Source organism: Marmota monax, unplaced genomic scaffold (assembly GCF_021218885.2).
Source record: "Marmota monax isolate L192 unplaced genomic scaffold, Marmota_monax_Labrador192_F-V1.1 WCK01_AAM20220418_F8-fsc00017, whole genome shotgun sequence".
In the NCBI taxonomy this organism is placed as follows: Eukaryota; Metazoa; Chordata; class Mammalia; order Rodentia; family Sciuridae; genus Marmota; species Marmota monax.
The window spans coordinates 24,699,065-25,273,781 of NW_026695241.1; the positions used below are offsets into that span (position 1 = coordinate 24,699,065).

At 38.6% G+C, this 574,717-nt stretch overlaps 14 protein-coding genes, 1 long non-coding RNA gene, 2 other non-coding genes, 3 pseudogenes and 12 gene segments (V, D, J or C); 18 read left to right on the forward strand and 14 right to left on the reverse strand.

The window, feature by feature from the left end:
• Nucleotides 1-11,257: 11,257 nt before the first annotated feature.
• LOC124090405 (small ribosomal subunit protein eS24-like) lies at nucleotides 11,258-11,767 on the forward strand. Its single transcript, XM_046441105.2, has one exon. It carries the CDS (start codon nucleotides 11,292-11,294, stop codon nucleotides 11,691-11,693), a length of 402 nt encoding a protein of 133 aa, XP_046297061.1. The 5' UTR covers nucleotides 11,258-11,291; the 3' UTR covers nucleotides 11,694-11,767.
• Nucleotides 11,768-23,960: 12,193 nt separating this feature from the next.
• On the forward strand, nucleotides 23,961-86,806 carry Rpgrip1 (RPGR interacting protein 1). Its single transcript, XM_046441061.2, has 25 exons — nucleotides 23,961-24,033; nucleotides 28,348-28,480; nucleotides 31,954-32,077; nucleotides 32,141-32,297; nucleotides 34,292-34,396; nucleotides 34,809-35,016; nucleotides 37,556-37,661; nucleotides 41,930-41,953; nucleotides 43,154-43,300; nucleotides 43,775-43,848; nucleotides 48,373-48,518; nucleotides 49,476-49,636; nucleotides 50,570-50,713; nucleotides 51,184-51,334; nucleotides 53,539-53,991; nucleotides 54,182-54,333; nucleotides 54,750-55,092; nucleotides 56,252-56,436; nucleotides 56,967-57,170; nucleotides 57,548-57,680; nucleotides 70,773-70,873; nucleotides 78,612-78,804; nucleotides 80,041-80,125; nucleotides 83,651-83,781; nucleotides 86,625-86,806. The coding sequence occupies exons 1-25, from the start codon at nucleotides 23,961-23,963 to the stop codon at nucleotides 86,735-86,737; spliced, it is 3,846 nt and encodes a 1,281-aa protein (XP_046297017.1). The 3' UTR covers nucleotides 86,738-86,806.
• A 186-nt stretch (nucleotides 86,807-86,992) lies between these two features.
• Supt16h (SPT16 homolog, facilitates chromatin remodeling subunit) lies at nucleotides 86,993-120,986 on the reverse strand. Its single transcript, XM_046441066.2, has 26 exons — nucleotides 120,812-120,986; nucleotides 108,573-108,665; nucleotides 108,153-108,323; nucleotides 107,182-107,334; nucleotides 106,271-106,417; nucleotides 105,822-105,973; nucleotides 104,971-105,143; nucleotides 103,058-103,148; nucleotides 101,915-101,988; nucleotides 101,671-101,783; nucleotides 100,291-100,356; nucleotides 100,074-100,169; nucleotides 99,872-99,987; nucleotides 99,623-99,776; nucleotides 98,776-98,903; nucleotides 97,944-98,079; nucleotides 97,709-97,835; nucleotides 97,331-97,449; nucleotides 96,018-96,143; nucleotides 95,603-95,715; nucleotides 95,212-95,287; nucleotides 94,665-94,834; nucleotides 90,293-90,422; nucleotides 89,534-89,663; nucleotides 89,115-89,192; nucleotides 86,993-88,336 (listed from the first exon to the last, which is right to left on the reverse strand). Exons 1-26 carry the CDS (start codon nucleotides 120,875-120,877, stop codon nucleotides 88,191-88,193), a joined length of 3,144 nt encoding a protein of 1,047 aa, XP_046297022.1. The 5' UTR covers nucleotides 120,878-120,986; the 3' UTR covers nucleotides 86,993-88,190.
• A 1,098-nt stretch (nucleotides 120,987-122,084) lies between these two features.
• Nucleotides 122,085-184,276, reverse strand: Chd8 (chromodomain helicase DNA binding protein 8). 9 transcript variants are annotated; one of them, XM_046441069.2, is made up of 41 exons: nucleotides 184,165-184,252; nucleotides 181,634-181,742; nucleotides 166,983-167,021; nucleotides 163,153-164,212; nucleotides 161,703-162,074; nucleotides 160,296-160,681; nucleotides 158,378-158,492; nucleotides 149,802-149,984; nucleotides 149,652-149,720; nucleotides 149,081-149,136; nucleotides 148,443-148,560; nucleotides 147,403-147,486; nucleotides 144,458-144,595; nucleotides 142,955-143,076; nucleotides 142,312-142,555; nucleotides 141,225-141,401; nucleotides 140,156-140,299; nucleotides 139,714-139,969; nucleotides 138,118-138,328; nucleotides 137,586-137,781; nucleotides 136,937-137,104; nucleotides 136,547-136,726; nucleotides 136,289-136,399; nucleotides 135,748-135,944; nucleotides 135,336-135,535; nucleotides 135,075-135,255; nucleotides 134,900-134,989; nucleotides 134,515-134,618; nucleotides 132,668-132,797; nucleotides 131,302-131,377; nucleotides 130,493-130,547; nucleotides 130,084-130,291; nucleotides 129,519-129,727; nucleotides 128,714-129,433; nucleotides 128,341-128,492; nucleotides 127,748-128,050; nucleotides 126,753-126,866; nucleotides 126,380-126,559; nucleotides 125,680-125,796; nucleotides 124,691-124,744; nucleotides 122,085-123,055 (listed from the first exon to the last, which is right to left on the reverse strand). In XM_046441069.2, the coding sequence occupies exons 4-41, from the start codon at nucleotides 163,993-163,995 to the stop codon at nucleotides 122,492-122,494; spliced, it is 7,827 nt and encodes a 2,608-aa protein (XP_046297025.1). In that variant the 5' UTR covers nucleotides 163,996-164,212; nucleotides 166,983-167,021; nucleotides 181,634-181,742; nucleotides 184,165-184,252; the 3' UTR covers nucleotides 122,085-122,491. The 9 variants fall into 9 exon arrangements, with proteins under 9 accessions (XP_046297025.1, XP_058433835.1, XP_058433837.1 ...); XM_058577852.1 differs by lacking the exon at nucleotides 166,983-167,021; XM_058577854.1 differs by lacking the exon at nucleotides 166,983-167,021 and having other exon boundaries at nucleotides 164,165-164,212; nucleotides 184,165-184,251.
• Nucleotides 127,046-127,150, reverse strand: LOC124090491 (small nucleolar RNA U6-53/MBII-28). The gene has a single exon (XR_006851102.1). It is a non-coding gene; the product is annotated as a small nucleolar RNA U6-53/MBII-28 (small nucleolar RNA).
• On the reverse strand, nucleotides 131,992-132,100 carry LOC124090490 (small nucleolar RNA U6-53/MBII-28). The gene has a single exon (XR_006851101.1). It is a non-coding gene; the product is annotated as a small nucleolar RNA U6-53/MBII-28 (small nucleolar RNA).
• Nucleotides 184,277-187,159: 2,883 nt separating the features above from the next.
• Nucleotides 187,160-204,473, reverse strand: Rab2b (RAB2B, member RAS oncogene family). 4 transcript variants are annotated; one of them, XM_046441075.2, is made up of 8 exons: nucleotides 204,310-204,473; nucleotides 204,000-204,071; nucleotides 200,698-200,765; nucleotides 195,928-196,010; nucleotides 195,543-195,635; nucleotides 190,485-190,596; nucleotides 189,828-189,896; nucleotides 187,160-188,832 (listed from the first exon to the last, which is right to left on the reverse strand). In XM_046441075.2, the coding sequence occupies exons 1-8, from the start codon at nucleotides 204,353-204,355 to the stop codon at nucleotides 188,725-188,727; spliced, it is 651 nt and encodes a 216-aa protein (XP_046297031.1). In that variant the 5' UTR covers nucleotides 204,356-204,473; the 3' UTR covers nucleotides 187,160-188,724. The 4 variants fall into 4 exon arrangements, with proteins under 4 accessions (XP_046297031.1, XP_058433859.1, XP_046297032.1 ...); XM_058577876.1 differs by lacking the exon at nucleotides 195,928-196,010 and having other exon boundaries at nucleotides 200,698-200,799; nucleotides 204,310-204,458; XM_046441076.2 differs by lacking the exon at nucleotides 204,310-204,473 and having other exon boundaries at nucleotides 200,698-200,799; nucleotides 204,000-204,171.
• Nucleotides 204,474-204,619: 146 nt separating this feature from the next.
• On the forward strand, nucleotides 204,620-224,390 carry Tox4 (TOX high mobility group box family member 4). Its single transcript, XM_046441077.2, has 9 exons — nucleotides 204,620-204,756; nucleotides 204,965-205,033; nucleotides 212,316-212,558; nucleotides 213,637-213,897; nucleotides 214,238-214,468; nucleotides 218,813-218,893; nucleotides 219,223-219,966; nucleotides 221,555-221,718; nucleotides 222,792-224,390. Exons 1-9 carry the CDS (start codon nucleotides 204,751-204,753, stop codon nucleotides 222,850-222,852), a joined length of 1,860 nt encoding a protein of 619 aa, XP_046297033.1. The 5' UTR covers nucleotides 204,620-204,750; the 3' UTR covers nucleotides 222,853-224,390.
• Nucleotides 224,090-238,396, reverse strand: Mettl3 (methyltransferase 3, N6-adenosine-methyltransferase complex catalytic subunit). The gene is made up of 11 exons (XM_046441078.2): nucleotides 238,107-238,396; nucleotides 229,410-229,627; nucleotides 228,919-229,323; nucleotides 227,646-227,821; nucleotides 226,830-227,046; nucleotides 226,424-226,611; nucleotides 225,860-225,898; nucleotides 225,590-225,698; nucleotides 225,418-225,483; nucleotides 225,142-225,254; nucleotides 224,090-224,319 (listed from the first exon to the last, which is right to left on the reverse strand). Exons 1-11 carry the CDS (start codon nucleotides 238,204-238,206, stop codon nucleotides 224,208-224,210), a joined length of 1,743 nt encoding a protein of 580 aa, XP_046297034.1. The 5' UTR covers nucleotides 238,207-238,396; the 3' UTR covers nucleotides 224,090-224,207.
• Nucleotides 238,397-249,065: 10,669 nt separating this feature from the next.
• Sall2 (spalt like transcription factor 2) lies at nucleotides 249,066-264,610 on the reverse strand. 3 transcript variants are annotated; one of them, XM_058577781.1, is made up of 2 exons: nucleotides 264,303-264,610; nucleotides 249,066-252,522 (listed from the first exon to the last, which is right to left on the reverse strand). In XM_058577781.1, exons 1-2 carry the CDS (start codon nucleotides 264,373-264,375, stop codon nucleotides 249,572-249,574), a joined length of 3,024 nt encoding a protein of 1,007 aa, XP_058433764.1. In that variant the 5' UTR covers nucleotides 264,376-264,610; the 3' UTR covers nucleotides 249,066-249,571. The 3 variants fall into 3 exon arrangements, with proteins under 3 accessions (XP_058433764.1, XP_046297037.1, XP_046297036.1); XM_046441081.2 differs by lacking the exon at nucleotides 264,303-264,610 and adding an exon at nucleotides 252,901-253,121; XM_046441080.2 differs by lacking the exon at nucleotides 264,303-264,610 and adding an exon at nucleotides 252,874-253,121.
• Nucleotides 264,611-274,420: 9,810 nt separating this feature from the next.
• LOC124090479 (mitochondrial nicotinamide adenine dinucleotide transporter SLC25A51-like) lies at nucleotides 274,421-277,735 on the reverse strand (annotated as a pseudogene).
• Nucleotides 277,736-289,780: 12,045 nt separating this feature from the next.
• LOC124090407 (uncharacterized) lies at nucleotides 289,781-303,775 on the forward strand. The gene is made up of 3 exons (XR_006851090.1): nucleotides 289,781-289,836; nucleotides 301,729-301,856; nucleotides 303,156-303,775. It is a non-coding gene; the product is annotated as an uncharacterized LOC124090407 (long non-coding RNA).
• On the reverse strand, nucleotides 297,957-298,922 carry LOC124090406 (olfactory receptor 10G3). The gene has a single exon (XM_046441106.1). It carries the CDS (start codon nucleotides 298,920-298,922, stop codon nucleotides 297,981-297,983), a length of 942 nt encoding a protein of 313 aa, XP_046297062.1. The 3' UTR covers nucleotides 297,957-297,980.
• An 8,235-nt stretch (nucleotides 303,776-312,010) lies between the features above and the next one.
• Nucleotides 312,011-313,006, reverse strand: LOC124090373 (olfactory receptor 10G2-like). Its single transcript, XM_046441083.2, has one exon. It carries the CDS (start codon nucleotides 312,965-312,967, stop codon nucleotides 312,011-312,013), a length of 957 nt encoding a protein of 318 aa, XP_046297039.1. The 5' UTR covers nucleotides 312,968-313,006.
• Nucleotides 313,007-337,255: 24,249 nt separating this feature from the next.
• Nucleotides 337,256-339,146, reverse strand: LOC124090372 (olfactory receptor 10G2). Its single transcript, XM_046441082.2, has 2 exons — nucleotides 338,920-339,146; nucleotides 337,256-338,414 (listed from the first exon to the last, which is right to left on the reverse strand). Exon 2 carries the CDS (start codon nucleotides 338,371-338,373, stop codon nucleotides 337,375-337,377), a length of 999 nt encoding a protein of 332 aa, XP_046297038.1. The 5' UTR covers nucleotides 338,374-338,414; nucleotides 338,920-339,146; the 3' UTR covers nucleotides 337,256-337,374.
• A 5,138-nt stretch (nucleotides 339,147-344,284) lies between these two features.
• LOC124090450 (large ribosomal subunit protein mL45-like) lies at nucleotides 344,285-345,205 on the reverse strand (the record flags this gene model as incomplete). Its single annotated transcript, XM_046441133.2, has 1 exon — nucleotides 344,285-345,205. A coding segment is annotated over one exon (921 nt), but the record flags the coding sequence as incomplete, so codon positions are not given.
• A 25,346-nt stretch (nucleotides 345,206-370,551) lies between these two features.
• Nucleotides 370,552-371,478, forward strand: LOC124090117 (olfactory receptor 4E2). Its single transcript, XM_046440504.1, has one exon. It carries the CDS (start codon nucleotides 370,552-370,554, stop codon nucleotides 371,476-371,478), a length of 927 nt encoding a protein of 308 aa, XP_046296460.1.
• A 6,491-nt stretch (nucleotides 371,479-377,969) lies between these two features.
• Nucleotides 377,970-378,360, reverse strand: LOC124090379 (transcription initiation factor TFIID subunit 13-like; annotated as a pseudogene).
• A 5,500-nt stretch (nucleotides 378,361-383,860) lies between these two features.
• Nucleotides 383,861-384,805, reverse strand: LOC124090118 (olfactory receptor 4E1). Its single transcript, XM_046440505.1, has one exon. It carries the CDS (start codon nucleotides 384,803-384,805, stop codon nucleotides 383,861-383,863), a length of 945 nt encoding a protein of 314 aa, XP_046296461.1.
• Nucleotides 384,806-412,290: 27,485 nt separating this feature from the next.
• Nucleotides 412,291-412,677, forward strand: LOC124090472 (large ribosomal subunit protein eL31-like; annotated as a pseudogene).
• A 10,625-nt stretch (nucleotides 412,678-423,302) lies between these two features.
• On the forward strand, nucleotides 423,303-431,981 carry LOC124090451 (T cell receptor alpha variable 4-like). The segment is given in 3 exon segments: nucleotides 423,303-423,394; nucleotides 423,811-424,113; nucleotides 431,953-431,981. Coding segments are annotated over 3 exon segments (372 nt in total).
• Nucleotides 431,982-433,934: 1,953 nt separating this feature from the next.
• LOC124090481 (T cell receptor alpha variable 22-like) lies at nucleotides 433,935-434,535 on the forward strand. The segment is given in 2 exon segments: nucleotides 433,935-434,046; nucleotides 434,243-434,535. Coding segments are annotated over 2 exon segments (345 nt in total).
• Nucleotides 434,536-445,886: 11,351 nt separating this feature from the next.
• LOC124090452 (T cell receptor alpha variable 5-like) lies at nucleotides 445,887-446,559 on the forward strand. The segment is given in 2 exon segments: nucleotides 445,887-446,036; nucleotides 446,186-446,559. Coding segments are annotated over 2 exon segments (426 nt in total).
• Nucleotides 446,560-452,920: 6,361 nt separating this feature from the next.
• LOC124090119 (T cell receptor alpha variable 7-like) lies at nucleotides 452,921-453,932 on the forward strand. The segment is given in 2 exon segments: nucleotides 452,921-453,016; nucleotides 453,192-453,932. Coding segments are annotated over 2 exon segments (432 nt in total).
• Nucleotides 453,933-470,436: 16,504 nt separating this feature from the next.
• On the forward strand, nucleotides 470,437-471,834 carry LOC124090409 (T cell receptor alpha variable 13-1-like). The segment is given in 2 exon segments: nucleotides 470,437-470,547; nucleotides 470,708-471,834. Coding segments are annotated over 2 exon segments (396 nt in total).
• Nucleotides 471,835-475,855: 4,021 nt separating this feature from the next.
• On the forward strand, nucleotides 475,856-476,813 carry LOC124090454 (T cell receptor alpha variable 14/delta variable 4-like). The segment is given in 2 exon segments: nucleotides 475,856-476,008; nucleotides 476,168-476,813. Coding segments are annotated over 2 exon segments (408 nt in total).
• A 10,494-nt stretch (nucleotides 476,814-487,307) lies between these two features.
• Nucleotides 487,308-488,015, forward strand: LOC124090469 (T cell receptor alpha variable 9-1-like). The segment is given in 2 exon segments: nucleotides 487,308-487,421; nucleotides 487,540-488,015. Coding segments are annotated over 2 exon segments (381 nt in total).
• Nucleotides 488,016-498,958: 10,943 nt separating this feature from the next.
• LOC131424026 (T cell receptor alpha variable 22-like) lies at nucleotides 498,959-499,667 on the forward strand. The segment is given in 2 exon segments: nucleotides 498,959-499,081; nucleotides 499,279-499,667. Coding segments are annotated over 2 exon segments (441 nt in total).
• A 14,442-nt stretch (nucleotides 499,668-514,109) lies between these two features.
• LOC124090456 (T cell receptor alpha variable 22-like) lies at nucleotides 514,110-514,919 on the forward strand. The segment is given in 2 exon segments: nucleotides 514,110-514,204; nucleotides 514,399-514,919. Coding segments are annotated over 2 exon segments (573 nt in total).
• Nucleotides 514,920-529,617: 14,698 nt separating this feature from the next.
• Nucleotides 529,618-532,656, forward strand: LOC124090457 (T cell receptor alpha variable 14/delta variable 4-like). The segment is given in 3 exon segments: nucleotides 529,618-529,718; nucleotides 529,874-530,178; nucleotides 532,645-532,656. Coding segments are annotated over 3 exon segments (366 nt in total).
• Nucleotides 532,657-536,606: 3,950 nt separating this feature from the next.
• LOC124090478 (T cell receptor alpha variable 9-2-like) lies at nucleotides 536,607-545,797 on the forward strand (the record flags this gene model as incomplete). The annotated part of the segment is given in 3 exon segments: nucleotides 536,607-536,667; nucleotides 536,787-537,074; nucleotides 545,775-545,797. Coding segments are annotated over 3 exon segments (357 nt in total), but the record flags the coding sequence as incomplete, so codon positions are not given.
• A 22,676-nt stretch (nucleotides 545,798-568,473) lies between these two features.
• LOC124090458 (T cell receptor alpha variable 13-1-like) lies at nucleotides 568,474-569,086 on the forward strand. The segment is given in 2 exon segments: nucleotides 568,474-568,585; nucleotides 568,743-569,086. Coding segments are annotated over 2 exon segments (396 nt in total).
• Nucleotides 569,087-574,717: the final 5,631 nt, after the last annotated feature.

Sequence of the window (574,717 nt, forward strand, 5' to 3'; positions counted from 1 at the left end):
GGAAGCTTGCACACATTGGACTTGCTCCTGCTCTGCTCAGAAAAGGAAGCCTTTTGTGTGCTGCTCTTAGAGAAGATTTCATTTATTATTAAGTAGATACAGCAAGGTACAAAGCACTGTCTGGGTAGTGTAATTTCATTTGTATGCTTCTTTTTTTAACCCGCTGATTGAACTCAGGCGCCTAATCACTGAGCCATATCCCCATTCCCTTTTTATTTTTGTTATTTTGAGACAGGGTCTTTCTAAGTTGAGAGACATGTGTACATATATGAAGGCAGTTTTATGTACTCGTTTTGCATTAATTCTAAATTCCAGAGAAAGAAGGCTAGCTCTATTTTTTTCTTTTCTTTTTTTTTTCCCCTTTAACCAGGGATTGAATGAACCCAGAGCATTTAACCAGAGTCACATCCGCAGCACGTTGTTTTTGTTGTTGTTTTTGAGACAGGTTCTCCTTAAGCTGATTAGGGTCTTGCTAAATTGCCTTGAATTTGGGATCCTCCTCCCTCAGCCTCCTTAGTCGCTGGGATTACAGGCATGCAGCCCCACACCTGACTAGCTCTTAAGTCTGGGGGAGAGAAACTTTTTAACTTTTTCATTGGTATCCGTTTCCATACCATGTGGATTCCTCCCCCCCCCCTTATATTGCGTTAAACTAAAAAGTAAAAACAAGAGACATGGTAGGAGCCGGGTGCGGTGACCCTTGCCTATAATTCCAGCGACTCTGAAGGCTGAGACAGGAGGATTCGAGTTAACATGGGAGGAAAAAAATATACTAAAGGCTTAAGAGTGGTTTTCACCTGATGGGGCTATTATATGTGATTTTTGTTTGTTCTTTCTTTTTCTTTTTCTTTTGAGATGGAGTGTCCCGGGTTTCCCAGGCTATCTTTGAATTTGCAGTCCTTCTGTCTCAGCCTCTCCAATAGCTGGGATCACAGGCAGGAGCCACTATGCTGTCCAGCCACTATGCTGGACATACATTTTCTTAATCATTTACTTTGAATCATTGGAGAAACATCTAACAAGTGCTTAAAGCCTCATCTGAATTGCCACATTGCAGTTTATTTCAAAGAACTTCATAACACTGGCATGAGGCAGGAAGAGGGAAAAAATAGGTAGAGACATAAAAGAAGGACAAGAAAGGGCTAGGGTTGTGGCTTGGTAGCAGAGTGCTTGTCTCATACATGTGAGGGACTGGGTTTGGTCTTCAGCACCACATGAAAATAAATAAACAAAATAAAGATATTGCGTCCATCTATAACTAAAAAACATTTTTAAAAAAGGACCAAAAACCCTACATTCTAATTCAGAAGTTTGTACTTCTGGTGGCCTATCATTCCTAACACCAGTCTGACTACCAACCTGTAACTCCCAAATTCCTTAGAAATCTGTAAATCTACCTGTAAACTGTTAGTTAACCCCCAATAAATATATTAAGTAAAGAGAGGTACAAAATTTTGAGAAATTTAGGGGATTTGCAGTGTTATCTATTGGTCAGATGATAGAGATCACATTGGCCTAAAGATCCTGAGATTGACCCTACCACCATAATCATATTGACATCACCAGACTATTATTTCTACATATTCTCCCATACCTGCCCCTTAAAAGAACAACCAGGAAAACAGAAAATGCAACTGTCACTCTAGAGAAGGCTGGCATTTACCCATTAATGTGTGTATTTCTTGCTGTAGCCCCAAAGACACCCCTCCCTTGAGATTGTCTGTGTTTTCCCTTGAATATGAATCTACTTTCCTAAATAAACCTCTGACTATGACTCTTACTAGTGCATGCTGAAATTCTTTTCTGTTAAGTAACCCAAGGGTGCTACATACCCTGGGTCAAATTCCTCCGTCTCTCTGGGAACTCCTCCAGGGACATCTCTTCTGTAACAACACTGTGGTTAATTTTACACTCTTCTCTTCTCCTGGAGAGTAAGTTGTTTTTTTTTTCATAGTAGAGTTTAATTCTTTTTTTTTTTTTAAGAATTTTTTTAATATTTTTTTTTAGTTCTTGGCAGACACAACATCTTTATTTGTATGTGGTGCTGAGGATCCAACCCAGGCCGCACACATGCCAGGCGAGCGCGCTACCACGTGAGCCACATCCCCAGCCCAGAGTTTAATTCTTATTCCTTTCTATATTTCTCTTGCTTATTACCTGGCATAGGGCCTTAAATAGAAAGTAAAGTTGGGTTTGATGGCCTGAACCTGTAATCCTCATTCTTAGGAAGCTGAGATGGAGGATCACTTGAGTCAAGGAGTTCAAAATCACCCTGGGCAGCATACTGAAGCCCTGTATTTAAAAAAAAAAAAAATTGGCTCAGTGGTAGAGTTTTAGAGTTTTTGCCTAGCATATGAAGGGCCCTGGTTCTATCCCAAGAATCACACACACACACACACACACACACAAAAAAAAAGAGTGGGAGAGAAAGAGAAAAAAGAAAACATAGTGAGAAATCTGTTGGGTTTTTTTTTTTGTGTGTGTGTATGTGTGTGAAACTGGGGACAGAACCAGAACCTAGAGGTGCTTTACTGCTGAGTTACGTCCCTGGCCCAATTTTTTTGGTTTTGTTTGTTTGTTTGTGATATGGGCTTTCAAAGTTGCTGAAGCTGGGCTGGAATTTGCAATACCCCTGCCTCAGCCTCACAAATAGCTGGAATTACAAACATGCAACTCTATGCCTGGCTGAAATAGGTTTTTCTGTTTTGTTTTGTTTTATTTCTGGTGCTTGGTATCCAACCCAAGATCTCACACATACTGAATAAGTGCTCTACCACTGAGCTTCTATTCTCAAGCCCTGAAATATGTATTAAATTAATTAATCCCAGGGGCTGCGGTTGTGGCCCAGCGGTAGAGCACTCGCCTAGCACATGTGAGACCCTGGGTTCAATCCTCAGCACCACATATAAGTAAATAAAATAAAGGTGCTGTGCTCAACTACAACTAATAAATAAATATAAGAAAAAAATTAATTAATCCTTAACTATCAGGGGAAATTTCTATTTTTCTGAGACAAATGGACTGTCCTTTCTTTTTATTTTTGTTTTTCTTTCTTTTCTTTTTTCTTCCTTTTGTGTGTATATGACTACCACTGAGCCACACCATGAGCCCTTTTTATTTTGAAGCAGTATCTCCCTAAATTGCTGAGGTGGGTCTTGAATTTGCAATCCTCCTGCCCCAACCTCCTGAATCACTATGATTATAGGCCTGCACCACCACAATTGACTTGTCTTTTCTTATTTTATTTGTTTACTTTTATCTGGTGCTAAGGATGGATCCCAGTGCCTCACACATACTAGGCAAGTGCTTTGCCACTGAGCCACAACCCCAGCCCCAATTTGTCCTTTATTCATTGTGTACTTTTTATAGCACTTATTCAGGCCCAGGGCTAGAAGGCATGGGTGACATGTAATTCTATAATTCTTTACCTAAGAAAGCCAAAACAAAACACGATGTATGTTTGTTCCTCATTGTTCTCACAGAATAAACATGTTTATAACATGTTAATAAAAACTACCTGTTTTCTGGGGCTGGGGATATGGCTCAAGCAGTAGGGCGCTCGCCTGGCATACGCGTGTCACTGGGTTCGATCCTCAGCACCACATACAAATAAAGATGTTGTGTCCGCCGAAACTAAAAAATAAATATTAAAAAACTCTCTCTCTCTCTCTCTCTTAAAGAATAAAAATAAAAATAAACTACTTGTTTTCATTTACCAGAAAACAGTTTTAGAGTGAGGCATCATGGCACAAGCCTGTAATCCCAGTGACTTGAGATGCTGAGGTTGGAGGATCTCAAGCTAGCCTCAGCAACTTAGTGAGACCCTGCCTCAAAAGAAAAAATAAAAAGGGTTGGGGATATGGCTCAGTGGTTAAGCACCCCTTGTTTCAATCCCCCATACCAAAAAACAAAAAAGCAGGTTTTACTGCATGAACTTTGTCATGGCTTGCCTATTAACCAGCACTGTATTTGGTGCAAGATAAGTACTTAAGAGATAGCATTCATGTTTTCAAGAAGTTGCCTCTAGACAACTCCTTGTTGTCTAGGGCAGAAGTAAAGGATATGATACACAAAGGAAATGAAGTCAACCTGCCAAAGAGATTCCTGTAGGCCCATTTATGTGCCCAATGGTTAAGATATGGAATCAGCCTATGTGCCAGTCAGATGAATAAAGAAAATGTGATATATAAACTAAGCATGGTGGCATACACCTGTAATCCTAGCAACTTAGGAGACTGAAGCAAGGAGGATCACAAGTGCCAGGTCATCCTCAGCAACTTAGCCAGAACCTATATCAAATAAATAAATAAAATGGCTAGGGATGTAACTCAGTAGTAAAGCAACTCTGGGTTCATTCCCAAATACCAAAGAAGAAGGAGGAGGAGAAGAGCAAAGCAGTTACTGTTATGGAAGGGCTAGTTTGTTTGTTTGTTTGTTTGTTTGTTTTTTGGTACCAGGAATTGAACTCAGGGGCACTCGACCACTGAGCCACATCCCCAGCTGTATTTTGTATTTTATTTAGAAACAGGGTCTCACTGGGTTGATTAATGCCTGGCTTTTGCTAAGGATGGCTTTGAATTTGTAATCCTTCTGTCTCAGCCTCTGGAGCTACTGGGATTATAGGCACGCACCACTGTATCCGGTTTAGTTTACCTTTTATCTTATAAATATTAACTAAATAACATCCTTGATATCTATCATTCTGAATACTTCAGCCTATCTAATCATCCACCCCATTTTATTCAGATCAGAAGGGGCTGGGGTTGTAGCTCAAGGGTGGAGTGCTTGGCTAGCACGTGAGAGCACTGGGTTCTGTTCTCAGCACCTCGTATGAATAAATAAATAAAATAAAGGTCCACTGACAATTAAAAATTTTTTTTAAACCAAATAGGGCTCTCTAGTATAATTATCATTGCTTCCTTCCTCTGCACCTTCCATCCTCCAAGGATGTCATAAGCATCTTTCACTGGAAAGTGAGAAAGTGGTCATGGGTAAATCTAAACAAAGCACATTTAAAATTTTGCCGTTTTGTAATTTTATTCAGCACTATTTTTAATTTGGACACCTTTTTGACTGTTTGCAAGCTATCTGCTATGTGCAGGGATTACCCTCCACTTTCAAAATTCTTTAATTACTGCATCCTATTTCCCACATTAAGTGTGCCCCCATGCAGATTCTGCAAACTGCTGTCATGGCAATCATGTGAAAACATTTCCCTTTACTGTGCAACTCCCACTCTAAAGTCCTATAATAACTCTCTATTCCAGTCCTAAGCTTCCCCCTGACCCTAGGTACTGAAAATTGAACCAAGGGTTCAGGGGTACCACGAGCCATATCCCCAGTCCTTTTTATTTTTTATCTTGAGACAGAGCCTCACTAAGGTGCTGCAGCTAGCCTCAAACTTTTGATCCTCCTGCCTTCAGCTTCCCAAGTTGCTGGGATTACAGGCCTGTACCACCACGGTGGACCAGTCCTAGGTTTTCTGTTTTGGGTTTTTTTTTTTATATATTTTTAGTTATACATGGACACAATATTTTTATTTTGTTTATTTATTTTTATGTGGTGCTGAGGATTGAATCCAGTGCCTCACATGTGTGAGGCAAGTGCCCTGCCACTGAGCTACAACCCCAGCCCCAGTCTTAGGTTTTTATTGTCTCATTCACAGCTACTCTCTGACTAGTCCCCTCCTTACCTACCAATTTTATCCTTCCCCAAGACCCTACTGTCCACACTTCAACATACCTAACTCAAGTCCCAATTAATTCTTTTTTTTTTTTTTTTGGTACTGGGGATTGAACTCAGGGGCACTTGACCACTGAGCCATATTCCCAGCCCTTTTTTTTTTTAAAGAGAGAGAGAGACAGAGACAGAGAGAGAGGGAGAGAGAGAATTTTTTTAATATTTATTTTTTAGTTTTCAGTGGGCACAACATCTTTGTTTGTATGTGGTGCTGAGGATCGAACCCTGGCCGCACGCATGCCAGGTGACGGCGCTACTGCTTGAGCTGCATCCCCAGCCCCCCAGCCCTTTTTTTATATTTTATTTAGAGGCAGGGTCTCACTGAGTTTCTTAGTGCCTTACTTTTGCTGAGGCTGGCTTTGAACTCAAGATTCTCCTGCCTCAGCCTCCCAAGCCGCTGGGATTACAGGCGTGCGCCACTATGCCCAGCCATATTAATTCTTTTTGAATTAATATATATATATTAATTTTAATTAAATAGTTAAATATAATTAAATCATTACATATCTTTTTTGAAGATATATAATGATTTATTCAAATGCTTATTCAATCAGCCAACCAAAGCTTTTAAATATGTTTTAACTGAAAGTGTTTTTTATATTCAACACACTGATCTAAACATCAGATATATCACAAACTAAATATAACAGTCTGCTGAGAGCCACAGCCAAGTCGGGATGGTGCCAGAAGGAGTGGTTAAGAGGTGACCCAGGGAGCCATTAAGATGATGATAATTAAGTTATAATTGCTGTGACTGGATGATGCTGGATTGGGACAGGCTGTGTATTGAGTTGTACATGGACCCCTGCTGTCTGGCAATAGGGTGGCTCCATGAATAGGGCAATAGGGTGGTTCCTGCTGCCATTGAGTTCTCGAGGGTTCCAGTTGGGGCGGAGCCCGGGTGAGATCTGGGAGAGTTCCCGAGAAGGGCCGCGTGGGTGGCTTTCTCAGGAGTTCGGAAAATAAAGTTTGTTCCTGCTTGAGTGGCTGGTGATTTGTGCCCAGCTAGACTGCAGCAACAGTCCTAGTCCTCCAGCTTTGCATCCTTTCACAAACTCATTTCATAATCAGTTTCCCTTATAATAGACTGGCACTGTTTATTTTGTAATCCAATTACTTTTGAACCCCATTTTGTGCTTGGTGTTTGTGTGTGAAGCACATTTAATAGATTGATTATTTGATAGCTATCTGACAAAGCATTTCATTACACCCATTGCTCCTTTTAACCCCAAAGCTTTTGATAATGGGTAAACTCATAATGAGGAATTTAGAATGTAGCATCCAGCGAATAGATTACTGATGTTTTATCTTTGAGAATAAAACTTCTCCAATATTTAGGTAAAAATAAACCAGAATACATATTTCAAAAATTGGGGCTGGGGATGTGGCTCAAGCAGTAGTGCACTGACCTGGCATGCGTGGGGTGCTGGGTTCGATCCTCAGCACCACATAAAAATAAAATAAAGATGTTGTGTCCACCAAAAAACTAAAAAATAAATATTAAAAAGTTTTTTAAAAATTAGCAGTATTTATACACTGCTAATAAAATTATGTTACCTCCTCCTCCAGGCACTTGAACACTGAGCCATATTTCCACCATGTTAAGGCTTCCAATGTCCCCCTCCCTACTGAAGCCAGATTTTAAGTTAGGTAGTCAGTGTAGTTAGATAAATCGGGGTCTAATACCGAGTGGAATCTAAAATGGAGGCCATGCTGAAAATGATTCCAGGGAATGCAAAACAACTCATTAAATGTGAAACCCTTCAATAATCGTGATGCATTACTTTTAAGATTAAAAGTAGTCAGAAAAAGGAGTGGGGAATGTAAGGGTAAAAGAAATTGAAGTTAAAGCGTAAAAGTTAAAGGGTAAAAGACCGGGTGTTGTAAAAGTTTCTAAGCTGCAAGGTCTGAGTTAAAATGTAAAGGAGGTATTGTTAGGTTTCTATGTTACCTGCAAAACCTGAAATTTCTGTAGCTGTTAAGACAATGCTTAGAACCGCCCAGTAAACATTTCCCCTGATTGTCTGGTTGTTTAATAACTGAAGGGGTCTGTGTGGTTGCACGCAGGCCTTACAGGGCCTGAAACAATCAGTTTGAATGTAACCCCCTCCTTAGGAATGACCTATCACTCCAGCCTGACCTGTTCCCGCCAATGAATGAACTAATCATGTTTAGGAGTTGTTCAATTTTCCCGCGCCTCATGATGATTTGTTCTGATGTATACAAAGCCCTCCGCCCTCCCCAAAAAGTGTACTTAAGCAGTGCTCAGCCCCTGCTCGGGGCTCTGGGCTGCTTTCCCTTCTTGAGTGGGCACGGAGCCCCAGCATGCTGGTTCAATAAATCCCCCTTCTGCCAATTGCATGAGTGGTCACTTGGTGGTCTCTTTCTCCGACGTTTCGTGGGACCCTTACACTACCTGCTCCATTATTTTAATGCTTCTTAAATGGAGATAACCTATTTGGATTCTTTCTAATAGTACATGATTATTGTAAAACTTTGAAATATGGCTGAGCATGGTGGCGCATGCCTGTAATCCCAGCAGCTTTCGAGGCTGAGGCAGTAGGATCTCAAGTTCAAAGCCAGCCTCAGCAAAAGTAAGGCACTAAGCAACTCAATGAGACCCTGTCTCTAAATAAAATACAAAATAGGGCTGGGGATGTGGCTTAGTGGTTGAGTGCCCCGGAGTTCAATCCCTGATACCCCCCCAAAAGAAAACTTTGAAATATGGAAAACATTTAAGGTTACTATGTGTTCCTTCTTCCAAAAACATTCATTCTTAACTATTTGGTAAAGATCTTTACACAATTTTTGAAATATGTATTCTGGTTTATTTTTACCTAAATATTATCATAATACATCTCTAAGTGTGCAATCTGTTTTTCTTCAAATTACTAATGTACAGTAAATTTTGTCCACTTTCAGGTATAATGATCATAATGAATATACATTTAATTTATGAATGTATATTATTTATATGTATATATTGTTTATATGCATATTATTTGTTTATTTGTTAATTTTTGTAGTACTGGAGATTTAACCCAAGGGTCACTCTACCTTTGAGCTACATCCCTTTTAATTTCTTATGTTCAGGTGGGGTCTTACTAAATTGCTAAGGCTGGATTAGAATTTATAATCCTCCTGCCTCAGCCTCCCAAATCACTGGGATTACAGGTATGTATCACTGTGCCTAGTGTCATTTCTTAATGACAGAAATCCCTGAGCTTGAAAATTAAAAAACAAGCAAGCAGCTGGATATATTTTATATGATTACCCTTATAATAATAGTAGAAATAATAGATAATGTTTACTGCAGATGCTATATGTCAAGCATTTTTCTAAATGTTTTACATGAATTAACTCATTTGGTAATTTTATTACCCCATTATAAAGATAAGGAAACTAAAGCATAGAAAAGTTTACTTAAGATTCCACAGTTTTTTTTTTCCATATACTTTTACTTTATTTATTTATTTGTATGTGGTGCTACTGAGGATTGAACTCAGAGCCTATCACAATACGTGCTGCCCCAGCCCCCACAGTTTTGTTTTGTTTTGGTACTAGGGATTGAACTCAGGGGCACTTGACCACTGAGCCAGCCCCTTTTTTGTATTTTATTTAGAGAGAGGATCTCACTGAGTTGCTTAGTGCTTTCCTTTTGCTGAGGCTGGCTTTCAACTCGGGATCATCCTGCCTCAGCCTCCTGAGCAGCTGCAATTATAGGCTTGCACCACTGAGCGCAGCTCATAGTTGGTTTTTGATGGAGCCATATTTCTGACCCTAGAAGGTCTGATTCTCAAGTTTGTACATCTAATTACACTGTTATTGTGTATATGTGTTATATGTACTTATATAAGGTATGCCAAAGTGGAAAAATTCTACCAGTTATTCATTTAACAATGATTTATTAAGTATATCCTATATAATAAGCTTGTGCTAAGTACCATGCCAGGCCACAAGTACGTGAAAGTGAACAACAGACATGTCCTCATTCTTCAAAACAGTCAAATAGTAATTGAATAATGAGTAAGTATCTATAATAAATTGTAAGTCCTACTAAAAATAAGTATAGAGTGTTTTGAGACCTATGTAATGTAAATTTCTAGCCTCTTAGAAGGAATAGTATGAAAAATAACTGATTTTGTTCAAAAGACTTCTTATTTCTTATTTCCTTAATTTCTTTTTTTCCGTTCATACTGAAAGTTTTTCTTCAACTTCTCCTTTGTCTCCCTTGCTCTTCTTCTATTTTTCATCCCAGCAATGACCTAAATCTGGCTTCTTGTAGACTAAGCCCTCTTTAACACATTTGCCATCTGTTCTCCTTCTGGCTCTGAAGTACAAGATTTCATCCTCTGATGATTTTTCATTAAGCTACTCTTTCATAGCTTGCAAAGTGCTTTTTAGTTGATGAATCTTACATTTCATGATTAGACCTTATTTTATTATTATGCTAGAGGCTGACCTTTTGAGCAAACATCTAAATGTTATAAAAATATTTTGCAAACTCTTTGGCCCATATCTTTTCAAATATGAAATTATATTTTACAAAGCAATTATCTTTCATGTGACTAGCCATTATAAAATTTACATAAGGACTTTTTAAAAAGAGTTTGGAGAATTTGCTGAACATCTGAGAAAGATTTCCAATAAGATGATTTATTCTCTATTATTAATCAGTCCACAGCCCTCCCACATACTGCTTTCTTGTCATCTCAATTTATATTCAGATCTCAGGCCCCAGAGAATACTCCCCTGCTCACTTTCTCATTGTCCAAAGAACTCTGACTACCACCCCTTTGGGGGAGTGGCAAAGATATCATAATAGGTGTTAAAGAATACCGAGTATGGGGAATGTAAAGAAAATAATATCACAAACAAAGTTAAATGCATGGCAGTGCACATTGGAATTATATGGCATTCAAGCAATAGAGCAGAGGTCACTAAGGCCCCATCTTTTCAGAGTCTTCAAAAACAAAAGGAAGCTTTATTAAGCCAATGTGAGTAAATGTTTCCAATGATTAAATCAATATTGTTTTAGATTTAAATAATTTAAAGGGATTAAAATGAGAGATTAAAATGTACTAAAAATACTTATATAAGGTATGCCAAAGTGGAAAAATTCTACCAGTTATTCATTTAACAATGATTTATTAAGTATATCCTATATAATAAGCTTGTACTTAAAATACTTAAAATGCTATATGTCAAGCATTTTTCTAAATGTTTTACATGAATTAACTCATTTGGTAATTTTATTACCCCATTATAAAGATAAGGAAACTAAAGCATAGAAAAGTTTACTTAAGATTCCACAGTTTTTTTTTCCATATACTTTTACTTTATTTATTTATTTGTATGTGGTGCTACTGAGGATTGAACTTATTATGGTTGTAATAATAAAGTTACTTTTTAAAAAAACTGAACATCTGAAATGGATATAATGAATGAGGTTAAATATATAGCTCAATAACTCAATAAAGTTTTTTTTAATTGGAATAAAAAGGATATGACCTCCCTTTTCCTCCCTGGGTGTCTGAACGTCTACCGCCATCATGAATGACACAGTAACTATCCGGACCAGGAAGTTCATGACCAACCGACTGCTTCAGTGGAAACAAATGGTCATCGACGTTCTTCACCCTGGGAAAGCAACAGTACCTAAGACAGAAATTCGAGAAAAATTAGCCAAAATGTACAAGACCACACCAGATGTCATCTTTGTGTTTGGATTCAGAACCCATTTTGGAGGTGGCAAGACAACTGGCTTTGGCATGATTTATGATTCCTTGGATTATGCGAAGAAAAATGAACCCAAACATAGACTGGCAAGACATGGCCTGTATGAAAAGAAGAAGACCTCAAGAAAACAGCGAAAGGAAAGCAAGAACAGAATGAAGAAAGTCAGGGGGACTGCGAAGGCCAATGTTGGTGCTGGCAAAAAGCCAAAGGAGTAAAGATTCTGCAATGACTTTATCTGCGGTGATTATGCGACTTTTTCGTGAGGATTAATAAACTATAAAACCTTAAAAAAAAAAAAAAAGGATATGACTTTAAAATTTCAGTCCCTTAGTCAAACTAGCTTTTTCTAAAATTCTTTTTTTTTTTTCAAGATAGTAACATTTTTTTTAAAGATTGAGATAGAGAGAGAGATAGAGAGAGAATTTTTTTTAATATTTATTTTTTAGTTCTCGGCGGACACAACATCTTTGTTTGTATGTGGTGCTGAGGATCGAACCCGGGCCGCACGCATGCCAGGCGAGCGCGCTACCACTTGAGCCACATCCCCAGCCCCCAAACTAGCTTTTTCTTTTTCTTTTTTTCTTTACATTTTCTTCTTCTTCTTCTTTTTTTTTTTTTTTTTGGTCATACCACTGAGCCACATCCCCACCCCTTTTTATTTTTTATTTTCAGTAGGTTGCTAAAACAGCTTCCAACTTGTGATCCTACTGACTCAGCTTCCAGAGTTGCAGGGATTATAGGCATGCTCCATCCCACTCTTCAAATTAGCTATATGTTAAATGTCCAGGAACCACATGTGCCTAGTTATTACCACTTTGGATAACATGGTTTAGCACATAAAATTATCTTTTCTTTCTTTCTTTTATCCATGAGAGACACATCTCTGAGTTCAAGAAAAAGTTTATTGAGAGAGAATATCCGCCAGGCTGCTCTTCTGCAAGGCTCAGCAACATGCTGGAAAAAAAATTCTTAACTATATAGTCATGTACAATGGAGTAGTTAAAAAAATAACCCATCTGGTCCTGTGATTGTTACTTTATTGTGATTTCAGTAGTTAGGGACTCTTTGGGGGTGGGCCTAACCTGAAAGTCATGCCTGGGTGGACAGGTGCTGATTTTCAAAATGGAGTTACTTTGGCCTAAGGACCTAACTCAGTCTTTCTCCCTCCCTTCCTCCCTCCCTTTCTTCCTTTCTTTCATTTTCATGTGTGTGGTACTAGGGATTAGAGCCAGGGGCTTGCACATGCTAGACAGTGCTCTACCACTAAGCTACAACCCAGACCTTTCTAATTGTTTTTGAGATAGGGTCTCACTAAGTTGACCAGGCTGGTCACCAACTTGCCATCTCCCTGCCTCAGCAGCTATAGAAACTATTTTCTCTCCCCTTCTCTTTTATGCTATTAAAAAATACCTTCTTGGAGCTGGAGTTGTAGCTCAGCAGTAGAATGCTTGCCTCATACTTGTGAGGCACTGGGTTTGATTCCTAGCACTACATAAAAATAAATAAATAAAGGTACTGTTCCAATTACAACTAAAAAATAAATCTTTTTTTTTTTTTTTTAATATTTATTTTTTAGTTATTGGCGGACACAACATCTTTGTTTTGTATGTGGTGCTGAGGATCGAACCCGGGCCGCACGCATGCCAGGCAAGCGCGCTACCACTTGAGCCACATCCCCAGCCCCAAAAAAATAAATCTTAAAAAAAAAAGAAAAAAGAAAAGTAATTATGGATGTAGGGATTTATATCTGTGATTTTTTTTTTAAATGGGGATTGAACCCAGGGGTGCTTAACCACTGAGCCACATCCTCAGCCCTTTTTATTTTTTATTTTGAAACAAGTCTCCCTTAAGTTGCTCAGGGGCTTGGTAAATTGTTGAGGCTGGCCTTGAACTTTCCCTCCTGCCTCCGCTTCCCAAATCCTTGGGATTATGCACATGTGCCACCACGCCCATATTATTTTTGCTAATTTTGAATGTAATGTTGTTATAAAGGCAAAAATAAACAATCTAAATGCTCATCAGGGGGCTGGGGATGTGGCTCAAGCGTTAGCGGGCTAGCCTAGCATGCGTGCGGCCCAGGTTCAATCCTCAGCACCACATACAAGCAAAGATGTTGTGTCCGCTGAAAACTAAAAACAATAAATAAATATTAAAATTAAAAAAAAATAAAAAAATAAATGCTCATCAGTAGGGCATTGATTAATTAATTCTATATTATTTATAGAATAGAACATTAAGCAGCCATTTAAACTTAGTTGTAGAATAATATTTAATGTTTTAAAATATCAATTGTTTATTATATATTGGTTCTTGAAAAACAAGGGCTTTAAAAATAAATTATCTAAAGTAGTCAAACCCATAGAAATAGAAAGTAAAAGACTGGACATGTAGCAAAGGAGTATAGTGCTTGCCTAGCATGCTGGAGGTCCTGTGTTTGAGCCCATGCACCACAGACAAAAAAACCAAAACACAATAGAATGGTGGTTTCCAGAGGCTGGGGAAAGGGGAAAGAGTTGCTATTTAATGGGTAATAGTTTCAATTTTGCAGGATGAAAAGTACTGGAGGTGGTTGCATAACTAAGTGAATATATTTAACATTAATGAACTGTACACTTAAAAATGGTTAAAACAGGGCTGGGGATGTGGCTCAAGCGGTAGCGCACTCGCCTGGCATGCGTGCGGCCCAGGTTCGATCCTCAGCACCACATACAAATAAAGATGTTGTGTCCACTGAAAACTGAAAAACAAATATTAGGAAAAAAAATGGTTAAGACAGTAAAGTTCATGGACTGTGCATTCTACCACAATTTTAAAAAAATATATTTTTTTAGTTGTAGATGGACACACTATCTTTATTTACTCATTTATTTTTATGAGGTGCTGAGGATCAAACCCAGTTCCTCACCCATGCTAGGCAACTGCTCTACTGCTGAGCCATAACCCCAACCCCACTAAAAATATTTTTAATAAATTTTTAAAAATCATATTTTCACTTAAAAAAATTATGTGTGTTTAAGTAGTTATATCTGGATGCTAAGATTATAAAAGAATTTTACTTTTTATTTTTCCATTCATGTCTTACATAAACATATATTAATTTGTAATCAGAAAAATGTTATTAGAAAATAGTATCTCCAACTCCTATTTGATGACTAAAATTCCTTTGACATGGATCAAGGCTTTATTTTCCATATTTAGAATACATTGAGCCTAGTGAAATGTTGATATATAATGGTCTAAATTCATTTTTTGTACTTGAAAAGTTTCTGGCATCTGTGGATTAAGCTGTCGCATTGATCCCATCAACGCAGCAGGATTTGTTCTCTTCAGAGAGATCTCAGGGCTCTATAAAGTCTCCCATTGTGACCCTTCAAAGAGAGATTTAAAGATCCTTCTTCCAACATCAACAAATTTCTGTTAATCTCAGATCAAACAAATATGTTTCAGCTTTAGTTTTAGTGGAGAAATCAGTGTGTTAAGAAATGTTTAAGCTACAGTTTCTCCAAGTACAACATGCACAGAACAAAAGCAAGTCTTTATAGTCTGATCTATAAAGGGTTAACTTCAAAGCTACAAATCCGGATTACCCTCTCCCTTCACTAGCCAGAGAACAAGAGGATTGTGGCCTAGAACATTAGAGGACAAGAGAGCACCCACAGAAAAGAACTAGAGTGAGGTCTCTGGAGAAGCCTATAACTGTAAGTTTATATCTAACACATATTTTATAATCTCCCGTTTTTACTCTGAGATATTGTGTGTTTTGTTTTGTTTTATTTTTGGTTCTGGGGTTTGAACCCAAGGATGATTTACCAATAAGTTTCACACCTAATCCCTTCTATTGATTATTATTTTTTATTTTGAGTCAGGGTCTTGCTAAATTGCTAAGGCGGCCTCCAACTTGCTGTCCTTCTGCATCAGCCTCCTGAGTTGCTAGGATTACAGGCATATGCCAGTACACCAGGCAATTAATTTTTTCTTAATTGAAAGTAAAAATCCTATGTATTTTTAAATTTTATTTATTTATTTTTTTAGTCGTAGTTGGACACAATACTTTTATTCCATTCTTTTATTTTTATGTGATGCTGAGGATCGAACCCAGGGCCCTGCGCATGCTAGGTGAGTGCTGTACTGCTGAGCCATAGTCCCAGCCCCTTTATGTCTTATTGCATACAATATATTGTTTCAAAATGTAACGCATTCTGAATTACTCCATCCAGCTGATTAACCTATGCATTCCCTCACATATTTATATTTTTTGGGGGGTGGAGACAGTAGTAGTGATCATGACTTCATACATGGTAGGCAAGCACTGTATCACTGAACTACATCCTCAGCCCAACATTTATCTTTTATGTGTGTATGTGAAATCTATTCTCTGAGAAATATTTAAGAAAAGAATCCAGAGCTGAAGTTGTAGCTCAGTGGAGCTTGCCTAGCATGTATGAGGCACTGGGTTCGATTCTTAGCACTGCACATAAATAAGCCAAAAAAAAAAATCCAGTACTTTCTTATTAACTCTATTCACCGTGTTCTACAATAAATCCTTTTAATTTATTTCTCCTATTTAACAGAAATTTTATTACACAGTTGAGGAGATGTTAGTCAAAGGTTATAAAACTCTTCTATCTTGTATGCAAGGCCTTCCAAAATATGTTTCCTTTCACTTAAATTTCCACAACTCTGGGGTGGTGCTGGTGTTGTGGTTTAGCGGTAGAGCTCTCACCTAGCAGGTGTAAGGTGCTAGATTTGATCCTCAGCACTACATAAAAATAAATAAATGAAATAAAGATAGAGATATGTATATGTATATCTATATCTATATATATTTATTTATTTATCTAGCTAGCTAGCTATAAAATTTCCACACTGCCCAACTCTGACGCTATTCAAACTGTCTTCTCTGTATGGAATACTCTGTATCTCTACCTGCAAAAATCTCTCCCAGTTTCCTACAACCCTTCTTCCACAAAGTTTTACCTGATCCTTCAGGTAAACATGACTTTTGGGTTGGGGATGTAGTTCAATGGTATTTGCCTAGCATGCAGAGCCCCTGAATTCAATGCCTAGTACTACAAAAAAGTAAATAAAAACTGATTCTCATATTTTTTTTTTGCGGGGGTACCAGGAATTAAACTCAGGGGCACTTGACCACTGAGCCACATCCTCAGCCCTATTTTGCATTTTGTTTTCCACAGGATCTCACTGAGTTGCTTAGGGCCTTGCTAAATTGCTGAGGCTGGCTTTGAACTCCTGATCCTCCTGTCTCAGCCTCCGGATCCTCTGGGATTACAGGTGTGTACCACTACGCCTGACTCATCTTTCTTTTACTTTCCCACTTTGCTCTAACTTTTTATATTTTATCTCATAATTAAGAATATGGCCAGATGTATTGGTACACACTTGTAATCCCTGCAACTTGAGAAGCTGAGGTAGGAGGATCATAAGTTCCGGGCCAGCCTTGGCAACTTAGTAAAACCCTGCCTCAAAATAAAAAATAAAAAGGGCTGGGAATGTGCCTCAGTGGCAAGAGCAAGGGTTCTGTTTTTCTTCCCCCTGAAACTGCACATAACTGCATAACAGGCACACAGTAATATTTGCCAAATTAAGTTCAATCAGAATTCCAGAATTTCCAATCCCCCTTACCTGAGCACTCATACAACCAACATTACAGTTACAGAGCCTGTGTCCTTTCCTCCATAGCTTCTTATTATCTCTGTTTCAAGTTTCTTTCTGGATTCTTTCATCTCATCAGCTGATGAGTTCCCTTACTATAGTTTTCTTTAACGGTCTATTTACAATTTGTGCCTTTCTTCCTCCAGACCTCCAACTCAGAGAAGCCCTACTGAAGCCCATATCCTCAGGGACTATTTGGGGTCTGTTAGAATTAATTTATTATGTAGGAGGAAGACTTGAATTTCCAATCCAACCTTGAAATTTAGGCACATAGGCCCATTTAACTGAGGATTTTTTTTTTTTTTTAAGACTGGGAATTAAACTCAGAGCCTTGCACTTGCTGGGCAAGTGCTCTATTGCTGAGATATATTCCCAGCCCTTTCTATTTTAATTTCAAACAGGGTCTCACCAAGTTGCTCAGGCTGGCCTTGAACTTGCAATAGTTTGACCTTGGCCTTCCTGTAGCTGTGATTATAGGCGTTTGCCACTATGCTCCACTTAATTGCTAAATTTATTAAAGATAGAAATATTTTTGCAATATCATCTCCTATACTCTACTGAAATGCTATTAACATTTCTTTGAGCCACCCCCCCCCTTTTTTTTTTTTTGCCTGATTTTGGAATTTCTATTCTTCCTCTCTCATATTCAAATCCATGACACCATTATAGATCTCACCTCACTTTTTTTTTTTTTTAATGCCTGGGGTGGGATCTAGGACCTAACCTCACTGTTCTTAGGGAAAATTAATACAAAACTTTGTATAAACCATATTGGTGGTATTGGCATGTATTTTTGATTTAATACATCCTTCTATGAATTCAGTTTTATTTCTTTAGGTGGTCATTTTATAGATGTTAAGATGCTTATCATGTGTGATTGAAGGCTACTTAAAGACAGTATGTAATTTACAGCTTAAATTAGGCTTGAAGTATAAAATGGAATACTCTTCCCCTGGTAGTGAGAGGAGATAGCTATATTAACATTGCTTCAGGCTTTAAAACAAAGTTGGCAATTCAAATAAGTGAGAAATGATATTTTTCTATACTCAAATAAGAACTTTTTTCAAAGTGGATCATTATCAATGTGAAATGTATAGACATGTTCTGAATATGCATGTTTTACAATACTTGAATCAAATACCAGTTTTTAAATATTTAATTAAAATTAAAAATTCAGTTTCTCAAAAAAAACTTTGTATAATCATTAAAGATAGCTCTAAAAAGGAAAACAATTTGCACCAGAATCCAGTTCATAACACTAAATCCTATGAAATATTATTATATATCTGTATGTACTGAGCCCTGTTAGGTACTAGACATACAAAGATATCCTCAAAAGAGCTTTATATAGAGCCAGGTACTGTGGTGCACGCCTATAATCCCAGCAGCTGGGGAGGCTGAGACAGGAGGAGCACAGAGTTCAAAGCCAGCCTCAGCAAAAGCAAGGCACTAAGTAACTCAGCAACTCAGTGAGACCCTGTCTCTAAATAAAATACAAAACAGGGTTGGGGATGTGGCTCAGTGATCAAGTGCCCCTGAGTTCAATCCCTGGAACCAAAAAAAAAGAGCTAGTAATAAAGAAAAGTATAATATATATAAACACTGTAAAGAACTAATAATAACCAAAACAAAAATAGAATTATGTATATCATCATATATACATTATTAATATATATTGATAAATGCAATATTGTCCAGAGACTAGTTTACAGGAAATATCAAGAAGAGCTAATATTTGGGCTGGGATTGTGGCTCAGTGGCAGAGCCCTTGCCTCACAAGTATGAGGCACTGGGTTCGATCCTCAGCACCATATAAAAATAAATAAATTAATTAATTAATTAATTAAAGGTATTGTGTCCATCCACAGCTAAAAAAATTAAAAAATAAATAAAAGAGCTAAAAGTTAACTAATGCAGAGCTTATACTAAGTGAATTAAGCTGTTTTTATAGGTATGACCTCAATTAATCCTCCTCAGAGGCGTATAAGGTATGTTTTTCACTCCTATTTTACAAATAAGGAAACAAAGGATGCCGATTAAGAAACTTGACTATTAAAAAGAAAGAAACTTGTATATGGTCACGGTAAAGGATGCATGTGAACCTATTTATTTCTTTTTCCTAGGCTTGTGATCACAGTCACTATTTACATTTCACTCTCTCCAGATTTAATCAGAGGTAAGCATAGTATCAGAGTAAAGAGAAGTAAAGACAGTATAATTTTAATTGCTGGTGTCAACAAGGTGGTTTATACATCTATCACTACTAAAGAACTATTCTTAGCTGGGTGCATTGATAATCGCCTGTAATCCCAGAGACTGAGGTAGGAGAATCACAAGTTCAAGGCCCTAAGAAATTTAGTGAAACCTGTCTCAAAATAAAAAATGAAAAGGGCTGGGAATGTGGCTCAGTGGTAAACCACCACTGGGTTTAATCCCTTCTACCAAAAAAAAAAAAAAGAACTATTTTCACTGGGCATGGTGACTCATGCCTGAAATCCCAGCTATTCAAGAGGCTAAAACAGGAACATTGCAAGTTCAAGGCCAACCTGGGCAATTTAGCAAGATCCTATCTCAAAATAAAAAATAAAATAAAATGGACTGTGGAATGTACCTCAGTGTTAGGGCACTTGCCTAGCATATGAGATGCCCCTGTACTGCCCCCCCAAAAAAACTTTTTAAAAAAGTAAATCCTTCTATTTTTTTTTACTATTTTTTATTGATTTTTTTGATACCAAGGATTGAACTCAGGGGCACTTAACCACTGAGCCACATCCCCAGCCCTATTTTGTGTTTTAATAGATACAGGATCGCACCTTGCCTTTGCTCCTGCCTCAGCCTCCTCTTGCCTCAGCCTCCCAAGCCGCTGGGATTATAGGTGTGCACCACCACGCCCTGTAAAATAAATCTTTGCTTCTTCTTCTTCTTTTTTTTTTTTTTTAAAGAGAGAGAGACAATTTTCTTTTTAATATTTATTTTTTAGTTTTCGGCGAACACAACATCTTTGTATGTGGTGCTGAGAATGGAACCTGGACCGCACGCATGCCAGGCAAGCGCACTACCGCTTGAGCCACATCCCCAGCCCATAAATCTTTGCTTCTTAAGTGTACTGTCCTCTTCTTTTCCCTCTGAAAGAAAGATTAAATCTGGTCACTTACTTGAATTTTGGATGTTTCTTCATCACACCTTCACCAAGTCTTTCCTGGGTTTTCTTTTCTGGCATTCTGATAAACTCCATTTCATTTATAGAGTTTCTTTGACTTCAGTTTTCGTGGTACTTTCCAGTTGCTTCATAGTGCTTTAAGAGTTTGGTAGTGTATTTTGGAACAATCTTCTCTGTGCTCAGATATTTAAAAACCAGAGCAACTTTTCTTCTACTACAGCTCCATTTTTGCAAATGACTTCAAGTTCAGCGGACCATGTCTGTGATGTGGTCATATTTCTTTTACTTTCATATGACTTCTCCAATGGAGGAGAGAGGAAGATCAGTGACTTAGTCAACATGAAAATGCTACCTTAAATGTGAGAGATTAAAAAAAAATAGTGAGATATTGACTTTAAAATAAGTGCTCATTTGAGTTTCTTAATTGCTTCACTCTGTTCTAATCCTAGGACTATTGCCTAACATCTGAAAGTACAACTTTTGGGTGATCATTCAGCTTCCTTACAATTAGACATGATAGGGCTGGGGCTGTAGCTCAGTGGTGGAGTGCCTGCTTTGTATATGTGAGGCACTGGGTTCAATCTTCAGCATCACATAAAAGTAAATAAATAAAGATATTGTATCCATCTACAACTAAAAAATTAGACATGCTATGAAATCTGTATATATCCAAAATTATGTCATTGGAAAGATGCTCTCTCTCCAAGCCAGACATGGTGGCACATGCCTGTAATCCCAGCAGTTTAGGAGGCTGAGTAAGGTAGGAGGATCACAAGTTCAAAGCCAGCCTCAGCAATTTAGTGAGGCCCTAAGCAATTTAGCAATTGTCTCTAAATAAAATATTTAAAAAGAGCTGGAGAGGTGGCTCAGTGGTTAAAAGCCCCTGGGTTCAATACCCAGTACCCCCCACCAAAAAGAAAGAAAGAAAGAAAGAAAGAAAGATACTTTCTACTTATTGTGATTTTAAAAATGAAACATTACAGGGCTTGGGCTGTAGCTCAGTGGTAATGGTAGAGTGTTTGCCTAGCATGTGTGAGGCACTGGGTTTGATCCTCAGCATCACATAAAATTAAGGTATTGTATCAAAAAGAAAGAAAAAAGAAACATTATAGAACACAGTATGAATGAGCTTGACAAATTAAATTGTCAAGAAAGTAGATCAACATTATGTTAATATCCTCTCCTGGTGATGGAATTCCTCCATCATGCTTTTTAACTTCTTTATATTTCCCTGTTTGTTCAAAATAACCTAGTGGGACTGGGGATTTAGTTCAGTGGTAGAGCACTTGGCTAGGAAGTACAAGGTCCTGAGTTCAATTCCCAGCACTGCAAAAAAACAAAACACAAGGACTGGGGTTGTAGTTCAGTGGTAGAGTGCCTACCTAGCATGTGTGAGACACTGGATTGATCCTCAGCACTGCATTTAGATAAATAAAAATAAAAAGGTCCATCAACATCTAAAAAATATTAAAAAAAAAAAAAAAACACAAACAAAAAACAAAATAAGCTTGTGAACAAGCTTCTTTAGTTGACAAGTCCAACTTCAGAAAAAAAGGGGACTTTGTTAACACAGAACTATCCCATAGAACCTAAGAATAGAAATAGAGTCAGACCTTGGAAAAGATCAGAAACAAGAACAGAAAGTTTACAATGCACCAATGAAAGAAAGAAAGAAAATAGAATGCTTTCAGGACTTGCTAGTACTGGGGATTGAACCCAGGCCCTTGCACATACTAGGCAAGCACTGAGCTCTATCTTCAGCACTTTTTGTCTTATTTTGAAACAGGATCTCATTAAGTTGTCCAGGCTGGCCTCCAACTGCAATCCTCTTGCCTCAGCCTCCTGAGTAGCTGGAATTACAGGCTTTCCAGGACTTTTAGACTCATCTCAGCCCTTTGTTATCATCTTCTTTCTTGAATTGTTCATTCTTTCATCTTTTCAATGATTTGACACAGATATATTGGTTGTCTTCTTTGTTCTAGGAACTGTTCAGATGCTGGATATATACAGGTAAACAAAATAAACCAATTCTCTGCCTTCAAAGTCCTTATATTTTAGTGAGGGAAAAAGAAAATAAACAAGTATACATAAATTTAAATGGTTTCTGAGGATTGTGAATGTTACAAGAGAAATAAAACAGAGTGATATGACAAAGTATAACTGGGAAAGTGCTCACTTATATCTAAGTTGGAGAAAGGTCTCTTGACAGATGGAAAGATGCTAAGAAACTGAAGAATGAGAAGGAACTGCCACATAAAGAGCAAGGGAAACAGAATTCCAGCAGACTACAAAGGGCTTGGGAACAGGGCCCTTAAGGGTTCAGGGAGCAGAGAGGAAGCCAGTAGTGAGGAGTTTGTGAGCTAGACCAGGAAAGGCAGAAGGTGTGACTAAAGAAGCAAGAAGTGGGTCAAGTGGTGTAGGAACCCAGTAAAAAGTTTAGCTTTTATTCTAAATGTAATAAAAAGCCAGTGGGGACTTTTAAACAGAAGATGCTATAAGTTGCAGTATTTTATAAAAGTCATTCTAGATGTTTCCGGGAGACTTGATGGAGAAGGGTCAGATAAAAATGGGGAGAGCATTAAGGAAACTTTATAGTAGTTGACGAAAGACTCGGGTGGCTTGAATTACAGTGGTGGTTACAGAGAGATCTATAGCTTTTTTTGCGGGGGGTGGGGGGGTTCTATAGCTTTTTGTTCATTTGTTTTAAGGAAGAACCTAAAGGGAATACTAGTGGATGAGAGAAAGGGAGGAAGCAAGGTTTTAGGAATGCTAGGGTACTAGTACCATTTATGGAGATGGGGAAAGACTGGGAAAAGATCATATTGGAGGGAGAAATTGAAACTCCTCTTTAGGATTATGTGTTTGTGATATCTAATAACCATGTAAGTGGAAGTGTTTAAAAAATAAGAAGATGTACAAATTTGAAGGTCAATGCTGGATACTTAAATTTTGGAAGCAGCAGCATATTTTTATGTAGTATTTAAAGCCAAAACACTGGGTACTATCACCCAGGAAAAAGAGTGTTGACTAAGGTCTAAGGCAATTTATAGATGGATTTCCTGATTATTTAGGGCAGAGAGTAGAATATGACCATCCTAGCCCTCCCTAGTTGACTTAATGGTTCTAGCCATTCACAGAGGCTAATTTAACTTTCTCAGTCTAATTTCCAGTTTCTAGGAGAAAGAATCTGATTCCCCAGCTTGGGTCTGTTGTTTGTCCCTGATCATATCACAGTGGCTGTGGGAATTGGAATAAAATTAGAGTTTAAACTGGTTCCTGAAAGTCAGCCCCTGTAAATTGTGTGGAGAATAGGGTTAAAGGTCCATTTCCCAGAGAAAGTGTGGTCAGTGGTTTCCAGGCTGAGCATTCACCTGAAAATTGATGCAATATGTTCTATAATCAGAAAAAAAATTGACTTTAATTTTGAATTAAAAATGTCATTAATACTCAGTGCATGGTCTTATTCTTAGAGTTGTCCACATCAGGTAAATATGACTACGATGTATCATATACCATCATGAAAGTGCTGAGAAACTCCTGCTACAACTTGTACAGATTACAGAAGTCACCCTAAAGTTTTCTCTAATTGGCTGAACTTTCCCTCTATTTTGTGTCCTCTGGAATCTCTTACAACTCGAGAGCTGACATGATGTCACATGTGGTGAAACATGCATCAGGGTTTCTGCTGGTCAGAGACATGGACTCAATACCTCTGTCAAAAGGTAAATCTAATGCCTGGGGACAGATTTTTTGAGAATTAAAACAACTTTAAGTCTGCCATTGTGGAAAATTTTGCTAGTCTTCACCATGACTGCTTTGCTTTCAGTTTTCTCTTCAATCTTTCAATACCTGTTCTTAAAATAGTTTTTTTTTTTTTTTAATATTTATTTTTTAGTTTTCGGCGGACACAACATCTTTGTTTGTATGTGGTGCTGAGGATCGAACCCGGGCCTCACACATGCCAGGAGAGCGCGCTACCGCTTGAGCCACATCCCCAGCCCCTTAAAATAGTTTTTTATTTTAATGTTTTTTCTTCCTTCCTTCCCCCGCCCCTTTCTTTTCTTTTGCATGTATGTGGGGTGGGAGTACTAACAGGAATTGAACTCAGAGCCTCGTGTACATGCTAGGGAAGAAAATTCTTATAATAAAATTTCTATGTTACCAAAAGTCAAGAACAAATTAACATGTTTCACACATTTATGCATATGATTAGTCTATCAGTCCCACTAAGCAGTAGTAGATAAGATGAAAGGGTTCTTCCTGATCAGAGCTTCTTCTACACAGGCCTAAGATATTTTTGTAAATTTGTTACTTCTCTCCCACCATTCAATCCTAATCATAGCTATAGTTGATACTATTTTCACTTATATATGTTTTTATCAAGGATAGGGCACTGTGTATACTGCCCACAGCTGTATACATGGTACACCCACTTTGGAAAAAGGGTTGGCATTATCTAGTACTGTTGAACTGGGTATGAATTTGCAGGAATTCTTTCACCTGTGTACAAGCAAACATGTATCAGAATATTTATAGCAGTATTAGTCATAAGAGTAAAAAATAGGAACAACTTAAATGTCTAATAATCAGAAAATGAATCTATATTGATATGTATTTGTAAAATGAAATGATAGTAGGCCATCACGTGTGGTGGTGTATGCCTTTAACCCCAGCAATTCAGGAGGTTGAAGCAGGAGGATTACAAGTTTGCAGTCAGCCTCAGCAATTTAGCAAGACCCCATCTCAAAAAATAAAAAGTGTTGGGAGTATAGCTTGGTGGTAGAGCACTCCTGGGTTCAATCTCCAGTAGTACAAGAGAAAAAGAAGACGGAAAAGGAGGAGAAAAAGTAATAATAGCAAAAAGTGAATAAGAATGACTCAGCTACTGTTAACTTGGATGAATTTCAAAAACAATGTTGAGCAAAAGAAGCCATCACAGAAGAGTAAATAAAGAATGGTTTAGTATGTGTAAATATGAAAATCAGGGAAGACTGAACTATGTATTGTTTAGGAATATATATATATATATATATATATATTTATATTTATATATACACACATATGTATATATGATAAATTTATAAAAAGAATTATAGGATAAATTTAAGTATCTTTATAAAATTATAAAGCAATGTAAGAGTTATTACTACAGCTTTTGCAGCAAGGCAGGAATAGGAAGAATAAAGGATTTATAGGGAGTTCTTAGTATACATATTAGTAATGTTCTATTTTTATTTATTTATTTATTTATAAAAGTCAATAGACCTTTATTTTATTTATTTATATGTGGTGCTGAGAATCAAACTCCGTGCCTCACACATGCTAGGCAAGTGCTTTACCACAGAGCTACAACTCCAGCCCTAAAGTTCTATTTTTTTTTAAGTTTGGTGATATGTGTACTTGTGCCCAGCTATATAAACAGGTTTTTTTAAAAAAAATATTTTTTTAGTTGTAGATGAACACAATATTTTTATTTATTTATTTATTTATTTATTTATTATGTAGTTCTGAGGATCGAGCCCAGGGCCTCACACATGTGAGGCAAGCACTCTACCACTGAGCTAAGACTACAGCCCTATATAAACAGTTTTTAAGAAAAATTTACATATCAAGCCTAGTGTGGTGGCACACACCTGTAATCTCTTTGATTTAGGAGGCTGAGATGGATGGTTGAAAATCTGATGCCAGCCTCAGCAACTTAGCAAGACTCTGTCTCAAAATAAAAAGGATTAAGGATGTAGTGACTTGGGTTCAACCTCTAGTGCCACAGAAAAAAAGAAAAAGAAATCAACAAAATTCACTCCTTTAAAGTATATGATTCAATAATTTTTAGTATTTCACAGAGGTGTGCATTCACTACCAATATCTAATTTTAGAGTATTTATCACCCTAAAAAGAAACCCTTTACAGGGCTGAGGGAGGGAGGAGAGGAGGAAAAGGGGAAACACGGGGGAACAATATTGGCCAAATTATATTGTTGTATTGTGTATAAATATGAACATGTAATAGCACTTTCTACCATTATGTATAATTATAATGCACCACCAAAAAATATGAGAAAAAAAAAGAAAAAAATGAGAAAAGAGTTTTTTGGGTTTTTTTAAATATTTATTTATTTTTTAGTTTTCGGCAGACACAACATCTTTGTTTGTATGTGGTGCTGAGGATCGAACCCGGGCCGAACGCGTGCCAGGCGAGCGCGCTACCGTTTGAGCCACATCCCCAGCCCCAAGAAAAGAGAAAAGAGTTTTTTTGTTTTTGTTTTTGATACTGGGGATTGAACTCAGGGGCACTCGACCACTAAGCCACATCCCCAGCCCTATTTTATATTTTTTATTTGGAGACAGGGTCTCACTGAGTTGCTTAGCACCATTGTGAGTTGCTCACAGCCTCTTGTTGAGGCTGGCTTTGAACTCCTGTCTCAGCCTCCGGAGCCACTGGGATTACAGGCATGTGCCACAGTGCCCAGCTGGGAAAAGATTTTTAAAAAGAAAGAAGAAACAAGTCCAGAAGTCGAAACAGGCAGATGCCAAGATCTTTAATTTGCATGATAATTTTACTTTGAGAAAAACTTAGTGAGATCCAGCTTTACCTGCCATTTATTTCAGTCCTCTTTGGAAGAAGCTATGTCATTGAAAATTGATACAAAAATGGGATATGTCTAATGTTTCACATGAGAGGAAAGAAACTGATATTTAAACCTCTTATTTATCTATTTATTTATTTTGTTATTTTTCATTAATAGTAAAGTATAATTTAATGACATTTAATCCTCTTAACTCACACTTTTATGTCGAGCTGGGTATAGTGGTGCAGGCCTGTAATATCAGAGGCTTAGAAGGTTTAGGCAGCAAGTTCAAAGCCACTCTCAGCAATTTAGCAAGGCCCTAAGCAACTGAGTGTGACCTGTCTCAAAATAAAAAATAGTAAGGGCTGGGGATATGACTCAGCATCCCTGGGTTCAATCTCTGGTACAAAAAAAAAAAATCATTAATCAGTAATGATGTCAATGATTTAAATATGAGCTCCGTTTTTTTTTAAAATATATCTTTTTAAAGTTGTAGTCAGACACAATACCTTTATTTTATCTTGCTTATTTATTTATTTTTAGATATTTATTTTTTGTTGTAATCGAACACAATATCTCTATTTTATTTATGTGGTGCTGAGAATCAAACCCAGGGCCTCTCATGTGCAAGATGAGCACTCTACCGCTGAGCCACAACCCCAGCCCTGTTTATTTATTTTTATGTGGTGCTGAGGATCAAACTCAGTGCCTCGCACATGCTAGGTAAGAGCTCTACCCCTGAACCACAACCCCAGCCCATGAGCTCTGGGGTTTTAAGGTAATTCCCATTTACGGGGAGATCAGAACTGACACAGGCCAGTGAACTCATGTTGCCCAGGGAGATCTAACTTCTTCTGCCTAGAACAAATAGAGGCTGTATCCCAAAGATGCAATTTGGGAAGAGTTTATCCAAACCTTCAAAAGGAAATGAGATGACTCTTGGTAATCAGGAAAGGTTTTTATGCTTTTCCTTATGAGGGTTTTGAAAATAATCATGGGCACAACCTTGTATAAATTCAAATTATCTACTAAGGAGGAAAGATAGATTAAAAAGAAAGATTAAGGGCTGGGGGTGTGGCTCAAGCGGTAGCGCGATTGCCTGGCATGCGTGCCGCCTGGGTTCGATCCTAAGCACCACATACAAACAAAGATGTTGTGTCCGCTGATAACTAAAAAATAAACATTAAAAAATTCAAAAAAAAAAAAAGAAAAGAAAAGAAAAGAAAGATTGTAGAAAAAAATCCCTACTTGACATTTTTATTGACAGAATGTAATTTGCAGAGAGGAGGTCATCTTGGCTCATGCTGGAAGGGTAGGGGGAATCCTCCAGAGGTCCATTAGTGGTCATGGCACATACTTCCTAATTCAAGTTAGACTCATGCTCTTTGTATAAGATGTGATGTGAGATCTGATGGGTTAAAAAGATTACATTAAAAATGTTTCCAATTACCTTCTTCTGGGACTTTAGGTAAGAATATAAAAACTCAACTACCCTCTACCAAGATGAGCCGACAGGAACTAGAGGACAGTCTCTTTCGACTTCAGGAAGATCACATCTTGTTGAAGGAGCTTTTTTGGAAGCAAAAGGATGAGATCAAAAGGTACCTATAAGCTGGGATTGCGGCTTAGTGGTAGAGTGCTTGCCTGGCACATTCGAGGCACTGGGTTTGATTCTCAGCACCACATAAAAATAAATAAATAAAGTATATAATTTGATTTTTTTTAAAGTACCTACAGCCCTGGCATGATGGCATACACTTGTAATCCTAGCATCTCAGGAGGTTGAGGAAGGAGGATTGTAAATTTGAGGCCAGCCTCTGTAATTTAGCAAGACCCTGCCTCAAAAATAAAATAATAATAATAATAATAATAATAATAATAACAACAACAACAACAACAACAACAATAAAGGCTGGGAAAGGGGCTGGGGATGTGGCTCAAGCGGTAGCGCGCTCGCCTGGCGTGCGTGCGGCCCGGGTTCGATCCTCAGCACCACATACAAACAAAGATGTTGTGTCCACCGAAAACTAAAAAAAAAATAAATAGTAAAAATTCTCTCTCTGTCTCTCTCTCTCTCACCTCTCTCTTTAAAAAAATAAAATAAAATAAGATTATTTAAAAAAAAAAGAAAGGCTGGGAAAGTAGCTCAGTTCAATCTCCAGTCCCATAAAAAAATAAAAATAAAATAAATCGGGGCTGGGGATGTGGCTCAAGCAGTAGTGCGCTCGCCTGGCATGCAAGTGGCCCAGGTTCGATTCTCAGCACCACATACAAACAAAGATGTTGGGTCCGCCGAAAACTAAAAAAATAAATAAATATTAAAAAAAGAATAAAATAAATCATATTGATTCTTTACTGTGTACAAGCATGTGTAAGTGATTTATGAACATATATTGATGAATTTAATATTATAAATACTATTAACTCATAGCATGAAGGAAGTATTATTATGAGAAAAGAGGACACAAATAGTCAAATAACTTGCTTGAGATTACCCCTAATGAGTAGCAGAGTTGAAAGTTCTTACTCAAAAATATGCCATCTACAGTGACCTTATTGTAGGTTATTGTCTTTCAAAGGTGGATCTCTGGGGTGAAACCTGGAAAGTAATCTAAGATGGGGATGAAGAGAGATAAACAGATGGATAAACAGATGGAAGGATGGGAGTTCTGAAAGTCTACCTCTAAAGACTTTTTGGTTTTTGTTTTTTGTACTGGGGACTGAATCCAGGGGTGTTCTACTACTGAACCACATCCCTAGTACTTTTTATTTTTTTATTTTTTGGGGTACTGGGGATTGAACTCAGGGCACTTGACCACTGAGCCACATCCCTAGCCCGATTTTGTATTTTATTAGAGACAGGGTCTCACTGAGTTGCTTAGCATCTCGCTAAACTGCTGAGGCTGGCTTTGAACTCTTGATCCTCCTGCCTCTGCCTCCCGAGCCGCAGGGATTACAGGTGTGTGCCACAGTGCCCAGCCCCATAGTCCTTTTTATTTTATTTTTAAATTTGGAGATAGGGTCTTGCTAAACTACTGAGGGTGGCCTGGAACTTGGGATCCTCCTGCCTCAGGCTCCCAAGTTGAGTAACAGATTACAGGCCTATGCGACTGCATCCAGCTTCCAAGACAACCAGGAACACACCTGTAGTAGGTCAAGCTGGGTTTATTATTCATTACAGTTTCAGAAAGAGAAAATGTATATCATAGAGATCTAAAGGTATCACAATAAATATATTAGATTCTATTACAATATCTGTGCTTTGGTTGAGTGATTCAAAGAAATAGGATCCTCCTCTAAATGCTTCAGATTTTGAGTTATCTGAAGGCAGCCGAGATAGCAGACATGGTGGTACAAATTTGTAAATCCCAACGACATGGAAAGCTGAGGCACCAGGATTTGAGGCCATGCTGCGCAATTTAGCAAGACCCTGTGAGAAATAAAAATGGATGGGGCTGGGTGCAGTGGCAGATGTGTACCACTGCACCCAGCCAGTTATTATTTCTATGTTTATTTATGGATGAGGAAACTGAGCGTAGAAAGTTAAAGTTTCATGCCCACGACTACATTTCTAAATGTCAGAATAGGCAGGCAGTATTGCCTTGGTTGGTTCAGGCTGCCGTAACAAAATATCATAGACTAGGTAGCTTAAGCATCAGAAATTTATTTTCTTAATTCTACAAGCTAAATTAGGGTGACTGTATGGCAGCACTCTGGTGAAGGCTATCTTCCTTGCTTGCAGACTGCCTCATTTTTGCTGTGTCATCACATGGTGGGGCAGAAGGCAGGGGTTGCTGGGGACTGGGACAGGACCCTCCTTCTCTTGTAAGGTCACAGTTCTACCAGATTGATGCCCCCTCTTATGACCTCAATTAGCCTTAATAACCTTGTAACAACACCATCTTCACATACAATCATGTTGAAGTTTAGGGATTTGTGACAAGAATACAATTCAATCTATAGCACAGTGATTCCATAGAATATGATGATAATGGTAAAACTCATGATAGCAAATATCCATAATAGTAAGGTAAGTATCAGTATATACTAGAAACTATAAAAGAGTAATCTTTAATTTGGGACACACATATATAAAGGGAGGTATAGACAAATGGAGCTAAAAATAAATATTAAAATTATGGCCAGGTCTGGTGATGCATGCCTATAATCCCAGCTATTTGGGAGGATGAGGCAAAAGGATTGCAAGTTTTAGGCCAGCTTTGATAACTTAATGAGTAGAGCTCCTGTCTCAAAAATAAAAGGGGTTGGGGATGTAGCTCAGTGGTAGTGTTCCTGAGTTTAATCCCCACTTCCAAACCAAACAAAAAAACTACTTATATCTATCATTGTTTAAAAATTGGTATTTTTATTTGTTTTATGACTATAATTCAGTACAGAATCATATGTATGTGTATATATATATATTTGTGTATATATATACGAATACAAATTATATATGTGTAATTATATATGTATACATACAAATTAAATTATATTACATATATAGATATTAAATGCCTATATACATTTATAAATTATATATGTATAATGTATGTATGTATATAAACACACACACATATATATATATATGTACATATACATTTGGGGGGTACTGGAGACTGAACCCAGGGTGCTCAACCACTGAGTCACATCTCCAGCCCTTTTCATTTTTTGCTTTGAGACAGGGTCTCATCAAGTTGCCGTCTGGCCTCAAATTTATGATCCTGCTGCCTCAGCCTCCTGAGTCTCTCCAACACAGGCGTGCACCATCATGCCCGGCTATATTTAATTTTAAAATAAGTATACATAGAAATACGGTGAAGGAGTGGTCCAATATTTTTTACTAAGATGAATGTGTGATCAATACAATGGAACGGACAAAGATGGACACCATGATGTCCCCTGCCCTCAAGTTACAGGTGTAATCAGGGATAGAAAATTAATTTTTAAGTGTAAATAACCGACCACAGTAGATTAATTAATATCACAGATCAATTCATAATTATGTGTCACCAAATAAGCTGCAGAAACATCCATTATAAAGGAAGAAACCACGTGTTCTATTTTGCCATAGGCTGAGGACGACCTTACTCCGATTGACCGCCTCTGGTCGAGACCTGCGGCCGGATGCGGCAGCGGCGCAGTTCTCAAAGCCCACAAGGCGGCGGCGGAAAGCGGAGTGGCGGCAGCGCTTCCCCGTGCATCAGAGCCAAGCCATGAATCAGCGTCCGCCCGTGCACCAGCGCCAAACCCTGCGCCAGCGCGCCCCGGTGCACCAGCGCCCTCTGACGCAGAAGTTGCAAGCACAGGTTCAGCGTCTCAGTCTGTCTGCTCCGGGTGGTGGCCAGGCTCGGGTCCACGTGGGACGCAGAAGACTCCATACCGCTGGTGGGAGGGTGCCGGAGAAATCTCAAGAGGGTGAGGCTTAGGATCATATCTCCAATAAAACACTGGGAAGGAGTGATGTGCCAGCCACGTTACCCTCCGTGTTTTATCCCTCCCACTTCCCCATGTTGTTCCTTTGTTTGGATGTCTGGATCAAAATTCTCATTTTAGGGGTGGGCATGTGGTTCAGTGGTAGAGTGCTTGGGTAACAAGCAAGAAGCCCCGGTTTGCATTTGCATAACTTCTATCTTCTAGCTCTTTCTGGAATACTGCTGAAAGGAGAATCACACAACAGGAAATGAGAGCTTTGCTAGTGGGTCTGCAACAGACTAGAAAAGAGATGTAGGGAGCAGGGGCTGTGGCTCTGCAGTAGCGCACTTTCCTGGCAGGTGTGAGGCACTGGGTTCCATTCTCAGCACCACATATAAGCGGGGAAAAGCCTATAAACAACTAAAATTAAAAAAGAAAGAAAGAAAAGAGATGCAGATGCAACATTTTGGTCCTACTCAGGTGTGAGGGAAATAATCTTATCAGGGATCCTCCTGCATGTCAGGCTATGTGGCTGAAGAGCAAGGATTTCCAGAACAGTTTGCCTCTAAACCCCAGGTTTAGGGAAGTGGACTCCTTTGAAACCCTGCTCAAATAAATCTAAGTTCCTTCTTCCAAGAAAAATACACAATACACATAGATAAACTTTGCATATGATTTCCATTGCTTCCGAGATTACCAAAGCCCATCACTGACTGTCTAGAATTAGAAGTCAGGCTGCAAATGACCCATGCTGGTTGCAGTGACTCCTTTTCCTATATTCCAAGTGGCTGAGTCTGTGACCTTTCTCTGAACCCAGTGCTGAATCTCCAGAGAAGACACCCCATCTCCATGGGCCTAATTCAGGGATGAGAGCCTAGGGGAAGGAAATCTAAATACAGCATTAATTTAAATTCTCTTATTAGTAAGTACTCATTTGTTTTGATTAGTATAGTCCTATGCTACTCCAAATAACTAAACTTTTATAAAAACATCTGTAAGTAGAAAAATAGAATGAGTCTAAATTACAGTTCCTTGAAACAGTTCAGCTTTTTGGGCACCCATGGTGTATCAGGCACTAGAGATAAAAATGAGATGTGATTAGGCACGCAGTCCCTGCCCTGGATAAGCTTGTACCTTTCCTTCTTCCCATTTACACTCACGCACCTGAGTCTGAAGTCTCACTGACTTAAGAAACCTGTAGTTGAAGGTCAGTGTAAGAGTAAGAAGACCTTCTCCTTTGGGGCCTGTTGTCACATAAGGACTTCCCTCAGGTCTCAAGCCTCCCTGGGTCCAGCAGTTGGTGTTCCAGTTTGAGCATCTGGTGTTCTGGAGGGTATTGCTGTTGTAGGGACAAAGGAGGCAAGGCACCGAAGATAGCAGGAAACAGTTTTATTTGGCTGCAGCCAGGTTCAGAGGGTACAGCCTTTGCTGTAATCAATCAATCCCCTGAACCCCGAGTTCAGGGAGTTTCAGAGTTTTATATCTAGCATGTAAGGGGAGGGGCTCAGAAGTTCACAGTCTGCAGAAGTTCACATAAAAGCAGCTTTTTCTTTCACTGTTCTGGGCAAGTTAACTCTTCAAGGACAACACCTGAGAAGGGGAGAGCTTCATCTCCCCTTTCTTTCCTCCCTCTGCCAGCTGTTACCATGGGCCCATTTGTAACTTATCTTAAAAATGTAGACATCTCTGTGAAGCCCAGCTCAAGGCCAGAGGCCTTGTTTGCACATTTCTTCAAAGTTCTATACTGGATACGTTTGTGAAAAAGTAGTAAGGGGGTATCCAGCACCGGGAGTGCTGGTATCTTCCTGGCCAGTGGCCAAGCTAAACAGGGCATCAGGAAAATAAAAATTTATCCATATTGATCTTTTTCTCAGAGACTCTTTGGCTGACAGTCCCAAAATCAGCCATGGTGAGAATTCCTGGAGAAGCCCAGTTAAGACTTTTTTCTGAGGAGAGAGGGGGTGCCACTTCATTGCATCTTCTGCTTACACTTTCAGGGTCAAGAGACAGGCTGAGCTACACAGCCCCTCCCACATTTAAGGAGCAGGTGACAAATGAGAAAACCAGAGATGAAATAACCAATGAGCCCAGCAGCGAACTGTGAGTTCTTTTCAATTATTTCACACTGTTACCCCTGCAGCTTTAATTGGAAATGCATCATTTAGGGAACAAGTGAATGTTGGTGATTTCTAGCATAGAGAAGATGAACATCAACCCTAGGTTAAATTCCAATTTCAATGTTTAAAAATGGAAAACAAGCATCTCCCTGTCCTCTGAGGAAAGGAAAATAAAGGTCCTTTCCTCAACTGAAGATATTCCCTTTCCCCTTTATATTTTTACCCTTTATGTTATAATTCATTTATGTATCCATTTGGCATTTGAAGGCCATATTTTGTAAGATTATTCTCTACAAGTACCAAGATTACCAAATCTTTTAATGTCTTAGAAATATGACAGCCTAATTCTAAGTCCTATAACAATAATTTCTATTTCTCCCTTTCATGTTTAATGTTCCTAATTCTAACAGAATAATTTCTTTCAACAAAGTAATAATTATGGTTAAACTCACTGGTCTATCCCTGTTTACCAGTGCCCACATTATGGCCAACAATACTATGCAAGTGGAAGAACCACCCACACCTCCTGAGAAAATATGGTCCCAAGATGAAAATTTTGAACAGAGAAACTCATTGGAGTGTGCTCAGAAGGCTGCAGAGCTACGGTAAGAATTTGACTTTCCATGCCTCAAACCATAAGGAATTGGAAAAGCAAGAGATTCTCATTTATATCTTTCTTCCGTCTCAGAGACAAAAAAAGAATGGTTAGGATTAAATTCAACCTGAGAAGTAGACCTGGAGTCCCTCCCAGGTTAAGAAATGAATTAACTTTAAGGGGATGCTTATGAATAATAGATTTGCTGCTTTACTTCATTGAAAGAAAGCTATTTCATCACCAGATAGGAGTTCTCAGCTCTCACTGTGCATCAGTCCCTAGAGAACTTTTTTAAAAAATAGATTTTATTTTTTAGATGTCCTCCTGTTACTGAAGACATTTTTTGTTTTGTTTTTCTGTTTCACACCAAAATTGAGCAGAATATACAGAGTTCCCTCATATACATGTCCATACATATACAATACAGCCTCCCCAGTATCAACATCCCATGCCAGACTGGACATTTGTTACGGTGCACCTACATTAACATATCATTATGACTCAAAGGCTATAGTTTACATTAAGGCTCATTCTTGGTGTTGCACATTCTACAAGTTTGAACAAATGTATAAAGATATATATCCACCATTATAGTATCATACAGACTTTATTCGTTACCCTAAAAATCCTTTGTGCTCAACTTATTCATGTCTCTTTCCCCAAACCCCTGACAACTATTGATCCTTTTACTGTTTCTATAGTTTTATCTCTTTTTCCAGAATGTCATATAGTTGCAACCCTTTCACTTGGTAATATGCATTTAAGATTTCTCCAGGTCTTCTCATGGCTTAATAGCTCATTACTTTTTAATGCTGAATGACATTCTGTTATCTGGATGTACTAAAGTTTATTTATCCATTTAGATACTGAAAGCTATTTTGGTTGCTTCTAAGTTTGGGCATTATTAAAGCTCCTATGCTGCCAGGTGAGGTAGTGCAGACCTCTGATTTCAGCAACTCAGGAGGCTGACACAGAAGGATCACAAGGCCAGCCTGGGCAACTTTTGTAAGACCCTGTCTCAAAATAAAAGACAAAAAGTTCTGGGGATGTATCTCAGTGGTAGAGTGCTTGCCTAGCACTTTCACTCTGTGAAAGGCCCTGAGTTTGATCCTAGTATTGCAAAGAAGAAAGAAAGAAAGGAGTGGAAAGAGAAAGAAAGAGAATGAGAGAAAAGCAAAAAGATGCTACAACATTGTGTGCAGGTTTTTGTGTGAGCACGTGTTCAGTATGGAGATCTTTTAAAACCACAAACCATGGGCCCCACCTCAAAGATTCTTTTGTAATTACTCAGGGGTGGGGTTCTGGCAGTATTTAAAGATCTCTCCAGGTGGCTCTAATGAGCAGCACAGAGGAGAGCCCAAATCCTTCCCAATATCTTTCAAATGATAATGAAAACGAAATCGCCTAAGTTCAGAAATAATCACCCCTCATTTGTCTATATTCACGTCCTCTGGTTTCTCTAAGGAAACAAGTCTTAGACTTGGACTTTCTGGATTTATAAGAAATGGCAAACACCATCATTTAAAAAACATAGAGGCAGAGACAGGAGGATCATGAGTTCAAAGCCAGCCTTAGCAATTTATTTTTTTTCCAGAGAGAGAGAGAGAGAGAGATTTTCAATATTTATTTTTTAGTTTTCAGTGGATACATCATCTTTGTTTGTATGTGGTGCTGAGGATCGAACCCGGGCCGCATGCATGCCAGGCAAGCCCGCTACCGCTTGAGCCACATCCCCAGCCCCAGCCTTAACAATTTAGCAAGGCCAGGCCCAAAGCAATTTAGCCGGACCCTGTCTCAAAATAAAATATAAAAAGGGCTGGTGGTATAACTCAGTGGTAAAGCACCATTGGGTTCAATCCTGGTACCAATTCCACCCCCCCAAAAAAAAAAACCCACAAAAAACAACAAACAAACAAACAACAACAAAAACAGAGTTACAGCTGGGTGCAGTGGCACACACCTATAATCCTAGCAACTTGGAAAGCTGAGGCAGGAGGATTGAGAGTTTGAGGCCAGCCTCAGCAATTTAGCAAGGTCCTAAGCAACTTAGTGAGACCCTGCTTAAAATTAAAAAATAAATAAATAGCCAGGTGCGGTGGCACATGCCTGTAATCCCAGAGATTCGCAAGACTGAGGCAGGAGGATTGTGAGTTCAAAGCCAGGCTCAGCAACTGAGTAAGGGCTTGAGCAATTTAGCAAGACCCTGTCTCAAAATAAAACATGAAAAAGGGCTGGGGATGTGGCTCAGTAATAAAGCACCCCTGTGTTCAATCCATAGTTCAAAAAAAAATAAGCAAAGAAATAAAAACTAGTTACAATGTTTTGTTTTGTTTTTTTCAAAATACAAGAGTTTAAGGTTAGTAGAGTCTCAAATCTCAACTGGCATGAGAGAAAATAGAAAAAAAGAGATTATTTACCAGACTGAACTCCCTGTTCTGGTCTGTTGTGGGAGAGTATGGAAAGCAAGGCATGTGAGAACAAAGTCCTTGCTTTACTGTCAAGGAGCAAAGGTGCTTAACTCTGTTTGCAGAATTATCTTCTTTCTGCAGCAATTCCATTAAAGAGAATGTGGAACTGATTCGACTCAAGAAGCTCTTACATGAAAGGAACACCTCCCTGGCAGTGACAAAAGCACAATTAACTGAAGTTCAAGAGGTGAGTTGCTATCATCCACTGAGCTTTCAAGGGGGGAAAATAGCAATTACTTCAGAAATCAGTATTATTTTCTCCAATTTATATATCGGAGACCACAATTTAGGGAGACTAAGTTACTTGTTTAAGGTCACACAATTTAAAGGTTATATTCAAATGCTATCCTTTGTGACTCACAAACAGTCCATCCTTTTCCCGGTATTTCCCATTATTTCTGTTAGAAGGTTGGACCTTACCTGCTAAGGTGGAATTAAGCGGACTTTACATGTGTCAGGGTTAAGGTCCCAGCCAAAAACAACACCAAAATGTATTAAATTTGAGAGTCAAGAGCAGTCACAGGCATGGCGTGGTTGTGCACACCTGTAATCCCAATGACTCTGAAGGCTGAGGCAGGAGGATTACTAGTTCAAGGCCAGTCTCAGCAATTTAGTGAGTCCCTGTCTCAGTACTGGGGTAGGGGGAAAAAAAAAGCAGTCACAGGGAAGGAATAGAAGTCTGCTTTTCCTAAGCACTGTGTGCTGGATTTTGTGCTAGACAGCTCTGTCCCAGATACTTACAGTCATGATCTCATTTCATGTTGACAACAATGCCCCAGGTAAGTACATTTAGTGGACAAGGGAACTAACTGTACCCTCAAATACAATAAGCAACTTACTCAGGTTGTAAAATCAGTAAGAGGCAGAGCAGGATTTGAGTCAGGCTGGCACCAAAGCTCTTTTCTCATTACCACACATTAGAAACTGATACCTAAATGGCAAAAATAAGGCATCAAAGATCTAAGGAATACTTCAGCAACATTCTTCTATTGACCGAATACGTATTGAATACTAGGACCAAACAAAGCATTGGGATACAACGACTACAACAATGAGTAGTAGTACAGCTCCTGCCTTTAAGGATCTTTATAGAAGAGAAGAACAGCTTATAAACAAGCACAATTATCTATATTCAGGGTATGAGAGGGGATGTAAAGTAGATTAGTCAGACCCACCAGAGGATGGGGTGCATGATCAGAAAGGACTCATAAAGAAATAAATTTGTGAGCTAAATGCTGAAATACTGAAAAATCATTAGCTTGGTAACAAGTGTGCAAGAGAGGAAAGGGCTTTATGGAGTAAGAGTAGAAACCAAGGTACAAGGGTAGAAACATCAGGAACCAGGTCATGGAGTCCATAGTAGGAAGTTAGACTTTATCCTACAAACAATGGGGAGCTGGAGTAGGGTTTAAGCAACTCAGTAATACTGATCAGGATCAGCTTTTTGGCACTGAGGATCGAACCCTGTACCTCACACTTGCTAGGCAAGCACTCTACCACCAAGCCACAACCCCAGCCCCTGATTAACTTTTTTTCTCCCCCCAAAATCCTTTAGCCTTCTTAAAAAGGTCTGAAATATTTTGAAATGCGTTTTAGTAAAGAGCGCCTTTACAAAGCTGTTATAAGGCAGTACTAAGTATGAATTGTGGGCAGTAAGAATATAGATAACTGTTATTAACGTCTATATACCTTTCCAAAATCTTTGATGTCTCAGAAATTACAAGGAAAGATTATTCCAGCAGCATAATGAATGACAGATTGTCTGATACAAACCAGAGGCAAAGATATCAGGTAAAAGACCGCTGCAGGTGTCCCAAGGAAACAGAATAAGGGTCTCAACAGGAATGAGATAGAAAGAGAACTGTGGAGAAAGGAATTTTATTGCAAGAAGCCCAGGAAGTAGAAGAATGGGCTTCTTTACCGAAGAGGAATAAGGGAAAAGGAGAAATGAAAGGCAACTCTTGGATGCCTGGCCTCCCACAGGTAACCAGGTGCTTGTGTCCTCCTTGAAACTGGATCTGGCTAGTTATTACTGCTTAGGTAGGTCAATTCTGATAAGGGCTACAGGATTCTTTTTCTTTTTTGGTATTGGAGATTCAACCAAGAGACCCTCTATCACTAAGCCGCACATCCAACCTTTTTTTTTTTTTGTATCAGGTATTGAACTCAGGGGCACTTGATCACTGAGCCACATCCCCAGCGCTATTTTGTATTTTATTCAGAGACAGATTCTCACTGAATTGCTTAGTGCTTTGCTTTTACTGAGGGTGGCTTTGAACTTGTGATCCTCCTGCTTCGGCCTCCCTAGCCGCTGGGATTACAGGAGTGCGCCACTGTGCCCCACTCCTTTCTATTTTAAATTTTTTTAAATTTTGTTTTGAGATGGGACCTTACTAAGTTGCCTAGCCTGCTCTCCAGTTTAAGATCCTCCTTCTTCAGCCTCCCAAGAAGCTGGGATTACAGCGATGTGCTATCACCTCTGGTGGGCTACAGGATGTTTACAAGGTCTATGTTTTATAGAGTATTATGTATGTCCTTTTGTTTTTTTTCAGTCTAGTTAATTTTGGTAGCATTTAAAGGATGTAAAAATATGGGAAGAAGATAATCTAAAGCTGTATCAGTAAGTGGCTATTTTTATATTTTGGTATTTTTTAAAAAATCCATAATATTTTTTTAAATGCATTTTTTTTAAAGAGAGAGAGAAAGAAAGAGAGAGAATTTTAATATTTATTTTTTAGTTTTCGGCGGACACAACATCTTTGTTTTGTATGTGGTGCTGAGGATTGAACCCGGGCCGCACGCATGCCAGGCGAGCGCGCTACCGCTTGAGCCACATCCCCAGCCCCATAATATTTCTCCATTGCATTGAAGGAGAAAAAGAAAAAGAGAGACTGGGGTGTTTAGTGGTAGAGTACTTGCCTAGCAGGTGTGAGGCCCTGCTTTATGTCCCTAGTACCACAAAACAGCAAAATAGGAAAAAGCCATTCTAAATTAAATTTCCTTACCTTTTTTGATGGTGGGAAATACTAGTAGAAATGATCTGAAATGGTAATTAATCATCCACAGTTTTTGAAAGTGCAGGTTTTGGAATTTGTTTTCCCAAAACCTTTCCAGTTTTGCATTTGAATGCATGCTAAAATAAATTTGTATTCTCTTAATCCCTTGGAAGTGAAATGTAGTGTAAGCAGCACCAACTCCTGTCCAACAGGCTGGGTTAAAGTCCCACCTCTGCCTATAATAATACCTACCTCTCATATTTTTTACAAAGATTAAATGAGATGATATATGTGAAACAATTATAATGCAGATAATTGCAATATAACAACTATATATAACAATTATAATGCAGATAATGAAACATTAATGTATATATAACACATAGTAACTGCTCAACTAATCACATTGTTATTATTATTTTTTTAAAATATTTTTTATTTGCTAATGGATCTTTATTTTATTTATGTATATGGTGCTGAGAATCAAACCCAGTGCCCCACACATGCTAGGCAAGCACAACTCCAGCCCCACAACTGTTATTATGATGAGTGTTTCTTTTCCCTAATATTGAAAAGAGACTGAAGTCTTTCTGAAGCATACTGAGTAAAAACAGCTTCTAGCTTGGGCTGGGGCTGTAGCTCAGTGGCAGAGCGCTTGTCTAGCGTGTGTGAAGGACTGGGTTTGATCCCCAGTGCCATATAAAAATAAACAAATAAAATAAAGATATTCTGTCCATCTACAACTACAAAAAAAAATAGTTCCCAGTTTAAGATTAAACTTTTTCTTGGATAATACACCAAAGACAATGCAAATGTAAATAAATGACATTTTTTCCTTTTCTGTTTGCAGTACTAGGGATTGAATCCAGGACCCCTCACATGCTGAGCAAGTGTTCTACCACTGATTTACATCTCAGCCCTTTTTTAAAAATTTTATTTTCAGACAGAGTCTTGCTAGTGGTCCATGCTGGCCTTGAATTTGTGATTCTTCTGCCCTAACCTTCTGAATAGTTGGGATTACAGGCATGATTGCATGCCTGGCCCCTTCATTTATTTTTTTTTAAAGGAATGGTATAATTGATTATATTCACAGACTTCCTGGCAAGATAGGGCAGGGGGAGGGCTGGGGATGTGGCTCAAGTGGTAGCGTGCTAGCCTGGCGTGTGTGTGGCCGGGGTTTGATCCTCAGCACCACATACAAACTAAGATGTTGTGTCTGCCGAAAACTAAAAAATAAATATTAAAAAAAAAAATTCTCTCTCTCTCTTTGAAAAAAAAAAAAAAGATAGGGCAGGGGGAAAACAGCAACAATTAATAAGTAGGTACACAAATGGACTTCATTTATGGAGTTTTTTAGAATATCTTTTAAGATAAATATTAAACATTTGAATTATAGATAAAAATACCAAACTTATAAAATTAATAAATCAGTAAAATAATTCATTTTTCTTTCTTCTAGGCATATGAAACCTTGCTCCAAAAGGTACTTAATAAAGATTCTTTGAATCTGTTTCTTAGTAATTAGAGTAGTCAAACCAAGTAACATAACACTAGAATTTAGTCAACTATATGACTATTATGATCATATAGTTTCTATTAAGACAAATAATGCTAGTACTAGTATTTATGCACTGTTTTCATTAAAATTGAAATATGAGACCTGAGTTGAGAAATATTTTGAATGGTATCTATCTTTCAGCTTATTGTTACAGAGAATTATAGCATTTGCTCAAAAATTCCCAAGAGAGCTGGAGCACACCTGTAATCCCAGCAATTTGGGAGGCTCAGGCAGGAGGATTGCTAGTTCAAAAAAATAGCCTCAGTGGACTGGGGTTGTGGCTCAGTGGTAGAACTCTTGCTTCGCATGTGTGGGGCACTGGGTTCAATCCTCAGCACCACATAAATAAATAAAATAAAGGTATTGTGTCCATCTACAACTAAAAAAATAAAAATAAAAAATAAATAGCCTCAGCAAAATAGCAAGGCCCTGTCTCAAAATTATAAAAAATAAATAAAAGGGCTGGGGATGTATGTCAGTTGTTACATGCCCCTGGGTTCAGTCCCTGGTTGGTACCAAAATAAAAACAAAATTCCCAAAAGTATTTTTTAGCATGCATGAGGTACTAAGATATAACAAAGATGTTACAGATATTCTCTGATGTTATTAGATATACAGCCCTATTCACCACTGTAAGTGGGGTGCCAATAAAGCTCAGTGAATATCCCTACGAATTATGAAGGCAAATTATGACTAAGCATGACCAGTCCAAGCTGCACCTCACCAAGAGGAAGGAGTCCACCATAAAAATGCTCATAACTTCTAAAGCTAACATGTCATTTTCTCAGGTGCAAATGAAGAAATAGATCATTATAAAAACTAATCAGATATTTTAGAAAGTTAAAGCAGCTTTGGAAAATACCACCTAATTTAGAACCAGGAGTTAATTTGAACCTTGGGGAAATTCAGGCTCCATTGACAAATTATAGTTGCTCAGAATGGAAAATCCTCCCTAAAGGGGAAACTGTACTTTCAGAGAAAGGCTATGGTGTGAAATGAGGTTAACTTACAGTGTAAAGGTAATATGCAACTCATTGAGGTCATTCTTTGGGACATCCACCTTGGAATACCAGTGTTACTGGGAGTGATATGATCATTCCCAGAGCAACTTTCCTCTGGCCCCAGAATCAAGGAATCCTGAGTGCAGCCCATGATGCCCTACTCAGCCAAGTGAATGAGCTCAGAGAAGAACTGAAGGAGGAAAGCAAGAAGGCTGTGAGCTTGAAGAGCCAACTGGAAGATGTGTCTATCTTGCAGACAACTCTGAAGGAGGTAAATAATAATTATAAGAAATTGCCATCCAATGTGCTGCATTCCAATTTCAGAGATGTTGAAATGTGCATCTTTGCAACACTGTGGTGTTTTATTTTTATTTTTTTTAAATGAAAACAATGAGGTTCTAAGTGGTTAAATCTTTGATTTAAGATTATTGCATCATTAGAGGAAAACCTGGGACTTATGCGATCTGTTCTCCAAAGTCCTTGCTTTTTCAATATTTTGCTGCTTCCCCAACAGTAGGAATCCAGACATCAGGAAAACTTCAGAGAATTCTCATCAATTCCCATAAAAGTCTCTAGCCCACCATCAGTTCATTTTAATTTTTCTAGTCAATGGCTCCTCAATAGACAAGGGAGAGGAGCACAAAAAAGGTGTCATCCAAGCCTCATCCTGCAATGGGAAAGGGAAAACCTGTGCAGAGCAATGAAATTTAAAGTTTTATCACAAGGACTTTTACATCATTCTTAGTTTCAGGAGAGAGTCGAAGATTTGGAGAAAGAGCGAGAATTGCTGAATGACAATTATGACAGACTCTTAGAAAAGTGAGTACCAAGTTTGGGTCTCAGGGCATTTTTTGCTGTAAAAAAGAAAGTTGTATAAAATGCCTCTCGAATTTTAAACATAATATCTAACATTAATAAATATATTGAGAAACTGGTATTCAATATTGTTAGAATATAAATTGAATATAATCTGACATCTTTTTCTTTTTTTTGGTATTGGGGATTGAACCAACGGGGGGCTTAACAACTGAGTCACATCCCCAGTCCATTTTATTTTTTATTTTGAGACAGGGTCTTGCTAAGTTGCTTAGGGCCTTGCTAAATTGCTGAGATTGGCTTTGAACTTGTGATACTCTTACCTTGGCCTCCCCAGCTGCTGGGATTACAGACATGCACCTATTGCACCTGGTGACACAATCTTTTTGAAAGAGAATTATACACTATTTTTTTCTATTTTTACACTTTTTATTGATGCATTATAGTTGTACATAATGATGGGATTGTCGTTACATATTTGTACATGCATACAATATAACAATATAATTTAGTGAAATCACTTCCTAGTACTTTCCCTTTCCCTCCTGTTCCTCAACTCTACTGACCTTTGATTTTCATGAGATCCCTGAATCCCTCACCTTTCTTTTTCTTTTTCTTTTCTAGCTTCCATATAGGAGAGAAACATATGATCCTTGACCTTCTCAGTTTGGTTTCTTTTTTTTTTTTTTCTTTTGGTGCCAGGGTTTGAACCCAGCGGCATTTAGCCGCTGAACCACATCCTCAGCCCTTATTTAGAAACAAGGTCTTGCTGAGTTGCTTAGTGCCTCACTAAATTGCCGAGGTTGGCTTTGAACTCCTCCTGCCTCAGCCTCTCGAGCTACTGGGATTATAGGCATACACCATCGTGTCCTGACAGTTTGTCTTATTTTGTTTGACATAATGATCTCTAGTTCCATCTATTTTCCAGCAAATGACACAATTTCATTTTTCTTTAAGGCTGAATAAAATTCCTTTGTGTATATATACCACATTTTCTTTGTCCATTCATCTTTTGATGGACACCTATGCTGGTTCCATAGCTTAGCTCTATAAACAGGGGTGTGCATGTATCACTGTAATATGATGACATTAATTCTTTAGGATAAACACCAAAGAGCGCCATAGCTGGATCATATGGTGGTTTCGTTTTTTATCTTTTGAGGAACCTTCATACTGATTTCCTTAGTGCTTGTACTAATTTACAATCCCACCAACAGTGTAGTCTTCCTTTTTTTCCATATCCTTTCTATTATTTATTATTTGTTTTCTTGATGACTGCCATTCTGATATGAGATGAAATTTCAGTGTAGTTTTAATTTTCATTTCCACAATTGCCAATGATGTTGAACATTTTAAAATATATTTTTTGGCCATTTGTATTTCTTCTTTTCAGAAATAGTAAATTAATTTGCCCATTTATAAGTTGGGTTACTTGATATTTTGGTGTTAAGTTTTTGAGTTCTTCATTTATTTGAGATATTAATCTTCTGTCAGAAGAGTAGCTAGCAAAGATTTTCTTCCATTCTGTAGGTTCTCTGTTAACATTTCTAATTATTTCTTTTGATGTGCAGAAGCTTTTCAATTTGATGCCATCCCATTTATTAAATCTTGGCATTATTTTCTGAATTTTAACAATCCTATTGAGAAAGTTATTGCCTGTGCCTATATGCTGGAGTGTTGACCCTATGTTTTCTTCTAGGAGTTGCCTAGTTTATATTCCAATTCCTAGGTCTTTGATCCATTTTGAATTGATTTTTGTGCAAGATGAGAGATAAGGGTCCAGTTTCATTCTTCTACATAGAAATAACCCATTTTCTCAGCACTGTAAGAAGGCTTTCTTTTCTCCACTGTGTGTTTTTGACATCTTTGACAAGGATCAGAGGACCGTATCTCTGTGTCATCTATTCCATGGTCTGCATGCCAGTACCATGCAGTTTTTGTTACTACAGCTCTGAAGTATAATTTGAAGTCTGGTGTTATGATGCTGACACTACATATTAAAATGTTAAATAGGGCTGGGTTGTAGCTCAGTAGTAGAGCATTTGCCTAGTATGTGTGAGGCACTGAGTTCAATCCTCAGTACCATGTAAAAATAAGTACATAAAATAAAGGTATTGTGTCCATCTATAACTAAAACATTTTTTTAAATGTATACCTTTTGTACCTGCAATTTCATTTTTTGGAATCAAAACTAATACAATCCTATTATGTATATTCAAAAATATCTATATAATAAGAATGTTATTACTGCATAGTTAGTAGTGGTAAAGAAGTCCTGAAAATCATCCAAATTTCCTTTGATAGGGAAAATAAATCATGTTGCATCCCTACAATGAAGTGCTATGAAGTTGTTCAAAATGAACAATTAGCCAAGAGTGGTAGTGCATGCTTGTAATCCTAGCAATTTGGGAGATGGAGGCAGGAAGCTCAAAAGTTTGAGGTCAGCCTCAGTAACTTAGCAATACCCTATGCAACTTGATGAGGCTCTGCCTTAAAATAAAATATAAAAAAAGGTCTGGGAATGTAGCTCAGGTAGAGTGCTCCTGGGTTCAATCTCCAGTAAAAATAAATAAACAAATAAAATTAAAATGAAGTAGATAAGTCTGGTGTGGTGGTGCACACCTGTAATTCTGGTGATTCAGGAGTCTGAGGTAGGAAGATCACAAGTTCAAGGCTAGCCTCATCAACTTAGTCTGAATATTGAAAAAAAAAAGGGGGGGGTACTGAGGATGTAGCTCTGGGATAAAGTGCCTATAATCAATCCCCAGTACCATGAAAAAAGAAGAGGAAAAAGAAGAAAAAAGAAAGACGTAGATATATTGTTCAAAGAAAAAATAAGATATGAAGGGATATGTTACCTCTAACCTAGTTTATATGTGTGTGTGTATCTACAGTTTTTTTGGGGGGGTGGGTACGGGGATTGAACCCAGGGGCACTCAACCACTGAACCACATCCCCAGCCCTATTTTATATTTTATTTAGAGACAGGGTCTCATTGAGTTGCTTAGTGCCTTACTTTTGCTGAGGCTGGCTTTAAACTCGTGATTCTCCTGCCTCAGCCTCCCGAGCTGCTGAAATTACAAGTATGGGCCACCGTGCCTGGCCTATTATTTTAATTTTTCACAGTGAATATATATTCATGTATTAATTTTGTCATTAACCTGCCTGGAAGATTATAAAAATCCAAAGTACCGGACTAGGGCTGGGGATGTGGCTCATGCGGTAGCGCGCTTGCCTGGCATGCATGCGGCCCGGGTTTGATCCTCAGCACCACATGCCAACAAAGATGTTGTGTCCGCTGAAAACTGAAAAATAAATATTAAAAATTAAAAAAAAAAAGTACCAGACTGGGATTGTGGCTCAGCGGTAGAGCGTTCGCTTAGCACGGGCGAGACCTGGGTTCGAGCCTCAGCACCTCATAAAAATAAAGGCATTGTGTTGTATCCATCTACACCTAAAAAACAAACATTAAAAAAAATCAAAAGTGGGCTGGGGATGTGGCTCAAGTGGTAGCGCACTTGCCTAGCATGCATGAGGCACTGGGTTCGATTCCCAGCACCACATAAAAATGAAATAAAGATATTATGTCCACCTAAAACTAAAAAAATAAATGTTAAAGAAAAAAAAAGTACTTAAAAAAAATCAAAAGTACCTTCTGACATAGTTAAAGACAGCAAGAGGAAGATTAGTGAAACAGCATGGGGTCTTACAGGAGTGTCCTGGGAACAACTGATGTTCAACTCAGCAAAATGAAACAGTGTGGGGGTTATTCACTCTGAAGACCCTCTGTGGCAGATACTACTACTATTGGCTTCTTTCCCTCATCAGTCAGAATATTATTTTCTTGGGTCACCATATGGGTCAGGAAGTGCTAAGGAATCTTAATAATATCTTGAGCAAGTTATTTTCAGATGACATTTATTAAACCGATCAATAGGAAAAAGAAGTAGGAATAATTTATGTCAATGTCATTTCCTTTGTGTAAATGCTAAAGAACTGGCCATGTGTGTTTTATACTCAAAACAGTTCTGCCTGACAGCTAGACACTATAGAATGGAGGGTTCAGTTGTTGAAAAGTTTGGTTCCTGCCCTTCAGTATAGTAACTTGCATCTAGCTCAAAGGCAAGTATTCCATTAACTAGCCATTGGCAAGGGTCTAGAGGAATGAGGTGAGAAGAGGAAGATTTTGTTTCTTCTTTCTAATCCAGCTGTCCTGAGCATATCTTGATACACAGTGCCCTGCCTAAAGAAAGTCACTGTGCTAGGCAATGCACATGTGTATGACTTGGAGTGGTTGCTCAGTGAGACACTTGAGACCTAAACAGAAGTGATGCCGAGCAACTCCTCAGTGGCACCCAAAAGTTCCAAAGCAGTTGGTGAATGACAGTTACAAATAAAGTAGGGGCAGAAAAAACATGTAGAGAAATGAATGATGAACTAGACCCAGGAGATGTCAAAACTGTGTAGTGAAGACATCATACCACGCACCTTTGAATATCCATCTGACAACTCCCTTCCCATTTTCAGCATGCTGGACAGCAGTAATCAGCCGCACTGGAGCAATGAGCTCATAGGAGAACAGCTGAGGCAGCAAGTATCTCAATTGCAGGATCAACTGGATGCTGAGCTGGAGGAGAAGAAAAAGGTCTTAGATCAGCTGTCCAGTGAGAAAGGTAAATCAGGTCTGGGAGAGCTCTAAGTGTGGCACCCCCTATATTTGGTTTAGTAGAAGGGAACTTGGGCTTTCATTTCTTCTTGATCCTATTCTTTTGTGGATCATAGATGACTAGAATAAAAACACTGGATATCAGGTCAGATTTACTATCAGGAAGACATGACACCTACCTACCTCCTGTGTATACTTTTTCCTATGTAGTGTCTTTCTATTTGGGAGGATGCTGAATTTTAATTTGTTATTTTAAACATTCACTTTATTGATTTAAAGGTATTAAAATGAATTTCTCTGTCTTTTGTCATTCTCATCAATCATTTAAGTGTGAGTAGGAGAATTCTTTTTTTTAAGCCCTAATATTTGAGATTACTAATTTTTATTACTACTATCATTTCACCTGCTATCTTAACTCTTGGATCACAGGCAATAATTATTTGGAATATTTTAAAACACTGTCAAAAAGATCTTTATCTTGCTGCTTCTTCCTGTTCTGTACCTTACTGTGTACTCTTAACAATTTTGTATGTCATCGGATTCTAGTGTATTCATAGGAGAGTGAAGGAAAAGAAATACAAATCAAGAATAAAAGAGGCAGAGGGACGGGTGTAGTGGCACACGCCTATAATTTCAATAGCTGAGGACGATGAGGCAGGAGGATCGAAAATCAAAGCCGGCCTCAGCAGTTTAGTGGCCCTAAGCAACTTGGCAAGACCCTGTCTCAAAAAAAAAAAAAAGGATTAGGGATGTATCTCAGGAGTAAAGCACCCCTGTGTTTAGCCCCCAGTACTCTCCCCCCATGACCAGAAGACAATCCTGTTTACTGAGTCAACAAAGTAAAATTCCTTTGTAGAAATAAGAGAATTATTTCTCTTAGGGCAAATTTATAAAATGAAATGAACGTTAGTGGGATCTGACTGACTATGATTACCAGTAACTTTCTGGATTATTTTTTCTCCAGCTCAAAACAGGGTTCTGAAGCTTGAAGTTACCAACATCCTTCAGAATCATAAACAGGAAGTAGAGATCCTCCAAATGACAGCCACAACACCTGAGTCTCCTGATGATCAATCTGAACCCTACACTCACCCAGATCTGTTCCTAGAGACAGCTCTGGTAGAGGTAAGAACCTCTTTAAACGAATAAGTCCACTCTCCAGAGGGATCTCTGCAAATATCCCTAGGAAAGATGCAGGTGTTAAAATGCTCACTGAATATTTTGTCCTGACTGAGGACCATATTTGGAGGGATATATGAGAAGGCCAAGAGTAGAGAGGGCCTATTGAAATCCACCTGCTTTTTTCCATGCATCACAGCTCATAAAATGTAGAATCTTTTTCAGATGAGGACTTGAATTGATCTGCTGAGAAGCAAATTGCCATTAGAGGCTGTATAACTTCTGGTGCTGCTGCTTCTGCAGACCATGAGGACTTGACAGGAGGTGTGCCGCAGTCTGGCTGGGCACAAATGCCACAGTCTGGCTGGGCACACAATCACGAGCCACCACACAGCTTGTAGATTCAAACAGCAACTCTTTATTCCCGAACTCACACCAGCCGTCTACAATCACGTTCTGGGGAAATCCACGTTCTCTTCCCAAATCCATGTTCTCTGCCCAAGTCCACCTCCACTGGGCTTCTTCTCCCAAAATATACTGTCTGAATCCCGTGAGAACTCAAGGGGAACTCAGGCAGCAGGATACGCCCTATTCCCAGCAGGAATAATCTTAAACCTTAAACCTGGAACCTAAACTGGGAACGCCCTAAACACGATTATCTTAAAACCGGGAACACCCTAATCTGCCTTGGTCCTTGAGCAAGGTCACGTACATTCAATGTCACTGCAACATGGGGTACGCTGGCAAGGAAATTGTCATACCTACTTGGCTAATGGCTCCCAGCAGAGGTGCCTTTGTGAAGTAGCACAAGTCTTTTTTTTCCACTGGAGTAAATTTTGTTGCTGGCGTCTTACTACTAGCAGCAACTGCTTTATGGAGAAGAGTTGTTACTCTACTTGTCATATTTATACTCCTTTTCACGAATGTCTTTCTCTGTAGCACGGGGAACCAGAAATACAAGAAGAAAAACAACTGTCCCAGATGCTAAGTGAATTGCAAGTATTGCATGCAGAGACCACACTAGAACTAGAAAAGACCAGAGACATGCTCCTTCTGCAGCGAAAAATCAACATGTGTTATCAGGTGCAAGGAAAAAATGGTGTGGGAAGGGATAGATAATTGGGCACATGGGAATTATAATACCACTCCCAAGACTGGTAAGGAAGCAAGACCCAAGTTTCCAGAGCTGACACCAGGTGATACACTGTCCCATGCAAACCCAGAATGTGCTGTCCTTAGAAGAACTTAAGGACTCACACTTGCCCATGGCACCTTGGCATTAGAAGCCAGTAGATGGGGCTGGCTAATAAAACTGGCAAGTGTGAAGCTTCTGGTTTAATTATTTCCAGTCCTAGAGAAATACTAACCTATGACACCCTTAGCACAAGTAGTCCTAGAGGGGTCTGTGAGGAAGCTAGGCCTTTTTATAGTGGTTCACTCCTCCCTGTTATGGGGATAGCAGTCTTCTTTACCCAGCAAGTGCCACCTTTCTATCTGGGCTTTTGTGTTCTAGGCCACCGAGATGGGAAAGTTCAGACATTATTTTGTTTTAGGAGGAACTGGAAGCAATGATGACAAAAACTGACAGCGAAAGTAAAGATCACAAAGAAAAGCTGGAGAGGCTGAGTCAGCTCCTAGATGTCAAGAACAACCGTATCAGGCAGCTGGAAGGTATTTTGAGAAGCCATGGCCTTCCAATATCTGGCAAGTCCTAGTACTTTGTTCTCATCTTGGGCCGCCTCACCCAGCTAATGCCTGTATTTCCTTTGTGTACAATCTGTGCAAGGCTGCCTCTTGTGTCCTTAACTTAGCCCTCCTGTTCTTTATCCTGTCATCTTTGTGTCTTTAACATGTTGTTAACATCTTCTTTCCTCCACTAATGTCAGTGTGTTTCTCTGATTTCTCTGGAGAGTTTCAACCAGGCTCAATAATTGTTTCCAGGGGGTTGATTATATTTCAAGAATGAGAGCATCACTATTGGCCCTCAGGATGGTAAATCAATCTATCCTTCTCTCTCTCTCTCTCTCTCTCTCTCTCTCTCTCTCTCCATTCTCTATTCAATCAAATCCTGCAAAGCTATTTTTGTTTGTCAGGTAATACACCTTTATTACTCATCTCCTATCACTTCATTCAAGGATGTCAACAGTCACAGGGCAGCTGTCACTTAATGCATTTCATATTGTGCTACATCCTATTTTTAGTATCATCACTGCTGGACAGTGTTTGCTCTTGGCCTTATATGTCAAGAAACTAGGCTTTATTGTCATACTCAGTGATGAGAGGCTTGACTCACTAAATTCACCAGAGATCGATATTTAAATAAAAAAATAATCCACAATGGTGGTTGTTCCATTACTGCCATTAGAATATTTGGAAACACTGATCAGGGCATCCCTCTTTCTGGCAAGAGAATCAGTAATAAGCATATTACTTAGTAAGCATGGAAATAGAATAAAGGGAGATGAGTCATTCTGGGGCATGACTTATCTATGCGAGGGTGAGTCCAATAAAATGTCACTGTCATATTATAACTAAGAAAATACCCCCTTGGATTAAAATTCTCAAGTGTTTCAGATTCAGGGTTTTTCTCTTACAACCAAGCAGGATAAATACCCTGCTTATGAAGATTCATTTGCTTAAACTTACAGTTGTCTGATTACTGCTAAGTTAAAGAGCTTTTCATAGTTTACCAGTTATTTCTTTTGAGAATTGCCAGTTCCTGGTCTTTGACCATTTCTTAGTAGAATCTTATTGCTTAGACTATTAGCCTTGTGTCATGTAGTGCAAAGTTTTAAATATATTGTATCTAATTATATTAACCTTATAAATTAAGAACGCATTAACCAATTAGCTCATATCTGTACATGCAATATCCGTATTTCATGTTTTAACATGAAGACATTCTAATGTATCCAGAACATTTTATTCTATTGATTTAACTCTTAAAATAGGATATTCACCATCAACAGGCTGTGATGACTCAAATACTCTCAATTTGAAGTAGACAATATATCAAAGTTTCTGATTGGTTGGGCATGAGAAGTAATATCCAGATTGGGTGCTGACTACATATCTTTGCATCCCACTACCAACATTTCAACCCACTTCCAGTAAGTCTCCTCTTCCACTTTTTACTCCATTATCCTTTGAATTGAAATGATTTTTTTCCCCTCTGTAATTAAACCAGCCTCTTTTTTGGGGAGAAAGGGTTTCTGGGGATTTAACCAAGAGGGGCTTTTACCAACGAGACCGCACCCCAAGCACTTTTTTTTTTTTTTGCTACAAGGCCTCACTAAGTTGCTTAAGGCCTCACTAAATTGCTGAAGCTGGCCTTGAATTCCAATCCTCCTGCCTTAGCCTTCTGAGCCACTGGGATTATAAGTGTGCATCACTGCAGCTGGTGATTAAAACCAGTTTCAGAACAGAATAAAAATTCTTTCAACTGATCTGGCTGAAAAAGGGAAGCATTTCTTGGCTGGGCCCAATGTGGTGTAATAGACATCATGTCTGTAACTTGCTAATCTCTCTTGACCAACACACAGAAATTTTGGAAATTTCGCATTTTGTGTTACTAGTGCGTCTCTTTTATAATTACTGATTAATTCATTTGACTTTGTTGTAAACCAAAACAATATCCTCTGTATGATGAAATGTGCTTCCTGAGTTGCATTTATTTTCCAGCCACTCATTCAGTATTTTCTCTCTGAAGAAGTATTGACTATTTGGTCATCAGAATTCAAAGCTCTTGGTTGTCATTCTTTTGCTCTTTCTTTTGAATCATGAGGTTTCTTGAAATCATCTCAACATGGACTTCCACCATGTTTTTATTCTCCTTCTCTGTATCCTTCTGTAGGCTAAGGAAGAGCTCCCTACCATTTAATGGATAGGCAGTTTTCTTTCTCCTCTAGAACAACTCAAAGATGTTGCTTATGGCACTCGACAGTTGTCTTTGTGTCTGGAATCACGGTCAGCCCATGGAACGGCGGATGAAGTGGACATTTCTTTGCTGCATTGGAGTGAAAATATTTTTGAACTGCATATCCACCAGGCCTTCTTGACACCTGCTGCTCTGACCCAGGCTGGAGACATCCAACCTACCACTTTCTGCACCTATTCCTTCTATGATTTTGAAACCCACAGTACCCCATTATCTGTGGGGCCACAGCCCCTTTATGACTTTACATCCCAGTATGTGGTGGACATAGGTTCCCTTTTCTTGCACTACCTTCAAGTGGCTTCAGCCCGGGTTGATCTACATCAGGCTGTGGGCAGTGAGCACCATACTCTTGCGACTGGACAGATTTGCTTTGACAAAGTGCTGGAGACTGTGGAGAAAGTCCATGGCTCAGCTGTACTTACTGGTAAGTGCTGTCAGCTTCCTACAGCTCCTAGGACCAATGCAGAATCTCCCAAAGCCCATAGTTTCTTTTCCAGTGGTTTCCTGTTTTCATTCTCTGCCTTTATTCCCAATCCTTTAATCCCAATCCTTTAATCCCAATCCTTGCCACACCATCTGTATTCTCCATACTTTTCATACTTTCCGCTACCCAGGAGCTGCTGGAGAAGACTGCGGGGTGCTAGAGTACTGGATGAGGCTACGCTTGCCTCTAAGATCCAACCTATGGGCATGCAATAAACAAAAGAAAGCCCAGGCCTACCTGTCAGCCAATGTGCTTGATGCCTGGAAGGCTCAGGAGGATGAGGTGAGAAAAAAGATGTGCCCAAGCATCTCCAAGGAGCCTCAGCCAAACAGCTCATGAGAACAGTTCAGTCTTCACTCTCAAAGAATATTTGTTGAATGTGAATGAAAGAAAAAAGCAACCACACCAAAACTAGTTCAGATCCTTCCCTTGGTCAAACTTGAGTTTGGAGTGAAATCATGCCCTAGGAGCTAGTGACCACAAGACAGCTTCTCTATCACTAAGATAGGGGCTGAGGACTGGCATCTCCCCTGGATAACTGCCAGAGCCAGTGGGCATGCAGGTGAAGGGCATTAGGTTTGTGACCCAGTCAGGATAGCAACTCTCTAGATTGTAGCTCTTCCTCACCATGGGTTGGGCTTTACCTATGACACTCTCAGGCTGCCCTCTTCCTCAATCCAAGACCAACATCTTTCCAGTCCAGATCAGAAGCCTGGAAACATCAGAATGAGCTGCGGATCGAAATCACCAGGTGCCGTGGTCTCCGGAGTCGAAGGCTGGGAACTCAACCCAGTCCCTATGCCATGTACCGCTTCTTCACCTTTTCTGACCATGACACTGCCATCATTCCAGCCAGTAATGATCCCTACTTTGGAGACCAGGCTCGATTCCCAGTGCTTGTGACCTCTGACCTGGATGAGTATCTGAGGCGGGAGGCCCTGTCCATATATGTTTTCGATGATGAAGACTCAGAGCCTGGCTCCTACCTTGGCAGAGTCCAAGTACCCTTGCTGTCTCTTGCACAGAACAAATCTATTAAAGGTGGGAGTTCCAGGTTGTTACATCTTTACACCCTCCCTCCCCAGTGTTGCCTCCTTGTTCTGATTCTATTATTCTTTGATCACTTGCTTGGAACAGTCTTTCAAACAAGCTGCTGAAGACTTTAGAATATTGTCAAGAGCAACAGGGCAGAAGACTTAGAGCCTCACTGCTTGTGTGGAAACATGGGCTTCCATTCCTGTTCAGCAAAAAATCAGGATTCACAAGGGGCTTGACCCCCAACCTGAAATCCATACCTGTGTCTCTGGAAAACTTTTTCAAAGTCTGCAGTGCTTCCTACTACTTGTCTTTACCTGAGGCCTATTTCTTAGTGCATGACTAGATCTGATCATAATTTAATACACCCCTGTGATTGTCTTAACTTGTTTTAAATGTTACATATAAATCAGACTTCCATGCCAGACCATGACAAAGACAAATTTTTGGGATATGAAGCTGAGCTTCATACTATCTTACTTTATTTTCTTCCCCAGGATTGTAGGGTGCACCTAGGAGGGGTCAGCTGTCTGACAACAGTCCTAAGAGAATGAAGTAGAGGTATCTGTGCTCTCATTAGGAATAGTGGATAGGTACAGCCAATACTAATCATCTTTTTCTGGAAGTGTGTGAGGCCTCTTTCCTTCTAATACCACAACCACTTAAAAAAAAAAAAAAGCTGACACTTTTGCCCCCAGCTCACCCAAAAGAAGGAGAGGTCATATGACCCCTCTGTTAATCAGTGTTACAAACCAGAAGTTGAACATTTAGGAAAGAGCCATTTTGCTAAAGTGTTCTTGGGGCCACCTGAATGTAGGTGATTGCTTTCTTGGAATAGTTCAGTAAGAATTTAATGATAGTTATGATAATGTAATTTTTTTTTACGGACTAGATGACTGATGACAAGCAAGCTGTTATTTCTCTTTATACATCTTTTGACTCTGTTCCTGAAATCTGAGATACCCATCTTCCCCTTTGATCATCTAACTGCCCTGCTGTTTTGTTACTTCTGAGTGCATCATTGTCATGATTATTTGATGGATGTTAATTAATTTCTAACAAAATGTGATGAAATGTAAGAAATGGGGGGATAGATAAGATGCTGATAAATGCTCATTGCCTACTTCATGTGTTTAGGTATTATTAAAGTTTCTGTGTTTCTCAGGTGATTTTAACCTCACTGACCCTACAGAGAAACCAAATGGTTCTGTTCAAGTACAACTGGATTGGAAGGCTTGCTATATACCACCTGAGAACTTCCTGAAACCAGAAGCTCAGACTGAGGAAAATGACACCAAGGAAAGTCTAGAGATATTATTTTCAGAGGAAAAGGCTTATTTTCCTCCCCAGGTAGCTCTCCCAACTCCTGAGGTAGCAGATTTCTGCCATTTCTATGGAGTGGAGTTGAAGGGAGCACTATTAAAATTGGCATAAAAATTTTTCTTTTGTGAATGTCACCACTAATGCAAATTTAATCTGGACACTATTTTTATTTTTTTTTTGGTAACAGGGATTGAACCCAGGGGGGTTAACCACTGAACAACATCCCCAGACCTTTGTCATACTTTATTAACAGACAGGGTCACACTGAGTTATTTAGGGTCTCACTAAGTTACTGAGGCTGGCTTTGAACTTGTGATACTTCTGCGTCAGCCTCCTGAGCTGCTGGGATTACAGGAGTGTGTGTGTGTCACTGTGCCCAGCTCTGGAGGCTATTGATGGAGCAAAACCCTGTATTTATTGTGGAGAAGGAGAGACAGTGTCTTTCAGTTCCATGGCAAGAGAAAAATGAAATCTAATGCTAATTCATAAGTCCCTTTCTTGAGTATCAAGATTGTTAAACTATCATCTTTAAATTTGTCTCTGATTCTTCTATTCAGGACCAGATAGCATTTTCTGAGATTCCCATTGAAGCTGACCAGTATCAAGCAAAGAGAAAACTTCCTCAGATGGGAGAAAAAAAAGAAAAGGAACACCAGGTTGCAAGCTACTCAAGAAGAAAACATGGAAAAAAAATAGTTGTCCAAGGAAAGAATAGAATGGAGTATCTTAGTCGTAACGTCTTAAATGGAAATACACTACAAGTAAGACCTTGAAATCTCTGAAGAACTAAAATATGGGTTGTAGTATCCCCACATCTTATCCTCAGAGATAGAAGCAGATGAAGATATATAAGTAATAATCATAGCTATTTGTGGCTAGCTTTTCTTTTCACAAAGACAAGTAGTTTAATGAATCCTTGGACTGTTTGCTTCATGTCAAAAGCAATTTAATTCACTATATTATGTACTTTACAATTTATACTTAGAAGTTTAATAACATATACATGTGTATATATGTGTGATAGAGCTAGTATGAAAGAAAGAAAGAAAGAAAGAAAGAAAGAAAGAAAGAAAGAAAGAAAGAGAAAGAAAGAAAACAAAGATATGACTACTTACATAATATTATTCTTATTCGGAAGCAGGTGAACTATACCGAGTGGAAATTCTCAGGGCTTAACATAGATGATGGTCTTAAAACTCAGACCAATGAAAAGGAAATGACATTATCACAGTCAGCACTGAAAGAAGAGGAACCCCCACATCCTATAAATGGTATTGTCTTTCTAAAATCTAAATTTTCTGTTTAATCATTTAATGATTTTATAAAGCTAATTACTGACTGGTTTTAATTAATTTTATTTAATTAAATCTTTTTAATTAATTTAATTAATCTTTTAATGAGAAGTTAGTATGTAAGTCTCTAAGCCTGACTTGGGTTACAAGTATGAGGGTTAGGCCAACCAAGGCTGGAATTCTTAGTGAAAGGACTGTATATGTAGCTAGTTGGCTAGCTAGCTTAGTGACCTACTATTTGTAAAATGTTTATTTGTTTCAGGGTCTTGGGAATTATTGTTACAAAGAATTAGGAGGAATGTAACCGGTTCATTTGTGAAGTTAATTCAAAAATTTTAAAAAATTATGGTAAGGCTTTGAATTAAAAAATAGATGATTTCAGATCATCCTAATGGCAAACTAGGTAATTTGGATTAATTCTCCCATGAGTGACAGTTAGAAAGCTAAAGTAAGTATATTTTAAAAATATCTTCTTAATGTTTCTTAGAAGCATTAAAGTGCCAATAAGAAAGGGAAGAATTACCTAACCTAGACTAGGGAAATGCCTGGAGCTCAGAGAGGTGAGTTGGAACAGCTTCAGCCCTGGGACATTGCCAGTCTGGAGGAGGCTGAGAAGAGGTTGAACCATGCTTTGGGTGGACTTGTGGGGTGGGGAAGTAGGCATGTAGTCCAAATTTAGCGTCTTCCCAGGGTAAGCAATTGTCTGCCCAGGATAGAATTTCCCACTTTCTTGTCTGGGACCATGAGGACAGCTCTATTGTGAGCCTCTTATACCCTAAGATGCAAAATTGCTTTTTGGAGTAAGGGTTGATTTGATGTCTACCAGGATTCTTGACATTGGAGTTATCTGACATAAACTGCACAACTGTGTTTACCACCTTCATGACGATAAGAGCTGAGCTTTAAGTTTTCAGGAGAAAATGGGGCTATGAAAATTGGCATCTTAAGTTTTTTACTTACTTTTTTTACTTGTTTATTTTTATGTGGTACTGAGGATTGAACTCAGTGCCTCATGCATGCTAGGCAAGCACTCTACCACTGAGCTACAGCCCCAGCCCGGCATCCTAAGTTTTAAAGTAATTTTGTTTTAAAATAATTTCGAATTTACAGAAAAGCTACATGAATAGCATGTGCTCTCTCTCTCCCTCCCCCCTCTCTCTCTCATACACACACACACACAGCATATATTTTCAGTTCTTCTTTTTACTTCTCCCCATCCCATTCTCCTCCTCTTTCTTCTTTTCCTCCTCCTCCTCCAACCCCAGTCCCTCATGCATGCTTGTCAAATACTCTACCTGAGCCACAACCCCAGACCAAAAAAAAACACACATACCCTTCACCCAAATTTGTCAGTTTTTAATATTTTTGCCACTATTTACTTTATCATATTTTTCTGAAGCCCTTAATTTGCAAATATTATACCTCCTTACTACTATAATTGTTTTCCTAAAAAGGGGGAATTATATTATCGTAGTATAATTATCAGATTTGCAAAACTTACCACAAGGACATGTCCAGTCCATGTTGAGAATTTTCTAGTTGTTTGTTCCAATGAAGTTCCTTAGATCAGGCCGTTTTTCGTTTGTTTGTTTGTTTGTTTATTGTTTTTCAGTCCAGCGTTGTGCATTGAAATTTAGTCACCTTCTTTAGTCTACTTTAACCTGCAACATTTCTTCCTCTTTTGACTCTCATAATATTGTTATCTTTGGAAGATGTAAGAGAGTTTTTCTGTAGAGTGTTCCTTAATTTAGATTTTCTGATGCTTTTTCTCATATTTAGATTTAGATTATGATTTTTTTTTTTACAGGAATAACACAGAAGTGATATTGTGTACCTCTCACTAAATCATAGTTAGGCGGTACATGATGCCAGTTTGTACTGTTATAGTGATGTTAGCATTGATCACTTGGTTAAGAAAGCATCTAAAGCTCCGGAGGCTGAGACAGGAGGATCACAAGTTCAAAGCCAACCTCAGCAACTTAGTGAGACTCTGTCTCAAAATAAAATATAAAAATTAAAAAAGACTGGGTGACTCAGTGATTGAGTGCCCCTGGGTTCAATCTTTGGTACCAAAAAAAAAAAAAAGTACCTGTCAAATTACCTTTTTTCCTTTGTAATCATTGCATAATCTATGAGAAGTTATTTAGAGATTGTACAAATATCTTGCTCATTGTGTCATTTTGCTTAATAATTTGTGCACCCATTTGTTTTTTTCTAAATCATTACAAAATATTTTTAAAATATGTAACAGATTTAGAAGTGAACTAATATAAATTATAGAAGTAATAAATACAGAAACTTAAAGAAAGAGATAGGTTGAAAGAGATAGGTTGAAACTGACATGAGAATTAATTAAAATACCCAGAGTAAAGCAAGCAGAGACAAGAAGGAAAATGCAGGGCTGAGGTTATAGGTCAACTTGTAGAGAGCTTGCCTAACATGTGTAAGGCACTGGGTTTGATTCTCAATACTGCATATTCATATATATATACCTACATACATACATACAAAATAAAGGTCCATCAACAATTTTTAAAATACGAAAAAAATTTAAAAAAGGAAAATGCAAAAAGAAAGGAAGAAGAAATGAGACATATGGATAAAATGAAGAGGTCAAAGCTACACTTTATTAAATAAGAGAGAAAAAGGAAGAAGGACAGAGACAGTAAAGTAAATAATGACTTAGAGTTTTCCAGAACTAATAAAATATATTGAGTCAGTGAAATGAACTCAGACACATTAAGAAAAAGTAAATTCAAATCTAGGTATGATTGGAGTAAAAATTCAGAAAATAAAAACAAAGAGAAAATATTAAAAGCAACCCTTTATGAGAAATAGACAACCATTGGTATATCAGTGAGAAGAGTAGCTGACTTGAGCTGGGGATGTGGCTCAAGCGGTGGCGGACTTGCCTGGCATGCGCACGGCGATGGGCTCGATCCTCAGCACCACATATAAATAAAGATGTTGTGTCCGCTGAAAACTAAAAAATAAATATATTAAAAAAAAAAAAAAAGAGTAGCTGACTTGTTAAGGGTTACCAGCCTAGCCAGAAAAGAAGATACTTTCTTTTTTTGATGGAGGACAGGAGGCCATACTGGAGCACTTTACCAGTAAACTACATCTCCAGGCACCCCCCGCCCCCTTTTTAGTTGTAGATGGAGATAATTCCTTTATTTCATTTTTTAATTTTATGTGGTGCTGAGGATCAAACATAGTGCCTCATGCAGGCTAGGCAGGTGCTCTACCACTGAGCTACAACCCCATCCCCATCTCCAGCCCTTTTGCATTATTTTCTTTTCAGACAAGGTCTTGCTAAATTGTTGAGGCTGCCCTCAAACTTTTGATCCTCTAGACTCAGCCTCCCAAGTTGCTGGGATTACAGTGTGCCACTGTGCCCAGCACAAGATATTTTCAATGTGCTGAAAGAAAATAATGAACTGCTAAGAAAGAGTCTTCCACCCAATAAAAATATTCTCCCAGAAAGGAAGCAGAATAGATATTTTCAGACAAATGAAAACAGTTTGCCTCCAAGCCACATATTAAAAAATCATTCTTTAGGCTGAAGGAAAATTATCCTAGAAAGAAACACAAGTGCAGTAAGGAAGAAAAGCAAAGAACATGCTTATGTAAATGACTATATAAAGCAAAAATACTAGTTTGTGGGTTTAAATGTATTTGGAATTTAAATAGATAATGTGGTGGATGGAACAGTAGCCCCCAGAAAAAAAAAAAAGTCCATGTCCTGAATCCTAGAACCTGTAAATATTGCCTTATTTGGGAATAAGTTATTTGCAGATGTAATTAAGCTAAATAAAGATCTTAAAATGAAGATCTAAGTGGACCTTAAATCCAATGACACACACAGGAGAGGAGGAGGCAATGGGATGGTGGCGGCAGAGATTTATGTAGCCACAAGCCAAAGAACACATGGAGCAACCATAAGCTGGAAAAGGCAAGGAAAAAAATTTAAAAAGAGCTGGATATGGTAGTGGACACCAGCAGCTCAGGAGGCTGAGAAAGGAGGATCTTGACTTCAAAGCCAGCCTAAGCAATTTAGTAAGGCTCTGTCTCAAAATAAAACATAAAAAGGCTTGGGAATGTGGCTCAGTGGTTAAGTGCCCTGGTACCAAATAAATAAATAAATAAATAAATAATAAAATTAAAAGAGAGAAGAAAAAGGAAGAGGCAGACTGTTTCTGAAAGCCTTTGGTGGAAACATAGTTTGCCAAACGTTGATTTTGGACTTGGGATCTCCAGAATTCTAGGACAATATTTTTTTTTGTTATTTAAATCTTCCAAGTTTCTACTAATTTGTTATGACACTCATAAGAAATGAATGCAGACAATTACAGATATTTGGGAATTAATTAACACACTTATGAGTCAAAAAAGAGATATTACCAAAGGTTAGAAGTTATATTAAATGGAATAAAAAAATGAAAGTGCAGCATTATACAGCTCATGAAGTGAAACTAACGCAGTGCTTATAAGGAAATTTTTATAGCCTTTAATGGTTAAATTAGTAAAAAATAAAAGTATCAAGTCAATAATCTCAGCTTCACTTCAAGAAGCTAGAAAAAAAAATCAAACCTAAAGAAGTAAATAAAAAATATCAGAGTAGAAATCAATGGAATAGCAAACAGAAAAAGAATAGAGCAAATCAGTGAACCTAAAAATTGTTTTAAAAGATCAACAAACTTTCCAGGCACCATGGCGTACGCCTATAATCCCATTAGCTCAGGAGGCTGATGCAGGATGATCTCAAGTTCAAAGCTAGCCTCAGCAAACAAGGAAGCCCTAAGCAATTCAGTGAGATCCTGTCTCTAAATAAAATATAAAAAGGGGCTGGGAATGTGGCTCAGTGGTTGAGTGACCCAAAGTTCAATCCCCAATACCCCCAAAAAAAGATCAACAAACTTGAAAATAAGCCTGTATCTAGAATGACTGAATTAGTTAACCCTTATATTTGTGGTCAATTGATTTCCCACAAAGATTCCAAGCAATGCAGTGGGGAAATACCAATCTTTCCAAAAAATGGTATGGGAACAATTAGGGAAGCAAAAAATAACTTAGACCCTTATATCACACTATGTGCAAAAATTGATTAAAGTGGATCATAGATCTAAATATCAGAACCAAAACTATAAAATTTCTAAAAGGAAACAGAAAAAAATCTTAACCTTAGATCAGACAATATTTCTTGGATATGACAAAATAATAATTGATCAATAATAATTGATAAATTGAACTTCTGCAAAATAATAAACATATGCTGGGCTGGGGATGTGGCTCAAGTGGTAGCGCGCTCGCCTGGCATGCGTGCGGCCCGGGTTCGAACCTCAGCACCACATACAAATGAAGATGTTGTGTCTGCCGAAAACTAAAAAATAAATATTAAAAAATTCTCTCTCTCTCTCTCTCACTCACTCTTTAAAAAAAAAACAAACAAAAAATATGCTATTCAAAGGAATCCATTAAGAAATTTAAAAGACAAGATATGGACTAGTAAAAAATATTTGCAATTCACATTTCTGGCAAAGGACTTGTATCCATAATCTATAAAGGACTCCTACAAGTAAATAATAAAACACCCCAATTTGAATAGAAATTTCACCAAAGACAGTATACAAATGGTTAATGAGCATATGAAAAAGAAAGTCAACATCATTGGTCCTCAGGAAAATGCAGAATCACATAAAGAGGTACAGTTCACAGCAACTACATTATTATATTTCAGAGGCAAGAGAATTACAAATTCAAGACCAGACGGGTAATGTAGTGATACCTTGCCTCAAAATAAAATAAAAAAGGGCTGAGGGCTTAATTAATTGGCAGAGTGCTTGTGAGTTTGATCCCCAGTACTGGAAAAAAAAAAAAAAAGGAAACTATAAAGTAGCCTACCTTAAAGCTAAGATTTTCTGCTCATCAAGAGATCATACAGGGGGCTGGGGATGTGGCTCAAGCGGTAGCGCGCTCGCCTGGCATGCGTGCGGCCCGGGTTCGATCCTCAGCACCACATACAAATGAAGATGTTGTGTCCGCTGAAAACCAAAAAATATATTAAAATTCTCTCTCTCTCTCTCTCTCTCCCTCCCTCCCTCCCTCACTCTCTCAAAAAAAGAAAAGAGATCATACAGACTTGCTACAAGGTGGAAAAGATATTTGCAACATGCATAACCACCAAAGGGCTCAAATTCAGAAAATATACAGAACTCTTGCAAATCAAAAGAAAAAAAGCGGGGGGGGGGGGGCGGCGGGGGGGGGCATGGTGGCACACAACTGTAATCCCAGCGGCTTGGGAGGCTGAGGCAGGAGGATCGAGAGTTCAAAGCCAGCATCAGCAAAAGTGAGGTGCTAAGCAACTCAGCAAGACCCTGTCTTTAAATAAAATATAAAAAGGGGCTGGGAATGTGGTTCAGTGGTTGAGTGCCCCTGACTTCAATCCTGGTACTCCCCTCCAAAAAAAAAAAAAAAAAAAAAGGAAAAGGAAAAGCCAGTATAAAAGTGGGCAAAAGATTTGAAACCCACTCTACAAAAAGGAAGGTCAGCCATGTGCAGTGCTACATCACGATATATTTGTTCTTTAGAACGATACAGTATAAGCAACACAAATGTTCATTAGTAGTAGAGTGATTAGTAAACTATGATACATGCATGTAATGAAATACTGTATAGGAAAAAAAGACCTGTAGCTTCTGTCAACAATATGAATGACTCTTGAAAATATAATTATGAGTGAAAGAACCCAAACATAACATACATTACATATAAGGTATGCTTCTATTTTTATAGATTTCAAAAATGGGCAAATCTAAACTATAGTGTTTAGAGATGAATACTCAGTAGTACAAATAGAAATCAAAGCAAGGTAATTTTAATAAACTTAGCTTGTCTTTATTTAAAATTTTGATGTTTGTTCATTGTGAATTTTTTTTGTTTTAATTAGTTACACATGACAGTACAATGATCTTGATATACCATACATTTGAATCAGATGGGGTATAATTTCTCATTTTTCTGAGTGTACAGGTTGCAGAATCACATTGGTCATGCAGTCATGTATATACATACAACAATAATAAAGTCTATTTTATTCTGCTGTCCTTCCTTTCCCCCTTTCCTCTCCCCTCCTCTTCCATCACTTCTCTCTACCCAATCTAATGTGACACACTCTTTTTTTTCTTTTTCCTCACTTCATCATGCATGTATTCTGTATAACAATGAGGGTCTCCTATCTTCCATGCAATTCCCCTTCTCCTTCCCTTTCCCTCCCACCTCTCTTCCCTATCTAGAGGTAATCTTCTTCTCATGCTCTTCCTCCCTACCCCATTTTGAGTCACACCCCCCCCCCCGCCTTATATCAGAGAAGACATTCGGCATTTGTTTTTTAGGGATTGGCTCATTGTGAATTTTAACACATACTTTAATTTTCAAAAATCTGGCATTAAAATAGTATTTGTCTTCACAGGCCATTGCTTACAGCTGTGTGGCTAGCCCACAGCTCTTTGTGCCTAGTCCTGATCTGCCCCATACAGAACAGGTCTCTGTAGGAAAAGATCCTTCATAGGATCTAGCCCTCAGCCCTCAGGATTGCCTGGGAGAGAAGTGCCTGACTTCTTAATAGGAGCTGTTTGGTTCAAGGCTGTATATTGTTTGCATTGGCTGCTGTTAATATTGATCTCCCCCTTAAAGGCGAGGTACTTGAAACCTTCAGGGACACAATAAGTCTCCAGGGTAAATACTGTTCTACCTTAGTAGATCCACACTGCAAGATGGGAAGACACATGAACAACATGAAAAAATAAGGGAACAAAGTCCCTCAAACAAACCAAGATGCTCCAATAATAGAATCCATTGACAACACAGTAGAAAAAATGTCAGAGAAGGAGTTCAGAATGTACATAACTAAACTGATCCATGACATAAAGGATGATTGTAAGGTGAAATCAGAGATAAATTTCAGGAAGTGAAAGATCACCTCAATAAAGGGATAGAGATTATAAAAATAAATCAAGCAGAAATCCTCAAAATGAAGGAATCAATAAACCAAATTAAAAATTCAGTGGAAAGTATCACCAACAGACTAGACCACTTGGAAGACAGAACCTCAGGCAATGAAGACAAAATATATAATATTTTTTTAATGTTTTTTTGGTTGTCTATGGACTTTATTTTGTTTGTTTATATGCAGTGCTGAGAATTTAATCCAGTGTCTCACTCATGATAGGCAAGCATTCTACCACTGAGTCACAATCCCAGCCCATCTTGAAAATAAAATTGACCACATAGAACTTCTAAGAATTATAGGATAACATGAAAAGACCAAATTTAAGATTTATTGGGGGGGCTGGGGATGTGGCTCAAGCGGTAGTGCGCTCTCCTGGCATGCGTGCGGCCCGGGTTCGATCCTCAGCACCACATACAAAACAAAGATGTTGTGTCCGCCGAAAACTAAAAAATAAATATTAAAAATTCTCTCTCTCTCTCTCCCCCCCTCACTCTATCTTAAAAAAAAAAAAAAAGATTTATTGGGTTAGAGGAAGGCACAGAGATACAAACCAAAGGAATCCACAATCTTTTCAATGAAATAATATCAGAAAATTTCCCAGACCTGAAGAATGAAATGAAAAATTAAATAGAAGAGGCTTATAGGATCCCAAATGCAAAAAATTACAACATACCCACACCAAGGTACACTATAATGAAAAGACAGAATAAGGATAGAATTTTAAAAGCCATAAGATAAAAGTATTAGATTTTTATATAGGGGGAAACCAATTCAGATATCAGCTAATTTCTCAACCTAGACCCTTAATGCTAGGAGGTCCTGGAATAACATATACCAAGCTCTGAAAGAAAATGGCTGCCAACCAAGAATTTTATATCCAGTAAAATTAAGCTTCAGATTAGAAAATGAAATAAAAACCTTCCATGATAAACAAAAATTAAAAGAATTCACAACTAGAAAGCCTGCACTTCCAAACATTCTCAGGAAAATATTTCATGAGGAGGAAATGGAAAAAAAAAAAAAAGTAAATACCAGCAAAGGGAGGAACTACAGTTAAGGAAAAGACAATCAAAGTAGAAATTAAGTCAAATTAAAAACCAGAAATAAGCCAAAATGAATGGGAATACAAATCATATCTCAATAACAACCTTGAATGTTAATGGCCTAAATTCAACAATCAAAAAACATAGACCTCTGGGCACAGTGGCACATTCCTGAAATCCCAGCAGCTAAGTAGACTAAAGCAGGAGGATTGCAAGTTCAAAGCCAACCTCAGCAATTTAGCCAGGACCTAAGCAATTCAGTGAGACCCTGTCTCAAAATAAAAAATAAGGAAAGGCTAGGGATGTGGCTTGATGGTCGAGCACCCCTGGGTTCAATCCCAATACCCTCCCCGCCCCCCCAAAAAAAGACATACACTGACAGATTGTATTTTATTTTTTTTTTTAAAGATTTATTTTTTCGTTTTCGGTGGACACAACATCTTTATTTTATTTTCATGTGGTGCTGAAGATCGAACCCAGCGCCCTGCGCATGCCAGGCGAGCGTGCTACCGCTTGAGCCACATCGCCAGCCCGACAGATTGTATTTTAAAAAAAGCCCCCCAAACAAGCCAAGATGCTCCAATAATAGATGCTTTCTCCAAGAGACTCACCTCATAGGTGAAGACATCCATAGACTAAAGGTGAAAGGATGGAAAAAAAACACAGGGATCCGAAAAAGGAAAAAAAAAAAAAAAGAATCAAATAGACCACAACACAATAATACTAGATGACTTTAACACACCTCTTTCACTACTGGATAGATCTTCCAAACAAAAACTAAACAAACTATAGAACTAAATAATACAATCATTAATTTGGACTTAACGCATGCACATATATAGAGTATTTCATCCATCAATGAGTGAGTAAACTTTCTTCTCAGCAGCATATGGATCCTTCTCTAAAATACACTGTATCTTATGCCACAAAGTAACTCTTAGCAAGTACAAAAAAATTAGAGATACTACCCTGCATTCTATCAGATCATAATGGAATGAAATTAGAAATCAACAATAAAATAAAAAATAGAAGCTACTCCAACACCTAGAGACTAAATAAAATACTATTGAATGATGAATGGATACCAGAAGAAACCAGGGATGAAATAAAAAAATACTTTGAGGTAAATGAGAACACTGATACAACATATCAAAATTTCTGGGACACTATTAAGGCAGTGATAAGAGGAAAGTTCATTGCATTGAGCTCATTCATTAAAAGAATAGAAAGTCAATGAATAAATGACCTAACATTATATCTCAAAGTCCTAGAAAAAGAAGAACAAATCAACACTAAAAGTAGTAGAATATAGGACATAATTAAAATCAAAGCTGAAATCAATGAGATTGAAACAATTCAAAAAATTGATAAAACAAAAAGTTGGTTCTTTGGAAAAATAAATAATATTGATAAACCCTTAGCCATACTAACAAAGAGAAAGAGAAAAATGTAAATTACTAAAATTCATTATGAAAAAGAAAATATCATCACAGACACAACTGAAATACAGAAGATAATTAGAAACTATTTTGAAGATTTATACTCCAATAAAATAGAAAAATCTTGAAGACATTGACAAATTTCTAGAGGCATATGATCTAACCAAACTGAATCAGGAGGACATACAAAATTTAAACAGATTAATTTCAAGCAATGAAATAGAAGACACCATAAAAGCCTACCAACCAAGAAAAGCCCAGGACCAGAGGGATTCTGAACCAAAAATACAAAACCTTCAAAGAAGAATTAACACCAATACTCCTCAAATTATTCCATGAAATACAAAAGGAGGGAACTCTTCCACACTCATTCTGTGAGGCTAATAACATGCTAGTACTAAAACCAAAGACACATCAAGGAAAGAAAACTTCAGACCAATATGATGAACATAGATGGAAAAATTCTCAATAAAATTCTGGCAAATCACATGCAAAACCATATTTAAAAAATAGTGCACCATGGTTAGGTGGGGTTCATCCCAGGGATGCAAGGTTTGTTCAACATCTGGAAATCAATAAATGTAATTCATCACATCAACACAAGAATTATATGATCATCTCAATAGATGGAGAAAAAGCATTTGACCAAATACAGCACACCTTCATGTTCAAAACACTAGAAAAACTAGGAATAGTAGGAATATACCTCAACATTGTAAAAGTTATCTATGCTAAGCCCAAGGCCAGTATCATTTTAAATGGAGAAAAATTGAAAGCACTCCTTTTAGAAATTGACAAGGAGGGCTAGAATTGTGGCTCAATGGTAAACACTTGCCTTCCATTCCTGAGGCCCCAGGTTAGATCCTCAGTACCACATAAATAAATAAAATAGAGGTACTGAGTCCATCTAAAAATTAAAAAAACAAAAAACAAAAAAACTGACAAGGATGCCCTCTATCACTACGTCTATTCAACATAGTTCTGGAAACTAGCCAGAGCAATTAGACAGATGAAAGAAATTAAAGCGATACAAATAAGAAAAGAGCTCAGGTATTTGATCAAGTCTGACCTACACCACTGTTCTTTTTTCTTTATTGAAAATGAGATATAGGACAGGAGGTAATTAAAAATCATGTACTATTTATAGTCAACTATTTATTGTCATAATTAGAATACCATTTAAATAATTTAAAATAATTGTTATTATTTTAATGTCATTCTTCAGAAAATAAGAGCTTCAGTTAGTTGACAAAAGAAACTAAAATCTGGAACCGGGGTTGTGGCTCAGTGGTAAAGTGCTTGCCTAGTATGTGTGAGGCACTGGGTTCGATCCTCAGCACCACATAAAAATAAATAAATAAAATAAAGGTATTGTGTTCAACTACAAAAAATAAATAAATAAATATTTAGAAAAAAAAAAGAAGCTAAAATCTGCCTGGTTTCAGATGTCCAGATAGACATGTCAGAGGCAAGATGCTGTAGTTATTGAAAACGAGTTTATTAATCTTTTAGAGAAAGATCTACATGGTTGTTAGGTGAAGATCACTAGGAAAAGGTCTTAGATGTTGGCAAAGCTTTGTGCCCCTCAGCAAACTTTGCTTTTGCTTCCCATCTCAGACCTTTTCCCTGTGAGATCTCTATAAAACAGACAACTCTAGGACTTAGAAGGAGGCACAGACTTTCTGTCTTTTAGTTACCTGTTGTCATGTAACAATCCTCCCTAAAATTTAGTGGCTTAAAACAACAGTAACCATTTATTTTGCTCCCTAATCTGTAGTTTAGGCAGGTCACGGGGGTAAGGGTCATTCTCCTTCACATAACTTCAGATAGCTCAGCTAGGGAACACATGGGTTCAGCTTGCATGATGGCGCACTCTAATGACTTCATGTGATCCTGATTTTCATTTGGGAGCTCTGCAGTGGCTAGGGGCCAGGGGTCCCAGCTCCTCTCCACATGGGCCCTCCTGAGCAATTTGCTTGAGTTTCCACACTTGCTGGCTGGCTTCCAACTGAGAGACCCCTGAGAGATCAAGGGGCCACATTTTAGAGGTTACACAGCATTACTCCTACCATACTCTTTTGGTTGAGACAGTCACACCCTCAGTTGAAATGGAGGGACATAGACCTCATTACACAATAGAAGTGTGGAGATCACACTGTGAGAAGGGAATGCATATTGTTTGGAGACCATCTTTGAAAAATACAGTTGTCATACTTGATTTGCACTGCTTTTCCTCAACTTGGTAATTTTCTTCAGGCCCTACAGGAAGCCCTCAACCTCCCCGCCTGCTTTTCTTCCTGCCTGCCTTCTTTCCTTCCTGCATTCCTTTTTGCCTTCTTTACTCTTTCCTCCCTCCATTGCTCTCTGTTTCTGTTCTTCCATCTTTCCTTTTTTTATTTTTTTTCTTTCAGATGTGAGCCTTGAAAAATTGGATTTGATTCTTAGCTAGTGAAGTAAAAGTCTAGACACTTAGATTTAGTGGTCAAACAAGGAATCAGAGATGTGGCTGTTGGCTCTTTTCTTGGGCTGGACAGAGTACTTTGAAACAGTTATGTAACGTCAGCCTCTTCTCTAGCAGATCAAGAATTCTGTGAACAAGCTTCTGAAGCCAGTGAAGCACAAACTACAGACAGTGATGACATCATAGTGACACCCATATCTCAGAAATGTCCTAAGACAGTAAGTGCACTGGAGTAATCATTGTGTATGACACAGGACTGTAAATAATGACAGTGTGCTTAGTAGCCACATGTTTGAAGTTCAAATCCAATTTAAATGAACTTGATGGGAAATGTAAGTTATTTAGTTAAGTGTACATTACACAATAATAGAAGTTTGTTTGGTTTGGTGTAAATGAGGACTTGCTTCAACAGTTCTGTCTCCTGTTTGGATCCTTGCCTACTTCTTGTTCTCATACCCTTCACTCTACATTGTGATTCATGGATGCCCTTGTCTTTAAGTCCATGTAAGGTGAGCAGCTTTACTCTGGGATGTGTAAAGGAAAGGATTCTTTAGAGGAGGGTTCAGACAGATCATTCAATTTTTGCCATTTTGACTCCATTTATAAATATTAACCATTTCAGCCTCGAATCTCTTTTGAAACTATGGATGCTCCTCAATCTATGAAGGGAGTATGTCCCCAACCCATTATAAACTTAAAATATAATAAGTCAAAAGTGCATTTAATGCCCCTGGCCTACCAAATATCATGGCTTAGTAACACAGTTTCACTGTAGAGTACAGATTTTGTACCCTTGTAATTGCATACCTGACTAGGAGCAGCAGCTCACTGCCCCTGCTCAATGTCAGGAGAGTGTGTCATACTGCTATCACTAGTCTGGGAAAAGATCAACGTTCAAAATTCAAAGTATAGTTTCTACTACATATTATTTTCACACCATCTAAAACCAAAAAACTGTTAAGCTGTAAATTGGGAACCAGTTACATACACGTATTGAGGACATTCATGTATGTTAATAAATATTCACAAATATATTTTAAAAAAATCATTGTATTTGAATCTTATAGGATTACAAATGATGTAGAAAACAATTATCTTCTTCGAGCCATTCTCTCTGGCACATTTGTAGGTAGTCAGTAAATATTTGTTGAATGAAAAATGAAGGTCTAATTGAGGATTATGAACCTTGTTAGAAACATTAAGAATATAGGAAGAGCCAGATATGGTGACCCATGCTTGTAATCCCAGCTGCTCAGGAGGCTAAGGCAGGAGAATTGCAAGTTCAAAGCCAACCTCAGCAACTTAACGAGGCCCTAAGCAACTTAGTGAGACCCTGTCTCAAAATAAAAAATAATAAGGGCTGGGGATGTGGCTCAGTAGTTGAGCACTCCTGGGTTCAATCCCTGATACCAAAAAAAAAATGTAGGATGACCTAAAATAGGATCAAGTGGATAAATTATGTTGATATAAAATTTAAGGTTTGTAAGAATTCCAAAAAAGGGAATTGTTGCTTTCATAGACTTGTTTGGAAGTCAGAATTTGTGTTGAGGAATTGCAGGAAAATGAAGGATACTAGAATGGAGAGAAAGAACTCAGAGTCACTAGACTTAAACATATAATATGACAAATTGGTTAAGTTTCTCTTCTGAACTTTTGTTTTGGTACTGGGGTTTGAACCCAGGGGCACTTAGCTACCAAGCTACAAACCTTTGTGCACTCAAAAGTATTACTTGAGAAATTAAATATGAAAACTGAACCATATTGATAGGCTGTTTAAGACTGTCCCCAGAAAGCTCTATTAATCAGCACAAGGACCCATAAGGTCCTTTGTACTTACCTCCCTTTATGGATCCTCAGGAGGTGGGCATGTTTGTGCATACCTGTAATCCCAGCAAAAAGAAGTATACAATTGGACTGGGCATGTACCTCAGTGGTAGAGTGCTTGCCACTTGCCTAGGGTGTGTGAGGCCCTGGGTTCAATGCCCAGCACACCACACATACATACATACACAATATATAATTAGTAATATTACCACTGTAATATATACTAACTCATTTGAACTTGCTGGCAGAACAGAAATAGTTACACAAGGTTAGGGACAGAAAGATAATGCCTTTTAGCTTACTATTTCTGGTGTGCTAGCTAATTTTGCCAGGGTGCAGAGATGTTAAAATTAACTAGTCAGCATATACAAGGGGTTAGGACATCCTGGAAGACAGAAATTAAGAGACAAAGAGAATAAATTTGATGTTCTGAATATATGCTACTGCTAAAGAGACAAAAATCTGAGGTCTTAAAGCAAATGGGAATAATGGTTCTAACACTGAGCCACAACCCCAGCCCCTGCTTATGATTTTTTTTTTTTTTCGTTTTGGTTTTGACTCATTTTACTTTGTCTTTTTCCTCTGGGACTAAAAAGGAGGACTTCTACTCCTTTTTTTTAATATTTATTTTTTAGGTGTAGATGGACACAACACAACGCCTTTTTATTTTTTATGTGGTGCTGAGGATTGAACCTGGGTCCCACCTGTGCTAGGGGAGCGCTCTACAGCTGAGCCACAACCCCAGCCCCTGTCCCGTCTACTCTTGAAACAGTTGCTGTCATTATGACCCAGCACTACCAAACTGACATTTAATATAAATACATGTATTTTATAAATAAAGTTTCAATATTAAAAGTAATGTGACTCTCTTGTTAAAATTAAAATATAGAGATATATAAAGGACAAAGTTTTCTTACTCAATTTACTTAGTGAGACAGGATCTCACTAAGTTGCCCAGCCTGGCCTTGAACTTTTGATCCTCTGCCTTAGCCTCCTGAGTATCTGGGATGAAGGCACATGCCATTGTACCTGATTCTAAAGAAATTATTTAATAGGACTTAGTAATTGTACACAGGTATTGAGTAGGGCCCCTAGCCCCTCCCACTACTGTTCCTTAGGGATTGTTCTTATTATTTTTTAAAAATATTTTTAGTTAGCTGGGGTTGTCGCTCAGCAGTAGAGTATTTACCTCACGTGTGTGAGGCCCTGGGTTTGATCCTCAGCACCACATTAAAATAAATAAATAAAAATAAAGATATCATGTCCATCTGCAACTAAAAAGATATACATGGACACAATAAGTTTATTTTGTTTGTTTATTATTACTATTTTTTAATGTGGTGCTGGGGATTGAACCCAGTGCTTCACACACATAGGAGGCAAGTGTTCTACCATTGAGCCACAACCTCAGCCCAGGGATTATCCTTATTAACAGTCTGGTTTATACCCCTTCAGTGAACACACATACACACTCACTTGTATAATGTGTATGTATGTATGTATGTATATATATGTGTGTGTATATATATATATATATATATATATATATATATATATATTTATTTATTTATTTATGTAATGATACTATACATTGCCTCCTTTTAATCACCTTCAATCTGTCTTAGGCATCTTTCAGTTTCAATATATAGAAATATACAGAGTTCCTTTTAATGGATACATACTATTCTATAGAATAAATTTGTTCAACTATTTGCTATTAGGTCATGTTCAGTCTCTTGATGTTAAAAATTAGCTGGTAATGAACAAACACCCTTGTGTTCAGTAAAAAGTATTTTTGTGTACTTTGTTTAAATATTTTTGTATGGTAGATTCCTAGAGGTGGAATTACTTTTTTTTTTTTTTGGTTGTTGTCATTTGCCTCTTTTGGTACTGGGGATTGAACCCAGTGGAGCTTTACCACTAAGCTACACCCCCAGCCCTTTTTGTTTTTTATTTTGGAGACAGGGTTTTACTAAGTTGCTTAGGGTCACTCTAGATTGCTGAGACTGGCCTTGAACTTTCAATCCTCCTATTATCAGCCTCTTGAGTTGCTAGGATTACAGGTGTACCCTACCATGCCCAGGAATTACTGTGGTTTTTATTTATTTTTTTGGTACCCAGGATTTAACCCAGGAGCACTTAACAACTGAGCCACATCTCCAGCCCTATTTTTATGTTGAGACAGGGTCTTGCTAAATTGCTTAGGGCCTTGCTGCATTGCTGAGGATGGCCTTGAACTTGCAATCCTTTTGCCTTAGCTCCTGAGTTGCTGGGATTATTGGTAATATGCCACTACACCCAATAAGGCATTACTAGTTTTTAATGGGAATATGTACTTGAAGTTATTGTCCCCCTCCCAAATTATGTCAGTTTAGTCTCACCATATAATGGCCTTTCTCTCACAGTGTCACTAACAATTCCCCCAGTATTCTTAGTTTGTTTTTGGTACTGGGCATTGAACCCAGAGATATTTTACCACTGAGCCACATTCCCAGCCCTCCCACCCTTTAAAAAATTGTTTTATACCTTTATTTATTTATTTGTATTTTTATGTGGTGTTGAGGATTGAACCCAGTGCCTCACATGTACTGGACAAACACTTTACCACTTAGCCACAACTCCAGCACCCACAGCCCTTTATTCTACTTTATTTTTGAGACAGGGTTTCATCAGGTTGCTTAGGGCCTTGCTTAGTAGCTAAAGCTAGCTTTAAACTTGCAATCCTCCTACCTCAGCTTCCCAGACCTCTGGGATTACAAGTGTGTACCACCAGGCATGGCAGTATTCTCAGTTTTAATGGAATAATAGTGTTTATCAGGGAAGATATCAAAAGTAATTTGTAATCTAAAAAATGACCTCTGTATCACTGTCTAAAAGTATCCCGATGTATGTTAGCTTTGGAATAGCTTTCAGTGCTTTTAAAGAAACAGGAAAACTTTGTTCTTGATTTTCCAAAATTTGCTTGATCAAGAGCTATTAATTTTTAAGACACCTATTCCTCAAATACACCTTAAGAAATTCAGCTTAACATTTATAGAGTTTATAGAGTTCATAACTTAAACATGATTTTATGTATGAGGAAATTATAATAAACCTGCCCCATAAAAAGTGACATAAAGAAACTTACCAGTTTTGACTCTGGGTGTAGGTGAAGAAAGAAAAATATTGCCTTTGATGAGTTGATGTAGCTCTATAGTGCAGCGTTTGCCCATCATGCATGAGGCCCTTGGTTATATACCCAGTACTGAGGAAGAAAGAAAGAGCCAGGTGCAGTTGGACATGCCTGTAATGCTAGTGGCTTGGGAGACTGAGGCAGGAGGATCATGCGTTCAGCAACTTAGTGAGGCCCTCAGCGACTTAGGAAGACTGTCTCTAAATAAAATATTAAAAAGGGCTGGGGATGTGGCTCAGTGATTAAGCACCCCTGGGTTCAATCATCCCTGGACAAAAAAAAAAAAAAAAGAAAAAGAAAGAAAGAAAGAAAAAGAAAACTTCTCCTTTGAGAATTTTATAACCAGGAGGAAGCCATCAAGTGGGTTTTTCTGCCAAATTACATTACCAGTGTCTGAAAACCTCAAGCTAGGGAATAAAGTGTCCCACATAAGATGTGCCTCAGGTACCTGGCAGAAACAAAAGAAAATACTGTGTTGAGGAAATTGCTTCAGACAGACCTTCAAGACTTTCCTTAGGGGCTGGATGTGGCTCAAGCGGTAGCGCGCTCGCCTGGCATGCGTGCGGCCCGGGTTTGATCCTCAGCACCACATACAAACAAAGATGTTGTATCTGCCCAAAACTAAAAAATGTGAATAAAATATTTAAAAAAAAAAAAGACTTTCCATAGATAAAGTTCCAAGGAATAGGACCTTACATTAAAAAAAAAATGTAGCACAAGGTGAGACATGTAATAAGCACTGAATTTTTGAAAAAGGGGATAAAGTTTTGTTATAAAATACTTGCTCATGCTTTCAGTATCATATCCTCACACTAAGTGAGTACTTGATAAATGGTAAGTTACTTAAAAAAAAAATTGAATCCTGAGAGAGCTCTCTGGGATGACAGAAATTTTCTATATCTTAGGTGTTGATCACACAATTGTATACATTTGTCAAAGCTGTACATTTAAGTTCTTTTCATTTTACTGTATGTAAATTATATCTAAATATTTAAAAGTTAAATGCATATTCTCAGGAGATACCTTAAACAGTCTGACATAACAGTGACCTTTGTATTTTTCTTATGTCACTCACTATAAGAAATGTATTTCTACCTTGTGCCCAGTAAACTCATAAATGAAAGTTTTTTTTTTTAAAGAGAGAGTGAGAGAGAGAATTTTTTTTAATATTTATTTTTTAGTTTTTGGCGGACACAACATCTTTGTTTGTATGTGGTGCTGAGGATCGAACCTGGGCGGTACTCATGCCAGGCGAGCGCGCTACCGCTTGAGCCACATCCCCAGCCCCATAAATGAAAGTTTTAAGAAACAAGCCTTACCCCTTATATTTGCCATGCATTATTCTATCCCATCCTATCTTATCTCATCCCATCCTATCCTATATTTTATTATTTCATTTTAAAAATTACTAGTGAAACTTATTAAGCTAATTCATCAAAGTGCCAAAACCCATGTTTTGGAAAACATTGTGTGTAGAGTTAGAGTTTGCTTCATGGGGGTTGTGGGAGGGTTTATATGGGGGTTACTGAGAGGAAAACACCAAATATATTTATTTTTTAAAAGTATCATGGATGACTCTGACACACAATGGTTGGGAAGTATTGCTTGCTGAATTTCTTAGAAGACACAAGTGCTCCATTTGTTTTCTACGGGAAGAAAAGATAAGTTGGGGGGGCTGGGGATGTGGCTCAAGCGGTAGCGCGCTCGCCTGGCATGCGTGCGGCCCGGGTTCGATCCTCAGCACCACATACAAAGATGTTGTGTCTGCCGATAACTAAAAAATAAATATTAAAATTCTTTCTCTCCCTCTCTCACTCTCTCTTTAAAAAAAAATTATAAAGATAAGTTGGAGTAGTATGGGCATTGTCTTGATGACCTAAAGGAAAGAAGCAGCCAGGAGGATGCTCACAGATAAAAGGGAACCATGGTTTACAGGACACCACTCTGTATTTACAGGACACCACTCTGTATTGACATGGTCTTGCTGCTACACTGTGCAAGGAGGAACTCATGTTGACCTTGGTCTACTTCTGGAAACTGGAGATTTGCCAGCTGTCCTTTTGACTTCCCTCATGCTAGTGTGAACAGAGGGACAATCGAAAGAGAGGACAGCAATCCTGAAGTGGAGTTGAAAGTATTGGAGTCACTGTGGGAGTCTGGTGGCCTCCTCCATGGCATGCACTTAGGTGGACAAAAGAATCATTGGTGGGCCAGAGTTATGGCTCAGTGATAGAGTGCTTGCCTAACATGTGTGAGGCACTGAGTTTGATCCCTGGTACTACATGAAAATAAACAAATAAAATATAAAATAGGGGATGGGGATGTGGCTCAAGTGGTAGCGCGCTCGCCTGGCATGTGCCCGGCGATCCTCAGCACCACATACAAAGAAAGATGTTGTGTCTGCCGAAAACTAAAAAATAAATATTAAAAAATTTTCTCTCTCTCTCTCTCTCTCTCTCTCTCTTTAAAAAATAAAATAAAATAAAGGTATTGTGTCCATCTACAACTAAAAAAAAATCACTGGAAATCGGGAAGCTCTTGTTGTAGCTGAAGGAGCTACTAAATCTCTAAGATCGATGGACAGGTCTTATAAGTCCTATTCTCAGGAGAATACTGGATTGGTTTTCGTTGAAATTGGAAAAAAACTCTCTCTTCATAAATCATCTTGATTCTTTCTGTATGTGGAGATGGCCAAGAAAGGATGATCTGGAAAAATTTGACTGGAAGATAGAATAGCTGGATTCTCCTTACCAATTTCCCATAGACTAGTTGTGACAATTCAGACAAGTTGTCTCTTGGTGACAGTTTTAACCTATGAATTGATTCTCAGGGAGTAATATATTAGATTATGTCTGTGATTTCTGGATAATAATGTGTTAATTTGATGGAGTCTAAACACTTGGAGCCTCACTAACCTATAGGAAATAAATAATATTTTCCTTATAATATTTCCTTATTAGGATTCAGAGAAGATGTGCATTGAAATAGTCTCCCTGACCTTCTATCCAGAGGCTGAAGTGATGTCTGATGAGAATATAAAGCAGGTGTATGTGGAGTATAGATTCTACGATCTACCCTTGTCTGAGACAGAGACTCCAGTATCCCTGAGGAAACCGAGGAAAGGAGAAGAAATCCACTTCCACTTTAGCAAGGGTGAGGTATCCTGTGTGGTGAGGGGTAGAGGAGGCTGACAAACATTTAGATTGATGGTCAGAAGTGCTCTGGATTTCTGATGGAGGTGAATCCAGCCATTTTATCTTTTATGATGATGATGGCGATAATGATGGTGATGATTTGCAGTACTGGGGATTGAACCTAGGGGTTCAATCACTAAGCTACATCCCAACCTTTTTTATTTTTTATTTTGAGATCTTGTCTGAGGTCTCCTGAGACTGGCCTCAAATTTGGGATTCTCCTGCCTTAGCCTCCTGAGTAGCTGAGATTAGAGACAAGTGCAACTGTGTCTGAATACTCTTTTCCTTTTAAAAAATTAATTTATTTTCTTAGTATATCCTGCCCTAGTATGTACAAGATAGAAGTTGACTTCTCATTTAGGTAACAAAATTTCTGAGACGGGCTGGCAAACCTGAGGTGTGCGCAACTATCAGAGATCTGGACTGTTGTCTTCCTATCATCCCACAGCCTACCTAACCTTCTTTCTTTGTGGTTAACCCAAGGTTCCTAATGACTGCTGGGGAAAGGAAGAATGCCTCCCAGCTGAGCCCTTTAAGCAGCCTTCACAAAAGTCTCATACAACACAACAGTCTGAATTAAATCCTGTGACCATATTAAACTAAAATATAGACAGGAAAGTGTGCTAAGGTTGCAACATTCCTATACAAAAATGAGGAGGAAGATAGGTGTCCTGAGTTGACCCTACCAGAAATTTGAATCTCCAGGTGCCCCTAAAGAATCAGTCTCCTAGAATTCTCTAGCTTAGGGAGTAGTGGGAGCACATTTATTTTGGCATATGATAGAACAGCTTTCAATGATGATTATAAGGCTTCTTTTTCTTAAATGACCAGATGGTAAATAGTTTAGGCTTTGTAGGCCAGACAGTCTCTATTGACTGCCATTGTGTTTCAAAAACAAACACAGGCTGGAGGTGTAGCTCAGTGAAGAGCATGTGATTAATATGCTGGTGTCCATCCCCACAAAACAAACAGAATCAAAACCAACCTCCCAAAATAAGAACAAAAAATAGCCACAGACACATAAATAGGCATGGCTGTTTTAAAAACAAAACTTTATTTACAAAAAAAAAAAAAAAGGGGAGCCAGCTCATAGATCTAGTTTGTCAATTTTTTACATAGACTACTTATGAAAGACTTCATGCCCAAATAGCAACAGTATGTGATTTTTTGCTTTTTTTTCTTACCTTTAATACAGTGATAGACCTGGACCCACTGGAGCAACAAGGCCGAAGGCAATTTCTGTTTGCCATGTTGAATGCTCAAAATCCTGAGCAAGGACAGTAAGCATCTGATTTCTACTTTAAAAGGAAGGAGATATTCAAACAGGAATTTAATAGTCTGAGTTTAGTTTTGTGCTGATGCTGAATATTTAATTTATTCTTTTGTGTATGTGGATTACTGGGTATTTAACCACTGAGCTATATACCTCTAGCCCATTTTTATCTTTATTTTGAGACAGGGTCTCAATAAATTGCCCAAGCTGGCCTTGAATTTGTGATCCGCATGCTTTAGTTTCCCAAATTGCTGGGAAACTGTGCTGCCAAGTTAATTTACTGTTCTTTTTCCTGGTACCAGGGATTGAACCCAGGGGTGCTTAACTACTGAACTGCATTCCCACCCCTTTTTTATTTTGAGACAGAGTCTTGCCAAGTTGTTTAGGGCCTTGCTAAATTGCTGAGGCTGGCTTTGAACTTGTGATCCTCCTGCCTCAGTCTCCCAAGTCACTGGGATTACAGGAGTGTTACCACTAAGTTAATGTACTATTAATGAATTTCTCATCTATTTGAGCCCGATGTTTGTGACTACTTGATCAGTTATTTAATCCTATAGGTTTAGTTCATTTCTCACCCATGCCAGCCCTTGACGGTCCTTTTTGTGGCAGTAATCTACTTGTATATTGACATGGAATGGACAGCATGCTTTGATATTCTAAGATAATTAAGTTCTCACACATGAATAAGTGTTCCTAGCTTGCTAAAAATTGTGCCTTGGTAATACTAATTTTACATTTAGACTTTTAAAATTGTCTTTTTATGGGAATATTTCAATTTTGTTATAACTAAGTAAATTCTATATCTCCTTTAAAATTTTAGGAAAGCCAATAGGCTTTATTTTTCCTTTAATCTGAGACTTTATAGAGTTTCCAAGTTATATGTATTGGTTACTTACACTAAAAAGAAAAATTATTGTTTGGCTGAATTTCAAATTTCATATGTTTTGGTTTAATTTTGGAAATCTGGCAATCCTATTTTCTCCTGTGTGTGATTAAGAAATGATACAGGGCTAGTGTTTTATTTTTTAAAAAATATATATATTGGGCTGGGGATGTGGCTCAAGCAGTAACACGCTCACCTGGCATGCACGGGGCTCTGGGTTTGATCCTCAGCACCACATAAAAATAAAGATGTTGTGTCCACTGAAAACTAAAAAATAAATAGTAGTTGGACACAATATCTTTATTTTGTTTACTTTTTTTTTTTTTTTTACTGTAAAATGGTTAAAATAATGAGGCTCGAATCCAGGGCCTCGCATGTGCTAGGCCAGCACTTTACCGCTGAGCCACAACCCCAACCTCAGGGCTAGTGTTTTAATTTGTTACTTTTCTAAAGTTCCAATAATTTTACTTTGTCTCCTAGAAAGGACTGAAAAAAGGAGCCAGTTTAAAAAAAGTGTTGCTGATTTCACAGTATTATTGTGGGCTTAGATAAAAATTTATTGATAACTTTTGGAAATGGAGACTGATAATTTGCCTTCTGTGCTAATGTTAAATTTAATTTTCACTTTTACTTTTTAAAAAAATATTTAAAAAATATTTTAAATAAGTTGTAGTTGGACACAATACCTTTATTTTATTTATTTATTTTAATGTGGTGCTGAGGATTGAACCCAGCGCCTCGCACATGCTAGGCGAGTGTTCTACAGCTGAGCCACAACCCCAGCTCCTTTACTTACTTTTTAAATTTTCAGAATTCTTATAACTCTCTCTTCCTTTAGTATATTACAGTGCTGATCGTTTTCTACTCAATTTTAGATTTTGGTTGATTTTGCCTTTGATTTTTTTTGTTGTTGTTAGTATTGTATAGCTGACAGTAGAATGGCTTTGTATTCTGACAGGCCTGGTTTTGAATCCTAATTCTCTCACTTACTAGCTTCATCTTTGCAATATTACCTAACTAACTCCAATGCTCTTGTGAGAATAAAATTGAAGTGACATAGTTTACAAAAGCACCTGGCATGGTGGCTGGCCCATAGCAATGCCAGTTATACTATCCCTTTCCTGGAAAGCTGGGGTAGGGAAGTTAGCATTATCCCTTTGCATTGTTGAAGATCTTAGTAGTGATATAGAATTTGTGATAATCACAAGTGAATATTGTTTACGCTGCTGAAAATGTATCCTTTTTAGGAAGGCCTTCTTTTCAAGTGAATCTTGTTTAGCTGTGCTTTAAGAAATTGAATTTTTAGTCCAGTTCTTGCTCCCTTAGCATTATCAGCATCAAGATTTGCTTTTTTAAAAAAATATTTTTAGTTGTAGTTGGACACAATACCTTTATTTTATTTTTATATTGTGCTGAGGATTGAACCCAGCGCCCTACATGTGCTAGGTGAGCACTCTACCACTGAGCCACAACCCCAGCTCCAAGATTTGCTTTTTAAAAATTAATAGAACCAGGCGCAGTGGCACATGCCTGTAATCCCAGTGGCTTAGTAGGCTGAGACAGGAGGATTGCAAGTTCAAAGCCAGCCTCAGTAAAGATGTGGTGCCAAGCAACTCAGTGAGATCCTGCCTCTAAATAGAATACAAAATAGGGTTGGGGATGTGGCCAAGTGCCCCTGAGTTCAATCCCTGATACCCTCCCCACCAAAATTAATAGGAATACGAAATGTCCAGAATAGGCAAATCTAGAGAGATGGAAAGTAATCAGCAGTTGCCAGGAACTGGGAGAAAGAATAGGTAGTGACTGCTTAATCAAGATGGTTTGTTTTTTGAGGTAATGACCATTCTGGAATTAGTGCTGATGATCACATATTATGCTTATACTAAAACACACTGAATACTGTAAAATGGTTAAAATAGTGAATTTTATCTAAGGAAATTAATGGGATTATTATGGATTGTACAAGTTTCTAGAATTCAATACCATTTACTAGGCTAAATCAGGATAATACTAGTTGTCAATGACTACTCATTGCTTTTGGGGCATTGTACTATGTGCTTTACAGCATCATCTGTGAGTACTCCAAGGAATGTACTTTTTATACTTGTTTTCCAATTTTGCATTCCTTGTGTTGCCTTTGCTCATGTTTGGGATCCAAATTTTATTTATAAAACTTCTCCTAATATCCGTAATATTTCTCACAATAAATCCTTCAACATTGTAAATTGTGTTACCAGGAATTTTTTAAAAAATTTTTTTAGTTGTTAATAGACCTTTATTTATTTATACGTGGTGCTGAGAATCGAACTCAATGCCTCATACATGCCAGGCAAGTGTGCTACCGCTGAGCAGCAGCCCCAGCCCTTACCAGGAATTTTATCTTGATAGTTTTGAGATCTGATCAACTTATTTTTAAAAATCTTTGTGTCTTCTTCTAAGTGCCTGTAGTAATGGGTCTTTAAATAAGTAGTTTTACTTAATTAAAATTACATTGATTCCTCACTTTGTTGTCATCTAGTCTAATATAGGCAAAAGAAAGGTGATTCAGGGGAGAATATACTGTATTTTTTATGATTATTTTTCTTTATTTTCTTTTTAAAGTATAAGGGGATCAGCAGTACTGAAATAAATGGATTTTTCCCCCGTTAGTTTAAAGTTTACAGTGGTGGGTGATCCTATGGATGAAGAAAAGAAAGAATGTGAAGAAGTAGGATATGCATACCTTGGACTATGGCAGATCCTTGAATCAGGAAGAGATATTCTAGAACAAGAATTAGATAGTAAGTAATAAAAATTTTTGTGCTTCTCAGTTCCTAATTTTTTAAGAAAAACATCCTAATATTGAATAATTTTTGTTTTGCCTTCAATGTATCATTATCACTTTGAAGATGGTGAGAGACGAACTGAATTGAGATCTCTTCCCCATAGCTGTCTGTATTTCATTTCTGGATCCAGCATAAAAAGTAATCAGTTGTTTATTTTAGCTCTCTTATTACCTCATTACAATTAGAATCTATTTTGACTCTACAATTTTTGATAGGGATTATTATTTATTTATTGGTGTTTTAACCACTGAGCTGCATCCCCCTTTTTATTTTTTATTTTTTTTTTAGTTTTCGGCTGACACACGCATGCCAGGCGAGCGCGCTACTGCTTGAGCCACATCCCCAGCCCCCTGCATCCCCCTTTTTAAGTTTATTTTTTAGTTGATAAACTTGTATTTATTTATATGTGGTGCTGAGAATCGAACTCCGTGCCTCACATATGCCAGGCAAGTGTGCTACTGCTGAGCCATAGCCCCAGTCCCCCTTTTTAAATTTTTTATTTCGAGACCGGGCCTTGCTAAGTTGCTTTGGGCATTGCTAAGTTGCTGAGGTTGGCTTTGAACTTGCGATCCTCCTGCATCAGCCTCTTGAGTTATTAGCCTTACAGACATGGGCTTCTATACCTAGTTATGGAATACTTTTTATTTAAAGAGAAATTAATTTGGGGCTGCGGTTGTGGCTCAGCAGTAGAGCGCTTGCCTAGCATGTGCGGGGGCACTGGGTTCGATCCTCAACACCACATAAAAATAAATAAAGGTATTATGTCCAACTACAACAAAAATAAATATTTAAAAAAAATTAATTTCAATAAAATTCAGACATCAGAATTTCCAGAACTCTCTTAATTAGATAAGGTTTGTAAAGTTAGCTAATACCTTTCTCTGTTAATTTGTTCATGTACAGTCCCATATTCCATATGGATACCAACTCTCTTCTTCCCTCATATCCACTGGTCACCAAGTGATAATCACTCTTTTTTGTCTTGACCACATTCTATTATTTGATGTACTGTGTTTACTGAATTGATATAGTTGTTCTGATTATATAGGAATACTCTTCAGATCAAATATTACAGTTCATACTTTAGCAGGTTGACACAACTTCATTGTGTTCCTTTAGTGTCTTTCCAACTATGATTATTTAACCTCTGTACGCCTTTTCTCAACTTCAAAACAGGGATAATAGCAGTAGAATGTATTTCACAGGGTTATTGTGAAGATTAAAGGGACACTTTGGTAAATAATGGAAGACTAAGGGCCACGTAGACAGTGCCTGGCACATGGCAAGTGCCATCTGTTAGCCACTTCCAACTCCACTAATCTGTTTCATCCTTGAACATAACCAAGACTTCAGTGCCAAGAAAAACTCTTATTAGCCTTTTCTAGTGATCTCAAAATTCCCATGCTTATGAATGAGTGCTTCTCAAATTGTTTTTAATCATCCAATAAAACCAACTTAAGAGTATTCCTTTCTCTTCCCCCACCAGGTTTTAAACATGTTGATCTTTAAAAATGACAATCTGCTTTCTGGCCCTATATCTATCTACCTTATCACTGCAAAATTCAACTCCTTTGAACTATTCACTGAATGATCAGGCCAAAGCAGTCTTATCTCTGTACCTACTATATTTTTGCATTATTTCCATTCCAAGCATTTTGTGAATATTTTCACTTTTCCTAATTGCCAAATCCAATTGGTTTTTACTCATCTTTCCTGACTTCACTAAACCAGTAATGCTTCTTCCTTTTTAAACATTTTTTTTCTTTTCATACTAAAGATCAAACCTTGGGGCACTTTTATCACTAAGCTACATCCCTAGCCCTTACAGGTATGAATCAACACACCTGGCTTTCCTTTTTTTCCCCCCCAGGATGTTAACTATCACTTTCTAGCTGGCTGGCCCTTTTTTGCTTTGTAGATTGTTCTTCCCTGGACTGTTCCTTTGAATATTTATTCTGGTTCAGTTCTTGGTTTTTCTACATAATACTGTCTGGGAACAGGTGGTTGAATCCACTCACAGGGTTTTAACTATTGCTTTGTAGATCAGATTGTTTATACTACATAGAGACACAATAGATGCCATTACTTCCCCTGAACTCTAATTCTCTAATTTTAAACTTTCTAACTTGTATTCCATTATTCAGATTACAATGGCCATTTTCAGTCATGACCTTTTCTCCTTACTCCCAACACTGAGTTAACAAAATTTTACTTGTTTTGAATCGTTCCCCACCCCATAAGCAACTATTATACTTAAGATCCTCCCTTACACTGCAAAAGCCTCATAACTACTCTCCTAGGCTTAGTTGTGCCTTTTTGAAGTTTTTGAATAATGGGGTCACCTTCCTAGAACCCATAAGGGACACTGCCACTTCTGATGCCTTTGGTCAAAATCAAGTTCTTTAGAACAGAGTCCTTTGTGATCTGCCCTACTTATCTGTATAGGTTCATTCCTGCCCTTCCCTGGTTGTTTTTCAAACACATGTTCTCATGTCTTGGCATACTTGGAGCATGTCTTACATTTTAGACTTAGCTCATGAACTGTCTCCAGAAACCCTTCTATTTCTCCATTCTGGCACATGCCCCTTGTCTCCAAAGCACTTTGGGCTTTTACTTATTACAACAATTATATACTATACTGCAACAACTGTTTTCTATCCACTAGACAGAATCTCCTCATGAATTGGGGTAGTTACTTCATTCACTTAGTATCCTCAGTACCTGAGATAACAAATATCTGTTTTGAGTTTTTTAAATTGAAGATGCTACTGCCTAATACTTTTGCTTTTTCTCAACAGTTTTTAGCCCTGAAGACCAGGCAATTCCAATAGGAAGACTGAAAGTTTCTCTTCAAGCAGCTGCTGCCCTCCACGGTATTTACAAGGAGATGACTGAAGATTTGTTTTCATGAAGGAACAATGCTTTTCCATTCTAAAATCCAAGGGAACAATAGTAAAAATCTCTTATAAAGTAACTTGCTATGCCATAAATTTGGTTTACTGTGGTATCTATTATTTCTCAGTCTAATGATAAAAGTTTAGTGATGAAGGTTTATTTTTGTGATACTAGTGGGGTAAAGGCATTTTCCTTCCAATGCGTCAGCACTTAACCAGGTGATAAGCAGGTTGCTTTCAGGGACTGCAAAGGAATGGTCACAAAAGATGAATTTATAAAAACAAAACAACAAAAAACCCCACAGTTTATTTATCTTTTAGTTCTTCCAAAATTGAAAATATCAAGTCCTACTGCTAAGGAGAAAAAAAAACAAAAACAAAAAAAACAAAACACAAAACATAAAATCTGAGACCCTTCCCCCCCTCTTCTCTTAGTCACAGAACACAGAAGGAAGTGCAGTGGGACAGGTGGGTGCAGAGAACCAGGAGGGGAGGATGGCAAGATAAACTCCCTCAATACTTAAAAAGCTGTTCAACAGAAACTGTGATAAATACAGGACAATGCAGGACAAGTAAAAATAAGGAGCAGCAGTGATGAGAGGCTGTGTTGTAGACAATGGCCTCCCTTCCTCTTCTCTTTTCTTGTCAGGGTATTCTAGGCCCAAGGCATGAATTGCCCTTCCAGATCTAAATGTAGACTCCTTTGAGCCTCCCTCTAGGTTTCATTTGAAGCAGTATGTGAGGTACCACCATTCTTCCTTAGATACATCAGAAAAGAGACTGTGGTAACTTTGCCTTCTATCATTGTACCATGTGTGAATTTTAAGAAGAAAAACCAAGCCAGGGAGTGTCACTGCTTCTTATGTCTTCCAAGGCAGCAGAGATACCTCAGAACCTGCATGAGGCCAGAAACCAGGAAAACTGATGAAGCCACCAGCCCAAACTGCCTCACTAGCTCAAGCTGCATCACATCGTTAGCAAATTCCAAGAATCTTTTCTTGAGTATTGCAAAGATGGAACTTAGACGTGAGGAAGGTCATGGCAGTGGGGTAGGATGGAGGGTTGAATCTGCTGGTCAAGAACCATGGTACAGGTAGTTAAGGAGCTCCTTGTACCACTGTCTTAGAAATATAGCTTTAGAGACACCAAAGATAAGGTGTCAGAAGCCACCGATGTCCTGGTAGAAGGTGATAGGAAGAGAGGAATGAATGGTATTTATTAACAGCTGAAGCCTCCGCCCTTCTTCAAGAATACCTCCTCCCTTGCCATCTGAACTGGGGCCATTGGCACGGGTCCTGGTGGGCCTGAAATTCCCCGAGTAGATTGGTCCACACAAATGGCCCCCTAAACCCATACACACAAATGGCAAAACTTCAAAGAAAATAAAAGGAAAAATACAGTTTCTATGTCATGTAAAATTTTCAGGAGTTGGCTGGAGGAAGAATAGAGCTCAGAGCCAAAGTTCAGATGTTACTTCCTCTTTTTCTTGGGAGGTGCAGAGCTGTGTCTGGAACCGCGGTTAGAGCCACGGCCTGAGCTGTGTACAGATGCCTTCCTCTTTCGACTCATACTTCGACTCTGTTCTTCCTCCTCCTCATAACGACTTTCTCGGTCCGCTAAACATAAGAAAGTATTATTGGTTAGCTTTAGTTACCTACTGGATAGCATGAAATAGTATAGAGAATGTCCTTTAGTCAGACCTGAATTTTAATCTTTAATCTATCACTTATTAGTATGTGACCTGGGGCCACATGCTTAACCTTTCTGAATCTTTTTTTTTTTTTTTATTCCAATACCAATTTATTTATTTTTTTTTTTATTTTTTTTTATTGGTTGTTCAAAACATTATAAAGCTCTTGACATATCATATTTCATACATTAGATTCAAGTTGGTTATGAACTCCCAATTTTACCCCAAATACAGATTGCAGAACTGAATCTTTATTTATTTGTAAGAAGAAGAATTATTTAAGGATTAAGTACTGTGTCCTGCTCAAAATACCTATCATGTCTGGGATACAGCAGATAATGTTTCCTCTTCATCTTTAACTTGTATTTGGGGTTTGGTTTCAGAGTAACTAGATTAGCACTACAAAGATATTCCTCTTAACCCGGAGCCATACATGACTATGTGGTATCATGGCTATGAGCACCCTGGAAGCTTTGGCAGATGAAAAAGTCATCTGGTTAAGGTGGTGTCTTATCCACTTGGAGAAGTTAGATACATTCTGGACTTATTTCTCCTTTATTCAATGAAACTGTAGCTATGGCTCCAAGTTTTATTATGTTCTTTTGTTCTTCTCATGAGGCTACAGAAACATGTCAAAAATTTGTACATAAATAAATGAATGAATAAATAAAAACACCAAACAAAAACAATTTTTTTTTTTTAACCTTTTCGGGCTTCTTCTTCCAGTTCATCCCAATCCTTCCCACTCTCTTCTTCACTGCCCAATGATTCCTTGGAATAGTCTGAAATAACAATGATCACAAATTAGTCATATAGAAACAGAAACATCATAGAATGACAGAATTAAAAAAAAAAAAAAGCAGTTTCTAGCCTGGCATGATGGCACACACCTGCAATACCAGCGACTTAGAAGGCTGAGACAGGAGGACTGCAAGTTTAAAACTCAGCCTTAGCAACTCAGCAAGACTGTGTTTGTTTTAAAATAATAAAAGAGCTGGGGATGTGGTTTAGTAGTTGGATACCCCTGTGTTCAATTCCAGGTACCAAACAAAACAACAAAAACAAAGTTTCTAGAAATCATATTAGGAAGCCATGACAAATTTCTTTTTTATAAAAGACTAACCTGATTCTTCTGCTTCTGATGAGTAGTCTTCATCACTATCCTCCTCTTCCTCTTCATAGTCATCCTCTGATGGATTAAAAGTCTCATCTTCAATTTCAGACTCTGAATCCCCTTCTTCGGCATCACTCCCCTGGCCAGTTAGAAAGACCATAATACTATTAATTTCCATTCCCATATTCACCTTATAATGAAGAAATTCTACCCAATTAGTACATCAACATTTTACATGAAAAAAACAAAACAAAACAAAACAAAAAAAAAACCTGAGTGACTAAGAGATCAAGTCACTTGTCTAAAATTAATGGCAAAGTACTGTTATCAGACTCTTAACTAGCGCATCAGTGTATCTTCCTTCTTTATTTTGTGCTAGGGATTGAAACAGGGCCTCAGGCACATTGACTCATTTCTAAAAGATTGATTTCATTCCTCCTTACCTAGGGAAATTAATGAGAAATTAACAGAAACTTTGTAATATTGCATTATGAAAATGTGCAAGGACCACTTTTCATTAAGTGATTCTTATAAAACTCGTGTGGAATGTTTTTCATAATTTCAAAGAAATCATGTGAGCGGTCACCAATAGCCAATCTATCACTTACTTGTAAAACTATCCAGGAAAAATAATAATACCAAGTTGCGTTCAAAGCTTCTCCCAGTTGGTCTGATCCTTTATGTGCTCCCTGTATGCCATTCTCCTAACTGCCAAAATGATAGCAGGCAACACTGTCTGCCAGAAAAAAAAACCCCACACTCACGCACCTCACCCTCAGGCTCCAGGAAAGACCAGCCACCTTGTTCAAAGAAGCCCTCAGGGTCATCAACGATGGTCTTCATAATTTTAGTCCAGTTGAGGGACTGTACTCCTTCTGTGTACTTTAGGTCACAGGAACTGAGAGAAATGACATTACTAAATCAGAATCAATCTTCTGTATTTTCTGAGAATTTCCAATGTGATCTCCTCCCCCCACGTGATCTTGACCATTAGTTTCCTTGAAGAACAGATAATCTTTTCCAACTAAAACAAACTGTTCTCAACCAAGTCTGAGCTCAGTGTTCTCTTCCATTTTCTTCCTTAAATACAGGGTTTTCCCCTTAGTCTTTCCTTCCTGTTCACTTAAGTTTGTCTTTTCCCTCATTGGTCCTATTCTTTTTTTTTTTTTTGGTACCGGGGACTGAACCCATGCTTAACCACTGAACCACAATCCCAGCCCTTTTTAAAACTTCTTATTTTGAGACAAGGTTTCACCAAGTTGCTGAGATTGGCTTTGAACTTGAGATCCTCCTGTCTTAGCCACCTGAGCTACCGAAATTATAGGCACGTGCCAGCTGGTCCCACTCTTAATTGCAAATGGTCTTAACTTATAATCACTTTTGTGATTATTTTTCAACTCTGATCATTCACACTACCAAGTTAAGAGATAGTGACAGTTTTTTACTGGCCCTAGCTCTTCCCTTCTCAACTTTTCACTACTTCCTATGTTTTGTTTATTTGATGAAAGGCCTATTTGAAGATAGGGGCACACCTTAAAACAAAACCGGAAGAATATCATACAGTAGTAGTTGAGGTTAATCATCTTTAGACTAAAGGTTGTTCCAAACCCATCTGAGAATAAGCCTCTAGAATCAAAGAGAATCCAAGAAAACTGTCTGTATCCTAAAATAAAATCTAAAATAATATGAGAAAATACGGCATCCAACAATGTGGAAACACAAATCTGGCAACTGATCACAAATATCAGCACTCAAAGGGGCAGCAGGGAAATCAATCAACAGAAACATTCAGAATATAGAGATGATGAATTAAAGTAGCAGACAAGGACATTAAACAGGCTATTATAGGGCTGGGGATGTTGCTCAGTGGTAAAGTGCTAGTTTAGTAGCCTTGGGTTCAATCCCCAGTACTACCAAAAAAGAAACAAAAAAACCCACCCACTATTATAAATATTCTCTTTATGTTCAAGATAGAACAGCGAAACTTGAACATAAAGGAAGAGATAATATAATAGCTCAATGTGAAGAAAACTATAGAACCTACATTCATAACTAAGAAGCTCAAGAAACATCAAGCAAAATAAACAAAACTTCACCAAAGCACCAAATAACCAAACTGTGAAAGCCACCTGAATCAGCCTGAGGAAAAAATGACAATATACAGGGGAAAAAAGAGTAGCAACAGATGTCTCCTAAGAATCTCTGGAAGCCAGAAGACACACCAAGCAATATTTTTTAAGTTACTCTATGACTGACTGTCAACTTAGAATTCTGTATCCAGTGGGAAAAATATTGAGAATCTATCACTAGAAAACATACCTCTCAAAAGTAAAAAAATTCATTAGGAAGAGGAAAGTACAAAATGGGACCAAGAGCACTAGGAATGGTAAATACACATAATTTATATTTATATGTAAAATACATATATATAAAATTTCCCCATTTGTAAATTAAAATATAATTGTTTTGAAGCTAAAATAATGTGGTAAATTGCAGACTGCATAATATGTTAGAAGTAAAATGAATGACAAAAAGAAGAGACGAAAGCATAAGAACCTTATAACAGTAAGACGTGTTAGGTTGTACAATACTTCTGAAAGCATACTACGATTAAATTAAAGAAGTACATGCAGGGCTGCGTTGTGGCTCAGTGGTAAAGTGCTTGCCTAGCATGTGTGAGTCACTGGGTTTGATTCCCAGCACCACATTAAAAAAACAAAAATGTATAAGCAAACCTTACAGTAATCATTACAAAAATAAAAGGGTATAGCTAGCAAGCCAAATGTGAAGATAAAACAGAATCATAAAAAAAAATAATAAAAAATGTCATGAAAAGTGGAAAAGAGAATAGATGGGAAATATAAGAAAATAAATGGTAAGACTGGTAGATCAAACCCAACCATACCGATAAAAAACCCCCCAACATTCCAAACCAAACCAAGACCCAAATACATGCTATCTCCATGTAACCTACTTTAAATATAATATAGAACAAAGTGGGAGTTTGGGGCATAGCTCAGCAATAAGTGTTTGCCTAGTGTGCATGAAGCCCTGGATTCAATGCCCAGCATAATAAACAAATAAATGAGGAACGTCTATAAAGTGAAAAAAAAAAAAAAAACCTAGAAAAAAAATGCCACATAAATACCATACTAAGTAGATTTCAAAACAAGAAATAGTTTGAATGTTCCTTATCTGAAATGCACAGGACCAGTAGTGTTTCAGATTTTTTCAGATACTGGAATATCCATATACATGAGGTATACTGGGAATAGGACACAGTCTAAACAAAAAATTCATTTGGTTCTCATATAACATATAGCCTGACAATAATTCTACATGATATTTTTAGTGTACCTGCATTCTGACTGTGACAGCTGGTTTTACAGACATAGTGGAATGATTCAGCAATTTCTTAAATATACGTTTAACCCTATGACCAAAATCCTATTCAACCGCATTTACTCAAAGGAAATTAGATTATATGTACTTAAATCTGTAATATTTATAGGGGCTATTCATAATAGCCCCTAAATAGAAACAACACAAGGTCTGTTAACTAGGAAATGGGTTAAATAAGAGATATCCATACAGTGAAATGCTACTCCATAATAAAGGGAAAGACAACTAATGCACACAACTTGGATGAATTTTGAATGCTAAGTGAAGAATGAAACATACAAAAGATTACCTACTGTGTAATTACATTTATGTGAAATTCTATAACAGGCAAAAAAATGTAATGTGATAGAAATCAGTGATGGGGATGCGGGAAAGGACTGACTTCAGAGGCAAGGTATGATAGAAACACTCTATCCTAACTGTGATGGTGGATATATTTACCAACATTCATATCATAAACTGGTGAATTTCTCAATAAAGATTGCTAAAAGTTCATATGCTGGGCTGGGGTTGTGGCTCAGTGGTAGAGTGCTTGCCTAGCATGTGTGAGGCATTGAGTTCAATCCCTGGCACCACATACAATAAACAAACAAATAAACTAAAGGTATCATGTCCATCTATAACTACAAAAATATTTTTTAAAAAAAGTTCATATGCATTTATATACAATACTTGTACTCCTCTCCCAACTACTAGCATGTTTCTTAGGAAAAATCCTTACAGGGCTGGGGATTTAGCTCAGTTGATAGAGTGATTGCCTCACATGCACAAGGTCCTGGGTTCAATCCCCAGCACCAGACACACACAAAGAAAGAAAAAAAGAAACCAAAATAAATATTAAAAAAAAAAAAAAGAAACCATGTATTTTTATTTCCCTCAGTTTGTTTCTAAGCTATGGATCCATTTCTTTCTTTTTTTTTTTTTTAAAGAGGAAAAACTTGTTTTTGCTCATGGTTTCAGAGATTCAGTCCATGCTCTAAGGTGAGGCAGATCATAATGCTGGAAGGCAGCAGCATAGAAAACCTACCCAGTTCATGACAATCAGGAAGAAGAGAGGTGAACCCATTTCTTAAAAAGGAGATTTGTATTTATAGACATTTCCACTTCCTAGATAATGGGGAAGTGGGGAACAGCAGAGTAAACTATTTAACAGCTACCCAAACATCACACTTAGGGAGTGACCACTCCTTAAATTATTGGGGTTCTGGTACTTCCACAAGAAATTATTTTGAGTATGAGTGTCCCTCTCATGTATGTATGTTACAAATTAAAAAAAAAAAAAAAAAAAAAAAAAACTAGTAAGAAGTATGGAATCTCTTTGGATGAACAATTATTATACATGCACACAGATATTTTTACACATGTACCAACTAGATAGAAAAAAAATCTTGGATTTTTAGTTTCTTCATGTAAACATTCACAAACTACTACTGGGAATTCAGGAAAAAAATGAATGGATTCTTTGGGATCTGTCATATTTAATAAACCTCAAATCCTTGTAACTTAATCTAAAGGTAGTCTTACCTTAAGTACAACAGTGGATTTTAAAGTTTTTTTCCTCTAAAAAGGCATAATCTTGACATTTTTTGTAGGCTGGCCCCAAACTCATGGGCTGAAGTAATCTTAGTGTCTCAGCCTCCAGAGTAGCTGGGTCTATAGGTGAACACCACTACACGTTTATGTAAAACATACAATACTTAAATTCTTAAAATAGGAGATGACTGGCACATTTACTTACTTCAACCATTCCTTGATGGGGTCAAGAGAGGCTACAGGAATGGCATTGATCATTGTCACTTTCTTACTGTAGTCCTTGTAGACGATTACCATATCAAAGTTCTTCAGGTGAAACTGGACCCTCTCAAAATGGATCAGTTCTACTTCATCCAATGTCACCACAAAAGGCGGCTATTAGATAAGAACTAGATCATTATATAAATACTTCCCCCAAAGTACTAGTACTTTCAGGATCTAAATTATCACACAGGAAAACTAAGCTTTTTTTTTTGTGTGTTTTTGAAAGGGTAAACTAGTATGAGATACTAAGAAGCCCTAGTAAAACCATTTGCAAGATAAAAACCTCAAGAAGAATAAATTCAAGGAAATTATGTAAAGAAACTATTTTTAAAAAGTACTTAGGGCTAGGGTTGTGGCTCAGTGATAGAGAACTTGCCTAGCATGTGTGAGACATTGGGTTCAATTCTCAGCACCACATATAAATAAATAAAAATAAAGGTCCACTGCCAATAAATAAATAAAAATAAAGGGAGGCAAGACATACTTACCCACTCGGTAGCATTTACTAGCGCACTACTAGTGGGCTGAAGGAGGCAGGTACTCCTATAGGGAGCTCCATTAAATCTGAAAAGAAAGGAAACTCATAAAGTGGGTTTAGCATATGTTAAACTACTGCTGCTACAACAAACTTCCCTCCCCCCATGCCAAACAAGGCTCCTACATACTCACTGAAGACTCATCTCCAGGAGACCTCTTAGCCTTAGCCATTCATGCAAATCCTTAAAAATTTTAAGGGGGAGTGGATGTCTCAAAGATTATCAGTCATGGGAAAAAACTGGATGTGTTGTTTACATTTAATTATTATTAAAAAAAGTAATCCATTTTCCTAAAAGACAACCTGGTAAAACTGCAGATCAAGAAAAAGATAAAATGTGTTACCCCAAGTCCCTAAAAGGCACTTCAAATTCCAGTTCCTCTTTTGTTAGAGCCTCTACTTTCTCAATGAAATTTTTAAAGGCTGTTTTCAGTTTGTGCCTCATTTCTCGCTCCATCTGTAGAAAAAAAAAAATATTAACTACAGCCATCATGTTACTTGTTAATAATACCTCTCCTCAAAAGTTTGAAGTGATTTTGTAGCCTTTAATTCTCATAATTACAATGCTAAAATATACCTTATTAAAAATCATCATTAACTACCAGGGTGAATCTATAGCTAATTCCCAAACACAACTACCATCGAAGCAGATAATTTGAATTATTCTTCACAGTTGTTTATAAAATACAATAATTCCTGTGCTCAGATCTGGACCACATCCTTTGCTACTCTACAAATTCAACACCAAATTTCACAGACCTGTTCGGCGTAGAGGTCATCTCGGTCATGCATATGCTGATGTTTCCCTAAGTCTGTGGTGATCTCTCCCACTTCCGTGTAGAACTGCACATCTGTGTGCCGCTTCTTCCCAAACATGATGGCATTCTGGTGGCATAAAACAGAAAGAACAAGAAAGAAATCAGAAGACTTAGGCCACCTAACACACAGAAGGAATATGTGAGAAATAAAACATGATAATGCTGGGGCTGGAGTTGTGGCTCAGTGGTAGAGCACTTGCCTGGCATGTGTGAGGCCCTGGGTTCAATCCTCAGCACCACATATAAATAAATAAATAAAACAAAAGATCCATTTACAACAAAAAAAGAAAACCATGATAATGAAACATAAAAATATGTAGGATGGACATTTTAGTAATCAAGACATGGGCTTCCATATAGCATGCATGTAAAATTAATTAAACCAGCTGGGTGTAGTGGTGCATGCCTATAATCCCAGCTATCTACGAGGCTAAGGCAAGAGGATCACAAGTTTGAGGTTGGCCTCAGCAACTTAGTGAGAACCTGTCTCAAAATAAAAGCATTGGGGATACTGCTCAGTGATAGACTGTCCCTGACTTCAATCCCCAGTACCACTTGTTTATCCCTGTCACAAATAATGGTATTTGGGAATGTAAAAGTTAAAAAGTGCTTCTATTTATTACAACAGACTTTGGAAAAATGTTGGTAACAAGTTTTGTATAAGCAAAAACTTTTACTTCAGAAACAGGAATCTGAAGAACACTTCAAAAGCTTATGTTGGGTGCTTTAACCACTGAGCAACATTCCCAACACCCTTGTAAAAATTTCCTTTTTGTTGGGGCTGTGGCTGTGGCTCAGTGGTAGAACATTTGCCTAGCATGTGAGGCACTGGTTTTGATCCTCAGCACCACATAAATAAAAATAAAATAAATAAAGGTATTATGTCCATCTATAACTAAAACAATAAATATTTAAAACAAAATTCCTTTTTGAGACAGGACTAAGTTGCTGAGGCTGGCATTGAATTTGCAATCCCTCTCCCTCAGCCTCCCAAGTTGCTTGGATTATAGGCATGTACCACTGCAGCTGGCTAGACATTATGTTTTGGTAGTTACTATATATCTCACAAAAGGAACAAAAATACTTAGTGCCTTCTAGATGCTAGGCGCTGTGGACTTTATAAACATATTTTCCAAGCCTCTTCATGATTTTGTTACAAGATTTTTTATCACTATTTTATAGGAAAGAAGTGAGAAAAATTAAATATTTTGCTTAAGAGCTCATAATCATAGCTAGTTAAGTTAAAGGGCATACCTTGAGGTGAAAGTGTAAGACAATAATCATTTCTCCATCACAGGGTTGGAACAAAGCATGTTTAATATTGTTATATAGAATATCCACTTTGTCTCCTCGAACAGATGTGAATCGGAAACCTGGGGAAAAGAATGAAGAAGCTAAGTGTCAATCAGGATAATTAGATTAGATCATAAAAAGACATTTTGTGTCTTCTGGTTATAAGAGGGTAAAAGGAAGCACAAAGAACTGTAGAGTTTTCCCTTCTTACTGGCCACATAGTAATGTAAGTAGATCCTCCCAACATTTCCTTGTCATACCGTATTATCTGATCTGTTATTCCTACAAATGTGCCCCCGAAGACAGAGCCCGGAAACACAAAAGATTATTTGTATGTACCATTGACATGGGCCTCCAGTGAGCCTTGCATCCTCTTTTGGGCAATGTTTGGGCGAATATATAGATCTTTCAGTTTGGGGTTACTCCGGTTTAGATTGATCACAAGCGAGTCTTGTTTGACAATGCCCTAAAAAGAAAAAACCTTAATGTGAATCCTGTGTACCCTTACATGCTCTTTAAAACACATACGTCCTTTTGAACAAAGGTGCTTAATTAGTCTTGTGTTCAGGCTCACCTCCTTTTCTTTCTCTTCTGCTTCTCGAGTCTTGTATCGTTTCTGTACTTCTTTTATAATTCGGAACGCATTTTGAAGGTTCAAGGCTGGTACTGTCTGTTCTCCAGGTGCCTTCATATTTGAAGCTCGGTATGTACTGTAAAAAATGGGAAACAATTATAGAAGTTTATCTGTCTGGCCAGGTAACCTGTATCCATTACTACCAGTATATTTTATATCTGGATTAATACATATGTACATGTTAATATGTGTGTATTTATTTTGAAACAGGGTCTTGCTAAAAATTGCTCAGGCTGGCCTTGAATTTGTGATCCTCCTTCCTTAGCCTTTCAAGTAGCTGAAATTATAGGTGTGTGCCACCACACCTGGCTTAATGCTTTTAAGAGAAAAACATACCACTATGTAGTGAGAATGCTTGGAAAAGTTTTAAACAAACCTCCAACCAACCAAAAAAACCCTATTGTTCCTTTCTTCTCTTAAATGGAAAATATTATAAATATTCTAAATCCATCAGAGTGGGGAAGATCACACTTATTTTCAAATCTGGCACATCACCCCCCAAATCTGGCACATCACCATGAAGAAAGAGAATCCAAAGTGACACACATTTAAGGATTCTACTATAAAATATATATATAAAATATAAAATATTCTCATGAAACTTCTAAATTAGAGTCTAAAATAGTACAATCAGCAAAGTAATCCTAAAATGCCACCAAGGTAGTCAACATTCACTATACAGGGGAGGATGCTGCACAGAGAATGAGATGTTTCTGAGATTACCACTCTAGCCAGCAGGGATTTGGGAATGGTTGTTTTCCTGGGGACTCACATTTCCTTGACAAACGTGGCTTCAGGGTTAGGAAAGATGTTGCCTTCATTCCTACCCAGAGCGCTGCCTGGGCAATAAAAGTTGATGCGCAAGTAAGTGTAATCTCCTTCCACAGACATACTTATATTCTGTTCAAAGAAAAAGAATGCATTAAAACAACAACCACTACCAAGTTTCTTAAGACAGATTAATGTCTGTCTTAATTTAATATATTATTTAATATTTATTATTATTTAATATTTATTATTATTAGTATTATTAATCACTATTATTAGGTGTTACTAGCTGAGTGCGTTTAAGAGTTTAACTTAAAAAATATAAATCTAAAAAAACCTCTTTTTAAAAAATGATTGAATGTTTGTTTCCCGAAAGATTTACTGAATTTTCAAAGTATTCTGTATCATGCATATAACTAAAGCCTAAACGATGCTCAAAACCAACCAACCAAATAAACAAATAAATAAAAATAAATCAAGGAAAGATAGACAAATTATATTTCCAGATTAGTTTTTTTGTTGTTGTAGTTGGACCCATACCTTTATTTTATTTATTTATTTTTATGTGGTGCCGAGGATCGAATCCAGTGCCTTGCACATGCTAGGCTAGTGCTCTACCACTGAGCCACAACCCCAGCCCCTCCAGATTAGTTTAGCTTTCTACAAAGTGAAAATTAAAAGGGAATGAAAATGATTGCAGGAGATTAGGATGAGATGGGAAAGTCAGTAAACCAGAGGTACAGAGTCTAAAGGAGCAGAGTACAAGATATGATACAGATTATTTATGGTGGGCACAACTGTTATTTTAAGAAATAAGTCTGAATGCAACTTGATGCAATAAGGATCAGTACCTTGATTGTGGCAATGTGAAAAGGTGTTGCAATGCCAAACACTGGCATTATTACAGTCTCATACTTCTTATCAATATAAATCTTCATTTCCCGAATATGAGCTTCCTTAGGCATCAGAGATGGGTTCTTATAGGAAACATTAGATTTGCGAGCTCTGGAGTGGGATTAAAACAATCAAAAAAACCCTGAGAATTTTCTGCAGTCACACATAACTCTAAGACAATCTCACTGCTAAGTGCAAACTCTTACTTCTGAATCTGCTGCTCTCCCTTCTGTTCAGTCAATCGTCTCTTGGCTTCTTCATTGAGTTGAGCTGCTAATTCTTTTTGATGTGCCCTTCGCTTCTCTTCTGCAGTCATTTCATTCTAGTGAAGGGAGAACCCAAGTTATCAGAAGTGTGAATCAACTGATATGGTATGAGATAAGTGTTAATCTAAAACAGTAAACTTACCCGTGTTCTTTCTGTAAGCAATGCTGCCCGAGAACCTCTTCCCAAAAGGTCCTCTGCCTCATCCTTCTCCTCCTCTTCTTCTTCCTCATCTTCATTCTACAGGAAAAAGTTGCAATAATTAAAAAACACAAGTTTGTTTGTTTTTTTCTTTAGCCAAACATGTTTAACTTCCTCACTGTACTGGAAGTCCTACAATGCTCATTTATCTTCTTCCTACCTTTAGAAAAATCCCCACATTCTTTACTTTCTTCTTCACAGAAGTTAGAACAGTGGCTGGGCCATCCTAGAATAAAAAGGAGAATTTAGACTACCAATATAAAGCACATTCACTTTCTAACCTAGTACACAGCTGGGCAATAATTTTGAAACTTCTGGATTCTAAAACACTTGACAATGAGTAAATATAACTTTTATCCTCCTAGTCTCTTATCAGAAACTATAATTATAGAACCGGGCATGGTGACACATGCCTGTAATCCCAGTGGCTTGGGTCGATGAGGCAGGAGGAGTGCAAGTTGAAAGCCAGCTGAAGCAAGACCCTAAGCAACTCAGTGATACCCTGTCATGAAATAAACAATAAAAAAGGACTGGGGAAATGGCTGAGTGGTTTGCTTCTAATAAGAACACTGAAATATTCGCTATCATTAAAAATCAATTCTAAGTAAAAGAAGCCAGTCACAAAAGACCACATACCGTATTGACTGAATTTATAGGAAATGTCCAAAATAACCAAAATCTTTAGAGACAGAAAGTAATTAAGTTGTGGCATAGGTCTGGAGGACCTGAATGGTAGATGCAGGAATGAGGACTGGCTGCAAGTGGATTCAGGTTTCCTTAGGTGATAAAAGATTCTAAAATTAAATAGTGGTGATGGTTGCACAGCTGCAAACACACTAAACAGACAAACCCATGAAATTACACAATAAAAACAAAAAGCAGAAAGCAAAAAACCAAAAGTAACAACAACAACAACAAAAACTCTACATTTTGCTGTAATCCCAGCAATCTGAGAGGCCAGGACGGGAAGATCCTGTTTGAAGCTAGCCCAGGGACTTAGCAAGATCCTAGCTCAAAATTAAATAATTAATAAAGGAAGGAAGGAAAGAAGAAAAGGCCGGGGATATAGATCACTCATAAAGTGTCCCAGTGTTCAATTCCCAGTACCGAAAAGAAAAGAAAGTAAATACATTGTATGGTATGTAAACTGTAGCTTGATGAATTTGCCATTAAAAAAAAAAGAAAGGGGCTGAGGTTGTGGCTCAGCAGTGGAGCTAGCACATGTGAGGCCCTGGTTTGGATCCTCAGCACCACGTAAAAATAAATAAATACAATAAAAAGGTATTATGTCTAACTACAACTAAAAAATAAATATTAAAAAAAATCCCATTAGAATTAATTTCGGATATTATCATTTTTAAGTGGCTTGATTTAAATCATTCCCTGTTCTGGGCTAAACTCCTATTCCCAGCTGTACTGTCAGGCTATTCAGGGACCTCTCCACTTAACTAGCATTTAACAAACAAGAAAATGCCCACAAAGTCCAAAATATGCTTCAAAAGTGAGTTCATAAACCAGAAGCTAAAGAGGCAATACACACCTCATCCACAAGTACTGTGTCACCAATGAATAGGGCATAGGTTTTCTCTTCTGGTTTTTTCCCCTCCTTGTTAGTCAGGTCTGAGAATCCCAAATTGATGCTGAAAACCATCCCTAAAACAGCAAAACAGATTAGTCTGTGGCTGTGAAAGGATGAATAAGAATTAGATTTATACAGAAAGGGTCATAAAGCTAACAGGATTACTCAAAAAAGCACTTTTCTATTGCAAGCACGTAAAACTCACCTTTTTTAAGTTTGTACTGATTTTTACTATTAATTACTAGAGAGCCTTCACGGAATTCAATTCCCATACCAAATCTGAAAAGAAGAGAAATATATCAGCAATATGCTAAAAGACTTGTTACATGGATCAATTATAATAATGCTCATTTCAATTTTCAAAATAATGCAGGTAAATTTGAAGTGATTTATCTCTGCTGACCAGTCAGTTAAGGTAAAGCATTCCAAGAGTCTTTAGATTTTAAATATACTATATAATTCCATGTTGAAAAATCATTTTTAAATTAAGTACCTCATGTAGTACTTATTTATTTTTTTACATGGTGCTGAGAATTGAACCCAGTGCCTCCCTCACACATGCTAGGAAAGTGCTCTACCACTGAGCCACAATCCCAGCCCCAAGCCTTTTAACTTTAGCTTATTTACCCAGTTTTAAGCTTTAATTTACCATGAAATAGAAGTTTTCCTATAGACAGTTTAGCAGAGACTCTCATGAGATACATTACTTAGATAGTAAATTAAGAGAAATAATTAAAAAAATGTTTTAGTTGTAGATGGACACAATACCTCTATTTATTTTTATGTGGTGCTGAGGATCGAACCCAGTGCCTCACATGTGCTTGGCAACCCCCACCCCACGAATGATGGTAATTTTTACTGCAACATTGATAATCACAGATTCATAAGACTTGGTATCACCAGAGAAGTCCACAAAGACACTATACACCTGAGACTAGACTAGTTTTCATCTAAAGATTGCCTAGCACTGTTTCCACAAATGTCCTTTATTAGGTTTTTCTAAGTGTTCAACAGTCAAATACATTTGAGAAACACTAAATTAAGTAAAAATTCAAAGTAAATAAATAAAACATTAGAGCATTCCAGAATATTCAATTTGTAAATGTGAGCTAATTTAATCCTGGAACACCTACTGGAACACTACATTGGTCTTAAAAAAAATAATCTATTCCGTACAACTGGGAAAACTTAAAATTTTTCTTACTTCTCTGATAACACCATTTGCTTGGCATACCGTTAAGTATTGTCTATAAATACTGGTGAAATCAATCAACTCATTTAAGACTAGAGAATTACTACTGCCAGTCATGAAAACTGACTCAGAGTGACAAAACATATTATGGCATACCCTAGATTTTTGGTGATTTTGCTCAGCAGCTCTGGCTTCTGCTTTTTAACCACATCCATGACAGCATTATACACATCACATATCTTCACACCTAATAACAAGAAAAAAGGAAGACATTAAATTATCTTTCAGAGGGAAAAAACCCCAAACATCATTAGGTCAAATTTTTTTCCACCTATTAAGTCCCCTAAAGAAATTTTTCTTAAAGTGTGAACTAAGGAATGCAGAGTGGCAGGGATGACTATGACTAGAAATTTGCTTTTTTGGGAGCACACACCTTGAAGTGAACCCAGTGTGCTCAACCCGAGTCACATCCCCAGTTGTTATACTTTATTTTGAAGCAGTGTATTACTAAGTTGCACAGGACCTCACTAAGTACTGAGACTGGCCTCAAACTTGCAATTCTCTTGACTTAGCCTTCCAAGACACGGGGATTACAGGTAAAAGCCACTGCTCCAGGCAGAAATTTCCATTCTTACAAAGAGTACACCCAGTCATTCCTTATTAGACTGTTTGAGAATCATTTATCCAAGGAACATAAGCTGTCCCAGTGACATATTTTGAGTTACCAAAAGTATTACATTAAAAAGTTACTATACATTTTGATGAACAGACCATGGAAACAGGTCCATTTCATTCATTGCTAAATGTGCAAATTAGTGTTAGAAGAACTCCAGCATTAATTTTTTAGGTTTATTTTATAAATGAACACATCAAGCCAGAGTATACTGAAGATGGTGGCCTCAAGAAATCTTTATTCTCATTAAACTATTTATGATTGATTTAATAGGATTAAGATCAACTTAGAGATTCTGGAAGAATGGTAGGCTTACAAAACAGTTTAAAAGTGGGTAAGCATGAGGCTTCATTTAGCCAAATGGGAGTGCAAAATCCAAGGCAATAAAGTAGTCAAGTAATTTTGCTTTCTTCTTTGGTGTTAAGTAGCTTGCTTAGCAGTATCGCTACTTATTCTACTCCTTGTATCCTTGGTATTCACTCAATGTAGGATAAACACCATACATTCTATCAGCAGAGATAACTAGTACTCAGACCCTTTCATTTATTTTATTTTATTTTTTTAGGTACTGGGGATTGAACTCAGGGGCACCCGACTGACGATATCCAAAGCCCTATTTTGTATTTTATTTAGAGATAGGGTCTCACTGAGTTGCTTAGGGCCTTGCTTTTGTTGAGGCTGGCTTTGAACTTGTGATCCTCTTGTCTCAGCCTCCCAGGTTACTGGGATTACAGGTGTGTGCCATGGTGCCCAGCTCTCAGACCCTTTTATTTTTATTTTAAAAAATATTTGTTTTAGTTGTAGATGGACACAATAGCTGTATTTATTTTTTATGTGGTGCTGAGGATCGAACCCAGTGCCTCACACAAGCAAGGCAAGCGCTATACCACTGAGCCATAACCCCAGCCCTCAGACTCTTTTAAATTAAAGAGTAACAGGCCAAAGTGTTTTATGAAGATTTGGATAGAGGCCTAACAAATGAGATTTCTGTCAGCATCAGTGTAAGCCACAATAACCACTCACATTCGAAAGAGAAGTAATCCAAGAGTTAAATGGTAGGGTGATTTAAGGTCAGGGTCAGTAAAATCTTACTCTTATTTTTAGAATGAGAGCCTTAGGGGTACAAAACAAAAACAAACAAACAAACAAAAAACGGTCTTTTTTTGGTGACACTGGTGAATGAACCCAGGAGCTTGTGCATGGGAGGCAAGCACTCTACCACTGAGCTTTATAAAATTTTAAGAAGGTTTTGCTAGGTGGCCCAGGCTTACCTTGAATTTGCAATTCTCTTACCTCGGTACCCAACAGCTGGGATTATAGGCACACACCACTGCACAGGGCTACCAGTGACATTTTTGTTATGTAATTTTAAATCATCTTTCCTAAGGCAATTTACCATGTCTTAATTCCTTCAGCAGTTCCTCTTGAAGTTGGAGCAGAAAGTTGTAATTTTCTTGAACTTCCTGAGAAGGATCTACCATCAAAGTGCGAACAAGGTTGGAGCAGTAAGACTTGAAGCGAATACCCATGGCACAAGTGATGGCTCCAAAATGCATATGATTTTTATCACTAGAGACCAAAGAAAAAAGCATTTAATTACCCAAAGTAGCAGAGTCCTTAGTATCACTGTCACAAAACTTCTAACAATAATTACTTTCCTTTCTATAAGAAAGTCAATGTTGTAGCTGAATACAGACTTAAAACTTTTTTGTTGGTTTTTAGTAATCATACCTGTTAAAGGCAATGGAGTAAAAATTAGCAATGAAACTTTTATTATAAAAATTCAAGGAGAAGGTGAGTACTGTATTCTAAAGATGCAAAGGATATACTGAATTGTATCCATTATAGTTTAGCAACAATATGGTTGTGAGGAGTCACTTATCCACAAGTCCTTTATGAATTGTGGGTTACAGTTAAACTCTTCAGACTCACTGGAGGAACACCCCATTTTTTTAGGCATGCACCACCCCCTAATGTAGAGAAACACTTTCTTTAAAGTGTTCGTAAAATTAAGAGAGGAATTACTTTAAGGTATATCTGACACCATTAAAAAGAATTTCAGCATATTCTGCATTTTAACTAATTTGGAAAAGTGCTTAAGTATTAGGTGAAATAAACTAAACATATAGAAGACAGACTAGTGATTATTCCATCTCCTACTTTTCTCTATTTTTCAAATGAGTTAAAGTGAAAATAGGCTAAAATTCAAAATGGCTCTGATTGTTGTTAGAAAGTTCTCACACTTACCTCACCACACTGAATTTGAGATTATAGTTGCCACCACTCTGAATGATAGGTGGGTAACACATTTCCACAGTGGAAGGGTCTGCCCCAGCTAGGTATTTTTTCTCTTCAATAGCCTTTTCCACAGATTCAGCCAGTTTGCTATGTCGAACTTTCTGTAGGAGTACCCAGAAATAAAGAAACTAAAGGGTGGCAAATAGCAATGTGAAGTGCTAGGATGTTACCATTTGAAAACATCACATACCCTGATATAATTTATGGTTTACACATCAGACAATATATTGGTATACATACAAAGCAAGTTTGGAGAACAGTATGTAGAATTTACAGCTGCTCTGAGGATATGTACATAAAATAATGGATAACCTCATTAAACCATAATGCAGGTTTAGTTATCTTGAAAGACAGATGGCAGAATTATTACCAACTTAGTGGTAAGGTCGTTTATTTACCTCATCTGCATCAACTATTTCCATGACTCTTTCCTTGAAGAATTTGTTGAAGACTTCAGAAGTGATGCTGGCTGCTTTCTTCATTAGGTTGAGCTCCCCATCCTCCTTTACAGCAATGGTATATGCCACAACTGCGCTGATATCAATCTATAGTCAAAGTGATAGTAAACATGCAAATATAGAATTGCTAAAAAAATGCATCTCTCCTATTTTGAATATTATCAGTTATTCTACTTGATTACTTAGCAATCTTTTTTTTGGTGTGAGGGATTGAACTCAGGGTGCTTAAGCACTGAGCTACATCCCTAGCTCTTTTTTGAGACAGGGTCTCATCAAGTTCTTAGGGCCTCACTATTTAGCAATCCTAAATCCGAGGCTGGCCTCAAACTTGCAATCCTTCTGCCTCAGCTCTCGGACTCTCTGAGATTATAGGCGTATACCACCATGCTTGGCTACTTAGCAATCTCCATCAATAGTTTGCAGAATCTTCAAATAGTCTCTCTTCTTGAATGGATTAAACATTTAAAATAGCTCTTTGCCAGGTCACTGTTGTGTTATAAGAGGCATTAAGCTAATGTACCTCTTAAAATGTAAATTCGCCTCTCTATAGGTTTTTATCAAGGCTGAAGACGGAAGATAAGCAGGAATGGTGGGGGAAAAAAGAACACAAATCTATTTCTTGGTCAGAAGATTTTTCTGTTTCCAACACAGAAGTGGGTGGACAGCCTCTTGAACACCCCATTTTCTGCTGAAAAGTATAACTAATATATTGTTAAAAGGGGATGAAAAACATAAATGCAAATGAATATATAGTTTTCCCCAAACAAATGTCCTCCACTATCTTGTATGGAAGTCCAATATACTTCTGTCTTCTCAACTTTCAATTTGCTGTTTCCCAGTATTAGTCTTACTTTGTCAAAGCCCTCTTTGTTGAGGCAGTCGTTCCAGCTCTTCATGAACTCTCCAGGGAATTTGTCTTTGCTGAACACACCAATTTTCTTGCCATTTTTGCTTTCTTTAATGGCTTCAATCATTTTGTCAAAGTTGCTCTTATTACTTTCATTCTATCAGTGCCACAGGGAAGAAAAAGGGCTTGTTAGTTTCAAAATTAGACATTTGTGTTATAACTAGTAATAAGCAGAGAGAAATATTCTAAACCATGGAAGGAATAAATTTTCCCCTAATCTCCACCTACTTCTTTTTTCCTTTTTAATATATGTATTTTTTATTTGTCAATGGACCTTTATTTTATTTATGTATATGTGGTGCTGAGAATTAAACCCAGTCTATCATACAAGCTAGACAAGCAATCTACCTCTGAGCTATAACCCCAGCCCCTCCACCTACTTCTTAAGGGCAGATTATAACACATTGAAGGTTAACACAAAATTCCTTTGGATATTTTTATATACTTAAGTAAAAGTACCAAGTAAGTTAACAAAACTATTATTTTTCTTCAGAAAGTCAAGAAACTCACACATATAAACAAAAATCTGAGGGAAAATTCCTGTTAGGTGAGCAGTGTGAAAAAAACATCACATTCGATAAAAACTGGAAACGAGGTTTATTTAAGTTACCTTAAGGATATTTAAGGTTATCTGGTTTCTGAAGGTCAAATGGAAACAGTGTACTGGAGAACAATAAAGTTAATGTTCACCAGAATTCCACAGCCCATTTATTTTACTGAAGAACTTTTGGGTAATTGGACTCTTTTCTTCCTAACCAATAATGAAGATATAATAAAACTTAACATTATTACCATAGCCAGGTACAACTTTCCCCTTGAATCATTTTTAGAGTCATACATACCATCTCGGAACAAAAAACCCCTCACTTCCAAAAACTTTTAAACATTTACGACACATTGTTTATTAGTTCTGACCTTTTCTCTTATTAGCAGTGTTATGGCAGGGGCTCCATTTGCATTCTCATTTCCCTTAGTGTTGGCAATCTGTTTCAAGAATTCCACTTTTTTCTTGCTGGCCATAAAGATGATTTTGTCATCACAGAAGACCATGATTGTATCAGTGAGTTCATAACCAAAGAGCCATGTCTATTGGAAAAGACAACAATAGTATTTACAGATATATGCTTGAAACATTCATAATAAAAATAATCAAATCATTGATATTTTTTAGTTTTACTCTTTTCTGTTGCTGGGGATTGAACAGAGGGCCTCTTGAATGCTAAGCACACGTTCTGTCACTCAGCTACGTACCCAGAACTAGGAATTTAAAACACTGAACAGTGCAGTAGACGATTCAGTGACATTACGGGCTGAAAACTGCTACAAACCTCTCACCTGTAATGCAGTTGATTTGGCATAAACAATTTCTTCATCAACACCCACTGATACAACAATAGCATCAACATTGGCACACTCATCTTCTCCTTTCTAAAAAAAATAAAAAAGTAATTTTGTTACTTTCTTTTCAAACCTTAACAAAACAAAAATACAGATTGAACATCTACTAGAGATATGTTTAATTTTCCTAATATAAGTTCCAAATTTCAGATACATGCCTGATTGGCAACCTCATAGCTCTTACTTACATTCTACTTGTTAAACAGCTTGAGATAGAATTCACATACAATAAAATTTGCACATTTGAAGTGTATAATGTTTAATATATTCAGTTACATAATCATCACTATGATCTAAACTTAGAACATTTTCACCTTTCCCAGGAGTAACCCTCTGCCATTAGCAATCATTCTTCATCTTTTTCTGCCTCCTCTCCAGACTTAGGCAACCACTAACCTACTTTTGTCTGCATGGATTTGTCTATTCTGTACATTTTTTTCATGTAAATGGAATTGAATAATATGTGCCTTTGTGTCTGGCTTCTTTCACGTAATGTTTTCTAGGTTCATCTGTGTTGCAATATATTATCAATAGTTCACTCCCTTTTAGAATCTAATTTCATCATGTGGACATATACTTGATTTATCCAAACACCAGTCACTGGAAATTTGGGCTGTTTCCAATTTTGGGTTATTCTGAACAATATGCCATGAACTTCTGTATACCTTTATCTCCCCCAACACTGGGGACTGAACCCCAGGGCACTCTACAACTTCAGCTAAATTGCTGAGGCAAGCTTTGAACTTTCAGTCTTCCCACTTTGTGTATAAGCTTTTGTGTAAATATACTTATCTTGGGTCTATACTCAGGAGAGGAATTGCTGGGTCCTTTGTCTAAATTTTTTGAAGAATTACCAATTGTTTTCCAGTGACTGATCCATTTTATTTCCTAATAAGAATGTATGAACTTCCAATTTTTCCACAAGCCAACACCTGCTATTATCTTTTTCATTATAGTCATCAAATGGGTACAAATTAGTACCATTTCAAGTGATGGTTGATAATTCGTATATCTCTTTGGAGAAATGCCCTCTCAGATCCTTTGTCCAATTTGTAACTGATTTATTACTGAGTTGCAAGAGTTTTTATATTCTAAATAAAAATCCTTTATCAGACGTTATTTCCAAATATTATTTATTTGGTAGACTGTTTACTCATTTTCTTGAAGGAATAATGTGAAGCACAAGAGTTTCTAATTTTGAAAAAGTTCAATTTTTCTCTTTTCTTGTGTCTTTAGTGGCTTATCTAATCCAAAAGTCATAAAGGATTTACTTATACTTACAGACCAGTTTTAGTTCTTATAGTTAGATGTGATTCATTCTGAATCTCTTTTTCTTTTTTTTTTAATTGGTTGTTCAAAACATTACAAAGCTCTTGACATATTTCATACATTTGATTCAAGTGGGTTATGAACTCCCATTTTTACCCCGTATACAGATTGCAGAATCACATTGGTTACACATCCACGTTTTTACATATTGCCATACTAGTGACTGTTGTATTCTGCTATCTTTCCTATCCTCTACTATACCCCCTTCCCTCCCCTCCCATCTTCTCTCTCTACCCAGTCTACTGTAATTCTTTTCTCTCCCTTGATTTTTTTTCCCTTTCCCCTCACATCCTCTTATATGTAATTTTGTATAACAATGAGGGTCTCCTTCCATTTCCATGCAATTTCCCTTCTCTCTTCCTTTCCCTCCCACCTCTCGTCCCTGTTTAATGTTAATCTTTTTCTCCTTTTTGTTTTTTTAACATAGTTATGGGGAATCAAACATAGGTCCTCACATGTGCTAGACACGTACCATGACACTGAACTATAATCCCAGCCCCTGAATTTATTTTTGTGTATGGTATGAGAACAATCAAACTTATTTTTTTCCATGTAAGTATTTAGTTATTCCAATGAGTTGTTAAAAAATATCTTTTTCTTCATTGAATTGTTACAACACTTCTGTCAAAAATCAAATGACCAGAGGCTGGGGATATAGCTCAGTTGGTAGAGTGCTGCCTTGCATGCACAAGGTCCTGGGTTCAATCCCAAGCACCACAAAAACAAAAGACCATAAACATAAAGGTTTATTTCCAGACTTTCAATTCTATTTAATTAAGCTACATGTCTATCTATAACAGTGCCACACTGTTTTGATTACCACAGCTTTGTTGTAGGTTTTGACATTGAGACATGTTAAGTCCTCCTATCATTTGCTACTCTTGAAAAGCTCTATAATACCAAAAGGCTGGTAATTCTGGCTTCCCCAATGAAGCAAAAACCAAAACCACCTATGTAAGAGTCTTCCATATTTTAAGGCTTCTAGTTACCAATAAAAATAAACAGGGGGTTCACTGTTGTTCTCTGTAAGTTAAATTATATGATGCAAAGAAATTAACTATATGTAGTCCTCTGTTGGTTTCCACTCAGAAATGTTCTTTTCCTGGAAAAGACTTTTACCATTAGTACTTATGACCAGAATTTGGTACTGTTTTTTTCTTACTGGGGTAAGATAGTATCTCACTGTAGTTCTGATTTTTCCTGATGGCAGGGAGAATTACAAGAAATGCTGAAAACAAAATCTAACTGATATATACATACTATTATATACAATAGCAGGTAAAATTATTCTTTTCCTGCCATCTGTATCTTTTTCAGTTAACAAATGAAAAGAGTACTTTTATTAGAATTCTAAAGATAAAACTGGGTTTCTTTGGAAGGTTTCTGATTTGTAATTATAAGGAGAGTTAAGGTCACTTGATTATCTTTTCAGGTAGAATGTTAATATTGATGACTTGTTAAACTTACTGGAAATTTATTTCAACAACTATAAGCAATAAGTAGCAAACTGCTGATTTGTCTTTTGTATTTAGGTAAATAGTATGTCTGGGTTAAGGGCTTACTCTGAAGCCATCTCCTGGGTTTTAATTTTTGACTTTAGTACTTACTGTGACCTAAAGTTTCTGCATTCCAGTTTCTTTGATCTTCATGTCTGTAAGCATTACTTTGAAGAATATCTGAGTAAATCTGTGTAAAGTGCTTAGAATGGTGTCTATCTCAACCCAACTAGGCAGGCACTCTACCAACTGAGCTATATCCCTAGCCCACTCAAAAAGTGTACAATTCAAAAGGAGATGATTTTAAGTGGTACCCAAATGTGGCTTCAAATATTCAATCAGCTGGGTTTGGTGGCCTATAATCCCAGTGGTTGGGGAGGCTGAGGCAGGAGGATCGCGAGTTCAAAGGCAGCCTCAGTGATACTGAGGCGCTAAGCAACTCAGTGAGACCCTGTTGCTAAATAAAGTACAAAATAGAGCTGAGGATGTGGCTCAGTCCTCAAGTGCTCCTGAGTTCAATCCCCAGTACCAAAAAACAAATAAACAAAAATCAATCACAGCAAAAGTAACATCCTTTTAATCTAAAGAATGTACCTGCTTGGTTCTAGTCCTTAACATCTGCTATAATTTAATAACACAGTTGTGTTATATTGCTTTTATTTTTTAACAGCTACTTTTTGATAATTGACACAATTTTCCATTTGTAATGATATAAAGTATCATTTCTTTCTGTGTTTTTTTTTTTAAGATTTTTTAGTTGTTGATGGATCTTTATTTTATTTATTTACATGTGGTGCTGAGAATCAAATCCAGTGCCTCATGAATGCTAGGCAAGCACTCTACCACTGAGCTACAACCCCAGCTCTAAAGTATCATTTCTTAAATGTATTTAGGTTTAAAGAATTCAATAGTTTTTTTTTTTGTGTGTGTGTGTGTGTGAAGACGAAAAGAATGCAGAGTGGTAAGCTAAGTAGAGCTGGAGTTGTTATATCCTAAGTGACCAACAAACACTCTTAGTCGGGTGTGGTGACACATGCCTGTAATTCCAGCAGCTTGGGAGGCTGAGGCAGAAGGATCCTGAGTTCAAAGAGCAACAACTAAACAACTCATCAAGATACTGTCTCTAGGGCTGGGGATGTGGCTCAAGTGGTAGCGCGCTCGCCTGGCATGCGTGCGGCCCGGGTTCGATCCTTAGCACCACATACAAACAAAGATGTTGTGTATGCCGATAACTAAAAATAAATATTAAAAAATCCTCTCTCTCTCTTTAAAAAAATTAAACAAACATACTGTGTTAGAGTCTGTAAACAAGTCAAAATAACACCTGGCATTTTGCCAGGGGAATGTTGGAGTTCGTAAACAAGTCTGGATGGTGCCTGGCAAAATGCCAGAGGGAGTGGTTTGAGAAGTAACAAAAGCAAGCCATTAAGTGTGGAGATTCCTGATTGGTTGACTGATGTATCTAGTTTATGCTAATTAGATAAGCTCTGTGGAATGTATAAATACTGCTCCTGTCCTGCAATAAACGGCTCCTACTCCTGCTGTATCAACGTTCACAAGTTGTTCGTCACCCCCCGGTTATTTTGCTGCAGCCGGACTGCGGCAATACTGTCTCTAAATAAAATATATATTTAAAAAAGGGGCTGGGAATGTGGCTCAATGACTAAGTGCCCCTGGGTTCAATTACTGGTGCCAAAAAAAACCCCAAAAAACAAAAAAAACACACAAAACAAAACAGGTCACTAAGCTTCATTTTGATTTTCTAGCTGTTGAATAAATAAAAGAGAAAGAAACAAACCTAAAGGAAAAAGGTTTACTTGGAAGAGATTCTTCATTAATATTATAAGGTAGTAGCACATTTCTCTCTCTTTTTTTCTTTTCTTTTTTTGGTACCAGTGTTTAAATGCAGAGGTGCTTAACAACTAAGCCACAACCCGAGCCCTTTTTATTTGAGACAAGGTCTCACTAAGTTGCTTAGGGTTTTGCTAAATTACCAAGGCTGGTTTTTGAACTTGTGATCCTCCAGCATCAGTCTCTCAAATGGCTGGGTTTATAGGCATGAACCACCATCATACCAGGCCCTTCACTGACCTACCCCCCCCCCCCCAATCAGTAATTTTAGATCTCTTGGGTTAAATCTGTGGTTTATCTTTATATTTTATTTTCATTATTAAGTCTTCTCATCAGGAATTGTTCCTTCACTTTTTTTCCCCTCATCTCTCATCAAATTTTTTATTTCAGCTATTATTTTTAATTTCTAAGAGTTTTTATCCCCAGTTCTCTTATCATGAATATACTATAGCTTTCAGTATTTTGTAAGCACTGAGGAAATGGAGGGAAGGAAATGAACAAGAATTACAAGATTCCAGCATTGAAGGATGTGAGTTGAGATTAAACAAGTTTCTCGCAGTTCTTAAGTTAAAAACACAGAACAAGGGGCTGGAGTTGTGGCTCAGCGGCAAAGTGTTCACATGGCACCTGTGAGGCCCTGGGTTCAATCCTCAGCATCACATAAAAATAAATAAAATAAAGGTATTGTGTCCAACTACAACTAAAAAACAAATATTAAAAAAAAAAACTACAAACAAACCCCCCCCATAAAACAACAACAAAAAATACATACCAAGGCACACCATGGGAAATTTCAAAACCAAGGGATAAGTGGCTGGCACGTAGCTCAGTTGTAGTATACTTCCCTAGAATGCATCAGGCCCTGAGTTCGAGCCATAGTATCGAAAAAAAAAAAAAAATAAATAAAGAAATCCCCACAAAGAAAGAAAACAACAACAAGAACAACCTGGAGATGATTTTAAAGTTTCAAAGAACAGACCACACACACAGAGCATACATATTACAGACACCCCCACTTCTCGAAGTATGGAATAGAATCATATCAGCCAACTCAAAATACTAAAAGCTTGAAGACTGATACACCGTGGCTTCAAAATTCTGATATTATTATTTGGTACAGGGGATTAAACCCAGGGGCGCTTAACCACTGAGTCATATCCCCAGAACTTTTTTATTTTAAGACAGGGTCTCCGTAAGTTGCTCAGAGTTTCACTAAGTTGCTGAGACTGGCTTTGAACTTGCAATCCTTCTCCTTCAACCTCCTGAGCCACTGGGATTGCAGATATGTGCCACCACACTCACCAAAATTCTAAGATTATTTTAAACTCAGAATGATATACTTAGTGAATTATATATTATTAAGCAAAAATGAGGACAGATGTTATAGTTTTGATCTTGAATGTCCCCCAAAAGCCCATGTGTTACAGGCTTGGACTCCAGCCTGTGGCATTATTGCAAGGTGGTAGAAACATTAGGAGGTGTGTAGTGAAAGGCAGTCATGTCACTGGGAGCATGAACTTGAAGAGAATTAGAACCCAGCCCCTTCCCCACTCTTTTTGCTTCTTGGCTAACACAAGATGAGCAGCCTCTTTTGCCACGCACTCCTGCCATGACATACTGCCTTATTACAGGCCCAAACACAAGGGGGTCAACTGTCCACTGACTGGAACCTGTGAACCAAAATAAATAAATAAATAAATAAATAAACTTTTTCTATGAGTTGTTTATCTACTTCAAGTATTTTAGTGCTGTGATTAAAAACTAACACAGCATAACAACACTTATTATTTCTGAAGACAAAAAAAGGGCTCAGGAAATTTGTATTCTATGCATCCTATATTTTTGTATTCTGAGGATTAAATCCAGGGTCTTGTACATGCTAGGCAAGCACTCTAGCACTGAGCCACATCCCCAGTCCTTAAGCATCCTTTCTTAAAAAGCTCTTAGAGAAAAGGCTTTAAAAAAAACAAAGATAAAACCCAAACTGGGGTTCTAAAATACAGGAGATCCAACATTGGAAAGGCCAAGGTTCAAAAGGCCTCGAGAGCAACCTATATCAGAAAGAGCAGGACAATGAAAGGACTTAAAAAATTAAGGATGGGATATTTGTTTAAAACAACAACAACAACAACAAAAAAAACGGAGGCAATCCAGGAAAAATTAACACGTGGAAAAGCGGTTTACCTACCAAATGCAAGGCCCTGAGTTTCATCCTCAACATAGGAAAGAAAAAAAGCAAAGCAAACAAAATCAAACCCCCTGCAGAGAAAAGGAAAGGTATTCATTACTCCTTTACTTCACCCAACAGTGAAAATATTTATATGTGAATAACAATGCAAATACTGACAAGTGATTTTACTAAAATTGAGGAAGAAAAATTAAGGATGGAGCTGGGGTTGTGGCTCAGTGGTAGAGCACTCGCCTAGCACGGTTGAGGCACTGGGTTTGATCCTCAGCACCACATAAAAATGAATAAAGATATTGTGCCCATCTACAACTAAAAAATATTTTAAAAAATTAAGGATGTACATATGATAAAGCAAGTATAATAAAATGTTAATTGTATCATTTAGGTGGTGAGTATATGGGTTCACTATAAAATTCAGTTTTCCTGTTAGAAACTTTTTCATAACAATATGTTACAAAAAGTTTTAAAAGTATCAGAATGTAGAGGACTTGGATAAGTGTGTAGTATAAAAAAATTAAATTCGAATTTACCCAAGAGTTAATATCCATGATTCACAAATCAAGAAATAGCACTACACAGATTTTAGAAACATGAAAGAAACAGAAAAACTCAAAAAAGTGGTTGCCTCTTACTTGTTTTAAACCTTTCTCAGAACTATTTTAAAAAGACACTGTGCATGTACTAAGTGAAAAACATTTTTCAGGTGAGAATTGAAGAAAATATCATAATAGTTGGTAAGGATTCTAAAATTGTAAAGATGGGATCTGAATATTAAAAGTTGAGGAAATACTGCAGAAGAAGAACAAATACCTTCCTTTGAACCAAGTGGACACTGCCCTACAAACACCACCCTAGCTACCTATCCAAATAATTTATCATCCAAACTGAGAAAATTGTGAGAAAAGGGTGTACCGATAATAAATAGAGATAATAGATAAACAGCTCTAGGAAAGGCAGGACATATTGTCTCTATAAGTAGAGCCTAGACAGAAATCTCTTTTTAAACCAACAGATACATGAAAACTTAAATCAGTCATTACCATTTTCTGAGTGACTACTATATGTCACAAAAATAATATAAAATGTAGATAACTAGACATTTAAAAGTTGAGTAAGTGGAACAACAACAAAATTAACCTATCTGGGAATTTACTTCCATCTAACTCTTTTTCATTCAAAGACCACATCATTATCTAAATATTTCTCTATCTTGCTCCAAAGATACAAGAACCATAACAGCTGAGATGAAGCTGGGTGCAGCAGCGCACACCTATAGCCAGCTGTTCAAGAGGCTGAGTCAGGAGGATTGCTTGATCCAGGGGCCTCGAGGACAGCTTGGGCCTGGGCAACATAATTAGACCCCCATGTTGAAAAACAAAATAAATGTGAGATGAATGAAACCAATCCACTGCTTTGCTGAAAGTAGTATGAGAATTGTTTATATTTCAAAAAACCTTTCTGAGCCACAGAACACAGCTGCCTAGTCTTACAGAACAGTCCAGAACAAGAAACCAAGTCACCATTTAAGTCAAAGAGCCAGAAAGCTGCAGTCAAGAGAAGTCTTGAGCTGGGTGCTGAGGAGCACGCCTGTAATCCCAGTGGCTTGAGAGGTTGAGGAAGGAGGATTGCTAGTTCAGGATCAGCCTTAGATTTTGGCAAGGCCATAAGCAACTTAGTGAGACCCTGTCTTAAAATGGATATGGCTCAGTGGTTAAGCACTCCTAGGTTCAATCTTCAGTACCAAAAAAAAAAAAAAGTTCGTTTTTTATTAGTTTTCTTCATTGGTGCAAATATCCTTTCTGGGGTTGTAGCCATTCACCACTCCAATTCTGACAGTTGGCAAAGAACTGCATAAATGAATGCATCAGTATTTCTTTTGCAAACAGCTTTGTGGAATCCTTCAAGATAAAAGGCAGATGAGTGTAGTCAAGGTTTATCTACAGCAGGATGTCCTAGCCAGTAGGTCTCAAATAATTAATAGGTATACCTGAACATTAACACTCACCCTCAAAGCAGCTAGAACCCCAGAATGATTAACCTCTTTTGTTTCCCCCTGCCCTGAGCAGTATAAACCATATTACACTAAAATGTCATAATCATGAACATGCTGAACATCCCTGATTAAGTACCCAGTAAGAGGAGGACAGAGGAGAGAAATCCACAGGCCATTTCCATGCTCCACCACAACCACCTAGGATTTTTTTAAGGTTGGTACTGGGGATTGAACCAAGGGGCACTCTACAAGTAGGCTATACCCCAGCCCATTTTATTTTATTTATTTTTTTGGTACTAGAGATTGAGCTCAGGGGCACTGGAACCACTGGGCCATCTCCCCAGCCCTTTTAAAAAATATTTAGAGACAGGGTCTCACTGAGTTGCTTAGGGCCTGGCTAAATTGCTGAGGTTGGCCTGAACTCTCAATCCTCCTGCCTCAGTCTCCTGAACCAATGGGATCATAGGCGTGTGCCACTTGTCCAGTCTCAGCCCCTTTCATTTTGTAACAGGGTCTCATGAAGTTGCTCAGTAGCCTCAAAATTGAGATTCTCCTGCTTTAGCTTCCCAATAGGTGGGATTACAAGCATATACTATTATGCCTGTCTCCACTGGGATTTTTTTTAAAGCAGAACCATACAGGTGCTGCAAACCCTTTTTATTCCTAGCAGTTCTAACTTAATAACTAAGATTTAAGAATGGACAACACTCAAATGTCCAAGAAGAGTCATAAACTATTAACAAATTCTAGTCACAATGGAGGTCTCCTGTGTGATTTTCTTTTGGTGGTGGTGGTGGGGGGAGTTGGGGATCTAACCAAGGGCCTCTGAAACTAGGTAAGCACTCCCTACCACTGAACTATACTCCTAGTCTTATGTTTGATTTTTGACTAAATGACATGACAGTCTCTAAAATAGCACTACATTCAACCTGCCATGTATGAACTTCTCATCTGAAGATTAAACCTACTATGGATTAAAAATATTTTGGGGGTGGGGGAGAAGATGACAGATGATATCTCTTTAGGACATGAAAAGTATTTTTTCCTTAGCATTATTCCTTAAACAGTACAATAACCATTTGTAGAGCACTTAATTGTAGGTATCGTAATTTAGAGATGATTTAAAGTATAAGATGTGCATAGATTATATTAAAATACTTCACCATTTTATATATGCTACTTAAGCACCTGAGGATTGGGTATACTTAAGGAGGGCAGGGTCCAGGAACCAACCCCCCAAGACACCAAAACCTAGGGATGACTATATTAGAAACACAAGGGTTAATGTTTTATAAATTTTATAAATTTCTCCTCAGATTAAAAAAAAAAAAAAAAAAAAAAAAAAAAAAACCATGGTATCACACTTTATCTAAAAAAAAAAAAACCATGGTATCACACTTTTTCTTTTAGGATGTAAGTTATGAAAACTGTAATTAAGAAACAATAAAGCCTTTTGTTTACATTAACTTTAAAATGAAATAACTTGATGAAATCTGAATCACTGGGGCTAGAAACGACATCAAAGGTGTTTAATTTAAGGGTTTATGGATGGAAGAGAGGTCTTCTTATTATTACCAACATATAAGGATTAGAATATACTTGAAAAAAGTTTTCGATCATGGCTGGGGTTGTGGCTCAGCAGCAGAGTGCTAGCCTAGCATGTGAGGCCCTGGGTTTAATCCTCAGTACTACATAAAAATAAATATAAAATAAAGGTACTGTGTCCAACTATGCCTAAAAAATAAATTAAAAAAAAAAGTTTTCACTCACACACATTATGTTCAAATATAAATATGTGATAGTAAGGCTGTAAAGTCACTTGATAGAAATTAAACAATAAAAATTTCAAAACAGCTGTGAAGGCACAGGCCTGTAATCCCAGCAACTTGGGAGGCTGAGGCAGGACAATCACAAGTTTGAGGCCAGCCTTAGAAACTTAGGAAGACCCTTTGTCTCAAAAATAAAAAGGGCTGTGGGTGTAGCTCAGTGGTAAAGCCCACCTGGGTTCAATCCCCAGTACCAGGGGAAAAAAATTCAAAACAAAATTTATGTTCAGCATTCATCTAGCATGGAGTTCTTATTTTTTACTTTTAATAAAATGTAACCGAGGGAGCTGGGATTGTGGCTCAGTAGTAGAGTGCTCACCTACCATGCATGAGCACTGGGTTCAATCCTCAGCACCTCATAAAGGTAAAATATTGTGTCCACCAAAAACTAAAAAAATTTTAAAAAGTATTTAAAAATGCAACTGAGAATCCATTTTATCTTCAATTATCTAACTCAGACTCAAAAACAAGCATAAGCAAGTATCTTTTTTATGAATGGCAGGAAAATAACCAATTTTTATAGCTTTCCTTCAGCAGAGGATCAATCTTAAGGATAATTTTCAATGCTGAAATCACGGTTGGTCATTTTTGTCAGAACATTTTCAGGTTTCTAAAGTCATTATAGTTATGTCTTCCCTTGGTAGCACTGTTTGAGGCCAGACAGGTTATACAGCTCAGGCTGCATCACAGCATGCAATCAAACTATTCAGTTAATAAATTACTATCGTTAAAAATAAGTTTTAACTATGTACGTTTTTAAAGCAGCAAAACTGCCCAATTTTTAATGAAAGACTAAGATCTGCCACCGTTTTTCTGAACACGTGCCCCAGATACCTACCAGCTTGGGAAGCTAATTAGGTTTTCAGCATCACAATGTTTTTGTTTTGGTTTTACATTACTAATGCCTAAGGCTTTTCAGTGTTAGGTCTGTTGTTACTCACAGCAGGGCCTAAGACACGAAGCAGTTGCGTGTGAGCATTATTTCTTTTAACTCCAGCAAAAGGCCCGCAAACGATAAAAGCGAAGGGCTCGACCCACATTCCCCTTGCCCCTCCATCCCTTCTTTACAAAGATGGTTTAATTCTGGCGGGACCTGGCGTGGAACACCGTGGTTCTTGAGGGACAGAGAGTGCGTGGGTGTGTGTGAACACCGCAGGAGGATCAGTAATGCGTGATTAGAGTGGGAGGGAAAGATGTTGCTTCTTCTAGGGCGGGAAGAGACGGCGAGAGGTGGCTGTTATGCATGACCTGGGCCGGCACGCGGGGAAGATGGTGATCGCAGGGTAGGGCAATTGCGGGGGGGTTCCCTATTACCAGGTGGCACTGGTTGCGTCCTGCGGTGAGTGATTCGAGAGCAATGAAAAGGGCGCGACACTAAACCCGGGAATTCTAGACGAAAAGAGAGGAAAAAAAAAAAAAGGGCGCCGAGTAACAGGGTTATTATGGGATGGCTGAGCGGGGCGCCGTGGGAGAAATTACAGGATCTTCCTTACCCGCCAATTGCTGTACAGTCTCTTAACTCGCCGATAATAAGCGTCTTTGTCTAGAGTCACAGCCATCGCCCAGGACACCGCTTCTCCTCGGGTTCCGAGAATCACGCGAGGTCCCAGCTCCGCCACCCGCTTTCGGCCCCGGAATCCCGCACTCTCTCAGTGACCCGGAAGTATCAACCTCAAAAATGCCCTTTCCGCTTCCGGGTCCCTATAGCGATTAAGTTTTTTTTTTTTTTAAATTCTGTCTCCGTGGAGGGTGGGCAGAGACAATGATAAAAAGGGGGAAATCAACAAAATGTGCAGCGAAGAAAAAAGTCGATTTTCGCGGGGTTTCTGGTCAACTTCGCCACCGCCACAAGCGAGTCGATTTATCACGTGACGCTCTGCCCCCGCCCTTACTCTCCGCCCCGCCGTAGTTTCCAGGAGCTCCGAATTTTTGCCAAGGCTGTAGCTGCTGGAGAAGAGAAGATGGGAGGCAGGCTCTGCCCCACAGGAGCTGCCGCGCGCTGGTGTAAGGGCCCCACCCATCGGGAAAGAAGGGGAAGCGGAAAGAGCGGAATCTGGCGTGGGATAGGAGAGGGAAGACTGTAGTGGCACCTGCTGAGCCCCTCCTAGAAGTGATGGGAAAGCAAAATTCTGTACTCCTCCAGGGCTGAATCCTTGATGCTAGCTAGGTCCAGTGCTACAAGCCGAAGGAGAACTCAGTCCAAGGAAATGGAGCCCACCCTCGCGATAAACTAGTACCTACGCTAAGAGGTGGGACTTGGTCCTAAGAAGGAAAATAAAATGCCTAGGGTTCAGTCTGAGCCATTGAGACTGTAAGAGGAGGGTTCAATTGGCTTGCGGGCGCAAAAAAACCTTTAGTTCCTATTCCAAACCCCTTCCCTGGGCTGAGGTTGTGACAGCACCTTTTCTTTCATCCAGTCCCTTGCTGCACTTCATAAAAACTGATAACCATCCTATGGCTTTCCTAAAAGCCCCATGATTTCAGTTAATTAGAAACAAAATAAACGTGGTTAATGAAATTCATCCTTGTCTCTTCTAAGAACTTTTTGGAAGTTTGGAATATTCTGTCTATTTACCTCGGATCATTCCCTTAGCTAAATAGACAGCCTACATTTATATACACCCTTTAGATGAGTACCAATAACATCTGCTCTATCCAAGGTGACAGTACAACAGCATTGAATTTTAGGTGTTGAAAATTAGCCACCATGCATACAATTAATACTTACATTGGGTTTGAGCAAATATAGAACAAGGAAGAGTGAAAAAGGATTAACTTAAATTTATTAATGCCAAGGGGATGGAAGGTAACAGTTCCTGACCCTCCAGCTGTATCCACAGTTCGGCCAGGAACAGGCTCTGCCAGAGGCTAGGGCCAGCGCTACATAGTCTGTGGTTAATGGAGGTGTCTTAGGAAGGGGTGAGCGCACCAGCTGCTCTAAGTCTCCTTTCCTTCCCCAGAAATGAGGAAGTGGTCATGTATTATTTAAGGAGTTCCCCTGCCCACCCAATCCTCTCAAAATTGGGAGCAATCAGGTACAAGTTTTCTTTTTCCTTTTCACCTCCTGGAGTCCTGGGTTTCCCCACATCTCCCCTGCCCCTCCCACTGAGTCCAAGGGCCAGAGTAAATTAAAGTACAGCAGCCACCCAAGCAATGGGGACCATGCTGGGACTTCAATCATCAGCATCTTCGCTGGAGTCTGAGTTGGCTGGCATCATAGGATCATCAATGAGTGAAAAGTCCCTTTCTGAGCTATCATAGCCCTGAGATAAATCATCATCATCTTCATCCTCCTCATCGTCGTCATCCTCAGGTTGCAGTGGTGGCAACCTCAAGGCAGTACCAGAGGTGGTAGTCGCTGGTGAAGTGGGGTAGCCAGTGGCTCTCAAGCCTGGATGATGATGGTGGTGATGGTGGGGGTGGGGGTGGTGGTGGTGGTGATGAAGTATGGTGCTGGAGTCTACATGAGGGGATGATGTTGCACCACCCATTACAAACGGCATAAAAGGCAAAGATGTAGAAGTGGCACTGCTGTGACCCAGAGATGACACAGACTGTAGGCCACTACTGCTGTGTTGGAAGGTATTATGCAGAGATAGGGACCCAGTGCCTCCACCCTGCATCAGGGCCATCATCTTAGAAAGGTCTGGTCGTGTCCTACGGGCCCGCTTCTTGCTGCTCTCTGATGCAATAGGCCCTGGCAAAACCCGGTTGAACACTGTTTCAGTGTGGTGACCCTGGGAGGAAGGAACAGAAGATAGTAAGAAGAAAAGAAAGAAAGAAGGGGGTAGGGAATAGGAAAGGCAAAACAGGTCCAGTCAGACTAGGCTTGACTGGTGGCAATGAGGAAAAGGAAATGGCAGACTTAGCTGGTTCATGCAGTCTGATGCTGAAGACAGAGAATTTGATTGTGTGAACCAGGAATTTTTGCTTTCCCCCCATGACTATATTGTACCTACATTCCATCTAATCATTTCAAAATGCTTACCTTTGCTAAGAGATCTGGGTAAGACAGTGAATGATTCGGTACATGCATTGAAAAAATTCATTTAAATGTTTACTGAAAGCAGGGTGTTCATATGATCTTATGTGAAGTGTAGCGTAACTGATATTTATAACATTATCATCTATTTCCACATAAGAGCAGGGTCAGATTAAGACTGCTGGATGCTGGCAACACAAAAAGATTATGGGTAGCACCTTACCAAATTAATTTAATTTTCCACATTATAAAAAACAAACAAAAAAGGCTGGGGTTATAGCTCAGTGGCAGAGCACTTGCCTAGCCTGTGTGAAGCACTGGGTTCAATCCTTAGCACCACATTAAATAAAAAGACAAATGTAATAATGGCATGCTCTCCATCTACAACTACAAAAAAATTTAAAAAAAACCCATAACCTTTACATATCTGAATTTTAAATGGTTTCTTCTAGATGTTCTGACTATAAATTTTTATTATATTCATTTGAGTCTGGAAGTTATTGCTTTTAGCACCTCTGTTTTGCAGCTGGCCTAACCACAATACTTGGTGAACAGGCTTAAACTCTTGCAAGTTGATAAATATTTCTCTAGGCTTTATTTCCAATCTAAGCCTAACATTTGACATGGGAACATACATTTCTGACTCAAAAAAAAAAAAAATTTAAAAATGTAATTTGATAATGTCTAAAATCCTGCAGATTCCAGTCAGAGTGTAGTGTTAGATTCACTGTTAATTCTACATTAAAAATTTTTTTGTCAGGTGTAGTGGCACACACCTATAATCCCAGCTGCTCAGGAGGCTTAGGCAGGAAGATTTCAAGCTCAAAGCCAGCCTCAGCAACTTAGTGAGGCCCTAAGCAACTCAATGAGACCCTGTCTTAAACACAAAAAAGGGCTGGGGATGTGGCTCTAGTTAAATGCCCCTGGGTTCAATCCCCCATACCAAAGGAAAAAAAAAAAAGTTACTGAGAGGCTGAGGCAACAGGCTCACTTGCACTCAGGAGTTTGGAGCCAGTTTGGGCAACATAGCCCAGGTTGGACTCAATCTATCTTCTCTCTCTCTCCTTTTTTTTTTTTTTTTTTGGCAGTACTGGGGTTTGAACTCAGGGTACTCTACCACTTGGCTCTATTTACTCCCAGCCCTTTTTTGGGTATTTAACTCGGGGGTACTCGACCATTGAGTCACATCCCCAGCCCTAAATTTCATATTTTATTTATAGACAGAGTCTCACTGAGTTGCTCAGCGCCTTGCTTTTGCTGAGGCTGGCTTTGAACTCGCGATCCTCCTGCCTCAGCCTCCCGAACCCCTGGGATTGCAAGCATACCCACCGTGCCCAGTTCCCAGCCCTTTTTGAGATAGGGTTTTGATAAATTGCACATGTTGGCTTACCTCAGCCTCCTGAGTTGCTGGAATGCACATCATGCCCGATGTGAAACTCTGTCTCTGAAAAAAAAAAAAAAGAGTTAAGTGATATGGTCATGATTTTCATGAGAGACTAGGGAAAAAAGTATAAGAGGCAAGAACAAGTTATACTGGGGGAAAGGTGTGTGTTTTATAAAGACTTATATAAAGGGATGAGTACATTTGGAAATATGGAATAACCTACTAACCAAAATTGATTTTCTATTACTGACATTATTGTTAGTAATTCTCAACTTCATATATTGGGAAACTCCATGACTGTTTTCCTAAGTAGGTCCCACAAATCACATCTAAAATATATAGAATTATAAAAAAAATTTAAAGGATTCGTTTGGGATGTAGCACAGTGGTAGAGCACTTTCCTAGCATGTGTGAGGCGTTGGGTTCAATCCCTAGCACTGCAAAAAAAAAAAAGAAGAAAAGAAAAAAACGGGAACAGGGCGTTGGGATTGTGGCTCAGCAGTAGAGCGCTCGCCTACCACGAGCAAACTGCTGGGTTTGAACCTCAGCACCACATAAATAAATAAAATAAAGGTATTGTGTCCAACAACAACTAAAAAATATTAAAAAAAAGAAAAAGAAAAACCAGCACCCCCCTACTTTTGAGGGTGTAGATATTGAAAAGGTCTAAGGATTTTCCAAAAATATCTTTAGTTTTGAGGAGAGCAGGATAAACCCTGAAGGTTCTACATATCTTACTAATTCTTGTATTTATGTTTAAAATACTAAAATTGAATGTTTAGAACTTTATGCTCAATTAGAGCTGAAGATACACAGTACTGCAAGAATACCAATAAATATATTCCACATTTTTTACAGGTGAATCAAAGGTAATTTTACTCAGAAAGATCTATTGAAGATTTAAAAAATTATATATTATATAATATTTGTTATAATATTTGTTAAAAGCCTTTGACAACTAGTTTGAGTCCAAAGTGGTAGTGCTTCAGTCTTACCTTTTTTCCATTCCTAGAGTTAGCCGTCTGTACTGATTCCATACTCAAACAGTTCAATTCTGCCTTGTTATTTTTTTTACATCTCTGCCATTTCTGTTTTCTGCGCTCCTCCATATACTGTAATAGGAAAGTATCAGTTACCCTAGAGGAACAGAAATCATCTCGGGAGTAATTATAAGGTACTTTAATGTCTTTGGCAATAAATTTTTTTTTTTTTGCATATAAGGACTAGTCCTAGTGGAAAACTGCCATCAAACGGATCTCTTCCCCCAAATTAGGTGGTTTATGTAATAGTTTAATAGTAAATAACTGGCTAGCATTTAAGAAGTGCTTTTAACACTATTTTGATACCCATAATCATTTTATGAGGAAGGAAGACTGGGTATTATTATTTTTGGTAGTGGGGACTGAACCCAGAGATACTCTGCCAAAGAGATATATTCCTAGTCCTTCATATTTTGAGACAGCGTTTCTCTTAAATTGTAGAGGCTGGCCTTGAACTTGTGATCCTCCTGCCTCAGCCTCTCAAGTCACTGGGATTATAGGCCTGCACCACCAGGCCCAGCTAAGACTATGTATCATTACCCCCATCTTGCAGATGCAGAAAAAAATGATAGGACACATCATGCTTTCTCTCTAACATAAAGTTGAAACACCAACAGAATGATTTAAAATCTGGCTAAATGGAACTGTCACTCACCGCTAGAAATCGGGGATCAACAGCAAATTCTGGATGACCCTGTAACCACATCTCCAGTTCAGCCCGGCGAGGGGCATCCTCACCCACCAGCAAAGTACCATCCACCTTATTGATGACAGGGATCCGGGTCTCCAGGTCCACATCAAGGTGATTAGGCTCTTCCATGCACTCCACCTCCAGCTGCAAACCCAGAATCCACCCCCATGAGCACATACGCTTTTTTGGGGCAGGGAGGGAAGGGTAACAGAGCCAATGGTAGTCATAACTCTAATCATCATTTAATCCCTCAATCCCAACTGCTTTCACCAAGTACTTGACATAAGAAGAAGAGCTTGTTTAATCATGAGGTTAAAGGTTTTTTTCTACCACTTACCTCTACTAGCTTCTTTCTGTTTCCCTTCTTCTTATGAAACAATGGATGTCCATCTCCCATTACTCCATTAGCCATCAATTTGTGCTTCTGGAATGTTAACTTCAATCCTTCCTCCTAGGAAGACAAACCCACCCACCCAAAACATCATATGGCACATGTTTTTAAAGGTAAAGATTAAGCTTTGGGAGACCTGGGCTAAACCTCATCCTTTGGTTCAGTGATGGCGAGAAGGATGGCCATCTGACTAAAGGGTAGAAATCACATATGTAATAAAACATTTTCCTTAGATTTAATTTCTTGATCTAGATTTCTGAGAAGTAGTGTTCATTTTAACACCCAACAGTTTTAAAGCCCCCTATCTGGTATGTCAGAATTAGCACAGCAGTTCATCACAGGGGCAAAAATCCTACTATCCTATCACATACCAATTTATAAAGCTTTTCTTCTTTAAGTAACTCAATGATTGGCTAGTAAGGTTCAAAAGGAAAGAGAATCAGGAAAATAAAAATTTGCATATATAAAACAGAATACCACTGGCTTAATTTCAGCTGGAATGATTTTTTCTTATTTTAACAAGAGGCTCACAATACTCAGGTAATCAAAAAGCTTCCCCCAAACTGGATTTTATTTTTTTTTTAATTGATCTTAGATCTAGAATTTAGCCTCCTAAAAGCCTAGTGCAGAATAGATTTCCTTAAAAACTATTTCTGGGATAGTGATGTGGTTCGGTGGCAGAGCACTTGCCTAGCATGAAAAAAGCCCTGGCTTCTAGCCCCCAGAATTGCCAAAACAAAACATTCTTTTAATCTAGTCATCAGAAGATCCCTTCCCTAACTTCAATGACTCCTTGAATGTATCTTTGAGAGCTCTAATATTTTTTTCCTTCTTTCATTTTTAAAGTTAGATAACCAAATATGTTTAGTATGCTACTAGTGAAACTGGCTAATAAGAATGACAGCCTCCTTCAATTCCCACTGCCTACATGCTGAGCTTACATCTTTGATCTGAACTGTAAACTCTTTTTCATCCATGCCTCGACGAAGTTTGGTGAACTGAGCTGCTGCTGTGGTGACTGCAGATGCTTCTTCCTCTGCCATGGAAGCTGCACTGCTACTTCGTGGTGTGGGGACAGGAGAGTCACCATATTCTCCTGGAGTCAATGAGGGACTGTCTAGTAAGTGGTTGCCTGGCCCCAAAATTCCTCCTGTTATCATTTCTTGGGTCCTGCGGTTAGAAGGCCATTTCCCTGAGAGTATAGCCTGGCAGACGAGGTCAATTCTGTTTATCAAGACACGATCCTGAGTGGGAAGAAAAGAAATAAACACCATTTTAAGGGTCTGAGCACTATGTAATCCTCTGACATACAACAATGCCATCATTACTAGGATGGGTAAAAATCATAAGGCAGAAAGAAGGGTGGTTGTAATATCAGATCCCTAAAGCAACCAGAAGGAGTTTCACGAAAAAACACGCATTAGTAGTAGTAAAAATAACAACAGAACAACTCAAAACCCAGAACCATCAGTTCCTTGTATACAATGTTACATTTTACTTCTGACTCTAGCATATCCAAGGATTAAGCTGTTACCTTGGGCCACTCAGAAGCTCTTTGCCTTTCCTGTAGTAGCAGAAGCTCAGGTGTCATTTGTTCTCCATCTTCATTTGGAAATCCATCTTGGGACATAGTGAGGGACAGGAGACTCTCTTCATCATAGAGTTTGGGGTGGGACCGGTCAGCAGCTAGAGATCACACAGAACATGTGAGCAAATATGGCAGAATAATGTTAAATTGGAATGGTATTGTGTGGGCTTTGAATAAAGGCCCAAAGAATAACAGATCTCTTTTGACATTTTATCAACTCAAAATGTGAATCTCTCTCAAGAGGATGCATTTAGAAAAGAAAGAAAAGAGCAGAGGGGGAAAAAGGGAAGAGTTCCAACAGCCTGTCACATGCACTCACTTAGCTTCTCTTCCTTCTCGTCCTCACTCTCATCAGTGCTGGAGCTGGAGCTGGATGAGGATGAGGAAGAAGAGGATGATGGTGAAAGCTTGCTCAAGTCCAATTCAGAGTCTGAATCATCCTCATCCTCCAGTTTGACTGGTGGGACACTCCGGGACACCAGAGGGGAAGTGTCAGAGGGGGTTACTCGCATCTCATAGTCTTGTGGGATTGGTCGGCTCCTGGCCACCACCTCATGCTCTAGTTTTAAAGTCAGACTCTCCAGACTGGGGACCTGGGCAGCTGTCTCCTCTGGTGACTTTTCAACAGGAGCATCTGGGCGCAGAGGCAATGGTGAGGCAGTGCGCGAGGTATACTGTTGGTGTAGCAGTGGAGTAGAGCAGCGTGATAGGGATGCAGCTGGTGCTCCTGCCTGATGGTTCTGCATATAATTCATACGGGCAGCCAGAAAAGAGAAGTCTGGGTCCTGCATGATGTTGCAGTCTGTTTGGCTCACCCCATGGCGGGCTGCCCCTCGTAGAAGCTCTCCATCATGACGAATAGGTTCCCACCATTTGGGCAATTCAGGACCTGGAGGCTGACACAATGCCAGTCTATCTTCCAAAAGCGGGTGGCATAGAACTTGTTCCCTTAAGCGCCGAAGCAACTCGATTCGGTACAGAGTCCGCGAGGCCCTCTCCTCTGTGATGGGCTCAATGAACAGATTTGGGTCTGGGGGTTCTGTAAAATAGGAGTAGAAAGAGAAGTGAACCAGAGCTGTTCTACAGCCATTCACTACCACTCACCCTAGACTCTCCAATCTTACCATCTCCAGCTGCTGGGGGAAGGCGGCATACTTGACGGCACATGGCCACAAAACCATGGAAATACTTGGTAAGGCTTTCATCTGTTTTTTTGTCCAGTCGAGCAAAAGTGCGGAAGCGATCCCAGTGGAACTGCATAGCATCAGGGTCATATTCCACACCAAAAGTAGAAACTACTCGATAGAAATCAGTTTGTTCACGCCTTGTCCAGCTACAAAGGGAAGAGGAGTAAGGCAACAGTGATTGGGGGAACTAGGGAAAACTGGTTGTTACTTTGAATGGTTTATAATACCTGAAAATACACAGGCAAACAAACAAACCAAAAAGAAGATTCAGTGAGAGGTACTATATAACATGTAGAAAATACCAAACAAAGAAAGGGGGAAAATAACGCAGGCAATTAACTCAAAGAGAATGTCTACACAAGAGACCCTTCTGGGGTTATTATATTCCACATAAGTGAGATTCTCAAGAGCCAGAGAGGTAACAATTCAAGGCAAAGGTGATCCATCCTTTTGTATTTTTTTTTAATTTATAGCTCAGCTCAAATTTTCAGCTATGGTTTACCGTTGTTGTTTCTCTCGCCGTGCAATTTCTTTTAGCTTAAAAGCTGCTTCACAACGCCTCCGTCGCCGGTCCCCACGCTCTGCAGCCTCAATTTTCATTTGTTCTCTTTTGTAGCTGCGCTGATATGCTGTTACTAGGCGCCGAAGCCTAGCTGTTAGGGCAGACCCTGGAGGCCAAAACAGATGTCCTGGTTGTTGAGTCACCTGGGCTGTGGTAAAAAACAAAACAAAACAACAACAAAAACACAGAATAATGAGTAGGAAGAACAGAAAAGATATTAGAGATAATACTTATATGTCAGCCCACTCAAAGGCAATGCTCTTAGAAATCCCAGACAGGATAAAATCCAGTCAATAATTCCTCATCTCCAACCCCACCCAAAACTGTACCACGTGACCTAGAAGTTTACCTTCATCTCCATCGATCACTGAGATCTCTTCATCCATCATCATCAAGGGATCACCCTAGAAAAGGAGATGCAAACCACAGGATGGAGTGGACAAAAAAAGGGGGAAAATTAGAATTCTGAAATCATTTTCTTATGGATGTCCTTCTGTGGCATCAAGGAATCAAAATATTTTTCATTTTCTTTTTTTCGTGTTGCTTGGAATTAAACCTAGGACCTCATGTATGCTAGGCAAATGCTCTACAACAACACTAAATCCTCTCAAATTCTCTGGTACCAGGGATTAAACTCAAGGGTGTTTAACCATTGAGCCACATCTCAGTCCTTTAAATAAATTTTTTATTTTGAGACAGGGTCTTGTTAAATCGCTGAGGCTGGCTGTGAATTTGTGACCTCCTGCCTCAGCCTCCTAAGTCTCTGGGATTGCAGGGGTATGACACCATACACGATTCCCTCAAGAAAAATTGCTAATGAAAGGAGCCCTCACAAAAATTTAGAAGCAACCAACTAAAAAAAGAACAGGAAAGTAAAACTTGAAAGATCAGTTCTTATCAATGGTACAAAGATAATGAGATTTAGGAATTTACATGTAAGTAATATCCTTTAACATACAGTTTGAGGCCACTTCCTCCACAAAGCTATCCCAGATCTTCCCACATTGGCATTTTATAATGCTTCTCTATTCATTCTTTATAGTGTCAAATGGTATCTAATTTCTATTATAAATTAATCAAAAAACTTAAAGATTTAAAGAACGGGAGAGGACAACTATTTACAGTAGAGAAAAGCTAGATTAAATGAAAATTACTTACCTCATCATCTTGGTCCTTTGGGGGGCCCTGGAGTGGTTTATATTCCGGATCTTCACAATCCTTATCAAAGTCAACCCTAATATTATTAAGAGGCAAAAGAAAATGTTAAAGCAATAAGAAGAACCTAGGATAAAGATCTGGCCAAACATGTAATTTGCTACCGAACAGTTTTTAATATAATGCTTGAAGAATGACAGATCATTTCTGAGAAAATGGCAAAGTGCCATTCATAACTTCTTGAATCTGAAATACTTTTTTCTTTCTTTGGTTAAATATAGGTTAACACTATGTTATCCAGATTGGTCTCAAACCTGTGGGTTCACATGATCATTCTGTATCAGCCTCTGAAATAGCAGAGACTACAAGCATGCAACACCATGCTTAGCTTAAAATGAAATACTTTGATCAGAATACTCTCTTTTGATAGCCCCTTTTCATTCTACTCCCTCTCTTCCATAATGTTCATTTATTATTTCACTTGAATGGTCCATGCTTTTGTTTGTTTTCACTACTTTGTTTTATTGAGCAGAAGGGTGACATAATAAGTGATTTGCAATGAATAAATGACCCAATTTCTTTTGAGAGTCCTATACAATGCAAGCTGAAATTATATATATATTCATCTAAGAGAATTTTCTCAGTCATGCAGGAATGGATAGGTATTCATTAATTAAGCTAACAATTTCACATGTCCTTCAGGTCTCCATGGAGAAGTTTTGTTAAACTCACTGGCACCCAAACGAGGGCAATGATGCCCTACCTGGTGTCTCAGTATCAGCATGGCAACTCGTCACTGGGACATGAAGTCAAGCAGAATAAATACTTTTATGTGTTAGGCACTATTGGGAGATGACATAGTTAGCAGCTTCTGTAACTGTGTAGAAAAGTATTAAAAATTAAACAAATTGAACAGAATATTAAATAAGCCATTTGGGAGTAATAGTGCTTTCCCCACTTAGTTGTATTTTAATTTTTTAAAATAATTTTTATTTTTTATTTTTCTTTGTAGTTGTAGATGGACAGAAGCTATTTATTTATTTATTTATTTGTTTGTTTATTTATTTATTTTTATGTGGTGCTAAGGATTGAACCCAATGCCTCACATGGTAGGCAAGTGGTTTGCCACTAAGCTAAAGCTAACGCTACAGCCCCATGTATAGAATATACCAGTTAATGTATAGAATATACCAGTTTGTAGAGTCCTATCTCCTGACCCTTACTCTTTATTAAGGATTTACCACAAATAAGTATCATTAAGAATTTCAATGTGTTCAAAGTTAGAACTATGTTACCTTTTAGCACAAGCAACTAATTACCTTTGTAGAGTACATGCAAAGGTTTAAAAGAATTAAATAATAAAACTTACCCTTCTACTATGTCAGAGAAATTATCCAACACTCGATGTTCTGCTGCAATGGCTTTGTCATCTGGTCGACCAGCCTTTTCCAGAAAGCATAAGGCTGGGTCTGCCCTCATAGTATTATATTTTTCATAGCCTAAAAGAAAAAAGGTCTTAAAATGAAGAAAATAAGAGATTTGTTTTGCCATTATGCTAACTCTGACTACTGAAAAAATTAGAATACATGAACTACTTTGCTCATAATGCAGAATATAATTAACATTAACTTGGACAGCTTTTGGGTCTTAATTTTTTTTTATAGTAATTTAGAGTCATGAAGGGTTTTAACCTAATGACTATGAAGAATTTAATTAAGAAATAAATTTACATTATGGTGGTAGGTGTACACAGCAATTTATCAGTAATCTTTTTGGCATTATTCTTATTGAAAAGATGAAGAAACTTAAGTCAGGGCTGGGGATGTAGCTCAGTTGGTAGAGTGCTTGACCGCATGTACAAAGCCCTGGGTTCAATCCCCAGCACCACAAAAAAAAAAAAAAAAAAGAAAAGAAACTGAAGTCAAATAATTAAGGCCACACATTCTCATATGAAGAATTAGAAACTTGTACCTGCAAGTAAATAAGTACTCAGTGAATATTTGATGAATACTAAATCAATGAATGAACACATTTCAGGACTTTTGGACTCTGTCTCACAAGAAAATCTAAGACTACAAATGTTCAGTTTTTCTTGTTCCATTAAATTTCTCAATAACACGTAGATCAAATGCTATTACTATTATTTCATCAAAGTAAACAGGAATTTTATGCATTTGTTTTTATTTTTTGGCATTGCTGGGGGTACAACCCAGGACTTCATCCATGTTAGGCAAGAGCTTGAAAAGTACTTTTCTCATTTAAGCAAGCAAGCAGAAAGTTTATTTAAAGAGAAAGTGAGAAAAAGATCCAGAACTCCCTGCACAGCATGTTTGGGAGGGGCAAGAGTACCCTTAAAAAGTACTTATTTTAGGGGCTGGGGATTTGGCTCAAGTGGTAGCGCGCTCGCCTTGCATATGTGAGGCACTGGGTTCAATCCTCAGCACCACATTAAAAAAAAATAATAATAATAGTAAGTGAAATAAAGGCATGCTGTCTATCTACAACTAAAAAATAAATATTAAAAAGTACTTAAAAAAAAAAAAAGAAAAAGAAAAATATTCCAATACATGAAAGTGCTGGCAGTTAGCACTGTTTTTTTTTTTTTTTGGTGCTGGCAGTTGAACTCATGGCATTGTGCAGCACTCACTGCTTTTAATTCCTAGGATTTGTTAATAGGCAAAACTACAAATTAAAGTCTTTTTCATATTGTTTAAACCTAAAATGCCATGAATATTGAGCATTTAGACAAATGGGACTTTAGACAAATATAACATTTTTGGCAAGCCACAGAAAACCATCAAAATAATTGTTTATCATTAATAGGAGTGGGCATGTCTTACCTCCTGATTTGTGGAACCTTAACTTATAGATCCTACAATATTCAGTGGGGTAACATACTGGGTAAAAGTGATTAAAGAACACATGGGAGACTCCCTACTTTGAGATTTAACTATTTACCTATTGTTCCTTCAACATCTATTCAGCGGAATTAACTGTTCTGCTTTGGATTTTTATGAATAAGTTTCTTTCTCAAATACAAATTTAATTTACCGAAGATCACTTGTATACCTGAAGCTCTGGGTTTGACCCCAGTTCCAAAAAAAAAAAAAGAGTTCAAGGTCAATGAGATAATATGATTATGTATGAGCATTTTGATAAATGTCCCATCTGTGAACAAAAACCTTCAAAAGGAAAGAGGCTAAAAGAGATACTTACCATGCTTAAAGACTCCAATAAGTAGGGATTTGTCAGCTTCGCTGTCCCACCATGTTGTTGGAACCTCCAATTGATCCAGTACTGGGAACCATATGTCAATCTCACTAAAGGTATATAAGAGGGCACAGTCAGGAAAGCAATCAATGACGGAAATTAAAGTGATAATCCTTGGAAAGATTATTACAGTTATATTCCTTTATCTATCAATTTAAATGTTCATGTATCTGACCTATTTCCTTGCACTAGTGTCAAAGTATTAGATTAGAAATCTAATATGAAAATTGTCAGATATTACAAAGTTAGTACAAAAAGAATAAGTAGACCATTATTCCTAGAATAAAGCAGGGCATAAAAACCAAACAAAGAAATCACAGAAATACTTTACCTGGCAATGGCACCCCCTAACACCTTCTCTGCCTGGTCTCCAATAACCTCCTGTCTTAGGTAGTATAACATTCGTACTCGCAAAAGTACCCTAGAAGGGTGGGAAGAAAAAGGTGGCTTACTAACAGGGTACAAAGTTTGAGGAGGGACATATCTTGACTAAATTCCATCCTTACTTGTTACACTGATGTTTCAAGTGCTTCTTATAACTCTCATCTTGGAACAGAGTATCAGGGTTATACTTCCGGATCCAATCTGCCTTATGTATATCAAAAGTACTTTGTGACTTTACTTTTTTCCCCTTGCGTCCACGGGGCACAGGGATAGATAGACCTGGGAAAGGGGAGACATTGAAGACTTGGATTGAGAAAAACCCTTAGACTTGCAAAGGACTACATAACTTTTAAAAAGATAAAAACTAAAGGGTTGATAATTACCTGAATGATTCTGCAATTCTTTTGTCTTGCCATTTTCAGCAGGGCTAATCAAGTCCCAAATGAAGCCTTTGATATTTTCATCCCCACGGTAGTGTAGCAGACAGTACACAAGGATGGCACGACATATTGTCTCCACATCTCGTTCAGTCATACGTCGTTTGAAGCGTCCATGAGACAAAATATCTCGCCACCGTCCCCAACTAAAAAACAGAAAAGGAAACATAATAATATTTTGGGGGGGAACTCTAATTCAATGATATTCCTCTGACTTCCAGAATCACATCTCCCAAAATATGGAAGACAAAATCTTGAAAAGCACTGTTATAAAAAAAATTTTCATATGATCTTCTATGTGGCCATATATCAATCAGAATGTGAATGTTCTACTTTTAGTGACAAGATGGGTTCTTACCCATATACCAACAGGTGCTTTTCTACCCGAAAGCAGTCAGTGCGCCCATAGGCATGATGGCGGTCATGTCTACGGGAGCGTGGTCGTTCATCATCCTCACTTTCCAAATCAGAGAATTCTACTAGGTCATCATCTTTCAGAGTGCTGAAGTGGCGGGTCTGTTTCCGTACTCTAGGTGTGTCAATCACCAAGTTATTCTATGCAGAAAATAGAAGGAGAAATAACTATCCATGATATGTTCATTATCAAAGAATTAAGATGATTATGGATTGAATAGTTTTGGATATGAGAATGCTCAGATTTTTTTGGTGTTCTTTTTGTACACATTAAATCATCTGCGGTGACTCAGGAAACAGAATTAAGTGGTAGATATCTAAATAATTTTCTAAGTTCTCCAAGGTAGAAAGTTTTTATGATAGCCCTCGTATATAACAATATACCATTCATAAACTGATTAGCATTGAAGAAACAGAGCAACTACAAAGACTGAAAGTTGTGAGTCTTCTGCAACACTTCCTCCCTAAAGGAAGAATAAGCTCACCTTGCTATTGAGCACATCCATGTCTAAGTCAGCCTTTTTGGCCCATTTTTGCCAAAAGTTGGGATCATCCAGAGAAATATCTGTTCTATTTTCAGAAGCAACAAAGCTTGCCTAGTGAGGAACAAAAGCAGAGTAAAGTTAAATACAATGTGTTTTTAAGCAATGGGAAATCAGCAACTGCACTTAAAAACCATTTAAATCCTGGGGATTCCTTTCTCTATCTCTGCTTTTCTATTATCTGACAAAGACAAAACATGCCTTGGCAAAGGTAGAACCTTTTCCTTCAGATTCAATGGTAATGGTTGTCGTTCGCCTTAACAAGATCTGGTCTATATCCTCTTCACAAAATTTGGAGCCCTCATCATCTTCCTCCATTATAGCTGCATAAGCTCCTTTTCTTAAGAGATCTTCAATCTCCTTCTTGGAGAATTGCTGGATCTGCAAACACCAAGAGAAAGATGAAAAGCCTACTAAGAGAATATTATCTAACCATGTCATAATATTATATTGTAATAAATAATAATTAATACAACTATTTATAATAAAACTTGTGAAAAAATGAAAATCAAGGCAGTCAATTCCTGTACAAAACCAGCTTTTATCTCCATCACTGATTCACTACATACTTAGCTGTAGACTATGACTTACTCCTGTAATGTTGCCATCCCGACCGCTCATAGACTGAAGTACAGCTTTATCCAATCCCAACTTGAGGCTAGCCTTATCAAACATCTCCCTTTCATAGGAATTACGAGTGATGAGACGGTACACCTTCACCGCTTTGCTTTGCCCAATTCGATGACACCGTGCCTGGGCCTGTTTTTTTTTTTTAAAAAAATGGAAGGAAAGCAAAAAAGGTAACATAAAATTGAGGGGAAGTGTAAAAGACACATAATATCAATTCATAATTCATTTAAATTTATAAAGCACCATGAGAATAACCCAAAACCAAGATTCATCTTCAAGATGAAATTATTGCTCCATCTAATAAGCCAGGTCAGCAAAAACATCTGCTTCTGTAAATAAAGTTTTATTCAAAAAGAGTCCTACCCATTTACTTTAACAGTGTCCATGGCTGCTTTGATACAGAGGCAGAGGTCAGTCGTTGAAACTGAGACCATATAATCCACAAAGCCTACATTTAATATAGTTTCCTTTAAAAGAAGTTTGCTTACCCCTGACCTAACTGCTACCTCTAAGTAAAAAAAAACCCATACTTTCTGAAGGGTCTAAGAGATACTGATCATGTTGAAAACTTTCTTAGGCAGTTAGTTCATAAGAAAATAACTTCTTTTACCTGTAGGTCATTTTGGGGATTCCAATCTGAATCAAAAATTATGCAGGTATCTGCAGCTGTAAGATTAATACCAAGTCCACCAGCTCGAGTGCACAGCAAGAAGACAAAGCGGTCTGAGTCAGGCTTGCTAAAGCGGTCAATAGCAGCCTGTCGGAGGTTGCCTCTAACTCTTCCATCAATACGTTCATATAAGTACCTTGTGAGGGCCACAGAGGAAAAAAAATTAAGTGGCTAAGCAGAAGAACCAAATAAGAATCAACAGCAGCCTATCCATATATCTAGTTGACCTATAATCATATAAATTGAGAGCGAGAGCCCTAAATATTTCTCTTATTATAACTGGTTAACTCTAAACCTAGGCTCTCTTATTCTTTGAAGCTTTAAGTCTTTTTTTCGAGGAGCAGTGCTGGGGATGAGACCCAGAACTTCGGGCATGTTGGATCAGTATTCTACTACTGAGTTATAACTCCAGCCTTCTTTGCAGTTTTATGAAGACACAGTAACCACAAAGATGGGATGACTATTTTCTCACCTCCTCTGGATTAGATAATCCTCTAGGATATCTAGGCAGCGTACCATCTGGGAGAAGATCAGAACTTTATGGCCACCAGCTTTAAGCTTTGGAAGTAACTTATCAATAAGAACTAATTTGCCAGCTGAACGAACCATGGCCTGCAGGTGGAAGTCATGAGGTATAATATGGCAAGCTTCCCGAAATTCCGTTAGGATTTTTTCTTCTGCACCTGCCAAAAGGAAAAGAAAAAAAGAAAAAAATCAAATCTGATATAGAGACTCAGGAAAACACATTAAAGCTTATTTAATTTGATGGTTTATTTAGTTGTGATAAGAATGCAAAGTAAGGGTTAGAGTTATGGCTCACTGGTAGAGTGCTTGCCTAGCATGTGTGAGACACTAGATTCAATTCTCAGTACTGCTTATAAATAAATAAATAAAGTTCCATTGATAAAAAAAATTAAAAAAAAAAAAAGGCAAAGTTAAAAAAACCTAACTGGCCAGGCATAAAGGCAAATGCCTGTCAGCCCAGCAGCTCAGGAGGCTGATGCAGGAGGACTGTAAGTTCAAAGCCAGCCTCAGCAACTTAGTGAGACCCTAAGCAACTCACCAAGACCCTGTCTCTAAATAAAACATAAAAATATGGCTGGGCATGTGGCTCAGTGATTAAGCACCCCTGGATTCAATCCCTGGTATCAAACAATAAAATTATATTTAAGTAAAAAAAAAAATCTGACTTGAGATCAACATTTGTTACACACTGAAGTTCCACACTAATTCATCTTCCATTCTCTTACATAAAACATTCCAGGGACTGGGGTTGTGGCTCAGCAGTAGAGCACTCGCCTAGCATGCATGAGGCACTGGGTTCGATCCTCAGAGCCACATAAAAATAAATAAATAAAACTGTGTCCAGCTAGAAGGAAAAAAAAAAAAATTCCAAATAAGGCAGGTCTTATTTGAGTGTACTGGGTAATTTTATATATATATATATATATATATATATATATATATATATATATATATATATATATATATATAAACAAGGAGTAAGAAGGAACACCACCATTACCAAAAGACACCCAAAAGACCCCTAACAAAATGGGTATTGGTAAGGACATTTATTCAGAGTAGAGAACAATCTGTTCTTATTTATGAACTTCTAAACAGCAAATACTGTTTAATTTTGCAGATTACCCAAGCCCAAAAGTATGGAAAGAACCAGAGAAATATGATCCAGATAACAATCAGTTTTTGAAAGGTCAGTCCTTGCTGGGTGCAGTCACCCTTGCCTATAATCCCAGAGATTCAGGAGGCTGAGGCAGAGCACTGCAAGTCTGAGGCCAACCTTAGCAACTTAGAGAACTTCAGAAACTTTGTGAGACCCTGTCTCAAAATAAAAAAGACTGGGGACATAGCTCATGGCAAAGCACCCCTGGACTCAATCCCCACTACCAAAACACAAAACCAAGCAAAAAAACCATACACACAAATAAATAATCAAAGAACCTTTCCCTACTACTCACAGTACCAACCCCTAAATTGGCTTGAATCAGTCAATGCAACCATTATCCCCGAGGAATATCACTGAGAGAGGAAACAACAATTCTCTCACCATTGATGAGATATGGATGATTGCAGCACTTGCGCAACTCCATCATTGTATTGAGTAGATTAGGCATGTTGGTATGACCTGCTCCTTTGGAAAGAAAGGAGAAATTCTTTTCCAGAATAGCCCGATAGTATTTCTTCTGAATGTTAGTCAGCTCTACTTCAATAATAGTTTCCTGTTTAGGAGCCAAGTTTTTTTCAACATCCTCTTTGAGTCTTCTCAGCATCATTGGCTTAAGAATGGCCTGTAGCTTTTGAACCTATGGTTTCATTATAGAAAGGAAAATAAATGAATGACATGAGTACATTCTCATATGGAAACATGGAAAAATAAGTTTTCCACTATCTAAGGAAAGCCAATTTTGAACAATGCCACAAACGATGTGGGCAAGAATTCAGAAAGACACTTTTTAGGTCCTGGGTTCCTCATCTGACAGACTTCCTACCTGTTCCTCTGTCTTGAGATCCCCAAAGTCCTTGAGGAATTCTGATTCCGAGGGAAATTGTGAAGGTTCCAAGAAATGAAGCAAGCTGAATAGTTCCTCCACAGTATTTTGCAATGGGGTTCCTGTGAGTAGCACTTTGTGTTCCTAGAATTGGAGAAAACAGTGATAAAATAAAAATTAAAAATGGAAAAAAAAAAAAGCCACACAGGACTTATAGTGTTTTCCACCTATAATGGCATTAGACCAGATTACTATGTGAATTTTTCTTTCACTTCTTCCCTCTTTTGATAACACAAAAGCATTTAAGAAATTACATGGCATTATTTAACATAATAAAACAACAACATAAAGGTTATAACAATAAGCAAATAAAGAAATAGTAACCCAGACTATGTTTTCCAATTTCATATGCCTCAACATTCCACTCCCCCATATATTATAAATTGCTCTCCTGTAGGGAATGTACCTATGTTGGATTAAGTACAGCCATCAATCCTAATTACCTCTTGAATCTAGGCTTGCCTTGTAACTTGCTCTAACAAAGAAATCACAGCAGAAGTGATACTTTCTGAGTTTGACAGCTTATCTCAAAAGCCTTGCAGCTTCTGCTTTTGTCCTTTTGGAACACCATCCTGAGATCACCCATTTGGCCTACTAGATTATGTAAGGCCATGTGAAGACAACCCAGATGCTTCATTCAACAACCAGCATTAACTGCCTGTTGCAGTAATGACTCCTAATAAGACCATCAAAAACAGCTTAGCTAAGCTCAGCCTAAGTAGCTAAGCTAGAGAATAATGAAAAATATAGGTAATTTTAAGCTAGTAAGTTTCACAGTGTTTTGTTATGCAGGAATAGGTAATCAGTAGAGTTTCCCACCACTCCTCCTGGTTGTAAACCACCATTTCTAATTCTAAAATGTACAACTTTTATACAAATCCCATAGGCCATACCCAGCATTCAATTCAAGATTTTGATTCTTTTTATTCTCTGCCAATTTAGGATTACTGTCATTCCACAGATACAGTTAGTTCCAGTTTCTGCCCACAAGTTGGAATGGGGAACTCACCAGGTCCATGTGCTTGAGGCTATCAAGTAGCTTGCAATTACGGTTCTTTAGCCGATGGGCCTCATCAATGATGACACAACGCCATTCAATTTCACGAAGCTCAGGACAGTCTGACAAAATCATCTCAAAAGTAGTGATCAAGGCATCAAACTTGTAGGCACCTGGGATGAGGCGCCCCTAAACATGAAGGTAATGAAGTCAGAAAAGGTCTAAAACATACCTAAGGAGTTCATCTGAATTACTTTCCATACTCAGGTTTAACAAACTACAAAAATGAAATTTTTAAATATTAGGCAATATTGAACATATAGGACAATAATAAAAGTGGCAACAGCTAATACAGTACCTGTTAATAATGGTTACTATTCTAAAATTTGATAGAATCATCAAATTATTCTAACAAAATTAAGAGTTACAAAATGTGATTTGAGAAAATTTGGCTTGGGAGTAATAAAAACCACAAAAGATAAACAATAAATTTGATATTGAGAAGATGGATGGCTCAATTTTTTTTTCAAATTTACATAGAAAAAGGACTGATTTTGATGAAAATTTTAGTAGACTAAAAAAAGAGAAAAGAAATGTTTAAGTTCATCATGATAGAGATCAAGGAATTTAAGTGCCTAAATGTATTTTACTTCGAAAACTACTTCAAAAAAAAAAAATTTTTTTTTGTACTGGGGATTGAACCCAGAGGTAACTTGCACCACCAAGTTACATCCTTTGCCCTTTTAATTTTTTATTTTGAGATAAGGTTTTGCAAAGTTGCTTTTTAGGACCACAGTAAATTACTGAGGCTGGCCTTAAACTCATGATCCTCCTAACTTAGCCTCCCAAGCTACTGGGATTACAGGCATGTGCTATCACCCTGGCTAAAATCCTATGTAAAATTTACATATTCATAAAATAAACTTTCACTCAATCAAAATGTCTACAGGGTAGAAATAGCAAAAATCAAAACAATGTCTTGCGTACTGCTGCACAATAATGCCTTAAATCACACAGAGCCTTAATTAAAGCCTTAAATTCATACACAACCCCCCGCAAAACACTAACTACCTTGGCATTCCCAATACACACAACTCACCCGTGAATCTTTGCAGTACATTTCATATTGCTGAATCATCTGCCGGCTTGCCAGGCTACCATGGTATACAATAGTGTTCATCTCAGTCCATGTATTGAATTCTCGCTCCCAGTTAGTAATTGTTGATAATGGAGCAATGACCAAGAAGGGGCCATGAATGCCAACATTGTATACCTCTTGCAAGAAGGCTATGGACTGAATAGTTTTGCCTAATCCCATTTCATCAGCCAGGATGCAGTTTTGCCTGATTTACCAGGGAAAAAAGCAGAAATTCAAAATACTGTGTGTGTACATGTAATTTTTTTTCTTTTTCTTTTTTGGCATTGGGGATTGAACCCAGAGCAGCTCTATCACTGAACTATATCCCCAGGTACAGGTACAGAAACAAGACCTTACTAAGTTGCTGAGGCTAGCCTCAAAACTTGCAATTCTCCTGCCTCAGCTTCTTAAGTCACTGGGATTTACAGTCATGCACCACAATGCCCAGCTAAAAAATATATCACCTTAAAAAAAGAACATATCTAGGAAGCAACTGTTTTCTTTTCTTTTCTTTTTTTGAGGGGTGGGGGACTGTTTCAATGGAATATGAAAAAAAAAATGCCTAGATTAAACTTATATTTTATGAATCCACTCTTGTCTTTACCTGTTATACCAATTAAAGAGCAGCCAATTGACCCCTTCCAACTGATATTCCCGTAACTGATTTCTGTTTTTATATTCATGTGACAGCTCCAATTTCTTCCAGGCATTTGCCTGTGGACGATTCTAAAACAGAAAATTTGAATAAATGTAATGGAGACACTAACAAAATTAGGCAAAACATAATACATAATTCTAGTACTTTAAGTCAACTAAAAAAATGCACTGGGCACTATTTTGGGAGGAGAGGGATACTGGGGATTGAACCTGGAATGCTTAACCACTGCGTTACATCATCCCCAGCTCTTTTTTATATTTTATTTAGAGATAAGTTCTCACTGAGTTGCTAAGTATTTCACTAAATTGCTAAGACAGGCTTGGAACTTGCAATCCTCCTGACTCAGCCTCATGTAATCCCAAACTACTGAGATTACATGTGTGCACCACAACACCCGGCCCACTGGTCACTTCATTATTTTGGAAATTGGGAAATAAAGGAAAAGAATAAAGTATTTGTCTTTTTTTTATATAATCTCTCTCTCAAGGTAACTAATAGTAGATGAAACAAACTTCTTTATACAATGATCCTAAATGGCTGATGACATCACAAAATGCAACCAGATGGAAGTAAACGCAACTGTCTATGAAGAAGATTCAATAGCCTCCCTTCTCTATCTGACCAAGCAGCTAGAACAGTGATATCTAACAGAAATGTCTACAATGTTAAAAAACATGGCTAGTGGCTGCCACATTGGACAACACAGCTCTAAATCTAACAATTCATGTTAGATATCAGGGACAGTTTGATTCAAAGCATGGGGTAGAGATCTATTAGGGACAGAAAACATGTTGAAAGATAAAAAGGCAAATAAAATCAGCAATCTTCAAACTATGAAAAGCCCTACAGAATAAATCACCTGGTTTCTTTAAGAAAAACTCATGAAGGAAGAAGTTATAGGAGGAACTATAATAGATTTGAGACATATTAAATGACAGCAAAATACGGGTCTTTACTTTCTTTTCTCCCTCAAGGGCTGGGAAATGGTAGGGTCTCATGCTTACTTGGTTGCTCTACCACTGAACTACATTCCCAGTCCAACATACAAATCTTATTTAGAATTCAATTTAAAAGCTTTAACAAAAATGGAAAGATATATAATCTGAAATTAAGGAATGATTAAATTGGGGGTGTAATAGTGGCATTATTTATCTTTTGGAAATAAACACTAAAATAATTAAAAATGAATTGAAGGAATTTGCAATTTGATTTAAAGTAACAAGGGAAATGGGAGAATGAATGTGTAAGGAAATGCATGACCCAAGGCTTGCCATGTACTATCAATTGTTAGTTGAGTGAAGGTAGGTACTATTTCTTCAACCTCTGTATGTTTAAAAATTTACATAAAAAGCTCAAAAAACAAAAATTTCCATAGGAAAACATTAAATCTTTATTGTATACAATGGACCTTTATAGATATAGTTACCTTCTAATTGCAAATGTACTTACCACCCTTTTGAGTTCTGGGTGCCTTGACTGGATCCGCTTAAATTCTCGAATCTTGCCTTCATCAACATCTTCTTTTAGCTCCCATGTACTATCCTCATAGGGCAAAGAGCACCATTTCACCAGGTAGTAAATTACAGGCTAGGAGAGAAGCCAAAGCCTTAATAAACTTGATTTTGTATTTTCTGCTGTGGTTAAAGTATAAGAAATTGCCTATAAAATTATATCACAGTGTTGACACCTAAAAGGTGCTGAAAAATATCAGGCTAAACACAACAACCCTAAGGTTACTTGCTGATGTTACTAGTCATGCCTTTGATCATTCTTTCAGGTAACTTATCAAAATCTATTTTAGAAGTAAAATTTCTAGGAGCATTTTCTAGAATACTACACACTAAAATATTATGCTTATCAGCCAAACAAAAGAGGGTAAAAAGGAATACTATTTCCCTATATTGTGTTGAAACTAAAAAGATACGGTTCAAGTTCATACTATTTTCCTGGCACCAAATTTGATAAAGTAGAACCTACACTACTTTTAGTATGAAGAACAAGATAAACCTGTAGGAGGCATACAACAGCTAATAGCACTCGGCTTTGAAACCCTAAATCTCTGGGTACCAATGCACTTCAAGAGCACTTTAGGGTGGTAAAGAGATTTTAGGAAGCTAGGCATTAACTATAAGAGGCATCATTGAAGGAAGGTAACAGGAGAGAAGAGAAAGAGAAAATGCTGAAGCTCCAACTATGGCAATATTCCATTGGCATTCCACTGCTAGGAGCAAAATAGCTCCTATTTTCACTATTTAAAATGATCACTACTATTAAAAGTTCTTCCACTTTTTGGCCTATATAAGCAAGAAGGATCAGATTAGGCCTAGCATAATCAACAGGAATCTCTAATTATCAATTCAAAGAATACTCCTTAAAAGAACCAGCAATAACCAGGCATGGTAGCACATGCCTGTAATCCCAGCAACTCTAAGTAGAAGCCAGCCTGGGCAATTTAGCCAGACCCTCAGCAACTCAGTGAGATTCTGTATCAAAATGAAAAATAAAAAGGACTCGGGGGGCAGGAGGGCGGCTGGGGATATAGCTCAGTTGGTAGAGTGCTTTCCTTGCATGTACAAGGCCCTGGGCTCAATCTCCAGCACCACACACACACACAAATAAATTAATTAAAGTAAAAAAAAAATGACTAGGGGTGTAACTAAGGAGTAGAGTGCTCCAGGAATCAATCCCGATTGGCAGGGTGGGGAGAGGATGGCCAGCAATAGTGTGAAAATAACTCCACAAAGTCACAGATCAAAGAATCTCCTAGAATTAATCCTAGAATTAATCCAACTGCTCTTTCACCTTTTTCTTTACTGTAATGACTTGGGTCACTCTTTATGTAAAGCCATTTGCACAGGTCACATATTTATAGCATTATAACTTACGTTCCTAAGTACCACAATACTTATTTATTTCCACAATTAGGTAATGTAAAATGGATGACAAATTAAACTCACTTTGGAAAAGGGGAAAATGGATACACAGAATGTTATTTTCCAACATTGGGAGCATAAATTATATTATCAGGGTATCAAAACATTTTCATCTGTCATGCCAGTTGCAACATATTTCAAAGGGGCCAGACCAAAGGCTTTTGGAAGGGTAAGTATGCTGGTAGAGAGCGTAAGACTTTCAAAGCTGAGAAGGCTGAGATCCTGAAAATAATGAGAAGAATTTAAGAGTAGCTAACCTGCTGACTAGCCCATTCTCCAATCACCTCCCAGAAATGAACACACAATAACTCCCACCCCAAACCCAAAGATGAATATATGTTACCTGAAGCATACTTATTAGGATTTTAAAGACACTAAAATGTAACAGGCCCTGAACTTCTAAGATGATGGCTTGATTGACCCTGAAATCTTAGGACACAGGGTAAACTTTCCTACTTAATGGAGGGAAGAATTTGACTCAGAGGTTGTTTTAGAATAATGTATGGGAACAAGTTATTAATAATTCACGAGTCAGCTCTGCTCACCTCCCAACACAATATTATAACAAGGTTCTTTTTTTCCTTCTAATGGTCCCTGTCACAAGTGGTAAAAATTTTGCTCATAAAATATGGCCCTGCAAAGCTACACTATGGTTTAAAGTGAAAAGCAAGTGAGGAAACCCAACAAAATGGTGATCTGGAGAGTAAATACAGGATTTTTTTTAGTAAATTTAAAAGAAAGAACATTGAATTCATTGGTGGTTTAGATCCATATAACTCTATTTGGAAAACTAAATATGTGGTTTGTGAATCTGAATCAGCAAGTTTTTAAGCATATGTAAGATATGTTCCTTAATCTATGACAGTATTAAGGCAGTGATTTCCCAATCAAGGTGTGCATGAACCCTTTGAGAAGCAACTTAAAAATAAATATATTGGAGTCCCAACCTTGACTCGACTTAATCTGAACTTGTGGGAGTGGGATTCTAAAATCTGTTTTAAAATACAGGCACAAATGCAGCATATCCATTTAAACAACTAATACAAACACTTCACTAATAGTGAGTTCAAGAAAAAAATTAATTCTCAAGACATAATTAGGAGAAAGCTAGGAGCCTCTGCAAGTATTTTTATATTCCTAAATTTAAATTTGCAAAATATCCATTGGGACTCTACTGAGTGTCCCAAGTCTTCCATATAAAATCTGAGGGAAAATGAGATCAAAATGAATGAATCTTCAGCACTTGTATCTTCCAGATATTTGACTTTGTGAGATTCTTTCCTTTTAGACAAGACTACTCCTTTACCTTCCCATTATACTTTAAAGGATCCCACAGAAAAATTCAGAAATATCTTTTCAGTCTAAGGGATTTTTCATCCATATCTGAAAGATAAAGGACTGACAATCATACCAGTAGACATCTACAAGAGGGCTTTCATGTTTCTCCATGCCCCAACTTACCTCGCCATTATCCTTGTCAATACTGTGAGATTCATCCAATATCCTATCCACTTCTACATAGTCTGGATTGAAGGGCTCTTCATCCTAGATGAGTTATGAAATGAAACTATAAGACTCAAGAAATCACTCTCCAATAAATCCACTTCCCTACAACATTAGTAGAAAATCCTACTTCAAAAATTTTTAATTCCATTGCAGTTCTCTTTTTTTCACAATAATAAATCCTACAAAGTATATCCTTACCTGGATCTGTATCTATCTTCTCACCTGTTACTAGAAAAAGTATTTCTTTTGCCCAACAGAGGCTACTCTCTCCATATATGCACTGGACTTCATTCCTTCTTAGGAACCTTTCTCTATCAAATCCTCCCATAAACATAAAAATGTGCTCTACTATTTCACATCTTCAACTCTTTTTCTGCTCTGCTTCATTTTATACTCAAATATTCCCAAGTTTTAAATACAGCCAATCTCCACTCCTTTATTTCCTTTGCTTGTCTATCCATTCCATTCTTCCTTCCATTTGCATCACACAATTAAAAGTCAAAACCATGAATACTCCAAATTGTCAAATATAATGGGCATACTTCTTTACTTTTCTTATTCCAGAGCTTAAATAGTAATAATCCTGTCTCTGGGAAATTAAAAGTTTATCGATCACACTTTCTTTGATACCAGAATAGAAATCAGAAATTTGAAAAATAAACTTTCTCTAAATGATATAGATGCTTATATCTAAAGAGATCATCAATAGCTACAGATTGATATTAAAGGGAAAGTAGACCAGAGATTACTTTATCATCCCTTTTGAAAATACTTCCTATGTATCAAGTAAATCAATCTCACAATACTGAAACCAATGACCATTTTAAACCTAAGAACACAAAGCATGGGGTAATTAAGTAAGGAAAATAAATTAAAACTTTATATTGATATATACAAACCAAGTCTAAACTATTTGATGGATTAGCCAAGATTGACAACCTTAGTAATTTGTGCTTCTATAAAAGAAATGATAGGTAATACCTATTCCTAATTACCTCATGGAAGAAGTGTCTCATTTGAGCCATTTTGGTTTTGAAGCGCTTTAGTTTTTGATGGATCCTCTTATCCTTTTCTAGTTGGGAGATAGTAGCCCATTCACAGTGTAGATAGGAGCTATAGAAAATGGAAATATCGAGTCATGGCTCAAGAAAGGGAAAAATGGCAGTCTAGTCTTTGAGGTTTTGGGATTAACCAACACTAGACTTGACAAATTTATGCTTAAACTGGTGGTAGCTTAAGTCAGTGCTTCTGAAACTTTAATTTGCAAACAAGCCATTGGGTCTAAGTTATGCTTGAACATCCACACTTCCCAAAAGCCTCCAAAATAATGCTAACTCTGTTAGACAGGGAACACACTTTGCAGAACAAGCGTTAGGATTTAGGCTAAGGTAGAGAGCATTACAAAGTATTTTACTCGAAACTACTCTTTCCTCACCTTCCTGCAAAGAAACCATAACAGTCATTTAAATTCCTGAATTTCTTTTCTCAATATTCATTTTCCCATTAAAAATGGCAATTTGGGTTAAGAGACTTTTACAAAGAGACATGTTCCCACCCCTGAAAATCTATACAAGAGACCTTTCCAGGACCCTGTGGAGTTTGAACTGACAAGATTTTTGTAAATATAACATACTAGTTCTTATACTTGACAAAGAATTCTTCTGCTTCTGTATATTGTCCAGAGGGAAGCTGAGAAGAAAAAAAGAAATTATGATTACTAATTCCTTGTTTGTCAAAGAAGTAACCTTTAACTTTACCCACACATGACAAAACTTTATCCTAATGCTTCCTAAATATATTAGTGACCTGGGGATTCAGGAACTATTCTAGTACTTCAAATAGAAGTTTGCTAGCTAGAAAAAATAAGTGTTTACCCATTATAAAAGAATTAGTGATAAAAATTAAGACAGTTCCTATCTTTTTTTTAAAAATTTTTTTTAATATTTATTTTTAATATTTGGCAGACACATCTTTGTCTGTATGTGGTGCTGAGGATTGAACCCGGGCCGCATGCATGCCAGGCGAGCGCGCTACCGCTTGAGCCACATCCCCAGCCCAAGACAGTTCCTATCTTATAGTTAATTTTTCCCCATCATATCTCTCATAACCAGACTCTAGCAATATATTCTGACATCCAAAAATGCTCATTAAATAAAACCTGCAAGTGAAGCAACATGGGCTGACATTAAAGATAACGGCCTTACCTCTTTCTTTACAACACGCATAGAAAGTACTTTGTCTACAATAGCTGCATCTTCTTCACTGGGATTCTCCTGTAGTAAAAGATGTAACCAGTCAATGAATGACTAAAAGAGGAGGACAAACCCTTCCAATAGCTTACATTTTCAGCTTACCACAAAGAACTGCATGGAAGGCAAAGTCTCCCCATCTGGTTCTTGCACAGGTTCAGGGAGGATGGGTTCAGGTTTTATTGGACCAGTTACATCCACCTCTTCTTCTTCTTCATCATCTGTGATCTTTATGTCAAGGTCTTCTGTATATTTTTTTCGCTTCACTTGACGGTTTGACCGTCTCTTCTGTAGAGGAAAAGAATAGTTAAAATAACTGCTTAGAACTACAAAAAGAGAACTTTCAAAAGCATTTGTCTTCACTTATTTCCTTAGCTTTTACTCCAAATCTCCCATGAAAAACCAAACCAAAAGAAAACAATTTGCTGAACTGCTTTATCAAAGGCCAGGAACCCAGAGAGAAATCTATACCCTATTTATAAGAAGCTTTAGAAAATTCAAACATGACTTTTATTTTGTACTGGGAATTGAACCCACGAGCACTTAACTACTGAGCCACATCCCCAGCCCTTTTTTGTTTTTCTAATTATTTCTTAAAGCTTTATCTATTTTTAAATGTTTAGATGTAGATGGATACAATACCTTTATTTTATTTATTTATATGAGGATTAACCCAATGACTCACACATGCTAGCAAGTGCTCTACCACTGAGCTACAACCCAGTGCCCCCTTTTTTGATACAGGGTCTCCCTAAATTGCTGAGGCTGGTCTTAAATCTGCAATTCTGCATGGGAATGTGAAGTTATACACTACATATGCATAATACGTCAAAATACATTTTACTGTCACATATAACTAAAAATAATGAGAAAATTAAATAGGCTGGGTGTGGTGGAGCACACCTCAGCCACTCAGGAGGCTGAGGCAAGAGGATCACTAGTTCAAGCCAGCCTCAGCAAAAGCACTAAGCAACATAATAAGACCCTGTCTCTAAATAAAATACAAAATAGGTCTGGGGATGCGGCTCAGTGGTTGAGTGCCCCTGAATTCAATCTCCGGTACCCCCCAAAATAAATAAATAAAATTTAAAAAGGAGTAAATCCTTCCTAAATTCATGAATTTGACCCCCCCACCAAAAAAAAATTGAGAATATTTTTAATTAGCTAAACAGACTCTAAAATACAAACACATGTAAACATCTAAGAATAATAAGGAATAAAGTATAATGAACCTTACCAGAAATACAAGACATTATAAAGCTATACTAAATAACAAAGTTTGATATATTCCCAAGAAGAGATCAAAAGGTCAAAGAAACAGTGCCTAACTATAGACTAAAACACTTATGTGGCTTTAGAACAATCACAAAAATGGTACTTCTAATCAGTGAAGATATAGATTACTCTGTAATTGGGATTGGAAATGAATAGCTAGCTAGCCATGTACAGAATGAAAGAAAATTCTAAAAGGATCAAAGAAAAGTGTAAAAATAGTACATGTAATTTATAAGAAGAAAATATGGGACAATTTTTTATAATCCTGGATTAAGAAGGGTCTTTGTAATATGGTGATCAATTTGACAATATGAAGAAATTTAACATTACCTGCATAACACAATCCATTATGAGCAAAATGAAGAGAAACAATAACCTGAGAAAAAGATACCATCTGATACATTTATTAAACATAAAAGTTCTCTCTTGAATAACAAAGAAAAAGGTTAATAATAACAGAATAGAAAGGGCAACCAGCATGAAAAGACAATTTCTAGAAAAAAATACAATTAATTTTTAAACATTAAAAAATGGTTACCCTGGGCTAGGGATGTGGCTCAAGCGGTAGCGCGCTTGCCTGGCATGCGCGCGACCCGGGTTCGATCCTCAGCACCACATACAAAGATGTTGTGTCCACCAGAAACTAAAAAATAAACACTAAAATTCTCAATCTCTCTCTCTCTCTTTCTCTCTTAAAAAAAAAAAAAAATGGTTACCCTTACTCAAAATACTAAACAGATTCTTCTTTTTTAACCTGATAGACTGGCAAAAATTGGAATGTTTTGATCAAAACATTTGCAACAGGGGCTGTAGATGTAGGCAGAGAGCTTGCCTTAGTATGTATGAGACCTTGGGTTCCACCCCTGCTCCCCAAAAAAGAAACAAAAAAACAAACCCACATTTGAAACAGGAACTCAAATACCATTGATGGGTATGCAAATAGTCATGATCTCAATGGAAGAAAATTTGACAATACTCTTTGACAAAGCAATTTCACTTCAAAGATACTATTCTACAGATAAATTGTGTGTGTGTACAAAATCTCTGTAGCACTGATTGTGGTAGAACACCAGGAAAAAACCTAAGTGACCATAAAAAAAGCTTTGGTTAAATTACAAATTATGTTACAGGATAAAAATGGGTTACTAGAGAAAGGATTACTCTAAAAAGAATGGAACTGCCAATACAAAATGGTGAAGATGTTTAACATCTGAAATTCATTACTGCCGCAAATGTAAAATAACACTTTGGAAAACTGACATATAGGAGACCCTAATTGGAAACAACCAAATGTTCATTAACAGGAGAATGGATATACAAATTATGGTAAATCCATAAAATTAAATATTATTAAAAAAACCACAAACAACTACTGATACAGTCTAAGTCAATATGGATCAATCCCCAAAAACATTAAAATGAAAGAAGTGAGTCCTAAGAATACAGACTGTATGATTTCATTTACGCAAAAAGTTAAAGAACATGTAAAGTTAATTTGTGGTGTCAGAAATCAGAATGGTACCAGAAAGAAAAAGAAAAAGGAAAGAAAGAAGAAAGAACCTCAAATATAAAGCAGAAAATCAAAACAGGTTGCCTAGGGAAGGAGGGGATAGACCAGCTGGAAGACAGTAAAAGGGAACATTCTGGAAATCTTTATCATGATTCGGGTGTTTACTTAGGTGTATACATTTGTCAAAACTCACTAAATTAGACAAGTAAAGACCTGTGTATATTTTACTATAGGTATGATATGGTTTGAGTGTCCCACAGAATTCACGTGTTAAAGGCTGGGACTGGAGCCCAGTGGTAGAGCGCTTGCCTAGCATGTGCAAGGCACTGGGTTCAATTTTCAACACTGCATATAAATAAATTAAATAAAGGTCCATCAACAACAAAAAAAATTGAAAAAAGAAAAAAAAATAATTCATGTGTTAAGATCTCATTCCCACTGTGAGGTATAAAGGAGAAAGAAACTTGCAAGATATGATAGTTCATACCTGAAATCCCCATTTCTCAAGAGGCTGAGGCAAGAGGATTGCCAAACTTAGAGCCAATCTGGGTAATTTAATGATATCATGTCTCAAAATTTAAAAAAAGAGTTGGGGCTGGGGACACGGCTCAGTGGTAGAGCACCTGCCTAGCATGTATAAGGCCCTTGGTTCTATCTCCAGCATTCCATTAAAAAAACTAATAAATAAGGTGATGCAGGAGCAGTTAAGGATGTGGATCAATGGAATATCATTTGCCTAGCAAGCGTTCATTCCCATCATCTAGGCCCTGAGCTCAATCCCCTGTGAAGCCAAAAAAAAAAAAAAGAAGAAGAAGTAAAGAAAGAGAGAAATGAACCTTAATCCAACCATGGTTTTATAGGTAGAGTCATTTAGGAGGGGATTAGAATTCAATAAAGTCATCAGGATAGAGCCGCCATAGTTGAATACTGGCAGTTTTATAAGAGAGGGAGAGAGACTACAGGTGCAGCTTGGTGACAGACTGCTTACCTAGCATGTGTGGTGTCCTGGGTTCAATTCACAGCACTGCCGGAAAAAAAAGGAAAAAAGAAAGAAAAAAAGAGACCAGAGGAGAGAGACACATATGAGCTGGCTGCCCCTTGCTATATGATGCCCTGTAATGCCTAGAAACTCTGCCAGCAAAAATGTCATCTCCTCCACTTTGGCCCTCCAGAACCATGAAAAAAAAAAACCCTCATTTTGCTAAAATTAGTATGTAGCATTGGACTATTAGCAATAGCAAATTGACTAATACAATGTACATTCTACCTCGTTTAAAAAAAAGTCTGGTAGGACAAATAATCTATTGATAATTACTTTTAGAGAAGAGTCGATTAGAATATTTTAATCTATATACTTCTACATTTTTTTTTTATATTTATCATGTATTTTTAAATTTTTTTTTAAACTTAAGGGACAATTCGAAGTTACTTGGATTTGCTTAAAAAAAATTCAGAAGGGAGCAGAACTAAGAATGGCCATCTATTGGTAGTATCAAAGTGGAAGAATGGAAACATGACTTTAAATAATCCCAACTTCTGTGTATATTTGAAATTTTTCATAATAAAAAGGAGGGTGGGGGTGGGGTTGTAGCTCACTGGTAGAGTACTTTAGCCTTGCAAGCATGAAGTACTGGGTTCAACCTTAGCACCACAGAAAAAATAAAATAAATAAATATATTGTGTCCATCTACAACTTAAAAAAAAAAAAAAAGGAGAGTGGAGGAAAGTGGGCTAGATCTATTTTTTTAGATAAAGAACAACTTCCAAATGTATCCTTGGGTTAAAAAAAAAAAAAAAGCAGTACAGAAGAGTATAAAATACTAGTATTTAGTGGAAGCAGAGTGCTCATGAAGTAAATATTTCCGAAAGGATACAAACACAAAAAAATGGTAACAGGGGCTACCTCTCTCTGGGGAGAAACTGGGAGACTGAAAGCTGATGTTTAGAAGAGAAGACTTTTGTGGTATCTCCATTTTTGTACTGTTGTAGATTTTTTTAATATACATTTTTAAAAAATATTTATTTTAGTTGTAGGTGTACACAATGACCTTTATGTTATTTTTATGTGGTGCCGAGGATGGAACCCAGAGCCTCACATGTGCTAGTTGAGTGCTTTACTGCTGAGCCACAGTCCCAGCCCAATATACATTATTTTTTAAACTAAAAAATAAATGACGGGGCTGGGTTGTGGCTCAGTGGTAGAGTACTCGCCCAGCACGTGTAAGGACCTGGGTTCGATCCTCAGCACCACATATAAATAAATAAAGATATTGTGTCCAACTAAAAAACATTTATAAATAAATAAATAAATAGATAAATAAATAAATGGTGAATGTTCAGAGTTGAGAATTTTTTCAGAGTCCTAAAGGATAAAAAAATCAAATTATAATAATTATGATCCACTTAACCTTAAACTTGTCAAAGATAAAAGATTCTTATCAAATTCTTGTATATGCTTCCAGGAAAAAATTGGTGCATGTACATATATGTACACACACATACTTTAAAAGCTATAAATATTATATACCTTGCTTTTTTCATTTAATATTCCACATTAGCATACCCAACTACTTCACTTTTTTTTTTTTAAAAGAGCATAGCATGGATTTTTATATTTCTGCACAAATGGACATTTTTGCTTTTGCAAATATTGCTACTCTCTCTCTATATATCACTGCATGCTATTGAGAATATCTCCAGAAGGTAATTTCCTAAGTCAGAAGCACTGAGTCAAAGTATATTAACATTTTAAATTCTGCTATGTATTGAAAAACAGACTTGCTAAAAATAAAGACTCAATTAACACTTCCATTGATTGTGTGTAAAGTGTCTTTTTCTTAACTTGGTTGTCGACACTGGCATTATCGCTGGTCACAAGCTGAACTGTTCTTTTCTTGCTTCCCAAATTTATATGCAGAAACCCTAAGCCCAGTATCTCAGAATGGGATGCATCTGAAGATAAAGCCTTTAAAGTAAGTTAAAATGAGGCCACTGAGGGGGGCCTCTAACTCAATGTAACTGGTGTTCTTTTTGTTTAAAATATGGGGTCTTGCTATGTTGCCCAGGCTGGCTCCAATCTCCTGGGTTCAAGTGTTCTCCTGCCTCAGCCTCTCAAGTAAATGGGACTAAAGTCATGTGCCATCATACCTGGCTTATTATTCCTGGAAACAGGGGCCAGGGGCAGTGGCACATACCTGTAGTTCCAGTGGCTTTACAGTCTGAGGCAGGAGATCACAAGTTCAAAGCCAGCCTCAGCAATTTAAAAGGCCCAAAGCAGCTTAATGAGATGTGTTTCAAAATAAAAATTAATAAGGGTTAGGGATGTGGCTCAGTGGTTAAGTGCCCCTGGGTTCAATTTCTAGTACCAAAAAAAAGAAAGAAAGAAGAAAGTAAGGGAAACAGACACCAGAGCTGTGTGCCAACTAAGGAAAGACCATGCAAAGACACAGCAAGAAGGTGGCCATCTGCAATTCAAAGAGGTCTTGAGGAGAAACCAAGCCTGAGGATGACCCTTGCTAATCTTCAAATTTTTGAGAATATAAACATCTGTAGTTTAAACAACCTAGTCTATGGTATTTTGCTATGGTGGCCTTCAGCAAACTAATATACCACTTTTTAAATTTAACAAATCTTTTTACTCTTTGTGGTATAAAAATTTGCCTTTAGTTTGGCACTGTTCTATGTACTTTTTACATTTAACTGTCATCATCACCTACACAGTAGAGTAATAATGTGTTTTACTAGTAAGAAAACCAAGGCACCAAGAGGTTAAGTTAACTTGCTGAAAATGTCAATGCTAGTTATTTACTAGCGCAGGATGAGTACCAAGAAATCTGGCTCCAAAGTGTATTCTTTTAACCATTATACTGTTCATGGAATTTTTTTGTTGTATCATACATAATTTTTATACATCAAGTGTACTAATCTTCTATTTTATTTATTTACTTACTTTTTGATACTAGGGATTGAGCCCAGGGATACTTTACACTGAGCTATACTGCTGGTCCTTTTTATTTGAGAGAAGGTCTTGCTAAATTGCTCAGGATAGTTCCAACTTGAGTTCATCCTTCCTCAGCCTCTTAAGTAACTGGGATTACAGTATGTACCATTGTATCTGGCTGTAACTTCTAAATTTTAATATCTTTCTTACAATGTTCTACTCCACTAGGTCATTATAAAAAAATTTATCCATATTTTATAGAAAGTTTGGCTTCAGTTTTTCAACTTAGACCTTTAATTAAACCAGAATTTCGTTTCGTCTAATAAGCAGAGGAAAAAAAAATCCAGTCCCCATCCCAACTGGGTAGTCAGTTGTCCTCATATAATTTATGGTATAATCTTTTTTTACACTGAATGAAAATGGCATTTTAGTCATCTATACTAAAAACTCCCATTGCTAGCTGGGTCTCTATCTAGAATTTATTGTATCCATTATTTGTTTTCCAATTTCAAAGTCTTAGTAATCACTCTTTCATAGTATACTATGATGTCTAAGGTTTTGTGCCTTATTTCCTTTTTAAAAATGTCTTGGCTATTCTCTTATATTTCGCCCAGAAAAATCCAAGTATCAGTTTGTCACTGTGTTGAATGTCTAAAGAAATGAAGGCTGGGAATAGAAATCAATAGCAGAGGCCTACCTTGCATGTGTGAAACCAGGGTTTAATCCCTAGCAAAACATAAGCAAGGGAGGCATTTATAAACATTAGTAGTACGAGAGACACTCAAGGCTCATTTAGTCCAAACCTTCATTTACTGATGAATTCAAACAACTTAGGTTAAGTAAACTGGCAAGGCTCACAAAACTACTCTGAAATACCATGGGGTTCCCTGAATCTTTTTTTTTTTTTTTGAGGGGTCGGTGGGTACTGGGAATTAACCCAGGGGTACTTTACCACTGAGTCACATCCCCAGCCCTTTTTATTTTTGACACAGGGTCTAAGTTGCTGAGGCTGGTCTCAAAACTTTTAATCCTCTTCCTCAGCCTCCTGAGTTGCTAGGAATACAGGCTTGTGCCACTGCACCCAGGTAGTCCCCTAAATCTTAATACCAGGTTCTTTCTACAGTCGGAAATTGGAGACAAGATGGTACCATAGGCAACAAATCAGATGAAGAACTACAGGACTAAAGTTTTTCTGGTCTGGCTTCTTCCAATGTCTCTCATTCAAAAGGCAGGAAAAAACCTTTGGGCCTCAGCACACCAAAGTTCAGTCAGAACCCAGAAGTATAGAAAAGGTAAGACAAAAGGGATAGCTGGACAGTTCTAAGAAAAAGCAAGTACTGACACAGCCATCGCCACATTCATGCAGCAAAATTTCCTAGGATTTGCTCAGTTTTTAAAACACTGCAATTTGGAAAACAGAAACAAAAACAAAAAAACACTGCAATTTGGGAAAATGAGTATTGCTCTTACAGTAATATGCTTTTTGCCTAAAACCTCAAAGCTTTAGAAGATAATGACCAGATCCCTTCACCTATTAGGTCTACTTCTCGGGCCCTAGTTTGTTAGCCAAAATTAAACATGATTTTTCTAAGGTTGAATATTCCTTATCCAAAATGCTTAGAACCAGAAGAAGTGTTTCAAATAGTTTTGCAAATAGTTTCAAACAGTTTTTTGGTGTTAGAATACTTACATATAAAAATGATATTTATATAGGGGATAGAACCCAAGATTTAACATGAAATTCATTTACATTTATATCTACCTCATACACTTAGCCTGAAAGTAATTTTATACAATATATTTTTATGAGGTAAGTCTGGGTTTTTGTTTTGTTTTGTTTTTTACTCGTGGCATCATGTTGGCACTCAAAAAGTTTTGAACTTGGGGTATTCTGGATTTCAGACTTTTGTATCAGGGATGCTTAACCTGTACTAAGTTCTTTAGGGATCTTTTTACCTGAATGCTGCTTTCTTCATCTTCCCGGGGTGACTGTGCAGGCATGACTTCCACATCTGAATTATCAGATGAGGTATTACGTTTTCTCTTCTTACCCACTACAGGAGTGATGGTGCTAAAAAGGAAAAAACAATCTCATTTTCAGTGTGGGCAAGAAAAATTTAGGGTAAGAAGACAAAATCAATCCAAAGCATTACATACTAAGGTTCCAGACAGAATAAGTGTTTGGATCATCAATCCATGGAACATACAGCTATTGGGTATGGTGTTTGAAAAAAGAAAATACTGCAATTTGTAAACTGACTGACCTTTATACTAGATTTGACAAATTCTTGCTACCAGTTTGTTCACAAATATATAATACAAGGTAGCATAAGACAACAGAGTAAATACTAGATTAAGAATTAGAAGGTCTTGCTGGGTGTGGTGACGCATGCCTGTATTCCCAGTGACTCGGGAGTCTAAGGCAGGATTATGCCAAGTTCAAAGTTAGCCCAGCAACTGAGCCAGGCCCTAAGCAACTTAGTGAGAACCTGTCTCAAAATAAAAAAATTAAAAAGGGGCTGAGGAAGTGGTTCAGTGCCCATGGGGTCAAATCCCTGATACTCCCCACCCCACCAACAGCAGCAGCAGCAGCAACAACAAAAAAGAAGGCTTTGTTTTAGTTATGTCATTAGCTGAACATTAGTTTTCCTTATTTTTTAATAAATACTGGGCATAATACCTGTTCTGACAACTGTTAGGGATCAAATTAGGTATGAAACTTGCTTTCAAAAAGCTGAAAAGTTCAGTCAGCACAGTGGTGTACACCTGTAATCCCAGAGACCCTGAAGGCTGAAGTAGGAAGAATGCAAGCTCGAGGTCTCTGCAACTTAGTGAGACCCTAAGCAACTTAGTGAGACTTTGTCTCAAAATGAAAAATAAAAAGGGCTGGGGATCTGTCTCAGTGGTTAAGTGCTCCTGAGTTCAATCCCCAGCACCAAAAAATAAATAAATTTTAAAAAATAATAGGGCTGGGGTTGTATCTCAGTGGTAGAGCACTTGCCTAGCATGTGTATGGCACTGGGTTTGATTCAACAACTAAAACATTTTTAAAAATAAATATAAAATAATAAAAAGTACACAAAAGCTGTAAAATCAGCTCAGTAATAAAGAGCTTGCCTAGCACACATAAGGCTATTGGTTCAAATCCCAGTACCAAAAACCTCCCCCCCAAAGCCGAAAAATCCTACATAGATAAAGCCTGAAGAATTCCAGGGAGCAGAAGTTAGTGAAAAAGGAGAGTCTATAAGACATGTAGAAGAGAAGCAGAACATTCAATTGTGATAAGAATTATTGTAGGGGCTGGGGTCATGGCTCAGAGGTAGAGTGCTTGCCTAGCATGTGCAAGGCACTGGGTTCGATTCTTAGCACCACATAAAAATAAATAAATAAAGGTATTAAAAAAAAAAAAGAATTATTGTAAGCTGTGGCTTTGTCAATACTACTCAAGCCTGACAGTATTTGTCGAAATCTTCTCTAATTCACAGATGAAATGCAAGAACAGGGAAGCTATTCTCCAGTAATTATTTTTTTTAGTGGGGTAGAAGGTAAGGGGTAGTGAGAAACATCTTTCAACTACAATGACAAAAAATAAAAAAATATGTAAATGCACATTATCATAGCTTTTAAAGATAACTCACAACAAAATGACCATATATTTTTCCTGTGCCTTTGTGTTTCCTTTTAAAATATGCTAATTTGCAAATTCTATTTTATATATAATGCTTAATATAAGCATTAAGACACAGATGAGAAAGGCCTTATTATATTCTGATCACTCTGAACTAGGTAGCTGCTAAATATAAGTTCCTCTTAATACTATTTAAAACTTAGTATGCTGCCTAAAAAGTGCCATCAAAACAGCAAGGTTACTCACTTTAGCTTACTCTTGCCCTTAGTTTTGGAGGTACCAGATGCTTTGCTCTTCTTTGGCTTTTCCTCCTTCAATCTCTCTCCACTGCTCTTCTTTCTGCGTTTCTTCTCACCTTCCTCTTCTGGTCGAACACTGGGCAACTCATCCTCATTCAGGACTCTAGGTATGTTCTGTTCACCTCGGGCACGGGCCCTAGCAATGGCCTCTGCTACAATCCGATTTGCTTTCTCTTGCTTCTTCTGGTGTTCCAGTCTGCGGTTTTCCTCCATTCCTGTCTTTCCCCCAGCATGAGGAGCAGAGCTTGCTGGTGATGATAGAGCTGCCACTTCACTGGCACTTAGAACTTTAACTACAGAGAGCCCAGAGGAGGCCCCTTGGGAAGAGCCAGCCTGTAGGAATAAAGACACTAAAATTTCAACATGTTTGTAGTTAAATGGTTCAAATAAAGCAGGCAGGATAGAAACTAGTCCTCTATTTCCATAAGAATGAAGCATAGACTATCTTTTAATGAACCTAGACACATCTAAAAAAATGTGTTTTTTGATGGTGAAGAGGTGAGAAAAGGCAATAATTCTACCAAATTAAACTTTAATATCCTTTTGCCGTACTCTCATATTCATTATTTTAGAAAACTTCAACCAACATAAACAATATTGGTCTTTGGCCTAAATGTAAAAATAAGTTCAAATTGTACTCTTGGTCCACCTTTATCACCCTCGAGTGTGAGAGAAGTGATAATCATTTGACTACTTCTGTATCTTTCAAGAAAAAAGCAATTTCAAAGTATTTTTTACTCCATCTTGTGTGTGTATCTGGGCATATAATGGGGACAGAGCCTAGGGGAGCTATATCCCCAACACTTTTTTGAGACAGGTCTCACTAAGTTGCCAAGGCTGACCATGAAGCTACAATTCTAAGTCTTCCAAGTGCTGGGATTACAGGTGTATGTTACCATGCCAGTTTATTTTACAATATTAGAAGATTGCAAATTAAATAGTTCAAAGACAAATATTCTATATAAATCATCTTTTATCTCAAACCCACAACTATTTATTTATTTATTTGTTTATTGGTATTGGGATTTAACTCAGGGGTACTTAACCACTGAGACATATTCCCAATCATTTTTATTTTGAGACAGGGTCTAGCTATATTGATAAGGCCTCACTAAGTTTAAGGTTGGAGTCCTCCTGCTTCAACCTCCTAAGTTGCTGGGATTACAGTATGCACTCAACTCTCCAATCTTTACACGATACAAATAAAATGTTTTCCCTGGGGTGAAAGAAATAAAAGTCTATATTTCAGGTCAGAGCCATAAACCTAGAATATCTTTGATCAACAATTGCTGAGGGCACTGGCAAAAGCCTAAAAGAATTGTTCTTTCTTTTTCTTGCTATGTAACTTTCTCACCTGTGGCTGCAGCACCATTTTGAGTGGTACTGAAAGTCTTTGTCCTGGGCTTTGTCCTGGTCCCATTATCTGAGCCTGCTGCACAGAGGAGAGAGTCAATGGCTGGGCTGAGGGTGGCTGCTGGGGCTGGGGCTGGGATGATGGAGGCTGTGGTACAATCTGGATTTTCTGCTGTGGCTGCTGCACCTGCAGCTGGATAGTGACTACTTTGGCAGGTTGCCCCTGGGCATTCTTGGCTTGAGTCAGGGCTGCCAGCTGATTGCCCTGTAACACTATCTTGCCTGGTAGACTCCCTAGCACAACATGCCGATGTCCTTGGGGACCTCCAGATTGTGGCTGCTGGAGGACCAGGGTGATGCGTTTCGATTCACCCTACAGTGAAGGAAAGAAATTGCAAGAGAGGTACAAAATTAAAGAATGGTAAAACCTGAAATGTTTTTACCAGTTTTCTTCATCCTAGATTCATAACTAAGGATCAGAAGACATTTGTTCATCCTCCTATCTGTCCTGATAGAATCTTTTCTATAACATTTCTGCTCAATGGGTATCAAGCCATTTTTTAAAAACTTCTGATGGGAAGCTATCTTCTAAGGCAGTCACTTCATTTTAGGAATCTGTTAAAATAAAAGTCCTTATATTGAACTGAAATCTGCCCCTTTAAGTTCTACTTATCTTAATATCGTCCACCCCATAATTCTTTTGGCTTTTTATTCAGAGGTTACAGAGCATCTGCTTGCTTTTCTTTTCTCTTTTTTTTTTTGGTACCAGGAATTGAGCCCAGAGGCGCTAAACCACTGAGTCACATTCCCAGCCCTTTTTATATTTTGAGACAGGATCTCGCTAAATAGCAGCTGAGGCTGGCTTTGAACTCATGATCCTCCTGCTTCAGCCTCCTGAGCCACTGGGATTGCAGGCGGGCACCACCATGCCTGGCTAGAGTATCTGCTTTCTTATAGTGGAAAGTAATTGGATAAAGTAGGAGGGGGACAATCTTAGTAATAAAAATAGAAGAAAGATATATATATAGTTTTTACAAGTTTTGCAAATAAATGATTTTTCAAAGATGTTTCTGTGTTCCCATAGCATTCTATATTTTTCATAAAACATATCATAAATGATTGTGAATTCTTGCTTAATGTCTTTCCCAGTAGAAAGGGCCTGCTGTCCTTAATGAGACTGCAAGCTAACCCTAACCCTTAAAGAGACTGCAAACTCTTTAAAGACAGGGATTGGCACCAGCTAGGCACACTATAAACATAATGTTAAAATGTATGATAACATTAACCACTTCTGCCTACAAAATAATAAGTATGTATGTCCCTGTCAGCACTGATAAAAAGCAAAGATGGACTTTAAACAGACTTTCCCAGAGATAGCTTTCATGTGTGTTCTCTGAGTTGCTGGGCCCTCTATGAAACCAAAATTCACCTCCCCCTTTCACTCAAGTCACCTGGGTAGGTGTAGAGGTCAGTGTAACTGCAGGCTTCAGTGGGGGCCCTGTGGCCCCAGGGTTTCCAGCAGGAGCTGAACCCTTAACTGGCTGGAGGACCAGCTGTTTTACTGGTCGGCTGGGCTGGACAATGCGCTGAACAGCAGCCTGGTTCCCAGGGACCTTGGCGGCCAACACTGTATTACCAGAGACAATGGAAACACCTGGTCGAAGGGGCGTGCCGGTTAGCACTTTGGTAAAAGTGACTTTTCCACCATTGGCTGTGCCAGCCACGAGTGGCTGAGCTGTGCTGGTGATACCTTGAGCCTGAATTTGTGCCACATGGGCACCAGTGACTGAGGAACTTGGTGGGGCCTTAAGGATAACAATCTTAGGGGCTGACTGAGGTGGTTGTCCTCCAGCACTACTGGAGGAGACAGCTGTGGCAGAGACACCCATGAAAGGATTCCCTTGGCTCAGGATCTCCTGGTTCTTGGAGACCTGCAAAAGTCCAGATGTTGACGTTGATGTCTGTAAGACAGGTTGGGCTGGCTGCTCCTGGCTGGTGGGCTGAGTGGTATAATCATGCAAGGTTAAGGATTCTGGAGCTGGAGCTGTGGATTCTTTGGGAAGTTCTGTGGGGGCTGTTTCCTCTGGTGCGGAGACCAGGTCACTTGCTGATGAACTCCCCACATCACCACCTCCACCATCCTGGTTCATTTGATCCAAGGAGTCCAAAGAGCTTGGCAGTCCAAGGGCTTCTTCAATGGGGTCTTGGGTGACCTGGTTAAAGCTGTCATCAGTCAGAGAGTCCAGGCCAAATAAATTTGGGTCATCAAACAGATCCATGATGGGGTCTGCCATCTTAGGAAAATAATGGAGGGTATTTCCTCACAGGCTAAGGAGGGAAGGGGAGGGGGGGTATTGGTTCTCCCCTCCCCTCCCCTATTAAGAAAAAAATGTACACAATGGAAGAGACTACTACTCTTCAAGTAAAGAGGCAAGAAACAAGTGCATGTCAGATTGTCCTGACCTTCATGGAGCAAGATGGCTAGGTCTTCTGAGGAAGATGATGGAACTCCTGTTGTGGGAATACAAATACAAATGAAAAATAAGCAAAGTTGGTGACCTCAAGAGAAAATGTCTCCTTGGGTACCATCCTTACTATTAAATAGCATTAAATAATGAGAAGAGGTAAACATGAGGAAATATGAGGATAGATATATAGCAGAAAGAATACCCACATTTCTGCTTCAAAATGAAAACTAGAAAAGAAATAAACCATCCCCTTTTGGGGCTTTTATACCTATACACTTTAAAGCTGCTGTCAAGAGTATTCAGCTGTTTCTGTCTACTTCCTTTTACAATTACTTTTCTTACGTAGAGATTAGGAAATTCAGTAATCATTCACCTTTTATTTTCAGCTCTTAAACTGGCAGAACTCAAAAATATACCATTAGCATTCCCATGAAGGTAGATAAAGAATTCTGATATAGTTTATTTTATAAATTTTCCTTGAATTTACTGGCCAAAATAGAGACCTTTTACCAAGCTTGTAGTACAATTTTACCCAGGAAGTTTTTTCAAATTTTGTCCTAGTTAACACGTCAATTAACATATACATAGCATTTTGTTCTAATGTCTCCTTAAGAAACCTTTCTCATAAAAGACCAAAAACTTCCTTTGCAAGGGATTCAACATTTTAATTCCAGTTTATATTTCCATTTTTCTCTTGCCATTTCTTGCACACATTCTACATTCCAATCATTGTAGTTCCCTTAATGTGATTCGGACCTGCATGACTTTGCCTATTATGCTATAGCATTTGTGTGGTACACATCGTTCTTCACCCCTTCGTCCTTACCTCAAACATCTCTCATAGCTGAAACATTATCTACCCTCAAAGCTCTTCTATTCCATAAAGTGAGCCCTGAAAATCTGTCTTTAATAACTGAACAATATGTAATGATTTGATCCTTTCACCTCCTTTAAACATCCATACCATTATTTACACATTTTTTAAAAAAAGTTTTATTTTGTTTTTCTGGGTTTATACCCTATTAAAAGCATTTATATTAACATTTTACTAAAATGATTTGAGTTTCTTATCTATATCCTCTAAAAGCCCAAATAATCTCTTCATGCAAATTAAAAAACCTGTCTGCTTCTCAAGGTGCTTGTCTGTCATATGCTGGAGCACTGCCATAATTACATTAAAAACTAATGATGATTAGGAATGTGTGCAATGTATTCCCTGTATAACCCTCCACCATAGCTTAGCTTATGAGAAGCTGAAATATTAATAATGAGACGAGGTAAATGTTATTTGAAATAAACCATTCAGTCCTCGAAAAAACTAAATGGCACTTCTTAGTTCTGATAATCGACAGTAAAGCTCATCTTCAAACTGTCCTACAAATGGCTGAAATTATGTTTATAAAATCTATATCTAGGGTTTTAAATTCATGAAAAAATAATGGAAAAAAGAAAACTACTAAAGACAAGGAGTTTTCCTTTTCTTTCTTTTTTTGGGGGGTGGGGTGGGAGACAGAGGATAGAATTAGGAATTGAATCCAGGAGCACTCTACCACTGAACTACATCCCCAGCCCTTTTATTTTAAGACAGGGTCTTGCTAAGTTGCCCTGGCTGGTCTTGAACTCGGATCCTCCTGTCTCAGTCTCCAGAGTTGCTGGGATTACAGGTGTGAGCCACCACATCTGGCAAAAGATAAGGAATTATATCACCATGTAATCAAAATACATGAAAAAGGAGTATCTGTTCTTTGTCTATGATGTCAATGTGACAATTCAGGAAAGCCTTACTTGATAAGACTATTTCTCCTAACTTTTGGAGGATAAATAAGAAATTTGTTAGAGAGAGAGTATAGACTTCACTGAAGAAGACTTTTCCATGTAACCCCCAAGCTGTACTTCTTCCTTTCCCCAGCCCATCTCAGTTGTCCTTACAAAGCAATATAATGTGACTCAATAGCCCAGAAGCTTTGACATAAAGAGAACAGACTCATCATTAGATGGCATATCAGCTATTGGGACATTAGTCAAAATTACAAAGCATAAAAGGTGTCTCCACTAATGTTCTTTTTTAACATTTTTTTTTTAGTTGTAAATAGACACAATACCTTTATTTTATTTGTTTTTATTTTTATGTGGTGCTGGGGATCGGACCCAGTGCCTCACACATGCTAGGCAAGTGCTCTACCCCAGAGCCACAACCCCGGCCCCTCCACTAATGTTAAACAAGATCTTCCTAGCTTCAATAACTGTATACTTTCACATTTCAAGATCAATATTACTACTCACTACTGGCTAAATTATTCCAGCAGCTCTTTCAGCCTCTCTTAATATTGGCCCTCAAATTACTCAAATGGTGATGAGAAAAGTCATGGATGTTTCTTAATGAAAATCTATTCAACAATTTTACAAATTTCCTTAAAACTACTACCACTGACTTTTTTTTCCCTTTTTTTACTAATTATGTCTTACTCTGCCACTTATCTTTTATCTCCTACTTAAAGTCACAGAAGTTATACTAAATGTCTACTGTTAAGTGTCATACAAAAACTACTGACCAAGTTTCCACTAACTATAAGTTTGTATTCATAATAGTTTAGAACCTGTCCTTTCTTCCACGGGGTATTTTGTCCCCTTCACAAGTCCTTGCTACTTATTCATCTATGTTCTTCCTTGCCCCCATAATGGCTCAATCTCAGAGATCTCACTTTTTAATCGCAGAAACAAGGTTAACAGTTTCTGAAATATTTCCTTACCCCCATGGGAGGGAGGAGCATAAACTTTTAAAGGTCAATGTATTATCATTTACCTCTCCTTACCCAATTTTTGGGCCAAACGTCTGCTTCTACTGGTTCAGTCTAGGCCAATAATTTAAAAGAAAAAAAAAAAATGTCAGTGATTTAATGTCATAATTCCAAGTATCACTACTTCACAGTCGCAACTCACTTCCACTGACCTAATTAATTCATAGGCATTTTTTATCCTAGTCTTCTATTTCTTTTCTAGTTCTCATTTTCAACTGTCCTTGATTTTTACAAGACTAAACCTTTGACCCCAAAAATCTTTTCTTCACTCCCTCTTTCTTTTCTTATGGGTCATCTTGACTGTATACATGTCTGGCCTATTTTACCATAGAGAATTCTAGTCATGAATTCTCTTTCCATGGTTCAAATCCTGGTAATAAAAATAAATAGATGTTAAGCGGCTTTTATGGTAAAACAACTGCCCAGATAATGAAGTCATACCACACTTTTATCATATTAAGAATGAAGTTACCAGGCACACTGGTATGTGCCTGTAATCTCAGTGACTTGGGAGGCTGAGGCTGGAGGATCCCAAGTTCAAGGCCACCTTCAGCAATTTAGCAAGGTATTAAGCAATGTAGCAAGACCCTGTCTCAAAACAGAACAGAAAAACAAAAACACACACACACACATTAAAAAAAGTGAGGAGCTAGGGAATGTAGCTTAGCACCCCTGGGTTCAACCCCTAGTACAAAAAAAAAAAAAAAGGTCAGTCTTGTCCTACCATTGCCCAAAACAGACAGAAATATGCATGTGCTCAAAAGGAGGTAAGAATTTAGTAGTTGTACTTAGGTTATTTTTCATAATTCTAAATTAATGTCCAGACTCATGACAGAGATCCTAGGGGATGAGAGTAGAGAAAAGGAACGAACAGGAAGTCAGTTAAGGTTGAAATTTAAGTCTACAAATCTATAATCTCCAAATAACCCAGTTACTGCATATATATCAATAATACCCTTCATCTCGATTCCTTCAAGAGGCACCACTCTTTCCCCTGGAAGTAAATATAAACTGATATTCTTCTGAAGCTATGTTACATATTTAATACAGTTCTTGTTTTACTGCTTTTGCTTTTTTTTTCTTTTTGCAATACTGGGGATTGAACTTAATGGTGGTCTGCCACTGAGCTACATCTCCAATTCTTTATGTTTTGAGACAGGATCTCACTTAGGTGCCTAGGATCCTCCTGCCTCAACATCCCAATTTGCCTGTGACTCTGGGATAATAGGTGTGCCCCACCATGCCCAGCTTCTTGTCCTTGGTTTATATTTTGCCTCATCCTGGCCCATTTCTATAACAACTTGCCTGTTCTATCACAAAGGATTTTATGTTAATTCTATTCTAAATTTTTCCATATCTTTCAACATAGCAATGATTCTCAACTATGGAATGGAGGACACATCCCTTTGGAAAAGCTTATAGGAAGTGGAGGTTGGAGTAGGGGGAGAGATATAAATGTAGTTTTAAAATGTGTTCAGTACTGTAGTTTTATATTTGTAGCTTTACATTTCATTGTTTAGGTTACTTTATTTGGTAAAATTGAACAAAATCTTGCTAACCTGTGAGAATCTGTAAAAACTAAGATGGGGGTTAAGAGAGGTTAAAACAGAGAAAGCAGCATGGCTGGCTTGAAAAGGTTATCAACATCTCTGAAATAGGTTTTTATGGTTTCTCAAAAGGGAGTTTATCATAGTTCACTGTTTGATGGATGAGAAACACTGCAACAGAGATTATTCCATTGTCTAATAGATAAAATTATATAAACTGAACCACAGACATTCATTCTCCATTACAGATTTCCTTGTACTGGCCATCCTCTTAAACAATAACAAACAAATGCCATATTGAGCAATACTGACCTTTTTCTGTAATATGCACTTTTAGAAAGTACCTCTCATGCCCACTTAATTTCTAGCTGCCCAAAGATTCAGAAAAGAATAAACTATTTTACTTCAAAGTGTAAATCTTGTTGTTGGAAACTGTATCCTTTTCAAGAGGATCAGCTGCAGATAGATATACACACAGGTTATTGAATCACAAGATGGGCAGAAGCAGCTTAATCTAAATGAGAAATCCCTTTAAAGTAAAATAATCAGAAGGGCTAAAATAAAAATACCCAATGTAATTTTAGAGTGGAAGCACTTACAAACTATACCATGGAGATACTTATGAGACCCCACAAAGTCTCAAATCTTATTCAGAAATGGCAAATAAACATCCAAAGTGAATGCAATCACAAGTTAGGGTCAAGAAAGGATCAGGATGGAAGGACACAGACCAAAAAAAAAAAAAAAAAAAAAAGAACTATTAACTTGAAGCCACTCAGACTGCCTCAAAAAGGCCAAGATTGTAGGCCATTTTCTCTATCTTCACCATCCTCACTACCAAATGTATGTCTACTGTTTTCCAATTACTAATGGAGAAAGCACTAACCCATCAATCGGGTTATGGACATTTGGGGCAAATATGGCTGGTAAAGTAAAACCTTCCTTATAAATAGGAAAAGCAAAATAGGCAACTATGAAAACTAAAATCATGTCTTTTCAGGAGGTAAAGGAGAAACTACAGAAATTATGCACTTATACAGGGAAAAAGAAGGAATCAGGTAAGGAAGTAAGAGGTTGATGGAGAGGAAAACGCAACTGGGGGTGGGGGTGGGGGTGACCCGGGTACATTACCTGCTCATACTGCCAGGGTTCGTGCCAATAAGGCCCGCAGCATAGGCGGGAGATTTCAGACAACTGGCGCCCCCAAAATGGAGATGAGGTACATGCACTTGAGGGAGAGAGCTAGCGGGGGGTGCCCTCCAGGGTGGGGTGGCCAAGAGGAAAAGATGCGGGGGGGTGGGGGTGTGGATGCCTTGGGTAGAAGCAACGTTAGGACGAAGTACAGGCTGAGGGGCCCAACAACCCCTGAGAGAGAAAATGAGCTGTGCCTCACCCAGTGGGAGAGAGAGGTGGCTTTACCTGCAGCGGCCGTGGGGGGCCGGTTCGCCCCTCTCGCTGTCTCTCCAGCACCAGTTCCCCCTCCTCCTGCGCAACCTAACTTGATGCTCCTGCCCGCCCCGTGTTCTCATTGGCTGAAGCCCACTGCCACTCACTTCAGGCGCAGAGACGCAAAACAGCGCAAAGGGTGGGACTAGAAAGAACTCCCCCTCCCCCTCCTCCGCAGGTTAGGTTGAGAGCGCACGGAGAGGCCTATCCGGTTTCTAGGGCCCAGGCGAAGCCTGCAGCTTGCTTTAAAAAAAAAAAAAAAAAAAAAAAAATGGGGGGGGGGCGGGGGGGCTGGCCCGTAGAACGATCTCGGTCTCTCGGTGCAAGAAATCGGTCCTGAGGATTAAATTCCCTACCACGTACCTACACCGTATTCTGCACACCTAAGAGTATAAAACTCCGGAGGGAGGGTTCCGCACTAGGCCAGCTCCGCCTCCCTCTGGAACCCTGGCCTTCCAGCAGTCCTGTCAACACCTTTACTGTAGTGACTATACCTTATCCCACTGCACAGTATAAGGTGCCAAATCCTCCCTGCACTGTAGGAGTTAGTACAGTGGCTGGTATATGGAGCTTTTTACTCTCAAAATATAAAGCACTCTTTCTACCACAACCCATAGAGCTGGCTTGCATTCTTGACACTTTAACCCTTCAGCAGCAGCACTGCTTTCTAGAAACTTAACTCGGATACCCTCTAACATCCTGGTCCTCTACCTCCCCAAAACACATATCCTCTACCCCCAAACCCAGTCTCCCACCCTTATTTTTCTCGAAATAGTCTGTTTGACATATTGGTAACTGTCCACTTTGCAATGTCACTTGATACAACAAATAATTTCCCCGCAAATCCCCAGAAAGATGATAAGGTTAAATCCCCCAAAGGAAATTGTTACTTAAAAAAAAAAAAAAAAAAAATTTGCTTCCCTCCTGACCACTAGTTCTTCTGAAAAGTCACTATCCTTAACATTGAAATCCTAATTTCTGTAATCTACGACAAATGCAAACTAGAAAGATCAAATTTGGCCTTAGATTTCTTATTTTTAAAGATTCTAGTTTTACCACTAGGTATGCTAGAAATACCCAATTAACACTCTGTGGGTAGCAGTACTATTTCCGATTCATCTGGCTCAAAACCTCAAAAGGTATCTCTTAAACTTCCTTCTGTACCTACCATCCAATCATTTGCCAAGACCCATTGACTCTCTTACAAAATACAACAGATTTTGGAACTGGCAAAGACTTTGGCTGTCATAACAAGTTAACCAGCTTGTTGTATAGATGAGAAAACTGAGCTGGGTGCAGTGGTACACACCTGTAATTCCCAAAACCCAGAAGATTGAAGCAAAAGGAAGGACTGCAAGTTTGAGACCAGTCTCAGCAACTTAGGCCCTAAGCAATTTAGCTTTACCCTGTCTCAAAATAAATACAAAGGGCAGGGGGTGCAGTTCAGTGGTAGAGCATCCCTGGGATCAATCCCCAGTACCACAAGAAAAAAAAGGGGTGCAATGAGAGACACACAGAGTGTTTAATGATTTGACTATGAACTTAAGTGGCAAAGTCAGGATTCATATATCCAACTCCTATTTCTACCACCAACTCCCTTTTTTATGCAGTTGCTGTGTAAGAAAAAGAAGTTTCATAACTGATCTCTCTCCCTACTAATCCATTCTGCTACCAAATTAATTTTTTAAAACATAATATGACCAAATCAATCTCATGCTAAATTCTCAAAGGTTTCCCTGTTACTTAAGACATAAATTTTAAAACCACATCTTGCCTTTCAGTCTTATTTCCACCAATACTATTTATATACATTTACATGCTAGTTGAAAAACTCAACTTATTATTGCTATATTTTTTTTCATCTGGGTCTACCTAATACTGCTGCCTTCAAATTATACACCATCCTTAATTCATTTCTTTACCAAAATCTTATTTTTATAATTTTCTAAGATCTACATCAAATGGCTCTTCATTCATTAGCTCTACATTTACCGAGGATATCAACATTGATGTACCAAGTAATTTGCTAGTATTGGGACCCAAAGATAAATATAAAACACATTCCCTTCAGCCCATTCAGAGAATATTTGTATATATGTGGGGAAAAAATGGTAGGGACTCTGATAACAGTGACAAATGTAAACAATTATAATAGGAGGTGATATAATACAAGGTGATAATGAAATCAGCAGGGTTATTATAGGAACACAGAGAAAAAGAACTTGACTAAGAAGGAAAAGATACCAAAGTAGTTTCTTAAAAGATGAAGAAGACTTAACTAGGTGGGAAGGTAAGGTAAGCCATAGAAAGGCATGATCAGGCAGCAGAGACTGTAAAAGGAAAGGCCGGAAGAGACTAGCAATGAGACACCCTGAAGAAACTAAGTATTTCCTTCAGTAGTTCAGTTTTGCCAAAATGTAAATCACAAAGATACTGGAGGGAGATGAGGATGAAGGGATAGGTAAGGGCTGAACAATGGAGGACACTGAATACTACATTAAGGCATTTTCTTACAGGTAGATTTAAGAAGCCTCAGAAAAATGGAATGACATGAACAGAAATATATTTTGGTTAGGTAACTTTGGCTGGGGTTGGGGGCTTAGAAGATACAGAATAAAGACTGCTGAGTGTCCATGAAAGAGTTGCACAATGGATACATGCTGATTTTTTTTCCCCTGCTCAATGACTAAAAGGGCCCTTCCTGTATTGCGGGAATAGGGAGGAATCTTCAGTGGGATCTTATCTACTATAGAGCCAAAGAGGAGGGGTTAGGTCCCTTCCTCCTCTTCCTGACAAAGAAATATGAACATGACCTAGGCTGGTTCAAGTGGACACCCTTGCTGGTGAACTCTGACTTTGTAGCAATAATGCAAAGACTCAAGAACAAGCTGGATGTGGTGGCAAAAGTCTGTAATCCCAGTGACTTGGAGGCTGAGGCAAAGAGTATCACAAGTTCAAGGCCAGCCTCAGTAACTTAGCAAGGTCCTAATAAGCAACTTATTAAGACCCTAATTTATTTTGAATTTAAATTTCACAATAAAAAATAAAAAGGTATCAGGAGATGATTCAATAGCTAAATGCCCCTGCATTCAATTCTGAGTAACCTCACTCACCCCTACCTCCTCCAACAACAACAACAAAAAAGGCCCAGATCAACCAGTCAGATAGTATTTGGCAATGAGAAACAACAGGGTTCTACAGTATCATCCTCTACAAGGACACATATAAGACACATTCCCTAGGGTCAATCTGTTCAGTGATGTGACCCTGATCCCTGATCTCTGTGGTCAGGTCTCGATTTCTGACCATTTTCTAAACCAGGTTCTGTAACATTCCCATTATTTTTTAAGCCATACAATCAACTTCCAATAAATTCTCTTTCTGCTTACGTCAGTTCAAAGATGATTTCTGGTGTTTGCAACCAATAATCCTAATAAGATGTGTAAGACTTGAATTAAAGCAATATAGTTCAAAAGAACATGATGGAGTTGTGCACGGCATGCCTGTAATCCCAGTGGCGCGGGAGGCTGAGACAGGAGGATCTCAAGTTCAAAGCTGGCCTCAGCAATGGCGAGGTGCTTAGCAACTCAGTGTGACCCTGTCTCTAAATAAAATACAAATAGGGCTGGGGGTGTGGCTCAGTGGTTAAGGACCTCTGGGTTTAATTCCCAGTAACAACAACAACAAAAAAAATTTATGAAAAATCTTCTAAGTTTTAAATATAGAAAATTTTTTAAAAAATATTTAAAAAGTAAATGTTTGCAGGTTAAACAAAATACTTAACTGCAGCCCCAACTATTTGTGATTTTTGTTGGAGAAAAGCTAAAGAACAGCCTTAGAGAAGGATCAGAATAAGGTATGCCTACTTAAGCAGGTAGAGAAGGAAGAGCTAGAGCAGCAGGAGAGCTCAGTGTCACAAAAGCAAAGAGAGCAGAAATTTGCAGGGGGAAGAGCGATATAGCAAACAAAGCAAAAATGTCCAATAACAAACTTTAAAATGTCCACTGGACTTAATAGTTGAAAGACTTTCTGATGTCTACATTCCATTGTCAAGGCAGAAATAAACTACAATACCTACAAGCTATGGTAGCATTTTGTTTAGTCCTTTTATATTTTACTTATATTTGTACATGGAGGTATAAGAGACCTGGGTAAATTAGTCTGAATCTTATTCATTTCTCCATATAAAGAAGACAGGAGTACCGAATTACAAAGCTATTTACGAGGATTAAAGAAACACCTAACACAGTACTTGACACATAACTATTCTGTCCTAGGAAGTATTGAACAAACGTGTCTGGATAGACAACTGGGAAAAAAAATCTGCTTTTGTCAATATCTGTACCTGCCTAGGAGATGCTATCAGCCTCAGAGGGCATCAGTATCTAGATTAATGGCTTCCAAAATATTTAATTTCAGCAAGCCAATACCTGTAAGCTTGAGCATGCACTACAGCTTCTGTTCCCTCTAAAGTAAACCTAATTTTGCTGTTATTGTTATGGAATAGGTGACTGAACCCAGGGCCTCATGCATGCTAAGCAAGCACTCCACCACTGAGCTACAAACTATATTCCCAGCCCTGCCACCCCCCACCATTTCCACTTTTTTTGTAGTACTGATGATTGAACCCAGAGGCACTATACCTCTAAGGTATATCCCTAGCCCTTTTTCTTATTTTTATTTTGAGACAGAATCTCCCTAAATAGCCCAGGCTGGACTGGAACTTGCAATCTTCTAGCCTCAGTTTACCAAGCAGATGAGATTACAGGTTTGAGCCATCACACCCTGCCTAATGAGACTAATTTAAGGCACACAGGAATAGCTACATTTTAGGTTCTCTAAAGTCCAAAGTTAATGTTCAGCTAACTGGCTTCATTCAGTATTCAACTTTGAATGATAACAGCTGTGCATGGTGAAGAACAGCTATAATCCCAGAAACTCTGGAAGCTGAGGCAGGAAGAGGATTGCAAATTAGAGGCCAGCCTCAGCAACCTGGTGAGACCCTGTCTCAAAACAAAAGTAAATAAATAAATAATTAGGATTCCAGTCTTACCTTTGTGGTAAAGTGCCCCTGGATTCAATCTCTAGTACCAACAACAACAACAAAAAAAGATACCCAGCCAGGCACGGTGGCGGTGGCGTTAGCCTGTGATCCCAGCGGCTCAAGAGGCTAAGCCAGCCTCAGAGACAGTGAGGCACTAAGCAACTCAGTGAGACCCTGTCTCTAAATAAAATACAAAATAGGGCTGGGGATATGGCTCAGTGGTGGGGTACCCCCGAGTTCAATCACTGGTACACCCCCTCAAAAGACAATCAACTTTGAATGATGAAAAGACCTACATTAAGACACTCAAGGACCAAAGGAAGAGTCATAAAGATTGCAGAAAAACCACTCCTGACCTCAAACACTTTTTTCCCTTGGTTTCAAGGGCACCATACTATTCATGCTGTTTTCTACCTCTTCGGACACTTCTCCTTTGCTACTTTTCTCTACCAATTCTTTAAATTATCCAATTTCATTTTGGTCCTTTTCCCTCCTTTTACTTTTACACTATAGTTTCTTTTCAAAGATGTCTAATTAAAATACACAGCCTCAATTATTATTCAGTCTTTTCAACAGTCATTGGAGGTAACCATTCTCCAGCACCTCCTATCCAGTTGTGGCTACAGAGACCTAAAACCTTCCTTACACCTAAATCCAACATTTAAAAATTCTATCTCTATCCCCTAAATATTCCAGAAATCCATTTACTGGCTTAATTTACCATCTTCACGTCCCTAGATTGGTATTGCCTTCTAACTGATTCTTTTCTTTTCCACTGTGGTTTTTTATTTTGCAGTGCTAGGAATATGAACCCAGTCTCACACATGCTGGCTCTATCACCGAACCACATCCTCAGCTCAATTTGCTTTTCTTTTTTCTTGGTGCTGAGGATTGAAGCCTGGGACACTTAATTACTGAGTAATCCCAGTCCTTTTTTACTTTGCGACAGAGTCTCACTAAGTTCCTTAGGATCTCCCTAAATTGCTGAGGCTGGCCTTCAACTTGCAATCCTCCTGCCTCAGCCTACTGAGTCGCTGGAATTACAGGTGTGCAGCACCATGCCTGGCCTATACTTTCTTAACAAGTCTGAAATAACTACCTTTATTTCTCAGATGAAGAACTGAATGAGGCACAGAGATAAGTAATTTGCCCAATATCCTATAGCTAGTGAAAAGTGGTGACAGATTCAAATTTAAACAGTGTAGCTTCCGGAAATCACATTCTTAACTACCAATACTATGTTCTAAGTTATAGACTATTATAAATTCCTCTTAATATTCAGTACTTCTCCTTTATAGTACATTGAATAACTGGCTGTATCATTAGTTGTTTGCTATCCTTCCCTCCCCCATTAAAATGCAAGTTTCTCAAGGGCAAGGACTGTGTGTGACCTGTTCAATTTAAGACAATCTGGCTGGGCATGGTAGCCCATGCCTATAATCCCAGTAGCTGGGAAGGCTGAGGCAGGAGGATTGCAAGTTCAAAGCAAGTTAGCAAGGTCCTGTCTCAAAGCACGTCTTCAATGTACTTTTGCTAAAAGAATATAATGAACTTCCAGCGAAAGTTATGTGGGAGTGAAACTACAGAAGGGTAATGCAAAGGTTTCTGAGCAAAGGCAATGGTCTCACTCACTCACTTGCAGTGATAAAAAAAAAAAAAAAAAAAAGGCAGTGATACACTTTCCCATCCATTTAGAAGAGACACAATAACATAAGGTATTCGTTATGTTTTAGTACCCATAGCAGACACAGCTTTTACATACAGCAAAAGGAGCTATACGCAATATATATAAAAGACGTTTTTAGTGAGCTGGGGATATAGATCAGTGGTAGAGTGCTTGCTTAGCATGAGTGAAATCATGGGTTTGATCCCCGGAACCACCCCCCCACAACTTTTCTACAGTGTAATAATCACTGTTGAAAATAATGAAATTTTAGTTATCCTTTTTAGGTTTAGGATCATAATGCCTTAGTAGTAACCAATTTACAGCTATGGCAGGAAGTAAATGAATGACACTATATACTTATGACTCAAAAATAGGGCATGGATCATTTTTTTAAGCCAACCTCATTGTAGATTTCTTCCCCCCAGTAAACCCTTGGTGTTTTAGCCTAAGTCTGAAGATAGAAAATAAGAACTTAATCTTTTAAGGATGACTGCTCTTTGTCAATTTAAGACAATCTGGCTGGGCATGGTAGTGCATGCCTATAATCCCAGTAGCTGGAAAGGCTGAGGCAGGAGGATCACAAGTTCAAAGCCAGTCTCAGCAAGTTAGCAAGGTCCTGTCTCAAAGTAAAAAAATAAAAAGGGGTTTATTTTTTGGCTCAGTGGTAAAGCACCCCTGGGTTCAATCCCCAGTACCAAAAAAAAAAGAAAAGAAAGAAAGAGAGATTCAAAAGTAAAAAGAAATTTTATGTGCTCAAGGTTCTACAACTGCTAAAGGTACAGCTTTAACAAGTTACTAAATGCCTACCTGTCTCATACTTCCCACAGAAGTTAGCACTGAACTTTTAAATGGGGGAAGACTGGATAACAAATAGGGCTTTGATCGGACAGACCAGAATCCTACTCCTAGTTAAGTTATCTACCTAAGTCATCTTCTGTAAATGAACTAACATCCCATTCATTTCAGAGTAGTCCTAAAGATTAAAAGATAATATATAATGCTTGGCATATAGTACAAACAAAGAAATATATTATTCCTCATCCAATATTTTAAAACAGTACCAATAAAGGCTTATCTCAAAGCAAAATTATTACTTGTAGACTTAGCAGAGCTGATGTGCTAAGCAGAATCAGGTGGGATATTGAAACATATGTGGAAGTTTCATAATTAGAATAGTTGGACTGCTTGGCATGATGAAAGGACCCTTGTACTACCTTAACCTCCTAACCATGGAACACAACCAGCACTGATGTCTAAGGCAACTTCCCAAGTAATTCAACTAATCATTTTCATGTTTGTAGGAATATGCTACTATTTCATAAATACTCCATTTACTTCACAAAATCTGCTTGTGAGGCTGGGTACAATGGCACATTGGCTGCAAGCCACTTGGGAGGCTGAGGCAGGAGAATTGCTAGTTCAAGGCCAGCCTCAGCAATTTGGCAAGGCCCTAAGCAATTTAATAAGATCCTATGTCAAAATTAAAAAAAAAAAAAAAAAAAAAGGTGGGGGGCTGGTGGTGCAGCTCAGTGGTAAAGTGCCCCTGGGTTCAATCCCTAGTAAAGGCAGGAGCAGTGTGGACCTGCTTGTAGTAACTTTGATTTCTCTGACAAGGCTATCCCTGGGTAGTTCTCAGGCCTACCTAGATCCAGCTACCTTAGCTTTTGACTCCCATGACTTTTCAGGAGAGCAATGAAAAGAAATGACCAAACCTCATTGGAAAAAAAAAAAAAAAGCCTTAATGGGAGACACAACCGAGAGCAAGCAAAGCACTACATTTTATAAGAGAATTCATATGCAAACAAGGGAAGAGATGACTGATGTGTCCCACCCCCCAGAAAGGGGTAAAATTTGAAAATAAATAAATAAATAACTTGAGTTCTGAGGAGGAGCAATGAAGAAGATTTTCATGCAATTTGATATCCCTGATTCAAAAATCCTGAAAAATTTTCCATTTATTTTACCTAGGTAAATGTATACTTGATAAAATCTTGTTCCACACAAAATAATTTGTTGATTTGGGTTCTAAATAGGCAACCAAAGTACAGAAATTTCTTCTACAACCAACCAAAAAGATCTTCTCATATCACTAATGGGACAATGTACTTCTGAATACTGATGTCCTAAGGAATAAGCCCCAAAGATGTCTATAGTACACCCTCAAAAGATGTAGTAGAAATAAGGAAAGCAGAAAATTCCAAAGGTTTCTGTAATGACCACAAAAAACAACTGGAGAAACCCTAAAGGCTTAACAACTCATTAATATCCTCCTCCCTGTCAAATAAAATTAAGAATTCAGTTAAGGGGCTCTGGACATAGCTCAGTGGTAGAGCATGTGCTAAGCATCTTGGAAGCCCTGGGCCCAATCTTGGCGGGGGGGGGGGGGGGGGGGGGGGGGTGTTGCACACACTCACACATACACTTTCACAAGCAAAAAGAAAGGAAAGAAGGAAAGAAAAAGAAGGGAGAAAATCAGCTACTGAATAACTTTTCTCAAAAAGTTACTGACATAGTCTTAGAAGTTACAGACTCTCAAAACAAAAAGGTGTTATTATGGAATTACTAATTACTAGAATACTGGGATTTACCAAAAAAAGGATTAGCACTATCACATTCAAGGTGCCAACATAAAGGGAGAAAAGAAGTACAGTTCTGAAAATTTTATCTAGCAATTGCAGTAGTATGCCATTTAATTATCTTTTTTTAATGAAATAAAATCTGAAAATAACATAAAATGAAGCAACATACAGTAAATTACTCTGGTGATTCGTAGAGGAAATAAAATCAGGGCTATTTCAGTCTTTCAACAACAAAGTCAACCTTTGATTAGCAATTATGCACAACAATAAATAATTGTTCTGGGAACTCTTTTCAAAATAATGAGAATAGTACACTGATAATCTGAATTTGAAGAAGCTGGAACTCTGTCTAGGCTCCATACACATTTTTACTGTTCAGAATATATTCCTGGCCATTCCTGCTGAAGACAAAGGTAAAGCAATTATCTATGCCAGGCAAATTTCTATCTATGCCTACTGGATTTTTTGATTATAACATAACAGTTACTGGACAGAAATTGTTTCATTTTAAAAGGTTTCCTTCGGGCTGGAGTTGTGGCTCTGAGGTAGAGTGCTTGCCTAGCACACATGAGACAGTAGGTTGATCCTCAGTACCACATAAAAATAAATAAATAAAATAAAGTTATGGTGTCCACTTACATCTAAAAAAAAAGTTTCCTGCTACAATCTGAAGGCAAGATATATTTTAAAGTTGACCATTTTGCTTCAGATGTGACATTAAACAACTCAAGAACCCTAGTGAAGGACAGAAAATAATGGACAATAAAAAGGCAAATAAACAAAAACAAATGTTACCTATACAACAGCTTAATGAGAATCTTCAGAGATTAACATACTTTGTAGCTTAAATTTTAAATGTCAGTAACTACGTAGCTTAAATTTTAAACATCACTTAGCCACTGGGATGGCGGAAGCAGGAGGATCGCAAGCTCCAGTACTATCACATTTAAGGTGCCAACATAAAGGGAGAAAAGAAGCACAGTTCTGAAAATTATTACCTAGCAATTGCAGTAGTATGCCATTTAATTATCTGGTAACCTGGCAAGAACTCAGCAACTTAGAAAGACTTTGTCTCAAAACATAAAAAAAGGACTAAAGATTAGCTCAATAATAAAGTGCCCCTGTGTTCAATCCGCAGTACAAAATCTGCACACATACATAAATAAAAATAAAAAGAACTAGCAATATAGCCCAGTGGTAAACTGTCCCTGTGTTCAATTCCCAGAGGGGAGGGGGAAAAATTTAAACTTCAATAACTACAAAAAAGATGGAGGGTTGGGGTTGTGGCTCAGCGGTAGAGCGCTCACCTAGCACATGAGAGGCTCTGGGTTCGATTCTCAGCACCACATAAAAATAAGTAAGATAAAAGTATTTAAAAAAAAAAAAAGGTGGGATTCACTTTGCCAAACAAATACAAAGAAAAATTTAAAGGCAATGGGAAATAGAATTAGAAAAACAAACAAAAGAGCTAAATTATGACTTCATTAACACACACATAAACAAACTAAGATGTTAAAGGGAAAAAGGTTACCCATATCCAGGACAAAGTTTTGAATGCACTAAATGGTTAAATAAACTTTTAAGTAATAGAAAACTGTTCATTCAACAACTTTGTTGCATATAAATACTACTTAGAGAGTAGGTACAGAAGGAACTACATCTTGAAAATTGGGGTCTCTATATCCTTACAAGTTCTCAGCTATAGAGGCAAAAGGGGACAATATCAGTGGACTGCAACAAAAACCAAAGTGAACAGAATCATAACAAAATAATGAAGATTATAAACTCTATGAAGCAAAAAAAATAAATAAATTGTTTATTTATTAAAGATGGCTGGGGATATAGTTTAGTCGGTAGAGTGCTTGCCTTGAAGACACAAGGCCATGGGTTCAATCCCCAACACCACACACACAAAAAAATTCATTAAAGAGTACTTCCTCAATTTTATTCACTCAATTTTAAATTGAGTGACAGGAAACATAATAATCTACCAATGAATTAAACGCTGTAAGTAAAACAATAAATACCACGGTGGTCACAATAGTGCAAGGACAGGTCACACAAAGACCTGCAGATAAGGGACTTGCTTAAATGCAAGTACAGAAGGACAGTAACTTTTAGGGTTGAGGGTGGAGGTCCCAGAGAAATGTCTGTCTTCTGTTTTTCTCCCAGATATTAGACTCAATGTAACCTCAGAAGATAGCTTAACTCTTCCAGAGCTGTGGACAAACAATATTACTAAAGCATTTTAACATTCATCTGAATGTTACAGTCCTTTCAAAAATGAGAACATTCAATTTCATTCTTTCAGTAAGCAAGTATAGTTTTGGCACTCACAAATTAATATTAAATGGTAGTATTGCATTAAAAAAAAAAAAAATCACCTGGGGCTGGGGATGTGGCTCAAGCGGTAGCGCGCTCGCCTGGCATGAGTGCGGCCCGGGTTCGATCCTCAGCACCACATACAAACAAAGATGTTGTGTCCGCCGAAAACTAAAAAATAAATATTAAAAAAAATTCTCTCTCTCTCTTTCTCTCTCTCTCTTTAAAAAAAAAAAATCACCTTTTCACAGAAGTATTCAATGGTATATTTTAAAAACTGCCTTCACCATCCTCTGTTACCTATCAGAAACACCATGCTTCATATAAAATATTAATTTTTTCCTGTTATAATCAAACTTCTGGAATAGTGGGTCCTACAATTACAAGATGTCTCTACCTCATCATTCAGGGATGATAAAGCAAAGGTGTTCCTAGGAAATGCCAGGTCTGTGTTTCCTGGTGATTCACAACCACCTGAATGAACACATTTTCCATCCATATCTAAATAAATTTTGTTGGGCTGGGGATGTAGCTCAGTGGTAGAGTACTTGCCTAGAATGCTCTAGGCCCTGGATTTGAACCCCAGCACCCTCACACCCCAAGAAAGAATCTGTTGCCAGGGGCAGTGGTGCACACCTATAATCCCAATGAACCCAGGAAGCTGAAAAAGGAGGATCATGAGTTCAAAGACAGCCTCAGCAATGTGCTAAGCAACTCAGTGAGACCCTATCTCAAAATACAAAATTGGGCTGGAGATGTGGCTTGGTGGTCAAGTGCCCGAGTTCAATCCCCAGTAGCGCCCCCCCCCCCCCCCAAAAAAAGAAAAGACTTTGTCAATTTAAGAACTGACAAAATCTGGGCTGGAGATTCAACTCAGTTGGTAGAGTGCTTGCTTCACATGCATAAGGCCCTGGGTTCAATCCCCAGCACCACCACCAAAAAAAAAAAAAAAAAAAAAAGAACTGGCAAATTCAACAGGCCAGATTCACAAGACAGATCAGATTAAGCAAAGGTAATGTATGACCTGTGCACCTATACACTGGTCCATCAAATTACTTATCCCAAACCAATCCACCAATCCTTGCTATTTCCATTTTAAGCCTCCGGAGCCTGCCTCATTTTGTGGGAATTGGGGGTGCTGGGATTGATCCCAGATATTCACACAAGCTAAACACATGTTCTACCATTAGCTACACTCCAGTTCCTCATACAGCCTGTCTTTTCAAGGAACGTGCTTACTCTGTTTTTGGCCAATGTCCTTTGCCTTGCCTTTCAGACCCACTGGCATGCTACTCCGGCAACAAAAAGTCTTCTTAAATATAAAATGTTGTTTTTCTTACATTTTTTTAAAGTATTGAAATAATTCCAAAATTGTTCCCACTCTGACACCACGAAATTGACTGCAACTTGTTCTGGAACCTACTGGGGTGACTATTCAAAAGAAATACGTAAGCAGAACAAATTACTTAAGACATTATCCAAATCAAAACTCACTTTCCAGTACCTAATATGCTCCACACCAGTTGGGACCTCAGCTGAGGATAATGCAGTCAGGGAATCCTTGACTGAGTTGACAAACTCAGAAAAACAGAGATACATGATCTGTGAATGCTGATGTGATGGTGGGATGCAACAAACACTGATAATGCAGTTCCCAAGCCTTGTGTCTGAGACTTTCCAGTGCCTATTCTTCAAAAGAGAACGCCATAGAGTTCTAATGTTTTTACTTCTAGCTCACTTTGTACGTTCATCAAAACGCGACCGGTCCACTACATACCTCTTCTGTTAAGACCTTAATTACTTCACGACTGCCCCTTAAAAAGAGGCGGCTGCATTTGCACATCTGCGATGGCAGGGAAATTCCCTGCGACACTACAGACAGGTAAATAAAGAGATTGCATTCGCTATGAGGTAGGGGGAGTGGTCCTCTGCCACTGATGAGTTTATATAATGCAACAGAAATCCAGTGAGCTCTGCAGACCTGTCAAAGGAGATACAAGGCTTGAGCTCTCCTTTCCCACCACCTCTACACACGCTCCAACACCCTGCTCTTCACTAGGAGAAGACACACGGAAATTACACCTAAGAGTGAATAACAATCTGCATACGCTCTCTATACTTTCCTATCCACTTTTATTATTAAATAAAAGAGAGAGAAAGGAAGGAAAGAAGGTAGGTAGGTAGAAGCTTTAACCTCCCACTTGAGCCCAAAGTATGAAGTAAGCAAACGGAGCCGGGGAGTTTTTCCTACTCTGAAGGGGGAAGAAGAACAAGGAGCTGCCTCTAATCTACACCACGCCCAGTAATGCAATGACAAGCTCTTAAAACTCCATGGTGGCCCAAGCAGCCCCCTTCGCAGCGTGGCCCTGCTCGGACCCCGCGGCCCAGCAGCCGCCCTCTCCCCCGGCCTCTCACAAAGGAGAATGGTTCAGTCCAGACCATCACCCAGCACCTGATCCCTTACAACTGGGGGACGGGGAGGGGGCGCGAGGGAGAGGAGGGAGGATAAGTTCCTGAAGCCATTCTGAGAGTCAGAGCTTTTGGAAAGACTCTTGGGCCAGCACTGAGGAGCAGGCGTGAGCGGGAAGCCTACCTGAACAAGTCCTGGTGCTTCCTTCCCAGTCAGCGTTTCAACTCACCGTCTTGGAGAACAAGGCGCCTTCCGGCGGAGCATGGCCAGCCCTCGCCTCAATCTAGCTTGCTAGTAGTCCATTCTCCCTGGGGTCCGCCCACCTTCGCTCCCACCCACCAATGGCGGGGCCGAAGCCCGGCCTCTTCCAGCGGGGTAGTGTGAACGCCATCCAGGAAGTCTCTTGAGGTGGGAGGTCCTAAAAGGCTGAGAACGGTACGTAGGCAACCACAGATATGCCTGATTGAAAATAAAATCTGGCGGCAGCTCGCCTCCGACGGCTCAGTTCGCAGGTGAACGGGCCTCTCGGCATCTTTTTGACCCTCTCCGTTGGGGGCGCTCTAAACTTACACATGTAGTTACCTGTTTCAGGGAAGCCATCTTGGATCGTGCCGGCGTCAGGCGGGCGGGGAGGGGAGGGAGAATTTTCGGCTTTCTGTCCGACTATGTCTGTCCAGCCCCAACATATTCTCCTACAGATAGGCTTTCCCTCAGTCATGAAGAGGAACTCTGCAATAATACTGAATGTGAATAAAAGCAACCACCACCACCCTCTAGCATAACTGCAGGATTGATGAGGTTTTACCAAATCAGAAAAACCAAAATCAATTCTTGAAATTAAAGTCGGTATTACCACTTCTTAGGGAAATCCTTTATAATCAATTCTTCAAAATATCAGCGCATCACCAACACAGATAGCTTCCAATTTTTATACTTCACTTGTTTTATTTATTTATTTATTTATTTATTGGTACTGGGGATTTAACCTTTTTCAAACAGGGTCTAGCTGGATTTTAGATACTCTGGCCTTGGCCTCCAGAGTTGCTGATATTACAAGAGTGCCCCCACGATGCCGGCTTAATTTATGTTTTTCATTATTCTGACTTTGAAAGCAGAGTACTCAGAAATACTAAAATTTGAGGTATAGTTCCATTAAAAAAAAAAAAAGTCTTATAATTGATCAACAGATCCAAACAAATACATTCAGTGCTAACTATGAACTTATGAGAATTATATGTAAGGAGGAAGGACCATTAGGAGGCAATCTTAGAAACAACGCCACTTTTAAATAACTGCATAAATGTTGAAAAAAGAAATAATTTTATTGAAGGTGAAATTGTACTCGATGAGAAAGATCTGATTTTCCCAATCTTACTCTCTATAGCTATTTGCATTTTACTACATAAATTTTGAAGGGATTCCTTCCAGATCATTAGAGGAATTTCTCAAGTAGTAACATAATTGCATATCCATACATGTTAAGAAGTCATCTTAGGGCAGGCACTGAAGCATAGGCCTCTCTCTAATCCTAGCAATTATGGAGGCTAAGGCAGGAAGACTCCCAAATTTCAAACCAACCTAGGTAACTTAGCAAGACCCTGGCTCAAAATAAATAATAAAAAGGGTTGGTGAAGGAGCTCAGTAGTAGAGTAAGTATCCTTGTATTCAATCCCCAGCACCAAAAAACAAAAACAAAACCCTTTCTTGTCTGCTGCTACCATTTTATCATATTTGAGGATGTGAGGTATTAGGATTTATCAAAACACTGTGTTGTTTATCTGTAAATGCATATACCTATATAATCTTAAATACCAATGGTTACCAAAATAAGAGCTTGTTATCCTTCCGGTTACTATCTGATATAGAAGAGGGCTGCCATCAAAGGATGGTATTATAGAAAGAGGAAAAAGGAGGTCCTGATTCAACAATTTCAGATATCTATACTGATTTTTTTTTTAAGATTTTTAAAAAGATGGACACAATCTTTATTTTTATTTGGTGTTGAGGATCGAACCCAGTGCCTCACATGTGCAAGGCAAGCGCTCTGACACTGAGCTATAATCCCAGCCCCTCTATACTGATCTTTTACTATAGATTGGTTTTCCAGCATCACTGGTAAACAATCAACACCCACATTATCTAATAAAATTCTGCACATGGAGGTGGAATATCCATTTTCTACAATTCTTCATGACCAACTGACTCACAACACGAGCACATCACAAATGTACTTTTGTTTACCATTTCTTTACACTTGGTGAAACACCCAAATACAGAAGCTTATAAGTTGAATAGCAGAACTGGATGTATAAGTTAGGATTTATAATTATGCTCTCAATTATCCAAATGGTATCAATGACTCTGAAAGCAGGAAGTCTTAGACAGAATGCTATCTTTGACCAAGGCTCTAATGCTTCCCAATTGCTAAAAGATACTTTGGTATGGTAAAGAAAAACTTCTGTAAAGAAACTACAATGTTAATTTAATTCTGTCCCTGGGGTAAGGGAACAGGCAGCTAACTCCAAATTCAACAGCCTCAATTGCTTTTTGGCAAGCACTCTATCACTGAGCTACATCCATAGCCCCCTCTCTATTCCTTTTTTTTTTTTTTTTAAGTACTTTTTTTTTAGTTGTAGATGGACAGAATATATTTATTTTTATGTGGTGCTGAGGATCAAACCCAGTACCTCACACATGCAAAGCAAGTACTCTCCTACTGAGCTACAATCCCAGCCCTCTGTTCCTTTTTGAATAAGTAAAAATTGAAAGAAGAAGAAAAAAAAAAAAAAAAAACCAAGCTGGGCATGGTAGTACATACCTATAATTCCAGCTACTTGAGAGGCTGAGGCAGGAGAATGGCAAATCTGAGGCCAGCCTGGGTGACTTAGTGAGATTATCTCAAAAATTTAAAAGGGTGGGGGCTATAGCTCAGTAGACAGCTCAGTGGAGACCCACTGGAGTCACTCCTTAGTACTGGGGAAAGAAAAAGCAATACCCAGAATTTTTTCCAACTTCCTGGTACAACACTGATTACTACTACTACTGGGAGCAAAAGGGGGTATAAAACAAATCTGAAGGAGGCGGCTTCTTCCATATATTTGATACCATACTCTAGGAGGAAGAGTTATCTACTTATGCTAGATATATAATCAGAAATGACACATGGAATATGAGCAACTTGAATACATGCATATATTTAATAATGAAACAATTCATTAACAACAAAAATTATAAAAATTCATGAGACCTCGGTGCTGTGGAAAAAAGTGAGATATCAAGGAAAATAAGCAACTGACCCAGAAGGTATGAGTGAAGTGAAGTGAAGCAAAGGCAAATATGGCTAGGATAGTATTATATGATCTGAAAAGGAGAAGGGCTGGAGAAGCAACCAGTTATCTGATTGCTTGGTAATGAGCAGCCTTAATGTATACTGCACAGAATAGAGGCTATGAGCCAAAGGAAGGCAGGAGAGGAAAAGAAGAATATATAACCCAGGGTAAACAGATGGAAGAGAGCAGGAATTACAGAGATGACTCTAAGGCCTTTTGTTTCCTCTAAAGTCTAAAATAAGTCAGAAGTTTTTAAGTGTGTCAGTCAAATTCTATAATCACATCATGAGTAGCACTAGGCACCTGTGAAGAAACGGTGAGGGAAGTGGTTTATAAAAATAAAGGGGTAATATGGATCCTGCTCTACAGAGCTTACAACCTATATGAGAAGACAAATTCTACACATAAAACTACTATAAAATGTATTTACAAAGTAACATACATACAAATAAATATACATATGAATAGCCAATATAGGAAAGCTAAGGGGTACTATGTCAATAATTGCTTAGAAGTCCCTAGGAGATCGCTGAAGGCTTCCTAAAGGAAAAACTGTTGGACTTTAAGTACAGTGTTAGTAGAGAGTAGGACATATGCAAAGGTACAGAAGTAGGAATAAATATACCATGTACAATAAGCAAATAAGCTTGATTAGAGTCCAAATATATCTAGTTAAGAAGTGAGTATGATGAAACAATAGAGATCAATTCAGTGAAGTACACTGCAATGTTACATCTGGTCCCTAAACAAAGTGAATACGAAATGAATGTTTTCTTTAGGTAAGGATAAGTGGCCACAGGTCCAGGACCAACTCCACTTCTCTCAAGTTTGGTAAGTAAGATACAGAAACCAGCAATGGGATAGTAGAGAAGCACTCAGCTTCCTTGAACAAGTAGAAGGAACTGCTTTCTGCAAGAACTTGTCCAAAGTGGACAAGTTGTGGCAAGTAGTCCCCCAAAAACAAAGAAGTTAAAAAACTCAATGAAAGTTCCTATGCAGCAGATCTACTATCCTAAGGCCAGCTAGATCCTGGTCATCTCAAGTGTTCAAGCAGAATATACTTGTCCCTTACTACTAATTCTTGATGGGGAGCATATTATATATGCTTATCAAATTGTTTATTTTTGAACTACCCTGACAATCAACTTTGATCCTAACATTTTAGAAATTAAAAAAGAAGTTGAAAAAAGCCCCAATCTATAGGGAAGGCTCACGTCCCTGAAGGAGGACAGGTCAGTAAGGGCTCAAATTCTTCCCTGTTCTTTTAAGTGGAAAAGCAAAATATCACACCTTGAAAAGAGGCTGCTCTCAGCCAAACCAAGTAAGACTTCTTTCTTTAAGCCTATTGATCTGAAGCTGTTCCAGGAAAGAAAGACAGGAGAAAAAAAAAAAAAAAAGAGTTCAGGTCAGATGTTCAGCAGCAGCCAGCGTCCGACCCTAGATCACGACAGTTCTGCTGAGAGGCGCTGGGTCCCAGTGATGTTGAAATTGACTGTTGGGGCCCAATCTTGATGCCATTTGCCTGTAAAAGAAAAAAAAAGGCACAAGTTCCCACCTTGGTGCTAAAGTGAATGGGAAAAAAGGAGCGGGGAGAAAGGGAGAAATCATTAATTATATCTAAAACCAGGTATGACCTTGGCAGGTAACAATTGCCATAGCCAAATTGTTAGGGTACATATAATCTCTGATGGTTAAGGATAAGATGACTAGCTGGGGTATAAAAATCTTAGCTGCCTGAAAGTGGTTTCTGTTCCATTTTTAAGGTGCACTGTTACACAGTTATATGTAGAATTAAGATATAATTAGCTAGGTAAGAGTAGAGGAGGCACAAGTATAGAAGTAGTATACGATTCTTTTTTTGTTTTGTCTCAGAATTTGCTTTACAGAAATGACCCTCCCAAGCTGGGCACCATAGCATATGTCTATAATCTGACAGAATTGGGAGGCTGAAGCAGGAGAACTTCAAGGTCTGCCTTAGTAACTTAGTTAAGACCCTCACCAACTTAAACCCTGTCTCAAACTTTAAAATAATAATAATTTTTTAAAAAGTCTAGGGAGAAAAAATAGAACAAACAAACAACAAAACAGAAATAAAAGGTCTGGGGCTGTACCTCACTGGGAAAGTGACCTTGGGTTAAATCCCCAGTATACCAGGCCTTTTTGAGCAATTAAGTATTAAACCCAACAAAAAAGAATTTAAAAACAAAATTTTAAATATTAAATCTCTCTTTAAGCTCTAAAAATGTTAAAAAACAGAGACTGAGACAAAAACTCCCATATGGTGTAAGTCTTTTAGATTACCACCCTAACAATTTCTTTAAGCATTCTAGGTCTCAGACTTGAGGAAAAACAGAAATTGATTACAGGTTTCCTTGTGCCTACATTAGGAAAAGAGCTTGAAATGGCAGTTACAATTCATGTATCAGACAGGGAATGTTTACATTGTAGGGATCTTCCACTCCTTTTCATAACAGAACAAAATTAACTATCAACACCTCACCCACCACCCTTTCTTACCTCATTGTGGACGTCAAATAAACCCTGCTGGATCTTCCTATATATTTCTTTGGCTGTGTTAATGAAGGCCTGAAGGAGACATAAATCATTTATCAGTCTTAAGGTAAGGTAGAGAAATGAGAGAAAGAGAATACAAATATTATTCTTATTTGGATTTCTAAGGTGAAGTAGGAATCACTAGAAAGGAGTAAAAATATGTAAGAGTCCCCAAATATCCCTGTTAAGAGCCAATGAGAGTAATTTCAAAAGGAAAAAGGGAATTTTATGTACTCTGGTACTACTCAAAGATGTTCCCAGGATTCTGAGCTTGGTACCCTCTTTAGACAAACATGATCTCTTTTCAATTAATTACTGAAGATATAGTCAACACCAGGCTAGGAAAGACTATAGTGGAACCAATAAACAACGCCCACCCCAACTATAGTGAGAGTGGTTTCTAACCCATACTTACCAATTAATGTTACTCAAAGCAAAAGTACAACCTTAGGAATCAGGATAAAATAAAATGGAACAGTACCCTTAAAATGAGACATTTAGTCATTATGACTTCAAGATGCCCTTTCTTTGCCCTTATCCTATAGAAATGTCTTCTATTGAATAAAAGGACAAAGATGGTAATGCAATCTCTGGAGAACTTTCACTTTTTCCAAAATGTACCTCTTCAACATTGCAGGCTGTTTTGGCTGAAGTTTCCATGAATATAAGTCCATGCTCCCGAGCAAAGGCCTCTCCTTCCTCTCTCTTCACATCCCTGCGGGACTCTAGGTCACTACAAGAGATTAATTGGGGGGGAAACTAAAAAAAGATCCAAGTGAAAGAGGAAACTAAATCTAAAAGAATCCCATAATGGTTTCAACTGCCAGCTAATCTGTAAAGTATGTAGATCCTACATTATATTCTCTTGTAAAGGATTACTAATTTCTGTAGCCTCTTAGAAAACATGCTTCAACTGGGAGCAGTGACACTTGCCTGTAACCAACCCCAGCTACTTGACAGGATAAGGTGAAAGGATCACAGATATGAGGCCAGTCTTGGCAACTTAATGAGACCCTATCTCAAAATACAAAATAAAAAGGACCAGGAAGAGCTCAGTGGTAAAGTGCCCCTGGATTCAATCCCCAGTACTGGGGGGTGGTGGAGGGAAGCAACATAAGAAGAAAAAAGAAAATACTCTTCAGATTCAAGACAGTCACTGCATAATACCTTACTCTAATACAAAGAAAAGGCTTATAAAGGCAAGCCTGATAAATCACTCAAAACTATACCATATGCTTCTTTTTCAAATGAGATCCAGAAGAACAAAGTAGAAATGATAAAAGGGAAACTCGTAATTGCTAAAAAAGTAGGAAAGTCATGATTTCTCATTCTATAGTGCTAAGTGTCTTCGTTTTTACTAGACTCAATCCTCAGGAGAGAGCAAGGAATAAGGAGAACATAGTTGCATTAACTCTCACTAGTCTCATTTCTAGTGTATATATAAGTGGCTTGGCCCCAGGAAATTAAAGTGATATGGTTAAAATTAGGTGATAAAAAAACAAAAAGAGAAAGGGCTTAGAAAGGAAATGAAGTGGTGTGGAAAGACTACAAAGAGGGGCTGGGGATGTGGCTCAAGCGGTAGCGTGCTCGCCTGGCATGCGTGCGGCCCGGGTTCGATCCTCAGCACCATATACAAACAAAGATGTTGTGTCCGCTGAGAACTAAAAAATAAATATTAAAATTCTCTCTCTCTCTCTCCCTCCCTCCCTCTCTTTAAAAAAAAATAAAAAAAAAGATTACAAAGAATAAAAGGCTGACAAAAAAATGTTATACTGTTTGATAATTATTTTTCAAGTTGGAAATTTTCATTTGGAAGGTTTCCAGTTTTCAACCACACACACACAAAAAAAAAAAAAAATCAAGTACTAAGTCCATTAAAGAACAACAAACCTACAGTTTATATTTATTATACATGTGCTGTGTGAATACCAAGGAGAAATTATCTGTTTAAATGCCAACACTCCCAAATTTGCACCTCTACCCAGATGCTCCTATAAGCTCCAGAATTGTTTGTCCACTTGTATTCTTCATTTCCACAATTATGTAAGAGGCACCTCAACTTAACACATCAAAATCAAACTTCCAAACTGTGACTACCCCAGGCTTCTACATCTCAGTAAATGGCCAGAACAAAACCCAAGGTGCTGAAATGACCCCTTTTCCTTCCTAACTCCAAATATCCAATTTATCCCAAAGTAAATTCTTCTAGAATGTACCTTAACATCCTCCTTTTCTCTCTCCAGGTCACTACCCTATTCTAAGTCACTGTTCTCTCTGACCTGGATGACTACAATTGGTATCCTATTGCAACTTTTGTTTCCCTCCAGAGTGATCTTAAAAATCTGATGAAGGGCTGGGGTTGTGGCTCAGCAATAGAGTGCTCTTCTAGTGCATGTGAGGCCCTGGGTTCAAGCCTCAGCACCACAAAAAAATAAATAAATAAAAACAAAGGTATTGTTTTCAACTAAAAGAAATAAATATTTTTTAAAAACTGACGAAGCATCCAGGTGCAGTGGTGTATGCCTGTAATTCCAACAACTTGGGAGGTTGAGGCAGGAGACTCACAAATGTGAGGAAGTAGGAGCAACCCAGCAAGACCTTCTCTCAAAATAAACAAATAAAAAGCTGGGGATGTAGCTCAGTGGTAAAGTGTCTCTGGGGACCATCCAAAGTACCACCAAAAAGGGAAAGAAAAAAAAAAAATGACCAAGCCAGCCATTAACTCTTTAATGCAGGACAACAAGTACAGCTCAACGATAAAGCCATGCATGATGCATGAGACCTTCAACAAGATCTCCACCACCACAAATCTCAAATGTTTTCACTGTATTTGGAATAAAATCCAACCTTGTTACTTATGCCTGTGAGGTGCTGTGAGATTTGGTTCTTTCCTAACTTTTCCAACTTCATCTTGCACCATTTTCTTTGATTAGATCCAATACTGGGTTTCTTTCAATACCACAAACTTGCCAAGTTTCTTCTTCCCAGTCAAGACTTTCATACAGAGGCTAACCCTATGTGATACCTATTTTTAACCTTTGCTCAGTAAAGTTTTGCCTATCCTTCTATTTCCAGCTAAATATCACTCTTAATCAAAAACAGGTATCCTACTACTGTCCTACTTTTCCCTTCACTGCATTTATAATCACTTGTACAAATCATTTCATATTTAAAATGATACAAATCATTTTGATGTCTCCACTAGACTATAAGGTTCATGAAAGCGGGGCATGACTTTTTTGCATTTGGCAACTCAGAAACTCAGTGTCTTAACATTACAGGTCTTCAAGAAATCAGAAGAACTAATAAATGAATATAATTATCTTGTGTCTGCAGTTATCAAATGCACACCATTACAAACTCAAAAAGGATACCATGAAATACTTTTTTTTTTTTTTTTAATATTTATTTATTTATTTTAGTTCTCGGCAGACACAACATCTTTGTATGTGGTGCTGAGGATCGAACCCGGGCCGCACACATGCCAGGCGAGCGTGCTACCACTTGAGCCACATCCCCAGCCCCGCCATGAAATACTTTATTTACATATTGTTATATATATGTATGTGTGTGCATATATATTCATTATATACATATACATATATGTATGTATACACACATATACATATATGTACACACACACACACACTTACTTTTTTTCTTTTTGGTGAGATTGGGGATTGAACTTAGGAACACTCTACCACTGAGCTACATCTGAAGCTCTCTTTATTTTTGAGACAGGTCTCGCTCAGTTGCTGAGGTTGGCCCCAATCTTGTAATCTTCGCCTTTTTATTTTTGAGGAAAATACATCAACATTCAATGTTAGAGCACCACATAAATTACAAAATTAAGGTAGTTCAGTGTCAACATCAGAGCACGTCAGATACCATTCAATATTTTTGTGAAACTGAGTTTTGGGCAGTTGCTGTGATAAAATGCAAGTAATGCCAAAAAAAAAAAAAAAAATCAACAGGAAATGAAAGTGGCAGTGTCCAATCTTGATTGCAAGGTTTGAGATGCTCTGCTGTGCCTGACAGAGATACAGGTCATTGGTAAGAAACTGTAAATATTTAAGAATGAAATACAAATTTTTATTTGGGGGCTGGGGTTGTGGCTCAGCGGTAGAGTGCTCGCCTAGCATGCATGAGGCACTGGGTGCGATCCTCAGAACCACATAAATGTAAAATAAAGATACTGTATCCACGTAAAACTAAGAAATAAAATAAATATTTTAAAAAATATTTTATTTTAACTTATATTTTTCATAAGTATATTTATATTGTTTAGAACTATCTACTTTTTGTTTGTTTTAGATTTAACTATTTAATAATAAAACTATTAAATATTTCTTTTGGCCTTTAGATGACAATTTTTTTTTTTTTTTTTAACTGAAAATAATAAGTGTTGGCAAAGATGTAGAGAAATTAGAAGCCCTGTGCATTGGGGCTGGGGATGTGGCTCAAGCAGTAGCACGCTCGCCTGGCATACGCGGGGCACTGGGTTTGATCCTCAGCACCACATAAAAATAAAATAAAGATGTCGTGTCCTCCACCAAAAACTAAAAAATAAATATTAAAAAATTCTCTCTCTTAAAAAAAAAAAAAAAAAAAAAAAGAAGAAGAAGAAGAAGAAGCCCTGTGCATTGCCAGTAAAATGTAAAATGTTACAGTCGCTATGAAAAACAGCATGGTGGTTCTTCAAAAAATTAAACAGAATTATCATATGATCCAGCAAGTCTACTTTTGGGTGCATATCCAAAAGAACTGAAAGGAAGGACTAGTACAGATCTCTGTACCCATGCTGACAGCATTATTCACAAAAGGTGGCAGCAATACAAGTGTCCACAGATAAATGGATGAACAAAATCTGGCATATGCATACAATTAAATACTATACATCCTTAAAAAGCAAAGAAATTCTGATATGTGCTACAATATGGATAAAGCTTGAAGATGAGATGCTAAGTAAAATAAGCCAATCACAAAAGCATAAATATTTCATGATTCCACTAACATGAGAAGCCTACATTAGTTAAAATTCATAAAGAAAGAAAGCAGGGGCTGGGGATATAGCTCAGTTGGTAGAGTGCTTGCCTCACATGCACAAGGCCCTGAATTCAATCCCCAACACCACCAATAAAAAGAAAAAAGAAAGAAAGAAAGCAAACAGAATAGTGGTTGCCACAGAGGAAAAGCAGGTGGGGAGATAAGCCCAAGTACTGAATGGTTACAGAATTTGAGAAGATGAAAACAGTTCTGGAGATGAATGGTGGTGATGGTTGCAGAATACCATAAATACACATAATGTCATAGAACTGTACACTTTAAAATGGTTAAATGAACATGCCTGTAATCCCAGCTACTCTGGAGGTGGAGGCAGGAGGAGCACAAGTTTGAAGCCAGCCTCAGCAACTTAGCAAGATCCTATCTCAAAATAAAAAGGGTTGATGTGTATGTAGCTCAATGGTAGAATGCCCCGTGTTCAATCCCTAGTACTGGAGGAAAAAAAAAAGTGATAAATTTTAAGTTCTGTATATTTTACCTCATTAATTCATTCATTTTTTACTGAGACCATAAAAAGAACCATAAACTGAGAAATTCTGCAGACTAAGAAATTTAATGCCCACAGAGTACCTAGATGACTCCTGATGGTTAATATTCGTAAAGATAAAATTTTACCTTTTATTCCCAATCAGCATGATAACCATGTTGGAGCTAGAGTGTTGGCGGGCATCCTCTAACCATGAGGTTAGGTGATTGAAGGTTTCACGCCTACAACAGAAAAAGTTCAGAAAGTGGGTCAGAAGCCCATTTCAAAAGGCCAAAGCAGGGTTAGGGATGTAGCTCAGTAGTAGAGTGAGTTCTCTGCATGTGAAGGCCCTGAGTTTGATCCCCAGCACTGAAAAATCAAATGAATGAATTCCAAGCCCAAAGCAACTTCAAATACATAGGAAAAGGGAGAAAGTTATATTGTATATAGAAAAATATTAAAGAGGTCATCTTTAGCAGAACATGTTGATAGAAAAGCATTGAATTTCCCTCCCACATACCAAAACTGGCTCACCTTGTAATGTCATACACCAGCAGTGCTCCAGCTGCTCCCCTGTAGTAGGAACGGGTGATAGAACGGAAGGATTCTTGCCCAGCCTTTCCCATCAACATGGCAACAACAAAAAAATCCCAATAAAACTAGGTTATTTCCAGAGAACTGACTTAATCACATACTAGCCCAAAACAAAGGACTTAACTAACAATGGATTTCTATTAGATTAAGAGAATTAGGAAAAGAACACACACCTGCCCAGGGAAAATCCTGGTAGAGTGTCAATATTCTGCAATAAGAATGCAATTGCTATTTTGGGTGGCTGGATTACTCATCCTATGAAATTGTCCAACAAATTGCTTGATGTTTAACATCCCTAACCCTAGTCACTAAATGCCAGTAGCACTCCAGAATCATCATGACATCAAAGTCCTTTGCATATATTTCTCAATATACCCCAGAAGGGAACAATTGGAAATGGGAATGGAAACTCAGGGTATGTTGTATTTTCAATCCCAGATATGATGACTTCATATTAATCTTTCTGTTTCTACCCATAAAGAGAAAAATTATCTTAGAATGCCAACACCCTGTGGAAGTTTCTTTCCAATGGATCAATGTAGAAAATTAGATGTAAAACAATTAAATTGAGCATATGCTAAATGACCTTTAGTGATCCATGGATAATAGCAGGACAACCTACCTAAATGTCCCTTGCTAAAAATCCCAACATGGAAAATAGAAATAAGGAACAGGAAAAGATACCCAAAAGCTAGGATAAAATTTTCCTTTAAAAAAATCCAGCTTGTTCACATTTCTAATTGGGCCAAAATATTAAGTTTTATTTATAACCAAGCAATTAGTTAATTCCCCCACATGCTGCAAATATTTGCTTTCTTTTCATGATAATTCTTTCTTTTTTTCTTAGGGGAAGCAAAAATGTGGGTGTGTCTTTTTTTTCTTTTTTGGTACTGGAGATTGAACCCAGGGAGCTTTACTCCTGAGCCGCATCCCTGTCTTTTTTATTTTCAGACAGGGTCTTGCTAAGTTGCTGAGTCTCACTAAGTTGCTGGGGCCGGCCTCAAAAAACTTTTTGAGATCTTCCTGCCTCAGCCTCCAGAGTCACAGAGATTATAGGTATGCACCATTGTGCCCAGTGAAGAAGTGTCTTTCAAACAATACTATGTATATCCTGTGCATTGAATCTATCCTATTAGGAAAGGTTTTATATTATTATTTTGGGGGGTTGGTTTGTTTTTCTTTGGTACAGTATTGGGGATTTTACCATGGGCATTCTACCTTTGAACTACATTCCCAGCTCTTTCTATTTTTCATTTTGTGACAAAGTCTCACTAAGTTGCAGAGACTGGCCTTCAATTTTTGATCCTCCTGCCTCAGCCTCCTGAGCAGCTGGGATTACAGGCAAACACCACCCTACCTAGCTAGTTTTCACATTTTTGAGATTATTTATCTTCATATCCTTACTCAAGGTTGGGAAGTCTGAAAGACAGGAAAACTATGATGAAGACAAAAATAAATAAATAAATAAATTGCCTTCTGATTGTATCAACAGTGACAATACTAACACTATAATAATATTTTAAATTATCTTTTGGCATACACTATGTGTCAGGAACCATAAGCTACAATTACATATATTATCTCACTTAATTCTTTTTAACAGTCCTGAAACAAATATTACTATTATAATTCCCCTTTTGAAAATGGGAAAAATAAAATTTAAGGAAGAAAACTCAACAACAGGCCCAAAATCATAAAGCAGTGCTGGAGCTATAATTTAAATTTAAGATCTTAGTGCTTTTTCTAGCACAAAAGTTCTTTTTTTTCTTAGCCATTATATCATATAATCTAAATCAGGGTTTGAATGAGGGAAAAGAAACCAAGTGCATTAACCCTAAGGCTACTTTGGTAAACATACAAGAATCTCTCCATAAAAGAATCACACAAATATTTAGTGAATTTTATAACTGCTAGAACATCTGAATCCAAAAACAAAAAATAAATTCAAAAGTTCTCCTTCGGTAATACAATACTTTTTAAGATGTAAACAATACTTTTGCCTCCAAGAGCTCACATAAAGTTTTATATTTATTCCCTAATAATTCCATGTCTTACATTATTTGGGTCCTGTTTTGCTTTAATCTCTTACTTTTTCTCCTCTTCTGCTATCATCGAAAGTCCTCTTCTACTTCCCCCAAGTCCTACTAGGAACTAAAAGGCAAAGTGAGGGAAGCCCTCATGATAGTTCAATCACATGGTGGCACTTCACTTCACAACTGAAAATACTTCCAGTAGGTCATCAAAAAACCTTTAAAATCTAATCACTCTACTTACTTACTTCTTCATCTCTGTCCAGTTCATGAACCAGTTTGTGAGCCAGTAAGCTAGAATGAGTAAGTGATTCCACTTAGGCTAGTCTACATCCGTTTCAGGTATCCTTGTCCATCCCCAATAAGAAATCTGAAGTAGCAACTAACTAAGACGGAGTTTTGTTAAAGAGAATGCATAGCTTTCTATTTCTTCCAGGTGGGAGCATTCTATTACACTTGTTTTTTTTTTTTTTTTTCAGGGGGCAGGGACAGTACTGAGGATTGAACACTGGGACACTCTCCCACTGAGCCACATCCCCAACCCTTAAGTCAAGATCTCACTAAGTTGACGAGGATGGCATCAAACTTGTGACCCTCCAGCCTTGGCCTCCCAAATTGCTGGGATTACAGACATGTGCCATCATTCCCAGTTCCCCTACTTCTAAAGCATATAGTTTGAAGTATCAAATTTTATAAAGTTGGATACACTCTATTTCTAAGAATCAAAATGCATTCCAAAGTAAATACAAATTAATTTGAGATTAATCAATCCTTTCCATTAGCTATAGTACAATGCCTCTTCCTTAGCCTGTGTATTTGAGAATGACACATACATATAGGCATACACACAGACACACATGTAAAAACAAAACAAAAACTAGTAAGCGTCTCTAAATTTTTATTAATACCAGAACAGTGACAACAAAAAACTCTGGATAACCTGGTATGTTTAAAATATGCAGCATAAGCAGGACATGGTGGCACACACACATAATCCCAGCAATTTGAGAGGCTGACACAGGAGGATCTCAAATTTGAGGCCAGCCTTGGCAACTTAGTAAGATCCTGCCTCAAAATGAAAATTTCTATTTTGAAAAATATACATCATGGAGCTGAAGGTGAAGCTCAATGGTAGAAAGAGCACTGGGATATAAGGTCCTGGGTTCAATTTGTAGCACCAAAAAATAAAACAAAATATCCATTTGATAATCTCTAAACTTTTTTTTTTTTTTTTTGATATAAGGATTGAATCCAGGGTTGCTTTTACCACTAAGCTACATACACAATCCTTTTTATTTCTTATTGAGATAGGGTCTCACTAGATTGCTGAAGCTGGCCTCATATTTGCGATTCTCTTGTCTGAGCCTCCAGAGTTGCTGGGATTACAGGCATACCCAGCTACATAAATGTTTTCATACAGGATAGCTTTAAAGTAAAGGGATGAGGGATGGATGGATCAAGAAAGTAGGAAGTCAAGGTGGGTAAGCGATGGGCAGGAGATCAGGGATGACAAGGAGGAAATGATCAGGCTTACCCAGAAAGTTGTAGATAAGACACTACATCATAAATATGAATCTTTTTAGTTTTTTCAAAGCAAATTGCTACAGTATTACGAAATCTGCTTTTTATGATTCAGCAAATGTTAATCTCGGAACAATTTTTAAAAGAGAACAGAAATGAACTAGGCCCATTTAAATGGCCAGTATTTCTTAAGAATCCTGTCTACACAGTAGTGGCTCTCAACTTTCTTACTTCGTGATTCAATAATATCTCATATGAGCATTTAAGGAAGAAAGAAGTCAGCAGCCAATACATGAATGACCATGACCATACCACTAACTCACACCTACTGGGTTTTTCTCCTGCCATCAAAACATCCATTTTTGGAAGTGGTAGAGGTTTAAGTTAAAGAGGTAGAATCTAACTTATATCAGTCTTGATGCCCACAGGCTTCATTCTTTGCCACATCCTCAGAAATCTATGCTGTACTCTCTGTGGGGTCCAAATCTCCCTTTTCGGAAAATACAAAATCAGGGTTGCATTGCTTAATTAGGGTAGTGACAAAGAGTCACTAGACCTCAACAATGAAAGGGAATAAATACATAGCAACTGTTTAAAAAACATAGAGTTAACCCTGACAGCAGATACAGAGCAAGATTTCTTAGGCTTTAAATGGTGGAAAAAGGATTGAAAACAAAAACTGGCCATTTAAATGAAACAAGGTCGGAAGTTATGGATGTCAGACAGGAGTTAATCACTATTAAAAAAGTAAAGTGATTCATGTTCCTGTAGTTAGGGCAACTCAACAAAGTGAGATGGAAAATCTAATCAGATCTGGGAATGGTGGTACACACCTATAATCAAAGTGACTCAGGAGGCTGAGGCCGGTCTGGACAACATAGAAAGAAAGACCCTGTCTCAAAATAAAGAATATAAAGGGTTAGCAATGTAGCTTAGTGGTAAAAGACCCCTGGTTAAATGCCTAGTGCTGGGCGTGGGGGTGGGAAGTATTTGTAACTATAAAAGGTGAAAAGTAAAGCGTTCCCATCACGTTGATTTCTCTCTTCCCCTATTTCATCACCACCAATAGACCCACCCTCTTTACCCTTTTCCCTTGCATCAACTTTTATTGTTATATTTGGATCTTGGTTGGGGATAAAATTATTTTGTCCTCTCTTACCGTATCCCAGATTTGCAGTTTGATTTGTTTTCCATCAATGTTGACCATGCGGGCCCCAAACTCCACACCTTCAGAAAAGACCAAGAGGAAAAAAATGTGATTCTGGGGAATAAAGGACATGTTGAGTGACAGGTTAGAGTTTTTCCTCAATATTTTATGACTTAAGCTTCGTATTCAATGCCACTAAGCCCCAAACTGCCGCTATTTGCTCCAGTTAATTTTATTAATTTGTTTCTTTTTTTTAGAATTAAAAAATTATATTCTAGGTGATATGACATGAGAATGTAACCAAAAAGTAGACAGGGGAATAAAGCTAAAAACTCAAATTAAAAAGGTGAATAAATTCTTTTTGGTACCAGGATTGAACCCAGTGCTATGCAACCACTGAGCTACACCCCCAGCCTCTTTTTGTTCTTTTAATTTTGAGACAGTGTCTCACTAAGTTGCTGAGGCTGGCTTTGAACTTGCAATTCTCCTGCCTTAGCCTCCTCAGCTGCTGGGATTACAGGTGGGCACCACTATGCTCAGCAAAAAGGTGAATAAATTCTTAGCAATGTTTTAACACTTAAATTTGATGAGGTAACATTTTGTAATTTCTTTAAATACTTGTAAAATTTTTAAAAAAATTTCCCGACTTTCAGAGTATTCTCTAGTCTCTGCATGAAACATTTCTTTCTGTAACTCTAGAACTTTTTGTTTAAAAAAAAAGAGCCCACGTAAAAAAATAGATACTCAAGAATGATACATTTCACATCACCAATAATTACCAGAGTTCACTGGAAAACTGCACCCCTACAGCATGGAAACTGGAAATCTGAGTAAGTTTCTGGTTTACTTGGCATTATTCTTCTCTTAAGGTACTGTCAGGCCAAAATTTAAAAGATGGTCACTTATATTAAAAACAATAAATTAAATATTGGTGTGGTAGTGCACATCTGTAATCACAGTGACTCAGGAGGCTGAGGCAAGAGGATCACAAATTTGAAACCAGCCTGGGCAACTTAGTGAGACCCTGTCTCAAAATAAAAAATTAAAAAGGACTGTGTAGCTCAGTGATGAAACACTCCTGGGTTAAATCCTCAATACCAAAAAACAAAAACAATGAATTACAAGTCAGATCATTTATCCTATTATCTATATCATACAGTACTTCACACATGAGAAATTCTAATTTTAAAGTAAGAATGATGACTGATCTAGCTTACCCTAAGGGCTAATATGCACCTATTAGTGATCCTATGCAGATAAGCACAATATACCTGAAATACCTCAACTTCAAGGTGCTGCACGTAGCAGAAAGGTATAAGAATTGCTTTTTACTACTCCAACTGCTTTATCAAGAATCACATGGGCCAGGTGTGGTGGTGCACACTTGGGAAGCTGAGGCCTGAAACAAGATAGTGAGACCCTGTCTCAAAATAAAAAACAAAGTTCCTCTGGGTTCACCACAGCACCAAAATTAATAAATAATCACACAGTAACCATTGAAAAAAACTCACTAATTCTTTCTGTACAACAGGAATGGAATTTCAACGGGCAAAAATTAATATGTAGAACTTTTGTCTCTTTCATGCAGTTTCTTCTAGTTGTACACTAAGACATTTTGCAAATGTATTTTCTATCCATCTGCCTTGTATGTTATGGTACACAGAACTGAACTCAGAAACACAGGTTCTACTGGACTCTGGGATAAAGTTCATTGACCACTTCATTCCTTTACTTTAAAACTTGTTAATAGGGTCATTTCTCCATTACCCTCAAGTATTTAAAAACTTGGTACTGACTTTTGTTTCTTAACTTGATTCTTTTTAATGATACCAGAGTTTGAACCAGGGGGACACTTAATCACCGAGCCACATCCCGTTTCATTTTGAGACAGGAGCTCATTCAAGTTGCTTAGAGCTCTGCTAAATTGCTGAGACTGACCTTGAGCTTGCAATTCTTCTGCCTTAGCCTCCATGAGGCAGGGATAATTGGCGGATGCCACCACACCTGACTCCAATTGTATTCCTGGCTACTCTCCATTTGAAACTTCCAAGTTCCAGCCATATTAAATTATTTGTTTTCCAAAAGTGGCCTGCCTGATCTTTGCCATCCTGGTCTTTGCAAATGTTATTCCCTCTTGCCGAATTCATTTCCCCCTCATCACTACAACCCCTTTGCCTAGCTAACTGCTGCTCAGTAGTGATTTTCAGCACTTCCTGATAGAAGTGGAAGCCTCTCCTTCCATTTGCAATACAAATTTGATAGTATCTGCCCCCAGCCCTACCTCCTTCACTTGAAGGCTACAAATAATTGACAGGAAAGTACAATGTTACCTAGTTAAGCACTGTGTTGTTAATCCCTACCACAGTGTCAGTATTCACTTAAATATTCATTAAACAAAATAGTTTCTGGTTGATGCTATCCTCTAAATCCTTTTTTAAACTCAACAATCATTTAGCTCTGAATAACTTCGTGAAGACCAATGGGAGCTTTAGGTTTCCATACTGGTAGGACTTGGAAGTAGAAACAGATTAAGAATAGGGATCTTGGGGCTGGTAGCACGCTCGCCTGGCCTGCGTGGGGCCGGGGTTCGATCCTCAGCACCACATACAAAGAAAGATGTTGTGTCCACCGAAAACTAAAAAATAAATATTAAAATTCTCTCTCTCTCTTTAAGAAAAAAAAAAGAATGGGGATCTTTAGATTTCATTTAAATTTTCATTTGCATGGCCAGAAGGCTAGTTTTACATATATTGTTTATTTGGGTTGGCTTTATGGATTAGAGCACCTCCAGGTTGCCTCAACACAAACGTGTGGGAGATGGTAATATTTTCCATGACCACCAGTATGTTTTCAGAACTCTATCAAAAATTTTTTAAAAGAGGAAAGCTATCACTTTCAGCTGTCTTTTCATTCTAAGGCTGGGATGGTTCTTCAATTTGCTTTTTCATCTCCAACATACAAAGGTCCATGTACTAGTGTTTTCTTTGAAAAATACATGAGGTTGGTATTTATTGCGTTTGAGTTTCTGATAAGGAAGTTATGTTTTCACAGGATTTCCTATAAACATACAAATTGTATTTGAAGGGAAAAATCCTACAACTAGTCCTTAAATCACATTCATCTTTAAATTTACCTTTCAATTATTTACTCCAAATTTATCAGCGTTTAATTAGTTACTCTTCATTTAACATAATTTCGGATTAGTTTAAAGTAGTGGGGGTAACTTTCTACTTCGAACATTTAAGGCTGCTAACCTATTTGAGCAGTTTGGCTTGTCTGATTTTATCTGTTCTGGAACAAGTAGATACACCTACCTATTGTGAGGTCGTGGACAGGCTGGAACCGCTTGTCTGTGAACTGCAGGAGGAGACATGACTTCCCCACACCTGAAAGAGGAGGACATAAATTCCAGCAAGCACGCGGCCAGAGAACTTTCCAGCTGCTAGACTCTGGGCGTCCAGGACTGAGGAAGGGGAGCCCGGAGCCCCGCCCCGGCCGCCCGCCCCGCCCCTCGCCCGCTGGTCTCGAAACGCCCAGCCCACTAAGTGAGCCCCGCCCCCGCAACCCGATTTGGGAGCTTCAGATCCCCGCCCCAGCCTTGAAGGCGGTCCACCCGTGGGTTACCTGTGTCCCCGATGATGATGTACTTGAAGAGATAAGCATAAGTCATGGTCCCGATTCCGCAGTATTCCGGGTACGCCCGATTTCTACAGCCACTTACCTCCGACTTCTCTAGCCACTCAATCTACCAATCTCCTTATTTTTCCCCTCCCCGGCCCCTCTAGCCCGGACCACGTCTCTATTGCTCTCCCCAGAAATCCTCACTCGATCCGGAGTATCCGACACCGCCTCTAGGGATTCCTCTAGACCTTCTATATGCTATTACCCCACCAAGCTCCAGGGGGCGATACCTAGCCATTCCGTACGATTGGCACCTGACTCGTTGCCGTCTCCTTCCAATCAGCCGAGTGCGACGCACGTCCTTGAGGAAGTGACGCACTTCGAGTCCAGTAGGGTTGGTGGGAGAGATGAGGGGATTGAGACGGTGGTAGCGGTTGTGTGAAGATGGAGGTAGGAATCCGGGCGCTAAGAAGGCTGGCGAGAGAAGCGTGGTCGACTGGGTTGAAGCAGAGGCGGGAAGCCGGGCGGAGAGGCGGCTGACGGGAGCGGAAAGCGGGGTTTGGAGAGTGTTGTCAGAATGTCGGGGTCAGAATCCGTCGCTTCAAGCTAACTTCCTGCATCCCCTAACTTATCCCCGCGGATCTCTTTTGGTTTCCAGTTTCCCGGAGGAAATGACAATTACCTGACGATCACAGGGCCCTCACACCCCTTCCTGTCAGGGGCCGAGGTGAGCAAGAGCTGCTGACACTTGCGGGGGGTAGGGGGCACACTGAGGCAGCGGAGCGGGGTAGGGTGGTGGGGAGGAGAGCGCGAAGGCCAGGGACTGGGGATTCGGAACCAGAGACTGCGATTGTGTTTTGAGGAAGTGGTAGAAGCAGTGGTAGCTGCTTCTAGAGCCTATGAGGATTCTAGGAGGGAAAGAAGACCTGCGGAAGCCCTGGGAAACTGCTGGCATCAGCAAACCAGGTTATTGAAAACAGAGAACATTTAAGGAGGAGGGTAATTCTGAGTTAGAAGACTGAGGGAAATTGGGAAGAAATAACTACAGCAATCTTGAGGGATGACGAGGAATTTTTTTTTTTTTTTCAGTAGCTAAAGAAATTGGGTTCAGAGAAGTAGTTTGCCTAACAGGGATTAACCTTGAACATGTGTTCATTCTTGAACTCTGTTGAAGGGATCATATTGTTCCTCTCAGTTTTCTACTCGTCAAAGTAGTTCTTTTACTTACATGATGTCAGCTTGTTTTGCTAATGACAACAGGAAAGGAAAATAGCTGCCAATGGACATGAAAGGAGTTGAACAGAGCATGTGTTTGTTTGCAAGTGACAACTTTGAGAAGATTACTTTATCTTCATGTCACAGTTTTCCAGCTGTCAAATGGCTGTAATAATGGTTTCTTATGATGTTGTGAAGTAGAAGTAAAGGCTATGGTAAGGCTCTAAAGTGTTTCTGGAAAAGGTTTGGTTGAAATATTGTCATACTGTAATATGTGTCACTTGTTTAAGCAAAGCAGGAGTGAAACGTGAATGAGACAAAATTTTCCCAGTCTGAGAATATGCAGAATCTTGAATCTTCTACCATCTTTTGAGGATTATAATATTTTTTCAAAAGCATTGTGAACCATTTGCATTGCTCCTTTGTTTCAAGAATTCTCAATTGATGTTAAATGGGCTTATCCTCTAATAAATTCTAACATTTTCAAAGGTGAGAATTAGATGACAATGGGTATATATTACACACACACACACACACACACACATATATATATATATGAAAGAAACAAGAAGTAGATTAGCCACTCCAAGAGTTAAATTTTATTTATGAAAATCAAGAAGACTATGCGCTGGGTGCCATGGTGCATGCCTGTAATCTCAGTGGCTCCGGAGACTGAGGCAGGAGGTTAACAAGTTCAAAGCCCGCCTCAGCAACTGTGAGGCACTAAGCAACTTCAGTAAGACCCTGTGTCTAAATAAAATACAAAACAGGGCTGGGGGTGTGGCTCAGTGGTTGAGTGCCCAAGTTCAATCCCTGATACCAAAAAAAAAGAAAAGAAAAGAAAAGAAACACTAGGTAAAATTAAACATAAAAATAATGATACCTGTTGTGGAGAGGATATTTTTTAGAGTGACAGAAATGTTCTGCATCTTTGATCTTTATAACAGGTATGTTTGGCTGTTTACATATGTAGAAATTCACTGAGGTAAACATTTACAATTTATGTATCTTACAATAGTTATATCTCAATGAAATAAGTAATAATTTTAAAAGAGCAGGTGTTAGTGAAGAAGGTTTAGCATTTGTTACAGCATGTTTAATATACGAAAGTTTTCTGATCTGAAGGAAATTTAGTCTTTGTTTAATTAGTTTGGCTCTTAAATAATGATTTGTGCTGTGAGCACTGGGGGAGATAAGTTCTAAAGAAGCTAGCCTTTGTGGTGCATGCCTGTAAACCTAGCAACCCTGGAGGATGAGGCAGGAGGATCTCAAATTTGAGGCTAGCCTGGACAATTTTAGTGAGTCCCTGCCAAAATAAAAAGTAAAAAGGGCTGGGGGTATAGTTCAGTGTTAGAGCACCCCAGGATTCAATTCCAGTAAGGGGGAGCAGGGGGAGTCATAAAGATACCCATCCTTGGGGCTGGGGTTGTAGCTTGGTAATAGAGCACTTGCCTGGGATACGTGAGGCCCTGGGTTCCATCCTCAGCACCACATAAAAATAAGTAAATAAAGATATTGTGTCCATCTACAACTAAAAAAATATTTAAAAAAAATACCCATCCTTAATTAGGAAAGGAATTTATAATGTTGTGGGGCATGGTGGTACATGCCTTAATTCCAGCTGCGTGGGAGGCTGAGGCAGGAATATTGCAAGTTCAAAGCCAGCCTCAACAATTTAGTAAGACTGTCTCAAAATTTAAAGGCGGGTGGAGCTGGGAGTGTGGTTTATTGGTTGAGTGCCCATGGTGTTCAATCTCTGGTACCAAAAAGGGAAAAAAGAAAACGTGGTGGTGTGGGGAGAAGGGTTATTTATAATGTTTTAAAAAGTTAATTATTTTAGGCTGAATTGGTGGAATTTTCACTATTGTATCAGGGTTTTCTTGTTGGGTTTTTTTTTTTTTTTTTTTTTTTTTTTTTTTGTGTGTGTGTGTGAGTGAGACAGGCAGGGAGAGAAAGAGGGGTTTTTTTTTGGGGGGGGGGAGTTTGCAGGGGACCCAACCCAGTGGCTCTTTACTCCTAAACTATATCCCCAGTTCTCTTTATTTTACTTTTTTTTTTTTAGTTTTAGGTGGACACATTATCTTTATTTTATTTTTATGTGGTGCTGAGAATTGAACCCAGTGCCTCACGCATGCTAGGCAAACACACTACCACTTGAGCAACATCCCCAGCCCGTATTTTACTTTTTTTTAAATTTTGAGACAGGGTATTGCTAAGTTGCTGGGGCTGGCCTCAAACTTTTAATCCTCTGCCTCAGTTCCCAAGTCTGGGATTACAGGCATGTACTTCCACACTGTGCTCTATCAAATTTTAAGAGAAATTTTTTTGTGGGGTGGGAGGTGCTAGGGATTGAACCAAGGGGTGCGTACATGCCCTATCCTTTTTTTTTTTTTAATTTTGAGATAGGATCTCGCCAAGTTGTTGAGGGTCTCCCTCAATTATTGAGGCTGACCTTGAACTTGAAATCCTTCTGCATCAGTCTCCTGAGTCACTGGGATTACTGTTGTGTGCCACCAGGCCTGGCAAAAGAACAATTATTTTAATAACTTGGTGTACTAGTGTAGTGTTGAATAAATAGCATTTAGATTAAAAGTTCTCTAAAGTGAATTAAAAAGAAAAAAAGCTATTTAGAGAAGTAATGTCAAGGCTGAGGTTATAGCTCAAGAGTCTTTGCCTTCCGCATGTGAGACACTGGGTTTGATTGTCAGCACCATATAAGAATAAATAAAGGTATTGTGTTCGCCTACAACTAAAAAAAATTTTTTTTATATTTTTTTAAGCTGTTGATGGACCTTTATTTCATTCATTTACTTATACATGGTGCTGAGAATTTAACCCAGTGCCTCATGCTAGGCAAATGTGTTCTATCACTGAGCCACAATCCCAGCCCTAAGGAGAAAAAAAAAAAAAAGTGTGTTTTTGTTTTTTTTTAAAGTAGTAATGCATACCTGGAGGTAAAACTCAATCGTAGAGCTTGTGCTTTGCATTTGGGAGGCTTCAATGTGGGAGAATTCAAAACCCCAGCCTTAAAATAAAAATAAAAAATTTTAAAAATATAATAAGGAGGAAATGATGGAGTCTGGGGTTGTGGCTCAGCAGCAGAGTGTTTGCCTAGCATGTGTGAGGCACTGGTTTGATTCTCAGTACCACATATATATAAATAAATATAATAAAGGAGGAAATGATGAATTGTGGGTTTTGGTATGGGGTAATGCGAAAAGGAAGGGAATTGGTATTTTTCAACTTTTTGTTCATTATCTAGGCATCGTTCCTTATAATCTGTAATTCTAAAACTGACCCCTTCCCAGAAAGATACAGTAATTTAACAGATGAAAGAAAAGCTGAGTGAGAAGGTAGCTGCATCATGTTCCTATTTTCTCCTTAAGTCCCCTTACAATTTATTTTCACTTTAATATTTGCTACAGTTCTAACTTGGTTTTATTATTACTAGTGAAAAGTTACAAAATAGATCCATTAAAATGGATATTCATTGTGGATTTTACCCCTAATTTTACAGATGTTACAGTAAAAGACTTGTAAACCCTGGGCTGGGGTTGTTGCTCAATGGTAGAGCACTTGTCTCATATGTGTGAAGCACTGGGTTCAATTCTCAGCACAATATATAAAAAATGAATAAAATAAAGGTCTATCAACAACTAAAAAAATGTAAAAAAAAATTTTGTAAACCCTTATGTTTTGTATAACATAAAGTTACTCTTCTGTGTTCTTGATAATTGCTATTATCTTACTATTTATAATTAATGGAAAAAAATAAAAGTAAACAACAACAAAAAGCCACAATAAAAGCCAGAGATACTAAATAAAAAGCTGTTTTTCATATGCCAAGGGGTGGTGCTTAGAAAGAATGCCTTGTTGATCTGAAACAATGCAGTCTTTCCATGTCTGGTGTAGTCCATGAAATCAGGCCTGATGGTTTATGAGTCGTAGTAGTCACTTATAGAACACTAGTTCCTTGTTTTGAATATGAATCTTGATTCTTTTGGAGTTTTTCATTAACAAACAGTATCATTTTTCCTATCTTGGCAGAGAAACTTTTTTATTTGTTGTGATAAGCAGAAAAGGATAGGCATCTTTTGCTTTACCAAAGAAATCTGTATCTTAACAAAATAAAAATGAATATTCAGTTATTAATCTAGTACAGTAAATGTTTCCCTTGATTCTTTTCCCTGTCCCTCTTAAGTTTTTTTGTTAGTTTGCCTGAGAATAGGATAAAAAAAAAAAATCTTGTTCCTTCCTGAAAAATGCTCACATGAATCTAAACTGAAATTTCAGGAAAAAAATCTTAAAGAACTTTCCTACAATAACAGAAATTATGAGTTGTATACTGAGAAAAACTGAGTTCCTTGGGAAAATTTTAGTTTTTTCCATCAAGAACTGCCTGCTTAGCCTGGGGCAGTGGTGTATGCCTGTAATCCCAGCTGAGGCAGGAGGATCACTAGTTCAGGGACAGCCTCAGGAACATAATAAGACCCTGTCTCAAAATAAAGAATAAAAAGGGCTGGGAATGTAGGTCAGTGGTAAAGCACCCCTCGGTTTAATCCCCAGTACCAAAAAACAACAAACATACTTGCTCCTAAACACTGTATACTAGTCATATTATATCCCACACAAATACAAATGTTTATCAAAGTAAAATAACGAGGAGGAAATGTAGAAACAAAGCCTGAAAACAATTTTTTTGTCTTCTTAAAAACTTTTATTCTTTTGCCAATATATCTTAGAGAGGTTGAATATTTCACAGGCATACTTTTTTTCTTACTAATTTCTACTAACTGGACGTATTCTTCCAGCTATGTCTTTATTAAAACACAAACTGATAATAGTGAGGCCCTTTCTGTGTCTAGAGGAACCTTATGGAGTTCCTTAAAAAAAATTTATTGATAGGGCTGAGGATATATAGCTCAATGAGAGAGCACTTGCAGGCAAGTTTCTATAATTCTAGATACCTATGTTAATTTATTGGGGCAGGTGGCAAATTAACTATTAGAATATTATCATTAAAAACTGGTTGCGGGGCTGGGGATGTGGCTCAAGCAGTAGCGTGCTTGCCTGGCATGCGCGGGGCGCTGGGTTCAATCCTCAGCCCACATAAAAATAAAATAAAGATGTTGTGTCTACCGAAAACTAAAAAATAAATATTTAAAAAAAAAAACTGGTTAGGGGCTGGGATTGTGGCTCAGTGGTAGAACGCTTGCCTAGCATGTGTGAGGCACTGGGTTTCTCAGCACTGCATATAAATAAATATGATAAAGGTCCACTGACAACTAAAGAATATATTTTTTTAAAAAAAGGTTGGTTTTGGGCTGGGGCTGTAGCTCAGTGTCAGAGCATTTGCCTAGCATGTGTGAGGCACTGGGTACGATCTCCACACCACATAAAAACATAAATAAAGGCATGCTGTCCATCTGCAACTATATAAAAAGTAATTTTTTAAAAATGGTTATTGTTAAGCAATTATATGTATCTGGCAATGTGATAAGCTTTATGCACTAAATCCCATTTTTTCCTCAGCCATATGAGGTGATTACCATTATAATCCCTGCTTTATAGATGAGGAAAACCTTTCAAGGTTATACAGTAAGTGGCAGAGCTGGTACTTGAACCCAGGTGTTTCTGACACTAGTCTTTTGCTGTTACTTATAATGCTCTACTGCTACATATCTTCCATTATAGTTTTTGGTGTCAAAAAAGAATCATGGCAGTTATATCTGAGATTAGATGTTGCTTTTAGCTCTGTGTGGGGTGGTCCTATTCAGAATAGAAAGAGTGAATTATTGGTCTAGTTGGTCCAAGAGGAAGGGATTGGGTCTTTAGCCAGTAGAAGTTCTTTTTTTTTTTTTTTTTCGTTCCATCTCTTTCAGAAAGTTTTGATCAGACCAAGACTAGTCAAGAACTGCTAAAAGAACTAGTTTGCCTTTTGGCTTTGGCAGGCTCTTTCTCTTTAGTGTTATCCATCCATATCTTGGCATTGTTGGGTTTTCCCCAAAATCCTGTATAAATAGGAATCTTATTTTTTTTTTTAACATTATAATTTCTAGCTGAAGGTGTAACTCTGGTAGAGGGCTTGCCTAGATGTGCAAGGCCCTAGGTTCAGTCCCCATGCTGAAAAGAAATTATAATTTCTAAAATGGAGGAGAGGTAGATTTTATGTGCAGCTATTTTAGAGGAGGATAAGTTTCCCATGACAGTATCAGGATTTGCATCAAAGGAACATAACAACAAAGATAATTGGTAAGTCAACAATAATTTCTGTGGTTTGACAGTTAAGTGTAATTTAATCTATTAAATATTTAGAGAAATTTTAAGTAACACAGTTAAACAGGTTATATATAAAGGCTGGTTCCTAATTAGGACTGAAAAAATTATTCATTAGAACAATAGACAATAATTTAGGGCAACCAAGATGGTTAAGGTTAATAAGAGATAAAAGAATTAGAAATTGTGGGCTGGGGGGCTAGGGATATAGCTCAGTTGGTAGAGTGCTTGCCTCTCATGCACAAGGCCCTGAGTTAAATCCCCAGCACCACCAAAAAAAAATTGAAAATTGTGATTGATATTGGCAGGCTTGTGACTTATGTGTGTCATATGATCAAAGCCATGAGAAAGAGGAATGGTATTTGTAAAATTAAACTAGAATAAAAATATTATCACAAGCTGAAAAGAGATACTGAAAATCTCTAGTACCTTGCCATTCTTTTTTTTTTTTTTTTTAACTTCGCAATTTGGAGTTTTTCCTCTTTCTACTAATTCTTTTTCCCTTTTTCCCCCTACAGACATTCCATACACCAAGCTTGGGTGATGAGGAATTTGAAATCCCACCTATCTCCTTGGATTCTGATCCCTCACTGGCTGTCTCAGATGTGGTTGGCCACTTTGATGACCTGGCAGACCCTTCCTCCTCACAGGATGGCAGTTTTTCAGCCCAGTATGGGGTCCAGACATTGGACATGCCTGTGGGCATGACCCATGGCTTGATGGAGCAGGGCGGGGGGCTCCTGAGTGGGGGCTTGACCATGGTAAGGGGCATCATTAGGCTCACTTAAATTCATGGGCATAGTGTTAGGGAAGACAAAAGTTACTCTTTATTTTCTACAATAGTTGGGTATTACTTGGTTTTTTCTTGTTGCTAAAGGTTCACCAACGAAGACTTAATATCACCTGAATAAAAGAGTGTTACTATCTGGGTCAGTTTTACTTGAAAAATGATTTTAGATTATAAAATGTCTGATGTCAGCCCTTAAAATGATATGTTATGATTTTTGGGCGGGTGGGGGGAACAAAAATAATGTTGTTTTTTTTCTCCTTTTTACTGTGGCCTTCACATCCTAGAATTAAAATGTATGGTAGTTGGCACATTGACAGATTTATTTAAAAATGATTTGAATTTAATGTAGTGTTAATTGTGGATTTTTATGTGCTGTAAGTTAAATTGTTGAGTTTCCAGCACATATCCAGTAGCCTGTCTACAGTTCTATATTTGTTGTCAAACAGCTCTTAATATTGGTCTTATCTATTTTAATTGCCTGTGCTTTGCAGCTTTAAATGCCATTATTTTTTCTGGACTTGGTTGGCACATGCCTGTAATCCCAGTGACTTGGGAGGCTGAGGCAGGAGATCACAGGTTCCAGGCTGGCCTCAGCAACTTAGTTGAGACCCAAGTTAACAAGAAAGACCCTGTCTCATAAATTTTTTAAATGGCTGAGGATGTAACTATTGGTATAACACCCCTGGGTTCAATCCCCAGTACCAAAAAACAAATTTTTAAAAAAGTTTTTCTTGTTCGTATGTGTTGTCTCTATCACAGTTTACTGAGTAAATATTTGCTTTTTAAGGTAATATGTTCAAGATTAAAACTTCTCTGATTATTTTTAGTTATTTTAGAATAGGTCTTTGAATGCAAAGAAGTGGATTTGCTAATCTCTGTACATTTTTTAAATGCTTAATATGTTTTTTAGGTAGATAGATTATTTGATGTTTTGTAGAGTTTAAATTATGATACAGTCTGGGTAAGCAAAGTATAAGCTGTCCTGCATTCAGGGGGGAAGTGGTGCTTTTTTATATTTAGTGTTTAATTAGTCCTTTTGCTTCTCTCAGGACTTGGACCATTCTATAGGAACTCAGTATAGTGCCAACCCACCTGTTACAATTGATGTACCAATGACAGACATGACCTCTGGCTTGATGGGGCATAGCCAGTTGACCACCATTGATCAGTCAGAACTGAGTTCTCAACTGGGTTTGAGCTTAGGGGGTGGCACCATCTTGCCACCTGCCCAGTCACCTGAGGATCGTCTTTCAACCACCCCTTCACCTACAAGTTCACTTCATGAGGATGGTGTTGAGGATTTCAGGAGGGTGAGGCATTCCCTGCCAAAATTAATTAACATGATGTTCTAGGACAAAACTCTTAGCATAAATTTTAGTTCCTAATCAGTACTCTTTGCTCCTACCCCACCATCTCCTGTTTCCTTCTGGGTTGTGGGGTCCCACCTCTCAACTTCCAGTCTCTCAATCCCTATTCTTATTGGTCTTCATATATTTTACTCATAACTTTTAAACCTATTGCTTTTACTTTTAGCATAAATTTCATGCATGTGGCTATTTCCCCCATATAAAAATCATTTTCTTATAGTTCTCAAAACAATAGTACTTGATCTCTTCCATCTTATAATTCTCTCTCTTTTCTCTCCTACAGCAACTTCCCAGTCAGAAGACAGTGGTAGTGGAAGCAGGGAAAAAGCAGAAGGCCCCAAAGAAGAGAAAAAAGAAAGATCCTAATGAACCTCAGAAACCAGTTTCAGCATATGCTTTATTCTTTCGTGATACACAGGCTGCCATCAAGGGACAGAATCCTAATGCCACCTTTGGAGAGGTTTCAAAAATTGTGGCTTCCATGTGGGACAGTCTTGGAGAGGAACAAAAACAGGTAAGGAAAAAAGAAATGTGGATAGTGAATGCTCCAGAAGTTTTTAAGATTAAAAAAAGGTTTTCTTCCAACTTTTTTTCTTCTTTTTTTATGGGAGAAAAAGTCTTACTAACTTGCTGAGCCTGACCTGTAACTTGTAATCCTTCTGCCTCAGCCTCTTGAGTCACTGGGATTATAGGCATGTCTTATATTTTCAACTTTCTTCCTTATCTGTCAGCTTTTTGTTAATGGCATTCATATATCATCCTATGAGAAGTTCCAGCTGTACACTGAATTCAGAAAACCCCATTATATCTAAATACATTATGTATGTATTTTGTGGTGCTGAGGGTGAAACCCAGAAATTTGCACATTAAGCCACATTCTACCACTGAGCTACGTCCCTAACACATAAAGCCTATTTTAAAATTATCAATAACAGGGCTGGGGTTGTGGCTCAGTGGTAGAGAGCTCGCCTAGCATATGTGAGGCACTGAGATCGATTCTCAGCACCACATATAAATAAATGAATAAAATAAAGGTCCATCAACAACTAAAAAATTAAAAATTAAAAAGAAATTCTCAGTAAAAAAGTAATATAAAAAATTGCATCAAAATATCTAAAAATATTCCATAAATATTTATGGTATAAATATTTGGCAGGCCATAACTTGAGCCTATTGCTTTGCCTTCATTACATGTAAATTTAGAATTATGTAACCAGCGATTTGGGCTTTATTTTTTATCTGCAGGGTTTGCCATTAATGCCCCTCTATGGAACACTCATTTGTACCTCAAAAATGCAAATTTTCTTCTCATTACTCTTAACCCCTTTTGATGTACTTAAAGGTTGATTTCCCTTTTCATTAAATGGTACTGTTTCTTAGTGGGTTCTGTTTTGTTTTTTTCCTTTTTACCAGGGATTGAACTCAGGGGCACTTGGCTACTGAGTCACATCCCCAGCCTTATTTTGTATTTTACTTAGAGACAGGGTCTCACTGAGTTTGCTTAGTGCCTTGCTTTTTGCTGAGGCTGACTTTGAACTTGCAATCCTCCTGCCTCTGCCTCATTGTCCCCAGCTGCTGGGATTACAGGAATTCGCCACCACAGCTGGAAGTGGGTTTTTAAAATTTTTAAAATTTGTTCTTTTTAGATATACATGACAGTATATCTAAAAGTATTTTGACATTATACATATCAGGAGTATAACTAATTCTAATTAGGATCCCATTCTTAATGGTTGAACATGATGTGTAGTTATACTGGTTGTGTATTCATATATAAACAGAGGAACATTATGTTCAATTCATTCTTCTTAGTGTTTTAGATTGGAAAATACCTTGCCTTGTGAACCTTTAAATTATTATTCTGAATTTCCCCCAGATTAAGCACTTTTATCTAACCTTTGGAGTCATGCTACTGCTGATGTGCACCAGATTTACAGATGTACCATCCTTCCCACACAGTTTTCTTTTGCACCTGGTAGTAGAATCTGCATATCATCTTTCCCACCTTGAAGTGTCTGAATGCCTACACCAATAAATTTTATAACACACACACAGAGAAGAAATATATTGCATCTAGGCTGGGGATGGTGGCACATATATGTAGTTTGAGGCAGGAGAATTGCAAGTTTGTACCCTAACCAACTTAGCAAGACCCTGTCTCAAAATAGAATTTTTTTTTTTGGTAGTGGGGATTGAGCTCAGGGGTTCTTTACCACTGAACTACATCCCAGCCCTTTTTATTTTTTGAGATAGAGACTCTCTAAATTGCTTAGGGCCTCACTGAGTTGTTGAGACTGGCCTCGAACTTGCAGTCCTCCTGTTTCAGCCTCCTGAGTCACTAGGATTACAGGTGTGTGCCACTGCACCTGGCTCAAAATAGAAAATTTTTAAATAGGTCTGGGATATAGCTCAGTGATAAAGCACCGCTGGTAAACTGTCTTTCCATACCTGTAAAATAGCCACCATTCCTCCCCTCACCCCACCCCTCTTTATTTTTTTGGTATTGGAGATTGAACCCAGGGACATTTATCCACTGAGTCAGATCCCCAGCCCTTTTAAATTTTTTTTAGGTAGTCACTAAGTTGCTGAGGCTTTTTTTTTGGTGGGGAGCAGAGGGGTACTGGGAATTGAACTCGGGGCACTTGGCCACTGAGCCACATCCCCAGTCCTATTTTGTATTTTATTTAGAGACAGGGTCTCACTTAGTTGCTTAGTGCCTGGCTGTCGCTGGGGCTGGCTTTGAACTCAGGATCCTCCTGCCTCAGCTTTCCGAGTCCCTGGAATTACAGGTGTGCAACAATCGCACTTGGCTTGAGGCTGTCTTTAACATGTGATCCTCCTGCCTCTGCTTCTCCTTCCTGAGTTGCTGGGTTTACAGGCATGCACCACCACACCCATTCCCCCTACCCGTCTTTACTGAGAGTGGAGACTCATAAAACTTTTAAATGGTACTATTGAGACACAAATCTAGATTGTTTTAACTCAAAATCATATGTGCTTTCCATTAATAATTTCTCTCATAATTCCTCGTGTATCTATTAACTCTGTGATATTTAGATATTTAATGTTTCTAAGCTTTTATTTTTTCCAATTTTTGATATTAGGCTATTTCTTAAAAAGTTGCATGTTGATCTTAACTGTAAAAGTTTGTATTTAGAATCTCATTAATCTCCCTAAAAAATAAAATGAATGGTGTACATCCTTAACTCAGGATTTTTTTTTTTTTGTAAGACCCTGTCTCTTCAAAAAGAAAATTGATACTATATAAGATACAACAATTGAAAGTGACTTCCCCTAGACTCATGTCTTATAGCAAAGCAAGTCTTATTAATACTTGAAACAAAAAGCTGAATTTATTGCAGATAATTTCTATCAGTTATCTGCTGCTGCTGAACGAATTACCACAAATTTAATGGCTTAAGACAGCAGCCATTTATTATTTCATATGGTTGTGGGGATTGATTAGTTTTTCTGTTGCTGTATTCACAGGCTTTTTATTTTGAGACGGTGTCTTGCTGAGTTGCCCAACTTGTCCTCCACCCTCAGTTTCCATGGGATTATAGGCATGTGCCATTGTACCTGGCTAATCACTGATTGTAATCAAATGGTAGCTGAGGGCTGGGGATGTAGCTTAGCCTACATGAGGCCCCAAGTTCAAACTGCAGTACCAGGCATGGAGCGGGAAAGCTAGTATGGATGCCCAGGACTATTTTGTCCATAACTGGCAGTTGGTACTACCTATTGGCTAAGATGTTGGTTCTTCTTCAAATAGGTTAGACTAGTTTATTTACAGTATGGCAGACCAAAGAATAACATTCCAAGAATGGGAAAATAGGTGCCTCACGAGTCTCCTAAATCTCAGTGTCACTTCAATTACATTGTGATGATCAAACAAGTCATAAGAGCTGGTCCAGATTTAAAAAATGAGAAATATGCTCTAGTTTTTTGTTTTTTAATACCCAGGATTGAACCCAGGGGCTCTCAACCACTGAGCCACGTCCCCAGTATTTTTTGTTTTGTCTCGCTAAGTTCCTTAGGGCCTCACTAAGTTGCTGAGGCTAGCTTTGAACTTGTGACCCTCCTGTGTCAGTCTCCAGAGTCACTGGCATTACAATCATGCACCACCATGCCTGGCTATGCCTTAGCTTTTTTTTTTTTTTTTAATGTTTATTTAGTTATAGGTGAACAACACAGTATCTTTTTTATTTTTATGTGGTGCTGAGGATTGAACCCAGTGCCTCACACATACAAGGCAAGAACTTTACCACTGAGCAAAGCCTTAGCCTCTTTGCCCTAGCTTTTGATAAGACAAAGGCAGTGCAGATTGGGAGGAATTCTGTGACTATCTTGCCAAGCAATTTACCACATTCTTAAAGGTTATGGACAGACTCAGTCTAAGCAGAATACTACTGATCTTAGTTTGGGGGCCAGAGTGAGTTTTTTTGTTGCTGTTACAGAAGTGAGAATGCATTGATTTTCACTTTAGAGGTTATTCTGGCAAGACTCTTGTTGATGCTTGACTTTCAGAGGCATGCTCAATGGAGTGAGTCTGTCTTGGGGGCTGTCTTTTGGGCTCTCAGAGTTGGGATCAGAGCGAGATGCATTGTCATTCACTATATTCACTGATGAATAATACAGAATTATCAGTCATTTTTAAGAGTGCGGGATTTTTTTTTTTTTGAGAGAGAGAGAATTTTAATATTTATTTTTTAGTTTTCGGTGGACACAACATCTTTGTTTGTATATGGTGCTGAGAATTGAACCCAGGCCACGCGCATGCCAGGCGAGTGCGCTACCACTTGAGCCACATCTCCAGCCCAAGAGTGTGGGAATTTTATAAACAGTTTCTCTCTTGCAGGTGTATAAGAGGAAAACTGAAGCTGCCAAAAAAGAGTATCTAAAGGCTCTGGCTGCATATAAAGACAACCAAGAGTGTCAGGTAAGAGGGTTAGAATAAATGAACATTTAAACCAATAAGTTTTGTTTATTCATTTGTTTCTAGCTGTTAGTGGTTATAAGTAAATACCAACACTAAGTAATATTAAAAGCTTTAAAAAATATTTAATAGCTTTTCCATTATTTCACATCTAGAAACCTTGACAGTCTTTGAGTTTATTTCTAGCACTTAAGTTAGCAAAGGGAGGACTCAGAGCTGCTCCTTTAAAAACTATATCTTTTCTTGAAAAGTAATTAGAATGGATGTCCTGCAGTGAAGAGCAAATCTCTCAATTACTTTCCCCTCCTTTTTCTGCTTTGGTCTTCTTTTAGGCCACTGTAGAAACAGTGGAATTGGATCCAGTGCCACCATCACAGACTCCTTCACCGCCACCTGTGGCCACTGTTGACCCAGCATCTCCAGCACCAGCCTCAACAGAGTCCCCGGCCCTGTCGCCTTGCATCGTTGTTAACTCCACTCTTTCATCCTATGTGGCAAACCAGGCATCTTCTGGGGCTGGGGGTCAGCCCAATATCACGAAGTTGATTATTACCAAACAGATGTTGCCCTCTTCTATTACCATGTCTCAAGGAGGGATGGTTACTGTTATCCCAGCCACAGTGGTGACCTCCCGGGGGCTTCAATTAGGTCAAACTAGTACAGCTACCATCCAGCCCAGCCAGCAAGCCCAGATTGTTACTCGGTCAGTGTTGCAGGCAGCAGCAGCAGCTGCTGCTTCTATGCAACTGCCTCCGCCTCGACTACAGCCCCCTCCATTACAACAGATGCCTCAGCCCCCAACTCAGCAGCAAGTCACCATTCTGCAGCAGCCTCCTCCACTTCAGGCCATGCAACAGCCTCCACCTCAGAAAGTTCGAATCAATTTACAACAACAGCCACCTCCTCTGCAAAGCAAGATTGTGCCTCCACCCACTCTGAAAATGCAGACTACCTTAGTCCCGCCAGCTGTGGAAAGCAGTCCTGAGCGACCTATGAACAGCAGTCCTGAAGCCCATACAGTAGAGGCAACCTCCCCTGAGACCATCTGTGAGATGATTACAGACGTAGTTCCTGAGGTAAGCCTGTTTTTAATTGTTTCCTTTAGACCAATGGAAATGTGTAAGAGCATTTTCAAAAGTAGGAGTTGCTGCTAGCATTTAATGCCTGGCAACCTGGAGTAGGAAACATTCTGCAGACTTGCAGACTGTCATGTGTAACTTACTATCATGTATAATAACAATCAACAAAATAAAATTAAAAAGAAAAAAGAAACATCCTTCAGACAGATGACAGTTCTCTGTAGCAGTGAGTTCTTCCACCCAAAATCTTGTTTTGGGCAAAAAAAAAAAACAATGTCTTTCTGTCCTAGATCACTCCGTAAGTTAAGCAGAGATAACACTGTGCTTTTATGAGAAAGAAATAATTATATAACCTATAGTTCTTATTTAGAGGTGTCTCCCCAAGGATCCTAAACTTTGTAGTTATAAGTACTTACACTTTTACTAGGTCCTTTTTTTAATATTTTTTAGGGGCTGGGGCTTGGCTCAGAGGTAGAGCGCTTGCCTTGTACTTGTGAGGCACTGGGTTCGATCCTCAGCACCACATAAAAATAAACAAATAAAATAAAGGCATGCTGTCCATGTCCATCTACAACTACAAAAAAAAATTTTTTTTTAAATATTATTTTTTAGTTGTAGTTGGACACAATCTCTTTTATTTTTATGTGGTGCTGAGGATCAAACCCAGGGCCTCACACATGCTAGGTGAGCGCTCTACTGCTGAGCCACTATCCCAGCCCCTCTACTAGGTCTTAATTACTTAGCTTGATGCGTTCATATGTAGTGGGTAGGCTGAAAATATAACTCAGTGAGAGTGCTTGCCTTGCAAGAGCAAGGCTTAGGTTCCATAAAGTCTCAAAGAGGGCTAGGGTAACATGTGAGGCCCTGGGTTTTTAGTTCCTAGCACCAGCACCAAAAAAAAAGATGGGGGAGGGATTGGGTGAAGGTCTGAGACTCTCCTCTGGTTCTACAATTAAATAATCATTTCAAAAAGTAATACTCTATCAACAGGAAACTCTGGATTTCCAAATTTCACTTTTTCTAATAGCAATATATTTTGTCTTAGTCCTCCCCAACTAGTTGAGATTGACTGAACCTGTACTCACATATTAATTTTGATACTTCCAGAGGAATATCATCTAAGTGTGAATAAATTCAGTGATGAGGCCAGGCTCACCCAAACAGGCGCACACCTGTAATCCCATTGGCTCAGGAGGCTGAAGCAGGAGGATCATGAGTTCAAAGCCAGCCTCAGCAAAAGCAAGCCTCTGAACAATTGAGACCCTGTCTCTAAACAAAATAGGGCTGGGGATATGGTCAAGTGCCTCTAAGTTCAATCCCCAGTACCCAAAAAGAAAAAAATCAGTGATGAATTACATTAACACTAGCATTAGCATATGCCCAGCCTTCCCCTATTGAGGAGAATCTTCATTTCATTCTTTACAAAGCTCTATAAATGGGGATACCACAAACTCACCTTTTTCTGGAACTTTATCCCTATAAAAAGAATATATTTTACTCATTGGATCCTAAGGATAAAATTTGACTAGCTAGCTGGCAGGCAAGTAAGAATGTGATTCATCTTGTTGCTCTCTTCTTGTCATAGGTCGAATCTCCTTCTCAGATGGATGTTGAATTGGTGAGTGGGTCTCCTGTGACACTCTCACCCCAGCCTCGCTGTGTAAGGTCTGGTTGTGAGAACCCTCCCGTTGTGAGTAAGGATTGGGACAATGAATACTGCAGCAATGAGTGTGTGGTGAAACACTGCAGGTGAGTTTACAGTTCCTGTGGTGGAAAACATGGTAATATTGAACATATTATCAGCATTATCTTTTACCTAATGGACAGCAGGCTGCTATATCTGATGAGAGGCTACTAGAAAAGTTCCCTTGCTTTAGAAAGTTTAAACTTAGGACTGATGATGTAACTTGTATTTAACTAGCAAGAGGCCCTAGGTTCAACTCTAGCACCTCAAAAAAGTTGCCATTTGCCACACAGCCAGAGGACATAATTAGCAATTTACACTTTATAATTATCACATTCACCTACATATGTTCATTAAAAAACAGATGATTTAGCTGGGTGCAGTGGCACACACCTAGAATCCCAGCAACTCGGGAGGCTGAGGCAGGAGGATCACAAGTTAGAGCCAGCCTCAACAACTTAGCAAGACTGTCTAAAAATAAAAAATAAGGGCTGGGGATATACCTCAGTTGGTAGAGTGCTTGCCTTGCATGCACAGGCCCTGGGTTCAATTGCCAGCATCACAAAAAAATAAAAATAAAAAGTAAGGGGGGGGGTGGGGTATCATGCTTGCCTAGTATGCATGCATGCTCCTCATAAATGTAAAATAAAGATATTGTGTCCACCTAAAACTAAAAAATAAATTAAAAAAAAAAAAAAAAAGTAATAAGGGCTGGGGATACGGCTCACTGGTTAAGCACCCCTGGATTCAATCCCTAGTACAGGGGGTAGGGAGGTTAAAAAATAAAGATGACACATTAAGCTGGTAAGTGATTGTGAATTAAGATTCATAATCCTTATTACATTCCCCCATTTAGGGAATTGGAAAGTAGCATAACAAGGTGCTCAGTGTGAGGGAGTAAACAGTTCTCTCTACCCAAATTTTTTGAGAATTACCTATATCCACAAAACAAGGCATTTGTATATCCTATCTCAAGTCCTTTACAGTAGATTAACATTGCCTCTAACTCTGATTTAAAAAGTATACTATCTCACTTTGATACTGCAATAAATTACCTGGGAACCTATTTGTTTAAGAATGTTAAAATGAACCTATATAGGTTGTAATTCTAAGTTTGTGTTATCTTTTTCTCTCTTAGGGATGTATTCTTGGCCTGGGTAGCCTCTAGAAATTCAAACACTGTGGTGTTTGTGAAATAGTCTTTCCTGTTCTACTCCAAGCCAGTGAAGATCTATATGCTGGGAACAACTCCAAGAGTCTGTTTTGAAACTCAAGCTTGGCTTTTGGTAGTGCCTGATCAAGCTTTGATGGTCCCTTCATGCTTTATCCCCTTTTCCTTCCTTTAGCAGAGACCAAGTTACAGAGCAGGGCCACAGAGTTTGCTGTATTCTGGAATTGCTCTTTACTTTTAACTATAAGCAAAATATCAGGAAAACAGCAAAGCAAAGGGCGAAAGGAGTATGGATAAGCAAATCATAGGGGTTGTAGGGGTGGTGGTATGGGTGCTTAGAGGAACTCTGATGTAATTGTCATAGAACTTGCCTAAAATATAATTAAAATGATGGGAGAATTATTCAGTCTTGATGCTAGGAGAAAACACCACTGTGTGCATTCATTTTAAAAAGGTTAAGAGGGATTAGGGGAAAAGCTCAGTGGTAGAGAGATTTAATCCTCAGCATTCCCCCAAAAAGCAGGGGATGAATAAGAGATAGCATTACTAATATATCATTACACTGCTTTGACAAAGGTTTTCAGCACAGTAGGCACATTGAGCTATAGAGAAAATGGCATCACCCAAGAGTTTTTCTTTACAAATAACTTTTCTGCAGTCAACAGCCTTCCTCATCTGACTTGTTATCAAAACTTGAATATAATAGGGAGACCCCACCCTTAAATTATCATAAGAGGCTTCACCAAAGCCTTTCTTAAAAAGTTCTATTATCGGATAAAATATCTTTTAAATGTTAGAACAGCAGTGTTTTCATTTGCATAATGCAGGACAATTCTCTGTATACTCTTGGCACTTCCTAAGATGAGCTTACTTGATTTTTCTTGGAAATAAACTATAGAATAATAGATGAGCAAAACTACACAATTGTAACAATAAGTAAAAGTTTAGAGCATAATAGCCCTAGTGGTGATGGTCTTAAGTAAACTCAAATTTATTTAACTTGAAAAATACTTTCCTAGAGAACCTCCTTATTCAACCATGGTTGGATAAGAATCACTAATTGCTAATCACTTTGATTCTGTACAGACCTTGTTTTTTAATGATCAACATGTCCGGGCTTTCCATGCAATCAGTTTAAAACCCTCACAATCACCTAATGAGATAGATAACATTTCCTATTTTACTTAGAAGAAATTATACTTGAGAGATGAGTTTGTACAAGAACACACACTGTTAAGTAATAAAGCCAGAATGTCACCTCAAAATCCTAATTATAATACAAACCTTTATTTAAATAAGGGGAAAAGCTATTGTACAAATATAATTCTTCAGTGTAGCCTACAAAGTCATGGCTCTGGGTGCTTAATCTTGAAGCAAGTGCTTCTATAAATTCTTAGGTTTAGAGATGATACCATCTGGATACCTTTGCTTGAACCGTGCAACTACGTCTGGGTCTAGTAGGTGGATCCCATCCAGTTGGTTTCCAAGGGTGATCCTGAAACATGTCAAACAGAAATCCTGGAATTAAAGGGCTTTATTATTAAAAGATGCAAGATGTTTTATTAAGACTGCCTTTTATCCCATCTAATATTCATGTCTGTTCATTTTAAAAGACCATAACACCAGAAGAGCATATGGTAGCATGACTAGTTAAGTATTGGCACAGATGCTGATGTTAAAACGGGGGATGTGCCGGGCATGGTGGTGCACGCTTGTCATCCCAGCGGCTTGGGAGGCTGAGACAGGAGGATCATGAGTTCAAAGCCAGCCTCAGCAGCTGTGAAGCACTAAGCAACTCAATGAGACCCTGTCTCTAAGTAAAATACAAAAAAAAAAAAAAAGGGCTGGGGACGTGGCTCAATTCCTGAGTTCAATCCCAGGTACCCCCCAAATAAAAAAACAAAACATAAAAGCTGGATGTGTATTATCAAAGGGTTACTAACTGATGCCTAGCCAAGCTTGCTTCACAAAGTTGCTGATGCAACTCCTTGGGTAAATAAAACACAAACAACATGTTTTTTAAAGGAATAGAAGATATTACTACTGTTGACAGAGTGAATAGATTCTTAGTAGCCACCAGGGGGCAGATTTAATACAGCACATAGAAACAGATTCAAGCACTGAGTGGAGAGAATAGTGCCTTGGGTCCTAGAAACTGTTGGGTTTCCAGTTAGTATTGGAGTACAAGCTTAAGCTACTTAAATCCTTTGAAGCCCATTACCAACTACCAGAATGGATGTGAAGCTCACGTTGATTTCTGTCCTTATTTATAAACAGTATGCACCTTGGGGGCTAGCTTGTTCTCCAGTCATCTTACCAGTTGGGTTGCACATTGTGTGGTCGTCCAAACAACTCAATCTTGCGAGTGCCAGGGGACAATCTCTCAATCATGCCATAAATTTCATCTGGTTTATGACTAGTGGAACGAACCTAAAAAATAAAGACACCAATAGCTACTTTTTAAGTTACCCAAGATTGTAGTTCTAGCCCTATCATGTTTATGATCCATATGAGAAAAACTTAGGATGAAAATACACCTGACATGAATGATAATGTAAATGTGAAAGATGTGGATGCCTCAGGAAGCACATACCTCCGCTACAATCACATCGCAATCCAGACCCTGGTTGAAGCCTTGAGGATTTCCTTTGACACCAACCTGCTCACCACAGAGAACAGGATTACCTTATGAAATTACATTTTTCAACTTTTTCTCTATAGAGAAATCAATTCCTCTTATTGAATAGGACCATACTGCTGCTCACCAAGCAGTGCTCCTTCCCATGGTTCAACCAGTGACCTGTACGGCCAGTCCGAATGATGCGCTGCAGTTGATTTGTCTTCACCCAGATAATTTCATCTACCCGTTCATAACTGTGAGGCATAAGACAAAGTTTTAACCAGACTTTTACAGTTTTGAGGACAGTATTATCTATAAAGGCAAGGAATCAGCTATATTCTGGGGAGCAGGGAACACATTACCTCACAACATAACAAGTATTAATTTCCCTTAAAGCAACACAATTGCTACTTACCCCCAGAGGTTAAGACATTCTCTGCCCAACTCCATGGCTCTGAAAAGAAATAACGATTAATTACTTGTATGCCCTGATTTTTCTCTCCCTTCAAAATATCTGTTATTAAGATCAGAAATTTTTTTTGCTGGGCATGGTGCTGCATGCCTATGATCCCACCAACTTGGGATGCTGAGGCAGAAGGACCACAACTTAGCAAGATCCGGTCTTGGAAAATAAATAAAAAGGCTGGAAATGTAACATAATGGTAAAGCATCCTTATTCTGGAAAAAAACCCAAAAAACCTTTTTTTCCTCCAGTAGATACTCAGTGAACCATTTACATGCAAGATACAGATACCATCTGAGCAACAAGGTGGATCCAAGAATGAAACAGTGAAAGTACTCATAAGACATTACCTTTCTTAAGGTGCAAATTCAGAGTTATATGATTCATAGTATCATTTGTGTTATAAATAAGTCTTAAAAAAGTCTAAATCAGTCATATATTTAATAGCAGGGCTAGGAAACCCAGTACTCACCATACTATATCTGCTCATAACTACATATCTTTGAGCTGTATTACCTGCCTGTGACCCAGAGGAAGAGAAAGCCATCATCCTGCAGTACTGGAATGTTGAGCCTGCGCATCTCATCATCTGTCAGGGTCCCATAGGGCAGCTCCATGTGAATATCCCAGGGTGGGTCAGCCATCACAACTGCAAACTTGCCCAAGATACTGACGTCCAGGTAACGGATATCACAACAGATCCACTGCGTGAGGTGGCATTTGGTCATCTTCCCTTCCTTCACTCTTAAATTCATGGTCCCATCCCTTTTCCATTTGATTTTCTACTCCCTTATATCTATCCCACTTCATTCCCAACCAGCAAGACAAGTTGCTAAATTATGCCCTCTTTCCTACATGTATGACTGTACTATTGAGACAGAAATCCATTAAGTCAAAATGAGTTTTCTAAGCATGCAAATACCTGAGGTGGAAAGAGTCGATCTGCACTGGAGTCACCTCCAACACTCTGTGTAAGAGCAAGCTCCTGGCTTGGTGTATGGTCCTTGCTGCCAGGACCCTCAGGATCCACGCAAGCATCAATTTCATAGTGAACATATTTACAGGTATCCATGTGGAAACATGTGTTAAGGAAAGAGCAATCACCTAAAGATTCATCAGTGTGTTTATTGATAATTCGCCTGGGGAAATAAAAAGGGGAAATAATCAAGATGGTACTCCAGAAGTAGAACCACAGTTAAAGTTCCAAGTTGTACCAAATCTTTCTTTTAAAAAAAAAAAAAAAACTTCCCTAATTTTCTCTAGTTTTAGAGATTCCTCCAAGACTTAAGAGTAGAGGCAGGTGACGTGGAAAACCATAATTCACACTAAAGAATAATTATAATTCCTCTCTAAACAAAAACTCAGCTTCTTTCTACTTTATGAAGGAAAACAGTCCAAAAAGGACTTGGCTTGTTATAGAGCAGAATAAAACACTGGTTTAAGACCCTAGGTTCCTATTTCTCCTGTGATCATCCACCTTTCAGAAACTAATTTTGTGGCTCAAAAGACAAAGAGATGCCTTGCTAAAAAGGGGCACTTAAAAATTTTTCCATCTATTTGGGAGTATATAGTCTATATCCACACCATGCCACTTCTGAAAGTAATACCTTAAGAGTCTGGAGGACTTAAGACAAACCAGAAATTATAGGACTACTGATAAACCCAAAGACAAGGAATATGTTGAAAAGGAATGACTCCTTGTGGGAAATCCATCCCTCCTCATTCCCTCCCAAGAGACCTGAAATGTAGCTTGCGACAAGGTCGATCAGCATCACTGGCTTTCATGCACTCTTCCTTGGTCCCATAGTCACAAAATTCTTGTACTTGGGCCCGACCTCGTGAACGAAACTTTTCAACAATGGACTGTTCCTTCGCTGTTGTAGTATTTAATAGCTCTAGGATCTCCTGACTGACCTATAACAGAAGCAGCCTTAGTCATAAGAGTCTAAGTCAAATCAACTCTTAAAAAATTCTATTTGATGTTGATGTCATAACATCATAAATGAGCTAATAACTTGGGAACATCATAAATGAGCTAATAACTTGGGAAAAGTTGAGCTCTGGGATAAGAGATCTTTCATGGGTTCAGTTCTTCCTCAAACCTGCATTTAGGATACAGTAAAACTACAAGGGGGGTGGGATGGGGTTGTGGCTCAGTGGTAGAGCACTTGCCTAGCATGTGTGAGGCACTGGGTTCGATTCTCAGCACCACATACAAATAAATGAATAAAATAAAGGTCCATCAATATCTTAAAAAAAAAAAATAAATAAACACAAAAAGCTTGATTCCTACTGCTAAGCATTAAGCTAAACTTGTTTTCCATAGGAAAACAAAAAAACACTTGTACTTATTGAGTACTGAGCCAAGGCATAATGCTAATACTATACTGTTTACTCCTAATCAATTCAACAGTACTAAAAAAGGAGGGTACTGTGGTTATCTTCATTTTACAGATAAGAGGACTAAGGCTTAAGAGAAGTTAACTTGTTCAAACTCATACAACTAGAAGTAGTAAACAGATGAGAACTCAAAATTGGTATACTGCTACTTTGCACTGTTTTAATCAATTTCTGTAATTGCTGGTCCAATGAATATCATCCAATATTCATATATTTGGATTCCTTGTCTCTTGATCTAATGATCCAAACAGATGCAATTACAGATTCTCTAAATCAGGGTTTCTTGACTTGGCATTAATGACATTTTGTGCCAAGCAGGTCTTTATTGCAGGGGGTTGTCCTACTATGCACTGTAGCATATTTAGCAACATCACTGGCCTCAACCTTCCAGAAGCCAGTAGCACACTCTCATGTTGTGATGACAAAAATATCTCCAAATATTGTCAATGTTTTTGGTGGGGGGTGAGGATGGGGTAAAACCATCCTTAGTTGAAAACCTCTACTCTCAATCCTCAATTCTGACTGAACCTTTCGGTAGGAGTAAATCCTGCTCATTCAAAGCTATATATAATTCAGAGCATATTGTAATAGTACTTTGATAAGATTCCTACCTTTTTGCTCTGTTGTTCCTTAGTAGACTGTTGGTTTAAAAGACTTTCTATCTCCAGATCAACATCTGAGGCAGCATGTTTTCTTGATTTCTTGGCTGACTCCTTGGCTGGTTCTGATGCTGAAGAGGTCAGGCCAGAGGCTAAAGAGCTGGCAAAGGCAGCTACTGTAGCCGAGTCCTGTTCTGCACGCCGCTTCTGCCCTGCAATAGTCCCTGCTACCTCCCCAGGGCCTTTCTTTTCTGCCACAGCAACCATCATGGCAGACAGCTTGGAATGGTCAGCATAGGTCACAAGAGTGGGATGTGCATCATCTTGTAGGAGACCTCGCTTCACCTCAATCAACTCTTGAGCTGCAAACTTCTGTAGGAGGCTTTCCACCCCATCTTGAGTGGCAGGGGCATCTGGCTAGAGAAGGAAGGGAGAAGAGGGCAATTACACACTGACCATGAACAGAAAATAAGTGGTATATTCCAGTTGTATTAAGTCATTACCGTGGAGATGGCAAGACGAATCGATACAGCATCAGTGGGCAATGTTAAGGTGAGATCAGAGAGGTGATGTAACAACTTCTTCTCCAACTCGGGGTCTGTAGCTAATTCAGGAACTGCTGAAGCTGTGCTTGGCTTAGGACCACCAGAGGTGGGTGCAGTAGGCACTGGACTATCACTACGGAAGGTTGGGGACAGTGCTGCCTCTGGATTACGTAGATCTAAGAGTGAAGAAAAGTAAAAATATAAAAGAATAACTACTGCAGTCTTATGAATTCTTCAGGAGTCAAATTTGCTACCATTCCCAGCATACGTATCTTTCATTTCATGCAGAAAATTCTCAGACCAGCTTTAGCACTAGATTACCCTTCATACTTGAGCATTCACTACTTTGTCAAAATAATCCTGGATTTTTCTGGAAATCCCCTACACTTTCTCTGTTGAATAAGAACTATTTTCCTAATTCTTTGCCCTTGCTATGCTTCGATGGAAGTAAATTAGAATTATTAGAAATTGAGTGCTGGGGGGCACTGAACTATATCCCTAGCCCTTTGTATTGTTTGTTTGTTTATTTTTTGTGGTGCTGGGGATTGAACTCAGGGCCTTGTGTATGCAAAGAAAGCACTCTACCAACTGAGCTATATCCCCAGCCCCTTCTGTATTTATTTATTTTGAGAAAGGGTCTCACCAGCTTTCCCAGGCTAACCTTAAACTTGCAATCTTTTGACAGCTTCCTGGGTTGTTGGGATTACAGGTATGCTCTACTGTACCCAGTTCCACAATCTAATTTTTTTTTCTTTTCTGAGATAAGATTTGCTATATTGCTTAAGGCCTCACAAAATTGCCCAGGCTAGCCTTGAACTTGTGATCCTCCTACCTAAGCCTGGGATTAGAGGCATGTGCCACCACAACCAGCTCCACAATCTAAATTTTAATAAAAGTCAAAAATACTTTCAACAATATAAACTGCTAACAGATTATCTTTTTCAGGCAGGACTTTTAATTTTTTATGGATTTAACTGAATTTGGTAAAATTTAACTCATAGGTTCCAAAAAATTGGAGTTGAATTACAACACTTTCCTAGAACAGTTACATTTTATAAAAAAATAAGGTTTAAAAAAGTTGTATTCTATTTGAAAAACAAGATGCCACAATTCAGTATCAGCTGCAACTGTCAAGTAATTGATAGAACTTTCTTCACCTTGCTTATGATTCCTTTATGTTCTGCTGAATCTTAGACTGGAACTTTTGCAAACAGAACTAAATTCCTTGTTTTGTTTTGTCAAAGAGGTGCTGTACACATGGAAGGGTCACAGAAGCACTTTGAAGGTCTGGATGAGAAAAGAGTTTCAGAGTAACTGACCTAAGCTAAAAATATATGTAAGAAATGTAAGTGACAATTGCTATTAGCACACTTAACAGAGTATAAACAAAATTCCTTCACTGGACAGAATTACACTGGTGATTATTAGTTTCTTGTAATTCAAAGATCCTACAAGTCTAATAAATTTAAATTTGAATTAAAATATTCCTATGGTAGAAGTACAGTAAAAAGTTAGTCTAGGACCAAATACTGACCTTGCCCCCCATCCCACTCCCACTCCTCTTGGGTTCCTTTTTTTTTTTTTTTTTGGTACTGGGCGTTGAACCCAGGGATGCTTAACCACTGAGCCACATCCTCAGCCCATTTTTTTATATTTTATTAAAGACAGAGTCTCACGGAGTTGCTAAGTGCCTCATTAAATTGCTAAGCCTGGCTTTGAACTCATGCTCCTCCTGCCTCAGCCCCAAACCTTTGGGATTACAGAGCTGCTGGGATTACAGCTGCTGGGATTACAGAGCTGCTGGGATTACAGGCATGTGCCACTTTGCAGCAAGGATCTTGAACTCATGAGCCTCCTGCCTTGATTTCCTGAGTCATTGGGATAACAGGTGTACACATCTGTGCTCAGGATTTAGCTTTCTTTCCTCAAGTTTTTTTGGTGCCAGAGTTTTGAACCCAGGGGTGCTCTACCACTGAGGTATCCCAGTCCTTTTTAAAATTTTTTATTTTGAGACAGGGTCTAACTAAGTTGCCCAGGTTGGCCTTGAACTTGCAATCCTCCTGCCTCAACCTCCCAAGTCACTGGGATTACAGATATGCACAACCACACCTGGCCTCTTGTGTACTATTAGTGAGAATATAAAATATGCTGTGGAAAATAGCATAGTGATTACTCAAAAAATTTAAAAATGTAATTACCATTTGATCCAGCAAATCCACTTTTTCTGGATACCTATCCCCCAAACTTAAAGTACGAACTTGAAGAAATATTCATACCCCCTGATTCAAAGCAGCACTGTTTACCATAGCCAAAAGATGGAAGTAACCCAAATATCCAGCTATAGTTAATGAACAAAATATGCTTCATAAAAGCTAGAAAAAAGGATTTTGAAAGTATTCATTATAAAGAAATGGTAGCCAGGAGGTGGACAGCACCAGCAATTTAGTGAGAACCTGTCTCAAAATAAAAACTAAGGGATTAGCAGGTCATGCTGGCTTCTGGCAGCCAGGGCAGCAGCCCAGGGCTAACTCTGCTACTCTTTCCACTCCCCCTGCTCTGAGTGACCCTGGTGGATTTGTGGGCTCTCTGACTCCACTTTCTTTCTTTTTTTTTTTTGGTATTAAAGACTGAACCCATGGACACTTTGCCACTGAGCCATATGCCCAGCCCTTTTTAATTATTATTATTATTTTTTTGGACTTGTTTTAGTTGTAAACAGGCCTTTATTTATTTATATGCAATGCTGAGAATTGAACCCAGTGCCTCACACATGCTAAGCAAGTGCTCTGCCACTGAGTCACAACCCCAGCCCCAGCCCTTTTTTAATTTTTGAGATAGGATCTCATTAAGATGCTGAGGCTGGCCTCAAACTTGAAATTTTCCTGCCTCAGCCTCTCAAATTGCTGGGATTGTGCCCACTTTCTTTCAAAATCACTGTCTGTTGGGCCCTTGAGAGCCAGAGGCTACGGGAGAGCAAAAACTGGCCTATAGCCTATGGCTGAGGAGTAGGGGAAAAGAAACAGGAGCCAGAAATCCCAAGGACAAATGCACCACTGCTAGTATGGAGATTGCCCTAAGGAAGCAAGCAAAGGCCCTGGGAATAAGACAAGGGCCATCAGATGGTTTTAATAGATCTGATCACTTGTTCCGAACTCAGATCACTGTGGTTATGACAGAACAGGAACCAATGGTGCCTGAGAGATTCAGTTGCAACTTGGTGATTTCTGGGAAGTCGGGGAGCAGCCTGTAGTACTCTCTGGAGAGCCAGACTTAGGCCCTTGAATCTTGCCAGTGGCTCACCCACTAGGTGGTGGAAGGCAGATAACAAGAGGACCAGTAGACAGGACCTAAAAGTCCCAAGCTTTAGGGAAATATGTGAGGTTGGAGCACCAGGACAATTCAGAGGGTTGGGGAAGGAGGTGACTTAAAACAAAAGGAAAAAAAAGGAAGACTAAAATAATAAAAAGGACTCGGGATAGGACTGGAGTTGTGGCTCAGTGGTAGAGCGCTCACCTGACATGCATGAGGCCCTGTGTTCAATCCTCAACACTACATAAAAATAAACAAACAAAATAAAGGTATTGTGTACAGCTAAAAAATAAATACTAAAAAAAAAAAAAAAAAAAGGACTCGGGATATAGTTCAGTGGTAAAGCGCACTGGGTTCAATCCCTACTAACCTCTCCCCACAAAAAGAAAAAAATGATAGCCAAGCATGATGGTGTGTGTCTTTAATCCAGCTGACTTGGAAGGCTGAGGCAGGAGAATTGCAAGTCTGAAGCCAATCTCAGCAACTTAGACTCTGTCTCAAAATAAAAGATTAAAAGGCATGGTGGTATTGTCCAAAGGTAGAATGCCCATGTTCAATTCCTAGTGCTGAAGAAGGAAAAATTATTTAGCCCACAGTTTTAGAGAAGGGAAGATAGGAAGGAAGGGAGTGAGGGTTGGAGGGAAAGAGGTTTACTGCTCACAATTTTGGAGACTGGAATATCAAATAGCAAAGCACAGGTTATTGGCTGGAACATTTGTGTATCTGCATCTTAACCAATTGGTTCCAAGTTTTCAATTATGAGATATGTCAATAACAGGCAATATCCCACCATGCCCAGCCTCATCTCTTTTCCTTATAAAGTAGTGTGTGTCCAATATTTATTTAGAGTTACAAAAACATACTAATACAAATGCCAAGCTAACAGTAGTGTTTCAATGAGTCTTTGCTCATAATATTTTACATTCATTAATGATATGGATGTATTTTAGTTCATTTTTTAAAATCCCTGTCTTTAAACATAGAGCTCAGTAATAACTACTTGAATATTAGATTTCAGTAATACTACAAAGCCACGATTATTAGGAAAATTTTTTAGTTCCTGTGAGAGAACTGAATAATCTAAATTTTATCAAGCTTTTGGTTACATATTATATGAACAAACTGTGATTAATAAACTAATAAAGTTGTGTTCCACAGTGTTTTCCTAAAAATCCTAAAAACCAAAGAAATATACACTTCGGAATAATCAAAACAAAGAGGACAGTGACACACTGATTAATTTATATTTCATCCCTATGTATTCCCATACAACCCCCCAAAATGGGTCAAAGTTCTGGGTCAGGAAATAATATCTGTTTAATTTCAACCTAAAAAATTCTTTTGGAATCTACAAGGTGAATATACAAGTCAAAATATTTACCTCTGAAAAAGAATATTTACATTCAAGGAAGAATACAATTTAAAATGATTAAACAGTTTAGCACTGGATGAAAGTTCCAAGGCTCTAAGTTTGGTTGAAACCAAAATGTGATTAATATAAAAGAAAAATAAAATACAATTTAAAATAACTAGGAGCAATTAGAATCATCCACCTAGGGCTGGGGATGTAGCTCTGTGGTAGAGCACCTATCTGGCATAATCAAGACCTGGGTTTGATCCCCAGCACTGCAAAAAATAAAAAAAGAAAAAAGAATCATTCTTCATCTAAAGAGTATGCATTTAGAAACAGAAACAGCATAAAAAGGTATGGTGAAGAACAATTAAAACCATAAAACAAACCACAAATAGAGGATGACTTGTCACAAAAAAAATGAAAGAGAACTACACAAAAAGTACATTAATACATTACACTGATTTAATAGTCTATAAAAATTAACATTGTAGGTCACTTTGTAGAAATGACTACTTGAATTGTCAGGTATCTTTTCCCAACTGCTATTGCTGAATGAAAAAAAAAAAATTATTTCATACTAAAGTTAGTAAATATCCATAGAAGAAATGTACTTACCCAAGGCTGTCACATTCTTCTATGCTGCAAAAGAGGCTCAGGGGACTAAAATAGTGATGGGTTCTCTAAGTGGAAAATATGGAGAGGTGACAAAACAAGACTATATTGCCTCTTACAGAAATGCCTAAATTGAAAAGTTAGTTAACTGACAGTGCCCAAATGCAGTATGGTAATTGTTGAGTTTTTAGTTATAACAAGAATGGAATATTAGCCCTTCTTTTATGCTAATAAAGCAACTCACTCATACAGCCTACATCTCAGTGCTGCATACCTGATGAACACTTGAAGGTCTTTGGCAGGCACAAAAACCCTCTACAGAACAGGTTTTTCTCTGACTTAATTATTAATACATCACCTACATACAATCTGTTTCTCTACAAAGTGGTTTTTTCAACACAAGTGAGCTTGCATGCAACTAGTAAATAAGGAAATGTTAGAATAACAGAAACCCTGGGCTGGGATTGTGGCTCAGAGATAGAGTGCTTGCCTAGCATGCATGAGGCACTGGGTTCAATCCTCAGCACCACATAAATATAAAATAAAGATTAAAAAAAAAATATATATATATATATATATATATATATCAGAAACCCTGTTTGCTCATACATGATTTTCTCATCATGTTAAAATTTTAAAGTGGTCAGGCAAATTTTCTCAAAGAAAATACTAGCAGGGTATGGTGGCACATGCCTATAATCCTAGCTACCTGGGAAGCTGAGGCAGGAGTATCGCAAGTTCAAGGCCTATTTCAAAATAGTTTTAAAACAGCGCTAAGGGCCAGGCTTGGTGGCACACACCTGTAATCCCATCAACCTGAGAGGCTAAAACAGGAGAATCAGAAGTTTGAGGCCAAACTTAGTGAGGCCCTAAGCAACTTAGCAAGACCCCGTCTCAAAAGATAAAAAGGGGGCTGGATTTGTGGCTCAGTGGTAGAGCGCTCACCTAACACATGCAAGGTGCTGGGTTTGATCCTCAGCACCAAATAAAAATAAATAAATAAAATAAAGGTATTATGTCCAACAGCAACTAAATATATATATATATAAAATAAAAAGGGTTGTGTGTGTGGCTCAGGGGTTAGGTACCCCTGGATTCAATTCCCAGTATCAAAATAAATAAATAAAATTAAAAAGAGCTGGAGCTAGGTGTGGTGGCACGTCTGTAATCCCAGTGGCTCGGGAGGTGAGACAGGAGGATCATAAGTCCAAAATCAGCCTCAGCAAAAGCAAGGTGCTAAGCAACTCAGTGAGACCCTGTCTCTAAATAAAATACAAAATAGGGCTGGGAATTCGGTTCAGTGTTTGAATACCCGAGTTCAATCTCCAGTACAAAAACAAAAACAAAAAAAGTAAAATTAAGCATTATTTTCTATATAAAATTAATATGGATAAAAGAAACTAGGGAGTCTAAGAAGTGGTGAACACTTGTAATTCCATCTACTTGGCAGGCTGAGGCAGGAGGACGGCCAGTTAGTGGGCAGCCTGGGCAACTTAGCAAGACACTGTCTCAAAATAGAAATAAAAAGGGTTGTAGCTCAGTGGTAGAGCACTTGCCTAGCATGTGTGAAGCACTGGGTTCGATTCTCCGCACCACATATAAACAAAAAAATAAAGGTCCATTCATAACCAAAAAATATTTTTTAAAAAGGGGGAGGGGGGTGAGGGGGAGCTGAGGATACAGTTTAGAGGTAAAATGGTCCTGGGTACAATCCCTAGTATCATAAATAAAAAAGGAAAAAGATTTTTAAAAATGGGAAACCAATGAATACAAAAACAAGAAAAAAAACAAAACACAGAGTAAACTGGATTTACCAGTCAGAGATATTCAAGTTTATATACCAACATGGGAATTCAGTAATTACTCTAAAGCTTGACTACTACTTATTCCCACATCCTATGTCTGCACTTCTTCCTTTACTATACTGCCCTCTTAACTTTTTATTAAAAAATAAGACAGTAAGACTAGGGATATAGCTCAGTTGGTAGAGTGTTTGCCTCGAATGTACAAGGAAGGCTCTGGGTTCAATCCCCAGCATCACCCAAAAAAAAGTAAGTAAATAAATAATAAAAATGTAAGTTCTACATAGCCCAAAACCAACTGAAGTGCCAACTTCACTATAATGGCTTCACTGTCTATACTAGATCTTATTCTTTCTTAACCATATAGCTTGGATCCATTCATTTGAATCTTACATATGATATTGTGTTTCTTACTTTTCCAGTACTAAGAGATAGAACCCAGAGGCACTGTACCACTGAGCTACATCCCCAGCCCTTTTTATTTTTTGAGTCAGGGTCTCCCTGTCCAGGCAGTCCTTGAATTTTCAATTTTTCTACCTCTGCCTTCCGATTTGCTGGGATTGCATGTTTGCTTCTGACTTTTTATTAGTATCTATCCTTGATTCTCAACTATATTTTAAACTCCTTGAGGGCAGCATCTTATTTTTATCTAACTAGACTCATGAAAACACTGTAATATTAATTAATTAAGCAATATTAATCATGGTGTGAAAATCCTGCCAGTACATCTTCTGATCTAGGTAGCAGAATATGAGTACCTGAACCTAATCAAAGCAAGATTTAAAGATGGAGTTGACAATACTGATAGAAAATGGAACAAACTGCCACAAGGTGGTATGAATTCACTGTCCTCACAGAACTCTGCAATTGATTTGCCTTAAGTAATTTAAGGTCTGCGCTGGGGATGGAAGAAAATTAGGGTTGAACTTGAAAATCTCCAGTTACTTCAAGTTCAAGTTACTTCAAGTCATGACTGTCATAAGTAGGAAAGGAGAAATTTTGAAAACCAAAAACTAAATGTTTTCAGATTCTTGCTCGCTATGTAAATGTCAGTTTCCCTACTCTTTTAGCAACACCTACCTAGTTAGAGAGTACCCTGTGCGGGTCACTTAACTGTGGGCACAGTGGATGAAAGTGAGCACAGTCCTACTCACTGTACCTATAGTCAAAAAGAAACGACCGCTTTCGTGCAGTCTCTCTATAACCGAAGGAAGAACAAAGCACCATAGTAGCAACAAAAAGGGGGGCTTGCTACTACGCGGGACAGAAGACTAAAGGACCTCGCAAAGGCGATATTCTCACATACTTAAGAGGAGTGGGAAGTTGGACGAGGGAAGAGATCCCGCGTCGGTTCGGTTTGTTAGCTAGAGGAAAAAGGCCCGGGGTGGAGAGGAAGTGCGAACTGCCTGCAGGAGAATGACGGTCTGTGTGGCTGAAAGGGAGAAAAGGATGCCAATGTATGAGGCATCAGAGAAACGGCCGCTGGGCAAGGACGCTGACTCCGGAGCTGTGTTTTTCTCCAGGGCCCTCTCCCTCCCTCCCTGGCCAAACCTGGCCCCCGACTGCCCCGCGCCTCACCCAAGTGCCCCGAGTCCTGTTTCCGCCTCCGCTGCAATCTCTCCCGAAGCGAGTCCAACTGCTTCTTGTGGGCCTGGATAGAACTCCACGTGTCCGACATCCTGGTCTCGCAGCCCGGACTCACTCGAATCAGGCGCGGAGGACTAGCACCTCCCAGCCCTTGCTGGAAGATACATTCAATTCTCACGCGGACACCCGAAGACTAACCGGAAACAAATCCCTGGAGATTCACAAGTCCAAAGGCCACTTCCGGTTTCGCGATCAGGTGGGGAAGTTGCAATTAAAGCCACTTTAGGTGTTGACAGAATAGCAGATGTATTCCTTGTGAGGGCTCTTTTGTGCTTCCGGGCGCCATGAAGCTGTGCCTCCCATGTTGGTGCCTGGCAGAGCGGCCATGTTGCTTAGAGACGCGCATGCGGCCATGTTGAACAGTAGGAAATTAGTTCTGAGGGCGGACGTAGGCTAAGATAACGCAGTTAGTACTGCGCCTATGTCTTTTTAAAACGACCGCTAGTTCCTTTACAGTTTGGTACTAACACCTTTTTCATTGGAGGTGTGGTAGGTTTATGTTTCCATACATTCATTTCCACCACCCCCACACACACATCAAAAACACACCAAAAAAAAAAAAAAACCACCCTATTTCAGTGGTCTTCAGTCAGGGGTGGCGGGTAAGAATGTATACATATGGTGGGAGGTCGTTGGGCCCGCTGATGGAGTAGACATAAAAAGTCTAGAAATACATACTTTTACTTTATATATATTTTTACTTTTCTTACCTCTATAATTACTGCATGTAAATTATTAAAATGGGGTTTCTTAGGTTCTGATTTGCATTGAGTCTTATGGGAGCTACTTGAATGAGTGTGTTCAGCTGTGAAAATTGAGTCAAACATTTTGGTATGTGCACTTCTTTGTACTAAACTTTGCAGAAGGTGTATGTGGTGTTTTTTGTTTGTTTGTTTGAATTGTCAATGGACCTTTTTTCTTTATTGATATGTGGTGCTCAGAATTGAACCCAGTGCCTCACATATGCTAGGCAAGCGCTCTGCCACCGAGCCACAACCCCAGACCCTGTCTGTGTGTTTTAATTGGTGTTTTGAATGGAAACATTGGGAATCATTGATCTAATGTCCACATAATATCAAACACTGTCAGAAAAAAAAAAAAAGTTTGACAGTCATAGTTTGTTTTCAAAGAGTTTCTAGTCTGGTTAAGGTTTAGGATCCAACTTATTAATGAAGAACCATCTTTAAAGCACCCACTCCTCCCCCGCCCCACCCCCCGCCAGCATAGGCTTTTAAAAGTAAATGTAACGCCTGTAATTCCAGCGCCTCAGGAGACTGAGACAGGAGGATCATGAGTTCAAAGCCAGCCAGCCTCAGCAAAAAGCAGGTGCTAAGCAACTCAGTAAGACCCTGTATTTAATAAAACACAAAATTGGGCTAGGGATGTGCCCCTTTGTTTAATCCCTGGTAATTCCTCCTCCCCCCAAAAAAGTAAATGTAAATTGCATGCAGTGACCCACACCTGTAATCCCAGCAACTCCGTTGGCTGAGGTAGGGGGATCTCAAGTTCAAGGCTGGCATCAGCAACTTAGCTTAGGCCTTAAACAACTTAGGGAAAACCTGTCTTGAATAAAAAATAAATAAAAGACTTTTGGGTAAAGCTCAGTGGTAGAGCACCCATGGGTACATTCACAGTATCAAATAAATTAATTAAAAAGATCTGGGGCCAGGCGCAATGGCGCATGCCTGTAATCCCAGCTGCTTGGGAGGCTGAGGCAGGAGGATCACTAGTTCAAAGCCAGCCTCAGCAAAAAGCAAGGCACTAAGCAACTCAGTGAGACCCTGTCTCTAAATAAAATACAAAAAAGAGCTGGGATGTGGCTCAGTGGTCAAGTGCCCCTGAGTTCAACCCCTGGTGCAAAAAAAAAGTAAAAATTAAAAATAAATAAAAAGAGCTAGGGATCAGTGCAGGAGACAGCCCCTGGGTTCAATCCCCCAATACCACACAAAAATAAATATTTACTTATTTTGGGGCCTGGGGATTGAACACAGTGGTACTTTACCAGCCCTTGTTATTGTTGAGACAGGATCTCACCAAGTTGCTTAGGGCCTAAGCTGAGGTTGATCCTTGAACTTATGATCCTCCTGCCACAACCTCCTAAGCACTGGTATTACATATGTGTACATATGTAATATGTATTACATACCACACCTGGCTTAATTAAAAAAAAATAATAAATAAATATATATATATATATATATATATATATATATATATATATATATATGAGGACTCCAAGCCCAGATGATTTAGGAAGGCACTGGAAAGACTCAGGCTTAAAGTGACAGCTAGGGCTTCAGTAGGTGAAGCTGCAGGAGGGAATACCAAGCCAAAGACATGATGAAAACAAAGGTCTAGATTAAGGTAAGTGTGATATAAATTCTGCCAATCCAGATTAGTTGGGACATTAATATTTGTGCTTTAGAATATTAGGAGAAAATTTATCTTTCAGATCTGATACCAAATTGCAGAAGGTACATCTTACCTGAGTAAATTTATTCAGAATAAAAATAAATTTATTCAGAAGACAACAGGGAACATTTAGTGTTTGAGAATGGGAATGTTTTAAGATTAAGCTGGTATTTCAGATGGATTGAGGTGGGAAAGGAGGAGAATTTGGAGACAGGAAGAATAGTTAATAGTCTATTTTAGCTGATGAAAGGACTTTAATTCAATGCTATTTGCAGATAGTAATGAAAGGAAGGGTGAATATGGGGGGGCTATTTAGAAGTAAGCTACATGTATCCTAGAATGTGAGGGTTTCATCGATTTATTCAGAAAGTATTTATGCAGTGACTAACCACTCACTCACTACATGCTAAGTACTGTGAAGACTTAGTAGCGATCAAAATGTTCATTTTCATCTCCTGACTTAAGAAATTTACACTATCTTTTGAGAAGTGTAACTTTGTATGAGCATTTAAGTAGAAGACACAGAAGTGAATATGGGCTCACGTGGACACCTCTGGACATTTAATCATCAGGATTACTCTTAATTGAACGCAACGTACTATGTTCCTTAATTGAAATACTATTAGACAGTTGGCTAGCAAGAAGTTATGGAAGATTACTCAAGCAGACACCTCTACCTAAGGGTTTTTGTTTCCTTTAATAACCTGGATCTAACAATTAACCTCAGGAAAAGTTCACAGGTAATGCTTCACTTTTGTTCTTTAGTTTGGGTTGTATCCTGAGTGACCCTTTGTTTAGGCATATGTATTGTTACAGAGGTGAGATCATCCCATTATTGCTGTATTACAGCACTGTTAGAATTACTTATTCACAAACTTGGTTCTTGATACTATCACTTTGCATGAGTGTGTGTGTGTGTGTGTGTGTGTGAATGTGTGCACACTAGTGATTGAACCCAGAACTCATGCATGCTAAGCAGGTGCATTACTACTGAACCACATCCCCAGCCCCAAAATTGTTGTTCTTTCAAGGTCATTAACACACAGAAATGAAATATATAAAAAGTATGTACTAATAAGATTAATCTTTTTTTAAATATTTATTTTATAGTTGGACACAATACCTTTATTTCACTGATTTATTTTTTACGTGGTGCTGAGGATTGAACCCAGGGTCCCGTGCGTGTAAGAGGAACGCTGTACCGCTGAGCCACAACCCCAAGATTAACTAATCTTGATGGGGAACAAGAGTACTGAATATAACCTTGTAGAAGATGAAGAGGGTTGCCTGTAATCCCAACTACTTGGAGCCTGAGGCAGGAGGATCATAAGTTCAAGACCAATCTTGAAAAATTTGTGAAACCCTGTTCCAAAACAATAAGAAAGGGCCCGGAATGTAGCTCAGTGGCAAACCTCTGGGTTCCATCCCATCCCAGCACTATAAAAAATGGTTTGGGGGTGATTTCATCTTAAAGACAGAATTTTAAGATTGACCCTTAAACATCATAAGCATTATTGTCTAGGAAATTAAAGGTTTTCTAGTGGAGGACTTGCTAGAATTTCAGATTTGTTAGGTCTGGTCTGTCACCCATCATACAAAGGACTACAAAAAGGTAATACAAGGCTGGATTTGTGGCTCAGTGGTAGAGTACTCACATAGCACATGTGAGGCACTGGATTCAATCTTCACCACATTCAAATAAATAAAGGTATTATGTCCATCTACAACTAAAAAAAATAATAAAAAGTAGCACAGGTAGGTACTCTTTTTAAAAAAATTGTAGTTGTAGATGGACAGCATGTCTTTATTTCATTTGTTTTATTTTTACATGGTGCTAAGGATCAAACCCAGTGCCTCACACATGGTAGACAAATGCTCTGCCCCTGAGCTACAGCCCCAGACCAAGAAGTTACTCTTTTTTTTTTTTTTTTAAAGAGAGAGAGAGAGAGAGAGAGAGAGAGAGAATTTTTTAAATATTTATTTATTTTTTTTAGTTTTCGGCAGACACAACATCTTGGTTTGTATGTGGTGCTGAGGATCGAACCTGGGCCACACACATGCCAGGTGAGCGCACTACCACTTGAGCCACATCCCCAGCCCAAGAAGATACTCTTTTTAAAAAAAATTTTTTTTTTTAGTTGTAGTTGGACACTATACCTTTATTTTATTTATTTTTATATGGTGCTAAGGATCGAACCCAGGGCCTCACATGTGCTAGGTGAGCACTCTACCACTGAGCCACAATCCCAGCCCCCAGGTATGTACTCTTGAAAGTCAACCAAATCAAGGGCAGCTGCTAAAAATCTTTGCTTTCACATCAACTTTGGAAAATTTTTGGAAGCACAGGAAGGTCACTTAGCATGTTCTGCTTAAAGGATTTTTTTCTAGACTCATCATAACAAGTTTGCTGCTCAAAAGAAAACCACTGTCTGCCCACACTTGGCCACTCTACATTTAGAATCCTAAGCAGTGTGGTGAAGGAGGGCAACAACATCTAGCAAAGAGTGTGAGCCTAATTGTGAGCAGATAAGCGCTGCATACATTTTACATTTTAACTATTTCTCCTGTGTGCTGTGGAAGATTGGTTCCAGAGTTGGCCACAGTAATGCCTCCTATTCCTCATTCCTTTATGCAGTATGACTTTGTCACTCTTCTTGTCAAGTTTATTTCCCCTACTATTGAATCTGAGCTGGCCTTCTGACTAGTCACAAGGTGGCATACATGATAATGCCCTAAGCCTGGACCCTCACAGGCTTTGCAGTTTGTTTTTGCCTTTTGGGGGTTAAGCCTTCATGGGAGTTCAGTTACCATCATAGACCCTAGGGGTTGAAAGACTACAAGGAAACTGAATGTAATCCCAGATGCCTGTGAGGAGGCAAGATTGCAAGACTGAGGTCAATAATGGGCGAATTTAGCAAGACCAAGTTTCAAAATAAAAAAGAGAACTGGGGATGTGGCTCCGTGGTTGAGTGCCCCTGAACAAAATCCATGGTACCAAAAGAAAAAGAAAAAAAAAATATAGCCCTCCACCCTAGGGGCTGGGAGTGAGGCCACAAATCCTCCAACCCAAATCAAAGCTGCCTGAATGAGCACAGTTCTCATCACATGGGGCATAGCCAGCCATCCTAGCAGGGCCTGCCCAAGGAGTCCACGGAATCATAAATAAATACATTATTTAAGTCACTGGGTTCTGGAATGGTTTGTTACATAGTAATGAATTACTGGAATCGTCACAGTATTGACCAAATGATGAATACCTTATTTGGTTCTCTGGCAGAATGTTTTTGTTTTCCTTAAATCTTGATCATACCCATTTTTTTAACTATATGCCTGAAGCAAAATGCCCTTTAGGATTAGTCAATTTGTTCATATCCCACCCTCCTACTGGGGATTGAACAGAGGTGCACTTACTTTGCTACTGGGTTATATCCCCAGACCTTTTTATTATTTGAGACAGAGTCTCGCTAAAGTATTGAACAAGTTGGCCTTGCCAAATTGTGATCCTCCTGCCTCAGCCTCCCGAGTAGCTGGTATTACAGGAATTCACCCCTGCACCCAGTTAATCTACAATTACTAAATAAGGTTAGAAACGAGAACTATAAAGGGAAGTCAAAGTGGGCTCTGAGAGTAAAACTAGTGAAATCTGGTTGGGGATCAGGAGATAATGTTTGTTGGTTGACTCAATTCCAAGGATGGTAATTGGAATGCCGGGTGCAGGAATTTATGAGAGACAAAAATGCACCAATTAGAATCTGGGAAACCAGTGCAGTGGTACATGCCTGTAATCCCAGGAACTCAGGAAGACTGAAAGTTCAAGGCCAGCCTCAGCAACTTATCAAGAAGGACACTGTCTCAAAATTTAAAAATAAAAAGGAGTGGGGATGAAGTCAGTGGTAAAGTGCCCTCAGGTTCAATCCCCAGTACCAAAAAGAAAAGAATCTGGGTCTTTTTCAGGAGTGAAACAAAATGAATTCTGAGCAGCAAATGTTGAGACAGGAATAACAAGTTTTATTGGAGAATAACCCCTAAAAAAGGAAAGGCAGGAGAAAGTGGAATTGGGCAATGAGATCTGTCAGACCTCGATGTCCAGTGGGGAGTTCCAGAACAGATTTCTCATAAAGAGGGATGTCCCATGGAAATGCTAAGCTCTTGTTTCTTGTACCTTGTTCATTAAAAACAAAAACAAAAACAACAACAAAAAAAAAAAAACAGGGATTGAACCCAGGGGTGCTTAACCACTGAGCCATATACCCAGTCCTTTTTTATATTAGAGACAGGGTCTCACTGAGTTGCATAGAGCCTCGCTAAATTGCTGGGGCTATATTTGAACTCATGATCCTCCTGTCTCAGCCTCCTGAGCAGCTGGGATTACAGGCTTGCATCACCATGCCTGGCCCCTTGCTCAATTTTTAACCAGGGTCTGGAATAGTGGTACAGCTATACTTCATCTGCTAAGGGTTGGGGGATGTAACTCAGTAGTAGAGTACCCCTGAGGTCAATCCTCAGTTCAAGGGGTGGATTGGGGTGGGGTTAGCAGTGAACAGATCAACTAATCCTAATGAGGATTTTGCTTTTGGTCATATAGTAAAACAATGAGATTGTAGCTAGCCAGTTTTCTTGAAGGGGCATCTTGAAAGAAACACATCTGTGTCTGACAAAGAATTATGGATCTTATATATGTTCTTTTCTTTTTTGGGGGATAGGGTGGGGTATGAGGGATTGAACTCAGGGGCACTCAAACACTGAGCCACATCCCCAGCCCTATATTGTATTTTATTTAGAGACAGGGTCTCACTGAATTACTTAGTGCCTCACTTTTGCTGAGGCTGGTTTTGAACTCACAATCCTCCTGCCTTGGCCTCCCAAGCCACTGCACCCAGCTTATGTAGGTTCTTAAATGGTAACTGCATTGGTGGGTTGTATGAATGAAGTCAGTTACTATATTTCAGAGTGGTTATTATGAAAGACAAATTTAAGAGAATTGTACATCCCCTGCCCCTTCTCCAACATTGGATTATGAGTTAATTATCTCCCTTGCTGGGATTTGACAGAACATTGTTCATAACTGTCATAGTGCTTATTACCACCACGTGAAAATATCTCCTTACATTCTCTCTCCTCCTACACAGATCCCTAAGGGCAGAAGTGTTTTATTTAACTTTGTACCTAACAAATGCTGGGCTGATGAAATAGGTAAATACTCAAAAATAAATGAGAAAAGTAACTATCTCTTGGGAAAGGGAAGGCACTGCAGAATTATACTATGTATGAATATATCACAATGAATTCCACTTTAATGCCTAACTATAATGCACAAGTTTAAAAAACAGAAGGAATACCAATAGAGAAAGGTGATAAGGGGGAGGGAGAAGCAGCAGCACAGGGGTAGTACTGGGGACTGAAATAGGGCAAATTGTGCATTTATAAATATGTCAAAATGAACCCAATTATGTAAAACATATAGCACTAATAAAAACAAATGAAGCTATCACTTGCTTTATATAAGTCCTGTTATTACATGTAAAGTAAATGTACAAACTATGTTTATTTATATACTCATTCCAACAAGTTAATTCAGCTTCCAAATAGGTGATGCAGTGAGAAGTAATTGACAGTGAGAAATGTTAAGTCTGAAGGTGGGGACAGAGCCCACTACCTTAGATCAAAACTAAAGGCTCTAAGAGGAATAAATTAAGAAGTGAAGAGGGGAGTGGGGGAAAGAAAGAAAAACTGTCAGGTAAGTTAATGAGAAAAGAAAAACCAGGACATGAGAGGGAAAAGAATGCATAGCAGACAGAGGGGAAAATAGAGTAGAGCTGTGAAAGGGAGCAGGGAGGAAGGCTTAGAGCTGCACTGCTCCAGGAAGTCTCCATCAATAGAATCCTCACTGACAGCTGTCACCATAATGGGAACTGGCACCTAAAGAGGGGGCTGAGTCTGGTTTAATTAAATAGCATTATCTATGTCCATTGGGGGTGGGGAAAAGAATGGAAGGATTCGTAACCTACCTCTTTCCATAGAAAGGAAAAACAGCTTTGCCAGGAATTAAAGAGAGTATTTTCTTCCCCAATCGACTTTCCAAGAGCCCCATGTGTCCCTATTCATGGTATATGTTCAAAGGGACCTGTTCTGCTCTGGTGGGGGTAACTAGAATCAATTATCAGTTCTTTACCTTGAACTGAAGAAAAGGTTTACTCACCTCTTTCCATCTTTCCACAAGTACCATGTAGCAGGATGGATCCTTGATGTAGCAGGAAGCAAGCACCATCCTTGATCACTGGAAATAGCGCCAAGGCTTCATTCTGCCCACGTGGGCTCTTAATCCAACTTTGCCACCAGTTGAACAAATGACATTGGGCAAATGGTTTTATTAGTTTAATCTCTTCGGCACCAAGATTCAGTGATATGATCATCTAACTAAGGAAAATTAATTCTGGACTATTAAGGAAATTTAAATTTCAGGTCTGGGGGAGGATAGTGTGTCCTGGGGTTTGAATCCAGGGTCCCAAACACGCTAAGCATGTCTCTACCCTGAGCTATACCTTCAGCCCAGGAAATTCAATTCTTTTTACTTTTACCCAGGAAAGTAAGATCTTAGAGACAAATCTGAACTTCACTAAAGAAAAAAAAAGAGAAAAAAAGAAAATTCATTTCACCCCCTCTGCTTTTTTTATTTTTTGGTACTACAGATTGAACCCAGAGCTTTAAGCAGCTGTAAACACCCTCGCCCCCCTCTGCCCGCTGCCTTTGTACATGCTGTGCAAGCACTGTTTAAGCTCTATCCCAACCTCTGAATTCCTAATGTTAAGAACTTTTTTTTTTAACATATTGTTTTAATTGTAGATGGACACAAAACCTTTCATTTATTTATGTGGTGCTGAGGATCGAACCCAGTGCCTCACATGTGCTAGGCAAGTACCTTATCATTGAGCTCCATCCCCAAGAATTCTTTTTTAATTGGTATGTTATTAGAGTTGGATTACTTTTTTCACCCCTTTCTGGTTACATCAGATCTCAAAGATCATAAAGTTTGAGTCATCTTGGTTCTACAGATTTACTGATTTAGACATGCTGGCCTGGAGTTTGGGAAAGCCTGACCAACAGCTTCCAACCTCCAAACAAAACAAAATAAAATTTAAAAGCCTGCTAAACTTAGGAAACCTAATCAACAACCAGAGACAGTGGGCAAATTTCTACCTTTAGAAGACATGAACTCTACAGGAAAATTATATTCACTGGAGGTTGTTTTAGGACAAGGCTGAGTAAATATTTCAACACCATATGTTCAGTTTTGGCAGGAGATGTAGGTGGGAAGGGAATCTCCATACTAGGAATGCCCATATCACACCCCTGCTGGCTAGTCATGAAATAAGGAGAAACACACAAATGTTTGATCAAAACACTTTTAATGATGGAGGGGAAGACACTAGTATCTCCCCTGTCTGCTTTCACTATGTTAGGAAGCATTGGAGCCCATTACCTCAGAGGAGAACCCTCATTCTCTCCTCAGAACTCCTGTTCCCAAAAATCCTATGTTAAGAGTAAACACTACATCTCATTACAAGACAGAAAGGCAGGAAGGAATCACCTGGAGCTTGTCTCCCAAAGTCTGGGGCTCTAAGAACCAGACAGTGGCAAAGACATAAGCCCTGGTCCATGATCACGCAAACTGGGGAGGAAATGGGTTTTGAGAGGGGAAGATGAGGAAATTACAAGGGGCCAGGTAATAAAGGAGGGAGTTATCTAAAACTAGAAGCACACTAGTGCTAGGAAATCCCCCATGATTCCCCTGGTGCACTGCTGCAAACTATGTCACTAGTAGCCCAAAAAGAACTTTCATGAGAATGCTCACATTCACAAGAATGCAAGGTTCCCTCCTTTATATATATCATATCCCTTTCTTAATCAGGTAAGTTCCCAGCAAGCCCTATACTTGAGCAACATTCCTCAACTCTCCATTACTTCACAACCACCCTCACCAATAATGCTTATTAAGATACAAACTAACTTCATATTTCCCAAAATACTCTATAAGAGATCTCTTGGCAAGAAATCTGCTTGTTTCTCAACTTCAAAAATCCTTGATGACTAAGAAGTTGGAGATGTGGTGGCATACTGACCTGACAACACCTTTGCTTTAATGTGACTCTCAAAGGCTTTACTAGGAAGAGTGTTTTATGCCCTTCATCTCTCCCTACCTCCTGGGGTAAAAAATCACTAATTACTGGAACATCTTCATTGACAGCACCTTCTGAAGCAGGAGGAGAGAGAAGGAACATGCAGTTTGTTGCTTCTTTCTTCTGATGGGCTTTTTAGACACTGCCTTAAATACACGAGGCTAAAATAGGAAAGGAGGCTGTCTTCTCCTTGGCTTCTCTGGATTCCATCGTTGGGGCCACCTTCTCCACTACAGTTCCTGGACCAAACAGCACTAATGGTACTAGGTCTAAAGTGGTAACAGAGATGGAGGTGGAACTCCAGGGCTTTGTGAGCAGGCCATGTGACTGGAAAGCTCTGCACTGGTTGCAGAAAGTATGGAACCCACCCCCGCCATCACCAGCTAGGCAGAAGGTCCTGGGACAAGAAATCCTGGAGAGAATCCTGGTCATCAGTGAGGAGTAGCACTCCAGAGACAGCTGCCAGCCCCTTTGGGCTGGGCTGCAATTCCAAAGAGTGCTTAGGTGCACCTGCCAGAGGAAAAGGGAGAGGGAAAAGGAGAAGCTCCCCTTGAGAATGTGAAGCCTTACATAACCTATTTTCCTCAGGTAAAAGAATGAAGAGGGAAGAAAAATTCTTTAGGGGACCATCCCCTGGTAAGCACAATAATTTCCAAGCTCAGGGACTAGAGAAAAGCCACTAGAGACACCGATGTAAGAACTTAGAGCAAAAAGATGAAATAAGGGCTCATAAATCTTGGAGGTCCTTCTACGGAGCTCACAGTTTCTGTTCCCTAGATCAAAGGGAAGCAGGTACAGAAAACAGGCTCATGGGATTGTGGGGTCATCCTTTCGAGGGAAGGGGGAGAGCCCTGGAGAAGTGATGGAAGGTGAACAGCCAGGGACCAAGGAAAGAGCAGCAATATTCTGAGGGCCATGGGGAGCAAAGGGTTGTACCTGGTGGTGAGCCAACAGCATATGCTTCTTGAGGGTAGCCCTCTCAAGGAAGCCCTGCCTGCAGAAAATGCAAGTGAAGAGCGGCCCCTCCTTGGGGTGTGTCTTCTGATGCTCCTCCAGAGCTGCCTGGATGGGAAAGGTCTGGCCACACACTTCACAGGTCTTTCTGCCACTGCTCTCTCCTGGCTCCTTTCTCCCAGCTTCCTGCAAGCTCAGCTCCTCCACCAAGGGGGTGCCAGTGCCTTCTCTTTCTGGATTGAGTGGTGTTTCAGGGCTTGAGCTCCTCTCTGGTTTACCCACCTCTTCCATGCCTCCTGAAACGTCACTGCTGCCCTGCTCCATTGGCTGGGGTTGATCCAGGCAATCAGGTGGAGGCGGAGGTGGAGGTAGAGAAGACTGTTGATTTGCTTTCTCATTACTGTCTATCTCCTTCCCAGCTGTGGCTGCTGCGGCCATTGACCCCACCTCCTCCTCTGCCCCAGATGCCTCTTCTGAGTCACCTCGCACTGATATTGCTTTCTCACCTCCACTTTCTGAGCCTCTTCCTGCTAAGGAATCTTCATCAGTCACATCTTCCTCTTCTTCCTCATCCTCATCCTCTTCCTCAGATAATTCCTCTTCCAGTGATGGCTGCTGTGACTGCTGCTGGGGGAAGCTTCCCACCGCAGAGACTGCAGATTGCTCAGAGCCATTCTCCTGGGCAGCTCCTCCACCCTCTGGGAGTGTAGTACTACCATTGGGGATCTGGCCCCCCAGATGCATCCGAACATGCTGCTGCAGAGTGACAGCATTAGTGAACTTCTTCTGGCAGATGGGGCAGGAGTTCTGGGCCCGGGCAGCTGGACTGGCCTTATGGCCGACGAAATGTGCACGCAGATTACCCCTGGTGGAGAAGGCTCTGCCACACACTTTGCATTTAAAGGGCCGCTCACCTCCATGTTGACCATAGTGCAGGCGTAGAGCTCGGGGACAGCTCAGCACCCGGAGGCAGATGACACACTGGTTAGGTCCAGAAGAGGCTGAGGATGAAGGTGCAGGGGCAGAGGTGGTGGGGGCCCCTGATGGAGTAGAGGCTACTGCTACAGCTCCTTGTCGGTCAATCTTTTCTACCAGCTGCTGCAGCTTGGATGTCTCAGAGGGTGAGGCCCCCAGGGGCTCTAGCACATAGGGGAAGGGGAAGCTGCCAGTGGATTTGAAGTGGTTGGTAAGCAGTGCCCAGCTTGGTAGCGAAGTTACCAGCTTACTTAGCTGCATGCGGGTTGCAGTGCCACTTTCTGCCACTCCACTGATGGCTGAGCCCTCACTCCCTGGGGGAGTGTTTTCATCAACTTTACTCTTGGGCTCCACTGCTTTCATGAGCACAAACTTATTGAAAGCAGGGAGCCCGGGAGCTGTGGCAGTCCCTGCCCCAGTGGAGAGCAGCGTGAGGCTCTCTGTGGCACTGAGTGCTGTGGTGGAGGCCACCAGAGGCTTGCGTTCCATACCTCCACTTGGCGTGGCTGCCTCCTCCTCAGCCTTCTCTGGTGGTACAGACATACCATAGGGTAGGCCGCTGCTGGTGATGACGTAGTCGAGGTGCTCTGGCACTGGATGTGGGTTCATCTGCACATGTGGGTACTTCTCGCGATGCCTATGGAAATGCACTTTGAGGTTCCCACGGGTGGTAAAGCGGTTGCCACAGACATTGCACTTATAGGGCCTCTCACCGGTGTGGGAGCGGAGGTGGATCTGCAGGGCACTGTCACTGCCAAATACTTTGGCACAGAAGCGGCATTTGTGCCTTCCACCTGGTTTCTCCAAGGGACCCATCACTTCCCCATAGCCCAGCTCACCACTTCCGTTCTTTGGCTTCAAGAGCCCTGGGGAGGCAGTGGCCTCAAGGCCTCGGGCTGCCCCAAGACATTGTGCTGCCAGTAGTCCTGTGGTGCCTGGGAATGCCAGATGAGGTGAGGCAATCAGCTGATCTGCGCTGCCTGGAAGGGCAGGGGAGGGGGCAGGGGCAGGCTTGTGGTTTCGCCCAACCCCTCCAGCAGAGAAGGGATGCTGTGCCCCCAGTGGGTGGTAAAGGTGAAAGAAAGCCTGCTTGGGAGTTTCTGCCCCTGAGGAGGAGGAGGAGGAAGAGGATGAAGGTGCCAGTGTCTTGCCAGTTTGAACAGGCTTGATGGGGCTGAAGAGGGGTAGTAGGGGTTTGGTGGAGGAGGCAGTTCCTGTCCCAGGTAGCTCTGAGGGACTGGCAGGGGCACCTACGGACTGGCCTAAGGAGCCAAGCAGCAGCACCTGCCGGCAGATTTGCTCAGTCATCTGCATCTGATGGATTTGCCGCTGCTGCAGCACACGCAGCTCTTCCAAGATCAGAGGAATGTTCAAGTGGCCGCTGCCTACACCTGGGGGTGGAGGGGGAGGTGGTGGAGGGGGGGGTGCAGGAGTGGATTCTGGAGGTAATGGGGTTGCTCCCAGCTTGGGACTGGCCAAGATTAGGCCCCCACCTCCCCCAGCCGCTGTACCTGTGGCAGCGACCAGGAAATGCCCCGAAGTCTCCTCTCCTCTCCGCTCTGGGCCCCAGGTGGGATCAGTCTGCCCAGAGGACCCGGATTCTGGAGGATTGCTGTTCTCTGTGTCCATGACTTGGGGACTGCTGTGACCTTCAGGCCGGGGTTCAGAGGAGGCATTAGAGTTGTTGGGGTTCTCTTGGCCCCCAATTATCACCATTACAGGAGGTTCAGTAGAACATGCGTTCTGATGGGAGAGGAATTCAGTTGGATCCGTGAATTGTGCGCAGCATTTGGCACAGACTTGGGGGTGGTCCTCCTCGCTAGCATCACCTGGGAAGAGGACAAGAAGAGAGCGTGGGTGGTGCGTTGGGTTGGCTAAACAGAGGCTCTAATTAACAACAGAGCCGCAAGTTGGGGGTGGGGAGATGAGCTCACTATTTAAGCCACGCATAAGGCTAGAGCTCAGTCTTGAACCTCGTGAAGAGATTCACCCGAGTAAGAGGGGGGGGGGTGGTCACGCACACTCCACTCCCTCCTCCGTCACCTCACCCCCCCCCCCAACACCCCTTTCTTGGCCCTGGGGAGGGGGAATGGGTGTGAGGACTGCAACCTATGGAGAGAATTATGCCTGTATCCCGCCCACCTGAAGTCCTTACCCCCGCGCGTCCCCTCCCTCCTCACCTCTGCCGGAGCCTGGCCCTACCGCACCTCCGAGCTCCGCAGGTTCCCCGCAGGGCCCCCCAAGACGAGAGCTCCTCCCGGCTTCGTGCGCCATGGTTGTCGGGGAAGCGGAGGGCCGGACGGGGTGGGAGACAATGGGTATCACGATTGAGGAAGCGACCGTGGCCGCCGGGGCTGCGGCAGGCTCTGCACCCAGCGGCCCAGACTGCGGAGATGGAGATCGGCGGCGGCGGCGGGGGCTGGGAGCAGCGGCGGAGGGGGAGGGGAGCGAGGAGGCGCGGAGGAGGGGAGGAGCTGGAGCGAGAAAGCTGGGAGAGGGGAGAGGGGAGATGGGGGAGGAGAGTTTGTGGGGAGGAGCTGCTGGGGAGGGAAGCGAGAGCCGGAGACGCGAGCCACAGTACTTAGGGGGTTGTGGGGGCAGGAGCCCTGAGCTTCAGAGGGTTTCCCGAGGCTTATTGTCAGGTGCTGTGAGGTACGGTGGGGGTCCACCTTTCCTTATCCTCTGCCAGCTCCCCCTCGTTCCCAGATGCCTTTGCCCAGGCCCGCCCCCCCCCACCTCCGCCTAAGCTCAAGGGGCACAGTGGGAAACGTAGCCCTGCTCAATAGAGCAAGGCGATAGGCTTCTCTTATTTTTCTTTGGATAAAGGATCCGCAGAGCCTGGAAAACGTGGCTTCCAGAGAAAGGGTAGTCTCATCTTCTTAGGGGTCTCAGGGCCAGAGGGGGAGGAGGAGCCCCAAACGTCCTCCTCATCAGCAACCCCCCCCCTCGTACTCCCAAGTTTTGCCCCTCACTTCCATTCTCACACTACCTCCCCCCCCCCAATCCCTCTCCACAAAAGAAGTTTCACTTGGTGAGAGGTTGCAAGGTAGAATTTCCAAGGAAGTCATTTTAGGTCTTCTGTCTGTGGAATACGAAGCCCCTTCACTCTCTTCCCCTCCTCCCCCAGAATAATAGCTGAATGCAAACTACTGTTCAGACCACCGGGCCAACACCTAATTTATAAAGTTCATGCTTATTTAAGAAGCCGGTCTTCTATTTAGTACCTTCATCTCTACTCTCTGTCCCCTATGTTCTCTTTCAACACTTGCACACTGTCCCTATAACCGACAGTGGGTTTGAGGAGATTGCCTGCAGAGGCCTACCGAGACCCACCCAGCTGGGGGGGAGGGGAACTTCTCCTGAAACAATGGAGAAAATGCAGTAGGAGCTACCAGGCAGCCTCTCCTAAATCCGTTTCCCCCCAACAACCTGGTTTGAATGCCTGGACCTGACTGACACCTGCTCTGGCCCATGGAGGTGCCTCACATTCAGCAAGAGGTTAGGTAGGGCTAAATAAGATGAGTCTTTTATTATTATTTTTTTTTATATTTATTTTTTAGTATTTGGCGGACACAACATCTTTGTTTGTATGTGGTGCTGAGGATCGAACCTGGGCCGCACGCATGCCAGGCGAGCGCGCTACCGCTTGAGCCACATCCCCAGCCCCTAAATAAGATGAGTCTTGGGCCAGGTAGTCTGCATTCCCTTTCTGCCTTGAAATGAGTCCTAAAGGTTTTCTAATTCCTAAAACACTATTTAACATTTGATTTTTGTTGTTGTTGTTATTTGTTTTGGGTACCAGGGATGGAACTCAGGGGCGCTTAATCACGGAGCCACATCCCCAGCCCTTTTTGGGATTTTATTTAGAGACAGGTTCTTGCTGATTTGCATAGGACCTCAATAAATTGCTGAGGCTGACTGAACTCAAGATCTTCCTGTCTCAGCCTCCAGAGCAGGAGCAGCTTAGATTAGAGGCGCATGCCACCACACCAGCCCACTATTTTACATTTGAGAAGTATTGACATAATTTCTGCTACTTCTAGTAATCCCAGATGGGGAGGGGTGCTCAGGCCAGTCTCAGCAATTTAGCAAGATCCAGTCTCTCAAAAAATAAATGCAGCTCAGTGGTAGAACACCCATGGGATCACTCCCCAGTAACACACACACAAAGTAATCACAGGTCCTTGGTTTTGTGGTTTGCTTGGGCATCAGTAAACTCACCTTGCCTGGGTGGTAAACTGAGGCCATGCTATGCCACTATTTCCCTTTTTTTGTTGTTGTTATTTGTTTTTGTTTTTATTAGAGTCGTATAAATAGTAGTTCATCCCAAAAAACTCACACATCCAAGGAAATCCATTTCAGTTCATGATCCTCCCTATTCTCTCCTGACCTGCCCCTCATTCTCCTTTCTCTACTTGACTTCTTTTCCTTCATCTATTTACCATTTCCCTTTTTGTAAAGTGGTAGTAGTATAACCAGCCTGTCTTTCTTTTCCTCTTTTTTTTTTTTTTTTTCTGGTGCTAGAAAATGAACCCAGGCCTTGCATCAAGCACTCAACCACTGAACTATATCCCAATATCCCCCCCTCCCTTTTTTTTTTTTTTTTTTTTTTTTTGGTGGTCTGGGTATTAAACTCAGTACCTTGAGCATGCTAGGAAGAACTTTAGGAATGGCTCAGCCACACCCCCAGCCCTTATATGGGCCTTATTAAGTTTGGAGAGTCCTAAATATTATGGATTAGAGAGCTAACATTGTCAATGCAAAATAATCAAATTAACCTAAAACACACATATACTAAAATGAGATGTTTTTTGTATTGTTTATTAATTTTTTTCTCTGTGCTAGGGATTGAATCCAGGACCTCATGAATGCTTGGCAAGCATTCTACCACTGAGCTACACCACCATCCCCAACCTTATTAATTTCTGAGTTAAGATATTGGTTAATATTGGCATATGTCAGGGATAAGGAGTCATTGGGAGGAGAGCTGATACAACCCAATTAAAATATTAATAACATCCACTGTATTTTCAACATAAATTTTGCCTGTCTTTACAAACTGAAACCATCTTACAATCAATTATATTTTGAAACTTCAGGTAACCTTAAGGATCTTAGCATTTTGAATCACAGCTCTGAAACAGGTGGGTTCTCTACTTGCAGACCTGGCCCTTCCAAATAAGGAAGAAAGGGTCTGTTTTAATTACAGAAAGTCACAGCTTAATACAATGTGGTTTATTTTTACAGATAAGGAAATTGAAGCTCTGAGAGGTTAAGTGACTTTTCCAAGTTCACACAGTAACTCACTGAAGCAGGCATTCACAATTCTGACTCCTATCCAGTGCTTTCTCAAGCACATCACATTGTGTGGCTAGAGAAAGGGCCCTGTGTGGCTCCTACCTGCCATTTGCTCTCTGGCCTGAGTAAGGGAGAGGGAATCAGATGGAGACTTTCTACTGAGCATTTGTTAATTAGCATGGAACATTTGATATCCAGTTACTGTTTTGTCAAATCTTCTGACAAGAAAAGAAATTCTTTTCTTTTCATCTTCTCCTGGGAAACACTGTCCCCTTTTTTACTCTTTAATGAAACGTGCTTTCTGATGCGAAATTTGATCTGCACTCTTCTTTAAGGTAAATTTAGCCCCTGGTGAAAGGTGACAGATCAACAGCCACCTGTAAGAGGAACCCTCCACTTCTCAGCACTTTACACTCACTGTAGATCCTGAAAGGGGGACAGGATTCTTATGCAGACATGAATAAAGTCACAAACACAGGAACAAACTAAGCTGGTTATGGTGTCCCTAGATAGCAGATAAAGTGAGGTCACATCAGAGTCTAGGGTAGATATAGAATTAAGACCTGGACATGCTTGTTTAAATTTACAAAGAGCAGAAATGACAAAGGGAAAGGAAACCAGGTGGCTTCCCCCTCTAAACTTGGTGCCCCATCACACTGAGGCTTTAGGCTTGGGAGAGAATGGTTAGGGGGAACAAAGAGAAAAATAGGTGGGTTGTGTGTGGAAGTGTAGCAAGCATATTTGAACAGTGGTTCTCAAACTATTGGACATTGTAGCAATTATAATTCAAACATAATTCAATTATAATTCAAAATTACCCTGAGCTTTTAAGAATTCTGATGTTCAGGCCATGCCCTAAACTAAATTAAGTAAGAATCCCTAAGGGTTAGATCCAGGGATTAGTATTTTTGAAAAGCTCCTCAGTGATTCCAGTGTACAAGTAAGGGGCTGGAAGTGTAGCTCAGTGGTATAATACTTGCTTAGCATGAGGGAAGGCCTGGGTTCAATCCCCAGCACCAAAGAAACAAAAACAAAAACAAAGACAGAAGCAAAGAAGCAAAATAATGTACATATAGCCAAGGATGAGAACTACAGTATTAGAGGACTATCCTTCCCTTCAAACCTTCCACCTTGTTCCTCACAAACTAAACCTAATCAAAATTGGAATAGAGGCAAAAAAGGAGCTGCTCAGTGGCAAATTTTCCCCTCAGGCTCCCTTTCTACTCTGTCCACAATCATACTTAAGCTTTTTTGTGTCCTTTCCTGGTGAAAAAAAAAATCTGAATTTGATGAAACAAAATTCTATTTAAAAAAATAGAATTTGATATAATTTACATCTAACTATGAATCTAAGCAACTGTATTGCTTTTCCCAGGGCATGTTCATCTTCAATATTTATTTCTTTTAAAATTTTAGTTAAGGGATGGGATTGTGGTTCAGAGGTAGAGAACTCGGCAAGCACGTGAGGCCCTGAGTTCAATCCTCAGCACCACATAAAAAATAAATAAATAAAACAAAGGTATTATTGTGTCTAACTACAACTAAAAAAAAAATTAGTTGAGTCATCTTTCTTTTTTTTTTGTACTAGGGATTTAACCTAGGAATGATATTCCACTGAGCTACATCCCCAGGCCTTTTGTTTGTATGTTTATTTAATTTTTTTTGGTACCAGGGGGCGCCTAACCACTTAGCCACATCTCCATCTCCAGCCCTTTTTATTTTTAATTTTGAGACAGGGTCTCACTATGTTCCTTAGGACTTTGAACTTGCCATCCCCCTGCCTCAGCTTTCCAAGCCACTGTGGTTACAGGTGAGCTCCACTGTGCCCAGCTAAGCCATATCTTTAGTTGTAAGATGAAAAGTTACAGAGTTAGAGCATCATTCAGCTACAAAGGAAGCAAAGCATATTATGTAAGCACCTGCCTAAACTTACTTGTTTTTAACATTGGACCAACACTAATTGGTAGCTTCCATAATTTATTATTATTATTATTATTATTATTTTGGCATCAGGGATTGAACTCAGGGGCACTCAAACACTGAGCCACATACCCAGCCCTATTTTGTATTTTATTTAGGCACAGGGTCTCACCGAGTTGCTTAGCACCTCAAGTTGCTGAGGCTGGCTTTGAACTCACAATCCTCCAGTCTCAACCTCTCCAGCGGCTGGGATTACAGGCGTGCATCACTGCATCTGGTATATACATTAATTTTTGTAACTGTTGCAAGATTACATCTCAGAATGTCCCCTCTTCTCTTCCTCACTTCTCTCCCCTAAATGCGCCGCCGCCACACGGTCCTTTGCCAAACCAAATTAGGGCACCCAAATCTACTAATGCACCTATGCCTGTGCAACACAGTAGACAAAGAGAGACAATGATTTGTGCACTTGGTGTTAAGTGAGGAAAATATACTTATTTCCAGATTTGGAATATAGTAGGTTAAATTTTTAAAGGGTCTCACTGGCCAGGAGCAGTAGCGCAAGCCTATAATCTCAGCGGCTCTGGGAAGCTAAGACTGGAGGATCAAAGCCAGCCCCAGCAATGACAAGGTGCTAACCAACTCAATGAGACCCTCTCTCTAAATAAAATTCAAAAATAGGCATAGGGATGTGGCTCAGTGGCTAAGAGCCCCTAAGTTTAATCCATGGTATCAAAGGAAAAAAAAAGGGGGTGGGTTCATTGGACATTTTTCTGAAATCAAAGGACTAAACATACCATTTTGGGAGTTGGAAGGGGTGTTAGAGAGCTGAACCTTTCATTTAGCACAATGATTTAGACCTCAGTTGAAGTTCTAGCTTTAAACGTTTTTCATCTTTGTGATCTTGGGAAAATATCTTAATCTCTCTAAAACTTGGATTTCTCTTCTTTAAATTTAGATATAGGGGATAACAGCCATAAGGAATAAACTAGAAGAATGTAAAAATGGCCTAGCATAGTACCTGAAGGCTCCACAAATATTAATCATAAATGTTATGATACATACTGCAAGGTGAATAAACTTTGAAAACATTACGCTAAATGAAATAAACCAATGTGTGGTTGGTTTATTCACTTTGATTGAGCCAACGGACTCAATCAAATAGTATGTGATTCCATTTATATAAGGTACCTAGAATTAGTAAATTCATAGAAACAGGAAAATAGAAGCTGGGTACAGTAGTGCATGCCTGTAATCCCAGTGGCTCAGGAAGCTGAGGCAGGAGGATCCTGAGTTCAAATCTAGCCTCAGCAATGGCAAGGTACTAAGCAACTCAGTGAGACCCTGTCTCTAAATAAAATACAACATAGGGCTGGGGATGTGGCTCAGTGGTAGAGTGCCCCTGAGTTCAATCCCGAGTACCAAAAAAAGAAAGAAAATAGAATAGAGGCTACTAGGGACTGCAGGAGGGGAGAACAGTGATCTGTTGTTTACTAGGTACAGAGTTTCTGTTTGATGATGAAAAATTCTGAAAAATAGATAGTAATGGTTACTTAACATGGGGAATATACTTAATATATCTGAATTATATGCTTAAAATGGCTGAGCATAGTGTTACACGCCTATGATCCCAGTGGCTTGGGAGGCTGAGGCAGAAGGATCGCAAGTTGAAAGTTAGCCTCAGCAATTTAGTGAAGCCTAAGCAGCTAAGCAAGACCCTATCTCAAAATAAGAAAAAGAACAAGACTGGGGATGTGGCTCAGTTGTTAAGTGCCCTTGAGTTCAATCCCTGGTACCAAAAAAGAAACAAAGAGGGGGCTTGGGGTATAGCACAGTTGGTAGAGTGTTTGCCTTACATGCACAAAGCCCTGGGTTCAATCTCCAGCCCTGCTACCAAAAAAAAAAAAAAAAAAAAACACAGAAAGAAAAATGGTTAAAATGATACATTTTGTTATCTATATTTTACCACAGCTGATTACAGACATGCCACTGCCCAGCTTCTTTTTCTTTATTTAGTGCCCTATCCAGGACTGAGTTGGTTTTTTGTTATAGTTGTTGTTTGGGTTTTTTGTTTTGTTTTGTTTTGGTACCAGGGACTAAACACAGGGGTGTTCAACCAGGAGTCACATCCCCAGCCCTTTTTTTTTTTTTTTGTGGTGCTAAAGATTGAACCCAGGGCCTTGTGCATGTGAGGCAAGCACTCTACCAACTGAGCTATATCCCTAGCACCCTAGCCCTTTTTATATTTTATTTAGAGACAGGGTCTCGCTAAGTTACTTAGGGCCTTGTTAAATGGCTGAGGCTGGCTTTGAACCCAAGTTCCTCCTGCCTCAGCCTCTTGAGTTGCTGGGATTACAGGAGTGAGTCACCATGCCCTGCCCGAGTTGCATTTTTTTGTTTGTTTGTTTGTTTTGTTTTGTGGGGGTGGTGGTACCAGGGATTGAATTCAGGGGCACAGCATCACTGAGCCACATCCCCAGCCCTATTTTGTATTTTATTTGGAGACAGAGTCTCACTGAGTTGCTTAGTGCCTTGCTTTTTGCTGAGGCTGGCTTTTTTTGGGGGGTGGGGGGGAGTTTACCAGGGATTGAACTCAAGGACACTCAACCAGTGAGCCACATCCCCAGCCCTATTTTGTATTTTATTTAGAGACAGGGTCTCACTGAGTTGTTTAGTGTCTTGCCATTGCTGAGGCTGGCTTTGAACTCATGATCCTCCTACCTCAGCCTCTGGAGCCACTGGGATTTCAGATGTGCATGCGAGCATGACTGCCCTGGACTGAGCTGCTTCCTGTCTACTGAAAAATGTGTTCTTTCTGATCCCTACTCTGAGGAAGGGTGAGAGGGGACCTGCAGCTGAACATCCCAAGGGGCTCAATGCCTAAAAGATGAAACTCTACTTCTAGATGTAAAAATAAAGAGAACAGAGACCTTAAAACTCTATTTTTGCCTTCTTTGCCTTTTGCTGTTCTTGCTGTCTGCCAACTTCCATCTCAAGTATTTCTTTCTCTCCCTCTAGATCTCTTTGGCTGTTGTCCTGGTTTCTCCTTCTCACTAAATATCTGGGTTTCTGATAGCTTTCTTTATTTCCCAGATGTACTAGTTTGCAGTTTCCCCAGTTACATCTTTTATGTTCTCTAATTCAGATTTCTAGACTCTGCAGGGGAAAGTCCCCCCCCCCGCCCCCCGCCCCTAGAGTTTTTAGTAAACTGACTATTTCCTGCTCATCACTTTTGTGCAATAACTATTAGGTTTTGGTGCTCTGGTCAGGAAGCTGAGCAAACACAGGGTTGGAAAACAGGTTTTTCTGACTGTTTCTTGGTGTTCTCCTAGGTCACTGCAAACATAAGTTTTAAAAATACTTAACAAAAGCTCAGCATTTGCTTCTTATGTGGTAAACTTTGCTTAAAAGAGGGCAACAAGCCCGCAGGGTGGCACATATCTAAAATTTAGGCTGGGGCAGAAGAATGCAAAATTCAAGGACATAGAGCGCTGGCTTAGTATGTACTTGGGTTCAATTCAATCCCCAGTATGGCATGGCAGGTTGGGGGGAAGGTTAAATCCAGCCTCAGTAATTTAGTGAGACTCTCAGCAACTTAATGAGACCCTGTTTCACATTAAAATTTGAAAAGGCTGGGGATACAGTTCAGCAGTGTGTCCCTGAGTTAAATCCCCAGTACCACACCACCTCACCCCCCCCCAAAAAAAAAAAAAAAGAAAAAGAAAGGGGGGAAAAAGACTCCAGAGAACATTTGTGGCACTTTCTAGGCTACTAAATAAATGTTTGGTGATGCTCACAATGATGACCATAATTTAACACATATGCCAAAGGATATATAGTGTGTTCTGGACTAAGTCCTGAATTAAGTACTCAAGATGCACCCCCCCACCACCACCATTATATTCTTTGATGGTGCAGGGAATCAAACCCTGGGCTGCCTGCATGCCAGGCAAGTGCTATACCATTGAGCTTTGCTTCCAGCTCCCTTCCTTTCTAATTTTGGGCCATGCTTTGGGGCAGAAAAGCAAATAATTATCAAGGATTCTTTGTAGATCCTGTCTACAATAAGGAGGGAAAGGGGAATTTATACATTATAAGCTTATGTGAGCAAGGAATTTAGTGAGCCACCCCAAATTGCTAATGAGACCCAATGAAACTTCTGGTCATGAAAGTAGCCTAGGTAAGATCTTTTGCTCTCAGGGGGAACTCTGATGAGAAAACCCTTAGAAGTTCTCAAGGCTGAGCTCAAAGGCAAAATTTCAAATGAAATTTGTTGCTTCCATTGGGTTCAAGCCTCTAGTCTTCCTATGAGAATGGCACTGTAGCAGCATTCTCATGCCCCAGGTGTCTATAGCCCCAAGTGGGGGCTACATTTCAAGGGGCTTGAGAATCCATTGAAGGCAGTTGCTAAAGATACCTTTTAACTCCCTCACAGAAGACTCTTCCTCAGCTGTGGTATGGGGAATGGGTGAGCAGATGGGAGGAAGGGATGGGAGGAGGATGCCTCATAGGGGTTGGGGGTGTGTGTTCAGCTTAGTTCTACAATTGAAGCAGCAGGGGAGCAGGGCTGTGAGGCAGCTCTGAGGCTCCAGGGGAAGTCTCCTGTAGAGCACTAGGAGGAAACATCCGGCCTATAGCAGCATTAAGGAGGGCTAATGTGTCTCAGGAGGGAAGGATGCCACCACCATAGAACCTCTAAATATGGGCACAGTGGGATCCAGCAAAGCAATGACTTGGGAGGATGTGTCTTACCCCAAACTTTAACGCTTCTGTCAAGGTTGTTTCAAGCACTGATTTGACCTGAAGTCATTTTTCACTAGGGGTGGAAAGGCAAGTTTAATCCATGATTAGTTTTAATCACTACAAATACACTATCCTAGATCTTTCATGGCACATGTCTCAGAAAGAAATACTGAAGTTTCCCAAGAAGTTCCTGGTCATGTTTCAACACTTGCCAGAAGTATCACTGCACTCATAAAATGATAATAACAATACTCACATGCATTAAATGCTTAATTATGTTAGGTGCTTTGCTAAGCACTTATTTATCCTGGGTATTTCCCAAAACAACAACAACAACAAAAAAAAAAACTTTACACATACTAACTCATTTTAATTCTTACAATCTAATGAGGTGGCTAGGATACTCATCTTTATAGATGAAGAAACTGAGGCACAGAGAGGTAAAGCAAACCAAGTAAGGTTGCACAACTAACCAAGTGATGGAGTCAGGATTCAGCAAAAAAACAATCCTGAAACCTGGTTTCAGCGACCTTGTGTCTACTCCTATACTACATTATTGAGTATATCAACTATTTGCTAATAGTTGATCTCTGAGCCAGGACTTTTAGACTTTCAGTGTGCACACACACATGTAGCCTGACAAGTATGTTCAAAAATTGCTTGATCCTAAGAATTACCTGCACTCTTGCAACAATGACCCTTGATCAGATCTATTCACAATCAAACAAGTTTGGAAAATCCCGATTTACTGGAGTGAGCACATCTGCCCCGAGCATCTGGAAATCTAAATTTTTGTCCTGACGATGCCTTCACTGTCTCTTAGGCTTTAAAAAATGTTAGTTCTTAAAACCTTCCTCACTCTATTATCTGCTTCTCACTTCCTGAAATGTTATAAGAATACATATAATTTTGCCCCTCAGGAATTCTGTTGCTCAAAAAACATACAGGGATATCCTTGTAAAATGATTGCATATATTAGCAGGTGTGTTATCTTGGATGTTTTTTGGTTTGTTTTTAAATTTGACCACCCTTGTAACACAAATCGCATGCAAACCTGTTGGCCAACCTCCCCTCCAGATGACACGGATAAACGCCCCAAACCAGGCTGCATTCTGACCGACATTAGCTCTCTCCCTCTGGGAGCTCTGATCTGCTCTCAGGCTCAGCCCAACAATGAGAAACTTTTTTCTCTTGTCTCTCAGGGGAACCTTCACGTTTATCCAATTCATTCTCTTGCAACCCAACTCCCCAGAAAAAAAAAAAAAAAGACGGGGGGGGGGAATCCCACCCCTAAGAGACTGGTCTTCAGGTCTGAGGACGTTACTTAGCAACGGCACAAAGACCAGTGAGCAAAGGGGGACGTGGGGAGAAAACTCTTGGGTGGGGAGACAGAGCCAGTTTGAAAACTCCATTTCATCCAGAGAAAAACAAGGAAAACACAAACAGAATGAATCCCGAGGAAAGCCAAGGGGGGCTTTTCCCCAGCGCAGGTCAGCTCCTCACTCTCTGCATCTCAACTCTTCCACACCCCCAACGACCCAGTCCTCCCCGCCCCAGTTTCGCCCATGGCCCAAGTGCCCTCCCTTTGCCCTGGCCTGACCCACGCAGGGTGGGACTCGGGGGCCCCCCACCGCTCCCCGGCACCCACCGTTCTCAGACGCGCTGGGACCTTCGCAGTCCGAGATTAACTGTTGGGGTTTCCGCTGCTTTCGCCGAGACATTCCCGGGTAGAGAGAGGTGGGAGAGGGAGGGGCAATGCACTTAGTCTCCACCGGGGTGACCTGGTCCGATCTCCTCCCCGGGTGGGTCTGAAGCCTACGGACGCCTCTCCCCCAGTGCAAACCACTGTGAAGCAGAGATGTTCCCCCTTCCCAGAGACAGACAGACTCTGATTCCCGGTTCCGACTCTCTCTCTTTCTCTCTCAATCTCTGCAAGTCTTTAAAGGGGAGACGCCCCCTTTTTTCCCTCTGCTTCTTCCCTAGGCTTCTGCAGCTCCCATTGTAAAAGCAAAAATCCTAATCTTTCCGCACACTCTTTTCTTTTGTACTGCAGAGGAAAGGATTTAACCCTCTCCTCCCTGCGAGGGCCCTGGCCTCTCCCTGAGCTGTATGTTTTTAGAGACTGCCCCTCACTTGTTTTTCTAACTCTTCCCCAAGATCTTCTCAATGCTTTTTGATTCTTTCCTAATTCTGTGCCCCTCTGTTGGATAATGTGGCTGTTTCTGGGGGTATAAACTGAACTAAAAAACTGTCTGATATATCCTGATTAAAAGGCTAAGAAGTCAACTGCTTCCAGGAGAAAATGGGGATAGGAAAGGTTGGCAGAAAGACTGAGTGAAGAGTGATGGGTATTCTAATAATAACAGTGTATGAAGATAATTTACATGATATTTTCATTTATGTCACATAGTTTGAAGAGTACAAGTCTGCAAGATTATCACAGCAGATTTGGCTATTCCGATTTGTGGGAATCCCCTTGATAGGTAAATCAAAAGGCTCAGTGATGTCAAGTAACCTATCCAGGGTTGTACAGCTGTGATATAACAGAGATAGACCAGGAAGCCAGGTGCTTCTAAAGAAACAATATGACATATTGTAAAGATACATTATGACACCAGACTGCTAGTATGGAGGGGCTAAAGTGCTTGATCTTAAGGAATTTCACTTCAAATAGCAAAGGAACATTGTCTTTCTGTGTGCCAATCCAATCCAGTTCTCATAGTCAAAGTAATGCCACTAAGAATATAGCAGATAAGTTTCTTGGTGCCCCACAGTAAAAGGCAATTTTAGCTCAACATAAAGTAATTTTCTAACAGTGTGATGGACTCTCCAGTGGGTTTGTGAGCTCTCTATAATATATTCACACAGAGGCTGCAAATAATTTGTCAGTGATTCTGTGTAAAGAACTTTCTTTTTGATATGAAATTGGATCTTTAAGATATCCTTCATCGCTACAATACATTTGGCAAACAGCCAGATATCTTCAATTCAGCCTGTACCCTTAAGGCCATTTTGTTGTTCTGATTATACTGTTTTTATCTAAATCTGAGTAATATTGGGAATAATATTGAACATAGACTATGCCAAATATGCCCTCTCCTCCAGCTGTAATACCTGAGTCTTCTTCTTTTGCCCTTATGTATTTTTGCTCTTCTGACTAAGGTGAGAGACCATCTGAAAACCATACCCCTTTTTAAGTTTAGTGATGTAAATCTCTGATGGCTGTATCTTCAGAGAAAAGCAAAGCAAAGCTGCTCACAGCCTAGGTCACAGATTCAAGTTTCCTGCATTTCTTCCTTTACAGAAGGCTAGTTTGGCAAATGCTAAGAAAAGGAGAGGAAGACATAAGATGATTGGAGGGCTGCTGCTAACAGCTGAGGCAGGTACCCACTTCTGAAGAGGTTTGGGAAGCACTCTGGTCTTAGCTTTGGAGTTCATAGAATTTTCATTATTTTCCCAGACTTTTAGGGTTAGGATCCTATGTGACTCCCTCATCCTCCACCCTTGGAACTCTTTTTCCTCATGTTGTCTAATTCATTACGCTTACTTTCTTGTGGCACACGGGTGCCATTGTTATTAGACCAGTGAAGGAGACACTGAGGCCAAGAAAAATCTCTAATTCTTCAATGATAATAGGCTAAATCCTGTCACCCTCTCACCCCACTGTTTCCATCATTTACTTCCTTTGTGAGGAAAAGAGAGAAGACACAGTTTTCTGCTTTTCTCAGGAGTCTATGAATTCTCCAAGGGGACAGATTGGGGTTTCTGTATTTGTCTCTTTCTTGAATCTTGGCTGTCTTCGTCTTTTCCTATTTTTCCCTTCCTCCTTCTTACTGGCTTTATTGTGAAAGGAAGGACTCTTTCCCCTCCTCTCCTTTCTTCCGCCCTCCCCCATTTACCATTTTTTTCCCTTTTACCTCTCCTCTGTGGCCTCTTGACCTCCCCACAGAGTTACAAAAGTAGAATCCTTGAAGAGATGCTGCTGTGGGAATGTTAATGAGCCTTCCCCACAAAGGGGCAAAGACTTTACTTCACTGAGTTGGAAAAAAGCCCCTTTGAAAAGGGGTTTTCTGTGTGTGGTGAAGTGGAGAGGGGAGGGGAAGGAGAGAGAGGGAGGGAGAAGGAGAGAAGAAGGGAGGAAGAAAAAGAGCAAGAGAATGAAAAAAAGGAGAGAGAAATGAAAGAGGGGGAGACTCAATTGCAGAAGAAAACATTAGAATAATAAATTAGGATAACAAAATTCTTTGTTCAGTTTGTTATGATTTTTGGAAAATGTTCCATGGTCTTTTGACCTTGTAAACCAAAGGCTTAATTCCAAAAAAAAAATCTGACGAGGCACTCAAGGGCATTGGAGATAATAAAGAATAGGAAAAAGGGCCTTATCCTGGCACTCCCCCTAGCCCTTATTCCTTCTCATGTGGCAGCCTGAGAGGCTCTGAGGGGAACACTCTAGATGGGAAGGGGACCTGGTGGTAAAGATAATGTGATTGGCTATGTGATTCCTTCTTATTATATTTTCTTTTTTTAAAAAATATTTTTATATGTATGGACCTTTATTTTATTCGTTTATTTATATGTGGTGCTGAGGATTGAAACCAGTGCCTCACACATACTAGGCAAGTGCTCTACCACTGAGCCACAGCCTCAGCCCATCTTATGGTCTGTATTTATCAGTATTTTTTTCTATCAGTATTTATGGGTTTAGTTTTCTTATTGGCCATCAGTCTAATCATTTCTTTCTCTTCAGGAAGAGTTTACTGTCCTGTTGAAGCATTTAAATCATGGAGCCAACCTTTAAACCAGATCACCTGAGCATAATCAGTTTCCTTCATTTGTGTGTACAGGTTGTTTCTGGGTTAGTTAAGATGGATGATAGGTATTTTGATGTCAAAATCAATCCTTTAGAAGCAAAGATATGTTATTGCAAGCAAGTGGATACTTTTTTTTTTTTTGGTACTGGAGATTGAACCCCAGTCACATCCTCAGTGCCCCACCTCCCCCTTTTTAAACAATTTTTTAATTGTAGTTGGACACAATGCCTTTATTTTATTTATTTATTTTTATGTGGTGCTGAGGATAGAACCCAGGGCCTCGCACGTGCTAGGCAAGCGCTCTACCACTGAGCCACAACCCCATTCCCCCTCAGCCCTTTTTAATATTTTATTTAGAGACAGGGTCTTGCCAAGTTGCTGAGGCTGGCTTTGAACTTGTGATCTTCCTGCCTCAGACTCAAGAGTTGCTGAAATTACAGGCCTGTGTCACCAAGCCCAGCCAAGTGGATAATTATGTTTGACTCTCAGAAGGTAACTGGAATGAGATTCCAGGGAGGGCAGTGATTATAGCTTAGTTGGTAGGGTGCTTACCTTGCATGCACAAGGCCCTTGATTCAATCACCAATACCACCAAAAAAAAAAAAAAAAGAGAGAGAGAGGGAGGGAGGGAGGGAGGGAGGGGGAGAGAGAGAGAGAGAGAGAGAGAGAGAGTGAGAGAGAGAGAGAGAGATTGATTCCAGGGAGAGAAAAATGAAGAACCAGTCAGGAATGTTAATTCCCAGAGCTCTATACTCTCCTCTGGACTAGTGCTTCCCAAATACTGTAATCACATGAAGAATTTATAAAGAATTTATAGTCCTGGGAAGGGGACAGGGGGTTAGCAATGATGGTGGGATGTGATGGACATCATTATCCAAAGTACATGTGTGAAGACATGAATTGGTGTCAACATAATTTATATACAAACAGAGATATGAAAAATTTTGCTCTATATATGTAATAAGAATTGTAAAGCATTCTGCTGTCATGTATTTAAAAAATAAAATCAGTTAAAAAATTAAAAAAAATTTATGGTCTTGGGCTCCACCCCAGATCTCTTTAATCAGAACCTCTGGATGTAAGACCTAAGATTTTTATTATATTTATTAATTTTTGTGGTACTGGGGATTGAACCTAGGGGCTTCCTACAATGGAGCTACATTCTTAGCCCTTTTCATTTTTATTTTGATCTTGTTAACTTGTCCAGGCTAGGCCTCCAACTTGTAATTCTCCTGCCTCAGCCTCCTGAGTAGTTGGGATTATAATACAGGCTTGTGCCACTGTGCCTGACTAGGACCTAAGATTTTTAAACAATATATAAAATAACAATGAACAATAACATATAAATTATATATATATATATATTTTTTGGTGTCGGGATTAAACCCAGAGCCTTGTACATGCAAGGCAAGCACTCTACCAACTGAGCTATATCCCCAGGTAATATATATTTAGTTATTTTTGTTTTTTTTTGTACCAAGGATTGAACTCAGGGGCACTTAACCACCGAGCCACATCCCCAGCCCTTTTTTGTATTTTATTTAGAGACAGGATCTCACTGAGTTGCTTAGAGCCTTTTGCTGAGGCTGGCTTTGAACTCATGATCCTCCTGCCTCAACCTCTGAAGCCCCTGGTATTACAAGTGTGCACTACCATGCCTGACAATATATTTAGTTGTAGATGGACACAGTACCTTTATTTATTTGTTTGTTTATTGTGTGGTGCTGAGGATCTGAGGAACCTGGAGCTAGGCAAGCACTCTACCACTGAACCACAACACCAGCCCCTAAAAAAATCTCTTAAATGATTATTTTGCAGAGACAAATTTGAGACAATTGCCCTTAACTGGGGGGGTTTCTAAGCCATGGGCTTTATGGTTCCTAGGGGGCTGCAGTGTTGTTGCAAAGGAATCCAGGTACACATGAACCCAGCCCTACCTGTTGGCTCAATAAATACATGCTTCTTAAATGTATGTGCTACTGTTGGCCAAAATATTTATTGTATGTTATTAATGCACTTTTTAGTCATTTAAAACTGTCAGTAAACTCATATTGAGTTTCTTTTTTTTTTAATCTTTATTTTATTTATTTATTTTTATGTGGTACTGAGGATCAAACTTAGTGGCTCACATGTGCTAGGCAAGCGCTCTACCACTGAGGCACAACACCAGCCCCTCATATTGAGTTTCATCCTAAAAATAAAACTGTAGTTTGAGGACGTCCAGGAAACATTTTGACATTTCATTCCAAGTCTCTCTCCACCCCCCCTCTCATATTGAACCTAAGGGTTCAGGTGCCTTACACTGAGCTACATACCTAGCCTTTTAAAAGTTTTATCTTGAGAAGGTCTTTCTAAGTTGCCTGAACCTCCTGAGTAGCTGGAATTAAAGGCATGTGACACTTGCTCAATCAATGCCTCTTTTCTCAGGATGAAACTCTGCTCTTAGCGCTCCTCTTTTTCTGTTTGTTTATAGAAGTGCAGGCTTTATGGAGCCATTTCCTCTACCTTTTAAAGAGTTAAAATCCTATGATCCTATGTCTTGATTTAATTGCAAGAGAATTGAACTAGGAACCTGAAAACCCATGTAGCATTTCTATTAGTAATCATAATCTTAGCTATGGTGTATTTTGTGCACCAGGCACTTTGAATACCGACCTCATTCTATCCTTAAAATAACTTTGTGGACTGGGGTTAAGGCTCAGTGGTAAGGCCCTTGCCTATCATGAGAGAGGCAAACAAACAAAACCAAAAAAAATTTGCAAAAGAAGCACTATATAATCCACATATTACACATGCAGAATACCCCAATTTATAAATGAGAAAACTGAGACTTAGGCAAAGTAGCTTTCTTATTCAAGTTGGCAGTTGGTAAGTGGCAAGGTTGAAATTTGCCTGAACAATGCTTAATTGGACAGTGTGTATTTTTTCATACAATGTGACACTTTATTGCCATCTCGCCAATTTCTGCCTTTTTGTTTATGGGTCTCCCTTTCTAGTCTGGAGGATGCTTTAAACTTTCAAATTTAATATTCCAAAGAGAATATGAAGACCTAGAGATAAACTTGCATAGCAGATTATGGATCTCATAACATATATTATCACATGCTTTTTGTCTTGCTGAAATTAAGGAAGTAAGGCAATAAAGAGTAAGGGAAAGTGCCCTTTGCAAAACTTTACTAAGTAAGAAAGCCTTGGCAAACAATCCCTGCTCTTATTAGATGATTTCCGCCTAGCCTCTTTCAGGTGGCAGTTGCCATGGTGTTTTAGGGAAAGAGGGAGGGAGTGAAGATCAAGGAGGATCATTCAGATGAATCTCCTCTGGTGTTTCTTTTCAGAGTTCTGTTAAGGATGGCAGCAATTTAAACATTCATAAGAGAAAGAAAAGAGCTTATTCTTTTTGTTTTCCTCATTTCTTCATTTCTCATTGCTCAAGTTAAATACAAGGGAAACAGGAATTTGTAAAGGGGACAAAGTAGTGGAACAGGAAGGAGAGGTTGTGGGGGAAGGGCTAAGAGTCTAAAGGCCAAGAGAGATGGCTAGGGTGGGGGGTAGGGAGGAGTGTGTGTGTGTGTGTGTGTGTGTGTGTGTTTTCAAGGAAGAAATTATGAGGACAATTTGTCAAAGTTCTAGGAATCTTACGATTGGCCACCAGAAAGAAAATAATCAAAGATTGGGGACTTTGATTATTAGAAACTGTAAAAAGAAAGGAGAGGACAATGAGAAAGACAAAATAAATAAACAGAGCTGTCAGAAAGGAAAAGAAATCAAAGCAACTTGAGAAAGAGTGGCAGAAAAAGTCTTTGGAGGGATTGGAACATGCAGATTGAAGAATGTCAGAAAACATGAATAATTGAAAACTTAAAAGAAGCATGGTCATAGACTTCAGGAAAAACAAGAAGAAGAACAGGTGGGCTCCTATAGGGCCTTGCAGCTGGAAGGGGCCTTAAGGATCATCTCTAAATATCACTTTTCAGATAAGAAAACTAAGACCCAGAGAGGTTAAGTGAGTTTTAAAAAGGCTCTCTGGAACCATATCTTTATCTGGGGAATTATTCTTCCCACTATACCATGGAACTAGTGAAGAAACAGGGCAGGGATGAATGGAAGCCAGGCATAAGTGAAATTTTAAAAGCTAGTTTTTTTTTGTTTTTTTTTTTTTGTGGTGTTGGGGATTGAACCCAGGACCTTACACATGCGAGGCAAGCACAATAATTTCTTAATCCTTTTTAGAATTTATTAACATTTTTTCTTGTGTGAAATACTGTTATCATACCATCTACTTCCATTCTGATAACTTCATACTTTAAAGTATTTTCATTAAATAGTATTCTCTTCCCCATTTTAGAGATTATTCCCAAATGGGGGGGACCCTTGGTGATTAATTTAAGTACTGAGAACCACCCCGCAGGGCCTTAGTGCATGCTGGGAGCAGGCTATTCCATGAGGTGCATCCCCAGACCCTAAGAATATGCTTGATGAAGTCTAATTAATTCCTGATTATATTTTAAATGCAAATCCTTTTAATATGCCCTTGGTATTGTTTATTTATTCACAGAACTAGTTTAACAAATATTTTGAGCACTGCCTTTGTACTAAGTACCTAGTAAACACACAAAAGGACATAAAACAATTTGTCTTATTGGTTGTTATGCAGTTTTAAAATTAAATTGTTATTATTGTTGCAGTGCTGGGATGGAACCCAGGGACTCACATATGCTGGGCAAGCACTCTTCCCTGAGCTACACCCCAAGTTCTATATATTTATTTTGTAATTGTTTAGACTTCAACATTTTTGTCTTAGTTATTTTATATTAGCACAATCTTATAAAAGATTCATTATTTTAATATTCCTTTTATAAGAAACTGAAGCATTTATTTATTTTTGTGGTGCTGGAGATTGAACCCAGGGCTTTGTGCATGCAAGGCAAAAACTCTACCAACTGAGCTATATCCCCAGCCCTTGTTTTAAGAATTAGGCCAAAAAAAAAAAAAAAAAAAGAATTAGGCCAGGTATGACACACCTGCAATCTCAGAGACTCTGGAGCTGAGGCAGGAGGATTCCAAGTTCAAGACCAGTCTCATCAATTTAGCAAGGCCCTAAGCAACTTAGCAAGACCCTGCCTCAAAATAAAAAGTGTTGGGAATGTGGCTCCGTGGTAAAGCACCTCTGGGTTCAATCCCTAATACCAATGATAATATTAAAAAATGCTTTCTCCTCTGGCACTGTGGTGAATGCCTGTAACCCCAGCGACTCAGTAGGCCTAGATAGGAGGATCACAAGTGCAAGGCCAGCCTCAGCAATTTAGCAAGAGCATGTCTCAAAATAAAAAATTAAAATAAAAATTAAAAAGACCTGGGGATGTAGCTCAGTGATAAAATGTCCCTGGGTTAAATCCTTAGTACAAAAAAAAAAAAAAAAAAAAAAAAGCCATGCGTGGTGGCACACACCTGTAATCCCAGCAACTCTGGAGGCTGAGGCAGGTGGATCACAAGTTCAAAGCTAGCCTCATCAATTTAGCAAGACCCAAAGCAACTTAGGGAGATCCTTTCTCAAAATAAAATATCAAAAGTGTTGGGGCATGTGATTCAGTAGTTAAGTGCCCCTGAGTTCCTGGGTAAACAACAACAAAAAGAACTAGAAAAGGAGCTGGATCACTTTTGGCTAATATCAAGTGTGGAAAAAGGGCTAGAAGTGCAGCATCTGCTTTGTATGTGTACGACCCTGAGTTCAATCTCTGGCACACACACACAAAAGTAATAATAATAATAATAATAATAATAATAAAAAAATGAGATAAAATGCTGGGTGTAGAGCAAGTAATAAACATTCAATAAATGAAAGCCAATATTAGTGTGTGGTTTTCCATGACCACTAGCCCTTTCCAAATTATACATATCCCCCTAACAGTAAACAATAAAAATAAATTATACATATCCCTTCATAGACATTTGGTACTTCCCTATATCATCATGTGAGAAACAAGGTTGTGCCCTCTCTGTAAACAGGAATGTAACACTTTTTTTTAGAGGGGTGGGGGATACCAGGGATTGAACTCAGGAGCACTCGAACACTGAGCCACATCTACAGCTGTATTTTGTATTTTCTTTAGAGACAGGGTCTCACTGAGTTGCTTAACAATTCTCCTGTCTCAGCCTCCCAAGCTTCTGGGGTTACAGGCGTGTGCCACTACATCAGGCAAAAGTGTCACATTCTTAGCTGGGCATGGTGGCATGTGTCTGTAATCCCAGTGGCTCCAGAGGCTGAGGCAGGAGGATTATGAGTTCAAAGCCAGCCTCAGCAACTACGAGGCATTAAACAACTCAGTGAGACCCTGACTCTAAATTAAATATAAAATAGGGCTGTGGAGGTGGTCCAGTACCCCTGAATTCAATCCCTGGTACTACTACTACTACTACTACTACTAATAATAATAATAATAATATGACACTTTTTAGGGAATCCCAACAGGCAATCCAGGAAAATAGCAGATGACACAAATTCTGGAGGCAGTGACCAGTGGTGGTAGAAGGTTCTATTTGAAGTAGATGGAAAGGAGTAAATGGATAACAATTAAGTATGGGGTTGCTGGGGCATGGGGAGTAGGCACAGGTGAGAAGAGGGGTATCAGTGGATTTGGGAACAGAAATTAGGCACAGTAGGGAGGGATTTAATGATTGAATTTTGTCTGTGAGGTTTAGTCCTTCCTTTTTCTTATCTGGTTCAATGATTCTATTCCCATCTTTTGGCAGGGGACAAATGTTACCAGTATGTGTGTGCCCATACATTTTCCAAAAGTTGGATGGCAATCTGAATGAAAAGGGAAGATAAAGGGGTGGCGGGGACCTGGGAGAAGTAAGTCAGTTATTCAAAAGAAGCTATTCTAAGCCAATTCCAAAAAACCAAAGGCCAAAAGTTTTTTCTTTTTTTTTCTTTTTCCTACTGACACTTTTTTATTGTTTATTTTTGTTGTTGAGGCTTAAGAAATTAACTTTGCCCATAATTCATTCAGTCTGGACTTAGTGACACCAACTTGTATTTGAGCCAATTAGGAATAAGACCAAACTACATTCTTAGGTCTATTTAGTTAATACATGGCACTTCACCAACGACTTTTCTCATATAACCTTTAACAATAACTCATAAGTAGCATTGATTATCCCCCAAGAGATGAGAGACCGATGGTAATTCAAATGGGCACCTCTGAAAAGATTTGTCAATTTTCTGTCTTGTTCTAACCACATTGTTTTGAAAACCTTGGGGAAAGACTGAAATTCTCCACCAGTCTGAGACTGTATGCGAGTTTTTACAACATTAACTGGAAAAAACAAGAATCCCAACATGGCACCCAGTAGATCTCCACAGTCATTGACCAAATGAGCACTGTTGAGTCGTTGCAGTAGGCAGATGCTCCTTAAATGGGACCTCGAAGACCAAAGAAAAGGACATTGCTGGATCCATTACGGAATAGAATAGGCTCCAAACCTCGATAATACTCTCCAATTCCATGGCACTTCAGTGCCCTGAAAGCCTGATAAGTGTTTGTGAACTTGTCGTGATGCTTGTGGTCTTGAAGCAATGTCTGAACTCTTTCCAATGGAGTGAAAATGGCTTCTGGGGCTGGGGATGTGGCTCAAGTGGTAGTGCGCTCACCTGGCATGCATGCGGCCCGGGTTCGATCCTCAGCGCCACATACAAACAAAGATGTTATGTCTGCCGAAAACTAAAAAATAAATATTAAAAAATTCTCTCTCTCTTAAAAAAAAATTAAAAAAAAATGGCTTCTTTTTTTTCCTGAGGTTGGTCTGAGAATAATATTTTTATTTTATTTTATTTATTGGTTGTTCAAAACATTACAAAGCTCTTGACATATCATACTTCATACATTAGATTCAAGTGGGTTTTGAACTCCCAATTTTACCCCAAATACAGATTGCAGAATCACATCGGTTACACATCCACATTTTTACATAATGCCATATTAGTAACTGTTGTATTCTGCTACCTTTCCTATCCTCTACTATCCCCCCTCCCCTCCCCTCTCCTCCCATCTTCTCTCGCTACCTCATCTACTGTAATTCATTTCTCTCCTTGTTTTTTTCCCCATTCCCCTCACAATCTCTTATATGTAATTTTGTGTAACAATGAGGGTCTCCTTCCATTTCCATGCAATTTCCCTTTTCTCTCCCACCTCATGTCTCTGTTTAATGTTAATCTTTTCCTCCTGCTCTTCCTCCCTGCTCTGTTCTTAGTTGCTCTCATTATATCAAAGAAGACATTTGGCATTTGTTTTTTAGGGATTGGCTAGCTTCACTTAGCATAATCTGCTCTAATGCCATCCATTTCCCTGCAAATTCCATGATTTTGTCATTTTTTTAGTGCAGAGTAATACTCCATTGTGCATAAATACCACATTTTTTTTTATCCATTCATCTATTGAAGGGCATCTGGGTTGGTTCCACAGTCTAGCTATTGTGAATTGTGCTGCTATGAACATCGATGTGGCAGTATCCCTGTAGTACGCTCTTTTAAGGTCTTCAGGGAATAGTCCGAGAAGGGCAATAGCTGGGTCAAATGGTGGTTCCATTCCCAGCTTTCTCAGGAATCTCCATACTGCTTTCCAAATTGGCCGCACCAATTTGCAGTCCCACCAGCAATGTACAAGAGTACCCTTTTCCCCACATCCTCGCCAGCACTTGTTATTGTTTGACTTCATAATGGCTGCCAATCTTACTGGAGTGAGATGGTATCTTAGGGTGGTTTTGATTTGCATTTCTCTGACTGCTAGAGATGGTGAGCATTTTTTCATGTACTTGTTGATTGATTGTATGTCCTCCTCTGAGAAGTGTCTGTTCAGGTCCTTGGCCCATTTGTTGATTGGGTTATTTGTTATCTTATTGTCTAATTTTTTGAGTTCTTTGTATACTCTGGATATTAGGGCTCTATCTGAAGTGTGAGGAGTAAAGATTTGTTCCCATGATGTAGGCTCCTTATTTACCTCTCTTATTGTTTCTCTTGCTGAGAAAAAAACTTTTTAGTTTAAGTAAGTCCCATTTGTTGATTCTTGTTATTAACTCTTGTGCTATGGGTGTCCTATTAAGGAATTTGGAGCCCAACCCCACAATATGTAGATCAGAGCCAACTTTTTCTTCTATCAGACGCAGAGTCTCTGATTTGATATCAAGCTCCTTGATCCATTTTGAGTTAACTTTTGTGCATGGTGAGAGAAGGGGATTCAGTTTCATTTTGTTGCATACGGATTTCCAGTTCTCCCAGCACCATTTGTTGAAGATGCTATCCTTCCTCCATTGCATGCTTTTAGCCCCTTTATCAAATATAAGATAGTTGTAACTTTGTGGATTAGTCTCTGTGTCCTTTATTCTGTACCATTGGTCTACCCGCCTGTTTTGGTACCAGTACCATGCTGTTTTTGTTACTATTGCTCTGTAGTATAGTTTGAAATCTGGTATCGCTATGCTGCCTGATTCACACTTCCTGCTTAGAGTTGCTTTTGCTATTCTGGGTCTTTTATTTTTCCATATGAATTTCATGATTGCTTTATCTATTTCTACAAGAAATGCATTGGGATTTTGATTGGCATTGCATCAAACCTATAGAGAACGTTTGGTAATATCGCCATTTTGATGATGTTAGTTCTGCCTATCCATGAACAGGGTATATTTTTCCATCTTCTAAGATCTTCTTCTATTTCTCTCTTTAGGGTTCTGTAGTTTTCATTGTATAAATCTTTTACCTCTTTTGTTAGGTTGATTCCCAAATATTTTATTTTTTTTGAGGATATTGTGAAAAAAAAAATGGCTTCTGTTGTTCCTTCAAGTACTGCCTCCACGCCATGGGTTGCAAACTCTGGGGCACTGACGTGCTTTTGGAGAAGGGAAGACAAATCCTCGTACAGACCAAACATAAGTGCCAGAGTGGTTGTTTTCTGCATTAATGGTGGAAGGATTCCACGATATAAGTTTCAAAATCCATCTCTCCTCAACTGAAGCACTGCATCCTGAGTTTTGATTCCTTAGAGCTGCTGCCTTTAAAAAGGATCTTCCAAAAGGGAAACGTGATGGCTACATTGTGGAAAGCTGCGCAGCAGCCACACAAGTAATGCTGCATCTCACCAAATTTGTAATGTGAGGGAGATGTCTTGTTTTGAAGATGTAAGGATTGGTGGTCTCTTTTCATGAGCTTCTGAATCCATCATGTTGCTTAAGGTCTCTCTTCTTCATGAAGGATTTTTTTTTTTAACCTGTGACACCAGATGAGCCTCAATGGTATGAGGGATGCTAGCTTTTTGGCAACTTTCCCAATTTGCTCCATTGTTTATCAGGTTCTTTCTTCTGGAGTCAATTTTGATAACTGGATTCCCATGGCTGCGGGCTGCCAGGCCCCACGTCCCGAGCCACCGAGCCACCGGCCCGCAGGACTGCAGCAAGGGAGCCCGCCAGCCGCAGACCTCGACCAATCTCCAAAAGTTCTTTTACACTAACAACAGACAGGGATGGGAGTGGGTGGGTAGGGTGGGGTTGGAGGCTAACTATATTGGACATGGGAGAGTTGGGGGAAGGTGGGGGTCAGGCATGGGAATGGGAAAGACAGTGGAATGAATTGGACATAAAATCCCTATGTTCATATATGAATACACAACTAGTGTAACTCCACATCATGTATAACCACAATTGGAAATTATGCTGGGCTGGTGGGGCACACCTATAATCCCAGCTACTTGGGAGGTTGAGGCAGGAGGATCATGAGTTCAAAGCCAGCCTCAGCAAAAGTGAACTGATAAGAAATTCACTGAGACCCTGTCTCTAAATAAAATGCAAAAAAGGGCTGGGGATGAGTGGTTGAGTGCTCCTGAGCTCAATCTCCAGTAACCCCCCCACCCCCCCAAAAAAGCCAGAATCCAATAATTGGAAGTTATACTCCATGTATGATAAGTCAAAACAATAACAACAATAACAACAACAACAACAAAAAAAAGCAAAAAAGACCATTCTACTAAACTGGGCATAATAGTGACACCTGTAATCCCAGCAGCTGAGGAGGCTGAGGCAGGTGGATTTCCAGTTCAAAACTAGCATCGGTAAAAGTGAGGTGCTAAGCAACTCAGTGAGACCCTGTGTCTAAATAAATTACAAAGTAGGGCTGGGGATGTGGCTCAGTGGTCGAGTATCCCTGAGTTTAATTCTAGGTACCCTTCAAAACCAAAAATCAAAAAAGCATTCTACTGTCATGTATAATGAAAAAGAACAAATAAAAAATTAAAATAGGGCTCAGCGGTAGAGCACTCGCCTTGTAAGTGCGAGACCCTGGGTCCAATCCTTAGCACTGCATAAAAATAAATAAGTGAAATGAAAGTATTGTTTCCAACTACAAAAACAAATATAAAAAAAATAAGCTAGGGGCTGGGGTTGTGGCTCAGTGGTAGAGCACTTACCTAGCACTTGCAGGTCCTGGGTTCGATCCTCAGCACCACATATAAATAAATACAATAAAAGTATTGTGTCCAACTACTACTAAAAGATAAATATTTTAAAAAGAATCTATTTTTTAATTATCTACATTTATCTCTACCCTCAAATGTCCATATCCTCCTACATCCACCATTTCTAACCTGCTCTTTTTTAAAAATATTTTTTAGTGTTGACGGACCTTTATTTTATTCATTTATTTATATATGGTGCTGAGAATTGAACCCAGCGCCTCATACATGTGAGGCAAGCACTCTACCACTGAGCCACAACCCCAGCCCCAAACCTGCTCTTCTTTACATAGTCAACTTGAACTGTTTCCTCCTTCCCTTTTCTGTCCATTCCTTCTTTTCTTTGCTTTCTTCCTTCCCTTCCTCCGTTCTGTCTTTCCCTCTCTCTCCCCCACTTTCTTTCTTTCCAATGGGGTCTTGCCATGTTGCCTAGGCTGGCACTAAATTCTTGGGCTCAAGCTACCCTCCTGCCTCATCCTCCCAGCTAAAATTACAGGCATGTATATCACTGTGCCTGGTTCCATGGAGTCAGGTTTTTTTTTTTTTTTTTTTTTTTTTTGTACCAGGGGATGTGGCTTTGAACTCACAGGCACTCGATCATTGAGCCACATCCCCAGCCCTATTCTGTATTTTATTTAGAGACAGGGTCTCACTGAGTTGCTTAGCGCCTGGCTTTTGCCTCAGCCTCCTAGGGCGCTGGGATTAACGTGAGCGTCACTGCGACAGGCTCTTGCAGTCAGTTTTTTAGTGCATCTCTTAAAATCACCTTAGAGTCTAAGGTCATCTAAGATCAAAATCTCTAAGGAAGTAATACATATTCCAATACGGAATAGATTGCCATTTCTTTGGCTGAATATCAGATAATATAGGTGGCCTGCATTTAGGGGATAGGTAAAATTTTTTTAAAAAATGCACTTCTTGGGCTGGGGATGTGGCTCAAGCGGTAGTGCGCTCCACTAGAATGCGTGCTGCCCGGTTCGATCCTCAGCACCACATACAAACAAAGATGTTGTGTCCGCTGAAAAACTAAAAAATAAATATTAAAAATTCTCTCTCTCTCTCTCTCTCTCAATAAATAAATAAATAAATAAAACTCCATGGCTTTCAGTGTAGTGATTTCCAAACTTAAAAAAATAAAATAAAAAAATGCACTTCTTAATATAGATTCACATTCATGCTTGTATTAGAGAGGTACAAGAGAACTGAGAGATGTGCTCTGGGCTCATTCATTAAAATGCAAAAGCAAGAATTACTGCATTCTTTGCATTGTTTCTCCCCTCCCTCCCTCCCTCCCTCTCTTCCCTCAGTACTAGATATTGAACCTGTGTGTGGCTTTGCATTGCTAGGCAAATGAGCTACATCCTCCACCCTTCCTTCCTCACCCCTTTCCTCCCTTCCTTCCTTTCCTCCCTCCCTCCTTCTTTTCTTCCTTCCTCTCAGAGCTACATACCCAGCTCCTCTTTCTTAAAAATTTGATTTTAAATATTTTTATTTTTATTTTTTTTTTTTTGCTGGGGATTAAACCCAAAGTCTCCTGCACACCAGGCAAGCACTCTACCACTGAACACTTCCAGTCCCTGTTTTTTATTTTATTTTTGAAACAGGGTCTTGTAATTGCCCAGGTTGGCCCAGAATTTGTGATTATCCTGCATCAGCCTCCTGAGTAGCTGAGATTACAGGTATGCCCTACCTCACCCAGCTGTTTCTCTCTTTTGCAGATGGCAACTGTAGTTAAGTTGCATATTAAAAATTCCAACTTGTATTAAATTGAATTAAAGTATTAAAGTCCATCAGCAACCCTCTGAGGCTTGCTGATCTCTGTCACCTCCCAAAATAAGTTCAGTCAGAAATCAAATCAGCTTAAAGGTTCATGATTCTCTATCTCCAGATGGCAGAATCACCTTAGGATTTAACTCCAAGCCCAGACCAGAGAAATCCTTTCTTTTGGGACATAAGCACCTAGCTAGATCTTCCAATTAGTTTCATATTCAACATTTATCAAATGCATTTTATATTTTACTCACTGCGCCTGTATTTAATGGGGAAGATAGAATTAAAAAAAAATAGATGCCCCTCAACATAGAATCACATTCATGCTCATGGTAAAAGAGGACAAGAGAGGTCTGGAGAGGTGGCTCAGGGGTAGAGTGCCTGCCTGCCTAGTATGTGCGAGGCACTGGGTTTGATTCTCAGCACCACATATAAATAAATAAAATAAAGGTCCATTGACATCATATATCATATATATATTCATATATTTATATATCTCCAGAGTCTATGGTTACAAAGGCAAATAAGACATGGGTCCTGTCTGTCCCTGAGAAGAGGAGCAATGTTGAACAACAGAATATAAAACAATTTGAAAAGTTGTCATAGAAGTATGCATAAAGTTCTCTGGGAAGAAGGGAGAATTGACACTACCTGTTTGATTTGAGGAAGAATTTTCAGAGAGATCACATATAAAACGAATGTGATGTATTATATAACTCTGTGTGTGTGTGTGTGTGTGTGTGTGTGTTGTGAGGTAAGATACGATTTAGAGGAATGAAGAAACAAGATAAAGATATCCTAGGCCAAGAAAACTGCAAATATGAAATCATAGAGAGCAAGGATTTCTGTATGATGTAGAAATGAGTGGGGAAAGAAAGTTTGAAAGGAAGGTTGGGGCTAAATTGTGAAAGAACATTTATGCTATATTAAGAAATTTGGGGGCTGGGGATATAGCTCAGTTAGTAGAGTGCTTGCCTAGCATACGCAAGACCCTGGGTTCAATCCCAGCGAAAGAGAGAAAGAAAGGAAGAAAGAAACTTGACTGAGTGCTATGGTGCACACCTGTAATCCTAGTGACTAAAAAGGTTGAGGCAGGAGGATCACAAGTTTGAGTCCTGCTTCAGCAACTTCATGAGAACCTGTCAAAATAAAAAACAAACAAAAAGGGCTGGAGATATAGACAGGTAGTAAAGCAACCCAGGGTTCAGTCCCCAATATCAACAAAACAAAACAAAACATTGAAGCTGGGGTCTGTGGCACACCACTGTATTCTCACTATTTAGGAGGCTGAGGCAGGAGGATTCCAAGTTCAAGGCCAGTTTGGGCAACATAGCTGGATCTATTCTCAAAAAATAAAAAGAGCTGGGCGCAGTGGTGCATGCCAGTATCCTAGTGGCTCTGGAGGCTGAGGCAGGAGGATCCCAAGTTCAAAGCCAGCCTTAGCAAAAGTGAGGCGTTAAGCACTCAGTAAGACCCTGTCTCTAAATAAAATACAAAATAGGGCTGGGATGTGGCCAACTGCCACAATAGTCGAATGCCCTAAGTTCAATCCCTAGTACCCCCACCTTCAAAACAATAACAACAACAAAAACCCCATAAATAAATAAATAGAAAAGAAAAGAAAACCAAGGGGTTTGGGGTGTCTCTTAGTGACAGAATGCATGCATCATGTATGAGAGCTTTGGGGTTTTATCTCCAGCATCCACCACCCACCCTACATGAAACTTGAGCTTGGGCTGGGGATGTGGCTCAAGCGGTAGCGTGCTCGCCTGGCATGAGTGCGGCCCGGGTTCGATCCTCAACACCACATACAAACAAAGATGTTGTGTCCGCCAAATACTAAAAAATAAATATTAAAAAAATATATTAAAAAAAAAAGAAATTTGAGCTTGACAAGGAGCTATCAGAAGTTTTAATCAAAGCTGTATTTTAAGGGCTAGGGATATATAGCTTAGTTGGTAGAGTGCTTGCCTCTCATGCACAAGGTCCTGGGTTCAATCCCCAGCACCACAAACTATATTTTAAAAGGTGAACTACTGAAATTGTGGAAAATGGATTAGAACTGGGAAGACAGCTGGGAGTGGTGGCACACACCTATCATCCTTGCTATTCGGAAGGTTGAGGCAGATGGATCACAAATTAGAGTCAGCCAGTCTGAGCTAAGAACATAGGGAGACCCTGTCTTAAATAAAATAAAAATAATAAAAACAAAAGGGGGCCAGTCTCAATGGAACATGCCTGTAAACCCAGCGATTTGGGAGCCTGAGGCAAGAGAATTGTAAGTTCAAAGCCAGCTTCAGAAATTTAGTGAACCCCTAAGCAACTTAGTGAAACCCTGTCTCAAAGAACTGGGGATGTGGTTCAGTGACTAAGCACCCCTGGTTCAATCACACCTCCCCACCCTCACCCCCAATTTTGGAAAAAAAAGTTGGGGGGAGTGGGGCTGGGAATGTAATTCAGTGGGAAGAGCACTTGCCCAGAATGTGCAAGGTCCAGAGTTCAATTCTTAGTACTTAAAATAAACCAACCAACAAATAAATAAAGGAACTGGGAAGACAAACAATGGAAACAAATGAATTGGAAATCCCAAACCCAGGCAATAGATGATGAATGACTGACCTAAAAATGGGATGGAGAGAACATGTTCCAGACAATTATGGATGGGGAGGAATCTTGTTCATTTGCAGTAAATTATTCATCCATCTTTTCATAAAACAAATGAATGATTAGTTACTACATACAAAGATACCATGCTAGATGTCATATGCAAAGAGAATAAAAGCAGACCCCTCTTGAAGGAACATTAATCTGGTAAGAGAGATGAAACAGGTAAGCTGTTAATGGGCTGCTTCTTTGAAAAAGCCTTACATAAGGCTCTTCACCTAACATTTTCTTTTATAAAAATCCATTGAGGTACCAGCTATTAAAATCTGAACATTTAGGGGCTGGGGTTGTGGCTCAGTGGTAGAGCACAGCCTAGCCTGTGTGAGGCACTGGGTTTGATTCTCAGCACCACATATAAATAAATAAATGGTTCATTAACAAATGAAAAAAATTCTTAAAAATTTTGAACATTTATGTTGGGTGCTGTGGTGCACTCCTGTAATCCCACAGGCTTGGGAGGCTGAGGCAGAAGGATCGTGGGTTCAAAGCCAGCCTCAGCAAAAAGCAAGGTGCTAAGCAACTCAGTCTCTAAATAAAATATAAAATAGGGCTGGGGATGTGGCTCAGTATTTGAGTGCCCCTGAGTTCAATATCCAGTACCCCCCAGAAAATAAAAAAAATAATAATCATTTAGACTATAAAATTTAGAGAAGGCTTAGGGAGCAAGGCAGAAAGGAGCTTGTTGTCTGTTGTTTGCAGGAGGTGATGAAATACAAATGCAAGCAAAGAAATTCGGGAATGACAGAGTGATAATTAAACAAGGTAATAGAAGAGAAAGTGAGGAGAAGGGGTGGGGCTGGTTGATAAGGGATTAAGAGATGAAACTTGACTCTATCTCAAAGTTCATTTGTAGATCATCTGCTATTTGTGAATAGATACAGAATGTGGGCCCAAACTAAAATGCAAATGCTCCTAAAAATGGGGCCCGTTAGTAATGAAATATGAAAAACATCTGATTTAAGCAGAACAAAAATAACACTCCCTAATCAATCTTTGAAAGAATCAATATGTGAATGAAGACATTCACATTCTCAAGTGTTTTTTTTTTTTTTTTTGGGAGGTGGGTACTGGGGATTGAACTCAGGGGCACTCCAACACTAAGCCCTATTTTTTGTATTTTACTTAGAGTCAGGTTCTCACTGACACTTCCTTGGTGTCTTGCTTTTGCTAAGGCTGGCTTTGAACTCAGGATCCTCCTGCCTCAGCCTCTGACCCTCCTGCCTCAGCCTCTGGAGTCACTGGGATTATAGGCATGTGCTACTGGGCTCATCCTCAAGATTTTTTTTTTCCAGTTCTGGGGATTGAACCCATGGCCTTGTGCATGCGAGGCAAGTACTGTACCAACTGAGCTATATCCCCAGCCCCCTCATCCTCAAGGTTTTAATAATGGGGGAAAAAGTGTTCTTTGTCCTGAGTTTGTCTTATCTTAAAGTGGAACAAAGTAATATTAGTCAAGGTTATCTTATTTCTCATTTGCTTATTCAACATTTTACTGAGGGTTTACTGAATGTTGGGTACTATGCCATGTCTGGGGGAATATGATGTAGAAGAGTTCTCTTCTCTTACTCCAAAGGGCTTTTAAAACAGGAGGACACATCAGGAGAACCCAGGTCGGTTTTAACTCATCTTTTGATGTTTCTGGAAAAGGCATAGAGAGAACTTGGTAGTGTAGGGCCCAGAGTGTGTCCTAAAAAGATCTGTAGGGAGAAGGCAAGTACCTTTGATGGCAGAGATTTTAAATTTGATTTTAAAATTTAAATCTCCCAAATCTTATTTGAGTTAAAAAGCATTGACTGCCTTTCACATTTCTCTGTGCATTCCACCCCACCACTCCTCCTGTAGCTGTAGGCAACTCTTGCTATCCAAAGTTACCAATTCTCTCCCTCTTCCCACCCATCACAACTCCCATCACAGTTCCTCACAGCTTGTCTCTGGGCTCAGCCCCAAGCCTGGAGGGACAGAAAATGGATTCAGAGTTGCTACTCAAACACTGATTCCCATGGAAACCAAACCACTAAAAAAACAAAAAGGGAGAAGAGGCAGCCACTGGCTGACCTCTTAAGTTCACCCTCCAAATTTTTTTCACTTCTGGGCATGAAGGCAAGTGCTTATGTATATAACTAGCAGAACAGAATAACCCAATCCCTCCCCCATTCTCCAATTTCTTGAGAACCTTTTTGCTTTTTGACAAAAGGCAGGGGACATCTCCACCTGGTGGTAGAAATGCAAAATTACCACAGAGAGAAGCCCTAATTAGTGAGAAAATCTGCAATGCAGGCTATTAAGTTGCTGCAACAGGAAAAGGGTGAAAGATGTAACATTCAGAAGGCACTCTTCCAAAGTGTTTGATTGTGATGCATTTAACACTTGTTCCTTCTCACTGTACATTGTTTCAAGATTTAAATATTATTTTTATATTGATGCCATTTATTTATTTATTTATTTTTAAATAAATTTATTTTTGCATCCAATCCAAATATGGAAACATTATACTGGGAATTGAACTTAGGGGCTCTTTACCACTTAGCTACAACCCCAGTTCCTTTAAAATTTTTTTTATTTTAATTGAGACAGTGTCTTGCTAATTTGTTTAGGGTCTCACTAAATTGCCGAGGCTGGCCTTGATCTTGTGATTCTCTTGCTGCAGCTGGGATTACAGGTGTGTACCACTGTGCTTGGCTGAGGTCTAGTTTTTGGTTTTTTTTTTGGTGTTGAGGATCAAACCCAAGGTTTTATCCATGCTTAGCACATGCTCTACCACTGAATTCCACCTCCAGCTCCACAATGTCTAGTTTTATATCTCCCAATTCCATACTATTTCCCATGTGAATGTCTTGTTGCCACAAACTTAGTGTAAAACCAGCATGGACAGTGCTTGGTTTCCCTTCCAGAGAGCAGCCTTTGCCATCTTTCAAAGGGAAATAGATTTGCTCCATTGTCTTTTTGGTATGGCCTATTTTCTTCAGGGCTGTGAATATTTGTGCAATCATCTGCAGAGGCATCACCCCACTGATCAACATGATTACTAAAAGAGAACAAGGAAAGTCAAACCAGAGGGTACAATTACCATAAAGCTTACAAAAGCAAATTCTCTAATTCATCTTATTCTACTGGTTATCATGAGATACTTACGCTTTATCCGAAGGGATCAGGAAAAACAACAATTACATCTACTGAGCATCCTCCTTGTGCCAGAAACATTTCCCACATCATCACAGCAACTCTATCCTGGAAGTGACAGGAAAGGCAGGAGAGGTGGGAATCTGTCTGATACACTGACTACTCTGTATTTTATCTCCTCCAAAAGTTTTTTTTTTTTTTTTACTAGGGATTGAACCTCGGGGTGCTTAACACTGAGTCACATCTTAGCCATGTGTATGTATGTGTATGTGTGTGTGTGTATGTATATATATATATATATATATATATATATATATATATATGATTTAGAGACAGGGTCTTGCTGAGTTGCTTTGGGCCTCACTAAATTACTGAGGCTTTAAACTCAAGATCCTTCTGCCTGAACCTTCAGTGCTGCTGGGATTACAGGCGTGTCCCACCAAGCCTGGCTCCTCCAAGTTTTCAGCTTTTAGAATCAATTCTTTTCTACATCCATGCAATATTTTCAATTTTATTCTATCATTTTTACCTTGAATGTGTTTGATTTTTTAGTGTTAGGGTCAACCCCAGGGGCTCTTGCATGGGAGGCAAGTGCTCTACCACTGAGCTACAATCCCAGCTTCCTTGTAGGGTTTCTTCAAGGAGATTGGTAAAAGAAAATTTAGGAACTATATTAGAGTTCTCCAGAGAAACAGAATCAATAAGATCTACCTATCTATCAATATAGATGTAGGTATCTATAGCTATCTTAGACAAGATATATTTATCTATAGCATACATATTTATAAATCTCTCTCTCTCTTTTTTTCTCAGAGGAGCTTTATTGTTAGAATTGGCCCATGAGATCAGGGAGGCTAATATTGATGATATTCAGTTGGCAACTTGGGAACCAGAGAAACTTGTGGTGTAGCGCTGTCCAAATTGGAAGGCCTTGGAACCAAGGGAGCTGTTGATGTAAATTGCAGTCTCAGGCTGGTGGTCTGAGAATCCCAAGGACTTCTGGTACAAGTTCTGGAATCTGAGGGCCACAGTTGCTTCTAAAGGACAGAAGATGATGGATGGATGTACCATGTATCATCTCAGAAACAGAGAGAAGGAGACTTCATTCTTCTTCTGCCTTTTTGTTTTCTCTGGATTTTCAACTATTTGGATGGCAAATTCCCATATTAGGTGAGGGCGGATTTTTCTTACCCAGTCCACTGATTCTAATTGGCATCAGAATCCCCCAGGCTTGGCCAATCTCTTCTGGAAACATTTTTACAGACATATATAGTTGTAATGCTTTCTAGCTATCTGGGTAGACCCATCACCCAGTCAAGTTGACACCTAGAATTAAACATTGTATTACAGGACGTATGAGTTCACTTTCAAGTTTCAGGCTGAGAAAGATAGTCTCTGCTGTTAGTTTGGCTCACTTTCTTTTGTCCTTTAAGTGTCAGTTACTTTTTTTTTCTTCTTTTTTCAAAGTACTGGGGATTGAACCCAGGTGTGCTCTACCATTGAGCTACATCCCTAGCCTCTTTTAAAAACCTTTTTAATTTTGAGATAGAGTCTCATTAAGTTTCCTAGTGATCCTTCTGCCTCAGCCTCCCAAGGTGCTGGAATTACAGGCACTACCACCACATGCGTCTGGTAATTGCTTTTTCTCCCCTTATTGGTGATTGAACTCAGGGGCATTTAACCACTGAGCCACATTCCCAGCACTTTTTAAGTTTTTTTTTTTTTTTTTTTAGATAGGATCTTGCTAAGTTGCTTAGGTCCTCGCTAAATAGCTGAGGCTGGCTTTAAAGTCACAATCGTCCTGCTTCAGCCTCCCAAGAGGCTGAGATTACAGGCATGCATCACCAGGTCTGGTTGGTAATTGCTTTTCTATATGAGGAAAGATAATCCTTGATTAAAATATATGTATATACCATATTTTGTTTATCTATTCATTTGTCTGCACTTGTGATGCTTCTACCTTTTGGCTGTTGTGATCATGTAAATAATGCTGTTATGATCACGGATGTAAAGTTATTATTATTATTTTAATTTTTTATTTCTTCTTTTTAGTTACACATGACAGTAGAATGTATTTTGATATATCATAGACATATGGAGTGTAACTTCCCATTTTTGTGGTTGTACATGATGTGGAGTTCCACTGGTTATGTATTTGTATATGAACATAGAAAAATTATGTCCGATTTATTGTACTGTCTTTCCCATTCCCATTCCCTCTCTCTTCCTTCCACTTCCCTGCCAGAGGAGTCCAGCCCCAGCAGGGATCCAGGGGTCCTGGAAGGATGAGTGACATAGGCGAAAGAAGAAGAGACGGGATGACAGGTTTGCAAGTTACAAGCAGCCTCCAGATGAATCTGCTGCTCCTAGAGGGGCCTCTATTTTTATAGCTTTTTTACATGTGTTTTTTCAGGTAGTTAATGGATAGCCTCAAAGCCCGAAACTTCTTTGATTTACATCATTTTCACGAGTTACAATCTTTTCTGACGTACATTGATTACCTAAGATATTGAGTACATTGTTTAAAATATTTTTCTATAACCTTTGCCAATCATGATCAAGCTTTTACATTCTTACCTTAATCACTAGGTGCTAGACAACGCAACTCGACTACATGCCTCCTGATCTGTTATTAACTTTTAACTTTAAAGCATAACTATAATTATTTCATTAACCTTTAACTTTAAAACATACCTATGATTATTTGGTAAGCTTTCTTACTTCTAAACTGAAGTTCCAATAAAACACACTTAACATAGTGAAAGACTATTACTTAAAAGCCTACTACTCTGAAGTGCCTCCAAAATATATTTATGTTAATTTTACATCATTTTATTTTTAATTTCCAAGGTAATTTCCTTTTTTCATATGACCTATTTACCTGCTTTCTTAAAGAGTTTCTTTGATCCTTGGTCAAAGTACACCAAGTATTATGTCTTTGTATTCTTTAACTAAAGGGCAGGCTCTGCACCTCAACTCATTTGCCATTAATATTAACTATGTGTTTCCCATTTCACTTTAAATTCCTGTGTAAGGCAAAGGAGGGTCTGTTGGTGGGGGGATGTATTTTTATTAGCTTCTTGTCGTCCTTGAGGGGGATACCATAATCTTCCTTTATTTAAGTAAGCTACTTAAGGTGGTCCTTGCACTGTTGGCACAGCAATTGTTTTTCTGTAGCTAGGCTGTTGTTCAGGTTGTGGATTTAGAAGGAGGGGGGCTTATTGTTAATCATTAACCATGGGATAAACATTTCTTATTGCTTAGGCTTTAGGAATAACACCATTGTTTGTATCCTGAGAGAGATATTGAAACACACCTTAAGGTATGTCTTAATTGTATCCTTAATCTCATTCTGGGAATTTTCCTGCAATCTCAGGTAATACGTACTTTTATTATTGATTGATGTATGCCCTATTATCCATATCATGAGTATCATGAACAAAATACTTAACATTCCTAATGGTTCCGGTTTCCAGATGGTGCAGCCCTGCCTCAGCATCCCTCCCACACACTGTGACCTTGTCAAACATTGGGTGCAGGAATGCCTTCACCACCTCCCCACCCTCCAATCCCCTGAACATTTCCCGCTCCCACCTATTGTGAGTCAGCATCCGCATATCAGAGAGAATATTCAGCCTTTGGTTTTTTGGGATTGGCTTATTTCACTTAGTATGAGAGTCTCCATCCATTTACTGGCAAATGCTATAATTTCATTCTACTTTATGGCTGAGTAATATTCCATTGTGTATATGTGCCACATTTTCTTTATCCATTCATCTGGTTGAAGGGCACCTTGGTTGGTTCCATAGTTTAGCTACTGTGAATTGAACTGTTATGAACATTGATGTGGCTGCATCAGTATAGTATGCTGATTTAAATTCCTTTGGGTATGAACCAAGGAGTGGGATAATTGGGTCAAAAGGTGATTCCATTCCAAGTTTTCTGAGGAATCTCCATACTGCTTTCCAGAGTGGTTGCACCAATTTGCAGTCCCACCAGCAATGTATGAGTGGGATGTACAATTATTTTTGAAGATTCTGCTTGCAATTATTTGGGCATATACATAGGAATAAGTTAACAGATCATATTGCAATTCTATTTTCAATTTTTTGAAGAACCATCATACTGTTTTCCATAGTGGCTGCACCATTGTACATTCTCACCATAGATCAATAGTGTACACGTTTTCACAAATTTTTACATCCTAGCCAGAGCATGTTATTTTCTGACTTTTTTTTTTTTTTTCCAGTGCTGGTATTGGACTGAGGGACTTGAGCATGCTAGGCAAGTACTCTACACTAAGCTATACTCCCAGCCCAGGCTTTTTATTTTGTTTTTTGAACAGTAACATTATGGGTGTGAAATTGTATCTGGCACCTAATCACTGGATTATTTTATTTTATTATTTTTTGGGTTCAGGAATTGAAGCCAGGGGGCACTTGGCCACTGAGCCATATTCCCAGCCTCTTTTTTGTATTTTATTTAGCGACAGGGTCTCACTGAGTTGCTTAGTGCCTCCTCATTGCTGAGGCTGGCTTTGAACTCAGGATCCTCCCGTCTCAGACTCCCAAGCCTCTGGATTATAGGCTTGTGCCACTGTGCCCAGCATCACTGGATTATTTTAAAACAAATCTGTTATGGTTTAAATATGAGGTGTCCCCCCAAAAACTCATGTGTGAGATAATGCAAGAATTTTCTTAGGTAAAATGATTAATGTTACCTAGTCAGTCTTTTTTTTTTTAATATTTTTTTAGATGTATGGACCTTTATTTTATTCATTTATTTATATGTGGTGCTGGGAATTGAACCCAGTGCCTCACATGTGCTAGGCAAATACTCTGCCACTGAGCCACATCCTCAGCCCCATAATCAGTCTGTTAATCCACTGGTAGGGATTAACTGGGTGGTAACTGGGTAGGCAGGTAGGGTGTGGCTGAAGGAGGTATGGGGGGGCATTCCTTTGTGGTTTATATTTTGTCCCTGGTGAGTGGAACTTTCTTTCTGCTTTCTGATTGCCATATTCGGAGTTGCTTTTCTCTTCCATGCCCTTCTACCACGATGTTCTGTCTGTCTCAGGCCCAGAGCTATGAAGTTGCCTGACTATAAACTGAGACCTCTGAAACCGTGAGACAAAATAAATGTTTCTTCCTGTATGTTATTCTTGTCAGGGTATTATTATTATTATTATTATATTGGGAATTGAACCCAGGAGCACTCTACTACTGAGCTACATCCCCAGTCCTTTATTTTTTGAGTCAGTGTCTCACTAAGTTGCTTAGGGCCTCCTTGCTAAGTTGCAAAGCTGGCCTCAAAACTGCAGTCCTCCTTCCTTAGCCTCCCAAGTTGCTGGGGTTACAGCTGTGTACCACCATGCTTGGCTTTATTGGGTCTTTCAGTCACAGTGAAGAAAAAACTGACTAAAACAAAATCCCAGACATCATGGGATAATTTATCATGGCTGATGCCTCAGCCTGTGACAAGAATATTTCTCTGCTATTATAAAAAAGAGTCCCTGGGAGACATCTTATGCATATATGTAGTATAAAAGTACTAGAGTCATTTGACTACAAGATTTAGGATGTGACCAACACAGAGGGGACACAGTCATGAGAACTACAGATGGCTGGGCACAGTGGTACATGCCTGTAATTACAGCTACCTGGGAGGTGGCTGAGGCAGGAGGATCACAACTTTGAGGCCAGTGTGGGCAAGTGAATGGGTCCCTGTCTCAGGTCGAGACCCTGGGTTCAGTTCCTAGCATTGGGAGCAAAACCCTGATGGGACCCTGCCTGATCATAGCATTACCTTTTGGCTGAATGTAACTCAATAAACTCTCAGTTTAAAAAATTATATTTTCAGTTTTCTGTTGCTGAAAACATTCTTCTTTTCTTTTTTTTGGCACTGCGGATTGAACTCAGGGGCACTTAACCACACTGAACCACATCCCCAGCCCTTCTTTGTATTTTATTTAGAGACAGGGTCTCACCGAGTTGCTTAGGGCCTCACTAAATTGCTGAGGCTGACTTTGAACTTGAAATTCTCCTGCCTCAGCCTTTGGAGCGGCTGTGATTATAAGAGTGTGCCATTATGGGCTGGGGATGTGGCTCAAGCGGTAGCGCGCTCACCTGGCATGCGTGCAGCCCGGGTTTGATCCTCAGCACCACATACAAACAAAGATGTTGTGTCTGCTAAAAACTAAAAAAATAAATATTAAAATTCTGTCTCTCTCTTCTCTCTCTCTCTCTTAAAAAAAAAAAGAGTGTGCCACTACATCTGGCTTTTATTTTCTTTTCTTCATAGCATGTGTTGTTATCCATTATCTTTCTGTTCATTACTTATGAATTGTTTCTCTTTCCTCATAGATAATGCACTTGATATCAGTAAGCTGTCCTTCTTCATTTATCACTTTACTCCCCATTGCCAAACACAGCACCAAACACACGATAATCATATAAGTATTTGTTGACTAAATGAATCAAGGTATATTATAAAATATTTCTTTTTTTAAATACAATATTTGTAAGTAAAGGGTTAAAAGTTGTTATCATCTTGGGCTGGGGCTGTAGCTCAGTGGCACAGCACTTGCCTAGCATGTGTGAGGCACTGAGTTCCATCCTCAGCGCCACACAAAAATAAACAAATAAAATAAAGGTATGCTGTCCATCTAAAACTACAAAAAAAAGTGGTCATCATCTTAATGAAAACAAAATTTGTGATTTTTTTTTCATTCTGGGAATTGAACCGAGAGCCTCATGTAGGCTAGACAAGCTCTCTGCCACTAAGGAAGGTGATTTGTCACTTTATTTGAAATTTTAAAGCTTAACATAAATTTAATAATGGCCTATGAGAAAGAAGAAATAACTTTATAGTTTGTGCTCTTATTTGAACTGCCTACAGCTTAAGGCCTACATTTCATGAGTGGGGGAAGCCTAATTGCTATTACTGTGTGCCCAGTGTATAATTCCCCTGCCCCACAGCCCCACGCACTGAGCTAGGATTAAACCCAGGGTCTTGTGAATGCTTGGTAAGTGCTCTACCACTGATGTACTTGTAAAACAAATGTTTGCTACAGATTTGTTCCATTTTGTCTGTATTTTTATTATACACCTACAGATTGTTTTAATGTTATTTTATTGTTAAGGTATCAGTTATAATCACAATTATGCTAACCACTCTGAAAAGGGAATAAGAACTATAATAGATGAAGGGCGTGGTGGTGCATGCCTGTAATCCAGGCATCTCAGGAGACTGAAACAGGAGGATCACAAATTCAAAACCAGCCTCAGCAACTTAGTGAGACCCTATCTTAAAATAAAAATAAAACAGGGCTGAGGATGTAACTCAGTGGTTAAGCACTCCTGGGTTCAATCTCCAGTACTGGGGAAAAAAAAAAAAAAGAACTACAATAGAATTTGGAAGTTTCTTTTTTGGCTCAGAAATACAGATTTATTTATTTATTTATTTATTTTTGTGTGTGTGCAGGGGTGGCTTGGGGTGGGGGGGGGAGGATTCTGGGGATCAAGTCCAGGGCCTGAAGTTTTGGGCAAATGCTCTACTACTGAGCTATATCCCCAGCCTGTAAGCTTATTTTTATAATTAATTATTTGACCATTTTATATGTTAAGTATTTTGAAAGATTAAGCATTTGATAAACAATATTATAGTGCTGCAACACTAAACTAAATCAGTCAGGGTCACTATAGATGAATTGGGTTGGCACTGAATAATTACACAGAGACAGAGAAAATATTTTTTTCTTGGGGTTTAGCGAGTCTTCTTGGCCCCAGCTCCCACAGGGGAAGCAAGAAAGGCAGGAGAGAGAGAGAGAGAGAGAGAGAGAGAGAGAGAGAGAGAGAGAGAACACACACACACATGCCTGAAGCCCTATTTATTGAGGGGAAGACACCCAATGAGGCAAGGGATTAAGGGATCGGGTTTCAGGGGAATGTAGCCCAGACGCCCACTCCCAGAGCTTCATTCCCCTGCCCAGAGGAGGTGAGATCCACCTGTCTTTTCACACTTCCCTCCCTCAAGGCTAAGGGTCCATGCTCTGTCCTGTGTGGCAGCTCCCCACATAATAGTTTAAGGAATTTGTTACTTAGTGTATTGTCTGTTCTCTTAACAAAGTACTAAGAAATTGTGTGGGTCAGTTTCATTTAAGGGAGAATGGTTAGTTTCAGTCTCTCCCATCTATTAGGTGAACATGTTAATCCCTAAGGGCTGAACAGTCACATGACCAGAATCGACTATCTGCCTTCCCTGATTTTGCTTTATAGATAACACGGTTTCATTACGGTAACTATCCAATTTTAAAAGCTTGAGAATGAGGCAGAAGTAGAATAGGATAGAACTGGGGATGCTCTTAGGTTGGAACCAGAACTATTGCACAAAATTTCCCTAGGACCTTTCTTAGGTCTTGATCAACTCATGAAAAAGCTCATTAACCTTACACATATAAATTGATATGGAATGCTAATTTGCATAAATTATCCTGGCACCCTGATTAATTTCTCTATTTTATTTTAATGGGAAATTTCATATTGAGATTTACTTTTTATTGTGTGGGGAATTTATTATTGAAACATTTGATTGGACTTCAATTGCATTTTTCTTTTGGATTGATTAATTTGGTTTGGTTTGTGAAAGCACCAGTTTAAGAGAAGGCTTATTCCTTTAGTAGGCAAGAAAGAGTAAGTGTGTGCTATGATTTGGATATGAGGTGTCCCCTGAAAGCTCATGGTTATAACCTAATCAGTGGATTAGTTTAGTCAATGGATTAATAATTTGAAAGGACCACTGCACTGGGTGATAACTGCAGGCAGGTGGGGTGTGGCTGGAGAAAGTAGGTCACTGGGGATGTGCCTTTGGAATTCATCGCTTGTGCCTAGCTCCTTTTTTTAAAAAAAATATTTTTTAGTTTTAGGTGGACACAATATTTTTATTTTACATTTATGTGGTGCTGAGGATCAAACCCAGTACCTCTTGCATGCTAGACGAACACTCTACCACTGAACCCCAGCCCCAGCCCCAGTGCCTGGTTCCTTTTGCTCTCTCTGTTTTGTGGTTGCCATGAGCTGAGCAGCTTTCTTCTGATATGCCCTTCTGCCATGATGTCCTGCCATAACCTCAGGCCCAGAGCAAGAGAACAGACTGATCATAGGGCTGGGTTGTAGCTCAGTGGTAGAGCACTTGCCTCACAAGTGTGAGGCCCTGGGTTTGATCCTCAGCACCACATAAAAATAAATAAATAAAAGTGAGGATATTGTGTTCATCTACAACTATAAGAATATTAAAAAAAAAAAAGAACAGACTGATCATAGACTGAACCTCTGAAACTGTGAGCCCCAAATAAACTTTTCCTTCTCCAAGTTGTTCTTGTCAGGTATTTTTAAAAATTAATTAATTATTTTTATTATTTCTTACATACATATCAGGTATTTTGGTCCCAGTGATGGAAAGCTGACTAAAACAGCATGTTAGTCTCTCTTCACACATCCATGGTATCCTCAGGAAGTCTCCAAAGTCAGGCCTGTTAAGATGCACACAGCAGCCCACCTATAATCCCAATGACTCAGGAGGCTGAGGCAGGAGGATTGCAAGTTCGAGGCTAGCGTGGGCAACTTAGTAAGACCTTGCCTTAAAATGAAAAATTAAAAACAGACTGGAAGTGTGGCTCAGTGATAGAGTGTGCCTGGGTTCAATCCCCAGTACCAGGGTGGGGTGGGGGATAAAAGATGCACATCTCATGACATTTTTAGTTCATTGCCTAGCACTTGCTCCTAAGGTATAAATCCAACTGAAACAGAATGGAAGAACACTCCCCATCAAGAGGATTATAGTTTATCTTAAGGGAGCTTGAACAACCCTTGTGGGGAGAGTTTAAAACCCATTGGATGCTTTCAGTATGCCAGTCTTCTGGATGTTTAGGTATGCCATCTTTTGTTGTCTTCCGGATGGCTTTAGTCTCACTCTCTACTCTTGTAGCAGCAGGGAGCTGTTTATCTGGAGGGGGCACCAAGGAGCTGCCAGGAAGTTGTATTTTACCGCAAACTGTGTTTGATCTTATTGTATGGATATAATATGGCCACAGAAAAGACAAAAAGCAAGAAGATAAAATCTCACTTGGTGAAGGCATTCCTGCACCCGCTGTCTGACATGGTCACAGCATGTGGGATGCTGGAAACTGGAACCATGGGGAATGTTAAGTGTTTTGTTTGTGATACTCGTGATATGAATAACGGGGCATACGTCAATCAATAATAAAAGTACGTATTGCCAGATTGCAGGAATATTCCCAGAATGAGACTAAGGATACAATTGAGACATGCTATGAGGTGTGTTTCAATGTCTCTCAGAATACAAACAATAGGGTTATTCCTCAAGCCCAAACAACAAGAAATATTTATCCCACGGTTAACAATTTACACTAGCTCCCCCACCCCCCAACCCAATCCTAAAGCCACAACCTGTACAACAGCCTAGCTACAGAAAAACAATTGCTGTGCCAACAGTACAAGGACCACCATATGTAGCTTATGGTATCCCCCTCGAGGACAAGAGGCTAATAAAAATACATTCCCCCAAACAAAAGACCCCCCTTTGCTTTGCGCAGAAACTTACCATGAAAATGGAAAACACAGTTAATATAAATGACAAATGGGTTGAAGTGTAAGCCTGCCCTTTAGTTAAAGATTACAAAGACATAAGAATTGGTGTGCTTTGCCCAAGGATCAACGAAGTTCTTTAAGAAAGCAGTTAATAGGTCATATGAAAAAAGAAAATTACCTTGGAAATTAAAAGTAGAATAATGTAAAATTAACATACATGTATTTTAGAGGCACTTCAGAGTAGTAGGCTTTTAAATAATAGACTTTCATTATTTTAAGTGTGTTTTACTGGGATTTTAGTTTAAAAGTAAGAAAGCTTACCAATAATCATAAGTATGCTTTAAAGTTAAAAGTTAATGAAATAATTATAGGTATGCTTTAAAGTTAGAAGTGAATAATAGGTCAGGAGTCATGTAGTCTAGTTGTGTTGCCTAGCACCTAGAGATTGAGGTGAAAACCTAAAAAGCTTAATTATGATTGACTTAGGTTACAGAAAAATATTTTGAACAATGTACTCAATATCTGAGGTAATCAATGTATGTCAGAAAAGACTGTAACTCTTGAAAATGATGTAAATCAAAAAAGTTTCGGGCTTTGAAGCCATCCATTAACTACCTGAAAAAACACCTGTAAAAAAGGTATAAAAATAAAGGTCCCTCCAGGGGCAGAAGAGATTTCTTCTGGAGGCTGCTGTAACTTGCAACTTGTGGTCCCAACTCTTCTTTATCCAACACCACTCTTCCTTCAGGACTCCTGGAACCCCACTCCCTGCACTGGGGCTGGACCTCGGCACTCACTAAACCTAAACATTAGAATAATTTCGTACTGTGGAGATTTTCCCAGTGGGAGATAGACCATTTCAAACCTTGCTCTTGGTTCTCGGGCCTCCTATCATTCTCTTCAGGGCTAGCTTCACCTCTTGGTTCCGCAGAGTGTAGATGAGGGGATTGAGGAAAGGGGTGATGGCTGTGGGGAACAGAGCAGCTGCCCCATCCAGGGGACTATTGGTCCCAGGCCTCAGGTAGATGAAGGCACAGGGCACGTAGTACACGGTGACCACAGTTACATGGGCCCCACAGGTTGAGAAGGCCCGGCGGCGCCCATCGGCTGTACGGATTCTGAGGATGGCTCTAATGATCTGAATGTAGGAGAGGAGGATCAGAGAGAAACAGCTGGCAACCACCACCCCAATGTCCACAAAGGTCACCAGCTCGTTGACTGTGGTATCAGCACAGGCCAGCCTCAGAACGGCAGGAATGTCACAGAAGAAGTAATCGACCCGGTTGGGACCACAATAGGGCAGGCGGAAGGTTAGAATGGCCTGGAGAGCCCCATGAATGGAACCGGCCACCCAAGCCCCAGATGCAAGCAAGGTACTGAGCTTAGCAGTCATGAGCACAGGGTAGCGCAAGGGCCGGCATATTGCCAGGTACCTGTCGTAGGCCATCAAGGTGTAGAGGAAGCACTGGGTGCTTCCCAGAAAGTGATAGAAATAAAGTTGAGCCACACAGCCAGCGAACAGGATGGGTTTGATGGCTGACCTGAAATTCATCATGAGGCGAGGGACAATGATGGAGGAGATGCCCATGTCGATGAGGGAGAGAACACCAAGGAAGATATACATGGGGCGGGCATGGAGCTGTGGGTCTGTCCAGACGGTGACCAGAATAAGGAAGTTCCCCAGCTGAGTCAGGATGTAGATTGATAAAAAGAACACAAAAAGGAGTGTCCTTAGCCTGGGTGGGTAGGGAATTCCTGTCAGGATGAACTCAGTCAACAGTGTGTGGTTGACTCTTTGCATCTCCTGAAGAGATCTTTCCTAGAAAATGGACAAAACAGGAGTTAGCACAGAGGTGAGAGGGAAGTGAAGAGAAACTAGAGAAAGAGATAATAGAAATTTGGGGCAGTAGCAGAGAAGTTCCTCTGTTCTGTAGAGAGATGGCCAATCAGGAGAAGCTATGTTTTCTGGCAAGAGTTTTGTAAATAAAATTTTACTGGAACACAGCCATGCTCATTTATTTACATATCATCTGTAGCTGCTTTGATGCTAAGATGGCAAAGCCTCAATAGAAAAAGTTTGTGTCTAGGGGTTTGCACCTGGAAAACTATTCTAGAAGTCTATGAGACATAGTTATTGACTGTTATTTCATCACAGGCCAGGGTTTCCTGGACATAGGATGTGTATGCGAAAGGGATTTACTGCCTGAGATGCTCTCTGCGTTCGGAATCTTTCAGAGGCCACTGTCTCATTCTTATCTCTGCCAGGGCAAAAACTTACATGGGAAATGAGGGAACTCCTTTCCCCCCATTGTTATAGAGAGAATGAAATAGAATTTTGTTCGAATGGCTACTTGTGAGTGACACTGCTTGATGCTGCTTGATGCAAATATTTTGTCCAAGTTCTCAACAGTTCAAAGGAATAAAATACCAGGAGGCTGTAAGTGTATAAGTAAACTGAGTGCAAACACCAGTGTGCACCATGGTTGGTGCCCAGTGCTTGGGATTTCACTTGCCTCATTTGTAATCATTTAGCCTTGAGACCCAGTAAAGGAAGAGAGGAGAGAAAAAAGAAAAGAGGCATGGCTATAGTGAGAAATCAGAGATTAAAGGAAAAGAAAGGGCCGGGTGCGGTGGTGCACGCCTGTAATCCTAGTGGCTTGGGAGGCTGAGGCAGGAGGATCAAAGCCAGCCTCAGCAAAAGCAAGGCACTAAGTAACTCAGTGAGACCCTGTCTCTAAATAAAATACCAAATAGGGCTGGGGTTGTGGCTCAGTGGTTGAGAGCCCCTGAGTTAAATCTCAGTTACGGGGTTGGGGGGGAGGAAAAGCAAGGATGATTAGAGAAGGTAAGGAGAACAGGATGAGAGGGTAGCTAGTGCAGAGCAAACAGCTCTGTGTGGAAGAATTATTTTTAAATTCTTAGTCCAAGCCTGAGGTGGTGGGGGACTTCTGTTGTCCCAGAAATTTGGGAGATTGAAGTAGGAGGATCACAGATTTGAGGGCAACCTTGACAACTTAGGAAAACCCTGTTTCAAAAGAAAAAAGACTGGGGATTTAGCCCAGTGATAAGGTGCTCCTGTGTTCAATCCTCAGTAACAACCTGCCCCCCCAACAAACACTTTAGTCTAATCCCTTGACTAGCATTTCTTCAGATGAAGAAAAGATTACATTTCTCTCTCTATAATTAATTAATTTATTTATTTTTGTACTGGGGATTGAACCCAGGGCACTCTACCAGTGAGTTATATCCCTAGTCATTTTAAAATTTTTTATTTTGAGACAGTCACTAAGTTCCTCAGGTTGGCCTTGAACTTTTCATCCTAACTCAGCCTCCCAAGCCAGTGGGATTGGAGGTGTGTACAAGAGTACCTGGCTGGTAATACATTTTGAAATCAGGTGGTGTGATACCTTCAGCTTTTTTTTTTTTTTTTTTTTTTTAGCTTTGAGACCCAGTAAAGGAAGAGAGGAGAGAAAAAAGAAAAGAGGCATGAAGGAACTTTTATTCATTTATTTACATGAGGTGCTGAGAATCAAACCCAGTGCTTCACACATGCTAGGCAAGTGCTTCATGACACTGTGCCACAACCCCAGCCCCTCAGCTTTATTTTTTTTTTGTTTAAGATTGCTTTGGCCATTTGGACTCTTTTGTGTTAGAGTCTGTAAACAAGTCAGGATGGCGCCTGGCATTTTGCCAGAGGGAGTGATTTGTGAAGTAACTCCAGTGAGCCATTAAGTGTGGAGATTCCTTATTGGTTGACTGCTGTATTTAGTTTATGTTAATTAGATAAGCTGTGTGGAATGTATAAATACCTCTGTTGTCCTATAATAAACAGCTTCCACTCCTGCTGTATCAATCTACACAAGTTGTTCGTCACCCCACCGGTTATTTTGCTGCAGCTGGATCCCCGTACGGGCCACCAAATGCCACAGTCTGGCTGGGCACAAAATAACCGAGCCACCACAAAAGCCTTGTAGATTCAAACAGCAACTCTTTATTCCCGAACTCTCACCCGCACTCTACATGCACGTTCTGTGAAAATGCACTCCCTCCACCAGCTCTGGGCTCTGCGTACCAATTCTCTCAGAACCCCGCGAGAACTCAACAGGAACTCAAGGAGCGGGCGCCTGGGGCAGCAGGATACACCCTATTCCCAGCAGGATCCACCCTAAACCTGGAGCCACCCTAATCCAGCAGGATCCACCTTTCAACCAAAAATGCCATGCGTCCTACTTGGCTGTGGCTCTCAGCACTTTTGTGGTTCCACTATGGGGAAAGAATAGTTTTGTCAATAAATGCTGTTGGGCTAACTGTATATCCATGTGCAGAAGAACAAAACTGGACCCTTATTCCATACTATATACAAAAATCAAAATGGGGCAGGGGCATAGCTCAGGGGTAGAACATTTGCCTGGTATGTGCAAGGTGCTGGGTTTGTTCTCTATTACTGCAGGAAAAAAAATATACTAAATCAGTTAAAGACTTAAATGTAAGACCTGAAACTGAAACTACCACCACCACCACCACCACCACTACCAACAATGACAAAAAACAAAAGCATGGAGGAAGCTCCACAACATTGATTTTGGCAATAATTTCTTTTTCCATAGGACTCTGAAAGCATAGGGAACAAAACCAAAAATGGAAAAATAGGAATGCATCAAACCAAAAAGCTTCTGGGCTGCCAAAGGAACAAGTAATAGTGAGGCAACAATCCACAGACAAGGAGAATATACAGGTAAATCAGACATCTGAAAAGGGGTTAATATCCAAAATATATGTGGAACTCAACTCAGTAGCAAAAAAATAACCTGATTAAAAACTGGGCAAAGGGTTCAATCCTCAGCACCATACAAAAATAAGAAAATAAAATAAAGGTATCATGTTCATCTACTGCTAAAAATATTTTTAAAAAATTGACATTATTTTCAGAAGAAGACGTAATAATCACCAACAGTTTTATAAAAAGTGCTAAAAATTTCTAATCATAAGGGAAATGTAAATTAAAACCACAGTGAGATATCACCTGACACATGTTACAGTGGTTATTATAGAGACAGGAGAAAGGGCTGGGGGTGTAGCTCAGTGGTGGAGTGCTTGCTTACCTAGCAGCCTGAGGTCCTGGATTTGATCCTGAGTACTTTAAACAACCAATGCTAACAATAAAGCAAAAGCCTGTTAAAGACAATAAGTGTTGGTGAGGATGTAGACAAAAGGAAACCTTTTTACACTATTGTGGGAATGTAAATTAGCATAACCATTATGAAAAACTGTTTTAGTCAGCTTTTTCATGGCTGTGACCCCAAAAACCTAACAAGAACAATTTTAGAGGAGGGGAAGTTTCTTTTGAGGTTCACAGTTTCAGAAGCTTCAGTCCACAGATTGTCAACTCTACTGCTCAGGGCAGAGGTGTGGCAGAACATCCTGGTGAAAGCAGCTATGACATCATACCAGGAGAGAGAGAGAGAGAGAGAGAGAGGAGAGAGAGAGAGAGAGAGAGAGAGAGAGAGACTGATTGACTGACTGACTTCTCCTCTTACCAAGGACAAAATCTGTACCCCTCAATGACCCACCTCCTTCAGTTACATACTATATGCCTATGCTACCACTCAGTGAATCCCCCTTCAAGGGATTAATGCACTGATTGGGTTAAGGCTCTCATAGCCCAGTCATTTCACCTCTACACTTTCTTACATTGTCTCACACATGAGCTTTTGGGAGACACCTAAAACTTCAACCATAACAAACAGTATGAAGTTTTTCTCAAAAAACTAAAAACTTGGCTAGGGTTGTGGCTCAGCAGTAGAGTGCTCGCTTAGCACATGCGAGGCTCTGGGTTCCATCCTCAGCACCACATAAAAATAAATAAATAGAATAAATGTATTGTGTCCAATTACAACTAAAAAATAAATATTAAAAGAAAAAACAAAACTTAAAGTACCATTGCCACAATCTGACATCTCACTTCTGGGTCTGTATCCAGAGGAATGGAAAGCTGTGTGTTGAAGATAAATTTGAACTCCCTTGTTCATTGCAGCATTATTCACAATAGCCAAGATACAGAATCAACCCCATGGATGAAGGGATAAAGAAGACATGGTACATACGTGCAATGGAATATTTCTTGACTTTAATTTAGGAGAAGGAGATTCTGTCATTTGTGAAAACAAGAATGAATCTGGAGGACATTATGCTTGTAAAATAAAACTGACACAGAAAGACAAATACCATACGAGCTCACTAATGTGTGGAATCTAAAAAAAAGTCTCACTTGCAGAAGTAGAGATTTGACTCCCGGTCACTAGAGGCTGGGGGTTGCAATGGCAAATGGAGAAATGTTGATCAAAGGGTACAAAGTTTCAGTGGGATAGGAGGAAGGAGTTTTGAAGATCTATTGCACAACATTGTGAGCATGGTTAATAATAATTTAGTGTGTATTTAAGAATTGCTAAATGAGTGGATTTTAAATGTTCTCACTACAAAAAAATAAATATGTGAGGTGATGTATATGTTAATTAGTGTGATGAAACTATCTACAATGTATACCTATATCAGAATAATGTGCTATATATCCCCAAATACATAATTGTTATTTGCCAATTAAATATGAAAAATTCTGAATAAAGAAAAGCACTTTAGGTGTCAAAGAAGTTGAAATGGCTTGATTAATTTTTTTCCCCCTCTGGACTGGTTTGCTTTTACTCAGAAGGAGGAGACTGAGATTAACAGGATGCCAGAAGCTCCCTAATTGAACGGAACCGCCACTTCACTGCTGTGCAGGATAGCATTCTGCCCTGGGTCAGAGGGCTATGAGAGGAGGCAAACGACAACACTGTCAAGGAATAAGACATTACGGACCAATGGTCTGCTTCTGACTGAAAACCCCAAATACGGATATTATAATGAATCTTGGTCATTTTCTTGCTTCTTGGTCTGAGTGACTCTCCGTGATTTCCTCATTGGAGCTATGAGGATGGGGAATGACCTCTGTGGACATAAGTCTGGCAAGATCTATTGACAATAAAGGGTGGTCATAGTCCACAATCTTTAAACACTGTAAATCCATTATACCCATGCTCTGTCAAGCTTAGCTCTCATTACTTAACCACCTCTGCTATGGGATTCTCCTCAAAGGAGCAGTAAGTCCTTTAATCCCATGCCATTTGTCCTCTGTCAAGTGAATGAAAAGTGGTTACAATTTTTCAGTTTTAAATATTGCAATCACAGGGAGCAGTAATGGCTGTTAACTTCAAAAAGGTGACCACGCTGCTTTTCCAGATGCCAGAGCCATCAGAGCAGACTCCTCTCACTCCCAACTTCAGGGAGTGCAGATGGCTCACTTTCCCACCCAAGTTCTTGAGAAATTCATGGCTATGCCCAGTGTTTCTGGGCTGAATGAGCTTAGGTGACTGCTCTACTCTGGGTGCTTATCTTTCTGGGATCACTGAGGTCTGGTGTTAAGTTTTTCAGATTTGGAAGCATTATTTAGTCATGTCTCCTTGGGGGGAATCAAGCTCTGGGAATTCAATTCACACTCAAGTACTTGAGAAAATGATTTATAAAAACAACCCATTTATTCATCTGCAGTGGAGGATCTCTTTTCTATGATTAAAACGATGTGTCTACTACCCAGGGTATCTATTTATTAATAATTGGAAATCAAATTAGGAATCAGCTATGTATTTCTGAGTTTTGGATGAGAGCAAAGGGGATTTGATGGAGCACAATTAATTTAGGCTGCAATAGATTCTGATGAATTATGTTTGGTGAATCCCACATACCTTTGTCTAAGGGAATGCTTCAATATTCACTTCAGATACATCATCTTTCTCCTTTGGGCAGAAGTAAGGACACATTGATAAAGTTTTACTCTTTTTTTCCTGATTATATATCTCTTTTAGATTGCCTTTGTTATTTTCAATGACTCCTTCAGACAAAGCAAAACAAAACGTATTTTCCTAAATAATTTTTTAGAATGCCCTAATTATTTTTTTCCTTATATTTTCATACTAAAGTCATGCTTGTGTTAGGAAATATTCTCTGAATTACTATCTGGCAGGGATTATTTCTTCTACAAAATTTCTTGTTCACAGGGAATTCTATTCTACTCACAATATGCTGATTCTTTTTCTTCCTTTTCCTTTCCTTCTTCCTCTTCCCCTTCTCTTTTACTTTCTCTTCTTCTTCTTCTCCTCCTCCTCCTCCTCCTCCTTCCCATCTCCTCCAACTTCTATTACTGCTCCTCCTCCTGTTTTTCTCCTCCTCCTCCTCCTCCTCCTCTTCTTCCTCCTCCTCCATCTTTTTGCAATATTGAGGATTGAATCCAGGGCTCTCTATCACTGAGATACATTCCCAGCTTTTAAAAAATTCTATTTTGAGACAGTGTCTCTTTAAGTTCCTGAGGATGGACTTGAATTTAGGATTCCATTGCCTCAGCCTACCAAGTATCTGGGATTATAGGAGTGCACCTCAACACCTATCTGGACACCTTCTAATGAGGCAAAGGATAGAAGCTCAGCTCCATTTCAGCAGATAACTTCTCCTCCTCCTCCATCCTCCTCCTCTTCCTCCTCTTCTTCTTCTTCTTTTTAATAAAAATACCTTTATTTGTTTTTATGTGGTGTTGGAGATGGAACCCAATGCCTCACGCATGCTAGGTAAGTGCTCTGCCACTGAGCCACAACCCTGGCCCAATTTGTTTGCTTCTTGATCCAAAATACATCCCTTACTCTAGTCAGCCTACTTCTCAAGTGACCATAAACAAAACTTAGAAAAGTTCTTTTTCTGAAAACTGACTCAAAGCACATTTTCTTTTTTTTATTTGAAAAAAGAATTTTGAATATTTAGAAAACTAATGTTACCTACTGCCCTTTTCTGAATTTTACAATGAGACATTTAAACTTAAAATAATCTAAAGATGAGATACATTGAATGAGTCTATACATATGTAATGAGAAAACACTGGGGTACTAAATTGAGACATGAGATTCATAGCATCCATTAAAACATGAAACACTTACTAGCAATAAGTTTGAGTTGCCTGTTTAAAATATTCACTCATATAGAAATCAGATTACAGCTTTACACACATGAACCCTTTAAATTTTGGGCAGAAAACTTTTCTTACAACTGTGAGAAGGGATCTAAAAATGCTACACAAATTGGAGCAAAGGTGGAGCTGCCACAGAATAGCAAGATGCTCTTACCTTGTCTAGTGGGTATTAAAAATGGGCAGTGAGGGCTGGGGTTGTGGATCAGAGGCACAGTGCATGTGGGAGGCACTGAGCTTGATACTCAGCACCACATAAAGTAAAATAAAGACATTGTGTCCACCTATAGCTAAAAAATAAATATTAAAAAAATGAGCAGTGAATGAATTAAGAAGGCTAGATGGGCCGGGTGTGGTGGCACATGCCTGTAATCCCAGCAGCTTGTCAGGATGAGGCAGGAGCATCACGAGTTCAAAGTCAGCCTGAGCAAAACCGAAGTGCTAAGCAACTCAGTGAGACTCTGTCTCTAAATAAAAAATACAAAATAGGGCTGGTGATGTGGCTCAGTGGCCAAGTGTCCCTGAGCTCAATCTCTGGTACCCACAAAACCCCCCAAAGAGAAAGCTAATTTGTACTTTGTATAGTTAAATATAGCAGAACAGAAAGAAAATTTCTATGAGACCAGAAAGAAAACTATACCAAATAAACAAAGAAAGACATTGACTGATGAGGTGACTAAGAGTGGAGAAACCTCTTATACAGTGTTTGGACCTAACATTGTCTATATCTAATACTTACTCTATATTTGGGGGTCTTTTTCTCCTTTTAGTACCACTGTAAATTAGTAATCAAGCCTGGAGGAGATAGTTAACTCTGGGAAATGGAATTAGGACAGTGGAAGGTGCTAGTTGGAGAGGAAGGAGTAACCCTCACCTGGTGGTATCAGCATCCACTGAAAATCCTTTTGCAATTTGTGGGAAGGAATGCAAATCTGTTGATAGAGAGATGTCAGTAACTCACAGGGCCAGCAGTGGTTCTTATGAAGAGCTCATGGCAGGAGATTCAACCAGTTCTGGCTGGATCAAAGTCCAGGTCCAACTACTGAAACTTGAATTACTTTTTATTTGACTGCTTTTTGTAGATATTCTCCCAGCTTCCTTATGAACTGGGGGAAGATTTGTGGCTCCTACTGAAGGTAACAACTAAGTTGGTCCCTCCTGAGTTCTGTTGCTTCTTTTGTTTTCCCGAGGGTCAGTTATGGTGTGTGAGACCTTTAGCTCAGGGAATATTATAATAGCACCCTGTGGTAAGGCAAGACTAATATCCATAATCTGTTTTCTGGGAGACTCCTTAGTTTTCTAACTTTTAAAAATTTTATAATGTCAGGTGGGACACAGTCTTTGGAGTTTAGGTGAGCTTGTTGTTGACTTTGGATCTGTGTTTCCTTCCTCACAAATATAATCTTTAAACCAAGGAGCAACTTGGGAAATCCATTTTTTCCTCCTCTTGTCTTTTTCTGCATGATTCTGGGAGGTAATCTTTAAATGACCAAATTAATAAAGATGATTTTGATTATTGGTGAATCCCACATACCTTTGTCTAAGGGAATGCTTCAAAGAACAGAAATACATCAAGATTAGCTTAAGTAATAAACTCCATTTTATATTTAAAGGTGAAAAGTTCAAAATATATAACTACTAACAATCAGATTACCTAGAAAACAGGACCTGCCACAGAGCCAGACCTCATGGAGACTTGGACTGGTCAGAAACTGGGAATGAATCTAATTGGAAGGTAGCTCTGGGGACTGGGAAATTTTATTTTCCCCATCAGAAAGAGACATCATTTGGTCCAAATTGTGTGCTGTACCATTGTGGTTACTCAGTGGATCTCCATCTTTGTTTCTTTATGTTTTCCTTTGATGAAAAGCCAATTCTTTTAAAATGTATCTTTTTAGTCTCATTGGTCACCTCCAGTAGAATGGCTCATTCTGCCTCCTGTAGGGGATTGTGTCCATTTTTACCAGAGAGAATTTTTCTGGTTTCACAGATATCCAGGATTGGCCATCTTAGACTGTAGCCCCATTTCTCAAGTTTTTGACATTTCCTGATTTGGAATCTTCAGATATTCATACTACTAGTATTGAGCAAGGATGATGATGCTTATTATCATTTATTTCATGCTTATTATGTTTAAGAGCTTTACATATGCTAATTTATTTAATTCATATCCAAAAATATTGAGGTGGATATGAATATCCTTATTTTACAGATGAGGCAATTAAGCTCAGAGAGTTTAATTAGAATTTAGCACAGGGTCATATAAATAGTAAGTGGCAGAATCAGGACTCAAATCCAGTGTCTTTCATTAAAATCTTTGCTCTCTCTACTCCACTAGATCATGATATCTCTCTAATGGACATACTAGGACTAGATCAGAGAATATTCTATTTCAAATTAGCACAAACACTGGGTCCCTCCAGAAAAGCTTTTACCTAAGTGTCCTTCTGCAACATAATGGCAAGATGTCTGAAATGATCAGAGGGTGAATCAATCATTCTCATCTAATGTTTTAATCATTTCCTTAACAATGTTGGTTAAGATCCTGCTGATAAGATGGGAGTCTTTTCTTTTTTTAATTTTGTTCTAAGTAGTTATACATGACAGTAGAATGCACTTTGACACATCATACATAAATGGAGTATAATTTCTCATTCTTCTGGTTATACATGATGTAGAATCACACCAGTGATATAGTCATATATGTACATAGGGTAATTAATAATGTCTGATTCATTCTACTATCCTCACTACCCTCTTACCCTTTCTCCTCCCTTCACTCCCCTCTGCCTAATCCAAAGTAACTATATCCTCATATCAGAGAAAACATTTGGCCTTTGGTTTTGTGGGATGGGCTTATTTTGCTTAGCATGATATTCTCTAGTTCCATTTTAAGTTGTTCACAACTTATTCTAATTTCATGGTTTGAACTGACACTCTTCTGTGTGTTGAAACTGACTGAATTCTGGTTAGCTGCTGTTCCACAAAAATCATGCTGTATTTCATGTGAGTTTTATGTTAGTATTTATGACATTAGTAATGGTATGTATACCTCTGAGAGAGAAGTTAGGTCTTATGTCTTAAACTTCAGTATAAACCCAGGATCTCATGGTTTTAACAGCATCTCATCCATTTGACAATAGTAATGCGGTTTTGATGTGACCTGCAAGGCCATTAATTCAGAAACCAGTGAGGGGTGATGGGGGATTAGAAAAGGCAAACAAACTAACATAGAGAAAGCTGGGGCCATTTGGGACATCACCTTTGATGAGGGAACAATGATCCAGAGCTAGCTCAACACATTTATTATATAGGTTTCATCATCAAAAGGGTATTCTGTGAGAAAGGTTCTTTAAAGCAGGCAGGCTGAAGGACGAAGTACTAGCAATAAATTGTAGTTATCTTTTTGTGCTCATAATTCTCTACTTCTGGCAGCTGAACTCATGGTCAGGACTGATAACCTTGTATAGAACCTCTTTAAGCATGGTGCCACCATAGCAACTGGGCAATCTTGACCTGAATCTTTGCACAGGAAGTTCCCAGCACAAGATCAAACTCCTACTGTGAGACAGTCAGAGATCCTGAGCCAAATCACCACTCCTGACAAGGTATCCAAACTTAGGTTTTATACAAACCCCATGCCTATTAACTCAGGTTTTTATTTAACATGATTTTATTTTATTTTTTTTTTGGTATTGGGGATTGAACTCAGGGGCACTTAACCACTGAGCCACATCCCCAGCCCTATGTTATATTTTATTTAGAGACAAGGTCTCACTGAGTTGCTTAGTGCCTTCCTTTTGCTGAGGCTGGCCTTGAACTCAGGATCCTCCTGTCTCAGCCTCCTGAGCTGCTGGGATTACAGGCATGCATCATCACACCTGTCACTTAATGTGATTTTATTTATGTCACTATTGACTGTTTAAAAAAAAATTGCCATTCCAACTTTATTAAATTATTGTGGGCCCAGAGAGGGGCAGCCACGTTATAGCTCCAGATGTCTGTCTAATCAGGGAAAAAGGAGAGCATGGATTTCAGTGTACAGCTAGCTATCTCCATGACAAGTAGCTCCTGGTAGATATTAGGGAAAATGGTGTTGCAACACAGACACCAGCTGGGTTTCTATTCTCGTGACTAAAAGGCTCAGGGGTCACTCCAGGTAAACTGGGCTGACTAGGCTGCACAAAATAACCACACAAGAGACACAAATACCTTTTTTATTGTGACGGCTCCTCTGACCTTGAGGGTCCGAAGAAAGAGAGAGAGAGCGAGCACGCGCTGACCCCTTTTATTGAGGAGAAGCTATTCAAATGAGGCAAGGGGTCAGGTTTCAGGGGGCTGAGTCTATCTTCATGATGTCCACTGTCAGCAGGTTGCCTGACATCTGGGTAGGCCACACCCAAGGGCACAGTAAGAGAAGGGGACACACACAAGGCACTTCCATGGAAGATTCTATCCTAAACAGGGCAAGGGGTTATATTACAAAGGAACAGGTGAGCGTAGCTTTACCCATGGGGCTGCAGCAAGAAACACCCATGCACAAGACACCATCCCTCAAACCCAAGAAGGGTGAGGAAAGCTCTGCCACACTTCTGTGACTGAACGCCTCAGTACCCAGCTGGGGAGTGTGACTCAGTCACGTGCAATGTTGGTCTCCCACAAACACCAATGCAACCTGCTTTTTGTTCTCCAGAACCCCTATCTAACCAAGGAGAAGCACCATTATAAAGTTCAAAGTATTACAGGAATACAGGAGGAGGATATAGTCATGACTAGGAGAATCAGAGAAAGCTTCTTGTAGAGTGAGGATTTTTCCTGGGCCTTGAAAGAAGCATAAAACTCCAGCTCACCAATAGGGAGACAGAAGAAAGGCATTCCAGATAAGGAACCATCTTAATCAAAGTCTCTGAGGCAGGAAAGTATAGAGAGTGTTTAAGGAATGACAGTTAAATTAATGAGGTTGAGGGAGAAGAGGGAGATAGAGATGTTTTGGGAGATGAAGTGTGCAGAGGTTTTATACATATATATGTGTATATATATATATATATATATATATATATATATATATATATATATATATATATAAAACTTTAAATTCTAAGTTAAGAGGTCTGGGTTTATTTATGTGCAGTTTGGGAAATTAGGAGGGGCGCAAATAGATGACAGGAAATGGGGCTCTATTATGTTGGCCTCTCCCCACACTTATTTTTACTCATAGTGCTGGAAATTGAACCCAGGAACTCATGCATGGTAGACAAGTGTACCACCATTGAACTACATCCCCAACCCTTTTATTTTGAGACAGGGTCTTACTAAACCACACAGACTGTTTTCAAACTTGTGATCCTCCTGCCTCAGCCTCCCAAGTAGCTGGGGTTACAGATGTGCACCACTGTTCCTAACCTTTTTTCCCCCAAATTTACCTGGAATGATTCCCCCTCCTTCTAAGTAAAGCATTCATTCTTCATAGCCAGAATATGCATTCTTCTGAGGCATGGGTCAGAACAACTATGGACAATTTGTTGGGATTGAATGTAGCACCAGGAGCTTTTCTTTCTAGGAGAATTACATTGAGTTCAGCTTACTTCAATATCTGTTTGTTGGGCTGGGGATGTGGCTCAAGCGGTAGCGCGCCCACCTGGCATGTGTGCGGCCCGGGTTCGATTCTCAGCACCACATACAAACAAAGATGTTGTGTCCGCCAAATACTAAAAAATAAATGTTGAAATTCTCTCTCTCTCTACCTCTCTCTCACTCTCTCTTAAAAAAAAAAATATCTGTCACATGAAGCAGCAGCTGAAAGCAGGGATGTGATGGTGACATGGTGGTTCCTGAGTCTGTAGCTACTTATTTTCATTCACAGTCCCTCGACCTGCTGCTATCCTCTTCAGAGCAGACTTCACTTCCTGGTTCCTCAGGGTGTAGATGAGGGGGTTCAGTAGTGGAGTGACCACGGTGTAAAACACAGCCACTGCTCCATCCAGGGGGCTCTTGGAACCTGGCCTGAGGTAGATGAAAATACAGGGGACATAGTAGACTGTGACCACAGTTAGGTGGGAGCCACAGGTGGAGAAGGCCCGACGCCTCCCATCAGCAGTGCGAATCTTGAGGATAGCATGGACTATGTTGGCATAGGAGAGCAGGATCAGTATGAAGCAACTGGCAGCCACTACCCCAATGTCCACAAAGGTCACAAGTTCATTGACAGTGGTGTCAGCACAGGCCAGTCTCAACACTGCTGGGATGTCACAGAAAAAATAATCCACCTGGTTGGGCCCACAGTAGGGCAGGCGGAAGGTCAAGGTGGCCTGTATAGAGCCATGGATGGAGCCAGCCACCCAAGCTCCAGACACAAGGATGGTGCATAATCTGCCATTCATGAGCAGTGGGTAGCGCAGGGGCTGACATATTGCCAGGTATCTGTCATAGGCCATCAAGGTGTAGAGGAAGCACTGAGTGCTGCCCAGGAAGTGAAAGAAATAAAGCTGAGCCACACAGCCACCAAATGAGATAGATTTACTAGCAGGAGTGAAGCTTAAAATAATTCGGGGAACTATGACGGAAGAGAGCCACATGTCCAGGAATGAGAGCACTCCCAGAAGAATGTACATGGGACGTGCATGGAGCTTCGGGTCAGCCCACACCGTGAGCAGAATGAGCAGGTTCCCCAGCTGGGTCAGGATGTAAATGATGAAGAAGACCAGGAAGAGGAGGGTTCTTAGATTTGGGGGATGAGACAAGCCCAAGAGAATGAAATTTGTCACTGTGGTGTCCAGCGATGTGTTTTTGTTTCTTCTCATGTTTTTCTGCAGTCTGCTAAGATGAATGGTGAAGTCAGACATGGGAAACAACACAGTGAGGAGGTTAGAGAATGTTTTTGTTTAATGACCAGAGCCTAGAAGGTAACTGGAGGATTTCTACATTTAGATAGAAAGCATATGCTATCAATCATCTGAGTTTGCTTGGCAAGACAACCCTCTGAAACTGGTTGGTTTCCAGGTGTCCTGAAATATTCCTTTAAAGGGAGACATTGTACAAAAATGTTGGAAGGCCAAGCACAGGGATGTGTGTGCACAGAAGTGCATATGATGGCTTTGTGTCTGAAAGAGGGACCACATAGAAAGGAATTTTTGTGGTATGGAGTAGCATGGAACAATTACTCCACATTTGCCATCACTACTGTTGGTTTCTGACTTAATATCTTCAAACTGTCTCTTCCCATGAGGACTCTGTATGAAAATTTGTGATCTGGTGTTTGCTTCTGGTGTTTTAACACCCTGGATTGAACCCAGGGTGCTATACCCCTGAGCTAAACCCCCATTCCTTTTTATTATTTATTTTTGAGACACAGTCTTTCTAATTTACTTAGGATGGCCCTGAACTTTTGATTATCCTTACCAACTGAATTTGCACATTTCTTTCTTTTCTTTGCTTTCTTTTTTCTTTTTTTGGTACCAGGGACTGAACTCAGGGACACTTGACCACTGAGCCACATTTCCAGCCCTATTTTGTATTTTTATTTAGAAACAGGGTCTCACTGAGTTGCTTAGCGCCTCTCTTTGCTGAGGCTGGCTTTGAAGGGGCAAACATTTTGCCTCACCCTCCTGAGCTGCTGGGATTACAGACGTGCCACACCATTCCCTGCTGAATTCGAATGTTTCTATAGTCTTCTTTTTATCTGTGTCCTCAGGGGACAATACCCTTCTTCCTTCTGGAAGTATGAGTAACCTGATTCATCTTTTGTTTGGGGTGGAACCCAACGTTCTGTGATGCTGGGGCAAGCGTCCTACCACAGAACTACACTCTCAGCCCCAGATTCATTTTAACTTACCTTTGTGCCTCAAGATTCACTCTGGCTGTCTTCTCTTTTGGGAAGAGTTCTCCTGCTCTACAAGACTATCCTCCAAGAAATAAGAATTTATATTGTAAAAGACAATTGCAGTATAATAATAAGAACTGTTTGCTAGCTTGGTGTAGTGATACATGCCTGTAATCCCAGCTATTTGGGAGGCTGAAGGAGGAACATCACAAGTTCCAGGCAGCCTGGGCAACATAGTAAGATGCTGTCTCAATATAAGAAATCAAAATGCTGGGGATGTACCCCTGAGAAAAATACCCAGTACCACAAAAATTATTGTGTTTATTTAAGGTATACAACATGATCTTCTGAGAGATATATAGATAGTAAAATGGTTACTATAGTACAGAAAGTTAACATATTTATCTAAGCAAATTGCTAAGCAATTATATTGTTAAATATAAAACAACATAATTGACTATAATCCTTAAGTTGTTTATTAAATCATTAGATTTGTTCAGCTTACATATCTGCTGCTTTGCATCCTTTCAGAAACAACAAAAAGTAAACTAGTGCTGGGCACGGTGGCTCAGCCTGTCATCCCAGTGGCTCTGGAGGTTGAGACAGGAGGATCGATAGTCAAAATCAGCCTCAGCAATTTAGTGAGGCCCTAAGCAAGTTAGCGAGACTCTGTCTCAAAAAACACCAAAAAAAAACAACAATAAAAAAAAAACAAAAAAACTTCTCCCAAAAAACTAGTAAGAGTCTAATTATGTAGAGATCTCAGCACCAGTCTCAAACATGTTTTACCTTTATTATTATTTAAAATAATTAACTGCAAATTATAATATCCAGTAATTATTAATAATATGAATGTATCCTACTTTATAGGGTCCATAGAAATGTTGATTATGGACTTTTTTCCACAAACAGAAGACTATATTAAATTTTTATTACCTTATATTCAGAAGGAGGAATACATTGATTTCTTTTAGGACGATGGATGGTGGTACTGTCTTTGGCTAGAAGTAAAAGAGATGGCATAGTTTGAGAGCATGTATATGGTGCCAATTATTAACCAAATTTGTTTTCTATCAGTAATAGGAAATATGTACCATAAATGTACTTCTATCTTGGGCAAATTATGTATTTTTCAATTTTTGTAATGAAAATCTAGTTTTCACAAATGAAATTATACCAGGATTATACTAATGAGACAATTATTTGGGTATTCATATATAATGAAAATAATGTACATGATGAATCCTTATCTATAATAAAAATGTCTTTTTTCACCAATCTGGGTTCTCCCCTGGCTGTGGTGCACGAGTCCAGGTGCATTTTCCCCAGTGGTCTGCAGGGAGAGGGCTCCTTCTACTTGCTCCTTTCCTGTCTGGCCCTGGGCATCCTGGCTGGCAGGGTAGGGACACCCATGTGGTTATGGTTGGTGGCCCCAGAACAGTCTCCTTTTCAGAGGAGTGACAGCAGAGGTGGTGGTTTTGATTTGGGGTTGAGTCATAGTAGGCGGCAGACTGGGGAGGTGGGTAGAGAAGACTTCCTGGAAGTGGAAGCCATGTCAATCTGGGAGATGTTTGCAGGACTGAGTCACTAAGATAGAGCAATTTTAGAAAATGTTTTAAAATGTAACATTTTATTATAGGCTTACTAATGTTTTGGAGCTGTGGAATCTTAGGCATGTAAATTTGGGGAGTGAAGAAAATTTGGATTCATCAGTCAAAAAATATTTTAAAATATCTACATCTTGGCTAATTGGATATATACTCTATTTTTTTTTTGTTTTAAATAGTATTTAGTATGGTTAAGTTCAGCTTATAAATAGTTGTAATTTAATATTACAAGTATTTTATGAAAAAAAATAAGAATCTAGTGACATCACTCATAGAATTGATAATCAAAACAGCAGGATGCAGGGGCTCTGGACAAGGGATACAAGGCAGAGGCTGCCAGGGATGGAATGAGTGAGGTGTAGGACCAGGACCCTCATACAGGGTCGGGATGGAATCCACAAAGTAGATGTTTGTTGTGCTCCTTTCACTAGAAGGCTGACTTCCTAACCCTTAGAGGTGGTGCCTTTTCTCACCTTGCAAAAAATCAAAGCATAGCCAGATGTGGTGGTGCACACCTGTAATCCCAGTGACTAATCCCAGTGGGGGCTGATGCACTTTTGAGGTTAGCCTCAGCAGCTTAACCAGGCCCTCAGCAATTTAGTGAGGCTCTCAAAGTATAAAATAAAAAGGGCTGGGGATGCAGCCCCTGGGTTCTGTTGTCAGTACAAAAAATATTAATATGCCTAATCAATTAACTCTGGGATTAGAAGATGAACTGAAGAAGCAGCTAGGGAAAAAAGACAGACTAAATATTGTTTTTTTTTTGACAAAACTGCTACAGCTTTTTTTTGGTACCGGGGATTGAACTCAGGGGTATTCGACCACTGAGCTACATTCCCAGCCCTATTTTGTATTTTATTTAGAGACAGGGTCTCACTGAGTTGCTTAGTACCTCACTTTTAAAAAAAATATTTTTTTAGTTGTAGATAGACACAATATCTTTATTTATTTTTATTTGGTGCTGATGATTGAACCCAGTGCCTCACACATGTGAAGCGGGTGCTCTACCAATGAGCTACAGCCCCAGCCCTTAGTAACTCACTTTTGCTGAGGCTGGCTTTGAACTCGTGATCCCCCTGTCTCAGCTTCCTGATCTGCTGGGATTACCAGAGTGTGCCACTGCACCTGGCTGCTATAACTTTTAAAGTCTAGAAATTAATCATTTGTTCCTATTGAGAACTGACCCAGCTTTAAGAACGATTTTCTTCTTGGACTCACAAGGACACAGCAGCAAAATCTTGGAGGTGGGGTCTGCTCTCAGATGGTCCAGCAGGCGAGGACAGCGCCCTTCAGAGCATGCCTTTGGCTTGTGGAGATGGGCTACCAGATCTGTTTTGGAATAGAATCAGAACCTTCCAGGGGAGCTAACCATGGACTGATTTAAGAATCTATGAGATCTCCAGCTCTTGGAAATTCTTTATAGAGTGTGATTACTCTGCTTATAGGCTTGAATCAGCTTCATTATTAGCTAGATCTCCTTTGATCCAGATTTAAAAAAAACACTGTTGAGAGATTTGGAAAGTACTCTTCACCTCTTGGGAGTTCTACTCAGAAGCATTTCTCCCATGAGAACTATGTTCCCCAGGACCTCATTATGCTTTGTTTTGACAGCGAGCAGGAATCATGTCTACACATTTAGAAAGTGAGCTGTGAGGAACAGTATTATCAATTTGGATGATCTTTAACTTCTGTGATTCCTTTCTTTGAAGTGTTGTGGGAGTAACACGTTTATCCACATTATACACAGAAGTGCATTGAAATTGTACTTAATTTTCAATAATTAAGCCAGTTTTCCTTACATCTTTTCACTTCTCTTGATACTGAGAAAAAAAAAATCTCTCAAATTTAGCTCCGTTGAATAAAGTTAGTTATCTCTTGGATGACTCCATTGTTCTTGTAGCATTGGGGAACAAGGATGGCTGCAAATTTTTTGGATACTAGCTCTTCTTTCTTGGGATATGGCAGGTTGGGTTGGCTCCTTGGACCATGTAGGTGAGGATGGTGCCATCTAGATTCTTGGTATGATTTTCTCCTATTCATAGTTGAAATCAATTGTGTGCTGGAGTTGGCTTATACTGGCTTACAATAGCTGATTATTAAATTTTCAGAAGTTCTGTAAGCTCTTTATTAAAGTTGCAATTAAAATGTACATTTGCAATTAAATACACATTTTCAATTAAATTATACTTAAACAAATGTAATATTAAACACATTACTTTCTAATTATTTGACTATATTTTGCTAATATCTATGCATTTCTTCACATCTATCGTATTTTTATGATGTAATTACCACATAATAGTATGCTACCACACTTCTCTTACCAACTCCATGTGCAGAGGTGCTGTGTTGAAATTGGCTGTCATAATAGAATTTACACCAAGGAAAGTGGAAGACACTACAAATCAACGCTTTTTAAAATCTTAATTTAATTCTAAAATAAATGTTTAATAATTGTACATATCCATTGACTACAGTGTGATAATTTGATATGTGTATATAAGTTGTAGTGATCAAATCAAGGTAATTAGCATTTCCTTTTTAAACATTAATCAGTTTAATGGGAGCCTTTGAACTCCTTTCTCCTACTTCTTTGAGATAATAAATTAGTATATAATATATTAAATTAATGTGAGCTATAGTCACCCCATTCTGCTGTAGAACACTAAGACTTAACCTCTTAGCTAAATTTGTTTTCATACCATTATCAAACCACTCTCAATTCTCTCTTCCCTTTCCTATTTGTACTTACAGGCTACCCTCCTTATCCTGTAGTGATCACTATTCTACTCTTACTGTTATGAAATCAACATTCTTAGCTTTCCCATGAGTGAGAACATGCAATACTTGTCTTTCTGTGCCTGATTTCTTTCACTTAATGAATTAACTAATTTGGGTCACTTGTCCATTTTTTAATTGGATTTTTTTTTCTGTTGCATTGAGTTTTTTGTATATTTTTCTTTTCTGTAAATTATCTCTTCATTATGTTCATTGTTTTTTTTTTGCTATCCAGAAACATCTTATTTATTGTAACCGTCTTTGTCTATTTTCGCTTGTGTTGCTTTTCTTTTTTTTAATTTGCTTTCCTTTTATGGCACTGGAAATTGAATCCACCATGTTCTTACACTGAGTTATATTTATTCCCAATTCTTTTTCAAAAATTTTTATTTTGAGACAGGGTCTTGCTAAGTTGCTGAGGGTCTGGATACGTTGTAGAATCTGGCCTCAAACTTGGGATCCTCTTACTTTAGCCCCTCTCCCCCTCCCCCGAGTTGCTGGGAGTACAGCGTGTACACCATGCCTAGCTTTTTTAAAATTTTTTATTTTTAGATGGGGTTTCACTAAGATGCCCAGGCTGGTCTCACAGCTTTGATCTTTTTTTCCTCAACTTCCTGAGTAGCCAAGATTATAGGTATGTACCACCATGTTTAGTTATTAATATTATTTTTTGGAACCAATTCTAATCATTTACCAGCATGCCACTGTCCAAAACTCACAGCTCTTGTTCTTGGCTTTGGTCTGGGAGTCAATACATTCATTCTGTGGTGGTTTTGCTTTTGAGACAGTCAGGGTCACCTCCTTTCCCCTTGAAAAGTAAGACTCCCTTAAGACTAAGGGAATCAAATCAGGGGAGAATGAGACAGACAGGCTAAATCTCAATTTTGTATCATTATCAGACTACTAGGAAATTAGGAGTTAAAAAGTGGAACAGTCTTCAAGGCTAAGGAAGTGAGATAATGTCCTGGAGATAGGAGGTTGGGAAGTTAGCTCAGCCTTCTGAGACTGTGTGGCCTGCAGAAATGCCAAGGAGTCAACAATCAAACCCACTGAGATAGGACAATAGCCTGCTCCGTTCTGAAAATAATATTAGGGATTTCCCAGATGAAAAAGAGCACACCCCATGGGGCTAGGGTTGTGGCACAGTGGTACAGTGCTTGCCTAGCATGTGTGAGGCCCTGAGTTCGATTCTCAGCACTGCATATAAATAAATAAAATAAAGGTCTAAAAAAAAGAGCACAAATTGCTACTTAAAAAAAAAAAGAGCACATTCTAGGTGGCGAGAGGTAAACACATGTGTAGAGTAGTCACTAAAGTAACCTGCAATTACCTTTACTTTTAGCATAGTAAACCCTCCCCTCCCCTGCAGGTGAAGACTTAAGATGGTAGTGAGACACGGGACACATGAAGGGACATGATGAAGAAGAGCACAACTAATTTCCTCTTCTGCATGTGGTGACAATAAGAGACTGGGCCCTGCCTACCCCATGGATGCAATAAAAGCTATATATCTCTGTCTTTTGACCAGCCTGATAATGCTGCTGTGTCTTCCTTCTTGCTCCAGAAGAAGCCCCCAGTCAAGAGGCTTCTTGTGCGTTTATCTGGTTCTTCTTTTTTTTTTTATTTATTTTTTAGGTGTACATGGATACAATACAATGCCTTTATTCTTTATGTGGTGCTGAGGATCGAACCCAGGTCCCGCCCATGCTAGGGGAGCACTCCACCACTAAGCCACAATCCCAGCCCCTTATCTGGTTCTTCTGATGGAGAGCACAGGAACCCACCCAGCAGGGGACTTTAGTCCTAGTACTGTCTATAATTCCCCATGCTCCTTTGTCTTCCCTAGAAAAACATACAGGCACTTTTGATTCCCTTATTTCCTGGTACTGGAAACCAGTTTTCTATATTTTTGTCCCTTGTACTATGAATGGAAAACAAGAATAAGGTTTGGGAGCCCCTCTGTGCCATTTCCACACAAACATGCTATGATTTTTGGTGACTTTGGTTGCTTAATACTCCTTAAGATTCTCACTTGTTCTGAGGTTTGGTTTCAAGTTGGGGAAAACACGAGACCTGGCATAGATAAGGGTAGCCTTATCTACCTCTTTTTCCTTTCTTTTCTCTACAGTCTTCCCAAATTTTCAGGGGTAAAAATTTCTTGCTTTCACTTAATTCAATTTGCTTGAAGACTTCACCATATAAGTTCTGCCCATCAAATCTACCAAGACTAGCTTGATGTGTTACAATGAGAGAGGAAGTAATTTGGGATTTTTGGTCTCATGACAAATCCTAACTTTCAAGTTGGTTGTCTTGCTGCAGACATGAAAATCTATTTTGGCCACCAAAAACTAAAAAGCAATTTTCTCATTTATTTCTACTTTAACATTGCCATCCTGATCTCTCTTGACACAACCCTCCACCCTCCTCAGCATATTGATGCTTTAGGTAGCCAGGGACGAGGGCCTGTTCAAAGACACACAAATCAAAGTACCTCAAGGTATTACTTGATGTATAAAGGACAGACAGATGTACAATTGTATGTCCTATAGCTGGGAGGAATATAAGGAACTGGTATTACGTCTCAACTTACCTTGTGGGATAAAATAAGGAGGAAGATTTTAATATTAGAGTCAAATTTCAGGAGTCTCCATGCAGCTACAGTAAAAATGTTCTTGTTCCATCTTGACTCTCACTGTATGGAAAGTCCAAGAACTAGGGACTGATCCATTCCTAGAGGTCAGTACAATGGCAACATTATCTAGAAAAGTAAATCTGGAAAACTATTTTCAGTAGGTGAGTCATGTGATCTATGGCTTCACAGTGTAGGTGGTGTTCCAGAAGATGTTTTTCCATCTCTGTCTGCCTCGGTGCCATGAGCAAGTTCTCCTTACTTAGGCATCACCTCTTTTTGTCTGGTGTAGGACAGAAGTCTTTCTTCTCTCACTACCACAGCCAGGCTTTTTCCACAGCCACCACAGCCTGGGCTACTGTTATCACAGCTCCTGAGTGACTTTGATTTTGGGTCAATTCAAATAAGCATATTCAATGAAGGGTCCCCAATCTCTGCCCCACATTGTTCTAGGAAGCTTCCTTTATTTCTGCTCTAAGTCCAAGCTCAAACCATGGTGATAGTCCTTCCCTTCATTCTCATTCAAGATTTATGTCTTGTTGACATTTCTTTTGGGAGAATGAAGTTCCATTACATAAAAAATATTACATATATCTTATGAATTTGATCCACATTCTTTCTATTTCTACCATCCCTTTTAAAACAGAATCCTTCAGAGTTTCCTTAATATTAATTATCTTGACTTTTCCGCTTCAATTATTATAGTAGGATTCCTCCTCCATCTCTACTTTCATAAAACCTCGGTTCTTAAGGTCATCAAGGACTAAACACACACACACACACACACACACACACACAGAGAGAGAGAGAGAGAGAGAGAGAGAGAGAGAGAGAGATGTTTATTTTTGGAAGCAAAAATTGGTGAGCTGCATCTTAACTACAGGTTAAGGTTAAGATGAGACCACAAAGAAGAGTAGCTATTTTTACTGATGGTTTTAGCAGGGCTAAAGGCAGATGCTAGGAAAATTTCACACTCATGCTCCTCCTTAAAGGTCAGTAGACATGGAGGGACACTTCTGGAGAGAGAAAAAAGAAATGTGAGCAAAATAAAGGAGATCTGAAGCACCTGTCATGAATGTGGAAAGACAAGCAATACAGAGTATCTTTAGCATAGGCTGTGAGTGGAATTAAAGTGAGGTATAGTTGGGGTCTTATACAATGAAATAATCTGTCTTTACTTTGTAGGCACTGGAGAGCCATTGAAGATTTTAAGTAGAAAAATGGACAGTCAGGTTGAAATTGTAAGTTGGTCTTAAAATTGGGCATCTGCGTAAAGACAGGATTAGAAGAGAGACAGGCCATGTCAGGCAACGCTGATACTCTGCCCACGTCCCTTCATATCTCTTACCGCTGTTTCCATGAGCCCCTTCCTTTGGGTGTGCTTCCAGCATCTGTTGATTTATTGCAGGGCGCAGAGGAGGGAGCTCTTTGCCTGAAAAGGTAGCAAGCCAGCCAGGTGCAATGGCACATACCTGTAATCTCAGTAACTCAGAAGGATGAGACCAGAGGATTTCAAGTTCAAGATGAGCTTCAGCAACTTAACGAGGCCCCAAGCAACTTCATGAGATCCTGTCTTAAAAATAAATAATAAAAAGGGGTGGGGATGCAGCTCAGGGTAAAGGGTTCAGTCCTTGGTATCAGGAAAAAAAAATGTAGCAAGTTAGAAGTGCCTGGTGGGAAACCCTGGTCAGTGCCAGGGAGGAGAGAGATGCTTTAGATATGCAGACAGAGCCACCAGAATGGATCCTCTAAACTGCAGGGGTATATTAGTAACCAAACTTCCTCTTATCTGGACCACTTATTCAGCATAGAGCTAGATGAAGAGTAGCAGCACTTTACTTATTAAACGATGGTTAATCATGCTTTGAACAACATTTAGAAAGAATCTAATTTCATAAGTAGGAACAAATCTCATAAATAATTTTGCTGCCTAGTTTAGTTTTATATAATGTCAGTTGTAAAATGAGACAACTGAAAAGGACTAGAGGATTTATAACTTTTGTTTGGATTCTAAGTAAATGTCTACTTTTTTGATAGGGAGAGGAAAACTAATCATTGCGGGGGTGTACAAAACATCAATGATATGCGATGCCACCAGATGGCAATATTATATTTCTTATAACCTGGTACTAGTGTCTATTCATTACAGTAAGTAGAAAATAACAATTTCAGAGGGTTCACAAGGGATATAAATTGCCTTTGATTTTTTTTGCCTTCAGCATGTTTATTTCCATCTTTATCCAAGTTCCATGAAGTTTATTTTGATGTTCTCATAATAGGTACTAAAAGTTTCCCATTTTCTACTAATTTTTATAAAACATGGCAAACACCCAGTACTGTTTAGATAAATTGAGTAAGATGAGAAGACAGGCAGTTTCTGTCTACACATTAGCTATCCATTTGCTCTTTCACAAAAGTCTGCGGTATGAAAGACTGAATCCAGCATGCATAAAGTGTTTAATATGCACTTATAAAAGACAATGAGAGGGGCTGGGCTTATGGCTCAGCAGTAGAGCACTCACCTAGCATGTGTTGGGTGCTGGGTTTGATCCTCAGCACCACATAAAAATAAAGGTATTATGTCCAACTACAACTAAAAAACAAACAAGCAAAAAACCAAACAACAATAATAAAAGACAAGGAGAACCTGAAATCAACATGGATCCAGCAGCAGTATTAACAGTCTAGATCTATGAGGGAAGATGGGCCTGATTTGGTGTGACAAAAAGGAACAGCAAAGATTCAAAATCTTAGCAGGCTCCCAAAGCAGAACTCAGCTCATGGCTGTAAGATTTTTTTTTCTTTTGTGGAAGTTTAGTAAATTAATTTCAAGTAGAGTAAGATTCTTCAATATCTATCAGTATTCACTTAAATGCATCTTAAAAATCAGCTTTATTTTTAGTTGTTATTGTTATTATTTTGGTAATGCAGATTGAGCCCTGGGGTGCTATACCATTGAGCAACATTCCTATTGTGTCCTATACATGGACACAATATCTTTTTATTTTTTAAAATTTTGAGACAGGGTCTTGCTAAATTGCTGAGGTTCTTGCCTAATTGCTGAGGTGACCTTCAACTTGTGATCTTCCTGCCTCAGTCTTCCAAGTCATTGGGATTACAGGCATGCATCACATGTACTGCTTAAAACATCAGCTTTATTGAGATTAATTCAAATGCCATATAGTTTACCTTTTAAACAGTACAATTTAGGTGTTCTTAATATATTTATGAAGTTATATATTGATCACTATCTAATTGCTGAACATTTTTATCACTCCTAAAAGAAATCCCATACTCGGTTACAGCTCAGTGATAGAAAGCTTGTCTCACATGTGCAAAGCACTGGGTTCGAATATCAGCACTGCATATAAATAAATAAAATAAAGGTCCATCAACAACTAAAAAAAAAAATCCCATACTCATTAGCAGTTGCTAACTGTCTGACCCCTCCCTCCCAATTCCTGGCAACCATTAATTTATGTTTTGTCTCTACTGATTTGCCTATTCTGGGCAATTTGTATTAATGGAATCTTGTTAATGCGGCTTTTACTGTCTGGCTTTTTTTCATTTAGTATAATGTTTTCAAGGCTCATCTATGTTGTAGCATGTATCAATACTTCACTCCATTTTATGAATGAAAAATATTTCATTGTACAGTTATATATCATATTTTATTTATCAATTTATCAGTTGATGGATATTTGAATTGTTTTTTTTTTTTTTTGGGGGTGCTGGGGTGGATATTTGAATTGTTTTTGGCTAATGTGAATAACACTGCTATGAATATTCACACACAAGTTTTTGTGTGGGTATGTGTTTTTTTTTTTTTTTCTTTTGGGTCTGTAACTAGGTGTAGAATTGCTGGATTACTGGGTCATGTGGTAGATCTATGTTTGAATTTTTCTTTTTTTGTTTTAGTGATGGAGATTGAACCAGACATTGCTTAATTTCTTAAAAAACTCACAAACTATTCCAAATGACTCCACCATTTTACTTTCCTACCAGCAATGTACAAGGATATCAATATCTCCATATCTTTGCCAACACTTACAGTCCCACTTTTTAGAAATTATAGCCATCTTGCTGGGTGCGGTGGCGCATGCTTGTAATCCCAGCAGCTCGAGAGGCTGAGGCAGGAGGATTGTGAGTTCAAATCCAGCCTCAGCAAAAAGCAAGTGCTAAGCAACTCAGTGAGACTGTATCTCTATTAAAATACAAAACAGGGCCCTGGGGGATGAGGCTCAGTGGTCAAGTGCCCCTAAGTTTAATCCCAGGTAACAACAATAAAAAATAGACATCTTTTCTATTAAATCATATTAAGAGGCCAATAAATATGCAAAGTATTGAAATTTCTTTCTGTGATATATTGATATATAGTTGAAATTATTGTTGAAGTTTTTTTCTCCTCTTCTTCCTTTTTTTTTTCTTCTCATCTCTTTCTTTCTTTCAGTTCTCATTTAATTTTAGTTTCTTTTAATTTGTATAGTGAAGCATGGTCATTTTGACATTAACCAATACAAGATGAACAAGGAAAAATATAACCCATCTCCATTTTCCCTCCATAACCCCTAATGTAACAAATATAAGCAGCTTACTGTAGGCATTCTTGCACTTTTAAAAGTTTATAACACACATGTATATTCATGATAACAATCTCATTTCATACGTATCACTCTGCAACTTACTTTTGAATCTTTTTTTTTTAACCAGAGCTCCATTAACAATTGAAGGACTCCAGCTTTTTTTTTTCTAAATGATTTTTAGTTATATATGGACACAATATCTTTATTTTGCTTATTTATTTTTATGTAGTACTTAGGATTGAAATAAAATAAAATAAAATAAAAACGAAATAAAATAAAAATGAAATACAGTGCCTTACATGTGTGAGGCAAGCGCTCTGCCACTGAGCCACAACCCATACTTTTGAATCTTTTGAAGGTTATTTCTACATTTGTTGTTTTAAGTACACTTAATTATAGACAATTTCTCTTTCTAGCTTTCAAAACACTCATGACACAAATGCAGTATTCAATATGTGCACATACACACACTCATCTCTAATTGAGCTAGGATTTCATTTTATTATGTCATGAGAAAGGAAGCTGTTAGTATGGGGGAAAATGACTTCTTCTGCTTTTGTTTTATGGTCACATTTGCTTCTCTGTTCCTTATATGCAATTCTGTTATTCAGTTTTCACCAGAATCACTTGGATTAAAACCCATGGGTTGGGCAGTTGAAAATGTTCATGGGAAGAGACTCCTACAAGGAACCCACAGCTGCTCCTGTGGAGGAAGCTGGAAGCCACCCCTCAGGTAAGCAGCTCCTCCCCTGTGTCCCTCTAGACTTCACCAGGTGGAGCTTCCCTCCTTCCCTCACAGGGAGGGTTTGTCTTCTGCAGCTGCCAGGGAGGCTGTGCCGGGCTGGTGGTATCCTGCAGCCCATGTGGGGATTTTTCCTTTTTCATGCTTCCCTGCTGGTGGGAGGTAAGCCTGAACTTAATAGCAAACACAGCTGGCAGTTTTCACAGGAACTTTCTTCCAGCTAAATGATTACAACTTCTAGCTTTTGTAACAAAGAGTCTTCCCTGGTGGATTTAGGAGGATATTCCAATTATTATGGAATATCCAATAATAACTACTGTTTTGCTTCTTCTTTTTTTGTTACTTTTTTTTTTTTGGTACTGGGGATTGAACTCAGGGGCACTCGACCACATCCCCAGCCCGATTTTGTATTTTATTTAGAGACAGGGTCTCACTCAGTTTATAAAATGATAGGGCCTCTCCATTGCTGAGGCTGGCTTTGAACTTTCGATCTTCCTGTCTCAGCCTCCCAAGCCACTGGGATTACAGGTGTGCACCACTATGCTCAGCTCTTTTACTGTTTCTATCCAAGCAATTCCCTTGTCAGTGGCAGCTTTCCTGTGACCACAGGGAAACATCATTTTTGATAACCACGTGTCTTCCAGGAGTGCTGTCCTGGTAACGGTCTTGGTACCCCTCACAGGTGCTGCAGGACAAAGTGTCGAGCAGCCCACTGAGCTGACCGCTGTGGAAGGAGCCTTCATCCAGGTCAACTGCACGTACCAGACATCTGGGTTCAACGGGCTGTCCTGGTACCAGCAACGTGAGGGTGGAGCACCCATGTTTCTCTCTTACAATGTTCTGGATGGTGTGGAAAGGAGAGGCTGATTTTCTACATTCCTTAGTCGGTCTGATAGGTACAGTTACCTTCTTCTGAATGAGCTCCAGGTGCAGGACTCTGCCTCTTATGTGTGTGCTGTGAGAGACACAATGGTTATGTGGCTGCACCTCTGAGGCTGCACCAAAATTCAAAAGTCAACTGGGGGGAAACAGGTGGGCTTGAAAAGTCCTAGTATTTTTTCAGTGTATGCTTACTCAGATGTCTGACTTCAAACTCAAATAATGTAGCATAGGACTGAGAGGGAGTCTCATTACTTTCTGAACCACTGATTGCTAGAAGAATGGGTCAACTGCTTTTTCTTTCTCCTATTTCCCTCTTTATTCTACTTATTTGTACCTCCAATAACTTGTTTTATTATTATTATTTTTTTTAGTACTGGGGATGAGCCTAGGGGTACTCACTGAGCTACATCCCTAGCCTTTTTTATTTTATTTTTATTTCTTAATTTTTGGGTATCAGGGATTGAACTCAGGGGCACTTGACCACTGAGCCACATCTGCAGACCTATTTTTGTATTTTATTTAGAGACAGGGTCTCACTGAGTTGTTTAGCACCTCACTTTTGCCGAAGAAAGCTTTGAACTTGTGATTCTCCTTCCTCAGCCTCCTGAGCTGCTGTAATTATAGATAAGTGCCACTGTGCTCAGCTAACAACCCCAGCCCCTTCCCCCCGTTTTAAAAAATTTATTTATTTGTTTTAATCAATTATACATGACAGCAAAATGCTCTTTGATTCATTGTATACAAATGGAGCACAATTTTTGACTTCTCTGGTTGTACTCAAAGTAGGGTCATATCATTTGTGCAATCATACATGTACCTAGGTACGATGCCCATCTCATTTCATCATCTTTCCTACCCCTTGTCCTCTCTCCTACTCCCCTTTAGTATTTTGAGACTATGTCTTGATAAGTTGCTGAGGCAAGACTCAAACTTGTGATCCTCCTGTCTCAGCCTTCTGAGTTCTGGGATTACAGGTATGTGCCACCATGTCTGGCTGTTCTGTGATCTTAAGGATGAAAGACAGAATTGGCTTTGGAGGAAGCTCTTTATTTAAGGGAGGGATTTCTTGGTGAGTGCCTTTATTTATTCAATGGTGAGCTCTATTCTATATTCATTTACCCTTATGAAATTCTGAAATGTGTGAAGTAAATGTAAATTTCTGAGCTTGAAAAGAATTTCATTTAATTCTGTTAAATTTATCTTCGTTTTTGTGATTCTCTGAGGGGTTATTTGGGTACCATTTAACATTATGGTGGATTTACCCAGCAGGTTGGAGGCGGTGGAGGTGGTGGACTGACAGGATGAGGAAGACAAGGAGACCTCCTGCCTGTGGAATAGGAGAGTGAGTCTTGAATGGAGGGTATTCAGTGGGGAGGAAGGAGGCCAGCAGGAAATTCCCGAGAAAGCACTGCATGATGGGCATGGAAGGCAGTAAAATATACCATTCAGTTTGAAGATTTTCTTTTTCTGAATGATATTCATGTATGCTATTCCAAAGTCTGTGAAGCTTTCTTGACATTACCTATGTATTCTGTCCATAAAAGGAAGAGCAGAGTTTCTTCTATAGATATTCCTCTTTCTCTGTATCTTAGTATATATATATTTAATTTTATATAGTTTTTCCCCTTAGTTTTGGGGGTTAATTTCTTCTATTAGCTAATTTTGAATCAATCTTTTTGGAATTAATAAGAGTGCTTAAGTGTTAAGAACTAGCAAAGAAAATGAAATGGATATTTTTGTCTGAATGATTTTTTTATTGAGCACCTAAGATGTGCTAGGCAGTCTTTCAGTTGGTAGGGTGAATCAGTAATCAGTGAATAAACAATCACTATACTCATATTGCTTATGTTATAGTGAAAACAGAGAATGAGTAGACTTGTTAGCAAATATACCTTTGAAAATATAGGGGACTTTTTAGCAAATGTGCCTTTGAAAATACTTCACCCTCAGAACTGACTTTATTGTTTTTAAGAGAAAAAGAGCTGAGGTACATGCAAGCAATGCTGTTGCTGATGTCATGTGCTTGTTTTAAAGTTTATAATATAAATCAGTCACAAGCTAGTAAGGAATATATAACACTGGATGATTACATGACTATAAGTCAAGTAATCCAAAGATTTTTTTTTTTTTTTTTGGTACTGAGGATTGAACCTGGGCTGCTTAACCATTGAGCGACAACCCTAGCCTGTTTTATTTTTTATTTTATTTGGGACAGGATCTCACTAAGTTGCTTAGGGCCTTGCTAAATTGCTGAGGCTGGCTTTGAATTTGTGATCGTCCTGTCTCAGCCTCCCACGTCTCTGGCATTACAGGCATGTTTCACCAAGACCAGCTTTAGTCTTTTGAATTATTCAAATGTATGTGGTTCATTATGAGACTCCACATAAATTCAGAAAAATACCAATAATTTTGAGTGGAGAATCTAACACTGAAACAAATGACCATATACATGGTATTGTAAGGAAAATTAATGAAAAAATTTGAGCCCTTCACTGAAACTTTGAGGAGAATCTAAAAATATTCTAGCAAAGAGTAGAAATATCTAAAATATTCTTGCAAAGAGTAAGTGGTAAATGCAAATAATTATACAATATCAAGTTTCTTAAATTTGAAGACAGGTAAGTTATTGATGTTCTCATTCCTTTGTATGCTATCTTTGTATTTAATTTAGTCACAATGAAGCATTTACAGAAAGACTTTTTTTTTTTTTTTTGGTATTGGGTATTAGTAAAGACGTTAATAGGTTTATTCTGACCTTGTTTCTCTATCTATTTTCCCCTGAAGACTTTGGTTTCTAAACCACATGTTTTTCTACCATAGGGTTTATAAAAACAAAGACAATCAGTCTTTGATACTTTCTATATTTGCTCGTATTCTCTCCTCTATATTACCCAGCAAATTTTTCTATTTCCACCTGAAATAAGGTTTGATGATAGATGTTAGAGCTATTGCCAATAGGCAAAAACCAACATTTTTAAAATTACTGTTGGTCAAACTGGGAACTCAACTCAGCTGTCATTGATGAACCCAGCCTAATTCCATCTTAAGATTGGGAGTCATCTTGTCACAAGGTCATGAAAAGTTACTGTAAATTACTGTGATTTCTAAACTTGTTTGGAATTCCTGCCCATGCCTGGCTTTCCCTGACCAGATAACAACCCTCTCTGAAACCTCAGTGGTGCCTCATAAATTCTGATGATGGGATCTGAATTTATTCCCTACCTTGAAATATCATGCCATATAGATCATTAACCTACTATCTACCTTTGTATTATGCTTGTCAAAATTCTGTTAGCTGTAAGTTCTCAAGACACCCCACCTTTGCAACTTTTTGTCCTATAAAACCTTGTTCCTGGAGAACTGGGGTGCTGATCTTTAACCCATGTTAGGAGAGACAGCTGCTGATCAGCTATCTTTGTGTACACAAATACAAACTTGCTTTAATTTGATTTAAAATTGGAGTTGGTGGTCTTTTCTTTGCATAGGGGTTCAACAGTCATATTCAAAGAGCTGTAGCTGCATTTGGATTTGGTAATCAGACATTTCTAAGTTTGAATCCAGGCAAACAGAAAATGTCTTAATAAAAAAAATGTCTTAAGAAAACGTCTTAAGAAAAAGTGTTCAGAAAATGTCTTAGAGATTAAAAGGTTCTCAGGCTTGGAAGGCATTTGGAGTACATCTGATCCAAGTATCTTCTAAAATGTTTGAATAAATCTTTGCTTTTTGAACATCTTTGGGCCTTATTCTCTTGAGTACTTGGTGGTGAATATCTCCCTTAGGACCTTTGCGCCTGTCTCTGTCCCTCAGTGTGGGCAAGGTGGAGCATCCCCTTGTCCATTTATTTTTCTATTCTTTGGTGTCTGTGGAGCTTCTATAGTCATGCTGATACTTAGATGTTAGGAGCATGTTCTCACTGTGACAGTCTGTCTTTAGTTCCAGTTCCCCAGGAAAATAACCAGAATAACAATTGTGGAAATGTTCTTCTCAACAAGACTACTGTGTTATTCAGCTTTTTGTCACTGTGACCAAAATATCTGACAAGAACAATTTAGTGGAGGGAAAATTTATTTGGGGGATGTGGTTTCAGAGGTTCAGTCCATGGTCAGCTAGCACCATTGCTCTGGACCCAAATGATGGCAGAACATCATGGTGGAAGGGTGTGGCAGAAGAAGACTGCTCAGCTCATTGCAGCTGGAAAGCAGAGAAGGAAAACAGGGACAAGGCATATCCAAGGCACGTCCCCAGTGACCTACTTCCTCGAGCCATGCCCCATTTGCCTACAGTTACTACCTGGCAGTCGATTTAAATTATTAATCCATCAAACGGATTAAGCCACTGATGAGGTTGCAGCTCTTATAATCTAAATCATTTCAATTCCGAACCTACCTGCATTGCCTAACACACGAACTTTTGGGGGCACACCTAATATCAAAACCATAACAACTACATTTCATCTCTGGGTTGTGTTCTTCACTGTTTTATAAATACCTCAGGAGAGCTGGGCGCACTGGCACGCACCTGTAATCCCAGTGGCTGAGGATGCTGAGACAGGAGGATCACGAGTTCAAAGCCAGCCTCAGCAACGGGAAGAAGCTAAATAACTCAGTGAGACCCTGTCTCTAAATAAAATACAAAATTGGGCTGGGGATGTGGCTCAGTGGTTGAGTGCCTCTGAGTTAAAGAAAAAAATTCTGTAATCAAGTGTCACCTGGTTCCTGTTGTTGTATTTTCCTATGAACTTCAGAAGGGATTAGGAAGAATTCCAAACTTTCTTTTCTAGATAGACACCTAGTTTGGATATCAGTACTGATTAAGGGAGGCGTCTGTCCATTTTGTGATTTATTTATTTTTTTGGGTACTGGGGATTGACTGCATTCAACCACTGAGCCACATTCCCAGCCTTATTTTGTATTTTATTTAAAGACAGGGTCTCACCGAGTTGCTTAGTGCCTTGCCATTGCTGAGGCTGGCTTTGAACTCGTGATCCTCCTGCTTCAGCTCCCGAGCTACTGGGATTACAGGCGTGTGCCACCGAGCCCAGCATTTTGTGATTTGTTGATAGGCAGTACTGGAAGAAAAAAGATTACACTTAAAAGTCCAGATAATTTACATTGGGGACTGCAAAGGATCTGGGGATCTGATCTTCTAAGGTTGTAGATTAACTTGCAAAGCAGATATGCTTTTCTCCTTGATAACCAGAACTTCATTTGGAAAATGAGATTCTCCTGGGGCCTGTCAGATACTCTTAAGAAATTGTTTCTAATTCATATTAGAATCTCCTTTTAAAGGGCTGGGATTATGGCTCAGCAATAGAGTGCTCGCCTAGCATGTTCGAGGCTCTGGGTTTGATCCTCAGCACCACATAAAAATAAATAAATAAAATAAGGATATTGTGTCCAACTACAACTAAAAAATAAATATTGAAAAAGAATCTCCTTTTAAAATTCTTTTACCTAGGTCCCAGCTCAGATCAATTAGATCAGAACCTTGGATAGTGGAACCTGGGCACTACTATTTAAATAAAAAAGGTTCCTAAATGATTGTAAATGCAATGAAGTTGGAAAATTATGGTCTTAAAAGATAAATTAGAGTAAACCCCAGAGTTGAATATCACCTGAGCTTTTTGTGCAAGGGACCAAAAATGGCTGAGTTCTGTGTGGGATGCTGTGGCAGATGAGGGACAGATGGTTACTAATGTCAGAATTTCTGTCTTTCATCCTAGGCTTCTCTTATACCTTTCACTTGCTGTTCTCTAGAAAACAAAAATGGGCTGTGTGGTGGTGCACACCTATAGTCCAGGAACCTCTGGAGGCTGAGGAAGGAGGATTGCAAGTTTGAGGCTAGTGTCAGCAATTTAGCAAGACCCTGTCTCAATATAAAATTTCATATAAGGACTTGGGATGCATCTCAGTGCTTCTGGGTTCAATTCCCAGTACCAAAAAAAAAAAAAAAAAAAAGAAAGAAAGAAAGAAAAAAGAAAACATTGAGTCCAAGTTAAATTGAGGCATATGAAATTCATGGTCAGATCATTGGGCAACTAAGAAACATTAAGGACTTTTTTTTTTTTTTCTCTCTCACTTTTTGCCTTTATGTTCCTTGGAGAATATCTGCAAATGAACTAATCCTTTCTCAAGGCCATGCTGGTCTTCTCAGGTTAGTAGATATTTTAATAAAGCTGTATTAAGGATACTTAAATATGAGGGTTTTTCCCTCTGAGAGATAAATATGAATATAAAGAACAGAAGACTCGGGGGCTGGGGTAGTGGTTCAGTGGTAGAGCGCTTGCCTAGCATGTGTGAGGCACTGGATTCGATCTGCGGCACCACATTAAAAACAAACAAACAAACAAACAAACAAACAAAATAAAGGTATTGTGTCCATCTACAACTAAAAAAATATTTTTAAAAAAAGAATAGAAGGCTCTTAACTACATGTTGAAGATCCTCAGATAATTAAGGCCAGTCTTTTGGGAGATTACAAAATTCCAGGAACTGGAAGTTGCTTAGAGCTGGGTCACTGTCTCCCAGAAGCAGCATCAGTAGATGCTCCTAGTGCTCTGTGAACATGCAAAGGCTCTCTGTGGTTCTGTTACTGTTATGATGAGCTCTCCATGTGTCTCATTTTTTGATCATGGTGTCATTCTTGGGAAAAAGGGACAGTCAAACACCAGGACTCTGAAACAACACTTCCATTCCTAAGCGCCTGGCAAGCTCAAGAGAACAAAGTAAGCAGGCCTGTACCAGAGTGTCCAGGTAGGATTATCTTGAAAGTCACTGATTTTTTCTCTCTTATGCACTGAAAACTGGGCAAGCAGTGCTATCTTCCATGTTCATTAAGTTCCTTGGAATACTGCTCATACAATGGCACAAAGCAAACTTAACTTATAAAACCCTACTCTCTGAGGTAACTGGTGTGGAACAGACACTGTGGAGAAGATAAGTGCTCATCTAGCCAGCTACCAACTGGATGAAGCACCATGAGGGACAGAGTGCTTTCTCTCCAGCCTGTTGCTACTGGACCTTTCCCACAGTAGTTTTCAATAAACCTATGTCTCACATGCCGTCTCTGGCTTTTTTGGTCTCTCAGCAACTTATCCCATTGCCTTAGTACAATCGGGCTGTGAGCAGAACAGTTATTCATCCTCTGGTATTTCACTCCCTCCTCTGGAGGAAACAGTGGGCTCTTCATCACAAAATATTTCCTGTGTCCACACTTTATTGCAATCTCTTGTTTGTCTCTTAACACAGATCCTCCTTTAAATTCTCAATAATGATAATGAGAATAATGATTTTAGCAATCATTTACTAAATGTCTATCATGTTTTAAGAACTTTACAGCAGCTATTTCATTCAATGCTCTTAAAAATACTGTTAAGTAAATCTTATTGAATCTATTTTATGTATAAAGCAACCAGGGTTCGGCTGTGTGACCAAGGACACATAACTAGTTGATGGCAGAATCAAGATTCTGTTAACAGGGCAGAAGATGTAGCTCACTGGCAGAGCACTTGCCTAGCATATGTGAGGCTCTGGGTTCAATTCTCAGTAATGAAAAAAAAAGTACTCTTTCTTTTCTAAAGTGAACAGATAAACTGAATAGTTCACCAGGTAGCTGAGTTAACTCATTAAAACTCGAAGTTACTGAAGTAAAAGCCTCTTTGACCGACCATCTAGATTGATGGCCAAATACCATGGGAAATTAAATGAACCACTAATCTTTCATATTTATTACTAATTGGTTTAATGAGCTCCTTTAGATGAAATGAAATTATCCTAAAGTGGATGGAATAAAGGACGAAGAAGAAAAGGGTTGTGGAAGAGGAGGTGGGAGTAGATCTCAGGAACCATACTGTTGAAATGAAGGGTCCCAGGTTTTATGATAGCAAACAGACATAGCTCAGGGGCAGCCTGGTTTTTGTTTACATTGTTTCAGAATTTGAGTTGGTTTCATAGTTTGACTTGTACCTTTCTTCATGTGGAAGTAGATGAATTCTTACTAACAGCTCTGTTACACAACATCAGGATCAGTTTTTTTTTTTTTTAACTGATGAACTTGGCGTTCACGTGTATAACCCTGAGGAGTTACATTTTGTGGATTAACTTACATATTATCTCAATATCTTATCTCTTCTCACATCAATATGGCACACTGGCCTAAGAGACTCATGAAAGGTCTGACCTGTCAATGTCTTCGAGGTTCCATTTAAAATGATAATTTCCAAATGTCCACTCGGAGATTTTCAATGACTTAGCTGTTTCAAGCTTAGCAAATTATTGTGCATACTGTATTGCTTTGCTTATCTTCTCCAATAGTATGCATTCTTCCTAATATTATTACTTTTTTAATATTTATTTTTTAGGTGTAGATGAACACAACACAATGCCTTTATTTTTATGTGTTGCTGAGGATCAAACCCAGGTCCCGCTGGTGTTAGGTGAGCGCTCTACAGCTGAGCCACAATCCCAGCCCCATGTTATATATTATATATATAATATAATTTATATAATATATATTATATATTATTTTTATAGCATAATGTGATTCTTATATTGATATATTTTTGAATTTTGTTAATTTCAAGTCTTTCCATATTTTAATCTTCCTTCCTCCCTCCCTCCCTCCCTCCCTCCCTCCCTCCCTCCCTTCCTTCCTCCCTCCCTTCCTTCCTTCCTTCCTTCCTTCCTTCCTCCCTCCCTCCCTTCCTTCCTTCCTTCCTTCCTTCCTTTTTTTTTGGTGGTACTGGGGGTGGTACCCAAGGCCTTGCATCTGCTAACCACATGTCTACCATTAAGCTATATCCCAAGCCTCTTTGTTTTCATTTCATGATTAAAATGGGCCAACATGACACCACACGTCCAAAGAAGTGAAAAATACATCAGCAAATTAAAAAAAAATGCTTTTACCATGTTTTTATTATTCACCGAGGAACTATCCATATTTGCTCTTAGACTGACCTGTACTTGAATCTTCCAGTTTCTTTTGAATGTTATGGTGTGACCAGGACAGGTAACAGGGATAACTGAAAAAATGTCTTTATTTTGTTTATAATGCATTTTAGGGAACATTCCCAGTGCTGTTTCAATTCAGCAATAAACATTGATTTCTATATCTGTTCCTAGTTTTTAGAGAGGTGGAGCAGACACAAACATGATGAATGCTATATGACCTGTAAGAATCTACTGGGGTGGAAAGAGAGAAGAATTCTTAATTGTGATTCATGAGAGGCTGTGACAAGGATTATAATAAAGAGCTATGGAAACACAAAGGAAGAGGAGCTAAGTCTTGTCTGGTAAGATTAATGGGAAAGTGTTTGATATGGATCCAAAGGAATTAAAAACCTTCACTTGGTCAATAGGGAGAGGAAAAAAGTATATTCAATGTAGAGGAAGCAAAAGAGCATCAAGCAAGCTCAGGGCAGACTCAAGGAGTGGCGATAAATCAGTGAAGGTGGCTGGAGATGTCTTAGAAGAAAAGCCATGTAGGATCCAGGTTGTAGTGGATGTTGAACTCCAGGTTAAGAAGTCTGACTTTAATCTTCATTCACTGGAGAGTTCGGGTTTCAGAGATTCTGTGTTTCAGAAGGGTAGTATTGATTTTAGTGTAAATGAAGGGGAAAAAGACAAGACTAGTTAGGAATCAAGAGAGACATTTTAAAGGTAGAAGAGACAGAATTTGCTGTTAGCTCATAGGGAGGGGAGGAACAGGAAGGAAACATAAATGATCCAGAATTTTCAAATTTAAGTACTTCGGAATATTCATACCATGGGCAAGCAAAGAAACATGGGTCTAGGCTTAAGGACAAAAAGAATAAAAAAAGAGAATTGAGTGGCATTACACTACTTTTTTTCCTTCAAATATTCTGGTATAATATGCCTCCTAAGACATTGACACATTTATTGTTTGGCCTTTAATAAGGCATTTTCTCATTTCACAAGGTAGTAAGAGATGGTAGAGGTAATGTATGAGTTTATTTCTAAGTAAATAATATAAAACAATTTGAGACAATTTCATGTGATGAAAGGATTACAGACCCAAAGTGTTCCTAAGTATCTTTCAATCAGAAGTAAATTCAATTTAAGTCATGAACTGTTTATTAAACATTTGTCACATGCAGCAGCAGCTGAAAACAGTGTAGTGATGGTGACATGGTGGTTCCTGAGCTTGTAGCTACTTATTTTCATTCACAGTCCCTCCACCTGCTGCTAACCTCTTCAGAGCAGACTTCACTTCCTGGTTCCTCAGGGTGTAGATGAGGGGGTTCAGTAGTGGAGTGACTACGGTGTAAAACACAGCCACTGCTCCATCCAGGGGGCTCTTGGAGCCAGCCCGAAGGTAGATGAAAATACAGGGGACATAGTAGACTGTGACCACAGTTAGGTGGGAGCCACAGGTGGAGAAGGCCCGGCGCCTCCCATCAGCGGTGCGAATCTTGAGGATGGCATGGACTATGTTGGCATAGGAGAGCAGGATCAGCATGAAGCAACTGGCGGCCACTACCCCAATGTCCACAAAGGTCACGAGTTCATTGACAGTGGTGTCAGCACAGGCCAGTCTCAACACTGCTGGGATGTCACAGATAAAGTAATCTATCTGGTTGGGCCCACAGTAGGGCAGGCGGAAGGTCAAGGTGACCTGTATAGAGCCATGGATGGAGCCAGCCACCCAAGCTCCAGACACAAGGATGGTGCATAACCTGCCATTCATGAGCTGTGGGTAGCGCAGGGGCTGGCATATTGCCAGGTATCTGTCATAGGCCATCAAGGTGTAGAGGAAGCACTGAGTGCTGCCCAGGAAGTGAAAGAAATAAAGCTGAGCCACACAGCCACCAAATGGGATAGACTTGCTAGCAGGAGTAAAATCCAAAATAAGTCTTGGAACTATGACGGAAGAGAGCCACATGTCCAGGAATGAGAGCACTCCCAGAAGAATGTACATGGGACGTGCATGGAGCTTCGGGTCAGCCCACACTGTGAGCAGAATGAGCAGGTTCCCCAGCTGGGTCAGGATGTAAATGATGAAGAAGACCAGGAAGAGGAGGGTTCTTAGATTTGGGGGATGAGGCAAGCCCAGGATAATGAAATCTGTCACTGTGGTGTCCAGCGATGTGTTTTTGTTCCTTCTCATGTTTTTTTGCAGTCTGCTAAGATGAATGGTGAAGTCAGACATGGGAAATGTCACAGAAGATACCTTTATCAGATAAATAACACCTAGAAATGAGAAGAGGAATGGACTTATGTAAACACATTTTTAAGAAGAAATGTTGATGTACCATTAGGTTTTCAGGCTTATGTTATAGGAGAAAACTTCCAGAGACTGGTTAATTTCCTAGACATATGGAAGCTCATGTCCATCGAGAGACCCTGAGAAGCAAGATTTGGCAGACCAAGGAAGAGAGGAACATGTAAATAATATGAGATGACAAAAAATTTCAATCAAAAGGGATTTCAATGAAGGGAAGCTAAGGTAGATGCAGAGGGGTTTGGAACACACACCCTGCATCTACTTTCTTCCTCCATTGCCATTATTGGGATGTTTCCATATTCCTCAGTTAAAGTCACATTTCATCATCAGAACATGCACAGATATTCATTATGTGGTCCTTGTTTTCTACCCTATTACACCCCTTGTAATTCCTTCTTAGTATTAGGGATGCATGGGACTCCCAGGGCTGTCAGAGAAGTATGTTCTAACTTGGAACCTGTGCATGCTTACCTTTTCTGCTCCCTTCATCTAGGTAGTCCTTACTCTTCCTTCAGGATTCAGTTTGGGGATCCTCACCTTACAGAAACCTTTCCTGATTACCGAGGACTATGCTTGTACAGAGCATGCATCATATTATATTGCCATTGTCCAATTTCTTATTCATCTCCCCCTTTAATCACCTCATCTATCACAGTAAATGTGATAAGTAAGTATTTTCTGAATTACTGAATGGCTGATTGAGTGGATGTTGCCAAATCCTACTGATCGGATACAGTGTTTTCTGCTGATCTTGTTTGTCTAATCCTTGTACCCACCTGGCTGGGTGTTTTAGGGCAAGGGTTAGACATTATGAAATGTGGGTCTAGTTTCATTATAACAAACTCCAAGGGCCAATCAGGTTTTTTATTGTTTTCAGAATATCATTTAGATTTACTAATTGATTTATATGGTCCATTGGTTTGGGATTGGATTTTCAAAAATATGATATTACAGAGGAGTTTTTATTGTTTATTATGAAAGCATTGATTAATACATGACTTGATGTTTTGTGTATAACATGTACATATATTTCAGTCTACATAGTGACTGTTTAAAGAACTTCAAAGATTTTCAAGTATCTGAACCAGGTTACAAGGAAACTAGAGGGAAGAAATATGTTTATTTTATTACTTCTGTTAAGTAGCTTATTTGATAAAGATTTTACCTCCACACTGGGTTTGAGATACATTCATCTGTCATTTAACTATAAAGTATCTTTGTAATTTAAATGGGTATTTTTCAGAAAACAATTAAAATTGTAATGGATTAATTATAAATAACACGTGACTATTAATGTACTCAAGCATTTAATTGTCATCAGAGTTATCTCCAAGTAAATTGTGTCTTTATTATTCTCTAAAATAGCTTAACTCATATATTAAAATTTAAGAGCTAACAACAATAATGATGCTAAATATACCTGGCTCTTCAAGGTCCACAGGAAATGTTAATGTGCCCTTTGCCAACAAAAAAAGAATTTTAGTATGTGTACCCAAATATTTTTAAATTTCCCAAGTTTTACTGTATATAGTGTCGCTGAAATAATTTGCAAAACGGTCAGAATCCAAATAACTCCAAATCACTGAGGCACACAAAAAACATTCACTATAAAAAGGATCTGAAGATAGAAGCCCACTGAAGTTAGAGAATATATATATTTGTACTGGGGATTGAACCTAGGAATGTTTAACCACTGAGCCACATCCCTAGCTCTTTTTATTTTGAGAGAGGGTCTCAAAAGTTGCTTAGGGTCTTGCTAAATTGCTAAGGCTAGCTTTCAACTTGTAATCCTTCTGCTTTAGCCTCTAGAGTCACTGGGATTACAGGTGTACAACACTGTGCCTGGCTAAATAGGGCATTTTAAAAAAGATAATTATCCTGGAAACCCTAGGGATGGGTGGAGAAGGGAAAGACAGGGAGGGACCAGGACACCTTCCATGGACCTCTTTGGCATTATGGGCTCATAGGATGAGCTGTTTTCTATGTGCCCCTGCCCCAGTTCAAGCTCATTTGATGTGAACACTTCTCCTGAAGTGCATTTCCATTTGGAGAGGCTCAAAGGAAGGCAAGCCTTTACCCAGCAATTTGAAACTTTGTTTGGATTTCCACAGTGACCTTCAGGGTCTGTGCTACTAGGAAATAATTATGAAATTGTGAAGATGAGGAACAAAGATTGGTTCAGTGATGTGTTGGACATGCTGGGATCAAAGGACTCCTATTTATCCTTGGGATAAGACTCAATCAAAATCTGTTTCTGGAAAGATTTTCCTGATGTTACCATTCATTCACAGTTATATGTCCTGGTACAGCTAGGGCAGAGTAGAGGATATGCATAGAATTTGGGATGGCTTAGCTGGGTGAGATGGCCCACACCTTTAATCCTAGTGATTCTGGAGGCTGAGGCAGGAGGATTTCAAGTTCAAGGACAATGTGAGTAAGACTCAGTCTCAAAATTAAAAATAAAAACAGTTCTAGGCTTCAATCACAGTACCAAAAAAAAAAAAAAAAAAAGGGTGGTGGTGGTTTAGACAGATTTTATCTAATCCACAAAATAGATTCTAGTTCTTTACTAAAGATTAAACAAAAATGAATTTGCTTTAGGAAAGGTACTCAGTGTCCTCTTCACAGGAGAAAGGGAAGGTTGTAAATCTGGCTTTTGTGTTTTCACAACAAAGAATCTCCTCATATTCTCTCTGATTTTATGGTTGACCAACTCTGTCCTTTATTGCTCCCTGATAAAAAGGAAAAAACAAAAGAAAATAATGTAAAGATTTTTTATTTCATTTCAACACAAAAGAAATTCCTTATCAGTGAAGAAGGAACTTAATTCCTTTGGGTAAGAGTTGAGGAAGAAAATGGAGAAAAGAGACTGATTAAATGAACACTTACTTGGACAACACAACAGAGAATCTTTAAGCTCCAAAATTAGTTTGTGGGCTTATCTTGAATGGAGCATGTTTTCACATTGCTTTCCACCCTTTTAGACTCACATGCACAGAGTTGCAGAACTGTGGAGGAGTCTGGCAGTCCTGGAGTGGAACCGTCCTGCAGAGGGAGAGATGTCCTAGGAGGTTCAGTCTAGCCTATTGCACGGGGCTCCCAAGTCTCTCTGGAAAGCCTTTAGCATTTTTTAGAAATCAAATCAGGCAAACCAAGTATTCAGAATCTCAGAGCACCTGCCTTTCATGACTCTTTGACCAGTGTGACTTCTATATTTCTTGAGTCATATTTTGCATGCTTTCTTTATAGGTCTGATTAAGGAAAAAAAAAAAAAAAACACTGCCAAGAGAGTTGAAGAAAAATTTTAACCTCAAGGGAAATCCCACTCCAAAGTATTTCCCTGATGAGACCTTCCCTCCTCAAATCCTCATTATTTTGTTTTGAAAGAGAGCATACAATATTTCTGGTTGATCACTGGAATTGGGGCTGTGGGGTATGTACTCATCAGTATAGTTTTGAAAGACCTTGAATTTCTTAAAGGTTTTATAAGGTCTCTATTCACCCTCCCTTCTCACATGCTCATGGAGAGTTCTCTGCTATCTCCTTCAGGTTTCTATTCATATGAGGTCTCTCTCGACGATCCTTCTTTTCTATTTTATTCCTCTTGGTAGTACTTAACACCATCTGACATACTATATTTACTTGTTGGCTTATTGTTTGCCTTCCTTTTCTAGAATGTAGCTCCATGAGAGGTGGGGGTTTTCCTCCTCTCTCTAGAATCCCAAGTACTACTGGTGCAGGGTTTTGCACATAGTAGGTTCTTTTCCTTTTTTCTTTGTTTTTTTTTGGTACTTGGGATTGAATCCAGGGGCTCTCAATCGCTGAGCCACATCCCCAGCCCTTTTTTGGTATTTTATTTAGAGACAGGGTCTCACTGAATTGCTTAGGGTCTCACTAAATTGTTGAGGTTGGCTTTGATTTTGTGATCCTCCTGCCTTGGCCTCCGAAGCGGCTGGGATTATAGGCATGTGCCACCATGCCTGGCCATAGTAGTTTTTTTTTTTTTTTTTTTTGTGGTGCTGGGGTTTGAACCCAGGGCTATGTACACACAAGACAAGTACTCTACCAACTGAGCTATATCCCCAGCCCCATAGTATGTCCTTGATAGACACTTTTTTTTAAATTATTTCAACAGTGTCTTCCTAAGTTGCTGAGGGTCTTGTTAAATTTCTCAGGCTGGCCTTGAACTTGGAGTTCTCCTGTCTCAGGCTCTCAAGTCTGGCTTAATATATACTTCTGAATGAGTTAACAGGGGAAACTGCCATACATACTAAATGCTGTGGGTATAAAACAACAACAGCACCAGCAATAACAACTGTGGCTTCACATTTGAGTTACCTGGAGTATATTTGATATCAAATTGAGTCTCATAAGCATGCTCTGGTACGGATAGTACATGCCAGGGCAAGTAGCTTTGGAGAGCCAGTTATTTTACAAAAGTTATTGTTACCTAAGGAATATTGGGAATTTGGCTACAAGTGAAGAATGAGACCATGGAGTGTGATATAAGCTTCTAGAACCTTCACTGAAAGATGATGGAACTGGAGAAAGACTGGATGATTTCTTTCTTTTTTTTTTTTTGTGGTTGGAATTGAACTCAGGGGCACTAGGCCACTGAGCCACATCCTCAGCCCTATTTTGACAGGGTCTCACTGAGTTTCTTAGTGCCTTGCTTTTGCTGAGGCTGGCTTTGAACTAGTGATCCATCCTGAGCACTTGGGACCCGGCAGATTGGGTGATTTCTAAAGTTCCTTTAAAATTTTATTTATTTATTTTTTTGATACTAGGGATTGAACCCTGGGGCACTCTACCACTGAGCTACATCCTTAGCTCTTTTTGTTTTTTACTTTGAGACAGTCTCACTAAGTTGCTGGACTCAAATTGAGATCCTCCTGCCTCAGTCTCTGGAGTCACCAGGATTACAGGCATGCACCATGGCTTCCAGCTTTAAGGTTCTTTTTTTTTTGTATTTTTTCGGTGGTGGGGATTTAACCTATGGTCTTCCACTATTCTAGTCAAGTGCTCTACCATTGAACTATAACCCAGTCCTCTCAAGTTCTTAAGTCATTACTAAGGAATAAAAATGCTTGTGTGTGTGTGTGTGTGTGTGTGTGTGTGTGTGTAAAGTTGCAATGCTGAACCTTGCCACAAGATGGCAGTAACATCCTTATTAAAACCTTATGTTCTCCAAGTTGAAGTCAATAGAAATAAATCCAGAGGATTCATTAGAGATACAAATTATTTTAGCCAAGATACCATATGTTAGCATCCATTAATTTTGGAAAACTATATTTCAGAGAGAGTTAACTTCAATTTGTAATACTTGGAAAATACTTTGAAATATACGGTTCCTTCTCTCTTCCCTCCCATCTTTTTTCTGCCTTTCTCATTCTTCTCTTCCTTTTTTTTCCTTTCATGTTTTCATTTTAGTCCATGAAAACATTTCTTTTTTTTTTGTTTTTAGTTTTGGTCCAACACTTTGATAGTATTTTATTTCAAACTCTGATCTCTACCCAGTGATTACAAAAGAATGTTGCCTATTAGCTCCCACAGTCTCTGCTGTGAAAAAAACTATCAGATGCTTGTTCAGTGAAACATATTGTCTTTCATCTAGACTCAGAAGCTAGACATATGATTTTAAAAAGACAAAGGGTCAATGGCTATGCATACTAGCCAATGACCTGGGCCCAGCCATCAGACATGGTTGTAAGGATGAATCTGATCAAAAGATCCAAGCAAGGCAGGAGGAAACAGGGGTGGTCTGAAAGAGATGGATGACTTCACAACTTCCAGCATCATCATCACCAGTGCTTTACCCCAAGAGTCATTTTTGTCGTCAGGCTAGCTGAGACTTACAGTCCTCTCTTTGTGCCTCTTCACATTTTTCCAAAGGTTCCAGCTGGGGGCCAGGAATCATCACCATCTTAAGGATGGGCTGCTTATGGGGTGCCCATGGGGGAACAATCTTGCCATGCATTCTCCAGCTCCCGTAGGGGTTCAGCAGGTGTTTTTCAAACACAGTATACTCGAAGACATCCTTGGGCACATCTTCTTGTCCATACATCAACCGCCCAAACCGATCATAGATGGCTAGAGTCTGCCGTGTGTGCATGCGGACAGTAACCTGGCCACACATGTTGCTCTGGTTCACCAAACTCGAGCAGCGAACCTGCACCACCTGGGCCGGCCCTAAAGATTCCACGAAGCCCCAGAGGACAGTCTTATAATCGATGTCCCAGACCATATCCGGAAAACACTGTTCCGTTACCAAAGTGTGAAGCCCGTCATGGTCTGACTTGTTTAGACAAAGGTGAGCTTCTATGAAAATATCCTTAGCTTTTTCAGGGAAGTCCTTTGTTTTAAAATTAGCATCAAATTCTTTTATCTTCCGGATTGACAATTGTGATGCTGCATTTTTCTTCAGTCGCTCAGTTCTCTGTTTCAGTCCTTCCTTTGAAAGAGATGACATTCGAGCCTCACCCTCAGGAGGAACATAAGCATCAAAGATACCAGTTGTACAGGCCACATGTATGGGCCAGTCCAAACGTTCTGGGGGAATAACCAATCCTGCTTTCCGGGCATATTCTATAAACTCCTTTTCTGTTTTGTATTTGGGTTCATAAGCAGGAGGTGTGAAACGTTTTTTAGTTCTTACTGGGACTACAGCTGTAGACTGAGTCATCAAGAGTGACTGCCGAGACCACCATCCCAAAGCTTTGGATAAGCAAGACAACCTCCGAGGCACGGGCTGCCATTTTGTTCACACAAAAAGCCATGAAAACATTTCCAGTCAAACAAAACAGAGATGTGCAAGAAAAGGTTAATATTTTCACCATTCTTTTAATTCAACCCTCCAAAGTAACTAATATTCTCCATTTCTTTCTCTATAGTCATACATATATACATATACATATACATGTACATATATATATATATATACACACATATATACATACATATACATATACATGTACATATATATTTTTTCTTTTGACCTTTAATTAGTATCTGATCTTCTGTTTGGAGATAAAATTAGACAGTTGAAAACCTTTCCAACTCTTTCCTACTGTCACAAATAATGATTATGATAACAAGAACACCACCACAAACATACACAGTATGTTCAAAACCCACTACCATTGCACCTCTGTTTTTACTTTCTCCTGTTTTGGGAAAAGAAACACTTAGTATGAGAAAATTGACTACATCTGCCTTTGCTTTATGTTCCCATTTGTCTTCTCTGTTCTTTATATGCAATTCTGTTATTCAGTTTTCACCAGAATCACTTGGATTAAAACCCGTGGGTTGGGCAGTTGGAAATATTCATGGGAAGAGAATCCTGCAGGACCCCACAGCTGCTCCTGTGGAGGAAGCTGGAAGCCACCCCTCAGGTAAGCAGCTCCTCCCCTGTGTCCCTCTGGGCTTTACCAGGTGGAGCTTCCCTCCCTCCCTCACAGAGAGGGTTTGTCTTCTGCAGCTGCCAGGAGGTTGTGCCAGGCTGGTGGTGTCCTGCAGCCAATGTGGGGATTTTTCCTTTTTCATGTTTCCCTGCTGGTGGGAGGTAAGCCTGAACTTAATAGCAAACACAGCTGGTAGTTTTCAAGTAATTTTCTTCCAGCTAAATGATTGCAACTTCTAACTTTTGTAACAAAGAATCTTTCCCGCTAGACTTATGAGGATATTCCAATTATTACGGAATATTTAATAATAACTATTGCTATTGCTTCTTCTTTTACCGTTTCTATCCAGGCAATTCCCTTGTCAGTGGCAGCTTTTCTGTGACCACAGGGAAGCACCGTTTTTTGATAATCACGTGGCTTCCAGGAGTGCTGTCCTGGTAATGGTCTTGGTACCCCTCACAGGTGCTGCAGGACAAAGTGTCGAGCAGCCCACTGAGCTGACCGCTGTGGAAGGAGCCTTCATCCAGGTCAACTGCACGTACCAGACATCTGGGTTCAACGGGCTGTCCTGGTACCAGCAACGTGAGGGTGGAGCACCCATGTTTCTCTCTTACAATGTTCTGGATGGTGTGGAGAGGAGAGGCCAATTTTCTACATTCCTTAGTCGGTCTGATGGGTACAGTTACCTTCTCCTGAGTGAGCTCCAGGTGCAAGACTCTGCCTCTTATGTGTGTGCTGTGAGAGACACAATGGTTATGTGGCCTCTGAGGCTGCACCAAAATCCAGAGGCCACAGCATTGAGAAGTTGTATTTCCTGTGATTGTCTGCTGTGAATTAAATCTTTGGAACTAGATATGAGGATCTGAGTTTGCCACTATCTTTTTTTAAATTTATTTTTTATTTGTAGATGGATACAATGCCTTTATTTTATTTATTTATCTTTATGTGGTGCTGAGGATCAAACCCGGTGCCTCACATGTGCTAAGCAAGCTCTCTACTACTGAGCCACAACCCCAGCCCCTGAGTTTGCCACTTTCAAACCTGCTGGTAGCTTTACGCAAGTCACTTTTTTCTATTTTTTTTCTTATTTATAAAATGGGAATAATATTACTGCCTCATAGGGTTGTTATGATGAATGAATCTGTATATGTATATTTTCTGTGACTTAGAACAGCGCAGGAAGATAGAGACTCTGAAATTGTTATTTTACTTCTAGCGTTGAACTCTGTGTTATGTGGCAGGGCTCTGGTACACGATCTCAGTATTTCTCTACCCTTTGTTCATGGAAGATGGAATCCTGAAAACGATTTGTATCTTGTGGATCTCAGGCTGCAGCATGGCGTTTGTCTATGGGGCAGATTCTCTGTTCTGGAGGAATCCCTGTGGTGCTACCTATTTTCTTTGGGGAGATACTCAAGTTTGGATACCAAAATGCGAATATTTCAGAATAAGATGTGAAGTATTCGGATTAATTATTTAAGGCTATCTTCATTACACATATTCTTGAAAAATAAATATGATCTTAGCATATTTTGGAAGTTTATATGTTAGGCTAGAAGTGAGGTTTAGGGGCTTTATACTTGAGTATGGACATAATCGAGAGAATCTATAGATGACTGGAAAAAAGAGTAAGCATAAGCAACATAGGGCAACTCAGGGTGATGAAGGCGTCACCAGGGGATTCCTATGACTAGGCAGAGTCAACAGCATTAGGAACAGTAAAAATCTGTAGTAAATTTTAACATTTTATTTTCCTGATTTGTAATTCCTTTATATCATATTCAAATCTCAATGAAGTTTGTTAAATGTTTTGGCCTACTTTAAGCTAGATTTAGAGAACAAATTATTTCTGTGGAGGTTGTTTCCATAGGTGATAAAACTGATCACATAATAAAAATCTCATATTGTAGGTTGTTTGGATGTGAAAAGTTAGGAACACCCCAAGTTAACCTATGGGATAGTTAGTCTTGTGTTATATGTAAAATTTTGAAATTGAAGATTAAACAAAGCCAAGCATGGTGGTGCATGCCTATAATCCAAGGTGCTCCAGAGGCTGAGGCAGGAGGACCACAGGTTCAAAGCCAGCCTCAGCAACATAGCAAGACTCTGTCTCAAAAAAAAAAAAAAAAAGAAAAGAAAGAAAGAAAGAAAGAAAAAAAAGGATTGGTGGTGTTGTTCAGTGGTTAAGCACTCCTGGATTCAATTTCTGGTACAAAAAAATTTCTCTTTGGGTAAGTTGGGAGGGATTTTTCATTTAAAATATAAGATTGACTTTCAGATGGAATTTGAATGGGCATAAGTTGAAAATCAATCTGATAATATGGGTCAAGGCCATAAAGATTCATTTTACTTTTCTTTTAATTAGTTTAATAACAAAAAAGTATTTTATTTAGAAGTTATTAGATTCATTTTTCTTTTACCTGGTATTTCCATGTTTGAGCTGTCAAAGAGATACGGGCTAGAAATGAGATTTAGAGGCTTGCAACTTGGTGAGTATGGAGTGTTACTATAGTAGCATTATATTCGTTAGGTCAATATATGAACAACAATATCATGTACGTTATGATGAATAGAACACTTTAGAGCTGACTTGGTTTCTACTGCTGCGTAACAAGTCACCATGATATCCATTCCGTAGCCGGTGGTTTTTCAAGTCATGATTCCACATGGTGCAGCTGGTCCTGTGCTTAGGTTATCACAGGGCTAAACTCAAAGTGTTGACTGGCTGAATTCTCGGGTCAGGCTCAGGATCCTCTTCCATGTTCATTTCTATTACTATCAGAATTCTGTTCCTTGCAGCTGTGAGACTGAGGTACCCGTTCCTTGCTCTTTGTGGTGGTCTGGGGGCATCTTTGAGCTCTTTAAGGGCACCTGCATTCCTTTCATGTGATTCCCACCATCTCAGAACCAGCAACAGCAAGTCAAATCCGTCTCCCATGGAATCTTTCTGGCTTTATTTTCCTGCTACTGGACAAAGTGCATGTGTTTCTAAGTCTCCTGTGATTGGGCAAAGCATATCTAGATAGCTCCCTTTTCAAAAGTCAACTGTGCCACGACACAACATAATCATCAGAGTGTTATTTAATTATATTCCAGACTGTGGGGATGAGGGCATGGAATCTTGGGACTGTTCCTTAAAATTCTCCCTACCATATAGTCCATAAATGAATAAAAGCCCTAATGTCAAAAACTGCTTATGATAAAACAATGAATCAAGAACTGGGTGCATAATTGCATATAAGGAACGATCATTGTGGTGTAAAAACTTTTAAGCATAGGAAAACATAGAAATGAATGACAACACTCCATTGCATTTCCCTTACTTTAAGTCTTAGTGTGTGTAGATGGATTTCCCTCTCTCTCTGAGACAATGTCTTAGGTTAGGATCTTCAAAAGTAGACCCCAAGGCTGGTGTTTGAGTACAGTGGTTATTTGAGAGGTAACACTGGCAGAAGAGTAGGGAAGTGAGGTGAGGTGGAGAAGGAAAGGAAGCCAGCAAAGTATACATTATCAAGGTTACTTCTGTGGACAACTAGAACTAACCCTGCTAGAAAATTCTGAAGCCAGTAGAACACAAGTGTAGAGTTACTCTGCTAGAAGGATAGGAAAACTGGGATATTTATCCACTATATTAGTTATCTACTACTGCAAAAGAAATGACCTCAAACATGATTTCTGATTTAGTCAACTTTTTTGCTGCTGTGACTAAAAGACCTGACAAGAACAATTTTAAGGAGGAATAGTTTATTTGGGGGCTCATGATTTCAGAGGTCTCAATCCATAGACAGCCAGCTCCATTCCTTGTGGCTTCAAGTGAGGCTCGAAGTGGTGGAAGATGTGGCAGAGGAAAGTAGCTCACATGATGATCAGGAAGCAGAGAAAGACTCCACTTTCCAGATACAAAATATATACCCCAAAGGCATGCCCACAAAGCCCATCTTCTCCAGCCACAACCTACCTGCCTTAAGTTAACCCCATGAGGTTTAATTCACTAATTGGGTTAAGGCTCTCATAACCCACCCAATCATTTCTCCTCTAAACCTTCTTGCATTTTTTCGCACATGAGAGTTTGGGGGATACCTCATATCCGAACCATAACAGTGTCTAAACATTAGTTAATAAATATTTATTTTCCTATAAGTTCTACAGGTGAGGAATTTGGGAACAGCTGAGCTGGGTAGTGTTGGCTCAGAGTTTTTTTTTTTTTTTTTTTGGGGGGGGGCGGAAAGTGATGGGAATTGAATCCAGGGCCTTGCACATGCTGAGCATGCACTCTAACCCTGAGCCACACCCACCCCCTGGCTCAGAGTTTTTATGAAGTTTCAGTCAAGTCAAAATCATCTAAAGGCTTGACTACGACTGGAGGATGCACGCCTAGGTGTTTCACTCACATGGTTATTGGCAAGAGGCCTCAGATTTTTATCACATGAATCTCTACAGTGTGTTTTTAGGACACGCTGTCTGGCTTCTCCCAGAGAGAGTAATCTGAGGGAGAGAGGGAGGGAGAGGGAGAGGGAGAGGGAGGGAGGGAAACTTGTATCTTTTATAATTTAGCCTCAGTTGTGTCATTCAGTCCCTTCTCCTGTATTCTATTGGTCATACAAACCCGGAATGATACATTCATAAAGGGGATTACCAGCAAGAATTCCAGAGTTTATGGAAACAATTGGAGTCATCTTGTTGACTGGCTCCTTTTTTTATTTGGGGGAAGGGTCTTGCTATGTTTCCCAGGCCAGCCTCAAACTGGCCATCCTCTTGGTTCAGTTTTCCCAAGTAGCTGGGATTACAGATGTGCATCACTGCACCCAGTTAACTGGTTAATATTTACCAACTTTTTTTGAGATTGTGTCTTGCTCTTTCCCAGGCTGGTCCTAGACTAGAGCGATCCTTTCCTCCTCAACCCCCAAGTAGGCAAACTACAGGTATACACCACCATGCCTGGCTCCATTTACCAACTTTTGCCAGTAATTATTTGAGAGGGTCTCATTAAGTATATAAATTTTCTAGTATTTAGGTTTATGATGCTTATGATTCCCACCATCTTGGAACCAGCAATAACAAACAAACAAACAAACAAACAAACAAAAAAGCTCTAGTTGCCAGAAAGAGCCTTTGGGAAGAGTTGCAGGTGGAGTTTGGATCAGTGTTTTCATGCATAAAAAATGCTCATGGGTTAGGTGTGGAAGGGCTCAAGAGTTTCTTCAGTTTTTTGTGCTGCTTTGATATACACATGTCCAGCACTATATTCATTCTCTTTTGTCATTGATTCCTCAAGGTAGTAACTGATTACAGTTTCTAAAACACAAACAAACAAAAAACCCCAAACCTGAACAACAACAAAAACAACCCACCTGAAACAAGAGAGTTAGTAAGACAAGTACATTCTTTCTGCTGTGGTTGGTTCCCAAACCGTTATTATTATTCATTGTCTCCTTCCTCGATCACTTTTTCTAGATTCCCTCACATGCTCATCCAGCATTTCTGCTGGTCTTGGTTTCTTGCTTAGTGGGTAACCCATCATGCCTGAAGGGCCTACGTCCTTGGTTATCATGTGCTTTTCACACCTTAATTGATGCAACTGCCTGTTTACTAGGCTCCAAAACACCAAGATATGTCCCTGTGAATCCCACGTTCCAGCCACATTTCTCTCTACCTTCTTTATATTATAGCAATTCTATGTACTTATGATACTCCCAATTACCTCTGCCAGTATAGTTTTGCCAAATTTGGGAGGTTTGAAGCCATTATTTCTTTGAATACTTTTTCAGTCCTACTTTTCCTCCTCTAATTATGGGCTTCCAATGCTATGAATGTTAGAGCTTTTGCTATTGTTTTACAGGTTTTTGAGGCTCTGATTATTTTCCGGTCTATTTTCTCACTGTTATTCAGATTGGTAAGTTCTACTGATCTGTTCTCAAGTTCAGAATCTATCTGCTGTCATTTCTACTTTACTATAATTCTATCCGAAAGTTTTTTAATTTGTTATATAATTTTTCAATTCTCTGCTTTGTACTTTTTTTCATGATTTCTATTTTTTTTTGCTGAGATTTTCTAGTTTTGTTTCAAGAGAAATTGTAATTGCTTGTTGAAGCACTTTTGTGATAACTGTTTAAACATTCTTTTTTTTTAAATATTCATTTTTCAGTTGTAATTGGCACAATACCTTTATTTATTTATTTATTTTAATGTGGTGCTGAGGATTGAACCTAGGGCCTCGCATATGCTAGGCGAGTGCTCTACCATTGAGCCACAACTCCCGCCCCTGTTTAAACATTCTTGTAGAATAATTTCAGCATCTGATTAATCTTGGTATTAGGATCAGTTGATTGTCTTTTCTCATTTATGCTAGGATTTTGTACTTCTTGGAGTGAGAAGGGATTTTTTTTTTAGAAATTTTTTTTGGGGCTACCGGGGACTGAACTCAGAGGCACAAGCCACTGAGCCACATCTCCAACTTTATTTTGTATTTTATTTAGAGACAGGGTCTCACTGAGTTGCTCAGTGCTTGCTTTTTGCTGAGGCTAGCTTTGAACTCGTGGTCCTCTTCCCAAGCCTCTGGGATTGCAGGTTTGTATCACTGCACCTGACTGAGAAGAGATTTTTTAAAAAATGTTTTTTGGTTATAGATGGGTGCAACATCTTTATTTTGTTCATTTATTTATTTACTTTTTAATGTGGTGCTGAGGATCGACCCAGTTCCCCACATGTGCAAGGCAGGTACTCTGCCGTTGAAACACGATCCCAGCCCCGAAAAGGGATTTTTGATTGTAGCTTGACATTATGTATATTATATTATAAAACTGTGGACCTGTTCAGTTTTCTGTTCAGCAGGCAGTTTTCCTGTTTGGGTGTAGTGTGAGGACTGGCAGATGTATATGTTCAGTTTTCTGCTGTATCCCTTTCCAGCAGAAGGCAGCATTGAATCACATTGCCTTATTGCCTCTAAATAGGTTGATCAGCTCTCCATTGGGCCAGTGGCTACCAGGGAATAGAGGAAAGCAGAAGGCCTACTGGACCAACCTCCTATCAGTTGATGCTGGGTAGGAAGAGGGGTGCTTGGCTCCCCATTGGGTCAGGCTGGTAAGGGAGTTCTGATTAGCCTGACTCCCCTGCCTTGTTGAATTACATTGCTGTTCCTCCCTGGGCTAGAGGGAAGCTGAGTGTTGACCACCCCACTTTGTTGTTGCCAGAGGGAAGGAGGCTGAGCTTATTGCTGGATCCCATGGATGCTACTTTTCTAAGGAATTGGAGCATCACCTGCCAGGCAGGGAATGAAAGATAGCTTCCAGCTCTGCTGACTGACACACCAGGTGGGGAAATTGTAGCGCATAGATCACTTCAATTAAAACCCAGAAGTCTGGTTTATCCATGGGTGTTTGGCTGGAGAAGGAAGAGCCCTGCCCCAAAGATTTTCTGATGTTAGGTTACCACTGCTTTCCCTGGGTTTTGGTGACAATGAAAGCCTTCCTTGGAGACTTTTTTTTTTTTTTTTTGGTCTGTGCCTATTGGTGGCTCTGGATTGGAGGTTTCAATCTAGAATTTTTTTTGATTAATGTTAGCATAGTATATATTTTTTTTCATTCCTTTTATATTCAGCCTATGTTTTTGTATTCAAAGTCACTTTTTTGGAATAGCATGGAGTTTGGAATTGCTTCCTTTTTAATCAATCTTTCAATCTCTAGTCTTTTAGTTGAAACTTTTAGATTATATACATTTAAATAACTTTATAGAGTTATAATTTACATACTATAAGAATCACACTCTTAAAGTATATAAGTTAGTGATTTTTATTATACTAATGGAATCATGCAACCATAACGACTACTTAATTTTAGAACATTTTCATCTCCTTAAAAAGAAACCCGTAGCCACTGGCAGTTGCTCTTCATTCCTTCCTGTTTCCAGCCTCTGGATTCCATTAATCTACTTTCTGTCTCTGTGGATTTGCCTCTCTGAACATTTCATACAAATGGAATCACACAAATGCAAACTTCTGGGACAGCTTTCTTTCACTTAGCATCATATTTTCAAAGTTCATATTGTTATGTGTATTAGTACTTCACTCTTTTTTTAAATTTAATTTTATTATTTTTTTATTAGCTACACATGACATTACAATGATCTTGGCAATTCATACATTTAAATAATTGGGGTATAATTTCTCATTTTTCTAATTGTATAGATTGCAGAATCACACTGGTCATACAGTCACCTATATACATACAGCAATCATAATGTCTATTCTATTCTGCTGCCCTTCCTATCCCCCCTACTCCTCCCCTCCCCTCCCATCCTTTCTCTCTATCCAATCTAATGTGACACACTTTTTTTTTCTTTTTCTCATCACAACATCATACAAGTATTCTGTATAACAATGAGGGTCTCCTTCCATCTTCCATGCAACTCCCCTTCTCCCTCCTTTTCCCTCCCACCTCTCTTCACTGTTTAGTGGTAGTCTTCTTCTCATGCTGTTTCTCCCTATCCCATTTTGAGTCACCCCCCTTATATCAGAGAAGACATTCAGCATTTGTTTTAGGGATTGGCTAACTTCACTGAGCATAATCTGCTCTAATGCCATCCATTTGCCTGCAAATGCCATTATCTTGTTATTTTTTAATGCTAAGTAATATTCCATTGTGTTTAAATGCCACATTTTTAATCCATTCATCTATTGAAGGGCATCTAGGTTGGTTCCACATTCTAGCTATTGTGAATTGTACTGCTATAAACATTGATGTGACTGTGTCCCTGTAGTATGCTCTTTTTAGGTCTTTTGGGTATAGTCCCAGAAGGGGAATAGCTGGGTCAAATGGTGGTTCCATTACCAGCTTTCCAAGGAATCTCCATACTGCTTTCCAAATTTGCTGCACCAATTTGCAGTCCCAACAACAATGTATGAGTGTACCTCCCCACCCCCCCAAATCCTTGCCAGCACTTATTGTTGTTTGACTTCATAATGGCTGCCATTCTTATTGGAGTGAGATGGTATCTTAGAGTAGTTTTAATTTGAATTTCTCTGATTGCTAGAGATGGTGAGCATTTTTTCATGTGTTTGTTGATTGTATACCCTCTTCTGAGGAGTGTCTGTTCAAGTCCTTGGCCATTTGTTGATTGGGTTATTTGTTTTTTTGTTGTTTAACTTTTTGAGTTCTTTGTATACGCTAGAGATTAGAGCTCTATCTAATGTTTGAGGGGTAAAAATTTGTTCCCAGGATGTAGGCTCCCTATTCACCTCACATATTATTTCTCTTGCTGAGAAAAAACTTTTTAGTTTGAATTCATCTCATTTGTTGATTCTTGGCTTTAACTGTTGTGCTATAGGTGTCTTATTAAGGAATTTGGGGCCTACCCCCACGTGATGAAGATTAGGGCCAACTTTATCTTCTATTAGACGCAGAGTCTCTGGTTTGATTCCTAGCTCCTTGATCCATTTTGAGTTGACTTTTGGGCATGGTGAGAGAAAGGGATTCAATTTCATTTTGTTGCATATGGATTTCCAGTTCTCCCAGCACCATTCGTTGAAGATGCTATCCTTTCTCCATTGCATGTTTTTAGCACCTTTGTCTAATATAAGGTAGTTGTAATTTTGTGGATTTGTCTCTGTGTCCTCTATTCTGTACCATTGGCCTACCAGCCTGTTTTGGTGCCAGTACCATGCTGTTTTTGTTACTATTGCTCTATAGTATAATGTAAAATCTGGAATCGTGATACCACCAGTTTCACTCTTTCTGCTTAGAATTACTTTAGCTATTCTGGGTCTCTTATTTTTCCAGATGAATTTCATGATTGCTTTTTCTATTTCTGCAAGGAATGTCATTGGGATTTTGATGGGAATTGCGTTGAATCTGTAAAATGCTTTTGGTAATATGGCCATTTTAATAATATTAATTCTACCAATCCACGAGCAAGGTAAATCCTTCTATCTTCTAAGGTCTTCTTCTATTTCTTTCTTCAGGGTTCTGTAATTTTCATTGTATAGATCTTTCACCTCTTTTGTTAGGTTGATTCCCAGGTATTTTATTTTTTTTTGAGGATTTTTTGAGGATATTGTGAATGGAATAGCTGTCCTCATTTCCATTTCAGAGAATTTATCACTGATATATAGGAATGCCTTTGATTTATTGATATTGATTTTATATCCTGACACTTTGCTGAATTCATTTACTAGTTCTAGAAGTTTCTTGGTTGAATTTTTTGGGTCTGCTAGGTATAGGATCATGTCATTGGCAAATAGTGCTAATATAAGTTCTTCTTTTCCTATATTTATGCCTTTAATTTCCTTTGTCTGTCTAATTGCTCTGGCTAGTGTTTCAAGAACTATGTTGAATAAAAGTGGTGAGAGAGGGCATCCCTGTTTCACTCTTTTTTATTACTGAATAATATCCTATTTTATGGGTATGCTACATTTTGTTTATCTATTCATCAGGTGTAGACATTTTGATTGTTTCTACTTTTTGGCTATTAAGAATAATGCTGCTGGGCTGGGGTTGTGCCTCAGTTGTAGAGTGCTTGCCTAGCATGTGTGAGGCTTGGGTTTGATTCTCAGCACCACAGATAAATAAATTAATAAATAAAGTAAAGGTCCATCAACAATTTAAAAAATATTAAAAAAGAATAATGCTGCCATGAATATTAGTGTGCAAGTTTTTGTGTGTACATGTGTTTTCAATATGTATAATGGTGATATTGTTAGGTCATGAAACTCCGAGCTTAACAATTTGAAGAACAGCTAACTTGTTTTCCAAAGTGCTTTTACCATTTTACAATTCTATCAGTAATGTTCTGGGTACAGTAGTGCATACATGTAGTCCCAGCTACTTGGGATGTTGAGGAAGGAGGATCACAACTTTGAGGCCAGCCTCAGCACTTTAGCAAGACTGTCTCTACTTAGCAAGACCCTGTCTTAAAATAAAAAATAAAGAAGGCTGGTAATGTAGTTCAGTGGTCAAGTGCCCCTGGGTAAAATTCCCAGTATGGCTCCCTCCCCACAAAAAACAGTTTTTCAAGTAGTGCATAAGGATTCCAATTTCTCCACATTCTTTCTGACACTTGTCATTGTCTGTCATTTAGATTATAGTGATCTTAGTGAATAGGAAGTAATATATTGTTATGCTTTTGCTGTGTAGTTGCCTGAAGGCTAATTATGTTGAGCAATTTTTCATGGGTTTATTGGCCATGTGTACATTTTTTTGGTAACTTTCATAATGTTTATTAAATAATAGTGTATTTATTTGTATTTTTTTCAACTAGGATGTTTATTTCACCCAGGCAGAGAATTTTTTTTTTGCTAATAATCTGTTTATTCACTAGATTCTTTTTTAAAAAAATTCTAATTTGTTATATATGACAGCAGAATGTATTCATATTACACATATAGAGCACAATTTTTCATATCTCTGTTTGTACACAAAGTCTATTCACACCATTTGTGGCTTCATATATGTATCATTTGTACATTTGCTTTGGAAAAATCTCTATTCAAATCCTTTGCCCAATTATCTTTTTTTTTTTTTTTTTTTTTGATGTTGAGGATTGAATCTAGGGCCTCATACATGCTAAGCATGTGCTTTACCACTAAACTAATTCCCCAGTCCATGCCCAATTTATTTTGTGTTAGTTGTCTTTTTTAAATTTGGAGTTAAAAGACTCAATTTATTCTGTATACAAATTGTACCACTTGCGTCTAATGTGATTATTGATACAATTGGAGTGATCATTTTGCTATTTACTTTGTGTTATTTTTCTTTTCATATAGAGTGTTTTTATATTTTATTTTATACCCAGTATTCATCTTTATAACTATGCCACTTTATTTTAGCTCTGGGATTTAAAATGTACTTCTCTAATAAAATATACCTTCAAAACATATTATACTATTGTCTGTTTAAGAACTTTTCAAATGTCTGTTTTCCTTTTCCCAGTCTTTTGGTTATTATCTTCTTATATTTTACTCCTGCATGTTACAAATTCCACAAAACATTATTATTACTTTGGTTTTAAGTAGTCAACACTTTTAAAGAGACTTAAAAACCAATTAGTTACAAACATTGTGATACTTTTGCCTCATTTGTAGAGATTCCTCACCTAGACAATCTGGATGGTATGAAGATTATTATTATTATTTTTTTACTTTAAGTATTTGCTCAAGAAGTAGAAAAAATGAATGAAGATGTGTCAATCAACTATTTCTGGAAAGGTATTCTGGGTATCTGTGGATTGGCACTCACTTAGGGGTCAAAGCTGAAGTTTCACTGTTCATGGACTTTGAATCCCTGCTGTGTTCTGAATAGGTTAGCACAGTGGCTACACAAACTGATGCTATGTAATTGCCAAGGGTTTGGAGCTCTTCCATGTTTAGAGACTGCTGGGTTTATTGTCCACTTATTAAATTACTAAATGAGTAAGACTAATAGCAGGAAGTGCAATGATAGGGAAAACTTTTAATAATACCCCTGAGCATTCTTTGATGGCATGTTCAATTATAGTCATGCAATGATTGCTTTATAATCTTATGTCAGATGGATAAAAATCACAAAGCTTTCAACCCTGAACTTCACCCTTAGCAGAATTTTGTGCTCTATGATTTTACATCATAGGCTTCTGTATCAGGGTATAAGAAGAGAATTGAATCATTAGAGGAGGTATGGAATAGATCGTGTCTGTTGTGAGTTGGGATATTTATTTTAAACAAGTAAGATGCACAGTTCTTGTCTGTAGACATGTTACTAATTGTACATTGAAGTATATTGCTTTGGACCTTAAAAGAGATCTAGAATTTAATAGAGCTACTGGGTTGATTGATTTGATGATTATGAGTTTTCTTATGCTTCTGCTGCCTCACTTTTATAAAGAGATTATTGTTACTTATTTAAGTGTTGAGGAAAGGAGAGAGGAGATCATATGGTCCTCAAGAGAAGTTTTTCTCCCTAGAGTTAAGTGAACAGCGGCCTTCCTATATACCTAACTTTCACCACATTCCCATCTTTAAGACCATTGTGAAAAAGGTACTAGTGTTAAAGTTCTTAGAGAAATAGGAAGCAAAGTTTCAGAGGGGGAAGATGGGGAGTGGGGTGGCGGGGAATAGAGAGACCTGGCAAGTCCAAAACCAGCGAAGCAGGCAGGCAACCTTGAAATTTCAGCAGGAGTCAGTGCTACAGATTGAAGGTGGCCTGAAGGTGGAATTTTTTTTTTTTCCTTGAAAACCCAGTCTTTTCTCTTAAGGCTTTCCACTGGATAAAGTCTACCCAAATTATGGAGGGTAATCTGCTTTACTCACAGACTGCTGATATACATTTTAATCGCATTTAAAGAATACCCTTATAGAAACATCTGCATCACTGTTTGACTAAACATTTGGGTTACCATGGCCTAGCCAAAGTGACACATAATATTATCCAGTCATAATAATTAAACAAATACTATTATAACCTGCTTTCCATAATGAAAACCATCAAGTGACTTGCTTTAGTGTATTCAGAGATGTGATATATGAGTTAAAGTCATAAAAAGAAGCAGATTCTAAAAGTTTAGATATATTAACTTATGAAATAGTCTTCACATAATGTTTATTAATTCAACTGGATAGCAATAGAACTTAAGACTACCTGGCTTTGATTTGACATGAACTCCTTAAAAACTTATATTTTCTTAGCACAAAAACTTAAACTTAATATTAATGTATGGCCATATCCCCTGAAGTATGCTGTTTACTCATATTACCTAGAAATAAGTGCTTTCCTTCTAAGAAAAATATTTGTTGACTTAATGACTGACATTTGAGTAACAGATTCTGGGAAGTTCTAAAGGTGCCCATGATAGCTACTGCTTAAAGTGGCAAGTAGACTTAATTCTACCTTAGTTGTCCAGAAAAAAGGAAAAATAGTTTGAAATGACAAGCCAAAATTTGCAAAAAATAAAGAGAATTTAAAAAATCCAGGGACCAATATTAAAGGGTGAAATTATTAAATAAAAGCCCTGTTACTAATACCCAAATTAGAGCACATTTTATTTTAAAAATATTTTCCTTCCTGTGTTTTATCTCTGAAAAAAATTACGAGAAAAGTGAATGAGAGGCTGGGGATGTAGCTCAGTTGGTAGAGTGCTTGCCTTGCATGCACAAGGCGCTGGGTTTGATCCTCAGTACAAAAAAAAGTGAATGAAAGAACATAATAATATTATAGCAATTAGCTGAGCTATCCCTACACAATTGGAGAAAAATGGTAAATTTTACCATCTGTTTTTTTTTTTCCTTTTTCTTTTTAATGTGGTACTGGGATTAAACCCAGGGCCTCACATGCTGGGCAAGTGATCTACCATTGAGCCCCAATCCCAGTTTACTACCTATTTACTGGCATTGCTTACTTTACCAATCATCTGTGGGTCTACACATGTCTGCAACTATGTGCATGGCACTGAGCAAGACCCAATTATAGCCACTTGTCTGCATAAATGTATGTTTAGAAGTTCAACAGAGGGTCTTTTAATTTAGAGTTATTTTAACTTCTCTTCTGTCTTCAGGATCAGCATTTAAAAATATTTTTTTAGCTGTAGGTAGACACAATACCTTTATTTTATTTGTTTTTTGTGGTGCTGGGGATTGAACCCAGTACCTCACGCATGCTAGACAAGTGCTCTACCAATAAGCCGCAACCCCAACCCCAATTTCTATGAAGGTATCTATCTACACACACACACACACACATACACAGTGAGTGTATATATATATATATATATATATATAACATTATATATATTATAATATTTTAGCTATATCTATATCTATATCTGCAGGGGACTCCTTACTATCACCACAGAAAATCCGACCTTTCTGTGCTCTGAAAGTCAGCACAAAGATCAGATTCAAAGTTGGGTGTGGTGGCACACACCTGTAATCTCAGCAATTTGGGAGGCTGAGGCAGGAGGACCACCACAAGTTCAAGGTCAGACTGGGCAACTTAGTGAGATCCTGTCTCAAAATAAAATAAGAAGGGAGGACTGGGGTTTAGATCAGTGGTAGAGCACCCCTGGGTTCAATCCCCAGGAATTTCTGGAGAAGACAAGGACTCCAGCTGAGGCATGGTGATTTTCTCAGCCCATCCTGGGCTTCTCTATTCAAGGTTACTCTCTGGGACATAACTCACCATGACTACATCCCTGTTACATGATGTTGAAGGCTTTTTCTGTAAGCTGCAATGAGGACATCATTTGGTTGTTATCCTAAACAACCTTCACCTCTGAAAGTTCAGGGAAATTTTCTCAGAGTTTCCTTTTCCTGTTTTGATTGGCAACCAAAAAAATCTCCTTATATACTGTGAAGGCTCAAGTCTTAAAAAAAAAAAAATTAAAAAAACTGGATACAATAGACTGCAAAGGATAAAATCTTTAAAAAGAAACTAAATACAACATACTAAAATTCAAAATTTAACCTAAGTCAGCTCTGCAGCCAACTTCTGAGTAGTGGAAAGACCTAGGAGATTAGGATGCAGTTCTAAACCTGCCATGCAAAAGCTGGGCAAGCCATCAAACATCCCTGAAATGCAACTGCACTCCATTTTATTAGGGAAATAAAGCTGTTGAAAGTTTAAAGCATCTACCTTGTTTCTTCTTTAGGGTTTAAGCCCTGACATTCCAATCAACGAAGGCTGGCTGTTCTCTCATAACATATCCATCTGGGCAAGTCTCAGCAACTCAGAATTTTACAGATACATTTGAAGCTAAAATGATAGTCCATGATGGAAACTCATGTTCCTATGAGCAAAAGGAGCTTCCCTGAGGTGTGTTCTTGCCAAGGGTTGAGCCTGCAGTGCTGAAATAGAGATCAGATTGGAACAGAGAAAAGAAGCAGAGACAGGTAGGGTTTGGGATGGTTTTGATGAGAGCAAGAACCAGAAGGGTGAAATTGGGGAGCCTGGAAGTAAAGGAGTCTGATCCCTGGCTAGTCACTATACTTTTCAGAGGAATGATTTCTTTCTTTCTTTTCTTTTTTTTTTAAAGATGTTTATTTTTTAGTTATAGGTGGACCAAATATCTTTATTTTATTTTTATGTGGTGCTGAGGATCGAACCCAGTATCTCACGCATGCTAAGTGAGCATTCTACCTCTGAGCCACAACCCCAGCCTGGAGGAGTGATTTCAAAAAAGGAAAGTTGTTCCTGTCTACACTGTGGAACACGTAATTCCAGAGCTTGTGGGAGAGAGATACAAAGGCAGCAAAAGGAGAGAAAGGAACAAATTTTCATTGACCTCCGTCCTGTTTGACGAAAACCAGTACACATAGGTACAATACTCACACCCATTGGGGATTCTAGTCTTTGTAGTTCAATTGCCCCATTGCAGATTAGATTTCTACTTATGGTCTAAAAACATGGAGAATTATTTGATTCACAGATCAACTTGTCCCACAAAATTCAGAACTTTTTGTTTCTTATTTGTAATGTTTAACATTTTTTTCCAATTAGCAAATATATAGTGAGTTTCTCCTTTGTGCCAAGTACTTTACTATGTAGATTGGAAATGAATGAGATATTTCCCTTCCTTCAAGGGGTGCATAGTTGACTCTTGTTGCTCTTAAAGGCCTCTTTATGTTTGTTTGTTTTTTACTTCGTCTATTTTAAGCAGCATGGCAGAGTGGCTGAGGGTGTGGGTGCTGGAAAGTTCAAATTCCATTTCAGCCACTTGTTAACTGAGTGACCCAAGTGAATTACTTACCTCTGCTTATTCTTTGGAAATCTGTTTAGCGACATTGTAGTTTGGGCCACAAATTTTGAGCTAGTAAATTCATTTATAATAATGTACTCCTAAATGAATAATTTATAATATTGGAGAAGTTTTAATTTTTCAGAAGCATTTTTGGAGCTACTACCATGCACTTTCCTAGACACTTTGGATATTTCATTGAATGAAAGAAAGATCCCTGCATTTGTCACATTTACTTTCTGGCAGCAGGATACAGAAAAATAATAAACAATAAGCTAATTACATAAGTGAATTACATAGTATTCTAGAAGGTGATTGGTGCTTTCAAAAAGAAAAAAGTAGATCAAGATAAGAAAAATTGTATGTGCTGGGGATTCTGGGTGGGTTTCAGTTTTAAATACATGCATCAACATAAACTGAGAAAGTGATGTTTGGGCAAAGACAGTAAGAGGTGAGGGAGTGACTATGGGATATCTGGGGAAGAGAATCTGAATAGAGGAAGAAGGCAGTGCAAAGGTCTTAATGTGGGACTGTGCTTCAAGTATTTGAGGACTACTGATGAGAATAACAGCTGGAGCTGAGCGAAGCAACAAAGTAGAGAGAGGTAGGAGACAAGGTCATAGAGGTGATGGATATCTGTATCATTTAGTCACTGTGAAGACCTTACTTTTACAATGAATGAATAGGAAGCCATTGAAAGTCTTTGATTAGTAGAATGACATGGTATGAACTGTGTTAAATTTTTTTTTGTTTTTGTAGATGGACACAATGCTTTTATTTTATTTATTTATTTTTATGTAGTGCTGAGGATTGAACCCAGTGCCTCACACATGCTAGGCAAGCACTCTGCCACTGAGCTACATCCCCAGCCCTGAACTGTGTGTATGTGTTTTTTTAAATACATTTTCTTTTAGGTATAGATAAACACAATACCTTTATTTATTTTATGTGGTGCTGAATACCTTGAAACGCTCCACCACTGAGCCACAAACCCAGCTCTGAACTGTGTTTAATAGGATTTCTTCCTCTTTATGTTAAGAACAGATTATTATTATTATTATTACCATTGTTATTATTATTTTGGTATTGGGGGTTGAATCCAGGGCACTCAACCACTGAGCCACATTCCCAGCCCTATTTTGTATTTTATTTAGAGACAGGTTTTCACTGAGTTGCTTAGTGTTTTGCTTTTGCTGAGGCTGGCTTTGAACTCATGATCCTCCTGTCTCAGCCTCACAAGACACTGGGATTACATGTGCGTGCCACCATGCCTGGCCATATTATTATTTTTAATAGTCAAAGTAGAAACATCATGACAGCACAGGGTGCAATGGGTAGGTACATTCTGATATGTATATGCACATGATGAAATGTTATTTAGACACATGCTTAAAAAGACTGAGTGAAGGGCTGGAGTTTTGGCTCAGAGGTAGAGTGCTCTCCTACCATGCATGAGGCACCGGATTGGATTCTCAGTAACACATAAAAATAAAATAAAGATATTGTGTCCACCTATAACTAAAAAATAAATATTTTAAAAAAGAGTGAAAAGTAGAATATAAAATCATGTGTTTGTAATAAAAATAGAACAAATTAAAGTCTAGAGTATGATAATAATAATCAAGCTAGGTTGTGGGACTATGAGTATTCCTCCCATTAGATTTTCCTTTATGTAGTCATGCTGATTTTCTAAGAAGAACTTATGTCTAGTTGAATGTGGTGTTAAGGTAAGGGTCAAGCCAAGAGAAGCAGAGGCCAAAAGTCCAGGTTCAGCAAGTTGAGGGTAGAAGATACCGACGATCTAGAGGGGCAAGTTCAGTTGGAGAGTTGGAGAACAGAGGAACGAAGGTGTCAGAGGACTGGATGGGCAGCATTTGTTTGCTACTAATACAGTTGCACTTGCGGCTTTTCAGTTCTTTGAGTTCTCTGTGAGTGGTGGTCTACTACTACTAAGTCAATAAAAAAGATTTTTACCAAGTCTGGTGGTACACACCTGTAATGCCACCTAATGGGGAGACTGAGGCAGGAGGATTGCAAGTTCAAGGTCAGCTTGGACAAGTTAGTGAAATCTTGTCTCAAAATAAAAAATACTAAGGAATGTTACTCATTGATACAGCACTTACCTAGCATGTGCAAGGTCCTGGGTTCCATCCTCAGTACTGAATAAAATAAATTAAAAAAAGAGGCAGATCCTTCCTTCTGTGCTGGGGGTTGAACATAGGGCTTTGTGTACTCTTGCTGAGTTATATCCTCAGCCTCAAAGAGGCATTTTTAACTCAAGGACTTGAATTTTGTATTTTCTATTTAACCTCCTTATTTTGCAAGCCCTAGGTTTAATTTCTTTCTATATGAAAGACTCCATCTGCCAAGTTATTCATCTGTATGTTCACTGGGTGATTCAAGGAGTCAAAATTGATGTGTTCATGGAAACATGGAACTGCTCAAATGTCACGAACAACATCTTTGTGGGCACATTTCTTTTCCTCAGGTTTATGGTCCATTCCAACACACATCACTTTTCCAAATTTTTTATTATGCTTCCTAAGCTATCTAGATTATTATTTTTAAAAAACTTTCAGAGGATAGGAAAGAGAAGAAAAAACTAGTATAATGGAGGTCAAGGACTGAGCAAGAATGGTGAAGTAGACAAAGTTGTGATGGAAAGGTTGAAGGAGGTGCTCTGCAACTCTTAGAAGAATAGAATCTTTAAATTTTTTTTTTTGTGGTGGGGGATACTGGGGATTGAACCCAGGGGTGCTTTACCACTGAGCTCCACCCCCAGCCCTTTTTATTTTATTTTGAGACAGAGTATTGCTAAGTTGCTGAGGGTCTTGCTAAATTGCTAAGGCTGGCCTCAAACTTGTGATCCTCTGGGGCTGGGGATGTGGCTCAAGCGGTAGAGCGCTCGCCTGGCATGCCTGCGGCCTGGGTTCGATCCTCAGCACCACATACAAACAAAGATGTTATGTCTGCTGAAAACTAAGAAATAAAAACAAACAAACAAAAAAAAACTTGTGATCCTCCTGTCTCAGCCTCCTGAGTCACTGGGATTATAGGCGTCCACCAAGGCACCTGGCTAGAAGAATAAAATCTTAAGGGATAGGGATGTAGCTCAGTGATACAGCACTTGTCTAGCATGTGGGAGGCCCTGAGTTTGAACCCTGGCACTGCAAAATAAACAAACAGAATATAATCTTAAAAAACCAGGGGCTAGTGATATAGCTTAGGCATAAACACATATATGTGTGGGGCCTTAGGTCCAATCCACAGTAACCCCCTGCAAAAAACTCCCCAAACAAAAAAACAAAAACAAAAACAAAACAGAAGAGTGGTAAGTCTTCACTTTCAACAGGCACTGTATTCTTGTTTATTGTTTTCAATTATGTGGGTTTTTTTAGAAAGTTTAGAAAGTTTTTTTAGAAAGTTTTTAGAAACTGCTCAACATTTCTGCAGTGAGTGGCTTCTCTTCTCCTGGAGTATGGATCTTAGTCACTGCCAAAAATATTGTGGGCTGACTGTTGGGATCTCATCCCCTGATGAATCCAAGTGCTGGGGAAGTGGCAGTAAAGGTGGGCCTAGTCCCTGCCTTCAAGGGGTTAATATTTGGAGAGGCAGACAATAATTCATGCATGAAAATAATTTGGATAAATCCAGTGCTATAAAGAAGATGAACCAGGTAATGTGTAATCAGGAAGTGTTTTTTTTTTCCCTTTTTAACAATCAGGAGGGTCTCCATGAGAGATATCTGGGACCTTAAAATTGGGAAAGGAGAGCCAAGGGAAAATCTGACGGAATAATTTCTCATGTGCTAAGATCCTGCTCTGACACTCACTTAATCTTGTTAACTTCCTTCCTTTTTTTTTTTTTTTTTTTGGTGCTGGTGAAGGAACCCAGGGTCTCAAGTATGTTAGGCAAGGCTCTACCCCTGAGTTACATCCCCATCCCCTCATTTATCTTTCACCTGCTTTTTCATGGTCTGGGTTTTAGGCTGCCGAAACTTACATGACCTACATTTTCACTTAGGGAAACTTTATTAGACATTTTCTCTCAGGGATGTCTTAGTTATCAATGAAAATGACCAAATTTTTATGCACTTCAAGTGCAGGCAATATGTTAAGCTTTTTTGTTACAGTTCTATGAAGCAGGGTTGAGTACTTTTATTTGTATAGATGTGAAAAATGAAGGCCAGAAAGGCCAAGCTATTTTTCCCAAGTTAAATAATCTCAGAGTCAAAAATCTAGAACTAAAACTCTTTTTTTTTTGCTAACACTGTGTAGGTTGCTCTGGTAACTAAGATGTAACAGATGCCATCTGCTGCTGGAAAACAGCCTAGGGACATCAAGGGAATTATCTTGGTTTTGTAAGTTTAGGCATATCCCAAGATTCATACTTCCTGCTATATTTTTCTACAAAAGTAAAATGTGCATGATGAGCTTCAATTTTTAATGATGATCTCTGTGCCATGGAGACACTGAAGCCTGAAATTCTCCCCATTCTCTGCTTTTCAGTCCTTCCAACAAGAGACTCAGTCATCATTCATTCATACATATATATCTCTCATATATATATATATATATATATATGTGTGTGTGTGTGTATGTATATATATATATATATATATTCAGATATATGTATATATAATTAAACAGAAAAACTAGATTTAGTTCCCATTTTATAGCTCAGAAAACTGAGGTTCATGGAAGTAAATGCTAAAGATCACAGTCATTTGAAGGCACTGTATATAGTTTTATGACTAGCTTATGTCTTCTCCTTTCTTATTGAAAGTAAAAAGAGTTCTTGTTTCTCTGTTCTAATGCATTTCTGACCAATAGTGTATGGGAAAGATCCTCAGTAGCTCAGTGGTAGGGTGCTGGCCTAGTATAAACAAAGCCTTGGATTTATTTCCCAATCCATAAAAACAAAACAAAACAAAACCCAAAAGACAAAGAGTAAAAATACTCAAAGCATAATCTCTTAGACACAGAAGGGAAAAATTGCTTATAATTCCACAAAATCAGAATTTTAATTTCCTCTTCTTTCTCCTATGCATTCTTCTAATACTTTGGTTTTTTAAAACTCATGCTTAATACATAAACTTAAATAATTACAGAATATAATGTGAAAATTAATAAAACTTTAATATTCTTTTCAATTCCACACTTTAGGAGGTAACCTGTTAAAATTGGTGTGTATTCTTCACTATCTATCTTTTATCCTTTTAGGATTAAATATGTACAAATATAATTCATGAATCCACAGATATATTTGAATTTGTTCAAGTGTACGTACATACATAGATGCATCACATTTATATATATATGTGTGCACACCCACAAATCTCTGACTCCTTCCTTTATTTCTTTTTTTCATTCATTCTTTTATTCCTTCTTCCAGGTATAAAATGTATTCATAATGGACTCTTTTTACTCGACAATATGCTGTTGAGATTCCTTCAAGTTAGTAATTTGTAATTTTGACTATACATTGGGATCATTAAGGAACTTTAACAGTCCTGATGGGTCCAACTCCCAGAGATTCTGAATTAATTGTTTGGAGTGAGCCTGGGGCATCAAAATTTGTAAACATTCCTTAGGTGCTTTTAATATGTAGCCATGTTGAGAATCACTGCTTTAGGTTAATACACATAGATCTAACTCATTCTTATTAATGGCTCCATAATACTCCATACTATTAAAAGTATTTATCTATTCCTCTGTTGATGAGCATTCAGTTTGTTTCCAATATCTTGTTTTACTAAAAATGCTTAAAAAATGTATCTTTAGTTACCAGTTTCTTTATTTCTGTAAAACATAGTCCTAGAACTAAAATTCCTTGGTCTAAAGTTATAAACATTTAAAAATTTAATTGGTCTTGCCAGATTATTTTCCAAAGAGTCTTAATAATATTTATTTTTAGTAGCAGCATGTAAAGAGTGCTTTATAGTTTTGTCAATTTGATGAAAGACAAAAATGTATTTTTTTCATGTACTACTAAAGTTGAACATCTTTTTATTCATATTTACGTCTTACAAGTGTTTCCCTGTTCTTTTCCTATTTGTATTCTTTGCTCATTTTCAATTGAGTCGTTTGTCTTTTCTTATCAAGTTTTGAGATCCTTGAAGAAAGGAATGTTTTCTATTTTTAGACATACATGTTTTAATATTGTCTTCTGATTTGCTATTTGTCTTTTACATACATTTCAAATTGCTGAGAATGTATTTTTAAAGCTTATATGTATTATATTTCAATGTCTTTTCATGTTGGTAATCTTTTGTCACTATCATTCTTTCTATTGAAAATTTTAATTGTTGCATTGTAATTATATGTAACAGTGGGATTCATTTTGCCATATTTGTACATGCATATAACATCCTTTGATCAATCTCATTCCCCAGAACCTTCCCTTTCCTTCTCTTTCCTGCCCTGATTGACTTGCTGTACTCGACTGACCTCCTTCTATCATTATTATTTCAATTAGTTGTCACTATCATTCTTAATGGCTGTATACAATTCTAGTCAAGTTCTGCTACTGTTAGGTTTTTAAAAATAACATGATAGTTAATATTTTCTTGATTTTTGCTTTTTCTGTGAATTAATTGGATGGAGTGCATTTTTTTTTTGCTTGTGTGATTTGTGATGATTATTTCCCAAAATGTTATAGTTTTTGGCTAGCCAACCACTATGGAACTAGAGGTAATATGACTTTAGTATTTGAACAATAATATCTCCTAGAGGACAACTCATATTACACTATTAAAAAAATTAAGTTATTTAAGGAACTTATTAACACCATTCTGAAGGGAGGATTGGATTCTTTTTTAAAATTTGGTTTGGTTGAAATAAAAATATTTTTGCCTACTTGCTGCATGTAAAACATCTACTGAGTGCTGTGAGTAGTAAGTCACATGTGTTTATTACTTTTTAAGAAAAAGTTTAACTTTATTGTGAGCTAAATTACATCTCTATTTTACTTTCCTTTACAATCAAGTACCATAAAAGAAATATGAAAGGGAAAAGGTAAGCTTTGGTCACATGAGGAAAGTTTTCTTAAAGGTTGTGCTCTTTGAGAGAGTCCAAGATAAAAGATGAATAGGATTTTATTAGTCAGCGATGAGGTGAGGAGAGTATACTTGGTTACAGGATATGTTTTCCTTTTTAAAAAAATTTGTTCTTTTTTAGATATACATGACAATAGAGTGTATTTTGGCATATTGTACATACATGGAGTATAATTTATTCTAATTAGGATCCTATTCTTGTGGCCATACATGATGCGGAGTTGCCCTGGTTGTGTATTCAAATACAAGGATAGGAGCGTTATGTCTGGTTAATTCTACTGTCTTTCCTATTCCTCTTCCCAATCCCTTCCCTTCATGCCCCTTTGTTTAATCCAATGGGCTTCTTCTATTCTTTCCTTCCCCACTCTCCCACAGGATGTGTTTTCTGAGTGGAAGGAAAATAATAAATAAAAACAAAGATTTTGAAAAATAGGTAGGTGGAGGTAGCATGCCTGGAGGAGAGCAAATTGTTTGGCTGGAGAGAAGAAAACAAATAAAAAATACACCACATTAAAAAAGTTAAGCATGCAATAAACCATTATAGGTTTTGAATGTGCATTTAATTTGATAGTAAGTTAAATACTGAGTGATTTTATTTAGGGATTGTATATTTTTGGAATGTTAATTTGATTCTATCAATGGATTCGTCTGAAATGAAAAGAGCCATTTAACTAATGGGTAAGAGTTTTGGGAAGTTTATTTATTCTTGTCAAATCTCACTGATCTCATCTGCAAGATAGGAGCAATTAAGCCTAAATAGAATGGTGTACATGAAGTGCTTAGCTTGGCTCCTGATATGTAGTGGGCATGTTGTAATAATTATTATTATAATTAAATAAGCATTTTAGATAGGAACACAGTATCATTTCAATGAGTTCCATTCCCATAATGTCAAAGTTAAATTAACTTTCACCCTCCTTCCCCTGCAAGTTCCTTTGGAAAGCTCATTGGATGGGAGCTCTAAACCAAACAAGAGTGCCTGAATTTGTCTTCTTGGGACTCACTGACAACTGGGTGCTGGAGATACTGTTTTTCGTGGCATTCTCAATCACTTATACGCTCACCCTTTTGGGGAACATTCTCATCATTATTACCATTTTCTTTACTCCACGTCTCCACACCCCCATGTATTTCTTCCTGAGCAAACTGTCCTTAATTGACATCTGCCACTCATCTGTCACCGTGCCTAAGATGCTGGAGGGTTTGCTTTTGGAGAGAAAGACCATTTCCTTTGATAACTGCATTGCACAGCTTTTCTTCCTACATCTTTTTGCCTGTGCTGAGATCTTTCTGTTGACCATCATGGCGTATGATCGTTACGTAGCTATCTGCACTCCATTACACTACCCCAATGTAATGAACATGAGGGTCTGTGTACAACTTGTCTTTGCTCTCTGGTTGGGGGGCACTGTTCACTCACTAGTGCAGACCTTCTTGACCATTCGTCTGCCCTATTGTGGCCCCAACATTATTGACAGCTATTTCTGTGATGTGCCTCCCGTCATCAAGCTGGCCTGCACAGACACGTACCTCACAGGAATGCTGATCGTGTCCAATAGTGGAACCATCTCTCTCACTTGTTTCCTGGCTTTAGTGACTTCCTACACAGTCATCCTGGTTTCTCTTCGAAAGCAGTCAGCTGATGGACGTCGGAAAGCCCTGTCTACCTGCTCAGCCCACTTCATGGTGGTCGCTCTTTTCTTTGGGCCATGTATTTTCCTCTACACTCGGCCAGACACCAGCTTCTCCATTGACAAGATGGTGTCTGTCTTCTACACTGTGGTCACCCCTTTGCTGAATCCTCTCATTTATACCTTGAGGAATGAGGAGGTAAAAAGTGCCATGAAGCAGCTCAGGCAGAGACAAGTTTTTTCATGAAATATATCCTGGGCATTGGGATAATTGTGGCCACATCCTTCATGAGAAAGAAAAAAAAATGAAAGAAAAGAAGAAGATGAATTAGGGCAGGGCAGACTTCTGCATTAAAGAGAGACACTCAGTAATCATTTAAATAAAGGAAAAGTTTGTAGTGGAACATGTAAGGAAAAAGATCCCTGAAAAGGTTAAAGAACACTTTACCAGTGAAAGAATACCATGGAGAACTCAGTTCAGTTTCATTGTGGGGAACAGGTGCCGCGGTGAGGAGCTCCCCTCCTGGGTCGTTGGCTTTGGGAAGCTGTGCATCACTCTTGTGTTTGATACCTTACAGTGGTTTCAGTTTTGCTTTCAAACACATTTTCAATAAAATAAATAAGGCTTTACTGACTCATGTTGAATTACACTTTTGAATGTGCACCTCTCATTATGACTAGAACTATTTTACACTTTTTATAATACTTTGATTTTGAAATCAGGGTAAAGGTGTATAAAGAGCTTATTTTTAAAGTAAACTTTATTCAGGTAAAATTTATGTTACATAGAATGTGCACATTTTAATTGTATAGTTTGACAGATTTTTTTTTTTTTGTGGGGGGATATGGTCTTTCTGTGTTGCCTAGGTTGGTCTCAAACTTGTGATCATGCTTCAGCCTCCCAAGTAGCTGAAACAACAGGCATGTGCCACCACGCCTGGCTCAGTTTGATGTTTTGACAGGGGTACACATACACCCATGTAACAGCCTCTCCAATCAAGGTATAAAGCACTTTTACCACCGCAAAGTTTTATTGAGGCCCTTCCATCTCCATACAAGTATCTGATTTTTGTCATTATAGATAAGATTGGTTTTTCCTAGAGTGTCGCATACATTGAATCATAGGATATATACTTTTCTGGGCCAGACTTATCTTGTTGTGTGTGCTGTTTCTGAGACTAATCCGTGTTTTTGTGGGTAATCTATAGATTAATTTGGGAGAGTATTATCTAAACAATAATCAGTTTCCCAGTTTATGAATTTATTTATTTAGGGTAATTTAATGTCTCTCAGCAATGTTAGTCATTTTCACTTGTAATTAAACATATTTCAAAATTTGTCCCTAAGTATCATATGTTTTCTGATCCTATTGTTAATTTTATTTTCATTTGCTTATTGTAGTATGTAGGAATACAATTTATTTGTATATATTAACTTTACGCCTATAGCATTGCTAAATTCACTTACAAGTTTCTATTAGATTTTTTTTTTTTTTTTTGTGTGTGTGTGGTGCTGGGGATTGAACTCAGAGGCACTCAACCACTGAGTCACATCCCCGCCATTTTTATTTTATTTAGAGCCAGCCTCTCACTGAGTTGCTTAGTGCCTCACTTCTGCTGAGGCTGGCTTTGAACTCGTGATCCTCCTGCCTCAGGCTACTGAGATTCTGGGATCACAGCTGTGAGCCACCACGCCTGGCTTGATGAGATTTTTTGCAGTGCTGGAGGTCAAATCTGGAGCCTTGTGTGTGGTAGGTAATCACTCTATCACAGGACTACTTCCCCAGCCTTCTGCAGGTTTCTAGAGCTTTTTGCATTCACAATGATGTCATCTGCAAATAAGGATGAATTTTCTTCTTCCTTTCCAATCTGTATGATAATTATTTCTTTTTCTTGTCTTGTTGTACTGATAGGGTTTTCCAGGTCAGTGGCTAGTAGAAGTGATGAGAACAACTTTGTTCCTGATTACAGGGAAAAGCTTTCAGTATTTCACCATCCGGTATGATGTCAACTATAGGGTTCTGCTAGGTGTTCTTTGTAAAACTATTTTAAGTAATTTGCTGTGAATTTTTGACATGAATGAATACTGGGTTTTTTTATTTTTAAAAATTTGTTCTAATTAGTTGTACATGACAGTAGAATGCATTTTGACACATCATACATAAATGGAGTATAACTTCTCATTCTTCTGGTTGTACATGATGCAGAGTTACACTGGTTATGTAATCATATATGCACATAGGCTAATACTGTCTAATTCATTTTATTATCCTTCCTACTCCCACACCTCCTCCTCTCTCTTCACTTCCCTTTATCTAATCCAAAGTAGCTCTATTCTTCTCTAGCCCCTCCCCTTTTATTATGATCTAACATCCACCTATCAGAGAAAACATTCAACCTTTGGTTTTTTGGGGCTGGCTTATTTCACTTAGCATGATATTCTCTAGCTCCATCTATTTACTGGCAAATGCCATCATTTCGTTCTTTTTTCTGGCTGAGTAATATTCCATTGTGTATATATACCACATTTTTTTTTTTTGAGAGTTTTTTGGAGGTTCTATCAGGAGAGTGCAGCTACTTGTATACCCTTGACTTAAGAATGGTCCTTTGGGAGGGAAGCACAGGGAATGGTGAGGGAGGAAGGGGACACCAGCCTAGCCAGCCAGATCAGCTGAATCAACCCTGGCGATCAGTGGGGTGACAGATGTCGCAGCCAGATCGCCCTCACATCTACTACATTTTCTTTATCCATTCATCTGTTGACGGGCACCTAGTTTGGTTCCATAGCTTAGCTATTGTGAATCAAGCTGCTACAAACATTGATGTGGCTGTGTCACTGTAGCATGCTGATTTTAAGTCCTTTGGGTATAGATGAAGGTGTAGGATATCTGGGTCAAATGGTGGTTTCATTCCAAGTTTTCTGAGGAATCTCCATTCTGCTTTCCATAGTGGTTGCACCAATTTGAAGTACCACAAGCAATGTATGTGTGTGCCTTTCCCCCCACATCCTTGTCAACATTCATTGTTGCTTGTATTCTTGATAATTGCCATTCTAGTGGAGTGAGATGAAATCTTAGAGTAGTTTTGATTTACATTTCTCTAATTGCTATAGATGTTGAACATTTTTTCATATATTTCTGAATGGGATAGTTTTCCTGATTTCTCTTTCAGTGGAATCACTTATGTACAGGAATACAATTGATTTATAGATATTAATTTTGTTTCCTGCTACTTTACTGAATTCATTTATGAATTCTAAAATGTTTCTGGTGGATTTTTTGGATCTTCTAAATATATAATTATGTCATTGACAAGCAGTGATAGCTTGAGTTCTCTTCCTATTTGTATCCCTTTAGTTTATTTCTTCTGTCCAAATGCTCTAGCTAGAGTTTCAAGGACAATGTTGAATAAAAGTGGTGAAAGAGGGCCTCCTTGCCTTGTTGCAGTTCTTAGAGGGACTGCTTTTACATTTTCTCCACTAAGAATGATGTTGGGGGTACTGGGGTTGTGGCTCAGTGGTAGAGCATTTGCCTGGCATGTGTGAGGCCCTGGGTTTGATCCTCAGCACCACATATAAATAAATAAAATAAAAGGTCCATTTACAACTAAAAAAATAAAAAAAAAAGAATGATGTTGGGGGAGCTGGGGTTGTAGCTCAGCAGTAGAGCGCTCGCCTAGCCCATACGGGGAGGCCTGGGTTCAATCCTCAATACCACACAAAAATCAATAAATAAAATAAAAGTATTGGGTATTGTGTCCAACTACAACTAAAAAAAAAAAAAAGAATGATGCTGGGCCTGGGGATATAGCTCAGTTGGTAGAGTGCTTGTCTCACATGGAGGGGTGCTATATTTGTCAAATGCTTTTTATGCATCTATTAAGATGATCATATGATTCTTGTCTTTAAGTATATTGATATGATGAATGACATTTATCAATTTCCATATGTTGAACCAACCTTGCTTATCTGGCTTGAAAGCCCTTTATCCTGGTGCACTATCTTTTTAATATGTTTTTGTATGGAATTTGCCAGAAATTTATTGAGAATTTTTATGTTCATCAGGGATATTGGTCTGAAGTTTTCTTTTCTTGATGTGTCTTTTGTCTGGTTTTGGTATCAGGATGATACAAGCTTTATAGAATGATTTTGGAAGGATTCCCTCCTTTTCTATTTCATGGGATAATTTGAGGAATATTGGTGTAAGTTCTTCTTTTAAGGTCTTATAGAGCTTGGCTGAAAATCCATCTGGTACTGAACTTTTCTTTTGGTACTGGGGATTGAACTCAGGGGCACTTAACTACTACTGATCTACATCCCCAGGCCTATTTTGTATTTTATTTAGAGACAGGGTCTGAGTTGCTTAGCACCTGGCTTTTGCTGAGGCTGGTTTGAACTCATGATCTTCCTGCCTCACCCTCCTGAGCCTCTGGGATTACAAGTGTGCATCACCATGCTCAGATCTGGGCTTTTCTTAATTGGTAGGCTTTTGATGGCATCTTCTATTTCATTGCTTGAAATTGATCTGTTTAAATTCTGTATGTCCTCCTAATTCAGTTTGGTAGGACATTTATCTCTAGAAATTTGTTGATGTCTTCAAGATTTTCTATTTTATTGAAGTTTAAATTTTCAAAATAGTTTCTGTTTATCTTCTGTATTTCAGTAATGTCGTTGTGATATTTCCTTTTCATCATGGATTTTAGTAATTTGAGTTATCTGTCTCTTTCTCTTCATTAGCGTGGCTAAAGATTTATCAATTTTATTTATTTTTTTTCAAAAAGCCATGGCTTTTAAAGATACCAGAAAGACACCACCACCAGCCATATGTGAAATTGCTGGAGATTGTGTGAACTGACTTGATCAGAGGCATAAAGGAAAAGAATCTCAAGTGAAAGGACCTGTTCACATGCGTATCAAGACATTGAGAATCACTACAAGAAAAATGCCTTGTGGTGAATGTTCCAAGACATGGGATTGTGTCCAGATGATAATTCATCCATAACCAACTAATTGACTTGCATAGTCCTTCTGAGGTTGTTAAGCAGATTACTTTCATCAGTACTGAGCAAGGTGTGGAGGCTGAAGTAACCATCACAGATGTCTAAGTCAACTATTTTAATAAATTGATTAAAAAATGATTTGTTAAAACATTGATTTCATAAGCAGTCAAACCCAGTGGTGCATGCCTATAATCTCAGATACTTGGGAGGCTGAGGCAGAAGGATTGGGAGTTCCAGGCCAGCCTCAGCAATTTAGTGAGACCCTGTCTTAAAATAAAAAGTAAGAAGAGATGGGGATGCAGTGGTAGAGTGCTCCTAGGTTCAATCCTCACTACTTTAAAAAGATTCAGAAAAAGATTTAAAACCGTTTTTGACGGTTGTAATAGCAAGGATATTCAGAACAAAAAAATTCTGTATTAAAAGAGAGTATAGATCTATATCTCATGTGACTGGTCTCTGTTGTAAGATTATATAAGATTACATACAAACACTAAGTCTGTCCAAAGTTCTATGTTTGTTTAAGTTCAAGCTTTTGCTAGGTATACTAGATAACAGTATTTATTACAAAGCATTCATTTGTATCTTCTAACATTGATTCTTTTCATCCCACAACACATAGTGGTCTAGATGGTATTTCTTAAACATAGTGTACATTCAAGTTACCTGGGGGCCTTTTTTTTTCTGTTTAATTTTTTATACTTTATTCCTTGTATCAATAGGTTAAGAAAGTAAAATTTTCCCATGTACTGATTTATAGATATTATTTATAAGTAGAATAAAAAAGTTCAGTTTCACAAACAATAACATTCAGTGATCTCCTTAAATGCAATTTTAATCCTTATTTTAAGCTAAGGGCAATAATTTAATGCAGTAGGCTAAATTCACACAAAACCTGTATACTCTGAACTACAAAAGTGGTTTTTGTAGCTACATACGGTTTTAGTCAACTACACATTTCCACAAATACTTACAAATATGTTAAAAAAACACTATCCCAAATGCTTATCCTATCATTAGCTCATTAAACATTGCCATTCCTGCTCCTGAAAGTAGATGATTAGGAAAATGAGTTCTAAAACTTAAAAAGTAACCTAAGTCCCAAAAGGTTTTGAATCAAAAAAGTCTTTCAACATGGAAGCATCAACATGAAACTTTGTTTCTAAAAAAATAAAAATTAAAAAAATTACTCTTTAGAAAATATTAAAACCAATTATCATTTAAGACACATAAACATTCTTACAAAAACTTGTAGTTTCAAATATAATCTCCTTAAAAGAAAAACCAGTTCACTATCTTTAATAACACCTCAGACCACTGTTGTCTAAAAACTTCAGAATATGTAAGGCATATGTCTCAGCTGTCATAGTCAAAATGACACTTAGATTTCACATATTAAACAGCTATAGTATAGCTTATAATGGCACAAATATTCCTAACACATAAATACTACTTCATCCTTTAGATAGTCAAAGTCAGAAGGAACTGCATAATTTGTAAGGTTCTTTAACTTACATGTAGTCATTAAAACTCAGTAAGTAATTCAAGAATAGTCATGTAAAGGCAGGCAATTAAAGGCTCAAGGATCACTCTAAAGTCAAAGACATGAAAATAAAGGCTGAAAACTTTGTTTCTCCATCTTTCATTTACATGCCTAGATATTAGGACATTACTGAACAAAATACACAATTATTATATATGATTTCCACAAAAGATAATGAAATTTCATGAAGTACAAAATTTATCAAGATCCGTAGTTTGCTTCATCAAATGCTTTTCTAGCTCATTTCAATTCTTCATTCATGGTAAGCACGTCTTTAACCCTAGCAAACTTCCTTGGGTCCTTTCGAATCAAGAAGACGATATCTTCAACTTGTACTCAACCTTGTCTTCCAATTCACATTGCCTTGTGAGTCATTTCAGTGCTGAACTCTATGACAAGATCTTCAAGAATATCCACTGACTCAGTGTAAGGATTCTGGTCATCCCCAAACCCATACATCATACATCGTAATTCTTTAGAAAAAAGTCTCTTTCTTTTACCCTGTCCACCTTCTGTACCTCCTCCAATTTCTTCATTTTCCTCCTCAAACGAGGCGTTCACTCACGGTAGGGTCTTCTTCCTCATCTGCCATCCCACTAGCCTGCCAGCCCACAGCGACCTGGGGGCCTTTTAAAATGCAGATTTTGATTGAGAACATACGGATTGGAGCCTGAGATTCTGCATTTCTAACAAGCTTCCAGGTGATGCTGCTCTGAAGACCACAAGTGCAAGTCTCCATAAAACAATCCTGTAACTTCTCTCAGTCCTTCCATACCCAAGGTTTGTATATAATGCTTTTGGATTTCTAGGTTGTTTTTACTTAGTAAGACGAATGAAAAAAATAGGAGTCAGAATACATCATTTGTACTTATTTTATTTTATAAAAATGTTAATATCAAAATATAGGAAACTATACTGTTAAATAAAACAGAAATAAAAATTTGTAAGGATTGAGCAATGCATGCTTCATAAAATAGTGATGAGCTAGTTATTATAATTAAAAACTAAATTTAGCTTGAACATATTGGAATTCCAGATTTAAAAAGAAATAAAGGAATACAGATGGTGTGCTAGGCACAGAGCGATGGTTCCCCAAAGATGGGTATATCCTATCCTTGGTACCTGTCAATGTGTTAGGTTGAATGGCAAAAGGGAATTAAGGTTGTAGATTGAATTAAATTTGCTAATCAGCTGGCCCTGAGACAGGGCTAATAGCCTGCATTTTCCATGAACCCACTTTCATCACAAGGACTCTTAAAGATGGGAGAAGGAGCAGAATAAGAGAATTAGAGGGGGACTTGGCCATGGACAGGGTGGAGAGATTTCCACATTGTAAACTTTGAAGATGAAGGAAGTGGGCCACTAGCCCAGGAATGCAAGTGGCCACTAAAAGCAGCAAAGAAAAGAAAATGGATTTTCTCCTTGTGCCTTCAAAAGTAATGCAGCTCTGTTGACAACTTGATTTTAGCCCAGTGAAGTTTTGTATTGAACACATGTGCTACAGAACTATAAGATGATTTTTTTTTGCTTTAAGTTACTAAGTTTGTGGTTATTTGTTATAGCAGCAATAGAACTCAATAGAGATATTTTCCCCCCAATACAGGAAGCATATGTGCCTCTATGAGAAAACTATAAAGCTATGCTAAAGAAACTTGAAGAGATGGAAATATGTTTATGTTTTTGCATAGGCATAAAAACGTTGTTAATGTAATGGACCTTCTTCAATAAACTTATAAATTTGGTGTATAGTCCTTATCATAAAAAGCCTACAAGATATTTTGTGTAAAATTTCCAGTAATATTCTAAAGTTTACTTAGAAAGGAAATACAGGTGGAAATAGTTAAAAGGTAGGGCATAATTTCAGAACTATTGATTTCCTAAACTTACTAGTTTCACTCATTGGGATGAAGGATCTCAGTTTATTGTAGAATGGGCATTCATCAGAAGAGGGTTCCATAAAAATTTCTTAGGTAGGAGGACGACATACTGTGACTGAGGGAAGTAGGAGGCCTCTACAAATGGTCAGAGGGCTACTATACAAAGTAGTTATAATATCAACTATATTGAAACTGATGCAATGAAGTAGAGTATGCTGATACTAAAACTATAACTGATATTCCTTAGCTTATTCTGAAAGGCATTTGGAATGAATGGAGGCCTTTGGGATTATGTGTCAATCTGCTTTTCATTGCTGTGACAAAATGTCCAACACAAACAACTTAAAGGAAGAAAGATTTATTTTGTCTCATGATTTCAGAGGTTTCAGTCCATGGTCAGCTGACTCCATTATTTTGGGCCTGAGGTGGGGAAGAACATGATGGCAGAAGGGGATGGCAGAGGAAAACTGTTCATCTTGTGGCAGCCAGGAAGCAGAGGGAGAGAGAGAGAGAAAGGGACTAGGGACAAGATATAGTCCCTAAGGAGATGCTCCCAAGGACATACTCTATATCTAGTTATTACATCCTATGATTTCCACCACTTCCCAAAAGTCCATTCAACTATAAATCCCTCAATGGCTTAATCCATTAATGTGGTCAGAGAAGTCATAATCTAATCACTTTTCCAAATCCTTACCCCTCAACATCGTCGCACTGGGGAAACCAAGCCTTCAGCACACATGAGTCATTTGGGGGACACTTAATATCCAAACTATAACAAGTCATTATTTTACAGTTATTTTGCTCACTTGTAGAAATGGTGCTTATTATGGAGAACAGGACTCCAGATAATGTGAACGTTCGTACATCATAGGCACACGCAATACAGAGTGACTGACTCATTAACCTTAATTAAAAGTCAATGAAAGATTGAAACGACAAAAGTACTCAAGTGGAAAAAGAGCCAGTAGCAATTTTCAAAGCAAATCAGAAGATCATGAAATATTTAAACATCACTACTTGCAAATTGACAAACAAGTGTAGAATATTGTCGATCCCCTATGATTCTCACATAAAACACACGTTAATTTTATGTGAGAATCGTAAAATTAACGATTTTATCTATTATGCAATAAAACTTAGATATTATTACTTTACACAAGTTAAAAACTGAGAAAAATGATCTAATTATACTTTGCCTTCTGGACTTCTATATGAAAAAGTATTCATATACATTATTATCTTTCATGCATAAATGAATTCCCAGTGCTTTGTTTATTTGTATTATGGAAACACTAGTTACTATAGTCTATAACCAGAAGATTGTTGCAGTCTGAGAAATTTAACTGTTGAATAAAAAGTTGCGGAACAAATTTTTATATTGATAAATAATGGCCTCCCTTTCTCCTTTAAGTACTCAACTACAAAGCCAAGACATTTTTATTTTATTCTTTATTTTCTGTTTATGTAATGAGTGACTCAATACATTTTAATATTATCCCCGAGTTTAAAATATTTTCTGAAAAATGGAGAATAAATATTTAGTTTTACCTCCTCAGAGAGTTGTGAAAATTATTGTGATTGAAAATGGGTAGTATTATAAATTTTGCTTGCTATGAAAAAATAAGCCAACAGGACATCATTCTGTCATAGTGTTACCAGATACAGCCTTAACGAGTGTCAGGAAGCACGTCTTGTCGATCATGTTGAATATGTTCCTTTGTGTGGCTGATTCCTGCAGAGAGCCATTCCACAGGGGTTCTTCAGAAAGCTATTTCTCCTTATTGTCTGGCCTTCCTATAAGAAAACATATTCTCTAATTTGGTTTAGTTATTCCACCAACCAGTACCAATGAACAGTTTTGTACTATCAAGAGAGTTACCTTTGGGAAAGAGACTGCTCTATTACCCACTAGATATGTTAACCTGTGTTATCTGAAAACCCCTCCTGGCCTCTGGATAACTGAAATGGTTTGTGTAGCTTGAATTTCTTCCTTAACACATTTTCTGGCAAAAGTATCATTAAAAGTGGAGTCTTGGTCACTGTAGTATGCTGGTTTTAAGTCCTTTGGGTATAAACAGAGGAGTAGGATAGCTGGGTCAAATGATGGTTCCATTCCAAGTTTTCTGAGGAATCTCCATACTGCTTTCCATAATAGTTGCACCAATTTGCAGTCCTACCAGCAATGTATGAGTGTACCTTTCCCCCCCATTCTCTCCAGAATTTATTGTTGCTTGTATTCTTTTTTTTAAAAAATATTTTTTAGTTGTAGTTGGACACAATACCTTTATTTTATTTATCTTTATGTGGTGCTGAGGATCAAACCCAGAGCCTCACATGTGCTAGGTGAGCGCTCTACCACTGAGCCACAACCCCAGACCTGTTGCTTGTATTCTTGATGATTGCTATTATGACTGGAGTAAGATGAAATCTTATAGTAGTTTTTATTTGCATTTCTATAATTGCTAGAGATGTTGTACATTTTTTCATGTATTTGTTGATCAATTGTATTTTTTCCTTCTGTGAAGTGTTTGTTGAGTGGGATTCTACATCATGTACAATCAGAAGAACAAGAAATTATACTCCATTTATGTATGATGTACCAAAGTGCATTCTACTGTCATGTATAACTAATTAAAACAAATAAAAAAAAGTGGAGGCTTTTTTTGGTCCAGAGGTTTATGGATTAATCCTCACTGGTGGGCTAGGAAATCCCAGATGAATTTCAGAGTGACTTTCTTAAAGAGTCAGAAGGAAAGGTTGGTGTCCAACATGCTATGGACTTTTGTAAATTGGATGTACATGAGACACCCCTGCCAACAATGCCTTCTTCATATTTCTCATGTCCCCTGTCTACTCAGCACATGTCACTCTGAGTGTGGGTCTCCACAGCTAAATTTAAAGTGTTGGCTTATAGAACATGTCTCATTCAAGTTGGTATTTTTTTCTAACTCTTAAAGCAATGTTGGGTGATTATTAAAGGTGTAGTATTGAATGCTCAGTTGAATGACTTCTCTACATAATGAATAAAATGATTTTATTAAGATGTAAATCACATCCTGCCATTTCTCTGCTTACATCATCTGAACAAGCCATGGGCTTTCCCAGCATTGGTCTTTGAACCTGCCATTTCCTCTGGTTGGAATGTCCATCACCTCTCTTTCCTCATGGTTGGTTCTTTTTCATTTTTCTTATTTCAGCTTAAATTAACCCAGAAAGGCCTTCCTTGTCCAATAAGTCTAAAAACATTCTAGTCTCTACAATATCTCCTGCTCTATTCTTATACAGAATTTGTCATGTCTGTAATTACGATGTATTTATTGATATTTTCTTTTTTTTTCACTAGATATAGGATGGAGAGACTATATGTATGTTTTGTTTGTTACTATAAACCTAGTACCTAGCACAAATTAGGTGCTCAGTAAATATTTGCCAAATGAATAAATAATAAAACATTTCATTGCTCTGATGGCAGGTTTCACTGAAAACTTCTTGAGAGTGTTAGAAATTTCAATGGTTAAAAGTCTTCTTTGTCACCAAAGTTACATGTGGGCTTACTTTGTCTGATTCACCAGCTTTTGCTAAGCTTTTAGGCAAGCATTTAAGTGAAGATGTAGGTAAGGGCTTTCCAGAAATCTGAAGGTTTGCTTAGATCTTGGTTATCACTGTAACAGAAAAGCAGGGACAGTCAGCATGATGTATTGAAGACAGCTTGAGTTGGTGTTGATACGCTTAGTTTTAAATGCTGTCTTTGAACCCAAATTCAAAGTCACTCAGCTAGGAAACATTCTCATTTTCTATTTTCATCACACCCTAAACTCCATGAAGGAGGGACTATATGTATGTTTTATTTTTGAGTATAAATCTAGTACCTCGCACGAATTAGGTGCTCAGTAAAAATTAGTCAGTATTTCCTAGCTGGGTGACTTTGGGCAGTCTATTTGCTCTCTTTGAGCTTTAGTTTTGTCATGTATAAATAAACACAATACCTACCTCACAGGGATGTTGTGAGAATTAAGTAAATGCACAGTGCCTAGAACAAATTACAGGAAATGGAAGGATTACTGATCATCGCTATTGCTGATTGTTAGATGTGGGGCCAGAGGATAATTTTACAAGCCCTATAGTCTGATAAATATGGTATATAATGCATTCTTTGTCAGACATTTCTTTGACTTGGAGCACCAGGCATTCTGAGGGCTTTAGACATTTTCATTATTTTTCCTTCCTCTCCTTCCTCCCCATTATCTTGTTCAAGGCATTCTTCATGTCTTCATTCCTAAGGGTGTAGATGATGGGGTTTAGCAGAGGGGTGACAGCAGTGAAAAACACAGACACCACTTTGTCCTCTGGGAGGCTGGTGGATGGGCGGGAATAGATGAAGATGCAGTGTCCCAGGAACAGTGTGACCACGGTGAGGTGGGCTGCACAGGTGGACAGGGCCTTCCGCCTGCCCTCGGAGATCTGCTGCCGCAGACTCACCAGGATGACTGCATAGGACACCACAAGGACCACAAAACAGACCACGGAGATCAGCCCACTGTTGGAGACGATGAGGATCTCAATGATGTGGGTGTCAGTGCAGGCCAATTTGATCACCTGAGGCACGTCACAGAAGAAGTTGTCAATCTCATCAGGACCACAGTAGGGCAGCTTGATGGTGAGGGAGGTCAGGGATATGGAGTGGATGGTTCCTCCTGCCCAGAGGGCCACAGCCAGCAGCACACATACCTTCCAATTCATCACTGTCATGTACTGCAGGGGTTTACAGATGGCCATGTAACGATCATAGGCCATGACGGTGAGGAGGAAGATCTCTGTGCAGGCAAAGAGGTGCAGGAAGAACATCTGGGTCACACAGGCATCAAAGGAGATGAGCTTCTCCTCTGACCAGGTGTCTCTCAGCATCTTGGGCACAGTGACAGTGGAGTGGCAGACATCGATAAAGGACAGATTGCTGAGGAAGAAATACATGGGGGTATGGAGCCGGCGGTCATAGAAGATAGTGTTGACAATGAGGATGTTCCCGAGCAGAGTCAGGACATAGAAAACGAGAAATATGGAAAACATAGCCATCTGCACCTTCTGATTTACAGATAAACCTCTAAGCCGAAAATATGTCACTAAAGAAGTTTGATTGAGTAGGAAAGCCTCTTCCATTCTCTTTGTTGAATACTCATGCGGAGAAGTAAAAAAAAAAAAAGTCAGTATTAACACTTCATATCTGCATTAATCATTTAGTTACTGAATTTCTTGTGTGTTTATGGTTTCTATCTCTACCTAGAATTTATAGTTAATTGTTTTGTGTTTCTCTTTCCCTTCCTCCTTTCCTACCTTCTTTCTGTCTTAATTTAATTTAATTAAATAATTTTTTTTTTTTTTTGGTGCTGGAGATTTGATGCTAGCTTGCACATGCTAAGCACTAGCTCTACCACTGAGTTACACCTCTAACCCTGTGTTCCTTAAATCATGCTGAATGCATAGTAGGTGCTGAACACTCACTTACGGAATAATAATACAGTGGAGAATCTCGATTCACTAAGACTCATAAATCCACCTTGAAGAGGGAGATGGAAAGACCAATCATGATATTCTTCCCTTATTATAGCAAGATCTCAGTGCTTAGATTTAGGTTATGGATTTTTGCAAGAGGAGGTAGTAGGGTTCTCCTTACCATAAATAAGTAGTTTGTTCAAGGTCCCATAAATCTGACCTCAGACATAATTTCTGGACTACACTTTTCACTAATCCAACATACCTGCTCCCCTGATGTCAGAGACTGTACTTTCTGAGATGACGCTTTCAGAGGGCAGCATCATTTCATGAAGCGACTGGATAACTGACAATGTGATTGTGATGCTTTTGAACAATTATTTAGAAGAGGGCGAATAAAACTCTGGAAATCTTGGAAAATCCGGAGAGAGCGTAAGGAGGCTTGCTAGTCCTCCAGCCCTCCGCTGAAGTGGGCACCTCCTTCTTAAACTGGAGCTCAAGGTCTAGGCCCACTAGCCTCATGATCTTGACTAGATTACCTCTAGCTTTTTTCAAATTCTGATTCTGTTGTCTGTGCTTAGATATCAGGGCTTAGATTTAAGTGATCGATTTTGACTGGAGGAGATATTAAGGTATCTCTACCATAAGTAAGTAATTTCTGGTTCACAAGTAAATCAAAACTTGTTATTTTCTTTTAGATTAGCCTATGTACCATCCAGTGTCACTATTTTTTAAAATAACTTATATGTGTTATACAGAGCCACAGAATTTTTAGTTCTTAAAGGGACTTGAGAGTTTCTATAATTTTAAATATTTTTTTCCTTTTACAAATAGGGAAAACGAGGCACAGATAGGCAAGGCAATTGGATGTGGGTCTTAAACTTAGGTCTCCTGACTCCTGGTCCAGGCTTTATCCACTCTATCTCTACTTGGATCTGAAATTCTGTGGTGGTTGGAATAACTGGGGAGTTAAGTAGAATGTCTTAGTGACCTTCTTCCTCTCCAACGTGTCCCAAATCCACTTGAGGGTGTGATCTATGGGAGTTTTGCCCCATCATCCTGCCTTGGTACACAGCCTTCCAGGAGTGTCCCACCCTTGGAGACTGTTTCTTGTGTTTCCTTGGGCCCCTCCCTCTTATGCTACCTCCTGCCTATCACAGATCAATAAAGTGCTTTGTATCAGCCCTTGAGATCAGGCTTTCTGCCAGACAAATCAATAAACTCACATCGCTCATGGAAAAAAGGCTAGAGAAAGCTTCTTTTCTGCTCTAGCTTTCTCTTTTTCTCAAATATTTCCTGTATCTCACCAGGCAGATCTCCTGCAGTTAATGGCTCCTTTCGCTGTTTATATCAGAGGACAAAATGATAGTGTCAAAGCAAGGAGCTAGCAAGGTAGATCTGTGATATGTTTTTGTTTGGGGGCAGGAGAAGTCTTTCAATTAACACTTAAACATTAAATGGGTCTGATGCTTTGATTAATACTCATTGTAACATCTTAATACAGTTATGGATTAATTTTACTATTTAGAAACTTTTCTTAGAGCATGAATTTAAAGCTTTTTCTCCAAACAACAACAACAACAACAACAACAAACAAACAAAAAACCCCCAAACTATTTTAAGTGTTAAAAGATTTACGTATTTTCCTGGTTGCAAAATCGAAAAGGAGAATCCTGACCAGGAATGGAGCCAGAGGTGTATTTTAAGTTCAACATGAGAAATTTCTGCTGTACAGGTAGAAATGTGTGTGTGTGGACTGAAAACCAAGTGTGCAATAAAGACTTCTATCTCCTCCTCATAGGAGATGGGTAAGCATTTAAAACTTTTTCTACTATCAGCATTTTTTTCCTATTTTTTGTGGAACCACAGGAAAAAAACACTTTGAAAAATGGAGCTATGTTTGACTGCAGTAGAAATTTGATGTTAGTTTATGTCAAGAATATGGTGCACAAACTACATACATTTCAGGAGAAGGGGGGAAATTATTAAGAGCAAAACTAGAATAGAACTAAAATGCTTATAAAACTCACCCTGAGTGGTTTCTGATGCTTTCAGTACTGAAAATGACTGAATTGTTAGTCCTGTAGTGTCAATACCAAGAGTATCATCTTCCAGTGGAAATAAGAATCTATATGGAGTTGGACAAGTCAAATAACCTCATTTACCTTGATTTTTCCATAAGGAAGGTGAGCTCTCTTGAAGTTCCTTTGGGTCGTGTTCACAGTTGGTGACAAGTCACAGCAGATATACTGGGTGATATTTCCTGGTGAGAGGTACGTTTCAGGATTTTTCAGAGATGAAAAGAATCACACCTTTGTTCCTATGGTCTCATATTTTGCTTTCAATACATAGAGGCATGTGGCTCTGCAGGAAGATGTTATAGGATTGGTTTCCAGTTGAGGATGTGGTATAGGATTAAAAGACATAATCACCCATTTCTGGAGGCCATGCTAGTTTATCAGGGAGCTTCTAAAACAGAACCTTAACTAGTTATTCAGAAAACCAGTGCTGCTGGAGCATCTTCCTTCCACTTTAGCACACTTGTTAGCTGCCAAGTTTTGTATTGTTGTTTTTAGATGGAATATTCTACCTTAAATTACTGAAAGTGAATCATAGAGAAAGAAGGCAGCTGGGATTGGCAGCTGTAGTGCTGGTGTTTTCTACCTGAATTATATAGGCTTTATGCACATGGAAGCTTTTCAGCAATGATATCAGCTTGCCCTGTTTAGTAGGTAGAAAAGTTAATTCTATAGGGACTGACGTAACAGTCTTTGCAGTCACTAAGAGAATTTAATGAAAATGCAGGACTTAAGCACCTAAATCTTTAGGAGGTACACACACACACACACACACATGATTAAATGAACTGCTATTTAGTGATTATCTATTAAGTGCTAATTATTAGGTGATGTGCTTTCATGTTTTCTTATTTAATTCATATAAAAACAGAAATGAGAGAAGGGTAATGGAGATGATATTTTAGTTTTTAAAAAACATTTATTTTTTAGTTGTTGGTTTGACTTCTTTATATAACTCAAAACAATTTTCTGACTAGGTCATATTAAGCAATGGAAAGTTATCATAAAGACATAATTATAATCAGCATCTTTGACAGCTGATTTGCTACTGAAAGTTCCATTTGCAGAAGAGAAAGTGTTCAAGACTATCACATGCACTAAACTTCTTAGAAGTATATCAATTTGATTATATTACAGAGAATATGAATGTTCTTTAATTCCTTTGAAGTGAATACTTCTGACTGACACTATAATGTGGTTTTACCTCTTTGAATTTTATTGTTGTTAAGAAAGTATATTACTTGTTGATGGATGAAATGTTCCATATATTTCTATTCAGTGTAGATTGTTGATTGTATTATTTAGTTGTGTAGTTTCTTTAATATTTTTACTTTTTTTTACAGCTGTATTTTTCTTTCTTTGTGATCAGGTATTGAATTGTTCAGTAATCATTCACACATATTATTGTAACAGCAACTTATTGGGAAGGCAATCTGCAGTTTTAACAAAGCATACTTTGAACAAACAAAATCCAAATGACTTTTTTGCATTTCTATATAATAATGACTGAATACATGCCTGGAAAGCTCCAATCCCTACTTTACTTTTCCCAGAGTGGAAAGAAGTTGTGCTTTTTCCATTCCTGGAACCAGCCTAACTTAACTCTTGAAATTCATTCACCATTAGAAATCAAAGTATCTGTTATGATTCGTCCATTCCTCCTACTCAACCTAATGAATCTGAAATTTCTCATAGGGAAGAGCTGGCAGGTGACAAATCTGCTTTGAGCATGCTTTGCAAAGAGGTAGTTTCTACCCTGCTGGTTCTAGTTGGAAAATGTTGAAACTTTCAGGAATGTAGTTGAGCATTGATAACTAATATTCCTCATCCTGTTTGACCAAGGAATTTCAATGCTGGGACTTGTCATTAATGAATTTTCAGAGTTCATCTCAGAGTGTTTTTGTGACCTAAGAAAATTAGAAATGAGACAAATGTGCATCAAGCACACAAAGAATATGATGGTGTAACTTTATTAGTATGAACAAATTAAAGTTGTGTGTAGTAAGTTATTTAACAACATAATAAAATGGATGTTCAAATAAGACATAATGATACTTGGTGTGTATATTGTGAAAAAAATTTTCTTTCTAAATTATAACTTAGTTTGTAAGTATTAAAAAAGGATGAAGAAATACAATTTTAATTGCAAAATGTCTTCAGATTGGGATTGTATTTTTTCTTACATATGTATATACGACCCTTCAGATTTTTCAAAAATATATTTTCCCAGTGTTTACTTTCAAAAGCTTACATTTGATTTATTTCAGAAAGCAGTTCAATGCTCAAGACTTCAATCTTCATCATAATTGTAAATAAGAGGGATAATAACAAATATACTGTGGTGATTTCTTCATTACAAAATGAAAATCACATTTTTTCACAAAATAGTTCAATAAATGGATTTTTAAAATATTTGATAGGTAGTTTTTCTTAAAATCCATTGAAAAGTTGTCACTGGTGAGGTGGATATAAGTTATTTATTAATTTTTTTAAAAAAGGTTTATTTATTTCTGCTATCAAAGAACAGAATTATGACGTGTAATTTAACAATCCTAACTGGCTTCATTTTTAATTTTAAAATCAGGTAACACTTCATTCCATAAAACTGAATCAGTTTTCCTATGAGCCAAGCACTCATCAAAAATAATTTGATGAGTTAACATCAGATTATTTATTTTGCTTACACAAAATAAGAACAAGGGAACTTTACTATTTCGCCAGTTGAGAATGGCTGTTCTCCCTCCAATCCAGATTTCTCTTGGAGGACCAGATGTGACAGCTTGGTTTGATTGACTCAATGTTGTGTTTTTTTTCCCCCCACTGGAATATTGTCTCTGTTGAAAAACTGGCTTCACAAAGAAGGTGGCAGTAGGAAAATTTCAGAATCCAGAGCTTAAAAATAAGTCTTGGGCAGTGTGGGGTTATTTTCTGTCTCTGAGAGGGATCATCTGGTGTCTGAGGCTTCGGGACAGAGGCAAAGTCCTCAGTTGTCCATCCAGGAGATGTCACTCTCAGTAGCATTTGGTGTCCTGACCTGTGCTCACCCAGGATGACCATGGGTAAGGAGCAGCAGGTCACAGGGGACCCCTGACCCTCTGGGAGACAGAGCTCTCCCTGGGCAGACCCCGGGGCTGAGGGTCAGTGGCCAGGGGAGAATCATGTCAATGACTGTCCCCACCTGTGGACCCTGAGGTCCTGGGGCAGGGATGCAGGAGGCAGCCAGTGTCATAAGACATCCCCGTCCCCAGCCAGGCCGTGCACCTGGCTAAGCAAGGAGAAAGACGGTGTCCCTCCTCAGGGCCTGGCCCCTGCACCTGGTCTCACTTCCTCCCTGGCACCGCCTGGAAGGGGAGGAAGTGACACCCAGAGGAAGGCTGGGAAGTGAGGCTACCATCACATTCAAGTTCAGGGTGCGACAGCTCAGTCTGCCCCCCAACAAGCCCTATACTCAGCTCCCCTTCATGGGCCACATCCCTTCTGAGAGTCATGCACTGCCCTTTATAGGCACAAGGACCCAGAAGTTCCAGGGACACGTCCATGTTTAGGCCCTTGGATCCGGAAGTTCCTTGGACATCCATGTTTAGACCAGCGGATCCAGATCCAGAAGTGCACGTCCATGTTTAGGCTCTAGGATCTGGAAGTTCCTCAGATGTCCATATTTAGGCCCACAGATCCGGAGGTTCCTCAGATGCACGTCCATGTTTAGGCCCCTGGATCTGGAAGTTCCCCAGGCAACCATGTTTAGGCTTTAGGATCCGGAAGTGCTTCAGGTGTCCATGTTTAGGACCCAGGATCTAGAATGCCTCAGGCATCCATGTTTAGGCCCCCAGATCCGGAAGTTCCTCAGGTGCATGTCCATATTTGGACCCCCGGATCTGGAAGTGCCTTAGGCATCCATGTTTAGGCTCTAGGATCCGGAAGTTCCTCAGGCGCACGTCCATGTTTAAGCCCCCAGATCTGGAAGTCTTCAGGCATCCATGTTTAGGTCCCCAGATCCGGAAGTTCCTGAGGAGCATGCCCATGTTTAAGCCCCAGGATCCAGAAGTTCCTCAGGCATCCATGTTTTGGCTCTAGGATCCGGAAGTGCCTCAGGCGCACGTCCATGTTTAGGCCCATAAGTTATATTTTCTAAATTATGGATGTTTTTTGAAGAATAAATTCAGACTTTTTATGGTATTCTTTTGACTTACTTTTTCCAAGAAAAGAGGCTTAAATACATTAGTTTGTCTTCTGTTTTCCCTTTTGTAATTATGCATATATATGCCCACAACATGTTTAAGAAAATTATTCTGTTACATGGAGGTGAATTAAAAAATATTTGGAAAAAAATATTTAATTTTTAGTTGTAGTTGGACACAAAGGTATTGCACCTTTTTTAAAATTTATTTTTACGTGGTGCTGAGGATAGAACCCAGGGCCTCACACATGCTAGGCTAGTGTTCTACTGCTGAGTCACAACCCCAGCCTCCTCCGCACCCGCCCCCCTGCCCCCGACGAAATTTTAGTCAGCTTTCTGACAGAGAGGTTACGTGATTTGATTCTTGAACTAGATTGTCTGGGTGTAAATTCCAATATCCTAGATGTGTGTGAACTTGGGGAAGTTACTAAATGTCTCTGGTCCTCAGTTTTCTCATCCATAAAGCATGAATAATAATGTTCACATTTTTTAGAACTCTTGAAATCTTTGCAAAGCATTTGGCACTTAGTATCTTACATATGTTAGCATAACTATATAATACACAATTTAAGCAAAAAGCAAAGCAAAACATCAACAACAACAGCAACAACAATAACCACTGCCAAATACCAGTCAGAATTTCTGACTTCAATTATTTGTTTTTTTAGATAACAGTGAAAATTTAGTTTTCTGATCCAGGTCTCCTTTTGCTTTTTCTCTTTATATGAGCTTGGTGATTTAAATTGCAGAATGAAGAGTCCAAAGGGGAGAGTTGAAGATTATTCTTTGATTTTTAAATTTAAATTTATTTTTAACAGATACATAAAAACATAAAACCGTATAGATTAAGGGGTACCATGTAATTTTTTTTTTTTTTTTAGTATGGGGTATTGAAACCAGTGGCACTCCACATCCCCAGCCCTTGTTACTTATTTATTTTTTTTGAGACAAAGTCTTGCAAAATTTCCCAGGCTGGCCTCGAACTTGCTGTCTTCTGCCTCAGCCTCCTGAGTAGCTGTGATTACAGGTGGCATCATTGTTCCCAGTTCATGTGATATTTTTTTATGTGTGTACATTGTGTAATGTTTAAATCAGATTAAAATATCTACCTCAAACACTTGTCATTTCTTTATGGTGAAAATATTCAAAATTCTTTATTCTAGCATTTAAAAATATGTAATACATTATTATGACCCATAGTCACCCTGCTATGCAAGAGCCCACCAGAACTTCTTGTTCCTATCTAACCGTATCTTAATACCCACTGATCAACCTCACCCACTTCTCCACCCCCACTCTCCCTGTATTCTGGTTACCACCATTCTGCTCTCAACTTCTGTGACGTGACCTTTTAAAAAATTCTTTCTATATGGGTGAGATCATGTAGTACTTGTCTTTCTGTGCCTGGCTTATTTTACTTAACAGAATGATCTCTAGTTCCATCCATGTTGTCTCATGCAACAGATTTATTTATTTTTTAAATGGCTAAGCACTATTCCATTGTACACATGCACCATGATGCTTTTTTTTTTTTTTTTTTTTAGTTCACTCATCAGTTCAAAGATCTTAGGTTGTTTCCATCTCTTGACTATGGTGAATAGTGGTGAAATAATGGGAATGTAGACGTCTGTTTGACATATTATTAAAATTTTCTTTGGGAATGTATCAGTAGTGGAATTGCTGGATCATATGTTATCTATTTTTAACTTTTTGAGGAACATTCAGAGTGTTTTCCATAATGACTGTACTAATTATATTCCCACCAATGGTGCACCGGCATTCCCTTTTCTTCACATCCTTGCTAGTGCTTTTCATCTTTAATCTTATTTATTCATTATTTCTGTGGTGCTGGAAAATCAAACCCCTGGCCTCTTGCATGCCAAACAATCATTGTATGACTAAGCTATTCCTGCAGCTTCAGAATTCATCTTTGTTTTGAGACAGGAGTCTTATGATCTTTTTGTTAATAATCCCTCTTATTAGAGTGAGATGATATCTGATTATACTTTGGGTTTGAATTTCAAGATGGAATAGTTTAGTGGGATGGTTAAGATAGCTTATTTAAAGGAAATGGAGCAAGAAATAGCCCTATAGCCACCTCTCCATGCCACATGGTGTAGAAGGTGGTAATAGAGGGAACATTCTTAGAAATTCCAGAAAATGCTGATTCCCAAGCCATCATGACTTGGGCTCTTTTTGCCTAGTTTTCTTGTTGAATTCATTATCATTGATCAAAGGGCAGATTTGGTTGCATTGAAAAACGCCGAACTTCCAGAACTTACATGTACTGCTACGTGGCCAATGTGGGACTTGCATTGTTACTATAACAGCTTTGGAAATCAGGGTAAATTTTAGGAAGAGGGATAGGCTGTCTTTACTAATTCTCTGCACTCATCATAGAAATAAGTACAGAGAATTAGTAAAGAGATACTTTATCATAGTCCTGATATCCAGAGAGCAACACAGAAAACAGTGTTCAATTGATTACAGGGTGATTACTATTATCACTGTCATTGGTAAAAACAAGGTTGAGAAATTAGTCTTTGATCTTTTTAAGTTATAGTTTCTATGCTTTTCCTTGCCTATTGGTGGCCTCTCTCCCTGGTCTCTTACTTCCCCTAACTGTACCTTATACTGCTGCTTAGATTTCACTCAGGCTTCTCCTTCCTGGAAGACCCTGATGTTTCAAATTGTGTGTTCTCAGTTCCTGCACGGAATAAGTGAGTACCATGGTTTACACATGCATTGCACTTTAGAGTTTGCAAAGCTCTTTCACACTATTTTATTTTATTTTCACAATATTTCTGTGAGGTAGGGAGCATTATGAAAAAGTTGGACTTGCTGTTAAGTCATTTTCACAGAGTTTATATGTCAGGTAAGTACCTGAACCAGGGTTTAAACTGAGTTTTCTGATGACGAATCCAGCATTTATTCTATCCCTAAAAGTGCTTTTATTATCTTACCCATTTTAGTAATTCAGAATTACCATTCCCCCAAATGCTAAGCAAGAAACTTCAAGTCCATCCCCTTTCTTCTCTTCCTTTCATATCCCACATGCAATCATTTATCTGTAAAAGAAAATGACTCTGCCTTCACAACATATTCTGAACCTCACAACTTCTCAGCATTGTCTCTCTCTGACTTCTGCAATAGCCTCTTAACCTATATGGGTTTCAATTCTTGCCCCCTCAGCCCATTTTCCTTTCAACAACCAGATTATTTTTTAAAAAAATTTATTTATTTATTCTAATTTATCATATATGACAGCAGAGTGCATTTCAATTCATAGTACACATATAGAGCACAATTTTTCATGTCTCTGGTTGTTCACAAAGTAGAGTCACCATTCATGTCTTCATACATGTACTTGGGGTAATGATGTCCATCTCATTCCACCATCTTTTCTACTAGATTCATTATTTAGAAGTGCTTCTCTCTTTTGCTCAAATACCTCTTTTTTTTAAAAAAATTTTTTATTGTTGGTTGTTCAAAACATTACAAATTTCTTGATATATCATATTTCACACTTTGATTCAAGTGGGTTATGAACTCCCATTTTTACCCCATATACAGATTGCAGAATTACATCAGTTACACATCCATTGATTTACATATTGCCATACTAGTGTCTGTTGTGTTCTGCTGCCTTTCCTATCCTCTACTATCCCCCATCCCCTCCCTTCCCCTCCCCTCCCCTCTTCTCTCTCTACCCCCTCTACTGTCATTCATTTCTCCCCCTTGTATTATTTTTCCCTTTCCCCTCACTTCCTCTTGTATGTACTTTTGTATAACCCTGAGGGTCAAATACCTCTTTTTATCACAATCAAAATAGAAAGTCTTTACCAAGCTCTACAAGATTCTATTTATTATTATCTACATAATATTATATATATTTTCTCTTATAAGTCATCACTTTCCTCTGCCCCCTCCCACTTTTGGTACCAGGGATTGAATCCAGGGCACCCAACTATTGAGCAACATCCCTATTCCTTTTTATGTTTTATTTTTGAGACAGAGTCTTGCTAAGTTGCTGAGGGTCTCACTAAGTTGCTGAGGCTGCCTTGGAACTTATCCTTCTGCCACAGCCTCCTAAGTCCCTGCTATTACAGGCATGCACCACCATGCCAAGCTGTCTTTTCTTGCTCACTGAATGGGCCATTTGCCTTCCCTAGCATGTCTGACATGCATCTCTTGTCTCATGGGCCTGCACTGAATATTCCATTTGTCTAGAATACTTTCCCACCTTATCTCTGCTTTACTTTCAGACCTCTGGTAAAACATCTTAAGAAAGAAATTTTGACAATTTCTCAATCTAATTCTGTTGTCAATGGCCTCCAGCCAATGACCACCAGAAACAAACCTGCAGTCAAACTGAGCTGGGTCCATGTACTCCTTCCAATTACATCACTTCATGGCTAACATGGAAGGCTCAGTAAGCAGAGGATTTTAGAAAGGAATTATAGGATTGGGGCTTGTGTTGGGTGGCAATGAGAAGGATTCAAAGCAGTAGTTTTTTTCCTCTGGAATAAATGCTGTTAGGAAGTGGGGATAATTCTAAATAACTGCTTATCTTGATAACTTTCATTTAGAAGGCAGGAAGAGCAGAGAAGATGAAAATTTTAATTGGTAAAAAAGAAACAATCACTCAAAAAGCCAAGATAGGGGAGTGTCTGACTGTTATGGTTTGGATATGGTTTTAATCTGTGTTCAGATGTGGCTATGAGACAGTCTTGTTTTCTTCTGCTGCATATGGCATAGGGTGGACCTGCCAGATGTTGAGGGTCTGAGAGGTTGTTGTTTTGTGGGAACTCATCATAGCCTAACAATGAATTCTGAACCAACTTCTAGACATCCCAAGGCCTCTGTGATAGAGCCAGGTTTATTTTCTAGTTTTGACAAACTTGTTTTCTAGTTGTCAAGGGCTGATTTTCTTTCACAGTTTTTTTCTACCCTTTTAGCTGAAACCAAGGTAAGGCAGCAGAACGTTAGTCTGTGTTATCTATATAGTCATTGGTGTCAAAATTTTTTAATCAGAAGGTTGTTCAGAGAACGTTGTTTGTCATGGGACCAGGATTAGTCTCTTCTTCCTTTTTGTTGCATGATGCATTGTTTAACCCTTTGCCATGACAGTAGATTTCAATCCCTAGTAACACACACACACACACACACAAAAAAAAAAAATGAATGGTATATATTGGTTAACTGCAACACAAGAAATAAACAGGAACAAAATGGTAATAAGTTATTATAGCGAATCCTATGGACAGGGGCTTAATTGTTCAAACTCAGGAAATAAAAACATAAACCAAAGACCAGCTGATCTTTGTAGAGAGCCAGGAAACCTTTTCTTTTAGCTTACTAACTAACTGTCTTACTGAATCTGCAGTATTTTTATAGGTGCATCAAGAAGTGTTTAATAAAGCATATATTTTCCATTTCATAGCTCAGAGGAAACTCAGAGTTATGTGCTTATCTGTGATGAAGAACATAAATTGAAACTGCTGTTGGGGATTCCAGAGCACTGGCTGTGTTTCCACCAACAGTGAGAGCACTGGCTGTACAAGGAGTGTGTCACCTAACTCAACATGAGACAACCCTTGGTTCCATTTTAATGTAGAAAGTTTTTTTTTTTTTTGGGGGGGGTGGTGGTACCAGGGATTGAACTCAGGGGTACTCAGCCACTAAGCCACATCCTCAGGCCTATTTTGTATTTCATTTAGAGACAGGGTCTGACTGAGTTGCTTAGTGCCTTGCTTTTTCTGAGGCTGGCTTTGAACTCATGATCCTCCTGCCTCAGCCTCCTGAGCCGAGGGGATTACAGGTGTCTGCCACTGTGCCTGGCAAGATTTTTTAAAGTGAGTTAAATACTTCCTGCAAAGCAGTGTGGACATTCTGTAAAGAACACAAGAGTACTGTAGCAAAGATAGCACTAATATTAGTTTCCATTTCTGATGGGCTGGGTTTTGTTGTTAGGATTATAATGACCTCAGAAGAAGCATTTTATTGATATAGTGTTAAAAATATCTTTTTCTCTCTCACTTTCTGATTTTTGTGGTGCTGGGGATGGGACCCAGGGCCTCATGCATGTTAGGTAAGTGCTCTATTACTGAGTCACATCCCCAGCTTTAAATCCAATTTTAAACTGAAATTTGGGATTAATTATGTGAGAAAAAACTTAAGTTCTGGGTCAGACATGTAGAAAAAAAATCACTGTCTGAGTTATCTAAAGAAACAGCTACTTTTTGTCAGCAGTATTTGGAGGAAGATTACACAATTGGCAATCAGATGAATCAGAATAGTAGCAGAGTCTCAAAGAACAAACAAACAAAACACATGAGAAAAATGTGCTTTTATTCCAAGTTGTAGAAGACCAAAGGAAGTCAAAATTGACAGGATGAAGCCAGGAACAACATACATATAAACTTTTTAGTTGGCTAATAAAGAAGATTAGAATATAATAATAGACAAGTTTAGTGGCAGATTAAAAAGAAAAGAAAAAGGACAAAGAATGAGAAAATTAATCTTGTTTTGTTGTCTTGGGTGACAGCCACCCACTTCTATCAGATTCTGGAGAATTTTTAGGAATTCTCAACTTAAAGTCTCCCAACTGGATAAATTTCCAGGGCTTAAGAAACTGATGATATTTAAAATTAATTAATTAATTAATTAATTAATTAATTAAGGAAGCATGACTCTGGGGATTAATACTTTGAAGTTTTAATGCTGTGTCAGTTGTTATCAGTCCCTGCTAAAGTTTCATTTTGTTGGAACTCAAGGGCAGTTTTTTTTTTCTGATGTATTTTTTTAAGGAAACCATAAGCTCCAGATTTCAGATCACACAGTTGGTGTTTGGAAATGCAGCTTGAACTTGTTGGTGATAGAGCTGGAGATCTCACGCAAGTCTTATGATATTTACTCACATTAGTTGGTAAAATATAGAGTAAAATCTAGGTGTAGAAGCAGGGTAGCCTGTTATTGGCTTGTGAGATGACATGTGGGTCCTCAAGAAGGCAGATTTCATTGCCATTAAGGCTGATAGAAGTCTGATTTCCTTCTCAGGTACTGGGAATTGCATCCAGGGATGCTCAACTGCTTGCTGATCTCCAAATCCTTTATATTTTTTATTTTGAGACAGGGTCTTGCTAAGTTGTGAAGGCCAATCTTGAACTTGTTATCCTCTTGCTTCAGGATCCCAAGTTGCTGGGATGCCATCATGCCCAGCTGAAAACTATTCTAATTTTAGTTTTAGAAGTTCATTTGCTTTCTTTTCTTTTCTCCTTTTTTTTTTATACCAGGGATTGAACCCAGGGCACTTAACCACTGAGTCACATCCCCAGCCCTTTCTTTTTTTTAAATTTTAAATTAAATTAATTTATTTATTTTTAATTTTTGAGAGAGTTCTTGCTAAGTTGCTTAGGGTTTAGCTAAATTGCTGAGGCTGGTTTTGAATTTGCAATGCTCCTGCCTCAGCCTCCTGAGCTGCTGGGATTTCAGGTGTGCTGCTCCACGCTCAGCCTCTCTTTACTATTCCTGGTGTTTATAGAAGGTAAGGATAGCAGAGTTTTGAGAAAAAGGCAAGGATTTACAGAGTCCTTTGATAACAGTTTAATGGAACACAGACCTCATTATTAGAACAGTAAGTTAGAATTTCCAAAATTGAACAAAAAGAGATTCAACATTTTGGTCATACTTTGGATCATCCATAGCTCTTTGGGAATGATACATATCTATTCATTCTGAGAATTAATAACATAACCAGGACATATTTATAGCCCATTAGTAGGACATTTGCATAAAGTCCATTTGGAGATGCTCAAGGGGCCCTTCAGGCTTTTCCTCTGTCTGTATTCCACCTTCCCAGTCATCCCAGGATGATGTCACTCAGTGGTAGGGCATGCCTAAGAAGCACTTTAGGAAATATTCTTAAAATATTGAGGAATTTGAGTTTGAGGAACTTTTGTTATTTGAAGAGTGTGGACAGTGTGGGGACTTATAAAGTTTCATGTAAACTTTAGAAATAAATTAACTAAATCTTGTTCACTGCCGATCCAGTTTATAGACAAGGTGATGTGCATTGACTATTAGATCAAGGGAAAGACTAAAATTAGTAGCTGACCTTGCATGTTTCTCTTGTATTTGCCAGCATTCTAGTGCTGATACAAACTACTCATGGACAAAAAAGAAAATAAGTGTTGATAAATCCATACAATTGGAAACAAATCTTTTTGTAGATGTTTTTTGAACTAGCCGTAGTGCTGAAACAAGAATATGCAGCTGTAGCTGGGTGCATGGTGCACACTTGTAGTCCCAGCCACTAAGGAGGCTGAGACAGGAGGATTGGTTGAACCTAGGAGTTTGAGGCCAGCTTGGGAAACATGGTAAGACCCTGTATCTCACAAAATGTTGCTTCTAATTGGGAAAGAAGGGTTTCAGATGGAGACAAACCAATTAGCCATCTCCTATGAGAGCACTCTCATGTGGAATAGGAATTATACTGTTGTGGAAATGTAATGACCGAAGAAAATAAAACTGGAGGCTCCTGGAACCATTTCTTGTTTGAGAAGGAGGAAGAATAGAGAAATTTCCAATAAAAATGGGACTATCATTTGTTTTAAATACTTAAATGAGAACTTAAACATTATTTGGGTGGCTAAAATGGATTATTAAGCCTATTTAAATAAAAACATTGTATGAATGTGCAAAAGACTCTAGTTATAGGTTACAAGTCCATATCCTGAACAGAAAGGCCATTCAGAATGCAGTCAGGTATATTTATGGTTTTGTTATAGCTGCTATGGTTTAGATGTGAGGTGTCCCTTGAAAGTTCATGTGTGAAATAATGGAAGAAAGCTTAGAGGTGAAATGATTGGGTTATGAGGGTATTAACCTAATCATTGAGTTAAATCACTGATAGGGATTAACTGGGTGGTAATTGTAGGCAGATAGGGTATGGCTAAAGGAGGTGGGTTGTTGGGGGGCATGCTTTGGGGTACATATTTTGTCCCCAAGCATTGCTCTCTCTCTGCTTCCTGGTGCTATGTTCCCAACTGCTTTCCTCTGCCACACACTTTCCACCTTGATGTTCTGCCTCACCTTAGGCAGGGTCTCATTAAGTTCCTGAGGATCTTGCTAAATTGCTGAGGCTGGCTTTGAACTCAACAATTCTCCTGCCTCAGCCTCCTGAGCCGTTGGGATTTCAGGCATGCGCCACCACGCCTGGCTCTATTTATTAATTCTTGATTTTATTTCTTGCACTTTAGGAGTCTTATTGAGAGAGTGAATTCCTAACTGAACCTGATGGAGTATTGGGCCTACATTTTCTTCTAGTATGTTCAGGGTCTCTGGTTTAATGCCTGGGTCCTTGATCCACTTTGAGTTGAGTTTCATGCAGAGTGAGAGGTAGGGGTTAAATTTTATTCTGCTACAAGTGGCTTTCCAGATAAAATGGGATTTAACTATACTTTTTTTTTTTTAGCTGTTCAAAACAATAAAATCCAGGGCACTCTGGTGCATAAACCTACCTATTCTGAAGGATGAGGTGGGAGGATCATAATTTCAGGGTCAGCCTAGGAAACAGCCAAGACTCTGTTTCACAAAAGAAAAATGAAAGTAATAGCACTATGTATATGTGGAAGTCTTTGTAAGATATAAAACACTATAAGGTGTTTGCTATTGACAAAATTAACCATTAGAAGTCTTATAATGCTAAGTATGAATATTCATGGGCAACATTGGTTGCTTTCCCAATTTCTAACCACTCCTCTCTATTGTGTTGCATCGTGAAGTTTGGGAAAGATGAATTAATTGATTGGTCCAATTTCACATTCCAGTAATAGGTGTAATTGATCTAAGCCAATAAGTGGAATCATTGAGATATATTACTTTAAGCCTTACCAAAAGTCCTACTTCTTCTCTGAGTACTCCAGTTTTTTGAGTCAATGAATCCCCTTCAATTTGAATTGAGATTTCTGTTTCTTGTAGCTGAAACTATCCTGCCAAATATAAAATTCAATAAATTTTGACTCACTGACAATTTTATTGCCAAGAATACAATGGAGATGATGAAGAACACTATAACAGTGAATTTAATTCTGATTATTAGGAAAGAACTTGTTAATGATTTGTTAATGACATGTATGAAGGTTGAATAATTTTCATGTATGGAAGGTAGAATAATTTAAAAATAACTTCATATATGGAAGGTAGAATAATTTTCCTCCCAAAGATGTCTGTATCCTAAGGCTGGAGGACTTTTGAGTAGTTATTTTACACAGCAAAAGGGTCTTTGCAGATGTGATTTCAGAACGTGGGTTGGAGATATTTTCCTGGAATATAGCTGGGTAGGCCCATTGTAGAGTTGGAGAGGAAAATGGGATAACAGGGGCAGAGGTATGAGTAATGATATTGTTGGCTGGGGACCCACATGTATAGGAGGTAGGTAGCATATAGAAGCTAGAAAATTGAAGAAGTCATATTTTTTCTAGAGCTCCAGGAGAATGTGGCCATATCAACACTTTGATTTAAGCTTCATGGGACCCATTTTGTACATTTGATCAATATAACTGTAAGATAATAAATATATATTGCTTTAAGCCACTAAGTTTGTGGTAATTTGTCATAGTGACAATAAGAAACTAATATATTATGGAAATTTCAGAATCTTGGAAGAAATTATGGCTCAACATAATTTTGGAGTTTGCAGAAACAGGGAGGAACCATTGGGCACAGCTAGTTGTTTCCTAGATATTAGGAAAGTTAATCTAATAAAGTTAGGGAAAAGGTAAGTATGATTCCATCGTGGCCAGAAATACTATAAAAGAATATAAATTATAGACTTTCTAAAATAAAATTATGGCAATTTGACAATCTTAATTTTTTTAAAGACAGTTTTTAATATATATATATATATATATATATATATATTTTAATTGCAGATGGACACGATATCTTTATCTATCTATTTTTATGTGGTGCTGAGGATTGAACCCAGTGCCTCACACATATAAGGCAGGTGCTCTATCATGAGCTACAGACCCAGCCCCCAATTTGACAATCTTGTAAAGAAGGAAAAGACAAAAGACATCTATAATTTTATAAGTGGTGTCAGTTAAGGTCATATTTTACATTGGTCATGTATTCATATATAATTATAGGAAAGTAATGTCTGATTCACTTTACTAACTTTCCTACTACCAATCCTTCCCTTCCCTTCATTACCCTTTGTTTAATCCAAAATACTTCTGTTTTCCCCTATCTCCCCCCTTAATGTGAGTTACCATCAGCATATCAGAGGGAACATTCAGCCTTTGGTTTTTATTCATATATGAATACATGACTGATGTAATTCCATATCATGTACAACCAGAAGAATGGGAAGTTGTGATCCATATATATATATATATATATATATATATATATATAAAATATGTCAAAATACATTCTACTGTCATGTATATGTCATGTATAAAAAAACAAAAAAAGATGACATTTAAAAAAATTCAAAGTACAGGTGTGTGTGTGTTTTTAAAGGCTGTCATTGGTATGTGCACAGTAATTTCTTGAATCTGTAAGCACAGAATGAACCAAAGTAAAACGAGTTACAGATAAGAAGAGATGGTCTTCAGTGTGATTTAATCTTGGCTTAACTTCCACCTTCTAAAACAGAGCTTGACTCTTGCTCTGTCCTGCAAGATAGTACACCTTGATGTATTGTAAAGGTCCAGAGATATTGGTGTTCTCACTTTAGAATCATCCAGGTAAGGCCCTGGGGGCAGAGGGGTAAGAGTCCTTGGGTGAAGTTGCTCCTGGTTGCATGTGTTATTCCAGTGTGCTGCTCAAATATTATAATTCTCAGTATGTGACATGATGTATAAAGTTTGGGAAGCATTGTTTTGAATCGGGGATAATCATTCTGTAACTGGTAAAATAAACATGATTAATAAAGTTATGAATCCCCCAAAAGTTAAAAAGATACTCTAAGAGTGCTTGTTTATTTAAAATGACTCTATGTACCAGGGCCAAGACATAATAGGTTGCAGAGCACTGGGCTTACTTGTAGAGGCACAGTTTTGTTTTGTTGTTATCTTTGAAAAATTCTGGAGAACAAAAGAAATGTTAGAAGATTTAATTTGGGTAAATAGCTGAAAATTCAAAAAGTTAGTATTTTCACTAGGAATTCACAAATAATTAGCCTGACACCATTTTTTTTTGTGTTTATAGAATGGATACTTGGATGAAGATTTGGGACTAATCAAGAAAGCATTGACAATAAAACTCAGTGGAGAGGAAGATGTGTGTTTCAAGTCAGGGTTCATGCTTGAGGTGGGTTCAAATCCTATAGGTTGTCAATCAAAACTTCTTTAATTTTTTAATTTTTTTATAGTACTGGGGATCAAATCCAGGGTCTCATGCACAACAGGCAAATGCTCTACCCCTGGACTTTACCTCCAGTCCAGTCATAGCTTTTTCAAAAAATCCCCCAGCAGAATAGAAAGTTGTTCTTAACTTTTAGCATGTATTGAAATCACCTGGAGGACTTGTTAAAACAAAGTTCTGACTTGGTTGGACTAAGGTGGGACTTAAGAATCTGTATTTTAACAAGTTCCCAGTTCTTGCTGTTCAGGGGAGCACATTTGAAGAACCACTGATCTATAACAATGTTGTTTGTAGGAATGGCTTAAGGATAGATATATAGTTCATAGACTAGAATTGAGAGATCGGAAGTAGACCATACACCTATGGTCAACTGATTTTCAAAAAGGTACCAAAACTTTTTTTTTTAACTTTTTAAAAATTTGTTCTAATTAGTTATGCATGACAGTAGAATGCACTTTGACACATCATACATAAATGGAGTATAATTTCTCATTCTTCTGGTTGTACATGATGTAGAATCATTCTGGTTATGTAGCCACATATATACATAGGGTAACAATGTCTGATTCATTCTACTATGCTTTCTATCCCTATGCCCCCCCTCCCTTCACTTCCCTCTGTCTAATCTCAACTAACTCTATTCTTCCCTAGCCCTCACCCCTTATTATGCATTAGCATCCGCATATCAGAGAAAACATTTGGCCTTTGGTTGTTTGGGGTTGGCTTATTTCGCTTAGCATGATATTCTCCAGCTCCATCCATTTACTGGAAATCCCATCATTTTATTCTTTTTTAAGGCTGAGTTATAGTCCATTGTATACATATACCACATTTTCTTTATCCATTCATCTGTTGAAAGACACCTAGTACTATAAAAAATATGATCCCAAGTACTATAAAAAATAAAAAAAATTAAAGAAGTTTTGATTGACAAAGTACAGGATTTGAATCCAGCTCCAGCTGGTTCCATAGTTTAGCTATTGTGAGTTGAGCTGCTATAAACATTGATATGGCTGTGTTACTGTTATATGTTGATTTTAAGTACTTTGGGTATAAACCAAGGAATGGGATAGTTGAGTCAAAAGGTGGTTCCATTCCAAGTTTTCTGAGGCATCTCTATACTGCTTTCCATATTGGCTGCACCAATTTGCTGTCCCACCAGCAATGTATGAGTGTGCCTTTTCCCCTACATCCTCGCCAACATTTATTGTTGCTTGATAATTGCCATTCTAACTGGAGTGAGATGAAATCTTAGAGTAGTTTTGATATGCATTTCTCTAATTGCTAGAGATGTTGAATATTTTTTCATATATTTGTTGACCAAAAATTTTTAATGGGCGAAAGAATGGTGTTTTTTGATGAATGGTTTTGGGACAACTGGATAAAAAGAATGAAGACCCAAAACACACATCTTTCTCTCCACTGAGTCTTATTGTCAAAAGAATGAAGTTGGAACCCTACTTTATGCCATATACAAAAATAAATTCAAAATGGACAAAACACCTAAATTAAAGAACTAACCTATAAAACTCTTAGGAGAAAACATAGGAGTAAATCTTTACAACTTTAGATTTGGCAGTGCATTCTCAGAAATGACACTAAAAGCACAAGCAATGAAAGATAAAGTAGAGACATTGGATTTTCTCAAAATTAATAACATTTTTACATAAAAAGGCAATATCAGGAAAGTAAAAAGACAATCTGAAGAATGTGAGAGGATATTTATATATATCTGATAAATCATATATCTGATAAGGGCCTACTATCAGAACATATAAAACACCCTCATAGCTCAACAACAAAAAGATCAATAATCTTAATAATAATAATCTTAATAATCTTAATAATTAGCAAAAGACCAGAATAGACATCTCTACAAAGGTGTGCAAACATATGAAGTGATAATCAGCATCTTTAGTCATTAGAGAACTGTAAATCAAAACCATGATGACATAATATTTTATACCTTACTAGGATAGCTATGATTAAAAAATAAAGAAAATAAGTGTTGCTGAGAATATGGAGAAATTAGAACCATTTCCATTGTTGGTGTAGCTCTGTGCAAAACAGTTTGGCAGTTGTTCAAAAAGTTAAACATAGGATTACAATATAACCCAACAATTGATGTTTAATGTTATGAACAATAGAAGAAGTTGTATTTTGTATTACTTTTCTTCCTGATTTATTTCATGTGTGTTCAAATATATATTATTATTGAAAGTTTGATATGTAATTGGAACTTGTTGAATAATGTGTAGAATAATGAGAAAAATAAGATAAAAACTTGCTGGGCATTTTGAAAATGCAGAACTTTATTGTATGGGACATAGGATGTTATTGTTTTAGCTACAATTAAGGGGCTATATCACTCATATTGTACATTGTGATGGAAATGAAAAATTTTTTTTAGAAGCTTCACAAGTTTTAGGCTCATTGTGGATATATTATGCATAATCTTTCCTTCTTTCTATCATTTCTCTCATCCATAAGAATAGCTCTTCTAGCTCTCTTGTATTCTCTTTCCATCTCTCATTCTTTTACGTACACACACACACACACACATACAACATACAATCTTACTGTGAAAATTTATGTCATTAATTCTGGGTATCTGTACATGTTGGCAGATCATTTTTTTTTCTTTTTTTATGTTGGCAAATCTTAAAAAAGATCTGGAATTTATTTTCTCTACAATTTTATGAAAAGGATGAGGAAGAAAAAGGAATGGATTATAGTCTTTCAACTTTTAACAATGTCCTATGATTTTAAGTTGTGACTGGTTCTAGAGATTGTATTCTGTTTCAAGTCTCAAAAAATGGGCATCAAAAGCAACAAAAGTGTGCTTAGATGGATCCCTGCTTTCTTTCTCCTCTGCTCCCCACAGCAATGGGAGCAGCCTGCAGGGCACAAAACCATTCCCAATTGCAAAACTACAAACTCATTGCTCAAACAGATCTTTGTCCTATCTCTGCAGGAATCTGTTCAATTTAGAATTTTTCTCACCCAGTCGATACTGAGGATAGATCCTTTGCTAGAGTAAATGAAGAGCCCTGTGGCTGTGTGGAGATACTGTCTCCAGCTGTTCCCTGTGATGAAGGAGTCTGCCCAGCTCCAGAGTGGAGACAGTGGGAGCCTGATTTGGGGAGGCACTGTGTTGAGCTGTTCTCTGGGGCTGTTAGTACTAATAGAGAAAATTAGTTCAGTTGTGAACTGTTCATTTTTTTTTTTTGCTTATGTTGTGATTACTCTATTTAGAGAGATCTAATTGGATAAAAAATGTAAATAAAATGGAATTTTAACAAATGAGTGACAATTGTGCTAAATGATTTTGATCCTAAACTCACTAATTTTCCATTAAAAGAGACACACATTTTGCCACAAATATCCATCCTGAAAGTCATGTCCAAAACTGAAGGTAATAATATATGATATATTGTATATTTTTGGCAACATCTACATTTGTGAAAGGCTTATCTGTGACAACCATGGAAAGAGAAGCAAATTAGGATATGATCCCGGTCCTCACCCACTCCCACCCTGCCCACCATTGAGGAAGAGATGAGGCTGGAAGGATAGGGGGGATGGCCTGTGGGTAACTTCCTGGGCAGTAGAGCCCAATCAGCACCTGCAGCTATTTGCCAAGAAACTTACAAAAAGGCTATTTTAAAATCAGGACCTACATGATTGGGATTCATGCCTCTCCAAAGAAGGAAAAATGCCTGACTGATATTTTGATTGTCTACAGGCTGCATGAATACCTCGTGGACACTGAACGCCTTACCCAGGATTAGGCAGGGGGCTAACTTCCTTAAACCTATAGATCTATATAAAGCTCTAGACAGTAGGCACTCTTGGGTATCACTCCCTTAGGACCCCTCCCTCCTTGGAAGCTCTGCTTTCTATCACTCTAATAAATCCTGTTACTTTGTTCTCACCCTGTGTTTGTGAATTTTATTCTTCAAATTTATGAGACAATCATGCACCATTTTCTAGCCTCAGGTAGGTTGTCAAGGGATTTGGAAACAAAACCATTAGAAAAAATCTTAATCACTTTTATTGGTTTTACGAATTTAAAAATTTGAGCCTTTCCACATGGATACTGATAAATATATAAAAGATATTCAGACATAAATATACATTACAACATAAATAATGTATTTATAGGTAAGAATACTAATGCTTAATAGGAGAAAATGGCAGGGGAGAGGTGGGAAATTTATAGAAATTGATACTGCAAGGAATTGATACTGCAAATTTTGATTCTTCCTCTTATTGATGGATTGGTCCTAAGAAATTGGCTTAACCTCCCAAATTTCATTTTGCTCAGTGAAAATTGAGACTAGTAATATATATTTTACAGGACTGATAAGAGTATCAGTACATTAAAATCTAGTATTGGGTTGTAGGTTAGTGGTAGAGTGCTTGCCTCTCATGTGTGAGGCACTGGGTTTGATCCTCAGCACCACATATAAATAAGTGAAATAAAGGTATTGGGTCCATCTACAAATAAAATAGACATTATTATCTCATGTACACATATGACTGCATGATTGATGTGATTCTACAACATGTCAATTAGAAAAATGAGAAATTATATCCCATTTATGTATGATATATCAAAGTGCATCAATGCATTATACTCTCATGTATAACTAATTAGAACAAATAAAAAATTTATAAAGTTAAAAAAAATGAAATGACCTAGATAGCTTGGAAGCAAAAACCACACAAACAAAAAAACCCCCTAGTTTGTACATATGACTAATGTTTTAAAATCAAACTAATTTAGTTAAATAAAGAATTATTAATTAAATACACAGACAAATATTCTTTTTTTGGTGCTGGAGATTGAACCTATGTCCTTATGCATGCTTAGCAGGAATCTGCAGGAATCTGTTCACTGAGCTATACTCTGAGCCCCTAAATATATATTTTGCTTTTTAAAAAATATTTATTTTTTTAGCTTTAGGTGGACACAATATCTTTATTTTACATTTATGTGGTACTGAGGATAGAACCCATGCCTTGTGCATGCTAGGTGAGCGCTCTACCACTGAGCCACAACCCCAGCCCCTATATTTTGCTTTTAATTAGTTATCTGATAAATGAAATTTCCGGGAGGATTTATACTGTTTATGAATTACCATGGAAGACTGTGGTGAAGGGGTTATATTAATTTCTTCATCTCATATCCCACTTATTTTTGTAAGAGCTCTTGTCAACCAGGCTGGAAATAACAAAGTATGGCGTGAGCAGATCTCCTGACTGTGGCTGGACTGTGCAGTCTGGTGATGGTCATAAGGTCTATGCTGTAGCCTGCTTCCATTGAGGGTTTGATTTTGAACAATCCCCTCCAACTTTTTACTCTCAGTATCTTTTATTTATTTATTTTTGTACTAGGGATTGAACCCATGGGTGCTTTACCTCTGAGCCACATCCCCAGCCCTTTAATTTTTTTTTTCCTTTTTAATTTTCAGACAGGTTCTCACTATGTTGCTTAAGGCCTTGCTAAGTTGCAGAGACTGGCTTTGAACTTGCAATCCTCCTGCCTCAGACTCCTGAGCTGCTGGAATTATGGGCAAGCACCACCATGCCTGGCTACTCTCAATATCTTCACTTACATAATCACAGAGTTTCATAGTTGTCCTCGAATTGGGGAAGGAGGTCTCATCTCCTGGGTAATTCACTTGATAGATCTATAGTAGCTGGACTTTTTCTTACCAAAACTGAAATGTCCCTGGAGACATCTAACCTCTCCTAGGAGGGGGCAGAATGTATTCAGAGTGGCACACATTTCTGTGCTGTGACAGATGCAATGGGAAGAACTCAGAGACTAATGAACCCCCAACCCTTTGCTTCAGAGTCCACAGGGAGGTGGAGTGAAGGCAGCCAGGCAGGACTGATTCCTCAGAAAAATTGTACAAGGTTGTGAGTTGTTTATGATCCAAAGACTTCAGTAAATTAGTGCTTAATAGTGAACTTTGTGAAAGGCAGAGATCCTTTTGGAAAACAACCCAGAAGGTAGAATTGGTATCAAAGGCAACTGTAAAAACACATGTGGATTTCAAGATTGCTAAGGGGAGTTTCAGAAATATAACTAAGTCTTTTTTTTTTTTTTTTGTGGGATTGAACCCAGGCCTTGTGCATGCAAGGCAAGCACTCTACCAATTGGAGCTATATCCCTAGCCCTATAACTAAGTCTTGTATACTTTGGATTTCTGGGGACCTTACTCCATCATTACCATATCACCCATTGGTATCTTTAATTCTGTTCCCACCAAATTATTCCTGTTGGCCTGAACATGCTTAGAACTTTCCTATAATTAAAAGAATATTCTTGATTCTGTTGCCTGGTTGTCTACTATCCTACTTCCTCTTTATTTCACCAACACATTGTTGCTTCTATAAACTGATTAGTTTTCATTTTCTAGAATTTCTAGAATTTGATGTAAATGGAAAATATGTCATTTTTTTGGTGTAAGGGTGTTCGTTTCTTTCACTCAGCATAATTATTTTGAGATTCATATATGTCATTTCCTGTACCAGTAGTTCATTCCATTTTATTGTTGAGTAGCATTTCATTATGTAGACATCCTAGTTTGGTTTCACTTTACAAGGATGTGGTTGTCAAAACAAGGTGGAACAGCCAGGCATGGTGGCATAAGTCTGCAGTCCTAGGCAATATAGCAAGATCCAAAGAAATGAAACCAAAGAAACAAAACCTGTGAGAGATGCAAGGAACAACAACAGAAGTAAGTGCTGCTGTATCTAGGAGCTTACCATGCATGAAAATGAGAGCACAAGTCAAGGAATTACACAAATTTAGACAAATTATTTTGGAGTCATTGAATGGAAAATGAAGCAAATATCAAATTAGATCCCTCACCTCACTTAATACAGTGTGAGTAATTAAGCAGGGCAATGACATGTTAAGATTATATGGGTAATCTAGAAAAAGAAGAACCAATCAACACTAATAGCAGTAGAAGACAGGAAATAATGAAAATCAGAGCCCAAATCAATGACATTGAAACAAACAAAAATTCAAAAAATAGACAAAACAAAAAGTTGTTTCTTTGAAAAAAATAAATAAAAGCCAAGTGATTGAAGAAAAAGAGAGAGAAAATTCAAATCACTAGAAATCATGATGAAAAAAGGAATATCACCATGGACACTATTGAAATACAGATGGTAATCAGAAACTTCTTTGAAAATCTGTACTCCAATAATATAGAGAATCATGATGACGTCGACAAATTTCTAGAGACACGTGACCTACTCAAATTGAACCAGACAGACAGAAAATTTAACAGATCATTTTTAGGCAATTAAATTGAAGATACCACCAAAAGCCTGCAGACAAAGAAAAACCCAGGACCAGATGAATTCTCAGCCAAGCTCTACAAGACCTTCAAAGAATAACTCACACCAATACTCCTCAAATTATTCCATGAAATAGAAAAAAAGGGAACCCTTCCAAACTCATTCTATGAAGCTAGTATCACCCTGATACTTAGGAGCAGACTTCCTCAATAAGACTCCTAAAGTACCAGAAGTAAAATCAAAATCTGATACCAAAACCAGAAAAAGACACATCAAGGAAAGAAAACTTCAAACCAATGTCCCTCATGAACATAGATGCAAAAATTCTTAATAAATCCTGGCAAGTCTCATACAAAAACATATTAAAAAGATAGTGCACCATGATCAAGGATCAAGGGTGGTTCATCCAGGGATGCAAGTTTTAACATACGGAAATCAATAAATGTAATTCATTACATAATTAGACTTGAAGACAAGAATCACATGATCATCTCAATAGATGCAGAAAAGGCATTCCACAAAATACAGTACCCCTCCATGTTCAAAACACTAGAAAAACTAGGGTAGTAGGAACATACCTCAATATTGTAAAAGCTATCTGTCCTAAGCCAAAGGCCAACATCATTCTAAATGGAGAATAGTTGAAAGCATTCCCTCTAAAAACTAGAACAAGACAGGGATGCCCTCTTTCACCACTTTTATTCAACATTGTCCTTGAAACCCTAGTTAGCGCATTTACACAGAAGAAATTAAAGTGATACAACCAGGAAAAGAACTCAGATTATCAATATTTGCTAGTGGCAGATTCTATACTTAGAAGATCCAAAAAATTCCACCAAAAACTTCTAGAACTCATAAAGGAATTCAGCAAAGTAGCAGGATATAAAATTCACACGCATAAATCAATTGCATTCCTAGATATCAATGACAAATCATTTGAAAGAGAAACCAGGAAAACTATCCCATTCACAATAGTCTCCCAAAAAACTATTTGGGAATCAATCTAACAAAAGAGGTGAAAGACCTCTGCAATGAAAACTACAGAGCTCTAAAGAAAGAAATTGAAGAAGACCTTAGAAGATGGGAAGATCTCCCATGCTCTTGGATAGGCTGAATTAATATTATCAAAATGGCCATACTACCAAAGTGCTATACAGATTTAATGCAATTCCTATTAAAATTCTGATGATGAACTTGGGCCTGGCAGAATGGCTCCCGCAAAGAAGGGTGGCGAGAAGAAGAGGGGACGTTCTGCCATCAACGAGGTCGTGACCCGGGAATACACCATTAACATTCACAAGCGCATCCAAGGAGTGGACTTCAAGAAGCGTGCTCCTTGGGCACTCTAAGAGATCCAGAAATTTGCCATGAAGGAGATGGGAACTCCAGATGTGCGCATTGATACCAGGCTCAACAAAGCTGTCTGGGCCAAAGGAATAAGGAATGTCCCATATCGTATTCGTGTGTGATTATCCAGAAAATGTAACGTGGATGAAGATTCACCAAACAAGCTCTATACTTTGGTAACCTATGTCCCCGTTACCACATTTAAAAATCTACAGACAGTCAATATGGATGAGAGCTAATTGCTGATAGTTAAATAAAGTCATAAAACGTAAAAAAAAAATTCTGATGATGTTCTTCAGAGAAATAGAAAAAGCAGTCATAAAATTCATTTGGAAAAACCAGAGGCCCAGAATAGCTAAAACAAGCCTCAGCAAGAAAGTGAAGCAGGAGGTATCATAGTACCAGACCTTAAATTATATTACAGAACTACCTTAACAAAAATGGCATGGTATTGGCAGATAAACAGACATGAAGACCAATGGTGCAGAATAGAAGACACAGAGACAAACTCACATAGATACAGTTATCTCATACTAGACAAAGGCACCATGAACACACATTGGAGAAAATCAGCTTCTTCAACAAATGGTACTGGCAAATCTGGAAATAAATATGAAATCCATATGTAATAAAATGAAATTGAACTCTTCTCATCCTGCAGAAAACTCAACTCAAAGTGGATCAAGGACCTACACATTAGACTGGAGAACTTGCTCCTACTAGAAGAAAAAGTAGGCCCAAATCTCTATTATGTCGGTTTAGGAACAGACTTCCTCAATACGACTTCTAAAGTACAAGAAGTAAAATCAAGAATCAGTAAATTTCAGGCTGGGGCTGGGTTCAGCGGTAGAGCACTCGCCTAGTGTGTGGAAGGCCCTGGGTTTGATCCTCAGCACCACATAAAAATAAATAAATAAAAGCAGAGGCATTAAAAAAAGATTAAAAAAAAAAGAATCAGTAAATTTCATCTTGCTCCAGTCAGAATAACAATTGTTTCCAAGCAACAATAAATGTTGGCAAGAATGTGGGGAAAAAGGTACACTCATACATTGCTGGTGGGACTGCAAATTGGTGTAATCATTGTTTCCATAATGGTTGGAGATTCATCATAAAACTTGGAATGGAACCACCATTTGACCCAGCTTTCCTATTCCTTGGTTTATACCCAAAGGACTTAAAATCAGCATACTATGGTGACATAGCCATATCAATGTTTCTAGCAGCTCAATTCACAATAGCTAAACCATGGAACTAATCTAGGTGTCCTTCAATAGATGAATGGATTAAAAATGTGGTATATATACAAAATGGAATATTACTCAGCCTTAAGTAAGAATACAGTGATGGCATTTGCTGGTAAATGGTTGGAGCTGGAGAATGTCATGCTAAGCAAAATAAGCCAGTCCCCCAAAACCAAAGACTGAATGTTTTATCTGATATGTGAATGCTAATTCACAATGGTGAAGGGTGGGCTAGGGAAGAATAGAGTTACTGTGGATTAGTCAGAGGGGAGTGAAGGGAGGGAAGGAGGTATGGGAGTAGAAAGGATAGTATAATGAATTTTATATTATCACCCTATGTGCACATATTACTATACAACTGGTGTGATTCTACATCATGTACAACCAGAAGACTAGGTTAAACTCCATTTATATATGATGTATCAAAATGCAGTATAACTAATTAGAACAAATTAAAAAAAAAGAAAAAAGAAAAAAGATATAAAAAATACTCAGTAAATGGGAGGGCATCAAATTAAAAAGCTTCTTCACAGCAAAAGAAATAATCAAGAACATGAACAGAGGGCCTACTGAATGGGATAAAATCTGTACCACTTGCACCTCGGATAGACCATTTATCTCCAGGATATATAAGAACTTTAACAATTTAACACCAAAACCCCCCAAATAACCTAATCAATTAATGGAAAAAGGAACTGAATAGTACCTCACAGAAGAAGAAATACAAATGGTCAAAAAATATATGAAAAAGTGTTCAACATCTCTAGCAATTAGAGAAATGCAAATTAAAACTACACTGAGATTCCATCTCACTCTAGTCACAATGGCAATTATCAAGAATACAACTAACAATAAATGTTGGTGAGAATGTGGGGGAAAAGGTTCACTCATACATTGCTGGTGGGACTGCAAATAGGTGCAACCATCCTGGAAAGCAGTATGGAGATTCCTCATAAAACTTAAAATGGAACCACCATTTGACCTAGTTAATACTGCTCCCTAGCTTATACCCAAAGGATTTAAAATAAGCATACTATAATGATGCAGCCACATCAATGTTTAGCAGCTTAATTCACAATAGCCAAGCTTTGGAACCAACCTAGATGCTCTTCAACAGATGAACAGATAAAGAAAATGTGGTACATATACACAATGGAATATTACTCAGCCATAAAGAAGAATGAAAGTATGGCATTTGCTGGTAAATGAATGGAACTGGAGAATATCATGCTAAGTGTAATAATCCAGTTCCAAAAAACCAAAGGCCAAATATTCTCTCTGATATTTGGATACTACCCCATAATAAGGAGGGTAGAGAGGGGAAGTATAGAAGTACTTTGGTTTAGACAAAGAGGAATGAAGGGAAGTGAGGGGGGGAAGGGAATAGGAAAGATGGAATGAATCAGACATAACTTTTCCTATTCCATATATGAATGAATACAGGACAGTGAAATTCCACATCATGCTCATCTACAAGAATGGGATCAAAATTGTAATGGGTCACACTCCATGTATGCATAATATGTCAAAATACACCCCACTGTCATGTGTATCCAAAAACAACAAATGAAAAAAGATTACCTGGTTAAGAAACTGGCAGTGTGCCTCAGTGGTACATGTCTGAGGCTCTGGATTCAATTCCCACAAGAACAAAAAATCGCACAGTTTGTGTTTGGTAAGCCGATATTGACATGGTGTCCTAGGAAGATTATTTATCAGGGGTGCACAGGATAGATTAAACAGAGGAATGACTGGGGCAGGGATGTCAAAGCAAGAAGGCTAGGGTAGCATTAGGACATGAATACATGAGAACAAGGCAGCAAGAACAGAGACAAAGGGAAACCATGAGAGAGGCTTCAAAATTTCAAAGCAGTAACAGGACATCATCTTTTCCTAAATACCATTCATTGAAAGCGGCAAGCAGTCTTTTAAATTTTTTCCACACTTGCCCTCAGGTGGAAGGGACTCCTATCGCTTCCCTTGTAAGGTCACTAGGCTAAGACACTAGAATCCCTTCTGAAGATCTGGTTCATCCTCTTTCTTCATGACTTTACACAAGTTATGTGACCTTGGGCATCTGCACACTGCCCTGGGGGAATGAGTGGTCTGCAGAGGTCAACCTTAAGGCTTCTTCCAGCTCCAAATTTCTTAGATGATAAGAATGATTATCTCAAAGTGCATCCCTAATTGAGCCTGATACATCAGGCCGATTCAGCTGGAAATAAGAAGAATGAGTGAATTGTGTGGACTAACTACCCACACAGGGCCCTGGCAAATGGTTTACTATCCTCCAGACTAAAAGGTCATCGTCTCTGTACACTGTGTTTTCTCTTAATGATGAAGAAAGCTGGGCACAGAGGAATAAGGTAACAGGGTGCTTCTTTGTTCCTGCTCTGTAGGGTCAAATGATACTCCAGAGGTTAAGTATCTGTAAACAAAGCACACACAAAGTTCTGGGAAAGAAGAGGCTTGGAGTTTGGTTACTTTTGACAAGTTACAGATCAATAGGGACAGCCTCTTAAAATGGCCCAGAGGAAAATGCAACTTTTTAATTAATCTCCTGTGTTTCTCAGGCCCATGACAATATCGCAGTTAAGACAGAGGATGCCTCTAATGATTCATTATAGCTCTTCACTCTCCCTGATCACTCCCTGGTCTCTAAATGCTGCTCTGTGGCAAGAAGAGTAATTAACAAAGGGAACTGGCTTTCCCAGCAGACCTCATTAAAACTGTTGTGGTTACGAGGTGATTAATTTATGTAAATGAACGAATGTGCCAATGAACCAGGCTTTGTACACAGAGCATATCCAGGAAGCAGAGAATCATAAAGTCTGGTCACAGTGAGGAGAAAACTGTTTAGCATTCAAAGGTGAATTCTGGGAGAAAGATGAAAAAGGAACCCTGAGAATTGTCTTGATTTCAGAAGCACTAAACACAAAAACAACAGACTATTAGAAGATCTTGTAGAATGTGCATATGTTGGAAGACTAAGGACAAAGGGACAAATAGATTCCAGGAACAGAAGTAAAAGTGCCTGGCCATTAGGGGAGGCTGACCAGCTACCATTAGTAGCTGCACTAAGCTACCATTGTCTGCTTGGTGGTACTACATCTTATTTGCAGTCAACAAACATGGCCAGCTCCCTTATATGTGCCAGTTGTTAATTCCAGAGCAGATTACTTTGTGGAGAATAGATTGGAGGGGGGAATGAGCTAGACTAAGATTTTATATAGAGGTGAATGATGGAAACAAACACAGGTATTCAAAGTTGCTAAAAATATCAGGGTGTCACAAGGCATCAGACATACGCTCAAAAGCTACTGGGCAAGGCAAACTTTACATCTGCAGAAATTTTATTTTTGATGTGCTATCAAAAAAATAGCTGGCAAGCAAGCACACTGGGCAGGAAGTCTGCTCAGGTAGTATCCCTAAGGCAGAACTCCCCTTTACTTTGACAGGAGGAGTTGGGGTTACAATCTACACGATTGCCTAATTTAAAACTTGGGTGTGCAAAGGGAAGGCCTACAGTTATAAATGGATTACCTAGTATGCTACAGGCATTATTATTGGAAGACTAAGGACAAAGGGAGATATGTAGGGGTGGCTCAAAATGGGTCCATTTCTGGGCTGGGGTTATGGCTCAGCGGTATAGTGCTTGCCTAGCATGTGTGAGGCACTGGGTTTGATCCTCAGCACCACATAAAAATGAATGAAAAAGATAAATGTATTGTGTCCATCTACAACTAAAAAAAAAAAGGCTACATTTCAACCACATGATTTTGCGACTTAAAAACAGCTCCATCTAACTACACCCTACAGCAAATACATTTTTGCTACATATTAGGAAACTCTCAGTACAGATTTAACTTGGACAGAAAAAAACCATTAATCTTACAAAGTCAAGAAGAGAGGCAGGGTTTGTGGGAAGAAGGTAAATTTGATTTTTGGTTTGTTTAATGATAAAGTGTTTTGAGTAAAGAAAATTTAATCTGTCTCTTAGGAAGTTTTTGGTTTCCTTTATGCTCCTGACTCACTAGTTGCATCAGAGTTAGGGCTAATATGGCATTTTTATGTCAATATAATTAATTGGGATGTGTTGCAATTTACTGATTTTGGTGAGATGAAGTTGCTTTACTACCATTTGCTAGAAAATTGTAATGAAGATGCAAATCTGTGGATCTGTGATGTGAATAGTTCTCTTAGGACTGGGGCAGTGCACACCTGCAGGACTATATGCAGAGCTGTGTCATGTCAGATATTTATTTAAATAAATCAGGGCTGAGAGTGCAGCTCAGTGGTAGAATGTGTGCTTAGCATGGTGAGGCCCTGGGTTCAATCTCCAGCACAAAAAAGAGAAAAAAAAATCACATGCTTCCTCAACATCTGTCTTGGAGGAGGACAAGAGAAATGATTACCAAAAAATGCAGGTAGTGTTGACTGAAGCAGAGCAGAAGGTCAAAGACTTTTCTTATGAGATGCCTAAGGAAAGGGAGAAATGTCAGGGAAGAAGAATGAGAAGATGCAGTCTGAGAAGTATTAGAAGAATTAGACAATATCATGAAAGTTCTCAGGAATATTGCTCATAATTGCAAAATTGGAAGCATTTCCTTCCATTTGATTTTTTGGAAGAGTTTGTTAAAGATTAGAGTTAATTCTTTAAACATTTGATAAAATTGACCAGTGAAGCTCTCTAGGCCTGGACTTTTCTTTGTAGATTTTTTGCTCACATAATTTGATCTCTTGTTACACTAATTTTTTATTTCTTCTTGAGTCAGTTTTGGTAGTTTGTGTTTTTTCTAGATCCATTTCATCTAGGTTACCTAATATGTTGACAAATAAATGTTCATTGTATTCTTTAATAATCATTTTTCTTCATTTTGTTTGTTTGGAGGTGTGTTCAAGACCCAGGCTGGTCTTGAACTCCTGGGCTCAAGCAATCTTCCTGCCTCAGCCCCCTGAGTAGCTGGGAATACAGGTTCATGAAACCAATTTTATATCTTATTAAGAACTATAAGAGGGGAGTTTGAAGTTTTCAAACCCAAATGATAAGTATATAAAGTGATGGAAGTGCTAATTACTCTGATTTGATCACCACCATAGTATAGTATTGAATTATCATACAGTACCCCACAAATATGTACAATTATTATGTGCCCATGAAAAAGAAAAATGTTGTGTGTTAGAAAGTTAATTCCCAGTGTAATAGTGTCAGGAGGTGGATCAATACAGGGTGATTGGGACACGAGGGTGCCACTCTTCTGCATGGATTAATGCCATCATTGCAGGAGTGGGCTAGTTATTGTGAATGTGGATTGTTGTAAAAGTGGGTTCTGTCCTCTCTTGTCTCTCTTGCACACTGGCTTTTGCCATGTGATGACACAGTAGAAAGGCACTCAGCAGATGCAGCCCCTTGTCCTAGGAGTTTCCAGACTGTAGAATGGAGAGCCAAGGAAACTTATGTTTCTCAATTTCTGAGTGCAGAATGGCACAACAGGGACTAAGGCGGGGGGTGGGGGGGTGTTCTGGGGTCCCTTCAAGCTTTGTATGCTATTTGCAGGGAAAAAGATACAGTAAATCTGAAGTAAATATGCTCTAATATACAGTAAGTGGCTCTAAGACTGTGCAGGAGACATGTGCTTTGGTCAGCTGTCCCCAGCAGAGAACGTGGTCATGTAAGATACTACTCAGTGTTTGTATTCATTGCTTTTTTGGCAGTGTTGAGAATTAAATCCAGGGCCTTGCATATACTAAGAAGACACAGCTTTCCCCCTGAGTGACATCCCCTCCCTCCCTTGAATTTGAAAGCTGTCCTATGATGCCAGTTTGTTTTATGTGAATTTGAGGAAAGATCCCTAAATTGTATTAGCCAGAGTTGGAGATCAAAAAGAAATGGATCCCATCATCTAAGCCTTTGAGTGATGCTACAGTGAGGCCTAGTTTAGTACCAACAAGAGATTAATGAGCTCATCTAAAAATATATGTGCCAAATATCATTTTATAAACATAGGTGATGAAGTGCAGAATGGAAGAAATGAACTTGGTATAATAATTACCTGCTGTTTCCTTCAGTCTTGAAGAAATGAACTCTGGAAATAATCTCTGTTTGATGGTTCAGGGTAGCCTTTGACCTGCCCTGGTACAGAAACAACTTTATTTAAATTTTTAAAATAAAATTTTAAAATTTTAATAATAGGGCTGGGGATGTGGCTCAAGTGGTAGCACGCTTGCCTAGCATGCGTGAGGCACTGGGTTCATTTCTCAGCACCACATAAAAATAAAATAAAGATATTGTGTCCACCTAAAACTAAAAAAAGATATTAAAAAAATTTAATAATAGTATATATCAATATTGTATAATATGGTGTTTCAAAACATATACACGAGGTGTAATGATGAAATCAGGATAATTAGCATATTTATCACCCCAAATTTATCCTTTTTTTGAGATAAGAACATAGAAAAATCTACTCTGTTTTGGAATATGTAATACATTATTGTTAACCACAGTCACTCTGTGGTATGATAGAACACCAGAACTTATTTTTCCCATGTAACAGTGACTTTATACCAGTTGAACAACCTCTCTTCTGCTATTCTCCCCCCTCCCTTTCTGGTCTCTGGTAACCACAGTTGTACTCTCAACTTCTTTGATATGCACTTTTTAAGTTTCCACATATGAGTAAGATCAGGAGTTATTTGTTTCTCTATGTCTGGCTTATTTCACTTAACATAATGTTTTCAGGTTTATCCATGTTGTCATGAATTATAGGATTTCATTTGTTTTTATAGGTGAATAATATTCTATTGCATATAGGTACCACATTTTCTGTATCCATTCATCTGTTGATGGACACCTATGCTGATTCCGTATCTTGGCTATTGTGAGTAGTGTATCAATAAACATGGGGAGTGACTAGGGAAGAATGGAGGAACTTTGGATTTGGCAGAAGATAGTGAGGGGGAAGGAGGGGATATGAGGGTGGGAAAGATAGTAAAATGAGATGGACATTATTACCCTATGTACATGTATGATTGCATGAATGGTGTAACTTTGCATGGTATACAGCCAGAGAAACGAGAAGTTGTGCTCCATTTGTGTACAATGAGTTGAAATGCATTCTGCTCTCATGTATAAATAATTAGAACAAATAAAAAATTCAAAAAAAATAAACATGGGTATGTACATGACATACTGATAAGTCATTTTCTTTGGAGATATACCCAGTAGTAGGATTGCTGGATCATATGGTAGTTTCATTAAATTTTTTAAAAAATTTAATTGACAGATAAAAATTGTATGTATATATTTAGGAGTATCATATGATGTTTTGATACATGTACACCTTGAGACACAATTCAACCCATGACACATCACTGCTGCCAATGGTACTTTCATTCTCTAGGCTGAGGCATAGACAAACTTCTAGAGCTTCTTCCTCCAGTTACTTATCCAGTAATATTCCCAGTGAGATAGTAGGAGGTGGAAACACAGAAAGGCCGAGTTCCATTTTTTTTTGGCCTGAGAAGGTAAGATCATCTTGGTCTTGTAATAATTTCTTATGTTAACATAGTTCATATGTTTATAGAATGATGTAGTTTTAGAAAATATTGTGCTCATTAAATGGAACCTATAATCTCTCATACAGAGCTGAAGAAACTGCCTTTCAGAGGGCAGGTGATTTGCACAAAATCACACAGCTATCAAGTCCACAGAATTGTTCACAATACACTTTGACTCCTCATCCAGTGCTTCTTCCACTTCAGAAAGTATACTCAAGGTCCATATGACTAAACCATGATGCTGCTACTGCCCTGAAAAAAAGATACATGATGTTTTATAGGTTGCATGTGTCTGAGCCTTACTGACTCTAGTCCAAGTACAAGTTACCACAGGGGGGCGCTGTCCCAATGACTTGGATCTAATGTGTCTAAACCCTTTCATATTTCAGGTCTGTACAAGTGTTCTCCAATCATCAGGTTCCTCCTACATACTTCTTTTCTCCTTCATCTGATCCCAAGGAGGAGCTGGTTATTTATGTTATGCCTTGTGATATCTTCTCTGTCAAATGTTAGTAGAGATTATCAGCACTCACTGATTTTTTTTTTTTTTTTGCATGAGAAAATGGAAACTTTTGTCATTCAGAATGCTTTGGACAATTTTAGTCCTGAAAGAGACACCTTCCAAATATTTCCTTATAACTTTTTCATTCCTATATTATATGAGCAAATAACTCAAATAACATGCCACTATTTAAAATTTTTCACATTAATGTGAAATCTAACATGTTTATGACAGCATTTAGTTGATTCAGTTAACATTATGGTATCTTTTGCCTATGGATCTTTTCATAAAGGCTTTTTAAAAAAATATTTATTTTTTAGTTTTAGGTGGACACAATATCTTTTATTTTATTTTTATGTGATGCTGAGAATTGAACCCAGTGCCTCACGCATGCTAGGCGAGCGCGCTACCGCTTGAGCCACATCCCCACCCCCAAAATGCTTTTTTTTTTTTTAAAAGTAAATGTGTATGTTACTGTTATTGAGTTTATACTATGTTTATTTCTTTTTATTTTATTTCTTTATCTTTTTAAAGATGGGGTGTCACTATGTTGCCCAACCTGGTCTTGAACTTGGGATCCTCCTGCCTCAGCCTCCCAAGTAGCTGGGATTGCAGGCATGTGTCACAAGGCCTGGCTTTACTGTAACAATATATCTTTTCAAGTCATATATGTAATTTTATGCAAGTGATTTCTACTGGCCATGGTACTTTGCATGTGGTTCAGATGGAAAGAAAGGGAAAGTGAAGGAACTATAATTTATTGCTGAGTGTGACTCTGAAATAGATATTCTAGTCCCTGTTTTCTCGATGATGAAACTGAGGCTCAGAGGAATGAGCATCCCAATGTCACAATCTGGGACAGCTGAGATTTGAATTTAGGTCTTTCAGACTCTAAACCTGTTTTGTTCTTCTTTGTCACCTGCATTAAGTGAGGTGATGATTTGTTGGGAAGTGACTCTACACTAGATGTCCCACCATCGCTGGTCTGTTACAGACTAGTGAAGGGTCTGCTTCTCTGTTAAAGATTTATTAAATGGGGTCTGAGATGTTAGACATGGATTTGGTGGGATCACACATGGACACCAGGTGTCAGAGGATGGAGAGTCTGGTTCAGACTGCCTCATCTGCTCTTCTTTGGAATGAGATTGGGATTCCCTGGTTCATCTTGGTTGCATAGAGATCAAGGGAGCATTTCAGGGTATAGAGTACCAGCTCTATGAGGGTTATGCCCAGAGCCATGAGTATCTGTGTGTCCTAGAGCCAGACAACTACAGTAGATGACCTCTCTCTGGGATTGAGAATAAGGAAATTTGTGGAATCTACCCTCTTTATGTTGGATTCATTTAGACCAACTCTCTCAGGGGTTAGACCTCAGAAAAGAACCAAAAATAATTTGGCAGTTTTTACTCTCTATTCTTGGGGAGTCAGTTGAACTTTGAGCGGAAGCCCTACCCTGAGCAGAGGCTGCCCTGCGACTGGCTGCTCTCCCCATGAGGAAGTGTTAGGAGTGGGCCCTGGCAGCTGCTGCTTTGCTTCTCCCCTGGTTCCTATTGTAGTACAGGCTCAGAGTCAGCAAAGCAGCCTCGTCCTGAACCCTAGTTTACACCTAGAATATGAGGCAGGTGATAAGAGTGACACTGTTCCTGATCCTGGGTGAGTTATTTTTGGATGAAGAGGAATTGGAATCTGGGCCTGAGGATTTTAGATAGGGAGGGATTCACAACCTGGTCTGCTACCAATTGCTCTTCATCCAGGGGAGAGTTTTGGGATTCTATTTTTCTCCTAAACCTTTGTGTGAGGTGTATATTAGGGCAGTAAAGATGTTCTGGGTTACAGATCCTTAGGGTCTATCCTTGAAAGGGAGAAAGCAGACCTACCAGGAATAAATGCAAATAACATTTTTGTCCTGAAACATAAATGAGATGTAAAGTGTATGTGTATGTGCATAGGGAAGCAGGGTGTGGGGTGGGGTGGATTCGGCTATGAGAGAGAACTGTGGGGGAGCTGAGTGGGGCCTTCTCATTTACCTTGTCCCAGGATGGAAGTCAGGACTGTGTTCACTCCCACAGGCACTTTAAGCCTTGTGAAGACCACCCAGCGAATCTCCATGGACGCCTATGAAGGACAGGAAGTGAACATATCCTGTAACCACACCAACATTGCCACAAATGAGTACATCTTCTGGTACCGACAGGTCCCCCACCAGGGACCACACTTTGTCATTCAAGGATATAAGACGAATGTGGCAAATGAAGTGGCATCTCTGTTTATCCCGGTTGACAGAAAGTCCAGCACCCTGAGCCTGCACCGCGTTACCCTGAAAGACAGTGCTGTGTACTACTGCACTGTGGGTGGCACAGTGAGACAGCTGGGTATGCACCTGTGCAGCATCTCTGTGGGAGAGAGTTGCAGCCTAGGGAGAAGCCCAGAAGCAGGGTTTTCTAAAACTTCACTTTATTTTATTTTATTTTTTTCATTTTCAGAAGGTGTTAGCAAATTTATGTATTCTTATTATATTTAAAAAATTTTCTCATTAAAAATATAGGCATTTCCTTTATGTGGCCTAAAATAAAAAAAGTATAAAAGGGCATATAATGCATTGTCTTTATTCCACCATTGTCCCTGACCATTCAGTTATCTGAAATGTTGTAGCTTACAGTATTGCTGCTCAGCTCACTGGTATTCCTCAGTTTTTGTGTATAGATGCCTACACACATATGTGTGGCTTTGCACACACATACACAACTTTATGTACACTACACATACTTTACATCCATGCTATATGCAGTGTGGACAATATGTTTCCCAACTTTTGAGAAATTCAGCCTGTCAGTTTATTATTTATTTTTCCACAAATTTTGAACATTTCTATTCATGTTCAAGTATCTACAAACTGGCTTCCATGTGTCCTTTGAGTTTAAATCTCTCTCTCTTTCTCTCTCTCTCTCTCTCTCTCTCTTCTGTCTTTCTCTTTTCTTTGTTCCCACTGCTGTTTTGTGGGTGTGTAAGGGAGAACAGAGATGATGGTAGAGGAGGGAATGGGGAGAGCATTTGTTTCTGATTGGCATTATAGACTATTTTTGCAACACCTGAATCAGAAACAGAGTTGGTGACATTATTACTTCTCAGAGTCGACTCTGTTGCTCGTCTCTTGCTAGTGCTTCTGGAGTGGCTTTGTCAGAACTTTGTCAGAGTTTCTTTTTCTTTTTCTTAAAATTTTTTAAATGGGATGTTGTCTATGATTTTTATGACAGGGACTAGTTGGGTGCAGTGGTGCAGCCTGTAACCCCAATAATTCAGAAGTTTGAGGCAGGAGGATTGCAAGTTCAAAGTCAACATCAATAGCTTAGCAAGGCCCTGAGCAACTTACAGAGACCCTGTCTCAAAATAAAAAATAAAAAGGACTGGGGATGTGGCTCAGTGGTTAAGGACCCCTGGATTCAATGTCTGGTATCACTCTACCCCCCCACCCCCCACATAGGGTTAGACCACTGAATAGGAGAGTATTTGTTTTCTGGCTCAACTCTCAAAGTTTGGTGAGGGAGTGGCCCTGTGTGGGTGTGGGGGGCAACTTTAGAGTGTCAGCTCCTACAAACCCATCTCCTTTGGTTGACATCTTTCTAAACAGGGGTTAGGGGCTTATACTAAGTGCAACAATATCCTAGTTACCAAAGAAGCTAGCTCTTCTCCCCAGTGCTCTTAAGAAGACCAGTATCCAGTATATCCAGTACTTCTTGGATTCAGACATATGTGTGTGTGTGTGTGTGTGTATGTATATGTGTGTGTGTATATATATATATACATATATATACAATTATATATATATATATACAATAAAAATTATATATATAAAATAAAATTATATATATATATTGGGAATTGAACCCAGGACTTTGTGCATGCAAGGCAAGCACTCTACCAACTGAGCTATATCCCCAGCCCTCACATGATATTTTGGAAAAAGCCTAGTGTCTCTGCTTCTCTGCTTCCCATTCTCTCAGTGGGGAAAATGAAGGAAGAGTCAAAGCTCTTTAGAAAAATACCCCTCTGCACACCACAGATTCAAAGGCTGAAGATTCAGACACCTGCATTTTAAAAAATAATTTTTATTAAAAAAAATAAATTGTACATTACAGGAAAAATAAAAACACAAGCAAAGAACAAAGTCATCCAGTCACAAGAAGCTTAGTTGGACGTGTCCCTCTAGGTTATGTGCATATATACACAATATCCCATTTTGTGTGATTGAGATTGTGGTGTGTTTGATGCTTTTCCACACATCATGAATATTCACCAATTCAAAATCCCGAAGCTACATGAGTACTTTTTGATAATTAAGATTACACTACACCAACTCAATCTGTTATCCTTTCTTGGGGATAACATTTCACTGAAGTCAGAAATGGCAACAGGCCTCTCAATAGACATATTGGCAGAGTTACAAGTAAAACAATTCATTCCCTTAATGCTCAATTTAAAATGAAACAGCAACAGAATACACCAAGCTTGTTTCATTATCAGATTTCTACTACTAAAATATTAGCAAGAATGAATGTTCCAGTGAATTAAAATATTCCTATAGTACAGCCAGAAGATGCACACACACCAGTGGCTCACATCAAAATGTAAATCTTTGAGCACTTGCTCCCATCTTTCCCTGTGTTTCCTTGTGCCCCTCTGCTGCTAGCCTAATGAACAAGTCCTGATACACAATGCCTAGAGTGATAAAGCAATTCCATGTCCAAGATGCATCTTTTCTATCAATTATAACAAAAAGACATTTACAAGTTGGCTAATTCACTAGCACTACTTTTTATGATTCACTGTCACCTCAGGCATCTAGAAAGCTTAGATGTCAGACACCTGCATTTTTATGGCAAGCTCAGAGTGATCCCATGTCCCTGGACAACCTATTCCCAAACCAGTGGAACTGCTGTCCTGAGAATTGAGAGGGTGGGGTTGAGGGGGTTCTCTGTGATGTTTTCATCTAATTATGAAATAAACATCTATATCTGGGAGCCGTGGGATTATTTAAAAAAGAATTAATTAAGTTATTCTGTGGACAACTGGTCTTGGGTGGATGATGCTGTGGTTGTAGTATAGAGGTGAAAGAACTCTGTCAGGGAGCTGGGGAGCTGGGGTTAAGGCCCAGTTCCTTTCAAGGAGTCACTCACTGTGAGGAAACAGCACAGATTTTGTTTTTAGATTTGTATTTATAAATACGAGTGTATGTTAATCACTTTGGAAGAGAGAAATTAGTGGCAATAAGTATTGTGGAAAGGGCAAAGAGATGCCCTTTCATAGTAGAAGGCTCAAATTCTTCTTGTACTTCATTCTTGCTCCGTGCTCAGGGCAGCAGAACAGACAAGAAATATAGCCAGCTTTGGAGCAGGCATTTGTGACTTTGAATCTTAGATTTTCTTCCTCTATAAAATGGGGATCGTAAAACTGTCTTCCAGCACTAATAAATGTTAAAATAATATCACACCAAAGGTTCTGCACTTAATTAGTATTCATCAGATGAAGGTGATATATAGCCTACATTATAATGTCTACATAATGAAGTCATTAACCTAATCTGCTAACCTTCTATCACTGTTTGGAGGATGACATAAAGTGTTGTACATTCAGACCTCTCTTAAACTGAATAAACCTATGCAAATATAAGAACTGTTTTGGGAGATACAACTGTTGGTCTTGTTATCTATGATTAAAACCAATAAATTAATCAACCATTTCTCTGTAGAAAGATCACATAATATTTTCTTTCATTTTTTGGCCAAATGATCCCCAGGGTAAGGTCTTCAAGGTTCAATGGATAAATGATGGTGTTGTGGAGGTTCCCCCCAAAGTTCCTGTGTGAACGCAGGCGTGTTCAGGGGTGAAATGATTAGACTGTGAGAGCTGCAAGCTAATCGGCCCCTCCTCATTTGAATGGACTGAATGGCAACTGTAGGCAGGTGGAATATGGCTGGAGAGGCAGGGCCACGGGGAGCATGCCCTGGAAGGGTTCATCTTCCCTGTGGCCCCTTCCCTGCTTCCTGAAGCCATGAATGGAGCAGAGGTTTTCCACAAGGCCTTTCTTCCACGATGTGTGTCTCCTCTTGGACCCAGAGCAATGGACTTGGCTGACTATCGACTAAACCTCAGGAAACATGAGCCAAAATAAACTCTTCCTTCTCTTTCTCTGAGTTGTTCTTGTTGGGTATTTTGGTCACAGCTTTGAAAGCTGACTAACAGATGGTTCACAGAATAACTTTTGATTCTGGATTCCAAGTTATGCATGGTAACTCTGCCTCCAGACTGAAGACAGTTTGGATAAATAAATGATTACAAAGCATTCAGAGCTTTGTATAATTAAGGAGACTTGGATGAGTTTTGGTCTGTGTGACTTGCAGTTGATAGTGTATTAAGGTGCATGGCTTTATTCTTCTTTAGTGATAGGACTTCCATCAATTATCAGAAGCAGAAATATTTGTTAAGCATTCTTTTTTTTTAAATTTATTTTTTAGTTGTAGTTGGACACAATGCCTTTATTTTATTTATTTTTATGTGGTGCTGGGGATCGAACCCAGGGCCTCGCATATGCTAGGCAAACGCTCTACCACTGAGCCACAACTCCAGCCCTATTAAGCATTCTTTAGAGTAGGGTTGTGGCTTAGTTTTTGCCAGTGGACTGAGTATATTATAGGCTCATAATCTGCCTCTTCCAGATGTGTGTGTGTGTGTGTGTGTGTGTATGTTTTTTAAAAATACAGAGTATATGACTGATGTTTCCATATGGTCTCTCTGATATGGTAGTGGGAGTTCTTATATACATTCCCAAGAGCACAAAAAGAAGGACAGCTTCCTTCAGGTGTAGCTCAGGATTGTCATGATGTCCTTTTTCCTTCATTCTACTTCTTATGCAAACCATACACCAACCCAGAGCTCTAAGGAATAATAATAAAGTGAGATACAGACAGGGTGCAGAGGCAGGGAAGGTGGCAGAGTGGCTCCTTTGCCAAGCGATCACATTTACTTATACTAATAGGTTACATTAGATCATTAGTACCAAAACCACATCATTGTTTAGAGTGTCAGTAAGGTTGCTTATTCTGCAGTTACATTTCACAGTAACAAAATGCAATGTTAGGAGCTTTGTGCAGTTTTCAAGAAAGTCCATTGTCTGAAGTTACTGGTAGGCCGGCAGCTCCAGGAGCACTGGAGCTTGGTGAAACACAGTTATCTAGCAAACAAGTTCTTCTGTTCCCAGGAGCTATGTGCCTGCAATCAAGGTCAAGGCTTGATGAGGCTCTAACACAGAGGCATCTCAGTGCATTGTGTACCAGCTAGATATTGCACATATATTAGCTATATTATTAGATCCTAAGAGAAAAACAGGGTACCTGTTACCCCCCGGGAGTTTTCTCACCAGGGGAATGCTTCCCTGTACATTTCCATGGTCAGAATCCCTACATCCAGAGCCATGGGGAGGGGACTCTACAGGTTGTCAATATCAGGAAGCATGGTTCACTGAGGGTCATCATCAGTGTAACAAACTACTGTGATAGTTATTTTAGAAAATTTAGAAGATAGTAGTGAATAAAATAAAGAAATTAAAATGCCCTCAAATCTCAATACTCTTAGATAGCCATAGTTTACTTTTTGGTATACATACTTGTCAAAATTTTCCATATTATGTAAGAATATTAACTGATTATGTATAATAAAGTGACTGTGTGAGATAAGAATTAAAGACCTTCTGAATCAAGATGGAAGTACTGGGTGTTGCTCTTTTGAGAATTAGATCATATCTTCTGGGTGAGTTAATTCTCAGAGTTGAAAATCAATAATAGTTCAGGATTATGTTCACACCCAATCCTGTGGCATCGAACTTGCTTTTACAGTTCACTAAAATGTTTAGAGGTTTATCTTGCCTGACAGATAAAGTCTGGCTATAGAAACTTCAAAAAAATTTTTTTTTGGTACCACAGATTGAACCCAGGGTGCTTAAATATTGAGCCATATCCCTAGCCTTTTTTATTTTTTATTTTGAGACAGCATCTTGCTAAGTTGCTGAGGCTGACTTTGAACTTGTGATCCTCATGCCTCAGCTTCCCGAGATGCTAGGATTACAGGCATGTACCACCGTACCTGTCTGGATGGGGCTTTTTAATTTCTGGAAATGTGACTGCTTTACCACTTGAAATTGACTGAAAAAGCTATGAGAAATACCCAAATAGTAAACAAGTGAGTAAGATAAATATTGGACGGAGAGTCAACGTGTGTCCTGGTTATTGAGTTCAGCTCAGTTTATTAATAAACTGGCTTGTTAATAAATCAAGTAGTAGAAGCATATGTTTTATGATTGAGGTTTCAGAATAAGCTTTAATAAGTCATGATATTGAATGGATTTTAACTTCTTAGTTTAGATTTTGTGGAAGTTTGTTCTCACTGTCTTCAACTTTAGTTGAAGTGATAAAGTAACAGAGTAACTCCCCATTGTTTAATTAAATTTAGTTTAGATCCATTTATTCCTTACAATGAGAACAGACATTGTGATTCATTGTGGTTCTCTTTCCTTGTATATTCTATATTATATTTAATGGTTCTACTACTATTTACCCCAGATACTTAAATCAGAACCACATGCCTCTGTTTGTAGAGCAGTCACATATGTCCATTCTGTCCACAGAAGGCTATCCACGCTCCGGCTCTGCCCATCTGCTCTTTCCCTCTTCAGTTTCCAGCAACAGTCAACATATGTCCCCAACATTGCCTCAGTTGACAGTATTTTTACTCATTGCATTGTCTAGATGAGGGTTATAGAATTGAAAAACCATAGATGCCATTAAATTATTATGGCTATGACATTTTATTATTTCACGTTTGTTCACATTTCCTACTAGAAAAAGTCAATGTCACAGCCAGAGAATAATGTTCCTGGCATCCTCAATTGAATCCCCATCCCCCACTATTTTCTAAGTTACTTTAACATTTTTACAGTATATCACTATGACTACTTTCTTGTACTGCTTCCCCCCCTCAGTAGTTTGTATTATCTTTATTTTTACTTTTATTGACCAGATGATGTAATTTCATTATTTCTCTTCTTTTTAAAAGAATCAATGATCTAATACAAAAATGTATCTTTTTCTCTCTTTTCTTTTTTAGCCCTTGTTGGCCTAAGCTCCCAAGCCTCGACTATATCTTCTGCTAGAATGGTCTTGCCTTCTTTGAATTGATGGTTTTCTGAGAAATTCTATAAGAGTGACTGATAAGTTCCTTTTCCTCCTTCCTTTACTCCCTCCTCCCTCCCTTGCACCAATCCTTCTGATCCTCAGGGATCAGGCTGGAGAAGATTCATGAACAAATGCAATTCCTTTTTCTTTGGCTGGTAACAACTAAGTACTTACTTTTTATTTTCTTGTGTTTTACTTGTCACCATGCTTGATTCTGAGCTGCTGTTCAGCTCCATGAGCAACTGAGCCTGAATTAATTTCCTGATGCCTCTGCCCTGAGGGTTATCTTCATGCCTGCTGTGATGTCTGTTATGGACAATAACTCAGACACCGTACACGTTCAATTTTTCTTTGAAGCCTCTTAATTCTCTTTATGTGTGTTCATACCTGAGATGATTGGGGTGCAGCATACAGGATCACATACTCAGGGATTAGGGAAGAAGGAAATGTCAGAAAACACACAAATCACACCACGGCTCTGAAATCACAAGGGCAACAAAAACTGTGCATCTGTATGTATGTGGATTGAGCTAAAAAGGAAGAACATTCCTGAATTATCCAAAGTTAAAAAATGTCAAGGCTCACTGGAAGAACTACTTCTGTGTTTGGCCCCCAGATGGCAATGCTGCACAAAGAGAACTCTGGTGGTGGTGTTCAGCTCTTTGTTCAGTTCTTTGCAGACGCATTAGAAGACACATTAAAAGAATTTAAAAGTTGGAAAACACCCATATTGTCAAGGAAGACACTCTTCTAACCATCTCTGGAATGTGCTGAGTCAATAGATTTCTAGGGTATCAGCCATATCCCACTCTTGCTTATTCTAATGGCACTGTTTTCTCAGCCATATTCCTCCTACTCAGGGCAGATCCTCAAAAGGACCCTCAGCTTCTTCACTGCTCAGCCAAGGGCTTGGATCCTTTAGCAGTACTAACAATACTTTTTTCCATGAGTGCGTAAAATTCAATTCCGTCTTCTTGTTCCCTAGAGGTTTGGTATTGCAGCTGGACTTTGAATAGAGATCCTTTTCATAGGTAAGTTTGTCAAGGCCTCACTCACATCATGTTGATGTTGCTGGAGGACACAGGGCCCAGTCAATGGCCCAGACTGATGTCCACGTTGCTGTCTCTGAAGGAGCTTCTGGAGGTGCAAGCTACTCATCCTTTGTTCTTCCATCTCAGTTCTGATACCTGTACCACCCCAATCAAGGCCTCCAGCTCCTTCTGATGTACGTGTCAGGGACCACTCTGATTAAAGGCATCTGTGGTTTTGAGGCTGAATTTAGGAAGAATGAAGCCTTCTTCCACCTGAGCAAGCCCTGAGCCATTGGGGGATGTGACTGAGTACCTCTGGGCTCTGAATGACACAGTTCCCTGGGGCTCTGGGCAGAGCAGAGCACAAACTTCAGGTGAATGTGAGCCTTTCAGTGACTCAGGGATCAGGCTGGAGAAGATTCATGAACAAATGCAATTCATGAGAAAAGCATAATTTCTGAAACAAAGGCAACATGGCAGTGCTGTTTTTGCGTGTGGATTTCCATGTGATCTGTGACCAGATAGAGTGCAGTGACTGTCTGCACTGATGGTATTAATTCACTGGGGACACTGTAGGCTTCCCTCTCACCCTGAAACTGATCCTAAGATTCCAGATAATTGGATCTGTGAAGAATATTTAAAAAAGTGAATGGGAAGATAAAGGATAACAAGAGTTAGGAAGAGTTGGGAAAGGGCTGAAGAACATGTGGGCAAATCTAAGCACTAAGCGCACAGGGGGACTATTTACTGATTGTTTCTTTATTTGCTTAGCAGTTCTCCTTTAAGATGGAGCTCAGATCCCCATGGATTCATCATCAGGTCAGGTTGAGGAGCTCCTGGGCAGAGTTGAGAATGGAATTGCAGGCTATCCTTGACTATAATAGACATATCTATATACTGTATCATATATATATATATATATATATATATATAATATAGGATATATAAATATATCCTATTTCTATTTTTTCATTTTTATAACTAAAAATTTTTAAGATGATCTTTTATCCCTTAAGCTAGAATTTTTTCCAATATTCCTAATGAAATTTTTCTTTCTACAACTTCTCTAAGAAAAACAGACAAATAAATGAGAAAAATCTAGAAGAGGGAGATGAGTAAGAAAAAAACTGGGGGAAAAAGAAACATTTTGGGTGAACTGAAAAATATGACCCTCACCTCATGTTCACAGAACAGAACCAGCCCTGAGGGTCTGCAGGATGGAAAGGGGTAGAGAAGAGAGGAGGGGGAGGAGTCACGGCGGACTTCCTACACATGTCCCATCTCCTTTTCCATTAAAGTCTCATTATAAACACATGCTATGTTCATGTATAGATATAAACACATTTTCTAGCTATACAAAATTACTACGATTTATTTGTATTTACTTTTCACAAAAGTAGGATGAGTATTTCATGTATCATGAAACTGTGTTCCTTTGCTGGCCCTTCATATAAATCAATGCTTAACTCCTCTGTCAATCTACACATTTTGATTATTGTTTAGAAAGCAGAGTCACCAAAACTATGATTTTCTAGAATGCTTTGACCTAGAAGAGGTCCCTATTGCTCTCTGAGATATCCTTGTGCTATTTTTACCTTCCATGCAAACTTTTCAACTTTCCTACTTAAATTAGTTCTCAGGAAAAGACTAGGAATATTGAGGGTCTCTCTCCTTACTGCTCCCTTCCCCCACCAGCCCATGTTGTCCCACCTCAACACAAACACTTGCATGCGTGAGTACACACACACACACACACACACCCCACACACATACACAACTTAAGAAAAGATTACACATTCAGCTTGTGCTGGGCATGATTGCTGGAGTTTCTGGTTAGGAAACAATGAAGAGGTCAGGTGTGAGTGTGGGTGGTGCTTGCTGAGTCTGGTGGGACCGTAAGTCTGGTATTGACTATAAGAACAAAATCTGTCTAGGCCCAAGACCTGACACCTGCCGAGCAGGGGAGAAGGCACCCAGTAATTGGGTTAGCAGCCAGCCATGCAGAGGAGACTGGGGGCTCTGCTGGGGCTTCTGTGGGTGCAGCTTTGCTGTGAGTCGGGTTCCTCCCAGATGGAGCTGAGGGTGTTTTAGGGCTGACAGTGTGAGGGAGGGCAGGGAGAGCTGGCACCAAGCCCCCTCCCTGGCCTCCATCCTCAGGGTGTTTCCTGGGATATTCTGCAGGTTTGTGAACTGGTCATGGATTCCTCAGTGACACCAGCTGAGTTTGCTTTTCTCTTTCCAAGCAGGGGTGAGAGGGCAGCAGGTGGAGCAGAGTCCTTCAGCCCTGAGGCTCCAGGAGGGAACCAGCCCTACTCTGAGGTGCAATTTTTCCACCACCATAGACAGGGTGCAGTGGTTCCTACAGAATCCTGGGGGTGGCCTCATCAATCTGCTTTACCTGACTTCAGGGACAAAGCAGGAGGGAAGGTTAAAGGCAACAATGAATTTTCAGGAGCGCTACAGCACCCTGCACATCTCCACCTCCCAGCTGGAAGACTCAGGCACCTACCTCTGTGCAGCAGAGGCACAGTGCACCTAGGGGATCTGCAGCCTGTCCCTAAACTGCAGCTGCACCTGCAGCCACTGTTTCTGCATTGGGGGGTGGGACTTGCCCAGCAGCCTCTGCACAGTTTTGGGTGTCCTGATTCTTGTTGGCTGAATTTTAATTTCCTTATTTAATTATAGATACACAATGCTGATCTGGAGCTCTCAAAGATTCTAGAAATAATGGCAAAATTTAAATCCTTGACCAAGTAGACAGTGTAACTGTCCAACTCAGGGACAATGAGAGCAGACACTCTCATGGAGAAAAATATACAAACATTCGTGTGCTACTGGATCAACATACCTGTTAATACATTACTCAGTTTTTAAGGGAAATCTAAAAGAGCACTGTCATATGTGCCTGTATTTGTATTCATGAACTTTTAGTGCTGGGGAGTCTTGAATAACAAATATAACAATAGCAAAGTAGCTGATGTTGAGTTAGCACACACTTGCAATGAGCATTGTGCTGACCTCTTTAGTATCAATTAATCTCAACACTTTAGGATGCCAGTGCTGTGGGGTCTTCATTTGTTTTTTTCAAGTATGAAACGTAGAGAAGATAAGTGGCTTTCCCAAGGTACTAAATGACAGACCTAGTATTGCAAGGAAGCAGTGTGACTTCAGATCCCATATTCTTTTTTTTTTTTGGGGGATAGGGGTTGTGCATTCAAGGCAAGCACTCTACCAACTGAACTACATCCCCAGCCCCCAGATCCCATGTTCTTAGACTCTGTCCTCTTACTACCTTCTCAGAACCTGAAGGCAAATGATTTATACTTATAAACGCATAGAATGTATTAATAAAAGCCAATGAATAAAGAAGTAAATGGTGACAACTTCTAAATAGTGACTCCTAAAGAAAATCTCATTTGAAGGCTCCTCAGAGCGATGATTCACCCACTGTCCTTAGTTCTGCAGAGCCACCCACTGCCAGCTCCAGCCCACCTCACTGACTCAGGTATTAGAGGCCAGAAGGCAAATGATGTCATTTTTTTCCATGATTCATCCCCTAATTTTTTCCCTGTAAGGAAAAGTAACCCAAATTCTTTCATCTGGAGTTTATTCAAACATATATTTGCTAATTGCTCAAAAATTTTATGTCATAGTATGATCTGATAAGCACTGATGTAGTGGAAGATACCTTATTCCACAGCATAGACAAATTTCTTGAACATAGTCTTTCTTCTATGTGGGGAGACAGCACAAGAAAAATGACTGAAGAAATGATTTCAAAATATAAGTGACCTCAAAGTAATGATACGGAGTTGGAAATGTTAACTACCCTGATTTGATCAGTTATATTATATACATGTGATGAATTACCACACCGTATCCTGTAAATATGTACACTTAAAACTAAATAAAAGTGTAAGTGACACTAGGAAAATGAAATAAAGACATGTGAAGGGGAATCACAATGGACATAGGGAGTAGGAGTGGTGATATTTGAGCTGAGTCTTGAAGAACAGGAAAATGACAAAAAATAAGGTGTGCAGAACTGAGGTTAGGAAAAGTTAGCCACAGCAATGGTTCTTAGGCAGAAGCAGGTTTGGTGTGATTCTGACAGAAGCTGGTGCTCCTAAAAGTGAGAAGGAGAGTGGTAAGGGGTGATGTCAACGAGGTAGCCTGGGGTCCAATCAGATGAGGTCTTGTGCCCTCGTGGTTAGGTTCAGATTTTATTCTACATGAAATGGTAAGTGCTTGGGGGTGGGTGTAAATAAAACTAATGTCATTTATGTTTTGGAAAAGATAATCCTCCACAGTCTGTGGAATGGCTCAGCGGTGGAGTATTGGTGGGGTGGGGCAAGAGGATGACCAGAAGGGTTTTTGGGTGACCCAATGAGACCCAAGGGAGATGTGGACTCAGTATTGAGTGGGAATGTAGAGAAATGGATAAATCAGGATAATTTTGGAGGTAAAATAACAGATCTTGCTGATGTTTTAAACATGGTAGATGAGAAACAGAGGGAATCAAGGATGACTTTTAGGGTTTTGGTTTATCTAGTTAACACAGAAGATGGGATCATTTATAAACCAGATAATTTGAGGGAGGACAAATTCATGACGACCGCAGGCATCCAAGAGTGCCGCTGTAGACATGTTGAGTTGGACATGGGTATGAGACATCCAGCTGGAACTGTTGTCCAGGGAGCTGGACATTGAGGCTGGAGTTCAAGGAGGACATGACTGGCCTATGGACAGTGTCCAAGCCATGGGATTGAATGATATCACTGAGGCAAAGAGTGTGAATAGGAAAGATGTTCTCAAACTGGGCTCCTGGATTCTTATTGAAGTTTTCCTAGAGAAGGAGGAGACTGAAGTCAGCTAGTGACCTGGAAGGGAAACTGAGAGAGTGTGATGACCTAAATGGCTAGAGAGGGAAAGGCTTCAGGAAGTGTGGTCAGTGGTGTTGAATAGCTCAGGGGTCCAGTGGAAAGAGGGATGAATCAGAAGAAAGAGAGGGAAAACAAGTTCATCTGGATAGGGCTAATTGAACAATTCCTTATCATCCTTATTCCTGTATTTAAAATACCCATGCATTCTGAGAGCCATAGCCAAGTAGGAATGACGCATGGCATTTTTGGTTGAAAGGTGACCCTGCTCAGGGATTAGGGTGGCTCCAGGTTTAGGGTGGATCCTGCTGAATTAGGGTGGCTCCGGGGGTTTAGGGTGGATCCTGCTGGGAATAGGGCCTATCCTGCTGCCTCAGGCGCCTGCTCCTTGAGTTCTGTTGAGCTCTCGAGGGGTTCTGAGAGAATTGGTATGGAGAGCCCGGTGGAGGGAGTGTATTTTCCCAGAATGTGCGTGTAGAGTGAGTGAGAGTTCGGGAATAAAGAGTTGCTGTTTGAATCTACAAGGCTTTGTGGTGGCTCTGTTATTTTGTGCCCAGACAGACTGTGGCACATGCAGTCCTACACACCAGCAGTTTCTTCCTGGTTTCTGGCTTAGATTTCACATTAGACAGGCTTTTGGTATGTTGAAACTCACATTACCTACATTTTATATTCCTTTTAGTATTATGTTAGTGGTTTTGTGTTTGTACACGAAAGCTTTCATTAGCTGCATTCTCTAAGCTGCTGGGAGGGGGTTCAGTTCTCTAGAAGGAAGACACCTCCAGTCATTGCTGGCTTTGTGAAAGGGTGGAGACCACGGAGTGACTCTACTGAGGGCTTGTGTTACTTGCAGGCAGAGGAGGATTTACCGTGAAGCCGCCGGCGGGGGCCTCTTCCAGAAGTTCTGTTGAGGAGTCCTAGAATGTGTTTTATGGTCTCATAATTTTTGAATAAAATTCTTAAAAGAAAACAATTTAACAGCAATTGATTAAAACCAGTCCCTTTCCAACTATCCCTCTTATCAGACTTCTCTTTGTTTCAGGTGTTGTTGGAGTGGCTTCATACGTCTTTAGGAGTCTGGCCAAGGTGAGACTGAGTTGAAGACACAATTAATTTGCATGAAATGAGATGTATTTGTGGATACTCTGCACACTGCTACTTCTGTATAGTTAAGTGTTGGCAAGCCACTCCTAGTGTGATTACTGCTTTCAGGAATATTCCTTCTGCCCATTGTGTTCACTCCCCCAGCATTAGGAGATGAGACTGCATGCAACTAGCCTGGGCATGGTTTGTGGCCCCAGTACGTAAGTATGTGGGCAGTAGAGGAGAATCAACATTTCAAATATATGGTGTTATAGTATCATGTAATTGAGTAATTGGCATATTCTAGGTTCCTCATATAAGTAAAATATACATTATTTGTTCTTTAGTGTCTGGCCCATTTTACTTACTTAGCATAATGGTTTCAAGGTTTGTTCATGTTGTAGCATGTACCAGAATTTCATTCCTGGTTGAATGATATTCCATTTTATACTACATTTTGTTTGTCCATTTGTCAGTCAACCGTCATTTGGGCTGTTTCTACTTTTTGGCTATTATAAATAGTGCTGCTATGAGCATTCATGGACAAGTTTTTAAATCTGAGACTTGAATGATGGGAAAGAAGTTGGCCAGGATCACTTTGTTAATGACAGCGAGAAGAAGGGGTGTATAAAAAGATAGGGAAAGTAGTTGGGGTCAGATTATTCTGCTTCATTTTTCTTCCTTCCTTCTTCTGCAGTACTGGGGATTGAACCCATGGCCTCTTGCATGCTAAGCAGGAGTTCTACCACTGAGGAATCCCTAGCTCCAGCAGTTTGATAATACATACTATCAACCTTAAAATTGACTTGACAGTTTAATAATTGTTTTCAAGTCGGGCATGGTGGTGCACGCCTATAATCCCAGGAGTTTAGGAGACTGAGGCAGGAAGATCAAAAGTTCAAAGCCATCCTCATCAGTTTAGTGAGGCCCTAAGCAACTTAGCAAGATCCTGTCTCAAAATAAAAACTAAAAACAACTGGGGATGTGGCTCAGTAGTAAAGTGTCCCTGGGTTTAATCCCTAGTACAAAAAGAAAAAAAAAATAAACATTTCAAATGACATAAAAATTTAGTTGGATAGAAGGAATAAGCTCAGGAAATCTTTTCACAACATAGTGACTACAGTTAATAAAAATTCACTGTATACTTCAAAGTCACTGAGAGTAGCTTTTAAATGTTTTCATAAGAAAATAAGTATGTGACGGGCTCGGGTATAGCTCAGTTGGTAGAGTGCTTGCTTTGCCTGCACGAGGCCTGAGTTCAATTCCTAGCACCACCAAAAAAAAAAAAGAAAAGAAGCATGCGAGGCAATGCACATTAACTAGCTCATTTTAGCCATTCTACAATGTACATTTATTTCAACAGATCATGTTATATATCAAAGATATCTTTAGTTTGTTAATTTATGAAACTAAAAAGGGAAATATATAAATTAAAATAATTAAAGAATCGTAACCATTTTTTTTCCTGCCTGCAGTTTATTGTACAGTTAGCACAGGAGAACACCCATGCAGATGGCAGCCCAGAGTTTGCACCAATCCTTCCATCCTCATCTTACAGAAAGGGGCCTTTACTCTGCAGCCTTCATGGGAGTCTCAGCCAAAGCTGGAACTGGAGCTGGAGCTGCAGACTGAGCCTTGGTTCAAGCTTGGCCTTGGCCTCTGTCCAGCAGAGCCTGAGGCCCTTGGTGATGCAGGCACAGGCAAGCTTCTTGATCTCAGGGTGGGCATTGTAGGTTAGTGCACTGATCTAGTGGCTGACACCTTTGGGATCTTGGGCTTAACTTCCTTGGGCTTTAGGAGGCCGTGTAGCTTTGGCATGTGCACTCCTGGCCTTGCTGTGTTGGGCCTGCATCTTCTTCAGGACCTTCATATTCTGCTTCTTGGCAAAATGTATGTTCCTTGTAGACCAATGATACAGAATAGAAGGCACAGAGACAAATCCACGTAAATACAGTTATCTCATACAAGACAAAGGCGCCAAAAGCATATATTGGACAAAAGATAGCCTCTTCAACAAATGGTGCTGGGAAAACTGGAAATCCACATGCATCAAAATGAAAATAAACCCCCATCTCTCACCACGCACAAAACTCAACTCAAAGTGGATCAGGGACTTAGGAATTAGTACAGAGACCCTGCGCCTAAGAGGAAAAAGTAGGCCCAAACTTCATCAGGTGGTATTAGGCCCCAACTTTCTTCATAAGACTCTTAAAGCACAAGAAATAAAATCAAGAATTAATAAATATGATGAACTCAAATTAAAAAGCTTCTTCTCAGCAAAAGGACAATCAATGAGGTGAACAAAAAGCCTACATTTGGGGAGCAAATTTTTGTCACACACATGTCAGAGCACTAATCTTCAGGATATATAAAGAACTCAAAAAACTTAACACCAAAAATCCAAACAGCCCAATCAATAAATGGGCTAAGGAGCTGAACAGACACTTCTCAGAAGAAGATATATATTCGATCAACAAATATATGAAAAAATGTTCAACATCTCTAGTTATTAGAGAAATGCAAATCAAAACTACTTTCATCTCATGACATTCAGAATGGCAGTTATCAAGAATATAGACAACAATAAATGTTGGTGAGGATGTGGGGGAAAAGGTACACTCGTACATTGCTGGTGGGACTGCAGATTGGTTCAACCAATCTATAAAGCAGTATGGAGATTCCTTAGAAAACTTGGAATAGAACCACCATTTGACCCAGCTATCCCACTCCTTGGTCTATACCTAAAGGACTTAAAATTAGCGTACTATGTTGCAGTCACATCAATGTTTATAGCAGCTCAATTTACAATAGCTCAACTATGGAACCAACCTAGATGCCCTACAACAGATGAATGGATAAAGAAAATGTGGTATATATGCACAGTGGAATATTACTCAGCATTAAAAGAGAATAAAATTATGGCATTTGCAGGTAAATGGATGGAATTGGAGAATATCATGCTAAGTGAAGTAAGCCAATCCCCCTAAACAAAAGGCTGAATGTTTTCTCTAATAAGTGGATGCTGATCCATAATGAGGAGAGGGGAGACATGTGAAAAATAGAGGAACTTTGACTGGGCAAAAAGGAGGTATGGCAGGGAGGGTTCTTTGGGGCAGGAAGGATGATGGAATGAGATGAACATCATTACCCGAGGTACATGTATGACTGCACATATGGTGTGATGCTACATCATGTACAACCACAGAAAAGTAAAGTTGTGCTACAATTGTATACATGAATCAAAATGCCTTCTGCTATCATATATACCTAATTAAAATGAGTAAATTAATTCAAAAAAGAAAATTATGAAGGACAATAAAAACAAACTATCATGTAAAAAAATGTATGTTCCTTAGAACTTGAGGTCTTTCTCCTTGAGAAATTCATATCATTGTGATTGTGTTATTTTATGCCATTTCTGTGCCATTTTTGGGACTGACTGTGTGTGTTGTGGTTCTTGGAGCTAACCATTTCTACATAGTAACCTAGAAACTCCAAAGAACCATGAATTTTCACTATTGAATCCTTAAGGAGAGTTAGAGGCTTAGGGTTAGACTCTTAACATTTCAGGGACATTATAAGGACCAGCTCTCCTTCTCTTCCACAAGATGTCCCCTATTGTTACCATTACAGACATATGGAGATTACTGTTATGATGGTATTTTGTTCCTTTTGGTGATGTGATATATTAATCTCTGATCTTGGTGACAAAAATGTATAAGTCAGAAGAAAATAGTTTTTTATTTATGGTGGTAGGTCTGGGATTTCAGGACACATTTGTAGTAAATTATTTTAGGACATAAATAGTGGTGATTAAGACTACCATGCAGGAACGTACACTGCCTGGATTCAAATTCCTATTGTATACTTACTAATTTTTTCACAGAGGCAGTGTACATAACCCATGCCTCACTTTTCTATATGTAACACAGGGGTAAAAAGAATACTTCAGAACTGTAGGCTATTATTGTTTTTAGTTTAACAAGACTGCCTGTCTTGGTACCTTGTGTATAAAGGACATAATGATTTAAAATTTTCTCACTGGGTCTGCATGTCTTTGAAATTACTGGGGAAGTTATTTTTTTTTTCTGCTTTCACTTTGTTTTTGGCACTGCCTGATGCAGCCAGCTATTATTTACTATTTACTTATTTATTTATTTTTGCCAATGGAAGTGAGATTGCCTGACACATTGAACATTGAGGAATTTCTACATTGTAATGATGCTCTTTCAGAGGAAGATTTGATAGATTTTCAAACAATGGTTCCACTCCCATAAAATTCAGCAAAGATGCAGGATTTTTCTTGGCTCCAAAGCCTCTGAGATAACGAAGGGAGGTATACAGGCAGCACTCTGGGATACAGTTTTCCCTGTGTTAATCCAACAGGTGAAGTTGTGTGTGTGTGTGTGTGTGTGTGTGTGTGTGTGTGTGATTCTCTCTGTGTCTCTAGCTCTCTGCACTCTATTTGCCTTATGAGCTTGGGGGAAGTGAGGAAAAGGAGAGAGAAGGTAAATGAATTATTACTGGTTAGTATATAAGGGGAAATAGAAATATTGCCCAGAGGCATTTTATATGTTACTTCATTTGAATTCCAAAATACCTTTTGAAAGTACTGCAGTGAAGTTTTTATTTGAAATCAATAAAAAGAGTTCTGGATGACTTAATCTGAAAAGTAAATTAAATTTTATTAGATTTTAGATCTGGCTACTGATAGTGATGAAATAGCGTATGTTAGGTTAAGAATCACATTATAAAAGCAGGACAAATATGTTTTAAAAATGCTGTTTGAGGGCTCCAGAGAGCTACCAACAGAAAGTGGAGGAGTCTGATGCTTAGACAGAAGCACACTGGGTGAGCTCCCTAGTTATGTAAATGGCAAGTGGGCAATAAAGCCCAGGCAGAAGGCTGTGGTCTTACTGGATTTAGGAATCCAAGTTTGGAGTCTGATGCTTCCAGAGAAATTGGAATTGAGGGGTGTTATGGTTTGGATATGACGTGTCCCCCCAAGTCTCCTGTGTTAATGAGGAATGTTCAGAGATGAAATGATCAGGTTATGAGAGATGTCACCTAATCAGTGAATTAATCCATTTGTTAGATTAATAATTTGAACAGGCTGATTGGTAACTCTAGGCAGGTGGGATGTGGCTAGAGGAGGTGGGTCACTCGGGGGCCTGTCTTTGGGGATTGGATCTTGTGCTCCTGGCTCCTCCCTCTTTCTCTCTGCTTTCCAGCTTCCGTGGACTGAGCAATTTTCTTCTGCTAAGCCTTCTACCATGATGTTCTTCCTCATATCCGGCCCAGAATGATGGAGCTGGTGGACCATGGACTGAATCTTTCAAACTGTGAGCCCAAAATAAACTTTTCCTCCTCTAAGTTTGTCTTGTTGGGTATTTTGGCCATAACAACATAAAGCTAAGGAACACAAGGGGGAATCCAGGAAAAGAGGGACCCACAGAGTAAGGAATTCTGAATTCTGTATAAATCTAGTCTTTGCTGATTCCCGAACCACGTGTACAGCACAAGATGCCAAGAAAGCAAGTGCAGAACAACAGCTAGAAAGCTGAAGGAGAAAAGAGGTTTCAGCAGCTGCCCTACCCTAGGCAGGCAGAGCTAATATGCAAGTCCTGGCATGTGAGAAAGGTTGGTGTGACATCTTGGGCTCTCTGACAAGACCACAGAAGGACCACCATGCCTTAGGAAGAAAGACAATACCCTGGGACAAAGTGCACACTTTAGGACTAAGAGTAAAACTGAGAAGAGACCATAGTGACAATAAAAAGTTAATAAAAACAGACTCATAATTGGCTCAAATGTTGAAATTATTAGACAAGTACTTTAAACCCTTTTCTGATCATGGTGATAACCCCTTCGAATGGTGACAGTACAGGACATATTATATTAACATATTAAGGAATCCATATGAAAAATATTAAAGATGGGTAAAGAGATGGAGCATTTCAGGTGAGAGAGAAAAAACTAAACTAGAACCAAAATGAAATTTTAGACTTAAAAAATTACAGTATCTGAAACAAATTAATATTCAGTCGATTGAGCATCACAGAAGAAAGGATTGATAAAGTTATGAAGAACCATAAATAGAAGCCATTGAAATTGAAGAGAGAAAATTATTTGGAAAAAAAAGACTGATTTTGTGATCTGTATGACATCATCAAGTGTTGTAGTTCTAAAGGAATGGGAGAAAAGTTTGTGAAGAATTTTTTTTCAAATTTGAGAATCATCCAGATATAATAAAAAGTCAACCAGAGCTTAGAGAAAATAGGAAACAACCTATATTTAGATACATCACAATTAAATTGTGAATAAAAATAATAGAAAAATTTAAAGACAGTTGGAAAAAAGACATATTTACAGTGGAACTATAATAAGAATTTTGGCTAACTTCTCATGGGAAATCAGAAGACAATGGAACTGAAATGCTGAAAGGAAAAAAATCCGGAATTTCAATGCTTGTGAAAACATTATTCAAAATGAGGATGAATAAGAATATTCTCAAGTAAATCAAAGACGAGGACATTTATTCTCAGCAGAATCACATGGTACAAAAGTTATAAAGGAAATTTAAAAGGCTGAAGGAAAATGATATCTGATGAAATTTTTGACTAAAGAATAAAGGTCATTGGAAATAGGAATTGTGTGGATAAAGAATATTTTTTTTTGATATTTTTAGAATACAGTTGATACTTAAAGAAAAAACATTTTTTTTGACTAATAACATGAACAAATGCAAATATGACAGCATAACACAAAGGACTACAGGGTGCACAGGGACTAAATCACTGCAATAATATTACCTTATTTGTGTTGTAGCAATTCATGATGCACTCTGACAAATTAGGAATCCATATAAGTATCACTAGACTAATAATAAAGCAAAAGTTTGGTTATTTGAAATTTTTAAGAAAATATTTTTTAATTGTAGTTGGATACAATAACTTTATTTTATATAGTTATTTTTATGTGGTGCTGAGGATCAAACCCAGGGCCTTGCACATGCTAGGCGAGTGTTCTACTGCTGACCCACAACCCTAGCTCCCTGAAAAAAAATTTATTTTATTTTTTTTAGCTGTTGATGGACCTTTAGTTATTTATTAATTTATATGTGGTGCTGAGACTCGAACCCAGTGCCTCACCCATGCTAGGCAAGGGTGAGCCACAACCTCAGCCCCCCTGAAAAAATTTTAAAAATTAAAAAAAGTAATCACAAGACTAGTCAAGGAAGAAGTGATCCAAGACTAGTCAAGGAAAATTCACATCACCAATACCAAGACTGAAAGATCCTATAGATCCTGCATATATATATGAGGATATGTAAAGATAATGAGAATACTTTGAATAATTCCTGCATTTTAACACAACATATACCTTAGATGTGTTTAAATGCCTTCTGTAGAAAGAATTTTCTTCTGTGAGAGCTGAATCAAGATGATTGATTTGACTGATTGATTCTCTGGCCAAAAAAGGTGGAGAGGGATTAGGAAGAAGAATTTTACATTTCAATTGCTTAGCAGTCCTAATCACAGTATTTTCCTGATTTCAAATAGATTAAACCTGTTATTGAATAAACATGGGAAACCTAAAACTTCACATTATTTAAAATGACTCAGTAGTGTCCAAGAAGATGAGATGCGATTCCGAACATCTCATTTTCACTGTATTTGCTCTCTCAATCTCATAATTTTTGATTGGAGACACACTTGGAATTTACTTTATTTGACTTGCTGCTGTTTTGTGAGTCAGAATCTCCCACAGACACTGAAAATAGAAGAGGATTCAATGAGCTGGGTTAGCAGTTGCAGATCTGGCCACAAGATGGCAGAGTGTCTCTGCTAATGCAGAACAGGTGGAAGGTTCTCTTAGGCTGACTTCTGTGAGAGCAGGCTGCAGAAAGGAGCTAATATCTGTGCAGGCAGTTTAGGAACCTGCTGTGTTTTGGAGGAAAGGAAGAGAGACTGTGATACTAGCAGTTCCTTTCAAGCTCCAGACTGTAGTCCCAAAGGGGGAGCCATGAAGACACTGCCTGGGCCTTTGTTCCTGTTCTTGTGGCTGCAGCTAAACTGTGAGTTGAGAGCTTTTGGGAAACAAGGTGTTTGGTAATATTCATTATAAATCTGACCAGGATGCTGGCCTCTTCCAGTCTGCTTGAGGTTACACAAACTCTGGGAAGCGATGTCCTGATGATCTTGTCCAACATTTCCTTTTACTCAGGTGTGAGCAGAGGAGAGAAGGTAGAGCAGCATCCTTCCTTCCTGAGTGTCCCGGAGGGAGACAGCGCTGTCATTCACTGCACTTACACAGACAGTGCCTCCACTTACTTCTTTTGGTACAAGCATGAGCCTGGAGCAGGTATGCAGTTACTCATGCAGATTGTTTCAAATATGGAGAAGAAGCAAGACCAGAGACTCACTGTCGTCCTGAGTAAGAAGGACAAACATCTCTCCCTGAACATCACAGCAGCCAATCCCAGGGACTCAGCCACTTACTTCTGTGCAGCAAGAGCACAGTGCTCCCCAGACACCTGCAGCCTGTTCCAAACCTGCAGCAGGGCTGAAGATACACTCTATTTTTTTTTTTATCGTTGAGAACATGATTTTCCTATATTTTATTTTCAATAGGTTCAATGTATATTTTCAACATTCTAAACATGCTGCAAACTTGTTGCAAAATGACTCAATAAGGATTAGAGTAGTTTAAATTAACTCTCATTGAGAGTTGGTGATTTCTTATATGCCAAGGCTCTAAGGTCAACTTTCTGGTGCCACTGAGATATTTCCCCAGGACACCTTAATGTCAATGTCAGAAAATACTCTTCTTGATGAGAAGTCTTTTATTTATTTAAAAAAATGTTTTAGTTGTAGATGGACACAATAGATTTGTTTTATTTATTTATTTTTATGTGGTGCTGAGGATGGATCCCAGTGCCTCATACAGGCTAATCAAGCGCTCTACCACTGAGCCACAACCACAGCCCCTTGTCTTTTAATAATAGTATTTGCTGTCTGTTTCTGATTATAAAATTATTAAATGCATGGCATAGAAAAACAGTAAAACATAAAGTAGAAAGTTGAACATGTCTCAAATCAAAAGCTGTCTTTTTCTAAAATAACATTTTTTTCCTCTCTTCTTTATTTTTTTCAGTTAGGACTGAAATATTGAGGCCGGCTTCAAACACACCACCCTTGGGTCTCATGTCCATTATTTTCAAGTTCCCCCATATCTTTTAAAGTATCACATGATTTCCTTCACATGCCTTTGCTGGCCCTCTTACTTAAATCTCAAGCTTCCTCATGTGATCCTCCCCCTACTCCTTTCCTGTTTAGTATTTCCATAACACTCACTGTCAGCTAATATTCTATTTTGCTTATTTATATATGTATTGTCTTTCTCTCCCCTTTAGGATGCAATCATAAAGAACAGAGCCTGTCACTTTCCAGGCCCTAAATAAAGCTGAGTGAATGATTTTTCTTTTTGATAAAGAACAGTGAAAGTGATACTTGTCAGAGTGGATGGTGTCTGCTTTGTTACTGCTATAAGAAATATCACTGGATTAGCATAGATAGCCCAGGATAACAACAATAGTGAGGACTAGGCAGTGGAAAAAGAAAATATTAGCAGTATATTAAATAGAAAGAATTTTGCACAGGATACAAGAAGAGTTTTAAATTAATGAGGAAGACCAGGATTATTTCTCCAATTGTGTTATATTAATTGTTTAAGTCAGAAGTTCTCAGACTTTCTACTGAAGCATCTCTACAGACCAGGGAGAATGAGTACCACCTCTTACTCCCTGAAACCTGTATGATGGGGCACAGAGATCCCAAGTACCTGCTGGAAGTGAGTGTCGCCTGCTCATTTTTACAACAACTTGAGTGATCACTTTTATTATGCTGCATGGTATCTCCCTATTAATTTCAGGGCAGTATAGCTTTTAAATATTTACCTGTTGGTCTCATTCTCTAGTAATAATAGTGCTTCCAAATTATGCATCCTATTTATCTTGTGTTTTGCCTTAAAGGCAAGAGCTGTCTAATTTAAAAAGCACAAAGTTGAATATTTGAAAAAGTGAAAAGTCACCAAGCAATCAACATGCATTGATTAAATTAGTAAATTAAATGCTTTAAAAAATGAAATAAATGCTGGAGAAATTAAAATAATTATTACAAAGTTATAAATAAAAGCATAAATTTATAATTATTCAAAAAACTAAGGGAAGATTTTTTTGAACTGACTTAAAAACTATGTAAAATTGAAGAAATCATTTAAGTAACTATTTACTATTATTTTGCTGCTAATTTAACAATGGATTAATAACTGTACCAAATACTTTTTATATGAACAAGAAAATATTAATAACTTAATAGAAAAATACATAGATGATATAATGAGGCAATTTACATAGGGAAAACAACATGGTACAAAAATGGAAAGTGTTCATATCTATTGATAGTCACAATGAAACAAATAACTTTAAGAACCCGTTAGGGAATTATAGAAATAGTAATTATAAATGCTTGAGAGAGAATTTGGGAAGAAAGCACTGAAATAGATAAATTTGGTAGAAAAGTAAATTCATAAGCTGTTTTTGGCAAGAAATTAATTGGAAAGGCTTATATTACCCCAAACTGAAAACCAAAGTGCCTTAACTTAAAGGAAAGGCTTAATGACCCAAATGGAATATTATGTAACAGATTAATGGCATTTACAAAATGCATTTATGGAAGGGAAATTGCATGGAAATGGAAGGAGACCCTCAGGGTTATACAAAATTACATACAAGAGGAAGTGAGGGGAAAGGGAAAAATAATACAAGGGGGAGAAATGAATGACAGTAGAGGGGGTAGAGAGAGAGGAGGGGAGGGGGGATAGTAGAGGATAGGAAAGGCAGCAGAATACAACAGACACTAGTATGGCAATATGTAAATCAATGGATGTGTAACTGATGTGATTCTGCAATCTGTATACGGAGTAAAAATGGGAGTTCATAACCCACTTGAATCAAAGTGTGAAATATGATATATCAAGAACTATGTAATGTTTTGAACAACCAACAATAAAAATTAAAAAAAACCAAAAAAACCCAAAATGCATTTATGGTGATTATTGAGAAGTGGTAAGGAAAATAATCACATCAACTGTGTGATTGCTGCTTGGTAGAAATATGAACAGTGCCATGGTTGGAAAGTGATCTTCCAAGATTTTGATAGCATAAATCCTTTATAGGATAATTAGTGATTTTACACATTTTCCAAAATATGAATCATATTTAATTAAAAGTCTTTCTGACCCTTCTTTTCCTGTAAATTCTCTAAAATTCCTCTTTGCTCTGAAGTTTGGTGATGCTGCTCCTGTCACCTAAACTTCAAATAACAAGACAGCAGTACCTCCTGACTGGTTGTGCAGCCTTTACTGAAGTCATATTCTTATACCAATTGTTCACGTTTATTGAGTTCCTACTGTGTATGATGCACTCTCAAAGCATTTTCTGTGCATTATCCCATCTAGCCCTCTTCATATCATTCTGTTGGCACCCCATTTTACAAAAAGGACATTGATACTTGGAGATTGTTAAGTAGCTTTTCCAAGCTCACTCAGAGAGATTAAATGAATTAGCTGGGTTTCAAAGCCAAGTGTGTTTGAGGCTGCAGCACAATCTCTTATCCAATTCTTCCAGAGTGCCCATCAACCTTTCTCTCCCAATTATTCTTATGGATGAGCACTAAGTGTATAGAATTCCACTTTTATAACACTACCCACTTACTCAAAAGCCTCAGTAATTCTTTGCTAATAAGTAACCTACAAACACATTCAGCATTCAGAAGCTTCTGTTTTCTGGATCCAAACTCTCCATCCTTCTTGATTTTCTACTGTACTCCAGCCCACTCTCCTTCTTCCATCAGTCCACCTTTTCAGCCATTTCTCCACAGAAGAACTTAAATGTATTTGAGGAAATGACTATAGTACATCCATCCTGGCAATAGTGAAGTAGAAAAGAAAGAAATACTGACATAAACCATCAGAAGACTGGTATATCAAAAAACAATTTGAAATACTTCTTCAGAGGGAATTTTGCATGAACTGGAAAAACCTACACTGATTTGAATTCTTGGTGGATTTAAACTGAGTGTCTACTTATGCTATTCCAGTAATATCAAGAAAAAGTCCTTTGACGTCAATGAACTTCCTATGGGAGGGGGGATTGAGAAGGAAATGATTCATATGGATTATGTTTTAAATGGTTAACCTAGATACATATGACAATGCTGTTTCTTAAAATTAAAATGTAATTCCTGTGTCTAACATTTTCCTGGGCTACGCATATATCAATCAACAGATATTGTTGGGAATCTATGCTCCAGGACCTCACTATATGCTGTGTATGATACAATCCCTGCCTTGAAGCACTTAAATATCTACACAGAAAAAAACAAACAAAATGGTCAAAGTAAAATACTATTCTCTTTTTTTCCCTTCCAACTTTTACATTGCAATTTACTATTTGAAAGGATGGACACTGATTTGGTAGTAAAGCTAATTGTTAACATTTATTTGATAGTGACTATATGTTAAACACAAGGCTCAAACTTGTACAAAACTTTAAAAAACCCAATCTTCATCATAATATCTGAGATAGTTTACTTGCTATTGTGATAAAATTAATTCTTATTGACATTATATAGAATATTCATATTCAGGCTCACTGAAATAGCCAGCACAATAGTTAGATTTGAGTTCTGTACATAAGATGCTTAATCCCAATATCTTACCACTATTTCCTCTGGTCTCATGGTGCAACTTGGTCATATATCATTCCTAGAGCAATACACTCATCTTCCATTCAAAGTAGATTTTCTGGTTCCCTCAGGCTTAACTATTCCCCTGGAAAAGGGACCATCCACCTGTTGTACTGGTTTCCTTCCAGCCTGCACTAACTTTGGTTTTATCCTTTGCATCATTTTCTGGAGAAAGAATATCCAAAGACCATATCTAAAGACTTGCCTTTTTGGGGACATTTTAAAAGCCAGGCCAGGGGGCAAAAAGACAGTGCAGTTAATAAATATTTGGGTTTGATCAGGAGCATGGGGGCTGGTTGGAAAGGAAAGGAAATCAAATGTTGATATCTCCAAAGCCCTTCCCGCTCCTTCTCCAACCTGTTGCTAAGGTAACCTGCCCCAAGAATTGTTCCTCTCTGCAGGGAGTTGTAGGAGTTGTTAATTAATATCTCCTGGGCTGGTCCCTTCCTGCCATACCCGTGGGTGGCTTTGTTCCAGTCCTTGGATCACTCCACCTTCACCTTTTGGTCACCCACAGGATGGCGTGAGGAGAGGGGGGCAAGATAAGAGAAGAAGGAGGGCATGAGAACGAAGAAATTCTAAAATGTATAAAAGGGGAAGGACACCCCCACTTCTTTGGACACTCAGTTCGGGACCCCTTCTCTGCACAGAAATCTATCTTTGTTCTGTCCTTTAAATGAAACTTGCTTTCTACGCTTTCCTTGGGGTTTCTTGGGTGTTCAGTCTTCACATCTGGGGAAACGAAATGAATCAGAACTTGGCCCTGACTGATTCTTGTCATTACCTGGATCAAAAGAACATAATGTTGTTAAGCTAAATAAAATGTAGTTATTTTACAGTTATACACAGATTAAATGAATTGAGGTAAATGTAAACATTTTATTTTTAGTGGATGAATTATATGTGAAAGGATTCATATTCTTAGCCTACACTGGATTGACACCACGGACATAAACAGAGCTGTGTATGCTTGCCGTTCCACTCTTCAGAAGGAATAAGATAGGAAAGCTGCAAGTGACAAACCTCTACTAGATTTTCTGTGTGTATGTATGTGTGTGTGTGTGTATGTGGTGACAGTTGTGACATCCAGGGGCGAAATGTTGAGTTTGCATGAGTCCAAGGGGGCTTCTACTTTTATTTTTAATCATTTTTTTTCAATCTGTCACAGCATTCTTATAATGTCATCTGAAATGACATTGATAAAATCAACTGGATTTTCTTTGTCAACAGCTGTGTACTATAGTATGATTAAAAATAAAACACAACTTGCAATTTTGTTTAAATCAAGATAACACTGAGGCAAAGCATATGAAGCAAACTATTTTTTAATTAATTCTTAAATTCATGTGATGCAATCAACTGCTGTGGCTTAAAAACATAATAAAGAAGTTTCAAGTACTGAAGTTTTACCTCATGCTCAGGGAGAGACATTTCTTTCTCATGCTGCAGTCTTGATTCAGAGACAACAATTTATTATTATCTTCCCTTATTTCCCTCTACAATTTCTGTTGATCCTCAGCCCCTCCATGTTGAGTCTACTGAAAGCTGCATATTACTTACAAAAGTAGATTTCCTAATATGCATTGTTAATGTTTGGTTCTTTGATATGCTCATGCAGGTTTTGGTGCACGTGTGTGTGTGTGTGTGTGTGTGTGTGTGTGTTGTGTTTGAACTTCTATTCCTCTTTTCATCCTTCCTTGATTTTATCAGTTAAGATCGTTGTTGTTTTTTGAAGAGAACCCCTATCCTACTCTTCTCCCCACTTCTGCCCACCTGCTCTATAATCACTGGTGATAGTTTTGCTCTGACACACTTCAGACCTCAATGCATAGATAAGTGAAAGGAAATAAAATAGTTTTGATGACTGCATTATAAGGGTCTATAAAATTAAAAACTATGTACCATATAGGAGCAGTAATTACCCTGCCACACCTGCTGCAAGAGGTGCACACCCACTGTGGTAACATTTCTTTGGTGATTCTGTCTGTGGCCACCAGGTGACACTAGCTCTCTTTCCCTCTGTTGACTAGGCCTTTTCTTATGACTTTGAAGTAAGTTTATGTGGGAGGAGCTCATCTCTGATTGGCACATCATCAGAAAAGCCTTCTGGTTTATTGGATCCAAAGGACCAAGAAAGAAAGACTTTTGGCTACATAATTTTAGGCAGCATTTTGAGTATCAAGACAAAGTATCAGGATGAAGAAGATGCAGGGATCTGTGCTAGTTATATTTTGGCTTCATCTTGGCTGTGAGTTGGGGGGTTCTTAGAGCTGGGAGCTCCAGGGGACATTTATTGAAACCTAGGGGACAGATGAGGGTGTAATTTGAACTTATTTGGCACTTTTTGGAGGAGATTTAGGCACAAAGTTATGAAAGGTCTGAACTACAGCTACACATTGTGTCTGTTGTTGTCTTTCAAACAGGGGTGAAAGGGGGAAACCAGGTGGAGCAGAGTCCTCCTTCCTTGAGACCCTGGGAAGGAGACCGCACCTCCATGAGCTGCACTTATTCAGTCAGTGTTTTTAACGGTCTGCAGTGGTACAGACAGGACGCAGGCTCAGGTCTCCGACACCTCTTCTCCATGTATTCAGCTGGGGATGTGCAGCAGAAGGGAAGACTCCGAGCCACGTTGCTGAAGGGTGGAAGCAGCTTGAACATCACAGCCGTGCAGCATGGAGACTCAGCCACCTACCTCTGTGCTGTAGTCACACAGTACTGCCTAGGCACCTGCGACCTGCACCCAAATCTACAACTGAGCAGGCGTAGCTTGACAGAACCCTCTGCAGCAGGGCTTGGAGCCTGAGTCCTTGCGTGGAGTTAAAGGCTGGGTTGACCAGGGAGGTCAGGAGACAAGTGCTGCTGCTCATTTGAGCTACATTTTTCATCTGGCCACCCTTCACGTTCTCCTGGGGCCTCTTCTGAGTACATCAATCCAAGTGCTACTTCTCTCCTACAAGATCCATCAGAGCCCCTGGTCATTCTTTGAATATGGAGAGCATGTTCTCTTTTGGGTCTGGTGGAAACAGAAAAATTTAGTATTGTGCTTCCACTTCTAGAAATCTGACAAAAGAACTCTAAATGGAAACATAAATCTGGACAGGTATGTGTACCAGAAGGCAAGCATTGTGGTTACCTTTCAGTATGTAAAATGTTCTATAATTGGAATACACCTCCTTATTAACAGTTTATTAATAAACTTATCAAAGACCTACTAAGTGTTACATGCTCTGCTTCCTGTTCCCAAAGAGCTCAGGCTGGTAGGAATGATAGTCTGGTAGTAATGGTTTGTGGAAAATGCCTTAGGAGCGATTTCTATTCACTCATGCATTGAAGAAACATCTAGCAGCTCCTAAAATGTGCCAGCACTCTTTATAAGCACTGGGACAAATCAATGCTGAACATAACAGATAAACTTTGTAGAGCTCATGTTTCCTGAAGTTCTGTGCTGCACAGAGGGAGATCTGAGTCTGTCTAGGAATGGAGGTCTTTGAGAAAATTCAGCCAAATTCAGTGTTTTCTTCATCACTCATTATTTTCAGAAAGCATGGTTAAATATCGGATCTGGCTGAGTGGTGCTAGACTCTGAGCAAGTGCTTCTGAAGCCTGTTGCCACTTATGACAGTAGCAAAACTGGCTCCCATGTGGCAGAAATTGCTGGCAGGGCGAGGAGGACCTGCCAGGTGGATTTTGGTATCAAATCAACCTGGAAAGTGAAGGGCTACTAGCTGACATAGGAAAACAAAATATAATAACACCTGACCCTTTATCTAACAATAAAATTGTAGAGATCAAATAAAATACCATTAGAATTTATGAATGATATTAAAAGTAAGCACACATTATTTTAAATAAGTATAGTTTTCTGGGAACAAGGACTATAGATTGAAGGTGTTCTTAAAGGGACCCTGCTTTTGTGAAACCATCATTGGAGAAGGGGGCTCAGCACACTGTGACGATGTTGAAGGGATCCCTGCTCCCATAAGAATATTCTGTCTTTCCAGAGGCCTACCTTCCCCAAGCAGGTGAACAGGTGCAGCTGGGGCCCTGAGTGCTCAGGAGGAATCTCCATCATCACCAATTGCAATAATGTTCCCAGTTTCTAGTATTAAGGCAGAATCCTGAGACAGGGCTTGATGTTCTGCTAACTTTGAGGAATGGAGAAAAAAGACTGCTGTGATTAAAAACAAAAAGAAAAGAAGGAAGTAAGGAAAGGAAAAACAGAAAAGGAAAGAAGAAAGAGAAGCCCAGCTCCCTGTTTTTTGTGTCTTCAGATCAGGTTCAGGCATTACTTCTGAGCAGAGAGGCCCAACAGCATTCTCCAGGCACCACAGCCAGTGTCTCAGTGGTTCTCAGCCCAGGCTGCACATTAGAATCAGCTGATGTGACTTCTATTCAACATAGTCCTGGAAACTCTAGCCAGAGCAATTAGAGAAAAGAGAGAAACCAAATGGATACAAATAGGAAAAGAATAACTCAAACTATTTCTATTTGCTGATGACATGATTCTATATTTATAAGACCCAAAAAACTCCACTAGGAAACTTCTAGAATTTGTAAATGAATTCAGCAAAGTAGCAAGATATAAAATTAACACCCATAAATCAATTGTGTTTCTATACATTAGTGATGAATCAAATGAAACAATAATTAGGAAAATTAGGAAAACAACCCCATTCACAGTAGCCTCAAAAAATATTTGGGAATCAATCTAACAAAAAATGTGGAAGATCTCTACAATGAAAACTACAGAACTCTAAAGAAAGAAATTGAAGAAGAACTTAGAAGATGGAAAGATCGCCTGTATTCTAGGATAGGCAGAATTAATATTGTCAAAATTGCCATACTACCAAATGCGCTATGCAGATTTAATGCAATTCCTATTAAGGTTCCAATGACATTCTTCATAGAAGTAGAAAAAGCAGTCATCAAATTCATTTGGAAAAAATCAGAGGCCCAGAATAGCCAAAGCAATCCTCAGCACAAAAGTGAAGCAGGAGACATCACAATACTGAACTTTAAATTATGTTACAGAGCTACAGTAACAAAAAGAACATAGTGGGGGGATAGTAGAGGATAGGAAAGGCAGCAGAATACAACAGACACTAGTATGGCAATATGTAAATCAATGGATGTGTAACTGATGTGATTCTGCAATCTGTATACGGAGTAAAAATGGGAGTTCATAACCCACTTGAATCAAAGTGTGAAATATGATATATCAAGAACTATGTAATGTTTTGAACAACCAACAATAAAAATTAAAAAAAAAAAAAACATAGCAATTGAAAAACTTTGAAAAAAAAAAGAACATAGTATTGGCACCAAAACAGACATGAAGACCAATGGTACATAATAGAAGACACATAAATACAGTTAAATACAGTTATCTCATATTGTACAAAGGTGCCATCAACATACCTTCAAGAAAAAATAGCCTCTTCAACAAATGGTTCTGGGAAAACTGGAAATCTATATGTAACAAAATGAAATTGAATCCCTGTCTTTCACCATGCTCAAAACTCAACTCAAAGTGGATCAAGGACCTACATATTAGACCAGAGACCCTGTGCCTACTAGAAGAAAAAGTAGGCCCAACTCTCCATCATGTCTGCTCAGGAATGAATTTCTTTAATAAAGCTGAAGCACAAGAATTAAAATCAAGAATCAATAAATGGGATGGCATCAAACTAGAAAGCTTCTTCACAGCAAAGAAAACAATCAACATGAACAGAGAGCCTACAGAATGGGAGAAAATTTTTATCACCTTCACCTTGAATAGAGCATTAACCTCCAGGATACACAAAGAACTCAAAAAATAACACCCCCCCCCAAATAACCCAATCAATAAGTGGTCAAAGAACTGAACAGGCACTTCCCAGAAGAAGAAATATGAATGGTCAACAAATATATGAAAAAATGTAAAACATCACTAGCAATTAGAGAAATGCAAATTAACACGACACTGAAATTTCATCTCAACTCCAGTGAGAATGGCAATTATCAAGAATACAAGTAACAATAAATGTTGGAGAGGATGTCGGGAAAAAGGTACACTTATACACTGGTGGGATTGAAAATTGGTGCAACTACTCTGGAAAGCAGTATGGAGATCCTCAGAAAACTTGGAATGGAACTACCATTTGATCCAGCTATCCCATTCCTCCATTTATACCCAAAGGACTTAAAATCAGCAGATACATTGACACAGCCATATCATTGTGCAGCTCAATTCACAATAGCTAAACTATGGAACTAACCTAGGTGTCCTTCAACAGATAAATGGATAAAGAAAATGTGGTATATATACACAATGGCATATAACTCAGTCCTTAAAGAAGAATAAAATGATGGCATTTGCTGGTAAATAGGGAGCTGGAGAATGTCATGCTAAGAAAAATAAGGCAGTCCCCCAAAACCAAAGGCTGAATGTTTTCTCTGATATGTGGATGCTAATTTACAATGGGGGTGTGGGGGAGGAGGGAGAAGGGGAGGTCCACTGGAATAGGAGAGACAGTAGAATGAATCGAACATAACTTTTCTATGTTCATATGTGAGTACACTACCAGTGTAACTCCACATGATGTACAGCCACAAAAACGGGACCTTATACTCCATATATATACACACACACACACATACATATGAATGATATGTCAAAATACATTCTACTGTCCTGTATAACTAAAAAGAACAAATAAAAAAAATCAGCTGTTTGGTTTGCATTCACCTCTCTGATCAATTACGTCAGAATCCAGTGGCTAGGCCCTGGCATGCTGTGCTCCTCAGAGGTGTGTGTAATGTGTAGACAGGAGGAGAACTGTGCACTTGGCAAATTCTGCAACCAGAGCTGCTGGAGCCTCTTGGAGTTACAGATATGTTGCAGAGTCTGTTGTTTTAAGTTACTTTTCATATTAGAAGCAGTGTGAAATACCAGTGGAGGCCCAGCTGATCACTGGGCTACAGCCCTGGGGGCTCTAAGAGCACTGGAATAGGAGCTACAAGTCTAAAGACATAACAGTTCAATAACATGGAATGGTTTCGGACTAATGGATTAATAGCTCTTTACCTTGTTTATTTCCAGGCATATGAAGTTCAAGTAATAGAAAAAAATCTATGGTTTGTAAACATTAGACTTTGGTGCGAACACAACTAGTGGATATTAATAAAGCTCTGTTGCAAGATGAGTAAAGATTTAACCTCATATGATCTAGTGTATGTGTCCTCTAATACTTGTTGAAAGAATAACAAAATTGGTTTGAATGAAAACATAGAGCAAGGAGACTGGGGATGGAGGAACTGGTGACCTGTTCTAAGATCCTGTAATAACAAAACTGACTATGAGAAAAATCACTGATCATCTTGTGTTTTATGTCTGTCTTTTAATTTCTGCGAAAAAGAGAAAGTAATTTGTCTCCTGCTGTCTTCACAGGGTGACATACAACTTCAGGCTTTAGAAATAGATTTCAATTTAAGCATTTGGTCCTTTGGTTAATGGGTTCATTTACATTCTTGAAAATTCTATTATCATTTTATCATCTAATTTTAAAGGGTAAGTGAGTAATAATTTGTCCAAGTATTTTAGAGCTATTAAGAAAATTCTCAAGAGGTTTGTGTAGGTGAAGGTGGAAGAATTATTTCCCATTCTTTCCAATTTGATGGCTCTCTGCCTCTTGGTTCTCTATATAATATAACTCTAATCATTTCCCCCCTGGCTCCCAGTTCTTGGCTGAGGGAAAGCTTGAACACAACATAATTCATTTCTTTGTCTATCCATCTTTCAACACACAGTTGCTGGTTGCCCATCGAGGGCCACACACCTTGGTGTGATCCCAGGCCATCTACTGGTGCTTACCATGTCCCAGGCACAGGAAGTAGCTCAATTTTCAAGCTTAGTTTTGCAGGTTTTTTCTCACTTTCATCTGTTCCTATTTCCCTTCTTTCTTTCTTCTATTACTTTCTCTCTTTCCCTCGTCTATCATCTAAAATGTTCTCCTTCTCTTATTCTCTCCAACTTCTTTTTTTCTGCCTCTAAGCCCATTTTATTAGTACCATGAAATATACATGGTTTTCCTGTGTTGTTGCTTTTTCTAGTGTTTGCCTTGGAAAAACAGATGTCCAGAGATGGTTGTGCAAGGAAGAACATCTTTTTTTTTTTTAAAATATGCCACAATTTTTATTGCAATGTGGCCAGTTTTGTTAGGGTAGGGAATTTGATCTCAAAACAATGTCCCATTTAAGACTCTTTTAAACCGAAATTGCCATCATGACTGATATTCAAAATATCATTGTTACAAGACTCACATGGTAAACAGAAGACTCCTACAGCTATTCAGTAATGGACTCTAAAATGGGAAACAAAAACGGCATTAACAGCTATTTCTTTTAAGAAGACATGCAGGAAAAGACAGTGGGAAGTTGGAAACTGGGTACCTGGCCAGCTGGAGATCTGATATGGGAGCTGTCCCTACCAAATATGGCGAGGGAGGTGAGCCAGGATGTAGGCAGTTTGCTTCCAGTGCCGGGGTGTTGGGTGAGGTGGGGGAGCCTGGTGATGGTGTTGTGCTGGGGTAGGTAGCAGCTGAGTGACCTGCATGGGAGTGGAGTGAAGTCTGGGAGTTCTGCAGGGGTGCCGATAGGTGATTCTGCTAAGGTGCTTGCAATCCCTGCATGGGCTAGAACTGCGGGCTGTGGGTTTCGGGAGCCAGGAGTCTAGAGTCCTGCTCGAATGCTGAGGCTCAGAGCCCTGAATGGGGTCACAGCTCTGCTGATTTCTGCAGAGAGCAGCTGTATAGGGGTTCTCTAACACTCTCAGAGATGCAGTATTCTGACTAGGTGAGATCTGGCTCACAGAGCGATACAGAATGCTGTCTCCCTCTGGCCCGCCATCTTTGTTCTTCATATACCACATTTTCTTTATCCATCCATCTGTTGAAGGCATCTAGATATAGCACATAATATTTGATCATGATAATAAATGACTATATTATCCATTTATGTAAAAAACCCCAAAATTTGATTTCCATTAAATAGCATTTTGTAAGTCATTTGTTTTTAATCACCATAAAATCAAGGCAGTTATTTTCTTTTCTGACCATCTGCATATCTTGCACCAAGGAACACATAGTGAGTGGGGCTGGGTTGAGTGACTGCTAAGGACTTGGTTGGTCTTTAGTGACCTGTGTTGATGGTTTCAGTCCACCAGGGGGCACCCCAGGCTATACCAGGAATGACTTATCTGAAGATCTCAGGGAGCTGAACAGAGAGAGGAGAGCAGAGAACATAGGATCCAGTCAGGTCAGAGGCAGGCGGGAGGTGGTGCTGGTGTAAATTCATCTCAGGTCTTCAGCTTTTCCATTCTATATAAAACCTCAGAAGGCTGAAGTCCATTTCTATATTCTATACATAACTGGAGCTGTTATGTCTGTAAATCCATTGGGATGGTGGCTTTCTGAGCAGAGGTGAGAGAATTGGAATTTTGGGCACTGTGAGCATAGAAGCTTGATAGAAATTATCACCATCATCTGTTTTCATTAAATTTTTAATGAATAAAATTTCCAAACTTTGCTGATCTAGAAATTATTCTAATAAATCTGATACTCGGTCTTTTCATGTACCTTCTTTGGGACTAGAAAAAACAAGAATAAATAGATGAGAATAAAAATAGGAAAAAAAACCCAGAACAAAAATAGAAGAAGAAAAGGGAGAGGACACTATTAAACTTTTGTCATGGACAGAGTTTATTGAGTATAGGGAAAGGGTTGGATAGAAAAAGGGGAAAGGTCGAGAATAAACACGGTGGACTTCATACACATAACCTATTTTTATATTTTTTAAAAATATTTATTTTTTAGTTGTGGTTGGACACTGAGCCACAACCCCCAGCCTCAACCTATTTTTATTTTAACTAATGAAACTCTTGTTGGAAATGTTTCCTATGCAGATCATGATTTTTTTTTTCTATTGGGGATTGAACTCAGGGGCACTTGACCACTGAGACACATCCTCAGCCCTATTTTGTATTTTATTTAAAGACAGGGTTTCACTGAGTTGCTTAGTGCCTCGCCTTTACTGAGGCTGGCTTTGAACTCACAATCCTCCTGCCTCAGCCTCATGAGCTGCTGGGATTACAGGGATGTATCACTGTGCCCTGCAGATCACAATCTTTTAATTTCAAGAAATTATGTTTATTTCTTAATACACAATTCTTATTATCAGATAGTTTGCCTTTATCAGAATTTTTATATCATTTATTTCTGAATCTCTGTCAAACTCTATAATTTGAGCAATGGGCTTACTCTTCCTATGATTCTTAAAGGCTCTATTTCACCCAGTTATGATGTTGCTCCTTCTCTGAGGTATCATCCTCCTTCCTCACATACTTTTCCATAAACTTCTCTTACATCAACCTCTATAAGAAAAATACCCCACTTTTATCTTCATTCATTGGAAACATCACCCTCTACCCACTGCACCATCCTCACACAATTCTGAAGCCACCACTGCTGTCTCCCTGGGCCACTGGGGGTGGAACTCCCTTTTAGAGGCAGGACAGAGCTCAGATGTGACTGGTGCTCAGGGAGTCAGGTGGAACCTGTTGCCTGGAAGAACAAGCTTGTCTGGCCCAAGACCTGACACCTGCAGAGCAGGGAGAAGAGCCAGCAGCCAGGCCAGCAGCCATGCAGAGGGGACTGGGGGCTCTGCTGGGGCTTCTGTGGGTGCAGCTTTGCTGTGAGTCAGATTCCTCCCAGATGGGGCTGGGGGGTGTCCCAGGGCTGACAGTGTGAGGGAGGGCAGGGAGAGCTGGCACCAAGTCCCCTCCCTGTGCTCCATCCTCAGGGTGTTTCCTGGGATATTCTACAGGTTTGTGAACTGGTCATGGATTCCCCAGTGACACCAGCTGAGTTTGCTTTTCTCTTTCCAAGCAGGGGTGAGAGGGCAGCAGGTGGAGCAGAGTCCTTCAGCCCTGAGGCTCCAGGAGGGAACCAGCCCTACTCTGAGGTGCAATTTTTCCACCACCATGACCAGTGTGCAGTGGTTCCGAGAGAACCCTGGGGGTGGCCTCATCAATCTGTTTTACCTGGCTTCAGGGACAAAGCAGGAGGGAAGGTTAAAGGCAACAGCAGATGCTAAGGAGCGCTACAGCACCCTGCACATCTCCACCTCCCAGCTGGAAGACTCAGGCACCTACCTCTGTGCAGCAGAGGCACAGTGCTCCCAGGTGACCTGCAGCCTGTCTGCAAACTGCAGCTGCACCTGCAACCACAGCCTGTGCCTCAGGGAGGACTTGCATGGCAGTATCTGAACAGTTATGGGTGTCCTGATTCACACTGTAGCACTGTCACCTCTGCTAACATTCACATTCTCAGCACTGTCATCCTGCTTGGGTTGGACCCTTTTCCTCACAGAAACCCTTTGCAGGAAAAATTTCTAACAAGGAACCATTGCAGCAATTGATGAGGATATCAGGACCCTAATACTGTTAACAGATCCTCAAGCAGAGCTTATAAATGACATCTAAATTACTGTGATGAAAAAGACTTGAGTGTTAACAAAATTGAAAAGAGATGTCTCAGTGTGTTCCAGCGAATAGCAGATTGTTCAATTTCCAGGACAAAATGTATACTTTTTCTCTCTCTATGTCTCTATGAACATATATTTGTACTCAATGTTGGTATTCAGATTTTCACTCCTGGAACCCATAACAAATATAATTTAAAACTCCTTCCTGTCTTGGAGTGTTAGGTACCCTATCTAGGTTGTTCCATATATGACCCTAGTACTGACAATACTTGTTTACTTTGCAGATGAACCAGGTTAGAGCAGAAGTGATTTACCTGAATTTCATGGTTACTAATTTGCAAAGTTGGTGTGGGATTCCCACTCAGAAATCTGACTACAGAGCTCGTACTCTGAGCTAGCCAGTGAATAAGACACAAAAACGTAGATTTTGACAAAATTTTACAATGTGTTCACATACATCACTGATGAAAATATCTTTTTAATTATTTCTAAATAGCATCTTTTAAGGGAAAACTCCTGAAATTTTTCCTTTTGTTATATGAAAATCCACTGCTCTTCTTTGCATTTAAAAAATACCTTTATTTAATTTATTAATTCATTTTTATATGGTGCTGAGGATTGAACCCAGGGCCTCGCATGTGCTAGGCAAGCGCTCTACCTCTGAGTCACAACCCCATCCCTCTTCCTTGCATTTTTGAATGAATCTATTACTCATGATTTTCTGAAATCATTTAGGGTCTGGGAAAGGGAGAAAAAATATTCCAGCACTACTCCCAAAGCAACTTTTATTTGCTGTAATCACATGCCAAGACTTCTCCCAGCCAACTGCAAAATTTAAACCTGCATGAGTATCAATTACAATGTGAATCTAATTTCCACCTCACTGTCTTAATGGAAGGGATCAACTAGGAATCAGTGGGACCCTGAGATTAAGGAGAAGACATGAGCAATTCTGGTGTTGCTGGAAGTAGGATCAGCTTTCTGGGCTTGTGACCTGTAAGGTTTCACAGGGCCTGCCACTCAGAAAGGGGCAGATGCTTGATTTAATGTTCTGTTATTGCTGTCCTGCAGTTCTTAACAATTTTGTCTTTGAAGGAATGTTTTGTAACTGAAGTCTGTTAAGAGGACGGAGCATGTGCATGAGCAGAGGAGTTTCATGGGGCTCTAGGACAGGAGCACATGGAAGTTCATGTTCAAGGGCATAGTTGTTCCACCCATTCCAAGTGCAGGGGCCCACTACAGGCTTTCCGGTGCTCTTCAGGTCCTCAAAGTGTGTGGAAATATATGTTTTTAGTAAATTTGTACAAAATGAAAACATAAAAATGAACATTGCAATAAAACATTTAGGAGAGTTGTTAGAATCCTTGGAAAAGTTTAGAAACTCTAATTTTGAAAATTGAGGCTGCATTTCACAATGAATATCCATGGGCTTAGAAACAGAAATTAAATGTAATGATAGCTACTTGATAAAAAATACTACTTTCATGTGAAATTTTGAATAAACCAATTATTAACACAGAAGATAACTTTAATATTAATTTCACTGGAATTTAAGATACCGTGATGGGATGCGTAGATAAGCATTCTTTTTAAAATTTTTTAAAAAAATTTGTTTTAATTATAGATGGCATTTATGCATTTATGCACTTTGATATATCATACATAGATAGGATATAATTTTTGATTTTTCTGAGTGTACATGTTATAGAATCACATTGGTCATGCAGTCACATATATTAATACAGTGATAATTTCTGTTTCGTTCTACTATCCTTCCTATCTCATATATCTTTCCCTCCCCTCCCTTCACTTCCCTCTACTTAATCTAAGGTAATGCTATTCATTTCTAGTGACCCCTGCCTTATTGTGAATTAACATCTGCATTTTAGAGAAAACATTTAGCCTTTGGTTTTTTTGGATTGGTTCATTTTGCTTAGCATGATATTCTCCAACTCCATCCATTTACTGGTAAATGCCATTATTTCATTCTTCTTTAAAGCCAAGTAATATTCCATTGTGTACATGTATCAGATTTTCTTTATCCATTTATCTGTTGAAGGACACCTAGATTGGTTCCATAGTTTAGCTATTGTGAATTGAGCTACTATAAATAAGGACATGCTTGCATTACTGTAGTATGTTGATTTTAAGTACTTTGGGTATAAACCAAGGAGTGGAATAGCTGGGTCAAATGGTGTTTCCATTTCAAGTTTTCTGAGTAATCTCCATCCTGCTTTCCATATTGGCTGCACCAATTTGGAGTCCCACCAGCAACATATGAGTCTACCTTTTCCCCTACATCCTCGCCAACATTTATTGTTGCCTGTATTCTTGATGATTGCCATTCTGACAGGAGTCAGATGAAATCTTAGTGTAGTTTTGATTTGCATTTCTCCAATTGATAGACACTTCTGTGAAGTGTCTGTTCAGTTCCTTAGTCCATCTATTGATTGGATTATTTGTTTTTTTGGTGTTAAGTTTTTTTTCTTTATATATCCCAGAGATTAATGCTTTATTGGAGGTGCATGTGGTAAAGATTTTCTCCCAATCTGTAGGCTCTCTCCTCACATTATTGATTGTTTCCTTTGCTGAGAAGAAACTTTTTAATTTGAGTTCATCCCATTTATTGATTCTTGATTTTACTTCTTGTGCTTTAGGAGTCTTGTTAAGGAAGTCAGATCCTAGGCTGACATGGTGAAGAATTAGGCCTACTTTTTCTTCTATTAGGCGCAGGGTCTCTGTTCTAGTGCCTAAACCTTTGATCCACTTTGAGTTGATTTTTGTGCAGGGTGGGAGATAGAGGTTTAATTTTATTTTGCTACATATGGATTTCCAGTTTTGCCAGCACCATTTGTAGAATAGGCTATCTTTTCTCCAGTGACTGTTTTTGACACCTTTGTCTAGTATGACATAACCGTATTTATGTGGATTTGTATCTGTGTCCTCTATTCTGTACCATTGGTCTACAAGTCTATTTTGGTGCCAATATCATGCCACTTTTGTTACTACCACTCTGTAATATAGTTCTGGTATTGTGATGCCTCCTGCTTCACTTTTCTTGCTAAGGATTGCTTTGGCTATTCTGGGTCTCTTATTTTTTCCAAGTAAATTTTATGATTGCCCTTTCTGTTTCTATGAAGAATGTCCTTGAGATTTTAATAGGAATTGCATTAAATCTGTATAATGCTTTTGGTAATATGGCCATTTTGACAATATTAATTCTCCCTATGCAGGAGCAGGAGACTTTCCATCTTCTGAGGTTTTCTTCAATTTCTTTATTTAGTGTTCTGTAGTTTTCAGTGTAGAGGTCTCTCACCTCCTTTGTTAGGTTGATTCCCAAATATTTTATTTTTTTGTGGCTATTGCAATAGGGTAGTTTTCCTAATTTCTCTTTCAGTGGATTTATCACTGATATATAGGAATGTGTTTGATTTTATGGGTGTTGAGCATTCTTAATTATACAAAAATCTTCAAGTTACTTTCAGTTTATCAGACCTCTACAAATTTCAGAAAGTGCCAGAGGAAACATTAAAATGCTGCTGTACAAGTCAAATTGCAGAACAAGCCAGAAATACCTCATAATCAAGATATAATATTTTAAAAATAATATCAGTTATTGTTTATATAAGCTCATGACACTAAATTTTTTTGGTACTTTGTAAGTTGGTGTTGCTACTTCTGTATCATTACAAACCCTGTTGTGTTTATAATTAATACAATACTTTGTAAAGCAGACTTTATTATATTCTTCACTGGCAATTCTCCATGCTCTTTGAATGAGGGACTCCAATTTTTCCTTTTGCATTGGGTCCCACAAATTTTGTAATGAGCCTTGATTGGGAATCTTGGTCCCTCAAGCTATTCTTGGAAGGAGGGCACTTGAAGTCAAAAAGAGATTGGGATGTTTGAGGAAGTGTTTTTTTCTTTACATATGACTAACTCATCTATCTTTTCCAGGTCCTTCAAATTGTTCAGGTTTGTTTGTGTGTCCTTCCTACAAGAATGATATGTTACAGATAGAAATACAAGAGATCTTTAGAAAGGAGCATTCTGATCATCCATGGCTCAGTCATGGAGTCACCCTCACATCACTATCTATAATAATTCTTTACTTTAATTAAAGTTGCCTCTTATTCCATTCTACTCTGGATGTAGTCTTTCCTTGACCTGTTATCCATTATTTTTATTTTTATTTTTGGGTACTGGAGGTTGAACTCAGGGGCACTTGACCACTGAGCCACATCCCCAGACTATTTTGTATTTTATTTAGAGAGAGTTGCTTAGTACCTCGCTGTTGCTGAGGCTGGCTTTGAACTCGCAATCCTACTGCCTCAGCCTCCTGAGCCACTGGAATTACAGAATGTGCCACTGTGCCTGGCTGTCATCCATTATTGATGTTACAGGAGTGATGGAAACCCAGAGAGGAACTCATCCTGAGGATCCTGTTTATTTCTGCTTCTGAAGAGGCCCAAGGACTGTTTAAGGGAACCTCAGACACAGTAGGTTGCATGTGAACATGAAAATGGTGCAGGACACTCCACTCACAGTCTCATACCACCCTGCTGGGAGCCATTAGTCAAGTAGGTATGACAATTTCCTTGCCAGCGTACCCCATGTTGCTTAGTGGAAGGACTCGTGGAAATAGGACATTTTGCAGTGACATTGCATGTAGGTGACCTTGCTCAAGGACCAGGGCGGATCCGGGTTTAGGGTGTTCCCGGTTTAGGATAATCCGGGTTTAGGGCGTTCCCAGTTTAGGACAATCCGGGTTTAGGGTGGTTCCAAGTTTAAGGTTATTCCTGCTGGGAATAGGGCGTATCCTGCTGCCTGAGTTCCCCTTGAGTTCTCACGGGATTCAGACAGTATTTTTTGGGAGACAGAAGCCCAGTGGGGGTGTATTTGGGCAGAGAACGTGGATTTCCCCAGAATGTGATTGTAGACGGCTGGTGTGAGTTCGGGAATAAAGAGTTGCTGTTTGAATCTACAAGCTGTGTGGTGGTGATTTTGTGCCCAGCCAGACTGCGGCACCACCCCACACCTCACACACCCAGTCCTCAATGAACTGCTTCTCTGTTAAATAGTGCAAAAGAATTTCAGAGCCAGAAGAATCCTTAGGAATCAATCCTTCAGTGAACTTATTTTATGAAGGCAGAAACTATACCCAAGGTGCCAGTATAAAATAGCTAGAAAATGGGTGGAATTAGAAGGAAACGGTATATCCATTTCTCCTTAGCATGTCATGTCCTGCCCCATTTCTGTAGAACCAGATTGCTAAGCAAAGAGAAGCTCCCCGATGGTTCCCAGTCCCCATGAGTTCTGCAGTGTGGGTCTGGAAAAGCCTTGGTTCAAACAGTTTGACTTGCAGAATAGACAAGTCCAAATTGTAAAAGTGTTTGACACTTCAGGGAGGAACTGAGACTCAGGTTAAGCCCGTTTTTCTACCATCACCTCAGTCCACCACACACTGGTGGCTGTTGTAATGAGCAAGTGGTGGGCCATCCTCAACACCCAGACGAGTCTAAGGCCTTCCCTAAGATGAGTAATCCCAGGTGGACAGCCCCTGAAGGAAGGTCACCAAAGTAACGAGCATCATTGAAACACTGTCAGCAAAAATGTTCAGTGAAATTTAGAAACTAAGGGGAACCCTGTTCTCCTGCAACTGACAGTTTGTGAAAATGCTTGAAGAATCCATTTCTTGGTGCCATAACTGAAAAGGGCCAACATTGACCCAAAGTATCTGTATCTAGAAAATATGCATGTTGGCACATGCCTGAGGAGGAGGCAGGAGGGTCACAAGTTGAATGCCAGTCTCAACAGTTTAGCGAGACTCTAAATAATTCATTGAACTCTGGGTAATTTAGTGAGAGTATGTCTCAAAGTAAAAAAAAAATACAAAAAAAAAAGTCTCTGTACCCAAGAAAGAGGAAATTCACTCAAGGAAGGAGTTGAGAATTCGATCATATGGGGAATGAATGAGAAAATAGAAGAACCTTAGAATGGAGAAAAAAAAATATATAAAATATACAAACACATAATATATATAATATATATACATATATTATATTTTATATGCAAAGAAATAATATATATTACATATAATATTTTATATAAAACATTATATAAGTCCTATATAAAATATTTACATAACATAAATATACAAAATATTATATAAAATATTTGCATAATATTTTATATAAACAATATATATAATATATACATAACCTATTTTATGTATACACATATATTTTTATACTGAGTTGAGGGTTTTCATCACAGCTGTCCTTAATCTTTAAGGGTATTAGAGGTGACCAAGTGATTAGATTTACTCTCTATAACTCCAGAGGGGGTAATGAGTACAAATACAGGAAAGAGGCCTTAACTTCTGAAATGAGGTCATCTTGTTTTGCCAGAAACTATTGCTCATGGTTCGTTCTTGAGGTCTGTTTCCCATTTGTACTCTCCTGTAGCAGACACAAGCAGGAGTTCGGCTTCCCTAGATTTTGTCCTATAGAAACAATCAGAAAATATCAGGAAATTAAAGCTTATGAGAAAAGGTCTTTGGAAGAAGGAGATAATCCTTAACATTTACAGGACTAAAGGATTTTAACAAAGTTTTGGGGAAAGAACTTTGTAGTGGAAAGTGGGAGAAAAATCAATGGTCAAGATAGCAGAAATCTATGCCAGGAGGGTTGGCTTATGATCTGGAGGAAATTCTAGGGAAAATATGTCAATTGTTGAAGTTAAGGACATATCGTATGTTTTGAGAGCAGAAAATGAAGGCACATCAAAAATAAACTTGTGGTTATATATTTTGAATCTGTAACCTGATGTTTTTTGAGAATCTCCACTTTTTCTTTCAGGACTTTGCAGAACACAAGTCACACAGCAATAGAAAGATTTTTTAAGTCATTTCAGATTTCTCATTGTAAATTAACCCAATGTACTGGTCAAACTATTTTTTAAGGTTAAAAAATAAGTAACTTGGGGGCTGGGGATATGGCTCAAGCGGTAGCGCGCTCGCCTGGCATGCGTGCAGCCCGGGTTCGATCCTCAGCACCACATACAAAGATGTTGTGTCCGCCAAGAACTAAAAAATAAATATTAAAAATAAATTCTCTCTCTCTCTCTCTCTCTCTCTCTCTCTCTCCCTCTCCTCTCTCTTAAAAAAAACATAAATAACTTGAGAATTTATCTCCCTGCTCCCTTAATCACTGAGATTTTTTTTCCCCCATGGGTGGGGAGGTACTGGGATTGAACTCAGGGGCACTTGGCCACTGAGCCTCATCCCCAGTCCCTTTTAATATTTTATTTAGAGCCAGGGTCTTACTGAGTTGCTTAGTGCCTCACTTTTGCTGAGGCTGGCTTTAAACTTATGATCTTCCTGACTCAGCCTCCCAAGCCACTGGGATTACAGACTTGGGCCACCAGGCCCAGCACCATTGAAAATTGATCTTTAGTTTTTATTATCTTTGCTGAGGAAGGACACTTTGCTGAGGTTTGTGAGTGGCAAGTCATGGGCAAGACCAGGCTTGGAGTAGTGCTTCTGAGATAATATGCATTTCAATATGAATTGCATATTTCAATATGCAAAATATCTAGTGATCTTCTTTTTTGCTCTGATCTTTTGTTTACAAATTTATTTAAGAAAACATTTGTCTTTGTAACAGAAAAATCTCAAAGATAGATTTGGTTGAAAAGGAATGTATTATATTTTTCCTTGTGAACATGAATCATGGTGCTTCCTTGATATCAAACGTATAAACTGAGCCCATCATTGCATAAATGCCAATAGCATTTACCTCTTTACAATTTATTAATAATGACTCAGCAGTGTGCACAAATGTCTACATACTTACTACATTGATATTTACATACTTACTTTGCATTTAATTTCTGATCTGAGTCTTACTTTATTATACCAATTGCTGCTTTTTTGTGTCTGAATCATCCATGGGGGAACAGACCATTTAACGTAAAAGTTCAGTAGTTAGGGATGTGACCACAAGGTGGCAGTCTTCCCCAGCTGGTGCAGCATTGCAGTGGGTTTTGAACAGAGAGGTTTATAGTAGAAGCAGAGCCTTTTTCTTATTGGTTGTGTAGACAATATGAGAAGCCACTATAATTGTTAGAGAAAGAAAGTGACAACCTGATACAGAAATAGCTCTCCTGGCTAGAGATATCAAGTCTATGGTCCAAAGGGAAGAACAATGGAGACATTGATTTATGCTTTATTCGTATTCTTGTGGCTGCATCTGAGCTGTGAGTTGAGGACTGGGGATAATAGAGATACTACTGGATGTTCTTTTGATGTCCAGGGAGAAGACTGGCTTTATTCAGAGCTCCTCCATATCCTGTAGAAAAAGAAAATTCTAGAGATTAATGACCTGACAACCCTCTTGTTTTTCTTTTTCTTTTTCAGGGGTCATCCAAGGAGAGAAGGTGGATCAGCACCCTTCTACTCTGAGGGTCCAGGAGGGAGACAGCGCTGTTATCAACTGTACTTATTCAGACACTGCTTCATCCTACTTCCCTTGGTATAAGCAAGAAGTTGGAAAAGGTCCCCAGCATATTATAGACATCCGTTCAAATAAGGAGATAAATCAAATGCAAAGATTCATTGTTGTGTTGGATAAGAAAGCCAAACATTTCTCCCTGAACATCACAGCTACCGAGCCTGGAGACTCAGCTGTCTACTTCTCTGGAGCCAGTGCACGATGCTTCCCAGACACCTGCAGCCTGTACTCAAACCTGACACTGGGCTGAGCCCCACCTGCTTCCGTTTTTTGCAAAGACCTTCCAGTATTGCATTTTCCATATTGTTTTTTTTTGTAAGTGGAAACTAGCATATAGGCATACAAAGTATATAATACATACAGTGGGTTCAAGATGACCCAGAGAGGGTCAGAACATTTTATTAGGTGATTGTTGTTTGACAGATTCTTATGTTTTCTATGTTTATTGTACATATTTAGAGTATATAATGTGATGTTTTGATATATACATACATAGTGAAAATGAACATCTAGGTGAAGTGATGTGAGATGAAGAGGGAAAGGTGTGGCACAGAACTTCATGCCTACTCTGGGCTCTTCATGCCCAGGCACCCTCACATCTTCATCAATCCTAAAGCTGCACGTAATGGATTCTTCCAGGGAACTAAGGATGCTTTGTTTCGCAAGCCAAGTTTTAAAGATGAATTAACATTTGCTATTTGATTCCTCTCCTATAATATCCCTTTAGTATCAGTTTCACAATCCTTGTCAGATATGGGCTACTCTTTAGAAAATTATATTTGTTATTTTTCTGATTAGTAAACACTACATGTTAAGCATAGAAAATATATGAAATATAATATATGAAATTGATTATTTGTACCCTGATAAGTATTGCTAATATTTAGTCAAAATTTGGAGATGTAATGTAAAATGTAAGGACTATAGTTAATAAAGGTATACTGTATTAAATAGATTTTTAGCTACTGTCAATTGTACAAAAAATTATGTGATAGATATGTTAATTTGTTTCAGCATATAACCACTTCACTACCTATGTGTATCCTATAATATATTATTGTAAATCTTGAATACACACAGCAAAATTAACTTAAAGAAACATATTATTTCTTTCTACTTATTTATGTCTTTCTTTCTTGATAAAGTTCTATTGTTTTGTGATGATTAAATTTATTCCTAGACATTTAGTTTTTATTGCTATCTTATAATTCTTTCTTGTGTATGTGAAAAATTTTTTATATATATCTATTAATTACCTTATTGAACTCTTACTAGTGAATTACGGAAAGAATTTGGAATAATGGTGTATTTGTTGATAACTTGCTACAGAGATTTCCGTTCTGATAGTCTTTGGTGCTTTATGTTATGCAAGGGCATGTGTGTTTCAAGAATCCTGGGTCAGTGTTTATCTTCTGTGGACTGTCTGCTTATGGAGACCCTCAGAAGAAGCTTAGTTAAAATCTTTAAAGTGAGTTATATTTTATTTCTTGTCATTTAAGTATGGATAATGTCATACTAGTTGCTAAATGCAACTGAGGGTCAATTCCTTATACTTTATCCAGTGAACTGGTAGTAAATATTTCCTAATGAGGTCATTTCCAAAGATTCAGAGTCAGAATGTTTCTGGCATTGATTTCAGATTACCAAGTCATGACTGATTAAATGAGAGGCCAGGAAAGGCAAACTGTTGGCATGTTGATAAAAGGGTTTATCGTGTTTTCTAAGAAAGTATGGAGTATGGATGGTTTGGGAGTCACAAGTGTCTAGACATGGCCAGTTCACAGCAAGACAACATATGACTTTGTGTGGGGGAAGACTGCAGGCCCAGGGGAGCCAAGGGTAACCACAGTTCATAGACCACAGGACTTCAGGGGTATCTCATACAGCAATAAATGGGCAAATGAATGGACAGACACTTTTCAAAAGAAGTAGGAATGACCAGAAATTACATAAAAAATATAAACACCTTTAGCTACCAGGGAAATTCAATTCAAAATTACACTGACATTCCATCTTACTCTAGTAAGGATGGCAATCATCAAGATTACAAAAACAAATCCTAGTGGCTCAGGAGGCAGAGGTAGGAGGACTGCAAGTTCAAAGTCAGTCTTAGCAAATTAGAGAGGCTCTAAGCAACTTAGTGAGACCCTGTTTCAAAATAAAAAATCATAAAAAATATTTTAAAAAGTGCTGGGAATGTGGCTCAGTGGTTAAGCATCCCTGAGTTCAATCCCTGGCACCATCCACCCATCCCCCAAATAAAAAAACAACAACAGTAAATGTTGGTGAGAATGTGAAGAAAAGGGACACACTATTGGTGGGAATGTAAATTAGTACAGCTGCTATGAAGATCACTATGGAGGTTCCTCAAGAAACTAAAAATAGAACTACCATGTGATCTACCTATACCACTCCTGAGTGTTTAATGAAAGAACTAAAGTTATCATATCATACAGATACCTGCATAACTATTTTTATTACACCATAATTTATAGTAGCCAAGTTATGGAATCAGCCTAGGTGCCCGTCAATGGATGGATGGATAAAGAAAATGTGGTATACATACACAATAGAGCATCAGCTATAAGGAATAATGAAATTATATAATTTGCAGGAAAATGGATGGAACTGGAGATCATCATGTTAGATGGAATACACCAGACTCAAAGAAAAGTATTTCATACTTTCTCTCATGTGTGGAATATAGACAGAAAAGAGATGAATTAGAAAAGAGGAAGAGGATCTGAGGAGGAGAGGGTAAGAGAGAATAATAGGGAGTGGATATGATCAACATATGTTTTTTGCTTGTAAGAATATGCCACAATGAAACACACTAATCTGTATAATTAAAATGCACTAAAAGATGCCTGATACTATATTAATGCCAGTTTTAATAATCCATTTGTTGTTTCCAAATTTTCAGAGGATAGTGAGGTTATTTAAAAAAAAAAGTGTAGTTCCTGAGTGAGGGCAAAGCCTTGCATAACGGTACCAGAAAACTATGCTTCATATGACTTGAAGTGTCACAGGCAGGGAACACAAAGTCAAATTGATTTTTGTATATCACAAGTTCTGTGGCTTTCCAACAGGAGAGTGCCTCAACTCATGTAGAAAATAAAATTCTATACTCATAAACCATACAGGGAATGCAATTTTATAATATCCTTTGAGAGATATTTAAATGTTTCCACAGGATTCTATTCTTTTTTAAATTTTTTTGGTTTGTTCTAATTAGTTATACATGACAGCAGAATGCATTTTGGTTCATTGTATACAAATGGAGCACAGTTTTCATTTTTCTGGTAGTATGTGATGTAGAGTTGCCCCATATGTACCTAGGGTAATGATGTCCATCTCATTCCACCATCTTTCCTACCCCATGTCCCTTCCCTCCCTTCCCTTTGCCCAAAGTTCCTCCATATTCCCATGACCTGCCCCCCCCCCCACTTGTTATTCTTGTTAGTGTCCCATCTTTACAGTTTTTTATGGATTTTTTTTTTTTTTTTGGTCCTAGGCAAGGCATGAGAATGTTTTCCTAAAAATGTTCATTTAATGTTGCACCCAACATGTCCCTACTGTGATGTGTTGTCTCTGGGGGCTTAAGCAAGCAATCACTGGCGATCAGTTGGCTCTTCCAGGGTCTTTCTGGCTTTGGTAATATCTTCTCTTCATTGATAAACTAATCAGTCTTTTCTAGTGTTTCTTTACAAACATGGGAACCAAATTTTCTGGATCTGAGATGAAAATTTAGAGCTTTTCCATGGATCTTTCTTTATGTTGTATAAGAGATTTTTGCATAAGGACTTCAGTCAGAAAGGCATGTTTAATTTAGCATAATCATTTGCATAAGTGTTTACCATCCCCCTTCCTACCCCCATCCACAGATTCTGTAGGTTTTTTTTATACTTTGGGACACTGTCTTCACAACAATAATTTCTTTTGAGTTACATGAACACATGAAATAACAAACGCATTTAGTGTTCAGCTTTAATTGTTATACATAAGAGACATAAGGTTAAGAAAAGTTTATAATAATCAAAAAACTCAATCTTCTTCATAGTATTTGGAAGTTTTGAACTATATTAAAACATATTAACTATCATTACTTTTTCATATTTTTACATGTCCAAGAGGAAGTCACAATTGCAGACAAGAATTAATTTTGCTTCTGCTCAAGGTGTATTAGATTTTATTATTGATACTTGAATGCTTATTGTGTAACTTACCTGAATGATCGCGGTTCAAAATTTGGCAGGAGAGTGTCAAAATATAGATTGTGGAAATGGATACTTCTTGATTGGCAGAAGTACAGTTGTGACCTTCCCTTGAGAGAGAAGTGTAATGGAATTGAAATGCTATGAGGAGAAATTGTAATATCTAATAATTATTTGATCACCTGGTAGAAAAATATTGGTGTTTGTAGAGAGCAGAACAGTTATACTGTATGTAGTATCAGATTTAATGGAAATTCCAGTATAAGATCTGAAGATGCTTCAACCAATCTAGACAAGAGTGACATTATTTTGAGAAGGGGATAAGCTTTGGCTACTGTATCACGAGGTAGGGATGAGATGGGCACAATATAACATAATTTGACCAATATCATTCCCTAGCTCTTCCCTCTTCCCTCCCCTCATCCCACCCCCTGGTCCCTTTCCTTGACTGATCTCCCTTTGATTTTCACAGGTCCCTACCCCTCACCTGTCTTTTCTTGTTTCCTCTCCAGCTTCCGCATATGAGGGAAAACATGTGGCTCTTGACTTTGAGTCTGGCTTATTTCACTTACTATAGTGTCCTCAAGTTTCATCAATTTTTTCCTGCAAATGACATAATTTCATTTTTCTTTATGGCTGAATAAGACTCCACCGTGTATATGTATATAGACGACATTTTCTTTTTCTATTCATTTGTTGACAGACACCTAGGCTGCAGATTCAATGGTTGTTAAATTAAGAAGGGAGTCTGGGTTGGTGAGATTACCAGTCACACACACAGCAGTTTGACATGACTTCCTTGCTGAACCAGGAAGCCTCTGTTTCCTCTTCAGGGGCAGCAGCAGCTTGGAGCTCAGTAGTACCACCCTCACCCTGTCAGGCTCCCCTCCCAGTGCAGAGCCCTGGAGTCAAAGAAGAATTTCTTCTGAAGGAAGAAGGCAAACATGGTGCTGCCCAGGCTGCTGAAGCTGCTTATGGCATTGATGTGGCTGGGTAAGGACAATGCCTGTGAGAAGGGGTCTACTTTGTGACCTAGGGACTGGAGGACAGGGTAGCCTTAAGGGACTGTGGGAGGGAGGGTTAGCAGGGTGTAAAAATACACTTTTTTGTCCCAACCACTTATCCCTCAACTTTCTGTCCTTTTCCCTTCAGGATCCAGTTTTGCCCAGAAGGTGACTCAGGCCCAGCCAGCCATGTGGGTGCAGGAGAAGGAGGCTGTGAGCCTGCTCTGCTCCTATGACACCAGTGAGACAAGTTTTGGTCTCCTCTGGTACAAGCAGCCCAGCAGTGGGGGGATGGTCTTCCTCATCCTTCAGAACTCTTACAGCCAGCAAAATGCCACTGAAGGTCGCTACTCAGTGAATTTGCAGAAGGCAAGCAAATCCATCCAGCTTGTCATCTCAGCCTCTCAGCTGGGGGACTCAGCGGTGTATTTCTGTGCACTGAGAGAGGGCACAGTGGGAGGACTGTTGGAGGGCGGTGCACAAAAACCCAGGGTCTGCCTGAGATAGCCACCTGCTGTAGGGACCAAGGCAGGGAGTGGGCACCCCAGACAGGAAGTGGCCAGGGCTGTGACAGCTTGTCTGGGGTTGGAGGGAAAACACTCTGAAGAAACCCTCTCTAGGTTCATAGATCACATCAGAGTTATCACTAAAAAACCAGCCATATTGTTGAATCTTTGTAGTAAAGTTGTTTTAATGGAGAGTTATTGAACACAAAGAAAATGTGTATAATATCTGTATCTTGACTTTGAGTCTGGCTTATTTCACTTACTATAGTGTTCTCAAGTTCCATCAATTTTTTCCTGCAAATGACATAATTTCATTTTTCTTTATGGCTGAATAAGACTCTACTGTGTATATGTATATAGACCACATTTAATTTTTCTATTCATTTGTTGACAGAAGATTAAAAAGGAAGAATAAGCACAATAAAAATTTGTCATTTGTCATTTGGATATAAAATTTAGCTCAAAGAATTGGCTAAGGTAGTTCAGAAAAAATAACTGTAAAATCAATGAATACTTCTATGAATTTTTGGTTCAGCTTATCAAATAATTATTTATTGAATTACTATTGTGTATTAGGCATTGTTTTAAATTGGGAAGGTATCAGAATTTCTCTTTAGTTTCCTTTAAAAACTATCATTTTGTTTTATACTATTTCACATATTTGTTTGATTCAACTTCATTTGCTCTAAGTGATACAGTTACTCTCTAGAGGTGCCTACTATGTGACATCCTTCACACTCAGAGTTTGTTCCATTGTCTTGACCCTTCTAGTGTAAAGTGCTCAGTTTCCATACTGAAGGGTTCCCTGCCCATCCCCGTCTTATCCACAGAGTGAATGACAGTACCTGCTCTTCTAAGGTCACGTGGAGATCTGTTTCCACGTGCTTTATTTGATTCTACTGCTCTTTTTGTTTAATTCTATAACAATCTCAGGAAGTAGTTTTATAGTAAATTTTACTGCCTTTTAGGGCAAATCACTCCTTAGTAGTAGCCTTTTAAGAAATTCTTAGACATTTATTTTTCAATATAGATATTATTTCAATATAGATATTATACACATTTTCTTTGTGTTCAATAACTCTCCATTAAAACAAGTGAAAAAACAAATAAAACAAAAACTTGTTGAAAACCAAAACATGGAATAACTTTAATAAATATATTAACATATGCGATATCAACTTATTAGTTTTTTTTTTAATTCAGGAGAAAGCTACTTTCTCAATTCATAAAGGACCTTTTATGTTCTTCAATTATTTTGAAGTCTCTTATCTGAATCTTCAATTGAATTATTCTAAATTTATTGTTACATATTTGTCTGTGTAATTACAGTTTCAATTGAATTTCTTTTATATATTCATTATTGCTGATTCAAAGTAAAACCACTCAAACAACAAAGTTGTCTCTGCTCATCCTTGCAAAGTACAAGCAATGCCTATTTTAAAAAAATCACATTGTTTATACACATAAGAGTTTCTAAATTTTGAAATTGAAATATAAACTTACTATTAATCATTATACTTTATTTTCAAAATTTTAATCTCTTATATATGACAACAGAATGCATACAATCCATATTACACATATAGAGCACAATTTTTCATATCTCTGGTTGTACCTAAAGTATAGTCACACATTCGTGTCTTCATACATGTACTTAGGGTAATGATGTCTATCTCATTTCACTGTCTTTTCTACCCCTCCACACCCTTCCTTCCCCTCCCTCCCCTTTTCCCCCTTTGCCCTACTAGAGTTCATTTAATCCTCCCATCTCCCCTTCCCTGCAACATATTATGAATCAGCACTCTTAAATCAGGGAAATCATTCAGCATTTGTTTTTTTTTGGGGGGGGATTGGCGAACTTCACTTAGCATTATATTCTCCAGCTCCATATATTTACCTGATTTTATTCTCTTTTAATGTTGAATAATATTCCATTGTGTATATATACCACATTTTCTTTATCCATTCATCTACTGAAGGGCATCTAGGTTGGTTCTACAGTTTAGCTCTTATGAATTGTGCTGCTATTAACATTGATGTGGCTGTGTCTCTGTAGTATGCTGATTTAAAGTCCTTTGGGTATAGACCAAGGAGTGGGATAACTGTATCAAATGGTGGTTCCATTCCCAGTTTTCCAAGGATTCTCCATACTGCTTTCCATATTGGCTGCACCAATTTGCAGTCCCACCAGCAATGTATGAGTGTGCCTTTCCCCTCACATCCTTGCCAACACTTACTGTTGTTTGTATTCTTTTTTTTTATTACATGTAAGGAATTTTACATTCTTTTTTTTATTGGTTGTTCAAAACATTATAAAGCTCTTGACATATCATATTTCATACATTAGATTCAAGTTGGTTATGAACTCCCAATTTTACCCCAAATACAGATTGCAGAATCACATCGGTTACACATCCACATTTTTACATAATGCCCTATTAGTAACTGTTGTATTCTGCTACCTTTCCTATCCTCTACCATCCCCCCTCCCTCCCCTCCCATCTTCTCTCTCTACCCCATCCACTGTAATTCATATCTCTCCTTGTTTATTTTCCCATTCCCCTCACAACCTCTTATATGTAATTTTGTATAACAATGAGGGTCTCCCTCCATTACCATGCAATTTCCCTTTTCTCTCCCTTTCCATCCCACCTCATGTATCTGTTTAATGTTAATCTTTTCTTCCTGCTCTTCCTCCCTGCTCTGTTCTTAGTTGCTCTCATTATATCAAAGAAGACATTTGGTATTTGTTTTTTAGGGATTGGCTAGCTTCACTAAGCATAATCTGCTCTAGTGCCATCCATTTCCCTGCAAATTCTATGATTTTGTCATTTTTTAGTGCTGCGTAATACTCCATGGTGTATAAATGCCACATTTTTTTATCCATTCATCTATTGAAGGGCATCTGGGTTGGTTCCACAGTCTAGCAATTGTGAATTGTGCTGCTATGAACATCAATGTAGCAGTATCCCTGTAGTACGCTCTTTTAAGGTGTTTGTATTCTTAATAGCTGCCATTTTGACTGGAGTGAGAAGAAATCTTAAGAGTAGTTTTGATTTGCATTTCTCTAATTGCTAGCAATGATGAACATTTTTTCATATATTTGTTGATTGATTGTATATCTTCTTCTGAGAAGTATCTGTTCAGTTCCTTGGCCCATTATTGATTGGGTTATTTGTTTTTTTGGAGTTAAGATATTTTGAGTTCTTAATATATTCTAGAGATTAGTGCTCGATTTGACATGCATGTGGTAAAACATTTGTTCCTAATTAGTAGGCTCTCTATTCACCTCACTGATTTTTTCTTTTGCTGAGAAGCTTTTTGGTTTGAATCAATCCATTTATTAATTCTTGATATTAATTCTTGTGGAATAGAAGTCTTATTAGGAAAGTTGGGCCTGGCTGCTGAGCATGTGCCTCTGGGATCCATTCTAGTTTCAGCACAGTTTATGGGTGTGCCACAGTGTTTCTCTGGTTGATGCAAAATCAAACAAATTCGCAGAGCAGAAGAATAATAAGTGGACACCCCAAACTCAGCTCTTCATCAGTCAAAATGAAGACAGAGACTGACAGCATTAGTTCCTCATGCAGGGTGAAAGTAATTTCAATGTAAAACCACTCAAACAACAAAGTGGTCTCTGCTCATCCATGCCAAAAAAGCCCAGACCTTACATGTTTTTCCAGATCACCCTGGTAGACATTGCTGTGGCTCCTTATATTTTTAGAAGACAAATGTGCCAGAGGAGATGGCATCTGCATAAGGTCTCCCTAACAGAGTGTGGAAGGAGAGGTGATAGAAGAACTAGAGGCCCCACTCCCAAAATATACAAGGGTTAATAGAAAGGAGAGAAGAGCAGAGGAGAGGGACAGACCTCACAGGCAGCAAAAATGCAGAAAAAGAAAAGGACTTTCATCATTCACCAGAAGGGTTTCTTTTTTGGTAAATCAGATGGTGGACACCAACTGATTTTCAAAAGACAAGAAGGAACACATATGTAATTGAAGAAAACAATTCACATCTAAGTGCTGAGTAGCTCTGGCCAGTTACATAGAACAGCTGGTTCTCTAACAAGGCCTTGATTTAGGTAGTTTGCAGAGCCAGAGGAAGATTAAGCAGACATATTTATCCTCCATCCTCATGGAACCCCACTAAAAAGACACTAAAACTAAAAAGAACATAAACCCCAAAATCAGAGAAAAGGAGATGATGGCAGTGACATCAACAAAATTTTAGAGGGTGAGAAGTGTATGGAGGGACAAAAGCTGGCATCACAGACCAGGTAAAGGTGAAACCTGGGCTTTGTAGGAGAAGCCACCATGGAGCATCGTATGGGCTTTGTACTATGGTAGGAAGGTTTAACACTCAGAAACACCAATTACCCTCAATTGCTGGTGAAGGAAGTGCTGTGTGTGTGTGTGTGTGTGTGTGTGTGTGTGTGTGTATGAATATATGTGAAAGGGAGAGGATGGAAAGAGAGGACCTAGTAAGAAAGTGTACAAGTAACAGTGCAACATGCTGTCCACCACAGCCTGCAGAGCAAACAATGCTGTCTTCCCAAACCCAGCAGAAAATTGCAAAGAACTTTCACAAACTGAGAAACAAAATTAATAAAAACAAAAATATGAAAAAGAGGGCTGGGGCTGTAGCTCAGTGGTGGAGCACTTGCCTTGCAGGTGTGAGACCCTGGTTTTGATCCTCAGCACTGAATAAAAATAAATAAATAAATAAAGGAAGAAAGAAAGAAAGAAAGAAGGAAAGAAAGATATTGTGTCCATCTATAACAAAAATTAAAAAAAATGTTAAAAAGAAGAATGTATACAGTCAGTTACTCAATATAGGGGAATAATACAGTATTCAAGAAAACAGGCATATGTAGAGTACTCTGTAGTTAAAAAAAATTGTCTCCTAGTTTCTCTAACTTATAGCATCAGTATGGGAAGAATACCTGTTCCCCATTACCAAGCTACTGCCTTCTGCTTATCAGTTAGACTTACCTTCTGTGTATACATAATTCATGTAATTGTGAATCAGAAGAAGTTTCATGGAACATAATTAAGTCATTTACATTTTTTTTTATATTTCCCTTTTTACATCTCCTCATTTTAATGTCATTGTCTCTATCCTTCACATGCCCCTTTGTTCTACCTGTCACCTATTTGCAAACTCCCACCCCATTTTTATTTAAAAGCATAGAAAGCAAGTTTTATATAAAGGATAGAGCAGAGATAGACTTCTCCTGGGAGGAAGAAGGGGATCCAGAGCTGGTATCCAAGGACGTGGGGGTGTCTTGCTCATTTTATAAGACTTAATTTTTTTAAGAGTATTTTTAGGTTCCTGCAAAATTGAGAGGTGGTTATGGAGATTTCTCCCCACCCCTAAGCTTTCCTCCGTCCCCATTATCAACATCCTCCCCAGAGTGTACACTAGTTACAGCTGAGGAGCTGATGAACATTCACACATCCCAGTCACCCAAAGTCCATGGTTTATGTTAGGGATCATCTCAGGTGTTTTATTTTGTATGGGTTTGGTCAAATGTATAATGACGTATATCTACCATTATAGTATAGTACAGGGTATTAGAAAGTATTCCCATAAACATCCTGTGTGCTCTACCTATTCACTTCCATTCCCAGCCCAAATTCTGGCACCCACTGTTCTTTCTACAGTCTCCATGGTTTGCCTTTTCCAGATCGTCATTTATTTGGAATCATAAAGTATGTAATCTTCTTAGATTGACTTCCTTCACTTAGTAATATGCATTTAAGTTTTCTCCATGTCTTTCATGACTTGATAGCTCATTTCTTTTGGTGCTGGATAATATTCCATTTTCTGGATATATACCACGGTTTATCCATTCATCTCCAGTGTGGCATATTGGTTGCTCTGAAATTTTGGCAATTTAATAAAGATGTTGTAAACATTCCCATGCAGATATTGGTGTGGACATATGTTTTCAATTACTTCAAATAAATTCGAAGGACTGTGATTGCTTGATTGTAATGGAAAGAGTATTTAAGAAGCTGCCAAACTGTCTCCCAAAGAGGCTGCACCCTTCCTCATTACGCTAGTATGGATTAGAGTTCTTGTTACTCCACATCCTCACCAGCATTTAGTGCAGCCCTGCCCTGCATTTTGCCCCTGTAATAGGTCTAGCAATGGAACTTTATTGTTTTAATTTTCCTTTCCCTGATAGCATGTGATAGGGAATATCTTTTTATATCTTATTTGCCATTCGTATACATTCTTTTGTAGAGTGTTTGTTAAGGTCCATTGTAATGGGTTGTTTTTTATTGCTGAATTTTAAAATTTATTGTATATTTTGGATAATAGGTCTTAATCAGAAGTGTCTTTTGCAATATTTACCCCCTAGTCTATAACTTGTCTTCTCATTTTCTCTGCATTGTTTTTCACATAGCACAAGTTTTAATTTTGAATGACATTCAGTTTTCCACTGATTTCTTTCATGATTTTGCTTTTGGTGTTGTGTGTAATAGGTGTGGGCATGTGCAAGATCACCTAGGTTTTCTCCTGTGTTGTATTCTTGGAGTTTTGGGGTTTTTATTTTAGTGATATCAATCCTTTCATGAGGAGTTCTAATGACCTAATAGCCTCTTACTTTAGGTGGACCTACTTCTCACCACTGTTGCTTTGAGGATTAAGTTTCCACCACATGAACTTTAGGGAACATGTTCAATCCATGGCTGAATCTCTGACAAATCAGCCATATCTTTGGGCTACAATATCATCACCCATCAACCTTTTATAATTATCTTCTTGCGAAATATAACAAATGCTCACAAAAGCACATAAAAGCTGCAACAATGAATATATATTAGTTTTGTGTATGCAGACTTAAGATCATAATCTATTTATCAATGTTGTCTATAGAGATGTGTTTCTAGTTCTATTAATGTATCAATTTACTTTCAGGAATTAGTTAATGCACTTGTAGGGAATGACAATTATAACTTCCTCAGGCAAGCAGTTAGGCTGGAAACCCAGAGAACAGTTGATTTTACAGTTTAGGTTTGAAGACTGTCTGGAGACAGAATTTCTCTTAAGACCTTCAGCTGATAGATGGGGAACACCTACACCATAAATTGTAATCTGCTTTACTCCAAGTTTATTAGTTTAAATGTTGATATCCCTTAAGAATGTCATCTCAGTGACATCTAGACGAGTTGTAGAACAAATATTTGGGCAGTGTGGCCTAGCCAAGTGGACACATAAAACCAACCATCACACCTTCTTTACCTCTAGTAATTATCTTCTGAAAGCCTACTTTGTTTTATCTAAATATAATGTACCAGCATTCTTTTGATTCTCAATGGTATATTTTTTTCCCTTTCTTTAGGAATCAATCTCTTTGTGCACTGAAACTCAAACTTACAGTAAATATCCTCACATATACACTTCCACATGTTCATTGAATTCCTATTTGACTGAGAAAATAGAAATAATAAAATGGGAACTTTCAAAAGCTTCATTACTTGCCACTTAAGAGCATTGTGCTCAAACACTCGTCCTTTCTTCTCCTTAGAATGTAATTGCCTGATTCTCAGCACATATTACTATGCCTGACAAACAGTAAGCCTTTAAAAAGTTGCTAAATGAGTCTTTATTGAATGAATAACTGAAATATGCTACTATCACTTTTAGAAGAAAAATTACTATTCATTCATTTATTCCATAAAAATTCATTAGGTACTCATTTCTTTACAGACCCCATTCTACAAACTGAAGATGCAGTGGAGAACAGAATAGAGGAAAATCCCTTTCCTAAGGAGCTTATGTTTAAGTTAAGTTCATGGTAGCCACTACCATCTGTTTTAAATCTTTCAGAAATTGTCAGGTAAGTGTTATCATGTCTATCTTCAGATGAGGAAACTAAAGTTTAACTTTCCTATCCAATATCATAAGGAGACAGAATTCAAACTGAGGTCCTTAAATACATGTCTTAATTGTTAAAATACTGTTCTTATGTAGACATGTAGAGGCTGATATTCCATTTCCTTTTGCAAATGGTGAAGAGGAAACCTGCCAAATATGAATGGTTTTCATGTTATTGCCCTTTTTAAAATTTACATTTGGAAAACAGATTTTTTTAGAGATTGATATGCACAAAAAAGTATCTTTTTGTTTTTATTATTTTTGTGTTACTCCCCAGTACCACAGAATGCAGAGCCTTGTACATGCTAGGCAAGTGCTTTACTATTGAACTACCTGCCCAGCCGATGAAAAGCATCTTTAATGGTGGAAGTCTGGTTCTGTGGGGTGTTGAGTACTGTGTTACTGGGCTGGGGCATCTGTCGTGCCTCTCAAGTCACCCCATATAGAGCCACCATGAAATTGTGAGCAGAGAAACAGTCCCTGACTCCTTACACTTAAGTGAGAGCTCTGCTGTATTATTATGTATTTCATTTTGAAATATTACTATTTATATTCAAAATTTATTCTCTAGGTTCAGAAAATTGAAGGGAAAAATTGTAAGGTGGTGTGATTGTGTTTGGTTTGTAAAGAGTTCTTATTCACTTGATAATATTTGGATAAGAATATGTTGTATTTTATATATCTATGTTATATTAACATAAATTAGGTTAACTCTATGAGAAAATTAGGTTAACTCTATGTTTCTAATTTTGGAGGTGGGAAAGCAGATTCAGAGGCCTTACACTGTATCCAAGTCATATATCTAGTAAGTGAGAAGTCTGCTGTAAAATCAGATATTCTGACTCCTGCTCATGGATTTTTATCATACTGCCCTGCAAGCAGGTAAGGTTAAAGGGCTTGTTGATTCCATTACTTAATCAGGCTTGGAGGCCTGATCAAAATGTACATCTACAGAACCAATGGCCTGGGTAAAAAAAATCTGTATGAGTTGTAGAATTATTAAATGTTGCTAAAATATAATTCGTGTCCAGATAGAAAAATGTACAACCAAAAGAATGGGAAGTTATACTCTATGTGTGTATAATATGTCAAAATACAGTCTACTGTCATGTATAACTAAAAAGAACAAATAAAAATATTTAAAAATTTAATCACCATGTCGCCTTGGCTTTGAGATGATTCTCCACAGTGGAAGACATGTCTACCAATCCTGGAAGCTGAGATTGAGCTCCTTTTTTGATTTCTTGAGGGATGTCCATATTTGTGAGTATATTATTCTAAAATGATTATATTTTTTATTGACCTCTATTGGGTAATAATGTTAGGAAATGGACATATGTGGTGAGCACAATTTCCATAGAAATTTAGTATCAGAACAACAACTGTTTTGAAGACACACAATAAAGAATTTGCCTGATGTGTGTAGGTCAATCACATTATCTAGGCATCATTAAAATTTGTCAGAAGAAACTGGTGCCAGATAATTTGTTAGGGATTCAATAACTTTTATTCATTACTGCATTTCTTCAATACTAACAATTACATAGTTTTCATTTTTTTTTTTTCATGGTGCTGGAGATCAAACCCAGGACCTGGTACACAATAGGCAAGTGCTCTACCACTGAGCTACATCCCCAGCTATTTTCAATTTTAATTGGTATATATCTAATACAAAATTTATTTTTCTTTGAAAGACTTATTAAATTGTGTCTCTTATAGTTGATGTCATAAATATGAAACCATATGATATTCAAATAGTGACATTTCCTCAACTGAACAAATTTCATTTTCATATTTAAAAATATTAGTTAACTACCTGCTAAGTTCTGACATTGTTCCAGGTGTAGGAAGAGTGCGGTTCTAGCCCCTGCCATCCACAGTCGTCTAATGATGACTAAACATGTTGGCATTCCGTTGATGATATGTTAAAACTTGCTCAGATGATTTTTTTCAGTGGATCATATAGTAGCCACAATGACTGAATAAGAGAAGGTAAAATTAAATTCATCTTAGAAATGGCATGGCATGGAGTTTCCAAGGAATCTGATGTTCAGGGTAAAAGTAAGCTTATGAAAAATACCAACTGTTCTTTAGAATTATGATGGACCATCTGACAGCTAATAAGTGTCTTCAAAAACAAGCCAGAGTGTAAGAGTTCTGACTGGAAATAAAAAGGACAGCGAGTTTTCTCTGGTTGGGGGGAATGATGGCAGAGAATGGAAGAGCAGTGTCTGAGATTAGCGGTCTCTGATGACTTCATGATTATGATATGGTTGGTGCCTGGGAAAGTTTCTGTACAAAGGTGCCTAACTGCTGTGGTAATGCCTTCCATAAGGAGACTCTGTGCTAGAGTCTTATCTGCCTCAACCTTGATCTCAAAACACTCAGCTCCTGGGAATAAAGAAACTCTCTTGCTAGGCAACCACAATGTTTCACCAAGCTCAGCTGCTCCTGAACCTGTTCATATAACAGTAACTTAAAGAAATGGACTTTCTTGAGAGCTACACAAAGCTCCTACCATTGCACATTGCAACTTAGTATGTAACTGAGGAATAAGCTGCATAATGTTGCTAACTCTGTAAACTGCCTAATGACACAATGAACAATAGTACTAATGATGCCAGTGACTGAATGTAACCTATTGGTATAAATAAAGCCATCATCTTGGACCAGGAGCCATTTTGCCTCTGCACCTTGCTTCTGTCTTCTTTTGATTTCTTTACACCAGAGACTGAGCTACGGTACTGACTGGAGAGAGCAGGTCAACAAACTGCTGAGTTTCCAAACTTGCCCACAAGGGGGTGCATTCTCTCTCTCTCTCTCTCTCTCTCTCTCTCTCTCTCTCTCTCTCTCTCTCTCTCTTCCTGTTTTACTTCTGAACTCACAGGCATCCTCTCACTGTGACCTGAACTTTTCTTGTACTGTGAATTCAGGATCCAAGGACTGCAGAGGCTCTAAAAATGAACTTTGCCCCAGGACCAGTGATTGTACTAGTCTTAATGTTTGGTAAGGAAACTGGCACTTAGAGCTTAGAGCCTTTGGTTCTACTATGCTGATGCATAATTTTCTCTAAAAGGAGATCATAACTAAGGCAAACTGCACTAAGTTGTTATTTTCTTCTTAGGAGGAAGCAATGGAGACTCAGTGATCCAGACAGAAGAACAAATGACCCTCTCTGAAGGGACTTCCCTGACTGTGAACTGTTCCTATGAAAGCTCACAGTACCCAGCCCTATTCTGGTATGTTCAATACCCTGGAGAAGGTCCACAGCTCCTCTTGAAAGCCTTGAAGGCCAATGATAAGGGAAGCGAGAAAGGTTTTGAAGCCACATACAAGAAAGAAACCACCTCCTTCCACCTGGAGAAAGCCTCTGTCCAAGAGTCCGACTCGGCTGTGTACTACTGTGCTCTGAGTGACACAGTGGCAGAAACTGCAGGGGGAGCTGAGCACAAACTCTGAGCAGTACCCAGGGGCCTGGCTGCTGAGCATTTGCCTCTGGAATCACTTTGGTTTAAGGACCAGGAACTAGTCTACCATTGTAGCCACCTACCAGGCACTGCTATCAAAGGACAAACCAACCCTAAGGACCCAGCAGGAGAACATGAAGTAAGTTTGCCTCACATAGGATTCTTCAGAGGTTAGAGTGGAAACTGTCACCATTTTTCCTCACCTACTCTTGAAACTTATGATTTTAAAAGCATAAAACCTCAAGGGGAATGAAATGATCTATATGTTCATCATTGCATGTAATTTTATCCCCTCACCTTGTCTCAGGTCATGGAGGAAAACATTGTGTAGAAACACAGCTGTGGCTTCTGAGGGTGAAAATGCTTAATGTCTCCATGAGAAGCTCATGATTTCTGAGGGAAATTTAAGACCCCAAATAGTAAATTCTAAATAAAAAGAAATTTAAGGAATGAAGGGGGAGTAGGGAGTTCCACATTTGGAAAGATAAGATGAACATTTTTAGTTTCTTTTCGGGAATGTACATGCACACATACAAGGGGAGTTATCCAAAAAAGAGTTACTGATGACCAAAAGCCATAGAGATATCTCTGTCCATAATTTCTCAACAAGTTGCCTTTGTATCAGCAAGATAGGATAGATAGGAAGTGTCCAGGATCTGGAGTAGAAAAATTTTACTGAGATGAAATTCTTTCACTGTAGTTTGGTGGGAATCCCAGCTTCCTCAATATCTTTGCATCATTTCTTCCACAGAAGGGGAGGAGTAGCTACATGGAGTGGGAGATGGTGGCCAGGGTTATGAGAGATGAAGGATGGGAAAGAAGAAGAATCTTTGGATTTAATTGCAGATAACTTGGTGTCTTTGCAAATATTGGAGATTTTCTTTTGTCTGGTCTATTGTAGGGAGTTAATGTATATCAGATTATTGACCCATTAAGGGTGCATTTTATTTGTGGGAATTGTTCTTGAGCACAAATAAATGAGAATGAGGGAATGGTGTTCATTATTTTCTGTCTCAGAGTCTGCAGAAGAATGCCACTTGGCAGATTAGGACATTGTCATTGTCACTGAAGGAATATTGTCCATAAATCTCTCATTTTTTATCATTATCCATATTTAGGCTTCCCTTCTATATTTTTAGTATTTTTTCAGAGGACCATATCTGTGTCTTATTAATTAGTTGATTTAATAACTACTCATACAACATAAATAATTTGTGAACATAGGATAAAACAACTTCAAATAGTTCAAATAATATATAGAAAAGACTGATTTCTTTTTGTGAAATATGGAAGATTGAACATGTGTTCACTTCTGTGTCTCTAAAACTCCAACAAGAGAGTATTTAAAGAGGTAAAATTCCATAAACACAAAGACAATGGAAAAGAAGAACATAGGAGATGGAATGCCAGAAATATTTGAAAATTTGAAGCAAAAATGTAAACATAACAGACTTCAAAGAGCTGAGAAATGTGAAACCAAAGCTTGCAAAAGGGTAATCCAGAAAGAAGCCATCCAGGTCCACTGTTATGCTTGGCCCAGGAACTGGAGGCAACAGACTTTACTTTTGAATACTGGGAGATGAAGATGCTTGGAGAGTTATCTGGCCTTAAAACAGGAGAACTACTTAAAGGACCTTCTAAGTAGCACTTCAACCCCCATACCCTATACCACCTCTACAACAATGACTCTCACTCATCTACTATGACATAAAAGCATATATTTACTCTCTGGAAATAGCCTCTGCTTTTTGGGAAACCAAATAAATCCGTTTGGGGTGACTCCAAATAAGTCTGGGGGGTGTGGTGAAATGGCAAGTTGAAATGGGGGAATTTCATAAATTTCTGTTTCTGAGTATGAGAGCTTTGGCTTCTCTTAGATTCAGCTTTTATTTGGCTTTCACTAAATGAATGTGTGACACAAAAGTTATTAGAGTTTAAACTTTTCTTTTCTTTAAAATTGGTGACAGCCCCAGTTACTTGGTAGACTGAGGCAGGAGGACTGTGGGTTTGAGGCCAGCTTGTAAAACTTATGAGACCCTTTCTCAAGATGAAAGTAAAAAGGACTGGGGATGGAGGTCAGTGCTAGAGTGTTTAACTAGCATGTGCAAGGCCCTGGGTTCAATCTTCAATAACACACACACACACACACACACACACACTAAAAACAAATGAACAAACAAAAATACCTGGTAGCAAAATAGCGTTCTGTTAGCCTAGAAAACTCATAAACTTTAATTACCTTTTTACTCTCAGTGTAAAAATGGGCCATCAGGGATACAACCAGTTTGTTCATAATCCTATGTTTAGAAGATCACAAAAACTCCACCAGAAGACTTCTAGAGCTGAAAAATAAATTCAGCAAAGTAACTGGAAACAAGGTCAATATGTAGAAGTCAATAATTTTGCTAGCTCCAATAATGAATCTGCTGAGAAAGAAATCAGGAAAACTCTCCCATTCACAAAAACCACAAACCCCCAAAATACTTGGGAATAAATCTAAACAAGGAGGTAAAGATCTCTGTGATGAAAAATATAGAATGCTGAAGAAAGAAATTGAAGAAGATCTTAAAATATGGAAAGAGCTCCTATGTTAATGCATAGCCAGAATTAATATTTCCAAAATGGTCATGTTACCAAGAGCAATATATAGATTCAATGAACTTCTCATCAAAATACCAATGAATTTCTCATAGAATTAGAAAAAAACAGTCTTAAAAAATCATTTGGAGTAATAAAAGACCTAGACTAGCCAATGCAATAATGGTCAAAAAGAGCAATTCTGGAGGCATTGTACTCTCTGATCTCCAATTATACTACAGAGCTATAGTAAACCAAATAGCATGGTATTGGCATCAAAATAGACATGAAAAGCAATGGAATAGAATAGAAGCCACAGAGACAAGTCCACATAGATGCAGTTATTTGATATTTGACAAAAGTACCAAAAACATACCTTGTAGAAAAGATATCCTTTTAAATCAATGGTGCTGGGAAAATGGATATCCATATGTAGAATGAAACTAGATCTCAATCTTTCATTTTGCACAAAAATAAAATCAAGTAGATAAAAAATCTAGGAATTAGATTAGAAAACTTGTAACTGCTAGAGGAAAACATTGGCTCAAGACTGTAATAATATTGGCACAGGCACTGCCTTATTAATACCTCAAAAGGGCAAGAAATAAAAACCAAAATTAATAAGTGTGATGGAATCAAATTAAAAGCTTCTGTAAAGCAAAGGAGATAGCAGTATGAAAAGAGAACCTATAAAATGGGCAAAAATCTTTGCCAGATACTTCTCCAACAGGATTATTAGCCAGAATATGTGAAGAACTTGAAAAACCTAACACCAAAAACAAACAAACAAAAAACCCCACAAAAACAAAAACAAAACAAAACAAAAACAACAGCAACAAAACAAAACACAAAACCCCTCAAATAACCCAATCAATAAATGGGCAAAAGAAACAGACATTTCTCAAAAGAAGAAATACAAATGGCCAACAAATATATTAAAAAAATATTCAACATCCTGAATTGGTCTGAAGTTTTCTTTCTTGGATTTGCCTTTGTCTGGTTTTAGAATCAGGGTGATATTGGCCTCATAGAATGAGTTTGGAAGTGCTCCCTCTTTTTATATTTCCTAAAATAATTTGAGGAGTATTTGCATTAGTTCTTCTTTAAAGATCATGTAGAACTCGGCTGTGTATCCATCTGGTCCTGGGCTTTCCTTGGTTGGTAGGCTTCTGATGGTGTCTTCTATTTCGTTGGTTGAAAATGATCTGTTTAAAAGGTGTATATCATCCTGATTCAATTTGGGTAAATCATGCTTTCCATGTTTTCTATTTTATCAGAGTAAAAGTTTTTAAAGGAATTTCTAATTATCTTCTGTATTTTTTAGTGTCTGTTGTGATATTACCTTTTTCATCATGTATGTTAGTAATTCGGGTTTTCTCTCTCCTTTTCTTCATAAGCATGGCTAAGGGTTTGTCCTTTTATTTATTTTTTCAAAGAACCAAGTTTTTGTTTTGTCAATTTTTTCAATTATTTCTTTTGTTTCAATTTCATTGTTATCAGCTCTGATTTTAATTATTTCCTGTCTTCCACTGCTTTTGGTGTTGATTTGTTCTTTTTCTAGGGCTTTGAGATAAAGGTTAGGTAATTTGTTTGTTGAGTTTTTCTTCTTTGAAGGAATGAACTCCATGCAATGAACTTTCCTCTTAGTACTGCCTTCATAGTGTCCAGAGATTTCTATATATTGTATCAGTGTTCTCATTTACCTCTAAGAATTTTTAAATCTTTGATGTCTTTTGTAACCCATTGTTCATTCAGTAGCATATTATTTAGTCTCCAGGTATTGGAATAGTTTTTATTTTTTATTTTATCATTGATTTTTAATTTCATTACATTATGTTCTGATAGAATGCAGGTTAGTATCTCTACTTGTTTGTATTTGCTAAGAGTTGCTTTGTGGCATAATATATGGTCTATTTTAGAGAAGGATCCATATGGTCCTGAGAAGAAAGTGTATTTGCTAGTTGATGGATAATATACTCTTCAGTTAAGTCTAAATTATTGATTATATTATTGAGTCCTATAGTTTCTTTGTTCAGCTTTTGTTTGGAAGATCTATCCAGTGGTGAAAGAGGTGTGTTAAAGTCACCCAAAATTATTGTGTTGTGGCCAATTTCTCTATTGAACTTGAGAAGAATTTGTTTGATGAACATATGTTTTTATTGTTATGGAGCATATATATTTATAATTGTAATGTCTTGTTGGTGTATGGTTCCCTTGAGTAGTATAAAATGTCCTTCTTATCCCTTTTGATTAACTTTAGCTTGAAATCTACTTTATTTGATACAAGGGTGGAAATCCCTTAGTGTTTCCACAGTTCATGTGAGTGATATGATTTTTTCCAATCTTTGAACTTCAGTCTGTGGATGTTATTTCCTATGAGATGAGTCTCTTGGAGGCAGCAGCATATCCTTGTTTTTTTTTTTTTGATCCAAATTGGTAGTCTATGTTTTTGATTGGTGAGTTTAGGCCATTAACATTCAGGGATATTATTGAGACATGATTTGTATTCCCAGCCACTTTTGTTTATTTTTGGTATTTAACTTGACTTGGTTTTTGATTAGTTTTTCCTTTAGTGTAATACCTCCCTCTGCTGATTTTCATTGTTGCTTTTTATTTCCTCTTCATGGAATATTTTTCCAAGGATGTTCTGTAGTGCAGATTTTCTACCTGTAAATTCTTTTAATTTTGTTTATCCTGGAAGGTTTTTATTTCATAACCAAATCTAAAGCTTAATTTTCCTGGGATATAAGATTCTTGGTTGGCATCCATTTTCTTTCAGAGCTTGATATATGTTGTTCCAGGATCTTCTAACTTTCTGGGTCTGTTTTGAAAATCTACACATAACCTAATTGGTTTTCCCCTATATGTAATCTGATTCCTTTCTCTCGTGGCTTTTAATATTCTGTCCTTATTCTGTAAGTTAGGCATTTTCATTATAATTTCCCTAGTTGTGGATCTGTTGTGATTTTGTACACTTGGCTTCCTGTAGGCTTCTTGAATTTGGTTTTCCAATTCTTTCTTCAGTTTGAAAATTTTTTCTGATATTATTTCATTGAATACATTGTTCACTCCTTTGGTTTGAAACTGTATGCCTTCCTTTATCCCAATAACTTTTATATTTGGTCATTTTATGCTATCTCATATTTCTTGAATGTTCTCATGGTTTCTTACATTTTCACTGTGTGGTCCATATTCTTTTCAAGATTATATATTTTGTCTTCATTGTTTGGGGTCCTGTCTTTCAAGTGGTCTACTCTTTTGGTGATGCTTCAAATTGAACTTTTAATTATTTTATTGTTTCTTTCATTTCAAGGATTTCTGTTTTTTTTGTTTTTTAGAACCTCCATGTCCCTATTGAAGTAATCTTTTGCTTCCTGTATTTGTTTATGTAGCTGTTTGTTGAAATGATCTTTTGATGCCGGTATTTGCTCTCTTATATCAACCTTTAATTCATTTTAATCATGTTACATTCTGAACTCCTTCTCTGTAATTTCTTCTGCTGTGCTGGCCGTGGATTCTAATAATGTGGTATATTGATTTGTTTGGGGACTTTCCTCCCTTGTATGTTCATGTTGCTTGTGTGTATTCCCTTCTAGCACTGTGGATCTGAGGTGTTACCATTTTTTACCCTATAGGCTTCTAGTTTCCCTGTAGGGTTCCAATACCTCTCCTTTGAGGGGAAGGACAATGTTAACAGATCCCAATATAAACAATATACAACCTTAAAAACAATTAATTGATATTAAGACATTTACAGTTTGGTCACAATGTACAGAAATGGTGAATTCAATTATTATCTACAGTATAATCAGTAGATTTATAAAAAGGTTTACAGTTTCTGATGGTGGAGAAAGAACCAGGGTGAGGTGTAGGATGGTATGCTGAGGAGGTAGGAGGTGAGGATATAGAGTTATTGTATCTTAGGAAATGTGGAAGAGAAATCTAAAGAAGAATGTTAGTAGCAGGAGAATAGAGAGGAATTAATTTTGGGTAGAGAAGTAAATAGGAAGACAGTAGAGTACATAAAACAAACACACGAATATATTAGGAAAGATTAAAAAGTTAAAATAGTTAAAATTGGAGGAAAAAAAAGAATATACAACTGTAATATTCTATTCAGATGTCCCAGTCCTCAAAATCCTAACTCACTCAAAGTGCTTGGTTTCACATATGTTGGAGATGTGAAGGAAAGTGAATAGAGAAGAAGAAGAAAAAAAAATCTCAAAGGAAGAAACAAGGATTGTTTTGGCTGGAGATTAGTATCTTTCCTGCTTCTCTTTTCATTCAAGAGGTGGGTTGTCTGTTGTTAGCTGGTATCTTTGCCCTCAGTATGGTGAAGTTTACAGGGTGTCACTGTGCCAGGGTAGTGGCTTCTGGAGGGAGAGAGGAGTTAGAAAATGGGTACCTGGCCAACCAGAATTCCAAACTGGAAGTTGCCCCCACTAAAGATGGTGATGAAGGTGACCCAAGATGGAGGCAGCTGCTTTCAGTGATGGTCAGGTGGAGGGAGCCAGGTATTGGCATTGGATGTGAATGATTATTCAGAGAGAGCTCTGTGGCATGCAGTGTGTGGTTTTGGCTGTTTTCAGAGCCTGTGTGAAGTTCCCAGGTGCAGGCAGGCTACCGTGCACAGGAGACTATCTCCGTTGCTGCAAAGTCCCCACGTTGCTAGATGGGGTCCACATAGGAGTTGCGGCCGGAGTTCTTGTGTATGGGTAGCTGCTGGGTGTCCTGTGTGGGAGCAGTATTGGATATTTCTGTTTAGGTGGGTGGCTGAAAGTTTTGCTTGGGTGCTGATGCTGATGGTCCTGCTCAGGCACACAGTAGTCCTGTGTGGGCAAGTAGTTGGGAGACTTACTCTGATGCTGAGGCCTTGAGCCCTGCATGAGCATGGTGGTCTTGATTCCTGCACAGGAGCAGAATTATCACTGGCAGAGAACCAGTATTCTCACTAATTGGATACCAGGTCACAGAGCAACACAAAATGCTGCCTCCCTCTGGCCCACCATCTTGGATCCCCCCACATTCTGAAGTTCTTAGGGTTAGGACTTCAACATTTTGGGTGGGGCACAATTCAGTTCATAATTGTTCACAATTCACTTCATAATTCAGCACCTGTTGAATTCTCCCTGATTCAATATTGCATGAATCTCTGGTGCACACAATCATCCAGTACATAATTTTAATGGTGAGGTTTCCCTGACTTCTCTTAGTGTGGTTTTAGAGAAACTAGAAGCATGCAATTATGAATAATTTATAAAATACTCCAAATTGTAAAATACTGGAGGTAGAAGAACCAGTAATATAAATTTAAAAGTTCTTATTCAGTTGTGGCTTCTTTCTCTTCTCCTAACTCAGGATATAAATTTTTCTCACTTTTTAGTTTTTTCCTTTTCTGTTGCTAAATCTTCAATTATTCTTGGTATTTTGTTCTGGCCTAATTCCCCCCACACCAATCCTGTTTTCCCTCTGAATGCTAATCTTCCTTACTTCCTTTCTCTCTCCCCTTACTCCCTCTCTCCCTTCCTTCCTTAGGTCCCTTTTCCCCTCTAATCAGATTTCACCTCTGCAGGAGCTAATGTAGCTTAATAACTTGCTGTTATCCTCTTGTGTGCCTCCTTTATTGCCAAAATGGGTCTATTTTTGGGATATCTTTTTGGTCGATGTGTGGTTTAGTAAATGTAGGTGGGATTTGGTCCTTGCACACAGGGGCACCAGGAAGAGTCCCATTCTATATGCTCTGCTTTCTTTTCTCAAGGAGTATATACAAAGGTTTTAAATTTTGACTCAATCAGATAACTTCTTGTTAATATATTTTGAGGACTAATATGTTCGGATTCAGTTTTATTATTTTGGTGTCTCTTGGTGTACTGTTGACTTTTTGCCTTCTTCTTTGCATTGATAAAGTTTTGATTTTACTCTTTTATGTTTTAGAAAAATGTAAAGTACATTTCTCTTCCTATAAGCATGGTTTAATTATATCTATATCTACGTCTCTATATATCTGAATATATATTATGTATGTGAATTTCTCTTCTTTTTCTTTTTCCTTTCTTCTCCCTCTCTCAGGGTGGGGGATTGGACCCAGGGCCTGGCAAATGCTGGGGAAGTACTCTGCCACTGAGCTATAGAACCAGTCGGTTTAAACATTTTGTTTTAAGTCAGGGTCTTACTAATTTGACCAGGCTGGCCTTGAACTTGTGATTTTCCTGACTCAGCTTCTAGAGTAGCTGGGAATACAGGGTGTCCCATGGCACCTGACTCTGTTTTTTCCTATGCCCCATGTTACTTTTTGCTTTCTACAGTGTTATTCTACTCCATTTCTCCTTGTATATCCCATTTCTTCCTTTAGCCAATTTTACTATCTTTAGAATGATCTCAGTGGCTGGTTGGTGGAAACTACACACCAGCTAATGTAGGACAGTTATTTCAGAGTTTATCAAGTTACCTGAAAAGCTATAGCTCTAATGCAGACAGGAAAAGCAATAAAAATGAAAGCCAAGCACACAATAATCAGAACATGAATTCACCCCCTTCTTCCTCAGAGCCTTTGTCTCAGGTCTTCCCACTTCCCTGGAATGCTTCTCCTTGCTGGTCATGTGGATGGTCTTTGTATACCTTTGTCTCTACTCCTAGGGAAACATGGCACATGTGAGTAAATGACCCAGTTTACTACATGTTACATTTTATAGCAAATAACCAACTACACCTTGAGTGTTCATCAACAGAGGAAGGGTGTATAAGCTAAACATGTCATGATGTGGTAAGGCAGTAGCAGAATTTATCTGTGCTAATGTAATACGACCTACAGAATTTGTCATTGAGTGTGTAAGCAAGTTACAGAAAGTTTTGCAGAAGACATAATTTTGTATCAAGTAAAAAACTATAAAGAAATACTATATATTGACTGTTATTTCACATATGTGAATATATTTGTAAATTTATAGCCAAACCCCTGAGAGTTTTGTCTGCAAATTGAAAGATGAAGGAAGAGTTGGGGTGATGAGTGGTGTAAGGGCCAGGATTGTATGGGAACTCGGTGGGGCTTTTGGTTCATTTATAGTGTTTTATTACTTTCAATAATTCATATATTTGTAAAATTTTCATAATACCAAAACTAACAAAAAGTCATCAAAGCCATAATGAAGAGTTATTCATATTCTTGTCTGTCTTTCTCATAACAAGGCAGGAGAGAAAGGAGAAAATGTCCAACTTCTTCAGAAGGTTTTGTCTGATCACCACATATGTAAGTGCTCCCCTGCCTCTGGGGTCATGCACCTTCACTTCATGCTCCTCTCAGGGTCCTACTCTTTGATTTAATTAGAGACATGTGTATTTTTGTCTTTTCCAGTAGACTTTAAAACTAGTGTCTTCTCTCTTATGTATTCTTCTTTTCCACTTCCAGTAAAATGTCAATAAATGTTTATAAATTAATTTTAAACTAGAGAAAATATAATCAGCAGCACAGAATGACAACTTCTAACTTATTCTAAAATATAATATCCATATAATAGCATTTTAAAAGTGGCCCTGGTCTTTGTGCTGTTGGTGATCAATCAAACTCATAGCTCCATGTTCTGTGCTCTACTACTGAGCTATACACCAAGTTCCTAGAAGTAGTTCATTTTTAACCCTCATTGAACCTAGAAGGTCATTTTGTTTTCTGACCATCTGCATTTCCTGCACCAGAGAACATGCAGAGAGTGGGGCTAATTTGAGTGACTACTGAGGACTTGGTTGGTCTTCAGCGATCTATATTGATGGTTCTGTCCACCAGGGGGCACTCCAGGCTGCAGGAGAAATGACTTCTGGAGTCCCACAGGGTGACATAGGTAAAGAGAGGAGACCAGAGAATGTGAGCCAGTCATCTCACATACAGCAAGAGGGCAGCTTGTGCTTCTTTTAGTTCATCTTAGATCTTCAGCTCTGCCTTTCTATACAAATCCACAGAAAGCTGGAACCCATATTCATAGGAGCCTATATGCTTATAAATCCATCATATTCATATCCTATTTTTTTTAATTGACTGAATTGTTGTTGGAAACATTTTCAATGCCGATGGTGATCTGTTGACTTTAAGTAATTGTTTTTACTTCTTAATACTCATTGCATACTATCAAACAGTTTTCCTTTATCAAAATATTAATATAATTGATTTTTTAAAAATCTGTCAAACTATGTAACTTGGAAAATGGGCTTACTCTTTTTGTGATTCTTCAGTGTTCCACTTCACCCAGTGGAGATATTGCTCCTTCTCTAAATCACTATCCTCCAAACTCACATAAATCTCTTTGAAATCAACTGTTTTAAGAAGAATAGGTCCTTTTATCTTCATTGACCTGAAACATGGCCCCCTACCCCTGCACTGTCCTCACCCAATTCTGGAGCCACCACTACTGTCTCTCTGGGCCACTGGGGGTGGAGCTCCCTGTTAGGGGCAGGACAGAGCTCAGATGTGACTGGTGCTCAGGGAGTCAGGTGGAACCTATTGCCTGGAAGAACAAGCTTGTCTGGCCCAAGACCTGACACCTGCAGAGCAGGGAGAAGACCCAGCAGCCAGGCCAGCAGCCATGCAGAGGGGACTGGGGGCTCTGCTGGGGCTTCTGTGGGTGCAGCTTTGTTGTGAGTCAGGTTCCTCCCAGATGGGGCTGGGGGTGTCCCAGGGCAGACAGTGTGAGGGAGGGCAGGGAGAGCTGGCACCAAGCCCCCTCCCTGTCCTCCATCCTCAGGGGTGTGTCCTGGGATATTCTGCAGGTTTGTGAACTGGTCATGGATTCCCCAGTGACACCAGCTGAGTTTGCTTTTCTCTTTCCAAGCAGGGGTGAGAGGGCTGCAGGTGGAGCAGAGTCCTTCAGCCCTGAGGCTCCAGGAGGGAACCAGCTCTACTCTGAGGTGCAATTTTTCCACCTCCATGCAAAGTGTGCAGTGGTTTCGACAGAAACCTGGGGGCAGCCTCATCAGTCTGTTTTTCCTGGCTTCAGGGACAAAGCAGGAGGGAAGGTTAAAGGCAACAGCAGATGCTAAGGAGCGCTTCAGCACCCTGCACATCTCCACCTCCCAGCTGGAAGACTCAGGCACCTACCTCTGTGCAGGGAGGCACAGTACTCCCAGGGGACCTGCAGCCTGTCACCAAACTGCACCTGCAGCCACAGCCTCTGCCTCAGGGCGGACTTTCCCAGCAGCCTCTGCACAGCTATGGGTGTCCTGATTCATGTCATAGCCTGTCACCTCTGCTAACAAGAGACTTCTCAACACTGTCATCTCACTTGGGTTGGACCCTTTTACTTCTAAAAAATGTTTTTCATGGAAAAACTTTATTTTATGGAATCGCTGAAGCTTCTGAGAACAATGTCAGTGTCCGTGTACTTTTAAAACAGATTCCCTGGCAAAATGTAAAATTACACAAAAATTATTGTATTGAAAAATATGATTTTTCACACATAGAAAAAAATGATTCAGTGTTGTAGTTGATTGCACATTGTTCAATTTTCCAGGAGAAAAGTGAGAGCATGTGGGAAATATATGAAGTAATCTGTTGTAACCTCATAACAAGATTTCTCACAACAAAACCCAAAGTTTAAACCTGAATGTGGAACAATTACAATGCAAATCTGATTACAACTCACTGTCTTTCATGTGAATATAAGGGCTTGACTAGAAAGTAGTGGGACCCTGAGATTAAGAGAAAGCAACTGGGCAACTCCAGTGACACTGGGAGCAGGACCAGCTTCCTGTGCATGTGACCTGTACAGTTCCACAGGGCCTGGCCCTCAGAAAGGGCCTGGAGCTTGATTTAACATTCTGCTATCTCTGTCTTGAAATTTGTAATAATTGTGATTTGAGTTTGTGTTTTGGAAGTGAAGTCTTATAAGAGGCTGGAGCATGTGCATGAGCAGAGGAGATATCCAGAGCTTTGGGACAGGAGCACATACAAGCTCAGGCTCAAAGTCACTGTGGCAGCCTATGAACTGGCAGATATTTGACCTATTCTAAGTTCAGGTGAATGCTCTCTGGTACTGTGGTGCCTCAAAATGTTTGGAAGTCAACGTTGCTAGTAAATTTTTACAAAATGAAAGGCCATTTGTGAACATTGCAATAAAGCACTTTGGAGAGTTGTTAGAATCCTTTGAAAAGTTAGAAGCTTTCTCAGCCCGGCACAGTGGCACATGACTGTAACCCCAGTGGCTCTGGAGGCTGAGGCAGGAGGATTGTGAGTTCAAAGCCAGGCTCGGCAATGGCAAGGAGTTAAGAACTCGGTGAGATCCTGTTTCTAAATAAAAACAAAACAAAACAAAATAGGGGTGGGGAAGTGCCTCAGCGATTGAGTGCCCTTGAGTTCAAATCCCTGGTATCCCCCACCGTCCTTCTCCCCAAATAGTTTAGGAGCTTTCTGACTGTTCATTTGCAGAATGAATATTCTCAGGCTCAGAAATAGGAATTAAATATGAAGATAGCAGCTTGATGGAGAAAATCATTCTTTTCAAATGAGCCAATAAGATTCAGTGATAGGATGCTTTAAGGAAGCATTCTGAATTATATACAAATTATGAAGCCATATTCCATTGATCAGACCTCCACAAATTACAGAAAATGTTGGAGGAAACATTAAAATGCTGTTGTATTAATTTAAATTTAAAATTAAATTCAGACTCATATGAAACTGATTTGTATGAGGAGTTAAATAATACAAAAAGTGTTTCAAGAGAAACATCATTCATAGGTTTACTAAAATTTATATTTCAATCTAGTTTATCAGATATCTATGCTAACATTGTCATAGCACATAAAATACCTTTAAAAGCCCCTGTACCTATTGCATCATTTCTCCAAATTGGAAATTATCAGAAATTCAGTTTGCAATCTTGCATTTACAAGGAGCACCTGACATCATTTGCAATTATAGTGCTTGATAATGAAGTTGCTAAAAGATTAAATTTTTGGAAATCTAATAAATTAAATTGACTAAGCCCAAGCCAGAAAAATCCTATGAGTAATGAAGATGTCATGTTCCAAAGTTATTTAGTTATTTTCATATAAACTTATGACCTTGTTTTGTAAGTTTATATTGTTACTTCTGTATCACTATAAGTTCTATTTTCTACTGTAAGTAATACCATATTTTATAAAGGGAGCTCTATATTATATTTATTAATGGCACTTTTTCTGGGTTTGAAAAAGAGACCCCAAATTTTAATTTGTGCTGGGTCCCACGAATATTGTAGACAGCCCTGGTTGGGAATCTTGAACCCTGAACCAACACTTGAATGGAGGGTGGTTGAAGCCAGAAGGTAATCAGGATGTTTGAGAAAGTGTCTTTTGCTTTGCATATTAGTTTCTCATCCTTCTCTCCCTGGTTCCCCAATTTGCTCAAGTGTTTGTGTGTGTTTCCTTCAAGAGTGACATGATACACTGCAGATATAAACATAAGAAATAGATCTTCACAAAAGAGCATCCTATCTATCCATGGATCATTGATGGAATCCACCCCCATACCACTGCCTGTGATGATCTTTTTACTTAGGGTCCCATCTTATCCCATTTTACTGGAGATGTAGTCTCTCCTTCATCCATCAGCCAGCAGTTATGTTGTAGGAAGAATGAAAACCCAGAGAGGAATTCATCTTTGCTTCTGAAGAGGCCCAAGGACTGGTTAGGCTAACCTCAGACACAGAAAGACTCATGTGAATGTGAAAATGATTTTGGAGTTCCATGGTGCTGGACAACTTTTCTCCACTGTCATACCATTCCATGTTTTAAATAACTAGTCCTCGAGAAATATTTTCTCTGTCATATTGTGCAAAGGAATTTCACACTAGAAAAATTCTTAGAAAACATTTAGTCCAATATCACTTTACAAAGGCAGAAACTCTATGAAACAAGTGAGTATAATATGGTTATCTAGCACTTGAATTGGAATAGAAGGAAACTGTGTTTCCTCACTTCTTCCTTTGTAAATTGTGTGTGCTGCTTCATCAGTGTAGGACCATATTACTTCTCCAACTCCATCCATTTACCTGCGAATGCCATTATTTTATTCTCTTTAATGCTGAGTAGTATTCCATTGTGTATATATACCACATTTTCTTTATCCATCATCTGTTGAAGGGCATCGAGGTTTATTCCACAGTTTAGCTATTGTGAATTGTGCTGCTATAAACATTGAATGTGGCTGCATCACTCTAATATGCTGTTTTTAAGTCCTTTGGGTATAGAAGAAGGAGTGGGATAGCTGGGTCAAATGGTGGTTCCATTCCAACTTTTCTAAGGAATCTCCATATTGCTTTATAGATTGGTTGTACCAATTTGTAGTCCTACCAGCAATGTATGAGTGTGCCTTTCCCCCAAATCCTCACCAACACTTACTGTTTGTATTCTTGATAACTGCCATTCTGACTGGAGTGGGAATAAATCTTAGAACAGTTTTGATTTGCATTTCTCTAATTGCTAGAGATGTTGAGCATTTTTTCATATATTGGTTGATTGATTGTATATCTTCTTCTGAGAACTGTCTGTTCAGTTCCTTAGCCTATTTACTGACTGGGTTATTTATTTTTCTGGTGTTAAGTTTTTTGAGTTCCTTATATATCCTGGAGATTAGTGCTTTGTCTCATGTGCGTGTGGTAAAAATTTGGTCCCAATTATTAGGCTCTCTCTTCACCTCATTGATTGTTTCCTTTGCTGAGAAGAAACTTTTTAGTTTGAATTCATCCCATTTATTGATTCTTGATTTTATTTCTTGTACTTTAGGAGTCTTGTTAAGGAAGTTGGGGCCTAATCCAATATGATGAAGATTTGGGCCTACTTTTTCCTCTATTAGATGCAGGATTTCTGGTCTAATTCCTAGGTTCTTGATCCACTTTGAGTAAAACAACCATCATTTTAAGTGTTTAGATTCTTTGAACATTTGATTTCTAGTTCTGTACAATATTTTGGCAATGAGTAATGAAGAGGTTCTTTTGAAGATTATACCAAATCCTATAATCAGGTTGTCATGTAAATTTAACTGCACCAACTCTATCTTAAAATTTTATCACTAGATATTTTTCTAACAATTAAAGCCTGATTTTGTTAATAAAAATTCATTTTATACTAACTGAGGATATTAATTTAGTCAATGACAACAATTGCTATTATATGGATATTTGTGGCAGTAAAATATTATAATATTCATGGTATTATATGGATATTCTTAGCATTAAATGACACATCCAACAATTCTTTATGCTTGTTTGCAGAGCTGAATTATAGCATTAGTATGGCTATTGCCTCCAGTAAATCCTACTCCTAAGCAAGTTTATTACATTAGTAGGAGGAAAAAAAGTAGAATAATTTAGAAATATATAGCATTATACATTAAAGTGAGAAAATTCCCCTAAAAGGATAAAAACAAAGGACTATATAAGAGAATATGACTTCCAGTAATTCCAATCATCTGGAGAATTTTGTTCTAATAATCATGGATACACTGTATTTTATGCAAGGACACATTTACTTTAATGACCCTTGGTCAGTGCTCATCTTCCATGGACTGTCAGCTCCTGGAGACTCTTTGAATAAGATAGCTAATAAGATAGTAAATGTGAATAACAAAGATACTGCCATTTAACTATGGATGTCATACTAGTTGGTAGAATGCAAACAAAGATGAATTTGGTTGCATTTATTTGGTGCTTTATTTGCCGAATTGGTAGTCAATAGAATCCAATAAGATCATTTTGATAACATTCAGAGACAGTATTTTTTCTGTTATTGCTTTAAGAATACCAGGTCATTTGGTTTAGGTCATGTAAAGGCCAATTAATATGATAGGCCAAGGAAGGCAACATGTTGGCATGTTGATGAAAGGATGGAGTACCATGAATTGGTTTATCTAGCTCAGTTTGTACAAGAATGGGATGTGTATAATTTGGGAATTACATGTACCTGCTGGTGACCAGTTCATAGTCAGATGACATATAACTTTGCAAGGAGAAACAATGCAGACCCATGAAAGCTAAGGGAAAAATGCATTACCAATGCCTGGTGGGTTAAAACATATCTGCTACAATAATTATTTTTAGTTTTAATGTTTCATATTTTGGTTTCACATTTTCAAAGGATAGGGAGGGGATAAGGAAAGAGAAATTTCTCAGTAAGGGCAAAACCTTACATAACTATTTCAGAAAAATATGCTCCCTGTATGTGGATAAATGAAGTCACATAGGAAGAAAAAACAAATCCACATTGATTTTTAGTCATTGTGAGTGGCTGTTTGATAGGAGAGTGCTTCAATACATGTCACCAATAAAAATAAGTGCTGTTATAATATATATCATGCAAGAAATGCAATTTTATAAAATCCTTTGGAAGATATTTAAATGGACATATTCCTATTAAGACCCCATCTTTACAGTTTTTATGGGATCTTGTTGATTGCAGGAAATGCATGAACTTACCACACTTCCTGCTATGCTAGAAAATTTTTCCTACAAGGGTTCATTTATCATTGCAGCCAATATGTCCCTGCTGTGATGGGTTGTCTCTGGGGACCTTAGGAAGTATTCACTGGAGATCATTTGACTCCTCCAGGAGGCCTTTCTGGATTTGGTAATATCTTGTCCTCATTCACCAAACTAATCAGCCACTTGTAGTGTTTCTTTGCACAACTGGGAACAAAATTTTTGCATCCAAAAAGAACTTGTGGAGTTTTCAGTAGGACTTTCATCAGAAAGGTGTGTTTAATTGAGCACGATCATCTGCTCGAGCATCACCCCTTCCCCAGTTTCTACAGTCTCTCTTAAACTGTGGGTCTTTGTCTTCAGGACAAAAAAGTTTTTGAGTAGCATGAAGAATAAAGTATTTCAAGTATTTGGTACTATTCCAAGTATATAGTATTATATATAGTATATAAATAGTATTATATATATATATAATAGTACTTACAATAGTATTATATATATAATAGTATATACAAGAGTATTATATATGTAATACTATTTATATACTATATATAAATAATAAGTATAGTATACTAAATATTATTATACATATAGTATATGTAATACTATTCAAATTATTCTATTTTCAATAGAGACATATGAGATGCATAGGTTAAGAGAAGGTTAAAGAGATTAAGAAACTTCATTGTCTTTGTAGCATTTGGAAGTTTTGAGTTGCATTAAAACATTTTGACACCATGGTATATGCATATTTTTGTTTTATAATTTGACCTGCTGAAGAAGAAGCCACAAGTTCAGCAACATGAACTAATTTTGCCTTTGTACTCAGAGGGAATTTCATACTGTAGTTTGGAATAGTAGTCGTGTGTCCTGCCTGTTATTGCACTTTTCAATATTTAACATAAGACTTATTAAAAAAGAATTCGGGGCTGGGGTTGTGGCTCAGTGGTAGAGCACTTGCCTAGCATGGGTGAGGCCCTGGGTTCAATCCTCAGTACCACATATAAATAAAATAAAACAATAAAAAAAATAAATAGATAGATCGATAGATATTGTGTCCAACTACAACTGAAAAGTAGTAAATATTTAAAAAAAATTCATTCAAAAATTTGCATGATAGTATAAAGTATCCATTCTGGTTATGGATAATTCTTGAATGACAGAAAGGCAGTCATAAAATTTCCTAATTTCCTAATAAGTTGAATATTATGAGAAGAAATCAGTAGTATCTAATAATTAGCAAACCTCCTAGTACAAAAATGTTGGGTGTTTTTAGGGAACCAAACAATTGTACTGTAATTGATAGCATCAGATGTGATGGAGAGTCCAACATAAGATCTGAATATGCTTCAACCCATCCAAAGGATAAGCTTTGACTAATTGAGCAAGAAATGGGTGACGATAGGCAATGGGTCTGTGTTCTTTGCCATGTTGAGGAGTGATGTCTCTAGGGCATATCCTTATCGTTAGTGTTCACAGGAAATGAAGGTTTTTTCACAATTGCTGATGCCATGATCAGCTGTTCTAGGGTGGTTTCTGGGCTCACACAGAACACTTTTCCTGCAGACCTGAGCATATTTCTGTGGCTCATCTAGGTTCCCAGTTGAAACAAAAGGAAAAACATGAATTCAGAGATTTAATAACTTAGTGACTAAACTTTGGTGTCTAGCCTGTCCTTTATGAACAGAGTTGAGCTGGAAAAATTAAATTGAGAATATAAGGGGACCTTTACAACAGGACTCAATGTCCAAAAGTTTCATTCTGAACATTTTAGTAAAGAAAGTTTAATTTTTTTCTTCTGTTTCTGCCAAGATAGGCAACTGGACAGGTACTGAAAAGAATATTATTATGTCCATAGGCAGGTGAAAAGAGCTGCACTGACTAACACGTCTCACACTTCTCTTGATAACTTGATTGATTTCTATCTTAGAATAAACAATAACATTTTGAAATTCTTGAGTCTTTGTGTATTGATTAGATAGTATTACTTTCTCCTTTTGAAAGCTTTTATTAAAAAGACAACATTTCTTAAAATGGATACTAGTTTAGAACAGAGGAAATAATGATCTTTCCCATAGTAGTGACTCCTTAACCAAGGCCAACTTTCATTCTTTTTCCCTTCATTTAACAAATGCAAATTATGCACCTAGTAAATGTCAGTTACTACTCTACATGTGGGATACAGTGCTGAAAAATGCTGTATCTCTCAACAATGACTTCTTGTTACTTCAGTAATGACTTCCCGTGGATTATAGGTTGGCCCACAATTGATTCCTGTGCTTATAATAGTCTGTATTAAAATGCCCATATCAATATCTTCTGGGCTGCAGAGATACTCTGGCATGCTCTACTAATGCATATCAATGCCAGATAGAGTCCTAAGCATAAAGAAGTTTTTATATGTTATGATAGCTGTGCCTTAAATTTACAAGGGCCACCTAAAGACAGATGTGCATTTAGATGATGAGGGATGAGGACATATCTCTAAATTCTGGAAGAAGTCCAAGAAATCATCCTCCCCTGTTCAGGCCCTGCCCACCAGGGGGTGCAGCTTCCTAACACTAGCTCACTTCCTGTGTGAATTGCAACATTAGGCTCATCTTTTCACTTCAACATTCTTCATGTTAAGAATCAAGAGCATTATTTAGTTGACTCTCTAAAGATGAATGCTTCTTTAGGCATAGTGATGGTGATGCTCTTGATAGTTGGTAAGTAAAATGCCTTTTTAAATTTGGACTCTTTCTTCTATGATGCCAGCAAAGTTTTTAATCATAAAGTTTTCTAAGAGTTTTATTATCAATGTGAACCAGATTTCCTTTCCCTCAGGAAGGACCCATGGAGACTCAGTGACTCAGATGGAAGGCCAAGTGACCATGTCAGAAGGGGTTTTGCTGACTATAAACTGTACTTACTCAGCCACAACATCAGCGTACCCTACTCTTTTCTGGTATGTTCAATACCCTGGAAAAGGTCTACAGCTCCTCCTGAAAGCTGTGAAGGCCAATGATAAGGTCAGCAACAAAGGTTTTGAAGCCACATACAATAAAGGAGCCACATCCTTCCACTTGGAGAAAGCCTCTGTCCAAGAGTCAGACGCGGCTGTGTACTACTGTGCTCTGGGTGACACAGTGGCAGAAACTGCAGGGGGAGCTGAGCACAAACTCTGAGCAGCAACCAGGGGTCTGGCTGCTGAGCATCTGCCTCTGGGCTTCACTCTGTTTTCAGCACAGTCTATGGTGTGTGTGCTGCTCCATTTCTTTTCTTGATGCAAAATCATGCAAACATCTAGAGCAGCAGCAGAAGAAGGAGTGGACGTCACCCACACTCAGCTCTTCGCTAGTAAAAGTGAAAACAAAATCTGACAGCATTAGTTCCTCATGCAGAGCCAAAATAATTCCAAGGTAAAATCACTCAAAAAATGAAGTGGTGTCTTTGCTCATCCTTGCAGACAAAGCCCAGACCCCACATGTTGTTCCAGGTCACCCTGGTAGATATTGCTGTAGCTTGTTATATTTTTATTGCGACAAATGTGCCTTTATTGAGGTGGCATCTGCATAAGGTCTCCCTAACAGAGAGTGGAAGGACAGGTGATAGAACTAGAGCTCCTAACCCAGAAATCCAAGATTGCTAATAAAAAAGGAAGGGAAGAGCAGACAGGAAGAGGAAGAGATCTCACAGCAGCAACAGTACAATGAGAGGGAAGGGAATTTTCTCCTGCAGATAAGGGCACCTCTTTTGGTAGCCACAGGTTGATATTCAAAGGAAAGGGAGGGAACAGATGCATAATTGAAGAAATGACCCATAAATATGAGTGGCCCTGGCCAGTTACATACTTCGTTTGTTTCCCGAGAAGGCCCACATGAGTCAGTTTGCAGTGTCTGTGGAAGGTTAAGCATACATAATTTTTATTCTCCTTCTTAATGAAATCCTATTAGAAAGGCAGTGAAGAATCTCCAAAGGGCGTAAACACTCAAAATATAGAAAAGAAGATGATGGCTGTGGTGTCCACCAAGTCTTAGAGAGTGAGAAATTTATGGAAAAATTTGCATCACAGGCCAATTGAAGATGGAATCTGTGTCTCACAAGAGAGGCCACCAAGGAGCATCGCTTGTGTGCTGTGCCTTCATGGAAGGTTTAGGAGTCAGAAGCACCAGTTACCTTGAACCACTGGAGAACATGGTGCCAGTGCTGTGTGTGTGTGTGTGTTTGTGTTGACAGTGTACTTGGTGATTAAACAGAATATCTATTTTCCATAAATCTTGTGCATTACCACACTTTTTGACTTTTCTTGTCAGACTTTCATTTTTCTGTGGTATAAAATTAATTTAATTATGAATCAGATGGAGTTTCATTTTAAGTCATTTATATTTTCTGCATAGTTTCCATTTGTATCTCTGCCTGTTTTTAATGCTTTTGTCTCTGGTCTTCACACCCACATTTGTCCACCCATCATATATTTACACAACCTCTTCTATTTTTTTAAAGTCTTATTTTTTCGAGTAGTTTTAGGTGATGACAAAATTGAAAGGAGGTTACAGAGCTGTCTCACAAATTCCCTTGCTTTTCATGGTCTTGCCCCAGCCTCCCCAAGAGTGGTACACTTGATACAGCAGTGAACTACACTCCCACATCATACCAATGTCCACAGTTATTTATGGGTCACCTTTTATCATCTGGGTTTGGACAAATGCATAATGACATAAACCTCCCATTATACTATCATGTGGAATACTCTCATTTCCCTAAACCTCCTCCACAGTTGTTAGGATAATTAGGGCTCCAGATATAATTTTTATGGAGATATCAAAGGTATGGAAGCCCTTTTATTTAGAAAAAAAGTGAGTGCACTAATACATGGGCCTGTAAGTAGGATGTTAAAATGTTGAGATAGTTTGCATATATACTTTGGATTACAAACTGTATTTGTGATCTGCTCCATATAATAGGATATTGAAATTTTACTCTTTGATTAATTTTCTAGGGTTGCCATAACAAATAGCCACAGACTCTGTTTCAAGCAGGAGAGATTTATCGCTCTCAGTTCTGGAGGCTGGAAGACCAAGGTCAATGTGTCAGCAGGATTAGTTCTCCTGAGGCCTCTCTCCTTGGTGTGAGGTGACACTTCTCACTGAGTCATCATGCAGTCTTCCACTGATGATGTGCAAGTCTGTGCCCAAAAGTCCTCTTCTGCTAAGAACATCAGTCATTTTGATGTGGAGCCCACCTTCATTTACCTTAATTACTTCTTTAAAGATGCTGTCTTTAAATACCATCACATTCTATGATTCTCAGGACAGGGCTTCGACATACAAATTTTGGGTGGAACACAACTGAGTTCATAATAACTCTCCAAGCACCTGTTGAGGTCTCCCTAATCCAACATTCTATGGATATACACAATGATCAGATATAATTTTGATGAGGAGGCGTCCCTGTCTTCTCCTAAGTGTGTTTCTAGAGGAACTAGGAACATACAATGATGAATAATTCCTAAAACATTCCAAATTATAAAATATTGGAATTATAGAGATCAGTGATAAAAATTTGAAAGTTGTTATTTGGATGTGTCTTCTTTCTCCTCTGCTATCTCAAGGTATGAAATTTTCTCATTTTTTGGGGGTGGGTACTGAGGATTAAACTCAGGGGCACTCAACCACTGAGCTACATCCTCAGCCCTATTTTATATTTTATTTATAGACAGGGTCTCACTGAGTTGCTGAGTTGCTTAGCGCCTCACTGTTGCTGAGGCTGGCTTTGAACTTGAGATCCTCTTGCCTCAGTTTCTGGAGCCACTAGGCTCCAGAAAATTTTCTCATTTTTAATTTCCTTGTTTTCTGCAGCTGTCTTCAATTATTCTTTGTAGTTTGTTCCTGCCTATTTTCTTTTCTTTCCCAATTCTATTTTCTGTCTGAATACTAACTTTTTAACCTTAGTCTTTTTCCCTGTGTAGTCACAGATGGCACCTGTGCAGGAAGTAATGATGTAGCTGAGTAACTTGCTCTTCTCCTCTTGCGTTTCTCCTCCACCAGCAGAATGGGCCTGCTCATGGGATATACCTCTCTGGTGGGTGTGGGGGGTTTAGTGGATGTGAATGCGGAACATAGCTTCAGTCCTCACACACAGAGGCACCAGGAAGAATTCCATTCTAGATGTTTTGCTTTCTTGGTTGTTTCACATTTTCACAAGCAGTATGGAAAAAATTTTTAGTTTTGATTCAATCAGATAATCTCTTTTTATGTATGTTTTGATTATTGATGGGTTGAGTTGCCTGGTATACTCTTGGTTTTTCCTTTCCTTTTTCAAAGTCTATTTTCTGATCCATTAATAAATTTTTCATTTTTCAACATTTTAGAAAGTGCAGAGAATATTCCTGTTCTTATGTTTTATGATAATTACTCTTAAATTATATATGCACATGTATGTCATCACATAAACACTATATTTTTTCTATGCCCTATATTATTATTATTTTTGTTTCCACAGTGTTATTCTATTGCATTTTCTCCTTGCATATTCTACTTCTTTCCTAGCTGATTTACTATCTTCAGAACCATCTCAGGGGCTGGCTGGTGGAACCCACACACCAGCTATGTGTAGGATAGTCATTTCAGAGTTTCTCAAATGTGCTGAGAAACTACAGCTCCAATGCACAAATAAGAAAAGCAATAAAACAAAAGCCATCCATATGATAATCAGAACATGAATTCACTCTCTTCCTCATAAAAGCCATTGTGTCTGGACTTCCCCCTTCCTGATACTTTTCACCTGCTGGCCACATGGACTTACCATTTTATTACTCCATGTCCTGTCTCTAGCGAAAAATGGCCACATATGAATAAAGAGGAATGCCTTGCAGAGTTTACTGATGTGTTATATTTCATAGCAAATAATCAGCAACAACTTGAGTGTTCATCAACAGAGAAAGGGTTTTGCAAACTAGACAAGCCATAATGTGATGCAAGGTAGCAGCAGAACCTATCTGTGCTAAATTAATGTATCTATTATTCAGTTCATAAAGCAAGTTACAGAAAGTTATGCACAAGATGTATCATATTGTATTAAGCAAAAAACTATTAATGAAATACTACATGTTGCCTGTTGTTTCACATATTTGGTACATGATTTTAAATTGACAGTAAAATGGCTGGGAGCTTGACCTGCAGATTGAAAGATGAAGGGAGAGTTGGGGTGATGAGTGATGAAAGGGCCAGGATTGTAGGGGAAGTTAGAGGGGACTTTGGTCCATATGTGGTGTTTTATGATTTTCAATAATTCCTATATTCATGATTTTTATTATGTTAAAGCCAATAAGAAGTCATTAAATCCATCATAAAGGGTTATCTATAGTCTTGCCTATCCTTCTCATAACAAGGCAGGGGAGGGAGGAGAAAATGTTCACCTTCTTCAGACCTGTGATGATCCCATGCACAGGTCCTCTCCTGCCTCTGGGATCATAGTTTCAGTGTACACTCCTCTCAGGATCACACACTTTGATTATATTACAGATATGTGTACTTTTGTCTTTTTCAATAGACTATAAACGAGTGTCTCCTCTCCTTTGAATATTCTTTTTATTCACCCCCAGTATATCTTGAATGGATGTTTATGGATTTATTTTGAACTACATTGGAGAAATATAATGAATAGTGCAGGATAACTGCTAACTTATTTAAAATGCAGTATCTATAAAATGGCATTTCAAAAGTTTTCTTCTCTTTTCTTTTTTTGCTGGGGTTTGAACCCAAAGCCTTATACCATTTGCTCTACCACTGAGCTACTTCTTCTCCCGTGAAGGTGGTTAATTTTTATCCCCACTGACTCTAGGCTGTTAATTTGTTTTCTGGCCATCTGCATTTCCTACATCAGGGACCATGCAGTGTGTGGGGCTGGGTCCAGTGACTGCTGAGGACTTGGTTGGTCCTAAGTGACCTACATTAATGTAATCGTTCCACTAGGGGGCGCTCCAGGCTGCAGGAGGAAGACTCCTGCGGATTCCCAGCAGGTGAGACCAGAGAACATGAGCCAGTCAGATCACAGACAGCTAGGGGGCCAGTTGTGCTTGTGCAAGTTCATCTCAGGTCTTCAGCTCTTTCATTCTACATAAAATCTCAGAAAGCTGGAGACAGTATCTGTATTTATTGGATCTGTTCTCTGTAAATCCACTGGGAGGATGATTTTCTGAGCACAGTTCAGGGATTTGGAATTTAACTTGGCATATGAGGATGGAGGTCTGTTAGAAAATATCTCCAGAACATGGTTTCAGTTTTTTTGTTTTATTACAAAAATTCTTGAAATACACTGACAAATAAATTATTCCAATATTCTTGATAGACAATCCTTTTGTAAACCTTTTTTGAGACTAGAAGGAACAAGAATAAATGAGTGAGAAGCAAAGATGAAAAATGAAGAACAAAACTAGAAGAAGAAATGGAGAGGGCATATTGATTTGGGCAGCAATGTGTGGCCTGCAGGGTGTGGGGGAAAGGACTGGACAGCAGAAGGGTGGGAGAGGTAAAGACTAAAACGTGGTGGACATCATGTGCATGTCCTCTTTTCCTTTAAATCAATGAAACTCTTGTTGGAAACATTTTTGATGCAGACAGAGATCCGTATTTCAAGAAATGGTTTCAATTTCTTTTTTTTTAATATTTATTTTTTAGTTTTCAGCGGACACAACATCTTTGTTTGTATGTGGTGCTGAGGATTGAACCCGGGCCGCACGCATGCCAGGCGAGCACGCTACCGCTTGAGCCACATCCCCAGCCCTGGTTTTAATTTCTTAATGCTCATCGCATGCTATCAAACAGTTTCCTTGATCAGAATTTTCATATAATTGGTTTCTCAAAATTTCTATTAAACACATAATTTGAGAAAAAGGCTCACTTTTCCTGTGATTCTTAAAGGTTCTTCCTAATCCAATTGAGACATAGGTTGCTCCCTAAAGTGTCATTGTCCTTCCTCATGTATTCCCACAAACTTCCCTTACATCAGCTGTATGAGGAAGACAAATAAAAAACCAAACAAAATCAAGCACTTTTATCTTCATTCATTGGAAACATGGCCCCCTACCCACTGCACTGATGTCTCTCTGGGCCACTGGGGGTGGAGCTCCCTGTTAGGGGGCAGGACAGAGCTCAGCTGTGACTGGTGCTCAGGGAGTCAGGTGGAACCTGTTGCCTGGAAGAACAAGCTTGTCTGGCCCAAGACCTGACACCTGCAAAGCAGGAAGAAGACCCAGCAGCCAGGCCAGCAGCCATGCAGAGGGGACTGGGGGCTCTGCTGGGGCTTCTGTGGGTGCAGCTTTGCTGTGAGTCGGGTTCCTCCCAGATGGGGATGGGGTGCTGTAGGGCTGACAGTGTGAGGGAGGGCAGGGAGAGCTGGCACCAAGCCCCCTCCCTGTGCTCCATCCTCAGGGTGTGTCCTGGGATATTCTACAGGTGTGTAAGTTGGTCATGGATTCCCCAGTGACATCATCTGTGTTTGCTTTTCTCTTCCAAGCAGGGGTGAGAGGGCAGCAGGTGGAGCAGAGTCCTTCAGCCCTGAGGCTCCAGGAGGGAACCAGCTCCACTCTGAGGTGCAATTTTTCCACCACCATGACCAGTGTGCAGTGGTTCCGACAGAATCCTGGGGGCAGCCTCAGGAGTCTGTTTTTCCTGACTCCGGGGACAAAGCAGGAGGGAAGGTTAAAGGCAACCATGAATTCTAAGGAGCGCTACAGCACCCTGATCATTTCGACTTCTCAGCTGGAAGACTCAGGCACCTACCTCTGTGCAGCAGAGGCACAGTGCTCCCAGGGCACCTGCAGCCTGTCCCCAAACTTCAGCTGCACCTGCAGCCACAGCCTCTTCTCTCAGGGAGGACTTTCACAGCAGCCTCTGCACAGCTATGGGTGTCCTGATTCCTGTCATAACACTGTCACCTCTGCTAACAGGAGACTCCTCAGCACTGTCATCCAAGTTGGGTTGGACCCTTTTCCACACAGAAATCCTTTGCAGGAAAAATTTCTAATAAGGAAGTATTGAAGCAACTGATAAGGATGTCAGGGCCACAAGCACTGTTAAAACTGATCCCCTGGCTGAGCTTGTAAATGACATCTAAATAACTGTGATGAAAAATGCTTGAAAAATGTATGCATGTTAACAAATAGAAAAGAGATATCCCAGTGTTCCAACTAGAATGCAGATGGTTCAATTTCCAACATAAGGGTAATTCAATGTGATATTAGTTATCTTGTACATATGTAATGTTTGTATTCAGAATTTCTCACCCCAGGAAACTCTGAAAATATAATGAAAAATTCCTTCTTATTTTTGAGTGTCAGGATTATAGCAGAAAAGTAACTTGCTTGAGCTCACTTTATGGTTCAAGCTAGTGAAGCTTGGGTGGGATTCCTGCTCAGGAAATCTGGTATTAAAGTTTGTGTTTTGAGAGAGCCAGTACAGAAGACTCCCAAATGCAAAAGATGTCTATGGATAGAGTTCTACAATGTGTTCACATACATCACTGATGAAAATATCCATTTAATTATTTCCCTATAGCACCCTTTAAAGTAAATCTCATTAAACTTTCCTTTTGTTTGTTGATGAAAATCCTCTGCTCTTCCTTGCATTCTGAATGAATCTGTTACTCATGATTTTCTAACAACATATAGGGTCTGGGAAAGAGAGAAGAAATCTTCCAGCATTACCTCAAAAGCAATCTTTATTTTCTTTGGCCACCTATCAAGAATTCTTACTACCAACCCCCAAGTTTAAACCTGCATGTGTATTACTTGCAATGTAAATAGGTTCTCAGCATTGCCAGTTCTTTGTGTCAATGTGCAGAATTGCCTAGGAAGGGGTGAGTCCATGAGATTAACACAAGGACAGCTGGGCAACTCCAGTGAAGCTTGGAGCAGGACCAGCTTTCCAGGAATGAGACCCAGACAGTTCTCAGGGCCTGGCACTCAGGAAGGGTCTGGAGCTTGACATAATATTGTGCTGTTGCTATCTTGAAATTCTTAATAATTTTGTGTTTCAACTTATGTTTTGTAAATGAATCTGATATGAAAATGGAGCATGTGCATGAGAAGAGGAGACACCTGGGGCTTCAGGAAAAGGATACATGTGACTTGCGGTTGAAGAACACAGTGGGCAGCCTATGAGCTGAGCAGTTGGTCTAGCCTATTCCCAGAGCAGGTGTATTCTAAGGATTCCTGATGTCTGTGGATGGCAATCAGTGTTGCTAGTAAATTTTTACAAAATGAATGCATATGTGTGGACATTGCAATAAAGCATTTTAGAATCCTTTGAATTTATACACCTGGTTTTGAAAATTGATGCCATAGAGCAGAGTTATTATGCACAGGCTTAGAAATAGGAATGCCTATTATTATATTTTCATGAGTAAATAATCTGTCATTTGATAGCATATTAGACAGTCATTAACATAGCAAATATGAAGTCTACCTAACAAGAAGGACAATATTATTACTAAGTGTTGAATTAAAGCTGAAAACATTAGATTAAAACATATCAAATCCTCACTTTTATTGAAAAATGCTCATATACTGAAGGTTTCATGTGCTGCGATCACATAACTCTGTCAAGAATGTATCAGGTAAAAGTAAGATCTTCCTTTGAAAGGTCTGTGAGGAAACACAAAGAAAAAAGCAATTGATGGAGTGGTAGTATTAAGGAATGACTTTTCAGAATCTATTCCTATTCATGCTGTTGTACTATTATTTGCATAGCATAATTGAATTTTAAATTTTATTGTGGTATCTCTTTTTAAATTCTTTCCATTTTTCATTGGTGCATTATAATTATATATATATATGCAGTGGATTTATTATTACATATTTATTCATGCACACAATATAAAAATATAATTTGGCCATTATCATTCCCTAGTATTTTTCTTTCACTTTCCTCCTCCCTTCCTCTGGTCCCTTTCTTCTACTGATGTCCCTTTGGTTTTCATGAGATCCCCACCCCAGCCTTTCTCTTCCTTTTCATCTGTGGCTTCCACAGATGAGAGAAAACATATGACCCTTGACTTTCTGAATTTGGCTAATTTCACTTAACCTAATGTTCTCCACTTCCATCAATTTTCCTGTAAGTGACATAATCTCATAATTATGACATAATTTCATAATTTCCTTTATGGCTGACTAAAACTTCAGTGTGTGTGTGTGTGTGTGTGTGTGTGTGTATATATATATATATATATATATATATATATATATATATATATATTGCATATTTTCTGGTTTAATTCCTGATTTGAGCCATTGTGAGGATTTGTTTTGGGGGTGGGCAGGGAGAGAGATAGGAATCTAGTCTTATTCTTCTACATATGGATATCCAGTTTTCCCAGCACCATTTGTTAAAAAGTCTACCTTTTCGGTGCCTCTCTCAAGGATCAGATGACTTTCTCCATGTGGGCTTTTTTTTCTGTATCTTCTAGTTTTTTCCATTGGTCTATGTGTCTGTTTTTATGCCAGTACCATGCAGTTTTTGTTACTATGGCTCTGTAGTATAACTTCAAGTCAGGTATTGTCATGCTTCCAGTATTGCTCCCCCTGCCCCTTTAGAAACGCTTTGGCTACTGTGGATGTCTTACCCTTCCAAATGAATTTTAGGACATTTTTATTTCTTCAAATTCCATGAATTTGTATTTAACAGGCATTGCATTGAATCTGTATAATGTGCTTGGTAGTATCATCTTTCTGACAGTATTATTTTTGCATATCCATGAACATGGTGTTCTTTTCATTGTTAGTGTCTTGTTCAATTTCTTTCTTCAGTGTTCTATAGTTTTTATGATACAGTTCTCTCACCTCTTTGGGTAAATTTATTTCTAGGTATTTTATTTTTGTTGAGACAATTGTGAATGGGATTGTTTTCCTGATTAGATATAGGAATTATATGTAAAGATAGTAGCCTGATGGAGAAGAAAGCCATTTTCATGTGAACTTTTGAATGAACTAAATTTTCCTAAGAATGATAATTTTAAAATTAATTTAAAATACAGGATTAGGATGCATGAAAAAGCATTCTGAATTATATACAAATTGTGGAACCTCTTCCAAGTTATCAGATATCCACTGGTTATAGAAAACATCTGTGGAAACATAAAAATTTTGATATATTAATTTAAATTTAAAATTAAATTCAGACACAGGAAATTGAGTTGTACACAAAGATAATTCATGTTAGAAAAATTGATTCCCTAGAAATGTCAAACCTTGATTTAATAAAATTTATATTTCTAACTAAGCTATATTTGTTCTAGCATATTTTAAGAGCTTCCATATGAGTTGCATCACTTATCCCAATTAGAAATTATCAAAAATTTTGTTCATAGCCAGGTGTGGTGGCTCATGCCTGTAATCCCAGTAGCTCAAGAGGCGGAGGCAGGGGGATTTTGAGTTCAAAGCCAGCCTCAGTAAAGGCAAGGTGCCAAGCAACTCAGTGACACCCTACCTCTGAATAAAATACAAAATAGGGCTGGGGATGTGGCCCAGTGGTGGAGTCCCCTGAGTTCAATACCCAGTAAAAAAAAAATCAGTTCACAGTCTTGCATTTGAGTAATGTCATCACTTTCAATTATTGTGCTCAGAATTGAAGTTGTTAAAAAATTTTGAATATCTAATAAATTAAATTGAAAAAACAATTTGGAAAATTCTTATGATTAATCAAGATAACTACTCCAAGACTTCATCTCATTCCAGTCAGAATGACAGTTACCAAGAATACAGACAACAATAAATGTTAGTGAGGGTGTTGGGGAAAAGGCATTCTGATATGTTGCTGATAGGACTGCAAATTGGTGCAACCAATCTGGAAATCAGCATGGAGAATCCTTAGAAAACTTGGAATGGACCCACCATTTGACCCAGCTGTCCCACTTTTCTGTCTATACCCAAAAGACATAAAATTAGCATACTATAGTGATGCAGCCACATCAATGTTTATAGTAGCTAAACTGTGGAAGCAACCTAGATTCCCTTCAATAGATGATGGATAAAGAAACTGTGATATATATATATACACATACACACACACAGTGGAATACTATTCAGCATTAAAATATAATAAGATCATGGCATTTGCAGGTAAATGGGTGGAGTTGGAGAACATCATGCTAATTGAAGTAAGCCAATGCCAAAAAACAAAAACAAAAACAAAAAACAAAGGCCAAATGTTCTTTGTGATATGTGGATGCTGATCCAAAACAGGCAGGGGAGAGGCATGGGAAAAATGGAGGAACTTTGATTGAGCAAAGGGGAGGGAGAGTGGGGAGGATTCATGGGGGCAGGAAAGATGGTGGAATGAGATGGACATCGTTACCCTAGATACTTGTAAGACTGCACACAGGGTGTGATGCTACATTGTGTACAGACAGAGAAATGAAAAGTGCTGCAATTGTGTACAATGAACCAAAATGCATTTTGCTGTCGTATATACCTAATTAAAATAAAAAGATATCATAGTCACAAAGTAACATTAGTTATTTTTTATGTTAACTTATGACACCAACTTAAAATATTTTTTAGTGAATTATTCTTATATGTACCAATGAGGTTCATTTTAACATATCTCCATTTCAATCTCAAGTACTTCCCTGTTTTCTCCTTATCATTCTTGTCTTCAATTTATTTATTTTTTTTAAATTGGTGCTTTTTAAGGTAACCATAAAAGTGAAATTCACTGTGATACATTCCTACATGTATATAACATAATTTGGCAAAATTCTTTCCATAATTTCTCCCCTTTCCAGTCTCTTCTACTTCCCCCTTTATTCTCTTTCTCTTTCACTCTTCTTCTTTTTATTATATGGTGTCATCTTCTTTTTAAATTCCTTATTTCATTCTAGCTTCTCTATATAAAGCTCTCTTTGACTTTCTAATTCTGGCTTATTTTGCTTAGCATGATGTTATCCAGTTCTACTCATTTATAGGTAAATAATATGATTTTATTGTTCTTTATGGTTGATTGAAATGTCAGTACTTATACATATCACATTTTCTTTATTCATTCATCTGTTGATGGGCACCTGGATGGTTCCATAACTTGTCTATTGTGAATTTTGCTACTATAAAGATTGATGTGCCTCTGTAGCTATAGTACTCTGATTAAGTTTTTTTTTTTAAGATAAATACCAGGGAGGGGATAACTGGTTTGTATGGTGGAATCATTCCTTGTCTTTTGAAGAATTTTCATACTGATTTCCAAATTGGTTGCTCTGATTTGCAGTTCCCTCAACAATGTATGCATGTACATTTCCCCCCACATCCTCAGCAGCATTTATTATTATTTGTTTTCTTGATGATTGCCATTCTAACCAGAGTGAGATATATCTCAGTGTAGCTTTGATTGCAATTTCCTGATTGCCAAGTATGTTGAATATTTTTAAATTTATTTATCAACCATTTGTATTTATTCTTTTGAGAAATATCTTTTTAGTTCGTTTGTCCATTTATTGATTGGGTTATTTGTGTGCTTTAAAAAAATTTCTCCCATTCTGGACACACTCTTTTCATGTCCTTTCATGTTTACTTTGTTGGTTGGGCAGAGTTTGTTTTTTAATATGAAGCCATCCTGTTTATTGATTCCTGGTTTTATTTCTTGAATATTAGGGATCTTGCTAAGAAAGTTGGTGCCTGTACCAATAAATGGATATGTTGTCTTTATGCTTTTTTATCCCCTAACAATCACACACTTTCTGTTCTTATTCCTATGTCTTTGGCCTACTTTGTGTTGACTTTTGTGAAGAATGAGAAATAAAGGTCTAGTCTCATTCCTATACATATGGACAACCAGTTCTCCCAATACCATTTGTTTAGCTTTAGTCTAATGTGTGCTTTTGACACCTTAGTCAAATACCAGATGGCTGTATAGATATGTGTTTGTCACTGTCATCTATTCTATTCCATAGTGTTCCTTTCTGTTTTGATGGCAATTCACAGCTTTAAAATTTTTTTTTTGGTCCATCTAGCTCTGTGGTATAATTTGAGATTAGGTGTTGTGATGCCTCTAGCATCACTTTTCTTGATCAGTACTGTTTTATCTGTTCTAGGACTTTTATTCTTCCATATGAACTTTAGTACTGTTTCTTTCTAGTTCTGTGAAGAATTGGTGATTTGATGGGAATTGCATTGAAGCTGTATATTGTTTTTGCCATTCTGACAGTGTTATTTCTGCCTATCCATAAATATGGTGGGTCTGTCCACCTTCTAAGGTTTCTTCAGTTCCTTTCATCAGTGTGCTGTAGTTTTCATCATAGAGGACTTTATCCTTCTTGGTTAAATTTATATCCAAGTATTTTTTTAGGTTATTGTAAATTGAATAGTTTTCCTATATTCAGATTTATTATTGGAGTATAGAAAAGCTATTGATTTTGAATGATGACCTTGTATCCTGCTACTTTGCTGAAAAAAGTTTAAATCAGTTCTAGAAGTCTTCTGGTAGAAATTTTGGGTCTTTATGTTTAGGGTTATGTCATTAGGAAACAGATAATTTATCCCTCACCCCCATTTGTATCTTTTAAATTTCCTTCTCTTGCCTGATTGCTCTGGCCAGAGTCTCAAGAACTATATTGAATAAGAGTGGTGAGACTGGACATCCTTATCTTATTCCTACTTTTGGAGAAAATGCTTTCAGCTTTTCCCCATTCAGAATGATTTGACCTTGGTTTTTTCATATATAACCCTCATATTTTGAGGCAAGTTTCTTCTATCCCTAGTATCTTCAATTTTTAAAAAATATAAATGGGTGCTGGATTTTGTTGAAGGCTTTTCCTTTGTCTATTGAGATGATTATATGATATTTGTTTATCCTTGATTCTATTTATGTCATGAACTCCATTTACTAATTTGTATATGTTGAAACAACATTGCACACCTGGAATGAAACCCACTAGAGCATGGTGTGCAATCTTCTTAATGTGTTTTTGAATGTGGATTGCTAATATTTTATTAAGGATTTATCATCTATGTTTATCAGGGTATTGGTCTGTATTTCTGCCCCTCCCCTTTGTGTGGTGTTGGTATCAAGGCAATACTAGCTTAATATAATGAATTTGGGAGTGTTCCCTCCCTTTCTGTTTCATGGAATAATTTTAGGAAGATTGGCATTAATTCTTCTTTACATATCTGGTAAATCTAAGCAGAAAATTGATTTGATCCTGGGCTTTCTGCATTGGAAGCCTTTTAATTACTGCTTTAATATCATTGTTTGATATTAATCTGCGTTGGTTTTTTCAATTTGAGTAGATCAATGTGTCTAGAAATTTGTTAATATCTTCTAGATTTTTCAGTTATTGATTTATATTTTTTTCAAAATAGTTCTTCATGATCCTCTAAATTTCAGAGATGTCTGGTGATATTTCCTTTTCATCTCTAATTTTGTTAATCTAGGTCTTCTCTTTCTTCTGACTTTTTTGGCTAAGGGTTAATCAGTCTTGTTTATTTTTTCAATGAAATAACTTTTTCTTGCATTAATCCTTCATATTTTTATTCTCAATTTTATTAACTTCTTGTTATTCTACTAGCAAATCAGTTCACTGCTCAATGGCTGATATTGGAGTTAGACAAGTGATGGGCCCTCCTCAACACCCAGATAATCTCTAAGGCTTTTCCTAAAAGTCACAGTGTATATTCATTATCCCAGGTGGCTGTCCTTTGAAGGAAGGATACCAACATCATCAACGTCACTCAACATTGTCAGCAAAAATGATCATTGAAATTGAGACACCAAGGACATTGTCTTCCTGCAGCTGACAGTCCCTGAGGTGGTAGAAAATCTTCTTCTGGAAGCCACAACTCAAAAAGGCCACCACTGAAGCATCTGTATTCAAGAAGAGGGAACTTTGTCCAATGAAGTATTTGAGAATTTTATCATATATCATGGTGAGAGTATAAAAAAACTTAATATGGAGAAATGTTATACATGTGAAAACATTATTTCTCTCTCTCTCTCTCTCTCTCTCTCTCTCTCTCTCTTCTCTCTCTCTCCCTCCCTCCCTCTCTCTCTCTCTCTCTCTCTCTCTCACACACACACACACACACACATTTATGCATTGGATTGAAGTTTGCCATCACCGGTGCCTTACATTCCTTAAATCTCTAATGGCATGAAATGTGAATGAGGAGTTAGATTTACTTTCTGTGATTCCAGGGGAGTAATGAGGACAACTCAGAGGAAAGGGGGGCCTTGACTCTGAAAATGAGGTCATCTTGGTTGGCCAGAAGCCATTGCTCATGGTTAGTTTTTGGGTTTCTGTTTCCGATTTGTATTATCTTTATAGATTACATAGTCAATAGGTAGGCATCTCTAGATTTTCATCTTATAGAAGTTTCATGAAACCTCAAGAAATTAAAGTCGAAAACAGCAAATATTTTTTTTCAAATGGAAATAATCCTGGAAATGTACACAGCTGAAGTACTTTATCAAAGTTTTTGAGAAACAACTTACACGTGATTACATATTTTGAATCTGTAGTGTGATTTTTTTGAGAATTTTTCTGTCTCTCAGGACTTTGCAGAATAGAAGCAATCAAAAATAAGAAAAGGTTTCTAAAGTTTGTCAAATTTCTGATTGCAATTCAACCCAATCTATCTGTCAAATTTTCTGAGTTTGGAGTATTAATGACTCAAGAATATATCCCTATCCTCCCTTACCATTAAGATTTGAACTTTAATCTTTATCCTAGGCATCTGTTTTAGTGATATTTTTCTTTGCTGTGACTAAAAGACCTGACAAGAACAACTTTAGAGGAAGAAAAGTTTATTTGATGGCTCACAGTTTCAGAGGTCTGAGTCTATAGACAGTTAGCTCCATTCTTTGAGTCTTGAGATGAGGCAGAACATCATCGCGGAAGAGTGTGACAAAGGCAAAATAATCATTAGTCACTAGAGGCAAAATATTCACCAGTCACTGTAAGCCTAATCTTTGAACCAATGATCATGGGGAAGCAGAGAGAAAATTCAACACCCAGATAATCTCTAAGGCTTTTCCTAAAAGTCACAGTGTATATTCATTATCCCAAGTGGCCATTCTTTGAAGGAAGGATCCCAACATTATCAGCATCAGATACAAAATACATACCTCAAAGGCACACCCCCAATGACCCACCTCCCCAGCCACACTCAACCTGGCCTACAGCTACCACTCAGTTAAGCCCACCAGGGAATTAATCTACTGATTGGGTTAAGGCTTTCCCAACCCAATCATTTGTCCTTTAAGCCTTCATGCATTGTCTCACACATGAGCTTTTTTGGGGGAGGGTGGGCATCATATCTAAAACATAACACACCTTTACTGAAGAAAGATGCCACAGTGTGACTTTGGTACTGCCCATTCTCTAGGAATGGTAAGTTAAAGGCAGGACCAGGCTTGGAGGAGCAGAGTCTGAGATAATGTGCATTTCAAATATTCACTTGTCCTCTCTGTCTTATCTTGGGCTTATGAGTCACTTTAATAAAGAGTTTTTCTCCAACATGGACAAATCTTGAAGGTAGATTTGACTGAAAGGGCAAGTATTAAGTGCTTCTTTGTTTATGAGAGTAAATCATGGCACTTCCTTGATTTCAAATCTGTCAAGTCAGCCCATAGTTATACCAACACTCACAGCATTTACTACTTTCCAGTTTATTAACAATGACTCAATAGTGTTTACTAACATCAACTTTTATCTCTGTATACTTTCTGTAAACCTAATCTTTGAACCAAGACCCATTTTGACTCATTTCTACTTCTATATGTCTTTCTTCATTCGTGATAGGCTAAAAGACCATTTAGTCAGAGTTCAGTATTTAGGGATGTGACCACAAGGTGGCAGTCTTCTCCATCTGGTGCAGAATTGGTAGAGGTTTCCTTGCAGTGGATTCTGAAAGAATAGGCTTTTTCTTAAAGGCCGGGTAGAAAATCAAGAGAAGCTGCTATAATTGTTAGTGTGAAAAAGGAACATCCTGATAACAAAAGCAGCTCTCCTTAGTAGACTGCAAGTCTGGATTGCTCTTAATTGAGAAGAACAATGAAGACATCTAATCCTGCTTTATTCATGTTCTTGTGGCTGCAGCTGGACTGTGAGTTGAGGATTTGGGGGAAATAGAGGATATTAGCAGGGGTTCTTTAGACATCTGGGAAGAATGGCTTTATGCGGGTATTCACTAGTCACTGAAGAAAAGGAAAATTCTGAAGAGTAATCACATGCCAACAAAATCTTTTTTTTTTTTCATTTTCTTTCTGAATAGGGGTTAGCCAAGGAGAGAAGGTAGAGCAGCGTCCTTCTACCCTGAGTGTCCAGGAGGGAGACAGTGCTGTTATCAATTGTACTTATTCAGACAGTGCTTTAGACTACTTTCCTTGGTATAAGCAAGAGGCTGGAAAAGGTCCCCGACGTATTATAGACATTCGTTCAAATAAGGAGATAAATCATATCCAAAGATTCATTGTTGTGTTGGATAAGAAAGCCAAACACTTCTCCCTGAACATCACAGCCACCCAGCCTGGAGACTCAGCTGTCTACTTCTGTGCAGCCAGTGCACAATGCTTCCCAGACACCTGCAGCCTCTACTCAAACCTGCCACTGGGCTGAGCCCCACCTGCTTCCTTTGTCACAGTCTTCCCATAGCATTTGTCTCAATGCAAATGAAAACTAGCATATTAACATTAAATACATATAGTAAACAGGTGGAGTTCATTATGATTCAGTTGCTTAATAATTTTGCTTAATGTTTCTTAACGAAATCTTCCAACTCTTTTGTGTATATCTAAAGTGAACAGCATGATGTTTTGATATACATAAACAATAAAAATTGGACAGATAGATAAGAAGATGCATAGAGAAGGCATGGGGGAAGGAATATCCAAATCCAGTTATCTCCACATAATCAGCAATCCTAAAGCTGTGCTTAGTGGATTCTTAAGGGGAATTAGAACTGTTTTGTTTGAACTCTAGACTTGGAAGATGAGTTTACACCTGCTGTTTAGATTCTTCTCATATAAATAACCCCTTGGGATCAATATAATAATCCCTGTTATTGGTGGGCTCTTGACTTTTTAGATGTTGTATTAGTTATTTTTTTTCAGATTAGAAAACATTACACACCAAACATAGAAAATATGTATGATATAAAAAATGTGAAATTGATAATTTCATACCCAGATAATCTTTCTAATATTTAGTCAAAGAATACAAAGAAGTACATATGTCCTATGGCAAAGAAGTCTAGAGATCTATTATATAGTATATGGTATATAGCTAATTATACTGTATTTGGGATTTCTGTCTAATAAATAGACTTTAGCTGTTTTTTGTCAAATACAAAAATTTACTATGGAAGAGAATAGATATATAATTTGCTTCACTATGTAATCACTTTACTATCTATTTTCATCTGGAAACATTGTATTTTAAACTCCAATTATATAGAAAACAATTTGTTTTAAAGAATCCTATTTATTTCCATTTATCTATGCCTTTCTTTCTTGATAAAACTCCATTTTATAAAGATAGTTATATTCAACCTGTATAATCAGAAAAATAAGAAATTATACCCCATTTGATTCAAATGTATGAAATGTCAAGATCATTTTACTGTCATGTGTAACTAATAAAAAAATAGAAAAATAAAGATAGTTATATTTACTCCTCAACATTTAAATTTATTTTCCTTTACTTTTATTTCTAGTGTATGTGAAAAAAATCTTTGTATTTTCCCACTGCTTTATTCAAGTCTTACTAGTAGGTTACAGAAGGAATTTGGTTAATGATTCACAGATGGGTCACTACAAAGTTCTCTGTCTTCATGTCCGGACTGAAGCAAATGTTATTATCACAAGTTTTTTTGTTAAATTATATCTTCTAGTGATGCTGATAAATCAATACAAGTAAAGAACCTGTATAAATAAGAAATTCCCTAATTCTCTGACTTCTGGTCAAAGGTAGGAGCATTTTAATAGTTCCCATCTTAATGAATACAACTAGCCGTCGGTGTGAGGAGGATCCCTCTTTGCTGGGTCATGGACGTTAATTATCAGCTAATTGGATTGTTCTTGTAGTCTTTAAAATAAATTAGATTTAAAACATCTGAATGGAAGTAGATAATATTGTGGCCCGTCTTTCAATTGGCTGTCCTTCTTTCCTTCAATATTATCACTAGCTCCTGTCCTGGAGAAGGAAGTGGAGTCCTTATTAGTCCACTTCCCCCAAGACTGGTCATGGAGTGAAAGGGAAGTGTGGCTTTCATTTTATCGCTAAGTTTTATGGTATAAGAGAGAGGATATGTTATTATTTACTTAAAAGATCTATCTTGCTAAGTTGACAATTTATCCAAAAGAATGAACACACACACACACACCAAAATCCTCTGGCCACAGTGTGCAGAGTCAATATCTCAGATCCAGTCACATTCAAGCTTTGGACCCACAACATGGTTGGTGTGTGTTTTCCTTTTGAAATAAACTTGGTGGCTTATTGCAAGAGAAGTGTATTTTCTGTCATGATTCTGGAGGTCAGAAGTTGGAATCAGTTTATTTGGGCTGGAATCGAGATGTCAGTAGGGCTGCGTTTGTGCAGATGCTGTAGGGAGAATCTGCTCCTGGCTTCCCCAGCTCTGATGGCCACCAGCATTTCTGGGCTTGTGGCTGCCTCCTCCAGTCTCTGCCTCCACAGTTACCCTGGCATCTCTCTTGCATTGTCAAGTGTCCCTCTTGCAAGCACACACAAGATTGCTTTCAAATTTTATATAATACAGTATACTCTCTAAAGATCTCAGGATCTTAACTTAATCACACCTGTATATAAAGTAACTGGCATTCCAGGGGTCAGGGCCTGATTTGTTTTGGTGGTGCTATTTTGCTTCCCACAGTGGGTATGGCTGGGCCTTGCTTTGCACAGTGAATAAGTAATATTATGTATTAGACTGAGTCCACTCACAAAGATAGAAAGTGCAATCACTTTATTTTCCTGGTGTTTCAAATATCATTTCTTAGTAGTTCTATCTGTGAACACTGAATTCCAGTGCACCATACATATCTGTGTAACCACCGCACAATCATGACATGGAGCAGTATCATTACCTCAGAAACGCTTGTCTCTCCTATTGTAATTACACCCTCCCACCCCTAAGTCCTGCCAAACTGTGTTTCCTTTTCTATTTGTGACTTTACAAAGTGTCCCAGGAAGAGAACCATACAATTAATTAATTAGTCAATTAATTAACTTTGGTACTGGGCATTGAACCCAGGGTTGCTTAACCACTGTGCCACATCCCCAGCCCTATTTTATTTAGAGACCAGGTCTCGCTGAGTTGCTTAGGGGCTTTCTAAGTTGCTGAGTCTGACTTGGAATTTACAGTCCTTCTGCCTCAGCTTCTTGAGCCATTAGAACCAGACAATTTAATCATTATGAGATTTCTGAGTCTTGGATAAAGGAAGCAAATGCCATTGGGTACACATGAGACCTCCATCTCTGCATCAACCTCAATTGCTTCTACTCCTGATGTTTAAAACTTTTGTCATTTCATTTAAAAAATAATTACCTCAAATGTTTCTATTCCCTTGGAGATCTGATTTCTATTTCTATAAAAAAAAAAAACCTCCCACTATTATGACAATTGATAAAGGAGAGTTTCAGTTGAGTGTTATGTCAGCTCATACAATCAGGGTGAGTCATTCTTTCTACATAAGTTTAACTGCACCAACTCTATCTGCATTATTCATCAGTAGAGACATTTCTAATTAAAATTTATTTATTTTTAAGTCCAATTTTATTGATCAAAAATCACTTAGGCTATACTTCTTGAGGCTGGGTAATGGCTTAGATTTTTCTGGAAGTGGCCACTGAATGACATATTCAACAATTCTTTAGGTTTAATTCACTACCAATGGCTTCATAGACCTGAAATATAGCACTAATGTGGCCATTGCCTCAAGTAAATCCTGTACCTAATCAAGTTACTTTATTAGTACAAGAACAATGTAGGAAAAATTAGAAATATATAACATTCTATCATTAAGTTGAGAAAATACTACTTAAAATATGAAAATAAAGGATAGGACAGGAGATATCACATCAAGTAGTTCCAGTCAGCTAGAGAATTGTGTTCTGACAGTCTCAAAGGCACTGTCTACATTGTTCCAGGGCTTGTACTTCAAGGATCTGGGTCAGCACTGATCTTCTGAGGACTGTCTGCTTATGGACATTATCTGCAGAAGTCTACTTAAAATATTTAATGTGAGTTACTTTTGGATTTTTGTCACTTTAGGATGAATGATGTCATACTAGTGGTTAAAAGCAATTAGGATCAGCTCCTTGTACTTTATCTGCTGAACTGGTAGTAAACAGTACTTAGCTCCTTTCTATAAGTTTCAAAGGCATCTTTCTCTGGAACATTTCAGAATACCATGTCACTTAGTTTTAGGATATATAGAAGCTGGTTAAATGAGAACCAGAAAAGACAACCTGTTGGCATGTTGATGATAGGATTTATTAATGAGTTATTTATCTAGTTAACTTTGTAAAGAATGGATTCTATATAATTTGGTAATCATGTGTACTGACTGGTGACTATATCATAGGTAGCCAACATATTAGTTTGTGTGAGGGGAGAAAGCAGGGCTGAAAGACCTGTAGGAGCAGCAGTGCATTATATAGGTAGCCTGTTTCCTGTTCAGGTGCAGCAGCAGCCCCTAGCACAGCAGATCCTCCCTCATCCTGTCAGGCTCCCCTCCCAGGGCAGAGTTCTGAAACCAAAATTTTCTTCTGAAGGAAGAAGGCAAACATGGTATTTTCCAGGCTGCTGAAGCTGATCATGGCATCAATGTGGCTGGGTAGGGATGGTTCCTATGGGAAGGGGCCTCCTCTGGACCAAAGGACAGAGGAGCCTTAAAGAGACTTGGGAGGGAGGTTAGCAGGGAGCAAAAATGTATATTTTTGTTCCATCCACTTGTCCCTAAACTTTCTGATTCTGTCCTTTTTCCTTCAGGATCCAGTTTTGCCCAGAAGGTGACTCAGGCCCAGCCAGCCATGTGGGTGCAGGAGAAGGAGGATGTGAGCCTGCTCTGCTCCTATGATGCAAGTGATACACGTTATGGTCTCCTCTGGTACAAGCAGCCCAGCAGTGGGGAGATGGTCTTCCTCATCCTTCAGAACTCTTACAGCCAGCAAAATGCCACAGAAGGTCGCTACTCAGTGAATTTGCAGAAGGCAAGCAAATCCATCCAGCTTGTCATCTCAGCCTCACAGCTGGGGGACTCAGGGGTGTATTTCTGTGCACTGAGAGAGGGCACAGTGAGAGGACTGTTGGAGGGAGGTGCACAAAAAACCCAGGGTCTGCCTGAGACAGCCACCTGCTGGAGGGACCAAGGCAGGGAGTGGGCACCTCAGACGGGAAGTGGGCAGGGCTGTGTCAGCTCATGTCTGGGGTGGGAGGGAAAACACTCACTCTGAGGAACCCCTCTCTAGGTTCATAGACCACATCAGAGTTCTCACTAATCAAACCAGCCCTAGTCCTGAATCTCTGGATTGAAGGTAGATTCAGAATTTTTCACAGGTTGAAAAAGAAGAATAAGCACAATAAATATTTTGTCATTTGGATATAAAATTTAGCTTAAAGAATTGGCTAAAGTAGTTCAGAAACATATGACTGTGAAAATTAATACAAATCTGTATGAACAGTTGCATTTTCAGAACTCAATTTCTATTAAGTATTTATTGAGTAAAGATTATGTTTCTAGTGTATTTTAAAATAAGGAAGGCCTTGAAATCTCTGTGTGTGTGTGTTTAAGAAAAATCATGCTGTTTTATACAATTTAATGAACTTAGGTTTGTTCTCCTCAAGTAAAAGCTACTCATATTGACTGTCTAAGTGCCTACTATACTACAAACTTTGTGCTAAGAGTTCCTTCCATCTTCTCAACAACCCTAGCATGGAACAGCTCCATTTGCATATTGAAAGTCTACTGTGTCACATTCATAAAAGCACAGTAACTAGTGGCTCTTACAGGGATAGGTGGAAGATCTACCCCAGAGATGGAAACCCCTTTACAGGTGGATAAGGGATTATTTTCCCCTAAAATAGTCACTATTCTTTAAAAATACTAAATTACCAATTTCAGTATAATATGTTCCTGCTTGCTTTATCAGTTTTATTCTTCTATTTGTTTCATTCTATTCCAATATCATAAAATAGTAAATTTTATTACATGCTAGGATAAATCACGACTCAGCAGTAAAGTTTACCATGAAATTTTTAGTAATTATTGCAGTTATTTTTCAACATAAATGTTAAAATCTGTCCCAATTTCTTCATATTCAATAACCCTCCATTAAATCAAATGAAAATAAAACATACAAAATCAAAGAATACTTCAAAACCAGAATGTTGGAATTACATTTATTGGCACATAAAATATCAACTTATTATCTTTTTTTTCAGGGAAGAGCTATTTTTTTCAATTATAAAGAGCCTTTTATGTTCTTCAATTATGTTTTGAGATTTCTTATATTTCTTTTTTTTTTTTTTGGCAAGGACAAACTTTACTTGTAATTTAATTCTTTCTGCCGTATTTCTGCTCTACTATTTCCTCCTATGGAATTGGTATTCTCAAACTTTCTCCCCTGACTTTTTTTAAAATTTAATTTTTATTATTACTTTTTGGTGCTTTTAGGTATACATGACAATAGGGCATAACTTGACATACTGTACATACATGGCATACACGCCATTACAACTAATTATGATCCCATTCTTGTGGTTGAAGATGATGTGGACTTACACTGGTCATGTATTCATATATGAGCACAGGAAAGTTATGTTCTCTTCATTTTAAAGTCTTTCCTATTCTCCTTCTCCCTCCCTTCTCTTCATTCCCCGTTGTGCAATCCAATGAACTTCTATACTTTCCCTCCTTACCTTCCCTTGTTATAGGTTAACATCCAAATATCAGACAGAACATTCTACCTTTTGTTTTTTGGGACTGGCTTATTACTCTTAGCATGATATTTTCCAGTTCCATCCTTTTACTGGCAAATACCATAATTTCATTCTTGTTTACAGCTGAGTAATATTCCATTGTATATAAATACCATATTTTCTTTATCCATTCATCTGTTGCAGGGTACCTAGGTTTGTTCCATAGCTCAGCTATTGTGAATTATGCTGCTATAAACATTGATATTGCTGCATCACTGTAGTATGCTGATTTTTAAGTCCTTTAGGTATAAGCTGAGGAGTAGGATAACTGGGTCAAAAAGTGGTTCCAATCCAAGTTTTCTAAGGAGTCTCTATACTGTTTTCCAGAGTGGTGGTTGTATCAGTTTGCAGTCCTACCAGCAATGTATGAGTGTACCCTGTCCCCCGCATCCTTGCCAACATTTATTGTTACTAGTGTTCTTGATAATTTCTATTCTGACTGGAGTGAGATAGAATCTCAGTGTAGTTTTACTTTGCATTTCTCTAATTGCTAGAGATGTTGAACATTTTTGCATTTTTAAAAATTATTTGTATTTCTTCTTCTGTGAAGTGCCTGTTCAGTTCCTTTGCCTATTTATTGATTGGCTTATTTGCTTGTTAGATGTTGAATTTTTTGAGTTCTGTGTATGTGTTGGAGATCAATGCTCTATTTGAGGTGCATGTGGTAAAGATTTTCTCTCATTCTGTAGGCTTTCTCTTCATGTTCTGGATTACTGTGAAGAAGGTTTTTAGTTTGATGCCAATCCATTTAATGATTCTTGATTTTACTTCTTGTGTTTTAGGAGTCTTATTGAGGAAGTCTGTTTCTGAGCTGATTTGATGGAGAGTTGAGCCTACTTTTTCTTCTATTAAGCTCAGGGTCTCTGGTCTAGTGCCAAGGTCCTTGGTCCACTTTAGGTTGAGATTTTTTCAGGGTGAGATATACAATCTACTACATATGAATTTCCAGTTTTTCCAGCACCATTTGTTGAAGAGGCTATCTTTCCTTCAATGTATGTTTACGGAGCATTTGTTTAGTATGAGATAACTGTATTTATGTGGGTATGCCCCTGTGTTTTCTATTCTGTTCCATTGGTCTTCAATTCAATTTTTGTGCCAATGGCATGCCATTTTTGCTACTATAGCTCTGTAGTATAATTTAAGGTCTTGCATACCTTCTGCCTCACTTTTCTTGCTAAGGATTGCTTTGGGTATTCTGAGCCTCTTAGTTTTCCAAATGAATTTTATGACTGGTTTTCTATTTTCATTAAGAATGTCATTGGAATTTTAATGAGAATTGCATTAAATGCGTATAACACTTTTGGTTGTATGACCATTTTGACAATATTAATTCTTCCTATGTGAGAGCATGGGAGATCTTTCCATTTTCTAAGGTCTTCTTCAATTTCTTTCTTTAGTGTTCTGTAGTTTTCATTGTAGAGGTCTTTTACCTCTTATATTAGATTTATTCCTAAGTGTTTTATTATTTTTTGAGGCTATTGTGAATGGAGTAGTTTTCCTGATTTCTCTTTCAGCTGAATCCTCATTGGTGTATGGGAATGCAATAGATTTATAGGTGTTAATTTTATATCCTGCTATGTTTCTGAATTCATTTATGAGTTCAAGAAGTTTTTTTTGTACAGTTTTTTTGTCTTCTAAATAGAATCATGTCATCAGCAAATAGGGATAGTTTGAGCTCTTATTTTTCTATTCATATCACTTTAATTTCTTTCTTTTGTCTAATTGCTTTAGCCAGGGTTTCAAGGTCTATGTTGAATAATAGTGGTACAAGAGGACATCCCTTTCTTGTTCCAAATTTTAGAGGAAATACTTCAAATTTTTCTCCATTTAGAATGATGTTGGCTTTGGGTTTAGTATACATAACTTTCACAATGTTGAGGTATATTCTTACTACCCCTAGTTTTTCTAGAGTATTGAACATGAATGGATGCTGAGTTTGGTAAAATGCTTTTTATGCATCTATTGAGATAATCAAGTATTTCTTATCTTTAAGTCTATTGATGTGATGAATTACATTTATTGATTTCTATATGATGAACCAACATTGCATCCCTGGGATGCACCTCCCTGATTGTTTTTTTTAATGGGCCCATTTTTACCAGTATTCCAAATACAAAGGAAGTCTATTTAAAAATACCATAGTAGTCATATACCTAAAATTTTCTCCATTTCAAGGTTTGGTTAATTTTCAATATATACGTACTACCTAGACATGAGATTTTATCTTATGGAGCTAGCCTAATCTTAATGTAATGCCTAAAATGATAGCATGATGAAAGAATTATTTCTTGAATGGAGATGCAAACATTTAAATTAAGAACTTAAAAAACAAAAGAAAGTATACTAACAGAACAACATGATTTTAAAAAAACTGTTTTCACTTATATATCTATTTATTTGAAATAGTCATATTAAATAACACCTACTGTGTGACAAACTTTAACCTGAGATCTTGTTCCATTTAATTATCTTTTTATAACCTTTATCACAAGGAAGCTCTGTTTTCACACTCTTTACCTGCCTGGTACCAACCTTATCCATCAAATGACCAATAACTACTGACTCTAAGAGAAGCTTTGTCAAGGGGCAGAGTGTCAAATCTCTTTTCTCTGCTTTTGTCCTCTTCACCTCTCCTCCAAAGTCATTTGATGCCAATACATGGCTCATTTTGCACACCCAGGCCTTCTGTGCTCCATAAATATCCCACAATATGAGATCTTTATTCTCCCTGATTTTCTCCTTCCACATCCAACCCCAATTTCTCCTGCTCTAAAATTGGGTTGTTGGTGGTTGATCCTGTATCGTGACTTCTTATTATACTTGCACTTGGAAAGCAGAGATATGGGTAGAAGTTTTAAATAAAAGAATCTTTACAATTTAAAAAAAAATTATTTGAAGTCGTGGTAAATATGCATAACTTAAGGCTTACCACTCCATCATTTTCATGTGCACAGTCTAGGGGTATTAAGTACAGTCACACTGTTGCACAACCATTCATCTGTGCAAAACGTTTTACTTTAAAAAACTGAAATCTATGCTACATTATATTTTTACAATCCAACATCATCCCAACGTATTCTGTATTCTTGTCATATATCAGAGGGGAATTTATAATTAATATTCCAGAATTTCTAGAATTGTTCTGTGTCAGTGTCTGGCAATGTGACCAGAAAGGATGGTGGATGATGGTGGAGAGGAAGGGGTGTGTGAACTCAATAATATTTGGGCCTGGATATCTATTTTTTTGTCTTTAAAATTATAATTATGAATGCATATTACTATTTTACTTGTACAAATTAATGTTTTTTCACTGTGACATTCCATATGTGAATATATTGTGCTTTGATCATGGCCATTCTTCCTTTTACTTTCCCTGTATTCCACCATCAATCCCCTAACCCCTGGTCCCCTTCATCTTCTAAAGTAGTCACTCTTCTAACATCTACTGTATACTTAGGACTCTACCTGACACGTAAATGCTTAAGAAGACCATACCAAGTTGTGTCTATAGTCCAGAATATGTCAATTGTCTCGTAGATTTTAATACAGGCCTTCATACTCTCAGGCATCAATTATTGACCAACTGCAATCCTTTGAAATATCACAAAAGTGCTTTGAGTTTAATAAAAGGAAGTAATAAGAAGTTGAGACATTACTGAGAGATACTGCATTTTTCCGTACTATACCCTGCATGCAGAGCAGTGACTAAAATTTATTAGGTGCACAATTCATATGTGTTAAATGGAACAAGTATAATGAATAAATGGCCTTAGTTGAGAAATCACCATTACCAGAAAGTTCATACTTCCTCTGCTCTAAAAGAAAGCAAATTGTAAGGAATTTTATCTTTTTAAATAAAAGGATTGCCAGGGGAGAAAGTAATACTATCTAATCCACATGCAAATATCTTGAATTTCAGAAGCATTTAAAAGTGATAATTGTGAATCCTAGACAGAAAAAAGACCAAAATTTAAGTAACTGAATTCATAAGAATGATCTGAGATCAAAGTCTCCTCCCTCCCACTCCCTCAATGTTTCACTGGTTCTAAGACAGGAAGCCCACGTAGGCAAGTCAGGCAGGGACTAAGGCTGCACTCCAATGCAAGTCTGGCCTCAAGGACTTTTCACATGGATGATGGCTTGGCCCCTTGTTTCCTGGAGTTTTCTCTCCACAGATTCAGATAAAGGAGCTTCTGAGTCTAGAGTCAACATATGAATTGATTCTCAGATACAGAGATAAGAATTTCAAGCCCAGATATTGTTTGGACACCAGATACAGAAAGAAAAGCTGAAAGCATTAAACTCAACACACTTTTATGATATTCCAGTGGATTGTGGTTGGTCCATAATTGATGTCTGAGAGTATGAAGGCATGTATTAAAATCCACAAGACAACTGATAAGTTCTGGGCTATATATACAACTTGGAATGGTCTTCTTAAGCATTTACATGTCAGGTAGAGTCCTCAGTATAAAGTATACCTGAGAAGTAATGATAGGGGTTCCTTATATTTACAAGGGCCACCTGGAGGTGAATATGTGCTAATAAATGAGGTCAGGGTGAGGACATAGTTCTGACTTCTGGAAGGAGTCCAGGAAGTCATTCTTCCTTGTTCAAGCCCTGCCCACCAGGGGGCGCAGTTTCCTAACACTAACTCACTTCCAGTGTGAATTGCAACATTAGGCTCATCTTTTCACTATGACTTCAACATTCTTCATGTTAAGAATCAAGAACATTATTTAGTAACAACACTGTAAAGATGGATGCTTTTCCAGGCTTAGTGATGGTGATGTTCCTGATACTTGGTGAGTAAAATGTCTTTTAAAATTTGAACTCCTACTTCTACAATGTTAGCAAAGTCTTCAACCATAAATTTATCTAAGAGCTTTATCCTAAGGTGACCCAAATTTCTTCCACCACCTAGGAAGGACTCATGGAAACTCAGTGACCCAGACAGAAGGTCAAGTGATCCTATTGGAGGGGGCTTTGCTGACTATAAACTGCACTTATTCAACCACAGGGTACCCTACTCTGTTCTGGTATGTGCAATATCCTGGAGAAGGTCCACAGCTTCTGTTTAGAGTCTCCAGGTCCAATGAAAAGGGCAGCAACAAAGGTTTTGAAGCCACATACAAGAAAAAAACCACTTCCTTCCACTTGGAGAAAGCCTCTGTCCAAGAGTCAGACTCGACTGTGTACTACTGTGCTCTGGGTGACACAGTGGCAGAAACTCCAGGGGGAACTGAGCACAAACTCTGAGAAGAAACCAGGGGCCTGGCTGCTGAGTGTTTGCTTCTGGGATCCATTCTGGTGTTAGCATATCTGTGGGTGTACCACCTGTATGTCTGGTTGATGCAAAATTATACAAATGTCCAGAGCAGCAGCAGAAGGAGTGGACATTACCCACACTCAGCTCTTTACTAGTGAAAATGAAAACAAAGGCTGACAGTGTTAGTTCCTCATTCAGAGCCAAATTAATTTCAAGGGAAAACCACCCTAACAATGAAGTGGTCTCTTTGCTCATCCTTGCAGACAAAGCCTCAACCCCCTGTGTTGTCCCAGGTCACCCTGGTAGACATTACTGTGGCTTGTTATATTTTTAGAAAGACAGATGTGCCAGAGGAGGTGGCGTCTGCATAAGGTCTCCCTAGCAGAATGTGGAAGGAGAGGTGATAGGAGAACTAGAGGCCCCACCCTTGCAACCCAAAATTGCTAATAGAAAAGGAAAGAAAGAGAAGGATGGAGAAGAAACAGACCTCTCACACGGCAACAGTGCAATGAGAGGAAAGGGATTTCCTCATGCAGGGGAAGGGCATCTCTTTTGGTTAATCAGATAGTGGATTCAGGCTGATGTTCAAAAGAAAGGGAGGGAGCAAATGCACAATTGGAAATCTGACTCTCTAAAGGATGAGTAGCTCTGGTCAGTTATATAGCCTGGACTGCTTTCTAAGACTGACTCAGGTGGGTCAGCTTGATGTGCCTGTGGCAGGTTAAATGTACACTTTTATTCTATATGTTCATGAAACCCCATTAGATGGCAGTGAAGAATCTCCAAAGGGCATAAACACGCAGAGTGTAGAAAAGAAGATGATGGCAGTGGTGTCAACAGAGTCTTAGAGAGTGAGAAATTCATGGAGAAACTTGTCTCACAGATCAAGTGAAGATGGAAGCTTCATGAGAGAGGCCACCAAGGAGCCTTGCTTGTGTGCTGTGCCTTCATGGAAGGTTTAGGAGTCAGAAACACCAGTTATCCTTAGACCATTGGAGAAGGTGGTGCTGTGTGTGTGTGTGTGTGTGTGTGTGTGTTTGTGTTTTGAGAGAGGACTTGAAAGGGACCGATGGAAAGAGAGGACCTAGTAAGAATGTGTACTAGTGACCGTCGCCCGTGCTGTCCACCACAGGCTGCAGACCAAGGAATGCTCTCTTCCCAAGCCCAGTAGAAAATTGGAAATGTATTTCATGAATTTAGGAACAACACAAAGAAAGAAAGCCAAAAGTACTCAAGAAGAACAATATGTTTTTCGATACTCAATATAAGGAAATAGTGCATTGTTCAAGAAAAGGCAAATACTGTGTATGTGGTTCACAAAATTGCCCCCTAAATAGGTTTCACTGTCCTATACTATTGATAGTGGTAATTGGGTAGGGTATCAGTTTTTCCCAAACCTTATGCATTATCACACTTTTTGCTTTTTCTTGTCCTTAGACTTTCCTTTTTGTATATATAACTCATTTAATTATGAATCAGGTGGAATTTCATTTAAAATTTTAAGTAATTTACATTTTCTGCCTGATCTGCCTACTTTAAAAAAATATTTACTTTTTAGTTGTAGTTGGACACACTACTTTTATTCCAGTCATTTAGTTTTATGTGGTGCTGAGGATCGAACCCAGGGCCTGCACATGCTAGGTGAGCCCTCTACCTCTGAGCCACAATCCCAGCCCCTCTCCCCACTTTTAAATATTATTATCTCTGTTCTTCTCATCTACGTTTGTTCCACCCATCACATGTTTGGAAACCCTCATCCCCTTTTTTAAAGGCTTAAATTTTTTGAGTATTTATGCTACAGCAAAATTGAGAGGAAGTTATAGAGCTTTCTCACATACTCACACTGGCCCCATCCAGACTTCCCTTATCAACACCCTCCGCCACAGAGAAACACTTGATGCCACCAGTGAACTACACTCCAACATCATTGTTACTCAAAGTCCCTGGTTTACATTAGGGATGATCTTTGGTGTTGTATATCACCTGGTTTAGACAAATGCATAAAGACATAAATCTAGCATTATAGCATTTACAGAACACTTTCATTTTCCTAAACTTCCTCAAAGTTGTTGATGATAATTATCATCCAGTCCTAATTCTTACAGGGATATTAAAGGCAAGGGAGTACTCTTATTTAGGAAATGAATGCCATAAAATGCTGAGTGTTAAAATGTTGAAGGTAGTTTGTTTATATATTTTCTATTTCAAATTGTTTTTATGATCTTGTCCATATGGTAGAATATTGAAGTTTTACTCTTTTGTTAGGTTCCTAGGGCTGCTATAACAAATTGCCAGGCTGAGGGGTTGGGGATATAGCTCACTTGGTGGAGTGCTTACCTCACATGCACAAGGCCCTGGGTTGAATTCCCAGAACAACAACAACAACAAAATAACTATTGCCAGGCTGTGTATTTTAAGCAACAGAAATATATTTTCTCCCAGTTCTGGAGTCTGCAAGTCCAAGATCAAATTTTCTGCAGGATCATTTCTCTGAGGCTTCTCTCCTTGGCCAGCAGGTGATGTCTTCTCACTAAGTCCTCAAGAGCTCTTCCTCTGAGGTTGCACAACTCCGTGCTCAAATTCCTCTTCTATTAAGAGCACCAGTCATTGTGGAGTCCATCTGTGACTTCATTTTACATTTTTTACTTCTTTAAAGACCCTGTCTTCATACAACATCATGTTCTGAATGTTCTAAGGGTCAGAGCTTCAACAGTTTGGGTGGGACACATTCAGTGCATAATAGTCATCCAAGTGCTTGTTGAAGCCTCCCTGATTGAACATTGTATGAATGTCTGGTGCACCCAATGAATAATTCTTAAAACATTCCAAATTGTAAAATAATGGAAATGGAGGGATGAGTGATAAAAATCTAAAAGCTGTGATTCAGATATGGGTTCTTTCTTCCCTGCTATCTTAGTATATGGAATTTCCTCATTTTTTATATTCCCTTTTTCTGAAAGGATAGCTTTCATTATTCTTGGTATTTTTTTCTTTCCCTAATTCTGGTTTTTTTTTTTTTGTCTGAATCCTATTTTTTTCCCTTAGTCTTTTTTTTTTCACCCTGTGGTCACAGATTGCTCCTCTGCAGGAGCTAATGATGTAGCTGAGTAAGTTGGTGTTCTCATCTTGCACTCCTTCTCTACCACCAGAATGGGGCCTGTTCACAGGGCATCTCTTTCGTGGGTGTGGTGGGTTTAGTGGATGTGGTGGGTTTAGTGGATGTGGATGGAGGATGTGGCTCCAGTCCTCACACACAGGGGCACCAGGAAGAATTGCATTCGATATGTTCTGCTTTCCTGGTTATTTCACTTTTTTTTTTTTTTTTTTTTTGCATTATAATTTTTTATTGTGGGTTGTTCAAAACATTACAAATTTCTTGACATATCATATTCCACACTTTGATTCTAGTGGGTTATGAACTCCCACCTTCACCCCATACACAGATTGCAGATTCACATCAGTTACACATCCATTGATTTACAAATTGCCATACTAGTGTCTGTTGTGCTCCGCTGCCTTTCCCATCATCCACCCTCCCCCCTCCCCACCTCTCCCCTCCCCTCCCCTCCTCTCTCTCTACCCCCTCCACTGTATAACCCTGAGGGTCTCCTTCCATTACCGTGCAATTTACCTTCTCTCTCCCTTTCCCTCCCACCTCTCATCCCTGTTAAATGTTAATCTTCTTCTCCTGTTCTTCGTCCCTACTCTGTTCTTAGTTACTTTCCTTATATCAAAGAAGACATTTGGCATTTGTTTTTTAGGGATTGGCTAGCTTCACTTAGCATAATCTGCTCTAATGCCATCCATTTCCCTGTAAATTCTATGATTTTGTTATTTTTTAATGCAGAGTAATACTCCATTGTGTATAAATGCCACATTTTTTTTATCCATTCGTCTATTGAAGGGCATCTAGGTTGGTTCCACAGTCTTGCTATTGTGAACTGTGCTGCTATGAACATCGATGTAGCAGTGTCCCTGTAGCATGCTCTTTTTAGGTCTTTAGGGAATAGACCAAGAAGGGGAATAGCTGGGTCAAATGGTGGCTCCATTCCCAGCTTTCCAAGAAATCTCCATACTGCTTTCCAAATTGGCTGCACCAATCTGCAGTCCCACCAGCAATGTACAAGTGTACCCTTTTCCCCACATCCTCGCCAGCACTTGTTGTTGTTTGACTTCCTAATGGCTGCCAATCTTACTGGAGTGAGATGGTATCTTAGGGTGGTTTTGATTTGCATTTCTCTGACAGCTAGAGATGTTGAGCATTTTTTCATGTACTTGTTGATTGACTGTATGTCCTCCTCTGTGAAGTGTCTGTTCAGGTCCTTGGCCCATTTGTTGATTGGGTTGTTTGTTCTCTTATTGTCTAATTTTTTGAGTTCTTTGTATACTCTGGATATTAGGGCTCTATCTGAAGTGTGAGGAGTAAAGATTTGTTCCCAGGATGTAGGCTCCCTATTTACCTCTCTTATTGTTTCTTTTGCTGAGAAAAAACTTCTTAGTTTGAGTAAGTCCCATTTGTTGATTCTAGTTATTAACTTTTGTGCTATGGGTGTCCTATTGAGGAATTTGGAGCCCGACCCCACCGACTGTAGATCGTAGCCAACTTTTTCTTCTATCAGACGGCGCGTCTCTGATTTGATATCAAGTTCCTTGATCCATTTTGAATTCACTTTTGTGCATGGCGAGAGAAAGGGATTCAGTTTCATTTTGTTGCATATGGATTTCCAGTTTTCCCAGCACCATTTGTTGAAGATGCTATCCTTCCTCCATTGCATGCTTTTAGCCCCTTTATCAAATATAAGATAGTTGTAGTTTTGTGGATTGGTTTCTGTGTCCTCTATTCTGTACCATTGGTCCACCCGCCTGTTTTGGTACCAGTACCATGCTGTTTTTGTTACTATTGCTCTGTAGTATAGTTTGAAGTCTGGTATCGCTATACCGCCTGATTCACACTTCTTGCTTAGCATTGTTTTTGCTATTCTGGGTCTTTTATTTTTCCATATGAATTTCATGATTGCTTTCTCTATTTCTACAAGAAATGCCATTGGGATTTTGATTGGCATTGCATTAAACCTATAGAGAACTTTTGGTAATATCGCCATTTTGATGATGTTAGTTCTGCCTATCCATGAACAGGGTATATTTTTCCATCTTCTAAGATCTTCTTCTATTTCTCTCTTTAGGGTTCTGTAGTTTTCATTGTATAAGTCTTTCACCTCTTTTGTTAGGTTGATTCCCAAGTATTTTATTTTTTTTGAAGATATTTTGAATGGAGTGGTTGTCCTCATTTCCATTTCAGAGGATTTGTCGCTGATATACAGGAATGCCTTTGATTTATGCGTGTTGATTTTAAATCCTGCCACTTTGCTGAATTCATTTATTAGCTCTAATAGTTTCTTTGTAGAGCCTTTTGGGTCTGCTAGATATAGAATCATATCATCTGCAAATAGTGATAATTTAATTTCTTCTTTTCCTATTTTTATGCCTTTAATTTCTTTCGTCTGTCTAATTGCTCTGGCCAGTGTTTCGAGAACTATGTTGAAGAGAAGTGGAGAGAGAGGGCATCCCTGTCTTGTTCCAGATTTTAGAGGGAATGCCTTCAGTTTTTCTCCATTCAGAATAATGCTAGCCTGAGGCTTAGCATAGATTGCTTTTACAATATTGAGGTATGTTCCTGTTATCCCTAGTTTTTCTAGAGTTTTGAACATAAAGGGATGCTGTACTTTGTCAAATGCTTTTTCCGCATCTATCGAGATGATCATATGGCTCTTATTTTTAAGTCTATTGATGTGGTGAATAACATTTATTGATTTCCGTATATTGAACCAGCCTTGCATCCCAGGGATGAATCCTACTTGATCATGGTGTACAATTTTTTTTATATGTTTTTGTATCCGATTCGCCAGAATTTTATTGAGGATTTTTGCATCTAGGTTCATTAGAGATATTGGTCTGTAGTTTTCTTTCTTTGAAGTGTCTTTGTCTGGTTTAGGTATCAGGGTGATGTTGGCCTCATAGAATGAATTTGGAAGTTCTCCCTCCTTTTCTATTTCCTGAAGTAGCTTGAAAAGTATTGGTATTAGTTCTTCTTTAAAGGTTTTGTAAAATTCTGCTGTATACCCATCGGGACCTGGGCTTTTCTTAGTTGGTAGTCTTTTGATGGTTTCTTCTATCTCCTCAATTGATATTGGTCTGTTTAGGTTTTCTATATCCTCCTGACTCAATCTGGGCAGATCATATGACTTAAGAAATTTATCGATGCCTTCACTATCTTCTAATTTATTGGAGTATAAGGATTCAAAATAGTTTTTGATTATCTTCTGTATTTCTGAAGTGTCTGTTGTGATATTGCCTTTTTCATCCCGTATGCTAGTAATTTGAGTTCTCTCTCTTCTTCTCTTCACTAGCATCGCTAAGGGTCTGTCGATTTTGTTTATTTTTTCAAAGAACCAACTTTTAGTTTTGTCAATTTTTTCAATTGTTTCTTTTGTTTCGATTTCATTAATTTCAGCTCTGATTTTAATTATTTCTTGCCTTCTACTTCTTTTGCTGTTGTTTTGCTCTTCTTTTTCAAGGATTTTGAGATGAAGTATGAGATCATTTATTTGTTGGTTTTTTCTTTTTTTAAGGAATGAACTCCAAGCAATGAATTTTCCTCTTAGAACTGCTTTCAATGTGTCCCATAGATTCCGATATGTTGTGTCTGTGTTTTCATTTATCTCTAAGAATTTTTTAATTTCCTCCTTGATGTCTTCTATAACCCATTGATCATTCAGTAACCTATTGTTCATTCTCCAATTGATGTATGCTTTTTCCTTCCTTCTTTTATCGTTGATTTTCAGTTTCATTCCATTATGATCAGATAAGATGCATGGTAATATCTCTACTCCTTTATATTGTCTAAGAGTTGCCCTGTGACATAATATGTGATCTATTTTTGAGAAGGATCCATGTGCTGCTGAGAAAAAAGTGTAACTGCTTGATGTTGGGTGGTATACTCTATATATGTCAATTAGGTCTAGGTTATTAATAGTGTTATTGAGTTCTATAGTTTCCTTATTCAACTTTTGTTTGGAAGATCTGTCCAGTGGCGAGAGAGGTGTGTTGAAGTCTCCCATGATTATGGTGTGGTGGTCTATTAGACTCTTGAACTTGAGAAGAGTTTGTTTGACGAACATAGGTGCACCATTGTTTGGGGCATAAATATTTATGATTGTTATGTCTTGTTGGTGTATGGTTCCCTTAAGCAGTATGTAGTGTCCCTCTTTATCTCTTTTGATTAACTTTGGCTTGAAATCTATTTTATTTGATATGAGTATGGACACGCCTGCTTGTTTCCGAAGTCCATATGAGTGATATGATTTTTCCCAACCTTTCACCTTCAGCCTATGTATGTCTTTTCCTATCAAATGCGTCTCCTGTAGGCAGCATATTGTTGGGTCTTGTTTTGTGATCCATTCTACTAGCCTGTGTCTTTTAATTGGTGAGTTTAAGCCATTAACATTTAGGGTTATTATTGAGATATGGGTTGTTCTTCCAGCCATATTTGTTTATTTCTGTTACTAAACATTGTTTGTTTTCCTCTTTGATTGTTTCCCCCCCCCTTTACTGTCCTACCTCCCACTGTTGGTTTTCATTGTTATTTTCCATTTCCTCTTCCTGTAATACTTTGGCTAGGATGTTTTGAAGAGATGGTTTTCTAGCTGCGAATTCTTTAAACTTTTGTTTATCGTGGAAGGTTTTAATTTCATTCTCCATCCTGAAGCTTAATTTCGCTGGATACACAATTCTTGGTTGGAACCCATTATCTTTCAGTGTTTGAAATATGTTATTCCAGGATCTTCTAGCTTTCAGAGTCTGTGTTGAAAGATCAGCTGTTATCCTGATTGGCTTGCCCCTAAATGTAATCTGCTTCCTTTCTCTTGTAGCTTTTAAAATTCTCTCCTTATTCTGTATGTTGGGCATCTTCATTATAATGTGTCTAGGTGTGGATCTCTTATGATTTTGCACATTCGGCGTCCTGTAGGCTTCTAGGATTTGGGATTCTGTCTCATTCTTCAAGTCTGGGAAGTTTTCTTGTATTATTTCATTGAATAGACTGCTCATTCCTTTGGTTTGGAGCTCTGTACCTTCCTGTATCCCAATGACTCTTAAGTTTGGTCTCTTAATGTTATCCCATATTTCTTGGATGTTCTGCTCATGGTTTCTTAACAGTCTTGCTGAGCTGTCTATGTTCTTTTCCAGTTGAAATACTTTGTCTTCATTGTCTGATGTTCTATCTTCTAAGTGTTCTACTCTGTTGGTAGTATTCTCCATTGAGTTTTTAAGTTGGTTTATTGCTTCCTGCATTTCTAGGATTTCTGATTGCTTGTTTTTTATAACCTCTATCTCCCTGTATAGTTGATCCTTTGCTTCCTGGATTTGTTTGCGTAATTCGTTGTCGAAGTGATCTTTCATTGTCTGATTTTGCTGTTTAATGTCTTCCTTGATACTCCAGATCATCTGAAGCATGTATATCCTGAATTCTTTATCTGACATTCCATCTGCTGCAGCTGTTACCTATTCTAAAGTTGCGTTGACCTGCATTGCTTGTGGTCCTTTCTTTCCTTGTCTTTTCATACTGCTTGCGTATCTTTCCTGCAGGTGCGGGCGGCGGCTCTGCTCTCTCCTTATTCCAATTGGGGTGTCGTGGCTACCACGCCGGCAGGTCACTGGGCCTGTTCTGGGAGCTGGTGGCGGCTCTGTTCTGCCCCTACTCCAATTGGGGTGACGTGTCTGTCGTACCAGCAGGCCACTGGGCCTGTCCTGCTGGTCGGTCGCAGATCTGCCCACCTTTCGGGCACGAGTGGAGGCTCTGCTTTGCCCCTACTCCAATTGGGGTGTCGTGACTACCCCGCCTGCAGGATGCTGGGTCTGTTCCTGGCAAGGGAGGCGACTCTGCTCTGTCACTACTCCAATTAGGGTGGTGTTTGTACCCCGCCAGCAGGCTCCTGGGCCTGATCCGCCGGTCTGTTGTAGGTCTGCCTACCTTGAAGGCGCGGGCGGCGGATCTGCCCTGCCCCTCCTACCACGCCTGCGGACCCCTGGGCCTGATCTGCAGGTTGATCACTGGTCTGCTCACCCTGCGGGCACGGGTGGCGGTTCCGCTCCACCCCCACTCCAATTGGGGTCACGTGACCACCACACCGGCAGGGCCTGATCCGGGCGTGGGATAAGGATCTGCTCTGCCCCTACTCGAGTTGGGGTGACGTGTGTACCACACTGGCAGGCCACTGGGCCTGGCCCGCCAGGCTGTCACAGGTCTGTTTACCTTGCAAGCGCGAAGGGCGGCTCTGCCCTGCCCCTCCTACCACGCCCATGTACTACTGGGTCGTGGGTCTGCCCACCTGGCGGGTGTGGGTGGCGGCTCCGCTCCGCCCCCTCTCCAATTGGGGTCACGCGGTCACCACACTGGCGAGCCGCTGGGCCTGCTCCGGGGGCTGGCGGCGGCCCGGCTCCTTCCCTCTGGCTCGAGTACAAATTGAGGAGACTCGGGTGACTGAGCCTCACCCCCCTTACCAGGAGACCAACTGCTTATGTCACCGCTGGTATTGATGAAGATCTGTCCTCCACCGCTTTCTGCTGACATCAGATCTCTGCCATGTTGGTATCCTATGCGAATGGCAGCATTTCGTTCCCCTTGCCAGGCAACCCAAGCAATGGGTGAGTCCTGACCTGCCCTCAGCAGGACCCGGACCGAGACGCAGTTTCCGCGGGCTCCTAGCCCCGGTCCAGGGAAGTTCCGGGAGCCGGAACTCGGCCGCTCCGTGCTCGGTGTAAGCTCCTATAAGTGTAGGCTCCAAGAAGCAGCCCCCGCGGGCTCAGTTCCGGGAGCCGGAATTCGGCCGCCTAGTGTTTGGTGTATGCTCTGATAGTAGCAGGGTCCAAGAAGCAGCCTCCGCGGGCTCCGCAGCCCTGAGCCAGGGCGGTTCCGGGACGGTTCCGGGAGCCGGAACTCGGCCGCTCTGTGCTCGGTGTAAGCTCCTATAAGTGTAAGCTCCAAGAAGCAGTCCCCGCGGGCTCAGTTCCGGGAGCTGGAATTCGGCTTCTTGGTGTTTCGTGTTTGCTCTGATATTAGCAGGGTCCAAGAAGCAGCCTCCGCAGGCTCCGCAGCCCGGAGCCAGGGCGGTTCCGGGACGGTTCCGGGAGCCGGGACTCGGCCGCCCCGCGCTCCGTGTTCACTCCGATAAGATCAGATTTTAAGAAGCCCCCAGGCGCTGAACCCTAGCAATCTGTCTGCAAGCCGCAGGCGAATTGCAGCCTGAAATTACCTGTTCTATGGCTGAATGAGCTGCGGTCAGTCAAAAACAGGTGTGGTGACGTCAGTTTACCAACATGGTGGCTGCTGGCCTCCTCTGTGGTCTGACCGGTGTGGAGAACCGAGATGGACCGCTTCCTTCCCCGTCTCGAACCCAGAATTCAGCCCTGAGTGCGGTGCTTGCGCGTCTGGCAGAAACTGCAGCGCTGTAACCCTGCGTCTCTATCCCAGCGCGCCTTGCAGACTCTAGCCGCGGGGCGATTTGCTGAATAAGCAGTGTTACCCTCCGTGCGACAAACCTCTCGCGTTTGAGTCCCCGTAGCCGATCCTCATGCGATGGAAATCCTTCCTCCAGGTTCCGGCGCACCCCACTATTGCTGGAAATTCCTAACAAGATATCCTTTAGCCGTCCTGACTTGTCATACTCCCACACAGTGAAGCAGCACACGGGGGTAATGCACTCCCCTCGCCGCCATCTTCCCCTGCATATTCTTTTCTGGTTATTTCACTTTAAGCTTTTCACAAGCAGCATGTAGTAAGATGTTCAGTTTTGATTTTAATCAGATAATCTTTTTTGGTGTATTGATAGATTTTGATTGAGTTGCTTGGCATACTCTTGGTTTTTCCTTTCGTTTTTCAAAGTCTGTTTTCTGTTCCATTGAAAAATTTTTAACTTATCCATTTTTTACTTTTTAACATTTTAGAAAATGTAGAGAATATTTCTGTTGTTATGATAACTATGTTTAAATTATGTATATACATAAATACACATGTATGTCATCATATAAACACTATATCTTTTTCTTTGACCTATATTATTATTATTTTTCTTTCCACAGTGATATTCTACTGTATTTACTCCTTGTATATCCTATTTCTTCCCTAGCTGTTTTACTATCTTTAGAATCATCTCAGTGACTGGTTGGTGGAAACTACACGCCAGCTATGTGTAGGACAGTAATTTCATAGTTTATCTAATTTGTTGAAAAGCTACAGCTACAATGTAAAATTAAGAAAAGCAATAAAACAAAATCCATCCACACAGTAATCAGAACATGAATTCACTCTCTTCCTCCTACAGGATGCTGTCCCTGGACTTCCCCATCTCTAGTGTTTTCACCTGCTCCCAAGTGGACTTTTCTTTTTAGTTCCTCCTTGTCTCTGTACCTAGAGGAAAATGGCCACATGTGGATACAGAGGAATGCCTTGCACAGTTTACTGCCATGTTATATTTCATAGCAAATAACCAATAACAGCTGGAGTGTTCGTCAACAGAGGAAGGACCGTACAAACTAGATAAGCCATGATGTGGTGCCAGGCAGCAGCAGAACCTATCTCTGCTAACATGATAAGATCTACAGGATTTATTATTGAGTTCATAAAACCAGTTACAGAAAGCTATGCACAGGACATATCATATTGCATCAAGTAAAAAACTATTAATGGAATACTATGTATTGTCTGTCATTTCACATATTTGTAGATGATGTAGATTTACAGTAAAACATCTGGGAGCTTCACCTGCAAATTGAACGATGAAGGGAGAGTTGGGGTGATGAGTGATGAAAGGGCCAGGATTGTAGGGGAAGTCAGAGGGGACTTTGGTCCATATGTAGTATTGTATGACTTTCAATAATTCCTATATTCATTAATTCCTCATTATATCAAAACCAATGGAAAGTCATAAAAGCCATCATCAAGAGTTATCCATATTCTTGTCTATTCTTCTTATAACAAGGCAGAGGAGGGAGGAGAGATTGTTCACTTTCTTCAGAAGATTTTGTCAAAGCCTCCAATAGATAAGTGCTTCTGTCTCTGAGATCATGTACCCTCACTTCATCATTCTCTTAGGGTCCTGCACTTATCTGTTTATATTATAGATATATGTATTTTTGTCTTTTCCTGTAGAATTTCACTAGTGTCTCTTCCCTTTTAAATACACTTATTATTCACTCCTAGTAAAATGTGAATGTTGTTTATTGATTTTTTGGACTAAATTAGAGAAATATAAAAATAATTTTAGGATAAATACTAACTTATTTTAAAATGGATTATACAAATTAGGCATGGTGGCTCAGGTTTGTAATCCCAGAGGCTCAGGAGACTGTGGCCAAAGGATTATAAGTTCAAAGACAGCCTCAGCAACTTAGTGAGATCCTGTCTCAAAAATAACTCAAAGTGGATCAAGGACTGAGGCATTAGACCAGAGACCCCACACCTAACCAAAGAAAAATTAGGCCCAAATTACATCATATTGGCTTGGGAACCAAGACTTCCAAACAGACTCCTAAAGCACAAGAAGTAAAATCAAGAATTAACAAATGGGATGGAATCAAACTAAAAAAATTATTCACAGCAAAGGAAAGATTCAATAAAATAAAGAGAGAGCCTACAGGATGAAAATCTTTGCCCCAAACTCAAGATTTAATACCAAAAAACCAAATAACTCAATCAATAAATGGGCAAAGGAACTAAACAGGCACTTCACAAAAGAAGAAATATGGTCAGTCAACAAATACATGAAAAAATGATCAACAACATCTCTAGCAATTAGAGAAATGCAAATTAAAGCTACACTGAGATTTCTTGTCACTCCAGTCAGAATGCCACTTATCAATAATACAAGTAACAATAAATGCTAGTGAGGATGTGGGGGAAAAGTACACTCATACATTGCTGGTGGGACTGAAAATTGCTGTAACCATCCTGAAAAGCATTATGGAGATTCCTTAGAAAACTTGGAAAGGAACCACCATTTAACCCAGTTATCCAAATTCTTGGTAAAGGACTTAAAATCAGAATAGTATAGTGATACTGTGACATCAATATTTATAGCAGCTCGATTCATAATAGCTAAATTATGGAACCTGCCTAGGTGTCTTTCAACAGATGAATGAATAAGGAAAATGTGGTACATATACACAATGGAATATTAATCACCCCTAAAGAGAAATTAAATTATGGCATTTGCTAGTAAATGAAGGAACTGGAAGCTATCATGCTAAGTGAAACAAGCCAATCCCAAAAAATGAAAGGCCAACCATTCTTTCTGATATGTGGATGCTAACTTAAAGGAGGTGAGTAGAGAAAAATAGAAGCTCATTGGATTGGACAAAAGGAAATGAAGGGAAGGGAGGGGGAATGGGAATAGGAAAGATAGTAGACTGAACCAGACATTACTTTCCTATGTTGATATATGAATACCCAACAATGTAATTCCACATCATATACAACCAGAAGAATGGGAAGTTGTATATATGTACAATACGTCAAAATACATTCCACTGTCATGTGTATCTAAAAAGAACAAATAAAAGAAAAAAAAAAAGTACTGTGGATGTGGCTCAGTGGTTGAGCCCCAAAGGTTCAATCCCCAGTATCAAAACAAAAAAATATTATCCAGAAAAATCCCATAAATCTTATTTTAAAAGTTTTTTAAATTTAATTTTAAAAATAAATATCTGGGGTTTGAACCCAGAGCCTTGTGCCATTTGCTCTACCATTGAGCTACTTCCTCACCTGTGAAGGTGGTTAATTTTTATCCCCACTGACTGTAGGCTGTCATTTTCTTTTCTGACCATCTGCATTTCCTACAGCAGAGACCACATTGTGAGTGGGGCTGGGTCAAGTGACTGCTGAGGACTTGGTTAGTCCTAAGTGACCTACATTAATGTAATCATTCCACCATGGGGCACTGCAGGCCGCAGGAGGAAGACTCCTGTGGATTCCAAGCAGGTGAGACCAGAGAACTGAGCCAGTCAGATCACAGACAGCTAGGGGGCCCACTGTGCTTGTGCAAGTTCATCTCAGGTCTTCAGCTCTTTCATTCTACATAAAATCTCAGAAAACTGGAGACAGTATGTGTATTTATTGGATCTGTTCTCTGTAAATCCACTGGTAGATGATTTTCTGAGCCCAGATCAGGGATTTGGAATTTAACTTGGCATCTGAGGATGGAGGTCTGTGAGAGAATATCTCCAGTACCTGGTTTCATTTTTTTGTTTTGTTTTATTACAAAAATTCTCTAAATACACTGACAAAGAAATTATTCCAATACTCTTGATAGACAATCCTTTTGTAAATCTTTTCTGAGACTAGAAGGAATGAGAACAAATGAGTGAGAAGCAAAGATGAAAAATGAAGAACAAAACTAGAAGAAGAAATGGAGAGGGCATATTGATTTGGGCAGCAATGTGTGGCCTGCAGGGTGTGGGGGAAAGGGCTGGACAGCAGAAGGGAGAGGTAAAGACTAAAATGAGGTGGACATAATGTGCATGTCCTCTTTTCCTTTAAACCAATGAAACTCTTGTTGGAAACATTTTTGATGCAGACAGAGATCTGCATTTCAAGAAATGGTTTAATTTCTTAATGCTCATTGCATGATTCAAATAGTTTTCCTTGATCAGATTTTTCATATAATCAATTTCTCAATTTCCTGTTAACCATGTAATATAAGAAAATGGGCTTACTCTTATATAATCTAGTTGAGACATAGGTTGTTCCCTAAAGTGTCATTGTCCTTCTTTACATATTTTCCCACAGGTTCTCTTACATCAGCTGGTATAAGAAAAAAAATGTTATCTTCATTCATGGGAACCCCCCCTCCCCCACCATGGCCCCCTACATGCTTCACTATTTTTACAAAATTTTGGAGCCACCACTGCTGACCTCCTGGGCCACTGGGGGTGGAGCTCCCTGTTAGGGGCAGGACAGAGCTCAGATGTGACTGGTGCTCAGGGAGTCAGGTGGAACCTGTTGCCTGGAAGAACAAGCTTGTCTGGCCCAAGACCTGACACCTGCAGAGCAGGGAGAAGAGCCCAGCAGCCAGGCCAGCAGCCATGCAGAGGGGACTGGGGGCTCTGCTGGGGCTTCTGTGGGTGCAGCTTTGCTGTGAGTCGGATTCCTCCCAGATGGGGCTGGGGGTGTTGTAGGGCTGACAGTGTGAGGGAGGGCAGGGAGAGCTGGCACCAAGCCCCCTCCCTGTCCTCCATCCTCAGGGTGTTTCCTGGAATATTCTGCAGGTTTGTGAACTGGTCATGGATTCCCCAGTGACATCATCTGTGTTTGCTTTTCTCTTTCCAAGCAGGGGTGAGAGGGCAGCAGGTGGAGCAGAGTCCTTCAGCCCTGAGGATCCAGGAGGGAACCAGCACTACTCTGAGGTGCAATTTTTCCACCAACATTTACAGTGTGCAGTGGTTCCTACAGAATCCTGGGGGCAGCCTCAGGAGTCTGTTTTTCCTGACTTCAGGGACAAAGCAGGAGGGAAGGTTAAATGCAACCATGAATTCTAAGGAGCGCTTCAGCACCCTGATCATCTCGACTTCTCAGCTGGAAGACTCAGGCACCTACTTCTGTGCAATGAGGCACAGTGCTCCCAGGGGACCTGCAGCTTGTCACCAAACTGCAGCTGCACCTGCAGCACAGCCGCTGCCTCAGGGAGGGCTTGCCCAGCAGCCTTTGCACAACTAAGGGTGTCTTGATTCATGTTATAGCCCTGTCACCTCTGCTAACAGGAGACTTCTCAGCACTGTCATCACACAGGGATGGCACCCTTTCCCTCCCTTAGGCCATTTGTTAAAACGTTTTGCAATAAGGATGCTTTAGAGCAACTGATAAGAATGCTAGGGCCCCAAATTCTCTTAAAAGAGATCCCCTGGCTGAGCTTGTGAATGACATCTACATTACTGTGATGAAAAATGCTTAAAAAAGATAATTGTCAACAAATAGAAAACAGATGTCCCAGTGTTCCAGCTGATTGCTGATTGTTCAATTTCCAACATAAAGGAAAACGTGATATGACATTAGATATCTTGTACATATGTAATGCTTGTATTCAGATTTTTTTCACTTCTGTAATCTCTGAAAAATATAAAGAAAAGTTCCTACTTGTTTTTGAGTGTCAGGATTATAGAGCAAAATTGACCTGCTTGAGCTCACATGGTTATAATCTAGTGAAGTTTAATGGGGATTCCCACTCAGGAAATCTGATATTAGAGTTTGTACTGTGAACTAGCCAGGGCAGAAGACTCTCAAATGCAAAAGATGTCTGTGGGTAGAGTTCTACAACATGTTCTTGTCCATCACTGATGAAAATATCCATTTAATCCTTTCCCAATGGCACCCTTTAACGAAATGTTTATTAATGTTTAATTTTGTTGCATGGCAATCCAGTGCAATTCCTTGCATTTTGGAAAATCGATCACTCATGATTTTTTAACATCATTTAGGGCCTGGGAAAGGGAGTAGAAATCCTCAAGCATACCCCTCAAGGAAACTTTTATTTTCTGTAGACACCTATCAAGACTTATCTAAAAAAAAAAAAACAACCCAAAGTTTAATCCTATATGGAGATTCATTGCAGTTAAAACTGATTCTCAGCATTGCAACTCTTTGTGCTAAAGTAAGGGATTGCCTAGGAGAGAACTGGTCCATGAGATTAAGATGAGGACACCTGGGCAGCTCCAGTGCAGCTGAAAGCAGGACCAGCTTCCTGGGAATGTGACCCATACAGTTCTCAGGGCCTGGCACTCAGGATGGGTCTAGAGATTGACATAATATTGTGCTGTTGCTATTTTGAAATTTTTGATAATTTTGTGTTTGAACTTGTGTTTTGTAAGTGAATCTGCTAAGAGGATGGAGCATGTGCATGAGAAGAGGAGACACCTGGGGCTTCATGAAAAGGATACATGTGACCTGCAGTTGAAGGACACAGTGGACAGCCTATGAGCTGAGCAGTTGGTCTAGCCCATTCCAAGAGCAGGTGCACGCTAGGGATTCCTGATGCTGTGGGTGGCAATCAGTGTTGCTAGTAAGTTTTTACAAAATGATTGCATATGCATGGACATTGCAGTAAAGCATTTTGGAGTGATTAGAATCCTTTGAAAAGTTTATAAAGTCTGGCTTTTAAAATTGATGCCATAGCACAATAACTATGCACAGGTTAAGAAACAGGAATGCCTGTTTTTTTTTTTTCACTTGATAGAATATTAGATGGTCATTAACATAGCAAGTATGAAATCTGCATAACAGCAAGGATAATATTATTACTAGGTATTGAATTCAAGCAGAAAACTTTAGATTAAAACATTAGTTATACTTGACACTAGCATGCATTTTAACACATTGTGCACAAATGGAACACAACGTCTCTTTCCTCTGGCTGTACATGTTGCTGAGTCACACCAGTAGTATAATCATACATGTATATAGGGTAATAATGTCTGTTTCATTCTACCATCCTTCCTATCTCCATATCCCCAGTCTTCCTATCACTCCCCTCTGCACAATACAAAGTTCCTTCATTCTTCCCTATCGCCCCTCCCCCAACACTATGAATCAGCATCTGTTTATCAAAGTAAACATTCAGTATTTTTTTGGGGGGGAGGGACTGGTTTATTTCACTTAGCAAGATATTCTCTAGTTCCATCCATTTACCTGAAAATGACATAATTTCATTCTTCTTTAAGGCTGAGTAATATTTCTTTGTGTGTATGTACCACATTCTCTTTATTCATTCCTCTGTTTAAGGGCATCTATGTTGGTTCCACAGTTTAACTATTGTGAATTGAGCGGCTAAAACATTGATGCAGCTGTGTCACTGTAGTATGCTGATTTTAAGTCCTTTTGGTATAAACCAAAGAGTGGGATACTGGGTCAAATGGTGGTTCCATTACAAGTTTTCTGAGGAATCTCCATACTGCTTTCCAGAGTGGTTGCACCAGTTTGCAGTCCCACCAGCAATGTATGAGTATACCTTTTCCTCCACATCCTCGCAAACACTTACTGTTGCTTGTATACTTGATAATTGCCATTCTGACTGGAGTGAGAGGAAATCTCAGTTTTGATTTGCATTTCTCTAATTGCTCAAGATGTTCAACACTTTTTCATATACTTGTTGATAATCATATTTCTTCTTCTGTGAAGTATCTGTTCAGTCCCTTAGCCCATTTATTGATTGGGTTATTCATTTTTTTGGTGTTAAGCTTTTTGAGTTCTTTATATATCCTAGAGACTAGTGCTCTATCTGAGGTACATGTGGTAAAGATTTTTTTCCCATTCTGTAGACTCTCTCACTATGTTGTTGATTGTTTTATTTGCTGAGAAGAAGCTTTTTAGTTTGAATCCATCCCATTTATTGATTCTTTATTTTATGTCTTGTGTTTTAGAAGTCTTGTTCAGGAAGTTAGTTCCTAAGCCAAGCTGATGTAGATTTGGGCCTACTTTTTCTTCTATTAGGTGCAGGGTCTCTGTTCTAGTGTCTAAGTCTTTGATCCACTCTGAGTTGAGTTTTGTGCAGGATGACAGAAAGAGGTTTAATTTCATTTTGCAACATATGGATTTCCAGTTTTCCAGCACCATTTGTTGAATGGTGTTTTCTCCATGTTTTTAGCGTCTTTGTCTGGTATGAGATAACTGTATTTATGTGGGGTTGAGTCTGTGTCTTCTATTTTGTAGCATCAGTCTACATGTCTGTTTTGGTGCCAATACCATGCTGTTTTTGTTACTATTGCTCTGTAGTATAGTTTAAGGTCTGGTATTGTGATGCCTTCTGTATCACTCTTCTTACTAAGGCTTGCTTTGGCTATTTTGGGCCTCTTATTTTTCCAAATGAATTTCATGATTGCTTTTTCTAGTTCCATAAATAATGTCATTGTGATTTTAATAGGAATTGCATTAAATCTATATAACACTTTTGGTAGTATGGCAATTTTGACCATATTAATTCTTCCTATCCAAGAGCATGGGAGATCTTTCCATCTTCTAAGTCCTTCTTTGCTGTGCCCCTCCCCTGACTCAGGCAATGGCAAGGCCCTACTGAGGTGGATGGCGCAAGGCATCCATCCTCTGGAGGAGCGCAGTATGTTTCTGGGAATGGGCTGATTTGTTTTTGTATTCCTTTAATAAGTATAGTTGCGATTTCTCATATGACCATTAAGTATGAAGGAAAAAACATGACTTTCCCAATTAATGCAACTACTTCTAAAGAATAGATCTGTTTGCTCTAAATGCAATGATTCAGCTGTGGTGTGTAAATTGTTAATGTCTAATGAAAAACTCCCTTGTCAAGGAAGTTTTTGAGAAATTAAATTAAAATCTAGAGAAGAAAAATTAATGTTAAGAAGACAGATTAGTCCTTGGTACTGGGAAACTTGTTCTTGTTCCTGTGCACAATGGTTTGTGCTCTTACTCTTGTTTGATTAAAATTAATAACAAGTCAACCACTTGCTGTAACCATGGCACTGGTTCCAGTCAGTAAGTCAAGAAAGAATAGTCAAGGTATAGGCCAATAGTTTGGGACATTTCTAACTATTATTAAAGGTTAACTAAGCATAAACAGCTCAAAGCAAAACGTGAACTGAAAGTACAAATGCTTGCTTATGCATAAGCCAAGATACATTCTTCTATTCTAATTGTAGCTACGTAATATTTTGTTTCTTTGAATAATGATTCCTGTTTTGTAACCACAAAGTACTGTGAGCCTGCCAAAATGAAAAGTATATATGATCAGCTTCACAAGTAAAGATTGGGATCAACACCTTCACTTTGGTGTCTGTGTTGTTTCTCCACCCCTCTTTCACCGACTCCTGAGACCCCCTGTTGGAGCTGGTCTCCGACACTTCTTCAATTTCTTTCTTTAAAATTCTGTAGTTTTCATTGTAGAGGTCTTTCACCTCTTTTGTTAGATTGAATCCCAAGTATTTTTTTCCTGAGGCTATTATAAATGGGGTTGTTTTTTCCTAATTTCTCTTGTAGTGGATTCATCGCTTATGTATGGAAGTACATTTAATTTATGGGTATTGATTTTATATCCTGCTACTTTGCTGAATTCATTTGTTACTTCTAGAAGTTGTCTAGTGGAATTTTCTTGGATCTTCTAAATAATGAATCATATCATTGGCAAATGGTGATAGTTTGAATTCTTCTTTATGCATTTGTATCCCTTTAATTTCTTTCATCTGTCTGATTGCTCTGGCTGAAGTTTCAAGGACTACATTGAATAGAAGTGGTGAAAGAAGGCATCCCTGTCTTGTTCTAGTTTTTAGAGGGAATGCTTTAAATTTTCTCCATTTAGAATGATATTTTCCTTGAGCTTAGCATACATAGCTTTTACAATGTTGAAGTATGTTCCTACTATCCCTAGTTTTTCTAGTGTTTTTAACATGAAGAGGAGCTGTATTTTGTCAAATTCTTTCTCAGCATGTATTGAGATAATCATATGACTCTTGTCTTTAAGTCTATTAATGTGATGAATTATATTTATTGATTTCCATATGTTGAACCAACCTTGTATCCTTGGCAAGAACCACACTTGATCATGGTGTGCTATCTTTTAAATATGTTTTTGTATATGATTTGCCAGAATTTTATTGAGAATTTTTGTGTCTATTTTTATCAGTGATATTAGTCTGAAGTTTTGTTTCCTTGATATGTCTTTGTCTGGTTTTAGTATCAGGATGATACAAGCCTCAGAGAATGAGTTTGAAAGGATTCCCTCCTTTCCTATTTTATGGAATAATTTGAGGAGTATTGGTATTAATTCTTCTTTGATGGTCTTGTGGATTTTAGCTGAGAATTTATTGGGTCCTGTGCTTTTCTTGGTTTGTAGGATTTTGATGGCATCTTCTATTTCATTGCTTGATATTAATCTGTTTAAATTTTGTATGTACTTCTGATTTCATTTGGGCAGTTTATATTTCTTTAGAAATTTGTTGATGTCTTTGAGATTTTCTATTTTATTGGAGTATAAACTTTCAAAATAGTTTCTAATAATTTTCTTATTTCAATAGGGTCTGTTTTGATATTTCTTTTTTCATCACAAATTTTAGTAATTTCAGTTTTCTCTTTCCTTCTTTTCATTAGTGTGGCTAAGAATTTATCTAATATATTTAGGTTTTCACAGAACTAGCTTTTTATTTTGTCAATTTTTTCAATTGTTTATTTTGTTTCAATTTCATTGATCTCAGCCCTGATTTTAATTATTTTTAGTCTTCTATTACTTTTGGTGTTGATTTATTCTTTTCCTAGGGATTTGAGATGTAATGTCAGGTCTTTATTTGTTGACCTTTTATTCTTTTAATGAGTAAGCTCAATGCAATGAACTTCCCTCTTAGCACTGCCTTTGTATTGTACCAGAGATTTTGATATGTTGTATCAGTGTTCTCATTTACTTCTAAGAATTTTCCATCTCCTCACTGATGGCTTTTGCTAACCGTGTGTCATTCAATAGTGTATTATTTAGTCTCCAGGTGTTGGAGTAGCTTCTATTTTTTATTTTATCATTGATTTCTAATTTCATTCCATTATTGTCTGACAGAATGCAGGGTAGGATCTCTATTTTTTTGTACTTGGTAAGACTTGTTTTGTGGTATAACATATGGTCTATTTTGGAGAAGGATCCATGTGCTGCTGAGAAGAAAGTGTATTCGCTCATTGGTGGATGGAATATACTATATACATCTGTTAAGTTTAAATTATTGATTGTATTATTGAGTTCTATAGTTTCTTGTTTAGTTTTTGTTTGGAAGATCTATTCAGTGGTGGGAGAGGTGTGTTAAAGTCACCCAGTATTATTGTGTTGAGGTCTATTTGGTTTTTGATGCACCATTGTTTGGGGCATAAATGTTTACGATTGTATTGTCTTGTTGGTATATGATTCCTTTAAGCAGTATGAAATGTCCTTCTTTATCCTTTCTGACTAATTTTTGTTTAAAATCCACTTTATCTGATATGAGGACGAAAATCACTGCTTGTTTATGCAGTTGGTGTGAGTAATATGTTTTTTCCCATCATTTCACCTTCAGTCTGTGGATGTCTTTTCCTAGGAGATGAGTCTGAAGGCAGCATATTGTTGGGTCTAATTTGCTAGTCTATCTATTTTAATTGATCAGTTTAGGCTATTAACATTCAGGGTTATTATTGAAATATGGTTTGTATTCCCAGACATTTTGGTTTATTTTTGGTTTGTAACTTGACTTGGTTTCTCCTTTGATTAGCTTTTTCTTTAATATAGATCCTCCCTTTGCTAATTTTCACTTCCTCTTCATGGAATATTTTGCTGAGAATGTTCTGTAATGTAGGTTTTCTCATTGTAAATTCTCTTAATTTTTGATTATCATGAAAAGATTTTATTTCATCATCAAATCTGAAGCTTAATTTTGCTGGATACAGGATTCTTGGTTGGCATCCATTTTCCTCTAGAGCTTGGTATATGTTGTTCCAAGACCTCCTAGCTTTGAGGGTCTGGGTTGAGAAATCTGTTGAGATCTGGATTGGGTTCCTCCTATATGTAATTTGATTTTTTTTTGCAGCTTTTAAAATTCTATCCTTATTCTGTATGTTAGGTATTTTCATCCTAATGTGCCTTGGTGTGGATCTGGTGTAATTTTGTACATTTGGTGTCCTATAAGCCTCTTATATTTGATTTTTCAATTCATTTTTTAAGTTTGGAAAATTTTCTGATATTATTTCATTGAAGAGATTGTGCATAAACAAGTGGTGATTTCCATCCTCATATCAGATAAAGTGGACTTCAAACAAAAATTAGAAGGGATAAGGAAGGACATTTCAGGTGAGCGTGATACCATTTGAGCCACATCCCCAGCCCCAAGGAAGGACATTTCATACTGCTTAAGTAAATCATACACCAACAAGACATAACAATCATAAATATCTATATCTTTGTGCCTTCCTCTGTCCCTATAAATCTTAAATTTGGTATTTTCATGTTATCCCCTAATTCTTAGAAGTTCTGTTCATGATTTCTTACCATCTTCACTGTATGTCAACTTAATTTTCATTGTTATATATTTTTTCTTCATTGCCTAAGGTTCTGTCTTCCAAGTGATCAAGTCTCTTGGTGATACTTCCTATTGAATTTTTAATTTGGTTTATTGTTTCCTTCATTTCAACGATTTCTATTTATTTTTCCCCCAGAATCTCTCTTTTTTGAAGTAATCATTTGTTACCTGTATTTTCTCTCTTATCCCTTTATTGGAGTGATCATTTCTTGTATGTATTTGCCCTCTTATTCTTTACTTTGCAGATCACTTTAATTATGTACATTTTGAACTCTTACTCTGACATTTTTTCTACTGTGCTATCAATGGATTCTATTATTGTAGCATCTTGGTTTGTTTGGGGTACTTTCTTCCCTTGATTTTTCATGTTTCCACACTTCCACACTGCCAGAAGGCAAGACCTGTTCATATGTCAGTGTGGATTTGAGGTATTATAGTTTCTACCATAAACTTATATTAACCCCACAGGTTTCCAATATCTCTCCTTTAAGGGGGAGATCAATATTAACAGCATCCAATGCAAACAATATGTAGCCTTAAACCAAATAGCTCCTATTTAGATGATTACCCTTTTTTTTTGCAATAAACAGAAATGATGTGTTCAATTATTATCTGCAGTATAAATAGTAGGCTTGCCAAAGGGACTACAGTTTCTAATGGTTAAAAAAGAGAGAATTGCAGTGGGGAGTAGAACGTGGTGTTTATGAAGTAGGAGGTGAGAATATAGAGGTATTAGATCATGGGAAGAATGAAAGAGGAATCAAAAGAAGTTGCCTCACAGGGATACCTCTGGTGTAACTGAGCCTGCAGGGAACTTGGTGATGGTCTTCTGGGTCCTGGCTATTGTCCTTAGATGGAAATAGCCATGTCCCTCATTGTTGATGGTGGCAGTGTCAAACCTATAGGTACTTTGATGTTGGGCTTCCAGACCCTGGTCAGTGTCCTAAGATAGAAGCTGCCCCAAATAAAGATGGCAGTGGCAGCAGCAGAGTTATCCCAAGATGGCAGCAGAGGTATCCCAAGATGAGGTGGAGGTGGCTGCTTTCAGAAATGGGGCTAAGAGGGCAGGCCATGCAATGGTGTTGGGTGGCCTGTTTGGAGATGCAGCACTGTGGTGAGTGGTGGTACAGTGGGCTGCTGCCCTCAGGCCCTGTCCGTTGTCCCAAGGTGGAGGCTACCATGTGGGGGGGCTATGATGGTAGCTGCAGGGTTTCAAGATGGAGGCAGCCTGGGGGATACACACATTGGTAGATGGGGGTAACAGTGTGGATGCTTTCTTCCACATAGCAGTCAGGCACTGTCACTCTCCTCCACCTGGCCATGGGGGTGGTGTCACTCTCCCCAAAATTTCATATGTTTCAATCACATAACTCTGTCAAGGATGTATTAGGTAAAAATAAGATCTTCCTGTGGAAATGTCCATGAGGAAACAGAAAGAACAAAGCAATTGATGGAGTGCTAGCACTGAGGAATAACTTTTCAATCTCCATTCCTATTCATGATGTTGTACTATTATTTGTATAGTGTAAATTAATTTAACTTTTAATTTTTAGTGGTATCTCTTTTTTAGTTCTTTCCATTTTATTAGTGAATTGTAATTATACTTAAATGGTGGATTTGTTGTTACATATTTATTCATGCTCACAGTATTTAATAATATAATTTGGCCACTATCATTCCCCAATATTTTTACTTTTCCTCTCCTCCTCCCTCCCTCTGGTCCCTTTCTTATCCTGATGTCCCTTTGATTTTCATGAGATCCCCACCCCAATCTTTCTTTTCCTTTTCATCTGTAGTTTCCACATTTGAGAGAAAACAAATGACCCTTGACTTTCTGAATTTGGCTTATTTCACCTAACCTACTGTTCCCAATTTCCATCAATTTTCCTAGTTGTTGTTGGTGGCAGTGTCAATCCTATATGTACTTTGATGTTGGGCTTCCAGGTAAAAAATAAGATCTTCCTGTGGAAATGTCCATGAGGAAACATAAAGAACAAAGCAAATGGCATAATTTTGTTGCCTTTATGGATGACTAAAACTTCAGAGTGTATATATACCATGTTTTCTTTATCTTTTTATCCACTGATGGACACCTAGGTAGTTCCATAGTTCCACAATTTTGAATTGTGCTGCTATAAACATGGGGTACACATGTATTGCTATAGTGAGATGGCTTTAATTCTTTAGCATAAATGCCCAGGAATGGTATAACTGGGTCATATGTTAGTTTCATCCTTATTCTTTTGTGGGACCTCATTATTGGTTTCTAAAATGGTTGTACTAATTTGTATTCTCACCAACAGTGTAAAAGTGTTTCTTTTTCTTCACATTCTCTCCAACACTTATTATTGTTTGTATTCTTGATGGTAGCCATTCTATGTGGAGTGAAATGAGTTCTTAGTTTAGTTTTGATTTGCATTTCCCTGATTGATATGGGTGTTGCACATTTTTTATGTGTTTATTGGCCATTTGCATTTCTTCTTTTAAGAAGTGCCTGATTAGTTCATTTGTCCATTTATTAAGTAGGCTATTTATTTTTTGGTGTTAAGTTTTTGAGTTCTTCATATATTCTGGATATTAATCTTTTGTCAGTAGAGTAGCTAGCAAATTTTTTTCCCTTTCTGTAGGTTAACTCTTTCATTCTTAATTTATTACTTTTAATTTGTTGCAATTTTTTAAATTGGTGTCATCCCATTTATTAACCCTTGCTATTATTTCCTGAGCCTTAGGAATCCTTCATGAATGTCATTGTCTGTATTTATATGTTGTAGTGTTGATCCTATGTTTTTCTTCTAGGAGTTGCATTTTTTCTGGTTTCATATCTGGCTTGACCCATTTTGAGAATTTTTTTGGGGGAGGTGGGGTGAGAGAGGGGGACCTAGGTTTATTCTTCTACACATGAATATCCAGTTTTCCAATCACCATTTATTAAAAAAGACTACTCTTTCTGCAACATATCTTTTTGGTATATTTGTCAAGGATCAGATGACTATATTTGTGTGGTCTTTTCTGTGCTTCTAGTCTTTTCCATTGGTCTATGTGTGTCTTATTATGCCAGTACCATGCATTTTTTTGTTACTAGAGCTCTGTAGTATAATTTAAAGTCAACATTTTTTTTTTCACTTGGCTACAGTGGGTCGCTTACTCTTTCTTTTTTCTAAATTCTGGGACAAATGCCCTTGGTACCTAATGGGGATTGCATTATATCTCTATATTGTGTTTAGTAGCACCATCATTCTGACAGTATTATTTCTGCCTGTCCATGAATATGGGAGTTCTTTCCATCTTCTAGTGTTTTGTTCAATTTCTTTCTTTAGAGTTCTATAATTTTTGTGGTAGAGTTCTCTCATGTTTGGGTAGATTTATTCCTAAGTATTTTATTTTTGTTGTGGAAATTGTGGATGGGATTATTTTCCTGATCACATATAGGAATTATTGTAAAGATAGTAGCATGATGGAGTAGAATGCTATTTATGTGTGAAGTTTTGAATGAACTAGGCTTTTCATTAATTTTAAAATTAATGTTCCATATAATTGAAAGTACAGCATTAAGATGCATGAATAAGCATTCTGAATTATATATAAATCATGGAGTCTCTATCAAGTTATCAGATACCTACCAGTAATAGAAAATATTTATGCAAACACTAAAATTTTTATGTATTAATGTACATTTAAAAGTAAATTCAGACTCACAGGAAATTGATTTGTACGAGAAGGTAATTCATGTCATAATAATTGATTCCCTAGAAACATTAACCCTATAAAAGTTATATTTCCAATTAAGCTGTAAAATAATGTTGTTCTAACATATTTTAAGAATTTCTGCATCTGTTGCATCATTTATCCCAATCAGAAATTATCAAAAATTCAGTTCGTAGTCTTGCATTGAGTAAAAAGTTCTTGACATCACTTTTTTTGTGATTTGACTTTTTTAAAGATTGTTTTAATTAGTTATACATGACAGTAGAATACACTTATATACTTTGATATATAATACATAGATGGGATATAATTTCTCATTTTTCTGAGTATACATATTGTAGAATCACATTGGCCATACAGTCACATACATACATAAGGTAATAATGTCTGTTTCATTCTTCTATCTTTCTTATCCCCACATCCCTTGCCTTCCCTTCCTTTCACTTCTCTACCTAATCTAACTTAATGCTATTCTTTTTTTTTGCATTACAATTCTTAATACACATATACAAATATACCACAATTTTTGTATCTCTGTTTGTATATAAAGTGTGTTGGCACCCAATTCAAATCTTCATACCTGTACTTTGTATAATGATGTCCATCACATTTCACTATCCTTGCCAATCCCTTGCCCCTTCCTTTCCCTCCCACCCCTCTTCCCTATCTAGAATTCATCTATTCCTCCCATGCTCTCCCTCCCTACCCCACTATGAGTCAATCTACTTATATCAGAGAAAACTTTGTATATTTGTTTTTTTGGGATTGGCTGACTTCACTTAGCATTATCTTCTCCAACACCATCCATTTACCTGCAAATCCCATGATTTTGTTCTTTTTTAATGCTGAGTAAAATTTCATTGTGTATATATGCCACATTTTTTTTATCCATTCATCCACTGAAGGACAGCTAGGGTAGCTCCATAGATTAGCTATTGTGAATTGTGCTGCTATAAACATTAATGTGGCTGTGTCCCTGTAGTATGCTGCTTTTAAGTCCTTTGGGTATAATCCAAGGAGAGGAATAGCTGGGTCAAATGGTGGTTCCATATATAGTTTTCCAAGGAATCTCCATACTGCTTTCCAAATTGGCTGCACAAATTTACAGTCCCACCAGAAATGTATGAGTGTACCTTTTTTCCCACATCGTCGCCAACACTTATTGTTGTTTGTCTTCATAATGATAGACCCAACCTGATTTTCTCTCAAAATTGGGAGCCATCTCGCCACAAAGCCATGAAAAGCTAATTTTGGCTTTACTATAAATTACTGCAAATTCTGAACCTGCTTGGAATGCCTGCCCATGCCTTGAACTCACCCATGCCTGGCTCTCGGACCAGATAGCAGCCCTCTCTGAAACTTTAGTGACACCTCATAAATATTGGCCTTCCCTGGCCAGATAATGACCCTCTCTGAAGCTCTAATGATCCTCATAAATTCTGATGTCAGGCCAACAAAAATGTAAACTACCATTAGTGTTATGCTCCTCAGAGTTCTGTTATCTGTAACCGCCCCTTTGTGTAACTTTCTGGGCTATAAAGCTGGGCTGCAGATAAGCTGGGGCTGCTGTCTTGTTCCTGCGGTTTTGAGACAGCCTGGCCGGTCAAAATAATAAGCTTGCTTTAATTTGATTTTAATTGGAGTCAGTGGTCTTTTCTTGCATCCTGGTGTAACACATAATAGCTGCCATTCTGACTGGAGTGAGATGATATCTTAGAGTGGTTTTGATTTGCATTTCTCTGATTGCTAGAGATGATGAGCATTTTTTCATATATTATTGATTGATTATCTATCCTTCTATTCAGCTGAGAGGGGTTTTTGTGCCAGGTATTCATTGTGCTGAGCAATCATAGCTGGGGAGGGGGGGAGGGGAAGGAAGTTGGAAACCAGGTACCTGTTCAAAGGCAGATCCAGCGCTGCTAGCGACGCCCACCAAAAAATGGTGAGAGTGGTTTTCCAAGATGGAGTGGGTCAGCTTCCAGTGCTGGGGTGTCTGGTGAGGTGTGGAGGGGGAGCTGGTGTGGCTTTGTGCTGTGGCTAGATTGCAGCTGTGTGGCCTGCATGGGAGTGGAGCGCAGCTGATTAGGTGATTCTGTTCTGCCGCTTGAGTGCTGTGTGTGCTAGAACTACTGGCTTTGGGCCCAGAGTCCGGAGTGTTAATTGAACACAGAGGCTTTGATTTCTGCGCAGGTGGTCCAGCTCTGATGGTTTCTGTGAAAATCTGCTGTGTTGGGATCCTGTCACACACTTTGAGATGTTGTATTCCGTCTACCTGAGGCCTTGTGGAGATGCCACCTATTTTCTTGGTTTAATTCCACAGAGCAGCCAGAAACAATACCTCCTCTATTCCACCATCTTGTATCCTCCCTCTTGACATTACTTTCAGTTATAGTGCTCGAAATGAATTTTCTAAGAGAAGAAATTTTGAAAATCATCTAAACTGCATAACCTCAATTCAGAAAGTCTTATTTTCACTTTTGTTTATTTGGTCTTCTCTTTCTTTCAGCTGGTTTGGTTAAGGGTTAATTAATCTTGTTTATTTTTTTAAAGAAACAACTCATTCTTGCATTGATTCCTTAGATATATATTTTTAAAATTTCTTGTTAGTCTACTAGAAAATCAGTCCACCACTCACTGGCTGCTGTTGGAGATATAAATGACAGGGCATCCTCAACACCCAGATCATCTCTATGGCCTTTTTAAAAAGTAGCAGTATATATTCATTAGCCCAGGTAGCCATCCCTGGAAGGAAGGATACCAACATCCTCAGCATCACTTGTACATTATCAGTAAGAATGATCACTGAAATTGAGACACTAAGGACAATATTATCCTCCTGACAGTCCCTGAAGGTGGAAGAAAATCTTTTTTCTGGATGCCACAACTCAAAAAGGCAAACATTGACCTGAAGTATCTGTATCCAAGAATAGAGAACTTTGTCTAATGAAATATTGAGAATTATATTATATGGAGAGTGGGCAAGAGTATAGAAACTTAGAATGGAGAAACATTTTATATATGGAAACATTTTACACACACACACACACACTTACACTTAGTTTTTGAGATGAAGTTTGCCGTAACATGTGTCCTTAAAACTTTAATGGCCATGAGATATGACTGAGGAGTTAGATTTATTCTCTGTGACTCCAATGGGGTAGTTAAGGCAAATCAGAGGAAAGGGGTCTTGACTCTGGAAATGAGGCATCTTGGTTTGCCTGAAGCCATTGCTCACTTCCTCCCAGTGCACTATCCTATCTTTCACAGGCAATCAGTAGGCTTCCCTAGATTTTGTCTTATAGACATTTGAGGAAACATCAAGGAATTAAAGTAGATGAGAGCAAGGTTTTTTTTTTTTCTTTGACAAATGGAAATAATCCTGGAAATGTACAGAGCTGAAGTACTATATCAAACTTTTGGGTAAAGAACTTTAATTTTAAAATTAAATTCAGACTCACAGGAAATTGATTTGTACAAGAAGGTAATTCATGTCATTGATCAAGGTCACAGAACTCCATCCCAGGAGGACTGGCTCATAGGTTAAGAGGAAATTACAGGGAAGATATAAGAGTTATTGCATTTATGGACAATAATCCACTTTGATAGAAGAAGATAAAGTCACATTAAGAATAATCTTATGTGTGGTTGTATATTTTGAATCTGTAGTTTGATGGTTTTGAGGATATTTTCTCTTTCTCTTAGGAATTTGCAGAATAGAAGCCATCAGAAATAGGAGAATGTTTCTTAAGCATGTCAAATTTCTCATTGCAATTCAACCCAATCTGTACACCTGTTTTTGAAGTTGGAGTATTAATGACTCAAGAATATACGCTGTGTTCCTTTACAATTAACAGTTGACCTTTACTTTTTATCCCAGGAACCTTTAGTAAGGGAAGATGACACAATTTGACTTTGGTACTACTCCTTTTCTGGGAATGGTAAGTTATGGGCAGGACCAGGCTTGGAGCAGCAGAGTCTGACATGATGTGCATTTCTAATATTCAGTGGTCTTCTGTCTTTCTGTTCTTTGGCTTACAAGTTCCTTTGATGAAGAGTTTTTATTTGTCATAGACATATCTTGGAGGAAGATTTTGCTGAAAGGGAAAGTACTGAGTGTTCCTTCATTTACCAGAGAGCTTCCTTGATTTCAAACTTGTCAAGTCAGCCCATGGTTGTATCAACACCAGCAGCATCTATCACTTTCCAATTTATTAATAATGTCTCAGTAGTGTGCACAAACATCAACCTTGATTTCTACATACTAACTGTTCATTAAATTTCTTGTCTGATGCCTACTTTATTAGACCTATTGCCATTTTTATGTGTCTGAATTCCTCATGGGGAAAGGAAAGACCATTTTACTAGGGAGTTCAGTAGTTAAGGATGTGACCACAAGGGGGCAGTCTACCCAAACTGGTGCAGAAGAGATGGAGCGTTCTTTATGGTAGTTTCTGAATGCATAGGCTGAAGTCAGAAGCCTTTTTCTTATTGGCTGGGTTGGCAATAAGAGAAGCCACTATAATTGTTAGAGGAAAAGAAGTGACAACCTGATAACAGAAGGAGCTCTCCTGGCTAGAGATATCTGTGGTCTAAAGGAAGAATAATGAAGACAGTGATTTATTCTTTATTCATGTTCTTGTGGCTACAGCTGAGCTGTGAGTTGAGGATTGGGGGATAATAGAGTATACTACTGAATGTTCTTTTAATGTTCAGGGAGATGATTTGGTTTATTTAGATCTCCTGAATGTCCTGCAGAAAAATAAAATTCTGGAGAGTAATGACCCAACTTCTTGTTTTCTTTTTCTTACCCAGGTGTGAGCCAAGGAGAGAAGGTGGAGCAGCGTCCTTCTACCCTGAGTGTCCAGGAGGGAGACAGCGCTGTTATCAACTGTACTTATTCAGACAGTGCTTTGATCTACTTTCCTTGGTATAAGCAAGAAGCTGGAAAAGGTCCGCAGCTCATCATAGACATTCGTTCAAATAAGGAGATAAATCAAATCCAAAGATTCATTGTTGTGTTGGATAAGAAAGCCAAACACTTCTCCCTGAACATCACAGCCACCCAGCCTGGAGACTCAGCTGTCTACTTCTGTGCAGCCAGTACACAATGCTTCCCAGACACCTGCAGCCTGTACTCAAACCTGCCACTGGGCTGAGCCCCACCTGTTTCCCTTACCACAGACTTTCCAGAATGCTTTTGCCATATTGTTTGCAAGTGTCAAATAGCGTGTTAGTATGTAATAAGAAATTTAGGTACATTATGACCCAGGTGCTTAATAATTTTTTTCTAAATATTTTTTCACCAATTTTTTTTGTGTATAGTTAAGGTGTATAGCTTGATGTTTTCATATACATATACATAATAAAAATTGGAAAGATGTGTGAGGAGATGTGAAGGGAAGGCATGGGGGAAGGAATCCCCAACTCCAGATATCTCCATGTGATCAGCAATCCTGCAGCTGTAGTTAACAGATTCATAAAGGGAATTAGAGCTGTTTTGCCTTGAAATCCAGATTTTGAAGATGAGTTTACACCTGCTGTTTAGACTCCTCTCATATAAATAATCCCTTGTGATCAATATCATAATCCCTGTTATTGCTGGCCTTTAACACTTTAGATATTGCATAGGTTATTTTTCAGATTAGAAAACATAACACACCAAACACAGAAAATATTTACAATATAAAATATATAAAATTGATAATTTTGTACCCACAAAATTTGTTTCTAATTTGTTCAAAAAATACAGAGAAGTACATATAGAGGATGAATAAGTCTAGATATCTAATACACAGTATAAGGCATATTGTTTATTATACTGCATTAGGGATTTCTGTCAAATAAATAGATTTTACCTGTTTTTGTCAAACACAAAAAGTTATTATGGAAGAGAGTAGATATATTATATTCTTCACTATGTAATCACTTTATTATCTATATTCATCCTAAAAGATCCTGTTATAAATCAGAATTGTACAAAACAAAATTTATTTTGAAGAATCCTATTTATTTACATTTATCTATTTCTTCTTTTGATAAAGCTCCATTTTATAAATATAGTTATATTTATTTCTGAACATTTAAATTTGTTGATATTTTACCTTTATTTTTAGTGTATGTGAAAAAAATTTTATATGTATTTTCCTACTGCTTTACTCAACTCTTACTAGTGGGTTACAAAAAGAATAGGGTTAGTGGCAAATTCACATATAGCTCACTACAAAGCTCTCTTTTCTTCATGTCCATGCTGAATCAAACATTATTATCATAAGTTTCTTTTAAAATTATATCTTCTAGTGATGTTGATGAATCAATAAAGTAAAGAAGCTGTATAAATAAGAAATTCCCTAATTCTCCAACTTCTGGTCAAAGGTATGTGCATTTTTATTTTATTTTATTTTTTAAATTTTTATTGTTGGTTGTTCAAAACATTGCATATTTCTTGATATATCATATTTCACACTTTGATTCAAGTGGGTTATGAACTCCCATTTTTACCCCGTATACAGATTGCAGAATCACATCAGTTACACATCCATTGATTTACATATTGCCATACTAGTGTCTGTTGTATTCTGCTGCCTTTCCTATCCTCTACTATCCCCCCTCCCCTCGCCGCCCCTCCCCTCTTCTCTCTCTACCCCCTCTACTGTCATTCATTTCTCCCCCTTGTATTATTTTTCCCTTTCCCCTCACTTCCTCTTGTATGTAATTTTGTATAACCCTGAGGGTCTCCTTACATTTCCATGCAATTTCCCTTTTCTCTCCCTTTCCCTCCCACCTCTCATCCCTGTTTAATGTTAATCTTCTTCTCATGCTCTTCGACCCTACTCTGTTCTTAGTTACTCTCCTTATATCAAAGAAGACATTTGGCATTTTTTTTTGGGGATTGGCTAGCTTCACTTAGCATAATCTGCTCTAATGCCATCCATTTCCCTGCAAATTCTATGATTTTGTCATTTTTTAATGCAGAGTAATACTCCATTATGTATAAATGCCACATTTTTTTTTTATCCATTCGTCTATTGAAGGGCATCTGGGTTGGTTCCACAGTCTAGCAATTGTGAATTGTGCTGCTATGAACATCGATGTAGCAGTGTCCCTGTAGCATGCTCTTTTTAGGTCTTTAGGGAATAGACCGAGAAGGGGAATAGCTGGGTCAAATGGTGGTTCCATTCCCAGCTTTCCAAGAAATCTCCATACTGCTTTCCAAATTGGCTGCACCAATTTGCAGTCCCACCAGCAATGTACAAGTGTACCCTTTTCCCCACATCCTCGCCAGCACTTGTTGTTGTTTGACTTCCTAATGGCTGCCAATCTTACTGGAGTGAGATGGTATCTTAGGGTGGTTTTGATTTGCATTTCTCTGACTGCTAGAGATGGTGAGCATTTTTTCATGTACTTGTTGATTGATTGTATGTCCTCCTCTGAGAAGTGTCTGTTCAGGTCCTTGGCCCATTTGTTGATTGGGTTGTTTGTTCTCTTATTGTCTAATTTTTTGAGTTCTTTGTATACTCTGGATATTAGGGCTCTATCTGAAGTGTGAGGAGTAAAGATTTGTTCCCAGGATGTAGGCTCCCTATTTACCTCTCTTATTGTTTCTTTTCCTGAAAAAAAACTTTTTAGTTTGAGTAAGTCCCACTTGTTGATTCTAGTTATTAACTCTTGTGCTATGGGTGTCCTATTGAGGAATTTGGAGCCCGACCCCACAGTATGTAGATCGTAGCCAACTTTTTCTTCTATCAGACGGCGTGTCTCTGATTTGATATCAAGCTCCTTGATCCATTTTGAATTAACTTTTGTGCATGGCGAGAGAAAGGGATTCAGTTTCATTTTGTTGCATATGGATTTCCAGTTTTCCCAGCACCATTTGTTGAAGATGCTATCCTTCCTCCATTGCATGCTTTTAGCTCCTTTATCAAATATAAGATAGTTGTAGTTTTGTGGATTGGTTTCTGTGTCCTCTATTCTGTACCATTGGTCCACCCACCTGTTTTGGTACCAGTACCATGCTGTTTTTGTTACTATTGCTCTGTAGTATAGTTTGAGGTCTGGTATCGCTATACCGCCTTATTCACACTTACTGCTTAGCATTGTTTTTGCTATTCTGGGTCTTTTATTTTTCCATGTGAATTTCATAATTGCTTTATCTATTTCTATAAGAAATGCCATTGGGATTTTGATTGGCATTGCATTAAACCTATAGAGAACTTTGGGTAATATCGCCATTTTGATGATGTTAGTTCTGCCTATCCATGAACAGGGTATATTTTTCCATCTTCTAAGATCTTCTTCTATTTCTCTCTTTAGGGTTCTGTAGTTTTCATTGTATAAATCTTTCACCTCTTTTGTTAGGTTGATTCCCAAGTATTTTATTTTTTTTGAGGATATTGTGAATGGAGTGGTTGTCCTCATTTCCATTTCAGAGGATTTGTTGCTGATATACAGGAATGACTTTGATTTATGCGTGTTGATTTTATATCCTGCCACTTTGCTGAATTCATTTATTAGCTCTAATAGTTTCTTTGTAGAGCCTTTTGGGTCTGCTAGGTATAGAATCATGTCACCTGCAAATAGTGATAATTTAAGTTCTTCTTTTCCTATTTTTATGCCTTTAATTTCTTTCGTCTGTCTAATTGCTCTGGCCAGTGTTTCGAGAACTATGTTGAACAGAAGTGGTGAGAGAGGGCATCCCTGTCTTGTTCCAGATTTTAGAGGGAATGCCTTCAATTTTTCTCTATTCAGAATGATGCTAGCCTGAGGCTTAGCATAGATTGCTTTTACAATATTGAGGTATGTTCCTGTTATCCCTAGTTTTTCTAGAGTTTTGAACATAAAGGGATGCTGTATTTTATTGAATGCTTTTTCTGCATCTATCAAGATGATCGTTTGGTTCTTATTTTTAAGTCTATTGATGTGGTGAATAACATTTATTGATTTCCGTATATTGAACCAGCCTTGCATCCCAGGGATGAATCCTACTTGGTCATGGTGCACAATTTTTTTGATATGTTTTTGTATCCAATTCGCCAGAATTTTATTGAGGATTTTTGCATCTAGGTTCATTAGAGATATTGGTCTGTAGTTTTCTTTCTTTGAAGTGTCTTTGTCTGGTTTAGGAATCAGGGTGATGTTGGCCTCGTAGAATGAATTTGGAAGTTCCCCCTCTTTTTCTATTTCCTGAAATAGCTTGAAAAGTATTGGTATTAGTTCCTCTTTAAAGGTTTTGTAAAACTCTGCTGTATACCCATCTGGTCCTGGGCTTTTCTTAGTTGGTAGTCTTTTGATGGTTTCTTCTATTTCCTCAATTGATATTGGTCTGTTTAGGTTGTCTATATCCTCCTGACTCAATCTGGGCAGATCATATGACTTAAGAAATTTATCGATGCCTTCACTATCTTCTAATTTATTGGAGTATAAGGATTCCAAATAATTTTTGATTATCTTCTGTATATCTGAAGTGTCTGTTGTGATATTGCCTTTTTCATCCCGTATGCTAGTAATTTGAGTTCTCTCTCTTCTTCTCTTCGCTAGCATGGCTAAGGGTCTGTCGATTTTGTTTATTTTTTCAAAGAACCAACTTTTAGTTTTGTCAATTTTTTCAATTGTTTCTTTTGTTTCGATTTCATTAATTTCAGCTCTGATTTTAATTATTTCTTGCCTTCTACTTCTTTTGCTGTTGTTTTGCTCTTCTTTTTCAAGGATTTTGAGATGAAGTATGAGATCATTTATTTGTTGGTTTTTTCTTTTTTTAAGGAATGAACTCCAAGCAATGAATTTTCCTCTTAGAACTGCTTTCAATGTGTCCCATAGATTCCGATATGTTGTGTCTGTGTTTTCATTTATCCCTAAGAATTTTTTAATTTCCTCCTTGATGTCTTCTATAACCCATCCACCTGAGAAATTTAAGTGTAGAATAATTAGTGAAGAACAAAAGACAAAGTCAGAATTAGGTTTAAAGAATTGGAGTGCCTGATAGGTCCAGTCCACACAGGATCTGGAGTTAGACAAATAGAAAATGGCTCCAGTGGATAATTTAAAGGGGCACATCTAAGGCAGAGGTAAGGTCAAGGGTGGAGTCCTGCTTCATGATGTCTTGAGGTCAGCAAGTTGTTTGGCATTATAGCAAGTCACACCCCTGTCAGGTCACTCCCATCTCAGAGGGCTGTTGCTGCAGAAGGTAACCCTATCTCTGGTGCTGTATGGGATCTTTGGCAGAGCTGAGGGGGAAGTTCACCTGCATCAGGTGGTCTATCCCAGTGGGGGTGCCACGGGAAGTTCTCAATGCCAGACCTATCCCCTGTGCACAACACGGTCCACACAGAGCCCAAGGTTGACTCTCAACAGGAAAGATCTCCCATGTTCTTGGACAGGCAGAATTAATATGTCAAAATGGCCACATTACCCAAAGTGCTATATAGATTTAATTCAATTCCTACTAAGGTTCTGATGACATTCTTTATAGAAACAGAAAAAGCAATCATAAAATTTATTTGGAAAAATTAGAGGTCCAGATAGCCAAAGCAATCCTCAGCAAGAAAAGTGAAGCAGGAGGCATCATAATACTAGACCTTAAATTATACTATCATAACAAAAACGGCATGAGATTGACACCAAAACAGACATGAAGACTGATGGTACGTACAAAATAGAAGACACAGGGACACACCCACCTAAATAATTGTTATCTCGTACCAAACAAAGGTGCCATAAACATACATTGGAGAAAAGATAGCCTCTTTAACAAATGATGCTGGGAAAACTGGAAATCCATATGTAACAAAATG

Bases quoted from the DNA above. Each gene is read 5' to 3' on its own strand.
- LOC124090405 (XM_046441105.2), top strand. From the start codon at position 11,292: ATGAATGACACAGTAACTATCCGGACCAGGAAGTTCATGACCAACCGA.
- Rpgrip1 (XM_046441061.2), top strand. From the start codon at position 23,961: ATGTCACATGTGGTGAAACATGCATCAGGGTTTCTGCTGGTCAGAGAC. The intron at 41,954-43,153 runs GTACTTAATAAA...CTCTGGCCCCAG, and splicing joins ATGAAACCTTGCTCCAAAAG to AATCAAGGAATCCTGAGTGC. The intron at 49,637-50,569 runs GTAAGAACCTCT...CTTTCTCTGTAG, and splicing joins TAGAGACAGCTCTGGTAGAG to CACGGGGAACCAGAAATACA.
- Supt16h (XM_046441066.2), bottom strand. From the start codon at position 120,877: ATGGCTGTGACTCTAGACAAAGACGCTTATTATCGGCGAGTTAAGAGA. The intron at 99,988-100,073 runs GTAAGTTTACTG...TCCCTTCACTAG, and splicing joins TGCTTACAGAAAGAACACGG to AATGAAATGACTGCAGAAGA. The intron at 99,777-99,871 runs GTAAGAGTTTGC...ATCCCACTCCAG, and splicing joins GGAGAGCAGCAGATTCAGAA to AGCTCGCAAATCTAATGTTT.
- Chd8 (XM_046441067.2), bottom strand. From the start codon at position 163,995: ATGGCAGACCCCATCATGGATCTGTTTGATGACCCAAATTTATTTGGC. The intron at 143,077-144,457 runs GTAAGTACATTT...TTTCTGTTTTAG, and splicing joins ACCCAGAACTCAAAAGGGTG to AATCGTCCACAGGCAAATGC. The intron at 125,797-126,379 runs GTGAGTGACAGT...TTCCTATTACAG, and splicing joins TTGATCCCCGATTTCTAGCG to TATATGGAGGAGCGCAGAAA.
- Rab2b (XM_046441075.2), bottom strand. From the start codon at position 204,355: ATGACTTATGCTTATCTCTTCAAGTACATCATCATCGGGGACACAG. The intron at 204,072-204,309 runs GTAACCCACGGG...CTCCTCTTTCAG, and splicing joins CATCATCATCGGGGACACAG to GTGTGGGGAAGTCATGTCTC. The intron at 189,897-190,484 runs GTACATTTTGGA...TGTCTCCTTCAG, and splicing joins CAGCCTGCAATGTTGAAGAG to GCCTTCATTAACACAGCCAA.
- Tox4 (XM_046441077.2), top strand. The intron at 213,898-214,237 runs GTGAGGCATTCC...TCTCTCCTACAG, and splicing joins GTGTTGAGGATTTCAGGAGG to CAACTTCCCAGTCAGAAGAC. The intron at 214,469-218,812 runs GTAAGGAAAAAA...TCTCTCTTGCAG, and splicing joins TTGGAGAGGAACAAAAACAG to GTGTATAAGAGGAAAACTGA.
- Mettl3 (XM_046441078.2), bottom strand. From the start codon at position 238,206: ATGTCGGACACGTGGAGTTCTATCCAGGCCCACAAGAAGCAGTTGGAC. The intron at 229,324-229,409 runs GTAATGACTTAA...TTCCTTCTCTAG, and splicing joins TTCGTCTTGCCATCTCCACG to CCAGATGCCCCTGCCACTCA. The intron at 225,484-225,589 runs GTGAGCAGCAGT...TGTGGTGAGCAG, and splicing joins ATGGGAAGGAGCACTGCTTG to GTTGGTGTCAAAGGAAATCC.
- Sall2 (XM_046441080.2), bottom strand. From the start codon at position 252,967: ATGGCGCACGAAGCCGGGAGGAGCTCTCGTCTTGGGGGGCCCTGCGGG. The intron at 252,523-252,873 runs GTGAGGAGGGAG...TCCTCTTCCCAG, and splicing joins AGGGCCAGGCTCCGGCAGAG to GTGATGCTAGCGAGGAGGAC.
- LOC124090406 (XM_046441106.1), bottom strand. From the start codon at position 298,922: ATGCAAAGAGTCAACCACACACTGTTGACTGAGTTCATCCTGACAGGA.
- LOC124090373 (XM_046441083.2), bottom strand. From the start codon at position 312,967: ATGAGAAGAAACAAAAACACATCGCTGGACACCACAGTGACAAATTTC.
- LOC124090372 (XM_046441082.2), bottom strand. From the start codon at position 338,373: ATGTCTGACTTCACCATTCATCTTAGCAGACTGCAAAAAAACATGAGA.
- LOC124090117 (XM_046440504.1), top strand. From the start codon at position 370,552: ATGGGAGCTCTAAACCAAACAAGAGTGCCTGAATTTGTCTTCTTGGGA.
- LOC124090118 (XM_046440505.1), bottom strand. From the start codon at position 384,805: ATGGAAGAGGCTTTCCTACTCAATCAAACTTCTTTAGTGACATATTTT.